This window comes from Pan troglodytes, chromosome 10 (assembly GCF_028858775.2).
Source record: "Pan troglodytes isolate AG18354 chromosome 10, NHGRI_mPanTro3-v2.0_pri, whole genome shotgun sequence".
Classification (NCBI taxonomy): domain Eukaryota; kingdom Metazoa; phylum Chordata; class Mammalia; order Primates; family Hominidae; genus Pan; species Pan troglodytes.
This window is the reverse complement of record NC_072408.2, coordinates 27,451,505-27,936,708: the sequence shown is the minus strand read 5'-3', so window position 1 is coordinate 27,936,708 and position 485,204 is coordinate 27,451,505. Positions and strand designations below refer to the sequence as shown.

The 485,204-nt window shown below is 36.1% G+C and overlaps 2 protein-coding genes, 1 long non-coding RNA gene and 1 pseudogene across 14 annotated transcripts; 2 read left to right on the top strand and 2 right to left on the bottom strand.

Annotated features, from left to right (window-relative positions):
• Positions 1-50,233: 50,233 nt before the first annotated feature.
• Positions 50,234-111,213, bottom strand: SLCO1C1 (solute carrier organic anion transporter family member 1C1). Of its 9 annotated transcripts, none has more exons than XM_009424940.5 (16): positions 107,040-111,211; positions 106,845-106,916; positions 102,951-103,104; positions 101,201-101,342; positions 96,609-96,741; positions 91,535-91,659; positions 88,063-88,209; positions 86,124-86,222; positions 81,352-81,597; positions 80,150-80,314; positions 70,348-70,543; positions 66,168-66,333; positions 63,077-63,261; positions 60,066-60,130; positions 52,543-52,760; positions 50,234-51,150 (listed from the first exon to the last, which is right to left on the bottom strand). In XM_009424940.5, the coding sequence occupies exons 3-16, from the start codon at positions 103,077-103,079 to the stop codon at positions 50,977-50,979; spliced, it is 2,190 nt and encodes a 729-aa protein (XP_009423215.3). In that variant the 5' UTR covers positions 103,080-103,104; positions 106,845-106,916; positions 107,040-111,211; the 3' UTR covers positions 50,234-50,976. The 9 variants fall into 9 exon arrangements, 8 of the variants coding, with proteins under 8 accessions (XP_009423215.3, XP_003313583.3, XP_063641560.1 ...); XM_003313535.6 differs by having other exon boundaries at positions 52,543-52,763; positions 107,040-111,204; XM_063785490.1 differs by having other exon boundaries at positions 52,646-52,763; positions 107,040-108,025.
• A 5,935-nt stretch (positions 111,214-117,148) lies between these two features.
• On the bottom strand, positions 117,149-425,761 carry PDE3A (phosphodiesterase 3A). Of its 4 annotated transcripts, none has more exons than XM_054663100.2 (17): positions 422,729-425,761; positions 260,223-260,363; positions 240,166-240,216; positions 182,592-182,849; positions 179,912-180,066; positions 174,933-175,048; positions 166,378-166,597; positions 162,711-162,796; positions 161,436-161,590; positions 159,243-159,380; positions 156,519-156,630; positions 149,899-150,012; positions 149,556-149,755; positions 147,617-147,820; positions 145,917-146,072; positions 142,318-142,576; positions 117,149-122,577 (listed from the first exon to the last, which is right to left on the bottom strand). In XM_054663100.2, the coding sequence occupies exons 1-17, from the start codon at positions 423,686-423,688 to the stop codon at positions 122,336-122,338; spliced, it is 3,567 nt and encodes a 1,188-aa protein (XP_054519075.1). In that variant the 5' UTR covers positions 423,689-425,761; the 3' UTR covers positions 117,149-122,335. The 4 variants fall into 4 exon arrangements, with proteins under 4 accessions (XP_054519075.1, XP_520783.2, XP_054519077.1 ...); XM_054663101.2 differs by lacking the exon at positions 117,149-122,577 and adding an exon at positions 123,348-124,182; XM_520783.8 differs by lacking the exon at positions 260,223-260,363.
• On the top strand, positions 217,198-226,605 carry LOC134807469 (uncharacterized). Its single transcript, XR_010147999.1, has 3 exons — positions 217,198-217,407; positions 222,651-222,673; positions 226,490-226,605. It is a non-coding gene; the product is annotated as an uncharacterized LOC134807469 (long non-coding RNA).
• LOC743726 (ubiquitin-conjugating enzyme E2 L3-like) lies at positions 338,768-343,491 on the top strand (annotated as a pseudogene).
• Positions 425,762-485,204: the final 59,443 nt, after the last annotated feature.

The window sequence follows — 485,204 nt, the reverse complement described above, 5'->3', positions numbered from 1 at the left end:
TGTCCAGAACCACCAGTGCCATCTCCAGACTACCATATCTCAAAATAGAAGTGATGAGAGCAGACTTCCTTGCCTTGTTCCCAAACTTAAGGGAAAAAGTTTTCAGTCTTCCATAATGAAGTATGATGCTAGCTACGGGGTTTTGTACATTCAGGTTAAGAAAGTACTCTTTCTTTCAGTTTTATGGTTAAGTTTTTGTTCACTTGCTTTTTAAAATGGTGAATGAAAGAACATTTAAAAATCAATATAATTCACTGTATCAGCAGATTAATGGGAAAACCTTATACTTACATTATCTCAAAAGTTGTACAAAGAATATTTGATAAAATTTAACTACTCATGATGAAAACAATTGCAAACTATAAATAGAAAAGAACTTCTAGGAAGTGTATGGGGAAGTAGGAGATAAAGAGAGGTTGGTTAATGGGTAGAAATGTATAGTTTGATAGAAGAAATAAGGCCTTGTGTTTGATAGATCTGTAGAGTGACTATAATTTACAATAATCTGTTTTATATTTCAAAATAGAAGAGACTATTCTAGCATAAAGAAAAGTATTTAAGGTGATGCATATTCTAATTATACTGATTTTGCCTGTACAAATCAAATGAATATATTAAATTATTACATGTACCCCAAATTAAAAAAAAAACTTTCTTAATGTGATAAAGGGTATCTACCAAAAACTACGACAGAATCATCATACTTCATTATATGTTTATTGAATATGAATATCTTAATGAATAGAAAGAGAATGAAGGGCTCAATAGACTGGAGGTCCCATGAATTAGAAGGAAGAGCATACTAAGATTAACTGAAAATAAGATGAAGGAAAGCAGAAATCTAAATGTATTATTTTGGAGTAGTTTCGAGTGATGACAAATACCAAAAAGTGTCTACAGGATAGGTTGATTGAAGTAAAATAGAGGAGTAAAATTTTTCCATTGAGCAACAAGGCATAGTAATTCTACTCAAGGCTGTCTCTATTGTGTCTTTAGAGCAGTGCTGGGCATAGCACTTTCAGAGATGATGAAAATGTAACATCAGTGTATTCTTAAATGCAGTAGCAACTAGTTTCATGTAGCTATTAAGCACTTCAAATATGTCTAGTGTGACCAAGAAATTCAATTTTTAGTTTCATTTTTTATTTAGTTTAGATTTAAATAGCCACTTGTAGCTAGTGACTACCATGTAGCACAGCATAACTTCCGGCTATCAATTTCACCACGGCTGAGGTGGTAGAGCATTTTCTTCCCTGAGGATCCCACAAAATTTCACTTAAACCATTTCTAAGTCTTTCACCTTTCACCTACATTTTTTCAAGTTCTGAAATACCAAGTCACTACGCTGTTAGGAAATAGAAGGACTAGGCAATGCTCTATTATTTCTTTCTCTCATATTATTTCTTTCCTGTCTTTTGTTTTCTCTCTCCTTCATGTCCTCCTTTCAGGGTCAGTCACCAAGCACAATGTCAAAAACATTATGATCATTCAATACAGTGTAGCTGTTATAAGTCTTTTTCAAATTATATACAATACCATCATGAGTATCTTTTATGCAATTATTTCAATACATCTGGGATTACTTCTACAGTAAACTGTCTTAAAACCAAAATTACTGATTCAAAGAGCATACAATTTTTTAAAATTTGCTTTTCAAATTGCTTTCCAGAAAGATTTTATCAATAATAGTTTTTTATACAAATGGCACCTCTTAATTCATATCTACTAGTCATATATTTTTCTATCTTGAAAAATTAGTTGCAAAATAGAATCTACTATTGTTTTATTTTGCATTTATTTGATTATAGACCACATTCATGCTAGAACCAGTGATAGAGTTCTCTAGTATATTTCATATGACACAGAGTTTTCATCACTCATCTCTTTCTACTTCTCTAGGGCACTTGGAAAATTAGTTGCAAAATGGAATCTACTATTGTTTTATTTTGCATTTATTTGATTATAGACCACATTCATGCTAGAATCAGTGATAGAGTTCTCTAATATATTTCATATGATACAGAGTTTTCATCACTCATCTCTTACTACTTCTCTAGGGCACAAACTCAGAATACTTTTTGTTATACTCAAATGGCAAGAACATGTGTCTCCCTTGAATAGCACCAGCATGACGTTGGTTTTCTCTAATAGAAATCCAAATTAATGCTTAGTTTTAAGATATTTGCTCAATATGCAGCAAAAAAATAGTTCTTTTCTGGAAATTTCAACTTTCCTAGAGAATTAGGAAATCATCTGCTTCCACATGAAATAACCAAGACCAGGCACTATTACCTAGGTTTCCTTTGGACAACAGCATACTCCTGTCCTCAACTCCTGATAATCAAGTGTCTTGTGAAATTCCAGTTGTGACCATACTTTCTTGGATCACCCTGCCCATTTTCCTCGGGCCTCTATCCATGTATTCTCTGTGCTATGAACTTTGTTAAGCCTTCTGATGTCCTCTCAGATACCTTGGATATCTGTAGCTTCTTAATATTTTTTATAACACAACATTCTGGCTAGTTTTATCACTGATCCCAGAGGCTAGACGTACAGAGATGTGGTAGGTTTTGGAGTAAAGGAGAAGGCTTACATGGAAAAGAGTTGACATTATGCCTACAAATCAGAAACAAATATAAAGATTCACATAATTACCTGTATAGTATTGAGAATTGTGAGATTCTCCAGCCAGTAGGTGGAAGCAGACTCCTATCTATAGAGATGGATAGTCTAAGCAGTTTGCACATCTGAGTATGCTAAGTCATTTAGCACTTGCAGCAAATAAAACTTACACTTTTCAGCAATCAGGAATCAGCTGTTTCTTGGGGAAATATTTATGCAACCACTAATCCCTACTCAAAGGAGATTGGTTGCCTAAACAAATTTAACTCATGCCTGGGCTATTGCAATATTTTCCCAGGCAACTCAGGTTAGGGGACATAAGCCTAATAAATAAACTTTAAATCATCATCTTAGTAGGTGTTTAATGCTAACAAATTGTGTTACAAAGGTTCCTTGTTAAAATGAATGCTGTTATTGTCTCATCCTCCCCAAATATTGGTCCTATTTGTCTTAGAGTTAGGAAGAGAAGACTGGAATAGGAAGGATAAATTCATACTAGCAGAAAAGGTAGTGAGCAGGATGACATACTTAATTGAGTAAAAAGGATGATGTAACCTGTGAGCTCCATGAGGGTAAGAATATATCTATGAGGTTTGCTTCAAAGGCTAACAAAATTCTGGATACCTGGGGCATACCTATTAAATATTTGGTGAATAAAATGTTGAATGACAAACTAGAAGTATGCATGGCCTTTGTTCCCAGGATTTGATATATCAGAATATTCCCTTAAAAATTATGCCGTGTGTGGTGGCTCACATTTATAATCATAGCACTTTGGGAGGCTGGGGCTGGCAGATCACTTGAGGTCAGGAGTTTGAGACCAGCCTGGCCAATATGGTGAAAACCCGTCTCTACTGAAAATACAAAAATTAGCCAGGTGTGGTGGTGCATGGCTGTAGTCCCAGCTACTAGAAAGGGAGGCTGAGGCAGGATAATCTCTTGAACTCAGAAGGCAGAGGTTTCAGTGAGCCGAGATGTGCCAATGCGCTCCAGCCTGGGTGACAGAGCGAGACTCTGTCTAAAAAAAGAAAAATAAAAATTAGGCAACATATAAAAGAAAGGTGAAGAGCAGTGAAGATTGGTGGTATGGTAGGCTGAATAATGACCTTTAAAAATACCCATGTTCCAATCCCTGGAACCTGTGGATATTAATTTATATGGCAAAAGGAACTTTGCAGATGTGATTAAGCTAAGAATCTTAACATGGGGAGATTATCCTGGATTATCTGGTTGGGCAAACTTCTATTTTATCATTCAACATTTTGTTAACATCTATAGGTTATAGCTCCAATCTGTGCTATACAGAGGCCACACAGACTTCTATTTTATCATTCAATTTTTTTTTAACATCCACAGGTTATAGCTCCAATCTGTGCAATGCACTTTGAAAATGGAGAAAGGGAACACGTCAAGGAATACAGGAAGCCACTAGAAGCTGGAAAAAAACCAGGAGACAGATTCTCCTCCCAGATCATCCAGAAGGAACCAACCCTGCTAAAACCTTGACTTTAGCTCAGTACAAAGGATTTCAGACTTACAGCCTCCATAAGGGTAAGACAATACATTTGTGTTATTTTAAGCCACCAAGTTTGTGATACTCCTACAGCAGCAGCAATAGGAAAATAATACAGATGGTAACTGCCTTCTTTGTCCCTAATCATCTCTCTTCCTCCACTAGCTTCCACACTCCTATCTCTTTCAGAGACTGTCAATAGTGAAATATTGAATCAAGACCCCCTGAATATTTTATACACACTCTTATGAGATTAGAGTGTGTGATTACTGTTGTTATAGTACAGGATTCAAGTCAATAAGGTGGGCTCCAGGGACCTACCCAACCAAGAGCTGGTATTTCCACCATTAAAAAGTATTCTTAACTCTTTCCTTTTGTTATGATTATTATTATTCTAAGTTACCATGCTTTCTTTTGGTCTTGGTGTCCTTGAGAATGTACCTCACACAACTCTAACTACATGAGCATAATTGACCAAGGGTCTCATGCACATTTAATCCCATTTTGTTATTTCCTTCTTAGAGACCTAATATATTTGCTATCTTAAACAAAATCCAGTTTTATTTTTAATAGTGCTTTATTCTGGAACTTTTCCTAGTCATCTAGACCATTGACCATAGTTCTGTTTAGCCCATTTTCTTCCAAGAAATTGAATATGTTTTGTTCACTGTCACTTCAGATTGAGATTCTTCTCTACACTAGGGTATTATAATAATATTGTTCACTCAACCATAGATATTCTATTTTCCTGGAGACTCTGGTTGCTTTTCTGCCCATTCTTGGTCACCCTGGAGACAAAATTTGATGAATCTCCTTAGATGAGGAAGAAATTGTGTTGTGGTTCAGATCACAGACTCTGAATACAGATGGTCTGGGCTTACATCCCAGGTCTTTCACTTACGAACTGTGTGACTTGGTCAACTCACTAAACCATGTCTCAGTTTTTCTATCTGTTTAATAGTAATAATAAAATATGAAATAAGAGGCTGGGTGCAGTGGCTCATGCCTGTAATCCCAGCACTTTGGGAGGCCAAGATGGGCAGATCACGAGGTCAGGAGGTCGAGACCATCCTGGCTAACACGGTGAAACCCCATCTCTACTAAAAATACAAAAAAGTAGCCAGGCGTGGTGGCATGCGCCTGTAGTCCCAGCTACTCGGGAGGCTGAGGGAGGAGAATTGCTTAAATCCTGGAGGTGGAGGTTGCAGTGAGCCAAGATCGTGCCACTGCACTCCAGCCTGGGTGACAGAGCGAGACTCTGTCTCCAAAAAAAAAAAATATATATATATATATATATAATTATTGTGAAGATTAAATAAGTGAACTATTTAAAGCATTTAAAACAATGCTGGTCACAAAAGATCACATACTTGATAATAGCTTTTGTATGAAAATCCAGAATACTCAAATTTATAGAGATGAAAAGTAGATTTGTGGTTGCCATGGGCTGGGAGAAGGAGAGAAAGAAATGGCTGTTAATAGGCGCTGAGTTTGTTTTAGGAGTGATGAAAATATTCTAAAATGAGGTAGTGGTGATGGGTATACAATTCTGTGAATACATTAAAAACACCACTGAATTGTATACCTTTAAAAGGTAAATTTTATCATAAAGGATATATCAACCAAAAAATAATGCTGGCCCCTTGTATTGTGATTATTTTAAATTATTATTGAGACCAATGTTTCTGGTCATCCTCTTCAGGGCCTTCTTCAGAAGGAGGTGCTATGTAGTGAATTGCATTTCTCCAAATTCATATGTTGAAGCCCTCATCCTAAAGTGACTGTAATTTGAGACAGGGTCTTTAGAAAATAATTAAGATTAAATGAGCTCATAAGAGTGTGCCCTTACCTGAAAGAACTGGTGGCCTTATAAGTAGAGAAAGGAAGTGCTCTCTCTCTCTTCCTCTCTCTCTCTCTCTCTCCAAGTGATCACAACAAAAAGGCCATGTAACAACTCAGGGAGAAGGTAGCTGTCTCCAAGCTAAGAAGAGTGCACTTACCAGGAATTGAATCAGCTGGCACCTTCACCTTGGACTTCTTAGCCTGCAGAATATGAGAAATAAATTTCTGTTGTTTAAGCCATTCAGTATTCAGTATCTTGTAATAGCAGCCTGAATACTTTAGTACATAGTTTGTTGCCATAGAATGGCGTGATGCTGCAACAAATACCTAAAAATGTGGAAGTGGCTTTGGAATTGGGTAATGAGTAGAGCCTAGAAAATTTTGAAGTGGCACTAGAAAAAGATGAGATTACCATGAAGTGACTGTTGGTAGTAATTTGGATAGTAACAGCAATTATGGTGAGGGCTCAAAAAGAAAAGAGGAGAGCTGAAGGGAAAGCCTACATATAATCATAAACAAAATTTTGATAGAAGTATGAACATGAAATGCCATTCTAGTAAGGTCTCATACAGTAATGAAGATCAGATCATGTGACTGGAAAATGGAGAAAAGGTTTTTTTTTTTGTTTGTTTGTTTTTTATGTTGTCTCACTCAGTTGCCCAGGCTGGAGTTCAGTGGTGTGATCTCAGCTCACTAACCTCCGCCTCCCAGGTTCAAGCCATTCTCCTGCCTCAGCCTCCCGAGTAGCTGGGACTATAGGTGCCCACCATCAGGCCTGGCTAATTTTTTTTGTATTTTTAGTAGAGATGGCATTTCACCATGTTGGCCAGGATGGTCTCAATCTCCTGATCTCGTGATCCACCTGCCTCAGCCTCCCAAAATTCTGGGATTACAAGAGTGAGCCACCATGCCCGGCCAAAAGGTTCTTATTATAAAGTGTCAGAAACGCTGCCAACTGTGGCAAAGGAGAAAAAAAAATTGAACAGAATGAAAGAAATGTATTGAACTTCTTAGATTCTACAAGGTAAGATTATAGAGTTATTTGGCTATGAGCATGATTTATCCTTCAAAAAAGGCAAGAGTGACCCTAAAGGCAATTCAGAGATCATCAAGGATACCATTCCCAAAGCTTGCAGGGCTAGTTCCTCCTTAGTTTCAAAGAGTGGGGTTTTCAAATCTCTTCAGTTTTTAGAGGGTCAAAATGCCCCCATCCAGTGCCTCAGGGTGGAGATGTCCTTCCAGAGAGCCCTAGGAAGGCGGGTAATGCTGTTGTTCAAGTGGGCCTGGAGGGCAGAACACTGAACCAGAGAATATTATTTTTAAGGCTACAGATCCAAAGAAATTTGCCTTGCTAGTTTTTGGGCTTGTTTAGGACTTGTCATCCTTTCTTCCAATTTCTTGCATTTGGGATGGGAATGTCTATCCTATGCCCATTCCACCATTGTATTTTGGAAGCACATAATTTGTCTGACATTACAGGTTCAAAGCTGGTTGGGAATTTGAGGTATCTGTAATTCAGAAGACATGTGTTCTATCGGCAGCTCAGGATCTCAGCCCAGGAGAATGTCAATGAAAAGAGTTGAGCTCAGTAAAATATTTGAAGAGATTCATTCTGAGCCAAATATGAGTGATCAATGGCCCGTGACACAATCCTAGGAGATCCTGAGAATGTGCAACCAAAGTGGTTGGGTTACAGCTTGGTTTTACACATTTTAGGGAGACATAAGACATCAACTATAACATGTAAGATTCGCCGGGTGTGATGGCTCATGCCTGTAATCCCAGCACTTTGGGAGGCCGAGGAGGCAGATCACAAGGTCAGGAGATCAAGACCATCCTGGCTAACACAGTGAAACACTGTCTCTACTAAAAATACAAACAATTAGCCAGCCATAGTGGCAGGTGCCTGTAGTCCCAGCTACTCAGGAGGCTGAGGCAGGAGAATGGTGTGAACCAGGGTGGTGGAGCTTGCAGTGAGCTGAGATTGCACCACTGCACTCCAACCTGGGCAACAGAGTGAGACTCTGTCTCAAAAAATAAAAATAAAGAAAGTAAGATTTGCATTGGTTTGGTCCAGAAAAATGGGACAACTAGAAGTTGGGGCTTCCAGGTCATAGGAGATTCAAAGATTTTCTGATTGGCAATTGTTTGAAAAAGTTATTACCTAAGAAACTTGGAATCAGTAGAAAACAATGTCTGGGTTAAGATAAGGGGTTGTGGAGGCCAAGGATTTATCATGCAGATGAAGCTGTGGCAGGCTTCAGAGAGAATAGACTGAAAGAGAGTTTCTTCTGTCAGTCTCAAGGTTTCTGTATTGATGTTAATGCTGGCCAGCTGTGCTTGAATTCCAAAAGAGAAGAGAGTATAATGAGACATGTCTGATCCCCACTTCCCATCATGGCCTGAGTTTTCCAGGTTAACTTTGGGATGCCCTTGGCTGAGAGGAGGGGTCCGCTCATATGGTTAATGGAGGGGATAGGTGGGTTAGAGTTTTACTTTTGGGTTATAAGAAAGTTCTGGATTAGAGGTGTCACTTTTAGCAGTCATCAACATATAAATAGTAAAAGAAATCTTTGAAGATAAAGTAAGTCTCCCAGGTGAGGGTATACGTATGTATGTAACCACATGAAAATTCAGCAGATGTGATAATGAAAAAAGACAGAGAAAAAACAGTCCGAGATGTAGAAGGATATCCAAGAGAGAATATAGTCACAGAAGCCAAGAGAGCAGGTAATATCAAGTTAAAGAAAGAATGAAATGGCTGGGCGCAGTAGCTCACGCCTGTAATCCCAGCACTTTGGGAGGCTGAGGTGGGCGGATCACAAGGTCAGGAGATTGAGACCATCCTGGCTAACACGGTGAACCCCGTCTCCACTAAAAATATAAAAATTAGCTGGGCGTGGTGGCGGGCACCTATACTCCCAGTTACTCGGGAGGCTGAGGCAAGAGAATGGTGTGAACCCGGGAGGTGGAGCTTGCAGTGAGCCGAGATCATGCCACTGCACTCCAGCCTGGGCAACAGAGCAAGACTCTATCACAAAAAAAAAAAAAGAATGAAAGATAGTTCTGAAGAAAGATAGAAAAAATGAGGGATAAAATTTATTTATTGAATAGGAAACTTCATTATCTCGAAATCAGATTACAGTGTTTTGTACAATTAATGTGTGTTGAGCTCAGGCAGACAGTATGTCTTGGCTATCTCAGAATATGGCATACTAGAGTGCTGCACACTCTTTTTGTACATTAGCAGCTCTTGATACTCCTGGGTATCCGAGAATTTCCAAAGGAATTTAAAATGTTTTGATGAAGTCAAAGAATCAAGAAGCCCTTGATACGACAGCAACTGGATTCCTTGAGTACAAGGGAAATGGGCAGGAGGGTCAGTGGCATCCAATTATAGATACTGCACTTTGCCACCTCTCAGGCAATCCTGGCCCAGATTTAGAATGCCAACGAATCCATTTGAAAACACACACATTTAAAAATGCACAATAATAAACACTCACCACACACAGAATTGCAGTAAACTCTATACTTTCAAAATGGCTAAGATTCTGGAAGGATTCATGTGTGTGGGGGGGCGGGGGGGGTATCTCTTTCTAAATAAGAAAAACAGATGTACTTGTTAGTCTCCTGAATACATTTCTGTTTTTGAATTGGAATCTTTCAATGCTTTGGATATTGCTTTTGAGGTACGTTGTGTTTCAATCACATTGGCCTTAGGCGTGAAATAAATAAATGCTTGAATTTTTAAAATATGGATTTAATCCAAACCAAACCTGGCCTAAAGCACTGTATAACCTAAGATTGAGTTGAATTTATGTTGGAGGCTGAATGTTAGAAAACACAATCTATTAAAAGATCTTATGTGTAGATCCACTTGAGTAACCTCAGCAGTAAATTCAAATTAATTGTAAGTAATACCTTAATAAGCCCTTTTTGTAAGAGTCCATCATGTAAAACTTACGAGTTAAAAGGTTGTTACTGAAATGGAGCAAGGAGGTGGAATAGAAGCCTACACAGTTCATCCCCCTTGCTGGAGCACTATATTTTAAAAGCTATCTGCACACACAAAAGCACCATCACAAGAACCAAAATTCAGGTGAGCAATCACAGTATCTGGTTTTAACTTTGTATCATGGAAAGAGGCATTGAAGAGGGCAGGAGCAACAGTTTCAAATTGCCAATGCTACCCCTCCCACATTTCTGGCAGCAGCCTGAGGGAAGCAGAGAGAATCTGTGCACTGTGGGGAGGGAAAGAACAGCAACTGGGGGATTTTACATTCAACTCAGTGCTGCTCTGTCACAGTGGAGAATAAAATCATGCTGAAATCATCCTGCACCAAAGCACAGAGGGAAAATTCAGACCAGTCCTAGCCAAAGGGGATTCACTCATCCCAGCCATTGGAAATTGAGTTACTCAGCAAGCCATGCCACCACAGGGTGAAGTGTCCTGAGATCCTAAGTAAACCTGAAAGGCAGTGTAAGGTACAAGGACTGCAATTCCTAGGCAATTCCTGGGGTTAGGCTGTGCTTAGAGCCAGTGAACTAGGGTGTCACATGACCTAGGTAGCCACTAGCTGACATGGCTAAAGAAGGACTTGCTCCATCACTTCCCCAACTGCAGGCAGTGCAGCTCATAACAAAAAAAGTGATTCCTTCCTTCTTAAGGAGAAGCGAGTGAAAAGTAAAGAGGACTTGGTCTTGCATTTTGCACACCAGCACAACCAAAGTAGGATAAGTCACGAGGCAGAGTCATGAGGCCCCCATTCCATGCCGTGACATTTCTAGAGACACGCTGGGATAAAAGGTAACCAGATAACCTCGAAGGGAAGGACCCAGTCCTATCAGGAAAAATCACCTGCTGACTAAAATGCCCTTGGGCCCTGAATAACCAGAAGCGATACTCAGGAAGTACACCATGGGCCTTGGGCTCTGAGATGTGCTGGCTTCAGGGGAGACCCAGCACATTCCCAGCTGTGGTGACAAAGATGAAGAACTCCTTCTCTTGAGGAAAGCAGGGGGAAAAGTAAATAGGCCTTCATCTTGCATTCTAGGACCAGCTCAGCCATAGAGGGATAGACCAACAAGCAGGGTCTTGGGGTCCCCAAGTCCAGGACTGGCTCTTGGACAGCATTTCTGGACCTGTCTGGGCCAGAGGGGAGCCCATTGCCTTGAAGAATGAGACCTAGGGCTTGGCGGTATTCACCACAAGCTGATGGAAGAACTCTTGGGCTTTAAGCAAATATGGGAGGTGGCCTAGGAGAAATCCCTGTAGACTAGCTGTGATGGTGGCCACAGGAAGAGGCACCTCTGCCTGTGGAAAGGAGAGAAAAGAGTGGAAAGGGCTTTGTATTGTGGTTTGAGTTCCAATTTTGCTGCAGAAGAATAGAACATCAGGTAAATTACTAAGATTTTTTTCACTCCAATACCTGGCTCCCAAACAGCATTGCTAGACACGCCCACAGCGTGGGGAAACTCACCACCATAAAGAAAAGGACCTTGCACAAAGCCCACTGCTGTGCTGTCTTTGGGTCTGAATAGGCACAGTCCCAGTTGTGGCAACAGCATGCTTGAATCACCATAGCTTCAGTTCCAGGTGACTCAGCACAGAAAGAGAGACTCATATGTTTGGGGGAAAGTTAGGGAAAAGAACAAGAGTCTCTGCCTGGTAATCCAGAGAATTCTTCCAGATCTTATCCAAGGCTACCAAGGTGGTACGTCTATGAGTCTGCAAACACCACAGTGTCATTGGGCTGGGGCACAAGTCCGTTCAAACACCTAGAAAGCTTTCCCAAGGACAGGCACAAACAAGCCCAGACTGTGAAGATTACAATAAATACCTAATTCTTCAATGTCCAGACACCAAAGAACATCTACAAGCATCAACACCATCTAGAAAAACATAACCTCACCAAATCAACTAGATAAGGCACTAAGGACCAATCTTGAAGAAACATAGATATATGACCTTTCAGGCAGATAATTCAAAATAGCTGTTTAGAGGAGACTAAAAGGAATTCAAGATAACACAGAGAATGAATTCAGAATTTTATCAGATACATTTAACAGACATTGAAATAATTAAGAAGAATTAAGTAGAAATTACAGATGTGAAAAAATGCAGCTGATATGAAGAATATACCAGTCTCTTAACAACAGAATTGATCAAACTGAAGAAAGAATTCATGAGCTAGAAAATAGGCTACTTGAAAATACATAATCAGAGGAGACAAAAAATAATGAGAAACAATGAAGCAAGCCTACAAGATCTAGAAAATAGCCCCAAAAGGATAAATCTAAGAGTTATTGTCCTTAAAGAGGAGGTGGGGAAAGAAATAGAAGTAGAAAGTTTATTCAAAGGGAAAAAATCATAGAACTTTCATTTGTGAAAGATATCAACATACAAATACAAGAAGGTTATAGAACACCAAGCAGATTCAACCCAAAGAAGATTACCTCAAGGCATTTAATAAGCAAACTGTCAAAGGTCAAGGAAAAAGAAAGGATCCTAAAAGCATCAAGAGAAATGAAACAAATAACATACAATGGAGTTCCAATATTTCTTTCAGCAGACTTTTCAGTGGAAACTTTACAGGTCAGGAGAGAATGGTATGACATATTTAAAGTGCTTAAAGAAAAAACTTTTACCTTAGAATAGTATGTCCAGTGAAAATATACTGTAAGTATGAAAAAACCCAAAGACCTTCCCAAAGAAATGAAAGCTGAGGGATTTCATCAACACCAGACCTGTCCTACAAGAAATGCTAATAGGAGTTATTCATGCTAAAAGAAAAATGTGTCAATGAGCAAGAAGATATCATCAGAAGGTAAAAACTCACTGGTACTAGTAAACAGACAGAAAATCATAGATTAGTATAACACTGTAATTGTGATATGTAAGTTTCTCGACTTAAATAGAAAGACTAAATGATGAATGAATAAAAAATAATAACTACAACATTTCAACACATAGTAGCATAAGACATAAAGAGAAACAACAAAAAGTTAAAAATTGGGAAGACAAAGTTAAAGTGTAGAATTTTTATTAGTTTCCTCTCTACATGTTTGTTTGTTTATCTAATCAGTGTTATGTTTTCATCAGTTTAAATAATGGGTTATAAGATAGGATCTGTAACCTTCATGTTAAACTCAAATGAAAAAACATACAACAGATACACAAAAAATAAAAAGCAAGAAATTAGTGTGTACCACCAATGAAAATTACCTTTACTAAAAGGAAGATAGGAAGGAAGAAAAGAAGGGAAGACCACATAGCAATCAGAAAATAAATAATAAAATGATAGGAGTAAGCCCTTACTCATCAATAATAGCATTGAATGTAAATGAACTAAACTCTCCAATCAAAACACATAAAGTGGCTGAATGGATGAAAGAACAATACCTAATGACCTGTGTCCTACAGGAAATACACTTCACCTATGAAGATACACATAGATTGAAAATAAAAGGGTAGAAAAAGATATTACATGTCAATGGAATCCAAAAAAAGAGCAGGATTATCTATACTTGTATCAGACAAAATAGATTTCAAGACAAGAACTGTAAGAAGAGACAAAGAAGGTAATTATGTAATAATAAGGGGGTCAATTCTTTAAGAGGATATAATGATTATAAATATATATGCACCAAACACTGAAGCATCCAAATCTATAAGGAAAATATTATTAGAGCTAAAGAGAGAGTTAGACACCAATACAATAACAGCTGGAGACTTCAATGCCTCACTTTCAGCATTGAGCAGATCTCCCAGAAAGAAAATCAACAAAGAAATATTGGACTTAATCTGCACTATAGAATAAATGGACCTAGTAGATATTTACAGAACATTTTATCAAAGGGCTGCAGAATACACATTATTTTCTTCAAAACATGGTTCATTCTCAAGGATAGATTAGATGGTAGGTCACAAAACAAGTCTCAAAACATTCTAAAATTAAAATAATATCAAGCATCTTCTCTGTCCACAATGGAGTAAAAGTAGAAATCAGTAACAAGAGGAATTGTGGATATAATACAAACACATCGAAATTTTTTGTAAATGCTTCTGAATGACCATGGGTCAATGAAGATATTAAGAAGGAAATTGAAAAATATCTTCAAACATATGATAATGGAAAAACAATATACCAAAATGTATGGGATATAGCAAAAGTAGTTCTAGGAGGGAAATGTATGGCTGTAAGTACCTATATAAAAAAGAAGAAAAACATCAAATAAATAATTATACATCTCAAAGAACTAGAAAAGTATACCAAACTGAACCCAAAATTAATAGAAGAAAAGAAATAATAAAGACCAAAGCAGAAATAAATGCATTTAAGATGCAGAAAACAATACAAAAAAATCAAAAAAACAAAGATACGGTATTTTGAAAAGATAAACAAAATAGACAAACCTTCAGCCAGACTAAATAATAAGACAGAAGATTCAAATAAATAAAATCAGAGATGAAAAAAGAGATGTTATGGCTGATATGGCAATTTAAAGGATCATTAGAGGATATTATGAGCAACTATATGCCAATGAATTGGAAAACCTAGAAGAAATGGATAAATTTCTAGACACATACAAACTACCAAGATTGTACCATGAAGAAATCCAAAATCTGAACAGACCAATAACAGCAAAATTGATGACTTTAAAAAAGGTCTTCATTAAAGAAAGTCCAGAATCCAATGGCTTCCCTGCTGAATTCTACCAAACATTTAAATATGAATCCTACTTAAACTGCTATAAAAAATAGCAGACAAGGGAATACTTTCAAATTCATTCTTTGAGGTTGATATTACCCTGATACCAAAACCAGACAAACACACATGAAAGAAAAAGAAGAAAGAGAAAGAAAGAAAGAAAGAAAGAGGAAACTACAGGCCAATATCTCTGATGAATATTGACACAAGTGTCATCAACTAAATACTAACAAAACAAATTCAACAATACATCAGAAAGATCATTCATCATGACCAAGTGGGGTTTATCCCTTGAATGCAAGGATGGTTCAAATTACTCAAATCAATCGATACAGTATATCAACAGAAGGAAGCACAGAAACATATTTTAAATGACACTGAAAAAGCATTTGTAAAGTTCAACATCACTTCATGATAAAAAAAAAACTTCAAAAAATTGGGTATAGAAGGAATATACTTCAACACAATAAAAGTCATATATGATAGACCTACAGCTAGTATTACACTATATGGGGAACAACTAAGGCTTTTTCTCTTCGATCTGGAGCATGACAAGGATGCCAACATTCACCACTGTTACTCAACACAGTACAGAAAGTCTTAGCTATAAAAATCAGAAAAGAGAAATAAATAGAGGGCATCCAAATTGGTAAAGAAGAAGTCAAACTTTCTTTGTTTGCAGATGATAGTGATCTTATATTTGGAAAATTGTAAAGACTCCACCAAAAAACAACTATTAGAACTAATAAGCAAATTCAGTAAAATTGCAGAATACAAAATCACCATACATAAATCAGTACCATTTCTATATGCAAACAATGAACAGTCTGAAAAAGAAATTTTAAAAAATTACATTTAAGAATAGGCACAAATAAAATTAAATACTTAGGAATTGACAAAGTGAAAGATCTCTCCAATGAAAACTGTAAAACATTGATGAAATAAATTGAAAAGGATACTAAAAAATGGAAAGATATTCCATGTCCATGGATTAAAAGAATCAATATTATTAAAATGTTCCTACTATCCAAAGCAATTTACAGATTCAGTGCAATCTCTATCAAAATACCAATGACATTCTTCACAGAAATAGAAAAAACAATCCTAAAATATATTTGGTGTCACAAAAGACATAGAATAGCCAAAGTAGCCTGAGCAAAAAGAACAAAACCAGAGGAATCACATTACTGACTTAAAACTATACTACAGAGATATAAGAAGCTAAACACCATGGTACTGGCATAAAAACAGACATAGAGATCAACGGAAAAGAATAGAGGCCTCAGAAAAAAATCCACACAGCTACAGTTAACCTATTTTTGACAAAGATGCTCTATTAGTTCATTTTCACACTGCTGATAAAAACATACCAGAGACTGGGTAATTTATACAGGAAAAAGGGTTTAATGGACTTACAGTTCCACATGGCTGGGGAGGCCTCATAATCATGGCAGAAGGCAAGAGAAGCAAGTCACATCTTACATGGGTGGTGGCCAGTAAAAAGAGAGAGCTTGTGCAGGGAAACTCCCATTTTTAAAACCATCAGATCTCATGACATTCATTCACCATCACAAGAAAAGCATGGGCCAGACCCACCCCCATGATTCAATCCAAAGTGTTATCTGAGACTAGGCAAGTTCCTTCCACCTATGAGCCAGTAAAATCCAAAGCAAGTTATTTACTTCCTAGATACAGTGGGGGTAGAGGCATTGGATAAGTACAGATGTCTGAAATGGGAGAGATTGACCAAAACCAAGGGGCTACAGGCCCCATGCAAATCCAAAATCCAGTGGGGCAGTCAAATCTTAAAGCTCCAGAATGATCTCCTTTGACACTCTGTCTCACATCCACATCATGCTGATGCAAGAGGTTGGTTCCTATGGTCTTGGGAAGCTCCAACCCTATAATTTTGCAGGGTTTTCATGGGCTGGCATTGAATGTCTGCAGCTTTACCAGGTGCACAGTGCAGCTGTTGGTAGATCTATCATTATGGGGCCTGGAGGATGGTAGCCCTCTTCTCACAGCTCTAGTAGTTGGTGTCCCAGTAGGGACTCTGTGTGAGGGCTCCAACCCCACATTTCCCTTTCACACTGCCCTAGCAGAGGTTCTCCATGAGGGTCCTACCCCTGCAGCAAACTTCTACCTGGACATTCAGGTGTTTCCATACATCTTCTGAAATCTAGGCAGAGGTTTCCAAACCCCAATTCTTGACTTCTGTGCACCTGCAGGCTCAATACCATGTGAAAGCTGCCAAGGCTTGGGGATCGCACTTGCACACTCTGAAGCTATGACCTGAGCTATGCCTTGGCCCCTTTAGTCATGGCTGGAGCATCTGGAGTACAGGGTATGAAGTCCCTAGAGTGCACACAGTAGGGAGGCCCTGGGCCCAGCCCATGAAACAATTTGTTCCTCCTAGGCCTCTGGGCCTGTGATGGGAGGAGCTACCTCAAAGGTCTCTGATATGCCCTTGAGACATTTTCCCCATTTTTTTTGGAGATTAACTTTTGGCTCCTCATTACTTATGCAAATTTCTGCAGCTGGCTTGAATTTCTTCTCACAAAATGGAATTTTCTTTTCTACTGCATTGTCAGGCTGCACATTTTCTGAACTTTTATGCTCTGTTTTGCTTTTGAAACTGAATGCCTTTAACAGCACCCAAGTCACCTCTTGAATGCTTTGTTGCTTAGAAATGTCTTCTGGCAGATACCCTAAATCATCTCTCTCAAGTTCAAAGTTGTACAAATCTCTAGGGCAGGAGCAAAATGCCACCAGTCTCTTTACTAAAACATAACAAGAGTCATCTTTGCTCCAGTTCCCAACAAGTTCCTCATCTCCATCTGAGACCACCTCAGCCTGAATGTCATTGTCCATTTCATTTATCAGCCATCCAAGAAGTGTCTAGAGTGTTCCAAACTTTCCCACCTTTTCCTGTCTTCTGAGCCCTCCAAACTGTTCCATCCTCTGCCTTTTATACAGTTACAATGTCACTTCCACATATTCAGGTATCTTTTCAGCAGCACTCCACTCTACTGGTACCAACTTACTGTATTAGTCCATTTCATACTGCTGATAGAAACATACCTGAGACTGGGAAATTCATATAGGAAAAAGGGTTTAATGGACTTACAGTTCCACATAGCTGGGGAGGTTTCATAATCATATTGGAAGGCAAGGAAAAGCAAGTCACATCTTAGATGGATGGTGGCGACAAAAAGAGAGAGCTTATTTAGGGAAACTCTGTTTTTAAAACCATCAGATCTCATGAAACTTATTCACCATCACAAGAACAGCAGAGCACAGACCCATCCCCATGATTCAATCATTTCCTACTGGGTTTCTTCCACAGCACATAGGAATTATGGGAGCTACAAGATGAGATCTGGGTGGAGACACAGAGCCAAAAAAAATCAGAAGCCATGGAAATACAATGAGGAAAAGACAGTCTTTCCAATAAACTGTGCTGGGAAACCTGGCTATCCATATGCAAAAGAATGAAACTGGATCTCCATCTCCCTCCTTATATAAATATAAAATCAAAATGGATTAAAGATTTAAATCTAAGACCTTATACTATAAAACTAAAAAAAGAAAACAGTGGGAAACTCTCTGGGACATTAGTCTGGGCAAAAATTTCTTGAGTAATACCCCTCAAGCACAGACAACAAAAGCAAAAATGGACAAATGTGAACACATCAAGTTAAAAACTATCTGCACATCAAAGGAAACAATCAACAACGTGAACAGACAGCCCACAGAATGAGAGAAGTATTTGCAAGATACTCATCTGACCCTTGTCTATTAATCCCTTATTAATAGAATATATAAGGAGCTCAAATAACTCTATAGGAAAAAATCTAATAATTTGTTTTACAAATAAGCAGATTTGAGTAGACATTTCTCAAAAGAAGACATACAAATAGCACACAGGTATATGAAAAGGTGCTCAACATCACTGATCATCAGAGAAATGCAGATCAAAACTACAATGAGATATCACCACACCCCAGTTAAAATGGCTTTTATTGAAAAGTCAGGCAATAACAAATGCTAGTGAGGATGTGGAGAAAAGGGAACCCTCATACACTATTGGTGAAAGTGTAAATTAGTATAACCACTAAGGAGAACAGTTTGGCAGTTCCTTGGAACACTAAAAATAGAGCTAACATATGACCCAACAATCCCACTGTTTGGCCTGTTATACCCCAAAGAAAGGAAATCAGTTGATAGAAGAGATACCTGTATTCCCACGTTTGTTGTAGCACTGTTAACAATAGCCAAGGTTTGGAATCAACCCAAGTGTCCATCAGCCAACAAATGGATTAAACGAATGTGGTACTTATACACAATAGAGTGCTACTCAGCCATACAAAAAGAATGAGATCCTATCATTTGCAATAAGATGAATGAAACTAAAAGTCATTATGTTATGTGAAATAAGCCAGGCACAGAATGTCAAATATCACGTGTTCTCACTTATCTGTAGGACCTAAAAAATCAAAACCATTTGAACTGATAGAGATGGAGAATGGAAGGATGGTTACCAGAAATTGGTGGGGAAGGGGGAAGGAATGGGTGAGGTGGCAATGTTTAATGGGTAGAAAAAAAATAAAAGAATCAAGATGACCTAGTGTTTGATAGCACAGTAGGGGACTATAGTCAATAATAATTTGTACATTTTTAAATAACTAATGGATTGTTTGTTAACACACATGATACATGTTTGAGAGGACAGATATTCCATTTTCCATGATGCGATTATCATGCATTGTATGCCTGTACCAAAATATCTCATGTACCCTATAAATTTATCTACCTACTAGGTACCCCAAAAATTAAAAATACTTTTTTAAAAAAAAGTATTGAGAGGTGACAGCGTGCTGGCAGTCCTCACAGCCCTCGCTCACTCTCGGCGCCTCCTCTGCCTGGGATCCCACTTTGGCAGCACTTGAGGAGCGCTTCAGCCCACCGCTGCACTGTGGGAGCCCCTTTTTGGGCTGGCCAAGGCTGGAGCTGGATCCCTCAGCTTTCAGGGAGGTGTGGAGGGAGAGGCGCGAGTGGGAACCGGGGCTGTGCGCGGTGCTTGCAGGCCAGCTGGAGTTCCAGGTAGGCATGGGCTTAACGGGCCCTGCACTCAGAGCAGTCAGCCAGCCCTGCTGGCCCCGGGCAATGAGAGGCTTAGCACCCAGGCCAACAGCTGCAGAGGGTGTACTAGGTCCCCCAGCAGTGCCAGCCCACCGGCACTGTGCTCGATTTCTCACCAGGCCTTAGCCGCCTTCCCACAGGGCAGGGCTCAGGACCTGCAGCCTGCCATGCCTGAGCCTCCCACCCCCTCCATGGGCTTCTGTGTGGCCAGAGCCTCCCCGATGAGCGCCGCCCCCTGCTCCATGGCGCCCAGTCCCGTCGACCACCCAAGAGTTGAGGAGTGCAGGTGCACAGCGCAGGACTGGCAGGCAGCTCCACCTGCAACCCCAGTGCAAGATCCACTGGGTGAAGCCAGCTAGGCTCCTGAGTCTGGTGGGGACATGGAGAACCTTTATGTCTAGCCCAGGGATTGTAAATACACCAATCAGCACTCTGTATCTAGCTCAAGGTTTGTAAATACACCAATCAGTACCCTGTGTCTAGCTCAGGGTTTGTGAATGCAGCAATCGACACTCTGTATCTGGCTATTCTGGTGGGGCCTTGGATAACCTTTATGTCGACACTCTGTATCTAGCTAATCTAGTAAGGACATGGAGAACCTTTGTGTCTAGCTCAGGGATTGTAAACGCACCAATCAGCGCCCTGTCAAAACAGACCACTCGGCTCTACCAATCAGCAGGATGTAGGTGGGGCCAGATAAGAGAATAAAAGCAGGCTGCCCGTGCCAGCAGTGGCAACCCGCTCAGGTCCCCTTCCACACTGTGGAAGCTTTGTTCTTTTGCTCTTTGCAATAAATCTTGCTACTGCTCACTATTTGAGTCCACAATGCCTTTATGAGCTGTAACACTCACCGTGAAAGTCTGCAGCTTCACTCCTGAAGCCAGTGAGACCACAAGCCCACCAGGAAGAATGAACAACTCCAGACGCACCACCTTAAGAGCTGTAACACTCACCGCAAAGGCCTGCAGCTTCACTCCTGAGCCAGCAAGACCACGAACCCACCAGAAGGAAGAAACTCCGAACACATCTGAACATCAGAAAGAACAAACTCCGGACACACCACCTTTAAGAACTGTAACACTCACCGCGAAGGTCCGCGGCTTCATTCTTGAAGTCAGTGAGACCAAGAACCTACCAATTCTGGACACATTTTGGTGACCACGAAGGGACTTTCACCTATTGCCAAGCGGTGAGACAATCGCCGAGCAGTGAGACCATCGCCTATTGCCGAGCAGTGAGACAATCGCCTATCGCCAAGCAATGAGTACCATCGGACCCCTTTTGCTTGCTATTCTGTCCTATTTTTCCTTAGAATTCAGGGGCTTAATACCGGGCACCTGTCGGCCAGTTAAAAGTGACTAGCGCGGCTGCCGGACTAAAGACACGGGTGTCAGGCTTTCTGGGAAAGGGCTCTCTAACAACCCCCGACTCTTCAGAGTTGGGACCATTGGTTTGCCTAGAACCAACTTCCACTTTTCCTGTACTACTGGGCTGAGCCGAGGGTCGACAGAGAGGAAAGCCATGCAGCTCCGGGGTCCCAACAACATGTTGGTTGACCCTGTGGCCATGAGTGGAACTCTCAAAGGCATGTCGCCCAAGCGAGACTCTCCCATCTATCCTATCTATCCTGACCTTTGCCCCCTGGGTCCTAATGCCTGCCAGACAAACTTCCACTCGCCTCTCTTCTCTGAGGTTAGACCTGCTTCTAAAAATTGCTACCTGTCTCTGGTGCTTTTCTAGTTTCTCCTATAAGAATGATTTCTAGTATAAACTCCAGGACTCTGTTACCTTCTTTAGGCACCCAGGCTCACCAATCAGAAAGACACAATTTTTGCCCAAAGCCCCGTCATACCGGGGACTACCTGGAATTTTAGGATCCCTTCTCAGACTAATAGGCCTAACAAAAGCTGTTCCTGAAGCTAGGATATGGGGAGCCTCAGAAATTGTATCCTTCCTATTCATATAAGTGAGGACAAAAGGTGTCACTCTTCCAATCCTGAAGATCCCTTCCCTCCCTCAGGGTATGGCCCTCCACTTCATTTTTGGGGCATAACATCTTTATAGGAAAAGAGTAAAGTCCCAATACTAACAGGAGAATGCTTAGGACTCTAACAGGTTTTCAAGAATGCATCAGTAAGGGCCACTAAATCCGATTTTTCTCAGTTGGTCCTCCTTGTGGTCTAGGAGGACAGGCAGAGGTGCAGGTTTTCGAGAATGCATCAGTAAGGACCACTAAATCCAACCTTCGTCAGTCCTCCATGTGGTCTGGGAGGAAAACTGGTGTTTCTGCTGCTGCGTTGGTGAGCGTAACTATTCCGATCAGCAGGGTCCAGGGACCGTTGCAGGTTCTTAGGCAGGGGTTGTTTCTGCTGCTGCATTGGTGAGTGCAACTATTCTGATCAGCAAGGTCCAAGGACTGTTGCAAGTTCTGAGGCAGGAGGAGAAACAAAATAAACCAAAACCATGGGCGGTTTTGTCTTTCATATAAGAAACACTCAGGCATCAACAGGCTCAACCTTGAAATGCATGCTAAGCCATTAAGACCAATTTAACCCACAAACCCTGAAAAAGAGGCGGCTCATTTTTTTCTGCACTATGGCTTGGCCCCAATATTCTCTCTCTGATAGGAAAAAATGGCCACTTGAAAGAAGTACAAATTACAATACTATCCTGCAGCTTGACCTTTTCTGTAAGAGGGAAGGCAAATGGAGTGAAATACCTTATGTTCAAGCTTTCTTTTCATTGAAGGAGAATACACAACTATGCAAAGCTTGCAATTTACATCCCATAGGAGGACCTTTCAGCTTACCCCCATATCCTAGCCTCCCTATAGCTCCCCTTCCTATTAATGATAATCCTCCTCTAATCTCCCCTGCCCAAAAAGAAGTAAGCAAAGAAATCTCCAAAGGACCAAAAAAAAAAAACCCCAGGCTATCAGTTATGTCCCCTTCAAGCTGTAGGGGGAGAGGAATTTAGCCCAACCCAGGTACATGTCCCCTTCTCCCTCTCTGATTTAAAGCAGATCAAGGCAGACCTAAGGAAGTTTTCAGATGATCCTGATAAGTACATAGCTGTCCTACAAGGTCTAAGGCAAACCTTTGACCTCGCTTAGAGAGATGTCATGCCACTGTTAGATCAAACCCTGGCCTTTAATGAAAAGAATGCAGCTTCAGCTGCAGCCTGAGAGTTTGGAGATACCTAGTATCTTAGTCAAGTAAATGATAGAATGACAGCTGAAGAAAAGGACAAATTCCCTACCGGTCAGCAAGCCATCCCTAGTATGGATCCCCACTAGGACCTTGACTCAGATCATAAGGACTAGAGTCATAAACATCTGTTGACCTGTGTTCTAGAAGGACTAAGGAGAATTAGAAAAAAGCCCATGAATTATACAATGATGTCCACCATAGGAAAGGAAGAAAATCCTTCTGCCTTCCTCGAGCAGCTACGAGAGGCCTTAAGAAAATATACTCCCCTGTCACCTGAATCACTCGAGGGTCAATTGATTCTAAAAGATAAGTTTATTACCCAATCAGCCGAAGATATCAGGAGAAAGCTCCAAAAGCAAGCCCTAGGCCCTGAACAAAATCTAGAGGCATTATTAAACCTGACAACCTCAGTATTGTATAATAAGGACCAAGAGGAACAGGCCCAAAAAGAAAAGTGAGATCAGAGAAAGGCCGAAGCCTTAGTCATGGCCCTCAGACAAACAAACCTTAGTGGTTCAGAGAGGACAGAAAACAAAGCAGGCCAATCACCTAGTAAGGCTTGTTATCAGTGTAGTTTCCTAGGACACTTTAAAAAAGATTGTCCAATGAGAAACAAGCTGCCCCCTCGTCCGTGTCCACTATGCTGAGGCAATCACTAGAAGGTGCACTGCCCCAGAGGACAAAGGTTCCCTAGGTCAGAAGCCCCCAACCAGATGATCCAACAACAGGACTGAGGGTGCCTGGTGCAAGTGCCAGCTCATGTCATCACCCTCACTGATCCCCAGGTATGTTCAACTATTGAAGGCCAGGAAATTGACTTCCTCCTGGACACTGGTGCAGCCTTCTCAGTGTTAATCTCCTGTCCTGGATGACTGTCCTCAAGGTCCGTTACCATCCAAAGAATCCTAGGACAGCCTATAACCAGGTATTTCTCCCACCTTCTCAGTTTTAATTAGGAGACTTTGCTCTTTTCACTTGCCTTTCTTGTTATGCCTGAAAGTCCCACACCCTTATTGAGGAAGGATATATTAGCCAAGGCTAGAGCTATTATCTACATGAATATGAAGAACCAGTTACCCATTTGTTGTCCCCTACTTGAGGAGGGAATCAACCCTGAAGTCTGGGCATTAGAAGGACAATTTGGAAGGGCAAAAAATGCCTGCCCAGTCCAAATCAAAAGATCCCACCACTTTTCCTTATCAAAGGCAATATCCCTTAAAGCCTGAAGCTCATAAAAGATTACAGAATATTGGTAAACATTTGAAAGCTCAAGGCTTAGTAAAGAAATGCAGCAGTCCCTGCAACAACCCAATTCTGGGAGTACAAAAACCGAATGGTCAGTAGAGACTAGTGCAAGATCTTAGACTCATCAATGAGGCAGTAATTCCGGGCGCTCCTCCTTAAAGGACCGGTGCTTCAAATACACACATGGGTGGCCCTCAACCCTGCCACTTTTCTCCCAGAGGATGAGGAACCAATCGAGCATGACTGCCAACAAATTATAGTCCAGACTTATGCTGCCCAAGATGATCTCTTAGAAGTCCCCTTAACTAATCCTAACCTTAACCTATATAATGATAGAAGTTCATTTGTGGAGAATAAGATATGAAAGGCATGTTACGCCACAGTTAGTGATGTAACCATACTTGAAAGCAAGCCTCTTCCCCAAGGGACCAGTGCCCAGTTAGCAGAACTAGTGGCACTTACCCAAGGCCTAGAACTAACAAAAGGAAAAAAAATAAATATGTACACAGACAGCAAGTATGCTTATCTAATCCTACATCCCCATGCTGCAATATGGAAAGAGAGGGAGTTCCTAACCTCTGAAGAAACCCCCATTAAATACCACAAAGAAATTATAAAGTTATTGCACGCAATGCAAAAACACAAAGAGGTAAAAATCTTACACTGCCAATGCCATCAAAATAGGAATAAGAGAGGAGAACAGCAGCATAAGCGGCTGGCAGAGGCAGCAAAAAAGAAAAAAAAGACAAGAAGTCAAAGAAAAAGACAGAAAGAAGAAAAGACAAACAAAGTCAAAGAAGGAGTCAAAAACAGAGACAAAAAAAGAAGTCAAAAAGAAGGAAAGACAGACACAGAAAGTCAAAGAGAGTTAAAAAAAGAGGAAAAGACAAAGAAGAAGTCAAAGAAAGAAAAAGAAAGATAGACTTAGTAAAGAAAAAACAGAGTACCCTATTCCTTTAAAAGCCAAAGTAAATTTCTATCTACCCAGCCAAGGCATATTCTACTTATGTAGATCTTCAACCCATATCTGCCTCTCAGACAGTTTGCAAGAAATAACGAAATCTATTCTTACTTTACAATCCCAAATAGACTCTTTGGCAGCAGTGACTCTCCAAAACCGCCGAGGCCTAGATCTCCTCACTGCTGAGAAAGGAGGACTCTGCACCTTCTTAAAGGAAGAGTGTTGTTTTTACACTAACCAGTAGAAGATAGTACAAGATGCCGCCCAGCGTTTACAGGAAAAGACTTCTGAAATCAGACAATGCCTTTCATATTCTTATACCAACCTCTGCAGTTGGGAAACATAGCTTCTCCCCTTTCTAAGTCCCGTAGCAGCCATATTGCTATTACTCGCCTTTAGGCCCTGTATTTTTAACCTTCTTGTCAAATTTGTTTCCTCTAGAATCAAGGCCATCAAGCTACAGATAGTCTTACAAGTAGAACCCCAAATAAGTTCAACAAGCAACTTCTACCGAGGACCCCTGGACTCACCTGCTAGCACTTCCCTTGGCCTAGAAAGTTTCCCTCTGAAAGACACTACAACTGCAGGGCCCCTTCTTCACCCCTATACAGCAAGAAGTAGCTAAAGCAGTCATCAGCCAAATTCCCAACAGCTGTTAAAGTGTCCTGTTTAGAAAGAAGATTGAGAGGTGACAGCATGCTGGCAGTCCTCACAACCCTCGCTCACTCTCGGTGCCTCTTCTGCCTGGGCTCCCACTTTGGCAGCACTTGAGGAGCCCTTCAGCCCACCGCTGCACTGTGGGAGCCCCTTTCTGGGGTGACCAAGGCCAGAGTCGGCTCCCTCAGCTTGCAAGGAGGTGTGGAAGGAGAGGCGCGAGCGGGAACCGGGGCTGCACGCGGCGCTTGCGGGGCATCTGGAGTTCCAGGTAGGCGTGGGCTTGGTGGGCCCTGCACTCAGAGCAGCAGGCCGGCCCTGCCAGCCCCGGGCAATGAGAGGCTTAGCACCCAGGCCAGCGGCTGCAGAAAGTATACTAGGTCCCCCAGCAGTGCCAGCCTACCGGCGCTGTGCTCGATTTCTCACCAGGCCTTAGCTGCCTTCCCGCAGGGCAGGTCTTGGGACCTGCAGCCCACCATGCCTGAGCCTCCCACCCACTCCATAGGCTCCTGTGCGGCCAGAGCCTCCCTGATAAGTGCCGCCCCCTGCTCCATGGCGCCCAGTCCCATCGACCACCCAAAGGCTGAAGAGTGCAGGCGCATGGTGCAGGACTGGCAGGCAGCTCCACCTGTAGCCCCGGTGCAAGATCCACTGGGTGAAGCCAGCTAGGCTCCTGAGTCTGGTGAGGACGTAGAGAACCTTTATGTCTAGCCCAAAGATTGTAAATACACCAATCAGCACTCTGTATCTAGCTCAAAGTTTCTAAATACACCAATCAGCACCCTGTGTCTAGCTCAAAGTTTGTGAATGCACTGATTGACACTCTGTATCTAGCTATTCTAGTAAGGCCTTAGAGAACCTTTGTGTCGACACTCTGTATCTAGCTAATCTAGTAAGGACGTGGAGAACCTGTGTGTCTAGCTCAAAGATTGTAAACGCACCAATCAGCGCCCTGTCAAAACAGACCACTCAGCTCTACCAATCAGCAAGATGTAGGGGCCAGATAAGACAATAAAAGCAGGCTGCCCGAGCCAGCAGTGGCAACCCGCTCAGGTCCCCTTCCACACTGTGGAAGCTTTGTTCTTTTGCTCTTTGCAATAAATCTTGCTACTGCTCACTCTTTAGGTCCATACTGCCTTTATGAGCTGTAACACTCACCGTGAAAGTCTGCAGCTTTACTCCTGAAGCCAGCAAGATGTAACACTCACCACAAAGGCCTGTAGCTTCACTCCTGAGCCAGCAAGACCACAAACCCACCAGAAAGAAGAAACTCTGAACACATCTGAACATCAGAAAGAACAAACTCCAGACATACCACCTTTAAGAACTGTAAGACTCACTGCGAAGGTCTGCGGCTTCATTCTTGAAGTCAGTGAGACCAAGAACCCACCAATTCCAGACACAGTATTTTTTTTTTTAAGTTTTTACCTTCTATTTTGTGACATCTATACACAACTTTAAGGAGTAATTATATCAAAAGTATACCTGTACCCCATTTTTATTGCAGCACTAAATTGACAATAACAAAGATATGGAATCAACCTAAGTGTCCATTAACAAATGAGTGGGTAAAGAAAATGTGTATGTACACAATAGAGTATCATTCAGTCATAAAAAGAATAAAAATCTTCCATTTGCAGCGACATGAATGGAATTAAAGGTCTTTATGGTCATTGAGATAAGCCAGGCCAGAAAGACAAAGATTGCATGTTTTCACTCATATGGGAGCTAGAAAAGTTGATCTCATGGAGGTAGAGAAGGTAGATGGTTGTTTTTTTGTTGTTTTTTTAACTGTTGAGTTGTTTGAATTTCTTCTATATTCTGGATATTAGTCCCTTGTTTGCAAATATTTTTTCCATTCTAAAGATTTTTTTCTTCACTCTGTTGATTGTTTCTTTTGCTGTAGAGAATATTTTTCGTTTAATATAGTCTAGTTTGTGCCACTTGTCTGTCTTTCCTTTTGTTGTTTTGTGTTTTTGAAGTTTTAGCAATAAAATCCTTGCCTAGAGCAATATCCTGAAGCATTTCCTCTACATTTCCTTGAAGATGTTTTATAGCTTTGGGTCTTATATTTAAGTCTTTAATACATTTTGTGTTGATTTTTGTATATGGTAAGAAAATTGGGTCCAGTTTTATTCTTCTGTGTATGGGACATCCAGTTTCACCATTATTTCACCATTACCATTTATTGAAGGGTGCCCTTTCCACAGTGTATGTTCTTGGCACCTTTGTCAAAAATCAGTTGGCTGTAACTATGTGGGTTTATTTCTAGATTCTCTATTCTGTTCCATTGGCCTATGTGTCTGTTTTTTATAATAATACCATCCTGTTTTGACTACTATAGCTTTGTATTATAATTTGAAGTCAAGTAGTGTGGTGCCTCAGCTCTGTTCTTTTCACTCAAGATTGCTTTGGTTTTGTGGTGCCTTTAGCAGTGCCACAGGAATTTTAAAATTTTTTTCTCTATCTATCTCTCCGAAGAATGTTATTTAGGGATTACATTGGATCTGTAGATTGAATTGGATAGTAATGTCATAGTAACAATATTAAGCCTTGGGATGTATTTCCATTTGTGTCCTCTTCATTTCTTTTGTGGTTTTCTTTGAAGAGGTCTTTACCTCCATGGTTACATTTATTTCTAGGGTAGTTATCTTTTTTTCTTGTTGTTTTAGCAATTGTAAATGTAGTTGTTGTCTTAATTTATTTTCCAGCTAGTTTCTTGCTGGCATATGCAAATCCTGCTGACTTTTGCATGTCGATTTTATACCTAGGAACTTTAGTAAATTTGTTTTATCAGTTATAAGAGTTTTTTGAGGAGTCTTTAAGGTTTTCTATATATAAAATTGTGCCATCTGCAAAGAGTGATCATTTGACTTCCTCTTTTTAAATTTTCATGTCTTCTTTTTTTTTATTATTATTATACTTTAAGTTTTAGGGTACATGTGCACAATGTGCAGGTTAGTTACAAATGTATACATGTGACATGCTGGTGCGCTGCACCCACTAACTCATCATCAAGCATTAGGTATATCTCCCAGTGCTATCCCTCCCCCCTGCCCCCACCCCACAACAGTCCCCAGAGTGTGATGTTCCCCTTCCTGGGTCCATGTGTTCTCATTGTTCAATTCCCACCTATGAGTGAGAATATGTGGTGTTTGGTTTTTTGTTCTTGCGATAGTTTACTGAGAATGATGATTTCCAATTACATCCTTGTCCCTACAAAGGACATGAACTCATCATTTTTTATGGCTGCATAGTATTCCATGGTTTATGTGTGCCACATTTTCTTAATCCAGTCTATCATTGTTGGACATTTGGGTTGGTTCCAATTCTTTGCTATTATGAATAGTGCCACAATAAACATACATCTGCATGTGTCTTTATAGCAGCATGATTTATAGTCCTTTGGGTATGTACCCAGTAATGGGATGGCTGGCTCAAATGGTATTTCTAGTTCTAGATCCCTGAGGAATCGCCACACTGACTTCCACAATGGTTGAACTAGTTTACAGTCCCAACAACAGTGTAAAAGTGTTCCTATTTTTCCACATCCTCTCCAGCACCTGTCGTTTCCTGACTTCATAATGATTGCCATTCTAACTGGTGTGACATGGTATCTCATTGTGGTTTTGATTTGCATTTCTCTGATGGTCAGTGATAGTGAGCATTTTTTCATGTGTTTTTTGGCTGCATAAATGTCTTCTTTTGAGAAGTGTCTGTTCATGTCCTTCGCCCACTTTTTGATGGGGTTGTTTTTTTCTTGTAAATTTGTTTGAGTTTATTGTAGATTCTGGGTATTAGCCCTTTGTCAGATGAGTAGGTTGCAAAAATTTTCTCCCATTTTGTAGGTTGCCTGTTCACTCTGATGGTAGTTTCTTTTGCTCTGCAGAAGCTCTTTAGTTTAATTAGATCCCATTTGTCAATTTTGGCTTTCATTGCCATTGCTTTTGGTGTTTTAGACATGAAGTCCTTGCCCATGCCTATGTCCTGAATGGTAATGCCTAGGTTTTCTTCTAGGGTTTTTATGGCTTTAGGTTTAACGTTTAAGTCTTTAATCCATCTTGAATTGATTTTTGTATAAAGTATAAGGAAGGGATCCAGTTTCAGCTTTCTACATATGGCTAGCCAGTTTTCTCAGCACCATTTATTAAATAGGGAATCCTTTTCCCATTGCTTGTTTTTCTCAGATTTGTCAAAGATCAGATAGTTGTAGATATGCGGCGTTATTTCTGAGGGCTCTGTTCTGTTCCATTCTTGTATATCTCCATTTTGGTACCAGTACCATGCTGTTTTGGTTACTGTAGCCTTGTAGTATAGCTTGAAGTCAGGTAGTGTGATGCCTCCAACTTTGTTCTTTTGGCTTAGGATTGACTTGGCGATGTGGGCTCTTTTTTGGTTCCATATGAACTTTAAAGTAGTTTTTTCCAATTCTGTGAAGAAAGTCATTGGTAGCTTGATGGGGATGGCATTGAATGTATAAATTACCTTGGGCAGTATGGCCATTTTCACGATATTGATTCTTCCTACCCATGAGCATGGAATGTTCTTCCATTTGTTTGTATCCTCTTTTATTTCATTGAGCAGTGGTTTGTAGTTTTCCTTGAAGAGGTCCTTCACATCCCTTGTAAGTTGGATTCCTAGGTATTTTATTCTCTTTGAAGCAATTGTGAATGGGAGTTCACTTGTGATTTGGCTCCCTGTTTGTCTGTTATTGATGTATAAGAATGCTTGTGATTTTTGTACATTGATTTTGTATCCTGAGACTTTGCTGAAGTTGCTTATGAGCTTAAGGAGATTTTGGGCTGAGACAATGGGGTTTTCTAGATATACAATCATGTCGTCTGCAAACAGGGACAATTTGACTTCCTCTTTTCCTAATTGAATACCCTTTATTTCCTAATCCTGCCTAATTGCTCTGGCCAGAACTTCCAACACTATGTTGAATAGGAGTGGTGAGAGAGGGCATCCCTGTCTTGTGCCCATTTTCAAAGGGAATGCTTCCAGTTTTTGCCCATTCAGTATAATATTGGCTGTGGGTTTGTCATAGATAGCTCTTATTATTTTGAGATACATCCCATCAATACCTAATTTATTGAGAGTTTTTAGCATGAAGGTTGTTGAATTTTGTCAAAGGCCTTTTCTGCATCTATTGAGATAATCTTGTGGTTTTTGTCTTTGGTTCTGTTTATATGCTGGATTACATTTATTGATTTGCGTATATTGAACCAGCTTTGCATCCCAGGGATGAAGCCCACTTGATCATGGTGGATGAGCTTTTTGATGTGCTGCTGGATTCACTTTGCCAGTATTTTATTGAGGATTTTTGCATCAATATTCATCAAGGATATTGGTCTAAAATTCTCTTTTTTGGTTGTGCCTCTGCCTGGCTTTGGTATCAGGATGATGCTGGCCTCATAAAATGAGTTAGGGAGGATTCCCTCTTTTTCTATTGATTGGAATAGTTTCAGAAGGAATGGTACCAGTTCCTCCTTGTACCTCTGGTAGAATTCGGCTGTGAATCCATCTGGTCCTGGACTCTTTTTGGTTGCTAAGCTATTGATTATTGCCTCAATTTCAGATCCTGTTATTGGTCTATTCAGAGATTCAGCTTCTTCCTGGTTTAGTCTTGGGAGAGTGTATGTGTTGAGGAATTTATCCATTTCTTCTAGATTTTCTAGTTTATTTGCATAGAGGTGTTTGTAGCATTCTCTGATGGTAGTTTGTATTTCTGTGGGATCGGTGGTGATATCCCCTTTATCATTTTTTATTGTGTCTATTTGATTCTTCTCTCTTTTCTTCTTTATTAATCTTGCTAGTAGTCTATCAATTTTGTTGATCCTTTCAAAAAACCAGCTCCTGGATTCATTAATTTTTGAAGGGTTTTTTGTGTCTCTATTTCCTTCAGTTCTGCTCTGATTTTAGTTATTTCTTGCCTTCTGCCAGCTTTTGAATGTGTTTCCTCTTGCTTTTCTAGTTCTTTTAATTGTGATGTTAGGGTGTCAATTCTGGATCTTTCCTGCTTTCTCCTGTGGGCATTTAGTGCTATAAATTTCCCTCTACACACTGCTTTGAATGTGTCCCAGAGATTCTGGTATGTTGTGTCTTTGTTCTCCTTGGTTTCAAAGAACATCTTTATTTCTGCCTTCATTTCGTTATGTACCCAGTAGTCATTCAGGAGTAGGTTGTTCAGTGTCTATGTAGTTGAGTGGTTTTGAGTGTGTTTCTTAATCCTGTGTTCTATTTTGATTGCACTGTGGTCTGAGAGACAGTTTTTTATAATTTCTGATCTTTTACATTTGCTGAGGAGAGCTTTACTTCCAAGTATGTGGTCAATTTTGGAATAGGTGTGGTGTAGTGCTGAAAAAAAATGTATATTCTGTTGATTTGGGGTGGAGAGTTCTGTAGATGTCTATTAGGTTCACTTGGTGCAGAGCTGAGTTCAATTCCTGGGTATCCTTGTTAACTTTCTGTCTCGTTGATCTGTCTAATGTTGACAGTGGGGTGTTAAAGTCTCCCATTATTAATGTGTGGGAGTCTAAGTCTCTTTGTAGGTCACTAAGGACTTGCTTTATGAATCTGGGTGCTCCTGTATTGGGTGCATATATATTTAGGATAGTTAGCTCTTCTTGTTGAATTGATCCCTTTACCATTATGTGATGGCCTTCTTTGTCTCTTTTGATCTTTGTTGGTTTAAAGTCTGTTTTATCAGAGACTAGGATTGCAACCCCTGCCTTTTTTTGTTTTCCATTTGCTTGGTAGATCTTCCTCCATCCCTTTATTTTGAGCCTATGTGTGTCTCTGCACATGAGATGGGTTTCCTGAATACAGCACACTGATGGGTCTTGACTCTTTATCCAATTTGCCAGTCTGTGTCTTTGAATTGGAGCATTTAGTCCATTTACATTTAAAGTTAATATTGTTATGTGTGAATTTGATCCTGTCATTATGATGTTAGCTGGTTATTTTGCTCATTAGTTGATTCAGTTTCTTCCTACTCTCAATGGTCTCTACATTTTGGTATGATTTTTCAGTGGCTGGTACCGGTTGTTCCTTTCCATGTTTTGTGCTTCCTTCAGGAGTTCTTTTAGGGCAGGCCTGGTGGTGACAAAATCTCTCAGCATTTGCTTGTCTGTAAAGTATTTTATTTCTCCTTCACTTATGAAGCTTAGTTTGGCTGGATATGAAATTCTGGGTTGAAAATTCTTTTCTTTAAGAATGTTGAATATTGGCCCCCACTCTCTTCTGGCTTATAGAGTTTCTGCTGAGAGATCTGCTGTTAGTCTGATGGGCTTCCCTTTGTGGGTAACCCAACCTTTCTCTCTGGCTGTCCTTAACATTTTTTCCTTCATTTCAACTTCGGTGAATCTGACAATTATGTGTCTTGGAGTTGCTCTTCTCGAGGAGTACCTTTGTGGCGTTCTCTGTATTTCCTGAATCTGAATGTTGGCCTGCCTTGCTAGGTTGGGGAAGTTCTCCTGGATAATATCCTGCAGAATGTTTTCCAACTTGGTTCCCTTCTCCCCCTCACTTTCAGGTACACCAATCAGACATAGATTTGGTCTTTTCACATAGTCCCATATTTCTTGGAGGCTTTGTTCATTTCTTTTTATTCTTTTTTCTCTAAACTTCCCTTCTCGCTTCATTTCATTCGTTTCATCTTCCATCAGTGATAACCCTTTCTTCCAGTTGATTGCATTGCCTCCTGAGGCTTCTGCATTCTTCAGGTAGTTCTAGAGCCTTGGCTTTCAGCTCCATCAGCTCCTTTAAGCACTTCTCTGTATTGGTTTTTCTAGTTATACATTCGTCTAAATTTTTTTCAAAGTTTTCAACTACTCTGCCTTTGGTTTGAATTTCCTCCTGTAGCTCAGAGTAGTTTGATCATCTGAAGCCTTCTTCTCTCAACTCACCAAAGTCGTTCTCCATCCAGCTTTCTTCCATTGCTGGTGAGGAACTGCATTCCTTTGGAGGAGGATTGGCGCTCTGCTTTTTAGAGTTTCCAGTTTTTCTGTTCTGTTTTTTCCCCATCTTTGTGGTTTTATCTACTTTTGGTCTCTGATGATGGTGATGTACAGATGGGTTTTTGGTGTGGATGTCCTTTCTGTTTGTTAGTTTTCCTTCTAACAGACAGGACCCTCAGCTGCAGGTCTGTTGGAGTTTGCTAGAGGTCCACTCCAGACCCTGTTTGCCTGGTTATCAGCAGAGGTGTCTGCAGAACAGGGGTTTTTCGTGAACCGTGAATGCTGCTGTCTGATCATTCCTCTGGAAGTTTTGTCTCAGAGGAGTCCCCGGCCGTGTGAGGTGTCAGTCTGCCCCTACTGGGGGGTACCTCCCAGTTAGGCTGCTCGGGGGTCAGGGGTCAGGGACCCTCTTGAGGAGGCAGTCTGCCCTTTCTCAGATCTCCAGCTGCGTGCTGGGAGAACCACTGCTCTCTTCAAAGCTGTCAGACAGGGACATTTAAGTCTGCAGAGGTTACTGCTGTCTTTTTGTTTTTCTGTGCCCTGCCCCCAGAGGTGGAGCCTACAGAGGCAAGCAGGCCTCCTTGAGCTGTGGTGGGCTCCACCCAGTTGGAGCTTCCCGGCTGCTTTGCTTACCTAAGCAAGCCTGGGCAATGGCGGGCACCCCTCCCCCAGCCTCGCTGCCTCCTTGCAGTTTGATCTCAGACTGCTGTGCTAGCAATCAGCGAGACTCTGTGGCTGTAGGACCCTCCGAGCCAGGTGCCGGATATAATCTCCTGGTGTGCCATTTTTTAAGCCGGTCGGAAAAGCACAGTATTTGGGTGGGAGTGACCCGATTTTCCAGGTGCCATCTGTCACCCCTTTCTTTGACTAGGAAAGGAAACTCCCTGACCCCTTGTGCTTCCCGAGTGAGGCAATGCCTCACCCTGCTTTGGCTGGTGCACAGTATGCTGCACCCACTGACCTGCGCCCACTGTCTGGCACTTCCTAGTGAGTTTCACTCGCGTCCGTGTGAAGAGACCACCAAACAGGCTTTGTGTGAGCAATAAAGCTGTTTATTTCACCTGGGTGCTGGTGGGCTGAGTCCGAAAGGAGAGTCAGTGAAGGGAGATAAGGGTGGGGCCATTTTATAGGATTTGAGTAGGTAAAGGAAAATTACAGTCAAAGGGGGTTGGTTCTCTGGCGGGCAGGAGTGGGGGTCGGAAGGTGCTCAGTGGGGGTGTTTTTGAGCCAGGATGAGCCACGAAAAGGACTTTCACAAGGTAATGTCATCACTTAAGGCAAAGACTGGCCATTTACACTTCTTTTGTGGTGGAATATCATCAGTTAAGGTGGGGCAGGGCATATTCACTTCTTTTGTGATTCTTCAGTTACTTCAGGCCATCTGGGCATATACATGCAAGTCACAGGGGATGTGATGGCTTGGCTTGTGCTGAGAGGCCTGACATTCCTGCCTTCTTATATTCATAAGAAAAATAAAACAAAATAGTGTTGAAGTGTTGGGGCGGCGAAAATTTTTGGGGGATGGTGTGGAGAGATAATGGGCGATGTTTCTCAGGGCTGCTTCCAGCGGGATTAGGGGTGGCGTGGGAACCTAAAGTGGGAGCGATTAATCTGAAGGAAGATTTTGTGGTAAGGGGTGATATTGTGGGGTTGTTAAAAGAAACATTTGTCATTTAGAATTATTGATGACGGCCTGGATACAGTTTGGTATTAATTGAAAAACTAAATGGAATAAGAGAAGGAGAAAAACAGGTATTAAAGGACTAAGAATTGGGAGGACCTGGGACATCTAATTAGAGAGTGTCTAAGGAGGTTCAGCATAGCCTTGCCAGCAAAGATTATTTATTTACTTTAAGTGTTAAGAGTGGCGGTTTGGGGACAGTACCAGGAGATATCAGCTGTGATGGCTTGGAGAAACAGAGTAAACACGAGCAGGGCATGTATGAGTAGTTGAGAACGGTGAATAGGAGTATGACTAGACAGAAGATAGTAGGGATGACAAGTTTTTTGGGGGCACAGTCTAAGTTGGTCTGGTGTCTGTAATGAGACTGGGGCCTAATAAAAAGGAGCATCTATACAGGAGCTTAAGTGGGCTGTTATCTTGTTGCATTCCGAGGACAGGCCTGAATTCTGAGAAGCAAAAGTGGTAAAAGTATTGTCCAGTCCTTCTTAAGTTGGTGGCTGAGCTGGGTGAGGTGTGTTTTTAATAGACCATTAGTCTGTCACTGAATACTAAGAGCCTGAAAAAATGCTTGACTGATTTGACTAATAACGGTTGGTCCGTTATCAGACTGTATAGAGGTGGGAAGGCTAAACTGAGGAATTATGTCTGACAGAAGGGAAGAAATGACTGCAGTGGCCTTCTCAGACCCTATAGGAAAGGACTCTACTTATCCAGTGAAAGTATCTACCTAGACTAAGAGGTATTTTAGTTATCTTACTTGGGGCATGTTGAGTAAAGCTAATTTGCCAGTCCTGGGTTGGGGCAAATCCTTGAGCTTGATGTGTAGGGAAGGGAGGGGGCCTGAATAATCCATGAGTAGTAGTAGAACAGCAGATGGAACACTGAGAAATTATTTCTTTGAGGATAGATTTCCATGCCGGAAAGGAAATGAGAGGTTCTAAGAGGCGGGCTAGTGGCTTGTACTGTAGCATAGCCTGCCTTTGCTGGTGTGTGGTGATTAGGCCTGGTGGAACTGCCATCAATAAACTAAGTGTGATCAGGGTGAGGAACAGGGAAGAAGGAAATGTGGGGAAATGGGGTGAATGTCAGGTGGATCAGAGAGGTGCAGTCATGGGGGACAGGTGTGGTATCTGGAATAATGTGGAGGCCGGATTGAAGTCCGGGGCAGGAACAATGGTAATTGTGGAGACTTAAGAAAGAGTGAGTACAGCTGAAGGAGCCAGGGAGCAGAAAGTATATGCATCAGGTATGAGGAAGAAAATAGATTTTGGAAGTTATGAGAACTGTAGAGAGTGAGTTGAGCATAGTTTGTGATTTTGAGGGCCTCTAGAAGTATTGAAGCAGTGGCAGCCACTGCACGCAGACATGAGGGCTAGGCTAAAACAGTAAGGTCAAGTTGTTTGGACAGAAAGCCTACAGGGTGTGGTCCTGGCCCTTGTGTAAGAATTCTGACCATGCTAACCATGCCTAGGAAGGAAAGGAGTTGTTTTGTAGAAGGTGCTGGGATTTGAGAGATCAGTCAGACACGATTGGCAGGGAGAGCACATGTGTTTTTATGAGAATTATGCCGAGATAGGTAACAGATGAGGAAGAAATTTGGGCTTGATTGAAGTAATGGGGGCTGTCTGTGAAGTTTTGCGGCTGTACAGCCTAGGTAATTTGCTGAGCTTGATGGGTGTCAGGGTCAGTCCAAGTGAAAGCGAAGAGAGGCTGGGATTAAGGGTGCAAAGGAATAGTAAAGAAAGCATGTTTGAGATCTAGAACAGAATAATGGGTTGTAGAGGCAGGTATTGAGGATAGGAGAGTATATGGGTTTGGCACCATGGGGTGCATAGGCAAAACAATTTGGTTGATAAAGCGCCGATCCTGAACTAATCTGTAAGACTTGTCTGGTTTTTGGGCAGGAAAAATGGGGGAATTGTAAGGAGAGTTATAGGTTTTAGAAGCCCATGCTGTAGCAGGCGAGTGATAATAGGCTTTAATCCTTTTAAAGCGTGCTGTGGGATGGGATATTGGCGTTGAGTGGGGTAAGGGTGATTAGGTTTTAATGGGATGGTAACAGGCATGTGATCGGTTGCCCGGGAAGGAGTGGAGATGTCCCATACTTGTGGGTTAAGGTGGGGGAATAGGAGAGGAAGATGCGCAGGAGGCTTTGGGTTGGGGAGAAGGGCAGCAATGAGATGCAGCTGTAGTCCAGGAATAGTCAGGGAAGCAGATAATTTGGTTAAAATATCTCGGCCTAATAAGGGAACTGGGCAGGTGTGGATAACTAAAAAAGAGTGCATAAAAGAGCGTTTTCCAAGTTGGCACGAGAGTGGGGGAGTTTTCAGGGGTTCAGAAGCCTGGCCATCAATACCTACAACAGTTATGGAGGCAAGGGAAACAGGCCCTTGAAAATAAGGTAATGGGGAGTGAGTAGCCTCCGTATTGATTAAGAAGGGGACGGGCTTACTTTCCATTGTGAGTTACCCGAAGCTCAGCATCCGTGATGGTTTAGGAGCTTCCCAGGTGATCGGGCAGTGTCAGTCTTTAGCCGCTAAGCCAGGAAGGAGTCAGTCAGAGCGCCTTGGGCCAGAGTTCCAGGGCCTCTGGGAGTGGCTGCCAGGTGAGTTGAACAGTCCGATTTCTAGTGGGGTCCCGCACAGATGGGACATGGCTTAGGAGGAATCCCGGGCTGCGGGCATTCCTTGGCTCGGTGGCCAGATTTTTGGCACTTGTAGCAAGCTCCTGGGGGAGGAGGTTCTGGAGGAACGCCTGGCCGCTGCGGTTCAGGCGTTTGGAAGTTCTTGTGTGCTGGAGATGTGGCTGGGGTTTGTCTCACAGTGGAGGCAAGGAATTGCAACTTTGTTTTATTATTGTACACCTTGAAAGTGAGGTTAATTAAGTCCTGTTATGGGGTTTGAGGGCCAGATTCCAATTTTTGGAGTTTTATTTAATGTCGGGAGCAGATTGGGTAATAAAATGTATATTGAGAATAAGATGGCCTTTTGACCTTTTAGGGTCTAGGGCTGTAAAGCATCTCAGGGTTGCTGCCGAATGAGCCATGAACTGGGCTGGGTTTTTATATTTGATGAAAAAGAGCCTAAACGCTTCTGATTTGGGATAAAGAAAAAGGAGCATTAACCTTGACTATGCCTTTATCTGTAGTCACCTTTTTAAGAGTAAATTGCTGGGCAGGTGGGGGAGGGTTAGTCACGGAACAAAGCTGTAAGCCAGACCAGGTGTGAGGAGGGGCGGTGATAAAAGGATTATAGGGTGGAGGAGCAGAGGCTGAGGAAGAATTGGGACTTAGCTCAGCCTGGCGAGGAGGGGAGAGGTCAGATGGGTCTGTAGAAAAGGAAGATTAGAAAGACTTAGCGATGTTTGGGGTTGGGACTGAGGGGACAGGCGGGAGGGAAAGAAGGAAGATTTGGGATGAATTGCGTTGGGCAGAGACTAGGAAGGGACTGATGTGTAAAAGAATGCCTGGACATCAGGCACCTCAGACCATTTGCCCATTTTATGACAAGAATTATTTAGGTCTTGTAGGATGGAAAAATTGAAACTGCCATTTTTTCTGGCTATTTGGAACTACTGTCGAGTTTGTATTGGGGTCAAGCGGCATTGCAGAAGAAAAAAGACGCTTAGATTTTAGGTCAGGTGAGAGTTGAAGAGGTTTTAAGTTCTTAAGAATACAGGCTAAGGGAGAAGAAGGAGGAATGGAAGGTGGAAGCTTGCCCATAGTGAAGGAGGCAAGCCCAGAGAAAAGAGTAGAGACACGGAGAAGGGGTGGGGGTTTCTTGCCCTCCAGAAAAGCAGAGAAAGGGTTGGGGCATGGAAATAAGGGATTGGGGTACAGAGATAAGAGGTTGGGGCACGGAAATAAGGGATTGGGGTGCAGAGATTAGAGGTTGCTGCACGGAAATAAGGGATTGGCGCGCAGAGATAAGAGGTTGGGGCACGGAAGTAAGGGATTGGGGTGCAGAGACAAGAGGTTGGGGCACAGAAATAAGGGATTGGGGCACAGAGATAAGAGGTTGGGGCATGAAAATAAGGGATTGGGGGTTCTTGCCCTCTAGAAAAGTGGGACTTGCCGATAAGGGTGAAGGAGAAGGGGTTGAGGGGTACTTGCCCATCTCCCAGAAAAGCAGAGAAGGGGTAGAGACAAGGAGAGAAGGGGTTAGGGTACTTGCCCCTTCCCCAGAAAAGCGGGACTTGCCGCTAAGGGTGAAGGATCAAGGCAGGCATCCCTGCGTGGTCTGACACCTTTGAAACATGGGTGAATAATCAGAGGCGCCCTTGCAATGATTAAACACCAAGGGAAGGCTGCCTTCGCAGTCCGTGACCGGCGCCAGAGCTTTGGGTCCACGGATAAAACGTGTCTCCTTTGTCCCTACCAGAAAATGAAAGGAATTGAAATCAAGAGAAGGGAGAGATTGAAGTGTGTCACCAAGATTGAAAGGAGAAAGAGGTTGAGGGATAGTGAGGGAGGTTGGAGAAGAGAGTCAAAAGAGGCCACTTACTGGATTTGAAATTGGTGAGATGTTTCTTGGGCTGGTCAGTCTAAGGACCTGAGGTCGTAGGTGGATCTTTCTCATGGAGCAAAGAGCAGGAGGACGGGGGATTGATCTCCCAAGGGAGGTCCCCCGATCCGAGTCACGGCACCAAATTTCACTCGCATCTGTATGAAGATACCACCAAACAGGCTTTGTGTGAGCAATGAAGCGGTTTATTTCACCTGGGTGCAGGTGGGCTGAGTCCAAAAAGAGAGTCAGTGAAGGGAGATAAGGGTGGGGCCATTTTTATAGGATTTGGGTAGGTAAAGGAAAATTACAGTCAAAGGGGGTTTGTTCTCTGGTGGGCAGGAGTGGGGGTCGCAAGGTGCTCAGTGGGGGTGTTTTTGAGCCAGGATGAGCCACGAAAAGGACTTTCACAAGGTAATGTCATCACTTAAGGCAAGGACCAGCCATTTACACTTCTTTTGTGGTGGAATGTCATCAGTTAAGGTGGGGCAGGGCGTATTCACTTCTTTTGTGTTTCTACAGTTACTTCAGGCCATCTGGGCGTATACGTGCAAGTCACAGGGGATGCGATGGCTTGGCTTGGGCTCAGAAGCCTGACAGTGAGATGAACCCGGTACCTCAGATGGAAATGCAGAAATCACCCATCTTCTGCGTTGCTCACGTTGGGAGCTGTAGACCTGAGCTGTTCCTATTCAGCCGTCTTGGCTCCTCTGGACTCCAGGTTCTTATACATTTTCTTCTGTGGCTATGCTGCATTCTTCACTGTAATTTGGTTTGGGAAAGTGTGGTTTTCAGCCATAGCAAAGAAAATTGTCTTCAGAATTCGAACTGTCTTTAGTGAAATGTGATTTTTCACTAAATATGTGTTTCCACAAAGTGTTTTCCAGCAGCTGGGAGAGGTAGCCAGCTGAGCTCTGTGTTGAAACGCATGCCTTCGTGTCTTTTATTTTATTTTATTTCCTAACTGCTCTGGCTAGGACTTCCAGTCATTACTATATTGAATGAGAGTGATGAAATTAGACATTCTAATCTTCCAGTCCTTAGAGGAAAAGCTTTCTGCTTCTCTGCATTCTGTATGATGTTAGCTCTGGAGATGTCATATATGGCTTTGATTATGCTGAAATGTGTTCCTTCAGTTCCTAATTTGTTGCGGTTTTATCATGAGAGGGATGTTTAATATTATTAAGTACTTTTCTGCATCTATTGAGATGATCATATAGTTTTTTTTTTTTATTCTGTTGATATGATGTATCACAATTATTGATTTGCATATGTTGAATCATCCTTGCATCTCTGGGACAAATCCCACATGATTATGGTGTGTTACCTTTTTGATGGGTTTTTGAATTCAGTGTACAAATATTTTGTTAAAGTCTTGTCTATGTTCATCAGGGATAGTTTTCCTGTAGTTTGTTTTTGTTGTTTTTTGTGCTCCTGTGTGGTTTTCGAATGTGAGTAATGCAAGCCTTATAGAATGACTTAGTAGGAATTCCCTCATCAATGTTTTTTGAAATACTGTGAGAATTCCTTTTGTTTCTTTATAACAGTGTGAAAAAATTGTTTGTTATTTATTAATTGCTATAAGTTGACCTCTCTTTGCACTGCTTTTGCTGTATCTCATAGATTTTTGTATGTTGTGTTTTCATTTTTCTTTCGATTTTTTTTTTACGTTTTCTTCTTAATTTCTTCACTGACCTAATGATCCGTCAGGAGCATGTTTCTTAATTTACATGTTGTTTGTACGGTTTCTAAACTTCCTCTTGTTATTAATTTACACTTTTAGTTCATTATGTCCTGAGAACGTACTTGATGAGATTTTGATTTTTAAAAGTGTGTTGAAACTTGTTTGATGGCCTAACATATAGTCTATCCTGGAGAATGTTTCATATGCTAATGAGAATAATGTGTATTCAGCAGCTGTTGGAAATAATGTTCTTTAAATGTCTGTTAGGTCCATTTGGTCGGTAGTGCAGATCAAGCCTGATGTTTCCTAGTCAAATTTCTGTCTATCTGAGCTATCTAATCGCTTAAAGTGGGTTATTGAAGTGTCCAACTATTACTGCATTGAGGTCTGTCTCTCTTTTTAGCTGTAATAATATTTATATATCTGGGTGTTCTAGTGTTGGGGGCATATATATTTATGACTGGTATATTTTCTTGCTGAATTGAGCCGTTTATCTAAAATAATGACCATTTTTGTTTCTTTTTATATTTTTATTTTAATTTCTTTTTGCTTAAAGTCTTTTTGTCTTATATAAATATAGCTACTACTGCATGTCTTTGGTTTCTGCTTCCCTGGAATATTTTTTCTGCCTTTTGTTTTCTTTTCTTTTTTGAGATGGAGTCTTGCTCTGTCACCAGGCTGGAGTGCAGTGGCACAATCTCGGCTCACTGCAGCCTCCGCCTCCCGGTTGAAGTGATTCTCCTGCCTCAGCCACCTGACCAGCTGAGACTACAGGCACCACACCCAGCTAATTTTTGTATTTTTAGTAGAGACAGGGTTTCACCATGTTGGCCAGTATGGTCTCAATCTCTTGACCTCATGATCTGCCCTCCTCGGTCTCCCAAAGTGCTGGGATTACAGGCGTCAGCCACCGCACCAGGCCCGAAACTTTTTAAAAAAGAGACAGTGTCCTGCTCTGAGGCCCAGTCTAGAGTGCAGTGGCATGATTATAGCTCACTGTAACCTCGAACTTCTGGCCTTAAGTGATTGATCCTCCCACCTCAGCCTCACGAAATGTTAGAATTACAGACATGAGCAACCATGCCCAACCTTGGTACTATTAGAACCTGAAAAAAAATCTTGAATGTATCCAGAAGAAATAAATGTGAATGAACATATTTAATAAACTTTGAATCATTCAAAGGAGGATATGCGCTGCCAGCAATTAAAATGTATTTTTATAATATACATATGTAATTCTTACATGGTATAATAATGGTCAGAAATAGGCATATTAATGAGATTCGTAAGTCTCCAAACACTCATAATATAGTAGAGTTCTTAAACATATAAAACAGGGATTTTTCAATAATCAGAACTGGAACAAGTGGCCAACCATCCAAATAATGTTTCCTTATTTCAAAATAGAACGTCGAAATAAATCCATGTGTATTAAACATCTTAACTTTAGAAATTATATCATAAAGTGTAGATAAATGTAGGTAATTATCCATCTTAAGGTAAGAAAACAATTTTAAGCACACATGCAAGTATAAAATCTGTTGAGAAAGGAGATATAAAATTATATTAACATTTTTAAAAACTGTGAGTCAAAATTACATAAAATAAAATTTTAAATTAAGACTTCATATTAAAAAACATAATTAGAAAACATGGGACCTGTCAAAGGCTAATATCATTGATAAGATAAATACCCAGATAAAAATATTCTAAGAGACTGTGAAATTATTTATTAAAAAAAGTAGATATGACCAGTGCACAGATAAAAGTTCAAACTCACTATTCACAAATCGTGTATTTGTGAAAATACACAACTTCATGTATTTTTATGCAAATACATTAAAAGTAAAACATTGAAATGCTATTTTTAACTTAGAAATCAATAACTTGGTGAAAGTTTAGGAGAACCTAATATTTTAAGTGCTGTTTGTGTTATACTCTATTACTTTTCCTTTCTTGAATGCTATTGGTTAATTATTACTTTTCCTTTCTTGAATGCTATTGGTTAATATGTTTGAAACATTGTCTCCAGGAATCCATTTTAAAGAAATAAATGAAGAGAGGAAAAAAAGGTAAATGCATAAAATATACTTTGTAGATTTGTTTATATAGCCAGTAGAAAACATATAAAGTAGAATTAATTTATTAATAATTTAGTTCTTAAATTCTTGATTATATTAGCAAAAAATCTTGGCATCGTGGGTAAAAAAGGAGACGGGAAGTAAAAATATTTAAGACTTTTAATCTTATACAAAGGGAATCAATAAACAGTATTTATTATTCAATTCTTGGTATTTGTAAGTAGAGATGGTTATTGTTATGATAGATTTTTATAATTTGCAGGTCATTAATTACAAAATAATTTTCAGTTTGCTAAAATACTTCCATATTTCTAGCAAAAATATACAAAGTAAAAATATGGTACATTTAGCGTATGAAAGAATAAAAGAAAAACCATAAGGAAACATTTAAAAAAGTAATAAACAATGAAACAGAAGTAAAGGCAAACATCTGGTATGACAATTAAACTTCTTTAGTAATAGACAAAATTTTAGATAAAGTAAAAATAAAATCCAATTTCTTGCTGTTAAAAAATAACTAACCATAAACAAAACACAGAAACATTTAAAGGGAGGACCAAAGATACATCAATCAATAAAATAGCAGAAATGGCAATATTAATATTAAAATAGAATTTAAAAAAATTAAGAATAGCAGTTTTTAAAATCAAATCTATACATAATAATATGATAGTTATAAGACATAACATTAAATTCTGCAAATAAAAATAACTTTTTAATGGAAACAATTCACAAAAACTTGATTATATGGAAAATTTTAGCATATTACTACTCTCAAGCCTTGAGAGAGAAAACAGAATAAGTACCAAATATGCAAATAGCATAATTAGATTTGATAAATATATTTCCATTATTTTCCTCTATGATAAGAGAATATACTTTTTCTTCAAAATCCAAAACATTTTTACAAATTGATGATTTTAAAAGACAAATTTAAATTAAAATATCCAAACACAAGAAAATTTTTAAATAGTCTCCTTCTAGAGTAAATAGAAATTTTGAGTCAAATAGAAAATCAAGAATGCATTTGTAAACAATTCGAGAAACATCATTGATGCTACAGCATGTTCAACCTTTTGGATCATAAAGCTGTACATTGCAGCAAATTAATGTTTGAATTACTAAACCAGAGAATACAGTTACAAGCCTACAAATCAATCATTTAGGAAAATATTTTCAAAAGTATGTCTAAAGAAAATAGAAGGAAGAAAGTAACAAAATTAAACAAAAAATTAATCAATTAGCAAACAATTTAAAAGCCATTTCTTTGAAAAATTCAATGAAATAAGTAACTGACAAGCATAATGCACAAAAAAGACAAACTCAATACACCAAATTAGGAATAAAGAAGAAACATAATAAGAAATACTAAGTTTGGATGCTCCAAGTTTATAAAGCTGAAATTATCTTTTAAAAAATCTAAATTTTTGGCCAGGCGCAGTGGCTCACACCCGTAATCCCAGCACTTTGGGAGCCCAAGGCGGGCAGATCACGAGGTCAGGAGATTAAGACTATCCTGGCTAACACGGTGAAACCCCATCTCTACTAAAAATATAAAACATTAGCCGGGCGTGGTGGCGGGCGCCTGTAGTCCCAGCTACTTGGGAGGCTGAGGCAGGAGAATGGCGTGAACCTGGGAGGTGGAGCTTGCAGTGAGCCGAGATAGCGCCACTACCCTCCAGCCTGGGCGACAGAGCGAGACTCCATCTCAAACAAACAAACAAAAAAATCTAAATTTTTCTAGAAAAAGTACAAATTTTCAAAGTTGAATTAACAAGCATATACTTTTTAAAAGCTACAATGTCCAATCAAAAGCTTTTCAAAGTATTATTTTTCAAAAAGGCTAAGACATTCTTTCCAACGTAAAAGGAACAGATTATTCTTATGCTATAAAAACTGTTCCAAAACATTAATAATTAAGTAGTTTTCTAGTTAATTTTATAAAGTTGCATAATCCCGATACCAGAATTTGACAAAGACGGCAAAATACAAAAAAGGATGAAATTGTATTTTTTAAATATATTGTATTGAAAATTATGTTCAAGACTTGTTATAGAAAAATCAATTCAATGCCAAAGAAGTGTGAGATAATCATCCCCTGCAGAAGTTCAACAATGTACACCATCATAATAAAGAATCTATGATTCTGCAGTTATAAGTGGTATCATTAACTCAACATATTCCAAAATTATTTGGACAGAAAACACATTTTAATATTACACATTAATATTTAAATGTTATATGACTCTAATGCTTGATACGTAGTAGGTCCTCAATTTTTTTCTTTTTTTTTTACCCTCTCTCATTCTGTTTTCAAGTGCTGAGCTTTCATACTATGGAGAGTGGATGGCGTTGATCTTCATGGTGATTATTCAGGCCTTTCCTAGATTAGTATGACTACAGAGCTGACTAAAAATGTTGTTCTCAACAATGTAAAAGTAAAGGTACAGTTAGCATAAAGAGGGAGATGGAAGAGAGTTTGAAGACCTGGAGAGAAGTTAGGAAGTTCTAAGTTTTTCATTTTGCAAAATGCACATAGTGACCTCTGTACTTAGTGACCTTACTATGTACAGGTAACAGAAGAACAATGGAGGATTTGTGAGTGACATTAGTACCAATCTATCAGAGTAGACAGACAACAGACATTGCCTAAAGTTGGTTAATCAAGAGTAGTCATATGAGTATACATTTAAAGATATGAAAGTGACCATCGAAAAAACCAACAAACAAGCCAGGCACAGTGGCTCACACCTGTAGTCCTAACTATTTGGGGGGCTGAGGCAGGAGCATGGCTTCAGCCCAGGAGTTCAAAGGCAACATAGTGAGACCCTTGTTTCTAAAAATAAACATTTTAAAAAAGAAACAGGAAAAGAAAAGCCAACAAACTAAACTAGTGAGTAGTCAGTTGTTGCCTTTGAGGAATAGAAGTCAAGGTGGGCTAGAGGTGGGCTAGAGGTCTTTGAGGAATAGAAGTCAAGGTGGGCTAGAGGACTATTCTCATTTCAATTTTTTTTTTCCTTTTTTAAACGATGTATATGTTTTAGTGTGTTAAAACTTTTCTAATTGCGATGTCCAAATTTTGATTTTTAGCAGAGTTAGTGAAAGCCAGTGATTTGGGATATAGATTAATGCAGGCACAACATGGCTTTTTGAAGCTGATAAACTCCAGTTTAAGTCTTTGCTCCACCAACTGCTAAAACTCATTGGCTTTGGACAAATCACTAACTCTTTAAGCCTCAGTTTGTTTATCTGAAAATGTCAGTAACAATACCTTACACATAAAGCTTTTTTAATCTTTAAAATTGAGAATGTCTAAGGCATTTAGCACACCTACAGAGGGTACTTAATATAAATTGTTTCATTTAATATAATAGTGAATATATTATTATCAAGTATATGTCAAGTCTCAAGTATATGTCAATTTATCTCTTGAATCTCTCTTTATGTACAAGTATAGGTATGTAATATTTAAGTGTAAATTCCATAAATGCTAATGGTCACAACATTTCTTCCAGCAGTTTTTAGAGGCTTCAGATTGTTTTTAGTTTTTAATAGAAATCATGATGTAATGAAAGAACCCAGCATTGGCTTGCACACACCCACATTGGGCAAGTCATTTAATCCAATTTAAGTCACTCCACCTATAAAATGACATTGCTGTAGCTTTACCTGTCTAAAGGTTATAGTGAATCAGATATTCAGTGGGGATGCTGGTCACCTTTAGGGGCCATGGCTGCAAAATAAGAGAATAATGTTGCCATTGAACTTGGAGCAATTGTGGGATCCTACACATCAATCACAGCTCTACCTCAAAAGTTTGGTCTTGGAACTGAGGGAATTTCCTTGACTTCTGAAAAGGAGTTTGGTTTGTTGAAAAAATTAAAAAATAAAAAACTAATTGTGCTTTCTGAGGCATAAAAAGTCTGCTTACCTCTGTCAAATGAGTTTACTTATCTAAAATATGAGGGTTCCTCTTAGTAAATTCAATTTCCCACTAAATGATACCCTCATTTGTTATACAGCTGAGTTTAATGTATGTAATTCCACTGTAAAATTAATGGTTGTGCATAAAAATACACTTCCTTTAAATTGACCTTCAGTTCTTTCATAAGAAGATCATCATTTATTCATCCTTTGTGTTTTTTATTTTTCAAGTTATTCAAGAATAAATTGGAAACTCTTCTGTTTGGAAATTTACTTGTAAAGAAGTTATTTTTCAAGATATTGTGATAAAAAGCCTTGAAAAATAAAGAGCATGTAGGAGGCAGGATGAAGAATTTGAAGTTAAATTATATCTCCACAAAGAAATCTCTTGACAAGTGTACTCCTCACCCCAGTCAGTAAATATTTATTATGGGTAAGATTCATACAGGGATGACAAAAAGGATTCTTGCTCACAAGCTAGCAGGGGAGCAGCAGGTCTGAAGTAGGCCTGCTGGAAGCAAAACTGGAAATAAAAATTAAAAAGTCTTTATTTTCAAAAATAGCAAAATATAAAACAAGCATCACCAATTCAAATAAATTGACAAAGTTAATATACATTTAGAGAACATTTCCTTCTTTATCCAACTCCAAATTTTCTATCTCATTTTTTCCCATTCATATTTGCAAGATTGATATATAAAGGGAAAATTAAAAGAATGCAAATGATTTTGGTTGTACTGTATGATCACTTCACCTGAAGGAGCAGTGGTTTGCACCTGTAGTCCTAACCCTAGCTACTGGGGAGGCTGAAGCAGGCACATCACTTGGGTTCAGGAATTCGAAGGCAACATAATGGGGAAACGTGAGTGAGGCTGCCGTATTTTTGAGCTGGGCCTTCTTGTTGGATTTAGGCTTCAAGAAATGCCTCAAACAGACTGCTCTGGTGGGAGTGTCCTGTTGACGTGTGCTGATTGTTCTAAAGGCTACTAAAACTGTGTTGCAATTCCAAGTTTCCATAATTCTAAAGGATTATCCTTGATCATCCGACTTAAATGTTTTGGGCTTAGCACTACAGTATTCCAAAATATAAATCAACAACATTTGGAGAAAACAATATGCTAAATAAATTATTTGTGTGGTTTATAGTAGTTGTTGATGACTTGTATGGTACTGAAATACACAGATGATGGCAACTATAGGTGCAAACTGATCCAGTGAAATAAAGTGATGCAGGGACATTACAAATAACAGTAGCAGTTTAGTGTAACATTATAGGGTCAGGTTGGTATGGTGGAAAGATAACTTTAGATTTAACCTGGTTTTAATCCTGTCTGTGCCCCTCCAAGGTTAAGCAATGTATCTAACCTCTCTTAGCCTATTGCATTTGTAAAATGGGGATTCAGATACTAAGAGTGCTACACAGATTAAGTAATACGATTTTTGGTGTGGCTGGTACATAGTAGAATTATGGGTTCCCACTGTAAACTTGAAAATCTGCTGAGTAAGTAAGGGTCCTCCTGTGCATTTGAAGGACTCTGTGGTCTCACTTAGACTGCAATGTCCTTCAGGTTATCTTCTCTAACCCAACTTTGCCTTTCATCTAGTCTTCTCCAGATTGTACCGGACTAACAGAATGTGGACAGAATTGGATGGTGAGCCAGCAGTAGAAACAGTATACCTCACTAGGGTGGTCTCTGTCTGAAGTCTGCTTTTCTTGGAAGGATTAAGCCTTTCTTTACAGCTATGGTGGAGGAAGAAACATATAGTACATAATAGAGCTAAAGATTAAAGATTTTTGACTGCTGAACCTACCAACCCCCGTCAGAAGAGCACCAGGAAGTCAGGAAAGAAGAAACTCTTGGCCGGGCGTGGTGGCTCACACCTGTAATCTCAGCACTTTGGGAGGCGGAGGCGGGTGGATCACGAGGTCAGGAGATCAAGATCATCCTGGCTAACACGGTGAAACCCCGTTTCTACTAAAAATACAAAAAATTAGCTGGGCATGGTGGCGGGCGCTGATAGTCCCAGCTAGTTGGTAAGCTGAGTCAGGAGAATGACGTGAACCCGGGAAGTGGAGCTTGCAGTGAGCCGAGATCGCGCCATTGCACTCCAGCCTGGGCAACAGAGTGAGACTACGTCTTAAAAAAAAAAAAAAAAAAAAAGAAACTCTTGGCTTGACTTTTTCAGTTGCAGAGAAACAGAGCTATCTGGCAGGCTGTCCCAGGGGGAACTCCCTGTGCAGGAGTCCCTAGGCCCTGTGATGTGGGCCGGTGGAGCACCAAAAGGTACCACACTCAGACTTCCCATCAATTCATCCATCACTCTCCATTCCTGTTGTAACACCTACATTTATTGTAGACTTTCAGAAATTCACCTTTCAAACATGTTTTAGGAACATGTCATGTATATAAGTAGGAAGTTGCTTACATATATTAAAGTGGGGCAGTATTATATTTAACAATAGTTTTAAATTCATTGAATTCATAAAAGAACAATAATTGGGCATGTTAAAATCAATTTTATTACTTTACAACCATAGTCACTTATAGCGCCACACAAAAAGCACATGTAAATTAATAGTAGGAGAGCTATTAATTCAAAATTCTAATCCCCAATATAATTTGCTGCTACACATTTCTATATAAATTATTGTATTTCAAAGAAAAGGAGGAGCTTAAAATGAAATCTTCCTCTCCATGTTCTGCTCCATCCTAAGATCATTATTAAAATACACAGATGAAGACAGCTATGGGAGAAAATACTATAGGAGTAATACTTGAAGGAACCCAAGGTATGAGTTAATTGTTAGCAGTATTTGCTTACTCTAGACACATTACACAGTTCAGAAATTACTTTAAATATAACCATGTGTGACAATAGAGACAATTGTTCTTCTAGGAGTACAGCTAATATATATCAATGAGCACAAAGCAAAATAAAGTGAAATAAGTAAATGATATAAAATAATTTATATAAATTAAAAAGTTCAAAATTAGTTTTATCATCTGCATCTTCCATTATATGTTTCAGTATATTTGTTATCAGTTATATTACCTAATGCCTAGGACCAAAACAAAGTAGACATTTTTTGAAAGGAGAAAGAAATTACAAATTTAGAGCTCTTTTGATTACAATTTATTTGTTTGCAAAATGTCCACCAATTAGAAGACATGACTTCCAGTCATCATGTTTCTAAAGTTGGGTTTCCTTGCCTGGCCAGTAGTTGGGTTGTAGCAGATGATCACTTGTAGTGTAATTTTCCTTTTGGAATCTTGTAGACACCATTGTTCTTTCTCTCTTGGTTATAAAACTTCTGTGTTTTGAAACATAATTTTTCTTTAAAATGAAAAGTACTGCAATGCTTAGGAGAATTGACACTGTGCCCAGTATCACAGTTAGTCCCAGATATATATGTCTAGAAGAAGAGAGAATCTCTGTTATAATTAATGCAACAACCAACTTGAAAGAAAATTTAAAAGGTAATAATATCATACTGATGGTTTTCTTTAAGAATGTAGATTTGGTGGCTTATATAAAAGACTGTTTTATGAATACTGACAGACCGTTGAAGGCAGTTTATAAAATAAAGCAATGTCTTAGTAGCACCATCATTTTTAGTTACTACTAATTACATAATCAGTTTCATCCTCTCTGTAAATTATTTCCTTAGACCAGGTAACCATATCCCTGTTTGCCTAGAACAGCCCCAGTTTATGCTAGTGTTGGCCCAGTATAATTTTAATAGTGTTCCTTTTCACACTCAAAAGTACCCAGTTTTGAATGATAAATTATGTGGCTACCCTATCCTCAGACCTTTCCCAACTTCATTTCTTAGGAAAACTTGCATAAAGAAATGCTAACGGGAATTGCAGCTCTGAGTAAAGCAGAATGATTTCAGAATAAAACAGAGATTTAAATCAGTTTATTTCATGAGAAGCCTATAGTTCTATGCTTTGTCAGAAGATGCTAAGGTATGGAAGGACAGGTTGAATGTCTCATTCTGGTTACCTTGAAAACATACTCTCAATCTCTGATTGAGTTGCATTGTCTCTACATTACAGTTAATACAGCCTTAGCAAAAATGTGAGGAAATCCTAAATTATACTCACAGATTGGGTCCCTTTCAAAGACCAAAATAAATTTCACGCATAGCATCAAAACCTATTAACTCAAACAAATTTATTCGAAATGGTGTGCCCAATTCACATCCAACTTAGATGGTTCAGTACCAAGTTTATTTCTCCAGAAAATGCTCAGTTTGTAAGTCTTTTAAACAATCTTTCTTGCTTTTAAGCCATTGAAGCATTGCTTTAAGCAATAAGGGACTAAATGTTTAATGAGCTGAACTGAATGATACCATAGTGAAAAAGCCACACCACCCAACCCCCATATACACTCACCCACACAGAGAAAACCTTTTACTTTTATGCATTTCAAGTACGAGAATAATTGAACATTAGTTTGGCAATGAAAGCCGGACAGATTTAGAGCCAAATCCAACTCTTGCCCAGGGGGATTATATCTGACATAAGTGGTACAGTTTGGCTCAGTTTGAAAAAGAATAAAAATCAAACCCAAGATGTGACCTAAATTTAAATACCTCTGAATTTCAGGGAAATACTTGCCCATTTGTGTGCATAAACTTTCAAAATTCTACTGTATTCTGGACACTTGTCATATTTTAAAAATGATTACTCATTTAAAATGGGGGTCAAGGTAATGAATAGGGACAAAATCAAAGATCTAATCAAATAATATAATTATTCTATGACTACAGATCACACTTTTTGATTAGACTATTCTTTACCTTACAAGCAGTGAAATGACATGAAAACTTGTTAGTGTCAGTGGCATTGTGTAAATCTGGGATGCTGTAGCAGTGAGATGCGGGAATGCTTTTGATTTGGTACCTGAAGACATTTGAATCATATAATCTGCATGATCCTCTACTTCCACATCTTTTAAATCCCCATTTGAGGCATGAAGTATCAATCAAAACTCCAAAATACACTGGAGCTGGGATTCCTGCTGTGAGAAAAATAATTGCTGTTAAAAACATATGCACATCTTTTTGTCTATGAACGATTATCTGAAACCACTTACTTTAATTACTGTTTTGGAGATGAAAGGCCATCAATTACATGCTGAAATCTCCCAAACCTATCTCTCTAATCCAGTCTTTTCTCATAAGCTCCAGAATCATGCAGTAACTGCCATTTATTTATCTCCAGAAGCATGTCACTCAGGCACTTCAAACTCAACATGAGCTCAACTTCTTCCCCTATAGACCTGTCCCTTTATCAGTGGAAGCCCAGTCATTAAAGCAGACTTGTGAGTTATCATTGATCCTTCTTTCTCCTCTCTCTGGCTATCACTACATTTAATCTGTCCCTGAATCATACTGAGTCTATCTATTAGGTATATCTTAAACACTTTCTCTTCTTTCCATTCCAATTGCCACTCCTTCTACCCTAACTTAAAGCAACAGCCAATTCATGATTCCTTGGCTTCATTCATTAACCTTCTCAAATCTATACATCATACAGAGGTTGCATCACTGAATTAAGTAGGTGACTTCCCAAGACATCTGTTCCAAAAGAAGAGTAGTTAACTGAACATTGGGTCTTTCTACTTTTGTGGCCTCACTTTGGGCAAGATTGTTGTCTTACATTTCAGACTCAAATTTTCTTGGATTTCTTTCAGTGACTAAAATGTTCTCTCCTCCTGTCTGAATGCCTTGTGTAGTTTCGTTTATCCCAAGCAATGATTTTCTCTTATTCACATTCTTAATACACACTCACTTTTAAAATCCAAGTTTGAACGTTTTCCTTCAGTTCATTTTGATAAACTAAACTGCATTAATTCTCGTTGTTTTACATCTCATAAAACTTTAAATACTCCTGTAATAGCTTGTTGAATTGCCTTCTCTGCTAGACTGTAAGCTCACCACGGTAGGGAACATGTCCTCCTTATTCATGCTAGAAACCCTAGTAGGTTCTCAGAAAATGTTAGGAATTTAATCCCTCCTTAGGGAGAAAAGGTGTCTCTCATGTGCAAATATTAACGAAAGTATCTTAAGCAGTTGTTCATAGCTCAGTGTATATTTTATATGTTCTAAATTGGTGGTTCATTAACATTGGTTATTTAGTCTGTGTAGACTTTGGGATTTTGTTTTTTAGTTACTGGCCAATAGTTGAAAGCTAGGAGATTTCATATAAACTTGCACACTTCTGAGTTCTCTTAAGAACTATGTTGTCTGGCAGTCCATGGTCATAGTTGGCTGGAGTTAAGCAGCAGCTGCCTCACTCCCCCAACCGCTGCCTACACTTGGAGTCCACCGCGAGTCCATACAGCTTTCTCTCTGCCTACATCACTCATTTCCATCAACTGTCTGGTTGTTTCCGGCATTTGAGTTTTAACCTTTTTTATATATGTTTTCTTCTGTTATAAAATTGCTTTGTATGCTTATATGGAACAAAATAATCTCACTAAATTTTTAAAGTCATCTAAGAATATTTATGACACTTCTAAATTTCAGATTATCCATTTGTTCTTTGAAAACAAATGAAAATATTTAAAAATATTTTCTATGTAAAGGTTTACCTAAACTTTGCAAATACTCATGTAAATAATTGATTCAATCCAGACTCATAGATGGCTGCTAAAATTTTGGGTGAAAGATTTTTGGGAAACAGAATGGTGACATAATCTCAAAGTGTCAAATTATAGGTGACTTATTAAAACTGCAGAAGGATTTTTGCAATGGAGAAAACTGGTGGACACCACCTTCACCAAGGGACCAAAATTAAAATTCCAATGATGGTATAAACTGAAATGATGTGTTTCCTGATATGATTTACTAAGCATCATGCAAATCACCTGTGTAGTATTGCCACCAACAGTATTTTACCTGGACATACTCAAAAGCAAACAAACACATCCAATAGTTGGGATATTTTACAAAACAACTGGCTTTGCCTCTTGAAAAAAATATAAATGTCACAAAAGAACAAAAAAATAAGAATGAGGAATTTTTGGAGATTAAAAAAAGGTAACTAAACGCAATATGTGGTCTTTGACCTTGGATCAAAAGAAAAAAATACAACACTATAGAAGACACTATTGTTATAATGAAAGAAATTTGAATGAGGGATTATATTAGATAGAGTAGCATATCAATGTTGAATTTCTGAAGTGTGAGAATGGTATTGTGGTTATATAGGACAAGTCTATATATACACTTGTTCTAGTAGAAGAACACAAGTTGAGGGCTTTGGGAGTGAGGTGTCAGCATGTTCACTACTTATTTTCAAATGGTTCAGCAAAATATTTGTATGCTCAGAGAAACAGAGGAGAGAGATTTCTGGTTTTTGGACACAGTTGATAAATCCCAGTAAAAGTTATACAGTTATTCATTGTAATTTAAATTTTTTTGTAGATTTGAAATTTTCACAACAAATGGGAGAGAAAGAAAGAGGGAAGTAAAACCTATGGATTAAAAAAGATTTTAGAGATATATCACCTAATGCAATTGTGGACCTTGTTTGGTTCTTAATTCAAACATACATGTGTAAGGAAACATCAGATAATTTAAAGAATTTAAGCAGTAACTGGGTATTTGCTAATATTAAGAAGTTATTTTTTAAGATGCAAGAATCACCAGATTAAAACAAGTCATTATGGTTTTGATTAGAAGAGCACACCAAACATGTTATAGAAGAAATACAGTAGTCTGAGACTTACTTCAAAATAAGCTAGTTGGGTAAGTAGTTAGGGACACAGATGTCCTAAGATGAGCTTTGTATTGATAATTGTTGAAATTGGGTAATTGATAAATGGGAGTTCATTGCTATCTTTGCTGTATACAAAGACACTTCTTGCTATCTTTGTATATGTTTACATTTTTAAATAACAAATGATCCCCTCTATCTTGCGTGAAACCCCAAGAACAACAAGAGCAGAAAATTTTGCATTAAATTTGGATTATTTGGTGCCTCAAAAACCAACCAAATAGATGATTTACCACTTAAAAAATCCAGGTGATAACCAATTTTACATTACCTTTAATGATGTGAAGACAAGCCAAAAAATTCAAATGTTTGCAATTTTCTGTACGTGGTTTAAGATTATTATAATAGAACATTTTCAAAAATTCACAAAAGCAGAGAGAATGATATAATTAACCCTCATGTACCATCATAGCTTTGACAATTATTAATGTTTTGCCACTGCTGTTTCATCTCTCTCTCCATTCTGAACTCTTTTTTTTTTTTGAGACAGAGTCTCCCTCTGTCACCCAAGCTGGAGTGCAGTGGCACAATCTTGGCTCACTGCAACCTCTGCCTCCTGGGTTCAAGCGATTCTTGTGACTCAGACTCCCCGAGTATCTGGGACCACAAGCGTGCACCACCATGCCAGGCTAATTTTTGTATTTTTAGTAGAGATTGGGGTTTAGCTATGTTGTAGCCAGGCTGGTCTCGAACTCCTGGCCTCAAGAGATCCACCCACCTCAGCCTCCCAAAGTGCTGGGATTATAGGCATGAGCAAATGTGCCCAGCCTGAACTCTTATTTTAATATTTTAAAGGTAATCTCAAACATCATGTCATTTCAATTATGTATATTTCAGCATGCATCTCTACCTGATGACATTTTTTAAAAACATGACCGCTATGTCATTCTTACTCCTAACACATTTTATAATAATTTCTTAATTTTATCCAAAATGTAGTACATATTCAAGTTTTTGGATTGTCTCCAAGGATTTTTTTAGTTCGTTTGTTTTTATAAGGATCCAAACAAATAAACATGTTGTATTTAGTTGATGACTCTTTATAGCAATATCCAATCTTCACTTTTTTTCTTACTAATGGTTTTTGAAAAAAAAAGACAATACCAAGTCCCATAGGATATGCCACAGTCTGGATTTAATTGCTTCTTTATAACATTATTTAATTGATTCCCCTATCATCCATTTTTCCTAGAATCTCGTGGTTAGATCTTGTTAGATTCAGGTTCAGTTTACTTCAGGCAAATGTACTGTGTATTTTTTTATTCTGTCCCAGTTAGAAGGCACATGCTACCTAGTTGCCACTCTTAGTAATGCTAAGATGCGTGTGAAGTTCAGGCTATGTCAGTCTGATCCCTCCATTATGAAGTTGCTCACCAACTTTCATCTAAAGCTTTTAGCTATTTTTAAGGTTACAAGGCAGGATTTTTTTTTTTTTTTAATCTATGCTTCTTATAGAAAGTATTTGGGTTTTTCTCGAAGAAGGAATTTTCCTTAATTGACTAATTTGGTTACTTTGACATACAGTTAATAGAAGAAAGGCAGGATAAATGATTTTTTTCTCCTTTATTTCTCAATTTTGAGAATAATGACTTGATGTCCTGATATTCTCCAAATTTTTAAAGTATCATTATAAACTCATGTGTTTTAATATATTCTATGTATTTCAATAAACTGCAGCCATTATTGTTACTACTGCTACTACTATTTTGAGTTTCAATTTATCTCACCTTGAGGCCAGTCTCCTCAAATTGGTTCTGTTCCCTTGTGATATAGCCTTCTTAGGCTTTGATAGCTTATTCATTTTCTAGTATAAAAAAAGTCCCATAATCATCTCATGCATTTTCTACCCTAGGCCTTGAATCAGTCATTTCTCCAAGGTGCCATATGCTTTTACTGAGAGATTATATTTAGATATCACAGATTAAGTGTCGTGGTGTTCATTTCTTCTGGGTTTCAAAGTTTCTAGAATTTTCAGGAGATGGAACTATAAAATACACATTATTTTAAAATTAAAATATGTGAGTTCATATTGATGTTTTAAGTTCAAATTTAAGAATGAGCTTTATTTATTTATTTATTTATTTTTTATTAGATGGAGACTTGCTCTGTCACCCAGGCTGGAGTGCAGTGGTGTGATCTCAGCTCACTGCAACCTCTGCCTCCCAGGTTCAAGCGATTCTCCTGCCTCAGCCTCCTGAGTAGCTGGGATTACAGGCACACGCCACCACACCCGGCTAATTTTTGTGTTTTTAGTAGAGATGGGGTTTCACCATGTTGGGCAGGCTAGTCTCGAACTCCTGACCTCAGTTGATCCACCTGCCTTGGCCTCTCAAAGTGCTGGGATTACAGGCATGAGCCACCGCACCTGGCCTTTGAATTTTTTTATTTTATACTTGTATCACTTTTCTATTTTACTAAAAATATTAATTCCAAGTAATAACATTTCAATTGCTTTATCTTAAATATATAATAGTTTCAACATAAAAATATTGATATTATTACTAATAATGACTACAAATCCAGTTAATCTATGAAGATTTGGCAAAAAATTTTATTTTTTAAGGCATTTAAAGTTTTTCATGCATGCTTATTTAACCAATGTATGCTTATGTTAAACAGTTTGAGTTTAAGATTTGGTTATTTTAAATTTTATTTTCAGTTATATCAAACCTTATATAATTTTGATTAAATAATCATATAAAAAGCTACATTTACAAAGTCTTACTTCCATCCTGAACTTTATCCCTCTTCCCTTTCTTCTACGGGTAACCATTTTTTAAAATTAGTTTTTAGTTGATGCTTCCATTGTTTCTTTTTAAAAAAAGAGCAAAATGCCTTAGCACATGCATATCATATTTCCACCTTTCCACATGTAACACCAAAAACATCATACAATAAAAATTGTTCTCCATTTTGCTTCTTTTTACTTACTGGAGATCACTCGGTAACATTAGATAGATTTTCCCCATTCATCCTTATAGCTCTGTTACGTGTGTGTAGTACAGTTTATTCAACCAGTCTCCTACCGATGGACATTTAGATCACTTCCAGTTTTTTGCTATTATAAAAAGTCACAATTATTGCACCTATTCATAATGATTAAATTTTATAATTTTTGCTAGCAAATTTTTGGTATAATTCTTAGAAGTAAAGATATTAGGTTAAAAGGTAAATCTATATATAATTTTACCAGTTATTGCCCAATAAAGAACATTTTCCCAACAGCAATGTATAAACATAATCTATTTTTCCATACATTGCAAACAAAATTTGGTAATTTGTCAGCCTGATAAGAAAGGTAGTTCTAACTTGGCTCTATTTATGAGCTAATTTGAGCATCTTTCTATATATATTATAAGGCAATTACATTTATTTTTCCATGAAAAATTCACATCTTTTGCTCATTTTTCTACTTTGTTGCTTGTTTTTTCTTCTCAAAACTTAGGAGTTTTCTTTATAATAGGAATATTAGCCAATTGTCTGTTACATAAATTGCAAGTTAGTCATGTGCCATTTGACTTTGCTTATGATACTTTTGCCAATTTCAAATATCATTTTTGTCAAATCAATTTTGTAAATCATTTGTTTATGTTGGAACAATTTTTGCTCTGTAGGCTCCATCTATATTCCCAAACACAGGTAGATATGGGGGCCAATTCTTGCCAGGCATATACTACAGGCTCAATATATGACACTTTTCTAGCTAATACATATTTTCATTATAGAATTAGAGCCAGTCATGATGCCATATAACCCTATTTTTGTTTCTTTTTCAATGTTATCAGGATTCTATTATCTTGCTATGCAACCATTTTATATCAAGATCTATGTAAACCAAATTTAATTTCAAATTTTTTAAGCTTTGAGTTTTTCTTTCTGGGTTGTTCCTTTCTAACAAATGGCAGTGAAATATTCAAAATTATTTTATTTTTTAATATATAAACTCTTTAAGGATAAAAACTTTATTTGTCTCATTCACTGTTTTCTATAGGTTTTAATCAATATATATTTAAAAATTTGGTAGTCAGAAAAAACATTTCAATTACAATTTAAAGTATGACCTACTCAAATTTATTTGCTTGGCTTAAATAATACCTTATTTTTCTACCTAATAACATAAGGGATAAGCATTGAGAGTAACTCAAAGGAATTCTTTCCATTTTAATAACTGAAAAAAATTATATTTAGGCTTCAGCCTTTCTTATTAATTTCTGAGAGCTCTCTTGTTAAAGCCATGGATTTTGTAAGAACACACAAGTACTAGAAAAGGTAAGATTGTTAAACAAAAATTATGATTAATTTCACAAAATCTCTGTTGTATCTGGAACACAAAAGAGGCAATATATTTCTGTAACAAAAGAAGAAAGGAGTCAAGAAAAGGAGGAAGGGAGCAAAGAAATGAAGAAAGGAATAAAAAAGACTACGAACTTTGCCACCTACAACATATATTTATGCATGGCAATTCTGTAAAAATATGTAGAAAAGTCTTCAAAATACACTTACGGTGTCTACCATAAATTAAAGCATAGGTTAAACTTACCAAGAACTCTTATTGCTAATGTGTAGATACCCAAGGCAAAAGACTTAAGCTGTGGCTTAATGCACCTAAAATCAACAAAAGCACCATTACAAGAAATATATAATCCATTAAAGCAAATAGAAATTTGAAGGATAATCTGCCTAACATACATGAAATCATGTTAGAATTCAAGTGCCATTTATGTTGAACCCATTGGTGTGCTAACATAGGGAGGGCAAAATACGTAAAAGCCACATTCCATTTCATGCAATGCTACAAGAAGTTTATAATTAATATTTCTAGAAACTACATCACCCATACATGCCATATTCAAATGGTGCTAGTAAAGTCAAATTTAATTACCAAAATAGCAAAGATTCAGAATAAAACTCAAATTCCTAAGAAATTGTTAGAATTTTTAAGCAACAATAAAGAATTAATAGCCAAAAATTTTTATGGCTTTTTGTCTAAAAGCACAGGGCCAAAGTGATCAGAGTAGATATAATCACTGTAGCATGATAAAAGTTGTTGCTAAGGGAATTTAAAAAAATCAGAGGCCAGGCGCGGTGGCTCACGCCTGTAATCCCAGCACCTTGGGAGGCCGAGGCGGGCAGATCACGAGGTCAGGAGATCAAGACCATCCTGGCTAACACAGTGAAACCCCGTCTCTACTAAAAAAAAAAAAAAAAAAAAAAAATTAGCTGGGCATGGTGGCGGGTGCCTGTAGTCCCAGCTACTCAGGAGGCTGAGGCAGGGGAATGGCGTGAACCCGAGAGGCGGAGCTTGCAGGGGGCCGAGATTGCGCCACTGCCCTCCAGCCTGGGTGACAGAGCGAGACTCCATCTAAAAAGTAAATAAATAAATAAATAAATCAGAAAAGTGCAAAAACACCTAAATAGTAAGAGTGTCATTAATATGACTGTAAAGCTTAAACTGATTGGCCTATGAAATTTAATAGTAATCATAATGATATATATAACTACTGAGTGTTAACCACACTACTAAGTACTTCTTACATATTATATCATTTAGTCTCTGCTTTAAAAGAGGCACACACAAAAAAAACATGACTTTTCTTCTTCAACCCAAGGGAGTCCTTCTGACATCAAAATTCACAATAGTTAATATGAAGGACTAGTGGTTAGAAAGATGCTTTCTGTGGTAAGCAACCTGATTCTACACTTGGCACAATATAAGATATTGAAGAAGTAGCCACAATGTTCTGGAAAGTCTAGGTCAATGTTTTGCCATTTTGTCAAACTCAGGCTGCCATTTGTAAATGCAACTGTCTCATATTCTCCATGCTGTATTTCCCATATTTGGTGAAAGCTGTTTTGAGAATAGCAGGTTTGTGGATAATAAGTTCTATTTTCTGTTTGTCATTCCTAAACAATTTCTATGATAAAAATTGTGGGAAATTAAAAATGTGTACAATACTTTGGTTAGTCTTACTTTAGAAAAAAATTAGTATTTATCCTTGAATATAAGAATTAATTTGAAAATCACCCAGTCCATCTCATAAATACTGATTTCTAGTAAATGTTGACTTTTCATGTTTAATAATTTTATCAAAATTTTTATTATTTTAAGTGATTTTTATCAGTTGTACAATAGAAATATTTGCAAAGCTAAAGCTAACTCAATTAGAATGAAAATATTATAACTGAGACTTCTATTTTCAAAACTGTTTTACAATTTGGATTCATGTAATTGTTACAGATGTATGATAGGAAAATCAGTAAAAAAAATTCGAGCACAAATTGTGTTTTAATAGGAGAAAAACCTGTAGGGAAGTTGAATGATGATATAAATACAGGAAGAAGGAAATATGTAATGCTTGTCGCTGTTAAAGTAGTTGTTATACAATTCTGACCCAGGTGATGTTGGTTATCAAATCACTATTTTTTAGGTCCCATTAATTACATTAGAAAGTGACTTACATTTAAAACTGTTATTTTTAAAATAAAAATATTTATAATATACCAGAAATCAATATTTAGTTACTATTTAAACTTATGATAAAAAATTTTTATGTGTCAATTTATAAATATGCAAGAAGCTACATACTTTTACAAATTTGTTTAGGGTTTTATAAGCAAAAATGGTTGAAGTCCTTGATATGGTCTGGCTCTGTGTTCCCAAATCTCATCTTGAATCGTAATCCAAATTGTAATCCCCACATGTTGGGAGAGGGACCTCTTGGGAGGTGATTGGCTCATGGGTGTGGCTCCCTCATGCTGTTGTTGTGATAGTGTGTTCCCACAAGATCTGATGGTTTTATAAGAGGCTCTTCCCTCTTCCCTCTGTACTTCTCTCTCCTGTGCCTTGTGAGGAAGGACTTGTTTGTTTCCTCTTCCCCCACTATTTTAAGTTTCCTGAAGCCTCTCCAGCCATGCGGAACTGTGAGTCAATTAAACCTCTTTCCTTTATAAATTACCCCGTCTCGGGTATTTCTTTATATCAGTGTGAAAATGGAATAATACAGTCATTAACATCATAGATTAGGAGCCTCAATTTACCCAAAGCCATGAAATCCTCCACAGACAATTGCAGTCATGGCAAAAATATACAGATAAAGCAATATATATATATATATATATATATATATATATATATATAATAAATTCTAACATTGTTGTATTAGATGAGCCTTAAATATTTTATAAATTGTATTTCCCATGATTTGGCGAAACTGTATTTAATCTAAAATGCATGTTACCTATGCTAATTATTATTATCACCAGCGTTAGAAGTAGGATACTATATTTATTAAGCAACTCTAGTGATGTAGGCACTAACATTGCTTCCTAGACCAACACTTTGCAAACATTTTTAACTAAGAAAACTTATATTCAGCCACATTTTTGTATAAATACCCAGAGTGCGATATATATAAAAGTGAAACAAGGATGTAGGACAAGTTCCTTGGAAAAACTAAGAGGAATCGTAGATCCCACAGAAAAAAATTTAAACCATTGCTCGAGATGATTGTGTCTTATATTAAAATTAGAATAGGGAGAATCAGTACTCACCTCAGAAGTAATATGTATCCAGGTATGCCACCTAGGGATAATGTATAGGATGTGATGACTGAAATTACAAGGAAATACAGAAACATTTGGGGACATCCATTGTCTTTCTGACATCTTCCCACTATGCCTGAGGAATTTCCGGATTTAGAAGCTGCAATTCCCACACAAGTGCAGTTGTAAAATATCTGTAACACAATAGGGAAAAGTCTAATTATTTCAGTAACATTTAAATAAAGTTAAAGACAGTTATTTTTAAAATGTTTACAGTACCGTAGCCATGCATTATGTAAACAATGAGGAAATATTCTTTTTTTTGTATTACAGTATATTGAGCAAAGCAAAATCTATATAGATACAACATTTCATTATCTAAAGAGCAGGTGGTCGATCTACAAACTACTAATCCTATACAACAATTTCCCAGCAAATCCTGCCGAATCTAACCATACCTTACCTCCTTCGCTACCACTTCCAATTCTACGTAACCATTATTTCTTGCCTAGATTGTTACAATGCTCCCTTTATGTGCAACTTGTTTCCAATCTTATCTAGCTAGAATCTGTTTTCCACCCAGTAAGTAAAGTGAACCTTTAAACATGGCAGTCAGACTGCATCACTACCCTCAACCTGCCAGTGGTTTCTCATTATACTTGCATGAAACCCCACATCCTTATAACAGTTTACACTTTTTCTGTCATGTAGCACCTGGATGCCACTCTAATCTCACCATTCAGTGATCTTCCCTCTCTTCTTCTGTGTAAGCCACACACATGACCCTTGCAAAGACCCCATTTTGCCCTTTCCAAACTTCCCCTCAAACCTGGCAAGTTCATCCATGCCTCACAGCCCTGCTATTTTCTCTGCCCGGGCAGCTCTTCTCCTTGGTGATTATACAGCTGGCGTCCATACTTTAGTTCTCTGTTTAGAGGTTTTAATAGAGACCTTCTATGACTATCCGTTAAAAAAAAAAAAAAAAACAACTCCCATCTCTCCATCTTCTTATTCTAATGTATGTCTTTTTTTACAGTGCTTCTTACTACCTATCAGGATATCCTGTATTTACTTATTTTTAAAACATACTTTCCCAACAGAATGTAACCTCCATGAAAGCAGAAACTGCTGCTTTGTTATTATGCAACTGGGGAATGGAATAGACTCTCATTTTAGGCATTTGATAAAACTTAGTTAAGTAAATGGGAACAATTTGAGGATATGACATAATTTACAGTGGCTATGAGAAAAAAATAATTCTGGTGCATAAAACTCAACTAAATTTTGACTGAAGAGAGACAATTTGTATAACTCCTCAATAGTTTATTTCTGTAAATTTTATTTATGAATGCATATATATAATGTTATCATTTTTAATCACAAAAGAGTTTGTGAGTTTTTAGACCGTAAATAAAGCTGGCATTTACTTTTCTAGAAAGAGTAGTAATATAGATTTTTTGTAATGTCAAGTTGAAACCTTTGAATCTTAATTCTGGTCGCTCACTAGATAAATGAGTTAAGCAAGTCCTTTGTATCTCAGTGCCTCAGTTCTCACAGGAAGAAAATACTGAAAATAATGCAAATTATTTCAGGACCATGAGATTTAAATGTAATTTTGTTCTTTTAACACCAATCTTTAGCCTTTGCTTGTAATGTCTTTTATAAATGGTAGCTCTCATTACAAAAAACCTTCATGCAGCTGTGAGCAAAAATAACAGTAGCTGAAAGAAAAATAACAAAGGAAGAAAGCAAAGAAAAGAAAAAAGAGAAGCATGAAAACATGTTTCAGATGAGTAGGTAGTCTTATTCATTGTTGCTAGAAAACCAATCCTTTCTGCTGTAAATAAGTCAAAATAATAATACAATGAACAGAGTAAATTAACAAACTTAACTGTATATCTGTGGATATACAGCCTAAGTATTCATATCCAGTTGATAAGGATATATAAATAAATGAGATATATGTGTGGTCTAATTTTCTGCCCTCTAGGATTGTCAAATAAAGGCAAATTTAATCAGTCACAAATAGAAAGCAGTCTCAGAGAGCAAGGATAAGGAAGAGTCTGTTTGGGACAGGAATGGAAAGGTGTGCTGAGAAGGGTGAATCTGTTAATGATTGAAGTACTTTACATCCTTCACAATTGCTTTCTGTTAAGGATTGAATATTTGCCCAAAATTCATATGTTGAAATCCTAACCTTCAATGTGATGGTATTTGGAGTAAAGCATTTAGGAGGTAATTAGTTCATGAGGGTGTAGCCCTCATGAATGTGATTTTAGTGCCCTTATAAGAAGAGGCAGGAGACCTGTCTCTCCCTGTCTGCTCTCTGCCATGTGAGGATAAAAGGTGAAGATGGTCATCTGCAAACCAGAAAGTGGGTCCTCACTAGGAACCAGTTCTGCTGGCACCTTGATCTTGGACTTCCCATCATCCAGAACTATGAGAAATAAATGTTTGTTGTTTAAGCCACCCATTCTATGGTATATTTGTTATAGCAGCCTGGACTGACTAAAATAGATTCCTACCTATATTTCCTACCTCATCTCCCTCTTCTGCCCTATGGAAACCCTCCATTCCAGCCCACCTGCCCTTTCATTATTATACAAATTGGCTTGATTTTCCAAAGTTGTCCTAGAACCATCAACCTCCTCATTATCAGATCCCTGACCCCAAGGGCTAGAATCTCTGGAGCTAAGCCTCCTAATACTGGCCTCTATTTGTTCATTCCCTAAAACCTCCAAGGACCACGGATCTTAGGTTCAGGGGACATGGATCTGAAAGCATATCTTATTATGATGATCATGTGACAGACATTCTAATTCAGGGCTAACACTTCTTATAAGCAAAATGAGAGAAATAGACTAAATAATTACAAAAGCTCTTCCACCCTATTTGATGACTCTAATTCTCACCCTAATTTTTTCAGCAACTCCAGTACCACTAGGAATGGTTATAACATTTTCTTTTTCTACAAAAAAGGACCAGGCAGAGGTAAGAGGCAAGCCTCCTACTAGTAGTGGTCTGCTGTGAGCCCCCATAGAGTTTTGTTGTTTATATTGTAACAGGACCATCGCCATATACTTGAGAGGTGATTTCTTACAATATTTTTTCCACTCCTGTTGGAGGTTTGACAACCAGCAAGACAAGCTGATACATATGTGATTCCATTTTCACCGCACATGGGTTCCCATTTTGTCTCTGAACATTTGCATCTTGAGTTGCAATCTGAAAAGAGAGCTCGTTCATGATAAGAGACAGGTTTGGTTCTGAAAAGAAATATAACAATATAAAATATTATCTCTTAGCAGGTAGCACCCGAATATTTTCAAAAAATCAATGTTCTTGAGTGATATAAATGATACTACCAACAAAATTTGCCTTTTAGAAACACAGTTGTCATCAGAAATGGCAGCTTCTGGTCATGAAATGTGAGTTTACTAATAAACAGCTTTCTCTTGAAAGTTATCTTTAGAGGTTTACAAATTCACATGATGTCCAGTTCTTAGCTTATAGCTTTCAGTCTACAGTCTCTAGGATTTTCTAATATACTTCTGTGCAAAGGTGTATAAAAATAGCTAACAAGGTAGAAAAGTAAACTTTTAGAGCAATTTATGACACTACTTCAATGCATCACAGGTGGGGTGTGTGTGTGTGTTGTGTGTGTGCAAATTTCATTCAGAATTGTTGTCTAAGTATGAGTGGAATGGATGTTACTAATGGTCCAGTAAAAGGAAAAATAGCCAATCAGTTATCAGTTAATTGTCTTTCAGTGTTTGCAGGAGTTACATGTCCTCTTGCATGTGTGTAACCAACAAGTGCATTCCCAGTTCATTCAACCTTTCTCCTGTGTATCCTCCCAGTGTATAGTGGTCTTTCATATCTTATAGCATCCTTTCTTACTCAAATTCACAAGTAAGTTCAATGACTTACCCATTTGTTTGTTCATAAAATTTTACTGGAAGCCTAATAAGTGCTAGCTCTGGGAGAATAGGAGATAGTTACAAACATTAATGAGACAAAATTTGCGCCCCCCACCCAAAATTGGCTTTTTTGGGTTATTTCACAAAATTGTGATTGCATTCTTTCTTTACTCCTTCATTTTTTTTTTTTTTGTTCTCTGCCATTTGCTTTTATATTTACCCTTCATCTCTCCCAGTATTCTCTCTCCCTCACTTTTTTTTTTCTGTCACCTGAATGGCCTAATCCTTCTGGTTTTATCCTTTTTTTTTTTTACTATTCATATTCCTCTACTCTTCTCAAAAGGAACTTTTGCAGTGGTATGTCATTTCTATCTGCACCATATGTGCCATTCATTGGCCCTCCATACTTCATTTTTTCTGCTCCTTATTTTCAAATTTATTTATTTGCTTATTCCTCATATCTTTCCTCCCATTTTTTATAAAGATAGCTGAGGAGCTTGAACAAACAAAAAATACACTGAACTGTACAATCAAGAGAGGCAGGAACTATTTTTGTATTCACTCCCATATGTCCAGAACCAGGAATAATTCCTGCCACACAGCAAGCTAAGAAACAAAATTTCCAGTAAGTTAGTCAATTAAAAAATGATACTTTATTTTGGAGAAATAAATTAATCACTTGAGCCTCTGCCTCTGAGAAGTATTGTCATTAATGATGGCAACCATAATTTCTTAATCAATGTAATACTTCATCTAGTAGAACTGGTATGATGAATTTTGTCACCTCAAAAGTACAAACCAAAGACCTCTGAGATGTCTCCAAATAGTGTGAAAGGGTACTGAACTAGGCCTTCTGAGATGTGCTATAGGAATGTTTAATCCTATTCTCTTCCATAAAATTTTGATTGTTAACTGAGACTGTTTGTATTATCTGAAAGTATAAAACTGCCTTTTAAAGTCTAGAATCACTTAACTCTGGAAACTGTAGGGCTGAGATTATAGAAGGTTGGAGCTGGAGGGAACATTGGAGTAATCTATGCCAACCTCTCATTTGGCAGATCGAGGAAGTCAGCCCCTAAGTGGGTGGGTAACATGCTCAAATTCACACTGCTTGCTAGTGACAAACCTGGAAACTGAACCCTGCCAGGTCTCTTGATTGTAAATTCTTATGTCCACATCAGAGTTGTCCTTGTTATTGCAGAAGAGAGATTTCTTCCATTATCATATCTAAGACTTCTCTTCAGTTTTCTTATTGAATATTCAGGTCAAGACAGCGTTTGGAATAAAGCCACATGGAAAAACCCATGGGAAACATTTTATATTTTATAAAGAAAAATACTTTACAGTATTGAAAGTTTAATTTATCATCAGGGGCAGGAATCAATGGGATACATCTTTTCTGAAGGATGTGCTGACAGTAGATTTGTAATTTAGAATTTTAATTATAAGAAGAGTTTTAACAAATATGCCAGAATGTTTATGCCCAAATGAGATTTCCTTTCAAAATAGTTACGCTGAAAGATGAGAGCTTTTCCTTAAAGGTTAAATCTTTGCCCTTGTTAAGAATATTCTCAAAAATATACAAAGAAATTCAAAAGAAGAGTCTTAGAATATTTTAAACAACAGTAGCATTACTGCAATACAATTACAGTCTTTCAAGGTGACTCCTTTGAAGAGGCTAGTACTCACTCAATGAAAATATTACCTTTTATTTGTTTAAAATATTTAATCTTTGATTATGTAGGAATACTTTTAATGGGAATCTCAAAGTTTGCTTTTGTTGTCTGCTTTGTGTTTACTTTTGGCTTAGAAATTATGATGTAGAAAGAATGTTCTACTTTGAGTCACGCCTGTGTTCAAACCCCAGATCCATGCAGTTGCCTTTAAACAAGGATAACAAAACTAAACTCATAAAGGTGTTTTGAGGATACAATGAGATCATGAAAGTTAAGATGTTTTGGAAATCACAAACTATAAAGTCCTCTACAACTGTCCCTCTACCGTGAGGATTTCTGGGACAGTTAAAGATGGCACTGGGCTTCTGCTCTCTCCAGAATCTTCTTCCATTTCATTGTTACAACTAACATTCGTAATCCATATCACTGACTTTCACTAAGGCAGCACTACACTCAGCTGAGTCTAACAGTGTGGCTGTGATAACTCCCAGAAGCCGTAATTTATGAACTTTGCATTCACCAATCTTCCTGAACATAGTAGATGGCCAAAACTATAACAGGCGCTCATTTAGCAGCAGATGAAACCAGGTTAATAAAGGTGATGGAAGTTGGAACATAGAGACAAGACAGATAAGCAGGGAAGCAAGAGTAGGAAGGGAGATGGACAGCAGGCTGTAAGCAAGAAGCCACAGAATAGGCAGGAAACAGAATATAGTGTCAGGAGTGTTTGCCTTTGAGCCACAGGCAGAGTTTCAGGTGGCCAGGCAGATACAGTTGGGAAGGCCTTCCTGGCACATGATGGAGACTCGATAATTTTTTTAGAAAACAAATAATGCATATATAGGTGAAATGATGAAGAAAGTTACCTCTGGAAACTCATGTGAAGTGGTAGAGTGATGGGAAAGACTCTCAATGGGCAAGGGCAATATAGTTCCTACAAGATCCAACCTTGTATTGAGAGAGACTCTGGAAACCAAGCAATGTAATCACCCACCCCATACAAGATGAGAGGCCTGAAGGCATCACTAAATATTCTCCTGACCAATTGCAAGACACTCAGCTAAAGAGAACTTTCATGGGGAACACTGGGTTGAAGGACAGGCGTTGTTTCCTGAAACTTTACATGATTCAAGCACAACAGCAACTATGGAGGATTGCAAAGAGGTAACTCCAGTTCCTCAGACGTTCAAAGGAGGAAAAAAACAATTGTTTCCATGAATGGCACATTTAGCTTGTGTCAGGCAAGTAGCATTCACTTTCATGTATGTTAGCTTGCTTAAACCTTACAAAAGTTTAAAAGGTAGTTATTACTTCTGTTTTTAAGATGGGAAAATTGAAGTTGGATTAGTTTAAACCACATGTACATCATTTCATTAAGAATAGACAGAGGCATTATTCAAGGTTTGTATTTCTGCTATCATGTTGTTTTTCTAAATTAATCAGGTTGGTTCTCTAGTGTAAAATATGGGTTTAGCAATTTTTATATTTCTCTACAATCAAAGGAGATGACAAATTTTGGTGACAATAACAGATTCTAAGTATTGTCAGTTATTCCACAATAAAATACTAAGTCGCTTACCATAGTTATGATGTTTAAAAATCAAATTCCTTTTTTGCAACTCCACCAATAATTGATTTAATTAAACAAACCAATATCCTCAAACTATTTAATGAGGGAACATACCCTTGGTAGGAGACAGTTAGTCCTGCCACATCAGAATTTTCACAGCCCAGTGCAAACAGGGAAAGAAATAGGAGGTAACCAAAGACAGATGATCCCAAGTAGAGTTTTGCAGCTCCACACACACTGATGCTGAATTTTTTCATAACTATCCCCCCAGAGAATATTCCAAGGGCCACTGCTGGAATGTTGATGAGCCCTGAGAAACAAGAAAAATATATGATTTTGTGAATCTCTAAAAAAGATTTGAGTGTACTAACACAAACTTTCTAAAGACTATTTTGTCACTTTAAATTATAGAAATAGTCACTATCATCTACTGACATATACAAAGAGTGTATGATGAATATCTAGGTTATAGATTAATGGTGGTACAACTGCACAGTCTCAGGTTCTGTCTAGCATAGAGTATTAAATTAACAAATACCAAATGAATCAATAAATCTTTCTGGTCTTTCTTGTCTAATTTCAGCATTAACAAGTACAATTAGGTAGCAGTTAGGTGCCCATTAATGTTCTTTAATGTCGTGTATAAAAAATAGATATAGAAAACTTTTTTTTAAGTCTTGATTTCTATTTTCTGTCTCCCACCCTGGCAAGATTTGCTTCTGTTGATCCAGCTTGTTAGCTTTGAGTGTGGTATCCTTCCTAATAACAACAATCACCACCTATATTTACTTACTTATAATGTACCAGCCACTGAGCTAAGCATTTGATATGTTAATATTATCACATTGAATTTTCACCACAACCTTAAGAGTAGGCATATTATTAGCCTCACTTCAGAGAGCTATTTGTTCATAGCCACAGTTAGTAAGTGGGCAAACCAGATTTGAATGCAAAGAGACTGATGTCAAGTCCTATGCTTTCAATCACTGCTATGTTGCCTCTCCTTCAGGGGTTTGGGAAATAGTATCCTTGATAAATAGATGTACATTATCTTTTTGGATAGATGTGCAACCTCACTAGTAATCTAATAACTGTGAGCTGTAAACAACACTAGGAAGAGGTTCAATTTAGTAGTTAAGAGCTTAGACTCTGGAGACCCAGCTGCCTGGGTTTAGATCTCGGTTCCACCACTGAGTAGCTGTGCAACTGCAGGTAATTCTTTGAATGTCTCTAAACCTGTCTCCTCATCTATCATATGGAGCTAATAATAGCATTGTTGAGGTAACTAAATTCCATTATTTGTGAAGAGTTATCAGCACAATGTTTAGCACAAAAATATCATGCAATTAATTTCCATCCATTCGATTTACAAAGATGAAAATATTGGAGGTGGGGTGGGGAATGGAACCCTTGTATTGCAAAAGACTTGGGAAAAGAGGCACTTTGGTGCCATTTGTTGGATTGTAAATTGTAACTCTAAAGAAGAACAATCTGGCACTCAACAATAAATAAATTCTCTGCTAATTAGAATTTATTTCTCATATTGTCTACCTATCAATCATTGATGTCCATGTTTTCTTGAGGTTTTGAGATAATACATCTCTTTCAAATAATAAAAGGGCTAAAGTTTGCATGTACTCTAGTCAACAGATAAGGTTCAAAGACAAAATCAGCATTTGCTGTAGTTAAAAATAATCTCAAGTAGCCATGTCTGACTTACAACCCAATGTGAAATTGTAAAATAAAAATGAAAACACTGACATCTAGTGATAATGACATGCAAATTTTCTTCTTTCTTTCCCTTTTTTTTTTTGTTCTTTTAAAGTTTATATATTTAGTTTCTTAAGAAAGCATCACAGAACCCCAAATATCAACATACAATGGTCTTTGGCTTGCTATTACATTATTTAAAAAATATATATTGTGGGAGATCAGTCAGAGTGGCAGAAGAAATTACAGGAATAGAAAGAAGCAGACCCTCTTGGAAGGCTGGGGGTGGTTTGCATAACTTCACATAGTTTGGCTGAAGGCAGCCAGATTCTCTTTTCAGGAGCCAGAGAACTTCAGGCACAGATACAAAGGAATATAGGGGAGTTTATCTAAATAGCTTATTTATTCATGTGGTCCTAAAATCAACCTTTGATCATTCACAGGCAGGATGGCCATCTCCGGGGTGGGGGCAACCAGGTTAATTACCCACAGGTGTGTTGACTCAAAGCCTTTGTCAATTAAATCTGTACTAAACAAATGCAAGCGTTGCCAGTCTGGAGGGGCAGCAAACTCTCTTGGGCCCCTAGTGCCGGCAGCCCCCTGGCCTGCTGTTTCACTGATTATCGGTGTCTGAGTATGTGTCTCAGCCGTTGTGCAGCTGGGGACTGCAGGACAGACCCCCGCAAAATATTTCTAACATGTACAGATGATAACAAAGGGTCATTTTGTTTCATCTGTTTTTATTTGACCATAGGTTGTATATGTTAACATTAAAATTATCATATTAGAACTCAGCCCACCTTAAAGGGGGCATGATCATGAAGTCAGTGAAATGGAAAAGAGAAGAAATGCCAACTTTTGCTTTTCCAGCTGAACTGAGGTTGCTGGGTATGGCAAGCAGCAGAGATGAAAATCTGGAACCTTGAACAGCCAAAAGTCAACTTAGAGGCACCTGATTACTATTTCAAAAACAATGAATACATTATAGAAAATATATCAACAAACCCAGTTATTTAGGACCCAAGTTAATTAATGTTAATATTTTCTCCTAAATTTTCTGATTTTTTAAAATGTGGAGGTAGATAAAATTAGTTCTCCCTTTGTTTCAGGTTTCATCTTCTTTCTCCTGAAGTAAGTGCTGCTATGAATTTGATATATATCCTTGAAGTGCCTACTTTTACACACACACATACATGCACTGAATATATAAAACATAGTACCTGACTATGAATGCCTTCCACAAAGCCAAAGCTGACACAAACAGCAGGGTCCTACATTTTATCTCTCAATTCCATCCCCCAAATTGGTTTATGAATAAAGTATCTTCTGAAAACCAAACTCCGAACTGAAACCTTCAGAGCATGTTTCTAGCATTTTATTTTATTTTGTAAAGTACCAATTGAACCTGGACGTAAGAAGTAATAACACAAGGTGTAACCTTGTCTGTACCTATGTGCCTATTGGATTCCATTGACCTCCCAGACCCCCAGCAGCCTAGAATAGCCTGAGAACTGAAATGGGATAATCCTAGGGACAACTGCACCCTCAGTATAAATTGTTAAAAATCAGGAATATCCTTTCCTGATTTACCTCTTTTTGGTGGCTAGTGTTTTCTTGAAACTTCCACAACATTTCATGTATTATCTTGACTCCAGATCCTTCCACACAAGATATTTGCTTTGACTGATAAAAACCTCTACCCTCTTTCTCACACTTTCATCTTTTAATACTTTCTTATCCTTTTCTCTTGATTTAGGTATCATCATCTTCTGCTTGAGAATTCTTCCTGGTTCTAAGATTAGGTTTGTTCTCCCAGAGTACTCTGAGCTTCCCCTAAGTAGAGTTCCTTCTCACAGGTTCCACCAGCCATATGGGGCTTCCAGGGGACATATTTGGCACCAGGGCTCAAAACTTGGTCATCAGAACCCCATTTTCTCGCTCATCAGGAGTTCCTTGTGCAGGGGCCCATAGGCAGCAGACTTGATGCTTTAACAGTTACCTGCTAGCTTTTTCAGTTTCTGTATCGCACCCTCCAACCAAACCCTCAAAGGAAGAATGGTGAATTGAATTGAATCGCATGTTCTTTCAGTGGTTTCCAATAAAATGTGCTAATTGAATAAACCTTAGTGTATGTATAGCACTTCTCCTGCATATCTTACTCTCCTATTTCAAGATAACTAAATTATAACACAACTCCAAAAAAGATTAGTACATTTCAAATATAATGTTGGCTTGATTCTCCCTTTCAAATTTCACAGGATGTATTAAGTTGTCCATGGTGGGTCAAGCTGATAAAAAATTTCCTTCACATCATATAAGATGTGTTTCTTCCCTCCCCAGGCTTCTCTTTCATTTTAGGTATTTTTAAATCATTTAGTGAGATAGAAATTAAACTTTGATTTATTCTCCACCCACATCATAAAATGTGTTGATCTAAAAATTTTTACCATCTACCATCAAGGAAGTATTCCAAATGGAAATATTAATTTACACTAGCGTCTAAAATTTGTTTCAATTTATTTTCTGTGTTTTCTTTTGAATTCAACATGCATATTTACCCAGATATCAGAAAACCTTAGATACATTTAAGAGCTAATTTATTATTATATTGTTGTTACATTTTATTATATAATTATTATTGTTTTAGCACACTCATCAGGTTAAAGATCTTATTCCTTGATACTGATGTAAAAAGGAGTTATGAAGGATGTGTAAAATGTTTGAGATGGTCAGCACAATTACAATAGACTGCAAGCTAGAAACTTTGATTTCCAAACCGATGCCTTGGGTTGAAATAGTTATGAGTTATAATAATAATAATAGTACTTGGAGATGTTTTAGAACTTCTCTCCTAGTAAAGTTCATGTTATATCCTGGACCTTCACAAAAAATAATAATAATAATAATGTTTTTATAAGCAACTTTCCTTCAAATTATTCTTTTAATTTTTTCCTACTTGTCTGTGTAACACCTCCAAAAATTGAGAATGATAATCATTGTCATAAATGATAGTTGATATATCTTGTCTACTAGAGATCTTGTCTACAAAAAGCATTCTGAGAAATTATGCAAAAATGACTAAATTATTACAGTCTCTGTATTGAGAAGGAAAAGATAAGATCATTTGTATGTAACTTAATATTTATAGGAGAAGCTTAAATTGAAATAAAGCCACACACCTACAACCATCTCATCTTCAACAAAGCTGACAAAAACAAGAAATGGAAAAAGGACTCCCTATTCAATAAATGGTACTGTGGTAACTGGCTAGTCATATGCAAAAGAATGAAACTGGACCCCTTCTTATCATCATATACAAAAATTAACTCAACATGGATTAAAGACTTATGGGTAAGAATTTAAACTATAAAAATCCTGAAGAAAGCCTAGTAAAAACCCTTCTCAGTATCACACTCGGCAAAGAATTTATGTCTTTGTCCTCAAAAGCAACTGCAACAAAGCCAAAAATTGATAAATTAATTAAACTAAAGAGCTTCTGCGCAGCAAGAGACACCATCAAGGAAGTAAACAGAAATTCTACAGAATGGGAGAAAACATTCACGAACTATGCATTTGATGAAGATCTAATATCCAGACACTATAAGGAACTTAAACGAAACAACAAGAAAATAACATATAACCCCATTAAAAAGTAGACAACGGACATGTACAGACACTTCACAAAAGAAAACACGTGGCCGGGCGCAGTGGCTCACGCCTGTAATCCCAGCACTTTGGGAGGCCGAGGCGGGCAGATCACAAGGTCAGGAGATTGAGACCATCCTGGCTAACACAGTGAAACCCTGTCTCTACTAAAAATACAAAAAATTAGCCGGGCGTGGTGGCGGGCGCCTGTAGTCCCAGCTACTCGGGAAGCTGAGGCAGGAGAATGGCGTGAACCCGCGAGGCGGAGCTTGCAGTGAGCCGAGATGGCGCCACTGCACTCCAGCCTGGGTGACAGAGCGAGACTCTGGCTCAAAAACAAAGCAAAACAAAACAAAGCAAAAAACGTGTAAGCAGCCAACAAAGATATGAAGAAATGCTCTTCATAAATAATCATCACAGAAATGCAAATAAAAACCACAATGAGAAACCATTTCACACCAGTCAAAATGGCTTTTGTTAAAAAGTCAAAAAATAACAGATGTTGGTGAGGCTGCGGAGAAAAGGGGATGCTTGTAGGTTGTTGGTGGGAATGTAAATCAGTCCAGCTATTTTGGAGAACAGTTTGGATATTTCTGAAAGAAGTAAGAGTTGAACTACCATTTGACCTAGCAATCCCATCAGTGGGTATAAACCCAAAAGAAAATAAAGTATTCTATCAAAAGGACACATGCACCCATATGTTCATCACAGCTCTATTCACAATAGCAAAAATGGGTGGAATCAGTCACCCATCAACAGTGGATTGAATAAAGAAGTGGTATGTATACACCACAGAATACTATGCAGTCATAGAAAGAATGAAATCATGCCCTTTGCAGCAACACAGATGGAGCTAGAGGCCATTATCCTAAGTGAACTAACTCAGAAACAGAAAACCAAATACTACATGTTCTCACATATCAGTGGGAGCTAAATATTGGATACACATGGACATAAAGTTGGGAACAACAAGACAATGGGAACTACTGGAGAGGGAAAGGAAGGAGAAGAGAAAGACTGAAAAATTACCCATTGGGTACTATGCTCACTACCTGGGTGACAGGTTCAGTCATACCCTAAACCTCGGCATTATGCAATATACCTTTGTAACAAACCTGCACTGTACACATACTCCCTATTCCAAAATAAAAGTTGAAAAAAAAAAATAAATAAATAAAAGACAAAAAAAAAAAATGAAAATCTAGCTGCCTATCCAAATTTCTTTCATTAAAAATCTTTTTAAAATTCCACAAACTTTAAAAAGCAAAATCATTTCACAATATGCTTCCTAGCTCTTGAATTTAAATTTTATTGTCATTTATTTTCCTTTAATGTTTTTCCACAAAGTTAAAGTAATTAACTTGAGAAAAAATGCTATCTCTAAACTTTAGAAAGAATGTGGCTAACATTTAAAAACACGTACAGGAAGACTAAGTTGTCGTTGTAACAATTGGCCCTTGAACATGTCGGGAAATTTCTGTTTATTTACCCCTCCATGGTATGTCAAATGCCTTCTCTCAAAGAAGTAAAGGAAATGTGCTTCTTTGTATCTATCTCATATTTTATTGCAGGAAGATCATTATCCCATAGCCCAAGTTAAAAAAAAAATAAGAAAAAGGGAGGTTGAATAGAAGAAGAAAAGAAAGAGAGAAATAATATTTATTGAATGACAGATATACGCATTTACTATGCATTTTATCTGTATACTTTCATCTTTATTTCAACCTAGTGATATATTTATTTTCACCATCGTACAAATAATCAAAGTAAGGGTGAGAGGATATTGAATAATTGGCCCACTTACGCTTAGTCGGCTGCACCCCATACTTACTAATGTGAAACCAATATGATCTCAGGAACAATCCTAGCTATAACGATGTAAAATTGTTAGATACTATTACTTATCTCTCACAAAAGTATTTGAATTATCTGTAGATATGACATGTCAGAAACTTTGAAGAATAGAGTTTTAGGTAAATGCAAATTAAACCACCATGAAATTCCACAACCATACCCCGTAAGAATGGTTACAGTGAAAAGAATTGACAATTCCAAGTGTTGATAAGCATGTGGGGCAACTGGAATGCTCTTAAGTTTCTAATAGGAGTATAAATTTGCACAACTTCCTTGTGTGTTGGCAATATCTACTCTATTTAAACACATATTCTGCCTCTGACTTAGCAACTGCACTTAGCAGTATAATATATATCATATACATTATTATATTATCTATTATAGTATTATAAATAACTATTAGTTAAAAGCAGAAAACAACACAAATGTCCATTGCACTCCAGGGTGTAACCATGAAAAATGAGCATAGTGGCCCACCAATGTACATGTGGAATGTTGTTTTCTGCTTTTAACTATTATAAATAATTTTATAATAGCATTATTATTATATATTATAGTATACATAATATACTATATATAATACCAGATGTTACTATATTATTATAGTATTACCATATATCATATATTATACTATATTATCTGTACTATATATAATATACTATAAATTTTAATATAGCATATAATACTATCTTATAGTGTAATATGCTATAATATATTATAAATAATATAATATATATTATATTAATACATATTAAAATACATAATATTTTATTTGTATTTTTTCTTTCTTTAATTATTTAAAATACTATTATAAATAAAATTATATGATTTATAATATTATAAATAATAATTATAAAAATTATTAATATAAAAAGTATTTTATATATTATATATGATAGTTATATATCATGTTGTATATATTATTTTATATAATTTATTATAATATATATAATATATAATTAATACATATTATATACATATTAATATGTTAGATATTTTAAATATATATTTTATAATGTAATTATTTATAATACTATCATAAATTTATATTACCTATAAATATACATATAAATACATAATGATTTATAATGCTATTATAAATGTATGTATAATTATTTTCATAATATATGAAATTATATATTATTTATAATATATATTATTATATTATCTATTATAGTATTATAAATAACTATTAGTTGAAAGCAGAAAACAACACAAATGTCCATGAACTATAAAATGAATAAACTGTGGTTTATTTATGTAATAAGATATGACATAGCATGAAAAAGAATGTACCACTGCTATGCACAATATAAAATAATCTCATAGATTTCACTTCAGTTGAAAAAAGCTAGACACAAAAGAGTATATAATATACTATTTAATTTATATGAAGTTTAAAAACAGGCAAGGATGGTCTATGATAATATAGTTTAGTATAGTTATTAGCTTTGGGGAAAAGTATTGACTGATAGGAGATTTAAGCTTTCTGGGGAACTAAAATATTCTGTATGTTCTGGATGCTGGATGTGACACACACACACACACACATATATATATACACACACACATATTATATATATCAAAATTATCCATCTGAACTGTTTAAGGTCTGTAGACTTAACTGTTGATAAGTTATATCTCAATGTAGACATAAAAATGAAATAAAGTCTCTCTTAAACTTTAAATCCTCATCTATTCATGTTAAAATCAATATAAAGCATTGATTAGCATGCATGGGGTGTTGGAGAAAAAAGCCACAAAATATTTCTTTAGGTCAGCCAATAAGTAATGAAATTAATTTAAACCAATTGATGTTAAAAGTAAAAATGTTCAGTAATGTAACCTTAACATCAAGAATTTTGGAGAAAAATCTTTTAAAACTGTCAATTATATTAGCATGAGCTATATGCCCATTACCCAAGATAATCATAGAAAAATTATATCTCCTAAAATACATTTGGCTGTTTTTTTCTCCTTCTAGGTCTCTTTCAGAGGTAGAAATATAGACTGATTTTTACAATACTAGAGAAAATTATTTTATACCACTGGAGTCTCCTATCATAAAGGAATATGTCCCAAGAAACAAATATGTTATGCCTTGAAACAGTGACATTAAATGACATGTTCATGGATTAAAGAAACGAATCTAGATTTTTTAAATATCTAGTTGCTTCCACAGTGGTGGTCATGTATTTGTAGGTTCTGGTTTCTCTTCTTTCATTTCTTCATACTTTTCTATCTTATTATTGACTGTGTTGCTAGAAACACAACCCTTTGAACTAACTCAGTTGCCAGGAGTCAGAAAAGTTTTTTGACCGCGAAAATACAAGTTTTGTTTTGGAATGAACATCTTTTAACCGATCTCATTGTGCATTTTATATAATCCTAGAAACTGTTCATGTAAAATGGCCACTGTTTTGAGGTTTCGGCTGCACTTAAAAGACAAATATCCAGTATTATTAACAAACTCCTCATAAAATGCATGTTTCATCTCTATGATATCACTTCAAGAACTGCTTGCTCTCTGGGTTACTTACCCACAGATGTGAATAATTCTTGCTACAACATTCCTGCTACTTTTTGAGCTCATCTAAAATGTCATAAATTACCTAAATCTTGGAAGAATCTTCTCGAAGATTCCCGAGTTAATCAGGTACCTCTAAGAGAGTCCCTCTGAGAAAGCATGAAAGGCAGATGAGCATACCGATCACAAAGTTGGCCCTGGAGGATGACTGTCCATACTGCTGCTCAATGTACTTTGGTTTGTACGTCACCATGCCGAACAGAGAATTGAACTGAACAGTGCTTGTACATAAATATAGGAAGTATACTGGGTTTCCAAAAAGATTCTTCAGTGATGGAAGAAAATCTATAAAACAAAAATAACATAGGCTAATTAAAGTTTGTGTCACGCATGGAAGAAGAAGTAGCCGTGCTCGCAGGACTTACAGGGCTGGGGCCCATTGTCACAGAGTTTGGGAGTAGTCACAGTGTGGCGCACACATACGCTATGTATATAGTAAGCCACTGGCATGCGTCAAGCCTGCGATCTGGCCGGGTTCGAATCCAGACATAGGCACTCATTTCTACAGACATGCAGTATAGATTATATTAAAGGTAGGAGTCAGACAAGAACAGATTCCTCTAACTGATGTGGGCAAAAGACGAAAAGGATGAGAATACTCCCTCATCATCTAGCTGGGAGCCACAGGCAGGACATAAAGACCTTCACTTTTCTTGTCTCTATTCCTCAAACTTAGCTTGTGGTCAAAGAGAAAGAAATATGAGAGTTATCTCCATTTAACATATGAATTTTAGTGTTAGAAATGAGCATTGGTGTTCTCCCTTTTTCCTATTATGTAGCCTACCAATTAGACGTGAAGAATTTCTATAAATGTAAATATTGCTTGAAGGGACAAGAAGAGGGGGACCAATATCATGAGGGGCTGCTCATTTCCATGAAGAAGGTTCATTAGAACACTGGGTTCTTGCCTACAGAACACTTACCCCTTTGATCATTGGTGAGAGACAGCATTGATACACATCTCTCAAATGAATAGATCTTATCTGTTGAAAGGCTGCCAACCTTGAAGATTAAGCCTTTTATTTCCTGTATACACAGAATTATAGGAAGCAGCAATCCTGGGTAGAGACAATTGTAGGATCTAAACTGAGGAGGTGTGAGAGGGTGGAGACATCAGCAGGAAAGGCTGTCAAGCCTTTGCTCTTTGGTCGTGTACTGCAATCAGTTGTTCAGTAATAAAGCTGACATCAATTTCCATTTTTGCTTCTGATATGGTTTCTCAACTTTTTAATACACGAAGGGAAGACAGGGATATAATTTATAAATCTCCTTAAGCCCCAACAGAAAAATGAAAATACTTCAAAATCAAGAATTTGACTTACCTCTTGCCATTTCCATTATTTTTGCATTTTCTCCCTGGGGTGTTTGGTAGTCTGTGTGATCATCTATAATAAACTTGGATTTCTCAGAGGAAGAATTAGAATCCTCTCTGCTTTGGGATCTTGGTAAACTCTTTGGTAAATACCAGAAAGGCACAGCTGCAAGAAGACTTATGATTCCTGCTATTAGATAGCCAAGCCACCAGGCTCCTACCCACTGGGGATCTTTTGGGGTAATGGTTATGTGATCTGAAAGACAGAGGGGATGGCTAAGTAATACCAACAGCAAAGCTAATATGTTAAAATAATATACTTAAAAAATTCTTTCAAAACTCTATAACATCATAAAATACCTAATAATTCATCTATGCTATTTTTTTTTATCTGGATCTTATCACAGGCATACCTTGGAGATCTTGCAGGTTCAGCTCCAGACCACCACAATGAAGTGAATTTCACAATACAGAATCACATCAATTTTTTTGTTTCCCAGGGCATACAAAAGTTATGTTTAACTATACTGTAGTCTATTAAGTATGCAACAGCATTATGTCTGAAAATGTACATACCTTCATTTAAAAAAAAGTTATTGCTTAAAAAATGCTAATAATCATCTGAGCCTTCAGTGAATAGTGATCTTTTTGCTGGTACAGGATCCCATCTCAATGTTGATGGCTGCTGACTGATCAGGGCAGTGGTTGTTGGAGGTTGAAATGACTGTGGCAATGTATGAACATAAGAAAATGATGAAGCTTGCCACATAGATCAACTCTTTCCTTCATGAAAGTTTTCTCGGTAGTATGCAATGCTATTTGACAGCATTTTTACCCACAGTAAAACTTCTTTCAAAATTGGAGTTAATCTTCTCAAGCCCTGACACTGCTTTATCAACTAAGTTTATGTAATTTACTAAATCTTTTGTTGTCATTTCAGTAATGTTCACAGCATCTTCATCAGGAGTAGATTCCATCTCAAGAAGCCATTCACTTTGTTCATCCACAAGAAGCAACCCTTCATCTGTTCAAGCTTTTTTTTTTTTTTTTTTTTTTTTTTGAGATGGAGTTTCACTCTTGTTGCCCAGGCTGGAGTGCAATGGCGCGATCTCGGCTCACCGCAACCTCCGCCTCCCGGGTTCAAGCGATTCTCCTGCCTTAGCCTCCCTAGTAGCTGGGATTACAGGCATGTGCCACCACGCCCGGCTAATTTTGTATTTTTTGTAGAGACAGGGTTTCTCCATGCTGGTCAGGCCGGTCTCGAACTCCTGACGACCTCAGGTGATTTGCCCGCCTTGGCCTCCCAAAGTGCTGGGATTACAGGCATGAGCCACCGCGCCCAGCCTGTTCAAGCTTTATCATGAGATTGCAGCAATTCAGTCGCATCTTCAAGCTTCATTTCTAATTATAGTTGTCTTGCTGTTTCTACCACATATGCACTTACTTTCTCCACTAAAGTGTTCAACACCTCAAAGTCATCCAGGAGGGCTGAAATCAATTTCTTTCACACTCTTGCTAATGTGGGTATTTTGACCTCCTCCTATGAATTGCAAATGCTCTTAATGGCATCTAAAATGGGGAATCCTTTCCAGAAGGTTTTAAATTTACTTTGTCTAGATTAGAAATCACTAGAAATCATTAGAAATCACTATTGATCATAGCTATAGCTTTGTGAAATATGTTTCTTAAATAATAAGACTTGAAAGTCAAAATTACTCCTTGATCCATGGGGTATAAAATGGACGGTATGTTAGCAGGCATGAAAACATTTATCTCTTTGTACATCTCTATCAGAGTTCTTGGGTGACTAGGTGCATTGCCAATGAGCAGTAATATTTTGAAAGGAATATATTTTTTTTTTTTCTGAGCAGCAGATCCTAACAGTGGGCTTCAAATAGTTAGTAAACCATGCTGCAAAAAGATGTGCTGTCATTCAGCACATCTCTATTGTTCTAGTTAGAGAGCACAGGAAGAGTCTATGTGTAGGAATTCCAGAATGTTAAATGAGCATTGGCTTCAACTTAAAGTCACCAGTGGCCTTAGCCCCTAACAAGAGAGTCACCCTGTCCTTTGAAGCTTTAAAGTCAGGATTGACTTCTCCTCTATGGCTGTGAAGGTCCTAGATGGCATCTTCTTCCAATAGAAGACTATTTCATCTACGATGAAAATCTGTTGTTTAGCATAGCCACTTTCATCAATAATCCTATTAAATATTCTGGATAACTTTCTGCAGCTTCTCCACCGGCACTGGCTGCTTCACCTTGCACTTTTGTGTTATGGAGACAGCTTCTTTCCTAAAACCTCATGAACCTGTTTCCGCCAGCTTCAAACTTTTCTTCTGCAGCTTCCTCATCTCTTTCGGCCTTCATAGAATTAATGAGGGTTAGGCCTTGTTCTGAATTAGGTTTTGGCTTAAGGAAATGTTGTGGCTGGTTTAATCTTCTCTCTAGACTACTAAAACTTTATCTCAATAAGGCTATTTCACTTTCTTATCTTTCATGTGTTTACTGGAGTATCACTTTTATAAATTCCTGCCAGAATTTACATTCACAACTTGGGTAACTGTTTGGTGCAAGAGGCCTAGATTTTTGCCTGTCTTGGCATTCAACATGCCTTCCTCATTAAGCCTAATCTTTTCTAGCTTTCCTTTTAAAGTGAGAGATGTGCAACTCTTCCTTTCACTTAAACACCTAGAGGTCATTGTAGGGTTACTAATTGGCCTAATTTCAATATTATTGTGTCTCAGGGAATCGGGAAGTCCAAAAAGAGAGACAGGGGAATGGCCAGTCAGTGGAGCAGTCAGAACACATGCAACATTTATCAATTAAATTTGCTGTCTTATATGGGCACAATTGTGGTGCCCCAAAACAATTACAATACTAACGTCAAATATCACACATCACAGATCTCCATAATGGGTATGCTAATAATAATAATAATAATAGTAAAAGCTTGCGATATTAGGAGAATTACCAAAATGTGACACGGAGACCCAAAGTGAACACATGCTATCGGAAAAATAGTGCCTATAGACTTGCTCAACACAGAGTTGCCACAGACCTTAAATTTAAAAAATATATAGTATCTGCAAAATGCAGTGAAGTAAAGCACAATAAAACAAGCTATGTCTGTATTTTCTCTGTTATTGAAGGAAAGAGAGTGCATTTTGGAGCAAGATACTTTCTTTTGTTCATTAGATTAAAAATATAGTCTAAATTCTGGAAGAGGCTTCATGATTTTCAAACTGTGCTCTCGGGTTCTGCAAGAGACCCCTGGTAAGAGGAAGGCAACCCATGGGGAGAACTTTGAAGGCTCAAAACCTCATGTGGCGACTCCTCTATATCAGCACCACTTTCGTTTGATTTACATATTGAATATCTGTGTGAGATTTTACTTGAAGAGTTATGCTCTGCACCCTCCAGTCCAAACCCGTTGGAAACCTCTCATTATGATACTAAATTCAAGACTCATTCAAATCAGCAGAATATTTTTTATTAAATGATGGTTAACAATACTTCAGAGCTATTCTAGATATGAAGCAAGATTTGTATGTGTAAGCAAAATTTTAGTTATCTTATTCGTCATAAAAAGTTTGTTTTTGAAATCATTTCTCATTTGACTAAAAAGTAAGTATTGACAGGTTTTTGAATCAAACCAAGTGGGTGTTGTTTTCTTCCTAGGCAAGAACCTAGAAAACATTTCATTTTATTCTACCATAACACTCTGTGAGAATGAAATAAACACATGGCCCTTGACAAGTAGGCTCAACTGCCACTGCATTATACTGGGTAAAATGCTTATACTAGGTTATTGCTGCATGTTAATTGCTTCCCCTTAACAATTTTCCTCTGTACTGCTCATCGCATCTATACTTTCTTGTCTCTAAAATCCATCAGTGGATTTTAAACTTTTTGAAGTCAAGGAACTCAACTGATTTGTTCAGAACTGTAGAATAGCACCTGGCATAAAGTAAATGCAAAATAATTGGATGGGAACTAATGAATGAATAAATAACATTTTTGAAGCTTGACTTGTAGTTTATTTGATTTAAATGCAAGAATTTTGCTTTCTGTTTTAACATGCAGACTTCAAAATGCAATTCCACGTTTGTTTTTTAAGTGAAGCTTGTTTAGTTTATAACGGATCTCTTGGAATTCTTTAAAAAAATACCGACAAATGCCATCTATTTCTAGAGGGTGCATCTCCCAGAGATAGAAACAAGTTATTAGCTATGGAAAGATCAGTGTCCCCTCTGCCATTTATTTCCTACACAAGCAATATCCCAGAAGAAAAGCCAGTCTTGCTCGATAATGTGCTGTAACATGCTTCCACCTAAAAATGACTTGCAGAGTAAAAAAAAAAAAAAGAAGGGCTGTTTGGTTGCCAGTAGACTTTAAATCCTTGGTCTTTCTGTCAAGTCCCCAAATACATTATCAATTGATGTAGCTGTAAAAAATGTTGACACACCTGAAGCCAATAAGAGCCAACAAGTAGCTACAGTTTTCAGTCTTAACTATGCTGGAATGCATTTAAACTGACAAATCAAAAGTGAAAAAGGATAGATCTAATAACAAACCATTGGTCATCCAGTTCTAATTATCACCTATTTTTCATATTCCATTTATTAATCTGTATAACTATATTAATAATAAATTTTTAGTTTATGAAAGATTACAACTCCGTCATTTTATAAAAAGGCAATTTGATAATTTCCACACTGTTCCCATTAAAAATGTTACAGTGACTAAAATACATGAATAAATAAAAAATAAACTCCCTTACCTAGGTTTACAAAGCCAATGTCAACATATAGTTTGGCGCATAATGAGCCTAACAGGAAACCAAAGATTGGTCCTATAATTGCAACCGTCTGCACACACCCTGCACCAAGAAAAGAAAAGGAAAAAAAAAAAGCTGTCATTTCTTTACTTTGATAAATTAATACAATTTTAAACAAGAAATGTGTGATCCAGTTAGTAGCTCAAAATGTTTTAACTCATTTGCATGTGTTTAGTTAACTTTAAAACCACATCAAATCAGGAAATAAGTCCTTCACTGCTTTGGGGGAAGAATGAACAATTTTAAGGCATTAAATATGTCTTAGTAAGAAAATAACATTAATACTCTGAGGAAATTAATTTTCCAAAATGGAAAAAACTTTTATTTCCTAGGATTAGATTCCTCACTGATAAAAATTAGAATTGTATTAATTTTGATAGTTTGTCAAAAACATTTTACGTTCAGTTAAGCATAAGACTTGTTTTGACATTCAAATGGATTTCTTCCACCTTAGTAAAAAAGTGCGTCCATTCATTTCGAGGTTCTGTGGTATCATTAGTGAGAGCAGGACCTGTAAAGATCCCCAGATGCAGCTAGCAAAGGTGCTAGGATTTGGAGCAGGAAAAGTTATCTCTGGAACCCTCTTGACCATTCAGGCTAACCTTCATAGCCAGGTGGAACAGATGGCCTAAAGGACACCAGAACTACCAGAAAGGTAGTTCTTCCCTTCCAAATATCTCCAATCTATTTTTCATTTCACCACAAAGCTTAAAACACACATATTCATGGGAGATTAAGTTAACTGGAAGAGTAAACAGCAGTTACCAGATACTTTTTGGAACAGTGGAAAAGAGAACAAGCCCTGAGCTCCTAGAGAAGAAGGGGACACCTACGCACCTGTATGCTTCTCCTGGCTGTGACCTTTCCTCTAGTCTCTAGAGTAATTGCCTAGTGCAGGTGATGAAGTGTTTGTTGCAGTTCCAGTTCCTGATTTTACTGAAGTTTTCTGTTAGAGTAAGAGCTGTGATCTTAACTATAGCCTATTCAGGTGTAACCAGCACCCCCTGGAGTCCTGCAGAGCATAGCCAAGGCAAGATTATACAATGGACCTAGCTGTAGCGCCCCTCAATGAATTTAAATCTTGCCTTTCTGTCCCTGAACGTGAGGCCCTTAAAAGATCAGAATTTCAAGAAATCGAGACTGATGTATGTCAACACCATAGGAAAGGGTAAGATAACAGTTAAAAAAGGAGAGACTGACATGTATTTGTAGCTTAATGTTAAGACATCAGAGGAAACCAATAAATGCTGTTTAGATGTGTCTTACCTTAGGACTTTGCCTCTGCTATATTTTGGTTTTTCAGATTTTTAGCTGCTGGTCTATTTACTGGGATGTGTTCCAGAGATGAGGTAGCCTCAGGCCTTGCTTCTATTTTTTATATACTTTTCTTTATCCATTTCTACCTGCTTTTGAGATCTCAAGATTTCTTGTTGCCTATCCCTCATAGTTTTAAATAATCAGGGCTTATCAAATGGAAAGCACTTATCAAGGGCTTATCAAATGGAAAGCTAGGGCTCAAGAAACAAACTTTTAAATAAACTAAAATGCCTAAATGCTTTAGCTGTACAGTTAACCCACTAAAAAGAACCTATGAAACCTGAAGCCCATGAAGATACTTTCACAAGTTCATACGTCATTGCAGCTAAGCTCGCAGTTATTTTCTTTTAATCTGATGTTCCTTTTCTAATGCAATAGATCCCTCTAACTATGGTGTCTTCATCATCCAAATCTGAACTGTGCACTTCAGAAATGTGTGAGCTAAATAAAGGAGTTGGATATGAAGTATAAAAAGCTTCCCCACTTAATTTAGCATAGAGGGGAATTCAAAAAACTAGACACCCTGCTTCCCAAGAAGATAAGTGAAGCAATATGCCAATATTACCAATATAGAAAGCTGCATTGTCTTCACTGGCAAAATCATCCAGGTAGGCAATGCCCAAAGGCTGAATGGGAGTTTCTCCTATTCCACGAAGAAGATTGCCCAGGAAAACATAAATCCACATGGAAGAGCTAGTGTCCACTTCACATTCTTGAAAGAAAGGCAAACCAGAGGATTGAAAATAGATCACTTTAAAAGTTAAGTATTTATTCTGCATTTCTACCGTATATCTTAAACTGAACTAGAACGCAGGAGTTTTTGTGCAATAGTCTTAATTTGATGGGAGTTTGGTCAAGTTCTAAAAATGTTTTATACCTTCAACCTTTTAGGCAGAGTAAATCCCTGAGAGACTTCACCAAGGAACTTTATCGCTTCTTGTTCCTGATCCCTTTACTTTTTATTCTCTCTCTTCTTCTCATTTCATTCCTACCTCGAGCTATTTGAGTTCCCACACTACAATGACATTCAGTATCTATCTGGGGCAAAACAGAAAATTTTGAACAAAGTCTTTCTCACCTTAATTTTTAGTTCTTTTGAACAAAGTCTTTCTCACCTTAATTTTTGGTTCTATTTTTCAGCAGAAACCATAAGTAATCTTATTGTTGACCCAGTTTTATCTGAAATTCAAATTTTTATATGGTTGATATTCCAACATTTGGGCAGTATTGCCTACATTTATATTTGTTTGTTAGTGAACAACCATTTTTAGGACTCTGGAAACAAATTTACATAAAAATTATAAATCCCTATACTTTAGCAGTATAGTTATTCCAACAAAAGAAATCATTTGACAGCATTTTTAGAGTAAAATTCAAGGCTAACCATTTTTAAATGCTTTCGTAAAATTCATGTCTTAATATGATCATGTGCACTAGGATAATTACCCCCATATCATAAATGAAACATAGCTTTGAAGGTTTAGGTGCTTTAATAAAATTGATAATGTTAACAACCTCCAACAATCATCACTGCTGAATGTTCTTTCTCTGCTACGTGCTGAACTAAGTGCTTTGCAGGCATTTTTAAATTGAATCTTCCTAACAATCCTATGAGGTAGGAGTTATCTTTACCTGTTAATAACTCTTAAACTAATTTTTGATTCTGAAGAATAGATTATATGAAGAACTAAGGTGAACACCTTTGGGCAAGTGAATCCGACTGCATAACTAACAGAAAAGACTCCTTTGCACTCACATGGATTCTATCTGACTCTGCCTCTTCTAGAAAAGTTTAAATGACCATGGAGTTTTCACTTGTCTTCTCTGGATTTCTATTCTGCTTCCAAAAATATGATATGAATTCCTTTTCTAAAAATTAACTCTAACGTGCATTCTAGCCCTAGCAATTGTATAATTTTAAGAAGCTTGCTGGTAGGCGAGTCTTCTTGTAGAGAAGTGTAGGCACCTTAGGTCTGTGCTTTTTAATTCAATAACCATAAGCCACATGTGACTATTAAAATTGAAATTAAATAAAATTAAAATTCACTTTCTCTGTCACACTAACTATATTTCAAATACCCAATAGTCGCATGCAGCTAGGGGCTACTGTATTGGACAGCAAAGATATAAGACATTCCGATCATCACAGATAGTTCTGTGGACAGCTCTGCTGTAGATTGTTGCAGGGGAGATGAGGATTGTATGTGGAGCGGTTTTGAGAAGATCCTTATCATCAGCTTTAGGGTGAGTCTTGTGTCCACTATGTCTAACGAAACAGACTTTAAGGGAACAGGAGCTCACCTGAAGGAAGGGAAATAATTGAGTAATGAGTCATTCTCTGTATCTGCCTGCTAACTTCTCCCTTTATTAAACACATTTTAGTTACCGAGTCTAAGCCCTATGTTTCACCTTTCACCTTTTTACATTACAGGTTTAAATATTTCCTAACTAGTTGTGCTGTCAAAAGAAAACATCTTCCCTGACCGTACATTGTATACAGATGAAACTACAAGCCATTCAGTCAGTTTCCTGCCTCCTTATTTGAACCTAAATCATATTTATTATCTGTTATATTTTTACATGAACAAGGCTGCTGTTCTTGTCCATTGATTTGAATGCATCCTCCTGAACATATCTATTACCCCCTTTCATATTCTCCTCTTTGTCTAGAATGAGTTCCTTCTTTTGCTACAGCAGGAGAGGGTAAACTTTTTACATTTCTGTGCTTTCCTCTTCCTTCCCCTTCCACATTTCCATATGTTTTTAGTCCTTTGGCCCCTCCCTTCATTCAAACAGCCAGGGTTCATTGCCTGGAGAAAAAGACATCTCAACAGAATGTACTAATGAGAATATTAGGGGAGTGAAAAGGTCTTGTGGAATAGATAAGAGATTTGGATGGATGGCAGGTATATATTAATTTTAGAAAGGCTTCCATTCTGCCTGTATACAATGTGGTTCCTCCGGTTAGGAGTAGGGGGTGAAATTGGTAGGTGGCAGGGAAGGAGTGTGGAGCATATTGATGCTGAAGGGAAGCTGAAGGGAGAAGAGGGGATTTGCTCTCCCTGCCTGTACTGCGTCCTAGAGACACAGTAAACACCTATGGATAAATTTATGGCTACTCTGAGTAAGGAAAATCTGTGTTACCTCGGCCAAGTGAAGCCCAGGCAGGAGGCAAGACTCTATTTCAGTCTAGCTCAGCATTCCTGCCTTTGACTCATAGGACTTCCAGTGTCTACAGTGATATAGAAGAGAGTATTCCCATATTGCCAAGGGTGTCTCAGACAAAGCATTGCTGTGTCATATGCATCAGCCATCTAGAACACTAGACACTTTGATAAAATTCCTGCATCCTTGCTCAGGTGAAAAATAGAATTATTTCCACGTATCTAAGATGGCCACTTCTGTACTGGAGAGAGCTGCTGTGAGAAAAAAAGTATGAACATGGACATAAGATAGCCGCATGCTGACAAGTATGACCAAACAGTGTGACCACAGGGGTTTTAGATATGTAAGCTGGCAGGGAACTGATAACACCAAGAGCTCCCACCATAGCTGCCCATTTTACTCTTATGTAAGCTCCCTAGAATGTAAACAAGCCCTGGGGACAAAAAGGGAGGTTGCGGACAAATTGAGATTACATTTTTGCCATTCTGACAAAAAGTAGCTGAACACAGATATTAAGTTGACTTACGGGAAAAATTATACTTCTTTCATATCTGAGCAATGGATTGAGAGTTGTATGTGCTAAACTAGTTTCACCCTGCTTTCAAAACCCACTTATTCAGAAGCTTTGAAAGATTTTCCCAGGAACTATCAATTAACGCTTTTTTCCATAAGATTTGATCATCTGGTATATTTTCTTAGGATCTAATCATATACTGCTTTATATTCTAGGAATTTTTATGGTACTGTGATATCTCAATTTAAGTAGTAAAGCTTTTGGGAGCAAAAATCATAGACACTTTTGTCCATCCTAAAGCACATATAAAGTCTTTTTTTTAAAAGCTTGTTTAGTCAAGTCAAAAAAATGATCTTACCGTTACTTATTTTGGATTTTGATTTTTCCATAACTGAAACTGGTAATTGACTGCTTGACTCTAGGAGACACGGAGAGATGCTGAGAGTAGAATTGGAGGAAGGAGAATATCTCTCATATTTGTACCTGCATAAGAAGAATGTTTTCTTCATGATAGACTCATTAACATCATACTAAGAATATTATGTGTATGCTACTCGAATCGTTAGGGTACCAGGTTGAGCTTGCAGCTGTCTCTGAACCTAATTCACCAAATCAAGCCAGTGTTTAACAGTAGATTTTGCTGAAGAGGTAGCCAGAAGATCTGGCTCGTAGACTCTACACAAAGCTTGTCCTTCCCGCGGTCTGTGGGTTGCATGTGGCCCAAGATGGCCTTGAATGCAGCCTAACACAAATTCATAAACTTTCTAAAAACATAATGAATTTTTTTTTTGCAATTTTTTTTAGCTCATCAACTGTTGTTAGTGTATTTTATGTGTGGCCCAAGACAATTCTTCTTCTTCCAATGTGGCCCAGGGAACCCAAAATTTGGACACTCCTGCTTTACACCATACCTGGGCCAGTCAATTAATGACAGAAAATAAAAGTAAAAAGTACTCATAGAGGCTCATCTTAAAGCAAACTAGTGACTATAAATCACCTCCCCCCAGGTGAAAAAGTATTCAACTTGATAAAATCATGATTTTTTCTGAGTCAGAGAAAGAGCCATAATTGAACAATGTATTGCCGTCAGAATACTTTATTTAGAGTTGTAAATTTAGTAGAATTACAAGGCTGATTCTGGAGAATGGAAAATGACATATGGATTTTGTACCATTTATCCTGATAATATTCTGCTTTTTCTCTACTGCTTACTAGCATAGCACCAAGTTACTTCTAATTCCACCCTTTCCCCTGTTTATAAGGTTATGATAGCAGCTGGGATAAAGAGCCATTGCTTAGTGGGCAGCCTGTGATAATGCTAATCTACAATCCCCCAGCTCTACTCTTGCACTCAAATTATCCTTCATATGCCACGTTCTCCACACTCTTTGTACCCCTTGGGGAAGAGGTATCTGGTAAGAAAACATCTCAATATCATCTTGATTCTCATTTTATTCAGGCACTATTTGGTCAAAGGCTAGTAATCACAGGAATATGCATTGGCATATTAATAGTAAAGAACTCCCATCTACTTGGGAGGCTGAGGCAGGAGAATGGCGTGAACCCGGGAGGCGGAGCTTGCAGTGAGCCAAGATCGCACCATTGCACTCCGGCCTGGGCGACAGAGCGAGACTCCATCTCAAAAAAAAAATAAATAAATAAAAGTAGAGAACTGTTTATTCAGCATGGTAAGGAAAAGATGTATTGCATTACTGAAATATTCAAGTTGATAAACAGGTTACCTTAAATCTGTTTTGTGCAATCTGCCCCTCAATGGGTTCATGAACCCCACTGAAAAAGTAAGAACATTTTTGTATGTGTGTTTTTATGTGAATGCTTAAGAGAAGAGGGTTACAGGTTTTATAATTTTATCAAAGGGTTCCTTGACCATAGTAGGTTAAGAATCACTTAATGAGGTTAACTGTTTTCAATTCTTAACTACACATGAGAACATTTAGCATTGAAATCATGGTAAATATAATTTTATTGTTAATAATTACGGAGAAACCATTGACTGTTATGATGCTTCAAGACTATTGAAGTAAGTATGGATGGTGATCATGGAGTATTTTGAAAATTTTTCATTATTTTAACTCAGTTCCTTCTGTCAACAGGTTACTGTTGCAAGCATCATAATTATTTTGATTTCAAATAACTGGCAGCTTATCTAAGTGCCACTTTTGTTACTAATTGCTATCTGTGATACTCTAAAAAAATTAACGTTTAGGTTTTAATTAACTGAGTTGTAAAATGAGAGCTATGGATGTGGTCTGTACCTATTGAGACTCTGTTGGAGAAGAGACAAAAGTGTAATTATTTAAATCTGGGACTAATATTATAAATGCTTTTATATTAGGGGCTTTAATTCTGACCCGCATTCAAATCCTGACTGATGCCCTCTTGACTTTGATGTATGAAATTTTGCAGTAGCCTCCTAAATAGTCTCCCTGCTTCCAAGCTTTCCCACCAGAATCAATTCTCCAAGCAGCAGTCAGTGTAATCCTTTAAAAATATAAGTAAGATCATGTCACTCTGCTTAAAGCTTTCTAAAAACTTCGCATCTCATTCAGAGGACAAACTAAATTCTTGTAATTGTCCTAACTTTATGACTCAAAGGATGGTCTGCAGACCAGCAACATCAGCTGAATCTCAGCACCAACCCCAGGGCCACTGAATCACAATCTGCAGTTTACCAAGAGCCTCGGGTGATTCAAATGCCCATCAAAGTGAGAAACAACGTTGACATATTCTCTCATTCCCTTTTACTTCTCAGCATTCATCTTCTGTGCTTTCCCCGTGGTCATTGCATTTTAGCCACACAGGCCTCCTTGCAGGTCATCCATGCACCAGACTTCCTCCTGCTGAAGAAACTTTGCCTTCACTGTTCACTTAGGCTAGAAGTCTTCTTTCCCAGATATCCACATGACTGTCCTCTTTACTATTATCAGGTCTTCTTCAAATGTCACCAACTATGTGAGCCATACGTTGACTACCCTACCTGATACTGCAACCACCCCCAACCCACCACACATACTCCTTATGTGTCTTTACTGGGTTATTTTTCTCTATAGTTCTTACCATTCTCTGACATACTGTATTTATCTGTTTATTTTCTGTCTCCTCCTCAGAAGATCTGTGAGGGCAGAGATTATTTTGTCACTACTCTTTCTTTACTGCTTAGAAAAATTATATATATATACATATATCACAAATATATATACACTTGCTAAATTAATGAGTTAAATGAGCTAATACATAAAACTAAACAGCCTATTAGGAATAGGCCCTCAATAGTTGCTATCCATGATTAATAGCTTTTGTCGGACATTAAGGATATTTCTGCAAAGGAGACAGAGCATAGTTATCTCTTAGAGAACGAAAATCATATTTTGGATAAGTACCCAATTAGTTACTAATGTTGTGTAAAGGTGGAAAGAAACTAGAGTGATAATCCTCAGTAGAGAGCAAGCTTCACGAAGGAAGAATTGTGTGTGTTTTTGTTCTATTTTGTTTTCTCACAGAAATAGCTCCTTTACCTGGCATTGTACCTGCAAATATATTAAATAATAAATAAACAAATATATCCTCTACCATGTCAAAAATGTTGGATAAGAATCTGTCTCTGTCCCTTTGATATCCTTTGTCAACACTAGCCTGTCTGGTTGTCCGACCTTCTTTTTAATACATTTTTTTCTCTGATTTTCTTATACGGGTATTCGATATTTGTCACTAACTTAAAGTAATAAAATTATTCATCTGTATACAGCAGCTTTAAGACAAAACCATTGCTGGTTAAAACCAGGTGGCTTAATTAGCTAAAAGGATTGATAACACACAACAATGATGACATAGCTACTAGTTAGGTTGGTAACCTTGATAAGCATTTTACCTGTGTTATCTCACTTAATATTTGCAATGGCATTATCAGCTAGGAATTATTTTTAATACCTGTTTTAAGATGCAGAAACTGAGACCTAGAAAAATTAAGTAGTGTAGCCATTGTCACATAGAAGAGCTACTGATCCACTGCAGAGTGATTTAAGTCTGGTGTAATGGATTTATCTATCCTATGTGACTACTTTCACATTTTTAATTTTTTCAGTAGTGGAACTGCTTTTCCCCCTGAGCAAACTGTCACATGGAAGCTCAATGAATCAACAGATAACAGCAACACAACTAAAGATCAAGCAGGGAGTAGGCAGGTTGGAGACCCATTTTCTCATTCTTCTCCTTCCCATTCTTTCTACAGGCTGAACATATATAACATTTTTGTAGAATCTCAATGATCAAGGAAACTTCTGACCTATGAAAGGATGTTGTCCAAAGAGCAGGCAGAAGTGCCCAAACCACAGAACTCCCTCCAAGTAAAAATTTAGGGTCCTGGGAATTCATCCAAATGGGTAGAAAAGCTCCCACTCAGAGAATTCTGAGACCTACCTTGATAGATTGGCCAGGGAGGTCAAAATCTGACTGTACTTACATAAGTGGTCTAGAAATTCGAGAAAAAGTTCAGACTAGATCATTTCTAAGTCTCTCCAGCTCTAAACTGTCCTGATACAATGATCTAGAGTGGACAATAAAGTATCACTTGAAATATAATTTTCTAAAATATTCTCTTACTCCAAAACCTTTTGGTAGTCATTTCTTTTATCAGCAATAGATAAACAGAGAAGGGCAGTGACATGGATATGTATGAAAACTGCTGCCTGAGAAGTCAGCTGACCTGTTTTAGGTTCTGATTCCATAATTACAAGACACCTAAATTTACAAAAGTCATCAAACTTTTCAAGTCATGGGGTCTGGTCCTTAGCTCTAAAGTAAAAAAGATAAACTATGTTCTTCTACCCCACAGGTTGCTATAAGGGTAAAAATGACATAGGTAAAAATCTTTGGAACTACTAAAGTCATGTGCATGTATTAACAAAAGTACCAAAAGTAGACTTTAGGGTTAGAGGATACAGACACCCTGCTTCCATTGATAAAGGTCTAAGAGATACTGTATGGACATTGAATACTTGTTTGAGTTGATAATATATCCCTGAGTTAATTGTCTAGCAGCCAGTGTTCCATAATCCAGAATTTATTGTCTGCAGTGTTTATTAATTACCTATTTGACATTTACCATGTTAATTTATTTTCAATTATATATTTTGCCCCTACAGCTAAATTAAAGCATTTGACTCAAAACATGTAGGTAAAATCTTTCTTTAATCTTGTTGATATCAATATACAGTAATCTATCAATTTTTTACAGTTTATTGTCAGAAGAAAAATTATAAAATTGTTCTGAAATTTTATCCAAAGAGAATGTAATAAAAGTAAGACAAAGTTATCATGGGTTAAGCTTCAATTTGCATAATTAATAATCATCATAAAAGGGAGAAATGCAGTTGTTTGGAAAGGCAAGGAAAAGATGATTGCTTTAGACTTACTGCTCCATGAAGAACTGAGGCATTGCAATGAGCAGTGTTCCAACTCCCATGATTACACACCCTGCTCCAATTATTTTTGGCCTGTGAAGTTTGGCTCCAAAGTAGCTAACAAATGTTATAACTAAGAGATTCCCTTTGAGGAAAAGAATAAAACATCATAAATTAGAGAACTTAGAAAGAAGTCAACAGCATAACTGAATGAATGTATACAGCAGACCAAGCAATGTTTTCTTTTAACTAAGCCATCTCTGCATCATTTAATTTTTTTCCTTTAATCTGAGATGACCCTTGAAATTCTCATGTTCATTACTTCAATCACCTCATCCCTTTATCAAAATATTTTAATTCAATCCTTCTACCTCACTTCACCCAACCTAATTATTTGTCCTTGTAAAATATTTTATCAGTAAGTCAAATTCTAGAAGGCTCCCTTTAGCTTCTCTCTTAAATATTTTTTAGTAAATTTGAAGTAAACTTATTTTTTCTTTATTCATTAAAATTTCTATGAAAACTTCTATTAGTGTTCTAATTGCTCGTGGACTACACATTACAAATTATTTAGCTGATATCTTTTATAGAAAAATTAAACACAACTGTACTTCACTTTAAATGAAATAAAATGATGAAACACATTTACACAAATGATATTTTATGATTTGTTAATAAACTTTGTACAAAAAGATTAAGACTCAAAATAGAAATAAAAATTATTCCACATAGGCGACTTCAGGTATACATCAATTATATAACCTCAACATATGCCTATAAAGCAAATTTTATGAAATATAAAATCTCTATAAAATGTGCCCATTTATTTCTTTTGTGAAAAACGGTTTAAAAATATTGGGTTTTTTTGAAAGTAGAAATTATGGTTTTCTAAAATGTCTCTAATGAAGCATGTGACACATTACTTTTAGTTGATGATGGTGATAAGTGATTAAACATGTTTCAAGTAATATTTCTCATGCTTTGCTGTGCATAAAAATACTGAAAGGAAATGGTTAAGGAAATGGAAACTTGTTAAAAATGCGATTCTTGGCAAGTACCAAACGTTTCTGATTCCATGGATCTGAGGTCAGGCCAAGAAATCTGCATTTGTAATACTAACTCAAGTGTGTTGATGGAGATGATTCCTAGAACATGCTTTGATAAACATTGTTTAGGGTTTTAGACTTCAAGGGGCTTTAAAGCTTTAGCTATATTTATTTGAGATACTTAGTTTTTAAGATGTACCGTGCTAAATACAGTAAGATCTTAACAATTTCCCAGCAATTGATTGTGATGGCTAATGGGTGGCCTTGCTTTGAAGTTCTCCTCATTTCCAATTTTTGAGCAAAGCATGTTTCCCTACATCTGTAAGCAATCATCTAATTTACTACTGTTCACGCACATTGCCAGCTTTAGTAAACTGGAAATAAAGCAGTAATTTTTGTGGGCTTGAGGATAATAAGAATGATAGTGAGAAACATGACTTGCACAGTGGTCCTAGTCTTTATGGCTCCAAGAAGAATTAAGCTCTTCTTAATGTTCATATTAAAAAACGAATAATTGAGCACAAGATTTCTCATTTGAAATTTAAGTATTTAGTAGAAGACATTGTATATCATATTATTTTGATAATTCTATCTATATGTTTGTTAATGTACCACAATAAACAAACCAACATAAAATGAAAGTTGACATTCACTTTATAGGTAATTCTCTCCTATTCTCGCCTACACTCCACCAATACCACACAATAAAGGACTTCTGTTTACAAGCTATTTCTGTGTTACGTTAATGGGCATGTCATATACAAGACAATATGAGTTCAGTATCTGTAATACAGATATATATATATCTATATACCATATATATACTGTATCTATCAAAGTTTTTGCTTCCTTAGTATCCTTTCTGAGTTGCTAGGAGATACACTTGAAATATAAATGATGATACAAAATCTTTAAAAAATGAAATTGGATATAAAAATTATTCCATATCTACCATCATTAGCCTCTCACAAAAAAACAGGTACAGAAAGTTTTAGAAATATGTCTTACCAAACTTTAAAGTAACATATTCTTGCTCTCCTCTCTTTTTCTGTCTCTCTATGCACACACACAGACACACTCGAGATAACAGAAAAAAAAGAAAGCTACTCAATTCATCTTGTAAGACTACTATTTTCTTAAAACCAAAACTGGACAAGGACAATATAAGAAAAGACAATTAGAGCCCAAACTTGATTATGAAGATAGATGTAAAAATCCTAAACAAATTATTAGCAAACGGAATAGTATATACAAATAAAAATATCCCAACCAAGCGCAGTTCATTATAGTAGTACAAGAGTACCACCAAGTAACAATAAATTATTAATTAAATCACTATGTAACAAATGGAAGGGGAATAATTCCATGGTTAACTTAATAGACACCGTAAAAGTACTAAATAAAATTAACCATTCATTTATGTTAGGAAAAAACAAATCTGAGCAAACCAGCTTTTAAAGTGTATCTATCAAAACCACAAAGCAAGCATATTGCTTAATACTAAAAATTTAAAAGTATTTGCATCAAGGTCAAACACAAGAGAAAGATGTCCATTGTAAATGCTTCTCTTCAACACAGTTCTGAGGCTAATGTAATAAGGTAATAACAACAACAACAACAAAAATCTAAGAGTTGCAAAGAAAGATACGAAATTATATTTTGTTTTAGACAATTTGTCCACAAAACTCTACAGTTTCCATGGAAAATCAATTAAAACTAATAGAATTTCAACAAAGTTGCCACATACAAATAACATAAAGATGGAGGATGATATTTGTTCTAGAATCTTGAAAGGAAGGAATGCAAAAAGAGGCAAAAGAAGTAAATTAAGATTATGTTCGGCGAAGTCATTTGTCTGGAAATTTATGTAACTCAAATAATTAGGGCAAACCTGTGATGTTTGGGATAAAGGTTTTCAATGGAAGTAAGAGAACTTTTAAGGCATTTTAAGGCATCCAATCCAATAAATAATTTATATACCTAGAATGGTCTGGAAGAATTAATGTGAATTTGGAGTCATGGTTTTCTGCTACTTCCTGTGAAAACTTAGTATACTCTCTCTATCAAATATAAACTTTGTCTCTCAAGTTGCATCAGGACCTGGGAGCCCAAACAAAACTTTGGACCAAATCATTTCTATGCCTCTTCAGCTCTAAAATATTTTTATATAATAATCTAGAGTGAGAAAAACATCAAAACATCATGATATATAATGTTTTGCCTGCTCACATCTGCTCTATTCTTTTATCTGCACCAGTTACCTCTTTCTCCTTGTTTTCTCTCATGATATAATGTATCACCCTTTACCTTGATTCTCTTTGGCCCTTCACTCAGTGCAGGGCCATCAGTAGAACAGGGCTCAAGGAATAAATCAACCATCCGGGCCAATCTAAGCAAATTACATAAAAGATTGATGTGATCAGATGTTTTGGAAACCTGCTACACAAAATGTGATCTACTGACTAGAAGCATCAGTATCATTTAGGAGCTTATTAGAAATGCAGAATTTTATCCTGTTCCTACCAATTCAGGTTTTAAAAAAAGATTTTTAAAAGATTGCCCAGTTATTTGTGTGGACATTAAAATTTGGCACTAAGAAATGTCATTCTGGAAGGATGACAAAAGATGAATTTGGGAAGCAAATGCCTGAAGGCAAAAGGTTACTTATTCATTTTATTTTTTCTGTGATATTCAGAGTAAGAACCAAAACACATAGTATGTACGAAAAGAAATAAATTGTTAAAGAGTTGAAAAATATTCACTTTTCTGAAAGTTCACCAGGTAAAGCTAAAATTGGAGCAGTTAGAGGTTTTACTATAGCGTATATCTGAATCTAAACAAGACTTAAGGACCAGAGAGGGTACTATTTTGTTTACTTCAGCAAAAAATTAAAGCCTTTTAGTTTATCAATTCAGGAAGCAGACTAACTAGGATTACCCTCTTTAAATTACTTCTAAAACAGTGACTCAAATTACTCGATCTTTTTAATTTCTAAGGAGTCTGTAGTCAATTGCTAACCAAAGGCACCTGAGATTTGAATTTTTATTGCCTGCTCTGATCTTGTGTTCTTGGTAATAGAATCCCTTTATTCTTCTTTCTAGACCACTGGGTGGAAAAATCCCTTTTGTGATGTAACTTCTATTCATCATTGCAGTAAATTCTTGTAGAGCGCATTTGGATTATTCCACACCTCTAAAATTGAATCATAGGGCTCCCAGGGTGTATTGTTCTTCTGTAAAGACACTTCTACATATTTATAACTCAAAATACCAATTAGCATCTCACCCTTTCCTCCAAGAAAGTCACTTACTCTGATGTAGAACTCTGAATTGTGTGAACCATACAATACCAAACACCTGGGGAGAAAAATTTACTGTTGATTGCTCTGAGAAAATTGCCTCTCCTGTAGAATAAGATCATGGTAAATTCTGTCCAAAAAAAAAAAGATTTTATGAATAGAGTCTGATCCCAGCAGACAATAGAATGCAGAAGGTGTTCTTTAGCCACAAGTAGAAGATCTTGGGCTTAAAATTAAAGTCAGGCATCTGTAATACCTACCAATTTCAAAACTACCATCAATAACTCCCACCAGTGAAGAAGGGATATCAAACCTTCTCTCTATCTGAGTGATGGTGCTCTTCAGATAGCCTTCTGCCAATGCTTTGGCAAAGTAAACAAAAGACAAGGCACACAAGAACACCTGGAAAATATGACAGGTCACACTTAGTCTGACTCCAGCTTGACACACAATTGGAAACTAAGTAAATAGACAAACAAATACAAAACAAACAACAAAGAACAATGTATAATATCAACTTTATTATCACTGAAACTTTAATTCAAACACTTCGAGGTTTCCATCAGCCTTAAGCACTGTAAGTTTTCAACAGTTCAAACTCTCTTGGAATTTAAAATATATATTTGGTTTTTATGCAAAATGTGTATTGAATTATCTTTTGTCTTCTTCCACTCTGCTCCAGAGGGGCACTCAAAGGAGTCTTACATTGAAGAGTCAGTGTATGGTGAGACATTCATTGGTAAGAAAGTAAATGAAACCATAAGCCAAACACTTGACATCCTATAACAAGTCCAGCACTTGGGATTATGTATTTCACAGGGTGGTGCATGCACCAGCCGGGAACATAATGTACAGACTGAAAAAGTGCAACTATTATTCCTTGTGTTTATGTTTATACTTATTAAATTCATAGTCAAATATTTTTCTCAATGGAAAACATGTCTTTGATATCTAGCTTATATATTTTGATAGACATGGGTCTGTGATAGAACATTCATAGGGAAGGTTAGCATTTATATGAAAAAAGCAGAGATTTGTTGAGTGAATATTGGTATAAAGAAAGAATAGGAGCACACAAAGCATCCCTTAAGAAACAACTATTCTCGGGGGGTTGGGGGAGCGGGGAGGGACAGCATTAGGAGATATACCTAATGTAAATGACGAGTTAACGGGTGCAGCACACCAACATGGCACATGTATACGTATGTAACAAACCTGCACGTGTGCACATGTACCCTAGAACTTAAAGTATAATAATTAAAAAATAAAAAAAAGAAACTTCTATCACTAAATAGCAAAGAAAAATAGCATGATTTTAACAATGGGCAAATAATCTAAATAGACATTACTTAAAAGAAGGCATGGCCAACAGGTATATGAAAAAGGTGCTCAACATCACTAGTCATTATGGAGATGCAAATAAAAATCTTTATGACATATCACTTCACATCTGTTGGCTATAACAAAAAATAAAAACTGGTTAGAATGTAAAGAAAAGGGAATCTTTGTACATGGTTAGTGGTTACATAAGTTGATGTAGTCTCTTTGGAAAATATAATAGTATGGAGGTTCCTCAAAAAACTAAAAACTATTGTTTGATACAACAATCCTAAAAAAAAAAAAAAGCAACTCTTCTCCCTACTCTGTAACATTATTCCCATTTTTATTTGCAAAATGGGAGTAATGTGATGTTTCACAGATTAAATGTTATATCTGTGCTTGGCTTAATATCTGGCACATGGCAGAAGTTCAATAAATACTAGTTTCTACTATTTCTCTCTTTTCTGTTTGGGGGGGGGCATTTAAATGAGCCCAGGAAAGTAATTTAACCCACATGGTCCGGTAGAGATTGCTTGCACCGCCTGGCAAGGTGTGGTTTTAGTAAATTGCATCTAAGATCTTTTTTTTTTTTAAAAGGAGAAAACAATTCTCATTCTAACTTCATTATATAGATGATATCTGGACAGAAAACTAAGAGCATCAACACTATTTACTTCTTGGTTGCTCTACCTTTAGTTCACCACAGCATGGTTGCTTTTCCTCTGAGGAGGGATATTCTGTTTTAAAAGAAGGCCTTCCAACAGGTTGCACTGAAGTTTTGCAGAACAACTGGATATTTTCTTTGGATGAAGTGTCCATTATAAACACATTCCTTGACTCTGATCTGTCAAAGTTAGTTTTTAAAGTAAAAATAAATAAACAAATACTACACAATTTATTAAATTTTTTATTCAACAGTATACCACAATCCTATAGACGCAATTTAAAGTGAATCTACCTTTTGTTGTCACAGTAAGTTGGCAAATGTTTTCAATTAAAATCAACCAGGATATCTGATTAACTAATCCTGCTATTGGAACTCTGTAGCCAGCATTCTTTCTCAATCCGTCCAGTTTAAGCCTCATTATGGCAAAGAATAAATTTAAGTGTTGCCTTTGGAATAAATAATGAGGCAGAATTTTGCTAACTTTGTGGTCTTGCCAGTTTAAACTAGGAGCAAGCAGGAAAGGAAGAAGAGGAATTCAACTATTTGAATATTGATTCATTAGAATAAAGTCTTTAAAGCCTTTAAATCTATCTTCTTAGCAAAACAAATAGAAGTTTTACATTCATTATAGGTCCCTGTACCACCTTATGATTCCTGTAGCACCCAATGTGAGCCTTAAAATATGACAAAAAAGGAAGAGGTCCAATTTGTGTATTGTTTTTGTTTGATAAATAAGGGAGCAACATGATTTGTGCCTTAGATTTAATTCAGGTGAAAGAACAGTCTTTGATTAGCCTTAAAGTAAAAAAGACAGCCTTGCTTCCCATGCTTAATTTCCCACCGCCCCTCACAGGACAGGATCACACACTGAACCTATTTTCTCCCTGTTCACATCAATATTTACATATCCTGTGCCCCTACTTCTTTAGGATTCCACATGGCTCAGTGCCTGCCTGATAATCTAACCTAAATCAAGGAATTCAACAAACAAAGTATTTCTCAGTCTCCCTAATATTATCAGATGACCCAATTGTACATTAATAGAGGACTTCTATATCCACATAATAGGAGTGGAATAATGTTATTCCTAAAGGAATAATGTTAGGAGTCAAATTTCATGTATTGTGGCAGAAATCTATTCTGACTGAGTATATCACCTTGACTTTATGCAATGCTTGTTTTGTGTTCACTAAACCTCATCCCTCATCATTTCAATTCATACTTTCTCAAACTGAAAAATCAAGTAATAGTATAAACGATTTGCTTTGTATTAATAATATGAAGTTAAAACATCAGAGGACTTCAACAATTTAAAAATTAAGTGGATTCCTCTAGGGAGTGGGAATTGAGTAAAGGAAAGGATGAGACAAGGGTCTGGTTTCAAAAAAATTATTATTAGGCTTTTGGATTCATTTTATAAGCATTCATAACTTTAATTTTTTAATTGAAAAGGAAGAGTGAGTGAAAGAGAAAAATTTAAAAACAAAAAATAAGCAAAACAAAGCTAATAATGTTAATCAAGACAAAAAACAAAGATATAAATACATAATATTAATGAGATAAAACACAGATATTTAGGAGTATAAAACATAAAAAGATGCATCGAATGTTGAAGTAAGTTTAATATCTTGACTTAATGGATAAGTTTGTAGCAAATATGCATTACCTATATTGATAAAAACCAGAAGAGAAAATAGCCAAGAAAGACATTATCAAAAATACTCTGAAACTATTCCCTAAACAAAGATACTAAGGATAGATGATGCACCAGAAGTGCTTTATCAAGGGATATTCTTTGAGGAAAGATAGCCGATAATGGAAACAGATAATCATTGTCTCCATTAGTTTGACAAAAATAAAATTATCATGGTAACAAAACAGCACAACGATAGCACAGAAAGGAAAACTTCAGATCAAGCCCATAGATTATAAAAATTCTAAGTAAATGCTAGCAAATCCAAATTAACTCTTGCTCTATGATTAGAATTATTCTAAAAGATGCAACAATTGGTTAATTACAGGAAATTTATTCACCTAAATTACTACATGAACAATTCAAAATAAAAAATAGAATTTCATTACATGAAAAACATCAGTTGATAAAATTCGACATCTATTACTGATTTAAAAAACAAAGTTTAAGAAATGAAGAATATGGAGATTCTTCCTTAACAGTATCTGATACCAACAGCCAACTTCCTATATCTACTGAGTCACTAGGACTACTTTTCTAGAACAGTATTTTGCCAGGACAAGGAAAACAGGGTTTGGGAAATGCAGAGTTATACAATGTTAAATAGGTATCTTTACTACAAAACTATGAGTAAAAATATTGCCAAGCAAGAGATATACAAACCAGAAAGGTTTTAAAATAAGAAATGGATAATTATTAAATTTATGGCTTAAATTGCAATATTCTTCAAAGGATTAAATTATATAATTCAAATTGGCCTTCTGTTTTTGGGGATTCAGATATCATATTATTTCTCATCAGTCATAATATTAAAGCCAGTGACCAGAAAATACAAATAAATTGTTTAATAATAAAATTTGCTATCATTTATCCTAAATTTATCTTTAAAAGATCCAAAGTGTTACATCTAGAATGCTAATGTCAAAGAGAAAAAATAATTATGTTAAAAACACTACTGAAAAACTTGAGATACTATAGCACATTTTAAGTTATCTAATATATGGAGGTGTTGACACAAAAATCACTGTAACTAAAATTCAAAAGTATAATGAAATAGAGTCATCTCAGTTCACTTTGTGTTAGGGCAAAATAGGATCCAGCTTAAACTATTGGCACTGCATAGCTTTACTGAAGTGTCTTGATGGTTAATGCGCAAATTATTGCAAGTGTAGTACGTTCCAAGGAGGCTACAGTTCATCCCCTGTAAAAAGAGAGGGAAGGAAGCTCAATGACATGAACGGAAAGATCCTTGGGGCCTGCAGGCTCTCTCTCTTCATTTGCAACTGCAGAAGTAGAGCAAGAGTACACAGTTATTCAGAATTATTTGCATTTGGCAAATCCTTAATTGATCTCTGGCCACTTGAATAGATTCTTCCAGGAAAAGACATACGACAGTTTTCATCCAATACCCTGGGTTTGGAGCATAACTTATTCTGGAGGCCAAAGAAAAACAAGCCAAGCAGTTTCTCTTCCTTTGGTTCAAAAACATTGAATAATCAGTCCTCATTAGTTTCAAAATCAGCCCTCCAGATTTTAAATGTAGAGAGCAAGTGGCTTAGGAAGGTTGTAGTTACATCCCGCAGATGTACTCAACCCCTCTGCTCTGCAACTGACTCGGACTCTGTCCAGCAATCAGTCCCCAAGGACTGCCACAGAGAAAGTCCTAAAGGCAACCACACCCCTCCCTCTCTTCTCTTGGCCATCTCCTGTGAGGAAAACCTCTGTCCTGGCTTGACTTCTGGACACCAGGATGCCTCCCTTCAGACAAACTAAAAAATAGCCTCACGGCACTTGCTGCCGAGGAGTGTGTGTTGTTTAGAAACTAATTTCTCACCCAATACAAATTATCTGTGTCAGATTCAGATTTAATAAGTACTATTTTTGTGTTGAGTGATGTACGTACTTTTTCTAATCCTTAAAACAACCCAACAAACGTAGTATTAGAATTCCATTTTTTAAATTAGATGGCCCAAAGCAATTAAGTGACTTGTCAAAAGCTAAACAATTTATAAGCATGAGACTCAAAATTTGAACTCAAATTTGAGTTTATCTGATTTCTTTAACCAATCTTCTCTCTTATTTCCATCAAACTAATGAGGGGATCATCACCTTTCATTGATATTTTTATGGATAAAACATAAATCGCACAGAAATTAAGGGTTAATCTCCCATAAGAATCTGATGTATTAGTCACAAAATATAAAATGAGAGAACCAAGTCTTACCTGGAGGAAGAGATCAAAGATAGCCAGTTCCTTTCAATGTGCTCAGCAAGAGGATGGACCACACACCACAGACTGAAAGAGGAAACTGAGGTAAACTCCACAGCAATTTTGAACAATTTTGCCAGGTGGGGAGAGTGTGGGTGGACACAAGCAGAGCAGATTAGGGAAAAGAAAAGATGAAGGGCATGGTCTCACCCCTGAGCGATCTCTTCTCTTTCCTCTTTCTTCCTGGCCTCTTTTTTCTGGCAGTCAGCAGAGAATTGGCCACGCTGGCAAGGCCACTGACGTACATCTCAGCTCCCAGGGCACAGAAAGAGCTGAAGCTTTTGAGCCATTTCTTTGCAATTTGCTGCAAGTTTAAGGCCACACGTGATAAAGCTTTCTTTATGGGAGAGAGTGAATAAAAGAAAAGACCACTTGTGATCTTACTTGCTGATTCCCAGAAAACACAACTCCGCAGGGGGCAGAGGGTAAGGGAACAGAAGCCAGAGGAGGGCGGAAGTTTATAACAGAGACCCCTCCTCCTTCCAGAAAGTTTTTAAGCCAACTATTCCTTAGGGACATCACTGGGATTCTTGTGTTTTCTTTGTTTGTGTGTTTTGGTTTTGGTTTGTTTTGTTTTGTCTTTAACGGTTCTTGGGCTAATTTGCTACATGGTTTTCTTTTCCATTGGTGTTGTAGAATCTTTAAGGACCAAGTATCAGGTCACAATCAAAGCTCTGCAGCGCTCTGTACAAAAAGAGTTAATTCTCAGAGACATGATCAGTTGCTCATATTTACAATTTCTATGAGTTTTGAAAACAGAAAAGAAACACGTTGAATTTTTGGCATTCAATTGTTTATTCTGCCTAATTCCAAGGATAAATAAATCCTTGCACTGATAAAGTCCACAATTCTAATAAATTCTTTTTCCAAGAGAAAAACTTTAGAGGGTCTTAAGCAGTAGTAGTTTGCATTTATTTTCTACCAATAAATAAATTTGCTACCAGAATTATCCAAGATTCACCCTACTCTTAAGTGGCTGAGACTCTGGGATGGTCACTTAATTTTATTGAGTCTCAACTTCTTCCTTTGTAAAGCAGAATTTTTTTGTTTAAAAAAAACAGATTTATAGGGCTGTTTTAAGGATTAAATTATATAATGTATTCAAAAGCACGTTGCAAATAAATGAGCGGAAGGTATGATCATTTTATATATATATATTTAGTTCACATAATGGTCAGAATAGTTAATATTATTCAAGCACATTTTACTACAAAAGAAAGAAAAGAAAATGCAAGAAAAATGGGTTTATATTAAACCTTGCAATGAAGCAATGGTGTTTTCACACTCTGAAAGGCCAAATATTTTACTTTAACAATCAAACCAGACTTTTCCATCAGAATAGTGAGCAAACATCCGAATACATTGAGTGTTAGTCTAGACTTCTCAGTGTCTAACAGGTGGCCAGACCACTGTTTTATTCAAGAGGAGATAGTATTTACCAGCCCAAAGGGCATAATATTCCTCACCAAGAAATGAAATTCTCCCCTGAGAATGTAATTTTGTCTATTCCCAACTGGCTCAGTCTCACTCTCCAACACGATTCCTTTTCTTATTTCCAGAGTCCACAGTTAATGTTATTGTTTTGAATGCACATAATTTTTACACTTATTCAGAGCTTCTTATGTGCAACCTTGCATTGGATTGTAGCCTACTTCAGCCTTTCATTCCCATTTCCAAACTCTAGATGAGGGAGTTAACAAACTTCTATAAAGGGACAAATAAGAAATATTTTAGGTTTTGTAGGACCATGCAATCTCTATCACAACCACTCACCTCTGCCATTCTGGTGTTAAATTAACCACAGACAACATATAAATGAATGCATTTCCTAAGACTGCACTAACAAAGTCTACAAGCTGAGTGACCTAAAACAGAACTTTATTGTCTCACACTTTTGGAGGCCAGAAATCAAAAATCAAGGTGTCAGCAGAGCCATGCTCCCTCTGAGACCTGTAGGGAAGAATCCTCCTTACCTCTTCCACCTCCTGGTGTTTGCTGACAGCCTGAACTCCTTGTTTTATAGGTGTATCACTCCAACAGCTGCTTCTGTTACCACATGGCCATCTTCTCCCGTTATGTCTCTGTCCTCTGTTCTTAAATAAACGCTAGTCATCTTTGACTGGGGACCACACTCATGACCTCATCTTAACTTGATAAGGTCTGCTAAGACTCTCTTTTCAGGAAAAGTGACATTCACAGGTACAGGGGGTTAGGACTTCCTCATATCTTTTTGGGAGACACAATTCAAGCCAGGACACTCATATTTGCATTTTCCTCCTTACTTGAATTTTTTCATGCAATTATTTTAATCACTTCCTTCTGTATACCCTCAATTCTCCTGTTTCTCTTTCAATTTATTGATCTTCCCAGGCAAAGCTCACCTCAGTTAAATCCACTTTCTTTCTTCTTAGTATTTGCATCCGTACTGTTTTAAGTAATTGAAGAACAACTCAGTAACATGCCCTTAGGGCTTATTTTATATTTATAACCACTTAACTCACTGAGTCATAGAGGCATTGCTAGACGTAATACTTTTTAATGACCCAATCACTTTACCTCTCTCAAATCTTCATTTCTGGCTGCACCCTGATTATTAGCTGATGATCTTGTCTAGGAAATTCACTAACAAAACAGAAATATCAGGAGAAATATTATACTCTGTCCTCATGACATCTACTCTCTACCCAAATGTACATTGCTATTAGCTGTCTTCCTTCTTGCTCCTACAGTCCATGTTTCTAAGCCCAAACTTTAGTCACATTCCTTGTATATATTTCCTCTCCTCCAGTTCATTTTTCACCAACTCTAATCAGGTTTTGCCTTTACCACTCCAATGCAAATATTTTCATCAATAACATTAAAGACATTCACAGTAATAAATCCAGTGATCAATATCCAGACCTCATTTTAATTGATGTATTAGCAGAATTGTATGTCATTAATGTGCCCTTCTCTTTGATACATTTTATTCACTTGGTTTCACCACACACCCCTGGTTTTCTTCCTACTTCAGTGGTCATTTGCTCTTAGTCTTCATTGCTGGAATATTCCAAAATTCAGTCTGTGGAATATCTTCTTTGCTGTCTATATTTACTTCCTTAATGACCTTATCTGGTGTCATGGCTTTAAATATAATCTATAATATAAGATCCAATGAGGTTAGGGAATATTTTGTATACCCAAATTTGAGTTGAGTTTTTCAGTCTGGAAAAATGCATACATACATACAGGAGATATGTAGATACAGATATAGACATAGATAGATATAGATATCTACGTGTGTGTGTATTAGCTCTCTCCACTGAAAAGGTCTAGAAACAATGATCAACTAAGTAGTAATAAGTGCAACTAGCACCATAAATAAAAGCACCATGGATCCTTGATATGTGACTAATACCAGGTGTAAAGATATAAGATAGGCCTGGAATATCTTGTCATAAAAAAGAGCTGGGATGCCTTGAAGACTACATTGTGCCAATAGGATTCAGAAGCCAGCCTGAACAGGTTTCTGCTAATCAAATATAGGAAAGCTTGAGCATCGGTAAGAATAATTGTAATGGTTGAAACATACAAAATCACAAAATTTATGAGTTAAAAACACTATTAAAACATCACATGGTCACTTTGGAGTAATTCTAAACACAACTTAAATATTAATAGGTTTAAAACTAGTGGTATTTAGGGAGAAATTGTGTGTTTATCCTAGCTTTTCTATTCCATTCTTTCCTTAGAGTTATTACAGAGTAAAGACAAATTTCTCTTCATAGAATTCCAACTAATAAACAAAAAAGGATGAGAGAATAAAAATATTATGATTTTCTTTTCTTTCTTAGGGTAATTAATATTTATTGAAATGTAATTCAATCTTAAAGTATTCTGAAAGGATTTTGGTAAGGTTTTGAAGTTTTACTGAAATAATACCAGTGCAACCTTGGTTTAGTCCAACAAATAGTCTGAAAATAGAGACTATTCTCCAGAGATGACAAATTTATTTCTAGAACAGATTTAATAAAAACAAGATTAAAAATACAAAATCCTTAAACTCATTTGAGTCAAATGCAAAGGTTAAAGAAAAAAATGTAGAAAATATACTAATTTTCAATTGCTTTTAGATTGGTAGAGCTCTAATGGGTTTTATTTGCACAGCTTGGTTTTTGTGGCACAGTAGAGAAATTGAGAAAGTAGTTATTGTATAAGGATGATTCTTAACCATTTTGAAAAATTTCTGTTAATATGATCAGTTCAGACCCTCTCTATAAAGTTTTTATAATTCTATGTTATACATAAGTAGATTAATTTCTAGTAGAATTAAGCTATTAGATATTTAATTTTATAATTATAATTTTAATTTTAGATTCAGAGAGTATATGTGCAGATTTTTTACATGGGTATATTGTGAGACACTGAGTTTTGGGGTAAAATGATTCCATCAACTAGATAGTGAGCATGGTACCCAATAGGTAGTTTTTCAGCCCTTGCCTTTCTCCTCCATCTCCCCCTCAAGTAATGTGTCATGTCTATTGTTCCCATTTTTATGTCCATGTGTACCTAATGTTTAGCCTCACTTATAAGTGAGAGTATTATAATTTTCAAACCTCTAATGAATTAATGAATTTAGCGAAAGGTAATCAATGACCAATAATATCACCAAAAATCTCAAGCCATTTTGAACATCCTGATGGAATTTAAAAGCTTGAAACACCAACTTTGAAATAGTCCTCCTTTTTACTTCCAAAGAAAACTAATCTTATCAAATCTCAGATTAGATTTAAATACCAGTCCATAAGAAATATAGGGAAGAGAAGAGCAAGTTAAATGACACCATAAAAGATACAATCAGCAAAATTGAAAGTAAAGAATGTATTTAGGACAAATAACTCAATATTTTTTCCAACCAAAAACCACAAGGAAAAAAGGAGATGAGGGAGAAATTGTATATTTTAACTTAAGAAATGAACTGACCAATTACAATGTACAGACTTCGTACACCTATTCAAAAAGAAACAAACTATAACAAGAAGACTTCTTTGTAATCTTCTTAGAAGTTTTATAACCTCAGAAATGAGAACACTGTGGATATTTGTTGTATTGAGTAATTTGTGTTAGTTTTTTTTAGGGATGATAATGGTGGTATAATTGTTTTAGAGGTAAATATAGCACTTCTTTTTTTTTTTACAAATCATTTACTAATAGAAGGATATGTTATATTTATATTTTCATATAGAAATTCATATATTTCTATATTTTCATATAGAAATTCATATATTCATGTAGAATTTCATATATTTTCATATAGAGGAGATGTACTAAATATTGGGAGGTATATATGGAACAGATTGGCAGTATATTAATTGTTTGAGCTAGGTGATAGGCACCTGGTGTTCACTCTACTATTCTCTCTCGTTTGAATACATTTGAAAATTTTCATATTGAGTTTTAAATAAATGATACAGAGACAGATATACACATATGTAAATAGATTAAGAAGTGTTAGTGGATGAATTCCAAATTTATTTCTATATTTGACTACGAAGCCAATGTTGACATAAAACTTTTGTTTTCCACTATCCATTCCACGTTTTCATTGCCCTCTGTTAGGACTTCTCATGGTGGAACATTTTTACTGATAGGATGACCTGCAAGTTAATTCTTGCAAGGTCAATTTTCTTAGTGGTTCTGTTTTTATTGGGTGACTCCAGTGTCCCACCACACTCACTACATAACATGGAAGCATTAAGGGCTCCATGGAGAATTCTTTGCGTTCCAAACACAATCTTTCTTGCCACGGTTTTGATATCAGAAACCATACTTCAGCCTAGTAAACTGGGATCAATCACTTTCTACCCTGATGGTTCAGTAACATGAGACAACAAAATATACCTAATGTTAAATGACGAGTTAACGGGTGCAGCATAACAAAATGGCACATGTATACATATGTAACAAACCTGCACGTTGTGCACATGTACCCTAAAACTTAAACTATAAAAAAAAATATCCAAATAGTAGCCTTGGCAATGGAACCATTGTGTATTCTGGTGAAAGTATCCCTTACTGGAAATTATTTCATCTGAACAAGTTGAACCAAAAATTTTAGAGATAGAAAGCACCCCCAAGCCTGCTGAACCACATGGGGTAGAATTTACAGGCTTGGGGGTGACCTGTAAAGCTGGACTACGTGTGAATTGGTGTGAACAAGGACACACTAATCTGATGTCTCAGGCTTCCTATTTTAGGTAATGATCAGAATAATCCCTCTTCTCTGGCCTGGATGTTAGTCTCCATTAGAACTTACCCATTATTATCCCTCACACCATGTAATTTAAATTTTCCTTCCTTAAGACTTGTTTTAAGAACACTTAATTGAAGGATGGCGTTAAAGGTTCAGACTAGACTGCCAAGCAATCATCTCCCTTCCACTCAGAGCCATGGCATGATTGTAAGAGGAAAACCCTGAGAGAGGAGTAAAATTCACACCTGAAGAAGAGATAGTCAATCTTGTCTTCTTGTGCTGTGTATAGTTGGAAGTGTGTGTGTGTGTGAGAGAGAGAGAGAGAAAGTGTATGTTTATAGAAAGTGCACTAACTCAACTGATGTATTTGCCAGAGATAAAGAAATATAAATGATAAGTGGAAGGTTCCTTTTGGAGCAGGAAGCTGGAGAGGGTAGTTTTAGGCCAGAGCAAAGGGGGATTTGAAAACATCAGGCTTAGGAGTTGGGATTTGATGTCATAGGTAATGGGGAAATAATAGGTGTAGATTGAAGAATCAATTTCTTAGGAAACCTAGGTAGAAATACAACTGTCTATTTTATAGGACTCTAAAGCTGAATGCCAGAAATGTGGGTATTTTGGCTTTGGTGCTATTTGATTAAAGAAAGGACACAACTTAGTTGCAGAAAGTTAGATGATGACTAAATGTGGCTATGAATTCATTAGTGATAGTGAGAAAGATGTGACCGCGAGAATATAAGCCCCACAAGTTTCTTTGGATATTGTAGGAAGGCCAATAGATGTCATCTCACGACAGAGTAAGTTAGGTACCACACCATGGTATTTGCATATAAGAGGAAAGGATGCCTTCAGAGGACTGGAGGAAGTGGATTGTACAAATACTACGTAAATCATAATACTGCAGAATTATTTTTATATTATACATTATCTTCACTCATAACATCGACATAGATAATCTAGGACATAATTTTAATAATTTTGAGTATATATTTACTGTAATATTTATATATTATATATATAAAACCAAGAGGCACTTCCAGTAATTCTGGCAAAAAGGGAGCATCAACATAGTATCTAAGCTAAAAAATAATAAAAATAAATACAATTGATCTAGTTTTTTTTTTCTGTACAGATTTTACTTTTTACAAACATTTCTCAGCCACTAAGTCGCCTAACAATACTTGTGATGGGATGATACTAAGTATTGCTACATGTATTAAATGGAAGATACAGGTGAAAGGACAAGATTTATTTCAATTGCAAAATGATTAAGTTCAAAAGACTCACTCTTGTTTTTCTAGAAGTTGAAAAATTTGGCAAAGTTATTAGTAAACATATTCAGGTCTCTCGAGAGTGGTAAGAATTACATTGTTAAAAATTGTCATGTACAAATGACATCCCTATAGTGTCACTTTGGTTGGCAGTTATTTGAAAATATTGCTTTTCAGAAACAGTAAATTTAGTTAATTAAATACTCTCTGGTTTACAAATATCCTTCAAGGTCAAATTTTTGGGCCATATTAATTAAAACTTGCCAATGCCAGTTTTTTTTTTTTTTTTTTTCTGTTGGGAAGAGGTAATGACTGGTCAGAACAAATGCCCGCAGAAATCAGAGCACATTTTAATACCAAAATGCAAATCAAATTATTCAAACCAACCAAAACCTAAAACACTCTAAATTCAGGTTAAAGTTCCTTCAGTCACATATCCTAATATATTATAGAAAGCCAGGGAGAATCTCATTTTTATTATTTTGCATTGAGAGCTTCCAAATATTTGTAAAAGCACCAATTTTCATTTTGTGATTTGCATGATAGAAAACTTGAGGAAGAAATATCAGGGGGTGGGTGGGTTCAGTGATATTTATTACCAGTGCTTATCAACTAACAGATTGTTCTTGTTGGAACAAAAATGGTATGCATTCTTCTGTGAGAATACATTAAGACATAAACTGACAGTCATAAGTGAAAAAAACACCAGTTAAGCAAACATAATATGCTAAAATTCCCATGCAAATATTTTACAGAGTATAAAAAATTTAGTGATTTTTTAAGCTGATGAACAAATATGTATTAAGTAAAGCCATTAAAACCTCACTAACAGGTAATATATAGATATGTTAGAATTATTAAAGTTAGCAATACTATAATACTAAATTATCCTTATAAATAGTTAAAATGAAATCATCACTCATATAAGATGGAGTTTTTGACCCATAATCAGTTGGGAATTTTAAAAAGAAAAGGGACAAGGAAACTGCTATGAACCAACACTTTATATACACAAAGAACTATTTATTGAAGTATATATAATTCAAACAACTATTTTTAATTTCATATTGAACATCTGAGTATTTTGCCTTTTTTAGGGAGTAAAATTACCGGAAAGAAAATCTTTCTCTTCAAAAGTTATTCAAGTAGCAGTTTTCAAACTAATTCAAGGGCTAATTCACATTTGGAAACATGTATAAGTGCTCCTTGTCATAAAGGAAGTCATGGTTGAACAGTGTATCCACAAGTCATTTCACTCCAGAGTAACTAAATTGGTTTGTATTAAAGACGGAGGGGTGTCCTGGGATACCCTGCAAATTTTATGTAGTGTTCACTCCCAATCCACAGCTCTGCATTTTTTGCTTCTTAGTACCATGGACTTTACAAGGAAAGCAGGCTTGAGGAACTAGAACTTAAGTCAAAGGCCATTCCTTCTTTTAATTATGGCAGAGGAGAATTTCTGCTTATTTTTTGGTTACTAATACTGAGTAAGAGAAGTATAATTGAAGAGAAGCCATGCTTTCCTCCTATGAGTTTGTCTTTGATTTTTCTTCATCTGGTTTTTGTTTTGAAACAGGAAAGGAAAAATATCCTGCTGCAGTTTGTTTAATTTGAAATAGGAACTTTCAATGACACTGAAATATTAAACCACTAAGGCTTACAAAGTTTTGTTATTAATTTTTTATTAATGAATTTCAAATTCTAACCTACTAGCTGATCATGCTGGGCAGATTAATGCAGTGGCTGTTGTTTATTGACTGGTCAGTGTTTCATCTGTGAAAGTCAAGATTAATAAGGTTTAATTTTTCTTAGTAGGAAAGGTAAGTATTTGGCCTTTTGTGTTAGAACTTAGTAAAATAAAATATACATTAATAGAACATTTATTTTATAACAACACAAAACATAATAAATTGCTGGATAATACACTCCTTTGTCTTGGGAAAACTCAGAAGATCTCAGACTATAATTTGTACAAAGTTAAATTACTGACACTAATTTTTATCTAATGTATTTGAATCCTTCATAAAACATTTTCCCCATGAGGCTTGTAGAATATTAGAAAAAGAATTAAACCTTCTTTCTAGTTTTCTGTTATATGATACTAGTTCTTATTATATCAAAATATTCAGCCTCTGAGTATATGAAAATAATCAGTAGTTTACTGTTCTGATTATATGAAAATACTCTACCACGGAATGTCATTTTGTGGGTTTCATTTTAAGTTAAAAATTAAAAAATTAAATAACTTTGCTTCAAGAAAATAAACCAAATTTAAACATTCTTGAGAATACTTACCTATGGTGATTTATTATTACTCTTTGAAGCATTTTTGGTTATTGAATTATTTGCATAACTAAAGAACCACTTCTTAATGCAAAGCAATGAGGAAATCATTGCTTCATTGTCAGAACATGAACATGTTCAACATTTTTTATCTGTAAAGAGAAGGCTTTTCTTCTGTGCTCCACAACTTTTCAAGGAAGCAGAAACCCAAGGATACCAATGTGTGTCAAGGAAATCAACCTTAAAAACATGTGGAGAAAAACTAGCTGTATCTGGAAAGAAAATGTGGATTCCTTTTAGAGACTTAAACATATGTCAAAAGCTAATTTTGTTCTCCATTTATATATAATTCTGTACACTGTATTTTATGGTCTTACCTACACTGATACTAGGTCAGTATTTTTGAATCAGCAGGTAAACACTGAGTTCCACTGTGGAAATGAAGCCTTAATCTTCAGTTTTGTGTCTTCATATTTTGCCAAAAAATGTTCTTTTTTTTTTTTTTTTTTTTTTTTTTGAGGCAAAATTTAACTCCTGTTGCCCAGGCTGGAGTGCAATGGTGCAATCTCAGCTCACCATAACCTCTGCCTCCCAGGTTCAAGCGATTCTCCTGCCTCGGCCTCCTGGGTAGCTGGGATTACAGATATGCGCCACCACACCTGGATCATTTTGTATTTTTAGTAAAGACGGGGTTTCTCCGTGTTGGTCAGGCTGGTGTCGAACTCCCGACCTCAGGTGATCCACCAGCCTTGGCCTCCCAAAGTGCTGGGATTACAGGCGTGAGCCACTGCGCCCGGCCCCAAAATGTTCATTTTACTTCACCATTGTTAGCCTGCTGTTAGAATGATTTGCTGGTGGGAACACAAAAAGCAATTCAAGTTAGGTAAAAGCACCATTAGGTAAGGTCAAAGCAACATGTATTTCAACAAATACCATGTGTTGGCAATAGCACACATTGCCTAACATCCATGTTGCATAACATAGACTGGAAAATATGTTACCGTTCTCTGAGCAGGGGTCTTTGGTGTGAAACACACAAATACGTATGCAAATCTTAATTTAAGTTATGTATAGTTTTTAGCTCAACTCATTGTTTGTAGTGTAATTCATTCCCAATAAGAATTTGAATATCTTCCAGATGAACAAATTGATGTGTGAATATAGGGCCTAAAACTGATATATTTCTTAAAAAGAACAATTTAATTTTGGAATATTCTTTACCTAAAATTGCTGATTTCTTAATCTTAAAATTGAATTTTGTTGAAGATTTAAAAAATGGACTGACAATATCAGCAAATTCATAAAGACACAAACGACCTAGGACAATGGTCATAAAATGTGTTGCTGCTTGTTCTATCAATGAAATAAACTCAGTTTGGCTTCAAAGTACATAGATATTTTAGCTTTCAATTATCTGGAATTGAGCTATTAGCATTTGAACTTTTATTGATATTTCTTTCACACATTAGCTAATAATCGCTAAATAAGGGGGATCTTGTTGGTTTTTCTAGACTATGAAAGTTCATAGAACTTTGTTTTATTGGAGTGTTCTAACAGTTTGAAAGGAAGTTTATTTGCAAATGGCATATAAGTCAGGAAAGGCATTAAACTAGAATCAGGGTTAGGATGACAGAAGAGGACAAGACCCTTATTGAGGTTTCCATTATTATTTTAGAAGTACTATAAATGATGAGGACAATGGAGAGCCCGATACTGACATGGAAGCACCAAGAATACCTCCCACAGTAGAATATAAATGATTTTTAGATTATTCACTTCTCATTAATCAGGATTTGATAATCACACAGTTAGTTCACTTTTATAAATTAATAATTTCAAACTTTAGACTTTATTTATAATGATAATTTTTATACTTTTATTACTTAGAAAATAATTTATATTTTTCCATCATTTAAACAAAGAGTAGGCCTGAGTCTCATGCCTTTTGCACAGCTTTTACCTTCAAAGAAAGTTCTCTGGGTAAGATAGGCAGGAAATATGGGGAAACTGCAAATTAACAGTCTACATACATCTAATATGAACAGTCTGTAAGATATTCCTTTTCTTTCGTTTTACTGGGATTGCAACGGTAAGATTTGTTCTGGTATTCAACCAAAATAGACAGAATCGGGAATTCTATTTTTAGGAAGTAAATACTTTCTTGAACATAATATGAGAAAATTTCTTCATTCATAAGATGAAGACTAATATAGATATATCCCTGTACAGAGCTACTGTCTTCATCTTTTATTGAGAGCCAAACCAGGTCTTATCTAAATGACAAAAACTATTACAGCTAACAAAAGCAAAAGTGGTGCTTTTATCAAGGAAACCAATATTTTAAAGGTTAATTTAGATAGATATATAACCAGAAAGACATTTATTAGCATGCTGAAAATAACACTGATGACACTCAGAATATACCTGGTCTCTTACTTTATTTAACAGAGAACCATGGCATCCAGGTAACCTGTTCCAACTTTTCCTACCATTGATTTTATGGTTTTCTAAACAATTATCTTTTTCCCTAAGTGGGCTAGAAACTCTTTCATTTGAAAGACCTGAGTTTAATGGCACCTATAAATAGGCTCATATAAAAATGTAGTAAATTGCAACAAATACATTGGCACCACAGGAAGTAAGCTCTGGAGTTGGATGTGAACATAATAATATTGCTGTCACCAAAAAGGGGGAGAACTCTACTGGCAGAAAATGTCCCTTAGCATCCTTTGAGATGTACTGGGTGTGTATGAAAGTCACAAACTTAGTGGATCTTCATCCCTTTATTTATCCCAATTGACGTTTAGCTGTAATAGCAATTTATTTTTAAAGAAAAATGTATCAATCTGCCTGGATTGCTGAACACAGTTCTGGAATGAAGATGTTCTAATTGCTTTGGCCACTATTATTCCTCTTATTTCCTGTACCTTAAAACAAAACAAACAAACAAAACCAGGCAGTTTGCTGAGACTTCCACCATAGTAGCCAAGCTGCCCCACTAGTTGGACTATACAGCTTTGATGAAACTGTCAATAGACTGTGATGGACTTCCAACTGTCCTGCCAGTCCACTCACTCCAAACATAGCTCTATGTTCAATTAACATTTATGTTAGAGATGGACAGCATTTGGAAAATGGGAAAATATTGACTTTGCTAAGTACTTAGATGCAAGGCGTATGAGAAGAGAAGATAAATGCTTTTTTCCCCTTAATTGCAAGGAAAGAAAAATAGTTAAATTCACTGGCAAAATTTGACTCATAGTAATTTTTGCAAACATGGAGATACACAGGTAAAACTAAGAAAATGAAAACAATTTAGTAAGTTCTGAATAATGAAGACCTGGTGTTAATTCAGAAACATACTGAAATATATTTTAATTATTTAGGTAGAGGCTGCATCCACTTGATCCTTTTTACATTTTCCTACTTATTGGAGAATTTGCCTTGAAACCATGTATATTTTTTGTCATATTATCTTTGCCTTATTTTTTAAAATGCCATGAATTATTGTAAAATAATGCTTTGAAAGGGGGGAGTACAATATCCATTTATGAGAAACAAAAGTATTTTTAATGTAAACATTCCTTTCTACTACGTCAGAGAAAAGAAAAACTGGAAATCACAATCAAGGTTTACTTAGAAGGTAAGATTGTTTAGATAATGAGCAGGTCTGTATGTAAGTACTGAAGGAAGAATCATAACAAACAGTGTTGGAAAGAAATGGACACCAACTATAAAATATGGTATTGGTTAACAGTTTTTCATCTGGGAGATATGGACCCAGAATTCATTCAGTTAGCAAAAGTTACTAGTGAAAAAACATGCTTTGCAGCATCCTCATTTAACTGGCAATAAAACTATATCAGATTATCATTTAAATTAGAAAAGGTAGATGATTGGCTGTCCATCGACCTCCATGCAAATGAATCATCATTCTCTTACTGGGCTTGGAGAGAACTACAATGTATAAAAATGGTGATTAAAATATAACTTTATAAAAATGTTTCCCTTTTCCTCTTTTAAAAAAAGAGTTTACTATCTACAGAAACAAAAAAATCTTCATATTTACATCAAGATAACTATCATGACATATATAATAATATGAAATAAAATATTGAAAGTGAGTATCAACTTTTTAAATAGAGGTTTGGCTCACAGCATAAACAAGTGTAGATAAACAAACAAACCAAAACAAAACGAACAAAAAAAGACTTTCAATAATAACCCGATCTTCAAACAATCTCTCTATAATCTCCCCAGCCAGAAGCAGCATGACTGACAATGGGCCAGACTGCCGATGGAAGCTACCCCAACAAACAGCGTGTGGAACACCACAACAGGGGTTGTCAGTGGGACCTTCACCCCTGAAAGACAAACTACAACAGTTGCCAAGAATCAGGCTTTTCCTATGTCAACACAAAAACCCTGTGTTGAAATATTCTCCTTCATCTCTTGCTATATAACCCAGAGTGATTTTTCTGTTTCCTTTTCTTTCTCTACCACATATTTTGCAGCAAATTAAGAAGACACAGGCGATCACGCTGAAGTACAATTTCCCAAGCCTTTTCTGGCATCATTTAGAATTCTAACCTGATTAAAAGACCTGACTTCAGCTCTTAGGTGTTTAGGTATAAAGAATGCCATCCCCTTAAATGGTGATTTGATCTTAGTTGAGTGACATCCATACTCATAGACAGTTCCTATACATTCATTAGGCAAGTAGATTGGAAAATGCCTTAGTCTTCCGGGTTTGAGGCTGGTGATAGAGCTCCTTCAAGTGGTGCATAGCAGTAATGTAATACCAAACACGTGGCCCTCTCACCCAGCCCTTGAGTGCCCTCCATCTGCAAAAGGCCCTTTATTGAAGCTAAATGGAGGAGGGCATTTGGAATGGCTGCCTCCCAAGACACTCCAGAGTGAAATTCCTTCTGTTTGTTCACATGTACTCAGTCATTTGCTACAGCTAGTCTATGAGTTACTGAAACCACAAAAATCTCTTTACATATGCACACACATGCACACAAGCACCCTCTCAAACCGTTCCCTTCTGTCTCTCTTTCACACACACACACACACACACACACACACACACACACACACACACACACAGTGTTGGCAGGATGTATCAGAATTCAAATAATGCTCTGGAACTTTCATCCCTCAGTACTAAGAGCAAAAGCTGCTTAGTTGGTAACCTACATTTCCTGCACTGTTTCCTTGCTAAGCCACACCATCTCCTTTGTGATTTGGTTTCCTTTATGATTTATTATATCACAGTGACCACTATATATCTTAATATAAATGTTACTAAATTGTGGAGCCAGCAATCCTGGCCTTCAGTGTGTATGTGTGTGCGTGCATGAGTGTGAATATGTTTTACATGTATCTATGTGGGAGCTTATATACACACACACATATATATTCCCTCCTTAAAAAATCCTTAGAAGCTGGTGTTGCAATGTGAAAGCTTCTTTGAGCAAAAAGTTTTTAACAATGTACCTCACTGTAAAAATATACACACAAAATGCGAAGAATCCCAAAATGCAATAGCCATTTGCCCATCTCAAATTTCTACAGTGTTGTGTCTAAATGTTGTGCTGGCTTGAAGAGAATCTTTGACAAGTCAATCTGTTTGGAAACACAGCCCATTCTATCCATTGTCACTGGTCTGGCTTTTGGGTTGGTATCTCCTCGCCTCTTGGTTTCCCTTTCTCTTCTTCTTCTTCCTTGATAGCCTGGATCTGTTCTGAAGAGTGCGACTGAGGGGTCTGGTCCAGGGATTGATTTTCTATGCCTGCCAACCGTTGCTCCTCTTCAATGACTTTCTTCCACATCTTGTGGTTCTGTAAGAGGTGCTGAGTTATTTGGCAGTAGATTTTTCTCCTTTTGAAAGTCTTCTTTTCTAAAATAAATAAAATAAAAAACACCAAATCAGACTACTTAGTTGTGTGCTGAGCACATGAACGTTATCTCTTTTCAGATAATTAAGAGGAGTTAATCCATAACCTTGGTTTGTATATTATAATAATGCAGTTTTGGAGAATGGGGAAAAAAGAGGAAGATGGCAATAATCATTAAAATATCACTGACAAATAACTAGGGACAGTATTTAATATTTGGCAATGTTCAGTGCAAGATTCTGCTTATATCTTGGTATTATTCTCATTACATTCAGGCTCTCAAGACTTTCCACATAGATCACTGAAATAACTTCTTGTTAGTCTGTCTCTGTCAATCAATTTAATTCACAAACATCTACAAGACTGATATATTTAAAGATGGTTTTGATGTTCCTCATCTGCTTCATGTGGACTAAAAAATTAATTTCAGGCTGGGTGCAGTGGCTCACGTCTGTAATCCCAGCACTTTGGGAGGCTGAGGCGGGCGGATCACGAGCTCAGGAGATTGAGACCATCCTGGCTAACACGGTGAAACCCTGTCTCTACTAAAAATACAAAAAATTAACCGGGCGTGGTGGCAGGCACCAGTAGTCCCAGCTACTCAGGAGGTTGAGGCAGGAGAATGGTGTGAACCCAGGAGGCGGAGCTTGCAGTGAGCTGAGATAGAGCCACTGCACTCCAGCCTGGGCAACAGAGCGAGATTCCATCCCAAAAAAATAAAATAAAATAAAATAAAAATAAAATAAAATAAAATAAAAATTAATTTCAAAGTGTAGTTAACTACACTTAACTACTCTGCTTTTCTTATTTTTAAAACATCTACACTGAACTCATATTTTCAAGCTGGTATTGTCTATCCTGAAATGTTCTTTGCAACCACTTGAGAGTATATATTCCTTCATTTTTAAAAGACTCCTCAGATTTCACTGAATTCTTCTAAGAAATAATCTCTTTCTTCTGAATTCCCACGATACTCCATATGTACCTCCTAGAGTATATACTGTTTCTGTTTTTATTTTTTCCTTTTTCTTCTCCTTATCTTTATCTCTTCTTCTGGTAACTGTGCGTCCAAAATCATTTAGGGGGAACTTTTCCCCCTTCCTTCAATTATGTGGTTCCAGAAAAGGTTGTTAAATTCTACTTCCGCCCTCACAACCGGTCTACAAAATTGTTTCACAGTGACTGGCCAATGGGTGTGTGTGTGGCCCAAGTCGGGCCTGAGTCCTCCCCTGAGATATTTCTCATTTGCACAGAATGAATGTCGGTTTGCGAGGTGTAATTGGAGATCCTTTCTCCTTTGCTTATGCATCTGGCATGAAGTGAACTTAGAGCTGGCTATAGTTCCAGCTTCATGAAGAAAGCAAGGCTGAAAGAACAAGCTGTTAGGCAGGTGAGGCAGAGACAAACGCAGGAACAAGTAAGCACTGATAATAGCCAACATCATGTTTACATGAACCAATAATGTTCTCTTTTTGTATATACTCATTCCACTGGAATTTTATAACTTCTAACAAAAAAAAAGTTCTACCTTAGCATACCTCCTTTAAGAAACTTGTCTTGGAGGGTGTCTTCAAGACGGTAGGCTAGAGGCATCTGGTACTTGCCTGCTTCACAGAGAAGAACCAATGGAGTGAGTAGGTAATCAGACTTATCATCTAAAATATAATTTTGAATTCAACAGAGAAATTAAAGGAAATGCCTAAGGTAAGGAAGAAGAGAGAAGTAAGGCAGCCTGCTCAGCTAGCATCATCTATGAGCCTGGAGAGGCTCCCTAAAATATGAGCAAAGATTAAGTGAATGAATCCAGCCATCCACATTCCCACCATGTACTCCTGCAGTCCTAGCCTTGGGGGAGTCTGTCAACCCATGTGGTCTCTGAAACTGATACAGAGAGCTGCCTGGAAATCATGTGATGGCATTGCTTCAGAGAGGGAGCTCACACCAGGACCCACACATCCACCAAGTCCTGAGCAGCTTAGGAGAGGCACATGTGGCCCACTGCTGCCACCACGGGGGTCTAAAGACTGATTCACATCACATCCCTGTCCCCAGCAAAATTTTACAACAGGCTTCCACTAATAACCACACTCTAAGCCACTGAAGGAATCATAGATACTACTGATACTGTTTACAGTCAAATAAATCATAGAGACTACACTACTGCCTGCACCCAAAATCAAAGCCAAGGAACTTTACCCAACTGGCAGCATAGATACACCTTCAAGAAAAAGTTTCCCTGACAAAAGATAATTTAATAAATCGGCTGTAATCTCAGCACTTTGGGAGGCTGAGACAGGCAGATCACGAGGTCTGGAGATTGAGACCATCCTGGCTAACATGGTAAAACCCCGTCTCTACTAAAAATACAAAAAATTAGCCAGGCATGGTGGCGGGCACCTGTAATCCCAGCTACTTGGGAGGCTGAGGCAGGAGAATTGTTTGAACCCGGGAGGCGGAGGTTGCAGTAAGCCGAGATGGCGCCACTGCACTCCAGCCTGGGTGACAGAGCGAGACTCTGTCTCAAATAAAAAGAAAAGAAAAAAAAATTAGAACAAGCAACTGCTACACCAGATACACAGATACCACTGCAAAGACACAAGAGATGTGAAAAAGCAAGAAAATATGACATCTCCAAATGAACAAAATAATCCTCCAGCAACAGATTCCAATGAATAAGAATTTTTTGAAATCCCAGATAATTCAAAATAACAATATTAAAGCCTATCTCAGTGAGATAGACTACAACTCAGAAAAACAATTCATAATATGAATGAGAAATTTACTAAAGAGACAGGTATAAAAAAAAAAAGAACCAAAGAGAAACTCTGGAATGAAGAATTCATTGAAAGAAATACAAAATACATTCAAAAGTTTTAACAATAGACTATATCAAGTTGAAGAAAGAATCAGAATTTGAAGACAGGTCTTTTGACATAACCCAGTCAGATGAACACTAAAAACATAAAAAGTAATAATAATGAACAAAGCTTGCATGACATATTTGAATTTTCAGTGTCCCAGAAGGTGAAAAGAAAATAAAAGGGACAGAAAACCTGTTTAAAAAAATTATAGGTGAAAACTTCCCAAGTCTAACAAAAAGAGATTTAGACATCTAGATGCAGGAAGCTCAGAGAAACTCACACAAATAAAATTCAAGGTCTTCCCCGTGGTGCATTGTAGCCAAACTTTCAAAAGTCAAAGATGGCTGGGTGCGGTGGCTCACGCCTGTAATCCCAGCACTTTCGGAGGCCAAGACAGGCAGATCATGAGGTCAGGAGATCGAGACAATCCTGCCTAACACGGTGAAACTCCATCTCTACTAAAAATACGAAAAATTAGCCAGGCATGGTGGCGCGCCTGTAGTCCCAGCTATTCGGGAGGCTGAGGCAGGAGAATGGTGTGAACCCAGGAGGCGGAACTTGCAGTGAGCTGAGATCATGCCATTGCACTCCAGCATGGGGGACAGAGCGAGACTCCATCTCAAAAAAAAAAAAAAAAAAGTCAAAGACATAGAGAGTTCTAAAAACAGCAAAAGAAAAGTATCTAGTAACTTATAAGGAAACTCCAATCAGACTAACAGATTTCTCAGCAGAAATCATTCAGTCCAGGAGATAATGGGATAATATATTCAAGTCACTGAAAGAAAAAACCATATACCCAGCCAAGTTGTCCTTTATAAATGAAGGAAAAATAAAGTCTTTTCTCACAGAAGCAAAGCTCAGAGAATTCATCACCACTAGACCAGCACTACAAGAAATACCTCAGGGAGGCTGACATGTGAAAGCAAAAGGATGATATCTATCATTATGAAAACACTTGAAAGTATAAAACCCACTGGTAGAGCAAACACAAATAAGGAAATGAAAGGAATCAAATGTTAGCACTACAGAAAACCACCCAACTGCAATGATAAACAATAAGACAGAGAGAGAGAGAGAGAGAGAAAGGAACAAAAGATATACATAACAATTATAAATCAATTAACAAAATGACAGGAATGAAGACTCAGATATCGATAATCACCTTGAGTGTAAACAGACTAAGATTTCCATTCACAAGACATAGAATGGGTGAATTGATTAAAGAACATGACTTAATTATGTGCTAAGAAGCTCATCTCACCTGTACACAGATACAGACTAGAAGTAAAAGATAGAAAAGACAGATATAGACTAGAAGTAAAAGACAGAAAAATATACTTCATGCAAACAAAAGCAAAAAAGCAAGAGTAGCTATACTTATGTTAGATGAAACAGAAATTAAGTCAAAACAGTAAAAAGACACAGTCATTATATAATGACAAAGAGATCAATTCAGTAAGAGGATAGAATAGTTCTAAACATATATGCACCAATACCAGAGCAACCAGATACTAAACCTGATCTTAGCCAAAAGGCTGAGAAGCAGTATCACACCCAGATATATGCAAAGCAAATATTAATAGATCTAAAGGGAGAGAGACACTTCAACACAAAAATAGTTGAGGACTTCAACATCCCACTCTCAGAACCAGACAGCTCATCTAGACAGAAAATTAATAAATAAACGTTGGATTTAAACTGCATTTTAGGCCAATGGACTTCACAGATATTTACAGAACATTTTGTTGAACAGCTACAGAGTACTCATTGTCAGCACATGGAACTATTCTCCAGGATAGACCAGATGCTAGGATACAAAATAAGTCTCAAAACATTTTTTAAAAATCTAAATTATATCAAGTTTCTTCTCAGACCACAATGAATAAAACTAGAAATCAATAACAAGAGAAACTTTGGAAACTGTATAAATACATGAAAATTTTAAAAAAAATGTTTCTGAATGACCTTTGGGTCAAAGAGATAATTAAGGAATAAATCAATAAATTTCTTGAAACAAATGAAAATGGAAACAACACAAAGTAGTAGTCAAAAGGAAGTTTAACACAATAAATATCAACAACAAAAAACTAAAAATGTTTCAAATAAGCAACCTAATAATGCACCTCAAGGAACTTGAGAAGCAATAACTAACTAGGCCACAAAGTAGTAGAATAAAAGAAATAATAAAGATAAGAAGAGAACTAAATAAAATAAAAATTTAAAAAGTACAATGTGTCAAGGAAACAAAAGTTGGTTTTTTGAAAAGATAAACAAAATGAATAAGCCACTAGCTAGACTAACCAAGAAAAACGAGAAGACCTCCAAAAATAAAATCAGAAATGAAAAAGGAGACATTATAACTGATACCACAGAAATACAAAAGTATCAGAGACTATTTTGAACAAGTATGTATTAGCAAACTAGAAAACCCAGATGAAATGGATAAATTCCTGGACACATATACCAAGATTGAATCAGGAAGAAATAGAAAACCTAAACAGACCAATAATAAGTAATCAGATTAAATCAGCAATAAAGACTCCCAACAATAAAAAGTTCAGTACTGGGTGACTTCACATAAAAATGCTTTTTTGCGTCTATCCTCTCAATATATGCAGAAAAAGCATTTGATAAAATTCAACATCACTTCATGATAAAAACTAAAAATACTAGGAAGGAACATGCATCAACATAATAAACACCACACATAATAAAACCACAGCTAATATCATATTGAATGTGGAAAGTTGAAAGCCTTTCCTCTAAGAACTGGAAAAGGACAAGGTGCTCACTATCACTGCTGCTATTCAAAATTGTACTAGAAGTCCTACTCAGAACAATCAGGCATCCAAACTGGAAAAGAGGAAGTCAAATTGTCCCTCTTTGTAGATGACAAAATCCTATATCTAGAAAAACCTAGACTCCACCAAAAAACTCTTAGATCTGATAAATAAATTGAGTAAAGCTTCAGGATACAAAAATCAATATACAAAAAAACAGTAGTATTTCTATATACTAATGATGAACTAGCTGACAAAGAAATTAAGAAGGCAATCCCTTTTACAATAGCTATAAAAAATTAATTAGAAATAAATTTAACCAAGATGGATAAAGACCTCTACATGGAAAACTACAAAAATCTGATGAAACACGTTGAAGACAACACAAACGAATGCAAAGACATCCCATGATCATGGATCTGAAGTATTGATATTGTTAAAATGACCATTCTACCCAAGCAATGTATGGATTCAGTGCAATCTTTATTTTTAAAATACCAATACATTATTCAGAAAAACAGGAAAAACAATTCCAAAATCTCTATGGAACCAAAAAAGAGCTTGAATAGCCAAAGCAATCCTGAACAAAAAGAACAAAGATGGAGGCACCACACTACCTGACTTCAAAATATGCTACAAGGGTATAGTAAACAAAACAGCATGGTGTTAGTATAAAAATGGACACATAGACCAATAAAACAGAGACTCCAGAAATAAATGCACATATTTATAGCCAACTGATTTATGACAAAGGTGCCAAGAACATATATTGAAGAAAGGACATCTTTTTTAATAAGTGGTGCTGGGAAAATTGGATATTCACATGCAGAAGAATGAAACTAGACTCCATTTCTCACTATATACAAAAATCAACTCAAGATAGATTAAAGACTTAAGTAAGACCAAAAACTATAAAACTGTCAGAAGACAACATAAGGGAAGTTCTATAGGACATTGACCTAAGCAAAGATTATTATGATTAAGACCTCAAAAACCCAGGCAACAAAAACAAATACAGACAAATGGGACTAAACTAAAAACGAAAACCTTCGGTATAGCAAATGAATCAACATAGTGAAGAGAAAATCTATAGAATGGAAGAAAATATATGCAAATTGTTCATACAACAAGGGACTAATATCCAGAATATACAAGAAAATCAAGCAACAGTTAAAAAACAAAAACAAAAAATTCTATTAAAAAGTGGGCAAGGACATGAATAGACATTTCTCAAAAGAAAACATACAAATGGCCAACAGGTATATGAAAAAATGCTCAATATCACTAATCACCAGGAATATGCAAATCAAAACCACAATGAGATATCATCTTACCCCAGTTAGAATGGCTATTACTAAAAACAGAAAAACAACAGATGCTGGCAAGGATGTGGAGAAAAGGGAACTCATAACACTGTTTGTAGGAATATAAGTTGGTATAGCCACTACGGAAAACAGTATGCAGATTTCTCAAAATCTCAAAAGAGAACTACCATACGATCTAGCAATCCCACTACTGGGTATTTATCAAAGGAAAAGAAATTAGTATATTAAAAAGATAATTGCACCCCCATATTTATTGCAGCAGTCTTCACAATAGCAAAGATATGGAATCAACCTAAGTGTCCATCACCTGATGAATGGATAAAGAAAATGTGGTATACATACACAATGGAATAATATTCATACATAAAAAGAATAAAATTATGCCATTTGCAGCATCATTAATGGAACTGGAGATCATTATGTTAAATGAAATAAGTCTAGCAAATAAAGACAAATATCTCATGCTCTCACTCTTATGTGGGAGCTAGAAAAGTTGATCTCATGGAAGTGAGGGTAGAATGACAGACATCAGAAGCTGAGAAGGGTGTATGGTTGGGGGTTAGGAGGAATGAAGAGATATTGATTAATGAGCACAGACATACTAGTTAGAATAAATAAGTTCTTCGATAGCAGAGTAAGGTGATTATTGTTAACAATAATGTATTGCATACTTTAAAATAGTGGGAAGAGGGGACTTCCCAACACATAGAAATGATAAATATGGCCGGGTGCAGTGGCTCATGCCTGTAATCCCAGCACTTTGGGAGGCCGAGGCGGATGGATCACTTGAGGTCAGGAGTTTAAGACCAGCCTGGCCAACATGGTGAAACCCCATCTCTACTAAAAATACAAAAATTAGCTGGGCATGGTGGCATATGCCTGTCCTAGCTACTTAGGGGGCTGAGTCAGGAGAATCACTTCAACCCAGGAGACGGAGCTTGCAGTGAGCTGAGAATGTGCCACTGCTCTCCAGACTGGGTGACAGACTGAGACTCGGTCTCAAAAAAAAAAAAAAAAAAAAAAAAAAAAAAAAAAAAAGAAATGACAAATACTCGAGGTGACAGATACTCTAAATATCCTGATTTAATCATTACACATTCGATGAATGTAGCAAAATATCACGTGCCCCACATAAATATGTACAAATATATATTGATTAAAAATACAAAAAGTTGCATATTACATAAGACAGGGAAATGCAAATGAAAACTATAACATAAGAGCACTCTATGCCTACTTGGAATAGCTAAAATGAAAATGACTATAAAAAATCAAGTGTAGAGGAAGAATTTAACAATTAGAACTAATATATTACTTATAGGAATGTACATTTTTTACATCTACTTTGGAAAATTATTTGCTTCTGTCTATTAATCTGAATAAATGAGTACCGTACTTAAAAAAAATAAACTCAAATCTTATTTTCATATATTCCAAATAGTTTCTCTTCTAGACTATAGGGTCTTTGAGGGAGCCTTGGACAAACCTGTACAGATCTTATACATCAGCACATATGCATTTAAAAAAGAAATACATTGCATTTTCTTTGACCAAATGATTCAAAGTTTTCAACATGCAAATATTAAGAAAAATTTTCACAGAATTACATCCTTTAATTGAGGAAAAATAATAAACCCAATTTAAACAGAAAAAAAATATATTTTAAAGAAGACTATTTAATGTCAGCATTCACTATTGAGGTTTCTAATTCCTTATCTATTTATGAATCACCTGATATGTACCAAAATGTTGTCCTCAGTTCTAGTGACCCTCTGACAGACAAGATAAATATGATGCTTGCCAGCAGCAGGCTTTTACTCTAGTAGGAAAATAGTGAACAAGCAGGTACATTTATACTGAGTCTTATGGAGTCTTTGAAAGTCAGCAGAAAGGGAGGGAGATGGCCCAGTTGGTACAATATTGTATGGAGGTGGTGACTGGATTAGGACAGGGGTAATGAAAATGAAGAAAAGTCAATAAATATGAGATATATTTGTATGGGAGAATCAACAGGACTTGGCAACTGATTAGAGGTAGGGAATTAAGAGGGAGGAATCAGAGACAACCCTGTTTTCTGGCCTGAGCAGTTGAGTATGTTGGTAAGATGTACTGAGAAAGGGAAGGTTGGATGAGGAGTATATTTGAGGGTGTGTTAGTCAATTTCACACTGCTGATAAAGACATACCTGAGACTGGATAATTTACAAAGAAAAAAGAGGTTTAATGGACTCAAGAGTTCCACATGGCTGGGGAGGTCTCACAAACATGGCAGAAGGCAAAAGGCACGTCTTACATGGTGTCAGGCAAAAAGAGAATGAGAGAGTCAAGCAAAAGAGGAAACCCCTTATAAAATCATCAGATCCATGACTTATTCAGTACCAAGAAAACAATATGGGGGAAACTGCCCTCATGATTCAAGTGTCTCCCATTGGGTCCTTTCCACAACACATGAGAATTATTGGAGCTACAATTCAAAATGAGATTTGGGTGGGGACACAGCAAAACCATATCAGAAGAAAATGAATAGAGGTATTCTGAACATGAAGTGTCTGGAAGACCTCTGAGTAGAGAGGTAAAGTAGGCAGCTGGTAGACAGCTTAGAAGAGAGATCTGCTCTTTTCCAAGCAACCAGAATATCATTTAACTCTCGGTACCCTCATCTAAGTGACGATTTTAGACTTGAGCCAAGAGTTCAGAAGTTCAGCTAAGATCCTCCCATTAGACTGTGAATTTCCCTGGTGTATTAGTCCATTCTCATGCTGCTATAAAAAACTGCTCAAGACTGGGTAATTTATAAAGGAAAGAGGTTTAATTGACTCACAGTTCCACAGGGCTGGGGAGGCCTCAGGAAACATAATCATGGTGGAAGGGGAAGCAAACGTGTCCTTAATTCACATGGTGGCAGGAAGAGAGAAGTGCCAAGCAAAGGGGGAAAAGTCCCTTACAAAACCATTAGATCTCATAAGAACTCATTATAACAAGAACAGCAGCATGACAATAACCACCCCCATGATTCAATTACCTCCCACTGGGTCCCTCCCGCAACACATGGAGATTATGTAGACTACAATTCAAGATGACATTTGGGTGGTGACATAGCCAAATCATATTATCCTGCCCCTCACCTCTCCCAAAACTAATATCCTCACATTTCAAAACACAATCTTGCCTTTCCAAAAGTCCCCCAATGTCTTAACTCATTCCAGCATTAACCCAAAAGTCCAAGTCCAAGGTCTCATCTGAGACAAGGCAAGTCCTTTCTGCCTATAAACCTGCAAAATCAAAAGCAAGTTAGTTACTTCCCAGATACAATGATGGTACAGGCACTGGGTAAATACAGTCATTCCAAATGGGAGAAATCTGCCAAAACAAAGGGGCTACACGTCCCATGCAAGTCTAAAATTCAAAAGGGCAGTTGTTATACCTTAAAGTTAAAAAATGATCTCATTTGACTCCATGTCTCACATCCAGGTCAAAACGATGCAAGAGGTGTGCTCCCACAGCCTTGGGCAGCTTTGCCCCTGTGGCTTTGTAGGGTACAGCACCTCCCCTCCAGCTGCTTTCACAGGCTGGCATTGACTGCCTGTGGCTTTTCCAGGTGCACAGTGCAAGCTGTTGGTGGATCTACCATTCCGGGGTCTGGAGGACAATGGCCCTCTTCTTACAGCTCCACTGGGTAGTGCACCAGTAGGAACTCCGTGTGGTGGCGCCAACCCCACATTTCCCTTCCATACTGCCCTAGCAGAGGTTCTCCATGAGGGCGCCACCCCTGTAGCAAACTTCTGCCAGGACATCCAGGCATTGCCATACATCCTCTTTAATCTAGGTGGAGGTTCCCAGACCTCAATTCCTGTCTTCTGCACACCACAGACCTAACATGATATGGATGTTGCCAAGGCTTGGGGCTTGCACCCTCTGAAGCCACAACCTGAGCTGTACATTGGCCCCTTTCTGCCATGGCTGAAACAGCTGGGACTCACGGCACCAAGTCCCTAGGCTGCACACAGCAGAGGGTCTGGGGCCTGGCCTGTGAAATCGTTTTTTCCTCCTAGGCCTCTGGGTCTATGATAGGAGGGACTGCCACTAAGGTCTCTGACATGCCCTGGAGACATTTTCTCCATTGTCTTGGTGATTAACATTTGGCTCCTTGTTACTTATGCAAATTTTCTGCAGCCCACTTGAGTTTCTCCTCAAAAAATGGGTTTTTCTTTTCTATCACATCCTCAGGTTGCAAATTTTCTCAATTTTTATGCTCAGCTTCCCTCTTAAACATAAGTTCCAATTCCAAACCATGTCTTTCTGAATACATAAAACTGAGAGCTTTTAATAGCACCAAAGTCACCTCTTGAGTGCTTTGCTGCTTAGAGATTTCTTTGGCCAGATATCCTAAATCATCTCCCTCAAGTTCAAAGTTTCACAGATCTCTAGGGCTAGGGCAAAATGCCACCAGTATCCTTGCTGAAACAAAGGCGCTACAGGCCCCATGCAAGTCTAAAATTCAGTAGGGCAGTCATTAAACCTTAAAGTTCAAAACTGATCTCCTTTGACTCTATGTCTCACATCCAGGTCAAAATGATGCAGGAGGTGTTCTTGGGCAGCTTTGCCCCTGTGGCTCTGCAGGGTAAGCAAAACAAGAGTGACTTTTACTCCAGTTCTCAACAAGTTCCTCATCTTTATCTGAGACCACCTCAGCCTGGAGTTTATTGTCCATATCACTATCAGCATTTTGGTCAGTGCCATTCAACAAGTCTCTAGAAGTTCCAAACTTTCCTACATTTTCCTGTCTTCTGAGTCCTCCATATTAGTCTGTTTTCATGCTACTGATAAAGACATACCCAAGACTGGGCAATTTACAAAAGAAAGAAGTTTATTGGACTTACAGTTTCACATGGCTGGAGAGACCTGACAAGCATGGTGGAAGGCAAAGAGGGGCATCCTATAGTGTTGGGCAGCTCTGCCCCTGTGGCTTTACAGGGTACAGCCTCCTTCATGGATGCTTTCATGGGCTGGCATTGAGTGTCTGTGGCTTTTCCAGGCACACGGTGCCAGCTGTTGGTGGATCTACCATTCTGGGGTCTGGAGGACAGTGGCTCTCTTCTCACAGTTCCACTAGGCACCGCGCCCCAGTAGTAACTCTGTGTGGTAGCTCTGACCCTACATTTCCCTTCCACACTGCCCTAGCAGAGGTTCTGCATGACTGCCCCACTCCTGCAGCAAACTTCTGCCTGATCATCCAAGCATTTCCATACACCCTCTGAAATATAGGCAAAGAACCTCAGTTCTTTACTTCTGTTTACTCACAGGCTCAACACCACGTGGAAGGTGCCAAGGCTTGAGGCGTCCACCCTCTCAAGCAACAGCCCAAGCTGTACCTTGGCCTCTTTCAGTGACAACTGGAGTGGTTGGGATGCAGGGAACCAAGTCCCTAGGCTGCACACTGCTCAGGGACCCTGAACCCAGCCCATTAAACCACTTTTTCCTCCTAGGCCCCTAGGCCTGTGATGGGAGGGGCTGCCATGAAGACCTCTGACATATACTGGAGACATTTTCCCCATTGTCTTGGGGATTAACAGTTGGCTCCTCATTACTTACGCAAATTTCTGCAGCTCGCTTGGATTTATCCTCACAAAATGGGATTTTCTTTTCTATTGCATTGCCAGACTGCAAATTTTCTGAATTTTTATGTTCTGCTTCCCTTATAAAATGGAATGCCTTTAAGAGCACCCAAGTTGCCTTTGAATGCTTTGCTGCTTAGAAATTTCTCCCACCAGATACCATAAATCATCTCTCTGAAGCTCAAAGTTCCACAAATCTCTAGGGCAGGGGGATAATGCTGCCAGTCTCTTTGCTAAAATAGAACAAGAGTCACATTTGCTCCAGTTCTCGACAAGTTCCTCATCTCCATCTGAGACCACCTCAGCCTGGACTTCATTGTTCATATCACTATCAGCATTTTTTGTCAAAGCCATTCAACAAGTCTCTAGAAAATTCCAAACTTTCTCACATTTTCTTTTTTCTTCTGAGCCCTCCAAACTGTTCCAACCTCTTCCTGTTACCCAGTTCCAAAGTCGTTTCCACATTCTTGGTTGTCTTTTCAGCAGCACCCAACTCTACCAGTACCAATTTACTGTATTCGTCCATTTCCATGCAGCTGACAAAGACATACCTGAGACTGGGCAATTTACAAAGGAAAGAGGTTTAATGGAGCACTCACAGTTCCATGTTGCTCAGGAAGCCTCACAATCATACAGGAAGGCAAGGAGAAGCAACTCACATCTTACATGGATGGCAGCAGCCAAAAAGAGAACTTGTGCAAGGGAACTCCTCTTTTTAAAACCATTAGATCTTGTGAGACTTATTCACTATCACAAGAACAGCATAGAAAAGACTTGCCACCATGATACAATTATCTCCCACCAGGTCCCTCCACAACATATGGGAATTCAAGATTAAATTTGGGTGGAGACACAGTCAAACCATATCACCCTCCAATCTCCAGGAAGTTCCAAACTTTCTGTCATTTTCCTGTCTTCTTCTGAGCCCTCCAAACTGTTCCAATCTCTGCCTGTTACTGTGTTCCAAAGTTGCTTCCACATTTTTGGGTATCTTTACATCAGCACCCCACTTCTGGTACCAACTTACTGTATTAGTCCATTTTCACACTGCTATAAAGAACTCCCAAGACTGAGTAATTTACAAAGAAAAGAGATTTAATTGACTGACAGGGCTATGGAGGCCTCAGGAAATTATAATCATGGTGGAAGGGGAAGCAAACATCCTTCTTCACATGGTCATACAAAGAGAGAAGTGCCAAGGAAAGGGGGAAAAGCCTCTTATAAAACCAGCAAATCTTGTGACAAGTCACTCACTGTCATGAGAACAGTAGCATTGGGGTAACTCCCCCTATGATTCGATTACCTCCCACCAGGTCCCTCCCATGACACATGGGGATTATGGGAACTACAATTCAAGATGAGGGTTGGGTGGGAACACAGCCAAACCATATCACCTGGTATATGGACTTTCTCTTTACTTTTGTGTATATGTAATATCTGTGAAGACCTAGACTTTACTAAAGCATTCAGTAAAAGTTTACTAAATGAATAATTTTCTCTCTAGTTTTTGTTCCACATTTCCAGGTAAATGATGAAGTATTGATAAGTGGTAAAAATAAAACTAATACGAAAAAGTGGTCTACAGGAGATGCTGATCTAATTGAGACTGCATTAAAGAGTTAATAGTTCATGCTGGCTATGGTGGCTCATGCTGCCTGTAATCTTAGCTACTTGGGAGGCTGAAGCAAGAGGATCACTTGAGGTCAGGGGTTCAAAACCAGCCTGGGAAACATAGTGAGGTCCTGTTTCTACAGAAATAAATAAAGTGAGACTGCTGTCTCTACAAAAGTAAATAAACAATTAAAAAAACAGTATAAGTTAGCAGGAAGATCAAAAGGGATATTTGGGTCTATTTAATGAAGTAGATATGACTTACTCTGGGAGCAAGAAAAAAAAGAAAAGTCTTAATAATAGCACAATAATGAAAGAAAAAAAGCCAATTTCTATGGGGGTGACAAAGAAACGTGGAGGTCATCTGCCAACATCTTTGTGGAAGGGCTAGTCATTCTTTTAACAGTTTTATTTTGATATACTGCAGAAATTTCTTGTACTTTACAGAATAAAATTAATTTTTAAAACATAGTGAAGAAAAAGGACATTAAATTATCTTGAATTAATTTTGAACCATACAGACACAGAATGACAATTATTAAATTGAATGAGTGCTGTGGGAAATGAACACAGGCAGAGTCAAAAGGAAAAAAAATTATGATATTCATAATTTCTTCATGAGATGGACTCAAACTAACTGGCAAATACTTTCCAGGATACTTTGGAAACAAAGATCAATTAAGCTCAGAACTTGCCTTAAAGGAGTTTACAGTCTCTCTGTGAGAGTGCCAAGAAGACAAAAACTGAAATACATGTGCTATGTTTTATGACAGACATATTCTTGTGACCAAGATGGGCTTGCCATTTCTCTCAGTTTGACTCTATTTTAGACTTCTAGACTATAGGCCCCTGACCTCCCTCTTGTTAGAACATTTACTTTAGAAAACCTGTAATAGCAAATTCTTTCTCTGCCCCTCTGGAATATAGATAAATCTTCTCCCAGCCTCTAATTAGCTTTACAGTCGTACAAAATAAAATTTAAATTTTAAAATTTAAAAAAGATTTAAATGAAGGAAGGAAGGATGGAAGGAAAGAAGAAAGGTAGGCCAGCAGGCAGGCCTATCTCCTAGTCTCTGTTGGGAGGTAGGAGCCTAACTTTAGTAAGTACCAATTAACAGGTGGCTTAATCATACTAGCCAATGCTCCCATAACATCCTCCAGCACCTTTTCAATAGCTCACAGCAGCATTGAACAATTCTCCCACCTTTTGCTGCAACAGAGTTCAATCTGTCTCCCCTATTACAATAGTCTTGAATAACGCCTTCGTAGCCATTTTAAACAAATGTCTGGTGCAATTTCTCTTTGATACATCAAACCATGGCAACACAAATGACACAAACTGTGGAAAATTAGGTAGAATTTTTTTTTAAAGGACCTTATACCTGGGCTGGATGTAAGTAATGAGAATTAAATAACACTGGGTGAAAAGGAGCTAGCAGTATTCCAAGCAAAGTTTGAAGAACTGGGACATAGGCAAAAGTGTATGGGGCACAGGCCAAGACCCCTTATATCAATTCTTCCATTTGAAAGCCTCCTAACAAGGGCAGTAGATACAATTGAAATTTAAGTAAATTTGAATTCTTTCTATGAAAGTCAATAAAATACATTAATACATCAGATTTTTTAAAGCAAATTAAAAATTACTCTTCTATCTCTACTTGTCTATTTCTACTTCGTTTTTGTTATAAATCAAATTCTGTTGAGAAATGTTTAAATGTTAATATACTTTTTAAGCTAATCCTTTGAATCAAGAGAGTTACAGAGGACCCCTGTCTGAAGGACAGGTTTGAATCACAGTTGTAGCAAACACTCTTCAGTTTAAGGTGATTATTTCATCTTAAAGTTATACACATTGATGGCAGTGCCTTCATAGGGAAGAAGCTAACAAAAGCTCAATTTTCCTCTTTTTTCCTTCCAGGGCAGTCCCCATGAGAGCAACTGTTCTCTTATTAATACTGTTAAATGTTAGCAATAAACCTCTCTGGAATTATACTGAATAAGAAGGTGACGTAGAAGAAAGTTTGTACCAAATAAATTTGCGTAGATTAGAGCCTGCAGGTGGTCTAAAACACGCCTGTATTGGGAGCCAAATTGTTCTGTACTGGAACCTTTTGAAAGGAGAACAAAGAGCCTTTCATTGCTCCAATTCTAAATGCAGCTTAGTACTTCATTAGAAACCTCTTAGTTCACTGTAGGAATCTTTCAGATTTAATTATAAGGTGGGATAAAAACCTTCTTTTCCTAGGATACCATATTGAAACATTTTATTCTGTTTCCTGGGACATCTCCAAGTTTTACAAACTATAGAAGTTATCTGTGGATATTTATTTTTTTCTGAAACCTAAGTATTAGGCAAAGTCAAGGTAACCATTTTAGCCAATATGAATTCTGATATTCACATTACTAAGAGCCAAAAGCATTGAAGTTAAAAATTAAGAGACCTAGGTTCCCTTTCTGGTTCTACAACCTTGCAATGTCATTTAAATTTCTGAGCCTTAGTTTAATATTTGTAAAGTGAGGCAGCTAACTGATAAGCATTGATTCCCCCTTCATTTCTAAAATTCTGTTACTCTATGTGGCCAATATTTGGTAAATACTAATGTTGCTCCATATTTATCATTTTCTTGGTTGTAAAGAAATACTTTAAAGATAATATTTCCAAAGCTACAGTATCAAATCATTGTGGATGGGATATTTTTAAATTGTAATATAATGTGGTCAGTTAACTTTTGGAAGGCATGAGCAAACAGAACCCAAAAAGTCTCTCATTCCTGCTTTAGTGAACTTGATAAAAACGGGAAGGTATGACAACCCAACCCTACAGAACAGAAAGAAGTGGAATATGTGGTTGTAGCATTTGCTGCTAAAGGCTAGGTTGACAAGTTGAGCCTGTTAAATCTCCTGGCCTGGGTCCTTCAATTCCCAACGCCTGCATCTCTGCGTCTGTATTTTCCATGTGTTTGAGTTCAAAGAGCAGTAAGTCAGGGCCCCTGGGAACAAAGCTTTTCCAGAGGCTAAGCTGACAATACCTTCATTCAGTGGAAAAACTGTCTTATTCTTAGTAAGACAGCAAACTACCTGGCTCTTTGAAATGAAAACAAACAAAAAGAGAAAACTAATACATGTTTATTAAGTGAAAAAAATGAATGAATAACCCATGAATTCCAAGTCTTGGCTTCTAGCTCTGAATCTCAAGATTAGTACAAATTTTCTAATGGAAGTCTTTTTATTTGCATCAGATAAATGAAATATAATTACTTTGACAGTAGCATATTGAAGAAAAACAACTTTAATTTTCCCCCATTCTACAAAAAGTAATTAACAGGCCAGATCTGATCTAAAACTCAATTTGCAAAATTTTACTTCATAAGTTCATAATTGATAAGGACTTCTTTATGTTTGCTTATGTGTGCCTACAACCAGGTGCTTATATGAGAGCAAAATGGATCAGTAGAAGGTTAATCTCCTTACAAGATGGTTGGAATGAGCCAAGTTGTGCATTATCCTGACTGTGATAAAAATAGGCACGAAATGATCAGAATGTCTTTCATTGGTTGTATTTTTGGTAAGAACCTTGAGAATATTAAGATTGTACTTTATCTGTAAAGGTAGACAGAAATCACATACTATGTTCTTAGGAGCAGTGTTTGTGCAATGTCATTGCAAGGGTCATGGATTTTTACTAATTATGCTATTAGTCACTATTTGTTTCATGACAGGATAAATAGGAGAGTAGCTTTAGAGGCATAAATAAAAATGATTTTATAGTCAATTAAGCTAAATAGGTTAGATTGGCCACATGATGCCCTCCAGCCAATTATCACATGTGATAGGTTGTCACTGTCACTGTTGCTACTGCCCTGGTTCAAAGTCACAGTCATCTCTCACTTGGATAATTTCAATGGTCTCCTAACTGATCGCCCTATGTCTATCCTTGCTCCCTTCTCAACCCCAAGCATATTCTCAATAGAGCAGCTGAAGCAGTCCAGTTAAAATGAAAGTTGAGTCTACTAACTCTTCCATTCAAAACCACTGACCATTTCCCATCTTACTCAGAGTAAAAGCCACAACCCTTACAGTGACCTATAGAGTCCCACCTTCCAAGCTTGTCCAGGCTGACTTATTTGTTGTTGCTGTTCTTCTGTTTTGTTTTGTTTTAGGCTTTTAGCACCTGAAACCATGGTTTTTAGTTTCTGTCTCTAGTGATAAGCAGAACAGTGGGATGAGGAAGGGGCTTTACTGGCCCAACCAGAAACAGAAACTAAGAACCCATGACTGTATTCTCTCCCTTGGACAGTTCGTTCCCGGCTGCCTCTGTCTTGCTGCTCCAGCTATCCCAGTTCTCCTGCTGCTCCCTGAACACCCCACCCAGTGTACATCCCCGGACCTTTGCACAGGTTGCTTTCTCCTCTCTTTGGAATCCACTTTCCACATACAGCCCCAGGGAGCACTCCCTTGCTTCTTGCAGGTCTTTTCTTTTTCTTTTTACAAATCTTTCCCTGCTTTACATCTTTCCTATCCCTGGATATCTTACCTAAAATTTTAACCTATCTCTATAATATTTCATATCTCCCTCCTTTTATTTTTATGCCCATATTTCTCAGTATTTATCACTACAGTAAATAATACTGTATCTAACATACTATAGATATACTCACTTGTTTTGCTTATTGTCTACTGATCCCACTAGAATGTACTTCTATAATGGCAAGGATTTTTTTTTTTTTTTGTCTTTTTTTCCCCACAACTCTGTCTTTAGTACCTGGAAGGATGCCTGGCACAGAGCAGATGCTCAATAAATGTCTGTTGAATGAACAAATCAATACTACCTCCTATCTATTCACATGGAGTTCCCCTAACCAAGCCAATAAAAACCTATGATTGGTCTTTATGGTAACTGAAATTCTTTCACTTTTAAATCGCTAACATAACCTGAAGCAGCTGGGCGCAGTGGCTCACGCCTGTAATCCCAGCACTTTGGGAGGTCGAGGCAGGCAGATCACAAGGTCAGGAGATCGAGACCATCCTGGCTAACATGGTGAAACCCCGTCTCTACTCAAAATACAAAAAAAAAAAAAAAAATAGCCGGGTGTAGTGTTGCGCACCTGTAGTCCCAGCTACTCAGGAGGTTGAGGCAGGAGAATGGCATGAACCTGGGAGGCGGAGTTTGCAGTGAGCTGAGATCGCGCCACTGCACTCCAGCCTGGGTGACAGAGCAAGACTCCGCCTCAAAAAAAACAAAACAAAAAACAAACAAACAAAAAAAACCCCAGATACCCTGAAGAATAGGCTTCAACTCCTTATTATTATTTTTTTCTAACTTCATGACTTCATGACGGAGAAGATATCTTTGTATCATATGTGTTATTATTATAGATTCCATAGTCTGGAATTTCTATTATGATATTGGGGAAGGGAGCTATCTGTAGTCAAACTCCGCAAATGATGTTTAGACTTGAAGTATTGTGTATTTCATGAGAAGCATAAAATCCATCTAAAGTAAGAAAGCAATCCCAGGGAAAACACATTAGAAATAGGTTTTAGAACTTACTTGGAGATTCATTATTTTCACAGGTTTCCTCTTCATTTGGTGCTGCTGCTTCTTCCTCCTCTTCTTCTGGGTCATCAGTATCTCCTGACTCATCGCTGTCTTCCACCCATTTTCCTGGCATTAGTCCTGCTGAATCATAGGAGTTGCACAGAGGCCCCACAATGTGAGAGATGAAGGATTCCTGAAGGTTGGCCAGCTGAGGAGCAGAACGATCCATGAAGGGGCTTATGGGTAATCCAAGGCTGGCCTCTTCATCACCCTAGAAATAAAATACAAGTGAAGTCAACATTCACCTGGCATCTGAAATTTGTAAATATGTAAAACCCCAGGCATTAATGCACAAACTTCTTTACTTGACAGCTAAAGGATCCTACCTCAAGTGCTAAGGTTCCTATAGAAACACTGTTGCTAATTAGTACTTTTGTGAACTTGAGGTTTTTGCTTTTTATCAAGGAGAAATACAGAAAGTCTAAATTCTAATGTATAAGTAGATGATATTTTAATCACACAAGTCAGCGTCTTTTATATGAGAATATAAGTGCACGAAAATGCAATGGTGAGGCTGGGCGTGGTGGCTCACGCCTGTAATCCCAAGCACTTTGGGAGGCCAAAGTGGGCAAATCGAGACCAGCCTGGCCAACATGGTGAAACTCCGTCTCTATTAAAAATACAAAAAATTAGCTGGGTGTAGTGGCAGGTGCCTGTAATCCCAGCTACTTGGGAGGCTGAGGCAGGAGAATAACTTGAACCCAGGAGGCGGAGGTTGCGGTGAGCTGAGATCGTGCCACTGCACTCCAGGGTGACAGAGTGAGACTCCATCTCAAAAAAAAAAAAATGCAATAGTGAGAACAATTTTTTAAAAAATATATAAATGTAGCCTATTTTCCTTTTTTTGCTTTGGCTTCCAGAAAGCTTTAAAGAATTTATTGCTCAATTCAAGGGGTTACCTTATCTCAGATTTTGTTTGAATTTTAATATATCTCCTGTGATTGTGTGGTTTCTGATATTCTTATTTATCTATATGTTTAATAATATTACTGTACAAATGTTTTATTTTGAAGTGCTTCAAATGTTTCTGAGGAAAAAAGGGAGATTTTTAACCAGCAGTTATCTAGCAAAATTAATAAAGGAAATATCCCAAAATATCAGCAACAATTATGCCTAAGAAGTGGTATTATTATACATGAATTTTCCCTTTAATTTACATTTTTCTGCATTTCCATATTTCGAGAATTATGAATTAATCCCATTCTTAGGAAAGGCAATACATGATTTCATGATGTTTTAACTTTCTCCCATTCTGTAGGTTGCCTGTTCACTCTGATGGTAGTTTCTTTTGCTGTGCAGAAGCTCTTTAGTTTGATGAGATCCCATTTGTCAATTTTGGCTTTTGTTGCCATTGCTTTTGGTGTTTTAGACATGAAGTCCTTGCCTATGCCTATGTCCTGAATGGTATTGCCTAGGTTTTCTTCTAGGGTTTTTATGGTTTTAGGAGAAAATTTTTGCAACCTACTCATCTGACAAAGGGCTAATATCCAGAATCTACAATGAACTCAAACAAATTTACAAGAAAAAAACAAACAACCCCATCAAAAAGTGGGCAAAGTATATGAACAGACACTTCTCAAAAGAAGACATTTATGCAGCCAAAAGACACATGAAAAAATGCTCATCATCACTGGCCATCAGTGAAATGCAAATCAAAACCACAACGAGATACCATCTCACACCAGTTACAATGGCGATCATTAAAAAGTCAGGAAACAACAGGTGCTGGAGAGGATGTGGAGAAATAGGAACACTTTTACACTGTTGGTGGGACTGTAAACTAGTTCAACAATTGTGGAAGTCAGTGTGGCTATTCCTCAGGGACCTAGAACTAGAAATACCATTTGACCCAGCCATCCCATTACTGGGTATATACCCAAAGGACTACAAATCATGCTGCTATAAAGACACATGCACGTGTATGTTTATTGAGGCACTATTCACAATAGCAAAGACTTGGAACCAACACAAATGTCCAAGAATGATAGACTGGATTAAGAAAATGTGGCACATATACACCATGGAATACTATGCAGCCATAAAAAAGGATGAGTTCATGTCCTTTGTAGGGACATGGATGAAACTGGAAACCATCATTCTCAGCAAACTATCGCAAGGACAAAAAAGCAAACACCGCATGTTCTCACTCATAGGTGGGAACTGAACAATGAGAACACACGGACACAGGAAGGGGAACATCACACACCGGGGACTGTTGTGGGGTGGGGGGAGGAGGGAGGGATAGCATTAGGAGATATATCTAATGCTAAATGATGAGTTAATGGGCGCAGCACACCAACAGGGCACATGTATATATATGTAACAAACCTGCACGTTGTGCACATGTACCCTAAAACTTAAAGTATAATAAAATAAAAAAACACAAACCTTTCATTCTATATATGAATCCTACCTATAGTAACCATAAAATTTCATTCTAATCTCTGTTTAAATATGTCCAATGACAGTCAATTTATTACCATTAATAAGGTGTCTCAGCCTATTTTTTGGATACCTTTAGCAATATAAATTTCTTTCTGACATTGACCTGAACTCTACCTCCCAATAACTTCTATAGACTGGTATATTCATACCTTTTTTAGGGCAGTAGGGAGGGATCTAACTTTTTTTATGAATCAGATCCTGTGCTAAGTAAGTTACATAATTTATCTTCTTTAATCTCCACAGCAATGTTGATTAACCGACTTCTAAATTAGTATGTCACTCCTTTAAATATCTGAAGACAGTTATATTTCCCCAAGAGTAAATATCTTCATTTTTTTCCACATGCTTTTCTGTCACTTATTCCTGTCCTTTATGCATGCTCCTTCACCTCCACATTCTTTTTAAGAGTGGTTCACAGTGCCAAACAGGAAGGTTCAAGTGCATTCTGATGGGTGTAGGGTAATGTCAGGAGGATCACCCCCGGCTTATGTAATTGTGGTAGCTTTCTGAGTAGTCTGTTAACTCTTAGTTATCATGTCAAATGAAATGTCTATTTCTTTTTAGCTTTTTCACATAATGCTCTTAATTTTTTTACAAAAGTGAAGTTAATCTAATATACAGATACATTCAAACTACCATATACATATACATATAAACTATTCCATGTACATTTAAACTACCTTCTATGATAATAAATAAATTTTTTAGGAAAGTAAGTGAAATTAATGTGAGATGCATATACATTTAAACTACCATATACATACAAGCTACTCCATATACATTTAAACTACCTTCTATGATAATAAATAAATCTATAAAAAAACAGTATTTCAAGGATCTTCCTAATGTCTGACTTCCACTATCTCAATATCTTCTTCCCCCCAAATGCTTGCAAATAACTTTTATCATAGAGTTCTATGATTATATTTTAGTCCAATTTTTACACGTCACTTTTTGTCTCCTGATCAAAATTGATCAGTGCATTTTCTGACAAAAGTATGAATATAAAATAGAGTGATCATACTTTCATAGCTGTTAGAAGCTTTGAGCAATTCATGAGCAACCTGTAAGTACAGATTAAGCTGTATTAAACAGTTGTCAGTTACCTGTTCGTAAAATTCATTGACAATACCATCTGTCCACTGAAGATGGAGTTCTTTACATTTAGCTGGACCATTGATATCAGCCAACTTTATACACATTTGACAAACCAGTAGACGATCATTTTCATTGGTCCAATCTATTCCAACATCATCATTTACCTATTTGAGAGATAAAGTTAATATATGTTTTGCTTTGATAAAAACAAAAGTTGAAGAGAAGAGAAAAACAATAGAACATTTATTGTCTTCATATTATACAGGGATCATAATACCAAATAATTGGGAACCTCTAGCTACTTAAAAATGTTATTGGCTGTGTAAATTAATGGTAAAAATAGTTCACGAAAAAAGTAAAATAACGAATTATGGATAAAATTATAATAATGGGTGACAGGGTGAGTGTAGTCAAAAATAATTTAATTATACATTTTAAAATAACTAAAAGAGTATAACTGGATTGTTTGTAACACAATGGATAAATGTTTGAGGTGACAGATACCCCATTTACTCTGTTGTGATTATTACACATTATATGAATTTATTAATGTAACCCATAAATATATATACCTACCATGTACCTACAAAAATGAAAATTTTAAAAATCATTAATTATTGAATTAGCAACAAATGCTTTTTAAAATTGGCATATATAATCAATTACTTCTCTTTTCTTTTTTTGAGACAGAGTCTTGCCCTCTCTCTCAGGCTGGAGTGTCATGGTCCAGTCTTGGCTCAGTGCAACCTCCACCTCCCGGGTTCAAGCAATCTTCCTGCCTCAGCCCCCCCAAGTAGGTAGGACTACAGGGGTGCGCCACCACACCTGGCCAATTTTTGTATTTTTAGTAGGGATGGTGTTTCGCCATATTAGCCAGACTGGTCTCGAACTCCTGGCCTCAAGTGATCCACCCACCTCGGCCTCCCAAAGTGTTGAGATTACAGGCGTGAGCCATTGTGTTGGCCTTATTATCAATTACTATTAAAATAATATAGTTACAGTTCATATAAAATTGTCATAACTTAATATTTGGGCATTTACTTTTGAAGTATAAAATTCTGCTTCAAGTTTTTGATCTGTACTGCTGCCAGATAATTTATACAAATATACCATAGAGATGAAAACAAATTAAATCAAACAAAAACCACAATGACAGAATGTGTTATTCCTCTGTAGCACAAAGTAGAATCTATAGAGACAGCATCTCAGCTTCTTGGGCATCTAGATTCAGATCAATACCTATATTTCTGCTTCTGGTTAAACATTTTATTGTATTCCATTTTCACATTTCAAATATGGGAGTTCATAGTAACACGTTTTGTTCAACAGTTTGCTTCCATGATATCTTTCAATGTGTCTATAAAATGAAGACTGATGCAGCCGGGCACGGTGCCTCACACCTGTAATCCCAGCACTTTGGGAGGCCGAGGTGGGTGGATAATGAGGTCAGGAGTTTGAGAGCAGCCTGGCCAACATGGTGAAACTCCATCTCTACTAAAAAAAAAAAATACAAAAATTAGCCAGGCGTGGTGGCATGAGCCTGTAATCCCAGCTACTCGGGAGGTTGAGGCAGGAGAATCACTTGAACCCAGGAGGCGGAGGCTGCAGTGAGCCAAGATCGTGCCACTGCACTCCAGTCTGGGCGACAGAGCAAGACTCTGTCTCAAAAAAAAAAAAAAAAATGTAAACTGGGTACAGCTCTATTTACCTTGCCATTAAATTTGGCTACGAAGTCAAAGTGTTTCTTCAGGTCAGTGGCCAAAATTGCTTCAATGACAAGGAAACGGAAATGCTTAAATTCCACATGGTCAAGGTTAACTAAGAAGTTATACTCTGGCCGGGACATGAAAAGATTCCATGCAGCAGCTGCGTGATGATTCTCCAAAACTGAACGATCATTATATAGCACCGCCTAGGCAAATAAGACAGTTAAGAGTTCAACTTTTTAAGAAAACAATCACAAAAATCATGAGAATATGCAATGCTTTTGAAATTGCTTTTTATTCATACAACAAAGAAATGTAATCACGTGACTCCTGCTTATTAAGAATCACTTATTACTGTACAATGACTCTATTATTTTTCTTGGTTAAATTTCCCCTTTTTGTAAGATAAATTCCTTTCCTTGAAAACTTAGTCCAAACTCTTTTGAGGGGGCACTTGCTTATCTTAATAGATAATTTTTAAAAGATTTTTTCTTTAGATTTCTTTGTAGGGTACAGGAATTTAAACATAAAAATTATATACAAATAGAAAAGAGGAGGGAGAAAGAAAAAAGAAAAAAATTATATTTACATATATATGTAAATATAAATATAATATATAATTATACCAATGCCACAATACCTCAAGAGGTAACTAGGTTACTTTCTCTATCTGGCATAAGCATTACCTCCTCTTAAACACATACAACTATTAAAGATGAATGGAATACCCAAAATGTCCATGACTTAAAACATTGTCACTCCACTCCACAGGAAATATCACCTTTTATCTAGTATTCGGAGACATAAAATGACATTTACTTGTTTGAAATTCTCTAATAATGCAGAGAGAAGTTTTATTAGAGAATTTTTTTTAAAAAAGGGAAGCTGCCTACAAAATGCCTGAACACTAGTGTGCAAGATAGCCTATGGAGAAATAAAAAGACATAGGACAAAAAGAAAACACTAAGCACAGAATATTAACATAGAGGTATATAAAAATGTAGACGTGTAAAATAATCTGAATGGTAAATTATCCTGGCCAGTGGATTTTTGCCTATATTTAGAAAAAATAATTCTGGTGTATGAAAGACAAGTGGAAAGAAGGTAGATAGTCAAGAAAAAATTATCAGATAATTTTTATTGTATATAGATTCAAGAAAAACTATAGAATAGCCTATAAGATAACCTGTGGAAATGAACAGCAGTGGGATAGAAGAGGCAAAGAAGAAAACAGAAAAGTCAATATTGAATGAAATTGGCCTCTAGATCTTGTAGAAGAACAGAGGATCTCAGAATATTTAGCAACTTGGGTTCAGCTAATTAAATAAATGAGGGGCTAAATTTGATTGTATAAATGGGTATGTCTACATACTTAGTGATGAATTTTTTACTTAGAATTATACACCAAGATGAACTTTAAATTTATTCACTGTTTTTGGAATCTATGTTTAGGCAAAAAAAAAAAAATCCTCCAATGAAATAAATTGATATTAAAATCCTACCAACCTATAGATAATGTCATAAGAATCATAATTGTTATATTGAATATATTTCAAAGGAATGGTATTTATATACAAAGAAACCTTACATTCTTAAAAGTCCAAGAAATGCTTGGTTCTCTAATCTTTTCAGAAAGGGGCTTTTGTATAGGTTGCCTTTTGTTTGTTAAAGAGGTCCATTAACATGAATTCAAGTAGGTTTTCTTCCTAAGAAGAAAACTGAGAAATGATTCCCATGGATAATAAAGTTGTATACCTGCTATTAGAATCTTGGAAGAATCCATGGCTTCTTTTCAGAATTAGCACGGTCTCTGAGAATTTTAACCTAAGACTATGTATAGTTTGGCTTATATTAACTTGGTGCCTATTATAAATCACACTTAACTTCACTTTCTTGAGAAATCTTTAAATTAGTTCTCCTAACCAAAATCTAAAGATTTACCTGAGGAGCACTAGTTGCAACCAGGAAAGCATTAGTCCTTCCTGGATGATCATAATCGTGCATGGCTGCAGCCACATACAGCGCCATCAACTCCAAGGCAGGGATATTCCCAGACAGACATCCGTATTTATCATCTGTCACATTATATGTTTTTGAGAATACATATCCCATATGTCCATGTGTAAATCCACTGTCAGAATCTGAGAAGAGAAAATGAGAGTCAAAGAAGTTTTTATAAAAGTACTGACATTATTTGTCTTGACTTCTTTTTGAAAAAAAACAAAAACAAAAACACCCTTGTTCCCATCTTTCATAAGGCAGTGCAGATTCACTTCGTACGTACCTGAATCACTGGTTGAACCATGATCATTAATCACAGTTGAGAGGCCTGGAATAGGCTGTGTAGTAAGATACCAAACAGCATGTAAAACATCAGTGGCATGGATTCTGTTATGATCTGTAACCAGTGAACAGGAACAGTCATCAGTTTATGAACTTTGGGGTCCAAGAACTAAGAGTGCCATCTACTGGACAAACAGTTTAGTCCTAACATTTTACTATTTCCATGAAAGTTGGCCAAACTTTCTAGGACAAATATTATTTGATTACTCTTCCATAACTCCATAGCATCCATCGTAACAAGAAAAAAAACCTTACTTGTAACATTTATTATGCATGCAGGTATCTGAAGTGGAAAAATCTGTGTCAATAGTCGACTACAAACTATGTATATAGGAAACATACTGTGTGAAAAAAGTGTAATGTTTACTCTGGTACTTATTTTCATGCTCCTGCATAAAACTACGCAGAGAATGAGAATAAATGTAATAGCTATGACATACTTCAACTAGATGAGACATAATATTTCATCTCTGATAGATGGTACTCAAAAATAATCTGGGAATAGAACATAATACCATTTTTCTGTATCAATCTTAAAGCACTGCAATAACATATCTTTTACATGTAGATTTCATCCACAAGCAAAATTCAAAGCCACAATCAATTATATTCTCTGATCTAGAAATTCTAATTTCAGAATATAGTTCTAAGAAATACTTAAAAAGAAAAAGAAAAGCCTCTTGTATAATAATGTAGGAAGCTAAGCCATTTAGAAGAGTTAAAACCTACAGGAAAACCAGATTCACTAGTCATAATGCCATCATCAAGGGAAGGGGGTCATACTCCACATGTGCAGTTCAACTTCTTTCAAACCATAACCACGTGCCCAGTGTGCTCTTGGCTCACCTTCCTTTTCTGTGCAATTCTTCCAAGTTTTTTGTTTATCAGACCCCTCATAATACTTCACTGATTAGTATGCTTTATTCTATTGTACTTACATATTGTAAATACCTATACTTTATATATTGTATTTCTGCTAACCAACCATGATACTGTTTCCTTCTCTAGTATAAGAGATTACATTTCTTCATAATACTTAAAATAAGGAGAAGAGAGAAACAGGAGAGAACAAGAATGACAATGAGAATATGAGAGAAACACCTATTCCCTAGTCAGAGAAGAAAGAGGAAACCTATGGTCAATGTGGCAATTGTAGCACCTGGGTAGGTGTTAAATTTCTGGCAGCCATTAGGAATCAGTCTTTAAGTGACAATATGCAGCTAAATCTTAGGTAAACACCCTAGAAATTCAGTGGAGAGGCCTGGATGTGGGTTTGAAAAGATCTCATCAGAAGAGCTTAAAGAAACTCAACTCCGGCCAGGTGCAGTGGCTCATGCCTATAATTCCAGCATTTTGGGAGGCCGAGGTGAGTGGATCATTTGAAGTCAGGAGCTCAAGTTCAACCTGGCCAACATGGTGAAATCCCGTCCATACTAAAATTCAAAAATTAGCCGAGCGTGGTGGCGGGCACCTGTAATCCCAGCTACTCGGGAGGCTGAGGCAGGAGAATCGCTTGAACACGGGAGGTGGAGGTTGCAGTGAGCTGAGACTGTGCCATTGCACCACTCCAGCCTGGGTGAAAGAGTAAAACTGTCTCCAAAAAAAAAAAAAAAAAAAAAAAAAAGGAAGAAGAGGAAGGGGGAAGGAGGGGGAGGAGGAGGGGGGGAGGAAGGAGAGGAGGGGGGAAGGAGGAGGAGGAGGCTCAAATCCTAGCCTCCTGAGGAGAAAATAGCAAAACTTGTATACCTGTGTTAATCGTAAATATGAATAATAATATTATATGGTACTTGAAGGAACAATTTTATTAAGATTGGCATCTATATCCCTGAGTATAGCCCATCTCCAGTGATATGAGCCCATTACATTTACAAATAATTCACAGGCAAGAGAATTACGATCATATTTTATGTCTGCACTTGGGCTATTTATGAAATTGATCATACTAGAATTTTCTGGATTTGGGACAGGTGTGCTTTTACCTCTGCTATAATATTATCCATGCTAACTTGGGTGAGTTACTTAAAATCCATTTCCTTATCTTAAAAATAAGACAGAGTAAAAAGTCTCATTTCTTTATCTTAAAAATACGGGAATAATATTGCCAAATTCATGGTACAATTGTGACAATTACATTAGGAAATATATTTTAAAGGGCCAGATACATGGTGAACTTGTAATTTGTGTAAACATTATTCATGTAAAATAAATTGCTGCTGTAGAACAAGATAGAACTAGTATAGATCACCAGCTTTCTCCCAGAATCAATGCTGGATTTGTAAGAATAAAATAAAATATCTTCTGCCTCCATCGGTAGAAGATAGTAATGACCTGTTATGGTAGGAAAATGGCAGTCTGGGAGTAGGGTTCCACTTTTGGGAGATATGTTGGAAGCCAGCTTCTTAAATTATCTTCTCCTGTTGCAAGCTGGGAAGATTACTCTATGCCAGTAGTTACTATTATTGTTGCAAGTCAGAGAAACCTGTGCATGAGCATAGCAGTACAGAGGTGGATGGGGGGCAGTATCACAGTGTTGGCAGAGCCTGTTTGGGGTAAGGAATTGATAACATCTATTCCAGGTGAACTTGCAGCTTTTGAGCTCTAATCCTTTTGAGCTCTAATCCACCCTGTCCCCCACCCCAAGGCCCAGGCCCAGAAAACTTTATAGGTAATGTTTTATTTTAAAAAAACAAAAAACAAAAAACAAACTTTCAACAAGCAATTAATCCTAAATAAATAATCTAGTGCTGAAAATATAAGAAGAAAAGCTGCCAAACTCATTTTATGAGGCTGGTACAATCTTGATTTAAAAACTAGGTAAAGACAGTATGTATATTTAAAAATGTTCCTTTTGCTTTCGAGTACAGGTTTAAAAGTACTAAATAAAAAAAGATCGGTAACCAAATCCAGCTGCTTATTTAAACATATACATCTAGTTATATGTGTGTATGTTTAGGAGAATAACACTGTCATCAATCACTTAGAATGAAGAATAGAAAACCATCTGTCCTGTTAGCAGTCAGTGACATGTTTATTAATCAAATATTCACTTAGCATGTACTCAGTATTATGCCAAGTGCTGGCATCTCCATTGTTCTTGTCATTAATTCTCTGGTAACCCAACCCAGGAGCAAAGACACCCAGGAAAGAAGCTAGCAAGGTCAATGTAAGTTACGGACAGGTTTCTATGTAATACATAAAAATGCTCAAAGATTCCTCTTCTTCTTCTGGCCAGGGTAGGCAACTGAGAAGGATAAGAAATGCTATCAGAGCTATCCTTATTTTATCCTTATTCTCATCACACCTCTTCCTTCATCTCTGCATTTTGGACAAACCCCTAGTCTTCTCGATGACGCCTTCACTCATGTGGCAACCCCCTCGCCCTCTTTCATAACATATAGACGCACATGCATACACTAGCACATGGTACACCCTACCTCTTTCCCAGAGTCCGCCCATCTCCCTCTTCCGTCTTGATACACTTGTTTTCTCAACTTTCTCCTTTTCCCTCAAGCACAGAGTTGAAGTGAGCTGGTATGGAGGGTTGGAGTTGTATGTAAATTCACAGATTTTAAGATCCAAATTTATATATTTTGTATTTAAAATTTTGTCTATGCTCCTATGCACCATAGGGTAAGTGGAAGTAATAAAGAATAGAGGTAACACTTTAAATATTTTTTTTCTTTTGGAATATAGTTAATACTCTGGTAGTTCTGCCCCTCTAGCATGTACCATGTCACTTCAATATCTAGCTTTAAAATCAGTGGGCACATCATGTACAGCTGAATTGAACTGAACTAAATATAGGTTGAGCAGGACTATTCTCATTGCTGCCATGAAATAGCTACATGATCACAGGTACTTCTGAGGCATTCTCCCCATTTCTCAAACTTAAATCAGAATGAGAGGTGTTAGGGAGAATATGCTTTAGAGAGGAAACTCTTTGAAAATAAAAACTACCTTCAAAAATAACTGGATCGATGAATGAATATGAATGGAATTTTATTAAGTAAAATGCCCAACTGAAAGGGACTATGAATGACACCAAACATTATTTATCTCCTTATGCAATTGGGTATTCACCATACATTAATTTATCCTAAGTTTGATTGAACAAATACATTTTTATCACATTTATATTATTGAGTTGACCATATTTCTTGTCTTTCTATTGCTACTACCATGAAATTACTTTAATTCTCTGTTTAAATCTAGATTCTTCAATTTTTGTAAGGATTCTAATTACAAATTTAAAAGCTTTCCTACTTACCCTCTTTTCTTGAAAACCGTTAAAGGTACACTTAGAACTATATATAATAAGAAATTTAGTTTCTAATATTTGCACACATTATCATATTAAAGTTAATCCAACCCCATTTTAACTTTGGTTCCTCTTATGCTTCTTTTCAACTAAGGATTTATTTAGATAGGACCATTAGAAATATAGTCCAAAATAAATATTAAAATAAGTAGGTATACAGCAAATTTTTGTATGTGCTGATTATAACTAATGATAAGTGAAGCTTTTAATAAATATTCATATTAATTTACAATCTCAGCACATATGAAATATTATTAGATAAAAGTGATCACAAATGAAGCTAGAGCTTTCCTATGAGAAGATGTAAATAAATTCCCTTTATGGAGAGTATCTGGGACTTCTAATAGAACAAGCAGGTTTATTACAACAAGTTCTTTTCACCTGGAATAAAGAACCCACTATTTCAGGGGTAAAAAAAATCTATTACTTGTAACATATAAAAATGTAATAAGAAAATATAAAAGTGAATAATAAATCTTAGAATCTGAAAACTTATTTTTGTACTTAAACATTTGCCATCTTTCAACTATGATTTAATGATATGCCACCTGTGAAAAAGTTGGTAGTTATGTCTATGGAGTTTAGTATCAATTTGAACTCAGTGGAACTTTGCTATGGCTAATTACATCATTAAAATACATTTGAAAATATAACATGAATTTGGAAATTCAGTCTAGTGATTAGCTGTTCCTTAGTGTTTTTAGTGGCTTCCTTTCTATAAAAGTTTATTTATATAACTCCTTGACCTTCGAGAAATCGTGAACACTTAGGTCAATCACTGGCATCCAACCAGGGTGGGCCCTGGGAAAACTGTATTAAGAAAGCAAGGCTTATCTTGAGATCCTTTCCAACTACCCCTTTTTTCATGTTTCTCTTCCAACTTCCATGGATTTGTCAGCCAGATGTTCCCAGGGGCCCTGGTACTGTTGAGCTCCTCTTTCCCCTACTCCAACTGCCTTACTCTGTCTGTATTTTGGTCCCATATTCTTCAGAAAATCTCATTTGTAGATTCAGTTTTTCATTCTCTTTTTCTATGATACACTAACAGCTGTGCATATTCATTCCAATGTAGCAGGTGGATGGGATTTTGAAAACAATAAATATGCTCATAATAAATCCCTAAGTTGATGTGATACCCCTTCCTGGAAATACTTGTGTTTTATTAGTATTAATTATTTTTTAATGTAATTTCAGCTCTTTACAATTATGAAAAAGTTATGGGACTCTGAAGTCTGAGGTGCATAAAAGCAAATATAAAAGCTTTTAAAACTTTTAAAAGCTTAAAAGCTAAAATATGATTTAAATAACATATTTCCAAGACATGTTCCGATCAATATATTATGTTTGATTATTTTTCTTTCTATATATTTATTTCCTTCGTGTGTTACATGACTTTTGAACATCTCCACAATTTCCCTGTTTCGACCTATAGACACTGTCTCCCAAACCATATATTTCGTAGCACTATAGGACCATTTTACTTATGTGTTATAATCGATGATTCCTGAAATGCTACATAATGAAAATTTAACATCTCCTCTGTGTTCCGATTTCTTGTTATTATAAATGGGAAACTTATTCCCACAAGACTCAAAGCTTGAATACTTGATTGTGTGTTTTCCTTGGGTCTTTCCATTTACCTGATTTTTTAAGTGTTTCTTATCATTTTTCCATAACCACTTCCAGATGTCTTTTCTATTTTATTCATCAGACCATCATCCTCCTGTCCCTCCAAACGCCAGCCAACTTTATCTTACGTGGAGAAAACATATATAGTGACTTAACTCTTCAGATGCCACAACAAAAGTTGAATTCACCCAATAAAAGGGATGGGTTATTAAATGGGCAATAAATTTAGTATTTATTTATTTCCAAAAAATAGCCATATTAAAGTGGACTTATGTCAGACTTACTGTGTGCTAGGCACTAAAATAACCTCTTTAAAATTATAATCTTATTTGATCCTAACAATCATATGAAGCAGGTATTATAATCCTCATTTTATGGACTAAGAAATGAGGCATGTAGACCTTAAGTAAACCCTAGGGTCTCACACAGCTGAAAAGTAAAGGGGCCAGGATTCTAACACACAGGCGATATTTCCTAATCACCATATGATGTCTCCATATTGAGCGTCTACCATGTGTAATTCTGTGCTACCTGCTAATGATTCACTATCCCATTTACCCACAGCAAATTCGACATATTTTAAAAGTATTATTTCACAAATCACATATACTTACAAGGAATATCCCTATATCCAATCTCCAAAGCATGAAAATAATTCATAAATTCCCTAATTGGAATTTTAAAAGCTTCAAAGAGGCCCATGTCTTCAAAAAGTCTGTAAGATACCTGTAAAAGAAAAGACAAAGCCTTACGAAACATCCCTATGTGTATGTCAGACATAAAGAGAACAGTGGTGAAACTAGGTAAATATCAGTAACGGAAAACATTAAATGCCTTTTCAAAATCTGAAGGGTGTCCTTTTAAGTTGGTTAAAATGATAGTCATCAAAAGGCAGGCTGTATATTGAAACTGAGAACTTATTTCCATTGCACATGTCTCCTTAAAAATCTTTTGAAATGAGACTTTTTCCATTTAGTCTCAGCCAAAAGGTGATTTATTGGAATGTTCACATTAATTCATTTCAGCTGTCCTAAAGTCTTACTATGGCAAAAATATATACATATTTTCCATAACGAAAATTTCATGATTTTTGTTCTTATAAACTCAAATAAAAGGAAAAATCCCAAAAAGTTCTACTTAGCAAGTCATATGAAACTACATTTGTTCAAAGTTTAATGTCTGGGAAATTGGGAAAGTAAACAGTGACTAATAAGGATCATATATCAATATATTACTCTGTTTTTGGAACATGATTGGAACAAAAGATACATTATTGAATTTTGCATGGATCTAATTGTTAATTATCCTTAATCTTTTTATTGTCTACTGGTATCCATGACTCTTAGAAAATATTTTGTAGCAATTTTGGTCAAATTGTTTTCTCCCATTCCCAGCTCACAGAACTTCAAGGGAGTGGTTAGTACCTGTAATGAAATTCTGTATGCTGTCATTTGTGCTGTAAAACTGACTGCTATCATAACCACTTTTCTACTAGGTCTGAATCCTCATTTGGAGAACTTGAAGATATAATAAGTCAAGGTGTTTTATGAAGATATGAGAAGCAATTGAATGAATGTAAAAGCCCTGGGCTTCTGATATGGATAAATCCGCTTTGGAATCCTGGGTTGAATATTTACTGTATGACTTTAGAAGAGTAGCATAGCCTCTTTTAAGCCTTAGTTTCTTCTTCTATAAAATACATATTTTAAAAAAAAAACCTGCACTAAAGTTACTATGAAGATTAAGTTTTCGAGAGTCTGTGAGATATACATCAAATATAAAATGAGATGAGATGTGTCTCTCTATACCAGGGAACACACTCCCTAGTAAAAAAATGAAATCAAGAGAGAAAATGCTTCCTGACTCATTGCCACATCCTGTGGCACCGTTACAGGCTTATTTGCAGGAAAGATCACTCCCTCAAAGTTGCAGTTTGCCATGGGTTTCAGAAAGAAAATACACAATCTCCCAGGGGGATCCCTAAAGTATGAGGCTAAGGTGAATTGGACTGAACAGCTACCCTTAAATCTGTCCTGAAGATCAGCTAGTGTAAGAGACATTGCTTAGCACCAAGAAGAAAGGAAGGGAAGAGGAACAGGACTCTCAACTCCTAGCAAAGTGCAAGGGCTGCCATTATATTCCTCAACATGGTGATGGACAGAATAGAGTCTAGCAGAGGCAATAATTGAATATTTTACAGACTTTTTAAGAATTTTGTGTCTCATATTCCATCAATAATGTTAGTGTACCCCTAGACTAGACAGCCATATGTGCTTGTAGAATCAAACACTAGAAGAAAGGCCTGCTATCTTTTCCCTTCAATCTTCACAGATTAGGATTCTCACCCCAAACGAAGTTCCACATTGAGACATGTGTTGAGTGGTCCAAAGAAAGCTCATCTCTGATGCACTGCATAGAAATCAGCATTTCAGTGATTTCTCTTCTATTGTTTTGCAGAGAAGTGTTAGTGGCCCCAGTAGATCTGGGTTGGGTCTTGAATTCTTACCTAAGTCTTATATTCACAAGTTTGATGGTCCTTACTATCTCTGCTGTGATACTTATTCAAATTTATAAGAATACACCTAAAACATGTGAAGATAAGCTGATACATATTATCGCACCATCCTCTTTATTTAATTAAGGGTGTGTATTTCGATAGCTATTCCATAGTACAGCAAATCCATCATTTTGTTTTGTGGTTTAAAACAAACATTTCCAAATTCTTAATTTCTACATGTTTTCTTTCTTCTTCAGCAAAACAAGTAATTATTTATGTGAAAAGCCTTGAGAGTAGTGTAGCCTAAAGAAAACAATACTCAAAGGCTGGTTATGCAGCAACAGTATTATTCTATAACTCTATGTGATGTGTTTTTCATAACACTAGGAGGAAACACATTTTGGCACAATGTATTATCTTTGATAAGGCCTAAGCTCTGTAATATTCAAAAGTTTTTAAAAAGTCATCAAAAATAATTACAGACAATAAATTAGTATCTCTAAATAGGCAGTTTTCTTCTTTTAGAGGCTTGTGTCAGATTTTCTTTTGCTTAATTCTATGAATTCTAGATCGTTTGTCCCTTGTCTATATATCTCTATCCCCACCTACTTTGTCTTTAAAAATATATCATATTTAATTGTAGAATATGACATTTGACTCACTTGAAGTTCCAGTTTCTTTTGTTAACACACAGCAAGGAATCTACAGAATGTTGTGTTCTCTAAAACTTCCTTTCTCCACATAACACCTATCCACAAGTGTCAAGAATTTACAGAGCTTTAAGCAACAAAGGAACTGTTTTTCCTATATTTAAATTAGTGTGAATGAATGCATTTCTTACCTGACTAAGAATACGGCCACATTTTCTTCCTATATTTTCCACTAAATCAAAAATTGGAAAATTCCAAGTATTTAGCTGCTCCATAATTGAGTCCAGGTTATCCATGACAAGAGGTTCGGGAGCAAGAATTGGTTTGTCCTGTAATGTTTAACATTAAAATACTTAAACAGCATGCAGTTTTTCTACAGGGCAATTTGTGCTTTGCTAAATTCAATAACAACTGTGGCTATCGGAAATAAATGACTTAAAACTCCAAGGTGAATAAGTGATCTTTGCTTAAAAAAGTCAACATGAACGAGACATTGACCCCAAAGTAAGAAGGAAAGGAACAAACGCCATTTCAGATATAAATTTTGCACTATTAGGTGCTTGCCTATCACTGGTCCATATACACTCCAGCAAAAACACGGATGTTTCTTCTATAAGTTAGTGTAACTACTTTGGGACTACTGCAAGGTTCTTAAATAAAGTTTTAAAGACTTCAGAATATTCTGAAATTACATGTAAATTTATATCTCTACATAGACATGTAAATTTTTCTGAGATGAGGGTTCCCTCCTTAAATTAAGCTCTCAAAAGAAATCCATGAGTAGGAGGACCTGATCATTCCTACTATTATTAATTAAGTTTATCTTAATGCTTTAAAATGGACATTAATCCTATAGAATAACAATTGCCATATTTTTTAGGGATTTTAATTTATTTCATGTGACCTACTGTTTCTTGAGAAACATGTACTACGTAAAAGTAAAGGTTTTTTATAAGTGGTCCCAAATGAGGATGTTCTTAAGAGTACATTTGCCAAAAAAAAAAAAAAAAAAAAAAGAAGAAAGAGACTGAGGATAGGGAAACATATACATTATTTTACCTGACGATCTCTCTGACTTAGAAATACAAACAGTAAATACAGTAAAAGAAAAATGATAATAACAGCCATTGATGATCACTTGAGAGTCAACAGTTTTCTACCACTTGCCACCTCCCCAAAATGAAGCTGACTCAAATATATGCTTCCATCCTCCTTAAATGGGTCTTTTTAAATACACAAAGTAAGTAATCATTAAAGGATATTTTAATAGGTGGCTAGTGCCAATATATGCCTGACAATATGACAAGAAAAACAAATATTGGTTCATGTTCTAAGTCAAGGAGGTACTAGAGAAAACCAGCAGATGCCCTAAGACAATGAATATCTTCTTCCCTCCCTTCCTTCATCTTTCTTTTCTTTCTTTATAAAATATTGTTTTAAGGAATGAAATAATACATTTTCCTATATTTACTTTTTGATTGGGTTAATAAATATCTGCAATTATTGTGTAACTTTTATAAATACTTATGCCTCTAATCACCAGATAATAGAACCATTAAGAGACCAATAATGCTTGGAAAGAGAAAAAATATATTGATATGTATGGGAAGGGCTGTAATACATGTTTAATCCGGATGAAATACATCTGTAAATCTCATGTTTCAGAGATTAATTTCTTTTTTTTTTTTTTTTTTTTTTTTTGAGATAGAGTGGCACTCTGTTGCCCAGGCTGGTGTGCAGTGGCATGATCTCAGCTCACTGCAACCTCTGTCTCCTGGGTTCAAGTGATTCTCCTCCCTCAGCCTCCCAGGTAGCTGGGATTACAGGCACCTGCCACCATGCCTGGGTAATTTCTTTCTTTTTTTTTTTTTTGAGACAGAGTCTCCCTCTATTGCACAGGCTGGAGTGCAATGGCACGATCTTGGCTCACTGCAAACTCCGCCTCCTGGGTTCAAGCGATTCTACTGCCTCAGCCTCCTGCGTAGCTGGGATTACAGGCACGTGCCACCACGCCCGGCTAATTTTGGTATTTTTAGTAGAGACGGGGTTTCACCATGTTGGTCAGGCTGGTCTTGAACTCATCGCTGACCTCGTGATACTCCCGCCTTGGCCTCCCAAAGTGCTGGGATTACAGGCATGAGCCACTGCACCCGGCTATGCCTGGGTAATTTTTTTGGATTTTTATTACAGATAGGGGTTTCACCATATTCGTCAGGCTGGTCTCGAACTCCTGACCTCGTGATCTGCCCGCCTCGTCGTCCCAAAATGTTGGGATTACAGGTGTGAGCCACCTTGCCCGGCCTCAAAGATTCATTTCTAAGCCAATATCTGTAACAGAAGCTGATCTCTCAAGTAAATGAGTGAGTTAAGTGATATGGGACTACCAGAAACATCATGGTCTCAGGAGCATAGGTGCTGCAAGCCGATGCTTTCCTCAGAGGCTCTCTCAGGCACTCTGTTTCATCTTCATTCTGTACAATGTCACTGCTGTCACTGTTGTTATTGGTTTCATAATCAGAGGTAACTTGAGCAGTGTCATCTACAATTAAAAGAGAACAACTTATTACAAGATCTACAATGGGGAAAGGGGGCTCATTTAAGCAAATTTTGCTAAGATGCATACGGTAAATATAGTGTTTAGGGAAATACTGCTTTCCTGAGCACTCCAAGAACATAGGATCATAGGGTGGAGAACATCACACATCTCTTAACAAAGTAAAACAGATGGAAATTATAATCTGTAATCCGCATGACATTCAATAACCCCTCAATAATATTTTTTAGATCAACAGTTCATACCTTTAACAAATCCTACAGCTTTATGTTTCTTTTTTCTCTATTTCTCTCCCTATACATTAAACCACTGAGTGGCTAAAACACTCTAGAACGGGCACGTGAGGTGGGAGAAACTGAGTTGACACACCCAGGAATAAAGTTCTCTGTGTAGCACAGAGTGATGGCATATGCTTGGGAGCATGGGCAATCCTATGTATCCAATCCTATTTCTTGGAATCCTGTGGCTTCCTTCCTTATCTGTCCTTCTTCACTGTCGCCATTTCAGTCAGCAGTAAACTGTGCTAACTAAAAGACCAATCAGTAAACACCCAGAGTCTGAAGTCTATGCTCTCTGAGCAACTATGACATTTCTCATAGCTGACTAAGGTGCCTGAAGGAAGTTTACTGAGTATTTGCTATGTTTTGGGAACCACTTAAAGTACTTCCAATGTCAGAAGTAGCAAGATAAAATATTTCTATATAGTTCTATACATTATATAAAATGGCCTCTTGTGTTTTAAAAATATACACATGTATAAATGTATGAAAAAATTTTGGAAAGCTTTGCACCCAAACTTTACCAATGATTAACTCTAGAGAGTAGGAGTACAGATGATTTTAATTTTCTCCCTTGTCCTTTTAAACCTATAATTTAAAAAATCAGGCTGGGCACAGTGGCTCATGCCTGTAATCCTAGTACTTCAAGAGGCTGAGGCGGGAGGATCACTTGAGGCCAGGAGTTTGAGACCGACCTGGCCGACATCATGAGACCCCGTCTCCCAGCGCCCCCCAAAATATCAGAAATGTAGGTCACTGTTTTGATCAGGAAAACAAAAATAAGGCAATTTCCATTTTGGGCAACAGAATCCAAAACAATGAATTACCTGTTCTACTTGGTGTCCGAGTGGCTACCCCACTTCTCTCCAGGGGCTCATCAGCAGGATTCCCTTGGGAATATGGTCTGCCACAGCTAAAAAATATTGGAAGAGTTATAGGTATATCCTCCTGTTTTCAAAAAGTCATAGGCACATACCATCTATGTATACATTAAGATAAACAACAATAGTCAAATATTTCTACCTTCTGCTTACTTGTTTTGTGAAAATATGCATTTTGTTTCATACATAAATGCTGATATGCAGTGTACTACTTTCTTTTTTGTGAGAGAGTAATCAATACAAAGGATTAGAAAGTTCATTTGACTCTCATTCTCCTCCTCCTTTATCTAGATCATATTTGAGGTGAAAGTGATGGTAAAATTGTGTTAGATTATTTAGAGAATACCGGTATAGGCTGCTACCTACTTATAGTAGCCATTTTGCAGGTGTTGACCTATATTTGGACAAAAGTTATCTTCCCCAATAAATACCTTTGTGCCTGCTTAAAAGCCTCATTATGGGCCAGGCTGCTTAAAAGCTCATTATGGGCTCACGCCTGTAATCCCAGCACTTTGCGAGGCCAAGGCAGGTGGACCACCTGAGGTCAGGAGTTCAAGACCAGCCTGGCCAACATGGTGAAATCCCATCTCTACTAAAAATACAAAAATTGCCAGGCAGGGTGGTGGATGCCTGTAATCCCAGCTACTTGGGGTGTCTGAGGCAGGAGAATCGCTTGAACCTGGGAGATGGAGGCCGCAGTGAGTGGAGATTGCACCACTGCACTCCAGCCTGGGTAACAGAGCGAGACTCCATCTCAAAAAAAAAAAAAAAAAAAAAAAAAAAGCCTCATTATTAGATTTATTTTATTTAATTGGGTTATGATATTTTTATGTCTAAACAGAACTTTAAGACAGCATAGGTTGAAATAGAAAGATAGTATATGAATTTTATGTTTTGCTAAAAAATAAAAATTGACTTCTTTTTTTCAGATCGATCAGTTACGTGTTAAGGCCCTAAGGAAATGAACAAAAGAGGGGTGCATTTTGATGACTGACTACATAGGATGCTGGTTGAGAGAAACAGGCCCTAGAAGTACCGTAAACCACCAAGAAAAACAAAGGTAAGAGAGGTGAGCAATGCCCTCTAACAGAGGGTGTTGGAGGAATGAAGTTTGACTGTTTTAAAAATTAAACAGTAACCCCACAAATGGCCTGGCACAGGCCATAAACTGGCTCTTCCCTCTTCTGTCTTGTTTAGAAACTTCATGATTAGATTTTGATTCTGCATTTGCTGCTGGGTTCTTTCCTTCTGACTAATATTACAAAGGGTCTCAGAGGATTTTTTTGTTTGTTATTTAACCACAGACTACCCACTCTAAAATGAAAAAAGCAGTGATAGCTTATTGTTTAATATCTTAAATAACTCATCATTTTTTTCCCTGAATTATGCTCGTGTGTGCACTAAGAGAAGAGGTAGGTAGACCGTATCTGCATACTAAGTAACTTTACTTTTCAACCCTTGAGTGTAAATAGAAAAACGTTACCTGTAAAATATTTCTAATTATTAAATCTGACAGTTTGGGTTAGAGAATAAAAAGAAAATGATAGGACAAAAAGGGAAAAGAAAGGAGATGCAATTGGTAGGCTTACATTCTCAGACGAAGCTCAGGAGAAGTCGAGTTTATTAGCCTTAAACTTTTTCATTGCAAAATAATACCTAAAAGGACCATTTAAATTAGTACTTCAAATATACCAGCTCTCATGCCAGAAAAATAGCTTGTTGCATAGACATTACAGCAGCCAAGAGACTGGGATTCAACGCCAAACTCTTCAAGTTCAGCAGGGGAAACCACAACAATTAGTTGTGTGTTTCTGGAGCTCTCTGTGCCTACATGGGTGGCTGCCTTTAAGGCAATAATAAAACCTGGTTTGAATTACAGATTTATAAAGCCCAAACAAATAAAACACACACTACTGGATTTATAAACATTACTGAACAAGTAGACAGCGAAATCCTCTTGTTTTTCTCTGAAACCTTTTATACAAATCCCATTACATTCTTCCTGCTAAGAATACAAAAAAAAAAAAAAAAAAAAAAAAAAACACTATGATGAAAAAAGCTGCGTGAGTGGTATAGCTTTTCTGAACATCTCTCTCCTTCCTTTAGGGGACTTATTTCCCAAAAGTCCGGAACCCACAGTGGGAGACTCTCCCTAAAAATAATGAACCCAGATGTCCTTGATGAAGATTACTCCACTGGGCTTCATCTTGGCTCAGGGTGCATACAATAAAACAATGCTTCTTAATTGTGTTCTGCCAAACATTAGATCCATGGGCAATTCTTGGGTGTTAACCCAAAGAAATTGGTTCTGTGGTCGAATAAATTCAGAAAACACTAAATGAAACAACAAAAATAAATAAAGAGGGATTCTTTTAACAGAGCTTCTCAGAGGTTTTAATAAAGCCATGTGTGTTGTGAATTTCTAACAGGGATGTATGATATATCTTCTGAATATTTTACTACAGAACTTGCTCTTTTGTGGAAAAGAGATGAGATTAATATCCTGCAGAAATTATTTTATTAAAAAACTCATAGAGGGCAGCAGAATAACTTTTGCATAGTAGAATAACTTTGGCTCTGGGCAAACGAATGAAAATAATTTCTCATGTAAAAATGCCGGTAAAGATAAAGGAGGTAAAAATAAAAATTATAAATAACATTCATTTAATTTACAGAACTTATGAGTAAAAAATATGAAAATGAAAATTATGAGGCTTAATATAAGTTGCTATTTCTTAAAGCTGAATACAATGAAAAAATCTGAGTCTATGAGGTAATATTTGATACTAGAAAACCAACAAGTTACTCATTTATTCAAATAGTTATCCTCATCAACCTCAGAAATGAAATACTGTTTTATTCAAGGTACTCTCATAGTTAAAAACACTCAACTGTTTTTCTACTTAAAAAATACCATAATGCTTTAAGATAAATTATTCAAGCTGTTACTGAAGAACAATAAAAATACATTAACCAGTAAGAAGAGATAATTATTTCTTCGTGACAACATTGGCAAAATAATTACTCCAGCCATGCTAGGCCATTTTTTTCTTAACCTCTGTGATAGATAACACTTTGTAATTTTGTTTCAACATGATAGAATAACACATACAATTGCTTAAATTGCATTCAGAGAACTATGTGAGTCCAGCCATCCTGTGCAATGTATTATTCACACATTTTAAAATTGCAAAAATGGGAAATGCAAACTGACGATTAAATATGCCTAATATCAATGTAACCCGTTCCCTGGAGAACAAGTACAAACATTCCAACAAAATGAAGAATTACAACAGAATACTTGGTATCATTTTTTAGTTATATACTTTCTATATTCCCCATCAGCAAACAGGCAACATATACAGCTAACAGTTTTGTATCCTCTCTAAAGATTGGCTGTATGAACTGCATGGATTCTAAACTTCGTTAATAGAAAACTACTAAAACATAAGTTTTTATTGTAGCCTATTCAACACACATCACATTATCCTATACTTGGTTGTCTAATACTTTGGCAAACCTACCCCAAGCTGCGTGGGCTGGTGGTAGGTATTTCTAGGGGAAAACTATCATCGGTTTTATTATTAAACTTCAGTTCATAAAAAATCCTTACCTGCTACATATAACAGGTGGAGTCAGGATTTGAGGGGATAGGTCTGGGGCACTCTGAGTGTAAGTTAAGGCCCTGTGAGAACCTAGGCTTTGTTTGGCAGTTGTGTCAGCAGATTCTGGAAACTGCACTGCAGAAATTTTGCTGACCAGGCTGCTGGCAGGAGTCCCTTGGAGAGGTGAGGAGCAGGGCGATGAAAGAGGTGAAATTTTAGCGAGGGCACCTGAGAAAGAATGAGAGTTAAGTAACTAAACAAATGTCTTTAAAATGCAAAATTGCAACTGTTGAACTTCACCTGGACTCTTACAAACTCAGTAACAACCACGTGCCTGCTCAGGTCACCGGGCTGGCCTCCTCCACATACCAACATCTGAAGCCAGCGTGGTTGGGGTGTCTCCACAGCATTAAATGGGAGGAATGAATCATCATAAAAAAAATAGTGGCAATGTTGGCACATACAGCCAAAGCCCTGGTGTCGTGGAGTAACTTCAGGATAGAAGGATATTATTTTCTCCTCCCATTTTTGTTTCTTCTTGTCATTCTGACGTGGAAGTAATAGTTAAAATTTTCTCATGTGTTTACTTTCTCTTAGGTTGTGAAGGTTTTAGCAGGAACAGGATCTGCTATTGTTTTAAACATTAACCAGTATCTGGGGGCAGAGTTCAGCAGGCATCAGATGCTTAAAATATGTAAATACAGAAGATGCATTACTGAGAGGAAATTAACCTTCTTAACCATTCGCAGTTTCAGTGAAATAAGACCTTTCGGTGTGAAAGAGTGCTTTGATCAAAATAATTTTTGAAGAAAACATTTTAAAATGTAATATAATGCATTTCTGAGCAAACAACAGGCCTAAAGTTTCCATTTCAAGTATGGGTATTTGGGCCAAACTGTCTGTATTTACTCTAGATTGTAAGAATTTTACAGGACACTGGCTTAGATTTCAAAGCGTGGCTGTTGGAAGACCAGGACGATGTCTTTTGAAGTTACTCTCTCCCAAACACAGAGAAGGCAGCCTGCACTTAAAATGGAAAAAAGGAGAGAAATAACTTCTGCCTAACAACCTGCTTACTGGTTTTCATGATTTTATGGCTGAACAATGTACTGTAGGGCAAATGAAATGAAATTATTAAAAGTCGTTGTCTATTTCTCACCACTTAGGAACATTTACAGCCATCCACCTTCACATCATCAAATTATGTGTGTGGTTAGCTGGCAGCTGGCTTACAGCAAAGTTTGCTTCCAGGGTCCAGCTTCCTCAAAAGTTTGAGTTGTCATACCAAAGGTTTTCTGGTCCACTGAAAAGAATATTAAGTTTGTTGAACGATTTTGTGTGTTCGTGTGTAATTTTCTTTTAAATTTCTTGTTGGCACTGTTATTTCTTTTTGTCGTCGTTGTTGTTAAAGATGAGAAATCTCACTCTCCCCTTGCTTCAGTGTGAAGAGCAGCAACCCCTTCTAGTTCTTTCTCAACATATCTATTGTTAGTTCCTAATCAGCAGCTCAACCCCCTCCCAGCCTTTATACTAAGCAAACGAAACCACTTCGACCCAGAGAGGTTAAAAAACCCTCCCAAGGTCACAGTACTAGTACATGGGAGAATATATAGTAAACCCAGCTACTCTTAGTAAAATGCAGCTTATAAACCAGTACCTCTATCAGAGACTATCCAAGGGGCAAGTAAAACCCATGGCGTATTAGGCAGCGTTTGCATTGCTCCTTACGTCATGCCTGATGGTTTTTATTTCGGTTTCTACGTCTATTAAAAAGACTCATTTATTTTTCCAAAGATAACGACAAACCCTCACATTACATAGTATCCTGAGCCAAAAACAAAACAAAAAATTAAGTTCACAAAGGTTTTAACTCAGAATTTCCCAGTCAATGTATGATTCTGCACAGCAAGTGGGTTATAAGTTTGCTGTGAATTATTTAATGGTTGAAAATATTTTTAAAAAAGGAAATATTTTATTTGGAAACTCTAGAAAAAACTCAATTTTTAATATTATCTCTAATAGCTCATAATTAGTTTTTCTCATTATAATTTTATAAAATAAAGGAAGTCTAGTTTTCAAACTTGAAATCCCTTCCCATTTCTCTAATGCTACGATATTCACAAATACTATTACACATATATGGGTGCTCTGATGTAAAGGTTAAAAAGGGTTGGTCTAATTTTGACCACTTTTTGGATTTAGACAGGGACTCCAGATAATCTTAGAAAGGCACTGTAGCCGTTAAGGAGCTGAATCCTAGTATGATGTGGTAGAAAGTTTACCGAGGTATCTGTACTGAGTATCTCAATGATTTCTTCATCCAACAAGTAGTTATTGTGAGTCTTGCTCCACGGATGGAGTAGGTTATAAAATAAAATCCCTGCTCTAATGGAGCTCCCACTTTTTTAGGGGAGACAGAAACTAAAAACTAAAGTCAATAAAAAAGAAAATTAACTTAAATTCAAGTAATAGGAAGAAAACAATGCACAGAGTAGAAGGCAGGGAAGAACAGAAATGCTCTTTAGATAAGATGGACTGAGAAGGCCTCTCTGGCTGGGAAAGGGTGGGGGTGGGTAAAATTTGAATAGAGGCCTCATGAAATACAGAAGACATTTAGAGAAGTAGCTGGGGAAAGCATGTTCAGGAAAGAGGGACATACCTGGGGGATGTCAGAGGAGCAGTCAGGAGGTCAGTGGCTGGCAGCTTAGCAAAAAGGAAAAAGAGGGGCAGGGAACGTGGTCAGAGAGGTTGCTGGGCAAGTCTGGATAGGGTTGGGTAGGGCCAGGGCAAAGTTTTATTAGGTTGGTGCAAAAGTAATTGTGGTTTTTGCAATGAAAAGTAATTGCAAAAACAGCAATTAAAAGTAATTGCTGTGTCATAAGAAAAAGAGATTCCTGATAGACACTGTGTTAGGCAATTCCTTAGCTGTTCTCATAGTAAACTGTGAGTTTTGGGACAGTTTTCTACACAGTTTTTTTTTTTTTTTTTTTTAACAGAACAATAGTTCAAAGCCCATGAGAACATTGTCCATTTCTGTCTTGACACCCTGTTTTTTCTGAAGGCAATTTATGAGAAGTGATTTTTTCATTGCTAAGTTTTAGTAGCTGCCAGCTGATTGCTTCAGATACATGCAATTCACTCTCAAACACACATTTTAAAATTCACACAACCATTAGAGTTCTTGGAACTCACGGATTAACTAAATTTAAACAAACAAGCAGATTTTAAGACATCAAATTTACTGCCTAGGATGAAATTTAAAATAAACCTGTAAGAGAGAAGCTCTGCTTCTACAGTGTTAGTCTACATATTTTGAACACTTTTAAAAGCATAACTCGGCTAGGCGCGGTGGCTCATGCCTATAATCCTAGCACTTTGGGAGGCTGAGGAGGGCGGATCACCTGAGGTCAGGAATTCGAGACCAGCCTGGCCAAGATGGTGAAACCCCATCTCTACTAAAAATACAAAAATTAGCCTGATGTGGTGGTGCATGCCTGTAATCCCACTACTCAGGAGGCTGAGGCTGGAGAATTGCTTGAACCCAGGAGGCAGAGGTGGCAGTGAGCTGAGATCCCACCACTGCTGCACCCCAGCCTGGGCGACAGAGCAAGAATCCATCTCACAAAAAATACATAAATAAATAAATATAAAGAAAGTGTAACTCTTGGCAACAATCATGAGAAGCAGGGATATTTCTATTCTGCAGGTGAGAAGCTAAAGTTATAAAAGTATAAGTTCTCTTTTTTTTTCCAAAGCCAAACTACTATTTTTCCTAGTGTGCATTATCTTAGTTTACTTAAAGTTTAAAAACAGAAAGAATTAGGATGTGCATGCATATTTTGAAGACCGTATCGGTCTTCAAAAAGATAGGGAGATAAATGCAGATAATAACCAAATTTTCTTTATAGAAAGGATAAACTATAAATAAATTATTTCAGATACAGAAAGAGGACAGTCTAAGGAATAGGGAGGAATAACCTTTGGAAGTCTTTAAAATTTTCTAAAATGCTTTCAATGTAATCATGTCTAAAGTTAGAGGGATGACCGTTAAAACCTTTGAAAATCTCATCTAATTTTACATCGCACACTCACACATTTACACACTCACCCATGAGTGAAGAGATTCCGATAAACATGCATTCTCTCAAGTATATTAATGTTTATCTTCACTTTATATTTGGGTAATTTTAGCAGATTCCAGGAAGAAGACATAGCTCATGAAATATAAATTTTTGAATGATTCAAACTGTCCTAATGTGAAATACTTAAAATCAAAACATTTAAAAACAAAAAATTAAAAATATAATTTTAAAAATAAAGTCTAAAATGCCAACTCCTTTGAGTAATTCGGCCTTTAATTCCTTGTTCCTGAGAGCATGAGAAAATGTGTGTCAAGACACAAGGAATTTTGGGCAATCAAAGAGAGAAAATAAACAATACTGCAGGGGAATTATTTAAGTGAATCCATCTGTTTTGTGCTATAAAACTCTCTCAGTTTAATTTTAATGGAACAAAAAAGGAACCAGCTTGTCTGATAAAGACATCTCTTTTTTCCATGCCCAGATGAAAATGGATAGCCCGAATATTTTTTCCAAAGCAGAAATTGCACTAAAGAGAATGCCAAAGAAAAAGAATCACAATACCATAATTAAAGTTCTCTATATTTTCAAATTTTGTATAGGAAAAACAGAGTCTAGATTATAGGTGTAGAGATATCTCTTATCACTGCAGTCGGCAGCCAAACTTACATGAATCCGGGAAAGGACTACTGCAAATACAGTAACGATAAATTCAAGGAATTTTTAAAGCAGAATAATATCATGGTAGCTCCACAATGTCAGTGACTCATACTAGAAGAGCAAAATTGAAAATACAAATTATATTTGAATCTCCTGCTTTTAAGCTCTAATTAAAGGAGTCCTATGTGATTTCATTCATTTATTTTATATTAGTAACTGCATAATAATTTGTGTTTCAGCTATTTAAAATTAACATTGATTGACTAAACTAGAGGACACGCTGTTTACTTGATTTGCGCAAAGAACAGATTTCATTAGCCCTCTCTGGAAACAGGGTATTCATCTTTCTGTATGCCTCTTCTTACTTCATACTCGCTTTCTCTCCGCCTCATTGCCTATTGCTGTTACACGTTTCCTCAGACTCTCTTCACATTTCATTTGATTCCATTTGCTTACACTCTTTGCCACGAGGGGGCTCTTCCCAGCTTCTTTCCATGGAGTTTATGGAAAACCAGGATGCATCACAGTCAACTGCATCAAACATGTCACAACCACTTAGCTCCATCAACCCAAACAGGGAAGCAAGGATTTTAAAGCAGAAGGGCCCATCTGATTAGGGAGGGTTGTAATCTGTTTTCAGCTCTCTGATTCTTGATAGATGTGTTTGTCTCTTTTGGCTGAACTTTAGGAATTTAATTAGTTGGATTCAGCATGCCTGGGATATAGGTTATTTTATAAACTTTTAGCTGTGCTGTGACAGCTGTCTAAAGATGCCACAATGCAAAATCCGCTCCAAAATGATCATGATAGAAATGCCTTATGCACTTGACGGCAAGAATGGAAGGGGGCTCTTGCTATGCCTGTGGCTCTCATTCCTACCCATTCCTGCCCATGTGGTATCTTATGTGGACATTCCTTCCCTTTTACACTTTGCTCCTTTGCTCTTTCTTCTAGAGTGCAGTCATACAAACTGGGGATCAGGACACAGGAATATGAGGCTGTTCCATCAGTTGATCTGATATTTCCAGGGTCTGCCCTAACCATAATTTTCAGCTTCTTGATCTTATCATGTTGGTTATTCAATATTTTTTATGTTATTACTTAACCGAAGAAACAGGGAGAGAAAACGAAACCCTTCCATTATCTTGTACCCACCCAAGGACAGAACCCAAAATATCCTAGTTTTAAATTATGACAATTTGTCATCCTCATTTTTTTCTAGTATGAAGTCATTAGGACAAAAGAAAGTATTCAGGATTAATTGCATGACCTAGAGAAAGCAAATTACTTAACCTTCTTTTCCCTCAGTTTCCTCATCTGAACCCCCTTTTTGAGCTACACATGGATTTAGAACACTTAAATTTATATTTCATCTCTTGAATTACGTATTATTACTGTCTGAAATTTTAGTTCTGTCCTTAAACAATCTTATAAAAACTATTCACAAATCTGGAAATACTATTATTTATGAATTTAATGTTTGTTTGGATTGACCCATGGTTTTCAGATTTGTTTAACATTTTCATTAGATCTCAAACTTTCTCTTCTTCTTCTTCTTTCTAGAATAATATATCCATCATACATTCTTTCTAGAATATATTCATCATAAATTCCTTTAGTAAAGATTTGGCAGGTGGTAAAGTTTTGACTTCTTTCAAATTGTCTTTAGTTCACTCCTATTCTTGTAAGATGCATCTGCCAGGCACAAAATTTTAGGTTACCATATTTTTTCAGAAATTTGAAGAAATATTCTGCTGTGTTCTGACTCCCAGTATTTCTGACAACTCTGCTCTCAGCCTGACTGCCTTTTCTGAAAAGGAAATTTGTCTTTTCTCTGGTAGACTTTAGGATTTTTGTTTATGTATATCTTTGGTGTTGTGTAGTTTCACTATTTTGTATCTACGTGTGAGTTTCTTTCCATTTACTAGGCTTCTCCTAAGTATTTTTTGTCTTCTATCTGCTACTAAAACTATGATTACATATATCATGTACATTAGACTCATTTTTCTATATCTCCTAAAATCTATTATACTTTCCAATTCTTCATCTGTGTTGCTTTCTGGATAATTTCTTCCGATCTTTCTCTACCCAGTTTACTAATTCTTTCTTCAGTAGTCTACTATGCTATTTAATATTTCCTTGACTACATTTCCAAAAGTTACATTTAGCTGCTCTGCAGTTATGTCTTTTCTCATTGCTATTATTTTTCCTTAAATACGTAAATTTTTAAATTAAATTTTAATTTAAATATTTTAACCCTTTTACAGATCTAGAAAGTTGTATTTTTGTTTCTGTTAACTCAAACTCATGGTATTTCTTTGTGCAATTAGTGATCCTGGTTGTAAGCTCCATGTTTGAATCTGATCTGATAAAATCTCATGGCCCTTAACTGGTGATGCTCCCCTTCCAAAAGTATCTATATATATTTTTGTAGGGAGCCAAGGGGTCCTACATACCTAAAACCACTTTAGCACCCCTTTAAGAGTCTTGGGTTTAATGTGGAATTCTCAAATGCAGTTTCTCCACCTTGCTGGAGTCCCAGATGATTCTCCTTATTACTGAGCAAATCCGTATTTGCCTTTAGGAATATCTCAATTTAAGTATTTGCCTACATTAGCCTACATTGCCTGGCCCTGATGAAAGCTCAATTTTATTAGCAGGTCAATAATGACTTCTAAGTGACAAAATTTAATGAACATTTCTAAAGAGCAGAGAGGACCAGATTAGTTGTTGGAAAAGTAGATTACCTTAACGGTCTATTTTACTGATGTAATTCCAATAAAATGGTACAAAAAAGCTATCGAGGCAAAGCACACAATTCTGAGGGACTAGGTTCCCATAAAGAAGAGAACCTCAGAAAGGTGAGCCAAAATCCTGCAAATTGTTCTTTCCTTCATAGCATGATTTACTGACTATTGGCATGGAGTAAGAAGTGAAGGATCCAGACAGAGGGGTGCAGCTATTTGGGAGGCAAGCCAGCAGAGCCTTTAGCAATGTCATGAGGCTGGTGACATAAAAATTGGAGTTTGGGGTTGCCATGGAAGCCAGAACTTGAATGTTTCATATCTCAGTGGGAAGTGGGCAGTTTTCCTTTTAACCATTTGATGAACTCTTAAACTGTTAAAGGCAGAAGATTAAGAAACTAAGCAGGAAGTTACTGAAAATCTCATTGATATTTTCTGTAATACTGAGAAGTGAAACCGTGAAGTTAGATTCCAAAAAGGAAAGGTCAGAGGAAATCTCCTAGGTTCTTAATTGGGCTTCTAGGGGAAAGGCAATTCAGAGACGGAATCTGACAAAAACTCCCATTACAGTTTTGGGTGAGCAAGGACCCTGAACAAATGAGGTGGTCTTCCCCGGTATCATTTCATGTTCCCATCTAAAGCTTTATTATTCTTAATTTTGATATCTAAATTCCTTATCATAGCTCATGTGTAGTAAATAAAACACTTCCTTGAATTCATATATATCATACTCCTGAAAAATAATTTTAACAGACACTAAAAAATTGGAATTTCTATTATGAGATGATGCTACCACAGATGATCCTTGATGGTAAAAGTGATTTCCTATGCATCTAATTAGTTCAAGATAGGAAATCTGATACAACAACTTTGAAGGAATCTGTATCATCACATAAGGTGGAAATTTAAATAACTAATTGGTTATTGAGACTTCTAAAAAATAACTAATTGGTTATTAGAACAGACAAACCAAACATATCTGAATATAGGGCACCCTCAGAATATTTCAACGCTGAAGGTCTGGTTTACTCTAGGACTCCACACTCACAGTATGAACCCTTCTCCAGTTAAGTTACTTACCTGGTCGACTTTGCTTTTTAGCCTTTACATGGTTAGCTGCAGAAATAGCATAGGATGAAGTAAAGGATCTGCTTTTGGTGAGGGTCATCATCACTGGATTATTCCAAGAATCAGGACTAAAAGCACCGGAAAGACAGAATTAAAAGAAAATTAAAGAAATTATTCATCAGTTATTGGGCCAGTCTTGCCAGAACCCAACCATCATTTCTCTAATAGATTTGCCAATCTGAGTATTGGTTCAGGTTCAGTGACAGAACCACTGTACTTCCAAATGATGAAACAGATTATGTAAAAACAATCTCTGTTGCAGGGATATAGCAGTTACTCATCAAGCATACTGGGTTAACAAAGACGAAAGATAACTTTCTTATTATCCAATTAATAAAAATTAAACACCTTCTCACTGTACTCTAAAATTACGTTCCTCACAGATTTTCTAAAAGAGGCTTACAGATTAACTGGTTAAGATGCTGGTGAATTTACATAAGCTGTAAGTGTCATAATGTTTACTTCAGTACTCTATTATTTTTGGTGGATCTGTATTCAAAAATTGAATGACCATGAAATCATTCATAAATAATTTTTTTTTGCATTATTTCCTTGTGACGGAAATGATCTAGTCAAATTCCCTTTTTACAAGGGAATTTGTAAAAAGGGACATGCCAACAATGGAGTTGATGCTAAACACACTGATGATAGGAACTAGGAGAAAGGCAATGGAGAATCTTCATCTAGCAAATGCTTTTACCAAGATGTACTTGGTCTGCCTAGGTTGCTTATTGTAAATAAATGTGGAATTAATAGATTCATGGAAGACTGAGCTAGAGAATGTTATGTAAGTCATGCAATGATTGTGATATAAATTTTGGAGGTATTCCAAGACAAAATTTCTCTGTATGTGTTGCTTAAAACTTATACATGTTGAATCTGAAATAGACTCCAACCTAATGTGGGAGAGAAGGGAATTTCGAAAGTTGTGTTGACAATCTTGGACTGCTCCAAGGGAAAAGTGCTTGGTCTGTGTTTTGCTAACACCTGTGTCCTTTCAAGCACTAGTAAATTTGGTACTGGGTACAATCTATAATTTACGTAAATATGATTTGACAATTTGATCTTTTGCCAATCTTAGATTGGCAATGTAAGCAGGATGTGCCTGGTCTGTCTGGGTAGCTTATTGTAAATAAACCTAAAATTGATAGAATTATGGGCTCATGGATGCATGGAGATTGCCATATAAGCTTATAATTAATACGATATAATTTGGAGAGGTTCCAGAGCTAAAATGGTTCCCTCTGTGCAAGTAATATTATGCATGCATTGCTTAGAACCCTGCATGCTAAATCCAAACCAGAACATGTGCTAATGTGGAATAAAGGGACTTTCAGAAAATTGTACTAATAGACGTCTCAAAGGAAACAATGCTAAGCATGGGTCTTACTATTGTCTGTATCCATTAATTACTAGTAAATTCGGCAATGGGTAAGATGTGTAATTTGTGTTGAGGTCAATTTGATACTCTGACACTTGTTATCTCAATTTTTTTTTTCCATTTCAGAGAGATTTTTCTTCAACTACTGACCCAGGTATTTTAAAACTTCATCTTTTCTCCTTACTTCTAATAGCAGTTTTCCATATATGAGGACACTTGAAATGTGGTATGACCTTCAGCAATTATAAAATGCAATTAAGTAAGGCATCAAAATATTTGTTTGACATCTTCCTCAGAAAGCACATCCTAGGTATTTCACAAGTTCTTGGCATTTAGGAAATAATGAGCTGAAAGAAACTTTGGATCTGAAACAGATAACAACACTGACTATTTTCTCGTGATGCGGGTCCCTTTTAATTCATTTTGCTGGATTGACTAACTGATTACTGTGAAGAAATATTACGTAATGTATATGTGGCCGAAATGTTTGCAGTTCTCATTACATAATACAGTGAATAGGTTATTACTTTTACTTTTCTAAGTAGACTGTTTAAAGACAATGCCTTACAGTAACTGAATGTTTTAATATATCAGAAAGATATATTATGAAGGCTATCTCAACAATTTACTATTTTTTCAAATAAAAACATTTAAAATGTGTTCATTTTCAAGTTTGCAAAATACATTAGAGTATCTTTAATAAATACAGATTTAATGAACTCAAGATAAATAACATCCTAGTCATATCACATTCTTAATACAATAAATAATTAATTGTATTTTACTATTAATACAATAAATCACTGTATTATATATAAATGCATTATAGTTCACAGGTGCTTTCATATATTGCTTTGTGAGACCTTCACAGTTTTCAGCTTTTCATCGCTGTCCTTTATTTCCTGATTCCTGTTTAAATTTCATGAATATGAAATAATTTGGATTCTGTAAAGCAGAACAGCTTAGGAAAGGCTTTACACGGTTTTCTCATGCTGGCACAGCAGAGGAAAATTATCTACGTGCCTGTGATGGAAGATCTCAATCTTCTTCCCAAAGGTGGTCTTATGCTCTTATTATCCCCGTAATGACTCCATTCTAAGTCCTTAAAGTCTGATCAGGTAACGGTCTCTTTTGCCAAGTTTACTGCCTTCTTTTTGCCTGAATACACAGGCAGGGGTCAATTCCAAGGTCAACTTGGAATGATTTAGGGTCTGATTTATTTCAGCTTTTCCTATTTCTCTAAAGCCTATTTTTAAAGCACCTACTTGTATTCTTCCATCTAATTTACCCCTCCAATTATGTCATAGTTCCCCTTTTTCCTAATGACTCCTTGTAATTGGGTACAGAGATTCTGGCAGGCTAATGACTTGCCTCTAAGAACATAGTACATTTCTGAGTGGTAGGGCCAAGACCCTTCAGATTCTCAGTCCAGTGTGCTTTCTACCAGACTGTATTTAAAATTACCCAGGGGTAAATTATCCAGCTGGATATATAAAGGAATATAAGTTGTGTTTCTAATTTTTATTATTTCTCATTCTTATTCTTCTTTTGATCAATGTAGTCCTTCCTCAAAGAGACCCAATAAATGAAAAGATATGGAAAGGAATAAATAAAAGGGCTAAAAGGGAAGAAATTTCAGGGCTAAAACTCAAAAGAAGGTTTTGACTGTGATTTATAATCAAGCCAAAACTAGTTGTATTTAGTGGTGGTACTACTGCCACTTACTTATAAATAGTTTTCCCTTAAAGGGATCAAATTCTATTCAGAATGAATTTCCTTTCTTCACAATGATGAAGGAATTATATTGCTTTCAGATTTTACATCAGTACTTTTCATAGGATAGTGAGATTATGAGATAGTATATTAGGCAGTGAGGAAAATGTATGTCCAGACAAGACATCTACGAGTATTTTTAGGAATGAGAGAATGAGAATGAATGGAATTGTATGCTATTCCTTATTTCTATTGTAAATATTTGGATGATCCATTTTACAAAGAAGAATGACAAGATCCTTGGGCATTAAGTTCTTAAAAGTTCTTGGAACTTCCTTCCTTGTCATCATTTCAATTTAAACCCTCAAGTTTATTTAATTGACTAAGAGAAGAGAAAAGCAGGGGAAATAGGATTTGACTAGAAGTAACAAAGAATAACAGAAAAAAAGGCATTTGAGAAGGCATGAGTGGATTTTTGACAGAGTCATTCTATGGGAAGGAAATCATGAAGCATTACCTATACTATGACAGGAAACTTAGCAAGTTGCACTGGCAAAATAGGCAGACTCTAATGATACACACTGAAAACATAATTCATTTTATTAAGCAATAGTTAACTATAATACTGTTAGCATTTATCTGTATTTGCTGCTGTCGCAATTGTCAATGATCAATATTTTTAGAGAAAAATATTATCATTGACTTCTAATTAATTTCAACCGTCAGGAAATTTTCATGAAACACTACATAATCTCTTCTTGTCTCATTTACAAGTTTTACAAAAGTCCAGGTAATAGGATGGAGTGGGATTATACTGACATATAAAATATACAATGACATTTGAGTTTGTTTCCAATTCTATAGATTTCTTAGAATACAAATAATATGGAAGAAACCAATTAAAAATTTTTAATCAAAAAAGAAAGGTCAGCAGTCATTAAATTCTTATCATCTGAAATATTTCTATTAGTCTCAGTATGGTGGTTTATTTATATCCCAGGCTAACAATCAGGAGAAAATTACTTCTGATATTGCTGTCATATAATACAACATAGATGTGGATATTTTTCATTCATTAGGTCATTGATAAAACTTATACATGTGTTTCAAAAACCTGAAATCATACGGTAAATGTTCTCACAATTAATGAATTTGAATAAAGTAGGATAAGTATAATATTTTTATTCTAAATAGAAAAGGACACAGTATCTCCCTCTAAATGAACTTTCCTTAGCTATTTTCTTCAAGATTCTTTTTAGATGTTAATATAACCTTTTCTTTAGTTTTGATAATTCTGGCTTTTAAGTTGCTTTCAAAAATTGGAATTAATATCCTCAGAAAAGTTTAAATTACCAAATGTTTGAACATATCTAGGTGTTCTTAGGATGATCTACTTTTGATTTGCTCTTTTGTCTTTTGTACAACGCTAAGACAGCTGGTCTTGTGGGAGGCTAATGACTGGGCTGGGGGATCTCATATCAAATGCAAATGTCAAGTTGTATGCTTTTGATTTAAGGGTCTCGGTATGAATCTCAACGGAGATAAAATTACCTACCTTTATCCTGGGCTTAACCCTTCCCATCTAAGGTCGCAATGGCAGAGATCACATCAAGTCACTCTTTCCACTTATATATAAGGCCACACAATAGATGTTAAGCCTAATTATCTGATGTTAACCCCTATACTGCTCTGCATTTGAACCATGTACCCTTTCCATTTTCAAAGCTGACCTCCAACCAAATGTAATTGGTTAGCCTTCCTTCTCCTGTAATTTATAACTCATTTTTGGCAAGTAACTTCTCTAAGAGACATTAAACCAGCAAGAGCCATATGCCACCTGGATGAAGGTGCTTCCTGCAGTTTGATGCTTGTGCTGCGGTCTCTCCGTACTGGTGCAGGCTCCAAGGTGGGTAGACCTGTGGCCGAGGTGGTGGTGGTCCAAGTGGAAGAAACTCGTCTCAACAAGCCAGGAGGCAAACTCCTTCTCAGGCGCTAGGAAAGAGACTTGACTTCATTACCCAGAATATTTTATATCTCTTAAATTTTATGTAATATAATAGAAGGAAACGAGCTTTTAATTAGAAGTGAATTGACTAAATTACATTGGTTTAATATCACCTATCTAAAATTTGAGTGCTCAGAAATTTAGTAAAAGACTCTCTGGCCAAAATGAATGCATATTATAAAAATAAGCAGTCAGGTGTAGTGGCTCATGCCTGTAATTCCAGCACTTTGGGAGGCCAAGGCAGGTGGATCATCTGAGGTCAGGAGTTTGAGACCAGCCTGGCCAACATGGTGAAACCCCATCTACCAAAAATACAAAAATTAGCTGGGCGTGGTGGTGGGTGCCTGTAATCTCAGTTGCTCGGGAGGCTGAGGCAGGAGAGTCACTTGAGACTGGGAGGCGGAGGTTGCAGTGAGCTGAGATCACACCACTGCACTCCAGCCTGGGTGACAAGAGCAGAAGTCTGTCTAACAAATAAATAAATAACCAACCTTTTAGGGTCTTTATTTCAATGCTTATACAAATATGTGGTTATAGGAGTGAGAGTCAATTGCCTCTGGGATAATTTTATGGTTATATTTATTCAACAGGATTTATACACCTATACACACATATTAGTTATTATGAGAAGTTCTTCCTCAAAAGTCACTTGTTTGGGGGCATGAATTAATTTATATCACCTTGCACCACAGTCATACCCCCAAGTATTATTGACTTTATTATCTTCATTCACAAATGAAAGGAGCTCAGTGTAAGAATGTTAAGTCTTTCATAAAATGCACCACTTCTCTTATGATTAATGTAACTTAGACAACAGAGATATGGGTAATGTCATCAGTGTCAACTCCTCTTAATAGGAGACCCTGCTGGCCAACCTGCTGTTCCCCTTCTTATTTCTTCTCCCACCATATCCTAAACAGGACATGTAGCATCATCTGCACTGAGACAAGAGTCTGGGATCACTAGGATGAGCACCAACACTCTAAAGTGGGTCTTGACCTTAAAAGTTAAACTGGGCCAGGCGCAGTGGCTCACGCCTGTAATTCCAACACTTTGGGAGGCCAAGGCGGATGGATCACTTGAGGTCACGAGTTTGAGACCAGCCTGGCCAACATGCAGTGAGCGAAAATCACGCCACTGCACTCCAGCCTGAGCAACAGAGTAAGACTCCGTCTCAAAAAAAAAAAAAAGAAAGAAAGAAAGAAAAAAAGAAAAGAAAAAGTTAAACCGAAGGTCTTTTTCCTACAACTTCAGCAACAGTCATAACACACAGAACCACAACCCACTTTTATCTGTGGCTAATCACTCCTAATAAACCAACCACATAGGCATAGTTCACAAAGACATTCTGCTCTTCCAAAGAAGGTAAAAAATTTTGAGAAGTGAATTATATGTCACCTTGGGATTTAAGAATAGCTCTGATATTAAATAGTTTCCAGTGTCTCTTAAACATCTGAATGTGCATCTTAGAAGGTAATTCAGTTGGAAGAGAAAACTCAAACACTCTTAAATACCAGGTTTCTTGCCCTAAATCTGTCACTGACCTCAGGTCTAATTTGAGACCTGAAGGAACCAGTTAATCTCTCTCTCCATTTCCTTACTGTCATATTATACTTAGGTATATCTTTATCAGGGAATTGCATATTGGAAGGAAACTATGTAAATATGTTATTGACAAAGTTATGAAGATCACATTCCTGAGAGAAGAGACTCACAACAGCAGAAGCACAGATGTTACTGACTGACCACCAGCTCAAAGGGATAGCTGATTGTTTACTAAATAAATAACTGTGCTGAATATACCAGAGACCACTGACACTGATTTGTCTTTAGTATGACTTATTTTTAATTAATATTGAGATCTAAACTGGGTGAGGATCCTCCTACAATTTACTTTCATAAAACTCATGCCATATATGTAAAAAGAATAAGTTTGTGTAATTTCTTCCTTTTACATATAAAATATATATTTATAGAAATCACTAAGGATATATTTTACTTTAAATAATCTATAATTAACTAAAACTGTCCTGGGTTCAAAACTGATTGTGTATTGGAAAGTCAGGAGGGTATTTTGAAGTATATCGTTCAAGAGAATCAAAGAGTAAAGAACCTTTAGCTTTAGGAGTCAATGAATTTTAAACAGAATCTGCACTAGAAAGGAGCAAGGATTTCTGCCTTCTTTGTTTTGTTGTTGTTTGTTGTTGCAATATCCTTATCACCTTAGAAAAGCGCCTGGCATACAGAAGAGAAAACGTTTTGCAAGTAACATGAAAGATTAAATAAAAGAGGTAACATAAAAAGATAAATTTTCTATGTATAGAAAACTATCAAGTATAAGGACAGAAGTCTTTATGTTTAAATATTTATTACTTCTGTCACCATGATCAACACATTTTGCCTGAGTCACTGATATGAATCTGCAGATGGAGTTGAGGTGACAGGAAGGAGACCTAGAAGACAATTAAAAAAAATAGTTTAACCCTTTAAGGAGTATGTCATTACTACCTACCTTTGGAATAGCAAGCTTGTCTTTTTCAGAGCTCTCTTCAGAGTCAGAACAGGTATAGTTTTCACTGAGCGAAGTGACGGGATTCACTCTGGGCTTGTGAATGGCCTGGAAGGTGAGCTGTGTGCTGAGCAAGTTGCTCACGGCTCTCAAGGATGTGCACACGTTTGGTGGAAGAGAAGGGTCTGCCAGGAGGTCGGTAATGAGGCCGTGGGCCTCGCCCATGACGGCGATGTCCACAGTAATACTGGTTCCTGAAGACTGAGACACAAACCAAGACAAGATCAGGCAAGAAAAGGCCTGAATCTGAAGGCACAAAGCATTAATTTGGACTTTTTCACTAAGAAATGAATTGGGCTGATTCTTTAGGATTTCAGTACAGTAAAATTCACACCACCTATTTCAAATTCTGCTAAAATGTGCCCTAGCTGCCACCCTTTTTTGCATTTGTGGCCCATTTTTTAATGCTAGAACTTGGGGAGGGTCAAGCATAGTTGAAGAAATTAAAAAGATGAACACTAGTTTTTAAAAGGCAAAAAGTTTCAGAGATCTGGGGAAGAAAAACTTCATATCACTCCTTATGAAAAGCTCAACATTTTACATCTATGTTCTTTCTTTAGGAATTTCACTCCAAAAGTAACATTAATATACCATAAAATGTTATTTTTAGTAATATTTTAATGTGACACTTGAACCTGGTGTTTATTCAATGAATATTTTTGCTAATGGTAGTTATTCAATGAATGTTATTCGAGACAGACACAAAAAAAACTCCATTTGTGTGCTAGTTCACAATCTATCTCTCTTCCTGTTGTTGGTTAGAATAGAAATTTCAGTTCTGGGATTCTGTGGCACATCTGTCATATTCTGCCAAACTGCCTATCAGAGCAGAGTCATTACTCTGTCCTCACAGCAGAAACGAAGAGCACAAAACACAGAGGCCATATATATTTACTTATATAAGTAAATATATATAAGTAATGTATTTACTTATATATATTTATATAAGTAATATAAGTAATATATATAAGTAATAAGTAAGTATATATCACTTATATATATTTACTTATATAAGTAAATATATCACTTATATATATTTACTTATATAAGTAAATATATCACTTATATATATTTATTTACTTATATAAGTAAATATATCACTTATATATATTTATTTACTTATATAAGTAAATATATCACTTATATATATTTACTTATATAAGTAAATATATCACTTATATATATTTACTTATATAAGTAAATATATCACTTATATATATTTACTTATATAAGTAAATATATCACTTATATATATTTACTTATATAAGTAAATATATCACTTATATATATTTACTTATATAAGTAAATATATCACTTATATATATTTACTTATATAAGTAAATATATCACTTATATATATTTACTTATATAAGTAAATATATCACTTATATATATTTACTTATATAAGTAAATATATCACTTATATATATTTACTTATATAAGTAAATATATCACTTATATATATTTACTTATATAAGTAAATATATCACTTATATATATTTACTTATATAAGTAAATATATCACTTATATATATTTACTTATATAAGTAAATATATCACTTATATATATTTACTTATATAAGTAAATATATCACTTATATATATTTACTTATATAAGTAAATAAACTCCAAAGAGAGAAAAAACAGAAGTATAAAGTTGTACGATTAAAAGAAAATATGAGGGACTATTTTATAATCTTGAAATTATAACCTTTAAAAATAATATGAATTCATAAACTGCCAAGGATATTCCTAATGTATCTGACTAAATGAAGATAAAAACTTCTACATAAGAAAATATACCATAAGCAAAGGAGGAAATGGTCTGTGAGAAAATGTTTGCCACACAGAGAAGATAAAACATATCCAGAGAGCTTCTAAAAAATCACTAAAGGACAAAATTGAAAAAGGAAGTGAATAGACAATTCAAACAAAATGTAAATAACCAATATATATATAAAAAGCCACTTATGTCCACTATAATTAAATTGCAAATCAACATAATAAAAACAACTTTCATTTACAAAATTGGCAAAACAGTAAAAGATTTATAACACCAAGCATTAGTAATGGTTTGGGTAAATGAGTAGTGAGGAAAAACAATCCAAAATGTCTGGCAGGAAACTTTGCTAAGCCTATCAATTAGTAGCTTAAATGTATATATTCTATGATCCAGCAAAACAACATACATATCTGGTCGAAAGAAATACTTCTACAAATATCTAAACATATAAAAACAATAACACAAAGGGTATAGCAGTGTTCTGGCAACGACAACCGAGATACATATAAGTAGATAAATTTTTTTTAAAAAATTTCATTATATCTGTATTATAAAGTTGTCTATCCTTGTTTAAAAAATGTGGGTAGATTCATAAATTATTGTCTAGAAAATATTGTTCAGTGGGTTGGAAAACTATGTTATAGAAAAAGTGAATATATATTATTCTTGTAATTAGAAAAATATCATAACACCTAACATCCATAAAGATATCTAGTCCTGCAATACCTGTAAGTAATGAATAAATTACTCTGTAAAATTATCATACAGAAAAGTTATGTCTTTTACTGCTAGAATTACAATAACTATAATAATAATGGTAAAGTTGATATATATTAACCACAAGTCTACAAAGTATTAGTAAGTACTATTATTACTTTCACTTTCATTAGACACAAATAACTTGCCAAAATCAGACAGGTGGAAAGTGGAAATATCAGGCTGCAAAGAAAAATAGCTTCATTCCATAGCTCAAGTGTTGAACCAGTACGGTGAAAAACAAAAAAAACAAAAACAGAAAATCTTAATTTTATGTGCTTAAATATATCTGTAATTACTTAATGCATAATTTAATAATAGTACCCATGTTCTCTGATCACAGGCATAAATATCTCTTATGAACCAATATGAAAATTTAAGTGTAACATTAATAATTTTAGGATATATAGTCATGCAGATGTCATATTTGTATCTATAGGGTTAATTTTATTTTTCTGAGCTAAAAGTAGAATTTTATTTTATTTACTTATTTTAAAAATAATTTGTATTGTGTATACTTGAGGCTTACAACATGTTATGTGTATATGTACGGATAGTCAAATGGTTACTATAGTGAGACAGATTAACATTATCTAGCGTCTTGCATAGTATTTTTGTGACAAGAGCAGCTGAAATCTCCTTATTTAACAAAAATCTGTAATACAATACAATTTCGTTAACTGTAATCCTCATGTACATTAGATACCCTAGACTTATACATACTATATATCTGCTACTTTGTATCCTTGGTCCTACATCTCCCCATTTCCTGACCCTTCCCCTGACTCTGCCCAGGATAACCACTGTTTTATTCTCTATCTATCTCTGAATATTCGACCTTTTTTAAAAATTAAGATTCTACACGTAAGTGAGATAATGCAATATTTTTCTGTGTCTGGCTTATTTTACTTAGCATAATGTTCTTCAGGTCCATCTATGTTATGGCAAATGACAGGATCTCCTTCCTTTTTAAAGGGTGAATGCTATTCCATTGTATGTATATACGTGTGTGCATATATACATACCATGTTTTCTTCATCCATTCATTCATGGACAGATGCTTATGGTATTTCCATATCTTGGCTATTGTGAATAATGCAATGAACATGTGCAGATATCTTTATGAGGTGGTGATTTTATCTTATTTGGATCATATAGTTCTATTTTCAATTTTCTTAAGAACCATTATACTATTTTCTATAATGGCTGTACTAATCTACATTTCTAACAGCAGTGTTCTAGGGTTCCCTTTTCTCTACACCCTTGCCAACATTTGTTATATCTTGTCTTTTTAATAATAGCCATCCTAACAGGAGTGAAGTATATCTTATAGTGGTTTTAATTTCCATTTCCTGATGCTTAGTGAGGTTAAACACTTTTCCATACATATATGTTGGCCACTTTCATGTCTTCTTTGGAGAAATGTCTGTTCATGTCCTTTGCCCACTTTTTAATCAGGTTATTTTTCCCCTATTGTGTTATAAGAGTTATTTATAAAGTTTGGATATTAATTCCTTATCAGATACATGCTTTGCAAATATTTTTTTCCCAGTCTGTCAGTTGCCTTTTCATTTTGTTGATTGTTTCCCTTCCTGTGCAGAAGCTATTTAGTTTGATGTGGCCCCATTTACTTATTTTTTCTCTTTTGGCCTGAGATTTTGGTGTGTTATCCAAGAATTCATTGCCAAGGTCAATGTCCGAGAGCTTTCCCCCTATGTTCTCTTCTACAAGTTTCATGGTTTCAGGTGTTACATTTCAGTCTTTACCTATTTTGAGTTGATTTTTGTGTGTGGTATAAGATAAACATACGATTTCATTCTTTTGCATGTAGAAATCCAGCTTTCTCAGCACCTTTTATCAAAGAGACTCCCCTTTCCACCTGTGTCCTCCTAGCACCCTTGTGTAAAATTATTTGAACATGTATGCTTGAATTTACTTCTGGGCTCTCTATCCTGTTCTATTGGTGTAGGTTTCTGTTGTTATGCCAGTAGCATGCTATTTAGATTACTATAGATTTGTAATATAGTTGTAAATCAGAAAGTGTAATGCCTTCAACCATTTTCCCCTCAGTACTGCTTTGGCTATTTGGGGTTTTTTGTGGTTTCATACAAATTTTAGGATTGCATTTTTCTATTTCTGCGAAGATACCATTGCGACGTTGATAGTTATTGCATTAAATTTCTATATTTCTTTGGGTAGTATAAATATTTTAACAATACTTCTGATTGAGTAATGGAATATTTTTCTATATATTTGTGTGTTCAATTCTTTTCATCAGTGTTTTATAATTTTCGATGTACAAATCTTTTACCTCCTTGGTTAAATTTATCCCTAAGTATTTTTTATGCTATTGTAAATGGGAGTGTTTTTTCTTTTTCAGCTAGGTACTTATTTGCATATAAAAAATGTTATTGATTTTTGTCTGTTGATTTTCAATCCTGTAACTTTACTGAATTCATTTGTTAGCTCTAACAATTTTTGTGCGTGTGGAATTGTTGTGGTTTTCTACATATAAAGATCATGTCATCTGCAAATAGAGATAATATCATTATTCAATTTTTTTAACGTTTGTAAAAATGCCACTTAGCTAACATTCCCTTTTAGAAATAAGTATTTTAAAGTGCATCTCTAATCATTATGCTTCTGAAAATCTCATCCAGTGTGATCCTCTGAAATAGTAATGTTTATTTTTAGCCATGTTGTTCTAATAAACTAACAATTAACTGGACTGTTTCCATACAAATTTGAAATTTTAAGTCAAACTTTGTTTTCAAGACAAAATTTTAAATGTTTTTGACAATGAAATTAAGTTTATTCTCTAGTAATAACTAAAAAGTTCTCTTAAAATGTTCTCAGTATACAAAATCTACAAATCTGAAGAAAAAGTAGAACATGTTCATGAGAATTACAAGTTTTAAATAAATTATTGGGAAGAAGACAAGTTTTTTTAATAATTATCACATTGTGTGTCTTTTTATAATACATTTTATTTTTTCTTTAAAGTAATAGATGTATTTCTTGTATATATAGAAAAAATAGTAAACATTTAAAAAGTACTTTAAAATAGAAACTGAAAACTCATCTTTATAAGTCAATGTCACAGTTACATAAGAATTCAGAAAATAAGCACATTATGTATTTTGATGCTACTATTATGCTGTAGCTTTTGCAAAAGCAAAGGTCTTTAAGTGAAAACAAAAGCAACATTCAAGCCAAGAGACAAATTATCCTTATTGAAATTAGCTAAGAAACTGAAGTGAACACTTCTACTATTGGAAAAAAAAATCCTTAGTATCATTAAGTCAGGTCCTCACTTTGTTGTTTTCATGATTCTAGAATAAAATTATGTTACAGTCAACAGATACATCACACATAAGAAGTTATTACCACTTTTTTGCTCAAATAACTAAAGGCTTCAATGAGGCATGCAATTTAAAACCAACAATCAGATTTGTTTGCAGCAAACCTGCCAAGGCTAACCACACATGAAATGGTGAAAAACAGAAAGATGGACTGGCTGCTGTTTCAATAAATAGCAGGTAAGCTACAAAGGATGGGTATGTCTAGGATGTCCCTATTAAGGAATTTTAAGGGAGAGGGGTTTTGGTTTTTGGTAGTGTTTTTTAAATCATGTACAAAGTGAGAAAAAATTGTGTGATTCACACAGAAGTTTTTTCCATGCCTATTAACTTTGAAAAAATAATATAATTAAATATTGAGGTATACCAATGGTACTCAGAAATGTTTTATTTAACTGGTGAAATCTTAGATAGTGATAATAAATACTAAATGTTAAGTTTATATAAAAGCCAGTTTAAAGAAAAGTCTTAAAACTAACAATCTGAAACCATCTTTCAGTGCAGTACGAGCCACACTAAGCACAAAATCGCAGTTGAGTCTTCTTATGGTGCAGATGATCAAACAAATCTTTTCCTTTAAAAAAAAAAGTTACCAAGCAATATAAAACATTCCACTTCACATACTCTCCTTGTAATAGAAATATTTATATTTAACATTTAAGAAAATGCAAGTGTATTTCCCTAGACACTATTTAAATGGCAACCAAATTTGGATTGCCACCTTTAAATAGAAAATGTGGCATTTCAGTACGATAAACAGTGGAGGAAAGTGCGGTTTTATATATCAAGCCAAAAATAACTGATACTTTTGGTAAATTCACCATTTTCCAATGTGTTTTTTTTTTCTTTTTCTTTTTCTTTTTGTTTTTGTTTTTGAGACGGAGTCTCACTCTGTCACCCAGGCTGAAGTGCACTGGCACGATCTCGGCTCACTGCAACCTCAGCCTCCTGGGCTCAAGTAATCCTCCAACCTCAGCCTCCCTAGCAGCTGATACTAGAGGCTCACACCACCATGCCTAATTTTTTGTATTTTTGGTACAGATGGGGTTTTGCTATTTTGCCCAGGCTGGTCTTGAACTCCTGGGTTCAAGCTATCCTCCCACCTTGGCCTCCCAAAGTGTTGAAATTAAAGGTGTTAGCCACCGCACCCAACTGAGTACTCAGTTTTTAAACAACTTCCTTTTCCTCTTTTATCTTCATCCAGTCTACTTTCCCATTTCCAGGATGTCCTACCTAATCCTGGCTTTAGACTACCACAATTGTTAATGGCCTTGGTATATTACAATCTAGAGTGGTTCTAAGTTATTTTACTCATCATAAACCAAAGGCCCAGAAAGTCTGATGCTATAGATAAGAAGTTTAAAATACAACAAGTATAATCAATATTATACATACTTTTAGACGTGTGCCTATCAATTACAGAAAATTTGTTTTAATTTTTTTTTTTTTTTTTTTTTTTTGAGATGGAGCTTGTCTCCCAGGCTGGAGTGCAATGGCGTGATCTCAGCTCACTGCAACCTCCGCCTCCCAGGTTCAAGTGATTCTCCTGTCTCAGCCTCCCAAGTAGCTGGGATTACAGGCATATGCTACCATGCCCAACTAATTTTGTATTTTTAGTAGAGACAGGGTTTCTCCATGTTGGTTAGGCTGGTCTCAAACTCCCAACCTCAGGTGACCCGCCCACCTGGGCCTCCCAAAGTCCTGGGATTATAGGCGTGAGCCACCGCACCCGGCCAATTTGTTTTAATTTTTATTACTAGTGGGCAAAAACTTTGACATTGCAGTACTGATATGATAAAAGGGAAATCTTCGAATATGTGTGGAGGTCAAAAGGTTATTTGCGTGGTATAAAAGGCATCTAAGTTTCTAAAATTTTCTAAGTTGCAAACTATGAAAAATTCTAACAAGTCTATGTAACCAAGTTACTAACAGAATGTAAAATAAAATCATATATCATTAAGTAACATATCAGATTATTTGCTGTGGTGCTGTGTTTGAGTTTATGCCAAAATATTGAGAACTGGAGAATTTCTAAAAGATAAAATCTAAGAATGCTTAGGAAATAATTAATTATGTGAAAAGAGTAAATGAAAACAAACAAAAAAAAACAGATACACATCATTTTTTTTAAAGAAAGTAAAGGTGCCCAAAGGAAAAATCAGAAAAAGACTGGAGAAATGGTAGGGTCAACATAAATTTATTCTTTAAAATGATTAAGGAGATTATCTAGCGCCTGGGGTGTAGATGAAGATAATGCATCCAATTCTTGATAAATTTGCTTTGAGGTAGCACCAATATAGTCAAGTTATGACTCTGCTTTCTACATATTTTAAATCACAGATTAAATTGATAACTTAATTAAATAGGCTGACAGGCAGAAAATGTAATAATTCTCCAGTCTTCTGACTCAGTGAACATTCTGGCGTGTCACTTGCTTTGGAAATTAATTTATTCTAACTGGAGGAAAAGAATTAGAAGCAGCACCAAAAGCCTCTCTTCGTAAGTCTACATGAAACTTGAAGATAGGTTACAAATGCTGAAACATTAGAATTGAGAAATTATCTAGATAACCTAGTAGAAATGCTATATACTTCAAATTAGGCCACTTAAAAATATCTTAAGTTTTATGATGATTTCCAAAACCAAACCTACAGGTTTCCTATAGGCAATACTGTATCCAATAGAGCAATCAGGCTCTTTTCCTCTGAAATCAGAGAACTGGGCGGGATCTTTTGAAGGTCCCTTCCAATTGGGCAAGTAATTCATTTCTCTACATTTACACACACACACATACACACCCCCATCAAATAAGAAAAAGGAAAAAGATTTTAAAATTACATCTTGGCATCTTTAAGCATTTTACATTTAAAAAAAGATTTAAAAATTATTATGTAGACTTAGAAAAGTCCTTATTGTATTAATTGCTAATCTTTCACAAGCTCTACCTTATAAATTGTTATTGAGTCACTGATGCTGTTTCCTTCTTATGGTAAATTGCCTAGTGTACACTGAGTAGATCACAAGGAATAGGCTATTTGGTGGAATTTCCATATACTTCTCCCAATAGGTAAGTTACGCATTTGCCTAGTGTCAGTTTCCTTTCTTCCCAAATCTCTTTAGGCCTATTATATTTGTCACTGTAAATTACATAGGCTAACAAAATATCTACAAAGAAATGACACCTGCATAAAAATGGAATTGTTCCCTTGAAAACGAAGTTAGGTAGCTTTACACAGAGTTCATAAATAGATTTTATAAGGGTGAGAGCCTAAGAATGTATTTCCCTTGATTTAGGTAGGGGAGATACAACTATAAAGATTCAAAAAGAAAATCACGACACACCTAAAGGCTTTTCAACTCAGAATGCTTCCAAGTTCCTAAGTTGTTTCCACTATAAAGAAATGGAAACTGGCAAGCATGTACAATGAAATATGAAATATGGGTATGGTGTAAGTAAGAACGGCAACCTGAAACTCCAGTCACTTCAGTGGACACATACTTGAGAGAAACATTCTTGGCTCTTCATCAAAGATGTGCAAAAACCTGCATACTCTATGTATTAAGTTAAAATATATTACTAGAATTATAGAAAATTTATATCATATTTTTATGATTCTCTATTTTAAAAACTTTTTTAAATTCCCAGACCAGCTATTTGTCCTAATTATGTCTGTTAAGAGAGCTCCATAGTATTTTAAACTCAATATTTTCTTTCCCTTAAAATGAGACATAAAGTAATTGCGATGTTAAAGCTATTCATTAACATTCCTGGAACAAGAGATAGAAAGCTAAGCCTGGTTTATGAATTAGCATTTGGGAAGCAAAAAGGTAGAAAAACATATTTTTGTCATATATATAATTTGTAAGGTTGTGTATGTGGGAAGTTGGAAAGCAAGGTTTTAAAACGTTGGGATATAAGAGAAAGTTTTTTTCATTCATCAATATCAAATATTTATTATATGAGGTAATACATGGGGTCTTTAAGGAGGCAAGAACCGAAGTTAGACTGCTTCTGTTCAAATTTCAGATCTGCTAAGATTTTTATTTTATTTAAAAAGTAAATTCATTTTATTTCCCTCCCCTGCCCTCTCCTCCCCTCCCCTCTTCTCTCCTCTCCTTTCCTTTTTTATTTTCTTCTTTCTTGAGATGGAGTCTCGCTCTATGGCCCAGGCTGGAGTGCAGTGGCGTGATCTCAGCTCACTGCCACCTCTGCCTCCTGGTTTCAAGCAATTCTCCTGCCTCAGCCTCCCGAATAGCTAGGACCCCAGGCATGTGCCAACATGCCCAGCTAATTTTTGTATTTATTTTTGGTAGAGACAGGGTTTCCCCATGTTGGCCAGGCTGGTCTCGAACTCCTGACTTTGTGATCCGCCTGCCTCGGCCTCCCAAAGTGCTGGGATTACAGGCGTGAGCCACCATGTCTGGCTCATTTTATTTCTTTAGCTCTTGTCTCATCTCTAAAAAGGGATTAATAGTAATATCGACTGTATAGTGTAATTGATGATTAAATGAGATCATAAAGACTTGTGAGAGTGCTTGGTCCAAAATATATGTTTGATAAGTATTATACATCACCAACATTATCATTATTGTTGGTGAAATGTTGAGAAAGATTGTGTGTGCAAAGGAATGCATGTTGTGCACGTGGGTGTTTGTCCCCTACATGAACTGGGCCAGCAGTTCCTTTATAAATGAAGATAGCACAGAGATATGATTTCTCTACCAAAATAAATAAATAAATAAATAAAACAATAAAAACAAAAACCTATTTCCACTTCTTATTCTAGGTAAATGCAGTCAGATATATTGTACTCCCTACTGCAAAATACTCATAATAGTCCTGATTTTAAGTTCTTAAAAAGTGATTGTACAAAAGTCCTGGTTTCAGTTAATATGGTTGATTGCATTGGAATGATTTATAACACAGGATGTGAAAAGATTCTAAAAGCAGGCATCATAGCTCCATTGTTGGAAGTATTTTTTTCTTTCTATTTAGTCATCCTGGGAGGCACCCTGGGAGGCAAACACAGCATGGGAGGAATATTCTCAGGGTAGAAAGGGAGTTGGGATAAGAGATGAATAAACAGTGTAAGAGATGACACATAAAAAGGAAATAGTCACTGGGGCTTTTCTCATTCAACTTTGGTCCTCAATGCTGGGAAAAGATGTGTGATGAGTTTTTGGAAGCTGTCTCCTCCTACATCTCTGTAGCACTACATGCCACTCCATCCCTCCAACTCTTTCTCTGGGAGGCTGTCTGTGATACTAGGAAATGGTATCTTGGTCTTTAATGTACTACATTAATTTAGAAGATGAGCTGGATTTGATACAATGATCTTTGGTGCATTACTGGTTCTGACCTCAGAGACAGCAAAATTGCATATGTGTTTATACTTTCATAGGACCCATTTATAATTTTAGACTTGAAGTTGGTTGGGAAATTTTTAAAAAATGAAATCATGTGAAAATTTTGCAGTAACTCATTGTAGGCTGAACCTTGGCTAAAGGCCATCCTAAGGAAGCAGATGTTTGCGTATTTTAATTTTCTGGCAGGGAATATGAGTTTACATTTGGATTTTTTCCTTAAGATAATATATATGTACAGTAGGAGGAAAACCTATAGGGCCCTTCATCAAACTGGTTCCCAACATGTCTGGGGGCAGGTTCCATGTGAGATGTGAAACATAACAAACTTCATTAGTTACCAGAATTCTTAACATCCTTCTTTTTTGATGTTCAAAGAGCACTGCAAGTCACCAAATGAGATGGAATACATGGCCTCTGTCCTTATACAAGTCCCTGCAAGCTATCAGCAAACAAGTCAAAAATTGGTGAAAATTTGTCTTGTTTAAATTTTCTAACTACTTTCCAGACACTAGCGAACTCACGTAACAACTCAAAGTTAACAATTTTACAATAGTGTTTTATTATTTAGGAAATGGAACATACTTATTCATCACTTACTCTAGTAAGAACCCGCATCTTTCAGAAGATAACCTTAGCTGTCTTTAAGTTGCATGCTGGGTTTCTCTCTTTCTCTTAATTAGAAAAGAGGATGTAGCTGGCAAAGATATAATAAATTCAGGCAATGAGCTACTCATGTGACTGCTCACACAAATGTGGGAAGGCTTGGTTAAGTACAAATTACTTTGTAAATAAAAAACATTATTATTTCTGTTGTTGGAAGAAACAGGAAGCAAAGAGAACTTAACTGGATGTGAGCACTTCTCTGATATGAGAAAGAGTTTTAAAAAATGATAGGAATAACTAAGAATCTCTGAAATAAGTACGAACTCAGAAAGCTGATAAATGTGGGCTGGTCTTTGTCTGTTAAATATCAAGAATTGCTATTAAATTTGAACTTAAGGCTTCTGTTTGCTTAGGCTAAAAACTTCAGTGAACAACAGATGGCAGTATTCTGCCTTTTAAAAGAATTATCTGACCATCTCTTTTAAAACAAGTGCTACTGCCTCATTAACAGGCAGAATTTAATTTTTTTTCACAGAAAACAAAAAAAAAGCTAAAAAAAGAATAACTTACATAAGTCTACTGGTAGAAATAAAAAATTTAAAATGTGTCTTATCCCTTAGGATCATTGTTAAAGTGAAATTACAATTACATAATTAATGATTTGTCTAAGTTGCAAACATTTTAGTTGTTACGTTTCTCAATTTTTATAAGACATATTAGAAACGTGACTTCTTCCCATGCACAATTTGATTAACATTTTCCCACATGTAATTTTCTATTGTGATTAAAATATTAACACAAAACATCAAATGCATTTGAACACACTGTTTTGTGAAACTTCACTGCCATTTGTTTTATCCATATCAACACTAGACTTTTTCCTGCCCCATATGCAATGGGTGCTTATCTAGGCTACTGACTTGCCTCTTCTACACTTAATCCAGGACATCTTCCCTGACTGCTTCAGGACCATACAAACATTTCCATGTTAATGCCTACTGGGATATTCCATTCATACTCTGAAAACAGCAGAAACAAAAGCAAGCCAAAAAACAAACAAACAAACAAACAAAAAGCCTTGGAGCTGTACGTTTTGAGAAACCTTGCATCTCTGACCAGATCTTACATATATACATAGATCCTCGTTGCAATAGCACCTGCCACAATTCTCGATTCAGCTTTTGGTATGTCTATATGTGATGGTCTGTCTTCCTCCTTCAGGCTCAAAGTTGTGCAAGGACAAGGGCAATGCTAGGTTTCATTCCCCCAGTGTGGTATCTGGTACTTTGTGGGCACTCAATAATATGAGAAATGATGACTGCATAAGTAACATACTCCAAACCTTCAAAGATAAGTAAATGCCCTCTCTCCAATTCTGTACCTTAAAAGACAAGTGAATTAAAGTGTTTGAGACAGTTCTTTGAAACAAATCACTGCTTTTCTGGAAGCCATCTTAAAACATTCAACCTCCTAGCACAATTGCATGTTCTAATCTCACACTTAAAGCATACTGAGAATTGTTACACTGAAATACTGGAGTCATGATTAAAAACTATTATTTAACAACCTGATTCTGGAATAAGCACTGTCCAGAAAACAGTGAAAATGCCAAGGAGAAGTAATAGTACTGACACAAAAAGCAATCCTACAAATTTTTCCACAATTGGGTACATACATGAAAAGAGTAAGCAAAGGATTAGGGTGTGTTTTCTGGAAAAGGAAAAGATCTTAACAGGCCTGGAGGTAAAGAATGGCCTTTTGAAGACAAAGCTCAGGTGAAGTACACAGTGCTTCAGTTTGAAATGTTGACACTGGAGAGGTCTGAGGAAACAGATCATGGCAGGAATATGAGCCATATTCAAGAGCTTTGATTAACTAATAAGGGCAATAAGAAAGTCCTGTAGAATACTGGCATCATCAGTATGTGTGGAGAGAGGAGTCAGGCTAGCTTTCAGGATGAAGGTTTGGGAAGATAGATACGTAGCTAAGAGTCTTTCATAGAATGAGGAATCAAAAGAGAAGGAATCAGTTTGGACGAGGGTACTGAGGTATTGGATGATTCCAGTGGCATATTAGGAGAGACTTCTGAACTGGAAATATACATTTTGGCATTGAAGACATATATATGGTCATTTCAACAGCATGTTGCCATGAAAGTGTGTGAAGAGAAAGGAGTATACTGAGGCTAGAGCCATAATCAATATCAACTTTTAAAAGCCAGGCAGAAGTGAAATCCACAAAAGGAAATAAGAAGGGACAAGTAAGAACTGAGAGTGTAGTGTCCATGGCACCAAGGAAATGTTAAGAAGCAAGGAGTGGTCAGCAGTGGATCAGTGTTTGAGAGATTAGTAAATCTTGAAAAATGTTTATGAGTTTAGTATTTGGAAGATCACTGGCAACTCTACAGACTACAGTTTCAGTGAAACACTGAGGTAGCAAGCCACATTGCAATAAATTGAGCAATGAAAGGAAGATAGAAAAATGAAGATCATAGAGACAAGTCTCATGAAAACTGGCTGTAAAATGGAAGATAGATATATGTCAGTATCCAGAGGGAAAACAGGATCTAAAGAGTTACTGAGCATGTGAACAGCATAAATGCTGAAGGGTAAACACAATGGAATGATAAATAGATAAAAATCCAAGAGAAGGAAGTAAGGGGTACAGGAGTAACCTTTCACAATGGGAGATATCTTTTCCATGATAACAGTAAGAAAGAAGAATACAGATTTATAGGTGAGAAATTAAACAAATTTTTATACGTTGACTTTTATTTACACTGTGAATTACACCGTGAATTAGGCACTGAGTCCCTTGCTGAAAACGTGATGTGGGCAATGTTGAGGTTAGAAGTACAAACGAGAATGAAAAGTTTTGAAAGAGGGATAAAAAAGAGCTGGCTAGATTCTCAAGCAATACAAAGGCCCGGTTGAGTACTTCCCAGTGTTACTCAGCATAAAATTTGACTTGAAAAGGCAACAAAGAGAAAACAGAAGTATGACAGACAGGAAAGAAAGATTGGCCAACTGGACTGGAGATCCTGGTGAGGTGAAAGAACAGGTCTAGAGAGAGTAAGTGGGGGGCAGAGCAGAAAAGCTGGAAGAAGCATGAAGGCAGCACGTGGGGACTGCATAAGAAGGATGAATGGGTAAAGAAGTCCATTAGCAGACTAGACTCTCAGGCAGGGGAAGTTACTGCTTTTTATTAGCAGAAATGAAGGTTGAAAGGGAAGTATGAGGCTAGATTTCAGATGCCCAATAATGAAAGACAAAGAGTTCTAATTCTATCAGTTGGTAACTGAATGACGAAAGATGGCTGACAAGGAAAATGATATAATCAAACAGTATGCAGTGCTTGAGGAAGATTAAGGTGTGGCATAGAAGAAGGCTGATCTGACCAAGGCTGCCACAACAATAAACATGGGAAACAAGGCCATTCACAGCATGAATGTCCCAGGAAGAAAAGAGTGAAAGTTACATTAAGGAGAATCATTTGCACTTGGAAATAGGTGAGATATGGCGACATAAGAAATGAAATAGATTTATTCCTATAATAGTCTTCTTTACTCTGTCTACAATATTCTTTCAATTTCTTCTTTCAGAAATCTCTAAGTACCCCAGGCTTCACAAAATAATTTGTGAATAATTCACTTGTGAGTTAATAAAATCTATATTGTGTCTGACCAACTAAGAAAATGTTCCCCTTTGATAATCTCTATTGCCTTCCACAGTGTAAACATTTGAGGGGGTGGGTGATTTCAATAGCCCCCAATTTTTTAACACAACATTAAACACCTCATAAATGTATTTTAAAAGTCAGTGGGGCCTGGTGTGGTAGCTCATGCCTGTAATCCCAGTACTTTGGGAGACCAGGCAGATTACTTGAGGTCAGGTGTTCAAAACTAGCCTGGCAAACATGGTGAAACCCCATCTCTACTAAAAATACAAAAAATTAGCCGGGCGTGGTGGTGGGAGCCTGTAATCCCAGCTACTCAGGAGGCTGAGGCAGGAGAATTGCTTGAACCAAGGAGGTGGAGGTTGCAGTGAGCTGAGATCGTGCCATTGCACTCCAGCCTGGGAAACAGAGCAAGACTCCATCTCAAAATAATAATAATAATAATAATAATAATTTAAAAAAGAAATAAAAGTCAGTAAATTTCATTTGCTACAACTAATCAAGGATTCCATCAATTGAATAATAAAGTTTTCAAACTTAAAAATAGATCAAACTTCAAAACACTTGTAAAAATATTTTTGGAAAACAGAGTGTGTTTTCTCTAAAGAAACACTGTTAGAAGTGATTTTGAAGCTTATGAGCACAAAAAACACATAAGTATGATAGAATTTTTTTTTTTTTTTTTTTTTTGAGACGGAGTCTCACTCTGTTGCCCAGGCTAGAGTGCAGTGGCGCGATCTCGGCTCACTGCAAGCTCCGCCTCCCGGGTTCACGCCATTCTCCTGCCTCAGCCTCCCGAGTAGCTGGGACTACAGGCGCCCGCTACCACGCCCGGCTAATTTTTTGTATTTTTAGTAGAGACGGGGTTTCACCGTGTTAGCCAGGATGGTCTCGATCTCCTGACCTCGTGATCCGCCCGCCTCGGCCTCCCAAAGTGCTGGGATTACAGGCGTGAGCCACCGCGCCCGGCCAGTATGATAGAATTTTGTTTGTTTGTTTTCCACTGCAAATTTACCCTATTTCAATAATGTCACAAAGGGAATACAGAGGTACTGAAAAAATATCCATTTTTTCTTCATTCATTTGACAAATATTAACTGAAATCTATTGGGTACCTGGTACTATCTACACCTTAGGGCTACAGAGATGAATGAATCAGGGCTGCTACCTTTAAGTAGCTTGCAGTCTAGTGGAAGGCATTCAGGGAATTGAAAGGGGTTAGAGGATAAAGGAGAAAACCCTGTGGGTGTATCCAGTACCCCTGGTTATAAGAAGAGTGAAAGAAGTTGGTTGAAAGTGAAAACAGTTGTTTCTCAAAGTGCAGATCCTAAAACACCTGAATCTGTCCATGTGGTTCTTTTCCAAACTTTGAAAATGGTCACTCTGAACAGAGTCACCATTATCATTCATACCTCTCTTCAAAGTAGGATCAAAAAAAGAACAAAACCAACAAAAAAGCCTATTATCCAGAAAAGAGAATTGTGAGAAGGGTGAAAGACAGATAGCAAACATACTTATCACTATAATATAGCATTTCCCTCAAAATCTTGAGCCCCTATAAGTCTCATAGATCCAACACCTAAGTCTTATCTTTGAAACATGGACTTCAAGGCTTTCTAGCTTCTGATCCACCCAGCAATGAGTTGGGAACTTGAAATTCTCTTCCCTCTCAGAATACCTGAGGGTTCCTTCTTGCTTACTGGTTTTTGAGAATGGAGTAAGATTATCTGTAAGTCATTTTACATATAGGGCAGGTAGGTGTAATACACTACAGTTTGTAATATAATTTCTTGATTTTCTAAGATGCAACTCAAGAGATCTAAACAATGACATTGTAAAGGGAGTGACTTTCAACATTTGAAAGCAGTGCACACAAAAGGTTATGTAATTTGCCCAAGGTTACAAAGATCTTAAGCTGCAGAGATGACATTCCAACCCAGGTAGTCTGGATCCGAAGCCCTACGCTATTCACAATGCTAAATACTGGGTACTGTTCCTATGTACAGTTATTTACCTTCAGTGATATGAAAATATCCTTGCCAATTTGCTATACGGTATTTTTTTTAAATAAACACTTCCTCCAATTAATGAGAGCCTAAGTAGATAAAGATTATTAAGGGGAACTTGTTAACATCATCAGTAAACTCCAAGATTTCATGGTTGACTCCCTTCTTTCACATCTTCTTTGAAAATGTCAAATTAGACTCTTCCCAGAACTAAGTATTAGGAAAGGTCCCACTATTAATATTTTTCCATCAAGAAAAATGCCACTTATTCTCTCTATTTCTGATACTTAAGCCAGATCGTTCATATGGTTTGCCCCGGAAGGAAAAACTTGTGGATTCTTGTGGAGACTTCTATTGCTAAAAGGAAGGCATCCGTCTTCATTTTCCTCTTAGGTGGTAATGAATATAAAATTGTATGATGTATCTGTCTACAAGTCTGGGTTAATCACTTCAGTTTAAGAAACTGGTTTCAGTTGTAATCTTATTATATTCAGAATGTTATGAGACAATTAAAAAATATGATTATCCTAGGATCAGCAGACATGGTGGCTCACCAAGACATTTAGCGGGCAGATGTCAGGCAGGATCATCAAGGTTTTGTATGGGAAGTATTTCAAAATGATACCCCACTCCACATTTAGCAACAATGTGTTGCTGAATAAAGGAGGAAATTAAGTAAGTAAATAAGTCATTTGGTCATAATAGTGAGTCACTCAGGATTTCTGTCATAGATTTGTTTTCTTCTTGTAGACATAATTGCTAGTTCAGTCAATGCTTCCACACAGTGTTTGTATGGTAATACCAACAGATTTATGGAATATGAAGAGTCAATTTCTACAGAAATTCAGCACATGTTCTTTAAGACAAAGATCTATGCAAAAAAGGACAACATGAATTCAAAAATAATCTTTTAAAATTATAATCATAAGATTAATACAATCACTGATTAAAAATATGTTTTTTTCTGAAAATAATGAGGAGGATGTAGGAAAAACATTGATATTAAATTTGTCTTTAACCATCATTTCAGTCAATTTTAATTTCATTTCATCTTAAAATAGGGAGATAAGGACTGAAGTAGGGTGCCAATGCTTTAATTGAAATATGCCATAAAAACAAATAAGCAAAGCTTTATCTTAAAAATGGACACAGAGCAGATGCAATGGCCCCTTTCAAGTGCTGGCCCTGCTGGCAAACTGAAGAATATAAAATTAAGACAGAATAAGGTCTAACTAAAAAGAGCTTCAAAATGTCTCCCTATTAGTTTCAATACTTCAAACAAATACTTTAAACTTGCTATATTATCTCTATCATCAGCTACATTCTACTCTGGCTCAAAAGATTATAAGAGCTTCTTGAATATCCATCAAGCATGTCTTGTGGCTGCTGGACCAATTGACAGCCTCATTAAATTTCCTATGGACTATGATAACATTCTGATATTAAGACAAATAGGTCCAAAGACATTTGAAAATGTCTAATTCTAAACTGTCTTCAAAGCATATGCAGTGGCTATCATGATTGACTCTCCGTGCCAATCATGATAATTTCAACTCCAAAGCCAGGGATTTGATCAAGAATGGGTAGGCCAAGTCAATGTGAGTCAATGAGATATGAGGGGAACTTAGCTTCATGCTTCTAGAAAAGGAAATCCTTTTTCTTCAGAAGAAAGTTTGTTGCTGCCAGCAGCCATTTTTGGATCACAAGTAGAATCGGCATTAGGATGACACCAATACTATAGACAGTAGCAGAGTAGAGAGAATAAAAAACCTAGGTGCGTTATAACATTGCTGAATTCACTAAATGCACTAATCCTGAAGGCTTCCCTCCTTTGGCCTTCTATTCATGAGAAATAATAACATCTCTTTATTGCTACAACTAGTTGAAGTAAAGTTTTCTTTTATTTACAGTTGAAAATATTCTAATACAGCATAATTTTTTTTACCAACTGTGTATATAATGAGTAGATAAATAGGTGGTAATAATAAAATTTTATAATGTATCGATCTACAAGTCTGGGTTAATAACTTCAGTTTAGGAGAACAGTTTTAGTTATAATCTTATTATATTCAGAATGCTATAAGGCAATAAAAAAATATGATTACCTTAGGGTCAGCCAAACATGGTAACCTACTGAGGGCTGAGTGATGAGCACCAGCTAGTTCTCTTAGCCAAGTGACTCATTTCTGCAAGCGAGTCCCCAACATACTATCCATATCTGAATCCTAGATGCAAATTAATAATCAAAATGCTACTCATTTAATATTCTTATAGAAAGGCACTTCAGACGTGTTTGGATTCTGTAAGCTTCTTAAAGATGAGCGTCATTTCATATTCATTTTCTAACCCCACAGCATTTTGCTCAGGTACCAGGCTCAGCAAAAAAAAAAAAAAAAAAAAAAAAAGCCCCTAATTAGTTTAAATGAATTCTCTTTTCTCCAGTTCTTCTTGGCAGAAAATATACAAAAATAAGCTATCCAATCTTTATTGAGGACTTTAATTCGGCTTCATATGAATTTCTAAATATAGAAAGGACTTCTTAATTCTTGACTTCCTCCCTATTGTTTCAATGAGCAAATAATATTTTTTCTTTTGGTTGATACCAGTCTCCTACCACTGTACTTTTAATTTCATCCTTCTAATAGACAGCATATTTGTTTTAATTAGTGCATTTCTTATTCATTCTCTTTTTCCTCCTCGCTTTTTCCTTGCAACTTAAAAACATTGTTAGCATTTCCTCTACTAACAAGATTAGGGTCTTTGACCCCATCTCTAAGGAGCTAACCATTTTTTTAAAAATTATAATCTATTAACATTTTGAAAGCCCTTAAAGAGAGTTCTGCTCTCACTAATTTTCTATCAATATTAATAAATATCTTAATCAAAATATCTAATGACAACATTCCTGGCTTTTTCTTGCTTCACCACCAGACATTACTGAAGCCTAGCACCTCAGGCACAGCCATCTCCTCTTCTTCTGGCCTAGCTTTTTTCCAGCCTGAGAACAAACTCACTGTCTGCTTTCCTTTTTATTATTTTTATCCACATTAATCTGTGCCCTTCCCTCCCAGCCCTCACCCTATGTTATAATGAATACAGTACCCGCTAATCTGTTGTTCCAACACTGACCACTCCTTTGAGCTTCTGGACAGCTCCACTCAGATATTCCAAAGCAATTTCACACTCAACTTTCCAAAAGAAAATATTTTATCTTTGGAAATCTTTTCCTCATGTATTTCCTACTTGGCTAAAACCAAAATCACTAACCAAAACTGGACACGTTGACTCTTAGGTTTTATTTGTATTTATTCTTTGCTTTCTTACCTTCAACATCAAATTGGTCAGTGGATCTGGAAATTTACATGCAAGACTGACATTTTTTTTTTCCTTAAAAAGCCTCTCATCCCTGCTTTAATCCATCTCTCATTATATCACACGAGGATGGCTACAATATTTTTTTCTTCTAGTTTCTTCCTGCCACAAACTTGGCTTTTCCCAATGCAGAGATATTATTATGCTGCTCTGCCACTTCAGGGCTCCGCGAAGTTAGGGAACAACATTCAACTTCTTGGTTATCTTTAAGTGTGTTAACATTTAACCTTTAACCTGCCCCCCTTTTCCAGTTACATCTCCACATGCTCTACTAATGCCTCATCCCTCCAGCTAACCTGGATTCTCTTTACAGATATGATGCCACAACCCTATTCTTTGGTTTATGGTGTTACTTCTGCCTACCACTTCATTTCTTTTATTTAGTATGGATTATCAAGATTCAACTTTAATATATAAAAACATTCTAGCTTCATTCTCAAACTGACACCAAATTAATCGCTTCAGCCTCGAAGTCTCCATAGTACTTTGTTCAACATCTATTATGATATTGTTGTATTGCTAATTATGACTAAATTCCTTGCCAGATTATGCATTTGAGAACAATTTTTGTTCATTTTTATAATCTTAGTACTCAGCATACTGTAAGAACTCAAAAAACCTAATTATTAAAAGAATGAGCTCTAATTGCCTTCTAACACAATGTGCTATTCTTACAAATGGTTCTCAAATGTTTAGAGAATCTCATTATTCTAATCGGTCTGAAAAGTGTGACTCCCCCACCCCTTGTATTCAAACAAGACCTCCTTCTAGTCCTCACAACCTCCTACTGAGTATCATGTCACTTAAGGCAACTGCCTGCAATAAACACACTCAATTAACAGGCAAACACAGATCCCCATGAGCAATGAACATAAAGGAGTATTGAAGAAAGAAGAGGCACAGTGCACTAATTTCCCTGATGCTCTCCCTCATTTTCAGCAGTCCCTGACTACAGGCCCACTGCTTATTTTCAGAGCTCCTTTCTATGATTAGTACTCAAGTATAGGTGGACACGTCACAGAAAGTGGCTTTCTTTGTAATAACAGCACACATACATCATTGGAAAACACTAGAACACTGAAGGAAAAAAATAGAGTGAACAAATTTTGACTTATTGCTAGCATAGTCGTTTGATATTATAGTTTTTAAAAACATAATGATTGGATATGGTGTTCGAATTCCTTTTATTTACTGCAGGATGACAATTTATACCTTTAAAGAAAGGTAATTCTGAAAATCTAGAGTCAATCTCTCTGTCCCCTCAAAACAAATACAACCTTTTGACCTTTCCACTGTAATTAGTACACTGGCATTCCATATGCTTTTAAGACACAATATTCTTTCTTCCTTAGGTTTGAAGGGTTAAAAAAAATTCCCCTTAAATCCAAACTAACATCTTTAAACAGATGCAATTTATCAGCTTTCAGTAATGTAACCTACCTAAGACTATGAATTATTGTCTTTCTGCTTGGAAGACATACTGCTATCTGTGCCATATTGAAAATTATATGTTAATCGTTGCCCTTGAATTATTTGTTTGCATATCTTTCTTTAAAGTTAGACCATGTAGTTTACTTAACCCTTTATTATATCACCAGTGCTTATCATAATGAAGTGCATAAAAATGTTTGCCAAATTATAAACACATTTACTTATTCACTGATGTGTTTGCCCAGGTAGACTTTCTTACTTTGAAAACAAAATACTGGACAGCCACCACGATTATTACAATCTGTTTGGCTATGACAGTTCTCAAGAAAAATGAGTACACTGACATTCTGGTTTATTAATCAGCCTCTCATGAGATAAGTTAAAATGCCTAAGTTCTGTGAAACCTGAATTCTCTGGGTAGGCTTACAGTTTTTGAGTCTGAGAAAAAAGAATAACACCTCTCTACCAGCCCCTAGACTGGACTTACGGGGCTCAAAATGAGAGAACAGAACAGTGTATCATTCTTTCTTCCTCTGATCCCTAACAATGCACATATTTTGGCAATTTGCCTTTGGCATTAGAAGGTTGTATCTGTGTGTTATCATGAAGCCACTCCTGTGGCTACTTTCTTGCAAAATGTAATTGTATTCTGGAACAAGCCATGAGCATTGAGACGCTAGGTCCTAAAATATTTTATGCTAATTTCTTCTAATTGAAAAATAGTATTATTAAAGTCAGATCAGATGATAGTTTGACCCTAAGGTAGCCTGACAATTGATTATTCACTTCTTTGTCATTTCATGTCATTCAAAACAGAGTTAAGTATGTACATTGGCTGTATACTGTCCTTGAACTGTAGCACTGCCCAACATATGAAATATAGTATATTACTGTACAATCAAAAACTTATTTTGTGGCTAAAGGAGATGAATTAACAAAACATTATTTTTCTGTAGCTGAGACACAAAAGAGACCTAGGTTTACTGTTTTAGGACTTTAGGGGGAAAGGCATAATATGCCAGAAAGGACTATCACCTGCAGTTACATTCAGAAACACATTGTTTTAATTCATGTTCAGGCAAACCTTAACATATCAGAGTAGTGATGATAATAACAACCATTATACTATCAACAATGGCAATACTTATGCCTGGTACAAGTGCTCTGCACTTTCGAAGTGGACAGGGAGCTAGGACGTGCAAAGTGGGACAATGCTATTATCATTACAGTTTTCCTAAGGTTTATTCTTGGAGAAACATGAAACACACATCACAGACCCACCATAACCTACATGCTCTTGGGATTTAGGCCCAAGTATACCCGAGGTGAAACATTTATTCATGAATTCATTTCTAATTTCCATTCTATCTGCGTATCTTTGTACTGTCTGGGGTGGGAATGTATAATTTAAATGTGTGCCTGCTGCCTTTTAAAATTCCCATCACTCTGACCATTTAGATTGTTTTCTTTCTTTCCTTTTCCTTTTCCTCTCCTTTCCTTTCCTCTTTCCTTTCTTCTGGTTAAGATGAGGGCTCTTTATATTGCCTAGGCTGGTCTCAAACTCCTGGGCTCAAGTGATCCTCCCAACTTAGCCTCTCAAAGTGCTGCGATTAGAAGCGTGAGCCACCACACCCAGCTTGAGTTGTGTTTCTTGATATGTCCTTTCTCCTCCAGACTATTCTTGGATGTTGATCTCTCGTTCCTTGAAACTGACCACATGCCACCTCTCACTCAGGTCTGGAACTTGCTCATACATATGAGATACTGATTGTGCCCCTTTCCCCTGCAGTTGAGAGAAGAAAAGGGGTCAGAGGAAGTTGGAAGGTGCTTCTTGAAATTTTATAATCTTCACCATCATCTCCTAAATCTCCCCAAACCCTGAAGCCGAATCAGAAAGAGAAATCATAAAGAAATGAATACACTCAGCAGCAGTTCCACTATTTACATTTGGAAAATATTCCATGGCTGAGCTTATGCATTATGCATTTGGAGCACGGGATAGTAAGAGTACCTTTGTTTTACACGCTGCGTAATAGAGCACTTGGAAAACTATTCTAGGTTTGTCCATCGCTCAAGCCAGTGGCCTTCACATACATGTAATACGTTGCCAACTCACAAGGTGGCATAAGATTTTTCACTAGATCTGTTGCACTGTAGGTAACCTATTATGACCGTGAGTGTAGGCATAAGATTGAAACTAGGTAATGTTTCATGTGAACTAACGTGAACTAATTTCTTTTTTTTTTTTTTTTTTTTTTTTTTTTAAGATGCAGTCTTGCTCTGTCGCCCAGGCTGGAGTGCAGTGGCATGATCTCAGCTTACTGCAAGCTCCACCTCCTGGGTTCACGCCATTCTCCTGCCTCAGCCTCCCGAGTAGCTGGGGCCACAGGTGCCTGCCAGCATGCCTGGCTAATTTTTTTGTGTTTTTAGTGGAGATGGGGTTTCACCGTGTTAGCCAGGATGGTCTCAATCTCCTGACCTCGTGATCCGCCCGCCTCGGCCTCCCAAAATGCTGGGATTCCAGGTGTGAGCCACAGCGCCCGGCCATGTGAACTAATTTTTAAGTCTCCCTGGTCTCCAGACTCCAAAGCTCTTGGTATACTTGCTACTTCTTATCTCAGCATAATGCACAGACCTATTGCCCGCAAACCTTCTACTTCTGTTAGTTATCATGTCATTGATTTCAGATGAAGGTTAGGAAGAAAACTAGCTGGGTAACATAGCTTAGGTCACCCTTAATATGTCAATTTACTTACCATGAACAATATAATTTACAGCAACCATGGCAAAAATATTGTTTCTGGTATAAATACTTTCCACTTTTTTTTCAATTTCCAATTTGCTCTGAAAGTCAATTTATTGAATTAACTGTCCCAGAAATAAGTACATTATAAAAAGAACATATTGAGGCCGGGCACGGTGGCTCATGCCTATAATCCCAGCACTTTGGGAGGCCGAGGCAGGCGGATCAAGAGGTCAGGAGATCAAGACCATCCTGGCTAACACGGTGAAACCCCATCTCTACTAAAAAATATTTAAAAATTAGCCGGGCGTGGTGGCAGGCGCCTGTACTCCCAGCTACTCGGGAGGCTGAGGCAGAAGAATGGCGTAAACTCAGGAGGCAGAGCTTGCAGGGAGCCCAGATGGTGCCACTACACTCCAGCCTAGGCGACAGAGCGAGACCCCGTCTCAAAAACAAACAAACAAACAAACAAACAAAAAAACAAACAAACAAAAAAACAAACAAACAAAAAGGATAACCCCATGAATTAAAAGCTTGACAAATTCCAGGCAAAAAATAAGTAAAACATGAAAACTTCTGGCAGTGGGAAGGGTTGAGGTATAGACAGGACAGGTCATCCTGGCCTGAGAATGTGGCCCCGGGGTCAGCTTCTGAGAGCAGCTCCTGGCACTTCAACTTCTTTTTCTCCTACATATAGGGCCCCAGATTATCGGAAAGGCCTACTTTTCCCCCATATTGAGGAGGGGCTGACAAGGCAGCATGGGGCAAAATGGTGAGAGCAAAGCTGTTTGTAGTATGCTCAGGTCTGTTGTGCACTGGTTATTTTTCAGTCTTGGGGTCAATTCACGGAATCTGCATTTTTGTTCTGTAGCCCACCACTGCCATGCTAGACCCTTCAGGTCCCCCTGAATGTGTTTCCGCAGCTGTCACGATCCATGAAAGTCCTTCTGGAGAGAATATTTTTTGAATGATCACATTATAGTCCTAATTGAAGCTGAGTAGTTTATGGTCCTCTGAAGCTGACAGTGAAACATGGCATTCTCTGAGCCTGTGTCCCTTATCAGAGCCACTTAAAGTAACAACATCCTACAAAAGGCCCTCTGGGTCTCTGAAGGTACAGAGCCCTCATTACTCCTACATTAGGGAAAGCTTTAGACCACTTCTGGGAATGCAAATGAATGAAACCCCATGTGACAGCTGTAATAAAAGGCTCCTGTCTTTTTGCAAAGCATTCAAATGCCATCTGGCAATTTCGTTGACGTCAGCAGGCACAGAAAAACAACTGCCCCTACCGCCTTCTTCATGGTTCTCTTCCACCTCCAATTTTGCTCTCCCCTCCCCAGCAGAAAGCTCCAACATTTAGTTATGGAGAAGGAAAGGAGCAAAGTAGCCTTTAAAAAAGATTTTCTCTATTTTTTATCTGCTTCATTTTAAGAAACAGCTTTAGCATGTGAGCTGCAGTGGTATTTGGCCCCAGCTTTCGAATTCCAGTTAGAGGTTGTATAGATCATCACATTAAAAAGCAACTTTAAAGCCTTTTTCTATCTGTATGTCAGGACTTGAAGCACATTTATTGTGAAAGTAGAGGTGTTAAAGAAAACTATTAATCTAACTTCTGATGTAACACATTCTCACTTTGATCACTGTAAATAAACACCTAGTGTTAAAATGCTGGGAACAGGTCTGCTGCTCTAGGCCGAATCCATTGGCTTAAGAACTTACACACCATAGGTACTTCTTTCAACCATTCACTAGAAGCTTAGATGTACATTTATATATTTTCCGAAGTTGAAATCAGATGATATACCTATTAAGCTATTTTGCTTTAGATATGTTCCATAAAAAATATATTTGTCTGAATCACTGAACAAAAGACAAACGGGTCAACTGAATGTTTGTACTCTCTGTCAAAGAAATAGTAAAATTCTAGGAGAAACACTATGAAACACAAATCTTTTCCAGAAGTCCTAATTAAAAAAAAAATTCATCCCAATATTTGTACATGGTATAGAAGAGCCTAGTAATTTTATTTATTTATTATTTAATTTTTGAGGTGGAGTCTTGCTCTGTCACCCAGGCTGGAGTGCAGTGGTGTGATGTCAGCTCACTGCAACCTCTGCCTCCCGCATTCAAGCGATTCTTCTGCCTCAGCCTCCTGAGTAGCTGGGATTACAGGCACGCAACCATCTCGCCTGGCTAATTTTTGTATTTTTAGTAAAGATGGGGTTTCACCATGTTGGTCAGGCTGGTCTCGAACTCCTGACCTCATGATCCACCCACCTCGACCTCCTAAAGTGTTGGGATTACAGGTGTGAGCCACTGTGCCCAGCAGAGCCTACTAATTTTAAGTTATTTATTGCCTACTGTCACTTTTTTCTTTAAAGGGAAAAGATAAATACAATACCTAGCCTGTTCCTGCAAATGAGCAAATACCATTAACAGCAAAGAGTAAAATGGCCTCATTAAAAGCCAACCAAATGGACTACTCCTGAAGGTAAAAAAATACATATCTGAATGAGATTCTATATATTACTGATCCTTGCTACTTAGTCCACTATCGGTGCAAAAGATTTTTGAGAAACAATATTATGTATCAAATTAAAGATTAGTCTAAGTAGTAAGTACTAAGCAATCTTGGAATTGCTTAGTTACATTGCTGTAGACCTAAGCCTTCATCTTTCCTAAATTTTGCTTTTTCACTTTTTGTTTAAAAAAAGTTAAACATTCTAATATTAACAATAACCTTTAAAACCATTATTTTCCAATTATAATTCCTCACAAATTTCACATAGCTCTGAGTTCCTCAAGTTAAACAAAGTTTTAGTAGATCGGAGCCATCTTCATACAGAATCTAAGTTTTTCGTGAAAATTCATTCATCCTATAAGTTAGAGAAGTGATTTTAAAGTACATATATGACTATGTCACTTTAAGACTAAATCTTTTTTAAGAGCTCCCTTTTATCTAATAAACTTTTAATCCTACTCCAACTTACATGAGGAATATGACACAGTCCCAGTAGGAGAAATAGCTAAGGTAGTAAAGGGCACGTGAGAGGTTTGGCGGAGGTCAGAAGAAATAATAAGAGTGTTGTATAATTTGAAAGTTTGCTCAGACTAACTTTAAAGGGGAGGGTGTCATATCTAAACCCAGACCCTCTATGACTTAACTCTCCTTTCCCAATCATTTCCATCTCAACTCATGCCATTCTCTCTTCTTAGGAAATCTTTGTGGTTTCTTCTTAACAGATTGTTTCTTGCCTTTTTGCTCTTGGAACATGTTCCCTTTACACAGAAGACACACCCCCTTGTGCACTGGTTTAGTCCCACCCTTAAAGGTTTACTCCAGCTATTACCCTCCTCCAGGAGGCCTTTGCTAACCTGTTTTGCTTTGCAAATGCCCAGTACACTTGTCCTCATTTTAAATTCTACATTTGATTGTGCATATCCATGCTCCCATAAAACCATAAACTCCATCAAACAGTATCATTCACCTTTGTATCCGCAGTGTCTAGCATAGTATTGAGTGTTCGGTATATGTCTGTGGAAGAAAGGAAAGAAGAAAAGGCAAGGCAAGCACAGTGAAGACACAGAAAGGAAAAGGTATGAACCAAAGTCAAAACTGAAATATCATTACTAAAGAAAGCAAAAGAGTGAAAAATAAAAAATAAAAAATAAAGCACTCAAAAGATAACTTAAGGCTGAAGGAGAACAATGAGAATTTATTGAACATATACTATTTGTCTAGTAGCATGCTAGACATTTTCACAAATTATCTCATTTAATAATGAACAAAAGCTTGATAAGTGAGATTGTTATTACCATTTACATTTGGAGATTCAGACTCACAGAGGTTTTGTTACTTACTAAAGGTCTCTCAGTTGGCAAATGGTGAGGACAGAATGAAACACAGGTCTGTTGACACTCTAGCATTACATGATATTCAATAACTTACATTGTTTTGGTTAAAGCAGAACATGAGAATGGGAAGAGAAGGCAAGAAAATGAATAACCTATTGTTGAAACTGAGTGAATCTTGAAAATTCCAAGAATAAATGCTTAGGGCAGAGACAAAAACTCAACAAAGTACGTTTGGAAAATACCAACTCTGGGCTAAGCCTAAACTATGCTTCAATTACAGGACTTCATCTGGATCTCTAACAACTCCCTGGAACAAAAGGTCATTAGTAGCTGCTGATTTAGAGGCAATGTCTTCTCTGAACGTATAAACTAAGCAAGTTTTCCAAAAACACCTGTCACTTGGCAACTACTGTTTTTTATGAGCTGTGCACGGCTTAGGGATAGAAAATGAGAAATCCTCCGACATAATCAGGCAGAGGAAAATGTCAAATTAGCAACTAGAGAAAGAAAACGATTGAGGTACTATTAGTAGATTTGTACTTTTAAGCTTTTATTAATGAGCAAAGAAGGTCTAACGTATTTTCTATAGTGAAACAAAGAAGTGAAAAATGTTCTGAGTGCCTTGCATAATCATAACTACCTTTAAGTGAAACTTATTTTTCTTTTAATAACAGAGGAATCAAGAGAACAGAGAGTAAAACTGCCCGGAAAACAGGTAGCTTGCTTTAAGGGGAAGGAAAGCAAGGACATAAAAAAAATGAAAATTGCCAGAAAAGGAAGACATTCAGAATATTAATGGCACACTTGAGATGGATACCTTTTACAGAACAGGCCTTATCTTGCCTAAGAACGAGTCTGAGCTTGGGTCAAAATAAAACATCTCAAATTCATAGCCATATTCTTCTGAGTTATTCCTAAAGATTGTAATGTAATAAAGGGACAATAGAAGTTATTCAGCAGTCTTATAGTCAATTTTTTTAAAATAAAATATTTTAATCAATAATCTGGCATTCTGCATTAAATTAAAAGTACAGGTTGCCAACCCCCAAGGAAAAATCAATGCGTATAAATCCTGTCCTGGTAAAAAGGAGGTTCTGATATTTGGGGAAAATGCTACTAAACTTTATAAATAGAAACATTCTGGAGATATGAGACTTACACAGCATAACATTCATTTAATGTTCTACATATCTCTGAACCACAGTTTGAGATTCTGAGAGGTGTCATGTACTGCTTGTTGGAATGCCCTGGGCTATTGATCACAATCTGTAATTTTCTGACAAACCTATTATGTATTTTTGAGTTGACAAAGTTTCATCTCACTCATTTGTAATTTTCTAATGAACTAATATTTCAGACTTTAATTTTCTAGGTTACCTCACAAAACGAATTTCTGGACCTGCAAAATCAAGGATTATGTCTTTGACAAGAGACACTTCCTAGGTGTCCCACCCTGCTCAAGAGCACAACCAGTCTTTCTCTGGATTCTCCTTTATTGAAAGCAAAAAGGAATTCACCTTTCACACAGTAGGTGCGTCTAGAACTTAAAGGTTGTGGTCATTAGATGGCTCTCTCTGAACCTGAGCCAAGACCTACCTTCACCAATCAGCATTAGTTCTGTCCTCATCAGTCAAACTCTTTGTACTTCCCAGTTTTCATAGAAATGGAACAGCTTTCCTGTTCTATAATAGAATTAACACATATTTCACATCACTTGTGATTTTTTTCCTACTATTTCTAGGCTATAAAAATGAAAGCAGGTACATTAGTTACTTAAAATAATTTTCATTGATCAATGAAAAAAAGCCAATTAGTAACAGTAAATTAAATAAAAATGAATATTTGTTGAGGGTTTATCTTATACCAGGGACCAGTCTATGCACTTTATATAGATTATTTCATTAGTCTTCTTATGATCCAGAAAAGTAGGTACTAATATTATGTGTATTTTACAGATTAGCTCATAGAGTTTAAGTAAGTTGCCCAAGGTCTCCCATCTAGTAAGTGATGGGGCCTGGATGTGATACCAGGCAGTCTGCAACTCTACAGCCTGTTGTGCTCTTAACCATTAGCTTCTACAAAGTACCATCTCATTACTGAAATCCAGTTTAAAGCTATTCTTATCAAAACCCTCTTATTCCTAATGAAATCACCAGTAGGAATTAAGATAGGGCAAATGAAACAACTCCTTGAAGTCAGCATAGAAATCACTGGGAAGATTATATAGTTAAACTTCATGACCTCCTAATTCCAAACTCTTTATTCACTGAAACTACAGACATTGTGAGATATTTTAAATGATTTAAAAAATAAAGTTTTTAAAATAAAATTGAATTTTTATTAGATTTTGGTGCACCCATCACCAGAGCAGTGTATACTGTACCCAATGTGTAGTTTTTTATTTATATTCAAAAACTTACTCTATGAATGAGGCAAAGTAGAGGGGAGTATTTCAGAACCTGAGTTCTGAGGGAAAACAAACCAGCTAACCAGGTTTCTGGGCAGGGGCTTGACTGAACTGAGTAGAATTTGAGTAGAAAGCCAGACATCAGACAATTGGGGGAAGGGAAAAAGTGAAGGATAAGGGAATCAGTCTGTAATTTTTAAATTGTTCCTTGGAATTCAAGAGTTCGTTTGAGGGGTAGTTTTTCAAGAACAGTTAAGTTTCAGTGATTTCTAAAATTAACTATTTTTCCCTCTGCATATTAAGATTGTGGGAGAATGCTATTTCTATATGTATTTCCCTTTATTCTTTCACCTCTATACTCCATCATAAATTGACTCCACCAGTGCACTTGTTTTTGAGTGCAATCAAGAATCACATTAAAAATAAATGTTCCCATTTACAAATAGACAAAACCAAACACAAAAATGAAAAAAAGTCTATGGTCTCAAAACATATTCCTATAAATATCAATATCTGTAGTTGCAATAAATATGGTTTCAGAGTCTAGCTTGCAACATGGATCAATGATGACAAACCATTCTAAGTTTAATTATCTACTATATAAGCGTATATATATTTATCACTATAATTTTATTACAATATTCCGTAATATTTTAAAATATAATTATTAATCACGCAGCATGTGTTATTTCCATCAAAATAATTTTGTATCCTCCCAGCATCTTGGAAGGCTGAGGCGGGCAGGCCACTTGAGGTCAGGAGTTCGAGGCCAGCCTGACCAAAATGGTGAAACTCCATCTCTACAAAAAAATACAAAAAACATAGTCAGGCATGGTGGTGCATGCCTGTATTCCCAGCTACTTGGGGCTGAGGTGGGAGAATACTTGAACCCTGGAGGCAGAGGTTGCAGTGAGCCAAGATCATGCCACTGCACTCCAGCCAGGGTGACAGAGTGAGACCCAGTCTCAATAATAACAATGATAATAATAATTTCATATTCATTTTTAAAGTGATTAACCACAAAAGGATATTTCCTTAGTTCTTAATTTGGAGACAAATGTCTTTTTATTAGAAGTTCTTTTTAGAGGAATCTGAATCAGAAAACAAAAACTTGCTAAGAGTTTGGAAAATTAAAAAAAAATCCCAACCTAAATAACACAATACATATTTTAGAACGTAGAATTAAATCTTTGAAAGGAGCTTCTTTTCATTATACTGGTAGTCAATGAAGCTATGCCCAATTTTATAATTCTGGTGTTCCACAGTTTCTCTATAGATTTTACATTTAGAAATCTATGTACATGTACATACTACCTGCTCAATTTCAAACAAAGAAAAAGTTGCAAAGTCTATAATGTTGAAAATACATCTATGGATGTATTCAACTGGTTTACAACAAATTCTAACATGAGAAAAAAAGTAAATGGTGAGGTGGTAGTAGACATTTGGTTCTAAGCTGTGAAGCATGTTCTCTGTCTTAGTTCCTTACAACTTTCTCATACCACTACCTGAATCAATATTACTTAGTCATGTGCTGCTTGATGACCCTTTAGCAAAACAAAACAAAACCAAAACCAAAATCTATTATTTTACCACAAAGTTATGAAAATCTGAGAATTTGGGGCAATAAGCATTCTGTTTGGCATTAAGTTTTTACCCGCTATTCTAGTTAAATTTAATACATTCATCATATTAAACTATATAAACCATTTCTGGTTTGCCTTTGTTCTGTTAATGATTAAGTCCAATGTTCTGAGTGCTTTTCATAATTTTAAAAGAAAATTTAGAAAGAACTGTCTTCTGCTATTTTTTTCCTCAAACCCAAATTAGTTCATTGTAAGAAAGGTTGTTTGAAAATCTCAGTAATTAAACAAACCTAGAGCCTATAATTTTCTTGATAGTGAAACCCTCTATTTGCTTCTGAAAGCAGGCGGAGGACATGTCATTCTTCCATTTACTATTCATATTTCACCACTATCTTTTATGTGCTACAGTAGTTTTGAAAATGCCAGATTCAAGAGGTTAATTTATACCATTAGCTGTCACTTTTAGGAAACGCTTGCATATTTGCGTGTTTGTTAGGAAAGCAACATGCGAGTGTGCAGAGGGGGTAAAGGAGCATTACTTTAATACTAGGCTGTACATTTATTCCTCTGACTTAGCACACATTATTGCTCTTGATGTCACAAAAAATAAATAGCAAAATATAATTTGTAGCAATTTTCCTAGCCCCATGATCAATAGAAAGAGAAACAGAAAAGAATCAGAAAGCCTTTGCTTGTCAAAATGCACACTAGTTCATTGATTGCTATGATCACAGTCCTAATTTGACTAAATGCTTTTGGACCTGAGAATATTTTTAATATTACCAGTGTGGTTATGACTTGAATTTTGAAATAGCCTTTTCTTCTCTTCCACCCCAAACAACTTTTATTTATCCTTTAAAGCCACCAGTTTATATGAAATTATCCCTGAAGGCTTCAGTCTATACAGATTTTTCTCCTCTTCAACTTCCATCTACTGTAGTCAACAGTAGACCATTAAAATGTCTTCCTAATTTTTGTGTGCCTTATTATTTTTTAATCCAAGTTGTAAGTTTTGAGGTAAGGAGCCATGTCTTTTGAACCCTGCAGGAATTACCCAGCAAATCTTTCTTCCCTCCTCACAATTCTCTACCCCCAAGTCATGAGATTATTTAAACTGGCACAGAATCCCCTAAGAGGTGGCTTGTTACATGATTAATCTATCATGGGCAAGGTGGATTTAATTTAATTAAAGAAATACTTCTCTGATGCTAACTATACAATTTTAATTGATTATAGTTTATGTTTATGTTTGTTTTTATATTTACCAAATTTTGATCTAACGTGCATGGTCTCACTTGTACATCCCAAATACTAGGTTTTTTTCCTAAAGTTTTTTGTAATTTTCTTTGTGAATTAATCAAATCTTGACCAGCCTTTCAGTTGGTACTTTTCTTTCTGTGAGAGTACATTCCCACTCTAATTTCTATAATACATGGCTCTTCAATTGTTTTCTCTGCAGTCTCTTAGATTTTTCTCAATCCCTTTGATTGAGCCTAAGAACCTTTGATTTTTACCAAAGCATTACCTAATGTGCAACTCTGAATCATTGTACATACTGCTGATTGCAGAGTAGAAAGTTATTCAGAACTGGTACCCAGAGTGGGCTGTTGCTGTAAAGTATCCCAACTACATGAGGCAATAGGGGAGGGGCCTGAGAGCTGGTGCTGAGGAACCTGGCATTAGTGGCTGGAAAGAGGTGGTCTATGTGACACAGAGAAGGAGCATATGGTAACACTGCTGTCTGCAATATTTCGGAGGTAGATGAAGGACCTAATGGACTTGTAGCTCTACCAGAGAGAATGGACAACAGGATGTAAGTATCATTTATTGGTTACTGTGATCTGTATTTGACAAGGTATAAGAGACAAATGAGCTCAGAAAAGACTAGATTTGTTTGCAAGGATAAAAAAAAAGGGAATAGAAAGGTCCAAGAACACGGAAAAGGCAACTGCTTTCCCTTCTTAAATAGCAGAAGAACTGGGAAGGGCACTGAGCTAAAAATGCATATTTCAACTCAGCCTCAGTAAGGGTTAAACAAGATGTGGTCACCACACCCATTATAAATCCTCTGAATGGATTAAAGTGTTTAAGAGCAAAATCAAATTAAGGTTATAGGACTCAATATATCTTTTCAGTTGGATAGAATAACTCAAGGAAAAGAGACTAAAAATTCTTTTCTCATGGAAAATCTTCTAGGGTTTCCCAACAAAGCCTGACAGTCTGAAATTATCATCACCTAAATTGGGAGTGAGAAGCACAACACCTAAAGGACACAGAAATACAGCAAATCTTAAAAGTACATCCGAGAAAAAAAATAAAACTGATGGTGCAGTTATTAGCATACAAAACTGTACTGAATTAATTTTAAAAGGAGCTATGGTTTTGAGAGTATTATACTATGAAAAGAACACTATTCAGTACCTAACACAACTCTTAAACTCCTAAAGACTTACATATAGGAAGTGATCAAATGAAACTGCAAAGCCCCCAGGACGGCATCCTTTCCAATGCTCACTTTATAGGTGATCATAGAAGATAATCAGATCAGGGAGACCAGGGAGAGTGGGACCAGGGGATCAGAGAACGATAGACAGAGGCTTTCTCCCAGGAAGCAGAACCAGATCTAACAATAATAATTTAAAAATGTATCTAGCCCTAGGATAAGGGACTTTCAAATAGCCTCCCAGTAAGATTTTGGAATTGCTTCAGGTTAGTGATGGTGTGTGGGTTCTTTTCTTCTCTTTCAAATGATCGTGCTTATTGTGATGATCCTATTTTCCACCTGCGCATTAGTGAGTACTACGTGTGTGTGTGTGTGTGTGTGTATGTATTAGTTGTATTACTCCAGAACGTGACACTTAACTGCCAAAGCCATACCCAATAGAATTCTCCTTCCTTCTGCCACGGTGATTAATAATGTCTTAGGCGGTGGCTGCCCCACCATCTCTGTCTCAGAGTGACGACGATACAGAACAGAGCCCTAGCCAAAGTATGGAGCAACAAATCAACCTCACTGTTTTGAGAACTGGGGTCTGTTTAATACTGCAGTACCACCTTGTCTATCCTGACACGGTCCTTGAATTGAAAATAAAGATCATAAAGAATATAGCTTATTATGAAGGCTTCTCTGGGGAGCATATTAGACTAACTCCTGCCTTGTACTGTCTTGGAATAGTGTGAAACTCCTAGAGACAAAGTGAAACCTAATGCATAAGTAATCTTTAAGAATTTCTTCCGACTTCATTGACCCTAACCTATCCAGTTTCTCCCTGGAACATGTAACGAAATGAGTGGAATTCTCACAGGACTGCCCCTCTCCCACTCTGGTAAATTTTTCAAACCTACGTTTGTTACTAGCTTGTTTCCGAATTCACACCTCTACCTCCTTCCCATCTTTTGAAAACTACTACTTCAATTGTCTTTATATTTTCAACAGCTTTCTCTTAATTATACAAGAAAACAAATGCTTCTCCCCTGGCCCGTCCCGTGTTTGGTAAATAAAATGACTGCACATTTCCTGTATGTGTTAAATTCCATTTCTGTGCCACAGAACACAACCACAAAATAAAAGAAGAAGAGACAGTAGATGTAATCCAAGCTAGATTCATTCTTTTTTAAAATTAACAAAACTGGAACATAAAGATGTTATTTGACTAGTTCAACATAATGAACATAAAGAGATTATTTGACTGGTCCAAGATTACCCAGCTCATTTGGGGCTAAGCCAGCTGGAATCTGAGTTCAGGTCTCCTGGTTTCCAGTCTTGTTCAAATTATACAAAAACACACATTAAACTGAATATGCGGTTCAGTTTAATGTGTGTTGATATTATTGACAGTTCAATAACACTGTGAGGAGAGGGGCATTAAATGTAGCAAACCTTCTTTACTTAAAATCCTTTGATTGTTCTTTATTATCTACTGGGTGAATTCCCAGGTCCTTAGCAGGGCAAACAAGGTATGTATCAGTGATTCCTACCTAACCCACCATTTCATCATATTTCAACACTCTTGACCCACATGGACTGCGTGCTCTAGAATGCTGTTCTTGGCCATGCTCACCTAGTCACTGGGTGCCCAAAGCACCACTGTTTCACACCTACTCATGTAACTTGGCTCTAGCCAGCTCTTTAAAATTAGAAAACTCTTCTGTAATTCCTTGTTCGGGGGTGGGGGTGGTTCATGTATAATCTGAGTAGTCTTTATTCCAGTTTCTACTTGTTACCATGGGAAGATTTAATATTTTCCCCCTCTAAAGTACTTCTAATACAGTGGTATTGCATTTGCTGCACCTGTGATGTATTGGAGGGTGCTAACTCCTCAATCTCTTCATTGTATTTGGGGGACCTCACCTGGTTTAGTTTAAAAAAAAAAAACTTCATGTTTCCAACTTATCCTTTTATTTCTTTGTATAATTCCATGTTACTCTCTAGGTTGCTGAATCTTGTACTCTGTCAACTGGACACATTCCATTTAAAAAACGAGAAGCCAATCTGAGCCCATAATGGCACATGGCTAAGGGAAGATAAATAACATTCTCATTATCAATATATTTTCTGTAACTGACAAGAAGATTGTTCTACTTGACAAATTATATTTCCGTGAATATCCATAAATTGAGCACACTTAAAATGAAAACTGTCTAACTTCATTTCCACCAGTGAATGCTTAATGCTGAAAGTCAGTTTCTCTTTTCTGTTTATTGCTAGTAGTGGATATAGTCCTTTCACATCATGTAAGACCAAGGCAATTCTTATTTCATTTTCCAGATATCTTAATTCTTCTGCCAAACTACTCATCCCTCTGTTTTTAATTAGTTGTATATAGTACTGTCTTTATTTCAGGATGTTCACATCTCTATTTTAGTCAATTTTGCTATTTCCTGCCAATCTAACATTCAATAGATAATATAAAAATTGTAACATATGAAATAGTACTCATACTTCAATTAATACTTGAGACTAATCTTGTTTCCAAATTCCTTGCTTTGGAAAGGTAAGATAATATTTTACTCCAAAACCATATTTAGAAAACTTAAAGACTGGTAATGCTAAAATTTAAGCAATTCTCTCAATAATATTCATTTTATAGATTAGTATAATAAAAATGCAAATTAATAATTCTACATTTAAAAATAACTAAAAGAGTATAATTGGATTATTTTTAACACAAAGGATAAATGCTTGAGGGGATGGATACCTCATTTTCCATAATGTGCCTGTTAGAATTGCATACCTATAGCAAAATCTTTCATGTACCCTATAAATATATACACTTACTATGCGCCCACAAAAATTAATCAATTTTTTAAAAAGTTCAAATTAAGATATAGCAATAGGTTTTAGGTGTAAGTTCTTTGTGTACATATACAAATATTGACCAAATTTCTTAGTTGTTTTGCATTGGGTTTTGTGCTACATTTTTTTTAAAAAGACCCTTATTTCAATCAGGTGTATAAGAAACTAAAAATTATCAGATTAGAATTTGTAACTTGAGCTCATTTATCAGATTAAATCAAGAACTTTGAGCTTAAAAAAAATAGGAGGATGAAAGAACAGCCTCTCAGTGAAAATTTATAAACAGCTAAAATTCACAGGACCTTGTGACCTAACTCAGAATGAAGTAGAACTCTTTTTCACTTGGATGAAAGTCTGTAGATGATCCCAAACAATCTTAGAGAGTAACATGTGTTACCTATTAAATTATGTGTTAATAGGTTAGATTCCCAAATGTTCCCTGTATTGTAACCAGTAGATAGCTGATGACTTTTGAAGTTACCTAATCAGCTAATACACAAATTGTACATCAAAACCAAGCTGCAAGGCAAATTTATCTTAGAGTTAAAATTTATTTTTCTGTAATTGTTTATTTAATCAGAGCTTTATTTTTCCCTCCTAATTTTAGTCAGAACTTTTTCTTACAGCTTAATCTTAATTGATTTTATAGCTTAATTTCAAATACTATATTAGCCATAATGAAAGAGTTAAATAAGATAAATTAGGTAAGCTGAAATTTACTTAAGTAACATTTTGTTTGATGCCAACTAATAAGAATGTCGATTAAAAAGTAAATCCAATTTTAGTAACAACAACTTTGTCTTAATTTCTTTCATAAAATATAAGATATAGGACATCAAAATTACTATTCCCACTGAAAATTCCTAAGGAATACTTTGTGGATAATATTATATTCCTCCTCATGAATTACTTGAAAAACAGGCATTCCAACTTAGACAAATAATTTGTCTTACTCACGTAGTCAAAGTTAACTCAATAAATAGTATGTCCAATGGCATTTATAGAAACTTGGGAGGAAGATATTTCCATTTGGGGGCTTGGTTTCGATGCCATCTCTAAAGTATGAACGAAAAATCTGTGTAATGGTGGGATCCTGCTAACAATCATTTTGGTAGAATAGATTATGAGGCAGTATAATCTCCCTTTACTGTAGGATGATATTGAGATATCTTGCCGTTTGTGGGAGAAAAAGATTAGAAGATGCTACATATCGCTATATTAGGGACAGTCAGACAAATGTGACCTTGTAAGTTGATCCTCCATGGTCCAAGGGCATCGTGTAAGTCATTTTCTGAAGGATCAGAGAAAAGAAGGCCTGGGCTCATCATGCTGAGCATACTTGTATAGCATGATATACAGGTGGAGCTGGTGGTGGTGGGAGCAAGATGATGATGTTGATGGTGATGGTGATGATAATGATAATGATGAAAGCTATCATCTAAATAAGAGTGTTTATTCCACATACTTTTTAATTTAATGTCTTCCAACGTATTGTATCCACAGAACAAACTTTCAAAGTAGATACTGACTCACTTTCTAGATGAAAAAGCATTACTTCCAAAGGTTAAATATCTAATTAAGGTCACGTATACATTCAGTGGTGGACTTGGAATTTTTATTATTTCAAAGATCATTCTCTTCACCACTGTACCAGGCTGTCTTTGATTTCAGTTAACGTGAAGTCCTGCAGGACTATACTTTAAAATGTGCAATTTCATGAAATTCCAGAAAAACTTAATTATAACTTTTTGCTTTCACAGATGTGCAGCTTTAAGAAGACCAGGTATAGTAAATTTTACCCCCATGGACCTCGTGCTGGTTAAATGAGAGGTTATATCACTTTTAGAAGTCTTCCAAAGTTCATATTCAGAGGTAATTTCTACTCCAAATAAACTAACTTACTTAACAGACCCGCTGCAAATGTGGTGAAGTAGAAAGCTTAAAGAGCTATATAGGTTTGGCATGGAATTTCTTCATGTACTGGACATAATAAATCTAATTTACATAAGGCAGGCTTAGAAGCAGAAAATGCAGGGCTATATTTCTGTGGGCTGAAATCTCCATTTTTTCTTTTTGTCAGAAAAGCAATTCTGAAATGTTTTTGTTTTCCTGCACATTTACAAGACTGTTTGGAAAACCCACTACTCGAAGATTGACCTTGTAGTTATTTAAATTTCTGAGACTCAATTTATAATCTCTATCACAATATAGGGATTATGTTTCTAATTAAAATTCAGGTTTAGCAAATAATTAAATAAAAATGAATTTATTTTAAATGATCATAATTAGCATCAGTATAAAAAAACTGAATTTTGACCTTATATGGCAAAGTGTTTGGATATCTTCATGATAAATCACATCTTAAATATATGTTGGGGAAGGGAATATAGCACAGAAGAGACGAAAGTGGCTTTTTCAAATTAGAACAGTCTTACCTCTTGCGTTTGTCCTGCATTTGAAAACAGTCTTGCATCTTAGTCTTGCATTTGAACACAGTCTTACCTCTTTCTAGCTCAGTGACTTCGGCAAGTCATAACAACTATTCAAGTCTGTCTCTTCATAGGTAAAGGTATAATAATAATATCTAGAATTCTAGAATACGAGCTTCATGAGAACAAAAAGTTCATCTGTCCTGTTTCCCATGGAACTGCTTCACCACCGCACTGTGCCTACACACAGGAGATGCCCCAAAACCTTAACTGAATAAATAAATTATCTATTCTCAGAAATTATTTTGTAGATTAAAATAAATTCTGTGAAAAAAGTACTTAGCACAATATATGGCAAAAATACATATTCAATTAATGTCGCTTTCTTTTTCCTTTAATTAATTCAAGGTATATTTTAAGTATTTTATTTTAAATCTTTTATGTGTTGTTACAGGAAGCAATGAAAAATTACTTATAAAATACAAAAAACTTACCATCAAAGTTAGTTTTTAAAAAGACACAAGTATCACCAGTTAAGCACTTCACTCTCAAATGAACCAACTCCCAAGTTTGGAAATTTCAGTGTGTTTAGAAATGTAGACTAGTCATTTGACTGGTAGTTACTGATGAATACCAATCAGTACAGTATGGGGGGAAGATATTATATATTGGCATTTCTGATTTGGTATTTCATACATTTACAAAAATAACTTATTCTAGGCAAAACATAAAATACATGCACGAACTTCAGAATTGGAGGGACCGTGGCAGTGAATAATCTTGTCCAAAGCACTAAAATCACTTGTATAATTTGCATATTTTATATTTAAATGACTTGTCTGCTCAACGAGTTATTCTTTGAACAGATGTTTAGTATTCCCTTCTACTGTGACGGGGTATTATATATTTTATTTTCCTTCATAAATTTTAGCATGAAACCTCAAAAATTCTAAATATGCTACTAATCCACGAGGAAAAGAGGAAAAAATGCAGAAGGATGGACATTGTCAATCTTTAGATAAAAGTAGATTTGGTGCTAGATAAGGATTATAAAGTTTCATGATACTTTAGTATTTTACTGAGATGGAAAGATCTGGTTTTCATTTGGGAGTTTAGTGAAGAGTTCTACGTTAATAAAATATTCTGTTTAACATTCTAAGATAGTTTTGTAACATCTTAAAAAATCATTCTAGAACTTTTACTGGGAAGTTTTTTGGTCCCAGGTCATATTTTTATAACTCATTAAAAATTAACTAAAAATACATTTAATAAATACACTGAGCCAGTTTATCATAAACTTGATTTGGATTACTTTCTGAATTTATTTTTAAAAGGCTTTCAACTGTCCTTCTCTAATATAATTTCTGTTGAAAATCATTATAGAACAAAAAGGTTATTCATACCTTTTCCCAGTAGAAGCTCCACGATTTGGAAAATATCGTCACCATGTATAATCAGTAATGAGATGTTTTTTAAAGTTCAGATTCTGTTAGACTGATTCTCATTTTTTTTAAAACATGCTTTCATGAATACTGATTGCAACTCCAGCTATCCTCCAATTAAAAGCAAGGCCACACCATAGTCAAATAGTGAAGTAGGTTAAATGAAAGTTCTGTGTGCTCAAATTTCCCATTTTATGCCCCACTCTCATTCATTGATTCAACATTTCCTGAACAACTTATGGGTGGCAATCACTATTGGAGAGTCAAATGAAGTACTACTTGGATACTAGAAGCTTTAGTCTAGTGGGAAATTTTGCAGAGTGTTCTAAGTTCTATGATAAATGCATTATGGATGTAAAATGTGTTACGAAAACAGTGCTTAGAGCTGGGACTCAAATAATGTTTCAGTTGTATTTAAGATTTATTAAAAGTTGAAACAGTGTACTTGTAAAGGCCCAGAGGAGTGAAATAACATGATGCCACCCAGAGTACAGGATATTTGATCTACTTTAGATAGAGAGGTAAGATACTGGTAGAAAAGCTAGGAGTCAGAAAATAACAGGCCTTGTTTTGTTTTCCTGAGAGTTAATCAGAATGTAGGATTCAAGTTTAGGCTTTGGAAGTAATTCTAAGTATAGAAGTAGATGTAAAGGGCTTAAAAGGATCATGTATGCAGTTGTGAGTGTCGTGCACTGCACAACTCCAGGGGGGTCATCATTCATGTACACTATAATGTAAATGGCTCTCCTTAGAGTTTACAATATTATTGCTGTGGTGCCAGAGGCTGTGAGAAGAGAGACCTGTATCAATCCTCAATGCTGTTTCCCTGTCTTTCAACACAGTACTCAGTACCCACATTTATTTTCCCTCATTTCCTCATCAAACATTATTCTCATTATCTTTCATTCATACTAATGAATATATGACTGAGATCAGTCTACAACATAAGCTCCCACAATTCATGGATGAACAAACATGAAGTAGTAAAGAAATTTAGCTCTAACTCTAGAATTTTAGGCAGAAGCAATACAAAGATTACTTTAAGTACCGAAATCCAATCATCATCCATACTGACACATTTAAGTTGATGCTATCATAACATGAACACTTGTCACATCACCTGGGAAACTTCTTAAAAGGAAGACTTCTCTAGTTTCATCTAAAACATTGTCCATCAGAACGTCTAATAAGTTCACTAGCTGATACTGAATGGATACTACTAGTCCATAGGAATGACTGCTTTAAAAACAGCTCCTCAAGGGGAGCTGACAATTCTAGTCTGTACAGAAGACAGCCTAGATCTGAGCTCAAGACTCATGGTTTGCCTAGATTTGGAAATTTCCATTAAATGAAGAGCATAGTTACAGGACTCTTCTCTGAGGTACACTGAGACACACAATAATTTAGGAGATTAAGATTTTCATATCTTGGTCTGTTCATGACTGTTCAGAAACAAAAAAATGAACGCTTACGAAGTTGGCTCATCTACTCTAACAGACACTTCTCTATGCACAATCATTTAACCTATTTCATATTTAGGAAAACCACTGCCTTATTTTATTTTTAAATCAATTTGAATGGCTAGAAATGTATTCCTTATATTTAAGCAAAATCTGACTGCTCTATGTTCTATTCACTTGTCCAAATATCACCCTACAGAATGACAAAGAGAAAAATTTCACTCCCTTTACACCTTTTTTTTTTTTTTTTTTTTTTTTTTTGAGACAGCGTCGCATTCTGTTGCCCAGGCTGGAGTGCAGTGGCATGATCTTGGTTCATTGCAACCTCCACCTCCTGGGTTCAAGAGATTCTCCTGCCTCAGCCTTCCAAGTAGCTGGGATTACAGGTATGCACCATCACATTCAGTTAATTTTTTGTATTTTTAGTAGAGATGGCATTTCACCATATTGGCCAAGCTGGTCTCAAATCACTGGCCTCAAGTGATCCACCCACGTGGCCTCCCAAAGCACTGGGATTATAGGCGTGAGCCACCGCGTTGATAACTTAAGAGAGCACAGTTTTTCTCCCTCTCTTGTTTTTCATCATAAGTTCTCTTTCATAAGCTAAACTTCCACCTCATCTGGGACACTGTTTCTAGACATATTGATTGTTTATGTGAGTGCATCAGCTTTTCAATATCCTTCTTGAAATTATGTACTCAGAACTGAATTCAACACTGCAGAGGTCATCTGGCCAGCGCAGAATTTATTGAATTAATTATTCTGTTCTGTATGCCATAAATACGTTAGTGAAGCCCAAAGTGGCACTTGCTGTTAGAAAAGCCATATGATATTGGGCTTGACGTCAATCCAAATTCTTAAATCTTACTTCTTGTTTCTTCATTTGCTTATGAACAAATATGCAGGTACTTTCCACACTGAAGTTTTATTAAAAACTTAAGTGCAAAATTTTATTTTCTCCTCTTGAATCTTCTTAGTTTAGTATTTTAACTGAAGGTTAATGAGAAAGCTTTCTAAATCTGTATTCTATCATTCATACATTAGCTACATATTCTTCTTTTTGATGTCAAAATGTAAATGTGCATTATGAGGGGCATATTAATTAATGATAAAAATATTAAATAGGGTAATGCCTTAATGGGTTTTACAATTCTTCTCTAATCCTGTGATTTTGTTCTGCAAAAGCTATTCTGCTGCGAACAGGACACTCCTTACAAGGTTATGAAAGAAGAGAGAGACATACTATTGTAACCCTAATTCCCTCATAAATAAATAAACTTTTAAAATAAAAATATATAGAACATCTTTATCTTTTAAACTCTTAAAGACATTATTTATATACAATGTACAGAAAGTATTTGTAGAAGACAGTGAAGCAATACATAATATCAGTTTTCCAATTTCATAGTTTATCTAAATGAAGCTGATATTAAGAAGTTAATCTGGTGACCATCATAGGGATGATTTTTTAAAACATGATTTCAAAAAGACTTTAAATGTGGTTACCAAAGTTAGCATATTTGGAAAAGAATAATGTTAATAAAATATCTTACTTTTTTTATATCTCCATAAAGATAATGATTTTATTTTTAATATAAGGCATGCTTATGACAACATTCATTCGTTTAGAACAACCCATTTATACACACATATTTATTAATGTGGTGGCTATATGCCAGCTTTTTCCAGGTGGTATTAAAATAGATATTACATGTATCCACATTTATCAATGTACTCAGCCTTTAAAAATTAAAATCAACCAATTTTGCTTGTCTCTTTGAAAATTAATCCTTTCCATTTCCTCTAATTCTTTTCCATGCTCTCTAAACTACTTCTTTATCCATATTCTCTAAATTCCCAAAAGGTCAAACATAGTAAAATAAATTTAATGAAGTATATATCTATTAATGGGAATAATGAATACATTATGAAAAAGTTTAATGAGATTATTTCTAAGCAGTCGTATAGCTATCAACAAAAATACTGCATCAAATACAGAAAATTTTAATATTCATTAAATCTACCTAGCTTTTGCACATTATTCACTATACTGTGCTGTATGTATGAAATGTTGTGTCACATGAAAAGAGAAACAGGTTCAACAATTTGATATCTAGTATAACAAATGACAGCCTCTCCTATGCTTCTAGCTATGCATATAATATGTATAACACTGTTCATTCCCAAAAATATTACTTCCAATGCTGTATCCACTGATTAAAAGTTCCACAACCACCAGTGCATAAAATGACGAACATAGAATGTCTTTTAAACATTTAGAAGCCATAGACGTTATTTATATCCCTATTTTTCCTAATTAATATTGGCAGAAATTCACTCCAGATAAAAATAGTTGATGTTTTAAATTAGTTAATAATGTCCATAAAGCACTTATAAAGGAACTTAACACTAAATGTTATGACTTTTATTAAAAGTAAATATTAATGCTTTTATTTTATGCTAATAGAATTTGTCAAGAAGAAATAACATCTACATAAGCATCTCTTATTCATGAATAAGTACAGAAACTAGATGAATTCTAATGCAATATCTCTATAAAGTTATGATGTTAGTGATGTACTTAAACCTATAATGCTATTTAAAGAAGATATTACCAGTATATCATTTCAAACTTGCACTGAATTACTAGCAATACTCATTGTAATAAGAAAAACGAACAAATACTTTTTAAGGAAATATCAGTTTGGTATGATTATTTATCATGTGAAGTTAAAATAATGCTTTTTTCCTCTCTTGTCTTTTTCCATAAACAAAAGCCACAGTGCCAAGACCAAAACATAAAAAACAGTAAAATTATATATTTTTCTTCTTTTTGAACAGAAATAGTAATGCCAAGTTCAGTTTGTTCCATTGATTTTAAGCCAAATAAATGGCAAAAAATAGTGAAAAGCCTGGTCATATCATGTGTCATAAGCTTCTATTAACGTCCTTATGTAAATTTCAGATCCCTAAGCTGCATGAGACAGAATCACTCCTGAGCCCAAAAGTTCCATGTGATAAGAGAAAAAAAGAAAAGAAAAAAGGGAGGAAGTGGGGGGGAGTAGTCACATGCCTAGAGAATGAGAACACATGTTCCTGTATGAAAAAGTCAATATTTAAATACTATCTTCTCCTTAAGTAATGACAACATGACAAATTATTCTTCATCCAGTAATTTCAGTTTACAGTCAAAGTAATAATATGCTGTCCTACAATAAGGTATCGTGGACATTAAAAGTTGGGAATCTCAACTTAGCTGTACGCTTTCGAAACAGAAAAGCCTGAAAGCAGGGGAATAGCATAAATAAAACAAAAGGCTTCTTGGCTTTATTATTCATGCTTTAGATATAATTTCACTAATTCCTCAAGGGCTGCTATATTTTATTATGGATTAACAGATTTCCTCAAGACACATTGGTTCAGCAAAGCTTACTTGAATAAATGAAACTCTTAAGTTCATAAATTATAATGCTTTCATTTATTTTAGAAATATTAATTAAAAATTCACTATACACAAGGTTGCCATAATCAGTATAAGACAAAACTGGCTGCTGCAAATTTACTATTTAGCAAAACTTGTTTGAAGTCATGCTGTATTTCTCCACGAAAAAGAAAACTAAATTGTCCTAGGATTACATTTCCTAAACTTATAGTTAATTGGAATACTCTTTAAAAACTCATGCAAAGGCCTGAAAATGCAATAATTGTGCATATACTACCATATTTTTGAGGCACCAGAAGAGAAATGTCACCAAAGTTATGGCACTAAGTCACCGTACACCTGAATAGGGACAATGAGTGGTAAAAGTGGAGTTAAGACCCGTCGGTCCCCCAAATCATCATTCATTCCCACTAACAACAACAACAAAAAATTCACTGCATGTTTGTAACTTCAACATGGCTTCAATGGCCATGTTCTTTTTGCTTCATGAGATGGTCTTTTCTATATTTTCCAATCATCATCTTTGATAGACTACTTCTTTCCACTCCTCTGCTCCCAGTCCTTTGAGAACTAGAGCTTTTATATCTGTTTGCACTACGTCTTCCTGACTGATCATGATGTAGTTTATTTCTGCGATTCCTACTCCATCTGTTTGTCTCACCCACAATTTTCTGAGAGGTTTTTACTCCTAAACTTAAAAAAAAATACCCTTTTAAGTGTGTATCGCTGATACTATGTAAACAACTTTCTCTAAATTCAGGGTTAAAATGATTTGAAAACAAAGAATATGATTACAAAATTCTAAAATGGAAATAGTTGTAGAGATCCAAGTGGAAACTGTCACCCAGAAGTATTTAAACACAACACCACAGAACTCAGCGAGCAAACTATTTTGATGCAAGTTTGATAACCTGCAGATTTCCAATAAGCTTTAACTTGTAACACTTAAGAGTTTTCCAAGAATTGCTTATTACACAATGCATCACCACCAAAAAAGGGGAAAAAAAACTCCGCCAAAAAGCAAAACAAACTTCTGTGATCTAGAAAATCAAATCTGACAAGAAGTTTCATTTTTGTGACTTTTAAGATAATTTTAGTTAATATCGCTAATATTATTCCAGGCTTTTTCTTTGTAGTTATCAGCCCTGGTAACTTTGGGTTTACTGATGTTTACATGATGGCTGAATTTTACATAACATGGGACAATCACTTAATGTTGACAACATAACTGCTAAACCACCTTTGTTCTCCCAAGGTAAATCTTTGTAAGAAAATCAGTACCTTTGATGAGAATATAAAATCTTGTGAGGAATGCTATTAAACAATATTTTAGTTTGTTCCCTAGAATGGCTGTAAAGAAAAATTCCTGTACCATAAATAAGATGTTAATGCTATTAGAAATACATACTTATACATATAGCCTGGATATGTGTTAATAAGAAATTAAAACATTCAATTTCTCCAAATTAAAAAAAAAAAAATTGTACCAAGAAAGTACTAAAAGCCCGTATCCTGTGTTTTTTTGTTAGTATACGAAAATGGATGTTAATATTCATCTTAAAAGATCAACATTTCCCATTTTCTTTGCCTCAATTCACCCTCTCCAGTTAACTGTCTTTACTACTCCATATAACCTCCTCCACCCTATATCACCTTTATCTACCTCTATATCTGATTATTTGTTCTAGTTAATACATCCTAGTCTTAGATTTTAATCTTATATGAGAAGCTGATTATTTTTGGCACAATCTTTTTTTATCAGTTTTATCTATAAGTGGAGTAAAAATCAAAAATCCACCCACAGAACTTCCCTTTTAGGGTATGTTGTCAGGATTAATAAAAAACAAGATCTTACTCAATGCTGCTGATGGTATAAAATCACCCAGCGTGAGATAAAAATTATTTCCCTTTGTCAGATATTGCAATTCAAAGATAAAATTAACTGTTATCAAGTTAGCATATTTTTCTCCTGTTATTCTCTCAAGTGGAAGGCAAAACTTGAGAGCTGGAAATTTTTCAGAATGTGTATATTTGCTTTACAAGAACGTACATGCAAAATACTTGCATTAATTTTCTTAATGTGTACAATAAGCTATCTGGGGGAAAGAATATAAGAAAAGTCACAACTGCAACAGTGGTCAGAAACTGTGGCTTAAAGTGATAGGTATTATTTTTGTTTTTATTTCTCTCTCAAAATATGCTTTTGTACACTTAGTAAAATTGACTATTGCTTAAACTATCTGCAGTCCCTGCAGAGAAACATCTATTATCAGTGGTTGTTTATTTGATTGCTTTGTTTCGTTTCAAATAAAGTACCACAGGTTGTGATTTGGCTAAACAAACACAAGGTAGTGCCCATGTCATGGAAATGATGTCCACAGGCCCCAACATAAGAGGGTCATTCAATAAGTATTAAACAACATGTCTACTAATCTATAAACATGGGGAAAACAATAAAAGCATAAATGCCAGTGGCAATTTTCCCTTTTATTTCTGTGGATTTGATTCCTGTTCATCAATGTTCTTTTAAGAGACCAGGGCCTGTAATAAAGAGTCACTTACAGAAGGTCATCCATCAGTTTCCCTGAAACACAAGTTCCATGAAACTACTGTGAGGACATAGCCAAACTCTCTTTCCTCCTGCGAATCACTTAAATGTGTAAGTGTGGGAAGAGTACATTCCCCCCTAACCTAGCCATTAGATTTCTTGGACATAATTCCACTCTGAGAAAACTACTTCACAATGAAATGAATATGTTCTTTAAAATTTCTATTCGATAGACTTAAAGATGAAACCTGAAAACCTGAAAGCATAAATGCTTGAAGAAACATGTTCTCATTTTCCTACATAAAGTGTCAAGATTAATCACTAAATATTTATTTACTATCTTCCACACACCTATCAATGAGATTATGCTGTAATTTCAGTGGTTTTCATCTAGAAGCAAATTTGATTCCCAGGGAACATTTGACAATGTCTAGAGACATTTTTCTTATCACAGCTTGGGGACTAGGGGTGTTGTTTCTGGCCTCTACTAGGTAGAGACCAGGGATGCTAGAGAACTAATATACTAGTGGGTTCAGTTGTTAAAGAGAAACACTGTTTTCCCTTCTCTGAGGACAGAGAGAAATGTCTCCCCATCCTCTTGACACTGTGTGTGCTGTGGACATTGTCAGCAATATCCCTACTATGATAGATTTGCTAAAAACTGTGTCTTGCAGTTTGTCAATGCAAATTAAAGACATAATACTAAACAGTAACTAAATAAAAGCAATTTCAAAGAGTGGGGGAAGAGTAAAAAATAATTGTCCAATAGTGCAGAACTAACTAAAGGATAAAATTTTAAATATCTAGAGGAAGACCTAATGGAGAAGATAGATATGATATTTAGGTCCCTTCCTGTCACTGTTACATGCAATGACAAGGCCATCCCTACAATAAGTGAGGCCCTAGGCAAATATATTTTGTGTGGTCCCCGTTAGTATAAGCAAAATTTAAACAAATTTCTCAAAACAACAAGCAAACGAAAAACCCCAAAACCAAACTGTCTTTGGAGAGTTGCCAAAAGTTAAACAATTATTGGAAAAATTTCTGAACGAATATTAATAGTTGTTAGGTTGATATATGGAAAAATGAAAAAGGAGGAAGAAATGCAAGTGAAAGACACTATGTTTGTAGAAAAAGTGGCACTGGCAGCTAGCTCTAGGGCATAAATTATTCCCTGGTAACATGTCGGACATTTGAGAGACGTAATAATGAGCTCCCAATCTGCTCACATTAATCCCTTGGAACAAATTCCTGGGAAATACGGCTGGTCATCTTTCCAAAATGTATTAAAAGGAATTAACTTCAATAAATATATATGGCATTACTCCAGATAAATATGAAAAGGCATTTAAATTTCTCTCCACATTCTCTTATCAAAAACAAATGATTTAACCTAGAAAAGAAGTGACGTGTCACTGAATCAGGCCATTAGTAGGCAAATGATTAGGTTAATCAACTTCAGTAGGTATCACAATCAGATCCATTCCCTTGAAATTACAGACAAAAAAGTAAAGCACAATGACTCCTCATCAAAATTCATCCTTGAGACTTAACATTATGCTATAAAGGCTCACTGATCTAGGTAGTTGCTTTTAGTCTAGAATTTTTACAATTTGTTGCCTCCAGGACTTGTTAAACCACTAAAGACATGCTCCAAAATAGGCCATGGGTCATTTGTAAGCATACTGATAGTCTAGTGTGCATTTCATCACTTTTTTTCCATCGGAATACTCAGCTATCTTCCAGTATTTTACACATAATACTTGAATTATTTAGAATCATACAAACCAGAATTTTATTATCTAAAGAAAGACTTCAATCATTTGAAAACCAGATGGACAACACAAAAATTTGTTTCTTGAAAGTACTTTTAAGTCCAGCTAATACAGTCTGGCTGGTAGCCAAATACCAATAATATACTAAATAACTAAAAACTTGCTAGTTTTTCACTATTGGTAAATAAAGGCCTGAGGGTTCCAAGAATATTAAAGTGTTAGGATGTTTACAAAGTCACAAATTGAACTAATCTTTTCCACAAGGAGCCTCCACTAAGTGATAAGTAAATTATTGGCCCCTTGGAATGTCCTCCTACTGTTTTTAAGCATTAAAAAAAAAAAAGCAGCTGGGCGCGGTGGCTCACACCTGTAATCCCAGTACTTTGGGAGGCCGAGGCAGGCGGATCACAAGGTCAAGAGATTGAAACCATGCTGGCCAAAATGGTGAAACCCTGTCTCTATTAAAAACACAAAAATTAGCTGGGCGTGGTGGTGCACACCTGTGGTCCCAGCTCCTTGGGAGGCTGAAGCAGGAGAATCGCTGAACCAGGGAGGCAGAGGTTGCGGTGAGCTGAGATCGCACCACTGCACTCCAGCCTGGGCACAGAGCCGGACTCCGTCTCCAAAAAAAAAAAAAAAAAAAAAAAAAAAAAAAAAGCATATTTTCTGTTGCCTCTCTTTACTTCCCACTGGAAAACTTTTCCTTCAAGAATAAAAAATAAAAATGAAGAAAAAACAACAAGTAATTGCCTTCTGAGAATTTCATCCCCTGACTTCATTTGGTATTACTGGGAACACTGCCAGACAAAGGAGTTCTGCATGCTGCTGGAAGTTTATTTACCATTTAGCATCTTTCCTACATTTGGGTGATCTACTATTTGAGAGTTATATACTTTTAAAAAAAGAAAGAAGAAAAATCAGCCAGAAAGCTATGAGTGAGCTGACAAATTATGAAAGAGAATTACTGAGAATAAAGTAATATAAGTCAGCTTGAATGACATTCTTGCTGCGTCTAAAAAGTCATATGCAATTAAGGGTTGGAATTTGCTAGAAGAGAGATAGGTATTTTTCTATAGGACAAGTATTTGATATGAATGGTGCATCTTAAATTCTGTGATAATGCATATATGATACAATTTTGAAATACAAAGGGAAATTTGAGAAAATCACTTATTTATTAAGTATCCCGGGAGAAGCCAGGGGAAGCTTAACTCTATCCTAGCAATAATTAAGGTTGACTTTAAAAAAAAAAATTAGATGCTGCTAGATGCCAACGTTTTGTCTATTTCTGATTCCTCAAAGGCTAAAAAAAAGTACCTGACATATATCCATGTTTTGCGAATCAAAGTAAAATATGTTAAAATTCATCTTGCAGGCTAGCACACTCACATCTGACACAGCTCTCTGCTTTGTACTGGGCAGGAATCAAGCAAGTTCCCTTTTTTAGATATCTAAAACAATATTTATTCCATATGTTTTCTAGCATTCAAGATTTTTCACTATTATATCCTCAATCCTACCAAGAAAACTGAAGTCAATCGGTTCATAATACCTTTTAATGTTATAATATCTGTTCTTATTTTTTCTTTTCTCTCTTTCTATTAGAAATATCTTTTTTTTTTTTAGCAGAGTCTCGCTCTTTCTCCCAGGCTGGAGTGCAGCGGCGCAATCTTGGCTCACTGCAGCCTCTGCCTCCAGGGCTCAAGCTATTCTGTCTCAGTCTTGCGAGTAGCTGAGACTACAGTCACATGCCATCGCTCCTGGCTAATTTTTGTATCTTTAGTAGAAGTGGGGTTTCACCATCTTGGTCAGGCTGGTCTCAAACTCCTGACCTCAGGTGCCACCTGCCTTGGCCTCCCAAAGTGCCGGGATTACAAGCGTGAGCCACTGCCCCTGGCCTCTACTTTCTTTTCAAAGCTTACCCATCTGTACTTTTTGGTGGATTTATCCAGTATTTCATTTGCAAACAGGGTCAGTTTCTCTGATATAGTGTAAATGGCTGGTATGGGGTAGGGGTGGGGGTGGGTTTCCGGTGAGGAAAACACATGAAGAAGTGCCAAAAGGACCACTCTGGAAGAAAGCACATTCCCTTCCCTGAACCGCACCATTTCCTCAGTCCTGAATCAGCTCACTATTGAGAATTTTCAGTGTTTTCTTTTCCACACTAATTCTTTTCATCTGCCAGTAATTAAGACACACATCTCACCTTAGCATTAAAAATAAACAAATAAGTAAGTAAATAAATAAATCACTCTTGCTGCCACCTCTTTCTGCAATCCCAACTTTCTTTTAAAACAAAGCTCTTCCAAGAGACTCTTCTGGTATCTTACACTATTCTCTTCTATATTCTTCTTTCCACCACTTCTTTCTCAAAACTGTTTTTTGAAAGTTCACTAATGTCCTCCTAATCACTAAACCCAGAGACATCTGCTACATTTTTAATTTTCTTGAACCTTGGTCTGTGATTTCATTCCTCTTCTTGGTGTAACTACTTTTGGTTCTGAATCATTTCTCCTCCACGTGGTCTCTAGTAAGATCATGCACACTCATATTAACTCCCTCCTCAGCTTGTTTCTAGTCTTTATAGCATATTTTCCCAAAATCAGACTTTTATTCTGTTTTTTCTTTTAATATTTTTCTGGGAGCCTATCTACTGGAGGAGCTCAATTATCTCCTGTATGATTAGCATTCCCAAACTGACACCCTTTGTTCTAATCAGGCCTCGAGTATGTGCCTGAAACTTCGTTTTGGAATTGTCACCTTCACTTGTCACTTAATATTGCCAACCCTGAACTCATCATCTTTCATCTAAACTGTTCTATGTTAATGGTCCTAATTCTTATAGTACTCAGTTTCAAACTCTTGACCCTCTTAACTTCCTCTGCCTATCTAGTCAATGAAGTATAGCGTTCTCCAGATTATCCCTTCACAGTAATTGCTGTAAGAGTTGCCATCCAAAAGCATTTATACAGAAGTTATAAAAAAAATTCACATATATTCAAATGTGTCCCACACTCTTCTCAGTTCAGACTTTTACCAAAGCTTTTTCATCCACCTTTTCCTCTGTACTTTCAAAAGCTTACCCATCCTTAAAGCCACACCTCAGGTATCATCACTTCTCAGAGGTATTTCCTAGTCTACTAGGGAGTAAGAAATGCTCTTCCACCTAAATCCTATCTCACTTTGTATATATGCAGTCTTTTTTTTTTTTTTTTTTTTTTTGATATGGAGTCTCGTTCTGTTGCCCAGGCTGGAGTGCAGTGGCATGATCTTGGCTCACTGCAACCTCCGCCTCCAGGGTTCGAGAGATTCTCCTGTCTCAACCTCCCGAGTATCTGGGATTACAGACACCCACCATCATGCCTGGCTAATTATTATTATTATTATTATTATTATTTGTATTTTTAGTGGAGACGGGGTTTCACCATGTTGGACAGGCTGGTCTCAAACTCCTGACCTCTGGTGATCTGCCTGCCTCGGCCTCCCAATATATATATATAGTCTTATTACACTTTGTATATATGTCACTTAATGATGGGGATTTTGTTGTGGGAACATCATAGAGTATACTTACACAAACCAGATGGTATAGCCTATTATACACCTAGGCTATATGCTACAGCCTATTGTTACTAGGCTACAAATCTGTGCAGCATGTTACTGTACTGAAAAATGTAGGCAATTGTAACAAATGGTATTTGTGTATCTAAACATAGAAAAGGCATACTGAAAACATGGTATTATAATTTTATGTGACCACCATCATATATACTGTCATTCACAGATATGTCATCATGCACCACATACTGTATGTAATGTTGCGTCTATCAGATTGCCTTATATGTGAATTATATATACAAATATTGCTGTATTTCCAACCATAATTTGTGAGCTCTTGGAAAGCAGTATACTTGTCTTTTCAGTTGTCTTCAGTTAGACCCACCACAGTGCTGTAAACATAGGAAGTGCTTAGAAACCAGTTCTAAATTAACTAAGATGGGACTTGAGCAAGGCTTTGGAGTAAACTATTAAGAGGTCTGTGTTCAAGTGCAACTTGTCTGAAGTTCCCCTTGAAAAGCTGGAAGGCTTTAGACATATTGACCAAGGAGATAATAGCAATAAAAGAAGGGATCAATTATCCAAAACATGAAAACATTATTGTTGTTATTATTATTATTACTATTATTATTATTATTATTTCGTCAGCAGGGAATTGAAATCAGATAAGAAGTTATTACTTAAGACTTAATTTATCTACCTGAAATTTCCAAATTCTTTGGAAATTATCTTTCTTTTTAACGTTTTTTTGCTATGGTTCTTATTGTTCTTATCTTTTGGTGTGTTGTGTTTGTTTTTTACTTTGACAGTTTTCATCTGAGTTGAGGAATCAAAATGGGACAAAGGTATACTATATTTAGAATAGCTATTTTGCTGGTTAAGAGATCCAAAAAAGACTTGATGTTGATAATGGTAATTCATGCAAGCCGATTTTAATGCTTTTGCTTTTTAGAACCACCTCAGGCTTTCAAATATAATCAAATTTTATTTATGAAAATAGCTTTTGTTTATATGTGGAATTCTCACATTTTCTAGCTATATGCAATATTTGGAATTTTGAAAATTTTGTTCTTTTTATACTGAAAGTTAACAAAAACCATACTGTACAATTGTGAGGTTTTTTTTTTGTCAATTTATATTGACATAGTGATCAATCTAAACCTGAAGATAAATTATACCAAAGTAAGCAAAATAGAGAGTAAATGATGTATATCTTAAACAATAATTTTCTATATATAACACTACCTTGCTTTGAAGAGACATGTCCTCAACAACTTGCTTGGCATGTTTTGAATATCAAAATGTTTTGGTGGCAATCATCAGAAACCATGGACCTTCTTACTTGCACTTATCTTTACATTTTTACTGGTTTAGAATCATGAAGAATTTACTCTATGTTAATTTAATCCCTTCATTACTGACCTTGCAGCAAATTTTGATTTAAAATTTTATAGATGTGTACAGAGGAAGAGTTTTCAGAGAAAATGAAGGGGAGGTGAGAGGGAGGGAAATAAAGTAAGGCATAAATTCTTTTAGATTATCCTAATTTAATTGGTTTACATTATTTACTAATCAAATTGATACTGGACAGAAATAAAATCAGTCATTAAAATGTGAACTAAAACAATTGATTGACTTGGTTTTGTTTTCCTAGTGACCTGAATTAAATAGAGTTATTCACACAAGTTTAATGACAACACAAGAACAAATCAGCTTTGTAAACACTTGGGAGAAGCCCCCACTTTCCAATGAACTTTCATTTACAGTATTGCACATTCAACTGCCCTTCGTAATTTATATATTTTTTAGTAGCAAATACAAAATGTGTGCAATAGAAGCAAAAATTTCCACCCACTTAATTTTTATTTTGCATGTTTACAGTCAGGTAACCATGGGCTGCCTTGTGAGAAATTATTTTTACATTTCTTCACAAAGTGCTCTAGGAGGAGAAATAATTTTCTCAGTGTAAAGCTCAGCCTTTATTCCATCAGGGAAAGTAATTATGAAAGCAAAACAAATCCACATTGTCTAATTAGGTCATTAAAAAGCATAAATGCGTCATGGAAGCTTTTCTCTTTGCCTAAGACATAAAGCAAGACAATGAAAACACTCTGGTAATATAGAAAGATTTAGAATTTGTTTCTTTTCAAAAATAATAGGTCCTTTCATCTTTCTGTTTCCCTCAGATGAAAAGAGTTAATTTAGAGACAAAATCTTGTAATTAGTTCAGAGTTTATTCTGATTATATTTCAAAATATTTAACCAAAAACAGGAAGCTGAAGAAAAAAGAAAATACACGGAAAAATTGTCAAAGGAAATGAATAAAGAGAGTGGGTTGCTGATCAAAATGTATTCTGCCGAGACAAGATGAATATAAAATCTATATTCATATAAACACAACCAATCTGGGATACCAGAAAGCTCTTAGAAGGAATATCCTGGCATCTGCCTTTGGGATTTGAAATCCAGACTTTAATTATAGTTAACTTAAATAAAAACAAATGGCATGGTTATTTTGCCTCTTCCTCGCTCTACATTTTATTATCTCTTGAGTTTTAGAAAACCCGTGGCTGGAAGTGTTACAAAACGAAACGTGAAAAAGAAAAGGAAAAGAAACTTACCTGTGATCCTCTTGGCCCTCGTTTGTGGTCCCATTCTGAATGCCCCATGAGCTGGAAAGATGAAAATTATAATAAGTTAAATGATTATTTTACCTGACAAACATTTTTCTTCTTTATTTTAAAGAATAATCAGGTTGTTCCAATCTTTATTAGTAATATATTAAATAGCTATCATGAATAAATTAACATACCTAAATTAGTAGCAAACTCCTGGTTTGATAGCTAATATTTCAACTTCTAATCATTTTGAGAGTATTTTAATATCACTGTGTGATAAAAGAAGCTACTGTGTGGCTCTGTCAGGAATGTCCTAGATAGATGTTAAACCATGTAAAGCTTTATTTGCATATTATTAAGCCTTTAGCTTTTTAAGAAAATATTCTGGGTAAATGACTACTGCAGTTAAATCTACTGCCGCAAATGATAAGAACCAGAAGGCCAAATCAGTTCAATAATTTTTAATCCTCCTTCAAAACTATAAAAATCTTGAGAGTTCTAAAGAGTAAAATTATTAAATATTTAATATGAAATATGCCCACATAGTCACAAAATGTAGATTTTTAATAATAACCTATAAAATATCATCACGTTATTCCTATGGTGGTAATATCCCTGAGCTACCTTGCTTACAAAGAAGAATATTTACTTATTGAAAATAACATTTAACATTAAGAATATTAAGGAAATAAAAGATATTGACTCAGAGAAATGAAACTCCATTCATCTGTCAGTAATCTCATTAGTCATCAGTACCAGCTGAAGAAGTATTTACAACTAATAAGCTAGCACACCAATAAGATGGACTATAAATGAATTTATGTACGTTATTAGCTTTTCTGTATAGCAGCAATGACTCCTAAGTAGACTTAACAACAAACAACTGTTCACAATAGCAACAAAAATAATATGCCTTTGAATATTATCAAGAAATGTTTGATAACCATATACAGAAAATGGTAAAAATTTACTGAAGACATACAGTGCTACTGGTAAAGAAGACTTAATTCTATAAACTATTGAGTGCTCAATTCTACTCAAACAAATTTAACTAGATTTCAGGTTTAACTAGATTTCAATCAAAAGCTAACAGTATTTTTAATTTTGAAAGAACATAAATTTCATTGGAGAGTATAAACATATATAATCAGTTATGTCAGATGAATAAGTGTAGCAATACAATGGAGAACATGAGAACTATACCTCATGATGTTATACAGTGTGCTGAAGTTTGCTAAGAGGGTAGATTTTAGGTGATTTCACCAAACACAAAGTTAAAACTATGAGAGACGATCGATGTTAATTTACTTGACCTTAGTAATTACTTTACATTGTAAATATACATCAAAATATTATGTTGTACACCTCAAGTATATACAATAAAAAAGAATCCATTAGAGGCCGGGGCGCGGTGGCTTATGCCTGTAATCCTAGTATTTCGGGAAGCCAAGGCGGGCGGATTTCCTGTGGTGAGGAGTTCGAGACCAGACGGGTCAACCCTGTCTCTACTAAAAGTACAAAAATTAGCCAGGCGTGGTAGCGTGCACCTGTAGCCCCAGCTACTTGGGATGTTGAGGCGGGGGAATTGCTTGAACTTGGGAGGCAGAGATTGCAGTGACCCAAGATCGCACGCCACTGCACTCCAGCCTGAAAGACAACGTGAGACTCCATCTCAAAAGAAAAGAATCCATTAGAAAATGTTACAAGTGATGAAAATACCTTTCTGGTTATTAAGATATATTATAAAACTTAACCAAATTTGGGGATAATGGTTTAGCATTAAAAATGCAAATGAATGAAATAATTTGGAATAAATATACGTATGTGTGCCAACAAAATATAAGCAAGAAAACATCAAAAATATTTTGTATTTGATGAATTATTCAACTAATGAAAAAAAGGAGTTCATGACCAGCCTGGCCAACATGGTGAAACCCCTTCTCTACTAAAAATACAAAAATTAGGTGGGTGTGGTGGGGCACGCCTATAATCCCAGATACTTGGGAGGTTGAGGCAGGAGAATCGCCTGAACCTGAAAGGCCAAGATTGCAGTGAGCTGAGATCGCGCTGCTGCACTCCAGCCTGAGCGACAGAGTGACACCCTGTCTCAGAAAAAAAGAAAAAGAAAAAGAAAAATACACTTTTGAGGGTACAAAATAATTAGAGCCTAACCTTATAATAAATGGTAATATTAATTATAGATTTAAAAGACAAATTTTTAAAAAGACAAAACTGTAAATATAAAATAGAATAAAATCCAGGTAAATACTCAACCTATCTTGGGAAATAAAAAAAAAATTAAAGAAATCGAAATCTTTTTTTAAAGACTTTTTTTTATTACAAAAGAGGACAAATTGATCTGGCTATATAAAACTTTAGAGTATTTGCACAAATGTCACATTGGTAAAATATCTGTAGTAAACTTAGGTAAAGAATAATATCTTCAAGATATCAAGGGTTCTTACAAATTTGAAAGAATCCCAACCCTAGTAAACAACTGAGGGAAGAGTGAGAACAACTTACAAAATAAATAGATCTATGGAAAGACATTTAACTTTATTGGAAGTAAAAGAAATTCAATATAAACAATGACAAGATACTACTATTGCCTATTATATTTGCAAATTAATAATGTTGAATATTTGGAAAACAAGGAGTAAACTAAGCATATCTATTGCTACTATATAACAAATATATATTTATACACATTGTATATATATTTACACACATATAAAATATATATAATACATATATTATTAAAAATTCATACCCTTTGAACCAGTAAACTAAGATCTAAAAATCCAGTAACTATAATGTGCTACTAATTGTTTATCCAACAAAAGGGAAATTACTCAATAGATTACGGTATACAAAATGATACCATAGAGCAATTAAAATTTGGCTTCCAAGGCCTTTATAAAAAAGAACATGTGAAATGTTCACGGTATAATAAGTAAAAAACATAACAAGGTAATTTAATGAATTTTAAGCTACTCATTTTTAACAGACATAGTCAATTGTTTTAAGCCTTGGAATTATCATGATGATTTAATTGTAGTTTGGCTAGCACACAATTTTGGGTACACTGACCCAGATAATCATTATATAAAATTGAATGCTTACATAGTAGATATTTCTTTAATGCTTTAATTTTTTAATTTATGGATTTATTGGCATTATATCATCTCAAAAATATTTATTGATACTAAAGATGATTATAATATGGTTCACAAGCAATAATTAACTAATGAAATAAGTAGTATGATTTAGAAACATAAATTAAAATCAGTTAGTTGTTCACTAGAACTATCAAAAACAATTCTTGACACATTTCAAACATTGACAATACCTTACATTAAAATAGGAAGATGAGATCATTATTTTTGGCAACTTTAAAGTGGCAATAAATTGAGCAATAGGCTTCTAGTGAAATGATTTATCAAAATCTTCTGGAAGATTTACAAAATGCTGACTATTAAAACTGTTATCCTCCTTGCTAATGAATTTAAACTAACAGGATCAAAATAAGGTGGTAAATTCTCCTATCACAACTAAAAGAGGTAAATAAATCTTACAAACACAAGTTGTAATCCACAATATATTGATTTAAGAGAGAATATTTCATGATGACAGTAAGTCAAAAAGGAAACATTTTTGTAGGACCAGAATTAAAATGAAGAAAGCATGTAATTCACTGCCTTCTGCCATTAATTATCTTAACGATGACGATTTTAGTCAAAGAACAAAAACACTCAAAATGTAGACTAATTTGGGTCATCATTTACTCCAGAAGATAAGATCAATTTGGTAATTTGCAAATCAGAGCTTGTAAGATGCATTTCAAAAAATTCACTATCTAAATTTGACTTTTTCTTTTAAAGCATAAAACAGTAAAATTTGCCAAGTGTGTTATGTATCAGAGAGTTATTTCCTAGCATTATATAACAAACTGAGAAATATGCAGGGCAAAGAAATTCTTTTCCATTCTTATTTATATATTAATATCATCTTTATATTATATTTGAAAGGTATGAGCTGACCAAGAATGTGGTAATATTTTAAAATGTACACTATGGCTACTTTTTTCAAAGTAATAAAAAATGTTACAGAAATCTACATCCTATGTGAAATATATTCAAAAAGAATGAACTCTGCATATGACAAATGAGATACTGTAATGTTCTACAGTCAATAAGAGCACCAAAGGAAGTAAACAGGATCTTTCTCCTTTTGGATTTGAAGAATACAAAGTGTTTATCATTAAACTTCCATTTCTAATTAAAATAATCTGAGCCAAAATGTAGCATTTATTATTTCAGTGTATTTTCTTTTCTTTTTTTTTTTTTTAATGCAAAGAAAGAGGCAATGATGGGGGTAGGGACTGCATAGTGTCAGAGCTTTATTCCTTCCCACGATTATAGCATTCTGGCCACTAGATGGGGCATGGGGTGGAGAGTGGGAGATGTAAGGATAAACTTCATATTAGCGCATGACGGCATATGAATTTTTATCCTATTTGTATAAAAAATATTTTCCTGTCATAAAAACATAGTTCTCAGATAAAGGATGAAAGACTACAATAAGCAGCATATTGTCAGAATCCATTAAAAAAAACTACTCATAGTGTGATAAACTGACTTAATATTACAGATTATTTAAAATAAAATGAGGCATTTAGCTACTGGTAAGTACTCCTATTAAACAGAGCCATAGGGATAAATGTTTCACAAAGACATCTCCCTAGCCCTTTCTTGATGTGTGATTACAACAAATAAAAAAAATGGTTATTCACAATAAATAGTAAAGAAGACAGCTTGCACATTGAGGTCAATGAATTTCAGAATTAAGTGCAAAATGATGTTGATATTATTTCAAAGAGAAAGTCAAAACATCCTTTCAATTAAACAGATAAGATTAGTGTTAAGTTGCAGATGACCAAAGTAATCATTTGACATTATCATAGTAGCAGATAAAAGACGTTAATGGGCCACAGACAATGAGGAAAAGAAATAGAAACTGTGGAATTTTCCTTTTTGCAAAATAATTCATTTTGACTAAACTTTCAAGAGAAATGAATAGCAGCATGCTACTTAAGCAATTCTGGGAAAAGAGAAACTTTATTAAGATGATATGATACTCTTTTTGGAGAAGGAATGCTTATGATTTTAAGATTAGTTACATAAAGTTGCTAGAAACATAAAACAGAGAGGGAGCGATTGAGACTGGAAAAATAAATAAAAGTAAGTTTAAATATATTCTAGTTGATAAGAGTACATAACTACTTAATTCAGGGAGAAAAAAAATGTTTGTCTCTCACCATCTATAAAAAATACCCTCTGGCTATTTTATGATTACTCCTCTGGGTAATGACATTTTAATAAGCATCTTACCAGAAGGTCTGGGGATATATAGGTCACCAAGGTTATGCCTGCAAATGGCAAATAAAATCTTTCCGTCTGATGAAGAAATTCTCTAAAAAAAATTTTTTTTAAAAGAGAATGTTTCTTCTCTTCTCAGTTCTCATTAACCAAGATAGGCACAATGAAGACCCTTAAATTTATTCCTGGCAAACAAAGTAAACTTCCTTGAAAAGAAACACAATCTGTTATAGAAAGCATTTTGAAAATCCTAACTGCTTTGACACTAAGTCATTTTGATCCTTATGGAATAAATTCTTCTGTCTTTTATTTTTAATAATAAATTTCTACATCACAGCCTTCAGCTAACAGTATGTTACACAGTACTTAGCTCCAAGGAAAACAAAACTGCTGCCAAACACAGAATTTAAAAAGTTCACAGGAGAAGCAAAGAAGAAGTCAGCATGGAAACAAAAAGGTTCTATCCAAGCAGAGATATTTTTAACAATAGCATGAGAAATAGATTGCTGAAAATATATTTCTGTAGGTAAAATATTTTGCTTTCATGTTTATATGTTTTTCTCCTGTTGTTTGTTTACGTAAAAATTAACGCCTTTTTAGGGGCTTCTCGGGAGAAAAAATTCACCACAACTATTACTAAAGGGATGAAAGCTGAAGGAGGACTGTAACTAGATGGGAAATAAAAAATTATTATTTGTGTGTACCTTAAAGAGGTGAGAAGTTTTAGATATGAAAAAAAGGGATAACGATGGAAAGTAATAGTCACCACAGTTATCTTTGCACTACTCTCAAGAAAACTATTCTTTTACAGCAGCTGAAGACGGCTAAAACGTATTTCTGAAGACATATAAAATATACATATAAGGATGTAAAGGTTACCACACAGTCCACTTTCTATTTCATCATGTACTCATTAAGTAAAAATGTATTGTATGCCTATTATGTGCAAAGCACTGTTCTAGGCACAAACTGTATGCCATTGAACAAAACAAGATGTATCTCTGCCTCCTGGCTATTATATTTTAGTGAAGGAAGAAGATAAACACAGAAACATAGTATACCAGGTGATGATAAAGCTATAAAGAAGCTTAGAATAGAATAAACGAAGGGAGAACGAGTAGGGGTAATGGATGGTAGGGGCTGGAAGCAGAGGTAAGTTTATATAAGTACAGTAGATCGAAAAAGTCCTTTCTGAAAAAAGTGACATTTTATCAGATAATTGTATAAAGATCCAGACACACAAACCTGGGGGAAATGCATGCCAGACAGAGGAAATAGAAGATGTAAAGGCTCTGAGGCGGGAGCAGGAATGGTACCTTAGGAGCAGCAAAGCATCTCTATGTTAAATTTAAAAAGGGATTGGATCTTTGTGATCATAGCTATATATTTGGTATTTACTATTTTCCTTTAGTATAAAATTGGTCTACAAGTTAATTATTAGCTTCATTAATTCAAAATTACAAGAAAAAATTATCTAGGGAAATACTAATACACCAGGGATTCTTCTGTCCCCAAACTCTTACTTAATTCCATTCAATACAACAAGAATTTATAGAATATGCACCACATGCCACAAAGACACCCTTATATTAGTCATACTAAATAATACAATTTTATTGTCCCTTTACATATGGGTTTTGTTTTTCAAGAGTCACAAAATGCATGAGAGCAGGGGTTGCCTTTTAGAACCACATTTACTCTGATGAGCACACAGTTTTTGATTTGATAAGAAACTAAAAGCACTTCTTTAACCTGGGCATGTTTGATTGGATTCTTTCCTTGGCATACTCTTTTTCCTTAATTTCTATGCTACCTATATTTGCTCTCTGCAGCATTCCATGTGAGAAGATGAGCCTGAACTGTATATGTCTCCCTTGACTGCAGGCTCTAGCAGAGGTCAGTGCTCTGGATTGGGAAGATCTCTGATAGTTTAGGCCAGTCTCAGCACCTGTCTAGTCATTTTGGGAAATTGTTCTTATTTTTTTTTGGTGGTCCTTTCCTGGGTCTCTTCTTATCAACGGAGTAAGAATGTCAAAATTACCTTGCACTCTTCAGAAAAGTAAGAGTGGAAGTCTGCATTTGGTCTGGGGCTTAGGCCAAAGAAGCTAACAGAATTCCTGGGGTTGCCATATACTGTTTCTCAGCCCTCCAGGCGTCAATACTGGGACTTGGGATCTAGAAAGACCTAATACAGGTGGTGCTGAAAAAGACTTACCCGCCTGCATAATTTTTTTTAAATCTCTGCTGGCAGGAACCGCCTGCATAACTTAATTTACAAACTAGAAGACCACATCAGCCTCGTGTGGGTAGAACAGATGTGACTAGCAGCCACAGTCTCATAAACAGAATACCTCTATTACAGCTACTTCATCACATCTCCCCGCTCCTCAAATCAATCCCACTCTACAATGTATTAGCAAGTGATGTGGATTTCATTGACGATTTCATGGGGAGACAAGAGGACATCATCACATTATACAAAATACAGCAAAAAGCCATATAAATATCCATTCGATATCTCTCCACAAAACTTTTTTGTCTTTTTTTTCAGTTTTTTGTTGTTGTTGTTGTTGTTGTTGTTGTTTTTGGCAGCCACTACCTCTTGCCCTTTACTCTTGGGGTAGGGCAAGAGGACTGTGTCTTTTTCAGCATACTGGCCCCAGCTTTTCCTCCAGGATCTTTCTCAGAATCTAAATCTCTTACTGTTCCCCAAACAATTTAGCTTTCTCCTGTATTCCTCGTAAACCTTCAGACAAATTAGCAGGAACAAAGAGATTCCTTAGAATTCTTAAAATTGACCCTCCTTTAAAAAATCACTGAGAGCCTGATATATAGCATTGTGACTGAATTTAACGGATATTTTTCCTTTCACAGTTGGTGATAACTAGCTAAATTCCATCCACTTGATTGATACTAACTCCCTGATTCTGATTCTTAGCATTTCAATATAGCAGCCAGCGTAAATTTCATAAGCACTGGGAATGAGAAGGCTTCAGATAGAGACAAATTCAGATATTCTGGAGTTTGAAATTCTAGCCTCTCTACTACAATTTCTCTATTTCTGATAATGATGTTCCTATATACTGCTTTAGAATGTTTCCATAATTCTGTATCTGTCCCTGTTATCACAATGATAATAATTCCTCTAAACCTATATGCTGCCACTAATCTTACAAAGCTTCCATTATTTTCATTTAATACATCTGGTTTATCCTGATTACTTGAAATTTTTACAACTTCTATTGCTAATTTGAATTTTGGAGACTATTAATAATAATGTTATCACATCAGTCTCATGCTTAAGTTTTCCTGTGAGGTATTTTATGAAAAATGGTAATAAAGTAAAATAAGCTTGTGAAATTCTGCAAAATATCATCCCTCCTTGGATAGTCCCAGTACCTGTTAGCATGTTAAAGCTTGAGGAACTCAGATGAAATATTTCTAGAAGTATGTGATTATAGAAACTTTTTTGTTTCAAGAGAGATTTACAGTTTTCCATGGAACACAAACACATTTTGAGATATATTTTTTACAGTTTTATAATTTTTAATACATAATTTCATCACCAAGAAACCATAGAGGCATATGCTCCATATTTTATGGATATGGAAATGAGTTAAGAGAGGAGAAATGTAACATAACCCAGCCAGTGGTTAAATATGGATTAAAATATAGGTTGGCTGGTTGCAAATCATAAACGTTTTTATCCTTACTGTGCTACTTACAACAATAAATAATTACTGGGTCCAAACTAAGTATCAGGTCCTTTGTACTGAAGTATATTCATAAGGAAAAAGAAAAAGACATCAGATTTGATTTGTCTTCAAGGAACTCATGGTTATAGTTAATATGATGGGTTTATTTCTCCAGAATCCATTTTCCACCCTCTAATCTCCATCTTGTTTACAACAGTGAAATAACAGAAAAATGTAACGTCTCTGAAAATCCTTCGTAAGTACTATAAATTAATCATATTTTAAAATGTTGGCTAAAGAGTTACCTCAAAATATAAATTATATATCAGATGTTTAGTTATACCAAATTCTCTATTAGCACATCTCAATACAAATTTTTCATTTCTGTATTCACCCATCCACTCATTCATGTGTGCATTCTTTCAATATTTATTAGGGAAATATATATACACATATAAAATATATATTTGAATATATATTATATATAATGTTTTATATTTATATATCTTATGCTCTATGTAAGCATAAAAAATACTGAAACTGCCAACCCAAAGGCACCACAGGAGTCTTGAAGTACCTTCTGAATAATTAAAAAGTGTAGGCTATATGTTATGCATGTTAGCTCTAGAGTCCAGACTGGTTCAAATCCCAATTCTGACTTGATACTCAGTCTTACCAGATACTTGATCTTGACAAGTTATTTAATGTCTTTGTGCCTCAGTTTCATGTCTCCATGACTTAGCTAATAATAGCATCCAATTTGTATGGTTTTGTAAGCATTAAATTAATCATTAGGTTTAAAAAGCCTTATATACCTGGTACATAGTAAGGACTTACTAAATGTGAGCTATAATTGTTATCACTATTAATAAGTATATAATCAAACTTAGGCATTGTTGCAATCTAATTCATTGAGAAAAGTAAAATTCACATGATATATATTATGACTTTCTATTAAACTAGAATAGGAAAAACCCATTCCTTGGCCACGCCAAAACACAATTTATAGAATTTGATCAATCTGTAATTAAAACTTCATGCAGCATTACTCAGAGTAACATGTAACGCATGTGCATGACCATGAAATCTACTGAATCAATGGTTTTCTGCATTAACAGTGGAAAAATCTAAATTTTAATATTAATGGATCCCCTTGGCTATGAGAGGCCTGGGATAGCTTAATCTTCCTCAAGCGTAAAGAGTAGCAAAAGGCTACTCTTTGGGGCCAGAGAGGCCCAAACAGCAAACATTTGAAAAGATCAGCTAAGGAAAAGCTAGAGTCTGTTCAATATGGAAAGGACTTGCACTTCCAGGTGTATTATTATTTGTTAGTTGGAAACACAATCAAATTTCCAATGCAATTGATAGTTAGGCCTGTTTAAAAAAAAAACAAACAAACCAAATAAACTTACTCCAAAAATTCCATGCAAATATTTCTAAAATAACCACAATAAAACAGATTTTAGGTTCTGAGTAGACAAAACAAAATGCAATTTTCTCATGAAATATTTAAACAAGGCATTATGACTTTATTAACTATATGAACTTAACTTCAGGTGAAACCCAAACCCCTAAGCACCAATTAATGTGACTATAAATCTGTATTGTACAGTTTGTCAAACTACCTCTTGCATTATTTATGTCAATTTGAGTAAATGAGTAGGAAATAAAAAATAAAATAAAGCCCTCATTTATTATTTCTAGCTCTTCACCTGTTGTTTTATGACTGGATCATGCTAATATCTCTGTTTCCCTATATATTTAGGTTTCATTTATACCATGCCCCATGAAAAGACACATTCAAGGCTATTTTCTACAGAAAATTATTAAAACTCAGACGAACCCACTGGCACAACTTCAGGAGACTAATCTATAAAATTGATCTCCTTTCTTAGAAAAAATTGGAAATCCTAGGGAAAATAATAAAATCCAGACATAGCCTCAGCTACATCAAAAGCTTTAACTCAACAGTATTTATGAGTTCTTGCATTTGGATAGGTTTAACGGTTTTTATTTTTATTTATCAAACATTGTGATGTATTGCATTTAAACAACATACAATTTCTTAGACTGTAGCATTAAAATTACGTGCTGAAAAACATAAACATTGCTTTGATATCCAAATGGTTTACATTTATGGGCCTAAAATATATAAGTCCAAGAAAATTAAAAGTGTATGTGTATGTGTGTGTGTGTGTGTGTGTGTGTGTATGCTGTTACGTATACCAAAAACTATCTAACTCAAAGGAATATTCTCTACTTAAACTCCTTTTTTAGAAATGGTCTTTAAAATTGATAAATAGGTAATTTAAAAAAATATATCTCAGTAATTGGTGTGACTTAAAACATTGAATTCATTTTAAGTCTTATAAATGAGAAAAATACTGAATTGGTTTTTATATAATTTTAATGTGAAAGTTACCTTTTTCCAAAAAGTCTTTTACAAAATTTTTAAAGTCTTATTTCATTCAATGAAGTTTTCATAAGTGCCAAAAAACCTTCAGCAAAAAGACAAAATTCCAAACATTTTCCCTGCTACTTACTTCTTACTCCCCAATCAGCTAGACTTTGGGAGGTTGTTGAGAAAAGCATAGACGGACTACAATATATACTAGCCCCATTACGCGACCCTTGGCTTTCTTATTTGTCCCCTAAAGCCGATTTGTGCCAAAAATTACTTTAGTTCCACTTTCAATTAGATTTTAACAAGACATGTGCATTTTGTGTTCAAGTTCTTAAATGCTGAAGAAAGTAATTATAAGACTTGAAGATATTCTTTTGACTAAGTTTACAGTACATCTCTGCCCCTAAATTTGACCTTCCCCCTCAATTATTCACGGGTCCATGACCCATTTGATATGCTGAAAGTAATTTCAGAGGTTTGTTTACAATAAAACCAATGCTTTTTTTGCAGAAAAAAGTTTTATTGCAAATGTATTCCTCTTAGTGATATATTATGCAGACCTCTATTTAGGAATAAAAGAAAATAAAGTGGAATAGATGATGTGGCAAGGAAAAAGGAAGAAATAGAAAAAAAGAAGAGTAAAGTATGACCTAAAACTGTAGTTAACTGAGGTAGTTAGAATTGCAGGTGCAGAAATAATTAACCAGGTACTTCTCTGTCTCTATTCCTACCACAAGTACAAGAACCGAGAGACTTGCTCATTCTTTTTTTCTATTTCAAGCAAATGCAATGTACCGTATCCTTGATTGAAGGCAAAAACTAAATAAATAGAGGGGTAGGTATGGTGGCTTGTGCCTGTAATCCCAGCACTTTGAGAGACTGAGGTGAGAGGATCAGTTGAGGAGGCCAGCAGTTTGAGACAAGCCTGGGCAACATAGTGAGACCTCAGTCTCTACAAAAAATATTTTAAAAATTAGCCAGGTGTGGTGTTGTGCACCTGGTAGTCCTAGCTATTCTAGATGCTGAGGCAAGAGGATTGCTTGAGCCCAGGAGTTTGAGGCTATAGTGAGCTACGATTGTGCTACTGCACTCCAGCCTGGACAACAGAGGGAGACCCTGTCTCAAAAAAAAAAAAAAAAAAAAAAAGTTACCAATGTCCTTTTCAATTTGAATCAATAATATACAGTTAATAGGATACTTGGTTTTTTGATTATATATTGAAATGGAAAACTCTAGCTTATGTTAGGAGTGAGAGGGTCTTAAAGAAAGTATATGATTTAAAAAATATATTAAACACATTCTCTTTGCTTTATTCACAATTTGGAGTATTAAATGTTTTACCATAAAACATGTTTCACCATTGATTGCATTCCAGAAAAGAAGGGGAAGAATGTGACATGGCAAACAAAATATCTGCACATTATCACCATGTCCTAGCCAAAGTTTTCCTAATGAAATTACCACAGAAAAATTCTTTAGTTTCCTATTACTTGTGGAGAAATTTAAGAATTAGAATTAAGAATCACAATTCTAATTCTTAAATTTCTCCACAAACATGAACAGAAACACATTCAAACATGATCAGAAAGTCGCATTTGAAAACTGAAAGCTATCGTCACTTTACAGGAGTAATAGGGTGATTTTCCTGTTAGCCTCAATTTACACTTTCGTAGAAGTTGTCATGAAGGAATGACTATTCCTGTGCTGTTTCTGGTTGCAGGGTGTGCCCCATATGCCCAAGATAATATTCTCAGAAGATGGCAAATCCAACTTTTCCGAATCAATAAATTATGCAAAGTATAATAACAACTTCAAGAGCATAGCTAAACTGGAATTCTCAGCTTGAGTTTGTAATGATTTTCCTCTATCAAGCTATTGTTATTCTAACTAAATTTACTTTTTAGCAATTCCATATTCCAGCGTTCATTAGAACCAGAAACTAGATCTTTTATAATAATCCAGTCCATAATGTAATATACAAAGACAATTTTTACTTTGAAAGAGAAAGATGGTCAGTGGAGGCTCTGAGAAACTGTGCTATGTATTCAATTCATAAGAGTCACTAATAGACAATGTGGTTAAAAATTGAATCCATTAAATTGGCAGATATCTTCTTTTCAGGCTTTTACTTGCTGTTTAAACAATCTAGTCCTGTTACAGTTTACTTTTATAGTTTACAACACTGCACAGTGGTTAAGGGTGGACTCGAGCTGAATTTCTTATAATCAAATCCCAATTTCATTCTTACCAGCTCTGTGAATCTGGATAAATTATTTTATAATTTCTAGGTTAAGTTTCCTCATTTGCAAAATGGAAATAATAAGACTACCTACTTCATGTAATTTTTGTGAAGCCCAGATGAGATAATCAATGTAACACCTTTCAATGGCTTCTCATTTGTTTTAGAATTAAATTTGATTTCACTGATATAACCTAAAGGTTTGGATGCTGTTCATCTTGCCTAGAATACATTTTCCCATTTTCTTAGCATTGTCAGCTCATTTTCATTCTTCGGGTGTCACTTCAAATAACACTTCCTCAAGGACACTTTCTGTGACTGATCATCCATCCATCCATCTATCCATTCATCCAACACAAACGTTTACTGAGCACCTATCCTGCACCAGGCATGGTATTAGGTGCTGGGTTTTATTAAGTGAACAAAAGTGGCCAGTCTTACCCTCATCTTCTCTTGTCACTCTTCAGCATATGACCAAGTGTGTTTCCTGCATTTACTACAATCTGAAATAACCTTGTGTAATTATTTCATTAAAGTTCGAGCATCCTTAGTCCAAAAATCCAAAATGCTCCAAAATCTGAAACTTTTTTTGCCACACGATGCCCATATGGGTGGCTAAGATAGTGGCATCTTGGCTTTCTGATGGTTCAATGTACACAAACTTTGTTTTATAAAGAAAATTTTAAAAATGTATAAAATTACCTTTAGGCTATGTGTATAAGGTAGACATAAAACATAAATAAATTTTGTGTTTTAGACGTGGGTCCCATCCCCAAGACATTTCATTATGTATATGCAAATATTTGAACATCTGAAAAATTCCAAACTCCAAACAGTTTTGGTCTCTTTTAGATAAGGGATTCTCAACCGGTACTTGCTTTTGTCTATCTTCCATTTTAGAAAGTAAGTTTCAGGATAGCAGAAACCTTATGGATCTTATTTGCTATGTGGAATATAATTGGCACGTGTTAAGGGATTCAATACATGCTTTTTAAAAAGAATAACTGATTGGTTTTGTCCAGGAAAAAAAAAAAATAAGGCTAGGTGTGGTGGTTCACACTTGTAATCTCAACATTTTGGGAAGCCAAAGCCAGAGGATCGCTTGAGTCCAGGAGTTCAAGACCAGCCCGGACAATGTAGTGGGATCTCACGTCTACAAAAAATTTTAGAAATTAGCCGGGCCTGATGACACACACCTATAGTCCCAGCTATTTGGGAGGCTGAGGCAGGAGGATTGCTTGAACCCAGGTGGTTTAGGCTACAATAAGGAGTTGATTTTTAAAATTCTACTGTTGAATACACAAGTAGTAAAGAATTTTTAGCTCTTCACTCTAACTCAGAATTTTCTGTCATCCCATGCCTTGTGTGACAAAAATGCTAGTTGTCCATCCTATAATACGTCATATTCTTCTTCCTTATTCACAGAACCCTGGTTCTCACAGAGATGGCAATGGGTCCAGCTAGGAAACTATTTCCCCCAACCTTAACTCCCTTACAGATCAGGAGATCATGGAACACAGTCCTGGTTAATGAGATACGGGCAGAAGTCACTGTGTGAAGCTTCTAAGGAAAGTCTTTAAAAAGGGAAAAACTCAGCTAGCTTGTCTCTTTTGCCTTTCTGCCTTCCTATTTTCCCTGTCCAGAAGCAATATAGGATTCTAGAGATGAAGCAATGATCATCTGACACAAAGCGACCATGAGGGGAAGATAATTCCCTCCAGCCCAACATCCTGAAGCCATAAAAATGCCACCATTAAGCTCTATTTGAGCAGACATATACAAATCTAAACACACACACACAGAGTGTGATTTTTTTATGGAATAGTAGCAATAATGGTAGGCAGCAAATACATAATGGAAAAGGCCCTGGAAATTGAAAAGAAACAGACCTACACACTTTAGCTGACTTTGAATTTTCTCTGAAGTAAAAGCATATCTTTCTAACTATCTGATTGGTAGAGAAGACCCAATTTCTATTATGCGTTTGGTTCATACCATGTATATAACACATCAAATTCAATCTCCTGAGTTAAACAAACATGGTAGAAATAACTTGTGGATGTCTCAGTCTCTTTTGTTGTCATAGATCTGACTACAGAATTTTAAAAAGACTCTCACAAGTTTTTTTTTTTTTTTTTAAGAACAAAGGCAGATAGTCCTACAAGCCAGGTAAAACTAGTTCAGAGAATAGATTAAAACAATATTTCTGAAGTATATATTACAGAACTTGGGTTTAATAGCTGTTTCAGGGAAAAAGATTAAAACGGCTTTTGGAAATGCTGGGCTAGACATGTTATTTTTAAAATAGAATATCATATGGCCTTTAATATTGTGTGCTCAGAGTAAGAAATAAAGCAAACAACATCTCTCAATCTACCTTAGTCATGGAGCATCTTGTGTACCACAGAGCGTGGTTTGGAAAACACTAAAATTAAGAATTTTATTGTTCAAAATGTTATAGCTGTAATTAAAAAACTAATAATTTCAGAAAATACAAAAATAAATAATAGTAGATGCATCATGAAAATAAATATCAACCTTAAAATCTAGCCTTTAGAATAATCTGTCATCAGATTTTGTTTTAAAAATAAGCACACACAACAGTGGCATTAAGAAAGTGAAAAGACAATACAAGGACTGAGAGAAAATATTGTCAAATCATAAATCTGATATGAGACTTATACCAGAAAGCTTGTATATGAAATACAGAACTCTTAAACTTCAATAATGAAAAGAAAATAATCTAATTGAAAAATGGGCACAGGATTAAATAGACATTTCTCCAAAGAAGACATACAAATGGCCATCAAGTACATGAGAAGATGCTCAACATTAGCTACTGTGGACATGCAAATCAAGACCACAGTGAGATACCATCTTATACCCATTAGTATGGCTATAAAAACCATTTTTAAAACACACACATAGAAAATAACAAGCGTTGTTGAGGATGTGGAGAAATGAGGACCTTTATAATTTGCTAGTGGAAATGCAAAGTGATGCATTCACTTTGGAAAATCATTTGACAGTTTCTCAAACTTATAAACAAGGATTTACCATATGATCCAGCAATTTCACTTCTAGATGTATATTCCAGAGAAATGAAAACAAATATCCACACAAAAATTTGAACACAAATGTTCATAGCAGCATTATTCATAATAGCCAAAAAGCAAAAACAACTAAAATGTCTACTAACTAATCAATGGATAAACAAAAATGGTATATCCATACAATGGAATATTATTTGGCAACAAAAAGAAATGAAGTAGTACTGATACATGCTTCACCATGGATAAACCTTCAAAACATTATGCTAAGTGAAAGATGGTAATTACAAAAGACTGCAAATATTTTGATTGCTTTTATAAGAAAAGTCTGGAATAGGCAAATCTATAAAGATAGAAAATAGATTAGTCATTGATTAAGCCTGGAAGTAGTAGAGAGGTAGGTGAAATGAGAAGTGGCTGTTAACAGGCATAGGTGTTTTAGGGGACATGATGAAAATGTTCTGGATTAGTGGCGATAGCTCCATAACTTTGTGAATATACTAAAAAACAATGAATTGTATACTTTAAGTGGATAAATCACATGGTATGTGAATCATATTTCAATAATACCTCTATGCACACACACACACACACCTCACAGTAAAGGATCTCCTTGAGGAAAACCTGATAAACATCAGTCTTGTCATCCCTATTTAAATTTGAGAAGCACTCTTAAAAATATTGAGGAATAGAGTAGGGAATTATAACTAACTTCTTTATGTGTAAGATATTTTGGCTATATTAAACAATATGTATAAGCATGGCTTATTTCTAATAGAAGTGATAAGTATATGTATGATGATCATTATTCCTGTTCATAGTGACTTTGGAATTATTTAGGAATCTTTCCACTTACATTAGTTCCACCTGCAGAGTCTGAACCAAATGGAGATTTTGTAAGTACTTACACTGTTTTTATTTCAAAATTGGCTCCAGGCATAATACTCCACTGAAGAGATGCAATATCTAACATTTTTGGATTTGTTATTTTAAACTATAGTTCACCTAGTAGCTTTCATTTTCCTTTTTTTTTCTGTGAGTAAATCCCCTCTTAAAACACTTGAGCAGAGATTTCAGCATTAATATGTATAAAACATATTTTATTAATCGAATAATTCTCCAAATAATTAATGTTTTGACCAATATGTTACCCTTTACATATATTAATAATCACATATCCAATATTATATGCTGAGAGCTGTTGGATGCTGCCTGTACAACGAAGACAGAATTCTGGCCATCTCATTTTAATAGGGAAGAAAAATATGTAAGCATATCAAAACAAAATGTAAGCACACAAAACATTTTTTTTTATTAGTGGTTGAGTCCTTACTGTGTACCAGGCATGTACTAAGTACTGTTTATGCATTATTTTAAAAATCCTCAAAATAACCTTCTGGAGCAGTATTATTTCCCCTCTCTCATAAATGATAGAACTGGGACACATAGAGAGCTTTTACTCCGTGGAATCCCCTGAAGGTCCCACAGACAGAATGCAAACAAACAGCCAGAAGGTTTGCCTTTGAAACACTAACTCTTACTCTCTACATTTTATTCCTCCACGTATGAATGGGTAGGTGCTATAATTCACAAATACGGAAACAATGAATTCTTCCCTAAAAGGCTGGGGCATCAGTGAAAACTGAGCTAAAGAAAGCATGTAATGCTTGAGTTGGGTTTTAAGGTATGTATAGATCACCAGGGATGAGGAGAAATCCTAGGTAGATTGGGGTCAAGACAGATGGAACCTTATATGTGAAGTTTAAGAGTTCAGGGTATTCTTTAAAGGCAAGAGGAGACATCAGACACTTCAAACTATGAATTATATGAACATGTCTGTATTTCAGAAAGACAAGTCTATCAACATAATAGCAGATTATTTATGTAATGGGAGAATTCGTGGGAAGAAAACTGATGGCAAAATTACTTAGAAGACCTCTGCTAAATGTAGAGTTAAACACCATTTTTTATTAAAGTTCATACCTATTCTCTTTTTATTCCCACAGAGAAAGACCTGGTCAATTCAAGATTCATTTCAATTGCAATACAAGCATTTCACCCTTTCACATTTAATGATTAAGCCATAAAATATTCATGGTATCATCTTTGTTTTTGCATGAGGATGCAACTGTGTCAACAGGTATAATTTACTTCCCAAAAAAGCAAAGCCTAATAAATTAGAAAATCCATCAAAAGGAGATAAAGGACAGACATTTCAAAGGGGAAAAATATGATTCCTTTAAATAGGTAATCTACATCTCAATTGCAGCCTGAGACCCCTTAACAGCGCCAGAAAATGTGTCCAAAGGTCTAGAGTGGTTGCCAAGCAATGAGATTTCAATATTTTTAATTACACAGATTAGTGTGAAGGTTTGTCTCACTCAGGACATTGCACTTAAAGTATAAATGTGAATATGGATGAGAAGATAAAAACACTTATTTCGTGGCATACATCCTTTTAAGGGAGATCAATATATTGCTTTGCCTTTGGGGTCACTGTGACCCATTAGAGGTAGATCATAATCACCTCGCCTATTGAAGAGGACCAAAATAGAGGAAGTAGCACAAGCAAAGGTTGAAGGCCTTCAGAAAGCCATGGATACTCAGGCTCTGACAAGCAAATCCATATTGCGTATATTAACTAATTCAATAATCACTGGGTACCTACAACCTGCCAGGCACAGGTTATGTAAAAGAGACGAAAAGCTGAATGAGTCTCCACCTTGGAGGAACTCTCATTCTCTAGAGGGAAACAAAAAATGTAAATAATTACAATATAATAAATATCATAACCCTTAAAGTATCTGTTTCTCAGTGCCAGGAAAGGCTGCATAACGTGTGGCTTGAAGGTTGAAGAGGGTTTTAACAGGAAGAAATAAAGTAGGTCGGGTAGTGGGGGCTGGAGGATCATGCCAGGTATATGGAACACCCCTGGCAGATGCTAAGAATGTGAAAGTACACAGGTGATTTGCTCAGAAAAAAGACGGGTGCACGGATGACCTGTACTTAAGATGCACTAAAAAGAAAATGGTGGAAAAATCTGAATGTAATTTTGAAAGGCAGGCTAAGAATTTAGTAAATGTATACTATTGGTTTAAAATAGTCACTACTTTGTTCAGACTTATTCTTTAGAAAGATATAGTGTAAGAAAGTGGGGGCCGGGCACGGTGGCTCATGCCTGTAATCCCAGCACTTTGGGAGTCCAAGGGCAGGGCGGATCACGAGGTCAGGAGATCGAGACCATCCTGGCTAACACAGTGAAACCCCATCTCTACTAAAAATACGAAAAATTACCTGGGTGTGGTGGTGGTGCCTGTAGTCCCAGCTACTCGGGAGGCTGAGGCAGGAGAATGGCGTGAACCCGGGAGGCGGAGCTTGCAGTGAGCCGAGATGGCGCCACTGCACTCTAGCCTGGGAGACAGGACGAGACCACGTCTCAAAACAAAAAAAAAGAAAAAGAAACTGGGTATCACAGATTGTGGTCAAGTGAAGGTGGGTAACTCCAAGCAGAAAGACCTGTTATGACACAGTTCTATAATCCAGGCAAGAGATAAGGAGATCTTGAGTCAAGGCAGAGACAACAGGAATGGAGGAGATAGATACGGAACATGGATAACCATTTCTGAGGTGGAATTTTATTTACTTAAAGAAGTTGAATAAGGGAAGCCATGAAAAAAGGAAAATACTGCTCACAATTTGTGTACTTTTCATACTGTACTATAAATAACTATCTTGAAAAAAATGCAAACTCCTTAATGGCAGGCCTAGCTGTGCCTGGCACCTACAAGTTAGTTAACTAATTAATTACATAAATGCTAAAATGTCAAGTAGTATAGGTGAAGTTCCAAATTATTGTTACGACCATAATTGTATTATGTTTGAAAGTTATCTCAATATAGCATGGGACACTTAATATATTCTTGTTGACTGTGTTGACAAACTTTCAATAAAGAGAAACTAATACACAAAAACCTGACATAAATGTATCTATTCAACCCAAATGTTATTTCTCTTGTCAGTATTGCTAATATTCACATTGAATGGTAGTTATTTGCCTGTCATGTTTAACCACATCGGTGTTGCCAATCTGTATTTGTAAGAAACCAGAGAATCTCTCAGACTGATTGGTAAATGGATAGATTTATTCCTTTAAGTTCCATATACCATAAATGGGTATATTTATACCTTTAAGTTCCATATACCATAATCGTCAGCTTAATAAATGTAAAATCATTACATAAATAAGTTAACATAAATATAAAATAATTACATAAATAAATTACATGATTTAAAATAATTACATAAATTTCAAATACCCACACAATATATATATATCCACAAATTACTCCAAGTTAAATAAGGCAAATGCCTAGAATCTAAATCATTATATTTCTTACCACAGATTTTGTCAGTGTGCCTTTTTTTGTCTTACCTATCTATCCCTTTTATTTATAGCTCTTTATATAGCTTTTCATAAAGATGACTCTACATGTATACTTACTTTGCATTCAGAGAACATATTAGTAAATAAGCACAAACTAAATAAAAATTAAGTTTCTTAAAGTTTTCAATGTATCTGCTCCATATTTTGCTGTTTGTCACTTTCATCTCTGAGGGCAGAAGTTGGAACTTCAAGGTATAGATCTATCCATTAGACTTGCACACAGGACATAAGATATATTTTTAAAAAACTTTTATTTCAAAGTTCCTAAAATTAAATAACAAATAGAAGTTTATGAGATGGAATAAACAATTTAAAAATAAGTCAGAATTTTCAATATAAAATAAATCCTCTGATAATTCCAAGTCTTCAATTAACTTCTTAGGTATTTTGGAAAGTACCACTCTTGTCAAAATAGTGGTATCATTTGTTTAATAATAGCCCAATGTCTTGACACTGTAATTCTCTAATAAGGATATACTTCCCAAAGTTCAAAGAAATAGTTACAGTGCAATTTTTTTTTTCCAACAGAATAAATTTCACACTAAGTTTTAAGTCTCAGTTCTGCAACCTTCAGAAATTCATGTCACCTCTCTGGGCTTCACAGAAACGTATAAGACAGGATAGGCTACTACTGTCTTATCACAACTACCGTCTTACCCATCTAGTAAGGATTTTATGATGGAGCAAAGGAGAGATCAAAAGGAGTACCTTCTTATCTAATATAATGATTGTGAGTAGAAGAAATCTACTTATATTGTGATTTTAAAACTCAACTATACATTCTGTAAATTTAATATGGTCAAGTATCCAAAGTATAGAATTATCTTTAATTTTAATTTTTCCCCTTCACATCAAATAAACATTATTTTTTCCTGTAATGATGGAATAAAGGGATCACCACTTATAATGCCTTATCAGCCATCTTGCAAGAACAAATATGGGAAAATGTTTACCTAGATGCAGTTAGGTTTTTTGGTTCGTTTGTTTTTAACATAACCAGCTTTTGCTGAGGTAGTAGAATAAATGGAACAATTTCGTCTCAGAATATGAAGATAAATAGAAACTCTTCTAAGAGGGATGAAGCTAAGAGGGGAGCTGTGTAGGTATCATAACTATGTCCTGATAGGGGGAACCCTCTTAGCCTCTGGGAACTTCAAGCAACCTACTTTGGGGTGACATTTCAAAGGAGCAGACCTCTGGATTATCATAAGGGAGAGTGCTTATCCTAACAAAAACCTGAACCAGATAACAAAAAATATATTTTCATTTTCAGGATCCCAGTTTGAGCTTACTATAAAGTTTTAATTAAACAGTCAGAACTTACACTGCATGGAGGTGTTTAAGAACATGATTAATTTCTAAAAAAAGAACAGACCATTATTCCAATTAATGTACAGATCAAGAGGCCTATAGGAGGACTTGAATGATCCTTGTTCCATTGTTTAATTTGTTGATGTACATGTCTCTTTTTAAATTACTAATTAATTTTAGCTTGAAAAGGGGGAAATTGTTTAAGCAATACTTTTCCATAGTGCCAATTCTTAATAAAATATATATTTTAAGCTAGGCGTGATGGCATACACCTATAGTTCCAGCTACGCAGAGTGTGGCTGAGCTAAGAGTGGGAAAATCATTTGAGCTCAGGAGCTAGAGTCCAGCCTGAGTTACACAGTGAGACCCCATCTCTTAAAAAAAAAAAAAAAAAGTATTGTATAGTCATTAATATATATTCACAGACTCATAGTCAATTCTTGAAAAATATTTGAATCTATTATTGGGTACTCACATTAGATTTATCTCATGAAATGTATACTCTGAGTCTTATTTCTACTACCTGGAGTTGGGTATGCCCATAAGTTGTAGTAATATGTTCAAGTTTAGCTGACTAATTCATTGACTACTATGAATTATGGTACAGCTTATAAGTTATAATTTGAGTGTTATCAACTATAACTTATAGTTTGAGTGTTTACACTAAGCAAAGAAAAAGATATAACAATTATATTATTCTCCAGATTTCATTAACCAACTGTGGGAAGTGAAAGAAATGATCGAATAACTTTCGTCTCCTCAAGTTTGAGTTTTTATTTTAATAAATGAAGCCTGTACCTGAAATTATCAGACTTCAAGATTGTGTTATAAATGAAATAAGTCTGTAAAAAGTTAACCAAAAAAATGGACAACAGAAAAATAGTCCTCATAACAATTTGTGAATTACGGTGCATTTATCTTTACAGCAAAAGAAATTAAAAAGTTTTATTTCTAGAGACAGGCATTGAGCACTGAACCTGGGAATTAAACTGGGTTCCAGACTTGACTACCTTGCTAATTACTTCTCCAGGAGACCATGACTACTAATATCTATGATGTATTAGTTTGCTAGAGCTGTCATAACTAGGTAAACAAATTCAGTGGTTTAGAACAACAGTAATTTATTATCTCACAGTTCCAGAGGCTGGAAGTCTGAACTCTAGATGTCAATAGGGCTATGCTCTCTCACATCTCTAAGAGAAGAACCCTTGCCTCTCCCTGGCTTCTGGTTGGTTTGCTGGCAATTCTTGGGGTTCCTTGGCTTGTAGATGCATCATTAGAATTCTCTGTCTTCAGATGGCCATCTGCCCTCAAGGGGTGTCTGTGTCCAAATTTCTCTTTTTTATAATGATACCAGTCATGTTGAATTAGGACCCACCATAATGACTTCATTTTAACTTGGTTACCACTGCAAAGACCCTATTTCCAAATAAGGTAACATTCTGAGGTGTTAGGGCTTAGGATATCAACATATCTTTTGGGGAAAACACAATTCAACTCTTAGTATATGGGTCTCAGTTTTCTCAACTACATAATAGGGAAGATTATTATTATACCTAAAGGGGCTCTCAACCAATTATGGATGGAGCAATTTTCATTTTCTCCAAGTAAAATATATGCTTGGTAAGTGGTATTAATAGCACTTGCTGAATGAAAGAACTCAGTGAGAACTGTGCTACCTTCTGCACTTTCTGGAAAAACCTACTTGGAACAATTATACATGTAGTAATTGACCTGTGATTCTTCTGGTAGATTTTATTTAGAGATTTGGGACTCCTCAATTAGATAATCTCCAAGACCTTTCTAGCCATGACTTTCATGATTCTAGAACATATTTAAAATTTGAATTCCCGTTATAGAGATAAAATCAACAAGACAAACATATCTGTCCTGCTCATGAATTTTTAACATGAAAACCTAAAAACCAGGAAAAAAGTCCCTCATAGTACTTAAAATATTATTCTTATTAACACTTTTACAAATGCTCTCCAGTTTCTCTAAACTAGAGTCTATTCTCTGTAAATACTCTGTTTCATCTATAAATATATACTTCTCAGGATATACTCATTTTGATAAATCATAGTATTCATAAAAATGTCATCAAGTACCTATTTGCTAGATGTTATACCCCTAGCCTCTGTCATAATATGTGCTCTGCAAAGGTCTTGTACCTCTCCCTCCCTTCAGTCATTTCAGTTGTCAAAGGCAGATGTTAATTAAAATCCCATCAGGCATGTCCAATGGGCATACCTTATTTATCAATATCTTATTACTAAATTATTGTAGATGCAGTAAGTACTAGGAAGACAATGGCCTCATCAAAGATTTTGAACATTATAAACATAATCAAGGTTGCAAAGAACCATGCTAAAAGGACTTAGATATTCCTTGTGGAGGGAGAAGCTTTCATTCATTTACCTTGGCTCTCCACTAGGTTGAACTTCTCTGTCCCTGTGCCTCTGATTCAAAGTGTCATCATTCCTCCTGGGGCAACTACCGAACTGCCACCATCAGAATATTTCACAATATATTATTCAACACCAGTGTGCTAGCACAGATCACAAAACACAACCATGTACATAATGTCAGTAGCTGGGGTTTGAGAAAGGGAGTAAGATGAAAGCAGGGCTGCATTGAAAAGACTAAGAAATAACAAACCAAATGCAAATCAGTGTGACAACCTCCTAGGTTGGAAATTATTCCCAGCCTAAATTTTTAGCAACTGAGAACAACTACTCACGATAAAAATGACAACCACCAAAAGAAACAATTAAAGTAGTCAGGGCATTACAAAGCCTATGTACCCTTTAATCATCCTTTTAAAACCTGCTCAAAAGGACTGGGCCCATTCTTACAAACTCCCTCACTTTCAATCTGAGTCCGAGCCTCAGAAAATCGAACACTTACAGCCGGGTAGACAGAGCCTGAGAAAGTTTTTTGAGTTTTGCTTTTTTTTTTTCCTTTTAAAGTTATACAGACACACATAAAATGTCTGCTTCTACATTTTAGCCACCGCAACATATAAAATGATGGGGTTTAAACAGTAAAATAACAATATAATGGGGGGAAAAAGTTTTGCCCCTGGCATCGGGTATTATAAACATCAAAGAGTGCCAGTATAAACCTTTATTCAAGAGACTGGGTTCTTTGTCAAGCAATGCCTTTCTTCCAAAACATCCTTGCTGCCATATGTCTGTACTCAGCCAGCTGCAGATCTAATAAGAAAGTTCTTATTCATGTTGTATAATGTTTTACAGGTTTGCCACGGGGGTCACTCACTGTGAGTCCTTTACGTCAGAGTCAGAACTCTAACAAACAGACAGCGGAAAGATGCCAAGAAATGTAGGTTGGGAGGAGAGAGGACCCAGGAAAAAGAAAAGAAACTGTGCATCAAGCTCATAGCCTTTCTATTTATCTGGCACTCACTGAATGCCAGAAACAATGTTTTTGTTATTATTATTAGAGAAGAAAGAGAAAGGAAAAGGGGCAACTATTAGGTTGTATAAACATTATCATTCACTATAAGATCAGAAATACTTAACTAACTCTCCTGGCTATCTATTTAGAAACGAGTGATCCATTCATCTTCTCAAATGTTTAGAAGCTATTTAATTATGTTTCTGTTATAGTATTCATTATGTTAAAAAACAAACAAACAAAAACAAAACAAAAAAACACGGCCGGGCGCAGTGGCTCACCCCTGTAATCCCAGCCCTTTGGGAGGCCGAGGCAGGCAGATCACCTGAGCTCAGGAGTTGGAGACCAGCCTGGCCAACATGGTGAAACCCCCTCTTTACTAAAAATACAAAAATTAGCCGGGCATGGCGGCAGGCGCCTGTAATCCTAGCTACTCGGGAGGCTGAGGCCGGAGAATTGCTTGAACCTGGGAGGCGGAGGTTGCAGTGAGCCGAGATCGCGCCATTGCACTCCAGCCTGGGGGACAAGAGTGAGACTTGGTCTCAAACACACACACACACACACACACACACACACACACACACACACACACGGAAAAAAATGTCTAATGGCCTTAAAACATGAAGATGTTTTATTAACTTCATAGTTTACTTCAATAAAGGAGTTGGCTACATCATCAATTACAAACACTATATTACCAATACAAACTCATGTTGACATGAAATGAGATTGAGCAAGTAAAAAAAAAAAATCAGTTTAAGATAGGCACTATAGGAAATAACATAAACTGGCATCCATTCACTTTTCAAAAACTGAATGGAAGACAGCTTTTACTGAGTCTTTCCTATCGCAAATACCACATGCCTTGCTATGAACTCATTAAGTAGATTTGTAGGTCATTCACAGAACATGGATCTCTGCTTCCAGATGCTTAGAGGTTTAGAAAGCATATTATACATACCCATATTACTTTATTTTTCCATGATGACTTGCTATAATTGTAACACTTTTTCTAAAAAAATTTGATTTAAAAAATGATTTTCGAGTGAGTTTTTAGATCCCAGACATTGTTCAAAACTTTAATCACAGGCAAATAAGTTTTCAAAATGATATAATGCAATCTCAATGAAATTGAAATATTGCTGGCTCATTTAAAATACAGAATCTAAAAGCCAATAAAAAGATACTTACAGAGTTGCTGACTAGAAGTCAACTTGAAAATAATATCAATAGAGAGAAAAATAATTTTATTGAGGAACAATAGTATCAACTAAATAGAAGGTGAGCCAGTGTGTAAAGAAGGTGAAGATATGTCTCACCCCTCAAGTGTGATGTCCATGTCACCACAGAGGTCTCAAACAATAATCTTCATATGAATTCAGAAGCACAGGTGGCATTAAGAGTTTCAAAATACCTTACTGGTGAATTTTATATTAGTGTCCAAAGCCTTACCAACTTTGAAACAAAACTCCTCAAGTATAAGGTTGTTTTCTTTTACTGAGAAAAGTGATTATTGTTTTTCACTCTTATTTATGAATACTCAAAGAAAAGCACAAATCTCCAAGTAAGAAATTTTTCTGCAGTTCTCAGTACTGATAAGATAGCAAGTTTTGGTTACTCATTACCTCATTGCACAGTTTTCTGATTTTGTCAACTTTTCTCTTATATCTCAATCCTTTATCCTCTCATACTTTTAGAAGTACTCTTTAGTAACCTTACCAACCAGACTAAAGCCCCCAAAAATGAAGTAATATCTTGTAGTCGGTCAAATTTTACTGTCTTCAAAGACATTCAGTCAGCAGCAATGTTACACAGCAGAATACCAAAATCCTATTAAGAGTAAATCATATAAACAATGACTGGTGTTATATTCTGAAATAGTGACTGACACTAAAGGGTCTTTGTTCAAAACAATTTTCTTGTTGCTTCAATGAAAGCATCTTGAAGATATTTTGAAAGTACACAGTGATAAGGTGAAACAGATGATGTCAAAAGCCAACCCCCCCACCAAATCAGAATGTTTCCATGTTAAAAGATTTGAAAAAGGAACAATAACATTATTATTCTTAAAATCAATTTTAGTCCCTCAAACTCCATCTTGTTGGCAACATTACAAGTCCTTCAAATGTAAAACTGAACATGATGATAGTAACAAGAATAGTAAACGATGATGACTACACAACATATTTTTGTAAGCACACTTCCTGGGTGACCTCATTCAGTCCTCACAACACATATATTACTATTCCTTTTATACAGATGAGGAAACTGAGGCACAGGGAGAATAATAACTTGCCCAAGGCTCAGGAGCAGTAATGTAGCTCCATCTTCTTTTTTGTTTGAGACAGAGTTTCACTCTTGTTGCCCAGGCTGGAGTGCAATGGTGGATCTCGACTCACCACAACCTCCGCCTCCTGGGTTCAAGCGATTCTCCTGCCTCAGCCTCCCGAGTAGCTGAGATTACAGGCATGCACCACCACGTCTGGCTTTTTGTATTTTTAGCAGAGACGGGGTTTCTCCATGTTGGTCAGGCTGGTGTCGAACTACCAACCTCAGGTGATCCGCCCGCCTCAGTCTCCCAAAGTGCTGGGATTACAGGCGTGAGCCACCGAGCCTGGCCTAGCTCCATCTTCTAACCACAAGAGGGTAGTGCACAGAGGTTACCTCTGAGGGCAAGGAATGGGGTGAGACAGATTAGGGACCCACAGGGGCTTTCCAAGATTGTGGAATGGTTACTTCTTAGACTCAATGGTTGATGCCTGTGTGTTCATTTTATATTTTATTATTATTCTTGTAGTAAAAATAACATACATAAGATATATAGCTATATATAAAATATCTTTAAATGATATGCATATGTAATACTATATATGTTATATGTGCTCTTTAATTTGTGATCTATTTCACAATTTAAAAATTTAAATAAAAAACTAGCTATTATACAAATTTTAAAAGTGGCCTAAGTAGCATCTTGACTGAATTTGAGATTTAGGCAATAAACTTCATCATCTTTTAGTGAGCACGCACCATGATCTTGGCAAAATTTTGTCACATTCTAGAAGATAACTGAAGATTCCCCCTCTCTTCTAAGAAAAAAGGCTTTGGCAAGTAATGGCTACTCTAGGCTGTGGTTTTCTCATTCAAAAACGAGGAAATGGGACAGATTATCGTTACAATACCTTGCAGTTTTAGAATTGGAAGGATGTGAAGAGCTAAATGCAGCCGCAACTGCTACGAAAACTTGTCACTGAAACCTAAACACAGTGGGTAATACCAGAATTTGTTAAATCAGGAGTGCAGATGAAGACTTATTCTATAGAGTGCTTCCATTTTATTCCTCCTATCCCTTTCTTAAGCTGTTCCCCTGGGGCCGTGATGGTAGTTCTACAAGTAAACATGACAACTGCTAACTAGGGTTCAAGACTTGGTTGCCCACTAAAGAGGTATGAGGCCTTAGACAGTCATTTAACCGTTCCTCCCTTTAAATTTTTGTTAAATATATGAAAATACCTTTTATCAGTGATACACACATGTAAAGTAATAAACTTGTACCTTCCTAAAGAGTATGTGCAATTGAAATAACATTTTAAATGTTCCCAATAGCACTTGATGAGTCATTTTAAAGCAAAGAACTTTTCCACGAAGTGAATCATCCACTGATTATTCTCTTCTATAATTCAAATTTTAAAACCATTTTTTACTTTAAGTGATACATTCCTACATCAGGGAAGTATTGTTTTCTGAAAGAAATCCCAAGAATCACACACCCGGTTAGAAATTATAAATTTCATTGTTGCTTTGGTCAACAGCTCAGGGTATTCAAATCAGAAAATATCAAGGTCTAGGACACTAAAAATCAACATTTGAATTCAACATTAAGAAATGCCTCTGTGTAAGTGGTAATAAATAAGACAACTGTCAAAATGATCTAAGTACTATTAACTTAAAAAGAAAGAGAATTATTCTTTTGGCTCTGCAGACCAAAGAATTTGCCTGTTGAAAGTTCAATAGAGGAAAAGGAAATTAGAGAAAGAGGACAAGATCACAACTGAGACAAGAGGAAAAGGAGAGCGCTCCTCCTCTAGGCAGAATTGTGTATGCTCTCTGCATATTCTCCAAGTTTCAAGGACAATCTACAGCGGGCAGCTGACGAGTCTGGATCCCATAAACTGGGAAGGGAGAACACTTACCTGTATGGCAAGAAGCCCTGGCCTGTGAAAGTCAAGAGGGACCTGTGGCACCAAGGACTCCGAAACAGAAACATGGCAACTTCAAGGAAGGCATTAAACTTGGGATTGGTCTAGGATGCTGCCATTTCAACATATCAATCTCAAGATCAACATAGCAAAATATTACTTATCATTCATTAGAATTTTCACTATCTTTAGCCTAATGCCACCCACCCCACCCCCCAGGTATACCCCAGGACTTGGTATTTAGACCTCCTCCATGTGCATTCATTCCCTTGGTGATCTCAGGCTAACTAGTTTTTTAAAATACCATTTATATGACCATGACTCCCCAGTTAATATTCCCAGTGCCAACCTTCCCCATGAATGGCATACTCACAAATATAGCTTCACACATGGCTAATGAGCTTTTGAAACAACTTTTCTAAAATAAAATGTGTTATTCTTCCCCCAAAGTCTGCTTTTCCCTGCCCCACCCCATTTCATTTTTTCCCATCTTACTATGAGGTAACATCAGAGATCAGTAGGTACCATCAACAACCTTAGGATCATTCTGCCCTCTCACATCACATTTCCAATTTATTCAATAGCAAATTCTGGAGGTTCAGCCCTTCTAAAGACATCACAATTCCAACCGTGCCTCAACTCACTAAAATCTCTAACCTAGATAACCACAAAGCTTTCCTCCCAGATATTCTCACATCATTCAAGTGCTCAAAGACAAAGACAACACCCCAAAAGCTACACACTTTTACACTGTCCATCTTCTTTCCCTGTTTTATTTTCTTTATAAAACTCAGCCTTTCCTGGCATACTTAATAATCATCAGTTAATTATCTGTCTTTTGCAGTAGTTCTCAAACTTTCACAATCACCTGTTAAAAGACAAATTGTTGAACCCCACTCTCAGAGTTTCAGATTCAACAGGTCTAGGCCGGGGCCTTGAGAATTTGCATTTCTAGCAATTCCCAGCACACTGATACTAATGATCTGGGAACCACACTTTGAAAAACACTGCTCTACAGAGTGTAAGTTCCTGGAGACGAGGGCCCTTGTGTTGATGGTCACTGTATCGCAAGCACATGAGAGAGCAGACGTGAATGATGCTGTAGGGTAAACTTAAGCAAACCCTTAGAATGACCCTGTACAGTAGACACACCTGAAAGTGTGTCCCAAGCTAGGGAATCTAGTGGACAGCCCGAAGATTTGTTCTTTGTCTGTGAGGAACATCTGAAACCCCATCCCATCCCATGGAACATGGGCCATACAGAGGAATGAGGCCCTGAGTTTTGGGTTAATGAGGGTTGCCAGGTGGAGGTCATAAAGGAGAGAGTGTTAAGTGAAAATGCTACATAAACTGCATGCTGTTTGCAAGTGGTTGCAGTTTTCCTGCCCAGCCTGCCACCACTCGATCATTTCTGTAGGTAAGTTGGTTCTCCTGTCCAGCCCACTGCCACTGACTCTCTCCACTGTATGTAAGCTCCTAATGAAACTCCATGTCTCCTTTGTTGGCTCTGGGTCTCTTCTTCAGCCTCTTGAACCTAGTACCTTCCCTATTGAGGTTAATGAGGGTTCGGCACAACAGACGCTCAATAACACTCGTTGAACAAATGAATTAATAATCTTGAAATAAACCTATTTTCATATTACAGACATTTCCATGAGCATTTGATTCTAAATAATTTATCTCAAAGCTTCAAAACTACAAAGCATAGTATAAAATACACACATATATCTTTTTAAAATGGACTGTGTATCAAATTGGAAATCTGGGCATTACCAATCACTATGAAACACACTGATAAGACAGTGTACATGTTCAGTATCACTAATTCACAACTGAGTATTCAATTCATTTAAACTCACTTACCTTTCAAAATGACTGGCTAAAATGCTTGATTACACTCCCAACATCTAAGGTTTTCTAGACTTAAAAAAAATCTCTTATTATTCATGTTACCACTCCTCTTTCGTACCACAAATTTTATCTCATAGAAGCTAGATTGTGTAGAAGTTCCTGGCTCCAAAAGATGTGTATAAATTTAAAACTATATCCACCTATTTCCTTCCTGTCCAGCCAGCCTGTTTCTAGACACCTGCACATGAGCCTGATTCTTACAACCCCAAGAATAGAAAAAAAAAAAAAAAAAAAAAAACACTCCAGGAGAGACAGCCAGGAGTTTAGCCAGGAATATATTTGAAGCAAAAGGAAAAGGTATACAACAAATAAAACGAATGGCACTTGCAACAAAATATGTTTACATCCACAGGAGAAGCCGAGGCCATTCTTTAGTTCAAACTGTAGGACATGAAGAACGGCCCATCACAGAGGTGAAGAGGATGTTTCATGAGCCAAGGTCTCCCCTCTGGATCTCCTCCCTCAGTTTTAAATCATCAGCCCCCTTTGCAGCATGAGTCCCAAGTGGGTTGCCAAGTACAAAGCAGAGAACTCACTGCACTAAACAGATGCTAGTATTTCTCAGAACAACACTTGGCTCTGGCTTCTGTTTGCCTGACTCTGACCCCATTCCTCCTTTTGCCACAGGGCTGACAGCTGATGGTGGGTGCTTCTGAGCATGCAAAGCCAAGAAGCGGCAGAGGGATCATCAAACCTTGGGCCAAATCCTAGAAATTATTTGGCAATGTGATCTGTTGTCCTGCTACTTTATGTTTTCATAAGCATACAGTAAAACAAGCCAACAATCAAAAAACACAATATAGCAAAATCTTCTCATTCTACTGGCAGACATAAGAAATATTTATAATTTATTTTCCTAAGCATCTGCATGTGTCTTTTGGCTGACTACTCATGGTGAATTTTTACTCCTATGTTGGTTGATAGCCAGCACGCACCAGGATGGAACTCAACCACTTCTAAGCAACTGCGTATTCAGGAAAAAATAAAGCCAATTTGAATGGAAATTCAAGTCAAATAATTAGCTAAATATGCTGTTGATTTTAGCTCCTGAATTTCTTTAGGAATCATGTCATTGCCAGCCTAAAACTAACCCACCCAGGGCTCCACATTACTTACAGAAAAAAGTCCAGTGTATTTGTCATGGCATAGATGGTTTTTTATTATCACATGCCTCCATTCCAGCACTTCAGTTGCTTCTCTTTGTATCATGTGCTTGGCGATACTGCACTACTTGAATTTCACCAAACACGTTGGATTTTTCATTACTGACACCAATGACTATGGTGCAATTCACAGGCTTTAGCGTCAAACATACCTAGGTTCAAAGCTTAGTACCCTCACTGAATAGTGATGTCACCTTAGGCAAACTTCTTTAAATCCGAATCAGCTGCATCATCATTGAAATGAGGATTAAGGACATCTACGTTGGAGGAGTATGGAGAAAACTGATGTGAGATGATGTCCCTTAGCAAAGTACCTGGAGCAGCACAGGCCTTACTTTCCTCACCACCCCTCTGCCAGCTCCAGCTCATCTTCCAAAACCCGCCTCAAAAGTCATTTCCCTGATGGCAGCCTTCCTTCTCTGATGTGCCTTTTTTGTTCTGCCACAGGACTGAGAAAATCAATCAACCAAACAAAAATCCCTTTCTCTTCCTTTGCTATTGGGAACTATATCTTGCACATATGTTCATTAGTGCAGTTACTTTATGATGCAGCACATATTTTTACATTCCCTTCTTCATTAATCAGCAGTAGACATACTGTGTCTAAATTATCTTCATATTAAATACTTAAATTAATACTTTCCACAAAGCATACTTCATAAATGTAGAACTTAATGAATATAGAGATCAAAGGGAAAATTCATACAATGTGTTCTATGAGCACATAGTAGAATAGTTTTTATTCACTATCCTTTATTATTGCAGATATCAAAATTGAGATATATATTCCTTACTTAACAAAGATTTGTCAGTAATCAATTCCATACCAAGCATTGTAGACATAAAAGTGAATATGACATTGCCTTGAGATGTGACTCAGCTTATAGGGGTAGCCACAGACTCTGTGTACACAACTCCAGGGGGCACCAGTCATAATTTGGCCACTCCTGGTGTTGTGTAACAGGAGTTTCCAGACTCACTCCATGATATCTACTTGCTTTAAGAGAGGGACTTTCAAAATATAAGTAGAGAGAATAAATAATAACTATCTTTATAAGTATGGCAAAGTTAAAGAACTCCTCCATAAGGAGCCACATTTAGTCACATAAACTACAACACTACATAATCATATACTTCCTAGTCTCATAAAAATGCCAATTGCTACCCCTAAAGTTATGAAAACCATTTTACACAATCTTCTTTAGCAACACAGATCAATGCAATGACTATCTGCCACATGTAGCAATTTCAATTAAATGAAATGAAATCAAATTTTAAAAAATTCAATTCCTCAGTTACACTAGCTACGCTTCATGGATGCAATAACCACATGTGACTGTGGCTACCAGATTCAACAACATAGCTATAAAAAAATCCATCAGTACAGAAAGTTCTAAGTGTTGCATCTAGAGAATTAAATAAAAGTCTTTTAAAAAAAAATCTGATTATGCCTCTGTTCATTTAAATCCATTATTAAGTGATTTATTAACTCTTTTACCAAAAAAATTGGTCACCATTCTCTTTTACATGCAAAAGGGAAAAAAAAAGATGGAAGAAAAAACACTTCGGATCTGAAACGTCTATTAATCTTGGTTTCCAAATATGGAAATACTCCAATCCAACACTAGGAAGGCTTTTTTTAATGACGGAATAGTTTACATAATTTTAAAAAGCAGTCTTCTATTCAAAATATATATTGCTTTTGCTTTCTTTTTGAATTCAGTTATTTTATTAGCCACAGGTAAAGGGATAAATTTGGTTATACTTGGAGATCTTCTCCCAAATGAATCTTATTTTTTCTCCAGTATTAAATATCTTTGACGCTGTAACTCTGAGCCCTCTAAAAGTTCAGTCATTGTCATAGCAAGGATTAGAAAGCTTTCAGAATATGTCCTCTCAGGCTGTAAAAAACAACTGATTCTTAGTCTTTATATGTTCATGCAAAAAATTTTCTATGCCTGTAATACATTTGAATATTGAGAAGATCTCTCTTTATAAAGCAGTCCCAGGAATGAATAACCAGTCTTTCTGAAGCACTGGAGCAATTTGTTTGCAATTTACCCTTATGGGGCAAATATGTTGTGTCTCCCCATTCTTAGGGAGATATAAGTATTTTGATATTCAAACAGTGCATAGGAATTACCCATGAAAGAATAGCTGTTGCCAAGGAGGGAGACATGAGTCCCTGTCTGTCTCCAGAAAAGAACATAGCACAGTCAGTGTTTCTCAAAATGTGCCTTGGACCACGCGGATTAGGAGTCTCTTTGTAAACGGGTGTTACTAAGTGGATTTCTGTGGGCTACATTCAGGATCCCAGGCTTATTAAGTCATAATCCTAAGGTTGGGACCTAGGAATGTGCATTTGTCAAGTTAGCGAGAGATTGGTGTGCACATTCTAATTTGACAACCATTGTCAAAGTGGCAGGGATAAGAGAAAATGGCCCCACATGACATTTCCCTGACCTACTGACTGAGCCTGAAGAGAGGAAAACCTGATATTTAAGATAATTAATAAGTTTTATAACAACAAACCCAGGGATCCCACTTCAGTGATTTTTACTTATTTGTAAATAAATATAATCTTAAGGATATCCAGTAGAATTAAATCACAAATACTCAGTTTGTCATAGGAGGGAGCTGTAGGAAACACAGCAGAAATTTTATAAAGAAGCTTATTTATGTCATCATGGTGCCCATTATACAACCGAGAAAAAACATTCTGAATAAGAGTTTATAATAATCACACAACATTTTTATAACCAAGCAATCCAAATATACTCCGAGGGAAAGTATCCTCTTTTCTCCCCATTGTTCAAAGTGTCACATAATCCCCATAGTCCAACCCCTTCTTCATAGTATAAACTGGTCAAGAACCAGGGCTATGTCTTGTTTCCTCAGTCATGTTTTATTCCTGGTACCTAGATCAACTTAGTTGTTAAATCAAACCTTTTTGAATCAATGGATGGAGGCACTAATGATAACAAGTACAACAAATGGCACTAGCTACTCTGAAAGAAATAAACCAACTTTCAAAATTACTTACCATTTTCTAGAACTGCATTGGAAAGTATGAAATAGAAGAACACATTTCTGCTGTCGACAGAGTCAAACTACGGGGCTTTACTGGCAACTTTGCCATTCAGTAAATGCCTGTGAGACACGAGCAAATCTTGTGCTCTCCTGGGGCTCTTTTTCCCATCTGTACAAAGAGGAGTAAAACAAGATGCTCTTCCTGCTTTGAAATTCTATAATTTGTATTGGGAGAAAAGAGTTCCTCATCCTAGTTATAGTTTTTAGCCTCACAGAATAAAATACTTTAGCTCATTCTTTTGAATAAAACTTATCTCAATGTAAATTACATTGGTGACATTACAATTCCTGCTGGTCTCTCTAATTAGTTAAGCTTCACTACATAGAAAAATATTTAACTTAACAAATTAGAAAATAAAAACGTTTGATTTTTGTAGTCAAAGAGGCCATAGCATAATGGTTCAGAGCCTGTCTCTAGAATCAGACTTTTATAAACATATTCACTATTAAATTAATCGCAGTGAAAGCAACTTGAAACATTTAAAGAAACCTCATTAGAAAATAACTTGAGAATGCCATACCCTGAAAGAAATGATCCAGCACAAACCAAAGACATTGAGGCTTCATTTTTTACATGTGTAAATGCATAGGTATTCTACATGCCAGGTAATGACTATGTTGATCATAGTACATTTAAAATATATGTGAAGTAGAACTGGCCGTGTAAATTACAGGATTGTTTCACTAACATTTTGAAAGATGCAAATCAAGCAAATCATAGTTTTCTTTTACATGTCCACTTATTTTAAGTGCCACTCTATTAAACAAGAAATAAATGAAATTCATCAACGGCTCAGTAATTGACCCCACATAAAGCAAGACCTGGAGGTATCACTATCTAATAAGGTCAGAGACTTCACCAAAATGAATACCCAAAATCCATCCCTTTTTTGAATGAGTTTGAGTAAGAATCTATGAAAAAAAAGTATGCTTGTCTTCACATTTCCATAATAATTATCACTTCTCCCATTACCTTTGGGAGGTTTTGAAAGGTCAAAAACTTTCCTTGGCATGGCCTCCTGCCCAGAGAATACTAAGCCAACATGTTCTGGAAAAAAAAAAAAAAATACAGTGTGAGATTCTACACCACTAAGGAGATCAGGGATACTCTAGTCTGCTTCGGATTTCTGCATTAGTTAGAATACTCCACGTGTCCAGTGGAAGGTCAGTTTATTGTAGATTCTTTCCAGTGTAACCCAGTTTCCGGAGTGAAAGTTTGAGTGTCCAGAGGGCTAGCATTTCCAATCTGTGGTTATCTAATACAACATATCAACTGTCCTCTAGGAACTTCTCAAATCACTACCTATAGATGTGTAAAGTGGACTTTTTAAGCTAAGGAGTTTTACACTCATTCATCAACACTTGCTTTTGTAAAAAGGAACCAGTGTATATATTTGACATACATTCTGAGGTCATGCATTCAGAAACACATTTAACATGTTAGTGGTATATTACATTATCATCACTATCAACAACCATTTCTTCAGTATCTACTATATGCCAGGCAGTAGGCCCTTAACATATATTGTCTCATTAAATTCTTAAAACAACTTCTAATAAAGTGCTATGGTTTGAGTATCTGTCCCCTTCAAACTTACATTGAAATTTAAATGCCATTGTAACAGTATTAAGATGTAGTAATTTGAAGAGTTGAACGGGCCCTGAGGGCTCTACCCTCATGGCTGGGATTGATACCATTATGAAAGGATGAGTTCGGCCCCCTCTTGCCCTTTCTTTGCCCTTCTGCCATGTGATGATGCAGCAAGAAGGTCCTTGTCAGATACTGATATCATAATCTTGAACTTTCTAGCTTTTAGAACTGTTCTAGAAATAAATTTCTGTTCTTTATAAGTTACCCAGTGTCAGGTATTCTGTTATAGCAGCACAAAATAGGCTAAGACAGGAACATGTTATTGAAACCATTTTACATAAACTTGGGTTAGGTCACATGCCAAAGTCACACAGCTAGTAAGATACAACTAATGTGGGAAGCCAAATTCAATTCCAAAAACCATGTGCTTTCTATTATGCTTCACTGTCTCTCAACTTTTTCTAGCATGTTTAACAATAAGTTTATAATTCATACAAGTGATGTTAACAGTGAACAAATCTATAACTGCAAAGCTAAAGTGTAACAATTATAGACCTGGGAATTAAGAATCAGAAAGTTTAAATGACTTTCTCAAGGTCACATAGCTCAAATATTGTAGAAACAGGACTGACATTACTTCTACCCTTTGTCTTCAAGGGTTCTGTTCTTTTAGAAATGATAACGTTACTGCCATTGCATATATTTTCAAATCAAATGTTATCAATCATGCTTTACTTCAAACACAACACAAATAATATAATTTACACATGTGATGCATGGATTTGAGATCAATGACATTTACAGAATTTAATAGAAGGTTCCTGTACAGTTTATAAAAAGAAGACTATTCCTTTCAAAATACCTTATTTCCCAAACCATGTCAATCAGTTGAGTAATCAGTAATATCCTAGGATGATCTGAAACTAAAAACAAGCAAAATATTAGGTATAGGCTAAAGTATGTTATTGCCTTATTTGATTATGCCTTGCAAATTTTGATATCTTCTTTGAAAATTTCAAACAAAAATAAAATGCCTGTGTCTCACCCCAGAGATGTGGATTTAATTATTTTCGGGTGAAACCTGGGCACTGGGATTTTTACATATTCCCATGTTATTTTAATGTGCAGCCAAGGTTGGAAGCCACTGCAAGTGTAACAGACTTACAGATGGTTAGCGGAGGAGGTGGAACTTACAAATTAGTTTTCTTAGTTCCAGATGTGTGTTATATTCACTACCTCTTCTTTTCTTCCAATTGAAACAAGCCAAAAAAAGTTAACAGTACTTTAAGTTGGCAGTATTAAATTCAGAAATATTTTAATCTCATTTAATGGCATCATTTAAAGTCCTACTGACTGATAAATTGACTGAAATCTGTCTAAACTGTTTCAATCATCTCAGTAAAACTTCAGTGGAATCTCTATCAGATGTGTCAAAACTGCTTGTGTGGTCCTTACAGTTTAATATAACATATCAACACAATCTCCTAACATAGGACACTGATGAAAGGGTCGTAAAAAAATCTGAAAATCTTGAAAATGCTAAAGTAATTTTAGTGTATATTTCCACAAATTCCATGAGAAATTAATACAACTGGGAAAACTACATCCAACAGTTTGTAGATTAAGGAAAATGAGACAAAACCTGTCTTACAACCATCCCAAGGGCTAACACCTTTCTCCAGAGAAAGTATATGTCATTGATGGATTTTGTAGCTGTTAGACAATGCTAAGCTGCTATTACTCATGAAATAGTTTATTTTCTGCCTTTCAAAAACAAATTCTCTTTAGAGATGTTGCAACGTCAGTCAGCAGATATTATGAAATAGACAATATTTTACCAAATCCCCTATTTTCTCTGGTTTTACTCAACACCCACAAATATTTCTAACGTACTGTATTAACATAGTTTACTGCTAAAATCGTATAAATTTATATTAGAAATATAAAAACATATATGCATCGAATGACTATAAACATGGTTTGATTCTATGACAGTGGGACCCAAATTTTTCAGTATAGCATGTGACAAAATGTAAAACACGAAAGACTGAGAATCACTGCTCAAGGGCATATATTATGTTAAAAGAAAAATATATAGGCAGAAGAGGAGCAGGCCTTTGACAACATCCTTTGGCAAAGCAGAAATAATTCTGTTTACTTAATTCCGCAAAAAGAACAAAATACATTTATTCATAGGAAGCCCAGAGTACGAAGAATGGATAAGAATCTTGTGACTTCTATTATGAATAATACGGCATTATTGAATGGTTATATTTATATAATGATAGGTGTTACCACAATAATAATAAATAATATGCTTTACATTGAGTCTTTTTCTCCCAGTGAACAACTTCCTTGGAGCCTGGCACTTCTGAATCTGTCATCACTCTCATGGAAATAGGACACTATCTAACGTAACGAAGTTGCAATTTACTAAGCAGTACTCAGGTGCCTCTGATAATGGTAAATGTAGGCTCTAAGATGCTCAGAAATTCCTGGAAAATCATTCTACTTATAGCTTAAAATGTCTTATGTTCTGCCAGATATTCCATTGTGTAATTAAAAATAAGCACATAGAACCTTTCTGGGAGATGAAATTTCCTAAACCCCAAGCAATAACATCGTAAAATGTTGACTATTTTACCTGATTCCTCTGCTGAAAGATATGAAAGCAACAGTAGATATTACTCCATCAGTTTCTGTGGCCTCTACAAAGGGGCACTTGATAAATCAAAATAGTACTTATTGGATTTGTCTTCATCTCTTGGTATAAGAGCAGCTTCAAAATCATTAAAGAGTGTATAATTTGCAGAGCGGATTTTTTGTTTTTTAAACAAAATTTCTATTTTAGGATGGCTTTTTACAGAAAAGTTTTGAAGATAGCATAGTCTCTTATACTGTGCCCCCACCACTAGCCCCCTTCACTTTTCTGTTATTAACATTTTATATTAGTATAGTACAATTGTTATAACTAATGGACCAATAGCGATGTATTATTACACACAACCAATATTTTACTCAGATATAGTTTTTATCTATTGTCTTTTATTTGTTCCAGGGTCCTATCTAGGATGTTATAATACATTTGGGTCTTTATGTCTCCTCAGGTTCCTCCTGACTGACAATTTTTTCTGACTTTGTTTTTGATGACTTTTACATTTTTAATGCTGGTCATGTATATTCTATAATATCCCTCAAATGGGTTTGTCTGAACTTTTTTTCATAAGATGGAGTTATGGATTTTTGAGGAGACAACCACATAGGCAAACTGGTATTCTAATTACATCATATTATGGGTCTATACTATCAACACCACTTATTGTGATGGTCACCTTGATCATCTGGCTGAGGCAGTGTCTGTAAGGTTTCTCCAATGCAGTCTCTTTCTCTTTGCCCATTTCTCTCCTGTACTCTTTGGAAGGAACCACTGTGAGTAGCCCACACTTAAGGAATGGCGAGTTACACTATACATCTTTAAGGAGGACAATATCCACATAAGCTATTTGGAATTTTATTACATAAGAGACAGCTATTTAGCCCGTCTATTTAATCATTTCTGTTAGTACAGGATCATGAATATTTATTTTATACTTTGGGTTATAATCTAATACATTATTCATTTTGTTTCTTAGGTTGTTTAGCCATTGGGAACTCTTTCAGTTGGCTCCTGTGTCCAATTGACATATCACCATCGTGTGTGTGTATGTGTGTGTGTGTGTGTATTTGAGCACTTCCTAATTTATGGGCACTAAAAGATACTCCAAGCTTTTCTCGTATATTCCTGAACCAGCCCTAGATTAAGCCACTTTTTCACAGATCTCTGGTTCCTTCAATTTGCAAAGGTATTAGAAATCACGATCTCAGTGCTGGGTATGATCCTTGCTGCTGGAGTGTAGCAATGAACACTGCAGTATGCGGAGCAAGGAAATGTATGTGTATATATTAACACCTGGTTTCATATCTACCCACTTGTATCAACATGAAGCCTTTTTTTAAATTTTGATGCCATCAACCAAACTGAAAATGTTTTCCCCAAACTGGCAACACCTAGTCAAGCAGATCCTATTTTTGACTCAGTGGTGACTTAGTTGTTGCAGTGGAGAAGTGACAGAGTCCTTTTCATCATGTGGCTGCCTGGCTGACTCGTGACTGAAGTTGTTTGATAGACTCCACTGTGCACTTCATTTCTGGTTGCTTCTTCTAGTCTTAACACAGAACATGGCACATGGAAACATTCAATAAGTGTTTTTTTGAGCAAATGAATGAAGGAGAAGACATATAAATAATATGTATGACCTTCCTTCCTCTTCACTCTCAGAGAATGCTTCCCTTCTTAATTTATAGAAGAAACAGAGGACATATTATGGAATCTTCCTCAACTTCAGGCCCTCCTACCTACAAATCTACCTGCACCATAACTCTCTGTATCTTCTATTTCTACAATGGAAACAGCATTCATCTCTACCCCATGTTGACAGATCCATCTAGGAGTTACACTCCCTTTTCTTGCCTTTTCCAATATATAGTTTCATCAATCCTTTGCCTAATCCATCCTGTGTCTTCAACTTCTCCATCTCAGCCCTCAATTTGTCCACAGCGTACACACTCAAGTCCCTCTCTTTTTTCAAATATAGATTTTTATCTCTAAAACTACTTTCTGCTATTTCTCTCTTTTTCTATTTTTCTTCATATTCCAGAATTTTGAACTGCCATCCATTTCTCTACTGTACTATCTGGCTTCTAGCTCTAATTAAATATAGTCAATTTCTACCTAGTTTGCTAATTCTAGTGGATTATTTTAGTTGATCGAATATATTACATACCAACAGAAAAGAATATACATTATTCAATTAAACTGGCTGACAAATTTGTATAGCAATTTAGAAAAAAACTCACAATTTGCTTATTATATGCAACTACCATTTGTATAACTGAATTCCAAAAGTATTAAAGAACTACGTTAAAAATCAGCTAAATGAAAAAATTTAGAAGAAAATACTGATAAAATGTGTTGCTATCTAAATAAAGCCCATTTTAGAATTTTTTAAATGAAATAATGTCTCCCATAAAATGATTAAAAATTTCCATTTGAAAACTATATTAATGTATGTCAAGCACATTTGAAATGTTTTATCATATAAATATCATTAATATTTAAAATGTAAATGAGCAGACAATTCATGAGAAAAAATACAAATGGCTAAAAAACATTACATTTTCAGCTTCATAATAAATAAGCTACTTTTTCCACCTATCAAATTTATGAGTAAATCAAATATATCTCCCAATTCTAGTAAGTATGAATTAAGACCAGCATTATAGTAACGGTTTCTAGACAGTGGTAAAAATATATATGATTTTCATTTTTTGTTTATTTCCAAGTTTTCTAAGTGGCACTAAAGAGAAGAAAAGACATTTAACATCCGGAAGGAAAACATTAAAATATCATCTGGTAACAAACAAAAAACAGAGGCTACAATAATTTCAGAGCTAGACATTATAAAACAAAAAAGTAGGCAGAGATACCTGCTGGGATTTTTATAGGGCCAAAAATACCGTTTTAAAATAGTTTTCCTACCAACTTATTCATATCTGTTTTTTACTGAAAAAAACTTTAAAAATTAAGGTATAAGAACAAACACTTCTAGGGTAAATAGATCTCACTGGACAAAAATAATAGATTGCTTCTGGAAAAGAGGTCTTAATTAGGGCAACAGAAACTAATATAGGGGTACCCAGAAGACAGAAAGTGAACATTCTGTAAGGGGAAAAATGGGTGGTGCTCTAGAAGCCCAGAACACTAAAGGAAAGGCTTTGCCCAACACTTAAACCTAGACACCTTAAAAGGCCCTTGTCCAGAATATCATGCTATGGGTCCTGTTTAAAAGGCAGCAGCTGTGGACACAGATGTGGTGTTTCCTACTGTGATCCAAGCCAAGGCCCCACTGGATAGAAGCAGATTAATATAGCTCTAATGGTGGCAGATTAGATATTTGGCCTGTTTGTTAGACGTAATTGAATCTGCGTTTCTGAGAACAGCTCTTGATGACGCACAATGTCACAAATCCAGCATAAGAAGGGCAGTTTGAGATATGGTAACAGAATACACATGTTGGTGAGGGAAAAATGCTGGCTATATACGAAAAATACATGCATCAACAAATTATAATGAAATTTTGCTCATTTAAAGATATAATTCCTTAACCTGTAAGAATGGCATCTCCAAGAATAAAACTAATAATCATATGTATGGATTTTTAATGCTTAAAAAAAAAGTACTGAAGAAAAAAATCAAAAACCCAGAAACACAGATTTTTTTTTTTTTTGGTATCAACTACTTGGTTAATTATTTCAAGTATTTGAGCTCACAAAAAGAATCAGAAAATTGATCATCACAATGAGCTTTTTATGTGGCAGAAATAGGAATCGATCCCAGGTAGTACAATTGCAAAGCTACCACCATATTCTAACCGCTTCATCTAGGCTGCTTTCAAGTTGTTTGCCAAATTTCAAACTGCCGACTTTAAAGGGTATGGCGTCTAAATGGATTCCTTTTAAATAAGCAATACTGCATGAAATGAAAGAACTCTAAGAATGCATTTTTTTCTGATCAAATTGCTGTTTACTCAAATCATTCCACAAATATTCATTGAGCAACTATTATGTACCAGACACTGTTCTAGATGATTGGGAAATATCAGAGGACAAAACTAAAAAAAAAAAAAAAACCAGCTAACATTGTAGAGCTCAAATTCAAGTGAAAAAAATTATATATGAGTAAATTTTAGCATGTGTTAGAAGATGAGTGCTTTAGAGTATCATAAAGAGGGCTGGTATTATGGGGGGTGGGGTTTCCATTTGAAATGGGAGTCCTGCGGGAGGGATCAGGTACATAGAAGTTGCATTTAATCAAAAACTTGAAGACACAGGCAGAGAGGAAGTGAGCTATGGGGATAACTGGGGAGAAAGTGGTCCAGGCAAAGAAAACAGCCAGTGCAATGAGAATGTGCCTGGCATACACAAAGAATGGTAAGGATAAGTATAGCTGCATTGGAGTAAGTGAGGAGAAAGGTAATGAGAGATGAGGTAATGACAAAGACAAAAGAGCCTAATTGCACAGGCCATGTAGGCAACTGTAAGGTCTAACACGGGAGCCATTGGAGGGTTTTGAGCAGAGGAGTGACATTAACTGACTCAGGTTCTGAAAGGATCACTCGGGCTAATTTATGTTGTGAATACACAGTGAGGAAGGAGAGGTGGAAGCCGAGAGAACAGCTACGAGGTTTCTGTAGTAATCAGGGCTAGGCATGATGCCAGCCTGGCTAGAGTTGTAGCAGCAGAGATGGTGAGAAGTTACCAGATTCTGGATTATTTAGCAAGTTGAACTAATGGTAGACTGGATGTGAGGTGTAACAGAGAAAGGGGAGTCAGAGATGCCTTCAGGATTTCTGACAGAGTAAGCGGAAGGTTGGAGTTGCCATCAGCTGTTAGAAAGGATGGAGCAGATTTGGAGGCAATAATTGGAAGTTCCATTTGGCACATGTGGAGTACGAGACGTCTGTTAGGTATCTAAGTCAAGAAGCCAATTATTGCAATTGGATATATGAGTGTGGAATTCAGAAGAGGGAAAGCTGTCGATATGAACTTAGGAGTTATCAGTCTGCCACTTAACTTCTAGTTAAGAGATCAAGGGATGTAAAGCATTCACTGGTCAATTAACATATGCCATACACAATGTCATGCACTTTCAAATACCTTGTCATTTACTTCTCATAACTTCCTTATAAAAACTTCTAGTTTTTACAGACTTGAACTTTCTAGGGACTAATAAATCAAACTGAGAAAGCCTAAGAAACTCCCTGTGGCTAACCAACTTCCTTTATGGTAATGAATTTTAGAAGAGGCAGAACTTGGACTCGTATGCAGGTTTTTCCATTAGCTATGTAGCATAGTCTCTCAAAGGTCCAATACAAACAGAAATGTAGCTTACATTCTGGCTTCTGGGATGAGGGGAAAAAAATAAATCCAAAAAGTGAATGCGGAACTGTGCACAATTACCACCCGGATCATAATAAATACCCTTTATGTGAATTAAGTTTAAAACTAAATTTAATAACCTTTTATAAAGAATAAAAATATACACGGTCTTTTAAAATTCCAACCAAAATCTTTAAAACATTTTATGGATTTACTAAATAAGTAGTCTTCTTGAAAAATGACCTGTTTCTCACAAAATACTTTATTTTGATGACAAATGTGAGCTAAATTTTGTACATATATGAAACATTAAGTGATCAATTTCTCTAAAACATTACATAAAAATAATGAATTAACTTGATGCCATAATTTTTCAAAAACAAATAGAATTCTCTCTCTTACCAAATACTTTCCTTAGAAGTTTCATGTTACTTCTCTTATCCATTTTATGTATATTCATAGTTACACAAGATGCACATCTTAGACAATTAACCAGGTAAACGTATCAAATATCATTTCTGAAGATATGTATGAGCCAAATTATAAATTCGTCTATAAAATTATAAATGACTACAAAATATATCAAGTTTGAGAAAAAATACAATTATAAGATTCTTATTACAAACTAATCTACATGTTATGACAAAAAATTCTTGCAAAATAATCCTTTCATAAGATGATTAATAAAAATGTTTCATGTACTCATTCATACATTAAATGCCCAACACCACAGCCTCTATTCTCTGTTTGTGGGGGACAGATGCAGAAAAAAATTTCAAAATTATACAGACTGTTATACTGGAATGAAATACTGTGTGTATAGTGCATATTATTATAGAAACAACATATAAAACACCTGTTTTTTAAATGTATAGTATAACTTCCAAGGAAACAATCTGAAGTGTTAATTTTCACATGGGTTACAGTTTTATAGGTGAGGTTAGCTCAGAGAATAAATACTGACTTAGCATTAACATTTACAAAATAAATTTTTGGAGAACTCATTTGTTTAACCTGCTACACACACATACACACACACACACACACACACACGCACACGCGCACACACCTTCCTTTAGAGTTCCCATAGCTCCTTGACCCTAATATATATTATTTGGCATATTTCAATACTTATTAAATATTTTCCAAATAAATAGCCCTATCCACTGAAACCCACTATGGTCCCTAGAAACCAGTGAAGTTAGCAGACACTGGAATATGTGTTTTGGGGGCACTAACCAATGGACTTGGCGCCTTATCACCTTATACAACCAGAGTAGCTCCACATATATTTGTTTTGTATATGGCAGCTCCATGCTGCCATATACAAAAATATTTTCTTGCAAAAAGCCTTCTGCTACAAAATAACTTGGAAAACCACTGTCCTGAAGACTTCCTCATTAAAAACATATTTAGAATTATTTAGGTATTAAAGTTTCACATTTATGTAACAGAACTATGGAAAGAATAGTGAGACCATCAACAGGAACTTGGACTAACACTACCATTCTAAAAAGAAACGGCATGATAAATCTGCTTTGTCTAATTTACCAGAAAGCTTAACATCTGAGGCAGTGCTAGGTATGATTTTATTAAACACTGAGTTCTTTTCAGTAATGTGCAAAGATTCACCATGGCACATGCTTACATTAAAGTAAATAAAACACTTCAGTACAAAAGAGCCCCCTTGAGAAGACCTAAAAATGTACCACATATAGAAAGAGAGCTCTACACTTTATAGAACATTTTTCATTGTGATCTTACTAGTCTAGCAGTTGAATTAGATTGAGTGATCATTTGCAATCTATACATGAGCAAATGAGGTACAGTGACAAAAAAAAATGACTCATAAGAGATTGCAAAGTTAGCAGTAGGAGAAAAGGAGACTCCTAGGTCAAGTTCCAAAAAATTGGCCATGTACCACAAAGAACCCTGTCATTGTCTAATGACCTAATGCATTATGAATTTACTGTACCAGGATCTCAAGTAATAGGCCATAAATATAGGACTATAGAAAGTAATTGCTGGTTACACATTTGGAATGAAATCTAAACTTAAAAGAATGGAGCACTTCTCTTTGAGCTAAAACCTCAGACAGGTTTGGCCTAAGCACTTGCATTTGCTAAGCAAAAAAGCAACTTCCCTGTATAATTACAAGGAAAAGACCTCTGGTGCTTTCAGCTACTGGCATACACTCAGAGTGCCTGGCAGAAAAACAGCCCCCAAAGATGTCCATGTTCTAAACCCTAGAATTTGTGAATACGTTATCGTACATGGCAAAAGTGACTTTGCAGATGTGATTAAGGACGTTGAGTTAGAGCGATGATCCTGACTTTCTGGGTGGGCCCAATGTTATCACAAGGTACTTGTAAGAAGAGGCAGGAGGACCAGAGTTAATAGTGAGAGACGTGAAGATGGTAGAAATTATAGTGATGTGATGTGAGAAGGAATCAACTCACCTTTGCCAGCTTTGAAAGTGGAGAAAGAGGGTCGCAAGCCAAGGAACTTGGGCAGCCTCTAGAAGATGGAAAAGGCAAGGAAACAGATCCCTCTCAGATACTTGAGAAAGGAATGATACCTTGCCAGCACCTTGATTTTAGCTCCGTATGGTCCATGTCAGACTTCTGACCTACAGTTCTGTATAGTTATACAGAATTAGAAAATTAATAAATTTGTGGTTTTTAATGCCATTAAAGTTTACAGTAATTTGTAATAGCAGCAATAGATAACTAATACAATCATCTTAGAAGAATATGGTCTCTTTAATAGATGTAGAGATATTTTAAAATTTATTCAAGAAATATTCACTGAAAGTCTAAAATGTATCAGACTCCAGCATTCAGGATTAAAGAAAACTAAGACATGCTCTCTGTAGTCAGGAGTGAATAGCTTTTTCACATATATGAATTGGCTTGTGTGTACATGTTACATGTAGATACACATGTTTATCTGCATGCAGAATACCAACAGAGTAACAGGAGAAGGAAAAGGAAAATAAAGGAAAAAAGGTTTTAGAAATCATTAAGCTAACTGTACAAATGAGAAAACTATAATCCAGTCTGGCATTCATAAAGTTTAACATCCACTTTCCCAGATCTCACTAGTACTACTTTTGCTGAATTAACAAAATGAATGCAACGTGAAGTCCTTCTTAGATTCTGATATGAACAATCCCTAAATTTAGATTATGAATCAATCAGCCCTAGATGATTCTGAAGACAGTCAGTTGTCATGGTATTTTCTTTTTCAACAAAAAATTTTAAGCTAAGGAATTGATTCATATCTTCTAATTGTAACAGTAAATTACAGATTCTATTACATTTGAAAGCTACAATTTAATGATGACACATTAAAGGTGGTTTATAAATTCTAGGGTGGTTTATAAATTCTAAAGAATATGAAAAATGATGTATATTTTAAAATTAGAACCTAAAATAAGCAAAACTATCAAACACAGAAATGTATTGAAATAAGGTAGTTATGACATAATAACATGCATCTGGACAACTTTTTAAAAATAATATTATTACGTCTGACTCTAGTCTCAAAAAATAGAAATTCAAATTAGATCACTCTATATAATAGGGAATGATCAATATGCATCTATATAATTTATATATCTAGGACATTACCCATATCTTCTCCTGAATGGTTTCTGACTGATGGAATTTTTCTATTGTGGATAGAAAATCGATGAGAAGGAGAAAAAAGCATTTTATCTTGAATTATTTTTTTCCACAGAGTTTCAACCTCTGTAGCTGAATTTGCATCCTTCTTATATCGAAAATGTATTACAGATAAAAGTGAAGTCTTTCTATAGAATACCTGTTAAAGTCCAGGCATCAGAAACACTAGATTGATGAGTATTTAATAGTAACTGGTATTATAAACTAGTACAGAAACCAAATTTCATATTAGTATTATCTAGTATTCTAAACTAGCATATCAACCTCATAAACTTCATATATCATCTGTGGTGAACTAAGAGTTCTAAATACATTAAGTTTGGGAAAAAATACTACAGTGGTACTATAGAAAATCATGGATTAAATGCCTATATAATTTATATGATAAGGACTAAACGGTCATGATAATGACAATGACAGCTATAACAGTTTTCCTTGTGCCAGGCTCTGTGATACACGATCTCATTTAGGCTTCACAATAATCCAATGAGATATGCATCATCTCCATTTATAGTTGAAGAAAATGACTTGGAAAGATTAAATATCTTTCACAAAGGGACACAGCTAGTAAGTGGTACAGCTAGGATTCAAACTCTGGCCAAAGTTATGTCTGTCCAGCTCCCAAACACCGCTTCTTAACCATCTTCTATTGGCAGGAGTGAATGTCCCAAAGTGTCCCTAAGCACTGAACTGTGATTCTGGTATTTATTTCCTCAATCCATGGTACAGAATATTGAGGAATTCAGTTAACCATTAGTTTACTTTATACATAGTCTTAGTTTCCTTGATATAAACTGGAAAGGTTAGATTGGATGATGTTAAAAGTTCTTTTTACCTCTATAGTCACTCACTTTTTCAGTCATGTATTCCATAGACAAATACACATGCATTCTATTTGCTAGACCTGCTCTAGGTGAACCAAGTAGGGAAAGTCCCTGACCTGATCTCACTCTAGTAAGGCAGACAGACTACAGACAAACATTTTTTGGGGGAACTACTTCAGGAAAGGTATTTCTGGCAAGGAACATTTGAATTATGAGCAAATAAGATGACAGATTAAGTCATAGGCATATATCCTAGTAGAAGAGTTTTCTAGGTAGTGGGGATTCATTCCAATGGTTCCTTTAAAGTCTAACCATACTAGCCATCCTTTTGACTAAATATACTTTTCTGTATGATTGTGAGACTCATACCTTAAGTGATACATTTTAGATAATAAAAAGAAGTTGGAGGTGATCAGTAGCATTCAGCTGAACCTTACTCTTTCCTAGGTCTGCTAATCTATAAACTGAAAATCTACCATCTGGGAATGGAGTCAGTCACGTGATTTAATAGGAAGTACCTGATACAGTAATTCATACAAAATACATCTAAGGTATTAGCCTCCTCTATAGCCTCACAAAATATATGTGATTATTATCTTTTGGATTAATATTACTCCGTGAAGTATCATTTGTAAATTAGTGAACAATTATCCATATTCCCCAGTGCTTCAAAGTTCATTCATACAAATTGGAAAGCTTAACAAATACAGTTTATAAAAATCAGAATGAGTCTGTATATATCTAATATCATATCAGGATGCACTGCATGAAGTGGGGTGTTATTTAGCATAAGACTGGAATAATGACAGCTTAATGTGCTAAATTGATACATCAAAAGCATGATGCAATCATTTCTATTATCGTTGTTCTCAAAATCTAGAATCCTTTTTTGATTTTATTACTACAGCATCAAACTAACTTGAATTTTGCAAAATAGTCTGGAATGATCACTTAAATATTTACAATCACTAAGAAATAGCTTCATTTTTTATAAGTACTCATTAAATGAACAAAAAGTAACTCTTTTGGTATGATTTGGTAAGCAAACAAGCAAACGAAATTTAACTACCTCGCTCTACGAATAATTTCACATCACGTCTATTGAAGTAAATAGAAAGTTTTACTCCTTTTAAATAACCAAAAACTTGGCACAAACAAGGTTGTCAGAATAATTTTATTTCTATTTAGAGTAGTAATATTGCATATAACCAGTTTAAATGCTCAATCATGTATACTTCCACTACTTTAATTTCACATATAATGTGTTCACTTAGCAGTTTTCAGGCAATAAAAAAAATCTGACTTGACGCTGAGGTTATATGGATTACGGTGCTGTAGAGACTTATGTTTACAAAGATGAAGAAAATACTTCCTTTGACTTAACAAATATTTTCCCTTTCCTGATTTAATTATTCTAGATGTTTCATAAGCCCAAAGAGAAAAGTAGTACAACTCCTTGTTCACAGAATTGAGAGAACCTAGTATTAAGAGAAAAACCTTGTATGCCTGAACCATGAATCCACATTAGTATGTTATTTTCTTGTTTAGCTGTAATACTTATAAATTCTCTACAGTGAAAGAATAAAAGCCTTGGCCAGCTGCCGGGGCTCATGCCTATAATTCTAGCACTTTGGGAGACCGAGGTGGGCAGATTGCTTGAGCTCAGGAGTTCAGGGCCAGCCTGGGCAACATGATGACACCCCATCTCTACTAAAAATACAAAAATTAGCTGGGCATAGTAGCGCACACTTGTAGTTCCAGCTACTTCAGGGACTGAGTCAGGAGGATTGCTTGAACCCAGGAGGTCGAGGCTGCAGTGAGCTGAGATGGCGCCACTGTACTCCAGCCTGGGCAACAGAGCAAGACCTTGTCTCAAAAAAAAAAAAAAAAAAGAAAGAAAGAAAGAATGAAAGCCTCTTACACATCGATCAATTTTTTAAAAAATTAGAGAAGATACAAATATACATATTTTTAAAACAACTTGAGGAACATATTTGATTAAACTACTACTTTACAGATTTCTGCTTAGCAACTTGGCTGAAGAATGACCCAAATAACAAACATAGAAAAAAAATCCTGAAGAAAGAAAAGAAAACATTTTAAAGGATATCACATGGAAGAAAATATTTGAAGTCTAAATAAAAAATGATTAGAGAACTAAGTTTAGATTTATGAACTGTTTTTCAGTAATATAGGTAAGTATTCTCTTCAGAGTATAAAGATAATCATCTTTTTCTTTTTAACAATGTATACAAAATGCTATTTGAGCATCAAAATATATTGCCATCAGTTAAAAATAATAGACAATAATATTCCAAGTAAGATAAAATGCACTAAATTCGAATTAGAATATTTTGCTCTTGATGTATTCTACTTTATCATATCTAATATGGTATCTGAGTTCTCTTTTCAAGAACACCCTTGACTTACAGGAAAACTCTTAAATGTCTCCCTATACATTGACTTGGATCCAATTTTGATTTAAATATTCTCATAATACATAATAACTAATAAGTTTAAGTAAGAGAATTTTTGTGAATTTCATCAGAGTGAAAAGAAACTCTGGAAACCTAGACAGGTGGCAGAGACTCTTGCTTCTTCAGCAGTGAAGGAGATACAGTGTAGTATGCTGGTTAAGGGCCCAAGCTTGTGTTTTAAGGTAGGCTTTGCTGGTGCCATCAGCAAGTCATTTAATCTTGTTAAACTCAGCTCTTATCAGTAAAAGTAGAATAATAGTAGGAAACAGGTGGGGTTGTGAGGATTAACAAGCGTATAGCTAAAATGCCCCACATACATTTGACCTTCGTTACCACTCAGAATGTGTTGCATGCTGTTAATTATAATAAAGGAACTAGTAATATGAGCTGACAAAATATACGCAGGTTATATACATTGGCCAAACTAATTGAACTGTACATTTAAGACTTGTGTATTAGTGCATACAAATTGTACTTCAATAAAATAACAAGAAAATTGAATATATGTAAAGGTAGCAGAATGAGGGTGGAGAGAAAGAAAAAATGTACACTACTTGGATCACATTATTACTGGATCTTATTAACCTGAACAAGGTTAATAAGAAAGGTTTGTTTAAAATGTTTGTTTTTGCATCATTAGTCTAATTATATGAATACTAACAGTTGACCCTTAAATATATGTTATATCATAAAAATCAATTTGTTAATTTCATTTTTGTTATTATAAATTCTAAAACAGATACAAGGAACAACCTCAGGCACAATCCACAGTCAAATTGTAATCGGCATCCTTATGAAAGTCTCTCTATTCACTGCATATCTCTAACCATTTTGTAAGGGTCCATGGAAATGATATACAAAGATGACTAAAGATTAATAATTTCAAACAAGTCCACAGTAGCCAATGAGACACTATTGCACCTTAGGCACAACGTTAAGCATTTTACAAGTATTTCCTCTTATAATCTTCCCAACAATTCTACAGGAGTATGGTCTTCAATCTACCATATAAATGTGAAACTGTAGAACCGTTAGACTAAGTAAATTGTCCAAGGTCACAGGGTTGCTGACGTCAGAGCACACAACAGGACCCATCTCAGACTCCACAGGATATAATTTTTTAATCCTTACTTTCCATGGCCCCAAAAGTGCAAAAACACATCCATATGCCAATTTTCTACCAAAAAGTATAACGTACAGATGATCATTGGTCCTTCTCTTTCATGACAATTTGAGGCATCAATGACTTTACATTCTTGCCTTTACTGCTGTTCCTTTTTGCATCCATACTGAGGCAGAGGGGCAGAGGAAGAAGGAAGGAAAGAAAGCAAGGAAAGAGAAAAAGAAAAACAGGAAAAGAAACATTTCCATCATTATACTCTTTATCTGTGAAAAAATGTTCAATTTTATAGGTTCTACCAGTAAGAGATAGGTTCTACCTGTAAGACAAAGCTTGAAGAAGTAAATGCCTTTTAAAAAAACTTATGTTGAAATAATCTGAGATACAGAAAAGAGTTACAGAATACAGTCATCTCTTGATATCCATGGCAGATTGGTTCCAGGACCCTGTAGACACCAAAATCCAGGGATGCTCAAGTCCCTGATATAAAATGGTATAGTATTTGCATATAACCTATGCACATTCTCCCGTTCACTTTAAATCATCTCTAGATAACTTATAATACCTAATTCAATGTAAATGCTATGTAAATAGTTGGTATAGTCTGCTGTCTAGGGAATAATGATTTAAAGTCTGCACATGTTCAGTTCAGACACACTCACTCACTTTTTTTCTTGAATATATTTTCCATCTGAGGTTGGTTGAATCCATGGATGTAGAATCCAGGGATACAGAAGGCTGACTATACAGAGTTCCTACATTTCCTTCAGTTGGGGGGGGGTGGGCGGTATATTTTAATCTGCAAGCTCCACAATGCCCACCAATCTATGAGACTTGGGATTTTATATTATTTAACATTAGGGTAAATTTTCCTTTAACAACATAGGTATAGTTACCAGTTTACATAATAGAGATTATAGTGGAAAATGCTTGATATGGATAAATGGAAAAATGATAGGATATAGTTTGATAATTTTTCTAACCAGTACTCCTTTTAGCCTACCGTATAACACTACTAAATCTTTTCTGCTATAACACGTTTCTGCATAGTTAATTAGCTCATACGCAATTGGTAAACAGTGGGATAGCAAAAGATATATTGACTTACATGATTTCCTCCCCACTCCCTGAGAGCTGGTTAATGTTTAATCACAAAGTCATCACAGCAGCAGAACATAAAGTATACTCACACAATTGAACAGAACAGGGCAAAGAGTAATATATAGAGTAATCCATAAACCTTACCTGCACAGTATTCTTCTTTGTTCTATTTGATCAATGAGTCTCTAATTGGAAATACCCAATGTTTGTTTTCCTGATTTTGATGCATTTTGCATTTGCCACCCTCTGAACTCTTCTTTCCATCTCTTTTGAATAATCCACCTTCCTCTTTTCTTTTTCTATGATTAGGTTTATATTGACTATATCAGTTACTTATTTATTTATTTGTACTAACATATCTTTCTAATGCCCCTATTATTTTGGTTAGAATTACTATGTTTTCTCATATCCTATTTTTTTTTAGGGCACAATTTGTAGAACCTATGTTTTTTAAAAACTTTAAAATCACGTTATAGCAGAAACACCTGCCCAAGACTTTCTCTTGTTAACATTAAAATAGAGGAGACTCTTAGAATACAGCCCTTCATTCAGTTAAGAGATTATGAAGAACTCACTACATTTCAAATAATCAGTTTATATATAATTTATTATAATTTAAATATGACTTCATATAACAATTGTAATAAATTATAAAAATTACTATCTGTTATATACATTTTTCAATTGAGATAAGTTATGTTTCTGGGATTGACAACTATAAAGTACTTAATCAGTTGTATCAGAATCACATTAAGTTGCTTTTGGTTTAAATCTTATGAGAATGTTTCCTAAATAATTGCATCCTCTTTAGAGCACAACTACTTACAGTTTTCATTAAAGCGATTTGACTGGCTTTTTGAGAAGAAGGATCTAATAATATAGCTTCCATTATAGAATAAGCACCCACTTCAACACGTAACATAAACACCCAAGACAGCGCTGAAACTTTGAGATACTACAGCAAGTGGAATTCAAGTACAAGGCGTCCTCATGGAACTTCTCTTATGTTTCCTGAGTTCATCTCCCTGCTAAGAGCATCATTAGTAAGATAAATTACACTCTTCTGGAATCTGTTCAACTTTCTCTGTCACTTTCATATAGTATATATTTATTTGTCCTATATTTTAAAAAATCCTGCAGCCATGGTTGAAGACTTTTCTCTTTGAGCACAAAGCCCATATTCGTGAAAGATAGAAGCTAAAGTTCAGTACCAATACCTTTTCTATCCAACATAACAAAGCAAAGCAAAATCTAAAAAAGTATACTTCTTAAACCCTGAAGTCAGGCACTTAATTTTGGATGAATTCCAACAACGGAACGTGGACAGCTCATTGATAAGAGCCAAAATAAATTCTTAGTATGGATCCCAAAAGAATTTGGCCCATGAGGTAGCAGAGAGAGAATTCGGGGTGTTGTGGGGTGGCGGTGGGGGGTGGGATGTGGAGTACCCAGGTCCATGAGAACATCAGGAATCAGAGTTGTCACGTCAGATCTCTGAGAATTGTGTTGGTTTGTTTGTGGAGGTGGTTCTACTACAGTGACCTGAAGTCCTCTTGAACAAGTTCTAAGGAGCATAATGGTAACTAGCCAACCATGTTTTCATCTGTGTAAGGGGGCTTGTCCACTTATACCACAATGGCAAAGGATGGCTCTGGCCTTTCAATAATAGCAGGTTTTTGAGCTTATCACGTCATCACTTCATTTATGCATCCACACATCAAACATATGGAATACTTAATTGGTATCAGGCACTCATCTATCTCTTTCCTCCTTACTGATTAGACAGATAGTGTGCCCAGAACAGCACATGATTTCTTGAGTAAGTAGCACAGAATCAGCTCCCATTTCTCACCATTTCTCACAGTATTCTGTAACCTTTGCTTATTTGTACTGACATTAAGAGTACGAAAGAGGGGGAAATGTGAATCAAATTCAGTATTATTATAGTCTGATGACAATGAGAATAAAAATTAAATGATTTATTTTAACATGTAGAATTCCTTTAGTGCAATAACAGAAATTCAACAAATTCCTCTCTCTTTTTGATGAACAGTTAAATGTTGTCCATTTAGTTTCTTATCAAAGAAATCCAATTAAAAAGTTACCAGGCACTCTCCTACATTGCTAGTGGGAGTGCAAATTGGTACAACCTTCTTAAAAAGCAATCTGGCAACATATACAGAAAGCTTAAAAGTATTCCTACCATTTGGCCTAATAATTCCACTTCTAGGAATATTCTGTAAAGAGATGTTCTGCAACTTGAAGTGTTTTATACAAAACTTTTCATGTCATTATTAATTGTAGTAGGGAAAAGTCGAAAACAACAAAAATGTCTAACAAGAGAGAATGTTATGTAATAGCCATAGAAAAAAATTGGCACATGACCATTAAAAATGTTTTTGAAAACTTAATACAGAAAAAAATGCCTGTGAAACAGACAAGTTTAAAAGGAATATTCAAAATTAAGTATATTGTTCTATGTAAAATATATAAAATGATGAAGACACATAAAACATTAACTACTTATCTTAGGTTAATTAGATTATAGTTGTTTCTTTGTATGATTCTACCTTTCAAAACACTGAGCTTGTGGTCACAAATTAAAGAAATCCAAAATCTGGTATAATGAAAGCATTTTAAGTATTTAGCTGTTATGCTAAGTGCCAGCAATAAAGGTTCAAGCCAGAGCCCAGACAACTAGATGAACAGAACTTGTATTGGTGACCACAAGAAGAATGGTCAAGAAAACAGGAGAGGAAAGAAGAGGATAGCAGAACTCCAAGCAGGCATTGATTGAACACATTTCAAACAGGCAGACTTAGGGCAAAGGAGAGTATATAAAAATTCATGGAACATTCTCTTGTCCACTGTCCATATGGAAGAATACTCAAATTGAATGATTTTAGACAGACACTATGTTTAAATAAATAAGTAATGATTCAGAATCGGTTTCTTTACATGAATCACATTTGTGCTAAGTAACTTATCTGATGAAACACAGTTGTACTGAATTTAGAACAGACTGCCATCAATGCCATCAAAACATAGGGCTTCTATTTATGTATTTTTTTTTTGCGGAATTGTTTAAAATATTATTTTCTCCAATTCTCTTCAATTACCTTTAGCAAACACTGGATGGAAACCTTTTTATTAAGCCTAAATTCTCTACTACAGGGCAAAATAGTCCTAAATATTTCAGTGCGGAATGACATGTATTACTTTCCACTCCAATTCTGCCCAGAAGTAGGATAGCAGGAAATAAATGTCACTTTTTTTCACACTTGGTCAACTTGAACTGGTAACATTTATTCCATAGGAAAGGGAAGCCATAATTTATCATGTAAGGAGAAATAAGTTTGAGGACAAAACTATACACACACACAAACACACACAGAGACACACAAACACACACAGAGACACACACATACATAACACTCACGAGATACATTATTCCATTAAGAAATGTACCTACACACAGCGTGAGTTTCAAGTCACTCACCTATAATTATGTTTCTCTGACCACATTACAATAAAATCAAACACTGAAAATATTTGGCCCTGAATTTGATTACACAGCTATCAATATTTTCATAAACAATATGAAACCTAAGTGCAGGGCATATGGTGGTATCAAGAAAATATTTTAAAAGCTGTTCTTCAATAAAGTTAAAGGTCATGTAAAAACTCTATAAACTTTTTCTCTATAAAATTGAATTGGGTTAGGACCAAGAAAAATAAAAGGCTTCAGCCACTTGAATATTTGTACTAATGTCACTCATTTACATTCCTTCTCATCAGAGAGCGGCCTGAAGACAACTTAATCTAGATGACTCAAAATACACAAAACTCACTTGCTTCACTTGAATCCAAAATTAGAGGTTAGAAGCTCAAATGTTACTACAGCATTGTGCATAATGGTAAAATACTGAAAATCGTCTGAATCCCCTTGTAAACAGAAAGGTTTAAGTGTATTCTGGTATATCCATACATTGGAATACTCTGAAGCCATTGAAAAGTACTTTGCGGCCAGGCACGCTGGCTCACGCCTGTAATCCCAGAACTTTGGGAGGTCGAGGCAGGCGGATCACCTGAGGTCAGGAGTTCGAGACCAGCCTGACCAACATGGAGAAACCCTGTCTCTACTAAAAATACAAAATTAGCTGGGCTTGGTGGCGCATGGCTGTAGTCCCAGCTACTTGGTAGGCTGAGGCAGTAGAATTGCTTGAACCTGGGAGTCGGAGGCTGCGGTGAGCTTAGGTTGCGCCATTGTACTGCAGCCTAGGCAACAAGAGCAAAACTCCACCTCAAAAAAAAAAAAAAAAAAAGAAAAAGAAAAGTAGTTTGTGAATGGGTGTGAGTGTGAATGTGTGGAGAGAGAGAGAAGTGAGGCACATCTGTGTGTGTTTGTGTGTCTGTATATGTACATATAGTCATCCCTTGGTATCTCAGGGGAATTTGCTCATAGATAAATAGCATAGTATGTGCACATAACCTATACACATCCTTTCATATGCTTTAAATCATCTCTGGAGTACTTAAAATACATAATATAACGTAAATGCTATGTAAGTTCTATTTTTATTTATATTATTTTATTGTTGTACTGTTATTTTTTCTAATATTTTCTATTCACAATTGGTTGAATCCACAAAGGCAGAACACACAGATACAGAGGGCTGACTGTCCATATATGTATATGTACATATACAGACAGAGAAGGAGGTGATCAAGATACACTGCTAAGTAAAAATCAGAAACAGCTAAAAGGTGCATGTAAAATTAATTCATAATTCATAATTCATAAATGAATTAATCTATAAAGTGTTAATGATATTATTAACAATATTTGCTGACTAATTTCTATACAGGTGGTACTCACCTACACATTTCATACATATTAACTTATTTAACTCTCATAATAACCCTATATTATTGGTTCTATTATTCTCCTCTTTAAATCAATAAGGAAAATAAAGCACAGAGTTACTAGGAAACAAAGTGCCTTACTAGCAAACACAGCCAGTAAGTGTTTTTGCTTTTTGCTTGTAAGTCTTTATTCCCGCCACCACCACCCCACCCTTACTCATCTCCTCCCTTTTCCTCTGCCCTAAAGAGGCTGATTTTACAAATTACAACACCTGGATTCTGGAGTCCATGGATCTTGTTAGGATTCAGCCCATGACAGTAACCATCAGTCAGTGTGGAATAAAAGAAGGGAGGTTGAGGTGAGTATTTATAATCACCCCTCGCTGCCCTGCCCCCACCTGCTCAGTGCAGCAGGGTAATCCAATAGTGGCTGCATTTCTCTACCCATAGCCACAGCTCCTGTTCAGTAGCCCCTTTCCCACCGGTATTGCTCTCACTGGGTCTCAGTTACACCTCCCTCTCCTCGTGCCTTTGGTCCTTGTGATAACCACTTTCACTTTTTGGGCACCCAGGTTGCCTCATCATTCCGTGTTGCTTTTCTTAATACTTCTATAACTAAGTACTTCCTCAAAGTCTTCAATGACCCCTGAGTCATCTATTTCCTGCCCAGACTGTGACTCATACAATGGCAGACAGGATTCGAACCCAGACACTGTGGCTCCAGAGGCTGTGCTGTGCTTCTACTCACCGTGCAATACTTCCTGCCTCCCCACTATGCTGGTCTATGTGTCATTTTAGTATTGAAAGACTACTAGGACTGCTGCAGTGGCTCACACTTGTCATCCCAGCACTTTGTGAGGCCGAGGTGGGAGGAGGATCACTTGAGGTAAGGAGTTCGAGACCAGCTTGGACAACGTGGTGAAACCCCATCTCTACTAAAAACACAAGAATTGGCTGGACGTGGTGATGCACACGTGTAATCCCAGCTACTCAGGAGGCTGAGGCACAAGAATAGCTTCAACGTGGGAGATGGAGGTTGCAGTGAGCTGAGATCGCACCACTACACTCCAGCCTGGGCAACACGGCGAGACTCTGCCTCAAAAAAAAAAAAAAAAAAAAAAAGACAGAGAGACTGTACTAAATTATCGTCAGCAATTTTATCTGGGAAGTAAGATTACAACAGGGAATTTAAATCTGTATATTTTATAGTTCTACAATATTTGAATTTTATTATTTCTCAAACAAAAACGCAGTAACATTGGACACTACTTACTACTACTAACTACTGCTGTAAAGAGATTTGATTATACCGGTAGAGTAACCTAGCTAAGGCAGACAATCCACTTTGTAGTTAAATATTACTTGACAATCTTAACTACAAGGTCTTTCCATGAAGTATGAATAATCATTCTCTAACACAGAGGTCTAGACAATGTGTTGCAGGTTTGTTACCCAGTATGATGCCTACATGACATAGGTGAATTTCCATCCTGCCTTAACTCTGTTTATCTTTAAAAATGGGACACCTGAGGTCAAAAGTCCCCCTAGTGACCAAACTGGCCAAGACTAGCGGGATCCAAGATGGCAGCTTTCTTGACCTCTGAAGAAACTCTAACTTCATTATAATCTAATTTTCATGCTAAATGATACACCTCACAGCACCATGACAGTTTACAATCACCATGACAACAACCCATTGAAACAAAAGGTGGGGGAGGGAAGGCAGCACTCTGGTTTTGAGGAGTTCTCTGCCCGTTCCCAGAAAAAAACACGAATGTTCCTCCCCCTATTTTTAATGCCCAACCCTTTCATTAGAGATGCCTGTTTCTGTGACTTCCCAGCTCTCTTGAGCTTCTCAATCCCATGTCATCAAATAAAGCCTGCACTGCTAGATGTTCGGTTTTGGTATTGGTTTTGTGGCACTGAATCGGCAAAGATGCCATTTTGATGGGAAATTGCTTTGTCGGTAACATATTGATCTTCTTGGACTGAAAAGAAAAATTCTTGAATAGAAAAGTATTAAAGGATTTTTTTGAGTCAGGCTCACTCTGTTTCCCAGGCTAGATTACAGTGGGCCTCAAACTCCTGGGCTCAAGTAATCCTCCTGCCTCAGTCTCCTGAGTAGCTAGGACTACAGGCACATACCGTCATATCTGGCTAATTTTTATTTGGTACAGACGGGGTCTCACTATGTTGCCCAGACCGGTCTCAAACTCCCCAGCCTCAAGTGATCCTAGGCCTCCCAAATAACTGAAATCACAGGTATGAGCCACCACCCCTGGATTAAAGGATCATTAAATTATTGTTTCTCCTGTTTTGATAAGGTACCAAAGAGCTATTAGGATCTAGCTCTTCTAATGGGACGAGAACCAACAGAAAGAAATGTTTAATATTATACTTTTAATGTTTAAACAACAGATTTTAACCACCACAGAATTTTATGGTCTTCTTTGGGACATTGCTGATGTTCAGTATAGTAAATTTGCTTCGAATTTCATCAAATCTCTAAACTCTATAAGGTATATTTTATAGGGGACTGGAGTCTAAGTTGCACCTCAGCCTCATGATTGCTAACCTAACCTCAACTCTTGCTCTGCTTAGCCACTGTGCTGAGAAGCCTTATATTCTCCTTTCCATGCAGCAAATACAACATGCTCATGTAACTTCTCCAATATTACAAGTTTCCTCCAGAAATGGCCTTGAGCAAGAAAAAGGAATTCAATATGAACCATTTTGCCTCATCACTAGACACTTTGGAATGTATGTGTCCTTTCCAAATATTCAAGGATCACTGTTGTAACTTTCCTGCTAGGTAAAGGAAATTTCAATCTCCATTTTTATATGGCAACCAAGAACTAATAACAGATATGTATTCCTGACACTACATGGCTCAAGCAATGTTTTATATTAGCACGTAACACTAAATTAACCAAATTCATTCAGGGGAAAAAATCATACAAACTCAATCTTTCTTCTTCAATTCTTTCAATCTTTCACCTCCTCTCAATGTGAAATGTTAAACCCATCAATTATATATGTGGTATTTCCTAAAAGATGAATCTAGCTTACCAGAAAAAAATACAAACCCAGAATTCCCCCATCTCTAGGTATAGAAAGCCTCCAGATGTCACTCAAATCCAACTCTCTTACCAAGGATTTACTAATGAATGACTGCCAGCAGTGAATATACTCTGGCCCCAAATCCTTCTGCCTCTATGACGTCAAGACCTCCACAGCCCTGTGTTTCCTGAGCAAACATGTGGGAAAAATTCAGGTCATTCATTATTGGAGCATAAATGTTAACAATCAATGTCTCCCAGCCATAGCTGTTATCCTGACCTAAGACCCATCTGTCATCAACATCTAAATCAGTGAACATTATTTTCTGACTTAATTTTGCTGGAATAAAGCCATTTCGTCTGTAGGTGAGGCAAAAAAAGGGGATTAACTATAAATTTTAAGTAAATGATATATCTTATGATCACATATGTAAAACATCAGTTAGGCATTAATATATCTAAGCACAAATTATTTCCCTTCCTCTGTAGAGACTGATAGCCATGTACTGATTTTTCTTCCTTTCATATATAGAATATACATAGGACAAAGCAAATAGTTATTTTATCTCATTTTCATGGCTACAATAGTTTACTGAGACCCAAAACAATGTTTTTTAAATCAAAATGGTAATAAGACTCTGGCATAAGGAAGGCTGTCATTTCTCATGCCCACCTCAAGGCTTGCTTCTGCTGTCAGGGGCTGCCTGACAGGCTTACTGGCTATAACGCTCCAACTTTGTAAATCACAGTCAGACTCAGTCTTCACTAGGCATTTTCAGTATTCATCTCTAGAAACAACAAAATGAATGCATCCATTCTCTTGTCCATGCACGCAAATGAAAATAAAATACGAAGTCCTTAATGAAGGAAAGAAATGACTAAGAGAAAATAACTGCAAGTAAAAATCTATACTTAACTGTAAACTGAAGACATTTACATAGCCCTATTCAGATTCAGAGTGTGTTACTGATTTTGGAGTACGGTATTTGGAAATCTCTTTTATGATTCTCAAACAATTGATCTATTCCAGAAGAATTATTCGTTGATTGCTGAAGAATTATTAGTGAAAAATACTTACTAAAATATAAAATATCGCTTTGAACCTGGATACTTCTGGCATAATGATCCAGAATCATTAGGGGAATTGCTTCTTTTTCTCTTTTTTTTTTTTTTTTTTTTTTTGGAGACAGGGACTCACTCTTGCCCAGACTGCAGTATAGTGGTGCAATTACAGCTCACGGCAGCCTCAACCTCCCAGGCTCAAGCAATCCCTCTATTCAGCCTCTCGAGTAGCTGGGACTACAGGTACACGTGGTGGCTTTGTACCTACAGTATACTCGAGAGGCTGAGGTAATTATTTGTTGTTATTGTTATTTTGTTTTTGTTGTTGTTGTTGTAAAGATGTCTCACTGTGTCGCTCAGCCTGGGCTTGAACTCCTGAGTTCAAGGGATTCTTCCCCCTCGGCCTCCCATAGTGCTGGGATTACATACTGGTGTAAGCCATTGCACCAGCTGCAAACTGCATCTTGCTTTCCATACTGAAGAAGCTAATTCTTTTAAAAGCTTGTTCACTTAAAGAGAGATATTTGTCTCATGAAAACCAAAACAAAGTTAAATTTTTTAAATGTGAGTGAAGGTCAGCTTAACTTAACAAAGATCTGTAATTAGCAATTAAATCGAATCCTTAAAAATAAATATCAAGAATTCCTGTTCACCAACACTGAACAACACTGTCATATGCTTTTTTCAAATGGTGTGACTGGTATCATCCATTGAATCAAAGAAAACCCCAAACTCCACAATCAGGATAGGACTAATTTTGGAGGCATAAGGGGAGATTGGGTGGGGATGTTGGTAGAGTACATGAAAAAGAGAGAGGTTGACTGGGAGGAAGAAGGTAAAAAGGATAATATAGTGCCCCTCTTGCCCCTCAAGAGTAAAGAGCTCAAGGAAAGGGTATTTTTGTTTTATTTGGTTTTAAGTGTTGTGGATTTCATAATGCTCCTGGGTAACGCTATGGATAGTATCAATGTCAATAGGAAGGAATATGCATTATGCTTTTATTTTCAATTATATTTGCTCTATGTGAAGAAACATAAAAACATAATTCCAACTGATGAGAATATATATCAATATGAGCTGTATTAAAAACTGTGTGAAAAACTTCAAAATGGGCAAAAAGAAAAAACATGACAAATTAGTAGCTTCCCTGACTAGCTCATGCGTTTCTCTGGCTTTTATTGGCTTTGAGCCATTTTACAACTCTGAAAATAATAGAAACTGACAGCAATCTCATTTACTAACAGAAAAATAACAGAAATAGAAATGGATGTTGTATCCATTGGAATGCAATTGAATATTGCCTTGTAGAAACTGACCACTTTTTTTTTTTTTTTTTCTTAAGCCTGAGTCTCTCTCTGTTGCCCAGGCTGGAGTGCAGTGGCGCAATCTTGGCTCGCTACAACTTCTGCCTCCTGGGTTCAAGCAATTCCCCCACCTCAGCCTCCCAAGTAGCTGGAGTTAATTTTTTTTTTTTTTTTTTCAGTAGAGACAGGGTTTCACCATGTTGACCAGGCTGGTCTCAAACTCTTGACCTCAAGTGATCTGCCTATCTCAGCCTCCCAAATTGCTGGGATTACAGGCATGAGCCACCGTGCCCAGCCTTATGCACCTTTTTGTAAATTCATTTAGCACTTCTTTTCTGACTTTAAATGTATGTGATACTTTAACTTCTCATTTGAATCAGTTGTAACATCTTACTGGTTCCCTCATTAATCAATCAGTTAAATGGAATTTGGGGCATACATTCATTCATATTTGTATAAGTCATAATTTGTTTAAATTATTCTTTAGTTCTACACATAGGCATGTGAACACACACTCACAGACACTATGCCAGTCAAATTTAATATTATATTATGCTTGGATTTTAAGTACTTTTCTTCACATACTTCTCTTTATTTTTTAAAATTTATTCAGTAAGCATTGATTATTTCAATAATTAGAAACAAAGTTTTAAAAAACTATGAAAAAAATTCAAGTAATGCTTTGAAAGTCTCTACACGTATCTCTAGCTCTCAAACAAACATGTGATTTTAATATCTGTGATTAAGCCAAGCGTGGTGACTCATGCCTGTAATCCCAACACTTTGGGAGGCCAAGGCAGGCAGGTCACTTGAGGCCAGAAGCTGGAGACCAGCCTGGCCAACAGGGTGAAACCCCATCTCTACTAAAAATACAAAAACTAGCCAGATGTGGTGGCACATGCCTGTAATCCCAGCTACCTGGGAGGCTGAGGCATGAGAATTGCTTGAACCTGGGAGGCGGGGGTTGCAGTGGATTGAGATTGCACCACTGCACTCCAGCACAGGTGACAGAGCAAGACTCTGTCTCAAAAAAACAAACAAATAAGCAAAAATCTTGGATTAGGTGAACCACATAGAAGCAGCCAGTTTCTAAATCACCACATCTATCATATTTTCCTTTTTAAAAACATGAGGAACATATACACTGGGAAGTAAGAATTGTTAATCTTAATGAATGTATCCCTCTGATATGGTTTGGCTGTGTCCCCACTCAAAATCTCATCTTGAATTGTAATCCCCATGATTCCGATGTGTCAAGGGAGACACCAAGTGGATGTAATTGAATCATGGGGATGGCTTCCCCATGCTGTTCTCATGATAGTGAGTTCTCAAGAGATCTGATGGTTTTAAAGTGTTAGGCAGTTCCTCCTGTGTTCATTCTCCTTCCTGCCACCTTGCGAAGAAGGTGCATTACTTCCCCTTCACCTTCCACCATGATTGTTAAGTTTCCCGAGGCCTCCCCAGCCATGCAGAACTGTGAGCCAATTACAGCTCTTTCCTTTATAAAATTACCCAGTCTCAGGCAGTTCTTTACAGCAGTGTGAAAACAGACGAATATATGCTCTATCAATATAAATGTCAAGGCAATATATTTTTAAAGGTCTATCAGCAATAGGCTAAAATAAGAATTTATAAATGTGCTCTAAAAGAACAACTATCCCTTGGATTTTATTAGGAGAAACACTAAAATATTAACAAAACTTCAAGCCGTGGCATCCAAACAGTAGTGAAGTAAGGTCCTTAGTCTTGTTGGTCAGGCCACAGACTCCTCAGTTGTTCCAAAGAACTCATCTAAATGATTGGATTTACAGTTTTGTTTTATTTTTTGCTAATCCAGAAAAACACAAATCTTTGTACTCCATATCCTGCCATATTAGAAAAGAGCACAAATGCATTAAAGATAGTAATAATACTTAAAAGCAAAATTAAGTATATAAATACAAAAAGGTAAGTAAATGTCAGAAGGTTATAAGAACATTGATTTCATGTAAATGTAGATAGGTGAATCCTTAAAATGTGCTAGTTTTCATGTCAATATCAGCACAGAGTTCATTATGAAATCTCAGTCCATCTTCTTACTAAATAACCCAGTAGACTCGAATGAATAATCTTATTTTGTCTTATTCTAAGCCCTGAGAATATAAATAAAAAGTACTCTGAAAACGTATTAACGCTAATCAAAAAAGGACAAAACAAAGTTTCAGAATTCTTATGGGTTGAATTGTGTCCCCCCCCAAAAAAAACATATTTGCAGTTCTAATCCTCAGTGCGAATAAACATGACCTTATTTGAAAATAGGGTCATTGCTGATGATCAAGTTGGAGTCATTAGGCTAGGTTCCAATCCAATATGTCTGTGTCTTTATAAAAAAGAAATTTGGATTCAGAGACAGACATATAAAAAGAGGCATGGGAAGAATGCCATTACAAGCCAAGGAATGCCTGAGTCCCCAAAAGCTAGGAGAGAGGCACAGAATAGATTTTCCCTCGCAGCCCTCAGAAAGAACCAACTTGCTGACACCTTGATCTTCGACTTGCAGCCTCCAGAACTGTGGGACAATGCATTCCTATTGTTTAAGCAGCACAGTTTTTGGTACTTTGTAACAACAGCCCCAGGAAACTAATACAAAAATTGACATTTCATTGTCTAATTTCACATGCTACTTTTGATCTCAATAAAATATGCTGAAAGTTTGCTATTCTCTAAACATATTAAGAATGAATGACCAAGGTATTTTCTCAAGACTCATTTCTTTCCTCCAAATTCACCACCCATCAACACACAAACCACACCAAGAAAAGGAACAAAAACAAATATATAAATCTTTGAAGACGATATAGTAATTTTTTAAACACGAATTACAACTGGCCTTTCTAGTCGTCCGTACATCAATGACCATTATTAGTCATGTTCCCTTAACATCAGTGATTTCACCCTTTACAGCCATACTTTCAAATTCTGAGGCCATTTCAAAGTGTATGTTTTATCCTATGTATAAAAATTAAATGAGCTAATGTAATAAAGAACAAAAGGTAAAAGACAAAGCAGAAAGTTTAAACAAAATTCAAGTCAAAAATTGCTGAAATGTTGATTAAACCTAATGGAGCTCATTAGCCATTAATAGATACCAGTGTTAAAGTGAAAAAGAATAAGCACATTGTGTTCTACAGAGAAACCCCTTTCCTTCAGAAATCACAGATACGCCAAAAATCACATTTTCCCTTACCCAATATGATGAGAAATTGTACAAGAGAGATACGTTGATTTGGGGGAACACTGATTATACTTAACTCTGTTTTTATTACAAATGGGTTTTATTTAATAAGCAACAGTTAAAATATTAAAGAAAAACCTTATATAAAAATTAAAACAGACTATTACTGAATTATATACATACCACTAAGCATAGCATACTTTTAAGAGATAAAAATCCCAAGGAAATTATAGTAACTACTTTGTTTAATTCAGAGGGACTAGCTTGAGGAGGGGAGATACAAATTTGTATGTATCGCAGAATTCTGTCTGCATGACCTACTATATAGAGAAATTAAGTACTTAGGTAACAGCTAAAAATATTCCAATATATACACAAGGAGATTTTTGAAAATACTCCAGAAGGAAGGCATAATTTAAAGAAAAAACAGAAACAAAAAACTGTTCACTAAAGCTATGAGTCAGTTGGATATGGGAGGAGTAAAGGAAGCAGCAGGCTAGGAGGTTCCAGGCAGCCTGCTCACACATCCAGAGCCCTATAGACAAGTCTTACACGAGGAAAGTTACAAGCATTATACATTTTTAAAATCACATTTTAAATGTCTATACATCTGCGCTTATAATTTTATCTGGAAGATAAAAGGCTATGAGAAGTAAAACATGTTGAGATTGGAACAAATATTAGATAATCCATCATTAATATTTACCTTTCCCTCCAAATTTTTCTTTGAGCTCAAAAAAGATTGAATTTTAAGCTATACAGGAGGATGACTTCTCCATAGCAATTAAACTAGAAAGTAGATTTCTAAACATTACAGTAAAAACAGAGTAATATAAGGAAATAGGAAAGGAACATCATGTGTTTTACATTTTAATAAAATACGTCAAAGATAAAAGTATCTCTCTATATTAAAAAGTCAAAGTTCTAATTCAAGTAACACATACTTGATACTGGGTTATTCTCAAAGCAGATACCATTTTACATGAATGAGCGTGATTTTTTTCTTCTCATGTGCAAGTCATTTGCCAGAATTTGTTACAGCTTACAATCTTTTAGAAGTTTGTTTGTTTTTTGTTTTTGTTGAGATGGAGTGTCGCTATGTCAACAGGCTGGAGTGCAGTGGTGAGATCTCGGCTCACTGCAACCTCCGCCTCCGGGGTTCAAACAATTCTCCTGGCTCAGCCTCCCCGGTAGCTGGGACTACAGGCACCCACCACCACGCCCAGCTAATTTTTGTATTTTTAGTAGAGATGGGGTTTCAACATTTTGGCCAGGATGGTCCCGATATCCTGACCTCGTGATCCGCCCACCTCGGCCTCCCAAAGTGCTGGGATTACAGGAGTGAGCTACCGCGTCCGGCCTCTTTTAGAAGTTTTGAGATGAAGACTGATATGTAGGCATCAAATCTCCTTAGTAATGTTGTCTGAAAAAAGGATGTCTAGGAAAAGCAGTGCTATAAAGAGAGGAAATACCACTTTTATGTTTTAAAAAAATCAAGCAGAAACTTTTATTTGCCTAATTCCTACTTCATATCGTACTTTGCACTTTCTAGGAAAAAAATCTTTCCACAAAAACATGAAACATTGCTTTTGAAAGACTAGAAGCAACCAACTAAAAATTAAGCGATTGTTGCAAATTAAATCTGTAGTACAGCTGCATCCATTTAAAAAGAGCAGCTGCTGAAGAAATAAAAGTACATTCTCTGCATCAAACTACAAAACATTCAAAAACATAGTGACATTTGATTAAATGGATATTTATTAGAGACAGTTCCATATGGCTTTTACATAGATTCTTTCACATAAACACCAGCTTCTCTTTTTATGTTAGAAGTTGAGAAGTGCTTATCTCTAAAACAGTCAGACATACTTAGTTCCAATTTTGTCCATTGAGAAAAAAACTTTTATTTTAATGTGTATTATAGCTTGGCCAGCTTGATTATGTATAGCTGGGCTTTAATGTTTTGCACTGTTCAACTTTGTGTGCCAGAATCTGCTTCTCTTCATCTGAAACTCTTCTTATTCCTCAACTTGAACGTGATTTTTTTCTTTCCCTACATGTGCCCAAGTAAAACACTGAAGTAAAGCTCATTCAAGAGAAAAGCATACTTATAGAAATGAGGGAATTTCTCTATGCCATGGCCTTCTGGTAAGTTATTCTGGAACAAAAATATTTGTGTTCCTATATGGCTTAGAAACATTCTTCTACATCAGGTTTTTTTTTACAGAAAAAAAAATACATGTGTGCAATGAATACTTTTAGTCACTAAAATACTTTTCATTTCTTAGTTAAATGATCAATTATGTAATCATATGAGTCAAAACAACAGGGAGAAATAATCTTGCGCTTTCTGTACTTGTTAGAGAAAATTACTTGGGGACCTTGTTAAAAATATCTATTTCTCGCTGAGCGTGGTGGCTCACGCCTGTAATCCTAGCACTTTGGGAGGCCGAGGCAGGTGGATCACGAGGTCAGGAGATCGAGACCATCCTGGCTAACACGGTGAAATCCCGTCTCTACAAAAAATACAAAAAATTAGCTGGGCGTGGTGGCGGGCACCTGTAGTCCCAGCTACTCGGGAGGCTGAGGCAGGAAAGTGGCGTGAACACGGGAGGCGGAGCTTGCAGTGAGCCGAGATGGCACCCCTGCATTCCAGCCTGGGTGACAAGAGACTCTGCTCAAAAAAAAAAAAAAAAAAAAAATCTATTTCCCAAGTCACTTACATGGAGAATCTGAATAAATTGTTGAAGCCGAAAATCTGTAGAGTTTGGGGGATTTGTGAAGAGATGCTCTAAGCAATAAATGGGATTCGTTTCAATGTTCTTAAAAATATATAAATATTAAAATGCTTCCTTTACTTATTTTTGCTGGCTTGTTTCATTGTGTTACTCTATATGTAGCTACCAAAGAGTAGGTCCTATAGTACCCCAGTTATGATTAGGGATTGATCTAATAGGGCAAGAGTCTTCTTATTCAAATGACTAGGACTAGCTAATAACAACAACAACAACGTCAGTAAATACAGTTGAAAGAGCCACATAAAGCAAATAATCATGTTTAATAATTAAATGAGCATATAATAAATATTCAGTTTCAACTTGAAACATTCATTATTCAGACATTCATTCACCAATCTTTCTATGAAGGGCTAAAATCCTGCAAGGTTTAGGTCTCCTACTCTCTATTTCATGTCACCTTTAGAAGAAAGGTAATTTAAACATCTGTAATGCTGCACAGTTACTTGATTACAGTTTTACCCATAGTCCCTAATTATTTCATCTACACCTCAGTTAACATATATGCTGTATCTACTTTCCCTTCATCAAGCCTTTCAAAGAAAGCATTCAATCAAGTTTTCATAGAAACAACAACAATATTTTTGGCTTACATTTCAGTGGTTTATATAATTTTTAATTAAATTATGCAATTACAACACTAAGGAAAAGTGGCATAAACTGGCCAGGTAACCACCACAATTGATGGACATCAGTTGGTATTTTTAACAGAAAGACTCCAGAGCACTGGTTAACTCTAGCAAGTTAGTTAAGGTCAAGTCAATGAAGACAATTTCTCCTACGGTTTCATTTCAGAACCTGAATGGCGTTCTGCCTTCACTGTCAATGCTAGTTTTGTTTGGTTACTTTGAGAGCTTCTCCCACTAGAACTTACCTTTGTGAAAATACAGTGGAAAAAGTTATTCATAAATTTTCCTTTCACACTGCCCTACTATGGTTTTTAAGCTGAATGAATTCACTTCTAGGCAAATCATTACTTTAAGAAAAATGAAAGTTACATAATCCAAAGCAAAGACAGGAGGGAAACTTCTTTCCATGAGATGAAAACAGTCAATAAGTTAAGGAAAATTATTCCTAATAGACTTGCAAATAACCTAGGCATTTCTTCAACAATAAGATCCTCTGTGTGTGTGTTTTGCAAATGCTATATTTTATTTCTTTGAGAAATAACATTTTTAGAAAAAGTAGTTGATCATGTTAAATTATACAATGCTTTGGACACACAGTAGCTTGTCCATAATCAGAAGAATTTTTATATTCTGAATGCTTTACTATGTAAATGATAAAGATGTTAATGGAAATAAGTTTAAAAGCCCTGAATGCAGAGGGCCCCTGCTACATAGCTAAAAAATATATAACCTGGATGATGTTCTATTGTTTTGACTTGGAGTTTTATCCTGTGGTTTTCGTACAATTAACTGTCTTTTGTAGCACTGACACTAACTGCCAAATCCCTCTCATTGGTTGGCCACTGACACATCTCAAAGATACATCAAATACTCAAATTTTGCATGTTCTGACTTCAAAGACAGTAAGGATTTGGCCTCACAGCTATTAAATGAGGCCAGGTAGCAGCAGCAAGAGCTTGATGGACAGATGAGCTCATCTTCACTGCTGGCCCCATAGGGAAAAGAAAATTTTTCTCCAGTGCTTGCTTTTGTCAACAGTGATGAAAAGAACTCAGAAAAAGATGGTTAAATCTTGACAAACTAAGTCTTTTAAATATTTGAGGACTTCAGGCTTAGATCATCCAGCTTCTCAATTTTGCTCTTTTGTATACCTTCCAATTGCTTTGCTATACCAGTCCATTTAAAATCAATTTAAGACTTTGTTGAACAATGTTCAGCTATTAACATCTGAACTTACAGGAGTTCATAAAAGATTTTGAGCAATGAGTGATGATCTTCAAAGCAATGGCGACTGAAGCTGCAGAAGCCTCTTGCCCAAGTGTCCTCAGTGTAATATCACTTTCCAAACACAGTTTCTTCCACACTGCCCCAGGAAAGCATTTTATAAATGTGCTCATGTTTGACCATAAACTCAAAGGAGCAAGATTAAATATAGGATGAACAACCAAAATATTCTTCTGCAGTGAGATTCCTTTTCCTTAATTCCCTTTTAACTCACAAGAAGGGATAGGGACAGTTCTTCAGTTCTGGCCCTCAACAACCAAGACACATGATAAGCTCAAGAGATATACTCAAGGGATAACAGAGAAGAAAACACTGAAAGAAATTTAGGTAAAAAGGTAATACATGAACTTCAGCACTGATCAAGGAGGAGTGGTGTAAAGTCCCCTGGGCTTACTAGTACAATCACGTTATACCCACAAAAAGAGAGCAGTCCATCAGTCCCCACTGGAATGAAACTTTAGCTCTGATGATACCTTGTAGACTACACTACATTTGATACAGCTTATGTACATAAAAATGAATTATTCAGTGTTTTTCAATGTCTATTAACCTTTTAAGGGAATGACTAAAACCTTTTCAACAAGGATGAATATTTAGAAGTATTAGATACCATAACTCAACCATTATTCTTGAGAAATACAGCAACACTACCTGAAAAATCAAAAATGAATTCCAAACTAACTGTCATTTTTCTAAGCAAAAGTAGAGACAAGAAGCCTGGCCATAATAAAACGTGGGTTTTAATAAATGTTGAAAAATGTCACAAAGTATATATTTTAAAATTAGTGTAATTATTTTCTGCTCTTTAATCAGGACAGTGAGAAAAATGCATGAGAAAATTCAGAAGGCTGGTAGACATTTCAACTATCCAAAAATCTAGGCAAAAAATGTGCCAAAATTTTGACCTGGAAATGATTTGAGATTTATAGTCAAAGAGTGACTATTTTACATTAGAATTAATAATGTTGAAATACAGCCCATAAAATATTGACATTGTCCTGACTTAATAAGGATTTTGTAATATTAACACTTGTCCTGATTATGAAAAGGAAAATGTCATTTTAATTATATTTCAAAACAGGTGGACGAAAAGCATTATTTCCTGGAAAAGTTTACATTTACAGTAAACATTTACACCATTACGTTTACAGGCAGTTTTTAATCTTGTTTAATACATCCAATATTTATTGGGTCTTTATTGAATGTCAAGCAGTGTGCTAGGTAGGTACTGAAAATACAAGAAAAACAAAAAGAGTAAGTGTCATCAGGGGCTCACTGAAGGCAGGTGCGTATTGCTCAGCCTATTGGCTCTGGATCCGGTACTTATTAATTATATAATATGACTTATGTGTTTCCAGAAGCTCGCTCTAATGAGGGTGTATAAAATGTAAATGGCTGCCTAGGTTATGTATGCCTGATTACAATTGCAGCTATTACAACTATATACTATATCAGTATGTTTATTTCCTCAGTATCCTGTTTTGAATCATTGCTCCTTCCAATCTGGTATGTGGCCTTCAAACATGACTCCCCTACATGGGACAAGCTGTCAATAGGAATAAACCATCCCTATTCCTAAGAACACTTTATAAAAATCTAGATGAAGAAGAATTCCTAAAGCTAATTATCCTTCTCTCACAATTATTATTATAAATACTGTAATTGTTGACAGACTGTTTTGGAAGAATATGAGCCTCCTGCAGAAGCTTAAAGCCTTACACATTTTATTTATTTGTTTGAATTAATTACTTGAGGAATGAGTACTTCTGAGATTTCAAGAAGCCAAACTTGTGGCTTCTGGCAGAAGATGCGATCTGGACGGAATGGCTTACTCTGGTGACAAGGAGAAAGGCAAGCTGTTGAAGCAGAAGAATCAAGAGAAGACTTTTCAAGCACCATTCTTTGTTGTTCTAAAGAAAGGCATGGGCTACGAGGCCAGGTGGCTATGGCGTTTTCAAAAAGTCTCACTCTGTTGCTGCTTTAAGGGTCTCACTCTCAAGGCTAACATACTGGATGACAGAGAAAAAGAAATCTTTCTAGTTTTCTTCGTCTTATACATGATAGTATTCCTTTAAATCAGTAATGTTTTAATTACCTTGAAATATACAAATCCTTCACTCCCTTTTATGTTCAAGGGAAAAGATTTTAGCAGAAATCAAGGTTATTTTTAAAAATCCGTTTATCAAGCCAGATATCGAATTATCCCTTTGACTTATGGCCTTAACATTTTGCATCTTTGCTGGAAGTGCTGTTCTTTATGACTCTACCAAAAAAAAAGTATTTAACAATAGAGCAGGGGTTCATTATTGCTGATCAGCAACTGGAAAGCTAGAGTCCCTTCTTCCTTGCAAACTGCATGATAATTCTCAGGATAATTAGGGGCATAAATTTGCTGGCACATAGTGTTTGTTTTTGCTGTGATATTTTTTAATAGGAAAAAGAAGTATTTATGGTAAAATATTATCTCATATTTTTCTTTTAGCAGCACCAGATTTCACAGGCAATCTTAGTCAAATGCATAGGATTTCTTTGTTTCAAAAGGTTATATATGCAACGGACACTGAAGCTCTTGAAAACATCACAAACATGTCTTTCCTTTTTTGTACTCTAGCAATAAGAAAGTGCTCCCTGTGCATCTGTTAGAGAAACAGCCTCAAAATATGGCTTAGCAGTGAGTATATAAAAGTAGATAGAATGAGGATTAACCCATCTATACTAAACCACGAAATAGTATGAGTAGTTAACAAGGCAATTCCTCCACGTTCTGTTTTTTAATTCATAACCAACAGTAATCCTGTTAGACCAGACAAATGCTCAGCTGCCACTTTATTGTTAATGACACAAAAGAATATAGGACATTCAGTGATCATATTCTTAATAATTTTCAACGTATACTTTAATAAGCACTGACATTTTCAGCCCACGGATTCAAATCAATTTGATGGAATTTGCCAAGGGTTATAATTTTGTTGTCATATCTTTTTGCTCTTTGGGCAAGGCCTTTCCATCTAAACCCCAGGCGTTGGTTTGAATCCCTGTGGACTCAAGCATATGTTCGAGGGATTCATAGTCTATTCTTCTTGGATAATTTAGATAATCATATGAAACCAGTTCCTCTCCAATGCCAACTGTATTCTCCTGCTGTAGATTTACAGGGTGTATGATGCCACAAGATGGAATAGGCAATAATCAAGACACACTAACCATATGAAATTTTAAGTTCCCATCTTTAAGGCAGAAGTATTGAATTACCTATTTTACTCAGTTATTTGGTTTCTTTAAATGTCCATTGACATTCTCTTATTATTTTTTATATGCCATTCACAGAAGAGTTGACAATCTCTACTTATTAAGATCATAACATCCATCAAATATATCCCGCAAAACTCAAATATCATAAAATCAAATATTATGTAGAACAACATAAATATCTGATGTCTCCTTTTTGCCACTTGGCATAGATATTACCAAGGCATTGATTTTTCCCAGTCTAAGGACATTATAGGTCAATAACTTCGTAACATTAGTATTTTGTCAATAATAGCAATGCTCTACTCCTGTTTTTCTACATATTGCCACAATCCTCAAAATAAGAATAAAAGCAAGAACAAAATCTTTCTTTTATATCTCAAAAGAAAGGAGAGTAAATTATTTAAAATGCAATGGTTAAAGCAAAGAAATTTAGATAGAGAAAAATGCCTGATTTTAAGCTCCAGGCATAAACTTGTAGCATGAACTACATAACTTGTAGCATGAACTAAAATGCAAACTGAAGCATTTAAACAATTCTTGTGCTTATGGCTTCTCGCCCCCAGTCACTTTCCTCAGGTTTCTACTTGGGTGCTTATCTAGCTTCTGGCATTCTGCACCAAAAGTTCCAAGAATATCTGCCTCTCAGTTTCTTTCTTTCTTAGGGGTACAGCCTGTTTCTTCAGCCCATTTGAATCCCATTTTCTTTCCAGATGCACAAAACAAAACTGAAAGCATTTTCTCTGTTCATTACATACCAAGATTGTGTGTGTGTGTGTGTGTGTGTGTGTGTGTGTGTGGTGTGTCACCCAGGCTGAAGTGCACTGGCATCATCTCGGCTCACTGCAACCTCTGCCTCCGAGGTTCAATCAATCCTCCTACTTCAGCCTCTCGAGTAGCTGGGCCCACAGGCATGTGCCAACATGTCTGGCTAATTTTTGTATTTTTTGGTAGAGATGGGGTTTCACCACATTGGCCAGGCTGGTCTCAAACCCCTGACCTCAAGTGATCTGCTGGCCTCGTCCTCCCAAAGTGCTGGGATGACAGGCATGAGTCACCACCATGCCCACCCCCAAGATTCTTTTAATGAATCATTTAATTAGGCGAAGGGGTTGCAAAAAGCCTCTGTATCTTTTTGTTTTTAAAACGCTTTACTAAGATTATGCCATAGAACAAACTTCACATGAAAAAGCAAGTGTGAGCTAACCGAAGGCAGTAGGCCCAGAGGCTTGGACATGCTACCGATTTTAACATGGGAGGAAAGAGAGGAGCTCAGGAATTTTAAGAGAAGGAACATACACACACACACACACACACACACACACACACACATTTTTCCTCTCCTACATTTGGTATAAGTGATAGATGTTAAGGAAAAAGAAATATTCCCCCATCTTTAAGTGGCAGAAGTATTTGATCACTCATTTTTGATCAACAGTGACCTAAAGAGACTACTTACAAAATTGGGCTAATCCGGCCTCTGAAGATTCAATAGTCACAGCACTGTCTCACCACCATCTCCACCGAAATAAAAAAAAAGATACATTTATCTTCTATGTTAGGATGAATAATGGCCCCCAAAGATAGCCACATCCTAATCCCTGAACCTGTCAAGGTTATTTTATAGGGCAAAAGGGAATTTGCGGATGAGACTAAATTAAGGATTTTGAGATAGGGAGATTCCCCCGATTATCTGAATGGAGCCTAAATATAATCCCCAGTGTCCACAGAAGAAAGAAGCAGAGGAAACTTTAAGGACAGCAGCAGTCGAGGCAATGTGAAGATGGAAACAAGATGCTAAACTGCTGCCTTTGAAGATGGAGGAAGAGGCCAGGAGCCAAGGAATGCAAGGAATGAAGCTCTAGAAGCTGGAAAAGGAAAGGAAAAGAATTTTCCCCTGGAGTCTCCTGAGAAAGCAAGCCTCTGCTGAAACCTTGATCTTGGCCCAGTGAAACTGACTTCATGCTTATGACCTTCCAGAACTGAAAGAGAATAAATGTGTGTTGTTTTAAGCCACTGAGTTTGCGGTAATTTGTTATAGATGCCAGAGAAGACTAATCCACATACATTAAAATTGAAAGATAATTTTTGCCCTAAAAATCACTTTAAAGAGAGTGAAAATTTGAGAAAAAATCCTATGAGAAAACACTCACAATATATCTAGACGACAAAAGACACATATCGAAAATATGTAAAGGAATCTTATGAAATAATACGAAGACAAACCAACAATAATAAAGTGAACAAAAACAAAGGCATTTCAAGAATGACTCCTAAATATATAAAAAGAGCTTCAACATCATTATTCATCATAGACATAAAAATTAAAACCACAGTAAATTTCATTTTACACCCATCATATTCGTCGGTATATAGGACAACTAGGATTCACCCACCCTGCCGGGGAGAGTGTATATTGTTACAATCACTTTGGAGTGTACTTTGATTCTATTTAGGAAAGCTGAACAAGCACATACCATATTTAACCTAACAATTTAACTCCCAGGTATATGCCTTAGAGAAATACTTGTACATGTGCACTAAAAGCCACATATAATTTTATTCATATTGTTGATAATATTCAAAAAAGTATTGAAAACAATCCAAAAACCCATCAATACTAGAATGGATCAATGTTATAGGACCTTCGTATAATGCATTAATATATAGTGGGAAAATGAATGAACTATAATTACACATATCAACACGGTTGAATCTCAAAAACAAACCTGAATGAAAAAAATGAGTCAAAGAAGAAACACAGTATGATTCTAATGCGTTCAAAAATAGACAAAAATAAACATATATATATAGAATTCTATTTTTAAGAGATCCATGCTATGGAATGATTTTCTTAAAACTCATGCTACAGGTTAACTGTATAAGGAAGAGAGAAGTATGGGATCAGGGTAGAGCACTCAGGAAACTGTAGTCACTGATAATGTTTTATTTCTTAAGCTGAATAGTAGAACACTCTGAAAGCAGTAACAGGAAAATGCATCGAGTTGGCTAGTGTTTGTTGAAGACACACTGAATTACTTCATAGGACAACTGAGTAATCCCTTCCTAGTTGTCTCTTCCAATCCAGTCTACCAGGAAACATGTTGAAAATACAGATTCCTGAGCTCCAACTCTAATCGACTGAATTAGATTCTCTGGGGCTGGTATTCAGGAATGACGTAGGTCTTGTCAACATACATTCAAATATGACTCGACAAGGGACTGTAAGTTTTAAGAGGGTAGGGAGATACATGTCTCTTTCAGTGTTAAATTTGAGGCTAATATGCACCAATGTTTGCTATTCTTTAAACTGTACCAATATTATATATACTCTTTCATGTGCATAATATTCATAATTCAAAGATTTTATCTAAAACATTCAATGACACAACTCACTAGAAGTAAGAGGAAATCAGATACCATTTCTAAGATCTATCTTACCATTTTAAATGCTCATTATCAATTGTTCAAAAAGCCATGGGTCTTATAACTTACTGCATATAAAATCACATACAATATGTATATATTGAGTATCATTTACAATATGTTAATTCAAACAGATTTAAAAGATTTACCATGTTGGTGAATAAAAATTTCAATGTATTTAAAAAGGTGAATCTGAAAGTATGCATTCTTTAATACCTTTAGACATTTAATGCCTTTAGATAGTTAATGCCTGTAGATAATAAGCTGTTTACTTTTCCAACATTTTGCTCTTTAATCCAAGCCAAATTTTAAAATTCCCCAAAATGAGATTAAAAGTTACACATTCCAACACTGAAAAAAATTTCAGAAGAAACCCTGATAAGATTTGAACTGTTCTTTATTTTTTTCTCTGTGTACAGAGTCACTAGCTACTTACTGTTTTTTTCTGAGAAATAGTTCTTAAGATGAGTTGCAGCTGTGATAATGTGGTCATTTAGATTAATAAAACCCCTGAGGGATGACTAGATTCAGAGACAGATTTAACAACTGAAGAGTGTAGGATTTTACATCCAACTAAATAGTTGCACCTTTAGGAAGAAAAACAAAGTGGTATCTCTCTTCAAGTTTCTAGAATCTCCTACTGACTGGGGTTTGCAGTGGGAGGGAAAGGAGGAGCCGATGTTGTAGGAATGTACAAAAGCTAACTCTCCATAAAATTAACTGCCAGGATGCCAACTATCAGACCATAGAGATTTTCCACAGAAAACACCCTGAAAGAAATAAAAGGAATATGCACGGAGTTGGCTAGAGTTTACTGAAGACAATGGGAATTGCTTTATGGAACAACTGAGTAATCCCTTCCTAGTTGTCTTTTCCTATCCAGTCTCCTAGGAAACATGCTGAAAATGCAGATTACTGAGCCCCAACTCTGATCCACTGTATCAGATACTCTAGGGTAGTATCCAAAAATGATCTAGGTCATGTCAACATACATTCAAATACAAGACTTTACAAGAAACTATAAGCCTTAAGAGGGTGGGGATGTAGCTGCCTCTTTTGGTATTAAATTCAGAGCCAAAATGCACCAGGATGACCATAGGGTGGCTTACAATCAATGTTCTTTCTGACCAATCGCGTCAATGCCACACTGGTTAAAAAATATTCTAAATGTTACCATTTCATTTACATCCTGAGTGCCAACACAGTAGCTGGGAGGGATTTCAAAAAAGTATTCAATAAATATATTTTGGGAAAAAAAATCAGAAAGATAACCTTTAGAAAGGCATCGTATATCAAATATTGTTTTGGTATAAAATCTAAAACCCATTACATCTTTGAATTGTGGAGTTTTAAATAAATAACACCAATTTGCCCAGAATCCAAAAATCCTAGAAAATCAATTTACTTTCTTACTTTTACAGTCCTCATTCTGAGATTTAAAGTACTGGAAAACCTGAGGCAACAGAAAAAAGATGGTTTTTGAAACTATGGATTTGCTGTTCAGAAAATAATAGCAATGGCACTCTGAGATGTAAGGGGAACCCAGAGGGGAAGAGAGAGTATGACTGGACTCCGTATTTCTAGAAACTAGGATTTATGGAGCAGAAGAACAGAGGAAAAGGGATAAATTCAGGCCAGTGGTTCTTCCTTTTGCTTGGCTACATGTTAGACCACCTGGGGAGCTCTTTAAAACACACCAGTACCTGACCTTACCCCGGATTTAATTGATCATGGATGGGGCCTCTCAATCAATCATAGTTAAAAGCTCCAAAGATTTTAATGTGCAGAAAAGGCTGAAAACCACTTGTAGACAAATTCAAAATTCGGTTGCGCTCTACCCTAAGAGTACGTTACAAAATCGTATGGAGATTTTGAAGAGTTCAAATGCTAGGCTGGTCTCCAGAACTGTTGAATCAATCTCCAGGGTAAAACCTGGGAATGGGCATGTCAGCTCAAGCTGTAATAACAAAATATTGTAGACCGGGTGGCTTAAAACACAGAAATTTATTGTTTCGCAGTTCTGGAGACTTGAAATCCAAGATCTAGGTGGCAGCATGGATGGTGTCTAATGACGGCTTGCTCCTTGGATTACAGACAGACACCTTCTCACTGTGTCCTCACATGTGAGGACATGGAAAGAGAGTTCAAGCTCTCTGGTGTGTCTTCTTATAAACACACTAATCCCATTACAAGGGCCCACTCTCTCCACCTCATCTAAACCTAACTGCCTGCCAAAGGCCCCTTCACCAAATACCATCACATAAGGGATTAGAACTTCAACATATCAATTCGGGTTGGGGGGAAAAGGACACAGTGCAACCCACAGCATTGCACTGTGAAAGTTTTAGAAAGATTTTGATGCCTATTCAAGATTCGTGCATACAGATTCATAATTCCAAGATTATTATTTAAGAAGAAAAGAGATAAACCCCATCTCTACCACCTCCACTTTTACATCCTTACATTGTTTCCTAGTCCTGTCTAAAATACTTCAAGTGGAAAAGTGTTGTAAATTATAACACACTTTCCTGACCATTTGCAAATTTTTATGAGGGGTAATCCAGACTAGCTATTAAAGGATGTAAGCTTTGTAATCAGGTGGTTCTAGGTTCAAACCTCTCATTACAGTGTTCATACTTGAAACCCCGGGACACAACCCCCTTTACAACTAGATATCCCACTCAGACATCACGAATTCTTACTTCCCTCTTTCCCACTGAACTCAGAGCCTCAGAGTCCCTCTTAATATAGTATTCCACCTCAAGTCAGAACAACATTCAAAATAAAAACTATTTTCCATTCCCACTTAAAAAACTCCTGTTTTGTGCCATCAAGTCCATCAACACAATTATTTCTTTCTTAAGACAAAGTTCTGGTATACTAAAAACAAAAATGACCCTAACAACTAAAATAATGGAGGATACTGAGTGATTAGTGTTATGTAAGAGAAAACAATCCGAGTTTTGCTAACACATGTGGCAGGGATAGAAAAAAAAAAAACAGAAAAAAAAAAGATTAAAATATGATTTCCAAGAAGACTTGGAGATAGAAGTATTAATAAATTCAGAAAACAAGGAGATGCAATTTCCCAGAGTCATTATTGGCAGAGAATGTCATTTAGAGTTTCCTGAAAGTCCATAAAGAACAGTTCTGCCATGGGAATATCTATTTTGTCTGCCTTCATTCTGAACACTGACCTTTAACTTCAGAACTAAAGTGTTATTTACAGTTATAGCACTGTTAGGCTGTGTTAAATAATTTACTGTTTTCATTTCCTAGATAACTTACTATTTCCCTATTCCTCCAACATAATATTTCCTTTCAAATGTCATCAAAAATATATGTTGTACCTAAAAATTTATTATGTTACTCTAGACAGTATGCAATGTCTTTTAAAAACATATAAAGGCACCCATGTTTATTAGAAGGGAGATTCCGGTGTTTTTAAACTGAAACAGGTCCTAAATAATTATTATCGACAACATAGGATTTGAGTTAATGTATTAAATTCAAAGTAGCCAGTTTCTATGCCAAATAAGTACACTGCAGATGTGCATATTTTAGGAAAGTAACTCTGAAGGCAATTTGAAAGACTCATTAGAGAGTGGGAGGCTAGAAAGAGAAGACCCTTTGGGACCATGACAACCATCTGAGTGGAGAATGACTAGATGGACTACGACTGCGAGCATAGGGAGGAGTTGACAGACACGAAACTGGCAGGATATTACAACATAATAAAAGTAAGGAATGAAGTTCAGAAGTCAGGCAAAAATGGATCTTGGATGTTTCACCCAAGTAACTAGAAGGGTATTCATTATTACGGTGGCTAGGAAAATTTGAAAAATATCAGTCATTCCGTGTTAAAGAATGGCTCAGAGGTATTTAAGGGTTAAATATGAACAAATATGTCTCAAAATCTGCAAAAATCATATAAAATAATAATGGTAATCATGTGATTTCTGTTCAGCATCTCTGACTCCTTATACCTGATGTTTAGTAATTCTCAAGCATACTACCACTGGGTTCTGAAATGAGAGAAGAGGCAGTGAGCTTCAAGGCTTTGGACTTCTCCTCCAGTGCAGTGTGGAATTGTGAGGACTCAGATAATTAGACCACATTAATGATACACTTAGTGACTGAGTGGCAGCCTCACAGTTTGCAAAATAAGCTACTTAGTAAACTCTCCTCTAGAATTATTTAACAAAATAACTCCTGCCAGAAAATATATTTGAAACTTTGAGAGGATGCTTAGTGGCTCTTCCACCCTTTGTGTAGAGAAGTCCTACAAAACCCAATTACAGTGCTTGCCAATCCACTACTAACATCCAGTGAACAAACAATTCTTAAGGACTTGTTTTTAATTTCTCTCAACAGAAGTTAGGTTAAAAGTCACAACAACAACAGTGAAATAATTATCTTAGGTCTGGCATGCTTGGAGCTGTGTATAGAGGGGAACTACAGGGAAGCTGTGTATAGAACGGGAAGCACAGTCTAACCTGAAAGACCAGGCAGCCCTTGCTGTCAGTGTAATTTGAATCATCTCTGGCATGTTTATATAACCATGATTAGCAAGAATTTACTACTTTTCTAATGCCATGCCAGACATGTATCCTTATCATTTAATTTAATGTTTACAATCAGTCTTATAGATCCCTCATTATTGGGCCAATTTCACAGATTACAGAATGAGATTCAGAGAGGTTAAATAACTTGCTCAAGATCACAGGCAAGTACAGACCATAATCATTGGCCATTCTAATTTTAAGACAAAAGACTAATGATAAGAAGCAACACATACAAATGTAAAATGTATAACATGCAAAATGTTATTAAAAAGAAAGAAAGCATGATTCTGAGACAGTTCAGGGTATGAAAGGGAAGACTCAGAAATCAATTGCAAATGGAAAAATAAATGTCATAATGAATTTATGTATCAAAATCAATCGTAATAGAACAATGTTGCTATTTTAAAACCTAAACAATACTATTTAATTTGTTTAAACATATGGGACAAAATCACAAAGCTGGCTACAAAAAGAAAATGTGCTATTAATTTTATAAGTGTTTCAAGAAACATTCTCATCCATTAAGCAACTCTCTTTTTTTTTTTTTTTTTTTTGAGAAGGAGTCTCGCTCTGTCACCAGGCTGGAGTGCAGTGGCCCAATCTCAGCTCACTGCAACCTCCGCCTCCCGGGTTCAAGTGATTCTTCTGCCTCAGCCTCCTGAGTAGCTGGGATTATAGGTGCGTGCCACCATGCCCAGCTAATTTTTGTATTTTTAGTAGAGATGGGGTTTCACCATGTTGGCCAGGATGGTCTCAATCTCTTGATCTCGTGATCCACCCACCTTGGCCTCTCAAAATGCTGGGATTACAGGCAGAAGCCACCGTGCCCGGCCCATTGACCAACTCTTTACTGTCTAAATACCTCAAATATTCAGAATAAAGTAGATATCTTTAAAATGTGGAAGAAGTTCAAAATCTAGTAAAAGATAACGGCAGATGTATATTTCAATGTTTTTAATAGTGTATCACAAGAATAAAATAAAGACTTTAAAAATCCTCCTTTATATAAGCAAGCATAATGAATACATTTTTATAAGTCATTTCCTGTGACAATATCTAGAGTATAAATTAACAGAAAGAATACTAGGCAGGAATATAGAAAGTCATTCCTACACTTCCTACACTATCTTTATTAATATAAATCATTTCAGAAATAAAGATTCCTAGATATACAAACAAAAAAAAGCATCATCATTCCTTTTATTTTCTTCGTTAAAGGATCTCATTCAGACATTTCACATATTTATAATCCATCATTTTAACCAAGTCTATCTGCCTCTCCTCAAATCAGAAAATTTTAAAAGATGAAAACAACCAATAACTAAGAACTCATGTTTAACAGCAGTCTTCTTTCACTCCCAATTAGATAGAAAAAATTAACGTACCTATTAAACTAACATAGAAGTAATTCAACAATCAGGAAAGAAGCTTTGGAAGGCATATATAAAAAAGGCTACCCACCCAACAATGAGAAAAACAAAGAAGTCTCAAAAAACAAATAAAATATGTGCTTATTTCTGAAAATTTTGAATTCAACTCTGGAGTTCAAATGGCAATTTATTTTTTGCACTCATAACTATAAAATGACTTAAGCACACACTGAAGATCTCATTTATCTTTCAAACAAAAAATTGATGACAGGAAAAGAGAGGTACCTTTAGTAACTGGGACAGGCGGTGATGGATAAGAAGAAAGAAAAGAAAACACTTATCCTAAAATTCAAACTTCGTCTATCACACACAAAGCCACAATTGTATAGTCATACTTATTAATAGATTAAGTGATTTTTATATTCACATTAGATTTCTCTAGAACAGCAACTACTGAAAAACAGAGCCAGAAACACACAGAGACAAAATTGCCTTTTATATGAGACACTTAAACATAATACACTAGTCATAATTTAACTTTTAAATAATTTCTTTAAAAGTACACTGAAAATTTTAAAAAGCATTCACATTCGAAGTATTACTCATGACCACTCATTATATCACATTATAATCACTTAAATACAACTCAGCGCACCCTGTTAGATGGTCTACTGAATGGCATCTATGTATTTCATTCACTTCTTCCTCTCCTCCTTGAAACACAGGAGAATTGTTGCTTTGCATTCAGCAAGAACTCTTAATTATTAGAACCTTTGTTTATATGCTTCATAATATTTGGATTTTAAAAAAATTATTTGCTCATATAAAAAATAGTTTCATTCACAGATTGTAGCTGTCAGTGCTAAGTGTTTGTGCTCCGTAGAAGCATCCTGTTTCTTTGCTTGTCTTCCAAGAGTCTGGCTGTCAGGAATTGGAATGGGAACAATTTCCATGTTGCATAACACAGTTCAGTGTACTGGACAAAGGGTGGGGCCTCAGGACTCCAGTGACTATTTGGATAGACCTCTAGGGAACATGCTTTTCAAGAGTGCAAAGAGAGAAAAATAAATGGGCCAGGGGGTCAGGTTTTAACCTGCTGACTTAGTTCATTGGCTCTTCACACTAGGCAACGGGCTCTGTACCACTTCCATTGAAACATGGTTTCTTATTGATCCAAAATCCCCAAAAGGGAGACCTAAGATGAGTAATATTTTTTGGCACAAGTTGGTATTATTTATAACACTTCCCTGTTCTGGAATATTCTTTTAGATATAGTCTCTCAAGTTCTAAGAAGTAGGAACTGTTTGTCCTATCTTCTTTCCCTATTTCATCCATCTCCAGGACTTTCAACTTTTATATTTCCTATTTTATTTAGGACATGCTACCATTAAAAATTTTTAAAATAAAAGTACTGGCTGGGCACGGTGGCTCCTGCCTGTAATCCCAGTACTTTGGGAGGCTGAGGCGGGCAGATTACGGGGTCAGGCGTTCCAGATCAGCCTGGCCAGCATGGTGAAACCCCATCTCTACTAAACACACAAGAAATTAGCCAGGCACAGTGGCGCGCACCTGTAGTCCCGCTACTCGGGAGGCTGAGGCAGGAGAATTGCTTGAACCTGGCAGGCATAGGTTGCAGTGAGCCAAGATCATGCCACAGCACTCCAGCCTGGGTGACAGAGTGAGACTGTCTCAAAAAAATAAACAAATAAATAAAATAAAATAAATACATTTTAAAAAATTACCTAGAGAATTAACATTCTAACACACGTAAGTACTTAGCTTGGGGAGTTGGTAGAAAATTTTACCATCAGAGCTGTGAGCATGTGTAATCCAACAACGTAATATGAACCAATATAAGGGCTACTCTGTTCTTGGAATACATATTCTGCAAAAATGAAAACTATGACATGCTATTAAAGAGAAGAAATTGTTAAGCAACCTCCAACTTCATCGACTTTTATCCTCAGAAAGGAAGATTTGATGAAGTTAGACCTGGAATTTAATGAACTATATGTAACTAAATATTTTTTTTAAATTGAAAATAAAAATGGGGTATGATGAACCTTAAAACACAGGAGTTATGCACAACGGCTAAACTTCTAATTTCATTTTTAGAATTTCATATTCTCATATGTAACTGCTTCTTAATTCATAATACTGAGATTTGCTAGGGGTATAAATAGAGTGTGACATTTTATCAGTTCATCATGTGGTGAGAATGTTTATCCTAAAATATCTGTTTTTCTCTCTATAAAATATGATTGGATGGTAAATAGTTGGGTATGTCTAGAAAGCTCTGTATAAACAAAGACCACAACTTCTTTGCACATGAGAAACTAATGTCTGTATCCATGTGTCTCATTTTATTCAATCCCACATCAGCAATTTATAGTCCTGCACTCAGTCTTCAAGGAAAATGAAAATTTGCATAGTGTACAATCCTGGCCATAGAAATTAGCATGGGCTTAGGACTCACCCGAAACCAGATTGGCTTTGAGAGTAATCATGATTCAGCTCATGGTAAAACATCTTACCGTAATAGCCATCCAGAAAAAAATCTTACTTATATAGAGTATATTTCTTGGGCCTACAGAAGGACAGTCATCATACTGAAGTACAGAAAAGATAATTATGATAAAAATTAGCCAAGCAATGGGAAAAAATAACGTACTCAATATCAAAGTTATTGATATAAAAAGCAAGAGCTGAAAAAATAATTCCAATATTGATTTACTAAGTGGCAGTGAACCTTGTTAAGTGAATATATTGCTTTCTAAGTAAATATAACCCTCATTTTGAAGGGGATATATTAAATTTGTGGATCTATTGAAATACCATGTAAATGATCACAGGCATACTCTGTTGAATTATTATGCAATTATATTTGTGTGCATTCCATATAATGTTAATAAGGGCAATAAAATTTCCCATCATTTCAATGATACAGGGCACTTTTTCTTTTGGAAAAATAGTCACTCTGAGAACAGCGCCATCTAGTGGCAAGTGCAGAATAATGATTACAACATAAAATGAACTGTGAGCCTAACAGTATCATTAGTAAACATTATCATTAACAACCTAAACTAAGTGGTAACGAATATTAATGGTTCTGCTTTTCAGATAAAGAAATAAATTAAGTGAAAAACCCAGCTATAAAGGGTGTACACATTCTTTATACCATATGGTCTTCGTTTTGTAAAATAAAAAAGTCTAAAACAAGAATTACACACGCATATACAATACATATACACACAAACACACAGACACAAAACAAAGGAACTATGCCAAAATATAAACAGTTCCCCAGCCTGGGAAGTGGGATTAAGTATGTTTTGTCCCCTTCTTGATGTTTTTCTGCATTTTCCTCAGCAGGTACATACTACTTTTGTAAGTAGAAAATGTAATATTTAAAAAGATATCGAGCGAGTACTGAAAGAAACATGGAAACAACAAGAGCAGATTCACTAATCTTTCAGAAAATATATTTTCTATTTGCAGCTATACATCCTTGTAGCTCTAGAGATTGTTTGCTATGATATAAGCAAAATAATACCTTTTGATATATTTACCATAGGCTTAGATGATTCTTCATCTAGGAATAAATCACAACATGCTTAGATATTAGGTATATAGCATTAAGATTTGAGCAACAAATAACAAGTATAACATAATTATGTTGAGTTTTAAAAATACATACAAATTACTTATCTATATACTTAATATTGCAAAAAACACAGTGAGGTAGCAAAGGAAAAGATAATTATTTTCATTTTATAAAGAAGTGGAGATGTACAGACAGCACATATTTATCTCCAGCTCTGTCACTGATGAGTTGAAAGTTTTCTGACAACTACTCTATTGCTTTTCATACTATAACAATTTTGATACCTGGAACTTAAAAATATCTGTAAGTTATTTTCATGTTTATTCTCAAAAAGTCTCATTGGTGGCAATAGCTACTCTTCTTATTCCTCTCTTTAGATTGACACAGATGATGTACTATAACTGAGATAATTTATCATGGGCATAATCAAGAGTATAGATTTGCCAGGTGCAGTGGTTCATGCCTGTAATCCCAGCACTTTGCGGGGGCCAAGACAAGAGGATTGTTTGAGGCCAGGAGTTTGAGATCAGCCTAGGCAACATAGGGAGACCCTATCTCTACAAAAAAATTAAAAATTAGCCTGGCATGGTGGTATACTCAGGAGGCCGAAGTAGGAGGATCCCTTGAGCCTGGAAGGTCAAGGCTACAGTGAGCCATGATCCTGCACTGCACCCCAGCCTAGATGACAGAGTGAGATGCTGACTCATAAAAAAAAAAAGTATAGCTTTTACTTTCTTAAAGTATGTTGATATTTTACAAGACGTTTTTAACAAATGAATACCAAATTGCATGAAAGCTTGAAGTAAATGTTTAGAGTAAATGAAGAATAAAAGAAAACTTCAGACATTGAAAATAACATTTTTTAAAATCCAAAAAATCAAACTAAAATTTAAAATAGAGCAAACAAATCAGAATTATCTATACGGCCACTCTGAGGAGAAAAATACAATTATTAAAAGGGGTCTATTACTGACCCTAATCTTCACAAACAACCAAAAAAATTCGATTTTTGTTGTTGTTTTAGATGAAGTCTTGCTCGTTGACCAGGCTGGAGTACAGTGGCACAATCTCAGCTCACTGAAATCTCTGCCTCCCAGGTTCAAGCGATTCTCCTGCCTCAGCCTTCTGAGTAGCTGGGACTAGAGGTGCAAGCCACCAGGCCCAGCTGATTTTCATATTTTTAGTAGAGGCACAGTTTTGCCATGTTGGCCAGGCTGGTCTCGAACTCCTGACCTCAAGTGATCTGCCCATCTTAGCCTCCCAAAGTGCTGGGATTACAGGCATAAGCCACCGCGCCTGGCCTCTAGTAGTTCAATTTTTAATCTTCCTGATATTATAATTGATTTGGAAATTCTGGGGCTAATTACTTGTCAATGAGAAGAACACTTTTCTCATATTTTCAACCTAAAATTAAAAGTTGTATGTGAGATCCAAGATTAGTAATAACCCTGTTTGGTGGTGCCAACTCTATCTACATCTAAGTAGCACCCAAAGTGAGACATGCAGCAGGAAGGTGGCCAAAAGAAGTGCTTCGTCACTTCATCTCTTTTCCTTCCTTCAGTATTCCTTTCATTCCCATTCTAATTGATATTTTTAAAACGTTCTAATACTATTTATATTCTGATACATTGCAGAGAGATAATAATAAGCCATTCTGGGGAAAAGATAGGCTATTATAAATGTATACTTTGACATTTTTACTGATATCTGATTCTTACGCACTTGGTAAACCAACTGGGAAAAATTCATTACAATTTGCTACAAGAGTATTTTAATAGGAATCAAGGCTTTTAAGAAAACAATAATCAATAATAATCGTCATCACCATCATCCCTTTTAGTTACTGGGTTGGACCCAAAGCTTAATATACATTACCTAGAGAAAGAAGTAGATGAATGATTATGTTTATCTAATTTTTCTAGATAAGCCTATAGTTCTGTTTTATATCTTTATGTAAAATTAAAGAAGAAAAAGATAGAAGCAAATGTGCTATATATATTACTGCTTCCAAAATTTCAATTATTCATGTAGCAATTACCTTGGTGATTCTACCATGTTATGGACCAGCCACCCATAATATCGTACACTTAGTCTTCTATAAATAAAATTTTGTTGCCAATTGGATTTATTTTTTAAAACTTTATGTCACTACTTAAATGGAAACTCAGTAATACTTTATATAAGTACAAAGTGGCCATAAAACTAAAGTCAAGGAAAGACAATGCTATCTCTTTCGATTCTCACAAGATCCTCTTTTTTTTTTTTTTCTGACAAACACTCCTAGCCTGAGGCCTGCTCTCTGTTACAAAGATAATCAGTGAGGGTTGGAGGGACATGAAAGCATCCTAGCTCCAAGGTGAGATCTGCTCCCCTTATCTTAATCAGTAACATTAGAGTAGAAATGAAAAGCAAATAATTTAGCAAAACACTTAATATTATATACCAGCACATCTCGTTGCATGTAAAACAATCTTTTATACCACCACTGATACGGACTCTACATTTCAAGAAATACTGTAGCCTATTATACTAGGTATGCATTACTCAAGTAAAAAGTTATATTTTATCAAGAATGATGGTGGTTAAGCTAACACAGAATGGCATTCATCCATGATCTGAATGACTGAGGGAAGCTAGTGTTTGCTTATGTGAATGGCAGTAGTGAGCCATGAAAAGGGGGGAGCAGGGGCATGGAGGCTACAGAACTCCTCTGAGATCGCCAAGTCCCACTTCCCTACTTAAACTGATGAACCACACAGGCTTTAAAATAATCAGGTTGAAGCCATCTTTTCAGATGCAAACATTTTAAGGAAAATTTGCTAATAATCTTGAGAAGACTACTATGTTTACTTTCCATAATGAAAAAGTAGTCTTGTCTTTGTTCCAACTAATCAGTTATGTGAATTCTACCATGCCGTAACCACATAAAACTTTCATATTATTCCAAAAGCTTAAAGATTTATCTGATTTTAATTTTTCATATTGCATTCTTCTTATAAACTATGTATGAGATGCTTCAGATAAGCACATATATCTTTCTTGATACCATCCTATTTCTCCAATTAATCATTTCCTAACAATATTTTGCCTTTAATAAATTACATTGTACGCTTTCAGCCAATGAATTGACATTATTGTGGATTATTTACTTGCAGGTTATTAAAACAAGCAGTATGAAAGAAGAAAATTACTAAAATGAATTAATGAACAAATGTGTGCAAACTCTTTATTGGCCATCAACTCCATCCCCATCTTTCTGATTCACAGGAGGCAGGAAGACTCTAAACTACATTTTTCTTTATCCTTAGCCAGCTGGCTTCTTGTCAGGTCCTGCCAGTGGGAGGCATTGATTAGAGACTTGAAGGTGGAAGAAGTATAGGTTATTTTTTTCTGCTGAGGTAACAGCAGCAGGGGGCTACTGACAGCCACTGTAGGTGACTATGGTATCCAGCCTGAGAGTTTCACAGATATTAGTAGTATTGGCTCCTAGAAGACTGCTATGCCACAATGGCACAATGCTGTTTTAATATTGCAGCAGAAGCACCAGCCTCTCCTGCAACTCAGTATCAAACACTATTTCATGGCCTCCAGCCCTGGGTGGTAACAGCCTTCTGATATTTGGATAACAGCCCTTTCTCTCTTTTGTACCTCCAGTCCTTCTGTTATCACTGTAATTGATTCCTTTCATTCAATATTTTACTGCTTATATTAGAGTAGGTTCTGATTTTCTGAGCGGGCCCTACTGATACACAATAAAACCATTATAACTCAAAAGTATATTATCTTCCCATCATTAATGGTACTAAATTGAAAATTTTTGAAGTATATATTTCAGATTAATGCTATGAAACCTTTGAATGTATATGTATGAATGTACACACACTAAAATATGAAGAACATGCTCTACAATGTAAAACAATCTCTTGATGGTGAAATTATACATTTTTTTTCTTCATATATCACTAGTAACAAACACATTAAAAGGTATATGTAAATTAAAAAGATAGAAATTATGCTAATAACCTCAAAAATGTCTTTAAAATTTTTACTTTATACACATAACATACTTATACTTATTTTATATATTTTCTGCCTTTAAGGCTTTCCATAAGGATGATTTTCTGTTTGTAACAAGGTATAGTAGGAGGACCATGGGGTTTGGAGTTGGAAAGATTTCACAACTATCCTAGTCATAACTCTAAAATATCAATAAAAGTCTACCTCCGGGATAGTTGAAAATTTTACATGAAATTATGGATATTAAAAAGTATTTATAAAAATATAGATGTCTTATATTTTCTACCCATTCTTTCCTTTTGTTTAAACAGTAACTTGATACACACTCAATGTACAAAATTATAAATAACAGATGTACATTGTACAAATTTTCAAAAGTACAAAGAAACACTAAACTGGGAAGGAAAAGTCATCCATAATTTCTCCATCTGATAAGAAAGCACTGCTAACATTTGACTTATTTCCATCACTCTTGCATCTAGGCACTTTTATTTACATATTTTTATACCCTTACATATTCTTTTTGTATAAATTCAAATTTTGCGCCTTCTTAAGGTTTAACTATAAGCATTTTTCAATCATTCTGTGAACCACAGTAAACACCATGTTAATGACTATATAATGTAGTGTAGACAACAGTCCGATGGCCTCAAAGGCTGTATCCATGCAAAAAATGGACAGTATCCTAATGTCTGTCTTTGCTTTTCACTGGAATAGCTCTGTGTTTCTGAATCTTATGTTTCTGACTCTCAGGAAGGACAGCTTGTCTTCCTATCTACCAGACAAGTAGAGCAAAACTGAGGGGCTTTCTCTGGGGGGCTTTCTTTTGCTCTACTTGTCTGACAGTAGGTAGAAAGACAAGAAAGGCATTCTTGCCAGTTTTATCTGCTTATAGTAGTGAAAACTCCTCCCAGGCAGGCAGTAGGTTGAATGTCACCACAGTTTTCTGCATACATCTTTTCCTGTGTTTCTAAGGGCACATTAGTAAGAAGGTGGGAGAGAACTACTGATCAGATGCTATTTCTAAAATGTAACCCAGCACACTCTTAAACCTATACAAAAAGATTTGTCTAACATCATCCCAAAATTGTTTTTTTTTTTTTTTGGAAAGCTTAATATTTATATACCTCGATAAAACTGAGGATAAGTAAAAGGACTATTCTTGAAAAAACAAGGAAATAGTGGCAACAAACTCAATACTACATCAGATAGAAATGGGAACTGCAGAGGCATATATGAGTCAATCAATAGTAGGACTTCCAGGAAACATATTAACAATCTTGAGGCAAAGCTACAAAGGCACCAAGCACTGCTCTTTGTACTTTTGCAATAAGCAGGACAGCTAACTGCTTTATAAATAATAAATGCATCTATGTGAAGATGAACATGTAGAAAATGATGAAAATTCACTAGTACATAAAATGATTCAAATTTCTGATGAAGAAAAAAATCCAGAAATATTTTTGAAGAAAAAAGGTAAATGATCATATCTGTCAATTAGTAAAGTTAGTATCTAAAGGAATCACCAAAGTAATCATAATATCTAACTGTATAAATAACATTGTGAAAACTTACTGAGAAGATAGGCTCAAAATGCAGCAATTTTAGGGAAATAACCTTTCTAAATGGCAATCTATGTGACACGTTAATTAATTTAATCAGGGCATAGTTCAGTTCTTTTTAAAAAAATTTTTACAGCATTGCAATAAACCAACTATGACACATTTAATTATGTTACAAGTTATTTTTTAACAGATATAATAACTCAGATAAGAAAATGTTCTACTTTTAACCTGCCAAAAGTAGATTAACCCTTACTTTGAATACAGACATTATATCCTTTTCTATCTAGTTGCATTGAAACTTAAGAAAATCTGTATTCTATTCTGGGTCAATCACTAAGATAACATTATATAATAATTTATATATATAATGTGTGTGTATATAGAATTACAGTTAAAATATTTTGTACAACGAAAAATAAAACACAGGAATTAAGAAGTACAATATATGCATATATGCAAATATTTTATGTGTTACATGCATGTATATGCATAAATTTTATTTCATATACGCCTTGTTTTATCCATAAGTGAAATACTACAAATATAATACTGTTGGGAGCCCTAGAAAAATCTAAGCTACCCATATAAATTTAAGGTCTCAGTATAGCAATGTTAATATTAAAAGCAAAACTAAATGAAAAAATAGAAAATTTAGAATAGTATAATATATAATAGAATAATAATAATAACAATAAATAGAAAAATTTCCCTGCTCAGAATTAGGAAATAGAATACTTTTTCTGTAGTGTACTTCATATTAGAAAGGAATTCCTTTGCCAATGTCCTTGCTTAGATTTTGCTTGAAATTTTCTTGCTATGTGAATTGTCAGGTTTTGTTTGTTTTATGTGGTTTTTGTTTTTTGTTGGAAATAGATGCATTTCTGATAAAGAAGTGTTTGATTTGACTGTATAAAAAAGGATTAAAGGGATTTCCTGGAAGGAGGCTTTGGTATAACTCAACCAAGGGAAGAGAAAGCAAAAGCTAAGGCTACTTGATAAAGCATCTCAATGCTTAGTCCGAGAGAGAACCGTTATTCTCAGTATGGTCCCCAGCTGGCAAACTCATCCAAAAGCATAAGCCCTTTGCTTGATTCCTGTGGGCAAGCCCATAGCTTTAATTCTTTTTACCAGTCATTAAGTGCTATTCTGTAAAGATAAAAGGGAGCTATAAAGGATTATTAAACTTCTAATAACTGAAATAACCAAATTACTAGTTGCACCCCCATGCAATGTCTGGCAACTCTACCCATGGACACACATATACATAATTGTATTTCCAGCAAATTTTTGGTAATAATTCTTTATTACTGCATTAATATAGCTAGAGTATTGTACAGAGTAGGTCACGTTTTTAATTACTGGAACTCTGGTCTGTTATTATAAGTTGGTTTTGCTTTGGAGCTATCGATTTAGTTTACATAGGGTTTGGTTCATGCTGCAATACAGAGAGATACATGTTTCCATCAATATTTGGGGCATATAATTTCCTAAGAAGTCAACTTTATGGTTTGAATGTGAAACACTAATACTTGTTTTATTAAATTCTCCCCAAATTTGTTTGTATAGTATCTCTTTGGTGGTATGATATATTACACAAGCAAACTAACCCCCAGGGAACATATTACAAAATTCAGCATTTTAAAATTCTACCTGCTTATGTATTTTAGCAAACTTAAGCTATCTGACTTATTCCTGTCACTCAGCAAACTTATTTAAAGCAAAACATAGTAAATGCTTCCAATTCTCTCTAAAGGTTCTAAAATATATACTCTCTCTGCTCATCGAAAGAGTGCTGCTAAAGAGATGATCCCTTCATGAGGGAACCTACAGGTTGTCGCGATGTCCTGGATATAAATATTAAAATGGACAGTTCCTTTTTAGTCATTTCATAAAATTTAATATTTTTTCTCATGTGTTTCTTTAGTTAAGGAAAAATACCATCTATTGTGGTCAAATGCCAATTTATCATTAAGTATGTTACATTGATAGGAATGTTCCAGGGATGAACGCTTTGATGCAGGAAAGCTTTAGATCCATCACACAGTAACAGTACCTAAAATCTGTTCAGGTAGACCCAAGAGGAGTTATCTGAATGGATTATTCTACTCTCCACCTCTTAGACCTTTCCCAATCTTTTTAATGTTTTTAAATACTCAAAAACATCATGCTGCAAAAGAAAAGGAGAGAAATAGGAGAGGAACAATGAATATGATGTTTATCTGTTTGTTTATGGTTAGAAAGCTTACCAATTTTAGAATAAACATAGAGACATGACAGGGATTTACTGAAAAGCAGCCTACCCTTTCCTAGTAAATACTGAATTCCATAACAAACAAGAGGGCTTGCTCTCACATTCTTTCATCTTAATTTATTTGGCAAGCATCTGGTGCCTGCCTACTACATGCCAGAATCCTGCTACAAGCACTATTCTTTAGCAATGAGCAAGATAAAGCCAATGAAATCTAATTAAACTAAAGAGCTCTGCACAGCAAAAGAAATTATCAACAGAGTAAACAGACAATCTACAGAATGGGAGAACATTTTTGCAAACTGTGCATCTGACAAAGGTCTAATATCCAGCATCTGTAAGGAACCTAAATTCACAAGAAAAGAACAAACAACTCCATTAAAAAGTGGGCAAAGAACATGAACAAACACTTTCAAAAGAAGACATACACGTGGCCACAAGCATATGAAAAAAAGCTCAACATGACTGAGCATTAGAGAAATGCAAATCAAAACCACAATGAGATACCATCTCACACTAATCAGAATGACCATTATTAAAAAGTCAAAAAGTAACAGATGCTGGTGAGGCTGTGGAGAAAAAGAAACGCTTATACACTGTTGGTGGGAGTTCAGCCACTGTAGAAAGCAGTGTGGCAATTCCACAAAGAGCTAAAAACAGAACTACCATTCAACCCAGAAATCTCATTACTGGGTATATACCCAAAGGAACATAAACTGTTCTGTCATAAAGACAAATGCACAGGTATGGTCATTGCAGCACTATTCACAATAGCAAAGACGTGGAATCAACCGAAATGCCCATCAATGGTAGACTGGATAAAGAAAATGAGGTACATGTACACCATGGAATACTATGCAGTCATAAAAAAAATGAGATCATGTCCTGTGCAAGAAAATGGATGGAGCTGGCCATTATCCTTAGCAAACTAACACAGGAACATAAAATCAAATACCACATGTTCTCACTTATAAGTGGGAACTAAATGATAAGAACACATGGACACATAGAGGGGAACGACACACATTAGGGTCTACTGGAGGCTGGAGGGTGGGAGGAAGGAGAGGTCGGGAAAAATAAATACTGGGTACCAGGCTCAATACCTGAGTGCCTAAATAATCTGTACAACAAACCTCCATGACCTGAGTTTACTTACATAACAAACCTGCACATGTACCCCTGAACTTAAAAGGTAATAAATAAACAAACAAACAAAGCCCTCCTCTTATTGAGCTTACATTCTAGTTAAAGAAGGCAGCCAATAAGACAGTAACATGTCAGCTGGTAATACAAACAATAACACGTCAGCTGGTAACTGCAGAAAAATACAGTTAGGTAAAGATAGAGTGGTGAGGGTAAGTGTATTCATGAGGAAAACTGGAGCACAGGCAAGGAAGTGAAAAAATAATCTATGTGTATATTGGAAAAAAGTACATTCCAGGCAGAGGAAACAGTAAGCGCAAAAAATCCAAGGTAAAGATATGCTTAACGGGTTCAAGCAAGAGCCAGGAGCTGATGTGACTAGAGTGAGTAAATGGGGAAAGTGTTACAACATGAGGTCAAAGATATCACAGAAAGACAGACGACGGCTGAGCTCATTGCCTGGGTGAAGAATGTCAAATTTTCTTCTGAATGAGAGTTGGGGCAATTGCAAGATTGCAGAGAAATGGCATGGTCTGATTCACCTTTCAAAGGATTAGTTCTGCCACTGCGTGATGAGTAAACTGTAAGGAGGCAAGAGTGGAAGCAGGCAACAGATAATTCCGGCAACAGATGATGGTAACTGTGTAGATAGTTAAATGGTGAGACTCTAGCTATTTTGAAGTCAGGTGGAATAAAATTTTCAGATAGATCGAATCTGAGATGTAAGAGAAACAGAGCTAGGAAGGAAGACTCGGAGCAACTGGAAAAATCTAATGGGATTATCAATGTGTCAACAACATGATTTCCTGAACATGATCCCTACTTATATTCAAAACAATGACAAAAAGTATCTAACATTTTACAGGCTTTTCCTCTCTGGTTTCTTTAAGTGAAAATTGAACTTTCTATTTTACTTAGTTCTTAGATACTCTTGACAAATCATCGTTCTCTCTTTCCATTGTTTTTGCCACCTGTATACTGGTACCTCAGCAAATGACTTCTACATTATCAAGTTGGGGCCAGGCACAGTGGCTCAATGCCTGTAATCCCAGGTATTGGGTAGCCAAGGTGGGCAGGTCACCTGAGGTCAGGAGTTTGAGACCAGCCTGGCCAACATGGTGAAACCCCATCTCCACTAAAAACACACAAAAAAATTAGCCGGGCATGATGGTGGTCACCTGTAATCCCAGCTACTCGGGAGGCTGAGGCAAGAGAACTGCTTGAACCTGGGAGTTGGAGGTTGCAGTGAGCTGAGATCTTGCCACTGCACTCCAGCCTGGGCGACACAGTGGGACTCAGTCTCAAAAAAAAAAAAAAAAAAAAAAGCATTATCAAGTTTGTCATCCAAAACCAGTCAATCACAAATCTGGGAAATAAAAACTCAACTTCATTGTGGTTGGCTTTTAAATCCCTTGCACCTACAGATTCAAAACAGTGGTGTAGGCAGGAATTAAATAGGAGTACATGGCATTCTTTCTGAAGGTGCCTAAAGGCAGAGGCTAAAAAACTCTTTAAATCTTATCAAGACAGCATTGAGGAAGTACTGCAAGAAGAATTAGCAGTGTCTTTAGCAGGTGAATAAGGTGCATAATTCCCTACTTGGGGCCCCTTCACCTAATCAAGGTAACATGGTCTGAGCCACCAAAAGAGTGCGAGGCCATTCAGTGTCAGGGGGCTGGCATGCTTCCCTTCCATGTGTTTGCTGTCTATAGCTGATGTCTATCATTAAGTTAAAGTCAAATGATCCACAGCCCATGATGAAAGGGTGACTGTTGCACAATTCTACCAGCATTCCCCCAGGTGGGTTTTGCAGATCATTAACCACATAAGATTCCCTGAGACGGAAAAAAGCTTCTCTGATCAAACAAATATAGCAAATGTTTTATTCTTTCATTAGAGGTTTTGTCAAGTCCTGCGGTAACTACACCATTAACTGCGTAACTAGCATTTCCCAAACTTGTTTTACCAATGAGTAAAGAAAACAAGAATCCTAATCTGAAAAAGGAGAAGAGGATGACCATTTGGAGACACATTGCAAAGGAAAACTGTCAAAACTTGGTGAATGATTTAATGAAGGGATGAGAGAGAGAGATATTGAAGATGACTTCAGTTCTAATGCTGATGACCAGAAAAGGGAGAAAAATACACATTAAGACAAATGACTTCCAAATTCTAAAAAAGTATTTTGTTTCACTTACACTCATTAGGCATGATTGCTATATTTCATGTGCTAAATCAGGCACTAAGAAGAACAATGAACAAGACAGAGACTGATCTTGCATCTGCACGCGTTAGACTATATGAACCACGATGAGAACTAGTCTGATGCACGCAGAGGAATGACACAATTCAGGAGCACTAATATTTTACTGGGATTAAGTACTCCCTTTGTGAATATGGAAAGCATTGTCCAGGGAAGCATTCCAAGAAGTAACATCTAAGCTGAGACCTATCGGGGCAGAGCATTTTGGTCAGGTGATGAGAGATACTGTTCAGATACAAAAGCAAGGCAGACTGATCAGATGAAGAGCCAGTGAGTCAGGGCTACACTATGCAATGAAGAGAAATGCGGTTAAGTGTGAGCATCCCACACAAGATGAAAGGATGAAACACAGTTAAATAAACAACTGTGTGCCATGTACAACTGCAACCACGTTATAGGCACAGATATTTCTAAATGAATATAAAATCTGACTCTTTCCAAAAGAAGTCAAACACATTCATCTCACACATGAGAAGATTCTTCTAGATGCTGGGGTGCCGTGTATTGTGGCAGAATTAAAGGAAAGGAAATAAATCACCTTTTGCTTTGGGATTCTTCTCACATTCAAAAAAGTCACTGGTCCTTTCTCCCACAAAAAAATTAAAAACTATAAGGTAATGAGACTGGGTGTACTTGCTTATGCCTGTAATCCCAGCAGTTTGGGAGGCTGAGGCGGGCAGATCACTTGAGACCTGGAAGGCCGAGGTGGGCGGATCACTTGAGGCCAGGAGTTTGAGACCAGCCTGGCCAACATGGCAAAACCCTGTCTCTACTAAAGATACAAACATTAGCTGGGTGTGGTGGCACACACCTATAATCCCAGCTACTTGGGAGGCTGAGGCAGGAGAATTGCTTGTAGCCGGGAGGCGGAGGTTGCAGTGAGCTGAGATGGCAGCACTGCACTCCAGCCTGGTAGACAGAGCAAGACTCCACCTCGAAAAAAATAAAAAAAAAAAAAATAAAAGACCACTGAATAACTGAATAGTTAGGAAAACTGTTAATACACTGAGGTCTGAAACATGCTTTGTTTGGAAGTTTGAACCAGATTCTTAAATACCTGACACTTTACTATGACTTCTGTCTTCCAGAGCCTTTTGCAAGTGATCAAGGCATATTTCCAAATACTAGAATTTTTGCTGACATATCTGAAGGGATTAAAAAGTAACTACTAGATTTAAACAGTGAGCTTTGTAAAACTGAAACCGCAAGCAACTTTCTGCAGGTAACTGAGCTTTTTTACTTGTTCACCTTCACACTGTGATTCAGCTGAAGTTAGAAACTGTTTCTTGCCTTGAACAAGTTCTCAGACCAAGTCAGAAGGCAGAGTTCTCGTGTATCCAAGTAAACTCAATTTTTCTTTGGTGCCCACTTGCTGTTATGCTATTCTTCAAATCCCTAGTGAGACCTGACCAGCTCAACATTCTGACATGCATCTTCATTTGTTATAAAAACACATTACTCATCAAAATATAAGCACATTCCCAAACAGCGTATTTGATATACCAGGGTGCAGCCAAATTCTAGATGACTCTTGGTTGAAGACAACTTGAACTACTCCTTCTAACACTTTTAGCCAGTTCTGCATTTTGATAGCATTCTCTCAAATGTTAAAGTAACATGTAAAGGAGCATTGTCCATTTTAGGCATCTTGTTCATCTTTTATAATATCCCACGAATCTCTTTTTCACTTTTCTCAAATAAAAGACAGCTTCAAGCTGAAGGAGTTTTCTATTTTAAACACAATTATTAAAGTATATTGGTGTCCAGTGGGCTCAATAGAAATATGTGAAAATTTATTTTTACCTAGTTGGCTAAAAGGTTCAAGAATATGGCACTGTCTCTTTTACAACCTCTTTGAAATTGGAATCCCAAAAGTCAAGGGAAAGGGCTAATTCACATCTGTGACCTATTGGCCCCTGGATGACAGGGACTAGGTCTCATTCACTGCTGTGTCCCCAGTGTTTAGCATAAACCTCACAATTTTGAGAAACTAGACAACTCTAGTAAGCACTCAATATATAATTATTGAATAAGTAAACAAACTAATGCAAAGCATCAAGCTCAACAAAATAAAGCATAATAAATGGCAATGTTGGGCTGCGATGCATTCTGGGAAAGGAGCAGCACCAAATCCAAGACGGCACCAGCAGAAGGCTGATGAAGGAGCTTGAAGAAATATGCAATTGTGGAATGAAAAGCTTCCGTAACTTCCAGGTAGATGGAGCTAATTTATTGACTTGGCAAGGGCTTATTGTTCCTGACAACCCTCCATATAAGGGGGCCTTCAGAATCGAAATCAACTTTCCAGCAGAGTACCCATTCAAACCACCGAAGATCACACTTGAAGATCTGTCACCCAAATGTCCACTAAAAGGGGCAGGTCTCTCTGCCAGTAAATTAGTGCTGAAAACTGGAAGCCAGCAACCAAAACTGACCAAGTAATCCAGTCCCTCACAGCACTGGTGAATGACCCCCAGCCTGAGCATCCACTTCAGGCTGACCTAGCTGAATAATACTCTAAGGACTGTAAATATTTCTGTAAGAATGCTGAAGTTTACAGAGAAATAGGGGGAAAAGCGACTTGTAGACTAAAATCTGCCACAACTGGTTCCAGTAAGTGTGAGCAGAGACCCCGTGCAGTGCATTCAGATACCCCACATGGAAGGACTCTGTGGAAACTGACACGTGCCACCGCCTACCACTTTGGCAGTTACCAACTTTCTACACTTTTCTTAATCAAAAGTCGTCTAGGCAACCTGTAAATAAAGGATTAAAAATTTAAGATGTTCTAAAAAATGAATAAAAATAAAAAATAAATGACAATGTCTGTAAATGAAACAAACTCTGGTTGGAAAAACAAAAATGTGGTGTTGAAATATTTTGCTGTATTTTGCCTCATAAAATTTTATTTTCTTAAGCAACTGTTAAAATGAATTAACATTTAAAAGAACTGGAATAACACAGATTATTACTTCATCAAAAGGCAGAATCACAAGGAGAAAAGGAGATTCCTCTATATTCCAATCTTCTCTTGCTAGGGGACAATTTGAGTGGGAAATCTTTTCACCATTTAGGTCTGGAGTGTCCTGTTAATAAAATGCAATGTTGAAATGGCTAAATCACATTGGCTGCTATGCAATACATTTTTTTAGCTACGGCATTGCTTTTACAAAGTAGCTTTTACATACTTAGCAATCCAGCAGGTGATAAACACATATGTTAAGAAGGATTAATGTACTTTAATGGAGGAAGTAGGAAACCAAAATAAATTCCATTTAAAGAGATTAACTGAATCTTTTGTAACCAGACCTCTTTTAAAATGCATGGAAACAGACATTTGTAAACTCTCTTCTTTCAAAATGTAATGTGGTAATCCCGCCTACTCAACTAGGGCGTGGGGAGTGCTTGAACCCAAAAGTTTGACACCAGCCAGAGCAATAAAGCAAGACTCCATCTCAAAAAAAAAAAAAAACTTAAAATAAAAACCTTAAATAATGTAACGCAGGTTACCCTTTACAAATAAAATTTTTTAGTGAATTTAAGAAACACCAGTATCATCAATATTAGAAATTATGTAGGTAAGTGCCTGCATTCATATCCAAATTCATGAAAAGAGAAGGAAACCATTCATGTTTTGAAAACCAAGGCATAATATTAAAATGTCTTAACTCCAAGTTACTTTGGAGTACTTTATTCAGAAAAGTCTGTTAACAAAAGTAACATACCTACCACAGAATTTTTGTAGGTTACAATATTGTCCTCTTCACTAATATTTCCCCCTGGAGACAGTTTCGCTCTTGTTGCCCAGGCTGTTGTGCATTGACGCGACCTCGGCTCACAGCAACCGCCGCCTCCCGGGTTCAATCGATTCTCCTGTCTCAGCCTCCTGAGTAGCTGGAATTACAGGTGCCCAGCACTACGCCCGGCTAATTTTTGGTAGTTTTAGTAGAGACGGGGTTTCACCAAGTTGGCCAGGCTGGTCTCGAAATCCTGACCTCAGGTGATCCACCCGCCTCGGCCTCCCAAAGTGCTAGCTAGGATTACAGGCGTGAGCCACCACCTCTTCTAGAATGGACAGTCTTAATATTACTAATGGAGTTTTAGTATATGGTTAATGGGTTCCTCGCTGTGACTTCCCATCTCAGTAAATGACAGATCCATCTTTCCAATCTCTCCGAATACAAATCCATTAGTGTAAGAGAATGTAGGGAAAACCATTGTTTCTCCTACTCTCACACATCACTCAACACTTCTGACACCAGATTCTTCAACAGACACCAGCTGAGCATCGTCTAATTCAATTCAATCCTAACACTATCCACCTGGACATAGCATCACCCCTCAGTCCCTCAAGACTGCCCCCCTCTTCAGATGCCAATTCCAAATCCCAGGTTGTGACCTGTATTTCAACCAACCAGTTATAAATCAGAGATCCCATAACGCACCTCTTTGTGTTTGATTAATTTTCTAGAGCAGCTCACAGAATTCAGAGAAACATTTCATATTTATTTACCCATTTATTATAAAAAAATTACAAAGCATATGAATGAACAGCCAGTTGGAGAGCTGCATAGGGTGAAGTATAGGAGAAGGGGTGCAGAGCTCCCATGTCCTCCCTGGGTGGTTGTACCACCTTCTAGGAACCTCCACATGTTCAGCTATCCAGAAGTCCTCTGAACCCTGTCCTTTAGGTTTTACATAGAGGCTTCAATTCTACAGGTATGACTGACTGTATCACTGGCCATTAGTAATCAACACAACCTTCAGCCCTGCAGAGGTTGAGAGATGGGGCTGAAAGTCTCAATCCCCTGACCATTCTGGTGACCAGTCCCCATCCAGAAGTTACAAAGGGGCCTCCAGCCACTAGTCGTCTTATTAGCACACAAAGGATATTCTTATCAAGGGTTTTAGGAGCTGTATGACAGAAAACAGGGATGAAGACCAAATACATATTTTACAATATCACAATTAGCAAATTCAACTGGCTCTACTTTAAGAATATCCTCCTACCACCTTCACTGTCACCTCCAAGCCACTGTTATCTCTCATCCGGATGGCTTGCAAGAGAGAGGCTTGTCTCATGCTGCCTCCTTTGCCCATCTGTGTTCCAGTTTCTCTTCTGAAGAGCAAGTGAAATGATGCCACTCCTCTGCAATGTCTTTATCAGAATAAAATCCACACTCCTCAATATGTCTGGCACAGGCTTCCAGGGCATTTCTCACTGCTGCCTTCAGGACCTCTTATCATAACACTCTTGCCCTTGCTCCACTGATGCACCCTCACCTGTGAGATTTACGCTTGCTGTTTTTTCTCCTTGGACTGCAGTTCCCTCAGCCATCCAGGTGGTTCTCATTTCCTTGCTTCTTTCAGAGAAACAAGCAATCGCCCCTTTATCAGTTTGTGTCTCCCTGATCAACCAATATAAGATAACATACATCTCCCATAACTACCTATAGATAACACTCGGTCTGCTTTTCTTCACGGCATTTATGCCTCCAAATACATTACTAGCTGTTAGAATGAAATTTTAAATGAATAGAAGATTTACCTATTGTTAACTGGAATTCTAAATGCTTAGGGTAGAGTCTGGCACATAGTAGGCAGAGAACTAATGGTCCCTAAAAAGTACTGACAAATCAAGAAGAGAATAAGATGATGTATACCTGGCATCCAGGACACAAACTCCAGTGGTAACAAGAACGCTGTCCCCACTACTCACCAACCTTGTTCCCGACCTTCCTTGAACGTGAGATTACCTCTAAGGATCAGCCTTCTTGCCAACTGTTGGCTTAGATACCATGAAATATAACACATAATGAAGCTGGAGGAAAGCAGAAAAATAATGTTTTCCCTCACCCCATCTCAAAACACTCAACACATGGTTCCTCACTCAGTAGGCACTCAATAATACATGACCGTCTGAAAGCATGACCATTTTTATTTTACTAGAGAGGGAAGCAGAATGAGACAGATGACATTTTCTCACGACTTAAGCTTATACATTTGGAAGGAAGAAAGCAGTTGTAGTAAGAGAGGCAGGCTCTTCAAATTCTCACAAAACACAAATTCCTAGTTTTGCTTTGGATGGGAAGGGCTTCATTTCAGGCACGTTGGGGGGGAAAGGGCGAAGGGAAAAACGCTCAGACTATGCTATTTTTAAGTTATTTGGTAAGAATGGCTATTTTTCCCTCTGATATTCTTGAACCACCCAAATGTCATGTTTCCATGCACTGCTGTCTGGATGCTATCAAAGGCACGGCTCTGAGGTGAAAGGAAGGAGTCAGTCATATGCTCATCTTCTCACATGCTGCTACCACTGCTGATTTTTTTTAAAAGCTTTGTGACCTAGAAAGGAGATGTACGGTATGAATGATGCACGGACTGCAGAGAGCATAGGGCGTCATCAGTCTATTTATACCTCCAGGAAGGAAAAAATGAGTACAGGGCAATGGCTCTATATTCCAAGCACTGAGTATGCAAAGATTATCTGGAAGAAACAATAAACAACACAGTGAGGGCGGCATTTATGTCATCAGTGAGAAAGAAAAGGTGAGGCCATATTCCCATGTTCCTTGATCGTTCCAAAATTTTGTTGACTTTTAAAGAATTTCAAGTTGATCCCCTGATATTTCCCATGACTGTATAAAGCATCCCAAATCTGAGTTAAAGACACTGCCACCCATATTTTAATACAGCTTCACCTCATATGTGCATATGTATTTACATTTAGCAATAATCGATATCCATTTGGCTATACTGTAAGTCCCGAGGGAAAGTTTTTCAGGGTTAAGAAAGCATTTGGAAAAGCCTTACAGTTAATTATGCTACTTAACTCCAAAAAGGGGGAAAATGAGATTTACACAGATTTATACAATATGATAGAAAAAAAAATTTTCTCAAGGTGTGTAGTTCATTGCCCTTAAGATGTGAAATCTTTCCAGGACAAAGCAGGGAAAAAGCACCCAGGCCCAGCTGCTAACAGTTATTCCTGGATCACTAGTAAACTTAATGCCAGGCTTCACCTCTCGACTTCCATTTGTTTCTACTGTAAGCAGTATAACATGGAGCCTAACAGAAATGATGTTCTGAAACGTACCCATTTTGCTCTTTTGCAACCTGTTTACTTGTGCAATTACTGCCAGTTTCACTTGCTTTGGAGTTATTTTACTAGCAGTGGCAATGGATTTGATGACAGCTGGCCACAGTATGAGGTGTTTTCTAAGGCTTGACATTAGGTATTTCCTAGTGCAAAATTTACTGATCCCACATACGCTCCAACCTAGAGCCAGGATTCCTTAATGGAACACAAACTGATTTACTTTGAATACACTCAAGCTTCACAGCAAACACTTCCTGTTTCTATTACTGTCCAAGTCTTCTTACCATGCCTGAGGCAGACAATTTAAGGCTTGATTCCTCACCCTTTCCCTTCATCTGCTGAAATCCCATTTAGTTTTAGTGCACCAGGCATGCACTGGTATTTCATCCTATGCAATCCTTCCACAGCCTGACCTATAAAGGGCTGACACTGAGTCCTGGCTTGTTCAGATCAGAGAGAATTAACACTTTTATTTCTTTAATTTCAAAAGCTTCCGAGGTAACTTTTGAGCTCGTAAATGTCAATAATTTGTTGTCAAGACAATTATATTCTTAACCCAGCTGCTACATATAGGGAACATGGAGACTGACAGAAAGTCAGTGAATTTAGAATTAAAACAGTAAGTTTATCTGATTGACTATGCTTCTCAAAATGTAAATGGATGATACAAATTAATACAACCAATTCATTTTATTTGGTTTGGTTTTGGTTTTTGAATGGGTTTATGGGTTTAAGAGGCATTGCTCTTTGTTGTTTATGTGTATTCAGTGTCAGAAAGGAAAAGTGAGCAGTGTGAAGTCTTATTAGATGGAAGACAGGTCTAATGCACATGGAAAACTGATATTCGTGATGGACAGGTCAGGAGCTAGAGAGCAGGGATAAACAAAGCAGAAAAGAAAAGAAAACTCAGCTACAGGTACTCTGTAAGTGAAACTAACAGGTACTTGATAAATATTGGCTGGTTGATTACACAACGGAGGGGAAAGGAATGGCATGCTGTATCATCTTTAAAGACTCCTCTACATGTGCCACACTACTATGAATAGGAAATCAATTTTCCTGTGCTCAATAATTGTAGAGCTCTCGTCTCTTAACTTCCTGCTATATAAACCAGTCCTGCAAGGTCCTCCCTCCTTCTTTTCCTTCTCTCATATTGCCACAGGGGAGCTCACCGAAGGAGTCTGCCTTTAAATGGAGATAAACCTAGCACAAACAAAATCAGCTGTGCTTTCAATAGGTTATTGAAGTACAGACATTCAGAGGGAGTTTTAAACACTTTGGCAAATCTTCTGAGAGGCAGAGTAATGATGTTCCGTAAGAAAATTTGCTAAACGAAAATAAGTAGAATAATACCTATTTCTCTTTTCAAAAAGAAATTTCATTTTCATGGAATTAGGGTTTTTTATGATTTCCATATTTAATCCTTAATTTATGCTAATGCCTCTGTTTATAATTTTCAACATAATTACTGTGGGGCAAAATAAAGCAAAGGGACCTATACAGACATATTTAATGTACACACAGCAAACGAAAAGAGTTAGTCTTATGCAATTTTTAAAAAGCTAGTCAAAAAAATGACTAGTCAAATTTTTTGAAGGAAACATATTTATTTTCGATTTCCTAATTTTATGTCTGTATCCTCAGTCACACTGACAGTCATCATTCATTCTAAAAAAAAATGAGGTATTACCCAAATAGCTTATGTCAGCATTAATTGTTAAATAAGTACATTTGTAATTCCTCCTGTCAGCCATATCCCCTTACATATCTATGCAGATAGTCAAGCTCCTATATCCAAGTTAGGAGTTAGGAATACAGTGGTACAGTTTATCAATATCCATAGATAGGACAGAGTAAGATTTCCTCTCACTAAACATTTATTTTAAATCTCCCTCAAATCAATTTCTATATAATTTCTTGCAAAAAGAAATAAAAACCAGCAGTTAGTGCTGACAAATTAAACTAGGGGCAAATACACATTAAATATATACATTTATATATTTACATTTGTATATGTATATTTATATATACATTTATATACTTACACCTATACAGGAGCATTTCATTGTAGAATTTTGACTCATTCAAACTCTGTTCACTACCATTAACTGATAAATTATTTATGAAAGATAATCATGACCTCCATTAAAAAAAAGGATCCCTCAAAGCATGATATATATCTAAGAATAATGCAACCTATTTTCTGTGACACTGCTTTGTTCTTCAACACTGTCAGTGGATGAAAGATATAGTTTTAACACATTTTTGTGCCATGGCCATGAAATGCTTACATTTATTGTGTTAAGTTTAAGCATATGCTTCAATATTCAGTTGTCAACTGAGATAATGATTTTAAAAGATACAATCTCACCTCTTTAGGATTGTTTTAGTTTTCACTTCCAAACTGCTACATTTGACTCGACACTATTACAAACTACTAGTGAACATAAATTTCAAAAGGATTGTCTTACAATTTCAGATCTTTAACCCATTGCAGTGGTGTGAACTAAGTATTTCCGTGCGTCTCCCACTTTCAGCCACGTGGTAGGATGGTGCTTCCCTGTCTCCTTGACATTTGGTGAGGCCATGCGAGGTCAGTGAAATGCATGAACAAGTGGTATGCATCACTACCAGCCAGAAGTGCTGAGAACCAGCGTGTGACTACCATGTGCTCTCCCTCTCCTATGTGATTGTGAAAGAACATGTCAAGTGGAGCTTCCTTCAGAGGTAACTATGATAAGCAGTCTTCCTTTCAATCTACACAAACATGAGGGAAATCTTTTTTGTTGTAAGCCATTACAATATTTGTGGTTGTTGTTACTGCAAGATAGCTTAGCCTATCCTAACTAATAGACAAAACAGGTCATGAATATGGGTCGCACACTGGAAATTTGGGGTAAAAAATACATAATTTTAAAAGCCATTTTAATATGGAATAGGTAGTGTCAATGACTGAATTCCATTTTGGTGTAGAACTACAAATCTGGAAACAGATTTTCAAATTTTTATGAAGAAGAAGGTTAATAAGCAGTTCAATATTTCACAAGAAATGAGAAAAGCAGAGCAGAATAGATGGATCCAGAAATGCAAAAGGGTCATCCAGGAGGAGGCACTAACCTAAGGAAAAGCAGAAGAAGACAGCAAGGAGATTTCAGAGAAAGGAAAGTAGTTACAAATGAAGCTATAGAGATTGGCAAGGCCTTGTACACCATGGGAAGAAACAAGAAATGCATGCTGTGGGCCCCGGAGGATCATAAGCACATGCACTATATGATCAGATCTGTAATTCCAAATGGTTTATCTCGGTAGTTTAAAGGCAGGGTTGAAGAGAGGGATGGGTGAGATGAGACAGAGTAATTGGGAGGAACACATTGCTCACTCTGCTCAAAAACATCCTGTGAGTGACCACAGCTTACAGAATGAAATATCCATCCTTCCCTGTAGTACCAAATACCAACATCAGGGAACAGAGATTAGTGGTCAAGACCCCAGTCCCTGGTTTCAAGTTCGTCTGCTGCCACATATTAGTTGTATCATGTCCTAAATTCTTTATCCATACATTTCTACTTCTTAGGTTTACTGTGAGGGTTAAATAATTTATGAAAATGCTTATTTTAGCAAAGTACCTGGCTCTTAGTGAGAATTAACTTGTCAATCTAATGCATTTTATGACCCATTACATAATTGCACTATTCTTCTTCAATACCATATTTTTTTCACTCTTCTGCTACTAATGATGTTGCCTTCGACTACGTCTTTCTCAGGTCTCTCCCTGTTCAAATTCCACTCACCCTTCAGAACCCACTCAATGACTATCTGCTCCACGAAGGATCCTACTCAATGACTACTCTACTCCATGAATGCTCCCTTTGCCTCAGGAAATAATCTCTTTCAAGTCTGGACTATAACACAGTTTCTAATTGCTTCATGGTACTTAATTATATATTTGCAGAATTTATTTTTCTCAATTATGTTCTATTTTCCTTTAACCAGTATTACTTCTTATGTATCCATTATACTCCCAACAGTACTTTGTGGTAGTGCCTTGAACTTACTGAGCTTCACTGTTGAATAATTCAAGGAATTAGATCCAATTCTAGCATACAATTTCATTATAATTTATTAGTATGATACATAATGTTTTATTCATGTGTCAGAAACAATTTCACAAAACGGGTAGTTTTCTCCCTCCTTTTACTCATAAATAATCAAAGGTGAGATAGGTGAAGTCATTCTAAAATGGCATGGCATATTGATAAGGAATCCCAAAAGAATATATCCATCTCTGATGGAAAACCTCTAGCTCCAGGAGCAGAAAGGGAAGAAAGCTAAGCTTCCACAATGAGTTAGATCACACTCTTCATCCCACAGGGATAAAGATTTCACAAACTAGATAAGGATCCTTGTAAACAACTGGCTGTTAACAAATAGTTTTATTTTTCCTCAGACTCCACCACCAAGTAAACCTACTACTGTTCCTTGATACCCTTTGTCCAGGCTGTAGTAAACAAGTACTCAAGAAGTGTTATGTAAGTGATGTGACTTATTGAGAAATAGATTTGCCCTTGAAAAGAAATACGAATAGAGTTGCACTTGGCCCCTGTAGTTTGATCATTGTAACGTGAAAAAGATACAGCCTATCCCAGTTCTTTTGGCTTAAGTGAGCAAATAAAATTAAAAGGGACTTGGAGAATAATTTTGCTTACTGCTCTGATTTCAACTTTTCTGAAATGGGCTTTGAATATTAACGTCTACTTCACAAACTTTTCACTATACTCAGTCCCAAGCAACCCATAGGATCACGCAGCCATGCCACCAATTTCTTTTTCCTTATAATTACGTTAAAATTTAAGTCTTTTGGGGGCCAAAAATTAAATCCTAACTATTCCTTGTAAAACCTGGAGCAAGGCAATATCCTACACACCATCACTTTTTCATACCCCATCACAATGTTAACTCTTTGAAACATCCCTTGAACAGGTTTCTCTCACACTCATTAGACTCAGAGCTTAATTAGATGTCTTTGGATTTATATCATACAATGACTTTTACATTTTCATCATTTTTTATACAGTACCCAAATAAAAACAATCAGAAAGAATGTACACAGAAACAATTATGGATTTTGAAAGTTGATATCAACTTAGATATTGGTATCAAACTATGTAGGGAAATTATCATTTATGTAGAGTTATTTAATCAAAAAATGTTGTCACAAAAGCAAAGCTCTACTAGATAGTGCTAGCTGTCTGTTCCTATTTTTTCCAGACTGACTTATGCAATATCCTGATGTTTAAAACTATTCTGTCATGGAAAATCTGTCTCTAGGGTGGGGTGAGAGGAGGGTGTCCCATTTTCTTTTTAAAGTTATAATAAGAAGCAGACAAACAATATAATAAACTTGTACTTTGCAAACATTTTGAATTACGCATTGCAAGGCTACAAGGTAAAGACAGAAATATGCATTTTAAAATAAAAACTTAGCAGACACCCATTTTGCTCGCAGCATGAACAATACAGTAAAATCAGAACATTTTGCCTTATAAGCAGTCAGCAATAACCAGTGATCTGAATATTTTTAAGTGCAATAGGTCATATATCAAATGGAGTTCATTTCATTTTCCTCAAATGCTACCGTAGAAATTTAAAGACTATTAAGAAATAATGATAATTTCCCCTTTCATGAATATAAAGAATCAATGAGTATAATAAAACTTCATTCAGGTTTTTCCCTTTTCTATGTTGACTACATGATATGTGGATATAAACAGACAAAATTCATACTGAATGTCATAAATCAATGTTAGGAAAAAGTAAATTTAGAGTAACTTTCCAACTGAGTGAGTCTTGGTCTCTTCAAAAAGTGAACCTTTCTGCTCTTATCTCTTTTCTTGCAAAGCTAGGAAAAGCCCTTTTTAAAAGTCCTATTGTTATTTTCTGGATCATTACAGAAAAATTATGTTTTGAAACTGTAAAGATTTCATTTTTTAACATTCAAAACTGACTTAAGAATGGAACATATTGGTCAGGCACAGTGACTCACACCTGTAATCCCAGCACTCTGAAAGGGTGAGGCAGGCGGATCACCTGAGATCAGGAGTTTGAGACCAGCCTGACCAACATGGTGAAACCCCGTCTTCACTAAAAATACAAAAAAATTAGCCAGGCGTGGTGGTACGTGCCTATAGTCCCAGCTACTCAGGAGGCTGAGACAGGAGAATCGCTTTAACCTGGGAGGTGGAGGCAGGAGAATCGCTTGAACCTGGGAAGTGGAGGTTGCAGTGAGCCAATATCATGCCACTGCACTTCAGCCTGGGAGACAAAGCAAGACTCCATCTCAAAAAAAAAAAAGACAACATCTTAAGTGACAAGAGAATCCACGAATCATGGGTCTGGCTCAGTGATTGAAAGTGATTATTGGACTAGAAGCAAGGCACATCTCTGGACTTTAGTTGTGTCAGAGGAAACATGCTAACTCACATCATAGCAAGTCCATATCCTGTGTGATAAAGATATTATGACAGAAAGCTAAATCACTCCAACATTTCTACTTTACAGTATGTGCCTGAATGCATACCATATTTGTCTCTACTATATTTTGCATTGCTTTTTAGATGAATAACTTTTGTACCATATTTTCTCATATTACTAAATCACTAAGTGCAATGTCAACATCTGAAAATAATTATTTCTGTGTATTCGCATAACCTTGGAATGCTGAGAAATGTATTTGGCTTGGGACACAGCATAACAGCCCTGACAACTCTGCCTTAACATTATATACAGCAGACTTCTTTAAGGGAGGAATTACCATGTGGTTAAAGCCTTATAGTAAACACTGAAAAGCTGGCTGTGCTGAAGACAAATTGAAATTTTAGGGGGCTGAACACCTGTGGGTACTTAGGCGCTTCCTTAAAAGATAAATAGCTATAACTTAGAGCACTCTGGAGAAAATGGAACTAATTCTTTTTAGCAACACTCTACATCCAAGAATAGGAAGACTTCTCTAGAGACAATCAGCTATCGGAGACCCCCAAGAAAAGTCTTAACATTAGCAACAGCCTCGCACAGGGCTGCTTTGTAAGACAATTGTAACAAAATGATTTCCTGCTTTGACTGGTAAATCTTATTGGAAAAAAAAATCCTTTTTCTTTACATAAAAAGAGGTTTAGCTAAAATTGGGGGAAAATAGCTTTATTTAATATAAACAACCCTCAATTTAGTTCATTTCAACCTTTCAAGCTATGCAATCAAAGGCATGTCTACTAGGATAAAATGTAAGCTGTATGAGTACAAGTCTATTTCCATTATGGTCCTTGATAAAGTTTGGATATCTTACCCGTCTAAATCTCATGTTGAATTGTCATCCCCAATGTTGGAGGCAGGCCTGATTAGAGGTGATGAGATCATGGGGGCAGGTTTCTCATGAATGGCTTGGTGCTGTTCTCATATGAGTAAGTTTGTTCTCCCCAAATCTGGTTGTTTACGAGTGTGTGGCACCCTCCCCGTGTTCACTTTGCTCCCTTTCTCGCCATGTGACACACCTGCTCCTGCTTCCCTTCTGCCATGAGTAAAAACTCCTGGAGGCCTCCCCAGAAGCTGAGCAGAGGCCAGCACCATGCTTGCACAGTCTGCAGAACCGTGAGCCAATTAAGCCTCTTTTCTTTATAATTTACCCAGCCTCAGGTATGGGTAAATGCCTCTTTTCTTTATAATTTACACAACCTTAGGTATGCAAGAATGGCCTAACCCATAATACTAATAGCACATAGTAGGGATATGATCAATATATGTTAAATAATTGAATGAAGGCTGAGTCTGATGCAACACAGGTTCCCAAATGCTGGCCATAACAAACTTTTAACTAATTTATAGCAAAATTGGAAAAATAAAGCCTGAAATTTTTGTCATGAGCCATCCACTCATCTCTAGTCTCAAAGTTGATTTATTTCACATCATCCAACACTCTCAACTTTGTTTAGTAGCACAGTCCAGATGTGTAGTCAATACTCAAAGGAATCAGATAGCATCAAGTGCACACGCGCGCGCGCACACACACACACACACACACACACAATCTTAAATTTTACTCAGGACTCCAGGCAGGAGGCAAAAAGAAAAGAGGAAAAAGAAGAAAAGTCACAATTATTAAAACTGTAGAGGAGGTATGATTGAAAATTAGCTTTATCATCCTGCAAAGAAAAGCAATGTTCTACGGGGAAAGCTAGTTCAATATCATTTAATCCTAAACCTTGCCATGACTGGAAGTGAGGGCTAATTTGCAATTACATGTAAAAGGTTTCGGTGTCTGAAGAACTATGCCCAATTTTCAAATATGCACATGATCTTTATTAAGGATTTAAGCCTCCCTTGCTCTCAATTCCCCTCTACAAGAGAAAAAGACTATATTTTATAAAACCACCTGATCTCTTGAGAATGTACATTTCCTGGAACTGGGAACTGGCAGAGTAAGGCAGCCCTTATTCACTTCCCTCAGAGAGCAAAGGTGACTAAAAACCAGAATCCTGGAGATGAAATCATTCACGTCTCCTGATAAACTCCCAGTTCCTCTCACTAAATATTTTTCTCCCTAATCCCAGACACTATAACTGTCAGTCATTTTTGGTCTGTTATTCCAATAGGAGCAGTCTGACTTAAGTGCCATAAAAGTCTTGGGAAAAAAACATTTTTGAACACTGGTGGGCTCAGGGGACTGATAATGGAATATGAACCTTTCGCCCCTAAAATGGTTCCTTGGGAACAGAAAGCAGCATAGTTTTTTTGGTTTTGTTTTGTTTTTAGTATAGCCCCAATCCCCCGTTCTCCCAGGTGGTGCTAAAACATCTCGCAGCTGCTGTCATTGAAGCTGTAACTTCCTAAAGAGTCTTTTGGAATGATCAGGGTAGTTTTAGAAATCTGTCAACTTCTCTGTTTAGGAAAATCTGCATACAATGAACGTGGGGATTTCGTTAAAATGCAGATTTTGATCCAGTCATCTGGAGTGGAACCTGAGACCCTGCATTTCTAGCAGCTCCCAGGTAATGCTGAGTTTGTTGACAAGTCTTACTTTGAGTAACAAGGATCAATTCCACCTTTACCTACGTAATTGAATTTGAGGGACACCAGAAAAACCCCTCCCACACCAAAAATCTCAATCTTGCCCGTGTAATGCAACACAAGAAACACAAAAAACAAAACAAAACAAAAAAGCAGGGGTGGGATGGGGAGAACAAAGTCCAGTTTCCCTTATTTAAATTGTTTGCCCAGCTCTGACACTATGTTGTACTAATAACGGTTAGTCCACACTTGCGGTCTAAAATGTAATCACCCCTAGCTTTGTGCCTGTATGACAGTATAAAAACAACTGAGCATTTCTCATGTGATCCTTACAAGAGCTGTGAGTTAAGCAGAGCAAACAGAATTACCATTTTAGAAAAGTAGAAAATAGATTGGTCAAGGTAAGCAACTTACGCATGGCCTCCTTACTACCAGGAATTAGATCCGGGAACCATACTCAAATCTTATGACTCCCAAATCTAGAGCTTGTCCATAATAATAGTACTTTTCCTATCACCAATCTTCCTACCTCCCAGACAAATTTTCTTTGACATTGTTACACTATTGTTCCAGCAGTTGTATAACCAGGAAAAAAAAAGAATATCAATGGAATATGGGGTTGTTCCAGGTTCACTATTTCAGTACATACTGCACCTTAGATGATTTTTTTTTAAATCTGGAAGACAAGCCTAAATTCTATTGAATGACGTAGAAGAATTAAGATTCTAAGATTTCATTCAACAGCAGAGGGATATTTTTAATCGACCTGAATACAAATGCTAGTCAGAGATAACTGATGTTAGTAATGGAATGAAAATGTTCCACGACCAAGAATCTCACAGTTGACTCTACAGTAACAAGGAATGCAGTGGGGATTCCCTATGACAGAGTGAGAAATGGGAAGTACCTCCAAGTTCAAGGCCCCCCAGGACATTTCTGCTTCATTTGCTGCTGTGCTCCAGCACTCAGGAAAATGCTTACTGTGTAGTAGGTGCTCCATACATATTTTAAAATCAAATGAATACCTGAAGTCTTACTTCAACAATACACAATGTAATAAATGCTAAAGTGTCTTTCAATGTGGAACCCTCATTTCTTTCTAAGTGGATTCTTTTTCACATTAATATGAATGAAAAGTTGCTTTAAAGTTTTTAATCCTTGGGATAATTGGAGACATTTTGCTCTTCCCAAACTAAAAGTTACTCTTTAGTATCTGAAAAAATATGATCCCAATGGAATAAATCCCACTCTATACAAACAGCATATTGACTCAAATAAGGGAAAGCCAAGGCTCATACTGTTTTCAAGTCTATTCTTCATGATATTGTGGGAGTTTAATTTCTGATTTCTCCCTAGATCTTAGCTCAGTCAGCATTTCATGAAATAAATATAGTTTCTTCTCAGCACCATGTAGTTTCCCCTTCTTACATGTCATATGATTTTATATGTATCTGCTTTCCCCGTCCCTGCCACTAGACTATACTCCCTCTCAGCACAGGGATCAGGGCTGCTTTTGTTAACAGGTATAGTCCTCACACCTGCCTGGTCCTGATCCTTACCAGGTCTAGGAGTTACTAAAAGCTAGCAAACACTCTCTAAAAACATTTAATTCTAAACAGCCTCCCTGGCTCTCCCCTTAAATGACGATAGATAGCAATAGAGGTTTTTTCTATACTTTGTATACACAGAACACCCCACACAAATTCAAAGCCCCTATAGAATTTCAATGAAAACGAACTCCGAGTTTCCAACATTGCAAATGTATGTTCCCATCCTGGTCCAGAGAGGATTTAGGGTACAGGCAATCAGTAGTCATGAGCAAAAACAGGCAGCAGTCAAGACTATTGTAAGAGAAACTCAGCTGAAACGCAGGAAAAAAAAAAGTCACCTTCAATAGTAAAGTCTTGATTTGACAAATGAACAAAGATAAAGCATGTTAATGGTATTTTAAAAGAATACCAATGTTGTACATTATTTTAACAATGTGGGAGCCTAACACCACCTGCATCAGAAACACTGAGTCTGAGGAAGAATAAATCAAATTCAAGGTAAATGAGACCTGATCTCAGAGTGGAAATAAGTAATTGATCACCCAATTTTTCCACTAGCACTTCTTATTCAATATTAGAGTGGCAGAAGACTACTATACTTAAAACACTGGGACCATGTAGGAATTTTATCTACACATGATCTCTCTCCACAATCCATCTATGAGAAATTACAATATCTGTGAAGCCTTAAGAAACATTCTACAAACAATGAATCTGAAGGCAAAATTGTGACAGAGAAGACATATATTTTGTCTATGTAGTTACAGAACTATCCTTCCAGCAGTACATGCTCTTCCTAACCTTACTAAAATTACATCTTGTGTATTTTTTTAAAAAAACATATGCTGTTCTTAAAATTCTGATAGTAAAATATGTACAGTATTTATTAAAAGTTAACTTGAGTCTTGAATTTATTAAAAACCAAATTGCAGACAAAATAAATGGGAAATACACAGCTTCCTTGAGAGAGTAGTATCAATGTTTGTCAAAATGTTCATATATTTAAAGTCATCTTACATATAGAGACCCCAAGCAGTACCCAAGATAATACATTACCACTAATTGCTGTAATTTCCAAGCCTGTGTGCCACTTTCATATCCTATAGATCTCAAATTTTTTTCTACATCATAATGTATTCTCAGAGTGCAATGAACACTTGTCTTGTTTCATTTCAGGGACACATAGTCTCCAGTTTTTCTAAGGGGCAGGGTGAGCTGTCCACAATCTTTCTCCCTTCCTGGGGTGTTTTACTCCTCTCCCATGTGAGCCAGTGTCACAGGTCTGCTGTGTCCCACCAAAGTTTGGTTATACAGTGATCCCACTGCCCTTTGAAGGGAATAGTTCAAAAAAAGATTAGTCAGGTTAATAAAAGGAGGATGTTTGGAGGCTGCTGGGAAAATTCTTCCTCATTCTTCATCTATTCATTGTTATAGTTGAATATGAGGTTCAGAAGTGCTTCAATTACATTGTTTCATTTAGAGGAGGGCAAAATCAAGAGAATTCCTGGGAAAATGGAGCCAGAACTCCTTGATGGAGTCACCCTTAAGACCTTCTAGACTTCCATCTGTGAGATAATATACTTTGGTTATTAAAATGTATATCATTTTTAGTTGGGTTTTCTACTCCAGTACAAAAAAAAAGCAAACTGAAAGATACATTTTGATTACTTCATAACCATTTACCTAAGTTTCAAGAACAAGTTATTCTAGTCAATGCCATAATAAATTGAATATTGCTTTTGAAATGTAACACAGGTTTTAAAAAATATTGCTCAGAAAGTAGGTGAAATAAACTAAGAAATTTGCACTCTGAATTTTTATGAAGGTATGGAAAAAGGAAAGAAGAGAAAAATAATTGAAGCTCTTCCTCTTTTTTTGACCTATTTTATTAAGGTATGATCGACATGCAAAAAGCTACACATATTAAATATATACAACTTGATGAGTTTGGAGATAAGCATATACTTGTGAAACCATCACCACAATCTGTGCCATAAACCTATCCATCACCTCCAGAAGTTTCCTCCCACCTTTTTTTGTGATAAGAACACAACATAAAATCTACCCTCTTTTTAAGTCTACAACAGAGTATGTACTGTTAACTGTAGGCAATATACTACACAGATCTTTAGAACTTACTCATCTTGCATAACCAAAACTGTATACCCTTTGACTAACACCTCCCCATTTCACCCTCTTCACTTTTAAGAAATTTTCCAGCATCTCATAGAAGCCCAGAAACATAGTAAGAATTCAACAATATCTAGAAAGTAAATTATTTATTATTTGCTTTTCCATCATTGAAAAGAGTATCTAAGTATCTGGTAAACTGGGAAATCAGAGCCATGCCACTTCTGTGTGACTTTAAGCAATCATTTAACCACCTTAGGGCCTTTACTTCTTTCTCCATAAATAAAAACATCTTTTCTTGTTCAAATATTTCATTATCATTGGCACATTATCACTGCTCTTTGCAAAAGATTTGTAAAAAAAGAAACCATGCTGCTAAGCATGCATTTTTAAAGTGCTTACAGATTAATACTTGAAGCCAGGTCACCAGGCCACTTAATTTCATTTGTTTAAAAATTTTGCCTTAATACTCAGCAAACAAAAACTTACGAACCTTACAACAACTGCAAAATGTGTTATTAAACTATTAAATCAACATATTTTCTTTCAAAAGGTTTATACACAATTGAGATAAGGCGCATAGTTATCTTTGATTCTATGATTCCTCTTAGTTTCTGTTCTTTAAATTAATTTCAAATAATTGAAGTATAATCTAATACCATGAAAAATTTAGACATACTATAGGTACATATACGTCAAAATAGCAGTGAGGAATGTGTGCATGCATTTGTGCGTGCATGTGTGTGCGTGTGTGTGTGTGTGTGTGTGGGTTTTCCTGACTAGTCACTATTTGACAGGCAAGGCACAGTTTCCTAACACTTAATTCTTTCAATTGAATTTAATCCTGACAATAACTTAAATGCCCCCATCTTAAACATAAGGACCATTCTCAGAAAGGCAGCTAAGGAAACTAACGTCATGAAACTAATAAAAACCTTTTTCTCCAACATTATATACATCGTGTATACAATCCTCATACTCTCAAAGGATGAGAACTTTTTTCCCTCATGAACATACATGGCAGAACAACATTTCTGTGAAGAACAACAACAACAAAAATCATCTGATAAACCTACTGGAGAAACTTTTCAGAAATTTAAAATATGCAAAACCTTTTTTTTCTTTTTGGTTCATTCATTCTCCCTATAGCCTTATTTCATTCTGTATCTTTTATTTTGAAAATATCTAATCAACCTGTTTCAGACGTAATCATAGAATGGCAAACACATAAATATGTAAACTTGATATTGGGGTAGTAATAAAGATGGGCAGATAATATTTCTTCCCACAAATGAGACAAACTGAGGGAAATACTCTCTCAGAACTAGGTGGATAGAATAGAGATTTTTTAAAAATCTTCCAACAAACCAGAATATATAACTATTGTGGCTAACTGCAGCCCAGAAAGGGTGACTTGCCTGGAACTGACGGGTAAGATATCTGTAGCCCTGTATAAGAACATGGATTTAAAGAAGCTTTTACAATAAACTTATCCCTCTCCACAAAGCAGCAAAGCAACAAAAGAAAGAGGCCAATAATATTACCTTCACTACAACATGATTCTTCCAAGCTCAGTGAAATTGTGTTTATATACACTAAAAGTGGAGAACTGAAGGGCTCAGGAATTCAGGCTGCAGCCAATGCTTCTATACACACCAGGGAACAAATCATGGCAAAATACAGTATTTTAGAATAAAATGCAAAATTTCTATAGAGTAGCCCATCTCAACTTTGCTCACTTTCATGGTTTTGCAAATATTCCTTTCAGGGCAGTGTTTTACATTTTGTTCTTCAATAGGAAAATAATGCACCCTGCCCCCAAAACAATTAAAAATTGAGTAATTCATCTCTAAAACAAAAGAGGCAATTTTGTTTTAGACAAAAGAGGCAATTTTGTTTTAGACAAAAGAAAAACTAGTTAAAAAACAGAAGACTCATTTAAGGTATGATGTTTATCAACAACTAAGGGATGATATCAAGTTATTAATCTCAGCAGAAACTTCCTTGATTAAAACAAATACCTTTCTGAAGAAAGTTTCTCTTCCTTTAGGGATAGATACTTCTGGATGAAAAATCAAAAAAAATCATTTTGCCTTCAAAAATTTTAAAGGTGTACTCTTTCTCAAAGGCCAGTTATTTTTATTAACTTTGATAGACAATGAAACAATAATGCTGAGCCATAAATATTTTAATTTTTTTAAACCATGTTTAAGCAGTAGAGTCACCTTGAAGGAGTTTCTCTGATTAAGTGCACTGTTCTCTTAAAATGCCTTTGTACAAATACGTTCATTTCACAAAGCGATACTAGCAAACAGTTAAATACCATATGCTACAAGTCATGGAAAAAAAAGAGTTTAACTACAGTTCACATAAAACTGAGAACTCAAAGGAAGGTTATTTTGAAAACATACACAAAGAAATTTTAAAAACATTTAGGGGCATTTCAGAGTTCAAGCCTACAACCGTGTGGCAAAATTGTAGCAGATGTTGGCATTTGGGTGCTGGAGGGATGTCAAAATGACATAAAAAAAAATCAGTGTCTAAGATGTATGGAACATGGATTTGATGTTTCCGTATCTGAAACAAAATAGGAAATTGAAATGATGAAGGTAAAAAATAAAACATCAACAATAACTAGAAAAAATTAAACATAATTTTTCTATTGTCCAAATCTATGTATTTCAACTTTCTCTTTCATAATCCCTCACCTCCCAGCATGTTTTGAATGCAGCAGATGCTAACTAAAGTCATTCAACAATATCTACCTTCTAAGTTAAAGTGAGCCTATTATTATTACTTAGAACCATTTCTTTACCCCACAGAGTTAGTTCAGTGAAGATTGCTCTAGGCTTAGGAGAGCAAGTCACAGAGCTTCAGAAACACAGATGTGATCAATGCAATATTCACAACTAAACAGCCTTGCATTCAAAATGTTCTTCATACCACTATTCTCTCAAATTTTTCACCATTTGAAAAAGGGCTGTAGCCTGCAGCACTCTCCCAGGGAACAATATGAGGCAAGGGTTAATAATAAGAAAACACAGTCAAAAGAATAACTGAAGAAAAAAAGAAGGAAAACAGAAGCCAAACCCACGTATGCTATTTTTCTGACCTCTATTTATCAATAGAACGTATGGGCTTAATTGTAGATGTCAACTCTACAGGATTGAGGAATACCTAGAAACCCCGTAAAGCAATTCACTATTTTATGTATTTCATCTTCACATCGTTTCCATTACTGGAGGTATAAACTGTATAGAGACTTTGAGAGTTCTGTTTTATGCATTTTTTGCAAATTCGACTTCACAAAAGTGAACTATGTTTACTTTGTGTTAAGTGTTGTGTACGTATGTAAAAACATTGAAATTTTCTCAATAAATGAAGAGATGTTCTTTTGTACATTTGCATTTGTGAAATATAAAATTTCTTGAGATCTCAGCTCTTTGGGTGACTACATATATGTTGGTAACCTATCACAGTTTTTGATGGATCTTGTCAAAAGACTTAGGTTGCTCATTATATTATTTCAGATGACCAAAGTTAGAAAGCTGTTGCACACAACTATCAATCATAGTGATACACATTTATACATTGTCCTTTTTTGACCTACTTCTTTATAAGGACAGCTCATCTTGTCATAACTATTATACCAGTATGACTGTCATTAGCATACTTGAGTGTTTATATGTGCAAAAGCATGTATGTTGTTATTGCATATTTTGTTGTGTAAAGTGGCCTATATTCTGTTTTTACATTTCTTAACTAAATCCTCTTTTTAAAATATAAATAAATATCTTTAAAATAATATTTTAGGCCGGGCATGGTGGCTCATTCCTGTAATCCCAGCACTTTGGGAGGCTGAGACGGGCGGATCACGAGGTCAGGAGATTGAGACCATCCTGGCAAACACGGTGAAACCCTGTCTCTACTAAAAATACAAAAAAATTAGCCGGGCGTGGTGGCGGGCGCTTGTAGTCGCAGCTGCTTGGGAGGCTGAGGCAGGAGGATAGCATGAACCCGGGAGGTGGAGCTTGCAGTGAGTGGAGATCGCACCTCTTCACTCCAGCCTGGGCGACAGAGCGAGACTCCGTCTCAAAAATACTATTACTACTACTAATAATATTTTAATTTTTTTCAGAATTACATTTTCAGGATTTTGATGTTTTGGGGATTGTGATTTTCTGGATTTTAGACTTTAGAGATTTTACTCTTCTGGGATTTTAACATTCAGAATTATGACATTCAGAATTGTGTCTTTTGGGATTATGACCAGCTCTCAATTTAGCCAACCAGAATTACCTAATTGGATGTATAGAAACAATTCCTTAAATGTATCCACTTTTGATTCAAATAAATTCATTACTGACTTGAACGATGTGGGATTACTATAATATAATCTAGACTATAACAAACTGATAGTATCCAATGCTGCAAAAGAAAAAAAAATGTGACTGTGCCTTTTAATTCTGGATTTAGATCATCTTCTTTACTTTTTACATAGTCTACCTTATGAAAAAATACATACATTATAAATGTATTAATGTATTAAATGTATTAAATTACCTGTTTCCTATAAAAAATATAAAATTATGAAGCCTATTTATTGCTTTTTCAAATCAGTTATACAAACTGCTGAAATTGAACATAAACCAATGTCTTAAACTTGGTAATATTCATACAGAATGGCTGATATTTTGACAAGATGAATTTAAAGGAATTCTAAGATGTAGCATATACCTAACCATAAGTACAGCTTATTTCAAGATACAAGAATGAAATATGGAAAGAAAAACATGCCTGTAAAACGTAAAGTCAGTTTCCAAGGTCATACTATAGCTATCTTCTATTCTATTTCCCATTAATACACTTCCATTTTACTCAATCCTTAAAAATAACCCTTAGTGTACTGGTACAAATCTCAAGTATTGTCCATGATAAAATTCAAAAGCACACAACATTTCAACCCCTCTTAGATAAAAAGCAACGAGAGTTCACGGACAAACACCATGGTTTTCTCTGATCAGTTCCCAACACAATACAATATTCAATGAGTCCTGTATCAAACTATTTTTGCTGACATGCATGAAATCATTCTTAATTACCTGCTGAACCTAAATTAGAAGAATTTCTGAAATTTGGGAAAATAACATTACCCTGTGTCCCTTCTTCATCCAATGTTCCTTGATCCATTCTTAAGATTTCAAAGCTAGACTGAATAAAAAGTAAACCAATTATATAGACTTTTAGCTCCTTTCTTAGAATAACCAATAGTGCCATCAGGTCTAATTTTAACCATCCATGCAATCATAGAACAGCCCTAAAATTTTAATGAACTTTTGGGGGATTTAATTCCTTTACTGCCCGAGCCCAATGAGGATATGAATGCAGAAATCTTATTTTAGTGAATGTAACTGAATGTAAGCTTCGGCCATATACAGGAATTCTTATATGATTGCTGCAAGACTCAGCATTGGTACCCATTAGTTTTCACCCTTAATACTGAGTAAAAATGTACATGGTACTTTCATTATATTGATTCTACTCTTTGTTTTCTAGGGCAATATATAAGCGTGTCCATTTTTCTAAATGACAACCTTATAAATAGTTGGAGACAAGTGTTTTAGTTCCTATTAGTCTTCTCTACACTATACAGTCCCACTTCCTGCATTTCTCATATTTCCAGACTTCTGGCACTCCAGTTTGTCCAAGTCTTTCCTAAAATTATGGTGTCTTGGACGGAACATGGTATTCCAACCGTGATGCGGCCAGTGTGAAGTACGTCAACTATGTTACTTCCCATGATGTGGACACTCTTATTTCTATTTATAATGCCTAAGGAATTCTTCAGGGTTTTTTATTCTTTTTTTCTCTTTTAAGCAGTTGCAACATACAGTTGGCTCATATTAAGCTTGTAGTCAACTAAAAGCTCCAGATGTTTTTCACAAACTGAAAATTTTCATATTCAGTTCTCATTCGGAGCCAGCAACCATGAGCTCTAGTAACAAGCAGAGAACTCAGATGTGTAGTTGCCTGAATGAGGGATAAATATGTGAGATAATCCACTATAGTTTGTTACAAAATCTCTTCTAGTTGCCATTCTAATTGCTTAAAATTCTCCTCAACAGCATTAAGTATTTTCCTTCCAAGAAGTCTTGAATATTCAAATACATAATTCTGTATTTTATTACTTATTTTGTATTCAATATGTGCCAGTCCCTATTCTAAGAGCTCGAAATAATTTTTCAGTAATTAACGTAATCTGTATAACAATTCTATGAAATAGTTGTCATACACATTTAACAAATGAAGAAACTGAAGCACAGACAATTTAAGTAACTTACCACAAATCACACAACCCGTAAGAAGCACAGCCAGGATTTAAAACCAGGTTAGTCTCGTTCCAGAATTGAGGCTCATAATCATCATATTCTGCCACTTCTCTACAAACGCTTGGTGAAATACGCATAGTGCCAGACACTTGGGAAAGTAATATAATATCATCATTGTCATCATCATATTTCTATATGTTTGTCTTAGTTCTCTTAAATAGAACTATGCTAAGCAACACAGAAATAGGTTATAGACAATCTTAGAATGAGTTTATATTCAATCCTAAATATGAAAGTCACTTTTCAGGGCTGTTGAAAGGATTAGAAAATTAGTATCTGTAAAGTGCTTAGAAAAATGTCTGGCCTAACTTAAGTGCTAGCTCTTTTTAAATATCAATTTTATGAATGTATTTATTCATACAAAAATGCATATATAAATTCATATTTACAAGTCACAAAGTTCCTTATGGCAAGAAAACAATAAACATTTAAGGTGAGTCATTATGAGACTTCATTTTGAAAGGTGAAATATTCTCTTTAAAGAGATACATGTTGAGACTTGAAGGAGGCAAGACCATCAGAAATATTATATGATGAAAAAAATAAAATCACTCAGTTTCTTTAGCACCCATCTTCAGGTGGAAAAAAAAACCCACTGGCTTTATGTATGTCACCACCTTGTTTAGTAATTAAAGACTACTCCAAAAAACACGCATTACCACCAGACATTATTGGTCACCGAGGCCAATCCAGGCGTGTGCCTCTTTTAAACACTCTAAATGGATATTTTTGGCAACCCATGTGTGTTCCTGCAAATTCAAGTTTATCTAAAAACATGTTCTTTTGTCAGTTCTTTCAAATGAATGACACAGGATTCCACAGACTGTCATATTTGCCTAAGATGAAGTGCTACATACTGTAACAGTAAAACTAACAGCATCTCATTACTAGAATTTCCTGAGTATGCCAAGTCCTCATTTGGCTTTGAAGTGAGTTTGTTGTGCTGTGCACAGAGACAGAACACAATGTGGGTGTTTTACAATGAACAAAATTTAGGAGGGAATCCTGTAGTCATTGCTTCATGATCCACTGTCTTGATACGGTTGTTCTACTGTTGATATTGTTCTTTTCAATATTATAATCACTGTTAAGACTTAACAGTTTGTTACTGACTGGTTTTCTCCACAGTGTGAGTGATATAAACTTGCATATTTTTCTATGATTTTCTGGTAAGTAGATATTCTGACACGTATGCCTAGCAGTTCCAACATAAATCATCCATAAGGCACGTGTAAACATCATTCTACACCACCTACCAAATATTTGTTTTGCTTTACATAAATAGGACCACATCATTTTTTATTCATCTGTGAATCTATATTAATAATTTGCAATAAAAATTTTTATAAAAATACAATCCTGAACATATGTTTAAATTCTTAGCTTACAGAGTAATCAGGAAATCATTTATGCTCCCTTACATCTATTTGTATCTATAGAAAAATTTTTCTACTAAAACAGAAACTTGTGATCTAAGGGAAGTAATTGAAAGAGGGCAGGGGGGAGGTAAAGAACAGTTGAGAGGCCTACTGATGTAAATTATCCGCTCTCCAAATGCTTTTATCTAGCTCATGTCTCCATTCATCACTACTTTTTCCTTTTCAACTCACAACTCAAAATTGACTAACTTATTTTATAGCCACCTTATTTTACAGCAAGAACTAATATGATTACTACAATGTATTAAGAATTTCAAGCTGAGAAGTATCCTTTAAAAGTTTTACTTTCGCAATATGTATTTTTTTAATACTGCACTTACGGTTATGCATGAAACTGCAAAAATCCACTACTTTCTACCTCTGGTTTGTATATGCCTCACCAAATTCCACTTCACCGAACACTGCTATTTCTCCATTCTTAGACTAAATACAGTAACTCCACTCACACCCTAGTTATTGCTCACTTGGTTATTACTACAGGCACTATCTGCTCTTTCTATATTTCCAGGACCTAAATAATTTTTTTTTAAATCTACCTTCTGGTCACACCTTTACTACCTGTAGCCTTACCTTGGGATATGTTTGGGTAGAAGTGCATATGATCTCAGCCAGCTGTCCCTGCATACCACCAGGAGGCTATAGGAAGCTGAAGCACTGTCTCTGGCTCACTTGCTACAGAGGGAACAAAACTGTTAAGAGGAGGCACGGGAATACCGGTGGTATAAGAAGGATGAAAACAAGGGGAAGTAAAGCACAGATCAGCCACTCACCAGCTCTAAAATCTTACGCATGAGAGTCCACTTAACCTTCATAATTATTTCTAAACCAGAATTAATGATTCTGAAAGTCTGTTTTTGAAGGAACACCTTTGTTTGTCCAGGTGCATGAGGCTGTTTTCCTCTGCCACAGAGAAACAAGTTCAAGGCATTATAAAAAGTGTACTGTTAAAAAGAAGACTTTAATCTTAGCTGTACATGCAGTGTAAAACATTTCAGAATTTAAAGTCTCAAGAAAGAAGTCAACTAAAACAGATATAAGCACATATGCATAGGTGTTTACATTGTGTCTATGAAAGAGATACAGAAACAGAAAGAAAGAGAGGGATTGATTTGGGAGAAAAATTGATTTTCTGACACACACAATATCTAATTGCCATTATTTATTGTAACTTTCATACCTATGAGAACACAAGGATTTATTGGGCTCAATTTTACATCTGCATATATTTCCTCTGGATATTTTATAAATAGGTATTCTTCATTAAAATGTTTTATATAAATATATTTTGATCAATGAAAGGCCACTTTTTTCAGAGATCTGAATATAGAATATGGGATTATAATTTGGTACTATATAATCCAAAAATATCAAAAATCAACCCAGGCTTCACTGGCTATACATTCCAGTGATTTCTAGCATTTCAAGTCTAATATCATGCACTACAATATTAAACTATTACTGTAACATAATATAACAAATTAGATAGATTTGTCTTTATCTAAAAGATCAGTATTTTAAAATTATGTCCTCCAAATAAACATATAAGTGTTGGATTCTGACAGTCACAACTCAAGTTTTATAGTTTTAAGAATTGCCTCCAAGGCAAGAGATAAACATACTAGAACTAAGATTGTCTTTTAAAATTCAAACCTTTCTAAAAATATAAAAATATTCATATTTACCTTTGGGGCTGTTTAACAAAATTTGCCTATTTTCTTGGAAGAATGGGGACATGATACACTAAGTCTATATGCAGTTATTCCATGTCCTTCTGTATACACTTTAGAATGTGACTTTGGTGGAAATATGTCTTTTTAAATTATGGTGTTTTTCTGATAGAGAATATCTTCTAAAACAGGCCACTGTTGTATTATAATGGGGGCCCCTCAATAATAACATGCAATGGAACAAAAGGTCTACTTTTATTCAAAGGTGTTAGATTTAATATATGACCTCAACTTCATATTAGATTCCATTCTTCTGATACCCATTTGTAATTACAAAAATAAAAATGGCACTTCAAGGCATAGATTATCTTTTTAAAAGACTAGACAGTTAGTGCCACCCTAAATTTTTTTTTTTTTGAGACAGAGTCTCGCTCTGTTGCCCGGGCTGGAGTGCAGTGGTGCGATCTTGGCTCACTGCAAGCTCCACTTCCCGGGTTCACGCCATTCTCCCCTCAGCCTCCCGAGTAGCTGGGACTACAGGTGCCCGCCACCATGCCCGGCTAATTTTTTGTATTTTTAGTAGAGATGGAGTTTCACCATGTTAGCCAGGATGGTCTCGATCTCCTAACCTAGTGATCCGCCCACCTTGGCCTCCCAAAGTGCTGGGATTACAGGCGTGAGCCATTGCGCCCGGCCTGCCACCCTAAAATTTTAAACTAAATATAGCAATCGTTCTACCAAAAACGCAAGTGAAGTTGAGATTTTTCAATTATTCTTATAGAGGAAATTTATACTATTATATTCATAAAACTTCACAATTTACCTGGGAAAGAAAAACACAGTTACAACACAGCCTGAGCCAAATCATCCCAGACAGGCTATTCTCAGAGCTTGAATTTTCCAAATATTTTCCCACTCTTTACTTTACATTGCTCATTACCAATCTATGTTTTTAGCACTTCAAAGGCCAGCTATTCAAAGGAGCAAGAAGCTAGACAGACATGAAACCTGAATACCACTCTCAGGAACACAGAGTGCTCTGGCCCGGCCACAAAACCAGGGCTCATTTCACCTCTCCCACTTCCTGTTAATAGCAAAGGTTAGAAACAGATTCTGTTCCCAAGCACAAAAGTGAGCATGGGTGGTTTTTTTTTTTTTTTATTACCAATAAAACTCTGAGGAGTACACACAGGTACAAGTGTTTTATGCTATTTGCTTATTCTATACCAGAGTTATAAACCCTTAAGATAGATGGCAACATAATTGTTAAATTCTACAGATTAACTTCGCTGCAATTAAAGCAACACTCCTCATAGCCAATAGCATAGTCACAGTCTTGAGTTGTTATCTGGTGTGAACACAGATTTAAGTCCGATAAAGACATGTATAAAAACATTAATTTATTTGATTGTCACAGTTAGAGCTCCTATTAGTATAAAATGGCTGTTGAACATCAAAACATTAAAATTTTATTTATACGATGGCAAATATAAATGGCAGAAAAATCCACTTTTGAAAAAAATTAGAAAGATATACAAATATATGTGCCTAAAAGTCAGTGCCACAATATGTTAAGGTGCCTTAATACATAGTGTAACTTGACACTAACAATTTCCAGACTCGTGGAACATGTATTTATCTAATATAACTATCCTATTTATCAATATTATTGTGGTTTTACCATTTCAGTGTTCTCTATTTTATCCCCACCGAACTTTGTTTCTGCTCTTAAATACCTCTAATGATCAGAAAAAAAGAGACTACTTTTTGGCCCTGTTCTACCAAATGGGACAATATGGAACAAGTCCAACACTCGTATACCTGTCCTTCCCCTATTCTTATTAAAGTACAGTTCGATGGCCTACCAGATTTAGAACATATGAATAAAGAACAAGACATTCTTCCTTTTATTGCTCAATAACTTATGTGTAATCTGATAGCAAAGCGAAATGGACTACACCTTAACCCAGAGATGTCTAGAAGCTTGTATTTTCAGAGAACCCGGTGTGCATTCACAGGGATTTTATTTAGCACTCCATAGCCAGTCCTTCTGGGACTCTGCTCCATACAACAATAAAAAGTAAGGCCTGTGCTTCCTGTACATTGCTCTTGAAAAAAAATCATGTAACCAAGCTGTCACCTGGAGCCTCCCTGTCCCTTGCAATACATGTACAATTGCCCTGAATGTCCCCCAATTCAGCAGTCAGCTCAAAGTTCCTGACCCAACTTAACTCTTGGCCAAGAGTCGGGCTACTTGTCATTACCAATGGAGTTTCATTCCTCTCGGATGCTAGCTTATTCCAGGGTAGCCTCTACCCTACATCAGTCAACCTCCGCATGAACTCAGACCATTCTTGTGTTAAAAATAACATAAAACTCGGAGGTAAGCAATCATGAACTTGAGACTTGACTGAGTTTAGAGCGTGGAGATAGGATTTATAGGTAAGAGTCACACTGCAGTTTTCTGCGAGTCCCTATCAAGTTGCCAAGAATACTGCAAAATAGTCTCTCTCTAATACAGACATTCTCTCTTCTCTGAAGCCCTGGCTCCATGTGATACCCAAGCCCTTTGGAAATAGGTAGAATAGTGTTCTTTCTATACTTGCACCAATATCTAAATATTTTTCCATATCTTTGTAAATAAAAATTATGATGACAAGTCAACAAAATATTCTTCACCTGATTTTTAAAAAATTCCTAAACTATCCCATGCCACAGTTTCTTTTTAATGATATTTGATATGGTTTGGCTCTGTGTCCTCACCAAGGTGGGTGGATCACTTGAGGTCAGGAGTTCGAGACTAGCCTGGCCAACATGGTGAAACCCCATATCTACTAAACATAAAAGAATTAGCCAGGCATGGTGGCACACATCTGTAATCCCAGCTACTCAAGAGGCTGAGGCAGAAGAATCACTTGAACCTTGGAGGCAGATGTTGCAGTGAGCCGAGATCACAGCCACTGCACTCCAGCCTGGGTGACAGAGTGAGACTTTGTCTCAAAAAAAAAAAAAATACAATATTAAATTTAATCATAGGGTTGTCATATAATTTAAAATAAATTATTTATTAAGTAAATGCATTTATTTGTGGTTCTCTAATGAGTTATACGAGAATTTAATATTTACATTTTATTATAAAATGGAACAAAAACATTAGCTACATGAAGCAACATATCTTGACTTTATTTTTTGTGAAACTCGATATTTTGAAAAGCATCCTTGGAACTAAAAAACACAGCGTCTTTTAGAGACCCTGTCTCTAAAAGAAAATTGAAAAAAACAAAAAACAAAAACAGTGGGACATGGTGGTGCACACCTGTAGTCCCAGCTACTAGGGAGGCTAAGGCAGGAGAATCACTTGAACCAAGGAGTTCAAGCCTGCAGGGAGCTATGATCGTACCACTGCACTCCACCCTCAATGACAGAGCAAGATCTTGCCTCAAAAGAAAACAAGTTTCACCTGGTATAAGCAAAAAAAATAAAAAAGAAACAGCATTTAAGAAAAGCCACCTTCAGTGTGTAACTCTCCCCTCTCAATAGCAACCCCAAAGGAGATGTCACAGGGCACTTTAAAAATCACTGCTCTAAGATTTTTAAAAGAAATTTCATCCAATTTTAATTATGAGGTTGAAAACCATTATTTTAAAGCATAGAGGGCTTAGTTTCTTTAATCTATAACCCCATATACAGACATATATCTGAAAACAGTAATCAGAAGTGCAACCAAGAATTTACTAAAATATGCACTTCAGTATTATTTATACTGACAAAACCAGGAGATAATCAACAAGCCTAACAAGAGAGAATTACTTACATAAAATATGACACAGTCATATACGGAATATTAAGAAGCACAGAAGTAATTTCTACAGACTTTTAATGTGTAAAATGGGTTATAACATACTGTTAATTTAAAAATATAGAACACTAATCAATATATAATACTATCCCAGTTATGTAAAATGTAAAAGCATTAAAAAAAGTGTTGTGGGAAAATTAACACAATATAGTAACCATTATTTTTATTATTTTACGCTCTTATTTCAGAAAGTAAGCTAATCAAGGGTTAGGGAAACAGTTGCCACGGGCTTGATACAAAAAGAAAGGAAAAAAACAGAAAGAGAGAAATCAGCAATAAACAGAACATAACTAACTTGACATTCTGTGGTTAAAAAAGAAAGCCTTTAAAAACCACCTTTTAAAAATATAACCACATTAAATACAATTTAAATGAAATGGCTGAGGAAAGTATATCCCCTAAAAGGTGGAGAAAAGCTAAGATGCAACCGGGGTGAGGTCAATTCACAAAAACCTACCACCAAATTTGGTGCACATAATTCAGTCAGGCCACAAACTGAGCACTCAGAACCAATGGAATCAGTCATCTGCATTCCTCAAAGCAACAAGGACAGCCTTCCTTTATTGAGTACCTATTATGTGACAGACTTTGTGTTCAGCAGCAATATGCATGCATTATCTCATTTAATCCTCCCGACACATTTAAGATTGATATTACTGATATCCCCTGCTTACAGAAGGAGGAGTTCAAACAGTTTAAATAACTTTATCACACCCAAGGACTAGGCAGTGACAAGAGGTCATAAGCCAACTTCTTTCTATTCCAGAAGTCTGTTGTGGAGACAGCTTACAGGGAGGCTCTGGGGACATTTTTTGGCCATCCTAGATTCTCTACCTAGGAAAACTAGAATAGCTCAGTGATATGGAGAATGGACTTCAGAGACAGACAGCCTGGAATTCCAATCCCGGCTCTCCCATCTATTGATTTTCTGTTATTTTTAGGATAATAATGTATAATTAAATCAATGACAACTGTTATTGTTGTTACTGTAAATACATAACATTTATGTGCCAGGCACATATGTGCTTTATATTAACTCATTTAATACGTATAACAAAACTCAGAGATTATCTAAGTACGCTGCCTCGAACACTCAGTAAGTACTCAACAAATACCTGCTTTTATTATCCTACATTTTTTTCATTTCAGATGTTTTATAAATCTTACCTATTATTCCTCTGTAAAACACTGGTGGGTTATATGCATACTTTCAGACTTTTAATAGGGCAATCACAAGGCTTTAATTGCCTAAATGAGCCACAGAACCATTCAAAAGCAGTTCTGGCTAGATCTGGGTGGATGAACTCACATATTTCTTGATGTCTCTTCAAGTTTTAAACAACCTTTGCCAGACAAAAGTCCAGGCTTTTGGCACATACACCATAATTTTTATTTATAAAGTGCTACCACTGGAAATTAAAAATAGAATAAGTTTTACCTCTCGAGGCTATGGTTGATACTGTGATTTTGTAAAATATTCTTTAATACACCAGTATCTAAAGATATAATTGGGGACTTGCTAATCTGTTTCCAAATAAATCAACTTTTAAAACTCAAAGTAAAACAAAAAAGGAAATTATATCATTCTAATATAAGACTTCAAATGACCTTTTTCTACAGGACTTTTGTGTACTGCAATTTATTTTTTGAAAAAGTAAACTGGTTCTAAAACTTAAGGCATGCCACATAATGTCACATAAATAACTCTGCTAACTAATGATTTATCAAGTACAGGGATAAGGTTAAATTAAACGTATTAACTTATAGACTAACAATGTCCACATTATAGCATGAATTCTAGTTGCAGAAACAAAGTTTCCCATCATTTATGCACATTATGTACATTTTAGTTAAAGTTCCCAACCATCATTCATAAAATTTCTATTTCTGTTTTAAATAAAATAGCCAATTTATTCCCTTAATAGAATAAATTTATAAGAAAAAAAACTACATCTCACCTTATGTACTTTGAATATAAAGAGTGATTTCATGTGAATTTAAATAATTTACAGCTAAACAAAATATCTGTTCCTAAAGGAATTTCCTTCTAAATTAAAAGTGACCAAGTAGTATAGTCCATGTATGTATGAGGTACCTGGGCAAAGAAGAATTTTCAAATAATCTAAATAAATTAACCAGGAAATTTAAGAAATCAGATAGGTTGCCTTCTGAGTTTTCATAATTTCTTGAGGGCTTTAAGAAGTAATGAAGGCATTCAGAAAAAGCCTAAAGATGCAACTGAAATACACACTAATAAAGAATTAAGTTGTTTTGTGTTTTATATAGCACGTGTGAAGTATGCCTAAATATGGAGTACTTTAAAGTAACTGTAAACTTTAGAAGATTTTACTTATTCTACTATTCCTGGCACATAGCGGCTGCTTAATAAATGGTTTTTGAATGCTTAATTCTGGTCTTGTTTTAAATTGTGACCATTTAGTGACACATACACATACACACACACGCATTCACATACAAAGGTGGGTTATATCCATTCATGTCTTAAATTTGTGAATTTAAGTTTAGTTGTCAAATATTCCGCATAGGAAAACAACCTAACGGTAGTTTGTCTGTTTCACATAATTTAGACAATTCACAATCAGATCTTTAAGTCCAAGGGTGTTGATAGCCTCGAGTGATAATTTTCATTTTTTAAAGTCACATATGCTTTCCATGACCACTCCAATTTCATATACATCCATATACCAACTTGGGAAATTTTCATGCAACTAAAGTTAATGCTGTGCTTTGGATACTGCAGAGCTATGGATGCATATCTTAGAATTAATAACCTTGATTTTGTATTTCTAAATAAAACAGTGATGGGATCCACCATGTATGCATTTTAGATCTACCAAAATGACATCTTCAGGATCAAAGTTTCAAAAGGCTTGTAGTTATCTCATTTTACACATGAGGAAATGGAAACACATAGAAATTGAATATCACATCCAGACTCACAACCTAGTATGTGTCCAAGTTTGGACTGAATCCCATTTCTGTCTAACACTGAAGCCTGTACTGCCTCTCTGTTTCTGTCTCCAATTCTAATATCCCATGAGCTTCATTCACACTGACTCCAAAGAACCTGAGTCATCTGTCAGCATGTTATCATTGGATGAGGAATTAAATAAAAGGAGGCCAGCCGGGCATGGTGGCTCACGCCTGTAATCCTAGCACTCTGGGAGGCCAAGGCGGGCAGATCACCTGAGGTCAGGAGTTCAAGACCAGCCTGGCCAACATGGTGAAACCCCGTCTCTACTAAAATACAAAAATTAGCTGGGCATGATGGCGGGTGCCTGTAAGCCCAGCTACTTGGGAGGCTGAGATGGGAGAATCGCTTGAACCCAGGAGACAGTGGTTGCAGTGAGCTGGTGGTTGCAGTAAGCTGAAATCGATGCCACTGCACTCCGGTCTGGGAAGCTGAGTGAGACTCCGTCTCAAAAAAAATAAAAAATATATATAAATAAATAAATAAGGAGATAAAAGGAGGCCAACGGCTTATTCCGAGTGAACTGAATACTTTATCACAAAACAATTACCTTGTTTTGGGGTAAAATAAGCATAATTACCCTGAGGGAAAAGCTGATAGATTGTAGCTTGGCTGTAACTACAATTCAGACACATGTTTTATCTGTCAAACTCAGGATCCATGCCAAATCAGAGCCAAAAAAGGAGCGTGGGAAAGCCTGTGGGTTGGGGTAAGGGTTAGGGAAACAGCTGCTATGGGCATGATACAAAAAGAAAGGAAAAAAATAGAAAGGGAGAAATCAGCAATAAATAGAACATAACTATCTTGACATTCTGTGGTTAAAAAAGAAAGTCTTTAAATAAAAGCTTTTTTGGAAAGCAAAAAAAAAATGTGCTATTAAGTTTATCAGCAATCCTGTAAAGTTTAATCTTTATGATCAAAAAAGTAATGAGTACTTTATAATCAGAGTTGTATTATGTTTGACATACTTTTAGGTCTAATAGTGGTTTATATTTATTAGATTTTTAAACATCAAACTTTTGCTCTGAAAAATGCCAATTATTGCCCTCAGTTTACACCATGAGAAAAAATAGCTACAAGAAAAAAATAACAATAATTCAATATAATTGTTATGTAAGTATTTGTACTTGGCTCAGAAGAAAAAGACAAATAACTGAGTCTCTATCTTTAAAGAATTGATCATCTCAGAAACCCGTTTGATTCATTCAGCAAATATTATCTGCTTTTTGCCAAGCACTGTGTTTCATATTTTAACAAATTTGAATACTCAAGAGAGATGTGAAAATTTGCTGCCACCAAAGGGTGTTAAATTTAAACATAGGAAAACATTTTTGACACCTTCGCAATATATAATTCAATTCAGACAAAATATCAATAGGAAGCTGAATTGTATTTTTCAAAACCTACACAAGAAACGTAGACTTAGGAGACTTTCTATGCATGACTTAGAGAAATTTATACAGTCTGACAGAATTTCATTTCATTCATCTTCATTTTGATTATATCAGATTGGATGATGTACAAGACTTTTTCCTGCTATATGATTTGAAATCTATGGTTGTCTGCCCTAAATTCACCTCTACTCTCTTGTCAAGTACTTGTATTCTCAAGAGTGCTTCTTTTTCTACAAGCTCCCAATATATTTTGTCTAATTCCGTGGCCTTATTGGCCATTTGTGGAGGGATGATTCCAAAATCTGTATCCTATAGGCATATAATCAAATATACGTATACATAAATATTACACTATATATTAACATACAATAATGTATAATATCACAGAATTCCTCTTTGCCGTCTCTCCAGAATCTGTTCTTTGGCCAGTTTTTCTCATCTCAGGAATCACATTCTGTTATCTATCATCACCTTTCACAGAACTACTCAAGGTATAAACCTGAAAGCTATTGTTGCCTCCTGCCTTCCTGTCACCTCTTAAAATCAAATCGAATTTACAGCACATGAATTTAAAACTATTACTAAACGTCTCTAAAGTCCATCTATTTTCACTCTCCCGTACCATCACACTGGTCAAAGATGCTCTCCTCCACTGTCCTGGCTGCTGGTTTTCCCACATTTACTCCTGGCTTCCTTTCATTTCATTCTCCATAATGCAGGTGAATGGCTACTTTAAAACACAAATCACACCATAATAGGCCCTTGACTAAGCCTTTAAATAGCTTCCTTTAAGGTTCATTTCAAAATCCTTGACAAGTAGAGCTAGGCCCTGCATCATTTGGCCCCCACCTGTCTCATCTCACACTTGTTGCTCAGCTCCCACAATTTCCCAGCACTGACGATTTCTCCACGCTCTCTGTTCCACCAATGCTGCCTTTCCATTTCCCCAGCATTCTACAGCACAGCTCTCTCTTGTCCTAGGCAGGGGTGTCCACAGGAGAAATACAGTCATGGGTTCCAAGTTTCTGTTTCTCTTTGGGCCAGTGAAGCCCCTTCCTCAGCCCACTTTTCCACTTAAAACTAGAGACAGAAACAAAGATCCATGGCTTCAGGCTGCTAAAATCCTAAAGCAAAACAAAACAGAACAGCAATAAAAAAAAAATGGTGGGTTGCACAAGCTTGCAAGTCTTCACACGTGCTTTTTGGAAAACTCCACTTGGAAAACTCTCTGGGTTCCTTTATGCCTGGCTACCTCCTGCTCAACTTTCAAGTCTTTGTTTAAAGAACACTTTCTCAAAGGTTTTCACTGGTCCCATAGACAAAGTAAAATCCCTTTGCTATTCAGTATTTTACATCCCTTTAATCATATTCATGTACTTGTCATTACTTAATACATTCCTACTAAACTATAAAAATCCAAAAGGACAGGATAGTGTTACTCTGTTTATCATTTTATTCCTAGCACAGTATGTAACTTGTGTTTCAATGCCTCATTATTGAACTGATTTGTACAGTATCTGCTTCTTGCCACATATGTGGTATGAGCTAATATAGCTACAGACTTTAAAACATGCACTCCCTCACTCTTATTACAGTATTTGATTTTTACAGTTAGTATGATGGTTTTCAATGTTAACAGAAAGGAGGAAATTAAGGCCAAGCTGGTAAATCCTATCTACCTGAGTTGGAGGAAAAAGATGGCTAAAAATCATCCTTCCCACTCAACGACTACCTTGAGTTTAAGGTCATTCAGAAAAAGATAAGGAGAGTTAAGGAAAATGGAGTAGTTCAAAAGAAACAAACGAAAAAATAGGGCTAAACAAGATTCTTTACACATACCCCATATTCCATGTAGGTAGGACGTGGAGCATCTCATGTGCCATAACAGCATTCTAAATCCTGTTGCCAATATTATTGACTTAGGTGGGTTTTGTCTGTCTGTCGGTTTTTCACTTTCTTACATATGTATCTAACAATTGCCTATGGATATATTAACTACTTCTAATGTTGGGATAATGCTAGACAAAATATAGATTAAATCAAAAAAAGTTGTCCGTGTGATTCTCAGGAGGAAAAAAGGAACACTAATAATTTCTTAAATATTTTCACACATTAAAGCACTTTCAGGTAAATTAAAAGTGGGAGATTCAGAAACAACAATGAGGTAGAAACTGGCAATCATGCAATAAAAGCTTTTACAACACATCTATCATTTATTCCATCATGTACTATTAAAATGCCACTAACACAACAAATATTTATTGCCCACTTAATACATATTTACACTATGCTTGCTAATGTATAAATTTTCAAGAAACTGAAATCTAGTTAATATGGCTTCTAACCAGTACAACACAGTCAACAACAGTGTTTAAAATTACACGTGTAACTAAGTGAACTATACAGGGCTGAAACAATAGTGAAGTTTTAATGAAAAAGGTAAGCTATACACAGAACACATATTTGGATAGATCATAAGTATGCTGAAATTTTTGGCTGAGGGGAATTAAAGGCAAAAAGAAGAAGACACAGATATAAACACTGAGAAAATTAAATGACTATAAAATTGAAATGAAGGTCCTTGGCTAACAATGGTGGAATATAAATTTAAGCACACGGTAATTTTTTAAAGGGTCTACCTATATTGTAAAGGTCTCGGAAATTACACTGAAGGGATAGACTACGTCGGGGACATTAGATGAAAATGTGTAATGTTTTTAGCAAGAATGGGGTTATCTCGGACCTCTACATTGCACTAACCACCCATGGAGGTCCATTCATGATAGTCCTATTGTCAACAACCAGAAGAAAGCCATGTATATAAAGATTATTCATGCATTACAGATTATGACAGTAAGCAGGGAGGGAATCTCCAGAGACCTGTTAGGACATTATTTCAGTAGCGCAGGTGCAAAGTAATAAAACCTTAGGCCTTCTAGTTGTCAGCGACAGCATAAAGATAGGAAAAAAAAAGAGTAAGTAGCAGAATAATGTCAACACAAGAAATGTCAAAACTCTGACACATGCTACAATACACATAAACCTTGAATACATTATGCCAAGTAAAATAAGCTAGTCACAAAAAAAAAGACACATACTGTCCTATTTTACTTCTAAAAGGTACCTAAAGTAGTCAAATTCATAGGGACAGAAAGTGGAATGGTGGCTACCAGGGGCTTGGTAAAGGAAGAAATGGGGAGTAATTTCTTAGTGGGTACAGTGTTTCAGTTTTGTAAAATGGAAAGAGTTCTGAAGATGGATATTGATGATGGTTGCACAACAATGTGAATTAACTTAATACCATTAAAATGTGCACTTAAAAATGACCAAGATGGTAAACTTTGTTATGTGTATTATACCATGATTTAAAATATTAATTTAAAAATAAATGCCAAAATTTGAAAGAAGAAAAAAATCCCAAATTACTCTCTTTGATCACTAGTTTAGAAGATGGGGTAAATGGTGCTGCTATGAAAACAAAGTAAGGAGATCCAGCCTGACAAGGCAGAAGAGTATGAATTGTGAAATACGTTTGATGGGGACATCTAAATGGAAATGTTTCATAGGTTTCTGGAGACAAGAGATAAGGGCTCTGTGGACAGAACAGGAAATATGTTGGCTTTTATTTTAGTGCCACCATTTCAGGGGAAGAGGGGAGCCAGTTTTCATGTTCAATTCTGAGCCTTGGATTTTAACAGAGATGTTTTCAAAATAGATTGCTATATTAAAATATTTTTTTCACATTTTGATACCTCTGAATTGGGAAGGTCTTATAATGAACAGCGTCTTTTAAAAATAACTCTATGGAGACATAATTGACAAGTAAAAATGATATCACAGGACACATCTTAATGGTTTTCACCCAAAACAACAACAACAACAACAACAAAACAAACATCATCTTTTGATGAAAAATAGTAATTGCAGTATCAGAAACTAACTCTAGGTAGCTGACGGAGGTGGTTATTTCTAGAACAAAGGGCAGGATCACTGTGTAGCTTCAGGAAGAAGTAGAGCAACAATCATGAAAGTCCTGAAGTAACTGAGATCCCTCTTCCTCTCCCCACACTAGCAGAAAGAACAGAAATTATGTTTCATTTTCTCTGTGAATTGACTTTCTCTGCTTCAAGCCCTACAGCTTTTGCATGTTGGAAAAGACTAACTTAACTCTCCCTTGGTCCCAATACCGAATGCCTGAATCAGAATCTCACTGCTCAGCTTGGGGACGTACAATTGAGTACAGCCAAGACAACAGGGTCATGCCAAACAAGTGTGGCTTCCCTGAGGATGGCTACAAAAAAGGATAGCCCAATACCACAATAAGATTTAACTAGTGCATCCCAGGGAAGAGCAATGTTTAAGGAATATGAAAATGAGGTCAGACAATGCACAGTTGAATTCAATGAATAGCTTTAGCCTGGGGACAGCAAGACTTGGGAATCCTAACAGACACGTAGGATAGAAAATAAACACGAGGACAAAGGAGTCAAAGTTACAAGGCAGTTTTTGGTTCAATATAGCAAGTATCCTATAGCAATATTTTATTTTGAAACATTTGTCTATGAGATAATCCATTTATATTATTACTCAACAAACTTGCAGAGCTGGAATTTAAATTTTCCTTTAGTAGACAGAAGACCAAACGCTAAGGAATTTGCTGAATGCCCAATAACAAATAGCTAATCTGTAAAAGAATCACAGCTTGCTCCAGTGTGCACTTGGATTCAAAGCCTTTTTCCTTGTTAATACTCCTTTGTATTGGTTTGATTTGTGGTGAGCTCTCATTCATACAGTGTATTTCAATAGTGACTAAACATTTGTAACAGACAGACTATAAAAAAATCACTATTTGGGGTAGAAGATTTATAATATCACCTCTCTGATGATATCCAACCATAATATTTTGTAAGATCACTATTTTTATTCAGCGACTTTATTTTGAAAGTATTCATTACAAGCAAAGACAACTACTTTCTTCCATCTATCAAAGATTTCACAATTTTGATCATTTCTAAAAGAAAATGTTCTCTCTACATAGTATCAAATTGTAGGTAAAAATTATTTTCTTTTTTGTCCTTAAGAAACTTAGTTCATCTTTAAATAAGAGAGCTAATGATAACAAATATATTCAAATCTGAGAAATACAGTTTTCTAGAAAGAGTTGTAGAAATGACCACAATTAATAAAAAAGAAAAAAAGCTCAAATAGAATTTTAAAAAGTAAAACCTATTCAAGATTAAATATTGCTTGTGGCTTCAACCTGTGTCGCTGACTTACAAATATAACAACTATTAAGAATGTGAATACTCTATTAAATATTACTTTCAGATTCCAGATGCATCTGTCCAAGAAACTACATGAAAAGGAATTCAGGAGGAAACGAGGAGATGATGAAGAGGCTGGAGTTCTGTGCCTGCCTCCACTTCTGTCAATAGTTTGGATCAGATTTGTTTTACCATTCATTCATTGAATTTGCATGAAATTTCATTAAAAAAATTCCCATTTCCAGAAGAAAGGGAGGGAGAGAGGAAAGCGGGTAAAAAGGAAGAAGGAAAAATACACACGCCACTCTTTCAGAGCTTTCCAGAATCCTCATTCTCAATGGATCCATCATTGCACTCAAAAACTGTGCAATCGAAATAATATATGTACACATAATTAATGTTGTCATAGAGCTTAATATTATCATGGCATTTAGAAAAGTCTGTTGAAAAACTTAAGACATGCATTAAATAAAATTAAAATCATAAGATAGAGAACGGCAATACATTATATAATCACTCAGGATTATATATTTTCCTTTAAAACTTGTTTGTATGGTTTACAAAATACAAACATGAAATATTTGGGAAGAAAGCTCTGAAAGGAAAAAATGAGAACAGATGTCATGTTGAAATAATTATGTATAAATCCATTTAATCTTTGAAATAAAAATGAAAAATGACCCTTATGAAAAGAAACTCTTTAATGAACGCCATCTGCAAGTTAAAGTTAGCTTCAGTCAATTCTCTGTGAAGTGCTATCCTTAATAATGAAGGGTTTTCTATCATTAACAGAGCCAAACAGCCATGTAAATTAAACTAGAGTATACAATATTACTAAGAATATAAAGTTTTGTAACTATAAGCTTTTATTTAAGGTATGCAGATTCCATACCAATATTTTATGTAGGAAGACTAATAACACTTGTTTAAATTTTTAACTTCAGCCATACTCTTACAGATTTCTAAAATATTAGTTGTAATACATGATTTTTCTAATAAAGTTTTATTTGAAAGAAAACACATTGGCCAGGCATGGTAGCTCACACCTGTAATCCCAACACTTTCGGAGGTTGAAGCGGGTGGATCACAAGGTCAGGAGTTCGAGACCAGCCTGACCAATATGGTGAAACCCCATCTCTACTAAAAATACAAAAATTAGCTGGGCGTGGTGGCGCGCACCTGTAGTCCCAGCTACTTAGGATGCAGAGGCAGAATTGCTTCAACCCAGGAGGCAGACGGAGCTTGCAGTGAGCCAAGATCAAGTCACTGCACTACAGCCTGGGGGACAGAGCAACATTTAGTCTCAAAATAAATAAATAAATAAAAATAGAAAACACATTTTACTACACTTCAGTACAAGAGAAGTCTGAAACAATGACATTCAACAAAAACAAAAAAATTAATTTTTACACACTAGTTGCTTTTCTTCATGTAGTCAATATAGATATGTAATATGCTATATCTATACTATGAAAAACATATGAAAGCCAACTGGAAATAGTTTTTAAAAAAATTTATAAGTTTATAAAAAGCTAAAATTAAGTACTCCATAATCACTTAAAAATTTAATAAGCCACAAAATCTTTGTATTGGAAGGAATTGGGAATGCTGGTATATCTTCTTGCATCTACCCCATCTAATCCAATCTAATAAACTGGACCCCAAAGCACCACCAACCTCCCTCTGGGAACTTGGTAATCAGCTACAGTATATGGGAATAAAGCTTGTTTTGCTAGATTTAGAGTTACTACACTTCTACACCAAGTATACCTACATGAAGATACTTCAGACTAACTTTATTGCCTGCCTTTTTTGCCTTTCAAATAATTCAGCCATTCAATTAGAATTTATTCAGTTGCTCAATTTTTTAAAAAAAGTTTTTCATGAATAACCATGCTGAACCTAACCATGTATTTATGAGGAAAACAAAATTATATTGTGTACCTGCTATATGTTTGGCACTTTGACAGATGCTGTAAGCAAATTATCTCAAGATTAAGTAATAACATTTGGAGATAGGAAATATTGTCCCCATTAAATAGAGAATGAAAAGGCACAGAGATGCTAAGTAACTTTCTCTAGATCACAGAGCCTGTAATCAACATCTATGCTGATCCCAAACTGTATAGTATACCAGTGACTTTTGCCTCCAATAAGGCAGAAAAGCAGCATAAGACAGGATGTCTATCACATAGACCAATAGAACAGAACAGAGAGCCCAGAAATAAACCTATGCACATACGGTCACCTAATCCTTAACAAGGGCACAGAATAAACAACGGGGAAAGAATATCTCTTTAATAAATGGTGCTTGGAAAACTGTATATCCATACACACAAAAATAATATTGACTGTTATCTTAACCATATACAAAATTAGCTCAAAATGAACTAAAGACTTAAATGTAAGACCTGAAGCCATAAGACTCCTCTAATAAAACACAGAAAAAGACGTTCGTATTGGCAATGATTTTATGGGTATGACACCGAAAGCATAGGCAACAAAAGCAAAAGTAAACCAGTAGGACTCCATCAAACTAAAAGGCTTCTCCACAACAAAGGAAGTGATCAATGAAATGAAAATGCAACCTACAGAATAGGAGAAAATAACTGCACATCATACACCCAATAAGAGATTAATATCCAAAATATATCGGGAACTTATACAACAGCAAAAAATAAGTAACTTGATTTAATGGGCAAAGAACTATTTTTAAAGAAGACATACAAATGGCCAACAAGTACATGAAAAGGTGCTCAACTTCAGTAATCATCGGGGGAATGCAAATAAAAATCATAATGAGATATTCCCTCACACCTATTAGGATGGATACTACCAAAAAGATAACAAGTGTTGGCAAGGGTGTGGAAAAACGGGAACCCTTACATGCTGTTAGTTGGAATGTAATTTAGTAAACTGATTACGAAAAACAACACTGAGATTCCTCAAAAAATTAAAAACAGAACTGCCCTAAGATCCAGCAATCTCATTTATGGGTATACATGCAAAGGAAATAAAAACAGCATGTCACAGAGATATCTGCCCTCCCATGTTTATTGCAGCACTATTTACAAAGCCAAGACATTGAAACAACCTAAGTGTTCAACAATATATAAATGAATAGAGAACATGTGATGTGTGTATACGTATGTGTATGCATACACAATGAAATACTATTCAGCCATAAAAAGGAGAAAATCCTACCATTTGCACAACATGGGTGAACCTGTAGGATATCATGCTAAGTGAAGTAAGCCATACCACATGATCTCACTTACATGTGGAATCTAAGAAAGTTGAACTCATAAAAACAGAGGGTAGAATGGTGATTGTCAAGCGCTGGAAGGTGGAGGGAATAGGGAGATGTTGGTCCAAAGGTAGAAACTTTCAGTTACAAGATGGATAAGTTCACATGTTCTGGGGATCTAATTTACAATATAGTTAAAAATACTGTATCATTTACTCAAAGTTTGCTAAGAGAGCAGACTTTAAATATGGTCGCCACCACCCCCTAACTCCACCACACACAGGTAACTGTGATCGATGTGTTAGTTTGATTGTGGTCATTATTTCACAATGTATATGTATATCAAATCATCACATTGTATTCTGTGAATATATACGATTTTATTTTCAATTATATCTCAATAAAGCCAAACAAAAAAGAAAACAATGGGATGTCTATGATGAGGTCAGGAAATGAAGACCACACAACAGAGTAAGGAAATGCTAAACTGTGAGGTGCCATGTGTGAGCAGCTCAGGTAAATGAGAATGAAGCTGTATAGATTCAGAAAGCTTTGTGAAAGAGAGGGGCCTGGAAATGAGGAATGAAAGATGAACAGGATTCTAGTAAGCGCAGAAGAGAATTTAGCTCATCCCAAGGACTGGAAGAGGATGAAGGTGGGAAGGAATCTGGCAGGCTCAAAGAAAACAGGAGGTAGCGACTGGAGTAAGGAGAGGGTGTGCACAAAGAAACCATAAGAGGCCTGGGTTATCCCTGGAGGTAGACTCCCATAATAGAATGGACAAAATTCACACAGCAAAGATAGAGAAAAACTGCTGAGGGGACAGAGAAGGATTAATAAGAAGCAGCGGTTTGGGCAGCATGGACCATACTTCCTCTTTTCTATTTCCCCTTTTCCATTTCCTCTGACGCTTATCCCTCCTTCACACCAAATTCAAATGTTTGTACAGAAACACTGATCCTATATTCATTCTCTCTCTCAATAAAGCAGTTTGTGAAAATAAATGTTGGGGGAAGAAATAAAGGTAGCAGAAAACTCTGTCCTTGAGTCGGCAAGCAGTAGGGAACCATTATCACTCCTTTGTCAGGTATCAGCCAGTAGATAAATACATATTTTGAAGAAAGGATTTACATGCTAGTTCCTGCTCAAAAAAAAAAAAAACAAAACTCTGTAACCTACACATGTGTGGAATGGCAATGGTCCCTGGCACGTGGCCAATAGCTCAAGGAATATGAATCATGCCTGGAAAGGAAAAAATTTAGACATATATAAATAAGGTGGTCTGAGGTCAAAGAGTTAATTAAACTTTTAGGAACTGCTACTTCCATTAGAGAAATATTGTTAGATAAAGCCAGATCTGTGGGAAACAAAGCTAGAATTGCCAGTACCATTCAATATATTTATTTTGTAACCAATAAATCAATAAAAAAGTTTAAAGAGTATCTGTCATGCATATAATAATTAGGTTGAACTCAGAATAAAGAAAAAATTAAGAGATGTGGTTCCTGACCTCATGAAACTTATATTCTATTTTTAACTTGAAAATTACCAAAGTTGTCCCTTTTCTTTTTTAACCTACAGTATATGGCTTTCTACATAAGTGATTTTATTAAGTCCAGGACCCAATTAGTTGTAAGCAACATGCATCTCCAAGATTATAATTAAGTCACTTTTGCTAAAATTTCACTCAAAAAATGAGGAAAAAATAATAATATATCCCCCCTGAGATAAAGTTTTAAACCAAACAAATTTATTAAAAGAAACAAAAAACTATCATAAAATTTGAATGGGGCTTAAGAAATCGGCACATATTCCTATTAATATACCATATGATTATGCTCTATTTTAGTTTATCTCAAAGTAATAACATTAAAACACTTAAGAGCCAACCTACATTTTTCTTTTAAAGTATTCTTTTTCAGAAACCTGGCCAAATTGTGTCACTTGAGATATGCAAACATACCTGCCAAAAAAAGAAAAATTCCAGGAAGAGCCTTTGAAAGAAAATAATTCATTAGGAAGTTGAAGTAGAAATCTAAAGAGTAACTAAATTATAGAGTTTGAAAATTTTCAGAAATTGAGTGCCTACCATGTCTAATCTAACGTCTCTCAAGATACATATATATATGTATCTACATATGTATTATATATAACTAAATTTCTAATTGTGCCAGAAACACCTAAATAAAAATTTATTATAATTGATAGTCCTAACATTGTTTGTTTTTATTTGAAGCTCAGATTTGAAATAGCCCTGAAATAAAAATTTTAAGGGGGCCTTATAAAAAAGACAAAATGTAGGTTGTCATACTTCTAAATTCTCCTTTTTCATCACAGAATTGTCATTTTGCACATTCTGATGTTAAATGACTTCATTTTCTTTAAGAAGCAATTCCAACAAGCTCTTCATTCATAAGACAATTGTAAATTTTATTGTAATGGAGAAAAGGCTGCTAGACGGTAAATGGAATGGTGCTCACAAATCCTAAGAGCTGTCCTACACAGGAAAAATATACTGTCACCCTCAGGCCTCCATCTAGTGCCCACTGACTACAGCTGTGAATAAATAAGACTATTAACCCGACAAGCATGGTTAAGTGCTCTCCCTGCAAAGTCGCAATTCTTCTTCAAAACAGAAACAAAGATACCTGCTAACCACACCACACCGGACAACTAACTGTAAGGGAGAGAATTAACATTTAAAGAGGCACACATACTAGTATAAAGCATGAAAAGTTGAGCCATTCAGCATCAGGAAAATATCTCCAAACATTTTAATTGTCTCTGAAGATGTTATAGAACTGTTGCATTTTGCAATAATTCAAGTTGATAAAGATAGACCTTGAGCAAGCAAGAAAAAATTCAATTAAAATCACCCACACAGTAAGAAAATGAAATTTGGTTACCAATGTAACAGCAACAATAAAAATTCATGTGATGGCATTCCTTAAGGAGAAAGAAAAATGAGACATTATTACATAATGAGTAGGAGTTATATATTATTTCTCTATTCTTATGTAACTTCTTTTCATCAAATGTTTCTCATTCATACACAAGACTTTTCTGTTTCCTATTTTGAGTTTTAAATATAATCTTTACTGGTACCCAAGCTTGCATTTCCCAGAAACACGAGCTGACCCACAGTACCCATTATAATGCATTTAACTCTTACAGCTCACTTAGGATTATATCAACATAATCCTGTGCCTCTGAAGGGTTATTCTTGTACAACTAGGATACAGACCTATTTTTCAGCCAGGCATTAGAAAAAAATTTATTTTTCACAATACTGCAGATATAAAGAAAACACTGAATTTATATTTTACAAAAAGAAGTCTGTAAATTATTTGCTCAAAATTTTTTAGTGTTTATAATACCAATAAATTTATATTCATAATTGTCTTCTATACATTCAATATAATATTTTTCAAAGTTGTTACACTTAAAAACAAAAATTCCAACATCTAGGGCCCACCATAAGATGAAAAACTGACGGTGTGGGACTTAGTAAATGATTTTATATTTGATTTCCTGAGGGTGAGTCCAAATCACAACCTTGGTTCAGAAATCCAGGATCCAGGCCAGGCGTGGTGGCTCACAACTATAATCTCAGCATTTTGGGAGGCCAAGGCAGGTGGATCACCTGAGGCCAGGAGTTCGAGACCATTCTGGCCAACATAGCAAAACCACATCTGTACTAAAAATACAAAAATTAGCAGGGCGTGGTGGCACACACCTGTAATCCCACCTACTTGGGAGGCTGAGCCAGGAGAATTGCTTGACCCGGGAGGCGGAGGCTGCAGTGAGCCAAGGTCGTGCCACTGCACAGCAGAGTGAGACTCTCTCTCAAAAAAAGAATTAAAAAAAAGAAATCCAGGATCCAATTTCCCAGGAGGTCTTGTTAGCTCCCTACTGTTTAACTTGGACTTCTACCTAACAACTTCCCCAGCAGCATAACTATCCACAAAGCTCCACAGATACATACTGAACCTATGTCTGTGAATTCCTAAGTACCATTCATCAACTGGGGATAATCACCAAATTCCACACTATTGTTATCAGATTTAATGAGATAACATATACTTAAGATATTATCTAAATTTCCAAGCACTACCTGCATTCAAATTATGATGATATCTCATTTCCTCAAAAACATTTGTTAAGCATCTACATGGCACTGCAATAAATAATGTGGGGCGCAGGAGAGGTGGGCTCAATTATACATTGATCATCCTCAAGGAACTCACCCTCACTTATAAAACTATTCACAATCCAAGACGGAGAATGTAAGTGCCGTAAGACAGCAATAGATACAGCGCTATGGAGACTCAGCGGAAGGAGAAAGAGCTTCCAACGGGGATGATCAGAAAACACATCGTGAAGCAGGTAGAAGATGGGTAAAATTTCAACCTAAGCTGGTTGGAGATCAGGATAGAGAGATGAGAATTAGGGGCAGAGGGCAATAATGTGGTAGACAGAAGTAGGACCTCAAGAGATCTACCTATCTCTGTCTTGAGAGAGAAAAGGCACGCTTCAAAGTCACTAGAAAATTGATGTGATGAAGGCAGCAGCAGTTTAAAATGACTGAATGTTAAGAAGGGTAGATTAGTGAGGGTCCTGAATCCCAAACAAGGAGGTATTTATTTCATTTGAAAGGCAAAAAACAACTACAAACTACTTTTTATCAAAGGATTTACATGATTAAATATTAACATTCAACAAAACTGCTGCCTGATTAGAGGTGTACATCAAGAAGATGTAGTGTGGTAGTTCAATGAATAAATTAATATTCAGATGGCATGAGGGTAGGGAGACCAGTTGAGAAGTTACTGCAACAGCCCATCCAACTACGAAGTGATACAGCCATAAACTAGGACAGTGAGAGTAGAAAACGGAAAGAAGGACTGGGTATAATGATTATCACTTTGAAGAAAGTTATATCCTGTAAGTTCCAGTGATGTTTTGGCCATCTAGTGTAACAGAAACAGGAAGCCATCAGCACAAGACAGACCCGGACCCAAAACCAGCCTCTGCATCTGATAAACAGAGAGACTTTGGGTAAATTACTTAATCCCTTTTGCCTTAAAAATAAATAATAATACATACCTCTAATCTTAAGAGAATCTGTGATATTTCTAAAATGCTTAGCATACTAGGAGAAAATTAGCAAAAGGGAAAAGGGCAAACAAAGGGAAACAAAATGAGGATTCATGATCTCTCTAAAATGCTTAGCATACTGGGCGAAAATTAGCAATAAAGAACAAACAAAATAAACAAAAATGTGTATTAATATATTAACAATGTTGACCGGGCGCAGTGACTCACGCCTATAATCCCAGCAATTTGGGAGGCCGAGGCGGGCGGATCACGAGGTCAGGAGATCGAGACCATCTTGGCTAACACAGTGAAACCTCGTCTCCACCAAAAATACAAAAACTTAGCCGGGTGCGGTCGCGGGCGCGGTGGCGGGCGCCTGTAGTCCCAGCTACCTGGGAGGCTGAGGCAGGAGAATGGTGTGAACCCGGGAGGCGGAGCTTGCAGTGAGCCGTGATCGCGCCACTGCACTCCAGCCTGGGCGACAGATCGAGACTCCATCTCAAAAAAAAAAAAAAAAAAAACAATGTTAACGAGTCAACATGAGCTTTTATAACAAAAGACTCAGCTACTACCTCCACCCTCATCAGTGTCTGGCTGTGCCACTCCTTTAGACAGCAGGACTCTCGAGGTCTTTCATTCTTCAGTATCTCTCTGGCTTCAGGTAGCAAGCAGCTCCGTACTTTTAAAAATAGAGCTCAGTCGGACATGCATCGGAACACAAAAATAGACTACTAGAAGGTAAAATGACACCTGCATCCCTGGCTCCTGGACTCCTATGTATTTGGGACAGAAAACGGATTAGTGTTAGTATCTACTAATGGATGTCTCAAAGAAGAAGAAAACACGACAGGGCTAATGGAGAACTGTGCAAACACTGCAAGCATAGGATTCTTACAAAGCTTTTAGACTATAGAAAATAACTTGTTCTTTCTTCTAATTCAATCACTGGTACACAAAACTTTGCCTCATTTGGAATGATTAGATTGAAAATTAATACGAATACACAAATGATTGCTTAAAGCAATATTCAAAAAGGAGTTTGTAAAAGGCTTGTCATATATGGTTACACCATCCTTAACAACAGAATTTTGAATTCAGAATATTGCTATACTGATCTTGTAGGTGGAAATTTAATTTATCTCCTCCTTGGATAATAGTTTCATTAGTTCCAAAAAGAGCCTAATAAAAAAGCATTACGTTATCTTGAAATAAATGTGTTATTTATGCCCACATTTTTGTTATTTGTTAAGAGGCTTCTTTGCTTCTCTAGGATTACTAAAATAATAGTATTTTAAGCTTTTTCTATCAGCTTTTTAATAGTCTGAATCCTGTATGTAAAGACCAGCCAAGCAATAAAATTTCAGTTTTAAACGAAAATTTAAGTCTTAATGTGCTAAATGTGTTTCATGTATGCCTTTCATTCTCTTCCTGTAAGCTCTAATCTTTCCATGAGGAGCTGATTGATTAGGATCAGTTTAAGAAGGGGTTCTAGTTTTTAAAATGCAGTGAAACCACCCACATTTGCTGCAGCTCCTTTGTCAACTTGGTGATTTTATACAAAAAGTTCACATTATTGCCACTTTTAAACAATATAAAAATCTTCCTATTTGTACACACATATTCATAGCAACATATGTACAATAAACAAAAAGTGAAAGCAACCCAAGTATCCATCAATAATAAATGGATAAACAAAATATGGCATACGTATATAATGGAATATTATTCAGCCTTAAAAAGGAAGGACATTCTGACATGTGCTACAACATGGATGAACTCTGAAGACATTATGCCAAGTAAACTAAGCCAGTCATAAAAGGACACACATCATGAATCCACTCATATAAGATATCAAGAATAGTTAAATTCATGGAGACATAAAGAGGTATGGTAGTTACCAGGGGCTGGGAGGAGGAGGCAATGGGAAGTTGTTGTTTAAATGTGCATAGAGTATCAGTTTGGGAAGATGAAAAAGTTCCGGAAGTGGACTGTGGTTTCAGTTGCCCAACAATGTAAATGTACTTAATGTCACTGAACTGTATATTTAAAAATGGTTAAAATGGTAAATTTTATGTATATGTTACCACATTTTAAAAAAATACAGGAAATCCTGTAACACTGAGACTTCTTAAAATACTGAAATTCTAGGAATGAATGAGTAAACAAAAGTTTTGGTTTAAGAATAGCATATCCAATCGTTGGTGCTAAACAAACTTGTCGACATGTCTGTTTCCATTCATTTAATTTATATATTTCAGAATCATCCTGCACATGGGCTATAATGAAGGCCACTAGAGTAAAGCTCTCTTATTAGGCTATATCATTTTACAGAATACAGAGAAACCAAGGCTAAAAAAATAAGTGCAGTTTTTTTGATGGCTTTCTTTCATATTTATGAAAATACGAGGCTGTTTATAACTCAGAGACTCAAGACAGATTTTCAAAACAGTATTGGCAAGGTTAACGAGATTAAAGTTTTGGAAATGGATTTGAATGAATTAATTGATGACACAGAGTGAGAAATCTGATATATATAAATTGAGAAAATAAAAATTTATCACTATTACCCATAATATCACTAAAGGCAAAAAAAAAAAAAAGTGAACTAAGAATCATTTTTGCAAATGGGCCATGCTCTTTCTTCTCCAGACCAGTGATAACTGAATAATTCCTCCTCTCACACACCCTTCTTTTTCCCGCCAATAAGCCATCAGGCATTTTCCCACTTTCCTCTAGGATTGTTTATCATTATTACTCATTTGGAAATAAAGTTCAGAGTTCCTGCCCCAGCCAAAAAACGTTAGACTGAATCAGATAGTGATTGCCAGTACTCCTGAAAAAAAAAAAAACAACTGTCATTCTCATGGAGGGATGAATACTAGTGATTCTTTAAAATGATTTAAATAATCAATTAATCTTCAATTAAGTATTCAATAAATCATCTACTCGGTCAAAGCCTCTCCTTATTTAATCAATAAGATCGTGAACAATCCTTTTATTTTCATTCATTTGCAATGTCCGCTTTGTCGGAATTTGTATAATTAGTTTTGTTAGCATCTAAGAAAATGAGCTGATTCTCTTTGTTACTGAGTTGCCTATTTTAGTAATTTTGAATTAATGAATATAGTTTATAGACCATCTTTAAAATATATACAGAGGAGGCAATTATTTTACACTCTAAATTGAAAAGAATATCTCTATTTTTTTTAAAGTAAATGGAACAGCATAATAGTTGGGAAATATTTTAAAGTATCAGTCAATAATATTATTTGAACCCAATTATGATTTTGCTAATTATGCTATATTAACTTGAACATATATTATCATATACATCTTACTATATTATACACGTATACTTACATAATATATTACTATATTAACTTGATAAATTGTTTTTAGTATGGGTTATAGGAAACAAACTCAGTTTTGAGATATACCGTAAGTATAATTCTTTATATGTATCTTTATAGGTACCAAAAGGGCTCAAAACGTTTATAGAGATAAGCCCAACTTCCTTCTTCTGGCAAAAATTAACAAAGGTATATAAACACATGATACCATGTATAGCACTCATATGCACAAAAATTTTTAACTATGATTTACTAGAATATATAGAGACATGTATAAAGACATAGAGAGAGACATATATAGAGACAGGCTCACTGTGCCTGTGTCTTCAGCTGTAAAATGAGAACAACAGTATCAACCTCAGAGTACTAATGAGAATTAAATGTACTTACAAACATAAATTTTTAGAATTTAGCTTGGCTTAGAGTAAGCAACATACAAGGTTTATTAAGTTATTATTATTAGCATCTTTATAATCTCAGTCAATCCCCAAAACATTTTTCTGGGGTAGCTTAAAAAAATTTTTCTATATAAGAAAACCTAAGCTTTGAGAGATTAAGCATTACAATTTACCTAAAGCCACAGAGTTAATACATGGCAGAGCAGGGATTTGACTAATTCCAGGCTTTCTGACCACTTCATAGTGATCAATACTCCTCTTAAAATACAGCAAGCAGAACTGGTCACAATGCTACAAACATAGCAAAGGATTCTGAAAAGTTTGCTTTCAAAATCTAGTCTAAGAGACAGTTCAATGAACTGTGGCAAACTAACCCTTAGGTAACGGGCATTAGATAATGGTCCACCTTCTCTCATCATGAAATTATAAAATTATTCCTAAATCTAAATGTATAGAAATTTACCTTTTCTCCTTTTAAGTATTTTTAAATTGAATATTTTTAAAATTTAATGTTTACTCGTTATTCAACTCTATGCATATTTTGAAACTGATATTCAATCATCTAAGCTAGTATCTATGTCTTCCAGTTTTTGTCAACTGGAAGTTTAAATAATATGCTTTCTATATTTCTATTGAAGTTTTTAATAAATTATTAGGGAAGATTTGGTCAAGGATAGAGTTCTGGCTTTAGAGATTCAAGTTCTAAATTCTTCTGCACTTTTCGTCTACTCACCACCCAGACCAAACTGTACTGGCTTCACAATAGCACTACATGCCAGCTTAGGCGATAAAGACATCAACATGACCAGCTTTATCATGCCAGTAAAATGTTAATGGGTCCTACAGCTTATCCACTTTTAGAAAGGTGACTGAAGAGGAAAACCAACTAATAGAGATAAACCAGCAAAAAGGGGTAACCTTATAAATTAGAAGAGGAATGTTTTAACGATTATATTTTTCGCCATTTATATTGGGGAGCTATGAGGGTTTTTTTCATTTATAATATTTGTTTTCTAAATTACAAAAGGAATGTATGTTTTTTGAAAACAAAATTAAGCAATATGACAATATGGAAGAATAGGCCAAGTGCAGTGGCTCATGTTTGTAATCCCAGTGTTTTGGGATGCCAAGGCCAGAGGGTCACTTGAGCGTAAGTGTTCAAGGTTACAGTGAGCTATGATCATGCCACTGCACTTCAGCCTGAGTGACAGTGACACAGCAATATCCTGTCGCTAAAATAATAAAAGAATAAAAAATTTTAAAAGGGAAAATATTTTTTCTTTTTAATGAACCTCATTGATAACCTCCATTAATAATTTGGCATTTTTAATGTTAGTTTACTGTCTTGAAAGTTGCATCTCTATAGATCTCCCCAAATTGTCAAATATTATTTTCTAGTTATATACCTATGTTACTGTGCTTTGCTAGATATATATATATATAATGATTCTATTCTCGTTATATGTAGTATACATATATAATACTATGTGTATATATAGTATACATATATAATACTATGTATATATATACTATGTGTATACATAGTATACATATATAATACTATGTGTATATATACTATGTGTATACATAGTATACATATAATACTATGTGTATATATGCTATGTGTATACATAGTATACGTATAATACTATGTGTATACGTAGTATACGTATAATACTATGTGTATACATACTATGTGTATACATAGTATACATATAATACTATGTGTATACATACTATGTGTATACATAGTATACGTACATAATACTATGTATAAATACAACAGCTCTTCATTAAACTGTAAAGAAATATTTATATTCAAGAAATTCATTTCTGTTAATATTTCTACCATCTCACTCTCTGTATAACCATATAAATACTATGCTACCAATATCAATTTATATTCTAAATAGAACAGTAGCTACAATTTATTGAACATGTAATACTTTCCAGGCTGCAAGCAATTTTATTCATCCAAGCAAACCTGTAAGGTAGAATTTATTATCCACATTTTATAAATGACATTCTGTCTCAGAGAGACTAATCATTTTACCAAGGCCACATGGCTAACAAGTGGCTAGAGTGGAAACCAGAACTCAACCCTGATAACAAATCCAGCATCTTAATCACTGCGCTGTATTTGAATCCCTCCATCAACAGATCCTGCTATCACCATGTTCATAATTAGGAAAAATTCAATTTCTATTGATTCCATCCTTCTTTCCATATGGAGTATGGATTAAAATAAATGCACAATAATCTAAGATATATCTCAACCTTAGCATTACTGACATTTTGAGTCAGATAATTCTTTCTTATAGGGAGTTGTCCTCTGAACTGTAGGATGTTTACCAACACTCCTGAACTTTACCTAGCAGATGTCAAACCAGTAGCACTCTTCAAGTCCTAAAAACTAAATAATATCTTCAGGCAGGGGCAAAATTTGGCCCAGTTGACAATCAATACAATACCCTACTTAAAAACATGAAAAGTCACAGCAAGTAGAAGCAGAATAAAAGATTCAAGTTCTTGCATGTTTTATTTGCAGTTTAAAATCGTATTTTCTTCTGTGGAGATTATAATTGTAAAATTTAGTACTTTGAGAAGAATATGTAGCATCTGATATCATTATAATGCTTCTCTGATAGCTATTTATTATACAAATTAATTGTTAACTACATTAGTTAAAAAATTCCAGGTGCAACTCTTCAGATTAATAGTCCATTTCATCACAATGTTAACTACAGCAAAACTTCTTTTCTTGCCCAAAGTGCCACAAAGAGGTTTCTTATTTATCCCAACTCATGAAAAAGTATTGTATACCATCTCTAAGGCAGGGATATCCTTTTAGAAGTTCAGTGTTCTAACTACACTCTGTTCTGTTTTTATGATTTCCCTATAAGTTACAAGCATGGACTCATAAACTATAGAAAATAAAAATGAAACCTAACTTTCGGGAGAAACATGAAACAGTCTACCATTGAAGGCTAGAATACCAGTAATTAAAGTCAAAAGTAAAATCTAAATGACCAATGAAAATACTGAGTCAAATATTGCCTCTTGCAAGAATATTTCACTGATGTTAAAGAAACTCCTGGAAAGGCCCTTCCTCTACACTATATTTATTTAAATTTCTCCTTACAGGAACTTTGTACAGGAAAGTAAATGCTTGCTTGGTCCACAAATTAGGTTCATGCCCTTCTAGGTTCAAGTTTATAGAGCTGTGATTTGTAAACTTTTTTTCTCACGTCAACATACCTGATGGATGTGACACACACATCAGTAACTGTGGCTCACTATAGCATTGATTCAGGAGGTTGGGAGGTGCCCTAGAGAGAACATATCAGAATCGAAGGCAGGTTAGTGTTTGAAAAAGCCTACCATGTGATAATCACCCTTGTAGAAGACAAAGAGCCATTGTTCCTGCCATCTCAAAGGGTGCACCTAGGATGAAAAGTTCATTTCACCATTAACGGTGCCACCTTATGTTAATATTATTTCCAAAAGTACACATAATTTAGTGCATCAAATCTCAAGCCTTCCTTTTCCAGCTTTTTTTCTGTTTTGTTTTTCTTTACTTTTTAATTGATACATCAGAGTTGTACATAGTTTGGGGTATATGTAACGTTTGGATATATGTATACAATGTGTAATAATCAAATCAGGTAACTGGATGATACATCACCTTAAACATTTATCTTTCTTTGTGTTGGAGACTGATATAGTTTGGCTGTGTCCCCACCCAAATCTTATCTTGAATTGTACCTCCCATAATTCCCATAGTTCTGGGAGGGAACTGGTGGGAGGTAACTGAATGATGGCAGCGGTTTCCCCCATTCTGTTCTTGTGGTAGTGAATAAGTCTCATGAGATCTGATGGTTTTATAAGGAGAAACTTTTTCTCTTGGCTCTCTGTCTTTGCTTGCCGCCATCTATGTAAGATGTGACTTGGTCCCCCTTGCCTTCTGACATGATTGTGAGGCTTCCCCAGCCATGTGGAACTGTAAGTCCAATTAAACCTCTTTCTTTTGTAAATTGCTCAGTTTCAGGTATGTCTTTATAGGCAGCGTGAAAACAGACTAATAAAGGAACATTACAATTCTTCCACTCTAGCTATTTTGAAATATAAAATAAATTACTGTTAACTATAATTTCTCTGCTGTGCTATCAAATACTAGAATGTATTCCTTCCATCTAATTGTATGTTTGTATCCATTAACCAACTGTCTTCATTCCTTCCTCTCCTCTTCCCTTCCCAGCCTCTGGCAATCACCATTCTACTTTCTACCTACACAAGATCCACTTTTTAGGCTCCCACATATAAGTGAGAACTTGCAGTACTTGTCTGTGCCTGGTTTATTTTCCCTAACATAATGACCTCCAGTTCTAGCCATGTTGCTGCAAATGACAGTATTACGTTCTTTTTAAGGCTGAATAGTATTCCATTGTGTTTATATACCACATGTTCTGCATCTATTCATCTGTTGATAGACACTGAAGTTAATTCTGTATCTTAGCTATTGTGAACAGTGCTACAATAAACATGGGAGCATACTGATTTCCTTTGAGTACATACTCAGCAGTAGGACTGCTGGATCACATGGGAGTTCTATTTTTAGTTTTTTGAGGAACCTCCATACTGTTTTCCATAATGTCCAGCTAGATTTTATTTATTTATTTATTTATTTATGAGACAGGATCTCACTATGTTGCCCAGGCTGATCTTGAGCTACTGGGCTCAAACAATCCTCCCACCCCAGCCACTTCAGTATCTTGGACTAAAGGCATGTGTTACCATATCTAGTCCAGGTACATTTTAGACCTACACATTTTAGACCTGCAGTGATAGTTATAAATTTGTCAAATTGTTTTAATATTTATATAGTGTTTTTGCCTCCCAATTTTCACTGTTCTAGCTACACATAAATCACCAGAAGTTATTTAACAAAGCAGAAACCTTAGTTATCTTCCTATTTGCATTGGGACCAAACAAAAACAGAAGGTCTAAAGTACCAAAGGCACAGGACAGATGAATGGAGTGTAGTATTAACTCATGTGAAGGTCTTCAAAGCTTTAGCTGATACAAACAAAATATACATCTATAGATTATTATGCTGACAAAAAAAAGCAAGTGCAGTCCTAGTATGTGTTAAGGGTCTCATTAACTAGACTAGTGGTTTGTAAGTAGGCATATGACAAAATTACACGTCCCCCTTCCTGCTCACCCACACGTTGATGCTCTGTAGGTTGAGGGTTGATGCTTAGGCAAGTGTATATTGTAAAAAAGGTTCACAAATTATTGTTCTACAAAAGAGGTGACAGCCACCCTTCGCTTTGTTCCAGTGATACCATATCTGTTGTACCAGATTCTGGACTCCTCAATTTCAAAAGACCATATCTAAACAGAGAGGAGGGGAAAGGGGGAGAACAAAACGGCATGGAAGGGGACTTAGTTCGCTATTATGGTAGTGATTAGGCAAAAGCTTAACAATGATCACTTGTTAGGCATTTCATAAATTGAGCTCTACCTTTAATTTCCCTCCAATCCTGTGATACGACAGCACTTATGTTTTTCAGGAAAAGTAACACATAAACGGAAAAAAAAAGTCCTCCCAAAATTTACTATGATATATAAACACAAGTCTAGAAGAGTAGTGAAAGCATTGAAGATTGTACAATGTGGGAAACTTAACTATGTGAGCAAAGAATCAACAGTGGATTGCACTTCCGGACCCTTGATCCAGAGTCAACGGTCCGGAATTGTGTATATATATGTATAATATATGTATGTGTATATATATATATATATATATATGAGAATACATGTTATATATATGTATACATACACACACACGAGGATGCTAGCTAGCATCATTGAATATAGCCTAATTTATACACACATATATTAACTGTACAAAAGACAAACTATAGTAAGCATCTAGAATAACCCAAGAAAAACATCAAAGTGGAACTCAACCTGATAATTTTACAAGGTTAACTTCTCTCGACAGCCTAGATTGTCTCTACTGATAAAGTAAGTTTTTAACTAGTCATATGAAAAGCACTCATCTGCTCAAGGATAAGAACCTTGCCCATGTACTTTTTAAGTGTGATCAAAGGTTACAACAGTATATTGCCCTGGGGATCGTTAGAGGGTTACACAGAAGCTGAAGTCTGTACTGACTCAGTAATATCTTTCATCGGTAGGATTCAGCACCAAGAGTAAAAAGTCATCTGCCCTGTAAGATTTAGGACTGTGCTTAACATCTAATCTTAAATAGGGTGATAGTCTTTGCACAAATTGAAATGTCCAAAGCCTACAACCTTTCTGTGTTTGTAGTGATAGGCTGGGCACAAGAAGCTCCAGTTCTAAAAAGCATGTACATACTAATCAGGAAAATACGGTGAACTAACGTGGTTGTGGTATTAAAATATTTTTTGTGAACTAAGAAAATTGAGCAGTTTCAAGGAGACAGGGTCACATGAGGTTGCAAAAGTAACATACACTGAATATGTCCAAACCAAACACATCATCTTCCCTCCTTCACCCCGAAACTAAAATAAACAAAAACTGATCTGATGCTTTTTTTCTCAGTGACCAGCGCCACTATCTTTCTAGTTTCTCAGGTTCACAATTTTAAGTGGCGTTCATGCCCTTTGTTAACACCTTCCACTATCAATCACAGGCTAATCCTCCCAACTGCAGTTTTTTTTTTTTTTTTCTTAAATCACCTTTCCTGCCCACCACTACTATCTTAATAAATCTTCAATGTCTCTACCCAGGACTTTCACAATACCCTCTTAAATGCCTCCTTGTGTCCATTTGGGTCCCCACCTAATCCACTGCTAGAATAATTATGTTTAATCTGTTCACATCACTCTTTGGTTAAAAAATATAATGTTTGGTACACATAAAATATCAAATTCCTCAACCTAATCTTAAAACACTCAAGTCTTCATCCTGCTCCCCTCTCCACACCGGCCCCACATCCCCCTTATCTTACCTCTTAAAATTTCCCAGCATGCCACCTCTACTCCTCAGCACAAAAGCAGGGCTATGTGTCTTTTCCACATGTCTTTTCCACATGTCTTTTCCACAACCCAGTATGCACTCCACACCTGATGTCCAGCTCTTCAACACATCTTAATCCTTCCCTACCTCATATCCTCTGGGCCTTATGCCCATAGGGGAAATATATAGAAATATTCTTTTACGAATACACTGGGTTTTTTTTTTCTATTTTAGATACATTTTTTATATTGTACTGAAATTGATTATAGTCAGCCTACTACTAACATAAACACGTGAGAATGTAAAACATAAATCAAAAGGAAAAGTCAGAAAAGACAGGAAGACAGAACTTTACCAGAAATCCATGTTAAGAGGGTGACGGTATTTGAGCATTAAATTTAGCTATGACCTTTCTGGAGGGCAAAGTTCTCATGACTTTCTGTTTTTCAAAGTATTTATCCCTTGGCAGTATAATCATTTGTTACTGTAGTATCTTTACTCAGGGAGGGTGCAAGGATGGTTCATTTCTGAATCTTCCCCCAGCAATCCCCACACTTTCTGGGATGTTGTGGGCACTCTTCAAACGTTCTGGAATAAAAAACTCAAACAGTGTAAGTTTTCCAAGGAGAATTCCCACATGCCAGAGATCCCCAGCTACAGTCTAGGAGCCAACCATGCTAAAGGTGACTTTCCCACTAAAAACAAGAAGCACTGACTAGTAAGTACTGGCACTCTGATCTTCCTTACAGTTAAATTCCTGTGTCCATTAATAACCTGACATTCTGATTGATGCGATATAGTTGTATTATTAGTGTGCCCAGTGGATAACCTCTAGTTTTATGGAAAAATTGCATCTCTGACCTGCAAGGCTGAGATCTGGATTCTACCCAAATGCTAACTTCAGTACTGATTGCCCCCTTTCCTCCTCACACACACAGAAAGAGAGAGAGAGAAAGGAAATGGCTACCAGTCTCTGTCACCTTAACCATCGCAAGCATAATCAGCTAGTACTATTCTGCTAACTCTCCTTCGACAGAACAGTAAAATCTGGGTGGAATGATTGAGTAAAAGTGATTTTTCTGTTTACGTTCTCTGATTCTATCATATTTTCTTCTAGAAAGATTTTTTTCTTGGTTAAGTGAAAGCACACTCTCTATTTTTCTAAGTAGTTATAGAAACTGTTTTAATATTCTCAAATTTATTTCTGCAAAATTGTACAGCTCTTCAAATGAAAAAGCATTTTAATAATCCTAGATGTGGCGCCATTTAAAAAATATTATGTACACATTGTTTTCTTTCTCTATTAATTTATTCAAACAAGCAACAACAAATGGAAATGTATAAAGTTCCTTAGTCTTACACAGGAAATGCAGGGAATACTCAACAAAATCCTGGGAAGTGAAACTGAAGTTAATCAATATTATATACAGTGTATGTAACTCAGATACACGAAAACAACAAAACATAGAAATAACTCATTTTTAGAAAACATGCTCATTACTTTAAACAATAATCATTATGAACCTGATCTTTATTTGTAACCTTATTAGCCTGGTAATCAGTGGGGTAGGCTCAATACTCTCCTTCTACATGTTTTATAAGGAATTTTCTCTCCTTAGTAGAACAACATTTGTTTTCATGTTCTTCTCAATGTATCAGTTGACGTGGTAGAGTTTTGCTGCCACCTCTAAAATAAAAAGACACCAAAAAGCCTTGGTAAAAACCGAAACATGTTTCGGTATATATGTGCATACACGTAGATGTATATATTTTCATAAAGCGCTACCTTTAGGTAAACTTACAAAAATTGTCTGTAGGCCGATCTAAAATTTCAGGGATCTACCTTGGAGGATCACGTACCACTAGGATCTCCAATTTTACAAGAAATTTTAAGCCTGTCCAGCCATCTGGGTCAAAAATTAGGAATGCAAAAGGATTTTACTTCCAAGGGTGTTTTATATAGTACTGAATATCACACATTACCATTCCTAAAAGCACCTGGAGGTGCAATTTCCATGTCTCCAACCCAAACGACCACTAAGGCAATGGCCCTAATAAATATTCTGTGAACATATCCAAAGGAACAATGTCAAAGGACTACATTTCTTTATAAAGCTTTGTTTTGCTGATTGTAAAATACGTGTGGAGGGTTGAAAACTTACAAAATACAGAAAAAGGATATAAAAGTACGTAAAAATAACCCATTATTCTCCCACATAAACAAGAATGAACATCTTGACAAGCTTCCTTTCTGCTGTGAATTTGGCCTATCCTCAATTGTGTTTCATGATTTCACTTTCCACTCATCAAAAGTATTTTCCCATGTGATTTAAAAACTCTTCATTTCACACATTTTAAAATATCTTATCTTTTGTTGTTCCCAAGCAGTATGTAAAAATGTTTCATAATCAGAAATTAACCACAATGTAGAATTAGCAAACTCCTAACTTACAGAGCAATCAGCTATCCTAATTTAAATATTTATATAGCACCTATCACTGAAGTGCTCTGTAGGTCAACAGATAGTCTGAGTTAATATGGATACAAAATAGAAGTATTTCCTCTATAAAAAGACCTGGGATGTATTGGCAATATGTCTTTGATGGAATTGGGATTTGTCAGACTATTCAAAGACTAATAGAGAAAGCCTTGAATTTTCTTTGAAAGTCTCATGTTTTTGCTATACTAGAGCTTAAGATATTTAGAGCATCCAAGGAATGAGAGAGGACACAAACAAATGGAAAAACATTCTATGCTCATAGATAGGGAGAATCAATATTGTGAAACTGGCCATACTGCCCAAAGTAATTTATAGATTCAAAGCTATTCCCATTAAACTACCATTGACATTCTTCACAAAATTAGAAAAAGCTACTTTAAAATTCATATGAAACCAAAAAAAAAGAGCCCACACAGCCAAGACAATCCTAAGCAAAAAGAACAAAGCAGCAGGCACTGTGCTACCTGATTTCAAACTACACTACAAGGCCACAGTAACCAAATCAGCATGGTACTGGTACAAAAACAGACACATAGACCAATGGAACCAATACAGAACTCAGAAATATGACTGCACATCTACAACCATCTGATCTTCAACAAACCTGACAAAAACAAGCAACGGGCAAAGGATTCCCTATTTAACACACGGTCCTGGAAGAACTGGCTAGCCATACCCAGAAAATTGAAACTGGACCCCTTTCTTATACCTTATACAAAAATTAACTCAAGATGGATTAAAGACTTAAATGCAAAGCCAAAAACTATAAAAACCCTAGAAGACAATCTGGACAATATCATTCAGGACATAGGCATGGGCAAAGATTTCATGACAAAAACATCAAAAGCAATTGCAACAAAAGCAAAAATTGAGAAATGGATCTAATTAAAGAGCTTCTCCATAGCAAAACAATCATGAGAATGAACAAACAACCTATAGAATGGGAGAAAATTTTTGCAATCTATTCATCTGACAAAGGTCTAATATCCAGAATCTACAAGGAACTTAAATTTACAAGAAAAAGGCCAGGCGCAGTGGCTCTCACTTATAATCCCACATTTTGGGAGGCCAAGGCAGGTGGATCACTTGAGGTCAGGAGACGGAGACCAGTCTGGCCAACATGGTGAAACCCCAACTCTACCAGAAAAAAAGAAAGAAGAAAAAAGAAAAAAACAAACAACCCCAACCCCATTAAAAAGTGGACAAAGGCCATAAACAGACATTTCTCAAAAGAAGACATTTATGTGGCCAACAAACATATGAAAAAAAGCTCAACATCACCGATCATTAGAGAAATGCAAATCAAAACCACATTGAGATACCATCACATGCCAGTCAGAATGGCAATTATTTTTTTTAGTATTTTTTTATTATACTTTAATATAATATAATATAATATATTAATATAATTAATATAATTAATATATTTATATTTATATTTATTTTTATATATTTATATATTTTTTTATATTTATATATTTATATTTATATAAAAATATATATGTTTATATATATTTATTTATATATAAATATATATAAATATTTATTTATATATATATTTATATATAAATATATGTATATATTTATATATAAATATATATTTGTATATATATTTATATATTTATATATAAATATATATTTATATATTTATATATAAATATATAAATATATATTTATATATTTATATTTATATATTAATAATTAATATAATAAATAATTAATATAATACTTTGTATTATACTTTAAGTTCTAGGGTACTTGTACACAACGTGCAGGTTTGTTCCATATGTATACATGTGCCATGTTGGTGTGCTGCACCCATTAACTCGTCATTTACATTAGGTATATCTCCTAATGCTATACCTCCCCACTCCCCCCACCCCACAACAGGCCCCGATGTGTGATGTTCCCCTTCCTGTGTCCAAGTGTTCTCATTGTTCAATTCCCACTTATGAGTGACAACATGCAGTGTTTGGTTTTTTGTCCTTGCGATAGTTTGCTGAGAATGATGGTTTCCAGCTTCATCCATGTCCCTACAAAGGATATGAACTCATCATTTTTTATGGCTGCATAGTATTCCATGGTGTATATGTGCCACATTTTCTTAATCCAGTCTATCATTGTTGGACATTTGGCTTGATTCCAAGTCTTTGCTATTGTGAATAGTGCCGCAATAAACATATGTGTGCATGTGTCTTTGTAGCAGCATGATTTATAATCCTTTGGGTATATACCCAGTAATGGGATGGCTGGGTCAAATGGTATTTCTAGTTCTAGATCCCTGAGGAATCGCCACACTGTCTTCCACAATGGGTGAAGTAGTTTACAGTCCCACCAACAGTGTAAAAGTGTTCCTATTTCTCCACATCTTCTCCAGCACCTGTTGCTTCCTGACTTTTTAATGATCGCCATTCTATCTGGTGTGAGATGGTATCTCATTGTGGTTTTGATTTGCATTTACTAAAAAGTCAAGAAACAACAGGTGCTGGTGAGGCTGTGGAGAAATAACAACGCGTTTACACTGGTGGTGGGAATGTAAATTAGCTCAACCATTGTGGAAGACAGTGTGGTGATTCCTCAAAGACCTAGAACCAGTAATACCATTTTACTCAGCAATCCCATTACTGGGAATACACCCAAAGGAATATGAGTCATTCTATTATAAAAATACGTGCATGTTTATGTTCACAGCAGTACTATTCACAATAGCAAAGACATGGAATCAACTCAAATGCCCATCAACGATAGACTAGATAAAGAAAATGTGGTGCATATACACCATGGAATACTATGCAGCCATAAAGAGGAATGAGGTCATCTCCTTTGCAGGGACACGGATGGAGCTGGAAGCCATTATTCTTAGCAAACTAATGCAGAAACAGAAAACCAAACACCACATGTTTTCACTTATAAGTGGGAGCTGAACAATGATAACACATGGACATGGGGAGGGGAACAACATGCTGGAGTCTGTCGGGTGGGGCGACAGGGTGAAAAAAAGCATGATAAATAGTTAATGCTTGCTGGGTTTAATACTTAGGTGACAGGTTGATGGATGCAGCAAAGCACCATAGTATATGTTTATCTACATAGCAAACCTGCACATCCTGCACATGTATTCTGGAATTTTAAAATTAAATTAAAATTTTTAAAAAAGATAGGTAGAGTATCAGCTGCAAATACATCTCTTTAAAAGGAAGAGCATGTGAATGACACAAATTTATTAAAATTTCATCTTGTTAAACAGATTTTAAAATATAAAGACATTTATATCAAAATAAAATTTCAAAACCAACTTTTATTACACAAAATGTTATAGTATCCTAACAAACTAAAAAAACTTTTGAAGAGTTTGAGATGCTTGATTAGAATTTATTTCCATGTAAGCAGATTTCATGACTTTCCCGAATGTCAGGTCTCCAGTTTGTACATCTTCCAGAAGGTGTAGGCAGAAGATAAAATTAGAAAAAAAAAAATGTCAACCCAATCAGATATTTTTAAAGCAAGAAATAAAGATAAATATTCCTTTATTATTTGGTCTCTAAAATAAGAGAAAACATTAAAGGAACTCTCTGTCTATCCTCAAAGGAAATACCAGCCCATCAATACCCAACTTGGCAGTACTGATTTCAATATATATTTAAAATCTGCCCCTGACATTATCATTTTGGTCCAACTCCCAACCATCTCTGGATTATTGCAACAATCTTAATTGGTTTCCTTCTTACATCGTAACACCTACTCTCACTCAACACAGAGAATATGAGACACCCGATTCAACATAAGGCTGGTAACATCCTTTCTTTGCTCAAAACCCTTTGATGGTATCCCATCTGCCTCAGAACGAGTCTTGCAGTGACCCCTCATGGCCTATGTGATCTGCTGTCCCCTCCTCCTCACCTTTTTCCATCTTCTATCACAAAAGTGGAAATCCATGGACTGTCTGTAACCAAGTTAGGAAAGAGATGACCACTCCAGGCAGAATTTATAAACTGAAACCAATAGGAGTAGACTGAGACTCCACAGGACTCCTGCTGCTCCTAGGGCCAAACCAAAATAACTACCTCAGACTAGACTGAAAGATCATTCAATAAGTGGAAAAATCTGGAAGAAGAGTGGTCTGAGGGTTAAGGCCTAGAGTAAAGCCCTGTGGAAGCTGGTAAAAAGAGACAGCATCCTGAGGAATATTTTTATGTGATAAAATAAACACTCACTACCTTCCACTGAGGGCCACAGCTGAGCCAGGGCTTAGCTGTATTATACAGTTAATAAGCAGAAAGTCCCTGTCATTTGAGAATAATGGCACCACTGGTATATAGTGAGAAAAGGGATGGGAATGACTGATATTTTACCATGAAAAATGAAACTAAAATTTTTGAAAATAATTTTGTTTTTCAAGACAAAATATAGGTTATAATGGCAGCTAGAGTACAAGTCAAATTTAAAGCACAAATCAAGTTTCTGCACGTGGGGTTATAGGACACACTACACAACGGACCCTCAAAAGCATCATTTTTACGAAGACATTCAAGGACTCCACCAATTTTCTTAAATATCTCTCTTAAGCCTTTTTCAATGAAGCACCTGAAGCATCTGAAGTCCCTATCAGATCTCTCTCCTTCTACTGTTGCCTTATCTGGCTCCTAGGATGCCTCATTTGGCAGTGGCTTTGCTTACAATTTAACTCCCTAATACTGTTTTAATTAACTTCCATTAAATTTTCATATTTTGTAAGACTTGTGAGTTTTTGTAATCAAATGAAAATTTGTTTGCATTGTTTTACATAGTGCTTTCTGAAATTTAGATTATAACCTTCAATGACCTGGCCGTAATGGGCAAGAATATGTATTATTCATGTTCAGCTGGGCACAGTGTTTAACAAGAACCTCTGTCCATTATTACATTAATTTAACCTTTGCAACCTTAAGAAATCAGTTATATTATTCTTATGGTATAGACAGGGTCACTAAAGTTTTGAAAGTTTAAGAAACTGGTATATATTACAAGCTTTGGTCTGTGACAGTCTAGAGAGTGCATATATTCTTTCTATTTAACATTTGTATAGCAATTTATTTTGATTTAGCCTTTAAAACAGCCATATGAGATAGGTAGTGAAGCTGATATTCCTATTCCTATGTTACAGATGAGGAAATTGATATCCAGGGTGGTTAAGAAAACTTCTTTGAGGTATCATCAATGAAGTTTTCTTGAACTTCAAAGAAATGAAATCAAAGTGAAACATTTATGAATGTCATAGGTTCATAAACTATAGTGCGTGTGTATAGTTTTTCCCCATGATACTGACCCTTCTTGTCTGAGCCAAGCACTTTTAAACTGTTTGTTGAATTGGATTGCAAAAGTCAGAACTTCCTGTACAGTTTCAGTAGACACAAGTTTATAGTCCTGTGATTCTCAACAGAAGCAACTGAGGTGTCCCTTAAAACCACAGATTTCAGGATCCCACTCTACACTTAACTAAATCAGAGTATCTGGAAGGTTACAGGATCTATAATCTAGTATTTAAACGTCTGCATTTTAATAGCTTTCCCAAATAATTTTTATTCACACTAAATTTTGAGAACTACAATAAACAGCTCGATTTAGAGAGTGTCAAATGATATGTAATTATATGTAGGTGAAATTAAGCAATGTCCTCACAGACTTCAAAAGCACCTAAGGCAGGTTGATTAATCTATTCACCAGGGGCATTTACTGTTATAATTCATAAACAATGGTTTGATTAACATGGCATTATAGTTATATAAGAATAATTATCAACAGGGGAGAAGTTAGAAAAAAAGAAGAATCTAGTCATACTGTAATGCTTACAATGTAGCAAATATTCAATGTAAAATAGAGAAAGTTCAGAGATATTAAATAACAAACTTACTTGCCGACATTTTTAATCAATTCTGGTCATATAAGAGGTAAAAGTTCACATAAGATTGCTATTAGCATACATGTATAAGTGAAAATGATAAATGTGCTAAAAAGTTAAAGAATAAGAATCAATGTCTTGGAAACTAATGAATGACAGGAGAGTTCGTGATTAGCATTAGGACCTCTTACACAGACCATCGTCCCCTGAGTGCTTTTGATCTAATGACAGACCTTGAGGCAATGCATGGCTGGATTTCCTGCCCAGCTTCCAAGAGTGTCTCTCTCAGCATCTTCTCCTCTTTTCAAATCATAAAGGGTTCTAGTTTTTACGTGCACTAATATTATGCCCTCAAAAGACCATAAAATATTTTTTGAAAACTGAGGAATTATTCATTTGATTTTGATCTAATCTTCTTTGTGCACAAGCAAAAATACTACCATTAGTTTTTGGCACTCATTTTTATGGTGGTTTTCATATCTGAATGCCACTTTATTTTTTAGATAACTTACTTAATCGGTGTTTAGTTATATATGTATCCAACATTCCCAATCTAATTCTCACACTTTTTATTAGGACTAGTTAATTGCTTAAGGAAGTTCCACCAAAAACACTTAAAAGCTCTAGCTGTAGCTCTGTAAAGGGGTTAAGATGAGCAAATCTAATTGTTATTTAAGTAAAAAGGAATGACGAGAAATGGACAAAACGAGGCTACTGCCTTAATAACTATGCTGTTATTTGGATCCTACTTACCTAGCAAAAAACAACTCCAATTATAAGAAAAACAATCCCTAGGAATAAAAACAGACACTACTCAAGATGATACACACAGTTAGCTCCTTGTCTCAAAATGCAAACAAAGTTAAATGATTTTGCTTCCAAAATGTTTTACAAAATGTAAACTCACAAATAGCTTAATTATATTTTGATTATTTCAATTTAATTTATAGTGAATGTCTCAGTTTGTAATATATTTTTTCAAATAAAAACCATATTGAGATTTTTTAAAGTAGTATATTCAAAAAACTCTCAAACTCTGGAAGTTGTCAGTGATAGCAACTTCTCTAAAAAGTCTGCCTGTGAGAACACTTGACATGTACAGATAAAAAGAAACTTGACACCATAAGGTTGGAAATCACTTTTTTCCTAAATATTGTATTCCTAGTTCATCTAATGTCATGATCATCTGCCTAACATACTCAAAAGATATGTCTCTGATTTCAGTGAGAGGATATGACAATACTGTATCTTCTCTAAGTATTAAAACTGCAACAACAAAACATTCTTATTTGACTTAAATTTTTTGATTTTCACAAGTCAAGTTCTATTAAAAAGTAGGTGGACCAAAGAAAAATGACTGAAAAGCTAAATTTATCACTGCAATAAAACCCTATAAGCTTCTGATTTTTCAGTTCAACTTGATTCTGCAATTATGCTCCCAAATTTCTAGATCATTCCACATGATGGAACTAGCACGGCAGTTGGATGACATTTTTAAAAAGTCAATTTCACAATGTCATCTCTGGAAGCAACCATCTCAAACTTTGTTTTGTAATTGATCACAATTAAAAGCTAAGGAGATAACATTTGCTTTACATTAGACTTTTCAGAAAATACAGCTATTCAGTAAGAACCTCTAACAAGAATGCAGACTACTAGAGTATAAAAAAGGTGATAGCTGAAGGGCACCTGTCAGAGCCCTGTGGGATGGAATGGAAGAAAATAAAGTCAGAGTTTGTTCTCTCTCAATTTATTAGTTGAATGTGAAAAACACTTGACATTTTATTTTTCTAAAATATGAACCCAAATTTCAGAAATTTTTCAAAGGTTTACACTACAATGATCTTGGTGGTAGCTTTGGTTATTTTCAGTTGAGAGTGAGCTAAAAATAATTATCTAGGACTCATGCTGAACATGGGATTTCCTACCAGTAAGGGCACAGGCAAATGCAACCCCTTATGTAACATATGCAAGAAAATATTTAAGTAACAAAAATGTAATCATATTAAAACTGAAAATGTATAGCTTTGTTGATAGTCTTATTTCTTCTCTTCTTCCCATAGAAATTTCCTTAAATCAACTTAGTCACTACCTCAACCTCAGGAGAATGGGGAGATAAATATTTCAGGTTAAAAGTCTTTTATTTCTTTTTCATCCATTTTTCCTACCATCCAGCCAGCACTTACAATAAGCAAGACACTGGGCCAGAATTTTCTAAATGAAATGCTTATGGCTGAGAAAAGGAAGCTACAAAAATTTGATTCCTTTTATAATAAAAATTGTCTTAATCTGAATCTGACTTCCTTAGTTCCTGAGACTAGAAAGCAAATTCTCAATACAGCATAAGCAGTTCAGCAGGCTCTCTCCCTTCCAAACTTCCTGAGGGACTGCTGCTGAGGCTGGACCCTGAAATAATAACTCCCAAACAAGGGGATGTTTCATACCACGAGGACAAACACTGCTCACTAAAGAGCATTTCTGAAGTGGATCTCTAAAATACGATAAAAATAAAAACTATTTCATTTATTTGTGTTCATGCTAGCTTAAAAATGGGCTAAGGATGCTGATTCCACATAGCTGTATAACAGTTGCCACAGAATTAAACATTCCCCACTGAATAATATCTCTATGACTTCAAACTTCCATTAGGTCTCTTTAAGTGGTTTATACCTGGAGAGGAGGAAACACTTGCCACAGACATAGCATAAATATTCAGTTATTTAAACTTACTTCACAAGATGGAAAATTTTTACTAAAATCCTATTAAACCAAAACCACAAGATTCTTGCATAAAATTATTTCAATATTCTAACAAGGTACTGGGAGAGACAGAATGGCATTCCTTAAAATTTTAAACACATTCGGAGGGAGAAGACTCTATTAGGTAAAAAGAAAATGAAATGAAAGAAAATGTGCATGTAGATAGAGATGGAGAACAGAAAAAGACTGACCAAAAAAAAAAGTACCAGAACAACCTCTATATTAATTTAAATCAACTTCAAAATTAGCCAGAGCTAACAGTGACTAGTTACATTCAAGTATAAACTCTTTCAAGAAACAGATGTGTGTTACAATGACATTTCATTCTTCAGCTAGCTTCTTCAAGAACTCTAAATTAAGTCAGCTTTTACCAGAAGCGAGCCAGCATCCACATTATTCCATTTTGTCCAAATGTGCTTCTTTGTATACCATGATTCTATTGCCTTTTGATCTTTTTAGAATTTCTAGTAAGTGAAAATCTATGTATCTATGATATAAAATCTGTCTATATTAATCTGCAGTGTAAAAATAAGTAATATACCTTGTCCCAATCACTAAAAGCATCACACACAGATATAAACGTTATACACATAATAAATGTATTTTTAAAAGTTAATCTATACATCTATATATAATGTAAAATGCCATATATAATTTTCTCTTTATTTCTTGATGTAGCATTGGAATTATGGCTATTGTTAACGAATTCATAGAGTCTAAGGAAAGGTGATGGAGAGGACATGACATTAAACATTTCCAGACTTTTTCATCTGAAATCAGTTTGAAATTGCAAACCAGAGTGAACTCAGAAAATGGCTCCAAAACTCACCTAATCTAAATTCCTACTTCAAAAATTCCACACTATCAAAATCTCCAATCCGCTCTGTACACAAAATGAACCATTTTCATTGTGTTTCCATGAAAGTGGTATTTATATAAACAGTAGTGAAAAGTTAGCCCTTTACAGACACTGTTACAATTTTCATCCATTAAAGCTAGGAGCAGGCTTGTGACTTTTAGTTTCCTAAGTTACAAAGATAATGACCTACAAACATAAGCACTTTCATTTCTAAAGAGACATTAGATAACCCAATTATAGACTAATCATCATGAACATGTGTTGTGTTTACAGTGTATCCATAAGCAATCCCTGTTACATACCAAACTCCTAAAGGCAAATTCATAATTAACTGGAAATATTGATACTGTGTTATAAATCAGGTTAATATAAAGGTCTTTTATTAAGGAACTCTGCTAAATCTCCCCCTCCGATGAAAATAATCACATTTTAAAATAAATGCAATAATGAGAAATGAAGAAAAAAGGGCAAATAGACTTGGCAACTATTAGAGTGGTACAAAAATGAGCTATCAAGATTACCCATATAATTTTAAAGACTGTATATTGTTATTAAATCTACAAAGACTTTTCATTATAACTGAAGAGGTGACATTAGTATCTCAAATATTACAAATCTTTAAAAATATAGAGCTGCACTGTCCAATATGGTAGCCATTAGCCACCTGTGTCTATTTAATACTTGAAATGGGGCTAGGCCAAACTGAAATGTGCTTTAAGTGTAAAACACACACAAGATATTTAGACTCACAAAAAAACAGAATGCAAAATATTTCATTTTTTTTACACCAATTACATGTTGACATGCTATGCTGGGTTAAATAAAGCATATTATTATAATTCATTTCATCTGTTTCTTGGGTGTGTATGGCCTCTAGAAAATGTAAAATCAAATGTATGGCTTGTGTTGTATTTCTACTGGACAGTGCTTATCTATAATGTTTATAGGACTGTTTTCATCAAAGCCACTGGGTGACACTGTTTCTTCACTAAATTGATACAACCAAAGCAATTTCCTGCCAGGGGAAAATCACACATGCACACACACAAATCATAAATGCACATATAGGTACACACACGCACATGCACATACACACACTTCAGCAAACAATATGTGCCCCCTGTAACCAGTCATCTTCTCAGGAGGAAAGAACATGAGTGCCCTTAATGTAATGTTATTATTATGTTAGCAGGACTGGCTATACTTGAAAGCTTTAATAATCATTCACAGATTCCTAAATAACAAATGACAGCTCTAATCAAATCAAAAACACAGACATTGCTTAGTTTGTGACTTTTCTCAAATAGCTTTCCATCTTCGAAATGGTAATGTTCTTCATGACCTCCTCTGATGTTATACCCTATTTACTTATATTTTAATGAAATTCTAAGGAAACACTGCAAAATAACAGGTGAAAAAAATTACCAGCTGTTTTTGCTAATGAAGAAATGCCTTACCAATTTGCAGATTATGCTTTGCCTTGAATTTGGAAATCCTGAACATACAAAAATAAACGTACTAAAAATCTAAAATAAAAATATTCAATATTTAAGCCACTGCTAAATACTTTTGTTTGATAAGACTCCACAAAGTTAGACTTTTCAGTGCAACTGATATTCATTTACGTGACAAAGTCAAGAATAATTCATTCCAGAGGCTACCTGGTATTAACAAGTTTTGTGTTATTTACACATCTGACACTCAATCTGATTACTCAGTCTTCTAATGCTGAATGAGAATTTAGAGTTGGCACCATGGGAAAAATTACAAATGATACCCAGGCTTAAAGTTAGCAGCCTGACTCCTTTCCTACTGTTTCCTCAGTAGCACAGTCAAGTCAAAGAGGAAATGGACAAAAGCCATCTTGCCTTGGGCTATCTTCACACATACAGCTAACTCTCAGTTTCCTTCTCTCTAAAATCAGACTAATTGTAGTCTACTAACTACAGCCTTTTCAGAATTAAGCATTTAAAATATCAGTGCAACCAGCTATTTACAGTCATAAACTAACTCGACATAAATACAATCAATCAGTGTACTATTTTGAAGTGTAACATGTCCTAAATGAAATATTATTTTACCTTTGTTTCAGAGCAGACTGTAAAGGTACACCAAAGTAATTTCCATTTTCAAAAACATTCTCCATGTCTTCAAAATGTACAGTTGCTTAAAATCTAAGCCATTTATGTTTAACCATCTATGTGTTGAGGACCTTCTGAAAACCTATGACACTAAGACTTTTTGCTCCTAAGAATGAACAAATGAAGTTCTGCATACAATTTCAGAGAGGAGATGAATGAGTCCTGGAGCCAGGTTAAAAACCTGCTCCAAGTTATTATATGCATTTCTCCATTATCTAAGATATTTCACTGTGACTTCCCTTTTTCTTATGTTCACTTCTCATTAATCTCACTAGGCTCTAAACTTTGCAGAGACAAATGCTGTGTCACATCTATCTGTACATTATTTGTATGATTTTTAGCACAAGGACTAATGCACAGATAAAATGTGTTGATTTGAGACCTGGTAGGTTGATTGATCAAAGGCCTTTATGGATAACGGGTAACATTAGCTATGGGTAGCATCTTCTTTTAAAACAGTGCTATACATTCACAATGAACAGGTATGGCCAACTAATATTTTTTACGATTGTTATACAACACATCTTCCTCTAAACTACAACTCAGGCACATCTGTTAGACTTTTTTCTCAGTGATCAAATCTGTATATTTTATATCAATAACAGCACAAACATACATTCTCAGTTCACAGTTAAAACAATTCCATAGTAGCCTTACTAAAAAAACAAACAAGAACAAAAAATCTCCTTTAATAAAAAATACTACCTATCATGAAAGTATATATAGGTAATTACCAAAAGGATTCAAGTTTCTATATAAAGGAACTATCTTCATTTGAACATTAATGGAACACATCTTTAGGTGCAAGAATAGGAGACTGGACTTTCTGAGGGTCTTCAAAATTATTTCACAGAGGTTCATTAAACACATGAATGCAGAATATAAGCATAATATTTTTTAATCTCAATTTGAGGGTTTTTTTAAGAAGATATAAACACCACACAGAAATGGAGCAGGAAGACTCCACTGAAGAGGAGACATATGGCAGCTAAGTAAACAATTCACCATAAACCTGCAGGGTTATGCATCACTTCCGGGAGCATAAGACATTTCCCCATCGCCCAATGCAAAGGCATGATACAATAGTTGCATTGATTATCTTCACACATCCAGGACAGTATAACTCACAACAATAACTCTTTCTCAAAAACACAACTCCTATCCTAATCCCAAAATAAACTCTTTCTTTTGATAGATAAAATAACACACGTTTTCAATGAAGTCAACATTGACTCTACTGGGCTGACTGACACAAACCATATTAATGGAAAAATCTTAAAATATATAGGCATACTTCTAATTTTGAGGTTTATAAACATCCTACCTTGACAGAATGAGAACTTGCTTAAAATAGAAGTAAAATTCAATTTGGTAAAGCCTTTATTCAACTAGCGCTCTGAAGAGATTATTTCTCAGATCTGAATTTTCTAATAGACTACAACAAATTCACACAAATGTCACTGCAGATAGAATGAATGTTTTTTCATGCCAGTGTCACTCACCCTTGCCTGCCTGCACCCCCTCCCCCAAGGCTTTTCAAAATGTATTTCATACACAGAGTCACTGTTCTGGTTGTTTATTTAATTAACATGACAGCCCAGCATACACAGCATTTCTTTCAGTTCTACAGTTTTAACTTTTTACACTTTAGACTCAATACAGAAAGAGTAAAATTACTGTTTTCACTCCTTCCAGCCTCTGTAAATTTATATAGATTCACTGACTATTTATGTCACTTAAAAAAGTTTTTCAGTATGCTTTAAATATCTGTATTCACAAAGTAAAATCACAATTTTTGTCCCCCACACACACAAAAAATTCTTTTCCTTCACCTTTCCCAAGGGATAAGGAAATCTTGTTTTCCTTTTTCAGTATTTTCAGAAATTGACATTAATTAATTTTAATTCTGTCACCAAGTCATAAGTAATCAATATTGCTCTTTGAATCACCATAAACCGAGTAACACTACTGAAATGTAGAAGCTACAATTTAATTAAAAGTCCATGATTATTTCTGAAACTTACTCAATTTGAACGATATGTTACATTGACAGGCATTTAGGAATTTAAACAATGTATTCTACATTTTGAGAAGAAATAAGCAAGTTTTTTGTCAAAGAATAACAATGCCTCCCATCCAGTGCCTACCATCAAACACCATACCCATTTCTCCTATTTTTGCTTTGCTGTTGTTTGCTTTCTCTCCTAAAAGTGTCTTTATCACATCAGTGGTGAAAAACTTGACTCTTCTTTCGACAACTAAGATCAAAATGGATGATGTTGTATCCATCCCAAAAAAATGTTGTCATTAAGTGGTACAAAGGCATTAATGGAGACAGTCATATGCCTTTGTATTTACCTGAAACCACAGGTAAAAATATAAAATTTTCCTTAACAGGTAACTAAAATAAAATTGCACTGGTTTGAAATCTTTCAAAAGTGAATGTGTAAGGTGGTCTCAGTAATTAGAGAAGAATGAGCAGCCAATTATAGTTCTTTATTTATAAAGACAATGGAGAGACACCCCTTCAAATACAATTTGCAATAACAAAAAAAAATTGCAAAATTAAAATTTGACATTGAAAAATGACATATTAATCATGCATAATATCTAATACTCCAAGAAAGTCTAGGTACCTCTGTATATTCCCATGTTTCGGGCCGAGGGCACAGTGGTACTTTGAGAGAGACATATCTGCTCTGGGATGCGAAAGTCCACTTAGAAAAGATACACACACCTTAACAGACACTTGCCTTCTTAACACTGGCAGCCAAAAAAGTAGTTTGACACACTCATCTACAAAATCAGCCTCAGTATTGCGGACACTGGGTTGTCAGGACTAAACTAAAAGCCAAACAAACTTTATAGTTCTTTAAACTTTAAAGAACTATAAACTTTGTTTTTTCCTGAGAATAAAGATATTTCCACTTGCATTCACAGACACCAGTGCTACAGACTTACAGTTCTTGAAAGGAAAAAAGGGAGGGAGAGAGAAAAATGTATCTGTCAATTGGTTTCTCTTATGAGAATTTTTATCATATATTCTCTTTGCACTTTTGGAACTGAGGGTCACTGAAGAGGGATAGTTCATAAGTAACCAGCCACTGCCATTCATACAGAGAAGAAAATGATGAAATTCTCTCACTGGTAAGCCTCACAATGAGCAAAGTGCAAATAAATTCTCAAGAGGACTCTGACAGACTGTGCGTTTAAGTTCTTAAATGACTATTTAAAATTCACTTGTTGCCTATGAGTATTGTCTTGAGTTGAAAGTAGACATTCCTTCAGAACAAAAGCAGATGACATTCAGGGGAGTGCTATATACTTATTTTATAATTATTTTGATGTTTGACTTCACAAAGTATGCAAATGACAGTGGTACACTTTGCACCCTTAATCAGAAGTTTGTTTCCTTATGATAAAACAGATAAGCCATTTACTGTGGGTAGCTCCTGAACTTTTCACACAGTAAGGCTAACGTATATGAGATACTGTCCTATCTTATAAGATAGTACACTGTGTTAGTTTCCACCCACTCCCCACAATTATGCTCAGCAACAACTTTTAATGGGTCATATATAAAAACCAGTCTTCAGTGACACGCACACACTCACCCATGCCCTCATTAAAACTTCAAGTATCTCAATTTCTGCTAAATGTATTCTTGTGTTTCCATCAAGCATAAGACAAAGTTTCCCACTTTAGAATAATCTTCATTAACACAGTCTTTAAAAAAAATAGTGACCAAAGAAAATTACAGAAATAGATTGCGATTATGCATTTTCCAACAGCATTAATCAGCAAAACATTAAATATGCAATGCTTATTTTGATAACTTCGTAGATAATTCAAATTCTCCATTTATCAGTTTAAACCAGAGAAAACCAATAAAAATGTGTGGGTTAAATGAATGCTGCTGGTTAATTTACCTAACCACCTTCTTATCTTCTATCCACCCTTAATTTCTTAACTTATAAATGTTAATATAAAATTTTAAAAAATAATTCCACAGGGTAAATGATATCAATTTGGAATCAAGTTGTGATTAAATCCCAGATTTTCCTTAGAAATTATGGTTGTGAATTTTGCAATAGTAACATCATATTTCCCTATAAGTTAATGAATAGTGTATTCTGAATATACTTAAAGCTGTGGTGTTTTCATTTAAGACATTCTCTCCCATAACTGTGAAAAGAAATTAAAATGGTTAGTTTACCCTCAAATAGATAACTTACTCCATTTTAACAATTTCCAAATTTTTACCAAAACTACCAGTCAGTGGCCTGTTTTCCCCTCCACACTTAGAGTAAGCTTAAACACAAGAAACATTTGTTTTATCGAAACAAAAAGCAAATAACTACATTTGCTTTAAAATAAACAGACTATGATGCTGTCATCTACTCTGCTCAATAATGTCAAACAGCCATAGATCTGTGTAATCAACTCCATTTCAGAAACAAACTAGCCACCCACACCATATGGTGACTGCTATTTCTTAGAAATACCCAAATGATTATCCATAGAATACCCTAAAAAGAAAAAGCTTACTTTATCTTAGGATATTCTCTTGCTCCCTAAAGTTGTTCTAATAGTACCACAGGTAGGCATTAATTTAAAGGGAAAAATGTAAATTTCCACTTGCTGTATCCAACCAGCTCCTCCTCCCCATCAAGTGTCAAACCCACTTCAAATAGAGAGGTGAACAAATCTGCTTCAACTAGGGAGGCATACCCTTCGGTATGCTTTTTTAGACACAGTATGCATTTAAAATTGGGATTTGTTCTTTTATGCCCTTTATAGCAACTGTTCTATAGTTTTAAATCACTTAATGATAATAAGGAGACTCATCCCCAAAAGTGACTAAAGTTTTATTTACAACTTTATAATCCCAGGTTCCTCCTCCTCCCACGTTGTGGGAACATATACATCTCCAGCAATCTTAGAAATGGCCTCCCGAATTAGTATTTCCTGTAAAATCTGCATAAATCCATTTGAATTTATAAATATCCACTTAAGTATGCACATACTAAAGAGAACTGTTTTGTTTTTAGTTGACACTAAAACGCAGTTGACAATTTTGAACAATTCCAAAGTTCAGACATATTATTCCCCAAGTTGAAGTTTGTGATACAAAACACACTAGCATGTAATAATGTATGCCCCTAAATTATATTTAAAAACAAATTGGGCACCATCAGCTGCAGTCTCTCCAAATAAAACTTACTGCAAAACCAGAAAATGTGTATCAATTCCTCACCTTCAAGCACAGCTTGCTTTGCTCTAGAATCTTTTCACTGGTTTTCTTAAATGTTTAATATCATTTCATTAAAAAGATTTTACTTTTTAAAAAGTAGAAATCTAGTAAAATCTATGTGTTAAAAAAATCACTCATTGCTAAAATCTAAACTTAATTCTAAAATTTCTGCTAAGGAAGGAAAGCGTGAGAGTACTGAAAAGAGTAGGCAAGCCATACACCAGGTGTAGCAGATCTAAAAAGTTGGCCCAGCTGTGGAAGACCCTACACATGCCATCTAGTTTTGTTAATTGTGTTTCAGTCGCTCAGGTTATAAAACTACTGTGTGAAAGAGAGGGGGAAAAAAAAACCTGCTAGTTTCTTAATTCTGAAGTTAGACCACTTTTCTAGGCTATCTTCCCTTTAGTTCCCAGCGCCCGGATTCTCTCCACTCTGCGCCGGTTGCCAAGTGTTTCAAGTTTCCAAGAGCCGAGAGAGGAGTTGCCAGTGCTTACCTGTTCCCTCGGTATACAGGGCAGGGAGGTCCTCCGATGAGACTTGCTGCTGCAGCCGGACATCTCGGCGGACACGACGGAGCTGGACCGCCTCCTCCTCTTAAACACCGGGATATCTTCCTTGGTCCCAGCAATCAGCTGGGACCCCAAATGCTCCCTTGGAGCCGCCTCCGCGGACTGCGGCAAGATTTGTTCCACGTACCTGGCCAAGAGGATCCCCAGCACGCCGGCCAAGTACGCCAGGTAAGGTCTCCAGGCGACCTTGAACCTCTCTAAGGAAATGAGGGACACGGTCCTGACCGCGCTAGTCAAGGCGATCATGAGGACGCCCAGCCTCAGCCTCAGCACCAGCCATGTCGCGGCGGCCAAGCAGCTGAGCACCACCCCCGCGGCGGGGAGTGAGAGTAAGTGATCCTCCCCGACGCCCAGCCCAATCTGGACGAGCGCTTCCCCCCCGCAGCAGGCGGCCAGCAGCGCGACAGCCAGAGGCAGGCGCACCCCGGCGCGCAGGAGGTACAAGCCCATCCAGAAGAAGGCACACAGGAGACTGAAGAGCAGCGCCGAGGGCTGCAGCCAGGGGCTGAGCCGCGCGCCGCCCCCGGGAGCACCTCCCCGAGGCCCCGGGAAGACGCCCCCTTCTGCTCCCGGGGCTGCTTCCTCCTCCTCCTCCGCCGCCGCCTCCTTACACTGCTCCAGGTCACAGCCGACCTCCCCGCGGACCAGCCTCACCAGCAGCGCCAGCAGAAAGGACAGGGAGCCCGCGCACAGCGCGGAGGAAAGTTTCCGAGAGCGCCGGAGCGGCTGCAGCACCAGGTCTCCCCAGCAGCCACGGCAGCCGGAGTCCCGCGGCGATGCGGGGTCCGCACGATGGTGGCAGTCCCGGCCCGCCGTGGGGGCTTGACTCACCCCACTGTGGACGGGCTTGTCCCTGACTCGTGCAGCGTCGCCGGGCACTGCCATGGTATAGGGTGCCCTCTTCACCGAATTCCCAGTGGCCCCCCGACGCCCCCGCCCCGACCCACACGCGCGCGCGCACACACACACACACGCACGCACGCTCTTCCCAATTCCACCCTCGGAATCCTTCTTCTCCCCAGGCCCACAATCCACTGAAAGTTTCAGCTTTCGAATAACTCCTGGAGAATGCTAGATGCTCCAATGAGACTTCTTCAAGTTAAAAGCTAGCACGCTCAAGTTGAAAGCAAGCACGGGCAGAAACGATCAGGATTTCCCTTTTCTCTCTTTGAATATCTTTCACAGATTCTCTGCTCCACCCCTACCCCCGACTTATATCCTCCGGGGTCTCTTCCTACTTCAGGATTTCAAAAATTGCCCAATGCATCCCGCGCGCAGGAGCCGCTGACGCTGGAGGAGCCGGGGGCGCAGGGCGGGTTCTGGGCCATTCCGAGGCGCAGCTCGGCGCTGCGCTGCAGCGCGCCGGGCCCGCGGCAGATGGAAGTCTCCCTTCTCTTCCTTCCTGCAGCTCTTTTTCTATCACTCTTTCTTTGTCCTCGGTCGATTCTCCCCTGCACGGCCCCAGGACGCGAATCGCCATTCCCTGGGGCAGAAAGCAAAGCCTCCCCCGCCTCTGTCAATCCAATTCATGGCAAAGGATGGAAAAAAAAAATGGAAAAGGGGCTGAGAAATAAGAAGTTGCTAAGTCCCGTCGGAGAGAGAGCCAGACCGAGAGACTAGCGGCAGCCGCAGAAGGGAGGGAGGGAGAAGGAGCGAGCAAGAGAGGAAGGGAGGGTGAGAAGAAAGGGAGGGTGAGAAGGGAGAAGGAGATTTGCTTTTTTTTTTCCTCCCCACTTCTATTTGATGCAAGGTTGGTGGTGATTTGCAGTTTTGCAAAGGGGAAACGAGTGGAGACGACTGCTTAAAATTGTATAAAACTGGCAACTGGAGTGATCGACAATTCCGCTTTCTTTCTTTAAGGCAACTCCCTAGGAAAGCTTTCTCAGCCGAGCTCCCGCCCCCTCCTCCGGAGGAGGCGCTACCCTCAGCTCGATTGCTCCTTTGCTGGGAAAGCGGCCGGTTCACCCTACAGGCTGGAGCAGGGGCTGATGAGGCTGATCCACCGCTCAGCCCACCGCAGCCCCGGGGTGTGGGGGGCTGCGGCTAGCCCTGAGGCTGAGCTCCCTAGAACGTTGGAGGGAAAAAAAAAAAAAAAGATTGTGTTTGCCTGCTTGGCAGATGAGAGCCAACATACTTTCTACTGTCCCTGAAAATGACAGCCACTTCTACTGTCTGATTCAAAGATGTTCCCAAGTCAGGTACAACAGCAGTCCAATTTCAGGTGACATTGTAATCCTTTGGTCGCTCCTGCTGGAAGGTCTGTTTTATGAGAACCCAAGCCTGGCCTGTTGGTTCAAATGATGGAAGAATCAGCCTTACCTAGACCACAATAGTATAAAAAGAAAGGAAGGAGAGGCAGCAGTCATTTAAATCCAGTGTATGAGTATTACACAATAGTTTTTGACTGTGGAAAGTAAAATTACATTGAGATTAAGTGACCGTATCCTCAAAAAAGTTTAACAAAGTTTAAAAGCCCAGATAGTTCATCAAAAAATAAAGAAAAATCTCAAGGGAGAGGTGAGGATAGGTGGGTTAACACTAGGAGAGATCTTAGAAGACTGTTTATGGCTGCAAAATACTACATCTTCGAGCAAAGCGTATGAAAAAAATCAGGACCTTAGTTATTAATGAGTAAAGGTTCGTGTACTGCAGCAGTGTGATATTTGAGAAACTAAAAGAAAATTTTCAAGCTAACTTTTTTTGGCAGATTATGAAAAAGAATTCAGTATCTGTTCAATGGACTTAAACTCTATTGATGTTCCTTGGGATGTAGTTGTCTTTTTAATATGATACTCCACTTTTAACATGGCTATCTTAGATGTCATTTGCCCTCACTAATAATAATCTTAATAATCCAATTTTGTCTTAATTATCTTGACATTCCAGGTTAAAGTGTATTTACAGCCTAGAGCATTTAGATAATTGATTCAATATGCCACTGTATTTTGTATGTAGACATGAAGCAATAAAAAAAGCCAAAAGGAGATCCTTGAGATAAAATTAATTTATGGGGACAGGGGGAGAAGATGGCTTAAGTTTTAAACAGCTTCATGGGAAGCAGCCTGTTCTAGTACAAGGCAGATATTAATATTATGACATAAGTAGATATGAGAAACTATAAAGGTATAGCTTCTCTCTGTCAGATGTCCAGAATTGTGCTACCACACAGGAGTATGAGTTGGGCAGCTAGTCAATGGCAGTGGGCACCATCTGTTTAATAATTAAGGAAACAGGAGCAGCAATGTCTTTGCCAAAGACAAATGAGCCCCCTAGCACGCACACATACTTTCATGAGTTTCCTTTTTAGACATATGATTCATATGCCAGATCCTACCTGGGACACATCGGAGTGAAAAACCTTGATTGGAAAATCGTTCATATCTGTTGGCATCAAAAATAACATATTAAAATAATAAACCAAAAATCTGGCATATATCAAGGTTAAAAAGAAAAGCATAGTAAGGGAAATTTTAGAATATTTCAATTTTATCTGTCCCCTACCCCCCACAATTATCTCAGTTCTTTAGAAAATTTAATATAATATTATCATAAAAACTGAACACTTAAGGTATGGGAAGCAGACGTTTTTTAAAAGTTGTAACAGGAAAAAATGGCATTTGCTAATGGCAGCAAAACAAGAATATTCTAAATCCATGTGTTAATAACATCCTGGAACTCTTCAATAAAATAAGGAGGCAATGTCCTGGCACCCAAGTTTCTTTAACAAATCATAATCAAAAAGTTATTTGTCCCATCAAAAGGAAAGAAGGTAGATTTTTCTCCCCATACCATCCAGAACCCCGAGGCAAGTGAACAAAGACAACAAAATGCTAATGTTAGAGAGATGCAGAAACCTGCAGGGCTATACTAACTGAAAGAAGCGACTAATAATGTACCTTTAACAGAGTATATTAAATGAAATAAGCTGCAATACATAAACTGGATAGGGAGCAATCACATATAAACACTGCCTATTTTCTACAAATAGTGGTGAGTCCTAATTCAAGAAAGTGACAACACAGCCAAAGAATAAGGAAAATGTTGTACGTGCAGAAAAATAGTAGAGCATGGACAACAGAAATAAAAATTTAAATTTTACTTGATAAATCTTCCACTTAGTCAAATCTAGCAAACATGTTTTTACAATTTTTTTGGGAAAAGGATCTAACCCTTCACATTTGAGCTTTATTAAATATAGTTAAGCGTCAGGGGATTCTATTGTAAAATTCAGTAAGTTTATGTTCCGTAGTATGGGTTCAATCATTCTCTGCTACCTATCTGATTATTATATATTTATATCTAATAGGTACCTAAAACATAAGGTATCCAAAACAAAATTCTTAACTTACAATTCCCTTCCTCCCTATCCCCTACCCACCCAAACTATATTTTCTCAATCTTGTTACATCCCAGTAAAGAACATAACCATACCATCTACCTAGTTGCTCAGGCCCCAGAAGAGGGAACGGGTCTTGATTCTTTCCTTTGTTTATCTTGTTTTACTTTTAGTCGATTAGGAAATCCACTTGATCCTGTCTCTAAAATATATTCTAAATCCATTTACTTTTCACTGTCCCTCTTATAATAACCTGCCAAAGACCCATCATCTTCCTTGGCCAGGACAAGTGCAGTAACTAACTGATCTTGCCCTACTTATAATTCATTTTCTATATAGCAGAGTAATACTTTAAAAATATAAATTGAATTATGTCCCTCCCCTATTTAAAACTACCCAAAGGCTACCCATCGTACTTGCAGAATGCAGTCCTCATCACAGTCCTCATGACAGTCCTACAAGGACCTTCATGATCTTTCCAAGTAATTCTCTCTGACCTCTCCTCCTATTCCAATGCTCCTACTTCACTGGTGAAGCACTATTTATTAGAACTTTCTTCAATGACAAATAGACCCTCTGCTGTCCAACATGGTTGCCACTAACCACATGTGGCCGTTGAATACTTGAACCATGGTTGGTGTCACTGAGGAACTGAACTTTTGTATTTTATTTTAATTTAAATTTTAATGCATTCACTTGGCTAGTGTCTAAAGGAATGGAGAATGCATCTCTAATACCTCAAGCCACCTTTGTGTTCTTCATACATGTGAAATGGGAAACCCTGTTCAGGGCCTTGGTATCCAGAGATTTTCACATAGCTGGCCCCTTGTGCTCCATCAAGTCTGACCTCAAATGTTACTTTATTTTAGAAAGGCTTTTTTTCCAAGAATCTTATCAAAAATTTTTGGACACCCCATGTGCACATACACACTTTTTCTTTCACTATCATACTACCCTGTTTCATTGTATTTATAGCACTTATCACTATACAAAATGGTCTTGTTCATTTATTTGTTTTCTCACTTATCATTTATCTCTGTTCACTAGGGTGTTAGTGCCATGTGAACAAGGACTCTGAATAGCTGTCTTGTTTGCTGTGTATCTCCAATTACCAGAATAGTGCCTGGCACATGGTGGAAGCTTGTCTTAGTCTGTTTACTGTTGCTATGAAAGAATACCTGAGATTGGGTAATGCGTCATCAGGTGATTTCATCATGTGAACATCACAGAGTATACTGACACAAACCAGATGTGTGACCTACTACACACCTCGGTTATATGGTGTAGCCTATTGCCCCTAGGCTACAAACGTGTACAGCATGTTACTGTATTAAATACTCTAGGCAACTGTAACACAATGGTAAATCTTTGTGTATCTAAACATAGAAAGGGCACAAAATACCATATTATAATCATATGGGACCACTGTGGTATATGTGGTTTGTCATTGACCAAAACATTGTTAGCAGTGTGAGCCTATATCAATACTTAAATTACTCATCTATTAGAGAAATAGGTAATTGTCAAAGTTTTGAAAACTTTGTATTGATTACCTGATGAAATGTCTACAATCCTTAGCAGTTTTCTGGTAGGCTTAGGGATAAAGCAGTGTAAAGCTGCATTTCAGTAATATGTAAGCTGAGAAATTAGGAGATACCTAAATATGAGTGACTAAGATGTCATAGCTCACATCATGATTTATGACATAGTCTCCAACTGTGCCAATTAAAAACAATAGGGGATTAACTTAAGATTTAAAAAAGTAAACATTTTGCCAACATGGACCTTATTAATACTTATTATTTCACATATAGTCAGGGAAAAAAATGCAGAAACCTTGCATTTTTAGATGTATCATCTGCCTTTTTTTTTTTTAATGCTGCCACTCAAAATGCAGTGCCTGCCCAATAAATTGCTGATAAACAGTCAAAGGCTGAGCTCTTATTGACTTCATGAGCGAATAGTTCAGGTTTACAGCAGCTACTGATGTACAGGCCAGTCTAAAATGTTAGAAATTAAGGATGATTTGCATTTTTAAGCTAGAGTGTATTATTGAGAAAAACTATGAAGGTTGTTGATAGAAAGGAAAATATAAGTATAGCCTATTTCTTTGTTATATTTCAACACCACTACATTTTAAAGTTAGTTTTACTTACCTGTAAGTGTTATAATAGCACCCAAACTGCTACTTTTTATATATGTGACAGAAGGATTCCAGGACAAAATTTATATACAGCGTAGAAACTTCCTTGATCTATAAATGTGATGCTCTTTTGCATGAAATCTACCAAGGTTTCTAAATATTAATGGAGTGTTTTAAGCTACCTTATCATTTTGGAGGACATTCTAATAAGCAGCCAAATGTCTAAAATTAGGCAATTAATAGAAGGGAAAATAGAAAGAAAGAACACAGATAATTTACTAATTGAAAATCTACCCTGAGTAATTGATCACCTACTGCTCTTTTCCTTTATAACTATCTAAGGTGAATGTACATTTAAAATTAGAATGGAATTTTAAAATGAGTTAAATAATCACTCATCTTTATGTAAATATAATTAAAAATACTGTCACTTGACTAGTTATCTTATCTTACTTATATTTACAATTCTCTTTTTATTTGTGGCTGTGTTGGATCTTACAGAATCTAGGGCTATTTGTTATATCATCTCTCAAATTCTTTCCTCCCCCAAAGCTTTAGCCTCAAAAGGGCAATTTCATTTTTTTTTATTATTATTATACTTTAAGTTTCAGGGTACATGTGCACAATGTGCAGGTTAGTTACATATGTATACATGTGCCATGCTGGTGCACTGCACCCACTAACTCGTCATCTAGCATTAGGTATATCTATGAAATGTCTGGTTGGCTTTCACAAAACAACTATGTTGTGAGAGTAGAGAAAAAGTGTTAAAATACAGTATTTAAAAAATAATTACCTGTAGAACCTGTAGAATAGAAATAATCAGTGTCTAAAAATACTTATTATTTACACTTAAAGACTTAGACTCAAATACAAAAATCAAAATGCTTAATGTTTATTATCTCTCCCACTAATATGAAGTTCAGAAAAGAAGCATCATCTGAGATTGTCAGTATAATCAATATCTTGTATTCAGTGACTAAGAAGGAAGTGCTCATACTAGTTAATCTGAGTTGTTCTCTGCCTGAAACTGTAAGGCATTTTTTTCATTCTACCGGAACCACAGAACTATGGTAACTTTCCACAGAAATGGCAAATTACATACAGAGCTTAGGCTCAATGAGTTCCTTTAGCCAAAATCTAGAAATAGGGCATTTTGAGCTCAGTAAGAACAGTAAGTGATGCATGGAAGAAATAAATATGGTTCTCCCATTCCAGAAAAGGGAGGATCTCCAAAATATAGGTAAGAATGTGAGTTTTCTCCGATAATGTCTCCGCTTCCTGACCAAATCTTTACATTGATTTTTAAATTTTATTTCTTGTTTGTTTTGTTTTTTGCTTTCTAAAGATCCATCAATGAGAAATTTTAGTCCATTTACTATTGAGAGCTAATTTGGCATTGTTCTGCTTTTGTTATTATAATTAATACAGTACATTAAAAGATATAGATAATACATAATTAAGAGTTCTGGAAGTTATGGGTGACACATAGTTAAAAAGGGCCAGAGAAAGGTCTCAGATTATTCTAAATTAAAATAATTATTATCACTCACCATGTATCTTATCTAATTTCATACCTCAAATATCAGTTATTCAAGGGACTGAAGAAAAGCCCAGAAGAAACCCGTACAAGTCATTTCATTACTGCATATTAATATTGGAGAGTTCCCTTAAATTTACTCATATAGGTTTATTTGAGAAAAGGGATTTCTCATCTACAAATACATTTATACCCCAACAAGAAAGTCACTCGAACAGGTGTTTTGTTTTGCTGCTCTAAAAAATAAGAGTTCACAATAAAATTTTGAACAAATCTGTCTGAATTTTCTCCCATAGAAATGTTAATCATTCTACTAAAATTTCCATACATCTTCTTTCTTCTAGACCTTACTAAAAAGCCAATATTCCTACCCAATTGGAACAAGATTGTAGAACACAAGGATGCATCCTTAACCTTATAAAAATGCCTTGGAATTTTTAATGAGCAGAAGTGGTCAGAACCTCAGTCATACATCTCATCCAATAGATGGTTCTCCTGTAGCTCAGTGCTCCATAACCCAGGCTGAAGTTGGCTCAGCACCACCTTGGGATGGAAGAGGGCCACCTACTGAATCACCGCCACCACATCCTGCAGCATCCTCCATCCAAGTCTTTCCTGGGCCCACCCCTGCTGAACTCCCAAGGTCAGAAGAGATCACAGCTTTAGAGCATTTCATTACAAATTTTAAATTTCCAGTCTCTGGTTTTCATATTGCATTTCAAGATCAACATCCTTATTAGTAGTCGTATATTTTTTATTTTGAAATTTTATAACACCTTGTCCACTGGGAAATTCCAAGCAGGCTACTGAACCTCGTTACCACACAGGCAGAAATCCGCATAACACCTCTGTGAAGGAGGTGTTAAATGACAGAAAGAGAGAGAGCGCGCGCACCATCACCTACTCTTACAAAAGTCCAATCCTTAATAATTAATGAATGAAAAGACATCTTGAGTCCAGTGGTCACTGGGAGTAATTGGCGTGTATTTTCTCAGCTGCCTCTAAATGAAAATGGCAATAATTTAACCAATATATTTGGGCCGACAGCTAGGCTAAATTCAGTTCTCTTTTGCACCCAAGCAGTAGAACTAAGTGGGATCTGAACAGACTACTCTCTGTTACCACCTGATTGTGGAAAACTCACATGTGGTGCTCAGCAACTGAGTATTTCAAGTCCTGCTCACATTTACAATGTCTTTTTCTATCCTCGGTTAAAAGGTCCTGAAAATTGGGAGGACACAAGGTTACATTTGTTTTATACCTTTTCTCTGTCCTCAATCCTTCCTTATGTAAAAACTTCTGGTGTTTAAATGATAATATAAGAGGTTACTTCGAGTGATAAAATCAAGAGTCCAGCTATCAAGATGAAATTACATAACATAAATTATAGTTCATAGTATAGATTGGTGGTTATCAGCCTCATATTGAATGCCTCCTTTTATAACAAATATTTTATAATATCACTGTAGCAGATGCTGTCGGTTCCCTTCCCATATTCCCTAGGCCATACACACCAGTGACATCCTATTTCTGGTCTCTGCTCAGGGCCTTCTGGCTGCTGAGAGTACTTGGCTCACACACATTGTGGCAGTCCAGAAGATGATAGATAGCCTGACAGAATATAAAATGACCTCATACAGCTTCAGACAATTGGGAGGAGAGGGTGGTTGGGGCAGATCTTTTACCTAGGAACACAGCGTTTCACTATACCCAAAACTTTGGATGTTGCCTAAACATATTGGGCATCACGTGCCAGTAGACTAGCAAGCAAAGGAGTTACTATACTGATTTTCATGACCAGATAGGGTTACTGCTGCACAATCAAGATAGGGAAAATATGACTGAAACTCAGAGAATTCATGGAGGTGCCCTAATGTGGTTTGGATCTATGTCCCCACCCAAATCTCATGTCAAACTGTAATCATCAGTGTTGGAGATGGGGCCTGGTGGGACGTGATGGATCATGGGGTCAGATCCTTCATGAATAGTTTATCACCATCTGTTCTCCTGATAGAGTTCTCATGAGATCTGGTTACTTAAACGTGTGTAGCACCTCCCCTCACTCTGTCTTGCTCCTGCTTCCACCATGTGAGATGCCTCACTCCCCCTGTGCCTTCTGCCATGATTGGAAGCTTCCTGAGGCATCCCCAGAAGTAAAAGCTGCTCTGCTTCTTGTACAGTCTGCAAAACCATGAGCCAATTAAACCTCTCTTCTTTATAAATGTCCCAGTCCCAAGTATTTCTTTAAAGTAATGTGAGGACAGACTAATACATATCCCTTGGTGCTTCCATCCCAAGGAATAATCTGATAAGAACAGGGCAAGTTAGAATCCAGAGGTTTCATGGATCTAGGTCTGTGTTACCCAACTAGGCCAATGACTTAGGCCAATAGAAGTCCTGGCTGAGAGTAAAGGTGAAGAGACTCTAGAGTGGGGGCAGAAGAGGAAGCTGAGAAATATCACCTATAGGCGATATTTCTATTTGTCTTAGAAATTGTGTGTGTGTGTGTGTGTGCGTATGTGTGTGTGTGTGTGTATGTGTGTGTGTGAAGTGGGTGGGGACTGGGTATCCCTTTGTAGAATGAGTAACAGAGCAGATTAACTTAAAGCAGGGCGTGAATGGATCTGGATGATCCAGCAGGTGGACTGTAGCGGATGACGGTAGTGCTCCCATCATCAGCCCTCACTTTCCCTGTAAATGCCTACAACCCTTTCTGCAAACACTTGTGCCTCCTTGTCTACAGGGAGCTTCTAAGGAAGCTCCCAGACCCCAGTAATGCAAAGTAAAGTGACATAGTGCTTATGTAAGTCTGGAACAGCTTTTACTTTAAAAACTGTGCTCCTTGTCTTGTGCATAAGAACACTGTACACTTGCATACCTCTCTGTGTGCTTCAGAACCTCTCTGTGACCCATCAGTCTACACAACACTGCATATCCCAGTCTCCAACCAGTGGTTTTTGGCTCCTTCCTCACTGGAGTGCTCCATTCAATAAAATGTTTTATCTACTGTCTCAAGTGTTGATTTTATTATTTAGGCTTCTGCACTTTAATCACTTTGCTTCTCCCTGGCATGGTATTTTGCATACCAATTGTTAAGTAAGAGGCTCTCGTGGCACAACTCTGGGACCCCTCCATTTCCAGAGATAACTTAGGCTTGACTTTCTCTCAGCCCCAGAGAGGCCAACTTAGATAATGACTGTTGAAAATAGCATTTGAAATGCTATTTTTTAAACAAAATCTTTATTTTTATATGTTTTCAAAGTCACAGTAGGGGAAGGGCCTAAATATAGTACAAATGTAGTTATCTCTAGCTACATTTAGGAAGGTTGGCCAGGATTGTATTTTTGAAAGTCCTAATCATCTTCATGAGAACAGCAATAGCAGAATATACTGGTCCTTAACGTTTTAAAGCATTTTGTCAAAAAGGGTCACATCTTTACCTCTCAGGCATTACGTAAGTTGGAAAAGGAGTTCATACGTGATAAGATTTTTTATGAATTTGGGCTTGGACACATTGGAAGTAACAGGTGAAGAAAGAAACAAAATATGTCACACAAGTTGTCATCTAAAAGAGCCCTCAGGAAATCAATACCGTAGTTTTTGGGGAAAAGGAGGCTGTAAGAGTCTAAACCAGTAAGTCAAATGGGAAGAAAAGAGTGCCACTGTGGAAAAGAAGGAACAAGTCTGTACAGTTTAATCTAATATGGAGAATGCATTTCTTATTATCTCACCATAAGTACCATTGAACTGAAATGAAGATGAGGCTATCCTGTAATGCGGGGGGTGTCAGCACACAGAGATGTGAGCAGGGTCATGGGATAAGCATGAGCAGTAACTAAGGAAGACAGAAAGAGATACCATAAGATACTTCAGCAGCTATGGCAGTTGTTAGGAAATATGTTCTTTACAGTTAGCACTATTTTGACTCATATCCTGTAACTGTAGCACCATATCCATCTATGCCCTGAATAAAGTGCCCTTGGAAAGTCAGATTGTGAATACGAACTTCAAAAGGTATCCTTTGTCCCTTTTTCCACTTCCATGCTAATTATTAATATGTCACCATATTTTTACGTCCTGCCCCAGGTCAGTACCTTCTTCTGATGGAAGATATTTGGAAAAATATTACAATAACTAGGCAAAAACTTCGGGCATACATCTAACTACATCAATAGTAAACACTCAAAGAAGAATAAAACACAGCTTAAAATGTTCAGATGTAGAAGTCGTCCTTTTATGGTAAAAATAACATGGACTAAAAATAGATAAAAGACATTTTTATTAATAAATGTACAAAAATGCCCAAATTATATTTAGACACACTTATCTAAATAACAACGGTGACTTGGTAGGTTCAGTTTATATCTGTACTAAAGTAACTAAAAAACTATAGATTCCTACATAGGTGTTACCCTAAAATGATTTGAATATTTCAGATTGACTAGAAGTAAACTATTATCCAGCTAAAATGTAAACTCACCAATTCTCACTAAAACTTTATTTTTAATCATATTTATCCGATCTCAAATTGAGCCTTCTCAGGAAAGATCGTCAAAATACTGTAGAAGAAATGAACAATTCTTCACCTGAGTGTTTATTTCTCTCTCCTTGGACCATGGCCTGAATTTGGTTTGGGAAAGAGTCACAGTTCAGATTTTTCCACAGGCCTTCTTGACCTACACAAGTCGGCTTGCTATAAACCAAACCCCTGCAGCTTTCCTATCCTGGCAAAGCTGGGAAAGCCATAAATATTTTTGGCAAAGTAGAACCCTAAAATAAGACAAGGTTTTTTATTTCAAGATCATATAACATTGGTCAAAGTGGCATACTGAGGCAACTAGCTAAAACATATTTTTAAAGCAAATATGTGGTGATATAGAAATATTTCTCACACTAATCCATGTCAACGACCTAGCTGAGGTTTTATAACACCGGGCTGTGTAAGATACGTTGTTTTGGATGGAGATTATAAACAAATCTGGATTCTGCTAGTTGAAAGGAAAAGGTGCTGATGGGCATTAGCCCCTTAGAAATAGAGCTCCCACCCAGAGGGGCTTAAAGTATCAGAAACTTAAGAGCACTCCTTAGGCCAGTGGTTTCCAAACTATCATGCATTTCAGAATCCACTGGAGGAGTTGGCTAGGCTCAGCCCCAGAGTTTCTGATTCGCTAGGTCGAAGGTAAGCCTGGAAATTTGTATTTCTCACAAATTCCCTGGAACTGCTAATTCTGCTGGCTCCAGGATCACACTTCAAGAACTACTGCATTAGACTGGCTTGGACATCACAGTAACCCTTCAGAAGAAAGAGAATCTCAAGGCCCGCCCCATCCATACTGCATTTTCATATATTACTTACTTGTGCTAAATTCACTAAATTATTTACTTGGTGAATATTTGATACTCAGTTTGTTGAGGGTTAATCATTTGTGCCACCCAAGTTCAGAATTTGAAAGGCTAATCAGAAGTCAAAGTAAAGGGAAAGTCCCAAACCTAGGGTTCCCATTTTTTTCCCCTCTCTGTAGGTTTCATTATCATCCCTAAATCTACCGAATTGCAAAGAACCACAACTGATGATTAGTTTGTATTGAAAAAATTTGGTTCTCATTGACATTGTTTTTTCTCAAAGTGGATTCATATTCTTAGCTACCCCGCTGGGGCTACTATAAATATAGCACCCTAAAATGGTACAATGTATTTTCAAATGTCATATTATTTCACATAAGTAAGGTAATATAAAATTATAGCAACATAATAATTTAATTATGACAGTGAGTAGCATTGTAGATTGCATTTGTTTTCCCCAAGCCATCCCTATACTTCCCTGTGAGAGGATGACATACCCCAGCCCTTTGGCATCTGCTTGCCCTTCTCCGTGACACTAGCTCACTTCCTACCACGTTGACACTTGTCTTGGCTATGTGATTTGCTTTGGTCAATTATCCCATGTCATCATTATCCTTCTGTCTGCCATCAAACTGACATTTCCTGGGTAGAAACTGTTCCTCTGGCCCTGTTCTTGAATGGAAATGATATGGAGCAGAGCCTCAGCTGAAATGCATCATGAATAAGAAATAAACCTGGTTTTCAAAGCCACTGAGATTTGAGGTTTATGTGATACCACATAACTCAGCAAAAGTAAAATATGAATATATAGAATACATAAAATAACACAGGCACTTTAAACGACCTCCTTTATTGAGAAAGTGTCATGGAGAATATGAAAAGGATGCCTGGAATTTACATTATTTCATTTGCACTTGATAAATCTGAGATCCAGAAAGGTTAAGTGATTTTCCTAAAGTCATACGCTTAACTATGAGCATTTTCAAGCAAATGGAAGAGAAAGACAAGTAATTGAGGGCCATGTTAGAAAACGTGCCAGTCTATACAGTTCACTGATGTCTAACATACAAACATGCAAGTGCTACACTGGAGTTTTAAAAGTAATCTGTGTTGGAAACTGGCTGTCTCAAATTTAAAACCGAGTTTGCTTAACCCAGCTATCATTGTCATCATACTACTGCTGTGGAAGACACATACAGGGTTGCAATGAGGCCCCCAGCAAGCTAATGCCCAGATCACTTAACAGATGCATAATTATTGTGAAGAAAAATATAGTCGGTTGCTGCTACAAAATATTTGAATCTTACAACACATTTCCTTCAATCTAATTGTCTACCAAAAAAAGAAAAAATCTGTCAATTTATCTCTCCATTTCTAGCTTGCTTAGGGGAAAAATACACTGGTCAGGCTAAAGTGAATAGCTTATTCAGTTGTAGTTCTCGTTGCATAATAGAATTGCTCTTCTCCTCACCCCTCTCCAAAACCCCCAGTATCTTTCTTACTTGCAAATAACACATGGCATTTCCTTTGTTGGATAATTAATCTCGCCACTCAGCCCACACTATCAAAGTAGGTTGACCTCACTTTCGGCTTCAGGACTGGCTAACGTGAATCACATAAATAAGGCAGTATAAAACAATATATGGCAACATAATTTCTTTAATGTACTTGAACAGTGAGTAGCATGGTAGATTGTATGGTTTTCCCCAAGTCCTTTTTACCCTTCCCTGTGTGAGAGGGGATGACATATTCCAGCCCTTTGGCATCTGCTTGCCCTTCTTAGTGACACTAGCCCATCATCTACCATGTTGACACTTGCCTTAGCTATGTTTCACCCACAACCCATCTCCCTGCCCTGGTGATTGGTTCATGTATGGGTATGTGACCCCGCGGGGGCCATCACAACAAGATCCAAAACAGTTAGGAAAGAGAGGCTATTCCTTCCACACTAAATGTGAAATCTAGAACTGCAGTGGTCAGTTTTTAATTAAGAAAAGAGACCATGTCTGAAAATGAATTCAATATGTGGGGGAAAATTAACCCAAGATGAAGAACCAGGTAATTGTTTGAGCCTCAACATCAAGCCAGCCAAACTTCCAAAGTTTATTGGTCATTTCAATCAATAAATTCCCTTTGTGTTTAAGCCAGCTTGACATTGGGATTTTTCTCACTTGAGATTAAGAATCCTAAATTATAACATAGTAAATTAACAAGGTTGGCATTTTTCAGCCTCTTATGCATTTAGAAAATGCAGGTTAGCCTCCCTGACATTCACAAACTCTGGGTGACTGACAAGATTATTTTGGCTGGGATGTCAAACTCTGAGCCTAGGTAAACTGACCAAGGTAAATGTCACCCTGTAAGGCTTATTAACAGCCAACTGTTTTGCTATGAATTCTAAGGTTATCAAGCTTCCAACGTCATCCTGCCTTTTTCTTTTAAATATATACAGATTATTGGGTAGCCTTATCCTGTTTTATTTTAGAGATGAGCTCAAAAGAAGAAACTCTTCTCTTCATGATATTTGGAGTTGTTAAACAAATCAACAGGTATTTATTGAACAATCATGTTTGCCAGCCAAGTGTTAGTGTGTTGTATTCTGTAAGAATAAGTTTTTTTGAAGCAATCTTCTATAAAGAATGCTGCCTGGTAAGTTCCAAAGAGAGGCGAGAATCATGCTGACAAATTACCAGAATCAGATTTTTATTATTATTGATACCCAGAGAGTTTTTTTTAACTGAAGATTCTATAAGAAAAAGTATTAAATAAGAATGGCCAGCCGGGCGCGGTGGCTCACGCCTGTAATCCCAGCACTTTGGGAGGCCGAGACGGGCGGATCACCAGGTCAGGAAATCAAGACCATCCTGACTAACACGGTGAAACCCCGTCTCTACTAAAAATCCAAAAAAAAAAAAAAAAAAAAAAAAAAATAGCCGGGCGAGGTGGCGGGTTCCTGTAGTCCCAGCTACTCGGGAGGCTGAGGCAGGAGAATCGCTTGAACCTGGGAGGCGGAGCTTGCAGTGAGCCGAGATCGCGCCACTGCACTCCAGCCTGGGGACAGAGCGAAACTCCGTCTCAAAAAAAAGAATGGACTTGCAGTTTACTTGCATTTAAGGATAAGTATATATAACATATTAGCAATGACACTGAGTAGAGTTTGGAATTCTTTTCTAATTCTGTATATTGACTCAGTGAGACTAGTGAAGTGTCTCTGTTCAGGTACAGCACGATTAATTTTCTTCATCTGTTGTCAATCTAACATGCACATCCTCTTCTTTATACCCCTGGCTCTTCTATTTGGGGATAATTACATCTCTACTAAAAATACAAAAATTAGCCGGGCATGGTGGCGCCCGCCTGTAATCCCAGCTACTCGGGAGGCCGAGGCAGGAGAATCACTTGAACCTAGGAGGTAGAGGTTGCAGTGAGCCGAGATCGCGCCACTGCATTCCACCCTGGGTGACTGAGCCAGACTCCATCTCGAAAAAAAGAAAGATAATTATTTCTTTATATCAAATTCCATGTTACTAATAGTAGAAAAAATCTTAGTTTATATCTACAGTTGCTTTTCAGATTTTAATATAGAGTCTTCATAAACTGTATGTAGTTAAATATGAAGGCTGTTTCACTCCTTGCTGTCGACTAAATGGCTACTGCTAGTATTTATTATACAGGGACTGGCTTCTGTCTCTATTTGAGCAGCCCGGCAACTTTCTGTCTTCTCTGAGTGCTGTTTGTCTGCCGCTTCTGTGTTCTGCCAGAGCCGTCGCCGTTGCAAGGAGCCGGTGTATATTCTACTGCTTTTTGGCTGGGAGAATAAATTCCAGCTTAGGTCCAAGTTGAAAACGAATCCCCCAGTAGGCAAAAACATGGACTCTAGTATACTTCCTGTGCACCCCCTTTGGCCTCAGCAGCCTGGAGTTTTACAGTGGAACCATTTCATGCTTAATAACATGTTCTACACAAGGCACCATGGGAAATACAAAGGCATGGGCCATACTGTCTGCATTGAGAAATGCAAACTCTTGCATGGGAGACAAGATTTGTATGTTCACGGAAACACGCACGCATGTGCATGCACACACACAGGCACACACCTTGAAACTAATGCGACAGTGTACTGAGAAATAATAAATGTATGATACTGGTAGTTTATTGATGAGAAGAAATCAAGGTAAGTTCAATTAGTCAAGAAAGACTTCATAAAAATCTAACTTGAATGGTGCTCCGGAGGCCAGGAAGGACTTGAAAAGTTAACGTGAAATCTGGGCTGGCCAAAGGAAAGCTTCTCCAAGTGAGCTGAGCCCTAATATCAATTTAGTTAAAAAACCTGGTCCAACAATTGCTTGTCATAATGTAGGCCACATGTGTATAGACCGAATTCTTCCCGTTTTAATTGCTTATTTTGGCTCTATAAAATCCCAGCCTATATCTTTTTGGCTTTCATTTGGTAATGCATATTTAAACAAGTTTCTAATGTTGCATTTGTTGAAATCCAGCAGAACAGTGGCTTGTATTTTAAACCTGATTGTCCTTGTGTGAAAAACCACTAAAGTTTTTGAAAAGCTTCAAAAAATACTTCATGCTTAAGAGTCGTCAATTAAGCCATTATATCAGTTTTCTAAGTGAAGCCATAAGCGTGCTGTTCTCTTGGTTTATTAACTGATCTGTTTGTTAGAAACCTTTATTATAAATCCAGTCATTCTGCAAATATTTCTCTAATGCTTTTAAAATAAATAAAACCCAAACTTTGCCTTTAAGCAGCAATAAAATCAGGAATGCATCAAAGCAAGAAATTCAAAGTACAGCTCAATGTGGCTGCGAGAGAGCTCCCCTGTTCAAAGACATTGGAAAATGATCCTGGAAAGGTGTAATATTTATATGTGAAGTCTATCTTACCGCAGCTTTAGATCATATTTGAGAAAGAAAAATTTCCAGCCAGCGACCATTGGTTTTTTGGAATATGTTCACTGGCTTCATTTGTTACTTGGACTTATTTATAAATATACAAATTTATATATTATGCATTATACTATACTTTAAAAAGTGAGAGTATCTCAAGAGTTTGTGTTATAGTAATATATATCAAACAAATACAAGGTAAACAATTTACTTAAATAGAAGTGTACTACTTGTGAAGTCTAAAAGAAATACTTTGTACTTCATAATTTTGAAGCAACAGCCTGATCTTATTTGGCCAGATGCCTTTAACAAAACAGCCTGGTGAGAGGGGTGAAGGGTGAACTTGTTACTCACTGAATCTAGAAATGACAAATTATTCATCATACTGAAGGAAATATCACACAAGCCCATAATATAAGTTTATTTTACTCATTAAATCCTGATTTCTGCGTCAGCTTCTTCTATTTTTCTTACAGATGCAAAACTGTAAATGAGTCATAGTAGGACGCTTCCCATGAGAATTATTTTTCTCAGGAAGAATGAAGGAAGTATAGTCTTACGCTTTCCTTCTGAAGTTCACAAAGCTTTTGACTAAGATACTCTTAGTGAATAAGCTACTTTTCATTGTCTCTAATTTAAGACATTTGTTTTTTTAAAACGTATTTTCCAGAAAACGTTAGTTGTATTGCTGCCTGTATCTAATAACACAATATGAAGTTAGAAACAAGGTAAAGCAAATTTAACTATCTTTTCTTTTTCTTCCTTCCACAGTTACACATTTTATGTATAAAGAGAATTTGTAATGATCTCATTCACCTAATTGGATTTAATTTTAGCAAAGTGAAATATTGTCTTTGGACATGATGAGCACTCAAACACAAAAAGTTTTCTATGTTTTGTAATTGTAAATCCTCATAATCTGTAATATCTTGAGAAGAACTGAGCCAAATAATTGGTCTAAAATTTGAGTTCACAATGTTGAGATGACCAAAGCTGGCAAGTATAATAAATTGCCTAATACATCTGGCTATCTTTCAAAGACACACAAAAATATATAGTCACAACTTTTTTAAAAATAAAGTAAGTTAACTAATGGACCCACTCTTTAAAAAAAAAAATTTTAAGACGAATACTTGTATCCACTTTATATTATAGCCCATGCATACGAATTACATGATTTTTACCAAGATACTCTAAAGATACTACTTAATTATAAAGTGGAGAGCAAATGGCAATGTTTATGTCATAATTACCAAATGAAATGCAATTATAAATTTTGTGAGAAGGACTGAATATTGGCCACTGAACCATATAGCTGTACAGTATTAGACTGAGTTCTAACAACAAGACAGTTTGATCAGCGGTCCCATTTATGTGCTCAACAACATGAGCATATCAAGATCAAGGCCTCTACCTTTCTGGATTCTCAGTAAGTAAGCCCACCTATTCACAGCTTTCCTTGATTTAGAAAAAGTGTAAGGTCATTCTTATGTTAATATCATTAAATATATGTACTCAATATTCTTCCCTTACAAAAATAAAATTCTCAATCAGCTGCTGAAATTGAGACCTGTAAGTCTTTCCATAGCTTCTATACATTATTGGCATAGAACTTCACTCAAAACAGTAACATCTTCTTTCATTATTTTTATTTTTTTGTTATTTTTAATTTCAACTTTTATTTTAGAATCAGGGGTTACATGTGTAGGTTTGTTATATGGGTATATTACATGATGCTGAGGTGCGGGGTATGATCAATCCTATTACCCAGGTAGTGAGTATAGTACCCACTAGTTTTTGAACCATTGTCCCCTATCTCCCCACCCCCATAGTAGTCCCTAGTCTCTATTGTTCCCATCTTCATGTCCAGAGTACCTATGTTTAGCTCCCATTTATAAGTGAGAAGGTGCAATATTTGTTTTCCTGTTTCAGTGTTAATTCGCTTAGAATAATGGCCTCCACCTGCATCCATGTTGCCACAAAGGACACGATTTCATTCTTTTGTATGGCTGCATAGTATTACATGATGTATATGTACAACATTTACTTCATCCAGTCCGCCATTAACGGACACCTAAATTGATGCCATGTTTTTGCTATTGTGAATAGCACTGATATAAACATACAAGTGCACGTATCTTTTTGGTGGAGTGATTTATTTTCTTTTGAATATATACCCAGTAATGAGATTGTTAGGTTGAATGGTAGTTCTATTTTAAGTGTTTTGATAAATCTCCAAACTGCTTTCCACAGGGACTAAATTTATCTACATTCCCACTAACAGTGTACAAGCTGTTATACACTTACACGCTTTTCTCTGAAGGCTCACCAATATCTGTTGTTTTTTGACTTTTTAATAATAACCATTGTGACTTGTGTGACATGATATCTCATTGTGGTTTTGATAGGCATTCTTTGATGATAGTGATGTTGAGCATTTTTTTCATATATTTGTTGGATGGTTGGACGTCTTCTTTTGAGAAGTGTCTGTTCATGTCTTTTGCCCACTTTTTAATAGGATTACTTGATTTTCACCTGTTGAATTGGTTAAGCTTCTTATAGATTCTGAATATTAGACTTTTGTCAGATGCATAATTTATGAAAATTACCTCCCATTCTGTAAGTTGTCTGTTCACTCTGTTGATAGTTTCTTTTGCTGTGTGGAAGCTTTTTAGTTTAATTAAAAGTCCCACTTGTCAATTTTTGTTTCTGTTGCATCTGCTTTTGAGGACTTACTCATAAATTGTTTCCTGAGGACAATGCCCAGGATGGTGTTCCCTAGGTTTTCTCCTATGAATCTTATCATTTGAGGTTTTACATTTAAACTTTTAATCGATCTTCAGTTAATTTTTGTATACGGTGAGAGGTAGGGTCCAGTTTCAATCTTCTGCATATGGCTAGCCAGTTATTCCAGCACCATTTATTGAACAGAGAGTCCTTTCCCCATTGCTTATTTTCATTGATTTTGTTGAAGATCAGATGGTTGTAGGTGTGCAGCTTTATTTCTGGGTTCTCTATTCTGTTCCATCAGACTATGTGTCTGTTTTTCTACCAGTGCCATGATGTTTTGATTACTGTAGCTTTATATTACAGTTTAAAGTCATATACTGTGATGTCTCCAGCTTTGTTCTTTTGGCTTAGAATTGCTTGGCTATTTGGGATCTTTTTTTGGTTCCACATGAATTTCAAAATAGTTTTTTCTAATTCTGTGAAAAATGACCTTGGTAGTTTGAAAGGAATAGTGCTGAATCTGTAGATTGCTTTGACCAATACGATCATTTTAACAATATTGATCCTTGCAATCCATGAGCATGGGATGTTATTCTATTTGTTTGTATAATCTATGATTTCTTTCAGCAGTATGAAACAGTAACATCTTTTCTGCTCAATTATACCCTTTATTTCTAGGAAATTTTCAATTTTCAAAAGAACAACCTTCATAAGACCTTATCTAAGGTTGTATCTTTGTGTGCCAATAAACTACTAGAGTGATTAACATATAATAAATATTGTTAAAAGGCAATATTTTTAAAATAGAAAATCATAATTTATACAAATATATAATGAAAACACATCATTTGAATTCATAATTTAGTGCGGGAAACAGTAAGATGTTAAAATTAATTCAAAGGAGGAATTAAACAACCATATTTACAGAGCCAGTAAAGAATGCTGAAATTAGTTTACAAATAAATGCAAAAATAGTATATGCAGAGAGTAAGAATAAACTGCATTCTACCAGACATATTTCACTTGCATTTCTATGGATAAGAATCACCTGCATTATTATCAGTTTTCCAGAGCTTATAGACTTGTAAAATAGTTCGAAACTATTAACAGGTGGTAATAACTAGGAAGGTTGTGGTACCCAGTGTGGCAGGCAGAATTCTAAGATGGCTCTCATGATTTCCAACCCCAGTGTTATTCCCATGATTCTGTTATGTTACATGGCAATCAGGATTTTGCAGAGGCAATTAAGGTCACTCATCAGTCAATCTTATAGGAAGATTATCCAGATGGATTTAGCTAAGTCACATGAGCCCTCTAAGAGCAGAGGTTTTTCTCTAGTTAGAAGCAAAAGGGAAGCCAGAGATTTGAAATATAAAAAAGGATTTGACATGCCATTGCTGGTTTGAAGATGGACAAGGCCATGGGAAAAAGATCTGAGCATGTCCTTTAGTTGTTAAAAATGATCTCCAGCCACTAGCCAGAAAAAAAAAAAAAAAAAAATGAGGACCTCACTTATGCAACTGCAAGGAGTTGGATTCTACCAACAACCCAAATAAACTTGGAAGAGAACTTTCTCCCAGAGTTTTTAGATGAGTATTCAGGCCAATTAACACATAATGATAGCCTTGTGATACCCTGAACAGAAAGTCCAGTCCCACTGTGCTGTATGCCAGACTTACAGAACTATAAGCTAATATAAGAATATTGTTTTAAGCTGCTAAGTTTGTGGTACTATGTTATGCAGCAATAGAAAATTAATACACAATCAATTCTCTGCTATTTCACAAATACTTATCAAAATATTAATAAGTATAAAATGTATACACAGAAAACAATCATTGATAACTTAGAGAATATCCCCTTGAAATTGGCATTTAGTTTTTTAAAATCAGTAAATGTAAAGATTTACACATAGGTCATATTTGAGAGATAAGGTGAAAGTGGAAAAAAATCTCTAATTTCTTTAGATTTACTCAATATGGAACACACAAAAGGAGCCATAGGCAGTGTCCACATACCTCTTTACTCCCTGACCATGGTTTGAAACTTAATAAGCACCGATTTAAGAATAGCTGACTATCAGTTTTTCTAAACAGTGCCCTACATTGATAAATACTTTTCTTTATAAAAGAAAAGCACTTGTGAACATATTGACTGCAGTCCTCTCCTGGAGAGAAGGCAGCTTACTTTCTGTCACCTGCAGAGGCATTGGAATGAAAGCATAATCATTTGTATTGAGATTCTAAATCAAATGTGCCAGGTTTGAGAGTTTTTACCCCGATTGGCTAGCCTTTGGAAACAGGAAAACAGAAAGAGGAAATGTCCACGTTTGAGCTGGCATGGGCCATGCAATCTTTACCCAGCACTGACAAGTCCCTGCTGTTGGAATCCTGCAGCAGTTGTGCTGTTTGTCTGTGGGTATTACCAAAGGCCAAGGAAGTGTGCCGTATGCATAGGGAATATTAAATAACTAGAGAAAAGATTAAAATTTTACAAACACACATCTACACCTTCTTAAACATCAATGTGTCTTCTGAAGCTATGGCATACTACGTTTTTTTTTAATCAAGTGGATATTTTATGTTCATCTTTAAATTTTTGTTATAATACGTTGGGGACTTACGCGGCATCTTTTAAAGATGTTTACCTATCTAATTTTCTTTTAGTTAGAATTAAATAAAACTGAAACACATTTTACTAACTGATTAAAGCTTCTTTCTATCGCTCCTCCTCCATCACCAACTCTTTTGTTAATGTCCGGAAACATCACTTTTAATGTCTTTCATCAGCATGAAACAATGTATACGAGTAAGCATTTGGTATCTCGACACAGCAATTTAAGCCTTCCACAACAAACCTACTTTTTAAAGGCATGTTTTACTATACTATACTATAGTTGATACATGGAACCATGCCCAATTACAGACACTATATATACACCAGTGCTTCTTACTTTGTGCAACTGTATTCAAGAAAAGCTATGTATGTAAATCATTATACACATGTATAAAATTGAAACGTTTAGAAATCTACTAGGGGGGCTGGGCACAGTGGCTCACGCCTGTAATCCCAGCACTTTGGGAGGCCAAGGCGGGTGGATCACCTGAGGTCAGGAGTTCAAGACCAGCCTGGCCAACATGGTGAAACTACAAAAAGTAGCCGGGCATGATGACACATGCCTGTAATCCCAGTTACTCAGGAGGCTGAGGCAGGAGGATCACTTGAACCCGGGAGGTGGAGGTTGCAGTGAGCCAAGATTGCACCATTGCACTCCAGCCTGGACACCGCACCGAGATTCTGTCTCAAAAAAATAAATAAATAAAATCCACTAGGGGATATTTCTGTTTCAGGAAACTCTGTATCGATCCACTTTATAGCACAAATAATCATTTCTAGATATTATCTCCTTCGAACATGTTGTGCCTAGCATATAATAAGCATTAAATTAGTAGAGAGAGGCAAAATCAAAGACAAAGGCAAAATTAAGACACAGGACTTTGAAAGCAGAAAGATGTTTTAGTTTTGTACTCTAATTGGTGTTTAGAAAATATTATACTCAATAATATTAGCATGGTGAATTATTTCTATTCATTATTCAAGGTTATCACTATATATATGGTGATATACATTATATATATATAACATATATAGCGCGTGAATATATGCACATATAAATTTATATATAAACAATTTTATATACTATTGTATATAATATATAATATAGTAGAATATATTATAATATATGTACTATATCATGTGTGGGTACACTGTATATATTATACTATATATGATAGTATAATATATATTACACTATATAATTATATATAATATATAATTATATATTATAGTATATAATATACTATATATAAATATATAATATTTATATATATGTATTTATGTAAAACAGTGAGAAGAGTGCCCAGCACAAAGCTAGCAGTTAATCACGCTATTTGTTATTTTCCAGCAGCACGTCAAGCTCTATATATTGAACTATACTTCTTACCCACTCACCCAAATCTCCAGTCACTTTCTGCCATTTTCTCACTTGATTGGGAATCATATATAAATCATATACATATCATATATATATAATTTATATAAATATATAATTATAGTATAATATATAATATATAATTATAGTATAATATATAATTATATAGTGTAATATATTACTTATATATAAATATATAAGTATATTAATTATATATTACATTATATATTATGTAGTTTAATATATATTATACTATATTATATAATAACATGTATATAACATATAGTATATGTGGTATATCATATATAGTATATATAGCATATATACTGCATGTATAGGATATATAGCATATATACTGCATGTATAGGATATATAGCATATATACTGCATGTATAGGATATATAGCATATATACTGCATGTATAGGATATATAGCATATATACTGCATGTATAGGATATATAGCATATATACTGCATGTATAGGATATATAGTATAATAGATAGTGATATATATTACATAATATATATAACATAATATATTTTTAATATATCATATTATATATTTTGTTTCACTGTCCTGACCTTCCACTTCAGAATGCCTAATTTAAAATTTGGAATCCTTAGCAAGAATACCCAGTTCTTGTCAGTTGTAATGATGCTGAGTTGGAAGACAGTCAAGGAAGAAGGCATGATATGTTCATCTAGGACTAATCAGGAAGCTAAAGCAGAAAAATTTCTAAATAGCTCATATGATGAAGACCAAAGTTAATTCAATTTTTTTAAAAAGTGAATGCAATACACGTTTGTATATTTAATTATATTTTTCCTTTTTAATTTTTGAAATTTGCTTAGCTTGAAATAGAACAAAACAACTGAGGTCAATCTGTGTATATTAGTTTCCTGTTACTTTAACAAATTACCAGAAACTTAGTGGCATAAAGCAACACATATATATTATTGTACAGCTGTGGAAGTCGGAAGTTCAAAATTGTTTGCATTAGATAAAGTCGTTAGGGGAGAATTCATTTACTTGCTTCTAGAGGTCACATGTATTCCTAGGGAAGGCTATATACAATATTATTTGTCAGTTATACCTCAATAGAGAAAAGAGAACATGAATATATGAAAACTGAAGATTTTCGAAGCCATTTTTGCATTTCTTCCTGTGTATGTGCATATGTGTTGGGGATAAGTTGTTAGGACTTCCGTACCTGAATATCAATAAGTTTAATCAATTTGCTTTCTTCCCAGCACTACTCAAACTGAGGTAAAGTGTGTTTGGCGAAACACAGATTAGAAAATTTCTCTTTAAACTAGGACAATCCCAACGAGCGCAGCACTCCTAGAGAATTGACCGCAAGCCACGTCTTATCCAAGCACTGTCCATTGCTCTAAATTCCTGCGAAACTTATTAACAAAATTACTTGTTCCTTTTTTCCCTTTTAACAATATTATAATTAAATAATTAACAGTGTAATTTTTTATTTGATAGTTATCCCTTGGCAAATTCTTAAAGTTCTATTAAAATCACAACCATATCTGTCTTGTTCACCACGCTACTACAGCAACTAATAGATTCTATGGTACACAGTATATACTCCGTTAATATCTGTTGAAAGATGGAAAGAAGAAAAGAAGGAACCAGTAAAGAAAGAAGCAAGGGAAAAAAGAAGCCCCAGTCACTAGTTTGGGCCTGAATAAGAAATAATGATGCATAGGTGTAGATGGACACTATAAATGAGACAAAGCAGCGAGGAAGCCTCACAAGTTTAGAGCCATAAGCCAGATACACAGTATGCAAGGGAGAGAAGTCCAAAACCCATTGATTTATCTCCCTTTATATATAGAGCTTGGCCCATCCTGCCCAGAGTTAGGGGGTGACTTCATAAAACATTTTGCTGGTCTGGAAAGAAGAGAGAAAAGTAAACTTTTGAAATGGAGCCCTTTTGTGGGTAAAAAAAGCATTGTGAGGAAGTTGCGCAGGGCAAGAGGTCTTTGAATCAGCATTAAAAAGGCCTACTTTTGATGTAACACTTTTAGTAATTATCTGCTTAGTTTTCTCCTTCAACATTCAACAGATATTTAATAAATGAATCATGATACCAATGAACGAAGGCCATGATGGAAACAACCCAGGGCAATATGTTCACTGCCTCAAGGGCAGTTACCCAGATGAGGTCACAAGTGTAATCATCACAGAGGAATAGATGCCTAGCCCAAGATTTGAAAGATAAACAGAAGTTATCCAGGCAAAGAAAGAGTGGGGAGTGATCTTCCCAGATGAGGTGGCTGTGCAATGGCAGGGAGGCTTAAGATGACATAGTGCATTCTGAGAATTACGTGTAATGTGCTATAAAGGGAGCGAACAGTAGGAGGATGTGATTGGGTTGATCAGGAGTATCAAAGATGAGGCTGAGGCTGAGAATGTTTGGGTCTTATCCCAAAATTAGTGGGGAGTTTTAAGGCCAATTAAGCAACCAACATGACTGGATTTCTTCTCCCAGCTGCATAGCAATTGAATTATACGGGGGTCAGAGATGGGGTCTCTTCTAGATTAAGAGAGAAGTAATTACAATGGTTTTGGCAAAAAATTATGAAAACCTGTACCAATGCATACATGATGAGAATGTAGAGGAGATGATAGTGGTTAAGTAGAGAGGTAAGGCAGAGGATGACGGAGCAGGTGGAGTCACTGATGTCTCCCACGTTTCAGAGTAGAGTGTCTAGGTGATTCCCAGTCAAGTGAGAAAATGGCAGAAAGTGACTGGAGATTTGGGTGAGTGGGTAAGAAGTATAGTTCAATATATAGAGCTTGACATGCTGCTGGAAAATAACAAATAGCGTGATTAACTGCTAGCTTTGTGCTAGGCACTCTTCTCACTGTTTTACATGTAATTGTGAACCTCAAATGAGATAACATTTAAGCACTTTTGGGGAAAGTATAAGGTGCAACATTGTTGTGTGTATTAGGATTTGTATATTTATCATATTTCGAAGAGTAAGGCATCAGGGTTTTCTTTTTAACTGAGAAAATCACATTACAAAAAACTTAAAAAGATAATAAATTGACAAACTATCATGTATTACTCTTTTTTAAAGAAAAATGATTTAATGGGACTGTATTTTTAAATATTTCTAAAATAATGCCTTTCTATACAGTTAGTCTTATCAATTGAAAACATGTAATGTTATTTTAAAGTGTTTCAGTGGTTTAGCGGGCAAAACACTTGAATAAGAATTTCAAATAATTATTTATTACTCTTGCTCAGTTCTTCTAAGCATGAATCTCTTTTCACTGATACACAGCTAACCCATAAGAGGAGCCTCATCACCATTAGCTACTCCAGTTGTTGGCCCACTATAAAAACCAGTGTATTCATGTAGTGCGGGTATTCATTTTGCCTGTTCACATTTGCAATTCTTTATGCTTCACAGTCTGTACCATAGCATGAGTAGCTTTCAATGCTTTAGTAGAGCATATTGTTCAAGAACTACTACATTTCATGTTACACTGATAAACTACTCATTAAAGTTTAAAATATTTTCTCTTCCTTTAACTGATATATTGAGTAAACGGTTCACCATGGATTGAGAAACTTGACAATAGAAAAAAAACTGTTGAATTATAAATGAGATGCTGAGTATGAAAATAATGAATTCTACACTTTTCTCATGTGAAGGCAAAGACCATGAAAGTCCACTAAAGCTGCAAATGAAATTATCTTGTGCAGTCTGATATCAGGAATACAAATAAATGGCACAAAAGCTAGTAATATGTATTTAAGAATTAAAAAGCTGCAGAGTCAAGCCAGTTAAATGTTATTATTTGAGCTGTTGAGAGTAGTGAGAAGAATCCTGAATTTAGTATCAAGGACCTAGGTTTAAGTGCTGGTATGATTTTGGACATCTCTGTATTGCTCAATTTCCTAATCAATGCCCAAAGCTACTCATGTATTTGTATAAATTTTAAAAATATGCATTTTTAAGTTATGATTATTATTATGAACACTGAAGACTCACATGACATCGGTAATGTTTAAAAATGCTCCTCATGGGATAAACTATATTAATGTTTTTTACTGAAAATAATATAGAAGTGGCTAAAATGACAGCATGTTTTCCAAATGCATCAGTGAATTTCAAAAGGAGGCATTTGTCATCATTCTAATTTTTATCAGAATAATAACTATAATATGCCAAATGCTAGTATTCCTTCAAAACATAATACATTTTAATTTAAAATTTTGATGCTAGCATTGACACTCTACATTTGTAAAGTTCTGTTTACTTTATCACGTAACTTGGGGAAAAAAATGTTTCTTGCCAGACAAGACTTCCTTGATTAACAAGATAGGAAACCTGACATTCTCTCTTCCAAACTTGTTATTTTCGTTTTTAATTTTCACCACCTGAAACAGTATCTTCTATTGTTTATTTGTACATGTTCTGTCTCTAATAGAGTGCAAGCACTAGGAGGCAGGGACTTTGTTTAATTCACTCTTGCATCCTTAATGTCTAGCCCATTGTCTGGCACAAAGAACGCCCCCAGTAAGTATTGTTGAATTGATATATTTCTTCTGCTAGATATTGTATTATATTAAATGTGCTTTCTCATTTAATTATATTAACCCTTTGAATTAGATAATAATAGTAGAAGCACTTAAATAGTGTTTTTGTGTTGTCGGCCAATGTTCTCAGGGCTTCACTCAAATTAATTCTCATAGGAATCTCATAAAGTATTCTCATATGCAGCTAAGAAAATGGATGCACAAAAAAGTTAAATGACTTGCCTAAACTTATTTATCTAGAGAATAGCTGAATTCGATTTTAACCTAGCCAGCGTGGCTCTAGTTTCCATGACGTTAACTGTTACGTTATAGGCCTTTCTACATGTTTATCTTACATGTTAGATAGCTGTGGCTGAGAACATTAATGGAAATTGTACTGTTTCCTTACGTATGTTTTATATTTATGCTGTATTTATGTTTATCATTTATTTTATAATGTATTTTTTAATCAGTAATTACAATAAGGGAAAATTAATATATAAAGTGCAGAAATCTGTTTAAAACTAGTTATATTTAGAGCTACTGAATTGCAGATGGTTAGAGCTAAATACCTTAATTGTCACCCATTTTAAAATTTGTTATTTCACACATGAGGCCCAGACAAGTACAGTGACTGTCTGTGGTCACCAAGAATGTTAGTTATTCTAGTTTGAAGTTCTTTCTCTTGGGTAGAATGCTTTCAGATGAGTAGGTCAGACAGCATAATTTTTCAATTCCTGCCTTCTCTGCTTGCTTTTTGCTAATGAAGCATAGATGCTATGGTGATAAACGCTGTATAAATAATAAATGGAACAGAAAGTAAACTATACAGAAGGGAGGAACGTAATGGTCTTTTCACCTCCTTGTGTTTAATGATTAAACTGTACATCCTCACAGAGGCTTTTAGAAATGATGATAATCTATTTAACCATCATTTAGCCATATATATTTTCAGATTTTTAGATTATTAAATATATTAGCTACTGCTGTACTAATTATTTGAGTAAAGAAATAAACTATACTTGCAGTAATAATTTTATTGTTGACTTTTTCTGTTGTTTAGTCTTAAATAAATGACAAAATTGAACTTAAATATTTAAAATTCATTTTTCAGATTTTGTAATGGACATTATTGTTTATTTGTTAACTCAACAGGTATTTACCACCTTCCTTCTAAACCCAAGTACTATTCCATGTGCTGGATGTAGAGTGAACATGTTAGGCAGATAAGTATATAGCATACTGTCAGGAAGTAAGAGCTATCAGGAATGATAAAACAGAATGGAGGAGATAGAGAGAATCTACCTCTGATAGAGTGGACTCAGCAGACCCCTTTGAGGAGGTAACCTGTAACAGAGACTTGGATGGATTAAGGGACCAATCTGTAAGAATGCCTGGGGAAGGTGTATTCCTAAGAGAGGGATGGGTAACTGCAAGGGTCTAGGAGATGGGAAAATATTTGTCAAATGTGAGAAACAGCAAGAGGGCCAATGTGACAGAAAGGAGTAAGAGAGTGGAAAAGTGAAGGGAGGCAGGCACTGGGGTGGGTAGAAGCGAGACTGAAGAGAGACTTCTAGGCTATTGTAATAACTTTAGACTTTGTTATAAAATGGGAACCCATTTTGAATAAGGGTGTGCCATAAAACTAAGTGATATATTTTATTCCAAAGCAGGCAAGAGGATTAATTTTATGTGTTGACTTGACTGGGTTAAAGGATGCCCACGTAGGGGATAAAACATACTTGTGGGTATGTCTGTGAGAGACTGGCATTTGAATAGATAGGCTGAATAAAGAACAGCCTCGCCAATGTGGCAGGGCATCATCTAATTAATTGAGGGACCGAATAGAACAAAGAGGTAAAGGAGGGGTGAACTTGCTTTCTGCTTAAGCTACCCCTGTGGTTCTCAGGCCTTCAAACTCAAAGAGGGTCTTACACCATTGGTTTCCCTGGTTCTCATCCCTTGGGTTTGAACTGGAACTATACCATCTTTCCTGGGCCTCCAGCTTGCAGATCGCAGATTGTAGGACTTCTCAGCCTCCACAATTGTATGAGTCAAATTCTCATAATAAACCTCTTTCCATACACCTATATATATATATCCTATTGGTTCTATAGGTTCTGAAGAACCCTAATATATCTGACCCCAGATTTTGCAATTGAGAATAATGGATAAGAAAGTATTCCATCAGCAAGCCAGAAATGATGAAGAATTCCTAAAGGCAGAGAACAAGTGGCAGTAGATTGATTAACCTGAAAAGCTAAAGCAGATAAGATCTTTTGTACAAAGAAATTAGAAAAGAAAAAAAGTTAAAACATTTGGAGGAAGCACAAACAGTCATATGGGAGCCCTGAAGGAGTGCCCATCTAAGGATCAACAAATGCAAAGAGAATTAGACCATGGAAATTAATTTAACTGCTTGCAGATCACTTTAGGGATGTATGTCCTTTACCTTCTTCAACTGCCTGTGCATTCAGCATAGCTGCCACTAATTGCTTTTAAATTAGGCTAAAATTTCAAGAACTTCTCCCTAAATAAAGTGATACTACAACTCCTAGAGTTGGGATCTGATAAAAATGCAAAGAAATAGCTACTGCATGTGGAACTTAATACCTAGGTGATGGGTTAACAGGTGCAGCAAACCACCATGCCATACAATTACCTATGTAACAAACCTGCACATCCTGCACATGTATCCTGTAACTTAAAATTAAATTTAATTAAACTTAAAAAAAGGAAATTAAGGCAAAGTTCCTCAGAGGCTGCCTCAAGAGACACAAGGCAAGGGGAAAGGAAAATAAATCAAAGAACCTAATTATAAAATAAAAACTTGGTGGGGGGCTGGCATGATGGCCGAATAGGAACAGCTCCAGTCGGCAGCTCCCAGCAAGGTCAAGGCAGAAGGTGGGTGATTTCTGCGTTTCCAACTGAGGTACCTGGTTCATCTCATTGGGACTGGTTAGACAGTGGGTGCAGCCCATGGAGGGTGAGCTGAAGCAGGGTGGGGCATTGCCTCACCAGGAAGTGCAAGAGGTTGGGGAACTCCCTCCTCTAGCCAAGGGAAGCCGGGAGGGACTGTACCGTGAGGGACTGTGCCATGAGGGATGGTGCACTCCCCAAACATTACATTTTCCCATGGTCTTCACAACCCACAGACTAGGAGACTCCCTCAGGTGCCTACACCACCAGGGTCCTGGGTTTCAAGCACAAAACTGGGTGGCCGTTAGGGCAGACACTGAGCTAGCTGCAGGATTTTTTTTTTTTTTGTACTCCAGTGGCACCTGGAATGCCAGCAAGATAGAAATGTTCACTCCCCTGGAAAGGGGGCTGAAGCCAGCGAGCCAAGTGGTCTTGCTCAGTGGATCCCACCCCCATGGAGCCCAACAAGCTAAGATCCACTGGCTTGAAATTCTTGCTGCCAGCACAGCAGTCTGAAATCCACCTGCGATGCTCGAGGTTGGTGGGGGGAGGGGCATCTGCCATTACTGAGGCTTGAGTAGGCAGTTTTCCCCCTACATTGTAAACAAAGCCGCCAGGAAGTTCAAACTGGGTGAACTCACTGCAGCATGGCAAAGCCACTGTAGCCAGACTGCCTCTCTGGATTCCTCCTCTCTGGGCAGGGCATCTCTGAAATAAAGGCAGCAGCCCCAGTCAGGGGCTTATAGATAAAACTCCCATCTCCCTGGGACAGAGCACCTGGGAGAAGGGGCTGCTGTGGGCACAGCTTCAGCAAGCTTAAATGTTCCTGCCTGCCAGCTCTGAAGAGAGCAGCAGATCTCCCAGTTCAGGGCTCAAGCTCCGCTAAAGGACAGACTGCCTCCTCAAGTGGGTCCTTGACCCCTGTGTATGCTGACTGGGAGACAGCACCCAGCAGGGGTCTATAGACACCTCATACAGGAGAGCTGTAGCTGGCATCTGGCGGGTGCCCCTCTGGGACAAAGCTTCCAGAGGAAGGAGCAGGCAGCAATCTTTGCTATTCTGCAGCCTCTGCTGGTAATACCCAGGCAAACAGGGTCTGGAGTGGACTTCCAGCAAACTCCAGCAGACCTGCAGAAGAGGGGCCTGACTATTAGAAGGAAAACTAACAAACAGAAAGCAATAGCATCAACATCAACAAAAAGTATACCCACACAAAAACCCCATCTGAAGGTCACCAACATCAACGAACAAAGGTAAATAAATCCATGAAGATGAAGAAAAACCAGGGCAAAAAGGCTGAAGATTCCAAAAACCAGAAAGCCTCTTCTCCTCCAAAGGATCACAACTCCTTGCCAGCAAGGGAACAAAAGTGAATGGAGAATGAGTTTGACAAATTGAAAGAAGTAGGCTTCAGAAGGTGGGTAATAACAAACTCCTCCAAGCTAAAAAAGCAGGTTCTAACCCAATGCAAGGAAGCTAAGAACATTGATAAAAGGTTACAGGAACTGCTAACTAGAATAACCAGCTTAGAGAAGAACATAAATGGCCTGATGGAGCTGAAAAACACAACACGAGAACTTTGTGAAGCATACACAAGTATCAGTAGCTGAACCGATCAAACACAACAAAGGATATCAGAGATTGAAGATCAACTTAATGAAATAAAGCATGAAGACAAGATTGGAGAAAAAAGAATGAAAAAGAACAAACAAAGCATCCAAGAAATATGGGACTGTGAAAAGACCAAACCTACATTTGATTGGTGTACCTGAAAGTGTTGGGGAGAATGGAACCAAGTTGGAAAACACACTTCAGGATATTATCCAGGAGAACTTCCCCAACCTGGCAAGATAGGCCAAAATTCAAATTCAGGAAATACGGAGAACACCACAAAGATACTCCTCAAGAACAGCAACCCCAAGACGCATAATCGTCAGATTCACAAAGGTTGAAATGAAGGAAAAAAATGTTAAGGGCTGCCAGAGTGACAGGTTGGGTTACCCACAAAGGGAAGCCCATTCAGACTAACAGCAGATCTCTCGGCAGAAATCCTACAAGCCAGAAGAGAGTGGGGGCCAATATTCAACATTCTTAAAGAAAAGAATTTTCAACCCAGAATTTTATATCCAGCCAAACTAAGCTTCATAAGCAAAGGAGAAATAAAATCCGTTACAGACAACCAAAGGCTGAAGGATTTTGTCACCACCAGGCCTGCCTTACAAGAGCTCCTGAAGGAAGCACTAAATATGGAAGAGAAAAACTTGTACCAGCCACTGCAAAAACATACCAAAATGTAAAGACCATTGACATGATGAAGAAACTGCACCACTAGCATCATAGTGACAGGATCAAATTCACACATAACAATATTACCTTAAATGTAAATGAGCTAAATGCCCCAATTAAAAGACACAGACTGGCAAATTGCATAGAGTCAAGACCCATTCATAAGCTATATTCAGGAGACCCATCTCACTTGCAAAAACACACATAGGCTCAAAATAAAGGGATGTAGGACTACTTACCAAGGAAATGGAAAGCAAAAAAAAAGCAGGAGTTGCAATCCCAGTATCTGATAAAACAGACTTCAAACCCACAAAGATCAAAAAAGACAAAGAAAGACATTGACATTACATAATGATAAAGGGATCGATGCAACAAGAAGGGCTAACTATCCTAAATATACATGCACCCAATACAGGAGCACCCAGATTCATACAGCCAGTTCTTAAGAGACTTACAAACAGACTTACACTCCCACACAATAATAGTGGGAGTTTTTAACACCCCATTGTCAATATTAGATCAACAAGACAGAAAATTAACAAGGATATTCAGAACTTGAACTCAGCTCTGGACCAACTGGATCTAATGGACATCTATGGAACTCTCCACCCCCAATCAACAGAGTATACATTCTTTTCAGCACCACATAGCACTTAGTCTAAAATTGACCACATAATTGGAAGTAAAACACTCCTCAGCAAATGCAAAAGAATGGAAATAATAACAAACAGTCTCTCAGACCACAGCACAATCAAATTAGAACTCAAGATTGAGAAACTCACTCAAAACTGAACAACTACATGGAAACTGAACAACCTGCTCCTGAATGACTACTGGGTAAATACAGAAATTAAGGCAGAAATAAATAAGTTCTTTGGAACCAATGAGACCAAAGACTCAACGTACCAGAATCTCTGGGACACAGTTAAAGCAGTGTTTAGATGGAAATGTATAGCACTAAATGCACACAGGAGAAAGTGGGAAAGACCTAAAATCCACACCCTAACATCACAATTAAAAGAACTAGAGAAGCAAAAGCAAACAAATTCAAAAGCTAGCAGAAGGCAAGATCAGAGCAGAACTAAGATCAGAGCAGAATTGAAGGAGATAGAAACTCAAAAACTTTCAAAAAAATCAATGTATCCAGGAGCCGGTTTCTTGAAAAGATTAACAAAATAGATAGACTGCTAGCCAGACTAATAAAGAAGAAAAGAGAGAAGAATCAAATAGACATAATAAAAAATGATAAAGGGGATATAACCACTGATCCCACAGAAATATAAACTACCATCAGAGAATACTATAAACACCTCTATGCAAATAAACTAGAAAATCTAGAAGAAATAGATAAATTACTGGGCACACACACCCTCCTAATACTAAACCAGAAAGAAGTTGAATCCCTGAATAGGCCAATATCAAGTTCTGAAATTGAGGCAGTAATTAATAGCCTATTAACCAAAAAAAGCACATGACTAGATGGATTCACAGCCGAATTCTACGAGAGGTACAAAGAGGAGCTGGTACCCTTCCTTCTGAAACTATTCCAAACAATACAAAAAGAGGAGCTCCTCCCTAACACGATTTATGAGGCCAACATCATCCTGATACCAAAACCTGACAGAGACAGAACAACAAATAAATTCAGGTCAATATCCCTGATGAACATCGATGCAAAAATCCTCAATAAAATACTGGCAAATCGAATCCAGCAGCACATCCAAAAATATATCCACCACAATCAAGTCGGCATCATCCCTAGGATGCAAGGCTGGTTCAACATATGCAAATCATTAAACATAATCCATCACATAAACAGGACCAATGACAAAAACTACATGATTATCTCAATAGATGCAGAAAAGGCCTTTGATAAAATTCAACCCCACTTTATGCTAAAAACACTCAATAAACTGGGTATTGATGAAATGTATCTCAAAATAATAAGAGCTATTTATGACAAACCCACAGCCAGTATCATATTGAATGGGCAAAAACTGGAAGCATTCCCTTTGAAAACTGGCACAAGACAAGAATGCCCTCTCTCACCTCTCCTATTCAACATAGTATTGGAAGTTCTGGTCAGGGCAATCAGACAAGAGAAGAAATAAAGGGTATTCAAATAGGAAGAGAGGAAGTCAAATTGTCTCTGATTGCAGATAACATGTTTGTATATTTAGAAAACCCCAAAAACTCCTTAAGCTGATAAGCAACTTCAGCAAAGTCTCAGGATACAAAATCAATGTGCAAAAATCACAAGCATTCCTATACACCAATAATAGACAAACAGAGAGCCAAATCATGAGTGAACTCCCATTCACAATTGCTACAAAGAGAATAAAATACCTAGGAATACAACTTACAAGGATGTGAAGAACCTCTTCAAGGAGAACTACAAACCACTGCTCAAGGAAATATGAGGGGACACTAACAAATGGAAAAACATTCCATGCTTATGGATAGGAGAACCAATATTCTGAAAATGGCCATACTGCCCAAAGTAATTCATAGAGTCAATGCTATTCCCATCAAGCTACCATTGACTTTCTTCACAGAATTAGAAAAAACTACTTTAAATTTCATATGGAACCAAAAATAAGCCTGTATAGCCAAGACAATTCTAAGCGAAAAGAACAAAGCTGGAGGCATTAAGTTACCTGACTTCAAACTATACTACAAAGCTACAGTAACCAAAACAGCATCGTACTGGTACCAAAACAGAGATATAGACCAATGGAACAGAATAGAGGCCTCAGGAATAATGCCACACATCTACAACTATCTGATCTTTGACAAACCTGACAAAAAAAGCAATGGGGAAAGGATTCCCTATTTAATAAATGGTGTTGGGAAAACTGGCTGGCCATATGCAGAAAACTGAAACTGGATCCCTTCCTTACACCTTATACAAAAATTAACTCAAGATGGATTAAAGACTTAAACGTTAGATCTAAAACCATGAAAACCCTAGAAGAAAACCTAGGCAATACCCTTTAGGACATAGGCATGGGCAAAGACTTCATGACTAACACACCAAAAGCAATGGCAACAAAAGCCAAAATTGACAAATGGGATCTAACTAAACTAAAGAGCTTCTGCACAGCAAAAAAACTATCAGAGTGAACAGGCAACCTACAGAATGGGAGAAAATTTTTGCAATCTATCCATCTGAACAAAGGGCTACTACCCAGAATCTACAAAGAACTTCAACAAATTTACAAGAAAAAAAAAACCCACCAAAAAGTGGGCAAAGAATATGAACAGACATGTCTCAAAAGAAGACATTTATGTGACCAAACATATGAAAAAAAGCTCATCATCACTGGTCATTAGAGAAATGCAAATCAAAACCACAATGAGATACCATCTTACACCAGTTAGAATGGAGATCATTAAAATGTCAGGAAACCACAGACGCCGCGGAGGAAATGGAGATATAGGAACGCTTTTACACTGTTGGTGGGAATGTAAATTAGTTCAACCATTGTGGAAGTCAGTGTGGCAATTCCTCAAGGATCTAGAACCAGAAACACCATTTGACAGGAATCCCATTACTGGGTATATACCCAAAGGATTATAAATCATTCTACTATAAAGACACATGCACACATATGTTTATTGCAGCACTATTCACAATAGCAAGACTGGAATCCCAGACCAAAGCTGATTGAGAGAACGAGCCTGTCTGTAAACCTCATAGGTGACAAAGACCATGTGCAGTAAGATGGAGAAGTCTCTGAGTATCTGACCCCACAATGCATACATATAAGTTCCACTCTGACAAAGGGGGCACAATTTTCAGTTTTACTTTCTTATTAATTTTACAGAGACTAGCAATTTATAAGATGGATGGACTATGCTAAATAGTGATATTATTAGAGAACTCTTCCTTTTAAAGTATTTTAAATCTTATTATGCATAAAATACTTTGGGTAGAGATGCTACATTTGGCTTCCAAAGGACACTTTGCAAAACAAAGGCAGTAATAATAAAAGTCAACTTATTTTATGCATTTTCCCATGCTGCTGTACTTAGAAAAGGTATATTTCAAGTTCTGTTCAGAAAACTATTTGTGCTTAGTATTTTAGTCATTAAATGATCTGGGTTGTATAGAAGAACATACCTATACCACGGATATTTTCCTTTTTCTAGACATGAGTAATAATTGAACAGGCTATAAAGCTCATTAGAATCAGCTTTTGATAAATTTATTCACCCTTTAGAGAAATTTTTATGAAACTAACTGCTTGATTTTACCCACTGTTAAGCATAGATTGCAAACAAGAAGTTTCCTTATTTGAAATATTAAAACAAACAAAGAGCATATAAGAATACTAGTTAAGGTATAAGAAGACCTGTACTGTAGACTTGATTCTGTTACTCAATACTATGTGACCTTAGTAAGTTTTTCTCCAAAAACCTTAGTTTTCTCATTAATAAAATGAGAATTTTTTAAAAGTGATTTCTAAAGACCCCTCCATTGATAAAAGTTTTGGTATCAAGGATTACAAATGTAATGCTGATTGTAAAAGAGCATAAACTGACACCTCTAAAACTAGACAATTTACTTAGAAAAAGTTAATTATCCTGTTTGTAGTTCTAACAAGGTGGAGTTACTTTAAGATGACAACAAATGATGACAGCATTCATCAAGGTATAGCTCCTTCTGAACGGGGCTGATATTATGGTAAAAAGAACTAGAAAATTCTTACCCATGTTAGAAATTCATTAACGTGCCTGATTCTTGACAGAGCATGCAGAATTATTGCTCCCAGCTCAATTTCTTCTTCATCATCAATTGGTCACAAGGGACTCCCTTGGAGTCATAGGTGCAGACTGAATGAGACTCTGGCAGTGAGGCACAAGTACACCCACTGAGGTTTCAACAATTTGCTTGACATCAAGACCAGGTCTTTGAGATGCCACTTCTAACTGTTTGTCACCCTTTGGTGGGTTTTGAAATAAATTTAGTAAGTTTTAACCAGAATTTGAAAGTTTAATAGAATAAAAGTAGAATAAAAATGTTCACACTGCATGGCACACAGTAAAAGTATGTTTTGTTTTGCAAAACATCTTTTTAAATGTATGCAAGTGGCCAGGCATAGTGGTTCCCGCCTGTAATACCAGCATTTTGGAAGGCTGAGGCAGGCGGATCACTTGAGGTCAGGATTTCGAGACCAGCCTAGCCAATATGGTGAAACCCCATCTTCACTAAAACTACAAAAAAAAAAAAAAAAAATAGCCGAGCATGGTGGTGGGCACCTGTGATCCCGCAACTTGGAGGGCTGAGGTGGGAGAATTGCTTGAACCCAGGAGGAGGAGTTGCAACGAGCCGAGATTGTGCCATTGAACTCCAGCCTGGGCGATAGAGCAAGGTTTCATCTCAAAAAATTAAATAAATAAATACATGTGTGCATATGAATATTTACGTGGGGGGATGGTAAAGAGGATAATATTTCTTATACAGGATCTTAGTAAAAACAGTTTGAAAAACGCTTATTAATGATGAAATGATGTTAAACATGTCTAAATTCATGATAAATACATACAAGATCTGGCAGTACATAATTGATGATGTTCAGTTTGAGTCATACACTTCCCTGATATAGTGTGTTCAAGCATTCAATTAACACCCAAGCCCAGTAGCAAGCCAGAAACTGTTTCTCAAAAAAATATAAAATATTAGCCGGGCGTGGTGGCAGGCGCCTGTAGTCCTAGCTACTCAGGAGGCTGAGGCAGGAGAATGGCGTGAACCCGGGAGGTGGAGCTTGCAGTGAGCCGAGATCGCACCACTGCACTCCAGCCTGGGCGACAGAGCAAGACTCCGTCTGAAAAAAAAAAAAAAAAAAGTACAATCACTTGCCATAAAGACATTGCCTTTGCTTCAAAACTTCAAGGTATATTGATTCCCCTATAGAGCTTGCTACAGTCTATGTGACATCCTGATTAGTCAGAGATTTCCAGCATCATGGAACCTGCTGGGTCATAAAGACCTGGTTGTGGAGCCTATTTGTACGACAGGCTGATTAGTGCTGAGTCTTCTCTTGCTCTGGGCACCACTGAAAGCTGGCAGCTTTTTAGGCCACCTGGTACAAAGGTCAAAGCAGGACACCAAATGTGGTAAAAATTGCCTCCAATTCTAAAGTGCCTCACTGATAAAGTGTTCTCTTTCCAGCGTTTCTGTGTCCTTGTGTTTTAGCTGTGTCTTTTATAAATAGAATATAAATGGAACTTTTAAAATACATTCTAATAATTACTGTCTTCTAAAAGGCAAATGTATATGAATATTATTCTCACCATCTTATTTTATATTTTCCATTCTTTTCTTAAATCTCATTTTTATTTGTAGGTCAGTGTTGAATGAAATCTGTATTAGTCCACTCCAAATACTATTGGAATCTGGGTTTTCCAGATTCCAGTTGAAATTGCCAAATTCAAATTGATCTAATGTTCTTCCCTGCTTAGTTGAGTATCCTAAAATTTTATTTTTATACATATTCCTGAGATCGTTTCTAATATATATTAAAACAGATTTGCAAACTTACTGTGACTATTCTCCTCCAGGGCATAATTTGAATTTGGCTCCCAAGGCCGTATTGCAATATAAGTGTAATTAATTTTGAAAAAATGAAAACCAGCTTCCTTTTGAAAGTAATGATCTCAGGTAAGGGAAAGATAGCTGAAGCAAGAAAAGGAAATGGCTTGTCACGCAAAGGAGAGGCAGCAGCAGAAGGAGTAGAGGAATAGCTACTTCCTTAAGTAGGGAAAGCTCAGAAGATGGAAAGTTTGAGTTCTCTATTTAGTCTTCTGATTTTCTTACACATCTTCATTTCAATTCTCAGGGCTCCATTTGTTCCAGATCGATCCCCTGTTACATAAGAAATCTCTCAAGGTAAACTCCCAGACTTATTTTGAGCTCTTTTTTAGTCCTTTAGTTATGAGTTAGGAAACTTTTTCAATAAGATCGTAGCAACTCTCCTAGACATCTGTCTTCCATTTCTAGCACTATAGTGATTTAGCTGCCTGAAGTAACATAGAAAAGCAAAAAAGTTTGGAACATATGTTAGGCATTCAGAATGTGTTAAATTCAGTGTATTTGTTTAGAATTCAATGAATGTGTTAAATAGCAGATTAGACAGAAGTAAAAATGGAATTTGTAAACAGGAAGGTAGAACTGAAGATTATGCAGAATGTACTATAAAGAATCAAAGAGATGGAAAATATGAAAGAGATGTCAGCTTTTATTGGGGTATAGTAAATTGTTCTGGTACATATCTCATTGGAGTTTCAGAATAAGAGATTACAGAATGGTACGGAGGCAATATTCAAAAACACCATGGCTGAGAATATCCAATATTAAAAGATAACAGAATCAGGTTTAAGAAACCCAGTAAATCCCAAGGAGAATATACACATTTTTTGTTGTAACATAAAATTGCAGAATGCAATTTACAAAAACAAAATAACAAAAACAAAGAGATCTTAAAAGCATCCAGAAAAAATGACAGATTATCTATAAGAGAATAAGGAGGCCGGCGTGGTGGCTCACGCCTGTAATCCCAGCACTTTGGGAAGCTGAGGCAGATGGATCACCTGAGGCCAGGAGTTTGAGACCAGCCTGGCCAACATAGTGAAAACCCGTCTCTACTAAAAATACAAAATTAGCCAGGCGTGGTGGCGCATGCCTGTAATCCCAGCTACTTGGGAGGCTGAGGCAGGGGAATTGCTTGAAGCCGGGAGGCGGAGGTTGCGGTTAGCCGAGATTGTGCCATTGCACTCCAGCCTGGGCAACAAGAGCGAAACTCCGTCTAAGAAAATAAAAAAGAATAAGGATTACAACTAACCATTAAGACTACACAGTAACAAATAGGCTAAAAGACAAAGGGATCATATCTTTAAATGCCAAGAGAGAGAAAGTAATTATCACTCCAGAACTGTATTCCCAGTGAAATGTTTTTCCAAGTTTGAGAGTGATATGAAGACAATTTTATATAGACAAAAATAGAATGTTAATACTAATGTATATTGCTAAGGGAACTTCTAAAGGATGTACATTTGAACTACTGACAATCATTCATAAAGGAAGATATGAGATCTAAGGACTGGTGAACAAAAAAGGGAAATGTGAGTAAAACTTGACCAAACATCTAATATCTAATAATACCTAATTTGTGGGTTAAGCAAATAGAATAGAACTAAAATACTTAACGGGTAAAACTATGGCATAAATGGGCCAAATCACAACCACAAATAAACTTATTTTGAACAAATAAAAATAGACTAAAATTTCCAAAATAAAAAAAGGCAAAGATGGACAGGATGGATTAAAATACCCAGCTATTTTATGTCACCTAATCTAATATGCTATTGAATATAAGAGTTACTATTATGTCACAGCCTGCTAAAAAAAGAAAAACACTGCCCATTAAACTATGAAACTATGCTTTAGTATTAATCCTGTGTGATGAAAGTTACCTGTGACTCATTAATTAGGCACAGCAGCCTCTCTGCTTGGAATTTTTTTTTCATTTATTCTGAGGGATTTGGGATTATTTCCACCTTCGATTATTTTTATTGATGTGTGATATATAATATTTTTGCATGTATCTAAGAAACAACATATAACAGCTTTCTTGACTTACAAATGTCTTCCTTAAATCACATCCTACTGATAAAACATTCAATGTCTCAATAAGATATAATCCAAAATCCATATGTACTCCATGACATATTGTTAAAACATATAACAGAAGAAAAAAATTGATAAATCTACCAGAATATTAGAAAATTAATATATGTTCTTCAATACTTGATAGGTCAAAACAGAAATTAATAAGGATTGATATAATGTAAAAAATACAATTATAAATTTATGTATAAACATAGAGTGGTATATTAATCAAACCTCGAAACTGCAAAATATGTTTTTCCAAGGATACACAGAACATTTGCAAAAACTGACATAGTGCTATATAATAAAGTAAGCAAAACATAATTCAAAGATTCAATATGTTAGAAAACATAGTTTTTAAAAATTCACATAATTCAGTAACAGAGAAGATGGCTTTAGAAAGTTAGTGAGTTGAAAAATTTAAAATACACTCCTTCATAATTCATAGGTCAAAAAAATTAAGTAGAAAACATCAAGTATCAAAGAATAATAAAAATACAACCTAACTATGCCTGAGAATTATAGTATTATTATTACAGCATTTATATTAGATGAGAAGATATTCTTAAGCATTTATATTAGATGAGAATAAATCTGATAATTCATTAATTAGCTAACTAAAAAGGTTTATAAAATGAACCATACCTCCATAAAATTCAGAAGTATAGCATTAAAGATAAGAGCTGCAGTTAAACAAACAGAAAAAAATATATACATAGAATCAACAAAGCCAAAAAATAGTTATTTGAAGAGATTATTGCATTGGCAAAGTGTAGAAAGACTGATCAATTTTTAAAAGATAAGGCAAGATAAGGTACAATAATATTAGTAATGAAAAGAAGATTTAACTACATATGAACCAGACATTAAAGGGATTAGAGAGAATATTATGGACAAGTTTATGCCAATAAATTTGAAAACTTGATTAAGATGAAATAATCTTAGAAAAATATGACCTACCATAACTAATTAAAGAAGAAAAATAAAACATTAATGTACAAATAACAATAAAAATTCTTCCTACAAATGAAATAATGGGCTCAGATTATTTTACAGGTGAGTTCTATCAAACACTCAAAAATAATATATTTTGAAACAATGCCTTACAAAGAAGAGAAAAAGAGACATCCCCAAGTTAATTGACGAGGGTAGCATAATGTTGGCATGAAAATCAAGTCAGGAATAATAGACTATTAAAGACCACCTTCACTCCTGAGCATAAATGCAAAAGTCCTAAGTAGATAGCAAACCAACTTTACTGATTGTTAAGCTTTCTCTTTAAAATCAGGAATAAGTCATCAATGTGCCCTATAATCATTTCTACTTTATTATATGGGAGACCTTATCTAATATAACAAAACAACAAAAATAAAGCCTAACAATTGGGAATGAAAAAAATTATTATTATTTGAAGATCAGATAATTAGCTCTATAAACAACCTCAATTTTCTACAGATTATTAGAATAATTAAGAGTAGAATAAGATTGCCAGATCTAAGGATAATATACTAAAGCCAATTGAATTTCTGTATATCCATAAATAATAATTACAAAATTTAATTTAAACAAGCGCATTCTTTACAATAGGAACCAAAAATACATGGTAGTCAGAAATAAATATAAATAGAAATTTTAAAAAACAAGAAATTAAGATCTTTATAAATTGAAACATATACCATGTTTATGAATAGAAAGACTAAAAAAAAAGTCATTATCCCCAAATTGGTTAGTATATTCAATAGAATTCTGATCAAATTTCCAAAAGAGTTTTTCTTGGAATTTGACAAGCTATTTCCAAAACATATGCACAAGAACAAAGAATCTAGAATAGCTAAAATATTCATAAGGAAGAAGATGAAGGAGGAGGAAGAAGAAAGTGTCTTATTTTCTCATTATGAAAAAAATTTAATAAAGAAAATGTAATACTGGTATATAAAAATAAACCAGTGGAACCAAGTAGAAGGCCGGCCCAGAAACAGATGTATGTGTGTATGGCTATTTGACATATATGATAGAAATAGAATTCTTGGTCAGTTAGGAAAGAATAAACTATTCACAAATAGTCTAGGGCAATTTTCTGTCTATAAAAGATAAATAAAATTTGAACCTTGCTGAACCTTGCTTCTCTCTCTTTCCTTCTCTCTCTCTCATACACACACACAGACAAACAAATTATTTCTATATACATTAAAACTTACTTGTGAAAAATTTAAAAAGTTTAATGGCAGCACAGGAGAACAGAGTGGGAAAAATTTCTTAAACAATGCATGTAAAACTCAAGCCATAAAGAAAAGGATTCATATATTCAAATACAGTAAAATGAAGAACTTCCAATTGAAAGACAACATAAAAAAATAAAGATAAACTGCACATTAGTTCAGGAAACAATATTTTAAAAATACATGACTAAGAAAATCTTATCTCCAGAATATGTAAAGAATTCCGATAAAGCAATATGTAAGAGCAAACAATTCATTATTAAAAAGGGAAAATATGAGAGGCATTTCACAAAAGAAGAAATAGGAGTAGGCAATATCCATATGAAGAGATGCTTAATATTATTAATAGTTAAGAAATACAGATAAAAACAAAATAAAATTCTCATTTCATATCCATGATATGGAGAAAAGTTTCGATGATTAATAACAAATATTGGAAAGCATATAATAGAACAAGAACATATAGAGTACTTGTGAGAATGTAAATTGCTACAACTTGTCTGGAAAACAATTAGGCACTGCTACAATAAAGTTAAGGTTATGAGTACACTACAACTCACCAATTCTATTTCCAGGAACATATCACAGAGAACTATCTCTACATGCATATCTGGAGACACACACAAAAATGTCAGTAGAGGCATGATTTGAAGTAGACAAAAACTGGAAATCATAGATGGGAGACGAGATAAAGAAATCATCTTAAATTTATATAGTTGTACATAATATTGGTTTGAGAATGAACTGGAGTATCAACATGGATTAAACTCAAAAATAATATTCAGGAAAATGTCACCAAAGTATACCTAAAAGTATAATTTATTATCAGCATATAAAAGTAAAAAGGAGATAAAACCAAATAGTGTATTTTTTAGGATGCACATATGTGATAAAACCACAAAAAAGAATTAAGGGAATGATGAACACAAGTTTTAAAATACGGACTCCCAAAAAGTGAAGACAGGAATGGTAGTATACTTAAGTTGCAGCTCATTTTCTACTTTTGAAGCCAGGTAGAAAGCATATGCCAATTTGTTTTATTGTTCTTTCTTAAATTGTACATATATGCCAAGTCTCCTCTTATAAACATTTCATAATAAAACAGTTAAGTGTTGTCATTTTAATTTTGTATCTTGAGTAAAGAAAAAAGAATTTGAGCTTGTTTTTATCTATATGATGTCAAAAGTAGTCAACCTCCCTGTATTCCTGGTGTTTACCAGTGTCTCGGAGTGGTAGCCCCACTGTGATCTCTGGTCTTCCCATTGTTAGCAATTGATCTGACACAATCCCTGAGAATAATATAGTATTATTATATACCACTATATTTTTTCACTACTGCAGGTCAAAGACTGAAGTTCTAGAACATTATGGAACACTCACTGTCACCTCATCTTAGACTTAACAAACCCAAATTCCTCACATTTCCTGAAGTTATTTTTTTTTTTTTTTTTTTTGAGAGACAAGCTGGGGCCGGACGCGGTGGCTCACGCCTGTAATCCCACCACTTTGGGAGGCTGAGGCGGGTGAATCACAAAGTCAGGAGATCGAGACCACCCTGGCTAACACAGTGAAACCCCGTCTCTACTAAAAATACAAAAAAATTAGCCGGGCGTGGTGGCGGGCACCTGTAGTCCCGCTACTCGGAAGGCTGAGGCAGAGAATGGCGTGAACCCGGGAGGCGGAGCTTGCAGTGAGCCGAGATCGCGCCATTGCACTCCAGCCTGGGCGACAGAGCGAGACTCCGTCTCAAAAAAAAAAAAAAAAAAGGAGACTAGCTGGAGTGCAGAGGCATGATCATAGCTCACTGAAGCCTACAGCTCTTGGACTCAAGCAATCCTCCCACCTCAGCCTCTTGAATAGAACTATAGAACTTCCTCAAGTTTTATTACCTGAAACCTACTCTTAAATATTACCCTCTGCATCATTCAGGGTTCTAACTAACCTGATTTTTTTTTTTACTAAAATATGCTGATGTTTATTAACCATAGCAAGATACCATCCAAAAATGTTATAACTACATATTTATAAAAGATGCTATACAAACTATATTTCAGAGACCCAGAAGAAATTTTACAAATGGTATCAATTTCAAATAGGCCCTGGTAAGCTGGCAAGTGGTGTGCATTTATAGTCCCAGATATTAGGGAGGCTGAGGCCAGAGGATCACTTGAGCCCAGGAGGTGGAGACCAGCCTGGTCAAAAGAACAAGACCTCTGTCTCTGAAAAAAAAAAAAAAAAAAAAAGGCCCTGGTATAAAAAGGGAAATTAGAAAATGAATAACTAAATAACTATAAATAAATTTCAAATAGGTCCTGGGTAAGCTAGCCAAGTGGTATGCATTTCTAGTCCCAGATATTAGGGAGGTTGAGGCCAGACGATCACTTGAGCCAGGAGTTGGAGGTCAGCCTGGTCAAAAGAGCGAGACGTCTGTCTCTTTAAAAATAATAAATAAAAAAAAAGCCCTGGGATAAAAAGGGAAATTAGAAAATAATAAATAACTAAATAACTATAAATAAACATCTACCAAAAAGGCCCTGGTATAAAAAGGAAAATTAGAAAATAATAAATAACTAAATAACCATAAATAAACATCTACCAAAGTGAAAGACTATTAAACACGGTTTACACATTTAATAGACCTTATAGATTTCTACCCTAATGGATTTGCTGTGACAACCTAAATAGCTTGTAATCCACAATCATTGAAGCAGCAATAGCTCTTTGCAGTTATATTTTGAAAACAGGCATATCCACTATGGCTAGAAAAAAAAACTGTTATTTAAAAGAGTGAAAGGAAAGCCTAAGAGTAATTCATGTAAGTTAGACAAAGAATGGAACATTTTAATGCTAGTTAAAAACGGATACAGCTTCAGTTAGCAAGTGAATAAAAGGTCTTTTTTCTTTCTTTCTTATTCTTGATCACAGGAAAACTGACCTGACGAGGAGATGGAATCACTGACACCTGATGTCTCTCTTAGCAAGAGTAAGGAATATCAGAGGGACCTTTCTAATTCTGATATCTCTTGTCATGTGGTAGCTACTGGACACTGCCCGTCTCAGACAGTTCCTGATTATTGCCCTATAGCACTGGTTCCAAATGACTGTTCCTTCCCTAGGGTCAGATGCAGATACAATTACCTGGAATCAATTCAAGATAAAAGAGTCAGCTTTTGAAATGGGTCAGAAGAAAGAATCACTGCCAATGAGTGAAATCTGGTTGAAAGGCTAAAACAAGAAAGATTCCCAGTTTGAAGCTTATTATTATTTCCAATTTTAGGTTGAGAGTTACAGGGATATTGTAAAATTGTAATTTTGAATATTGTAAATAAACAACTTAAAAGTGTTGCCAAAGTAGCTGTGGTAATCATTTCCCATAATTTTCTATTAAGAGTTGAAAATGCCAGATCAGGTTACCGCTTACTGAGGATATTTTCCCTTGGGATGCTATTGGTGTGCAAATGTATGTATGTATCTGTGTCTATGGTGGCATTTAGTTGTTCTTTTGCTGGATTGACTCTTCAATTTGCATTTAAAAACGTCAAGTAGGACGGGTGCAGTGGCTCATGCCTGTAATCCCAGCACTTTGGGAGGCCGAAGCGGGCGGATCACCTGAGGTTGGGAGTTCGAGACCAGCCTGACCAACATGGAGAAACCCCATCTCTACTGAAAATACAAAATTTAGCCGGGTGTGGTGGCACATGCCTGTAATCCCAGCTACTCGGGATGCTGAGGCAGGAGAATTGCTTCAACCTGGGAGGCAGAGGTTGCAGTGAGCCAAGATCGTGCCATTGCACTCCAGCCTGCGCAACAAGAGGGAAACTCCATCTCAAAGGAAAAAAAAAAAATCGAGTAAATCTTATTTAGCCATGAACATTATATAATTAAGTCCTCAGTTCTAATAGCAATGACTATGAAGAATTATTAATATTTAACAAGTGTTTCTTATCCCTGAATGGGCTGCGCTGCTTCAAGTTCCTGAGGCATTTTACTCTTTATCCTCTCTATCCGGAATACAACTTTACCTCCTTTTTCGTCCTTCACCTTCAACTTGCTACATGGCAGGAATCTGCTAAATGTGCTATATGCCTTATCCCATTCAATCTCACAGCAACACTCTGAGGTAAATCCACCCTCCACTTGATATTTGAGGAAACGAAAGCTTAGAGGGGTCAGCTTCACACATAGCTATAATAATAAACTGTGGCACTGCTCCTCAAAGCCGCCTCTATCTGATTTGCCTGGATTAAAGCCGTGGCAGTGGAAATTGAGAGCAAGCAGCTCAGACTCCAAAGACATTTCTCTGTTTCAGTTGACAGGATTCAGTGATGTTTGAATCTGGGGTTGAGGGGTAGGGAGTAATCAAGGATAATTGGAGGCTTCTGATATGGTTTTACACCGATAACAATAATAAGAGAGCAAATAAGAGCTCTTGAAGCCAACGTGATGGGAAAGATAGAGAGGTCAGTTTGGACAGACTGAGATCTAGTTCCTCGAGGGGTCCACTTAAGAGTTAAACAAGATCGTACTGTGATTCACAAAGAAAATGTAATGGAGACATGCCGGAGGAGTTCAGGGTGTAGGAGGAAAGAAATTCAGAGAAAAAAAATTCCTATTGGACGTACAAATAGTGCAACTACATAATGCATATATAATATATGCATATATCTACGTAATAATAGAAAATTTAGTCATCTTAAAGAAACATGCCTAGTTTTCTAGTCAAAACACAAAAAAGTTAACATTATAACACATACAAAACGTCTTGATTTATTTAGCTTACTTAATGAGTTGCTGTAAAGTTTTATAAAAATCCAATACAGCCCGAATACACAAAACTTGATTTAGAAAGCAAGTGTTATATTGATTTAAGGCTGGAGTAAAATATAATTTGATTATAAAAAGTTTGTTCCATAATTTGGGTTGATTTTACATTGTGAAGTCACTAACAACTCTCATCTGATCCAGAAATTTTGAGAGTGCTGTACCAACTATTTAAGATGATAAATCAGAGAGGACTTAAAGAGTCCCAGTCAGTTTTTGTTTCTCAGCCTTAATTTCCTATCTTATTGAATTTGCTTGCTGGTATTTATTTTTTAGGATGGCATACTTGTTGTCTTTAGTGAGGACAAATTCTACAAGAGTTTCTATGAAGTTTTAGATAAAGGAGATGTCCTATTGTTTTTTATCTCACACACTTATAAAGAGAGTAAGAAAGAAAAAAGGAAAATATAAAAGAAAAAATAAAATATGACCAAATTTAAGCTCTGGATAAACTTTCAAAAACTACAAGTTATTAAATATGGTTATTAAATTAAATAACAATGTTAAAACTTCTTGCTTATATCACTATGCCATATGTGCTAATCTCTTTTAAGTTCCCAGCCAGACATCAATTTTTAAAAGGAGTTTTTTGTTTTTTTGTTTTTTTTAAAAAAAGGATGGAAAATTCTTAACTGGGCTAGGTAATAATCTGCTTGCAAATTGTTCATTTATGTGACCGAAGGGAAAGCAGAACTCACATTAAGTATTGCATGCTAATATGCTTCCTCCGGCTTATCCCACAGACTTTCACTCAAATTGCTCATATTTCTCCACGGAAATGTCACAGTATGTCTGTGCAAGCTAGTTTTTATGGATTTCTATGAAAAGCTTCAGAAACATAGCCAGCAAATAGTCTCCCTCTCAGGCTCACTCACTACCTTCCTTTCAGAACTCTGGCTGTGTCTTAGTCTGTTTTGTGCTGCTATAACAAAAATACCTGAGACTGGATAATTTATAAAGAACAGAAATTTACTTCTTACAGTTCTGGAGGTTGGAAAGTCCAATCAAGGCACCACAGATTCAGCTGTCTGATATGGGCTGCTCTCTTCTTCCAAGATGGTGCCTTGATGCTGTGTCTTTAGGATGGGAGGAACGCCGTGGCTTCACATGGTAGAAGAGATGAAAGGGCAAAGACGGGACAAACTTTCTCTGTCAAGCCCTTTTATAAGGCCATTAATCCATTCATGAGAGCAGACCCTCATGACGTCATCTCTCAAAAGGATCTACTTCCCAACACTGTTGCATTGGGGATTAAGTTCCCAACACATGAATTTTGGAGAACACAGTCAGACCACAGCAGGCAGTACAAAAAACTCTCATCACAGGCTTTTGAGTATCCAACTGCTGCCTAAACTATAGTGACTGATTGACTACAGCAAAAGATATCAGGTGGTTTTGACCCTGAAATATCTAAGTAATCTAAAAATGCTTAGCTTTCTGTTGTATACAGAGTGACTTGAATTTAAAATAAATCTCTGCCCTCTAATGGTAATAGTATTTACATAAAACATATTTAAAATAACAATTGAAATCCATAATCTGCCCATAAAATACATGGCCAGATTCTTATATCTACACAAATTCTGAAGTTCATTAGCACAGTAAGTTTGTTTCTTAGAGTACAAGTGACATTATTCATTTTTAATTTTTGTGGGTACATAGTAGGTGTATATATTTATGGCGTACATGAGATGTTTTGCTACAGGCATGCAATGAGTAATTATCACATCATGGAGAATGGGGTATCCATCCCCTCAAGCATTTATCATTTGTATTACAAACAATCTAATTATACCCTTTTAGTTATTTTGAAAAGTACAATTAAGATATTATTGACTATAATCAACCTGTTGTGCTCTCAAATAGTAGGGCTTATTCATTCTATTTTTTTGACATTACAGTATTTAAAGATAACATTTTGCACATGAGGAAAGCAAGCCAATGAAAGGCAATAGTCTACCCTTAATCCAGTAGCTTGTAAGGTGACAAAAGCTTGAACTTTACATCAGGTTCACAGCCTCCCAGCTCAATAATCTTTCTCATGGCATGGTTTCATCATGAATGCAGAATACATGAGAGGATAAGACTATGACCACGTGCATTGAGGAAACAGTGGAGTTCGCTTGGGCCCCCCAATTGTTATTTGTCTAGGAAAACTGTTTCCAACAGAATGGAAAATTTGAAAAAACAATACATATATATTCATATCTATGTATCCATCTCTCTATATATATATCACGTAAACTTCTGATAGAATAATCTTGGAAAGAAAAGACACCCCACAGTAGTGCTGGTTTAGAGGAAGAGAATTAACAAAGGCCAGAAATATTACATATTAAGTAAAGAATTTTCAGTGACTAGGCCGGGCGCGGTGGCTCACGCCTGTAATCCCAGTACTTTGGGAGGCCGAGGCGGGAAGATCACGAGGTCAGGAGATCGGCACCATCCTGGCTAACAAGGTGAAACCCCGTCTCTACTAAAAATACAAAAAAACTTAGCCGGGCGTGGGGGTTGGTGCCTGTAGTCCCAGCTACTCCAGCTACGCGGGAGGCGGAGGCAGGAGAATGACGTGAACCCGGGAGGCGGAGCTTGCAGTGAGCCGAGATCGCGCCACTGCACTCCAGCCTGGGCGACAGACCAAGACTCCATCTCAAAAAAAAAAAAAAGAATTTTCAGTGACTAAATGGGCACATCGAAATGAGTACAATTAAGTTTGAATTTAAATCCGTTATATTGTGCTTGTGGCTAGCGCTTCATAATGACTAAGTAACTTTATGACAAAAATATTTTGCATGTTCTTCTTCCATATTAGCAAGAAAAATAGCACAATGATAATTAAGTAGTTGTGGCAGCATTTCTTTGCTGTTTCGCTTTCCTACTACATTGTAAGCTCCATGAACATTTACAATGATAAATAAATAAGTAATAAATGTTTATTATTATATATTTATTAGTACCAAGCAGAGTGCCCCATGCATGGTGGAGTCTCATTAAAACTGTGTTAAATGCATAAATAAAGAAGGGATCTGTGTAATAACAGCAATAGGGATTATTCATTATTGCTGGCCTCTTCTGTTCATATAAGCATAAATTTCTCATCAATCCATTTACTCAAACTTAACCCTGGAATAAGAAATAATTTCATACGGTGGAATTCTTACAGGATTAGAAGGCAAGCCTAGACTCTGCTGCCTACTTAGGTAAAGTAATTAACTGCTCTGGGCCTTAGTTTTCTCATATTAGTAATAATGGGATTAATACTAGCCACCAGTTTCCTCTCAGGGTTTTTGTAAGGATTAAGTAAATAATGCCACGCAGAAATATATTTAATGTATTATATTCAACTATTTCGCCAAAAGGTCTACGACTCCTGTTGCCACCACCACCACCATCATGGGAGTCACTCTGGGAAGCTGCTCTTCTCCCATCTGATACACATTTGTTTCAGGCACAGAGGTTCTTAACAAAAGTCATTTCAATGATAATGGCAACGCTTGCATGAATCTCCCGTATAAATAAAGTGTGAAAAAGGAAATAAGTACATTCTTTTAAAATGACATTATCTGTAGCACAGCAGAGTTTGTGTTTGCCTTTGAGAGTTCCCAAAAGAAAACTTATAAGCACATTGTTGAATTATTGCCTTTTGGTGAATTTTATTTCTAGAAATACTAGATTTGTGAATGATGACAATGGGGTCTGAATCTTTAAGTTCCATTCCCTGGTAATTCTTTGAACATAAATTCTCTCTTAGAGAAAATGCATTTGGCCTGTTTTTACAAAGGCCGTGAAGTTTTTTTAGGCGCTGAAGAGTTTTGAGACTTTCTGAGCACAGAAATTAGTTTTTAAATTATGCTAAAATATTTGAAATTATATTTTTTATTGGAGAGATGTTTCCTCTTATACGGTAAATATAATATCTCTGATAAAAGTATAGTGTCAAAGATGTTAACTATTGAGCTCATCATAATTGTGTGGTTTAAGGACACAAAAAAGTATTTTTTATATTAAATTCTTCAGTGGAATGTTTAAGTGTGTGCCTTAATAGCTTCTCTGTTTCTATGCAGTAAGCCATTTACTTTTCTCAGAAAGTTACAAAAATAAGGGATATAGCTAAGAAAAAAAAATCGAGCTTTTTATTTTACTTGAAACTAAGTGTTTTCTTGGCTTGTTTTAACATACAGTTGGAAGTTTTAAGATTGACTTTTTTTAAGAAGTAAATATTTCAGAATCTTAGTATCAAGAAATTCTATAGGAGCCTCCACTCACTATATTTTTAAACACAATTGCAATACATTTCAAAGTTGACTAATATTTTGTAAGCCTATTTTGGGAACAAGACTCTTGTAGTTAGTCATCATAATTATCCACAAGAGAATTTTTTTGGATGACCACCAGAATGTCCTGCGCAGGACATTCCGTGAAGGATTGCTCATTTAAAACAAAATTGTACAAGAATGAGTTTGCTCAAGAAGCTTCTAAGCATGTTGACAGTCAGTATACATGAGGTTAAAGTTAAAGTTAACCAACAATTCAAGTGCAACAGTAGTTTTCGTGAAAATACCAGACTTTGCATCACAAGGGTTCCAGGTCTGCTAGTTTCAAGAGCTTGGGTAGATTGCTTAATCTTACTTGATCTCTAATTTCGCGACTGTATAATGGGGACATTGATTATTCACAAGGCTTTTTTAGATTTAAAAATGTGCTTTTGGATGTGAAAGTGTTTTTAAAATTATAATATTTGCGTAAGTGTTAAGTTTTACTTAAATATAACATATGTTAGTACCGCAGTTTGTACAATAAATGATACAACCATTCAGAAGGCAAGCAGCTTGTACTGGCACCATATTTTTTCAATGAAGTATATTTAAGGTTCATTTAGACTTAAAATTAAATTAGGCAAATTATAGAAAAGTACTGCTTTGTTTATATTTATGAACAAAGGCCCTTTCTCACCAAGTTAATGGTGTAGCTTTTTTTATTCTTTCCTGCTTTTGCACTAACTGAAACCACATCTAGACTTGAAAACATAGTCCAAAATTCAGCATCATTTAAAATTTATTTTCCTTTCTAGCAATATCTTGGCTAATTTCAGCAGGAAATGTGGTACAAGCACATGATCAATAGAGAGATGAATAGAATGTGATCAACAGCTAATTGGATATGAGCCCAAGTGAACCATCAGATATTAGTACTTTGAGTCATAATCTTCAGTACACGGACTGTATCTGAATGGGTCATTTAGTTTCCTGTAACATCCAGGCAGCTCAATTCCCTTACAAAAAAAAAAAAAAAAAAAGTTCTATTTAAGTTCCCCTCTGTTTTTTAAGTTCTTGATTGAAATGCTAAATCAGAGCTGAAATGGTTAAACCGACGGATACAAAAGGGATTTTCCATTTTTCATTTCTCCGTGCAATCCAGTTGCAGTCTCTTTAGACTTTTATTTATCACTTACATGTTTTTATTTTCTGGTAAACAAATTTTACTGTGCAATTGTTATCCCTTCTCAAATAATAATGCTATTTTATTATTTCACTACTGCTTTTCAGATTGATTTTTTTTTGCATGTTGCTAAAAGCAAGTCTATACTTTTCCTTATATTTTATAAGCACACTCTTTCATGGCAAAAAAAGATGAAGAAAGAAAAGAAAAAATAAACAGTAGCTTTCACAAATCTCTCGATTTTCAGAAGAAGAATGTTACAGAATAGTTTAATATTCAATTTGAGATATCCGAAATGGAGGTCCAGTCATGCCCTTACTTACTAAAAGGCAAAAGAACAAGGAAGGCAGAAATTTAATCAACATATCTTAGATTTGCAGAGGATCTCTGAAATGTAGTAGCTGTGGCCAGTAACATGTAACCAGACTACTTCAATACTGGCAAACCTGGATTGGAATCTTGATAACACTGTGCACTATCTATGTATTCTTGAACAATGACGTAATCCCTCTAAACCTCATTTTCCTTATACAGAAACTAGAGACATTCACAGAAACACCTTGTGAAGATTAAAATGAGATAATACATATAAAGACTATGGGAGTGTACCTAGAACATACTATGTACTCAGCAGTTATAAGTTCTCTGACTCCTTTTTTGAAACAATCATTTGTTCTTATAGATATTAAGATTGAGAGATTAGTATACTAAAGCATAATCTATTTCATCCCAACTAATACAGGAATTGGTACCTAGAAGTGAGATGATAAGTAACAAATAACCTATAATATGTGGCAGCAGACTAGGGGGCTGGTCTGATGATGACAGTGAGGAAATTGATATTTCAGGGTGAAAGGATAGAAATTATGCTATGCACAATTAAAATATATATGTCTTACCCTGTTCAGGCTGCTATTATAAATTATCACAGACTAAGTGGCTTACATAACAAATATTTATTTTTCACAGTTTTGGAGGCTGAAAGTCCAAGATCGTGGTGTGAGCATGGTTGGGTTCTTGTTGAGGGCCTGTTCCCCAGTTTGCAGATGACCATTTTTACCCTGCATTGTCACATGGCAGAAAGAGGCTCTTCATCCCCTTACAAGGGCCTTAAGCCCATCATGAGGGTTTCATTCTCACAGGCTCATCTAAATCTAATTACTTCCCAAAGTCCCTGTCTCCAAATACCATAACATTGGGGACTGAATTTCAATATATGAATTCTCCAAATACCATAACATTGGGGACTGGGTTTCAATATATGAATAACATTCAGTATATAGTAGCTAGAATGTAGACTAAGTATCTAATAACCTTTTAGCTATAAAAATTGGAGAACAGAAATTAGTGCCATTGTTGATTGCTTTCGTCTTTCTATGGCGAGGTATAAGAAGGACATGATCTTAGAAAAGAGCAGCTTGATCTGCAAAAAGGAGTAAAAGGAAATAGAGATAGGACACAATTTTAGAGTCTCATATAGATGTAGGAGAACCTTTTCTCAAGTATAAACAGTAAAACATAAAATTTTAAAATGCTATAAGGCTGAAAGCTGGTAAAAACTTGGCTTTGTGGTAATAATTGAAACAAGGATATACTTGATTCACCCATTGTTAAAACCTCTGAACAGATTAAGGTGGCATGCAATAAATTCTTAAATTTGATTTAATGACTCAGTGAACAGAGACTAAAATCTCACCAAATTCTGATTTCCAAGGTACTCATAATCACTCAAGAGAGAGAAGCATGAAGAAGCAGCAAGATAAAAACATATATAGTTACATATTTCTTACATTTGTTACATATGTACTTAAATATTTATTGAATATGTATATCTAGAAATATATATTTCTATGTATATATTTCTATATGTGTATATATATATATATATATAGAAAGAGAGAGAATGTCTGGAAAAAATGTGGCTGTGAGTACATGAGCTAATTGGAATTTAATAGATAAGAAACCATCATTTTAGGAGGGCTTATAGCTGTAGATACTACAGGTCTGAGCTAAGAAAAGGTATTTTTTGAACAGAAAATGCTTCTTGGGCCATTATCTTTCTACAAGCAGAAAGTAGACTGAGATTGCTTCTAGCCCCAAAAGGACATATATCCAATGCTTACTTCACAGATGGGGTCAAGTAGGATAACAAGAAAAATACAGACATATATAGAAGGAAGGAAAAAAGACCACCAGATAATAATGGACCAGGAAGCTCCTCTCTGGAAATGGAACTGGACATAATCAAGGGTGCCATAATAATTCATCTCTGGTGCCTAAAGGGAATTCATAAACTAGCATATCCAAGTATAAAACTTTTCCAACAGGCTTATTTCTAATTCTGTCATCATAACAGCTACAAGCAGCAGAAATGACCACAGTTTGCCTATGAACCTGCTGCATTACATTCAGAGGGCACTTGTGGAATCTTATAAAAGTGCTAATTCTGATTCCTCTTCAGACAGATGATACTCACTATTCACACACATATTGGAATAAGATGGTGAGCAGAATGATGCTGAAAGGCAATTCATACACACAGTATCATCCAGCCTATTGCAAATCATATAATAGAGGTTTAATAAATGAATCTTTGCCACATTGGTTACTTATTCTTCATAAATGAACATATGAAGTAGTCTCTATTTAAACTTTTTATAACTTAAATTCTACTTACTGAAAACATCACTAGACATTCTGTAACATTTTCTGCTGATTTTCTTAAAGTTCCAGCTTCAATCATGTGGCCTCCCTACCCAAAATCTTTCCATGGCTCCCCTTTACCTTTCAAATGATGGACAAAGTTCTCGCTCTGGCATTCTATGCCCTTCACCATGAGACCCTCTCTAATCTTGCTAGCTTTAGCACTTGCCACTAGCATAATTGCACATAACTGCCACAAAAATGTAGGTGAGTAGAGTGGGTAGTGTTTCTGCCCCAGAATAGAGAGCAATTTCTTTCTTTCTTTTTTTTTTTTTTTAATTTTGAGACGGAGTCTCGCTTTGTCGCCCAGGCCGGAGTGCAGTGGTGCAATCTCAGCTCACTGCAAGCTCTGCCTCCTGGGTTCATGCCATTCTCCCTCCTGCCTCAGCCTCCCAAGTAGCTGGGACTACAGGCGCCTGCCACCACGCCCAGCTAATTATTTCTATTTTTTAGTAGAGACAGGGTTTCGCCGTTAGCCAGGATGGTCTCGATCTCCTGACCTCATGATCTGCCTGCCTCAGCCTCCCAAAGTGCTGGGATTACAGGCGTGAGCCACGGCGCCCAGCCATAGAGAGCAATTTCATATACCAAGAGTTAAAATCACAGGTTTTTATCCCTCCAAATTTTATTTGGGCTTTTAGCAATGATGACAACTGATTCCATACTGTCACAACAACTTGACTCTTCTACCTTCTCTATTCTACCTAATCAGCCCTTGCTTTAAATGATGTCCTTGATGGTACTCACCCAGAGCTTTCAAACTCAGCTGGGCTATTGGACTTTTGCCTTTGGAAACTTGCCCTGCCCCTGCGCTGACACCATGGTAACTATCCGTTTCTGGCTACAGGTCTTTGCTCTGAGATTTCCTTTTGGCAACTGTGTTGTTCCCCTGGCTTTGGTCATTCCTGACATCAGTCTTTATGTGACTTTGTCCCAGCTGTCAATCAGTCATCCTTTATTGCTTTCTTGGCTTCTGCTGCTTTTGACCCAAGTTCATATCTTCAGGTAGGTGTTGGAAAAACCCTCTTTGAGGAGTTGGCAGGCTGTCCTCACACTACGCTATGTGCTGTAGCCAAACTAGCCTAGTCGTATTGTCTGAGAAATTTCCTTCTATCCACTGGTGTTTTGAAGGAACAGAAGACACTGTCTGTCCTCCTGGATCTACCCTAAATGTCATTTCTTCTGTGATGATTTCTTTATCTGACTTCTCTGGATGAAATTAATCCATTCTCTCTCTGCACTCCAATAGCACTTTTTGTTTCTTCAATTTGTATTAATCTCACTGTTTCACAATTTTAAACCAAGCAAATGCTTCATTTGTCTTCATGGCCCTGCTCAAATGCCACTGTCCGTATCTCTCTTTGACTTTCTCTCCCCTTTCAGCAGAAGAAAACAATTCATTCCCCTGTTTTCTTGACATTCACAACAGATCAAAGTTCCTCAATGGCAGGGATGTATTTTATTCTTCTTTGTATTCTCTATGCTGAGCTTAGTGCCTGGAACACACTGAGTTGTCAATAGATTTCTGTGAAACCTCACTGTTGACATGGATTTACCTTCATTATATTGTTTAATCCTCATAATGACAAATAAGAAAAGAAGAACAGCTATTATCTTCTGAGAAGAGGAAACCAAGACTCAGAGTGGTTAATTAATTTAGTCTAATCTCCCATAGGTATAGCTAGAACTAGATTTTAAACAGAATTTAAGTCTAATTGACTTACTACTCTTTCTGCTTCCCTCCCTTTCTCCCTCCCTCCCTTCCTTCCTTCTCCAAATGCCAGAGGTTCAAAGGCAAAGAAAACATGCTTTTATCTTAAAGATATTCACAGACTAATGGTCAAGATAAAAAATTAAACATATAATAAATGTTGATACATGCTGTGATAGAAAAAAATTTAGAATTCTATTAGAACACATAAATATCTACCCAGATAAGTTGGGAATGAAGAAGGGCCAGGAAAGCTTTTTATATGGAATCAATCCTGTATCGGATTGCAGGATAGGTAGCAGTTAGTCAAATGAATAAATTCGGGAAATAAATTTTTAGACAGGAAGAAAGCATTGCACAGCCATGGAAGTGTGCAAGGACATGGCCCTTCCAAAGAGATGCAAGCACATTAGCATGGCAGCTATGCAAGCTATGAGAACTAGGCAGGTGGAGGGTTGACACACTTCTTGGAAGAGATATATAAATAATAAAGGTGGTGTCAAAGCAGAAATAGTCGACTCAGGTTTTTAATTTTTTCTATGGTTTTTCTATTATGTATTTGCTTTATTTCTGTTCTGATCTTTATTATTTCCTCCCTTGCTAATTTTGGGTTTCGTTTGTTCTCCTTTCTTTCTCCTTAGTTCCTTGAGGTATAATGTTAGTCTATTTATTGAGGATTTTTTTAAACTGTAGGAATTTGTTACTATTGATTTTCCATGTAGAACTCCTTTTGCTGCATCTTCTAGATTTTGGTATGTTGTATTTCCATTTTCATTTGACTCAAGATACTTTTAAATTTTCATGTTGATTTCTTCTTTGACACGTTGTGGTTACTTAGAAGCATGTTATTTCATTTCCACATATTTGTGAGTTTTCCAAGATTCCTTCTGTTATTTATTTCTAGTTTCATACCATTGTGGTCAGAAGTAATACTAGATATAATTTTAACCCTTTTTTAAATTTGTTAAGACTTGTTTTGCACCCTAATATAAGGTCTATCCTGGAGACTGTTGCACGTGCACTAAAGAAGAATGTGCATTTTGCTGCTGTTGGATGAAAAGCTCTGTATATGTCTGTTAAGTTCATTTGGTCAAAAGTGCTATTCAAAACCAGTATTTTCATATGAATTTTCTGTCTCATTGGTGTAGCCATTGTTAAAAGTGGAGTATTGAATTCCCCAACTGTTATTGTATTACTATCTATTTCTCTTTTCATGTCATTACTATTTCCTTTTCTATGTAGGTACTTTAATGTTGGGTGCATGTACAATTATAATTATGTCCTCTTGATGAATTGACCCATTTTCATTAAAAAATGACCTTTTGTGTGTGTCTCTTATGTCAGATTTTTACTTTATTTTATCTGACATAATTATAGCCACCACTCCTTGGCTTTGGTTACAGTTTATATGAAATGCCTTCTTCCATTCCTTCATTTTCAGCCTATATGTTTCTTTAAAGTTAAAGCAGTTCACTAGCAGGAAGCATATCATTGGAGTTTTTTTTAATTCATTCATTCTATAACTTTTGATTACAGAATTTAACCTATTTATATTCAATGTTATTATTGATAAGTATGAATATATTACTGCCATTTTGTTATTTGTACTTTGGTTCTTTTGCAGATCCTTTGTTTCTTTCTTCCTCTCTTGTTGTCTACCTTGGTGATGTGGTAATTTTCTGTAGTGCTCAACTTTGATTCCTTTCTCTTTATTGTTTGGGTATCTTCTGTAGTTTTTTCTTTTGTGATTGTCATGAGGCTTACATAAGACATCTCAAGGTTATAACAGATTAATTTAAGCAGATAACAATGTAACATCCATTACATACAAAAACTCTAGGTTTTTGCTCTCCCTGGTTTCACAATTGATATTTTTACTGTCATAATTTACATCTTTTATATTGTTTATTCCTTAACAACTTACTATAGCTGTAGTTATTTTTGAGTGTTTTGAATTTTAACCTTCATATTAGAGATATGAATGGCTTACACAACACCATTATGATATTGGAGTATTCTGAATTAGACTATATATTCACCTCTACCAGTGAGTTTTATGTGTTCATATGTTTTCATGGTAGGAATTATTGTTCTTTAGTT

What these genes read in the sequence shown, in the direction of transcription:
- SLCO1C1 (XM_003313535.6), bottom strand. Translation starts at nt 103,079, where the DNA reads ATGGACACTTCATCCAAAGAAAATATCCAGTTGTTCTGCAAAACTTCA. An exon ending in CATTGGCTTTGTAAACCTAG is followed by an intron (nt 81,598 to 86,123) that starts GTAAGGGAGTTT and finishes TCTGTCTTTCAG; the next exon opens with ATCACATAACCATTACCCCA. An exon ending in ATTAGCAATAAGAGTTCTTG is followed by an intron (nt 52,764 to 60,065) that starts GTAAGTTTAACC and finishes TTTTTCTCACAG; the next exon opens with CAGGAATCCCAGCTCCAGTG.
- PDE3A (XM_054663100.2), bottom strand. Translation starts at nt 423,688, where the DNA reads ATGGCAGTGCCCGGCGACGCTGCACGAGTCAGGGACAAGCCCGTCCAC. An exon ending in CCACCTGTTATATGTAGCAG is followed by an intron (nt 162,797 to 166,377) that starts GTAAGGATTTTT and finishes AATATTTTTTAG; the next exon opens with CTGTGGCAGACCATATTCCC. An exon ending in TCGGACACCAAGTAGAACAG is followed by an intron (nt 161,591 to 162,710) that starts GTAATTCATTGT and finishes TTTTAATTGTAG; the next exon opens with ATGACACTGCTCAAGTTACC.